The sequence below is a fragment of the Homo sapiens genome, chromosome 22 (genome assembly GCF_000001405.40).
Source record: "Homo sapiens chromosome 22, GRCh38.p14 Primary Assembly".
NCBI lineage: Eukaryota > Metazoa > Chordata > Mammalia > Primates > Hominidae > Homo > Homo sapiens.
The window spans coordinates 43,509,311-44,072,793 of record NC_000022.11 but is presented as its reverse complement, the minus strand read 5'-3'; the positions used below and the strand labels follow the sequence as shown (position 1 = coordinate 44,072,793).

At 46.9% G+C, this 563,483-nt stretch overlaps 6 protein-coding genes, 5 long non-coding RNA genes and 4 pseudogenes across 48 annotated transcripts in view, besides 62 other annotated features; 5 read left to right on the top strand and 10 right to left on the bottom strand.

The window, feature by feature from the left end:
- The window catches only part of PARVB (parvin beta), a 173,729-nt gene extending 100,146 nt beyond the window's left edge, over nt 1-73,583 (bottom strand). For 2 of the 6 annotated variants that reach the window (NM_001003828.3, XM_024452236.2), the window contains exons 1-2: nt 73,383-73,583; nt 73,121-73,260 (exon numbers count right to left, since the gene is read on the bottom strand). In NM_001003828.3, coding sequence (NP_001003828.1) covers nt 73,121-73,260; nt 73,383-73,453 — 211 coding nt within the window. In that variant the 5' untranslated portion in view covers nt 73,454-73,583. Of the gene's footprint in view, nt 1-3,631; nt 3,689-46,417; nt 46,491-48,342; nt 48,493-73,120; nt 73,261-73,382 lie in introns of those variants that run through there. The other 4 variants (NM_013327.5, XM_017028792.3, NM_001243386.2 and 1 more) reach the window with 3 other exon arrangements.
- Nucleotides 3,278-3,841: an enhancer, noted in NCBI's record as "H3K27ac-H3K4me1 hESC enhancer chr22:44464833-44465396 (GRCh37/hg19 assembly coordinates)". NCBI's record gives its function as "activates a minimal SCP1, AML or CMV promoter by ChIP-STARR-seq in primed H9 embryonic stem cells {active_cell/tissue: H9 hESC(primed)}" and the evidence as "EXISTENCE:reporter gene assay evidence [ECO:0000049][PMID:30033119]".
- Nucleotides 3,874-4,013: an enhancer, noted in NCBI's record as "active region_19206". NCBI's record gives its function as "activates an Ori minimal core promoter by ATAC-STARR-seq in GM12878 lymphoblastoid cells {active_cell/tissue: GM12878}" and the evidence as "EXISTENCE:reporter gene assay evidence [ECO:0000049][PMID:35858748]".
- Nucleotides 4,174-4,323: an enhancer, noted in NCBI's record as "active region_19205". NCBI's record gives its function as "activates an Ori minimal core promoter by ATAC-STARR-seq in GM12878 lymphoblastoid cells {active_cell/tissue: GM12878}" and the evidence as "EXISTENCE:reporter gene assay evidence [ECO:0000049][PMID:35858748]".
- Nucleotides 4,406-4,969: an enhancer, noted in NCBI's record as "H3K27ac-H3K4me1 hESC enhancer chr22:44463705-44464268 (GRCh37/hg19 assembly coordinates)". NCBI's record gives its function as "activates a minimal SCP1, AML or CMV promoter by ChIP-STARR-seq in naive H9 embryonic stem cells {active_cell/tissue: H9 hESC(naive)}" and the evidence as "EXISTENCE:reporter gene assay evidence [ECO:0000049][PMID:30033119]".
- Nucleotides 4,970-5,535: an enhancer, noted in NCBI's record as "H3K27ac-H3K4me1 hESC enhancer chr22:44463139-44463704 (GRCh37/hg19 assembly coordinates)". NCBI's record gives its function as "activates a minimal SCP1, AML or CMV promoter by ChIP-STARR-seq in naive and primed H9 embryonic stem cells {active_cell/tissue: H9 hESC(naive and primed)}" and the evidence as "EXISTENCE:reporter gene assay evidence [ECO:0000049][PMID:30033119]".
- Nucleotides 8,370-8,869: an enhancer, noted in NCBI's record as "H3K4me1 hESC enhancer chr22:44459805-44460304 (GRCh37/hg19 assembly coordinates)". NCBI's record gives its function as "activates a minimal SCP1, AML or CMV promoter by ChIP-STARR-seq in naive H9 embryonic stem cells {active_cell/tissue: H9 hESC(naive)}" and the evidence as "EXISTENCE:reporter gene assay evidence [ECO:0000049][PMID:30033119]".
- Nucleotides 16,756-17,256: an enhancer, noted in NCBI's record as "H3K4me1 hESC enhancer chr22:44451418-44451918 (GRCh37/hg19 assembly coordinates)". NCBI's record gives its function as "activates a minimal SCP1, AML or CMV promoter by ChIP-STARR-seq in naive H9 embryonic stem cells {active_cell/tissue: H9 hESC(naive)}" and the evidence as "EXISTENCE:reporter gene assay evidence [ECO:0000049][PMID:30033119]".
- Nucleotides 20,284-21,164: an enhancer, noted in NCBI's record as "NANOG-H3K4me1 hESC enhancer chr22:44447510-44448390 (GRCh37/hg19 assembly coordinates)". NCBI's record gives its function as "activates a minimal SCP1, AML or CMV promoter by ChIP-STARR-seq in naive H9 embryonic stem cells {active_cell/tissue: H9 hESC(naive)}" and the evidence as "EXISTENCE:reporter gene assay evidence [ECO:0000049][PMID:30033119]".
- Nucleotides 23,302-24,250: an enhancer, noted in NCBI's record as "H3K4me1 hESC enhancer chr22:44444424-44445372 (GRCh37/hg19 assembly coordinates)". NCBI's record gives its function as "activates a minimal SCP1, AML or CMV promoter by ChIP-STARR-seq in naive H9 embryonic stem cells {active_cell/tissue: H9 hESC(naive)}" and the evidence as "EXISTENCE:reporter gene assay evidence [ECO:0000049][PMID:30033119]".
- Nucleotides 26,165-26,714: an enhancer, noted in NCBI's record as "H3K4me1 hESC enhancer chr22:44441960-44442509 (GRCh37/hg19 assembly coordinates)". NCBI's record gives its function as "activates a minimal SCP1, AML or CMV promoter by ChIP-STARR-seq in primed H9 embryonic stem cells {active_cell/tissue: H9 hESC(primed)}" and the evidence as "EXISTENCE:reporter gene assay evidence [ECO:0000049][PMID:30033119]".
- Nucleotides 30,505-30,614: an enhancer, noted in NCBI's record as "active region_19204". NCBI's record gives its function as "activates an Ori minimal core promoter by ATAC-STARR-seq in GM12878 lymphoblastoid cells {active_cell/tissue: GM12878}" and the evidence as "EXISTENCE:reporter gene assay evidence [ECO:0000049][PMID:35858748]".
- Nucleotides 34,273-34,805: an enhancer, noted in NCBI's record as "H3K4me1 hESC enhancer chr22:44433869-44434401 (GRCh37/hg19 assembly coordinates)". NCBI's record gives its function as "activates a minimal SCP1, AML or CMV promoter by ChIP-STARR-seq in naive H9 embryonic stem cells {active_cell/tissue: H9 hESC(naive)}" and the evidence as "EXISTENCE:reporter gene assay evidence [ECO:0000049][PMID:30033119]".
- Nucleotides 45,345-45,504: an enhancer, noted in NCBI's record as "active region_19203". NCBI's record gives its function as "activates an Ori minimal core promoter by ATAC-STARR-seq in GM12878 lymphoblastoid cells {active_cell/tissue: GM12878}" and the evidence as "EXISTENCE:reporter gene assay evidence [ECO:0000049][PMID:35858748]".
- Nucleotides 45,515-45,824: an enhancer, noted in NCBI's record as "active region_19202". NCBI's record gives its function as "activates an Ori minimal core promoter by ATAC-STARR-seq in GM12878 lymphoblastoid cells {active_cell/tissue: GM12878}" and the evidence as "EXISTENCE:reporter gene assay evidence [ECO:0000049][PMID:35858748]".
- Nucleotides 46,225-46,334: an enhancer, noted in NCBI's record as "active region_19201". NCBI's record gives its function as "activates an Ori minimal core promoter by ATAC-STARR-seq in GM12878 lymphoblastoid cells {active_cell/tissue: GM12878}" and the evidence as "EXISTENCE:reporter gene assay evidence [ECO:0000049][PMID:35858748]".
- Nucleotides 46,835-46,884: an enhancer, noted in NCBI's record as "active region_19200". NCBI's record gives its function as "activates an Ori minimal core promoter by ATAC-STARR-seq in GM12878 lymphoblastoid cells {active_cell/tissue: GM12878}" and the evidence as "EXISTENCE:reporter gene assay evidence [ECO:0000049][PMID:35858748]".
- Nucleotides 46,955-47,004: an enhancer, noted in NCBI's record as "active region_19199". NCBI's record gives its function as "activates an Ori minimal core promoter by ATAC-STARR-seq in GM12878 lymphoblastoid cells {active_cell/tissue: GM12878}" and the evidence as "EXISTENCE:reporter gene assay evidence [ECO:0000049][PMID:35858748]".
- Nucleotides 47,045-47,124: an enhancer, noted in NCBI's record as "active region_19198". NCBI's record gives its function as "activates an Ori minimal core promoter by ATAC-STARR-seq in GM12878 lymphoblastoid cells {active_cell/tissue: GM12878}" and the evidence as "EXISTENCE:reporter gene assay evidence [ECO:0000049][PMID:35858748]".
- Nucleotides 47,135-47,214: an enhancer, noted in NCBI's record as "active region_19197". NCBI's record gives its function as "activates an Ori minimal core promoter by ATAC-STARR-seq in GM12878 lymphoblastoid cells {active_cell/tissue: GM12878}" and the evidence as "EXISTENCE:reporter gene assay evidence [ECO:0000049][PMID:35858748]".
- Nucleotides 47,985-48,194: a silencer, noted in NCBI's record as "silent region_13863". NCBI's record gives its function as "represses an Ori minimal core promoter by ATAC-STARR-seq in GM12878 lymphoblastoid cells {active_cell/tissue: GM12878}" and the evidence as "EXISTENCE:reporter gene assay evidence [ECO:0000049][PMID:35858748]".
- Nucleotides 48,245-48,294: a silencer, noted in NCBI's record as "silent region_13862". NCBI's record gives its function as "represses an Ori minimal core promoter by ATAC-STARR-seq in GM12878 lymphoblastoid cells {active_cell/tissue: GM12878}" and the evidence as "EXISTENCE:reporter gene assay evidence [ECO:0000049][PMID:35858748]".
- Nucleotides 48,365-48,484: a silencer, noted in NCBI's record as "silent region_13861". NCBI's record gives its function as "represses an Ori minimal core promoter by ATAC-STARR-seq in GM12878 lymphoblastoid cells {active_cell/tissue: GM12878}" and the evidence as "EXISTENCE:reporter gene assay evidence [ECO:0000049][PMID:35858748]".
- Nucleotides 48,515-48,624: a silencer, noted in NCBI's record as "silent region_13860". NCBI's record gives its function as "represses an Ori minimal core promoter by ATAC-STARR-seq in GM12878 lymphoblastoid cells {active_cell/tissue: GM12878}" and the evidence as "EXISTENCE:reporter gene assay evidence [ECO:0000049][PMID:35858748]".
- Nucleotides 50,019-53,896, top strand: LOC124905131 (uncharacterized). The gene is made up of 2 exons (XR_007068125.1): nt 50,019-51,343; nt 52,676-53,896. It is a non-coding gene; the product is annotated as an uncharacterized LOC124905131 (long non-coding RNA).
- SAMM50 (SAMM50 sorting and assembly machinery component) lies at nt 76,265-117,352 on the bottom strand. Its single transcript, NM_015380.5, has 15 exons — nt 117,196-117,352; nt 109,398-109,508; nt 108,241-108,342; nt 103,976-104,063; nt 100,452-100,558; nt 99,793-99,923; nt 99,471-99,558; nt 96,611-96,739; nt 95,973-96,044; nt 94,836-94,922; nt 91,333-91,403; nt 88,794-88,861; nt 83,537-83,683; nt 82,388-82,529; nt 76,265-76,456 (listed from the first exon to the last, which is right to left on the bottom strand). Exons 1-15 carry the CDS (start codon nt 117,214-117,216, stop codon nt 76,411-76,413), a joined length of 1,410 nt encoding a protein of 469 aa, NP_056195.3. The 5' UTR covers nt 117,217-117,352; the 3' UTR covers nt 76,265-76,410.
- Nucleotides 76,445-76,614: an enhancer, noted in NCBI's record as "active region_19196". NCBI's record gives its function as "activates an Ori minimal core promoter by ATAC-STARR-seq in GM12878 lymphoblastoid cells {active_cell/tissue: GM12878}" and the evidence as "EXISTENCE:reporter gene assay evidence [ECO:0000049][PMID:35858748]".
- Nucleotides 115,402-115,828, bottom strand: RPL35AP36 (ribosomal protein L35a pseudogene 36; annotated as a pseudogene).
- Nucleotides 116,608-116,817: an enhancer, noted in NCBI's record as "active region_19195". NCBI's record gives its function as "activates an Ori minimal core promoter by ATAC-STARR-seq in GM12878 lymphoblastoid cells {active_cell/tissue: GM12878}" and the evidence as "EXISTENCE:reporter gene assay evidence [ECO:0000049][PMID:35858748]".
- Nucleotides 116,608-118,127: a biological region, named in NCBI's record as "H3K27ac hESC enhancers GRCh37_chr22:44350547-44351299 and GRCh37_chr22:44351300-44352051".
- Nucleotides 116,623-117,374: an enhancer, noted in NCBI's record as "H3K27ac hESC enhancer chr22:44351300-44352051 (GRCh37/hg19 assembly coordinates)". NCBI's record gives its function as "activates a minimal SCP1, AML or CMV promoter by ChIP-STARR-seq in naive H9 embryonic stem cells {active_cell/tissue: H9 hESC(naive)}" and the evidence as "EXISTENCE:reporter gene assay evidence [ECO:0000049][PMID:30033119]".
- Nucleotides 117,260-117,534: a silencer, noted in NCBI's record as "fragment chr22:44351140-44351414 (GRCh37/hg19 assembly coordinates)". NCBI's record gives its function as "represses an EF-1alpha promoter that drives an FKBP-Casp9 reporter gene in an ReSE screen in HepG2 liver carcinoma cells {active_cell/tissue: HepG2}" and the evidence as "EXISTENCE:reporter gene assay evidence [ECO:0000049][PMID:32094911]".
- Nucleotides 117,375-118,127: an enhancer, noted in NCBI's record as "H3K27ac hESC enhancer chr22:44350547-44351299 (GRCh37/hg19 assembly coordinates)". NCBI's record gives its function as "activates a minimal SCP1, AML or CMV promoter by ChIP-STARR-seq in naive H9 embryonic stem cells {active_cell/tissue: H9 hESC(naive)}" and the evidence as "EXISTENCE:reporter gene assay evidence [ECO:0000049][PMID:30033119]".
- Nucleotides 117,498-117,577: an enhancer, noted in NCBI's record as "active region_19194". NCBI's record gives its function as "activates an Ori minimal core promoter by ATAC-STARR-seq in GM12878 lymphoblastoid cells {active_cell/tissue: GM12878}" and the evidence as "EXISTENCE:reporter gene assay evidence [ECO:0000049][PMID:35858748]".
- Nucleotides 117,658-117,707: an enhancer, noted in NCBI's record as "active region_19193". NCBI's record gives its function as "activates an Ori minimal core promoter by ATAC-STARR-seq in GM12878 lymphoblastoid cells {active_cell/tissue: GM12878}" and the evidence as "EXISTENCE:reporter gene assay evidence [ECO:0000049][PMID:35858748]".
- Nucleotides 120,953-121,122: a silencer, noted in NCBI's record as "fragment chr22:44347552-44347721 (GRCh37/hg19 assembly coordinates)". NCBI's record gives its function as "represses an EF-1alpha promoter that drives an FKBP-Casp9 reporter gene in an ReSE screen in HepG2 liver carcinoma cells {active_cell/tissue: HepG2}" and the evidence as "EXISTENCE:reporter gene assay evidence [ECO:0000049][PMID:32094911]".
- On the bottom strand, nt 125,212-148,989 carry PNPLA3 (patatin like domain 3, 1-acylglycerol-3-phosphate O-acyltransferase). The gene is made up of 9 exons (NM_025225.3): nt 148,696-148,989; nt 145,627-145,859; nt 143,905-143,970; nt 139,707-139,916; nt 138,128-138,188; nt 135,522-135,743; nt 132,669-132,801; nt 127,999-128,103; nt 125,212-126,640 (listed from the first exon to the last, which is right to left on the bottom strand). The coding sequence occupies exons 1-9, from the start codon at nt 148,880-148,882 to the stop codon at nt 126,412-126,414; spliced, it is 1,446 nt and encodes a 481-aa protein (NP_079501.2). The 5' UTR covers nt 148,883-148,989; the 3' UTR covers nt 125,212-126,411.
- Nucleotides 126,591-126,885: an enhancer, noted in NCBI's record as "tiled region #5125; HepG2 Activating DNase unmatched - State 12:CtcfO, and K562 Activating DNase matched - State 8:EnhW". NCBI's record gives its function as "activates a minimal TATA promoter and a strong SV40 promoter by Sharpr-MPRA in HepG2 and K562 cells {active_cell/tissue: HepG2 | K562}" and the evidence as "EXISTENCE:reporter gene assay evidence [ECO:0000049][PMID:27701403]".
- Nucleotides 126,591-126,984: a biological region, named in NCBI's record as "Sharpr-MPRA regulatory region 5125".
- Nucleotides 126,825-126,984: an enhancer, noted in NCBI's record as "active region_19192". NCBI's record gives its function as "activates an Ori minimal core promoter by ATAC-STARR-seq in GM12878 lymphoblastoid cells {active_cell/tissue: GM12878}" and the evidence as "EXISTENCE:reporter gene assay evidence [ECO:0000049][PMID:35858748]".
- Nucleotides 147,687-148,429: an enhancer, noted in NCBI's record as "H3K27ac-H3K4me1 hESC enhancer chr22:44320245-44320987 (GRCh37/hg19 assembly coordinates)". NCBI's record gives its function as "activates a minimal SCP1, AML or CMV promoter by ChIP-STARR-seq in primed H9 embryonic stem cells {active_cell/tissue: H9 hESC(primed)}" and the evidence as "EXISTENCE:reporter gene assay evidence [ECO:0000049][PMID:30033119]".
- Nucleotides 148,430-149,174: an enhancer, noted in NCBI's record as "H3K27ac hESC enhancer chr22:44319500-44320244 (GRCh37/hg19 assembly coordinates)". NCBI's record gives its function as "activates a minimal SCP1, AML or CMV promoter by ChIP-STARR-seq in naive H9 embryonic stem cells {active_cell/tissue: H9 hESC(naive)}" and the evidence as "EXISTENCE:reporter gene assay evidence [ECO:0000049][PMID:30033119]".
- Nucleotides 150,591-151,091: an enhancer, noted in NCBI's record as "H3K4me1 hESC enhancer chr22:44317583-44318083 (GRCh37/hg19 assembly coordinates)". NCBI's record gives its function as "activates a minimal SCP1, AML or CMV promoter by ChIP-STARR-seq in naive H9 embryonic stem cells {active_cell/tissue: H9 hESC(naive)}" and the evidence as "EXISTENCE:reporter gene assay evidence [ECO:0000049][PMID:30033119]".
- Nucleotides 167,131-167,631: an enhancer, noted in NCBI's record as "H3K4me1 hESC enhancer chr22:44301043-44301543 (GRCh37/hg19 assembly coordinates)". NCBI's record gives its function as "activates a minimal SCP1, AML or CMV promoter by ChIP-STARR-seq in primed H9 embryonic stem cells {active_cell/tissue: H9 hESC(primed)}" and the evidence as "EXISTENCE:reporter gene assay evidence [ECO:0000049][PMID:30033119]".
- Nucleotides 174,155-175,354: an enhancer, noted in NCBI's record as "MED14-independent group 3 enhancer chr22:44293320-44294519 (GRCh37/hg19 assembly coordinates)". NCBI's record gives its function as "activates an origin of replication core promoter dependent on BRD2, BRD4, P300/CBP and CDK7 cofactors, and independent of MED14, by STARR-seq in HCT116 cells {active_cell/tissue: HCT116}" and the evidence as "EXISTENCE:reporter gene assay evidence [ECO:0000049][PMID:35650434]".
- On the top strand, nt 180,781-193,116 carry PNPLA5 (patatin like domain 5, triacylglycerol lipase). 4 transcript variants are annotated; one of them, NM_138814.4, is made up of 9 exons: nt 180,781-181,106; nt 181,500-181,732; nt 182,930-182,995; nt 183,256-183,465; nt 185,143-185,203; nt 186,306-186,491; nt 188,449-188,581; nt 191,120-191,236; nt 191,909-193,116. In NM_138814.4, the coding sequence occupies exons 1-9, from the start codon at nt 180,914-180,916 to the stop codon at nt 191,997-191,999; spliced, it is 1,290 nt and encodes a 429-aa protein (NP_620169.1). In that variant the 5' UTR covers nt 180,781-180,913; the 3' UTR covers nt 192,000-193,116. The 4 variants fall into 4 exon arrangements, with proteins under 4 accessions (NP_620169.1, NP_001358339.1, NP_001171146.1 ...); NM_001371410.1 differs by having other exon boundaries at nt 182,843-182,995; nt 183,299-183,465; NM_001177675.2 differs by lacking the exons at nt 181,500-181,732; nt 182,930-182,995 and having other exon boundaries at nt 183,299-183,465.
- Nucleotides 188,841-189,571: an enhancer, noted in NCBI's record as "H3K4me1 hESC enhancer chr22:44279103-44279833 (GRCh37/hg19 assembly coordinates)". NCBI's record gives its function as "activates a minimal SCP1, AML or CMV promoter by ChIP-STARR-seq in naive H9 embryonic stem cells {active_cell/tissue: H9 hESC(naive)}" and the evidence as "EXISTENCE:reporter gene assay evidence [ECO:0000049][PMID:30033119]".
- Nucleotides 204,651-204,945: a silencer, noted in NCBI's record as "tiled region #15126; HepG2 Repressive non-DNase unmatched - State 10:DNaseD, and K562 Repressive non-DNase unmatched - State 10:DNaseD". NCBI's record gives its function as "represses a minimal TATA promoter and a strong SV40 promoter by Sharpr-MPRA in HepG2 and K562 cells {active_cell/tissue: HepG2 | K562}" and the evidence as "EXISTENCE:reporter gene assay evidence [ECO:0000049][PMID:27701403]".
- Nucleotides 210,281-248,285, top strand: SULT4A1 (sulfotransferase family 4A member 1). 6 transcript variants are annotated; one of them, NM_014351.4, is made up of 7 exons: nt 210,281-210,580; nt 230,862-230,992; nt 232,769-232,849; nt 233,801-233,927; nt 239,060-239,154; nt 243,596-243,734; nt 246,681-248,285. In NM_014351.4, the coding sequence occupies exons 1-7, from the start codon at nt 210,412-210,414 to the stop codon at nt 246,791-246,793; spliced, it is 855 nt and encodes a 284-aa protein (NP_055166.1). In that variant the 5' UTR covers nt 210,281-210,411; the 3' UTR covers nt 246,794-248,285. The 6 variants fall into 6 exon arrangements, 5 of the variants coding, with proteins under 5 accessions (NP_055166.1, XP_047297277.1, XP_011528422.1 ...); XM_047441321.1 differs by lacking the exon at nt 246,681-248,285 and adding an exon at nt 245,154-245,280; XR_937839.4 differs by lacking the exons at nt 239,060-239,154; nt 243,596-243,734; nt 246,681-248,285 and adding exons at nt 236,759-236,850; nt 237,098-237,698.
- Nucleotides 211,966-212,465: an enhancer, noted in NCBI's record as "H3K4me1 hESC enhancer chr22:44256209-44256708 (GRCh37/hg19 assembly coordinates)". NCBI's record gives its function as "activates a minimal SCP1, AML or CMV promoter by ChIP-STARR-seq in naive H9 embryonic stem cells {active_cell/tissue: H9 hESC(naive)}" and the evidence as "EXISTENCE:reporter gene assay evidence [ECO:0000049][PMID:30033119]".
- Nucleotides 220,540-221,039: an enhancer, noted in NCBI's record as "H3K4me1 hESC enhancer chr22:44247635-44248134 (GRCh37/hg19 assembly coordinates)". NCBI's record gives its function as "activates a minimal SCP1, AML or CMV promoter by ChIP-STARR-seq in naive H9 embryonic stem cells {active_cell/tissue: H9 hESC(naive)}" and the evidence as "EXISTENCE:reporter gene assay evidence [ECO:0000049][PMID:30033119]".
- Nucleotides 226,858-227,683: an enhancer, noted in NCBI's record as "H3K4me1 hESC enhancer chr22:44240991-44241816 (GRCh37/hg19 assembly coordinates)". NCBI's record gives its function as "activates a minimal SCP1, AML or CMV promoter by ChIP-STARR-seq in naive H9 embryonic stem cells {active_cell/tissue: H9 hESC(naive)}" and the evidence as "EXISTENCE:reporter gene assay evidence [ECO:0000049][PMID:30033119]".
- Nucleotides 244,046-244,808: an enhancer, noted in NCBI's record as "H3K4me1 hESC enhancer chr22:44223866-44224628 (GRCh37/hg19 assembly coordinates)". NCBI's record gives its function as "activates a minimal SCP1, AML or CMV promoter by ChIP-STARR-seq in naive H9 embryonic stem cells {active_cell/tissue: H9 hESC(naive)}" and the evidence as "EXISTENCE:reporter gene assay evidence [ECO:0000049][PMID:30033119]".
- Nucleotides 252,137-252,778: an enhancer, noted in NCBI's record as "H3K4me1 hESC enhancer chr22:44215896-44216537 (GRCh37/hg19 assembly coordinates)". NCBI's record gives its function as "activates a minimal SCP1, AML or CMV promoter by ChIP-STARR-seq in naive H9 embryonic stem cells {active_cell/tissue: H9 hESC(naive)}" and the evidence as "EXISTENCE:reporter gene assay evidence [ECO:0000049][PMID:30033119]".
- EFCAB6-DT (EFCAB6 divergent transcript) lies at nt 254,892-260,372 on the bottom strand. 3 transcript variants are annotated; one of them, NR_186822.1, is made up of 2 exons: nt 259,810-260,372; nt 254,892-255,880 (listed from the first exon to the last, which is right to left on the bottom strand). It is a non-coding gene; the product is annotated as an EFCAB6 divergent transcript (long non-coding RNA). The 3 variants fall into 3 exon arrangements; NR_186820.1 differs by having other exon boundaries at nt 259,961-260,372; NR_186821.1 differs by lacking the exon at nt 254,892-255,880 and adding an exon at nt 257,013-257,243 and having other exon boundaries at nt 259,961-260,372.
- Nucleotides 259,082-259,883: an enhancer, noted in NCBI's record as "NANOG-H3K27ac-H3K4me1 hESC enhancer chr22:44208791-44209592 (GRCh37/hg19 assembly coordinates)". NCBI's record gives its function as "activates a minimal SCP1, AML or CMV promoter by ChIP-STARR-seq in naive H9 embryonic stem cells {active_cell/tissue: H9 hESC(naive)}" and the evidence as "EXISTENCE:reporter gene assay evidence [ECO:0000049][PMID:30033119]".
- Nucleotides 260,125-260,394: an enhancer, noted in NCBI's record as "active region_19191". NCBI's record gives its function as "activates an Ori minimal core promoter by ATAC-STARR-seq in GM12878 lymphoblastoid cells {active_cell/tissue: GM12878}" and the evidence as "EXISTENCE:reporter gene assay evidence [ECO:0000049][PMID:35858748]".
- EFCAB6 (EF-hand calcium binding domain 6) lies at nt 260,489-544,016 on the top strand. Of its 23 annotated transcripts, none has more exons than XR_007067980.1 (33): nt 260,489-260,626; nt 263,663-263,799; nt 275,443-275,549; nt 290,469-290,614; nt 299,691-299,902; nt 307,401-307,489; nt 316,962-317,028; nt 336,801-336,937; nt 340,983-341,095; nt 355,822-355,946; nt 361,171-361,319; nt 385,213-385,323; nt 388,939-389,047; nt 394,631-394,798; nt 400,489-400,548; nt 400,661-400,821; nt 403,749-403,922; nt 405,522-405,690; nt 437,578-437,692; nt 440,556-440,689; nt 446,115-446,347; nt 456,872-456,968; nt 464,194-464,312; nt 472,531-472,725; nt 482,565-482,720; nt 492,135-492,330; nt 496,306-496,497; nt 517,698-517,925; nt 532,437-532,667; nt 535,249-535,417; nt 537,922-538,106; nt 539,266-539,423; nt 541,830-541,917. XR_007067980.1 is itself a non-coding variant. In XM_017028911.3 (33 exons), exons 3-33 carry the CDS (start codon nt 275,479-275,481, stop codon nt 543,939-543,941), a joined length of 4,584 nt encoding a protein of 1,527 aa, XP_016884400.1. In that variant the 5' UTR covers nt 260,489-260,626; nt 263,663-263,799; nt 275,443-275,478; the 3' UTR covers nt 543,942-544,016. The 23 variants fall into 23 exon arrangements, 22 of the variants coding, with proteins under 22 accessions (XP_016884400.1, XP_016884399.1, NP_073622.2 ...); XM_017028911.3 differs by lacking the exon at nt 539,266-539,423 and adding an exon at nt 543,819-544,016 and having other exon boundaries at nt 541,830-541,979; XM_017028910.3 differs by lacking the exon at nt 539,266-539,423 and adding an exon at nt 543,819-544,016 and having other exon boundaries at nt 541,830-542,237.
- Nucleotides 260,726-260,967: a silencer, noted in NCBI's record as "fragment chr22:44207707-44207948 (GRCh37/hg19 assembly coordinates)". NCBI's record gives its function as "represses an EF-1alpha promoter that drives an FKBP-Casp9 reporter gene in an ReSE screen in phorbol 12-myristate 13-acetate-treated (for megakaryocytic differentiation) K562 erythroleukemia cells {active_cell/tissue: K562(+PMA)}" and the evidence as "EXISTENCE:reporter gene assay evidence [ECO:0000049][PMID:32094911]".
- Nucleotides 269,253-270,251, bottom strand: HMGN2P9 (high mobility group nucleosomal binding domain 2 pseudogene 9; annotated as a pseudogene).
- Nucleotides 312,872-313,579, top strand: LOC100419506 (ribosomal protein L4 pseudogene; annotated as a pseudogene).
- Nucleotides 366,016-366,681: an enhancer, noted in NCBI's record as "OCT4-NANOG-H3K27ac-H3K4me1 hESC enhancer chr22:44101993-44102658 (GRCh37/hg19 assembly coordinates)". NCBI's record gives its function as "activates a minimal SCP1, AML or CMV promoter by ChIP-STARR-seq in primed H9 embryonic stem cells {active_cell/tissue: H9 hESC(primed)}" and the evidence as "EXISTENCE:reporter gene assay evidence [ECO:0000049][PMID:30033119]".
- Nucleotides 372,821-373,709, bottom strand: LOC124905130 (uncharacterized). Its single transcript, XR_007068124.1, has 3 exons — nt 373,627-373,709; nt 373,301-373,387; nt 372,821-372,945 (listed from the first exon to the last, which is right to left on the bottom strand). It is a non-coding gene; the product is annotated as an uncharacterized LOC124905130 (long non-coding RNA).
- Nucleotides 413,325-414,021: an enhancer, noted in NCBI's record as "H3K4me1 hESC enhancer chr22:44054653-44055349 (GRCh37/hg19 assembly coordinates)". NCBI's record gives its function as "activates a minimal SCP1, AML or CMV promoter by ChIP-STARR-seq in naive H9 embryonic stem cells {active_cell/tissue: H9 hESC(naive)}" and the evidence as "EXISTENCE:reporter gene assay evidence [ECO:0000049][PMID:30033119]".
- Nucleotides 420,803-421,303: an enhancer, noted in NCBI's record as "NANOG-H3K4me1 hESC enhancer chr22:44047371-44047871 (GRCh37/hg19 assembly coordinates)". NCBI's record gives its function as "activates a minimal SCP1, AML or CMV promoter by ChIP-STARR-seq in naive H9 embryonic stem cells {active_cell/tissue: H9 hESC(naive)}" and the evidence as "EXISTENCE:reporter gene assay evidence [ECO:0000049][PMID:30033119]".
- On the bottom strand, nt 426,936-427,953 carry YWHAQP2 (YWHAQ pseudogene 2; annotated as a pseudogene).
- Nucleotides 428,810-429,310: an enhancer, noted in NCBI's record as "H3K4me1 hESC enhancer chr22:44039364-44039864 (GRCh37/hg19 assembly coordinates)". NCBI's record gives its function as "activates a minimal SCP1, AML or CMV promoter by ChIP-STARR-seq in naive H9 embryonic stem cells {active_cell/tissue: H9 hESC(naive)}" and the evidence as "EXISTENCE:reporter gene assay evidence [ECO:0000049][PMID:30033119]".
- Nucleotides 437,438-437,939: an enhancer, noted in NCBI's record as "H3K4me1 hESC enhancer chr22:44030735-44031236 (GRCh37/hg19 assembly coordinates)". NCBI's record gives its function as "activates a minimal SCP1, AML or CMV promoter by ChIP-STARR-seq in primed H9 embryonic stem cells {active_cell/tissue: H9 hESC(primed)}" and the evidence as "EXISTENCE:reporter gene assay evidence [ECO:0000049][PMID:30033119]".
- On the bottom strand, nt 501,195-502,397 carry LOC101927474 (uncharacterized). Its single transcript, XR_007068123.1, has 3 exons — nt 502,337-502,397; nt 501,416-501,552; nt 501,195-501,283 (listed from the first exon to the last, which is right to left on the bottom strand). It is a non-coding gene; the product is annotated as an uncharacterized LOC101927474 (long non-coding RNA).
- Nucleotides 501,405-501,905: an enhancer, noted in NCBI's record as "H3K4me1 hESC enhancer chr22:43966769-43967269 (GRCh37/hg19 assembly coordinates)". NCBI's record gives its function as "activates a minimal SCP1, AML or CMV promoter by ChIP-STARR-seq in naive H9 embryonic stem cells {active_cell/tissue: H9 hESC(naive)}" and the evidence as "EXISTENCE:reporter gene assay evidence [ECO:0000049][PMID:30033119]".
- Nucleotides 528,576-529,353: an enhancer, noted in NCBI's record as "H3K4me1 hESC enhancer chr22:43939321-43940098 (GRCh37/hg19 assembly coordinates)". NCBI's record gives its function as "activates a minimal SCP1, AML or CMV promoter by ChIP-STARR-seq in primed H9 embryonic stem cells {active_cell/tissue: H9 hESC(primed)}" and the evidence as "EXISTENCE:reporter gene assay evidence [ECO:0000049][PMID:30033119]".
- Nucleotides 529,354-530,133: an enhancer, noted in NCBI's record as "H3K4me1 hESC enhancer chr22:43938541-43939320 (GRCh37/hg19 assembly coordinates)". NCBI's record gives its function as "activates a minimal SCP1, AML or CMV promoter by ChIP-STARR-seq in naive H9 embryonic stem cells {active_cell/tissue: H9 hESC(naive)}" and the evidence as "EXISTENCE:reporter gene assay evidence [ECO:0000049][PMID:30033119]".
- Nucleotides 535,418-535,919: an enhancer, noted in NCBI's record as "NANOG hESC enhancer chr22:43932755-43933256 (GRCh37/hg19 assembly coordinates)". NCBI's record gives its function as "activates a minimal SCP1, AML or CMV promoter by ChIP-STARR-seq in naive H9 embryonic stem cells {active_cell/tissue: H9 hESC(naive)}" and the evidence as "EXISTENCE:reporter gene assay evidence [ECO:0000049][PMID:30033119]".
- EFCAB6-AS1 (EFCAB6 antisense RNA 1) lies at nt 536,189-556,540 on the bottom strand. The gene is made up of 3 exons (NR_046563.1): nt 556,418-556,540; nt 554,197-554,317; nt 536,189-537,941 (listed from the first exon to the last, which is right to left on the bottom strand). It is a non-coding gene; the product is annotated as an EFCAB6 antisense RNA 1 (long non-coding RNA).
- Nucleotides 544,602-545,101: an enhancer, noted in NCBI's record as "H3K27ac hESC enhancer chr22:43923573-43924072 (GRCh37/hg19 assembly coordinates)". NCBI's record gives its function as "activates a minimal SCP1, AML or CMV promoter by ChIP-STARR-seq in primed H9 embryonic stem cells {active_cell/tissue: H9 hESC(primed)}" and the evidence as "EXISTENCE:reporter gene assay evidence [ECO:0000049][PMID:30033119]".
- Nucleotides 557,434-558,192: an enhancer, noted in NCBI's record as "H3K4me1 hESC enhancer chr22:43910482-43911240 (GRCh37/hg19 assembly coordinates)". NCBI's record gives its function as "activates a minimal SCP1, AML or CMV promoter by ChIP-STARR-seq in naive H9 embryonic stem cells {active_cell/tissue: H9 hESC(naive)}" and the evidence as "EXISTENCE:reporter gene assay evidence [ECO:0000049][PMID:30033119]".
- Nucleotides 557,812-558,159: a silencer, noted in NCBI's record as "fragment chr22:43910515-43910862 (GRCh37/hg19 assembly coordinates)". NCBI's record gives its function as "represses an EF-1alpha promoter that drives an FKBP-Casp9 reporter gene in an ReSE screen in HepG2 liver carcinoma cells {active_cell/tissue: HepG2}" and the evidence as "EXISTENCE:reporter gene assay evidence [ECO:0000049][PMID:32094911]".

Here is a 563,483-nt window from a genome sequence, read left to right as displayed (position 1 = left end):
TCCTGTAGCAGGAAGATGTCTAATAAGGCACAAAAAGAAAGGGTGACTCTGGGCCAGGCGCGATGGTTCACACCTGTAATCCCAGCAACTTTGGGAGGCCAAGGTGGGTGGATGACTTGAGGTCAGGAGTTCGAGACAAGTCTGGCCAACATGGTGAAGCCCCCGTCTCCATTAAAAATACAAAAATTAGCTAGGCATGATGGCATGCACTTGTAATCCCAGCTACTCGGGAGGCTAAGGCAGGAGAATCGCTTGAACCCGGGAGATGGAGGTTGCGGTGAGATGAGATCACGCCACTGCACTCCAGCCTGGGCAACAGGGCAAGACTCCATCTCAAAAAACCAACCAAACAAAAAAGAGTGACTCTGAAGTCCTGAGGGCAAACTGTCGGCTCTTCCTTCTCCAGTCCCCTTCCCTTGTCCTATCTGATGCCCAACTTGAAATTTACCAACCCAAAAGGGTGGTGAGAGGGGGCCTGTGAGGTGGGGACAGAGACTCGGGGACTCAGCTCCACAGGGCACAGAAACTATCTTTCAGGGGCCTCATGATGAGCTCGCTCAGCCTCCCAATAGCCCGGAAAGGGGGACAGGGTAGGGAGGGTTCTACAGATCTGGAAACAATGGCTCACACAGCAAGGACTTGCCAAGGAAAAGCAGCTCCACATGACATTCACATTACAACTGACTCCGTTCAATTACAAAGTCCTTTCCACCCAACGACAGACGTGGGGCAGTCACAGACGCTTGAGAAACCTTCAAACGTTTTCATGGTCTCAGATCCCACTGGTAGAGAGCGAGGGAGGGAGGGAAGGAGGGTGTTAGAATCCAAGCCAGCAACTGGCAGAGACGCAGAAGAGGCCGCCCAGCTGCGCCTCCCTTCCTGGGTCCTGGCTTTGGGCCAGGCATGGACGCCTACAGGGGTTCTCAGCAATCAGGGTATGGGTTACCCCGATTATTGCCATTTTACTGACAAGGAAAGTAGATCTTGGGAAAGTCAAGGTCCCATAACTAGTAAAATACGGAGCTAGGATGTGATTCCTCCTTGTTTAGTTAAGAATTCAAAATAAACACCCATCACTAATCAGCCCAATCATGACTTCCAGGTCCTCAACTGCAACAGAGGACACGAAGTTTGGAAGGAGGTGACAAACTCAGGGTGAGGACAGGGATTCCAGTCAGGGCCTCTAGGAGCATAGGTGGTGGCTGGGAGGTTATCAATAGGCCACAGCGGGTGGAGGATGGGTAGCCCACAATGGAGGGGGTGATCCCAATGAGGTCCTCAAGCATTCAGAGCCTGGGGACCCCTTTTCTAAAAGAAAACTTAGCAGACCTCCTCCTTTCGTGGGTGGCTGTACTTTCAGACAGAGAAAAACACATTCAGCACAGCTTTTCAATTCGTTTGCATTTTAGGAAGCCCAGTGGATCCTGAGCAAAACTGAAGAAGTGGAGGATATATGAGCAGGACACCTATTTGGTCTCCATCAGTATCTCCCAAAGTGAGTCCTGCAGTTTAGACGTTCACAGGTCACACATGAATCAAGCAAAGGTCAAGGAGGTGGAGGAGTCGTGAAGTTAAGGGAAGCTAAGCAGGTGTCTTTTCCTACCGGACTTCTCAGAGTCTTGACTCTGCTAATGTACTGTGAGATTCTCCAAGGGGAGGGGACAGAGCGCTCAGTATCTGTTCCCCCACACCCCACACTGGCCCCAGGATGCTCTCTGGGAAATGTCGCTGGAGTGATACTGGGCTCCAGGACCCCTTTCACAGTGACTCCTACCCCACCAGGCCAAGGCGGGCGGGCAGGGGCCGGGGGGTCCTGGTCTGGGGTCTAGGGCAGGGGCCCTGTGACTACTAGGAACCACTGACTTCGAATAAGCCTGGCAAGGTTCTAGCCTCAAGGGTTAAAATCTGACACACCTGAGTGAAGAGAATCTGGTACCTTGGTTAGAAACAGCAAGGTGAGCAAAGTCCCGCACAGGTCCCAGGAGGTGCGGGCAGGGTCTACCCTCCTCCAGCCGCCAAGCCCCATCCACCCCATCCCGCCCAGCACTGTGCAGGAAAAGCACTCTGTGCGCAATCACCTTTTTGCCTTTTATTGCAAGGTCTATTGTCCCTGAAGAGCCTCATATAATGTGAGCTAAGAGATGCCCAGCATTCAATTTCATTATGCCCCTCCTTCCACCTCTGGTTTCTCCTCTAGAAATATCCCCACACATCTACAAAAAGCCTGTGAAAAAGATGCAGAACATCAAAGGCAAAAATCAGCCTGGGAGCTCCTCCAGGAAACAGCTCCTATCTTGTTCATCTGCGTCCCAGGCACAGCGTCCCTCTCCTTAAGGATACCCAGGCAGAGCTCAGAAAAAAATGTGCATTCTTTATTCCACAAAAGTGGGGAAGGAGCATTTACCAGGAGTTTGCTTGGTATCAGAAACAAAGGAGAATGTGAATAACTGTCATCTTACTGGGTCCCCTAGCAGGGCCCAGGGAGGCGGCCTTCAAGCTGAGGTTGAGAGCACTGACTAGGGAGCCAGGCTGTTGGGTACACTCCTGACTCCCATTCCGATCTGCGGTGTGACCTTGGGCAGGTTACTTAACCTCTCTGGGCTTCAGCTTACTCAACTGTAAAAGAAAACTTTTTAGGAGGATAGCACTGAGCAAAGCACGTTAAGGAGCTGGGATAGTCCCTGGGATGCAGAAAGCCCAGGACACATCAGCTCTACTGTTGTTCCCATTTCACAGGAGGAAAAATCGAACATAGGGCAGCCTGGCCGACCGTCACGATGGGCGCTAATAACAGCAAGGCTGGGCTCACTCCCAGGCATGCCCAGTGCAAAGCACCTTCTACTGACTCTGCCTCCCAAAGACAAGACAGAATATCTAGTGGTGACCAGGGGAAAGCCAGGCACCGGCCACGATCAGCTACTTAGAGGGGAAACACAGAACCGAAGACCACTAACGAGAAACCCATGGCCGGGCGCGGTGGCTCATGCCTGTAATCCCAGCATTTTGGGAGGCCGAGGTGGGTGGATCACCTGAGGTCAGGAGTTCAAGACCAGCCTGGCCAACATGATGAAACCCCGTCTCTACTAAAAATACAAAAATTAGCCAGGCGCGGTGGCGGGAGCCTGTAATCCCAGCTACTTGGGAGGCTGAGGCAGGAGGATCACTTGAACCTGGGAGGCAGAGGTTGCAGTGAGCCAAGATCGCGCCATTGCACTCCAGCCTGGGTGACAAGAGCAAGACTCCATCTCAGAGAGAAAAAAAAAAGACAGAGAGAGAGAAACCCACAGTATCAGGTACCCCTATGAAAAAGAAAATCTTAATTGCAGCATGTGCCTGAGAATGTTCCAAATCCCATTCTTCTGGGCCCAATGATCTACTCGCCCCCAGCAGAGTGCTGGAAATTTCACTCCACAAGTCAGACCCTCATCCCTCTGGGGCCGCAGTGAGACAACCTGGACCCCCTTGCCCATCGTCCTAACACCAACGTCCCCATCACCTTCCTGGGAAAAGTCAAGCAGCCACCCAGGGTCCATTCTTGCAAAACAAAATTCTGCCATAAAGCAGAAAAGAAAAGAAGGGCTGGCCTGGGTTTAGCTCCTGCTGAAAATGATACGAAAGCAACAGAACTCACTGGCGAGGAGGGTGCAGCTGGCGGCAGCTCTGCAGACCAGCACAGCCGGCGGACGTCGGAGGGCAGGCGGGCACACACCCCGTTCATATAGGGACGTGGCAGGGGCGCCACTATGACTTGCACTTCAAGGGAAAGCCTCTTTGGGGAGCCTTTGAGGAAGGTCACAGAGGGTCAGGCTGTGGAAGGACCGGGGTGTTTCCAGCGATAGCTCCTTGCTGACCACAGACCACTATTTCTGTCTTGACTCCCATCAGCCTCATGGGCCAGGGCAACTGCTCCCCAGGAAAACCCCCATGCACAAAGAAGGAAGGAAGGGCGCGCCCAGGCCCCTGGGCTGACTGAAGATGCACGTGGCTCAGAGCTAAACTGAACAACAGACATTGGCCTCCCACTGCCTTTGCTCTCTGGGCCCTGAGACAGGAGAAGTGATTGGGGGTCTGCAAGCTGGCACGGAGCTGGGTCTCCTCTGCCTGACCCCCGGCAAGAGGTGGCACCACTGTGGGCACGTGCCACCCCAGCTGCATCTCCCGTGTGCCGACTACGTCAGGAGGACCAAATGCTAACACATGGAACACTTGCCACCCCGTTTCCACGACAACAGAAATCAAATATCGGACACAGAAAGAAGAAGCTGAGGCTGCCCCGACACGGAGGCGGCAGGCTGCTCTCGGGAGCACTCACTTCCCCAAAGGAAGGTCCTTGAATGAGGGGAGAAGTAGGACTCGCATGATACCTACCTTGGCCGGCAACTTGCTCCCCCTTTCCTCGGCCTGAACCCTCTCCTGGTTTATAACACCAGGCCCAGCCCCTCCCTACCAGGTGACACAGGCGGGCTCTCTGTCTGGTCTGGGTTCCTCGTCGGTAAAAAGGGGTTATTAACAATGACCAGCCTCATGTGCTGCTGTGGGAATCCACAAATTTCAGTGGTTCCTGGCATCCAGGAAGCACGATTAGCTTTTATTTATTCCAATTACCAGTCCCCCAACTCCCTGTGGAAGCTCTTTCCTGAGGCTGGCTTCCTGGAGGTGTTGCTCGATTAACTGACAATCCCAGTTCTGCTGAAGCAGGAAGCGGTGAGGCCCACGGGAGGCCCATGTCCCGACCCAGCAGGTGCTCCAGGCGGGGCTCTGGGGCAGGCAGTGGACTGGGACATGCCTGGCCCACTCCCAGGGGCACTAGTGCCCCTCTCCCATTCGAGGCCAGGATCAACAGTGAGGGCTCACCCGCCGGTCACCCCTGTCCCCCAACACTCCACTCCCACGGCACAAACCAAGCTTCATCCAGAGTCAAAACTAGGACTTGAGGAAGCAACAAAAAGACACCCAATGCCGATGCGAGTCCCCAGCACTAATGCAGGTCCCCAGGGCTAATCCAGGTCCCCAATGCTGATCCAGGTCCCCAGCACTGATGTGGTCCCCAGCTCTGATGCAGTTCCCAACACTGGTTTTGGTTTAACAGTTTTCCTGCTGGGAGACTTGATGCAGGAATCCAAGGCCAGGACAGCAAACAGCACTTCATGGCCCAGGAGATGCCTCGACAGCCAAGTGAGGACATCATGAGGGCACAGACAGGAAGGCCCTCGCCAGCCCAGTGCTCCATGGAGAGGGCCTTTCCATCTGCCCAGTGTCCAGTGCCACCCACGAAGGAAGGCTGGGGCAAGGGAGGGTCTTCCTGACGTGTGTGTATCCACTGAGCTGGCCAAGGAGATGCCTGGGGCTGGTGGTCAGCCCCTTGGGGGAGGAGGCAGAAATAACAGAGGATCAGTCAGGAAAGGAAATGTGATTAGCTTTTAAAAGGAAAATAACTACGCACTTGAAAAATCATAAAAGGATCAGCAGCCTAGTAGTCACATCTTAGAGTCAGGTTTAGACCACTTCAATGTAATGCAACTAACTAACATTTCATTCACTCACCCTGTATGCATCGACTGCCTCCTACCTGCCAGGCAAGGGGATTTCACAATGCAAGCAAGGCAGCCAAGACCCAGCTCCTGACACGCCATTTTCAGAATAAATTAAAGGGGCCTGGCACAGTGGTTCACACCTGTACTCCCAGCACATTGGGAGGCCAAGGCAGGAGGACCGCTCGAGCCCAGGAGTTGGAGACCAGCCTAAGCAACATAGTGAGACCCTGTCTCTACAAAAACTTAGCCAGATACAATGGCACATACCTGTAGTTCCAGTTATTCAGGAGGCTGAGGCAGGAGGATCACTTGAGCCTATGACCATCCCACTGCACTCTAGCCTGGGCAACAGAGTGAGACCCTGCCTAAGAAGAAGAAAAAGAAAGAAGAAAGAAGAAAAAAAAGGAAGAAGAAGAGAGGAGGAGATGGAGGAGGAAGAGGAGGAGGAGGAGGAGGAGGAGGAGGAGGAGGAGGAGGAGAAATAATTAAGGGACTGATGTCATCATTTCATTTGATTCTCATCAAGGCCCCATAAGGCAAGCAAGAAAGAACCCTTATGATCATCCCTATCTAACAGATGAGGAAACGGAGGCAGTGAGTGGTCGACAGGCTGTTGAAGGTCTTATACAGGGTGCGTATCAGGATCTCAACTCAGATGTGTGCCGTGCACCTACTGTGTGCCAGGCATCACTCAAGCCTGGGGTGCCAAGGTGAGAAACACTGCAGCCCTGCCTTCAAGCTATCAAAGTGGGAGAAAAGTCAATACATGCATAAATACAAGGTATGGGGATGATGGGTGGGGAGGCACCCCTTGTTAAGATAATTAAGACTGAGCCAAACGTAAGTTACAACCTTAGAGGCAGGTCATATCCTTTTCAATATAACCCATTAAAAGCCAGAGAAGTACAGATTCGACTTTTTGCTAAAATATTTCTGCCTGAGTTCTAAGGGGCTCACAGGGAGAAAGGCCCTTCAGTATCCCCCGGCTCTGCTTCTGTTTGAATTGGGCCCTTCACTGGCCATCACTAAAAACAAAGCACTCAGTTGAAAGACAAAGTATTTCAGAAAAACGGTAACTTGGATGGTGACTTTTAAGAAGTGGTAGATTCCACCATAGCCACCCACCTGGTACACAGTAGGCGCTCAATAGATGTTTGCTGTAGCGCCACTCTCATTCCTTTTTAGCAGCTTTTAAGAAAGAGCAAGGCTTCCTTTAAAAAGAAGTAGGAGACTACTGGGTATCTACCCAAGGGAAAAGAAGTCATCAGACAAAAAACATACTTCACACACGTTTATAGCACCACAATTCACAATTGCAAATATATGGAACCAATCAAATGCCCATCAATCAATGAGTGGATAAAGAAATTTCAGTGTATACACACACACACACACACACATGCACACACACACACACCATGGAATACTAATCAGCCATAAAAAGGAACAAAATAATGATATTCGCAGTAACCTGGATGGAAATGGAACTGGAGACCATTATTCTAAGTGAAGTAACTCAGGAATAGAAAACCAAACATCGTATGTTCTCACTCAGAAGCAGGAGCTAAGCTATGAGGATGTAAAGGCATAAGAATGATACAATGGACTTTGGGGACTTGGGGAAAGGGTGGGAGGTAGGTGAGGGATAAAAAGACTACATATTGGGTGCAGTGTACACTGCTCGGGTGATGGGTGCACCAAAATCTCACAAATCACCACTAAAGAGCTTATTCATGTCACCAAACACACCTGTTCCCCAAAAACCTGTTGAAATAAACAATAAAGAAATAAGAAAGAGGTGGGAGGCTGGGCGTAGTGGCTCACACCTGCATCCCAGCACTTTGGGAGGCCGAGGCAGGAGGATCGCTTGAGCCCAGGAGTTCGAGACCAGCTTGGGCAACATAGAGACCCAGCCTCTAAAAAAACAGAAAATAAATAAGATGAGGGAGAAGGTAATAAAATATAATCTTCCTGGACAGACTTCTCCTTCTGAGAACCCCCACCCAGAAGCTGCCCTCAGCACCACTATGGTACCACCACGTCCCCTGATTCATCTGGGGAAGACGAAGCAGATAGACAAAGGGTCCCCACAAAACCCCAAAACTAGTCAGTGAGCACTGGGGGAGCAGTGGGAGAAAGCCAAGTTTCCAGGGTCTCAGTGGGGCACATGGGGCAGGCTGGGCTGGCCCCACATAAGCTCTGAGGACCTCATCCAATGCCATTCAAAGTAAAACCCAAAGAAATGACACTTTCCTTTCTTCACAAAAACCCTGTACATTTCCTCTTGGTTTCATACAATCAACCAAACCTGGGGATCAGTGGAAAGAACTTGCAAAGGCCCATCTAGCTCTGAGAACCCTCATCCTAGAACTATCCGGATTAATGTTCTGCTGCTGTTGTTGCTGTTAGACAGGGTCTCACTCTGTCACCCAGGCTGAAGTGCATTAGTGCCATCACAGCTTGCTGTGGCCTCCACCTCCCGGGCTCAAGTGATCCTCCCACCTCAGCCTCCTGAGTAGCTGAGACTACAGGTGCATGCCATCATATCCAGCCAACTGTTTGTTTTTGTTTTTGTTTTTGTTTGTAGAGACAGGAGTCTCACTTTGTTGCCCAGGGTGGTCTCCAAATCCTGGGCTCAAGCGATCCTCCAGCCTCTGCCTCCCAAAGTGCTGGGATTATAGGTAGGAACCACATATAATTACCTGGAGTAATGTCTTAAGGCCAACGACCTCTCCTAGGCCCACAGGTGAGAACTGCCCCTTCTTCAAGGTCACGTCCTTTGGCCTCCAAGGACGTGAAGCATCAGAACTTGAACACTGACCCCAGCCTCTGGGGAACTCGGCCAGGCCCTTCAACAAACGCGAGTCCACACACATTTCCTGCTCTGAGCTCCTTCCTGCTTTCCTAACATTGCCTCCACCTGGGCACGGCGCATGCCTGTGTTATTCGTCTCCACAAAACACGTGGAAAGGAAAAGGGATCCAAGGCCCCACGGCCACGCTTCCAAACAGCTGGGTTTCGGCGTGACTATAACCAGGTGATACGGCTGGCTGCACCGAGGGCTGGTGGTCTCGGCAGGAAGGAAGACTGGCTGACGTGGCCAGCATCACACATGCGATCCCCAGCATCTTAACAGAGCAGGATATTCCACTCCCCAGGCCCCAGCACCACCCCAACACCAGCCCTCTGCCCTTGCATGGCAGCATGGCAGGGCATGAGACAGGTGAAGGCGCCACTGACCACACAGAAACCGAGGAGGAAAGCGATCCCAGGCCTCTGGTATCAAAGGCCGCACCGCACCCCATCCACGGAACACCTGGCCCCGAGAATGGGAAGCCGGGGAGGCCTGGGAAGTGACACGGAATGTGGCAACAGAGAGCACATCGGCTCGGCCAGAACTGGGAATCCGAGCTGGCCTGGTCATTGAGAGCTTCTCACATGCCCTGGAGGAAGTCATCTCCCAACTCATCTGTACCAGGAGCAGCTGCCTGATCCCAAGGGGCACAGACCATGCCCTCTGTGAGTGTGGACCCCCAGCACCGAGCAGGCCACGAGGAGTGAGTGAACTGGACAACCACACATACTCTGGGGATCACTGTGCCCCGGAAATCACTCCCCAACCCCACTAACCCCACACCCTGCCTGTCAGGCACCCTCTAAACCACGACGCTGAGGACGGAGACCACAGGACACACCGCAAGTGCTTGTAAAATAATAAGAAATATTCATATTGGGCCAGGCGCGGTGGCTCACGCCTGTAATCCCAGTACTTTGGGAGGCCAAGACAGGTGGATCACCTGAGGTCAGGAGTTTGAGACCAGCCTGGCCAACATAGTGAAACCCCGTCTCTAATAAAAATACAAAAATTAGCCCAGCATGATGGTGCACACCTGTAGTCCCAGCTACTCAGGAGGCTGAGGCAGGAGAATCACTTGAACCCGGGAGGCGGAGGTTGCAGTAAGCTGAGATCACACCACTGCACTCCAGCCTGGGTGACAGACCGAGACTCCATCTCAAAAAAAAAAAAAGAAAAGAAAAGAAATATTCATATTGGTCTCTGCCACCAGTCCCTGGCACACAGATCCTAAGAACCTTGTAATTTCCAGGTGCCAGGACAATCTTTTGTTCTAATATTTAGTCTTTGACCCTGGTTCCTGACACAAAGTTCCTAATCCCTTGGAATTTCCAGGGAGATAAAAGGATGTTTTATTCTAATGAGGTGACTCTTGGTGGCTCCTGGGTGGGGGCTGAGCACCAGAAAGACCCAGACACAATTAGAAGCCTGGAGCTTTCAGCTCCACACCCCCCAACCCCACCCTCCAGAAAGGGGAGAGGGGCTGGAGATTGAACTAATAACCAGACATGCCTACATGATGAAGCCTCCGTAAAAATCCCTGAACTACAGGGTGCAGAGAGCTTCCGGGTGGGTAAACACATCCAGGTGCCAGGAGGGTGGCACACCCCAACTCCAGGGCAACAGAAGCTCCTGTGCTGGGGGCCCTCCCAGGCCTCACCCTGTGTGCCTCCTCCTGTTCTGCTCACCTGCACCCTTTATCATCTCCTTTATAATAGACCAGGGAGCACAAATGCAGTGTTTCCCTGAGTTCTTTTTTTTTTTTTTCCAGACAGGGTTTTGCTCTTGTTGCTCAGGCTGGAGTGCAGTGGTGCGATCTCAGCTCACTGCAATCACCACCTCCCAGGTTCAAGCAATTCTCCTGCCTCAGTCTCCCGAGTAGCTGGGATTACAGTGCCCACCACCATGCCCAACCAATTTTTGTATTTTTAGTAGAGATGGGGTTTCACTATGTTGGCCCGGTTGGTCTCGAACTCCTGACCTCAAGCAATCCACCTGCCTTGGCCTCCCAAAGTGCTGGGGTTACAGGCTTGAGCCACCGTGCCTGGCCCATTTCCAAGTTCTGAGTCCCAGCAAATTAATCAAAACCGAGGAAGCAGTCGTGGGGACCCTGATTTGGGGTGCAGTCTCGTGGGGCTGAGCCCTCACCTGTGGGGTCTGAGGCTCTCTCCAGGTCGATGGTGTCAGAATTGAACTGAACTGCAGGACACCCAGCTGGTGTCTGCTGGAGAACTGCCAGGTGCGGCAGGAAGCATCCCTGCACCTCTGGTGTCAGAAGTCTTACCCTGGGCAGTATGTGAGCAGAGGGAAGGAACAGTTTGCAGGTTCCTCCTACAGTGCTAAACAAATAATTGTCAAAGTACAGTCAATCGCCTTGATTCATGGATTCTGTATGTGTAAATGTGTCTACTGGCTAAAATTTGTAAGCTCAGAATCAATACTCTTGGCCTACATTCATTCACAGACCTGCACACAGAAGCAAAGAATCTGACTGGGTGTGGTGGCTCACACCTGTAATCCCAGCACTTCGGGAGGCCAAAGCGGGTGGATCGCCTGAGGTCAGGAGTTCGAGACCAGCCTGACCAATATGGTGAAACCCCGTCTCTACTAAAGATACAAAAATTAGCTGGGTGTGGTAGTGCGCACCTATAGTCTCAGCTACTCGGGAGGCTGAGGCTGGAGAATTGCTTGAACCCAGGAGGCAGAGGTTGCAGTGAGCCGAGATTGCACCACTGCACTCCAGCCTGGGTGACGCAGTGAGACTCCACTCAAAAAAAAAAGAATCTGAGTTGCCGGATGTGTCCCCACCTGAGGTCAAACACGGGGCGCTCTGCCTTCTTGTCTGAGGTCTCACATCATAAACAAGTGTCCATTTCATGGTCTATTTAATGCCATGTTTTTCACATTTTTCTGCTATTTGTTGGTGACTTCACTGTTTTGGTTTGTTTTGTTTTGTTTTGTTTTGTTTTGTTTTTGAGATGAAGTCTTGCTCTGATGCCCAGGCTGGAGTACAGTGACGTGACTTCGGCTCACTGCAACCTCTGCCTCCTGGGTTCAAGCAATTCTCCAGCCTCAGCCTCCTGAATAGGTGGGATTACAGAAGCACACCACCATGCCCAGCTAATTTTTTTGTACTTTTAGTAGAGACTGGGCTTCCCCATGTTAGCTAGGCTGGTCTCGAACTCCTGACCTCAGGTGATCTGCCTGCCTCGGCCTCCCAAAGTGCTGGGATTACAGGCATGAGTCACCGTGCCCAGCCAACTTTGCTGTTTAAAATGGGTCCCCACGCGTGGCGAGGGGTACTCCTAGTGTTCCCAAGTGCAAGAAGGCTGAGGTATGCCTTGCAGAGAACGCACAGGTCAGAGAAGCTTCATTCAGGCAGCACTTATACTGCTGTTGGCCGTGAGCTCAATGTTAATCAATCAACAATACATTTTAAATAACGTATCTTTAAAAAGAAACATATATAAGAAAAAGTTATGTATGGATCTGTTGCTGAAAATGTTGTGACCAGAGGCTCGCAGGAACCGAGCGCTGTACTGCCCTAGGAGTGATGGCTCAGTATTGGCTAACTTGGGGTTTGTGGCAACTTTATAGATCAAAACCACCATGAATAATGAGAACTGGCTGAGTTTAAGAAGGAATGAACTAAACCCAGCACCCCACTCCAGCCGGCTGATTAGACCTCTTCCCATCCTGCTTGTTTTCCCTTCTTGAGCAACATCAAACTATGAGACCTCTCCTTCGCCTGTGCCCAAAGAACCCGGGTGTATTCCACCTTTTGTCCAGATATTAATGCCGAATGTAGTTGGGTTACTAGATGACATTTACCCAGTTAAGTCCCATCAGGTATAACTCACCCTAAGCTCCGGTTGCCCCACTACCTGACCTGACACACCAGGATTTTTAGAACCTCAAAGCTCCCAGCTTCCACCATCTTTCCACCAGCAAGTTCTTCTGGCTCAATCTCCCTTTCTGCTGCTCAAACATTTAAAAGTTTCCTATTGAAAACGATTCCCTTGCCTCAGATCTTGGGACTAAAGATGGTCCTGTGACAATCAACCATGAAATTCTTTTCTTTTCTTTTTTTTAGAAAGAGTCTCTCTCTGTTGCCCAGGCTGGAGTGCAGTGGCAGAATCTCAGCTCACTGCAACCTCCACCTCCTGGGTTCAAGTGATTCTCCTGCCTCAGCCTCCCAAGTAGCTGGGATTACAGGTGGCTGCCACCACACCCAGCTAATTTTTTGTATTTTTAGTAGAGATGGCATTTTACCATGTTGGCCAGGCTGGTCTCAAACTCCTGACCTCAGGTGATCCACCTGCCTTGGCCTTCCAAAGTGCTAGGATGACAGACATGAGCCCCCACGCCTGGTCTCAGCCATGAAATTCTAATACAAAAGGCCACCTTACATTTCAGAGTGCCCTTTCCGCCTTCCCACAACATAGGAAAGAACATTTCTCCCGATAGCAAGCAGAGAAAGCATCGTGGTAGAGAAACTGCCACCTGGGTACCTCACATCCCCCTTCCATGATGCTGAGCAAACACGCCCCGCCAAAGACGACGAGTGCTGTTTAAAACCAAATGACAGCAGGCTTTGCAAGTGTTTAATAACACATCTTCTGTGCCTGTCAAACAAGCCAAGTGAGACTTTTTAAAGGAAAATGTGTACGGCATCTTTCTTTATTAAGCTGAGACAATCAACACCACGTACGTGACACCTGAATGTACACCCAACATTCACATTTTGTGGCAACAGGCATCTCTTCTCCCCTGTGAATGAGCTTGGGATACCATACCGGTGCCTTCTACTTCTCGAGGCTGATGGAGAGTAGCATTTATGCAAAAGGAGTACATCAGAAAAACTGCTCCTTACCTTATGGCTGACAAATGGAACAGGATGAAATGACTCAGCAGAAGTCAACCTAAAAGGGCTTGTCAGTGTGCAAGCTGTGGGCACTGTGCAAACACAAGCCTCACGGTGTTTTATTAATCCAAAGAGAAGAACAAGTCCTCCTCCCCTTTCCCATCAAGACCTAGAACAGTCTAATAACTAGCCACGGGGCTGGGCACAGAGGCTCATGTCTGTAATCCCAGCACTTTGGGAGGCTGAGGTGGGTGGATCACTTGATGCCAGGAGTTCGTGACCAGCCTGGCCAACATTGTGAAACCCCGTCTCTACTAAACATACAAAAATTAGCTGGGTGTGGTGGCGGATGTCTGTAATGCCCGCTATTCAGGAGGCTGAGGCAGAAGAATCGCTTAAATGTGAGAAGCAGAGGTTGTAGTGACCTGAGATCGTGCCACTGCACTCCAGCCTGGGCAACACAGCAAGACTCCCTCTCAGAAAAAAAAAAAAAAAAAAAAAAGCCACAGGGTGTGCAGAACTAAGAAGATACAATCAACTCTGCTTCTGTTTCCCCCCCCCATCACACCCTCATCTATGAAAGTAATAACAAGAAGGGTGACTGAGTGACCATAACTAGTGGGTTTTAGTCACTAACTGAGCACCAGGTACTGTGGGTTGAATGGTGTCTCATCCAAAATCCACGTCCGATGGGCGCAGAGGCTCATGCCTGTAATCCCAGCACTTTGGGAGGCTGAGGCAGGTGGATTGCCTGAGCTCAGGGGTTCAAGACCACCCTGCGCAACAGAGTGAAACCCCATTTTTACTAAAAATACAAAAATTAGCCAGGTGTGGTGGCAGGTGCCTGTAATCCCAGCTACTCAGGAGGCTGAGGCAGGAGAGTCGCTTGAACTCGGGAGGAGGAGGTTGCAGGGAGCCAAGATCGTGCCATTGCACTCCAGCCTGGGCTACAGAGTGAGACTCCATCTCAAAAAAAAAAAAAAAAAAAAAAATCCACGTCCACCTGGAATTGGACAACTGGAGAATGTGCCTTATTTGGAAACAGGGTCTTTGCAGATGTAATCAAGTTCGGATGAGGTCATACTGGACTGCGGTGGGCCCAGCTGGTGTCCACATGGGAGAGAGAAATTTGGATGCTGACATGCAGAGAGAAGACCATAGGAAGACACAGAGGGGCATGAAGGGGGACACCTGTGACAATGGAGGCTGACTGGAGTGACATGGCCACAAATCAAGATATGCCAGGACTGCCCACCGTCCCCAGAAGCCAAGAGAGTCAGGAAGGATCCCTCCCTGGAGACTTTAGATGGAGCAAGGCCCTGCTGACACCTTGATCTTGGACTTCTGGTCTTCAGAGCTGGGAGAGAATAAACTTCTGCTCTGTAAGCCAGCCAGTGTGGGGTACTCTTTTATGTCAGGCCTAGGAAATTAATGCAGATTTTGTATTATCTCAATTTATTATTTTCAAGAGCCCAGTTAGGCAGGTGCCTTCCTTTCCTCCACTGGACAGGGGAGGCAACCGAGGTTCAGGGAAGTTATGTCCCTTCCCAGGGTACACCCCAGACAGGAAAGCAGGCAGGAGGATGAAGCCAGGTCTAGCGGCTCTCAGCCCCACCCCTCTCAAAGAGCCCAGGCTTCCAGCAAAGCTCATGCCACACTGGGAGGCTCCTGGTCCCTGCTTGAGCCGTCCAACCTCCCCTCAAGGCAAGCATGAACCCACAGGGCTTCCCAGGACCTAAGCTGTGGGACTGGGGCTCCAGCCCCCTCTCTCTCCTCTCCCTCCTCTTCCACTCCCCTCCCCCACCAAGCGGGTGTCTGGTGCTAGACTGACTCCTCTCTCAGTCCCACAGGTGCCAAGTGCTGAGACACCGGGCCCCCTGCACATCTGGCAAGACAAACCGTGAACTGCAAGTGGGCCTCCTGCTATATCCACTGGTCTCCTGAGCTGACCTAAGGCAGGCCTCCCCCGAGACCCAGTCCACCCAGAGTGCGGATAAACTCAGGCTCCAAAACCACCCCTGCCAAGTCACAAGGGCCCCCCTTGGACAGCTCTCAGGACACAGCGTCCCAGCTCTCCTCGGGCCTCGCTCTTGGGTGAAATCCAGCATGAGCCTCTTCCCCCACTTTTGGATTTTTTGCGAGCACGGAGATTCTTTTTAGAAGCTTTATTGCTCTACAGTCACTTCATTAGTTCTAGAACCAAATAATCCCATTATATATGACTCGACTGGCTCATAAAATTATCATTCATTCTAACAAATATTTATTGAGCGTGCCACATGTGCTATGCTTGGTACATCACATTTTTAAAAAATAATTTACTTAGCTAATGATCACAAGTCCCCTAATTTAATTTACTCTTAAATGTGTTTAATTTTCCCACAAATGGAACGACACGCTTCTAAACTGAGCATTTTTGTCAGGTTGAGACACGCAGGACAAAAAAAAAAGAGAGAGAGAGAAAGAGAAACTTATCAGCAAGAAAGCCTTGGAACAAAAACGCCCCCAGCTCAGCCCCCAGCTCCACCCCCAGCTCAGCCCCCAGCTCCACCCCCAGCTCAGCCCCCAGCTCCACCCCCAGCTCAGCCCCCAGCTCCACCCCCAGCTCAGCCCCCAGCTCGGTCCCAAGCCTCTAACCCCTGGGCACAGAGCAGGTGCCATTTCCAGACATTTTATACAGTCACCCTCACCACCTGAGAGCTATCATCATTACCTGATTGAGAAAACTGGGGCACAAAGGCCAGATGAGGTGGCTCACACTTAATCCCAGCACTTTGGGAAGCTGAGGCAGGAGGATCACTTGAGCCCAGGGGTTCGAGGCCACCCTGGGCAACATAGTGAAACCCCATCTCAACAAATAATTAAAAAATTAGCCAGGTGTGGCTGTGCACGCCTGTCGTCCCAGCTACTCAGGAGGCTGAGGTGGGAGGATTGCTTAAGCCCACAGGGTCGAGGCTATAGTGAGCCGTGATTGCACCACTGTACACCAGCCTGGGTGACAGAGGGAGAACCTGTCTCAAAAACAAAAACAAAACGAGACAAAATGAAAACAAAACAACAACAACAACAAAAAATCTGTGGCACAGAGAGGTAGAGTAATTTGTCCGATCTGGTTCAGCAGGCAGGAAATGGCGCAGGCAGAATTCGAACCCGGGCAACGCTGCATCCGTGTGTGTGCCCTTCACCCACCTGCTCCCTGCCTCTTAATTAAAACTCAGCAGGAGGAAATCCACATGCAACTCAGGCACAGAATCACCCCTCCCAGGTGACAAAGGGACGGTGCTCCTGGTGTGGGATCCCACACGGCCACACAGCAGAGGCAGCGGTGCCCCAAGTAAATGGGGCTGTGCCCCAAAGCTAGGCTACTGCGTAAACTCGAGTCATAGGACAGCACGCACGGTGGGGCTCCCGTCATATTGGGGTCAAAGTCGGGCAAAACTAAAGAAAGTGAGGGACAGAGATGCATGCGTGTGCAAAACGCAAGGAAAGACAAGCAAGTGGGGCAGGGCCTGCTGACTAGCTGCCTGGACTGGGTGGGGAGCGGCCTGGTGCTTGGCTAACCATTATTCTGGGCGTGCCTGTGAAGGTGTTTCTAGATGAGGTTAGCATTCGAATCGGTAGACTGGGTACAACAGATGGCCCTCCCCAGTGCGGATAGGCCTCGGCCAATCCATTTGACACCTGAATAGACCGAAAGGCAGGGTAAGGGGATTCACTCAGCTGGGACGTGGGTCTCCTCCCGCACTTGGGCTGACGCCATTGGCCCTCCTGGGTCTCCAGCTTGAAGATCCTGGGATTTCTCAGTCTCGTAACCACATGAGCCAATAACTTATAATCAATCTCTTCAAATATATATATATATAGAGAGAGAGAGAGAGAGAGAGATGGATAGAGACAGACAGAGAGACAGGCTGGGCGCGGTGGCTCACGCCTGTAATCCCAGCACTTTGGGAGGCCGAGGCGGGCGGATCACGAGGTCAGGAGATCGAGATCATCCTGGCCAACATGGTGAAACCCCGTGTCTACTAAAAATACAAAAATTAGCCGGGTGTGGTGGCCAGTGCCTGTAATCTCAGCTACTGGGGAGGCTGAGGCAGGAGAACTGCTTGAACCAGGGAGTCAGAGGTTGCACTGAGCCGAGATCACACCATTCCAGCCTGGCGACAGAGTGAGACTCTGTCTCAAAAAAAAAAAGAGACAGAGAGAGCTACATATCTCCCATTGGTTCTGTTTCTCCAGAGAACTCTAACTAATACAACATGCTAAATGCAACGTTCAAGGCGGCACTGGTCACCTCTGGTGGGGAGGGAGGCGCACAGGAGGTACGGGGCATATGGCTCGGGGAACAGGTAATGTTATTTCTTAAGCTGGATAGCAGGAACGTGGGTACTTCCTTAATATTAGTCAGTAAACTATACATATGTACACTCTTTTGTATGTGTAATGTATTTCCCAGTATTTTTTTTTCATTCTTTCAATTGTAGTAAGGTACATTTAACATAAAATACATAAAATTTCTCACTTTAACCTTTTTTTTTTTTTTTTTTTTTTGAGATGGAGTTTCACTCTTGTCGCCCAGGCTGGAGTGCAATGGCGCAATCTCGGCTCACGGCAACCTCTGCCTCCTGGGTTCAAGTGATTCTCCTGCCTCAGCCTCCCGAGCAGCTGGGATTACAGGCGCCCACCACCACACCCGGCTAATTTTTGTAGTTTTAGTAGAGAGGGAGTTTCACCATGTTGGCCAGGCTGGTCTCAAGACTCCTGACCTCAGGTGACCTGCCCACCTCGACTTCCCAAAGTGCTGGGATTACAGGTGTGAGCCACCGCACCCGGCTACTTTAACCATTTTTAAGTGTACGGTTCAGTGGCACTAAGGACATTCACTGCTGTGCCACCATCGCTGTTATCCGCCAAACTCTTTTCTTCTTGCAAGGCAGAAACACTAACTCCCTGTCCCCTCCCTGCCCAGCCCCCAACCCCTGCCCCTGGCAACTGCCATTCCACTTCCTCTCTCTATGAGTTTAACTCTTCTAGCTGAGGAGCTCATGCTGTAATCTGAGCACTTTGGGAGGCCAAGGCGGGAGGATTGCTTGAGCCCAGGAGTTCGAGACCAGCCTGGGCAACATAGCAAGACCTTGTGTTTACAAAAGAATTTAAAAGTTAGCCAAGCGTTGTAGTGCGCGGCTGTAGTGCCTGCTACTAGGGAGGCTGAGGTGGGAGGATCACTTGAGCCCGAGAGGTGAGGTTGCAGTGAGCCAAGATTGCATCACTGTACTCCAGCCCTGTCTCAAAAATAATAATAATAATAAAAGATGTTGGGGCACTTTAGCCTCAGAAAACAGAATCTCTCTAACCTTCTGCCCTCCTTTCACCTGCCCAAGGCAGGACTCTCATCAGATTGTAAGTAATGAGACCCTCACTCCAGAGAGGGGCCCCCACACCTTGGAGGAAGGAAGGCTGCACAGATAGGTCTTGCAGGGCCTCCCCAGTCCATCTGTTAGTGTTAGATCACACCCTTGCTGTCCAATCCTATTTCTACATGGCTGTCAATCGTGCATATCCAATGAGGCTCCATAAAAGGCCCAGGAAGGCAGGATTCAGGGAGCTTCCAGAGACTGGATGCTTGGTTTTGGCAAAGTGGCACGCCCAGAGAGGGCATGGAAGCTCTGCACCCCTTTCCCTACACCTCACCCTATGTATCTCCTCATCTGTATCCTTTGTAATATCCTTTATAATAAACCAGGAAATATAAGTAAATGTTTCCCCGAGTTCTGTGAGTCACCCTAGCAAATTAATTGAACCCAAAGATGGGGCTGTGGGAACCCTGACTTACAGCCACTGTTCAGAGTCTTGGGAGACTGAGCCCTCACCCTGTGGGATCTGATGCCATCTCCAGGTAGGTGGAGTCAGAACTGAATTGAATTGAACTAGGGGACATCCAGCTGGTATCCGCCAGTTGGTGCAGGAAAAACCCACACATTTGGTCACTGGAGTCTGTTAACTGTTGTTGTGTTGCTGTGAGTCTGGGCTTTCCCAGGCATCCCCGCTACCTGTACGGTGCCCTAACACCCATTCAGGGCAGCGCTGTGAAAGCCACAGGGAGCAGCAGCCGAATCCTTTAAATGCCCATCACTGAGAACTTCTAGAAAATGTAACATCAGGCTGGGCGCGGTGGCTCATGCCTGTAATCCCAGCACTTTGGGAAGCCAAGGAGGGCGGATCATGAGGGCAGGAGTTCGAGACCATCCTGGCCAACATGGTGAAACCCTGTCTCTACTAAAAATACAAAAATTAGCTGGGCGAGGTGGTGTATGCCTCTAATCCCAGCTACTCGGGAGGCTGAGGAAGGGGAATTGCTTGAACCCAGGAGGCAGAGGTTGCAGTGAGCCGAGATCACACTAATGCACTCCAGCCTGGGAGACAGAGCAAGACTCCATCTCAAAAAAAAAAAAAAAAAAGATGTGTAACATCATACAAAGATGTGTGTGTGTTATTTAAATTGTTGGTTTAAACCATAGATTGGCAAACTGCAGCCAGTGAGCAAATCTGGCCCACCACCTGTCTTTTTGGGTGTTTTGTTTTGTTTTGTTTTGTTTTTTGAGATAGGGCTTTGCTCTGTCTCCCAGGCTGGGGTGCAGTGGCACAATCACAGTTCACTGTGGCCTCAACCTCCTGAGCTCAAGGGATCTTCCCACCTCAGCCTCCCAAGTAGCTGAGACTACAGGTGAGCACCAACACACCCAACTAATTTTTGTATTTGTTGTAGAGACAGGGTCTTGCTATGTTGCTCAGGCTGGTCTTGAACTCCTGGGCTCAAGCAATCCGCCTGCCTCAGCCTCCCAAAGTGCTGGGATTACAGGCATGAGCCACCACACCCAGCCCCCCACCTACTTTTGTAGCTTCAGGGGGACGCAGCCACGGCTATGCTTATGAACTGTCTATAGGGGCTTTCATGCTTCCAAGGCAGAGTTGATTCATTCCTACAGAGGCAGGATGGCTCACAGAGGCTGAAATATTCTCTGGATCTTTACAGAAAGAGATCGCAGTTGCTCAATGAAGAACATTCATAACACAATGTTTTGACATTTTCAAGGGGTGGGAAGTTAGCACTGGGGTGATATCAGGAACACAGGTAGGTTCGGCATTCCCAGAATCAGGTGAGGAGAGCAGGCCCGGGCCTTCTTTCTCCCGGTGCTGTCGAACCACAATTTATGCAGGTCCAGCCCTGCCTGCCTGTGTTTGGCATTCACACCGCCTCTCAGGGTGACGGACTCTCATGTTGCACTTCCAGCTTAATTCTTTTAACTTGATTTCCAACTGTGACCTTCAAGTTTCACTCACAACCCTTACTGGCAGGAGAACCGCCGAGGCAATTAGAAGATCAAAGGCCAGATGGTGACTGTATTCGCATCCTGTGGCCACCTTAACAAAGTACCTCAAACTGGCAGCTTAAAACAACAGACGTCGATTCTCTCCCAGTTCTGGAGGCCAGAAGTCTGAGATCAAGGTGTCGGCAGAGCCGTGCTCTCACTGAGGGCTCCAGGCGAGGATCCGTCCTGGCCTCTTCCCAGTTTCTGGTGGTGGCCATCAGTCCTCGGTGCATCTTGGCTTGTGGCAGCATCTCTCCAATCTCTGTCCAGCCTCTGTGTCCCGTGTCTGTCTGTGTCCTGCCTCCTCTCCCCATAAAGGCCCCAGTCACATTGAATTAGGGGCCCACCCTACTTCAGACAGGCCTCGTCTTAAGCACATCTGCAAAGACCCTATTTCCAAATAAGGTGACAGTCCCAAGGGCTGGAGACTAGGACCTGGACATACCTTTTAGGGGAACACAAACCCCTAACAGAGACCTTCACTCAATTTCCTCCCATGGTCCCTTCCTGCACTTCTGCACAATCCTCTCCCCTCATTGACACAAACCAAGCGCTTCCCGGCATTCGCCTCATTGGTTACACACAGCGCCGACAACAGGAAGGGCTCCTTCCAGCAAGAAAGGTTGGGGTGGTTATCTCCTTCCTTTTCCTGCTGTTGCTAAGCAGGCCACCAGCACAGCCTTGCCCACCCAACACTATCACCTGCTTGTCTCTCCACAGAGACATGGTCAGAGCTGGGACTGAAGGGCTTCACTGAGGCCAGCCAGGCGCCAGCCACAGAGTCACAGGCTATCTACAATGGCAGTGTGGCCAGCCGAACAGTCCCCACCTCATCATCAATCCCCCCAGCGCCTACAAACAGACGGGGTGACACAACAGCTTTGCAGGGCTCCCCTTCTCTCTTCGTAAGAATTGTTGATATTTTTCAGTTGGGAATTTGCAGCTGCAGAGCACAAGTCTTTGACGGCATGGCACCTGTCAAATGAGACCTTTTCCACGAGCTGGTGGTAGGATTTTTACGGCTGCCTAACTACTCTGTCACGGGAGATCTCTGCTTCTGCCCCCATGGCTGTTACTCAGCACAGATGCTGCTCTTGAAGCCCGCAGCAGTGAGGGAGTCTCAGGCCTCCCGAGACTCTCTTAGGAGATGAGACAACAGGAGCTAGGCGCCCAGTGCCTGAAAGGGGTGTCCCTGTGGCACAGGCAGAAATACACACCCGGCTCAGCCCCCGCCTCAGCTTCTGTGCTCACATCCCCACCCACTCTTCTCCTCCTTCAAGCTCCTGGTGACGGGCTGTGTGCCCTGACTTCATACCTGCACTTTCTCCCAGGTTATTGCATTTAATTCCTCAAATAAGACTGCAAGACAGGTGAGAGAGGTGTTGCCATCAGCACAGTGTTCAGAGACAATGTGTCTAAGCTGAGCTCAAGGTCACTGAGCTAACAGGGGACAAGTGACCCCAGTCCTGTCTCTCTAACTGATATTGCTACCCCACCAGTCTGCAACACATAGAAACTTGAAGAGTGCAGGACTGGCCAGGCGCAGTGGCTCACACCTGTAGTCCCAGCACTTTAGGAGGCTGAGGTGGGAGGATCACCTGGGGTCAGGAGTTCGAGACCAGCCTGACCAACATGGAGAAACCCCATCTCTACTAAAAATACAAAATTAGCATGGTGGCAGGCACCTGTAATCCCAGCTACTTGGGAAGCTGAGGCAGGAGAATCACTTGAACCCGGGAGGCGGAGGTTGCAGTGAGCTGAGATGGCGCCATTGCACTCCAGCCTGGGCAACAAGAGCGAAACTCAGTCTTAAAAAAAAAAAAAGGCCGAAAGGGGTCACCTGTAGGAATGTCTTGTTTACTAACAGTTTAAGAAGGAAAGAGGACAACAAACATACCTCAAATCTATGGTGTGGATTCTGTTTGCCAATCCTTGCTTTAGATAACCACTGGGAAACAGAGGAAGGCATTTACACCTTAAGACGGCCGCATATCTGAAGAAGTGTAAAGGCAGTGGCAGCAGGACAGGAGAGCCGCCAACGAGACTCTGCCCTCCTGATTAGGAGCTGGGAGAGGAGGCCCGTTCATCTGAGGCAGGAAGAACTAAATACGGCTGGGGCAACCCTCCCTAGGCTGTACCACGAGAAGCCAGTGAGTGACAGCGAGTCCAGGTGCAGGCACATTTCCGCAGCCACATGCCCACAATATGGAAGTGTAGGTAAAACAGAAACCCCAAACTCAAGTAGGCATGGGGCTTATTCACAGTACAACATCGAGACACACTCCCCACCAGAGCCACACAGAGGCTGAGGCCAAGGCCGGGACGGCTTTGGCAATAAAACCTACTCACTCCATGTGCCAGATGGCTGAGCCCCCAAATGGCCCGTTCCCGGGCAGAGGTCTCCTGCTTTAATAGGAAGAAAGCACCAATTTGAATTTGATTTCCAGCCAGTATCTCCAGGGCTATGGCAGCCCCTAGGGTTCCTTGCAACATGCTCAGAAACAGGGCTTCAAATTGGATCACTCCAGCAACAGAGGAAAATAAAAGCCAATCAATGGGGCTGTGCTGGGAGTGGGGCCGCTTCCTCAGCAGGCCTTTTATCGCTGGAGGAATCTGATTGACCTCGAGCCGCAGCCTGCACGCAGTGCATCCTCTGCACACATTTTCACTCCGCAGATATTTTTATGCCCGTGAAAAAGAGTGGAGCAAATCCAAATTTAATCAGACAAGAGCTAAACTTGAGAAACGAACCTCAAATTTAATCAGACAGGAGCTAAACTTGAGAAACGGACCTCCGATTCTTGTCTAGGGCCTGAAGTGAGAAAGGGGGCTGGGAGGAGAAAACGGGTCCCTAGCTTTGCTGATTGTCTACGCCAAGCACTATGGGTATTGTTCATTCTGACACCAGCACACACAGCAGCTCTCAGAACATTTCCACCCGGAGATGTCTTCAGTGAGAGGTGCATTCAGCCAGAGACCTGGTTTCTCACCCTCTCTCAGGGCCTCAGTTTCCTCATCGTAAAATGAGACTCATTTTCATCTCATTTTGCAGGGGAAGTGGCACAGGACAGAGGGCACCAGCCCTGGAGCCGGAAAGCCTGGACCTGCAGCCCGGATCCGAGGCCATGTGGCTGGGAGGACTCCACACTTCTGTTCCCTCCTCGGCAAAATGGAGTGAAATAGGCCAGGCGCAGTGGTTCACACCTGTAATCCCAGCATTTTAGGAGGCCAAAGTGGACAGATCACCTGAGATCAGTAGCTCGAGACTAGCCTGGCCAACATGATGAAATCCCACCTAAAGTACAAAAATTAGGCCAGGCACAGTGGCTCATGCCTGTAATCCCAGCACTTTGAGAGGCCGAGGCAGGCGGATCATGAGGTCAGGAGTTTGAGACCAGCCTGACCAACATGGTGAAACCCTGTCTCTACTAAAAATACAAAGATTAGCCAGGCATGGTGGCGGACTCCTGTCATCCCAGCTACTTGGGAGGCTGAGGCAGGAGAATCGCTTGAAGCCTGGAGGCGGAGGTTACAGTGAGCTGAGATTGTGCCACTGCACTCCAGCCTGAGTGACAGAGCAAGACTCCGTCTCAAAAAATAAATAAATAAAAATAAAATTAAAAAATATAAAAATTATCCGGGCATGGTGGTGGGCACCTGTAATCCCAGCTACTGGGGAAGCTAGAGCAGGAAAATTGCTGGAACCCAGGAGGTGGAGGTTGCAGTGAGCCGAGATCACGCCACTGCACTCCAGCCTGGGCGACACAGCAGGACTCCATCTCAAAAAAAAAATTCGAGCGAAATTATTACCCTCAGTTCATGTGCCCCCAAAAGATATGTCCACATGGTCATGAGTGCTCTCCACATAATTAATGCCAGGAATTATTTCAATTACAGAAATAACAAAGTTGAATGATTTGCTCAACGAGACAAGTGCTTTCAGTTTCATTCTGCACCAGGCTTTCAGGCCCCAGTGAAAAAGTATCAAGAAGATTTCAGTCTCGCCTCTCCTATGGGCCTTCCAGGAAGCTCAACTCCACATTCTGCACAGCTCTTCTGTGTCCGCGCATCTGTTCTGCCTGCCTGAACCCCCATCCTCTCCAACTGCAAAGCTGCCCCATCCCGCCCACTGGTCCTGTGGGGAATGGCCAAGCACACCTCACTGATGGCTGGAGACAGGACGGAGCTGGGGGTTCCCACACCATCCAGCCCCACAATTGGTCTTCCCCGGGGCTGACTCAGGGGAGCCGGAGGGGAGGCACCGCCCACCCCCAAGATGCTGAAGGGATGTGAGGCCATCCCCTTTGTCCACCAATACACATACACAAGTAGATTACACCAACGTCAAATACCTGGGTCAAGGCTCCCTGAGATTACAGGCTCTTCTATGGGGAATTATGCCCCTCTTTCCCCAAAAAAAGATATGTTGGAATTCTAACCCCTAGAAGCTTGTGGCTTCCATAACTGTGAGAGAATCCACTTCTGCTGGGTTTTTTATTTTTTATTTTTTTTAGATGGAGTCTGGCTCAGTTGCCCAAGCTGGAGTGCAATAGTACAATTTCAGCTCACTGCAAACTCCGCCTCCTGGGTTCAAGTGATTCTCCTGCCTCAGCCTCCCAAATAGCTGGGATTACAGGTTCATGCCACCATGCCCGGCTAATTTTGGTATTTTCAGTAGAGATGGGGTTTCGCCATGTTGACCAGCCTGGCCTCCAACTCCTGACCTCAAGTGATCTGCCTGCCTTGGCCTCCCAAAGAGCCACCCAGTGTCTGGTGCCTTGGTGCCACAGCCCTGGGAGATGAATACAGCGACCTAAGCCAATATGTGTTTTGCTTAAAATAATGCAGCTGTGTTTCTGTTTTCTTAGAAAAGAGCATGGCACCTCCTTCCTCTCCCTTTCTTGCTCCCTCTTCACCTTCCACTATGAGGAGAAGCCCCTGAGGCCTCCCCAGAACCAGATGCCAGTGCCACGTACAGCCTGCAGAAACAGGAGCCAAGTAAACCTCTTTTCTTTATGCATTAGCCAGCCTTAGTGTTCCTTTATAGCAACACGAAATAGACTAAGACGGGGCACAGGCTCCATGTGAAGCTCTGCTCCTCCATGGATAGGCCTGGTGGCTCCAGGACAAAACACCTCTCTTCACCTCTGCCGGTGGGGGAAGGAAGACAAACTGTAGCTACGGCCCCCGGGCCATCCCCACCCCCCGCACACCGACCCAGGAGCCAGTTCTCAACTCTGCATGCACGCCCCCGCTAAATCCTCTAAACCATCTTGAGATTAGGCTGCTGCTCTCCCGGCACTGATAAGGACCTCAGCAGAGGCTCAAGTCAGCAGACTCTGGCCTCAGTCTCCAAGTTCCCATCTCCTGCCACCCCACACTGTGCTGAACTTTGAACACAGAGACACTGGTGGGAACACCCCAAGGTCTGGGATTCTGCCAGAACCTTTTGTGGAGTTATCACATCACTCCAGCCAACACTATGAAAGTAATAAGCACCTTTAATCAAGTGTGTCCAGGGACTGTGTGGGGAGATAACATGTCATCGGGGCCAGCCTGCCGAGGCTCAATGATTGTCAGCGGGCAGTGTTCTCTGTGCCAGACCCAGGCGTCTATCAAACATGCCAAGTAACCACAGGAGAGCCAACTGTAGGCCCCCTCAGGGGCCATGGGCTCTTTCCCACTCCTGCAGTCAGCTCCTACCTTGCAGGCCAAGCCCAGCAGAGATGCATCCCCCACTGGTGGTCAGTGATATCCCATGATGAGGGTGAGGCGCCAGGTCCTCTGACATGGATGGCCAGCCTCAGGACGCATCTCCTAGCACCAAGGAGCAGCTCTGTTGTGCTAAGGGTCCTACTCCAGATCAGTACACTTCTGACTTCCTGCAAGAAAAGTGGCCAGAACTAGGCAAGTAGGTGACACAGACACCCTGCAGTGCAAGACAAGGCTGCAGCTGGGCTCAGCGACCACTGGCAAGGACAACAATCCCACTGACAACAGCATCCGAAAGCATAAGCCACCCAGGGATAAATCTGCCTGGAGAGGCAAGAGACTCGTACCCTGAAAACCACAAAACATTGCGAAGGGAAATTAAAGAAGACTTAAGGAAGTGGAAAGACATCCTATGTTCATGGACTGGCAGACTTCGTGTTGTTAAAGATACTACCCAAAGCAATTCTCAAATTCAGTACAATTCCTCCCAAAATTCCAATGGTGGCTCGTTGCAGAAATAGAAAATCACGCCCTAAAACTCATACGGAATCTCGAGGGATCCCAAATAGCCAACACAAGGTTGAAGAACAAAGTGGGAAGTGTCATATTTGCCAATTTCAAAACGTACTGCAAAGCTACAGTGATAGAGACAGTGTAGTACTAACATAAAGACAGACCTGTTGATCAACATAATAGAATTGAAAGCTCAGAAATAAATCCATACATTGATGATCAACTGATTTTCAGCAAAGATGCCAAGATCATTCAATGGAGCATCAACAGTGCACAACAAGATGGAGACAAGAGTGATGGGAGAGTCCCAGCCCACTAGTGCCATGTGGGCAGGGCCAGTCTCTCAAGCAGGACCACTCACTGGATCTCCAACCCCCAGCCCCATACCTGCTCTCAAGGGGAGCTCAATAATCACCTTGAATGAATGACTGCATGCCTGGAAGACAGGGTGATCAATGAATAACTGAATGAGCAAACAGGAGTTGAAACCCCAGGGTAACACATGAGACACCAGATCCAACAATGATTTCTCAAAAGAAGTTGGGCTCCTCAACACTCACCAACACATTTTCCTCCTTACATCTCTCTTAGCAACATTTTAAAACTATCATTTTGACTCAATGAGTCATAAAATCCATTTAGGAAACTGTGACTAGCATATTTTATGTATGTATGTATTTATTTATTTATTTAGACAGAGACTCTCTCTTTGTCACCCAGGCTGGAGTGCAGTGGTGCAATCATAACTCACTGCAGCCTCAAACTCCTGGGCTCAAGCGATCCTCCCACCTGAAAGCCCCCTGCCCCTGCAGGGGCACCTGTGGCTGGGACCACAGGCACACAACACAACGCCAGACTAATTTTATTTTTTGTAGAGATGGGGTCTTGCTATGTTGACCAGGCTGGTCTCAAACCACCGGGCTCAAGCAATCCTCCTGCCTCGGCCTCCCAAAGTACTGAGATTGCCTGGACAGCACGTTTCTTTAATGAAATGAAAGAACAGTAGAGTAGCAAACGTCAGTGTGCTTATAGGAAGATATCATTTCATGAAACTTTTATTCATGGATATAGGTAAATGTATGCTTGAACTGGGGTTTTTATGGAAATATATTTCTTACCATGGATCCAAAATAAAAAGAGAGTTTAAAAGTTGCTCTCCCAAGCCAAGCACAGTGGCTCATGCCTGTAATCCCAGCACATTGGGAGGCCAAGGCAGGTGGATCACTTGAGGTCAGGAGTTTGAGACCCACCTGGCCAACATGGTAAAACCCCGTCTCTACTAAAAATACAAAAATCAGCTGGGTGTGGTGGTGCATGCCTGTAGTCCAAGCTACTCTAGAGGCTGAGGCATGAAAATCACTTGAACCCGGGAGGCAGAGGTTGCAGTGAGCCAAGATCATGCCACTGCACTCCAGCCTGGGCGACAGAGCGAGATTCCATCTCAAAAATACAAAACAGGCCGGGCGTGGTGGCTCACGCCTGTAATCCCAGCACTTTGGGAGGCCTAGGCGGGCGGATCACGAGGTCAGGAGATCGAGACCATCCTGGCTAACACGGTGAAACCCTGTCTCTACTAAAAACACAAAAAATTAGCCAGGCACTGTGGCGGGTGCCTGTAGTCCCAGCTACTCGGGAGGCTGAGGCAGAAGAATGGCGTGAACCCAGGAGGCAGAGCTTACAGTGAGCCGAGATCGGGCCATTGCACTCCAGCCTTGACAACAGAGCGAGACTCCATCTCAAAAAAAAAAAAAAAAACCACAAAAAATGCTGCTGTCTCAGTTCAGAGGTTTTTGACCATTTGTGGGCCCCTAAGAATGTGATCAAAGTCTCTGTCCAAAGTGTGTGAGATCAGGCAAAACAGTGCACACAATTTCTGGGGGTTTCCTATTGTCACTTGCTCAATGAGGACATATTATCATACCTATCTCAAAAGCCTCATAGTCCTAATAAGACAATCTGCGTACAGCACCAAGCCCAGCCCCTGGCCAGTGTGAGACCTTGATATGGGACAGCTGCCACCACTGCAGGGGCAATGAACAGGAAGATGAGGAGGAGGAGGAAGACTGAAAATTCCATGTCTGTCCCGGATCCACCCGCCCTCACCCCAAGGTGAAAGATCTCACCTTGGAAACATGCAACGAATACCAACTGGAGAAAAACATCTCACAAGCTCTGAGCGCTGCCTCTCAGTACCACGCTATTTTTTTTACCAGCTTTATTGAGACAGAATTCACATTCCATACAATTTGCCGTTTTAAAGTGTACAATTCGGCTGGGCGCAGTGGCTTACGCCTGTAATCCCAGCACTTTGGGAGGCTGAGGCAGACGGATCACGGGGTCAGGAGATTGAGACCATCCTGGCCAACATGGTGAAACCCTGTCTCTACGAAAAATACAAAAAATTAGCCAGGCGTGGTGGCGGGCACCTGTAGTCCCAGCTACTCGGGTGGCCAAGGAGGAGAATGGCGTGATCCCGGGAGGCGGAGCTTGCAGTGAGCTGAGATCGCACCACTGCACTCCAGCATGGGCGACAGAGCAAGACTCCGTCTCAAAATAAATAAATAAATAAATAAATAAGTGTACAATTCAATGATTTTTAGTAAATTCACAGAGCTGTGTAACCATCACCATTGTCAATGTAAGAACATTTTCGTCACCCCCAAAATAATCCCTGTACCCATGAGGGGTCACTGTACCTTCCCCAGGCTTTGGGAACCACTAATCTTACTTTCTGTCTCTATCAATTTGCCTATTCTAGATATTCAAATAAATGGAATCACACAGTATTTATCCTTTTGCAAATGGCTTCCCTCACTGAGCCTGTTTTCCAGATTCACCCATGTTGTAGCATGGATCCATATGTCATTCCTTTTCGTTGCTGAATAGTATTCTATCGTATGGATGGAGCATAGTTTGCTTATCCACTCATCAGTTAACGGACATCTGGGTTGGGTCCACTCCACGGCAACCACAGAGTGCGCCAGTAAACCTTAAACAAACACAAGTCTCCTTCGGTAACAACGCTCATTCTCTGGTTCTGATCAAGCCAGCTAAGTATTTACAAAAAGGATATTCTTTTTTCTCCAGCAGATCTTCTACACAAGAAAATTAAGAGCTGTAACAAAGCAGGGCTCTAGGAAAGAAAAACTAAATAATAATTGTAGAAACATGTCCTTGCAATGAGGCCCAAGCAAAGAAACAAAATAAAATAGAAACAATGCCCAGCTGCACACACAGTTAAGATTGAAATTCTCCCTGCGCTGCTCCAACAAAATTTCAAATCATTAAAATCTCATTATACTAATAATATGTTTTCCAGATAAATTTAACTAAAACACTCTCTTCCCCTAACAAAGTGCAGACGTTCTCAGCAGCAGCAGTGCAGGACGTGTGAAGACACGGGCCAGTTCCCAGGGTGGCGTGTCTTCTCGTCCCATCTCTGCAAATGCCTACAGCTGTAACCACATCACAAGTGACAGCTTACTGGGGAGATGAGCCTCTACAGTTCCAAAGCCCCAGCCCCTTCACTTCGGAGTCTCGCTCTGTCACCCAGGCTGGAGTGAAGTGGCACAATCTCGGCTCACCGCAACCTCCGCCACCCGGGTTCAAGCGATTCTCCCACCTCAGCCTCCTGAGCAGCTGGGATTACAGGCACCCACCACCAGGCCTGGCTAATTTTTGTATTTTTAGTAGAGACAGGGTTTCACTTGTTGGCCAGGCTGGTCTCAAACTCCTGACCTCAGGCAATCCACCTGCCTCGGCCTCCAAAAGTGCTGGGATTACAGGCATGAGCCACCGCGCCCAGCCTAGATTTTCTTAAGTGAAAGCAATTCTCCCAATATGTCATATGGCCTCATTGTATGTTTATTATTTCGTCTGCTCACCACCAACCCAGCCCCTGGTCTCTTCTCTTCCCAGGCCTCTTCTCCACCTGATGGATAAAGTGGGGGAGTGGCCGTGGTGGCAATAAGAATGGAGATGAGATGCCAATGAGAACAAAGGCTGACACCTATGTAGGGTATGTATGAATGTATGTATGTATTTATTTATTTATTTATTTTTGAGGCAGGGTCTCGCTCTGTCACCCAGGCTGGAATGTAGTGGTGCAATCTCGACTCACTGCAGCCTCAGCCTTCCATGCTCAAGCCATTCTCCCCCTCAGCCTCCGGGGTAGCTGGGACCACAGGCATGGGCCACCACGCCTGGCTATTTTTTTCTATTTTTTGGTAGAGAGGGGGTCTCACTATGTAGCCTAGGCTGGTCTCAAACTCCTGGGCTCAAGCAATCCTCCTGCCTTAGCCTCCTAAAGTGCTGAGATTACAGGCGTGAACCACTGTGCCTGGCCTGTAGGGCTTTTATTATGTATCAGGCCCAGTCATTTCCCCCCAGTATTTCATTATTAAAAGTTTCAAACACATAGAAACATCTAAAGAACTTTATTTTATTTTATTTTTTGAGAGGGAGTCTTGCTCTGTCACCCTGGCCGGAGTGCAGTGGCACAATTTCAGTTCACTGCAACCTCCACCTCCCGGGTTCAAGCGATTCTCCTGCCTCAGCCTCCCAAGTGGCTGAGACCACAGGCATATGTCACTGTGCTCAGCTAATTTTTTGTATTTTTGTAGAGATGGAGTTTCACCATGTTGGCAAGACTGGTCTCGAACTCCTGACCTCAAGTGATCCACCCGCCTCGGCCTCCCAAAGTGCTGAGATTACAGGCATGGGCCCCCACTCCCAGCCAAGTAAAGTTTGAAGTGAACACTTGTATACCCACAGCCTACAGTCCACCACCCACCTTTGTCTATACTTGTTTTATTCCACATCCGTCCATCCCTCTATCTATCCAGCAATCCATCAGCATTCATTTCCAATTGCAGCTGGAAATAATTCCCACAAACTGTGGGACTTCATACGACACAAATTTCTTTCTTTTTTTTTTTATTTTTTGAGACAGAGTCTTGCTCTGTCGCCCAGGCTGGAGTGCAGTGGCGTGATCTCGGCTCACTGCAAGCTCTGCCTTCCGGGTTCACACCATTCTCCTGCCTCAGCCTCTCGAGTAGCTGGGACTACAGGCGCCTGCCACCACGCCCGGCTAATTTTTTGTATTTTTAGTAGAGACGGGGTTTCACCGTGGTCTCGATCTCCTGACCTCATGATCCGTCCACCTCGGCCTCCCAAAGTGCTGGGATTACAGGCGTGAGCCACCGCGCCCGGCCTCCATACGACACAAATTTCTATCTTGTGGTTCCGGATGCCAGGACTCCAAAATGGGTCTCACTGGCTAAAATCAAGGTGTCAGCAGGGCTGCATTCCCTCTAGAAGCTCCAGGAGGAAATCAATTTCCTGGCTTTTGCAGCTTTCAGAGGCTGCTCACATTCCTTGGCTCCTGGCCCCACATCATTGCAACTTCCACCTCCATGGTCACTTCTCTCTGACTCTGACCCTCCTGCCTCCTTCTCATAAGGACCCTGGTAATCACGCTGGGCCCACCCAAATAACCCAGGCTAATTCCATCTCAAGGTTCTTAACTTAATCACACCTGCAAATTCCCTTTGACCACATAAGAGAACATATTCTCAGTTTCCAGGTATTGGAATATAGACATTTTTGGTACTACTATTCAGTCTACCATATCATCTTTTTTTAACACATTTCAAAGTAAGTTGCAGACATCAGTACTTTTCCCTCTAATCACACACATCACTAATTAGAGTTCAGTATTTATTTATAGTTCTTTTATTTCCTTGGAGTTAAAAGGTACATGCCATGAAATGCACAAATTTAAAGTACACATGCAGAGTTTTGACAAATGCTGCACCTGCGTATCTCAAACCACTCTCACTGTAAAGAATATTTTCATAACAACAGAAAATCCCTCCTGCTCCTCCCCAAGCAACTCCTGCCCACAGCCCCAGAGGCAACCACCACAGATTAGCTCTGTCTGCTGTAGAACATTGTAAAAGTGAAATTAGCGGGGTGTAGTGGTACACACCTGTGGTCCTCGCTCCTTGGGAGGCTGAGGCAGAAGGATCACTGGAGGCCAGGAGTTCGAGGCTGCAGTGAGCTATGACTGCACCACTGCACTTCAGCCTGGGCATCAGAGTGAGATCTCATCTTTGAAAAAAATGAAATGAAATGAAATCACACAGTGTGTACTCTTTTGGTCTGTCTTGGTTTGCTCAGCATAGTGGTTTTGAGAGTCTCGGGTGATTTCCTGTACCGGCACCTTGTTCCTTGACACTGCCCAGGATCATTCCGTCCTGTCAATTACTGCTGTCCGTGTATCCATTCACCTACTGATGGTCCCCAAGCTGTTTCCAAGTACCAGCTCTTATGAATGAAGCTGCTATGAACATTCCTGTACAAGAGTCTTCTTACAGATTCCTACTTTTTTTTTTTCTTTCTTTTTGACAGAGTATCACTCTGTTGCTTAGGCTGGAGTGCAGTGGCACGATATTGACTGCCACTGCAACCTCCACCTCCCGGGTTCAAGTGATTCTCCTGCCTCAGCCTCCCAAGTAGCTGGGATTACAGGCATGCACCACCACGCCCAGCTAATTTTTATATTTTTAGGTTTCGTCATGTTGGCCAGACTGGTCTTGAACTCCTGAGCTCAGGTGATCTGTCCGCCTCAGCCTCCCAGAGTGCTGGGATTACAGGAATGAGCCACCGTGCTCAGCCACAGATTCCTACTTCTGTTGAGCAAATCTATCTAAGATTTACTGGAATTGCTGGGTCATAGGAAGGATGGTTACTTGATTTTAAAAGAAACTACCAAGCTGATTTCCTGAGGGGCCACACCACTGCACATCCCTCCAGCCTGAGTGAGTAGCAGCTGTCCTATTCTCACCACATCTTCCAGCCTTTCCCATGGGTCTGCGGGGCATTCCCTGTTCTTCTCATGTGCATTTCCCAGGTGGCTGGTGACGGGGAGCACTTTTCCAGATGCATATTGGCTATCTGTCAATCTTCTTTGGTGACGTGTCTGTTCAAACCCTTTATCTATCTATTCTTTTACTGCGTTGACTGTGTTTTTATTCTTGAGTTGCGGAAGTTCTCTCCATCTCCTGGACCCCAGTCTTTTATCAAACATGTGTTTTGCAAACATTTTCTCCCACTCGATGGCTTGACCAGGTCCAGCTTTTTTGTTTTTTGGTTTTTGGTTTTTGAGATGGAGTCTCACTCTGTCGCCCAGGCTGGAGTGCAGTGGCGTGATCTCAGCTCACTGCAACGTCCACCTCCTGGGTTCAAGCTATTCTCCTGCCTCAGCCTCCCGAGTAGCTGGGATTACAGGCGTACACCATCACGCCCAGCTAATTTTTGTATTTTTTAGTAGAGATGGGGTTTTGCCATGTTGGCCAAGCTGGTCTTGAACTCCTGACTTCAAGTGATCCGCCCACCTCAGCCTTCCAAAGTGCTGGGATTACAGGTGTGAGCCACCACGCCCGGCCCCAGGTCCAGTTTTAAGTACATCATTTCATTTAATAACTCACTCAATTCTCTAATGACCCTATGAGTTAAGTAGGCTTTACAGAAGAAGAAACTGAGGCACAGCGTGGGGAAGTACCTTCCCCAGGGTCACAGCTCCAGGGCCCAGAAAGATCAGTTCAAGCCCATGCAGTCTGGCCTCAAGAGCAGTCACCCTAACCACTACACTAGACTGCCTCTTGCTTGCTGGGCAAATACACAAAGATCACTGTAAATGGTCATCATTATCTCCCAGTGAAATGGGAATGCACCACACCCCAGGAAGACAGGAACTGTGCCAACAACCTGAAACAGGAATGCAGGGACATGATGGTGCCAATGGGCAAAGAGGGGCCCCCACCCTGCTGGAGGTGCAACATTTAAGTCAACAGGGCAGAGAGTTGTCAGATCAGAGAGAACAGGGGACGTGAGGGCTTTCAGCCAAGGAAGATCATGGGACCCACAGAAAGCAAACGAAGACCCCATGGCCAGGCCAAGGGAGAAGACCTGGGAGCTGGAGCTGGAGCTGGGCTGGGCTGGGCTGGACAGGCGCTGGGTGGCTGGCGAGAATCTGGACTTGGTCCTGGAGTAGCATGAAGCCACTAGGGTTCTGTCTTCTTCTTATAAACACCAACAAGTTCATTCAGCACAAAAAGGATCTAATGTGTCTCCTCTAGCGCGTCTTCCTAACACTGGGGCTGGGTGCAGCTTAAATGCCAGGAATGACATCAGCTTACTAGGAGCCAGCTGGGAAGATGACTCCCATCTGAATCATTCTTCCAGTTTAAGCAGGGTCAGCGGCAATGAAGAGCCACACTGCCTGGAGTTAAATCTCACCTGCTGGCAGGATGACCTCGATCCTCTCTAAGCCTGTGTTTGCCCATCTGCAAAATGGGAATAACCACATAACACCGACTTCCCAGCTTGGTGTGAGGAGTAAACAAGGTAATAATGCAGGAAGCATCTAGCACAGCACCTGGGACATCAGCAGTGCCCAAGTCTTAGCTACGGTGTGATTATTATAAGCTCCATTCTGATTTGTTTTTGTTTTTGTTTTTTTGAGACAGGGTCTCAGTCTGTCATCCAGGCTGGAGCAAAGTGGCACGATCTCAGCTCACCGCAACCTCCACCTCCCAGGCTCAAGCGATCCTCCCACCTCAGCCTCCCGAGTAGCTGGGACTACAAGCAAAAGCCACCATGCCTGGCTAATTTTTGTATTTTTGGTAGAGACAAGGTTTCACCATGTTGGCCAGGCTGGGACTACAGGCATGTGCCACCATGCTCAGCTGTTTTTTCTTTTTTTGTTGTTGTTTTGTTTTCTTTTGCAGAGACGAGGTCTCACTATATTGCCCAGGCTAGTCTCAAACTCCTGGGCTCAAGCGATCCTCCTGCCTTGGCCTCCCAAAGTACTGGGATTATAAGCATTTTTTTTTTGTTTTTAATCTTCCTTTAACTTTTACCCTCACTTCTCAGATTATCTTTATTATGATTATTATTTTGATGCAGGGCCTCACTCTGTCACACAGCTGCAGTGCAGTGGCGCAATCATGGTTCACTGCAGCCCTGATCTCCTGGGCTCAAGCCAGCCTCCCACCTGAGCCTCCCACCTGAGCCTCCCAAGTAGCTGGGACCACAGACGTGCACCACCACGCCTGATTGATTTTTTTTTTAATTTTTAATAAAAAGGGGTTCTCTCTATGTTGCCCAGGCTGGTCTTGAACTCCTGAGCTCAAGTGATCCGCCCATCTCAGCCTCGCAGAGAAATGGGATTACAGGCATGAGCCAACGCACTCCTTCTATTAAACTTATATATATCAAGTATAAACTCATTTAGATTTTACTTTGAAAGACATTACAGTTGACTCTTGAAAAACACAGGTTTGAATTATATGAGTCCACTTACATGCAGATTTTTTCCAATAAACATATTGGAAAATTTTTTGGAGATTTGTGACAATTTGAAAAAACTGCAAACCACGTAGCCCAGAAATATTTTTAAAAATTAAGAAAAAGTTAGATATGCGACAAATGCATAAAATATATGTAGATACTCATCTGTTTTATCATTTACCACCATAAAATACATACAAATCTACTATAAAAAGTTAAAATGTATCAAAACTTACACACACACACAGACTGTGTTCACAGTTGAGAGAAATGTAAACAAATGTAAAGATGCAGTACTTATGTATTTATTTATTTTATTGTATTTATTTTATTTTTTTGAGACAGTCTCATTCTGTCACCCAGGCTGGAGTGCAGTGGCATGATTTTGGCTCACTGCAATGTCTGCCTCCTGGGTTCAAGTGATTCTCCTGCCTCAGCTTCCTGAGTAGCTGGGATTACAGGTGCCCACCACCACGCCTGGTTAATTTTTATCTTTTTAGTAGAGACAAGGTTTCACCATTTGGCCAGGCTGGTGTCGAACTCCTGACCTTAAGTGATCCGCCCGCCTCGGCCTCCCAAAGTGCTGGGATTACAGGCGTGAGCCACTGCACCCAGCCAAGATGCAGTATTCAATAATAACTGCATAAAATTAACTGCAGTCCATACTGCACCACTGTAATAGTAGCCGCCTCCTGTTGCTATTGCATTGCTTAGAACATTATTTGATGTTAATTATCTCCACTTGAGCAGTTCACCGCTCCAGTAAATTCCATATCATAGTAAAAAAAAAAAAAAGTGATCTGTTTGGGTTCCCACGTATTTTTCATCATGTTTAGTGCAATACCGTAAACCCTGAATAACACTATGGGACTCATACAAAGCACCACTTGTGTTGCTGTAAGTGCTCCCAAGAAGCCTTGACGGACGGGCGCGGTGGCTCACACCCGTAATCCCAGCACTTTGGGAGGCTGAGGCAGGCGGATCACAAGGTCAGGAGATCGAGACCATCCTGGCCACCACGGTGAAACCCCATTTCTACTAAAAATACAAAAAAATCAGCCGGGCACGGTGGCACATGCCTGTAATCCCAGCTACTTGGGAGGCTGAGGCAGGAGAATCGCTTGAACCCAGGAGGCGGAGGCTGCAGTGAGCCGAGATCGCACCATTGCACTCCAGCCTGGGCAACAGAGCGAGACTCCGTCTCAAAAAAAAAAAAAAAAAAAAGGAAAAAGAAAAGAAGAAAAGCGTGACATTCCAAGAAGCTGAATAGCTTGAGATGTTGTATGGTAGGGTGAGGTCTGCAGCTGCAGTTGCCGGCCACTTCAGAGCATTCATCTTGTAAACGCATGTTGTAAACGTGCAGCATCAATAAACACAGCACAGTACTATAAATGCATATTCTCTTCCTTATGATTTTCCTAATAACATTTTCTTTCCTCAGGCTCACTTTGTAGTAAGAATACAGCACATAATGCATAGAACATACAAAATATTGTTAATTGTTTATGTTATCAGTGAGGCTTCCAGTCAACAGCAGGCTATCACTAGTTAAGTTTTGTGGGAGTCAAAAGTTACACATGGTGGCCGGGTGCAGTTGTTCATGCCTGTAATACCAGTACTTTGGAAGGCTGAGGTGAGCGGATCAACTGAGGCCAGGAGTTTGAGACCAGCCTGGCCAACATGGTGAAACTCTGTCTCTACTAATAATACAAAAATTAGCTGGGTGTGGTGGTGCACGCCTGTAATCCCAGCTACTCGGGAAGCTGAGGCAGGAGAATCACTTGAACCTGGGAGGCAGGGGTTGCAGTGAGCCAAGATTGCACCACTGCACTCCAGCCTAGTGACAAGAGCGAAACTCCGTCTCAAAAAAAAAAAAAAAAAAAAAAGTTACACGTGGATTTCTGACTGCATGGGGGTCAGTGCCTCTTTCCCCCTGTGCTGTTCAAGGGTCAATTCTATTAATTTTAAAACAAAAAGAAAAAAGACAGGGATGAAGACACTTCAAATTAAGCTATGGGCCAGATGCTTCTCAAGAGCTGGGCATGGTGGTGTGCACCTATTGTTTCAGCTACTCAGGAGGCTAAGGCAGGAGGATCCCTTGAGGCCAGGAGTTCAAGGCTACAGTGTCTGATGATCTGGCCTGTGAACAGCCACTGCACTCCAGCCTGGGCAACACAGCAAGACCCCCATCTCAAACATATATATATGTATAAAGACCCCCATCTCAAATATATATGTATAAAGACCCCCATCTCAAACATATATATGTATAAAGACACCCATCTCAAACATATATATGTATAAAGACACCCATCTCAAACATATATATGTATAAAGACACCCATCTCAAATATATATGTATAAAGAATATATATTCTTTATAATATAATTATAATTATAATTGCTGTTGCAGTAAAAGAATGCAGACACAATGCAATGAATTCCAAAATTATTCTTTATATTCTTTATACATATATTCTTTATATATTTTTATTTGTATGTTCATATATATATATATATTCTTCAAATTCCATTTATAGCAAAAATAAACTCTGAATACCATATGCGCATGAGGCCCCGCCCCGGACCTCCCCCTTTCTCCAGCCTTGTCAGGGGCACTCCATCCACATGTTTAAAGTGGGGCCTGGTCAGTTCTAGTTCCCTGGAGTCTGGAGTAACTTGAGAAGCAGAAAACAACAAGGGCAGACAGGGCTCCGCTGAGACAGCTGCTTCCAGGAGCGTCTGGATTTGAGCAAGCAACGTACGCAGGCCCTAGGAGTGCTAACATTTTCACTCCCTCTTTAACTTTTTAATAGCTTAACATTCAAGTCTAGATCCTGTGGAACTGTAATTTTTCAAATGAAAACACGTATAATAATGCATGACTTTGTAAGAGAACAAGCAAAGAAATTCCTAAGATGGCGTTGCTTGGGGAAACCAACATTACCGACTGATTGTGGGTGGCTGGCAGGTAAAGGTTCAAAGGCCAAAACCAAGCTCATCACTTCAAGTGGCAAAGCTTAAAGGAGCAGGCCTCCAACTACTATCAGGCAAGCGTAAAGAACTCCCACTCAGAGACTGCCAAATGTTCTCTGATGCCGTAGGCTGGTGAGGAAGGCAAAAATGCCTCCTGGTGCCCATGTGAGTTGCCCTCACATTTCTGGGTACAAGGAATTCCAGCTCAGAAACACCTGCTTCTCTGCACACGCTAAACAGTTACTCAGCCAAGTATACCTCAAAAAAGTATTGGGGGCCGGGAGTGGTGGCTCACTCCTGTAATCCCAGCACTTTGGGAGGCCGAGGTGGGCGGATCAGTTGAGGTCAGGAGTTTGAGATCAGCCTGGCCAACATGATGAAATCCTGTCTTTACTAAAAATATAAAAAATTAGCTGGATGTGCTCGCTTGAACCCAGGAGGCAGAGGCTGCAGTGAGCCGAGATCATGCCACTGCAGTCCAGCCTAGGCAACAGAGCAGGACTCTGTCTCAAGAAAAAAACAATAGCACTGGAGATGCTTCCTAGCCACAGACAGCTAGGGGAAGAGTTAAGATACCAACATTCTCACTGCAATATCTTAAACGATTCACACAACTTTTGTTACCAACAGCCAACTAGCTGTTGCACGGCACTCAATGGGAATAAAGCAGCCAGTGCTGCTGAAATGACACAGCACTAGAGCTGGAAAAGGCTCCTGTTCTGGGGGTGACAGCCACTCAGCAACTAACCCTCCATACACACTGGTAGTGTGGCTGACTGGTCCCAGCATTCTTTTTCCCTAAGCCCAGACTCAGCCACAGAATCCTTCTCAACACAGGGTTAGGTACTTGTCCTAAACTGAGCTGACTTGCCACTTCTGCTGTACCACGTACCAGCTCTGGACTCTGGTGTCTGCGTCAATGCCTCCAGTCATCCACATTCATCCATAACGAATTCTGATTGAGCGCTCACTCAATTGCTGATGAGGCTTTCCTTCCTTACACCACAAGTGCTGCTTTGCTCCACAAGGGACCATCAGGAACAGAGGCTTAGAGAGAAGAAGCAACAGATCCAGTGCAAGGAGGCGGACTGCACCACCGCGACGGGCATTCTCAGAACCAGGGCAAACTCAGCAGCTCAGAAACGCAGAGCTGGGATCTGCCCACACTGCCCCATATTAGAAATGAAGAAATGGGCCCCCAAACTTTAACACACATAGCCTCAAAGGGTGCGTTCAGTCCCCACGGCCCAGACACTCTTAGTCAGAACATCAGAGGAGGTAAAAGACTCCGCTGGTTTCCCAGGGCTGATCATGTTACTACCCAGATGCTGGGAGCCCTAGAGACTGGACGAGGCCAAAACTGCTGCTCATTCCATTTTTTTCTTGTAACCAGAGAGAAGGCTCTCATTTGAATATGTCAGCCTGAGGTATCTCAAAGTTGCAAAGCCACAGAACACTTCTAGGATTGATTGCATTGTGTCCGCCTTCTTTTACCAAGACAGCAATTAGTATGGATAAGCAAATTAATACCATTGGGCCAACGTATGCTTATAATATCCTCCAAAGCTTATTAATCTGTTTTGCAGCCTCTATGTGATGTAACAAATAGCAGACATATTAGGAGATAAACCAATTTTTCACCTGAAACCTAAAGTGTAACATGTACAGCTAAGGCAGAGACATTTTCATAGGGTATGTCTTTTATGTGATGGAACCGCATGTTCGAAAAGAAGAAAACAGCTCGGTAAAGGTACCTGCCCTGTGCCAACCACAGCAGGGAGGAATCAATCCAACGGAGCACTTAAAATCCATACTCGCAGCAGGGATGAACCCACTTACATCCAATAAACACCCCTTAATTATTCTGACGACTGGACAGGGAGCGCGAGGGTAAGCAATTTCAGGATGTGCAATCGATATTAATTCCACAGCGGTGGGGAGGGAATCAAGGCAGAGTCCCTTTGATGAGTGTGGGGTTGCCAAGGTGATCTGACTCTGCTGGGAGGTTTGTAACCAAGGTGCTAGGAGAACCACCGAGAACCTGCCCTTCCTCCCCAAGCCCCGAAAGGCAGGGAAGAGTCATCACTTGTGGCCAAGCAGTGCCTTTACCTTTTCTACAGAAGCAGAGTTTCCGACAGCTCTTAGTAGGCCTTCAAGAAAACAAAACAAAACAAAAGAAAACAAAAACACCCACGTGGTGCAGGTCGACTTTGCTGCCCCGGACAACAGAACGCATGGGCGGAACACACAATGAGAAATGTAGGGTTTGAAGATTATAGTCAGAATAATAATCAAAGGAAATGTAGCTGAGCCACCCACTTCCTCTCAGCCCAAGAGGAAAGAGATAGGCCCTCACTGGAAAATGGTCTCCAGGGAGTTCCACTCACCACCCTGAGGAGCGTTTCCCATGAAGGTGCTGGGCAGCGTCGCAGTGACCTCACTGTGCCTTTCCTTCTTGGACCAACAGCTGTCCATCCCCAAACGGAGACGGCCTCTGCTCGAAGGAGGTTTGGGTTTAGAGATAACAGTGTGGAATTGTCTTTCTCTTTGTTGGCAGGGTCTGTAAAGAGCCTCACAACACAACAGCTCCAAATAGGACCTCCACCATCCCCTCTTCCCCATAGAAACCACAGTGACTATGGCCCTGGTCCCTCACCTGTCTATATCCCCCAACTTCGGACCAGCCACTCCCCCTTTTCGTTGGCTAGGAGGCCCGCTGGCCTTCCCAACATGCCACAGCCACTTTTCTACGGGCCCTGACGCTATCAGAGGGGTCACGTGAGCACAGAGGGCCTGGAAACGAGAAGAAGTCTGAAAAATCGTCCAAAAGAGACCACACTCCTTGCAAATCCTTTCCCACCCCTCCCACAAACAAGGATCTGGGTCCTTTTTCATTTCAGCATCAGAGGGGCTGCAGCCCGCTAGAAAACAGCGTGGAAATCACAGCCACGCCTGCGCCCACCCACGCCACCTCCTCGGGGCACTGCCTGTGCCCCGTGCCACATTCCTGCCAGCCTGCCTCCCCGCCGTTCCCCCATTCCGTCCATTCCCCACTCCCCAAAGCACCACTGAAATCGGCCACCCCTGCCAAGCCCCAGCAAGGGTTCCAAGCTCCTGTGTTTGTGGGACGCCAGGGCTGCTCACCTCTCCAGCCCCCGACCAGGGCTGGCCACAGCCCACAGGCTGCACCGTTGCTCAGCCACTGGGAGCCTGCCTGGGGGTCTCCTCAGGAGCCCCCTCCCCCTCCCTGGGCTAATTTACATCCATCCTAGACATTCAGCCAGGACCACTTCCTCCAGGGAGGCCCAAAACCCCAAGTCTGGGTGGTGAGACCCCCATGGCTCAGTCCCCCCATCTGCCTGTCCCTCAAACTGTCCTGAGTGGGGCCTGAGCCAGGGTCTCACCCACCCCCAGCTCCCAGCCCAGGCGTTGCTGGGGGGAAAGGCGGGGGCAGTGCAGGCCCCCCTGCCACAGCTCCCCTCCCTTCACTGGTGCGTCTTAGTGTTTTGGGGCAACCCATCATCTACACAACTGATGGCTCCGTGTAAAAGATGGATGCCCTGAAGGAAATTCTCGGTTGCTGGTTTAGAGCTTTGAGATTTCTCTCCTGAAGGTTATTTAAAGTCCACAAAGAAACTTAATACTTTCAACCTTCAGTTCAATGTCGCAGCTACCTAGTGATTTCTTTTCTTTTCTTTTTTTTTTTTGAGGCAGAGTCTCGCTTTGTCTCCCAGGCTGGAGTGCAGTGGCGCGATCTCAGCTCACTGCAACCTCTGCTTCCCGGGTTCGAGTGATTCTCCTGCCTCAGCCTCCTGAGTAGCTGGGATTACAGGTGTGTGCCACCACGCCCGGCTAATTTTTGTATTTTTAGTAGAGATGGGGTTTCACCACGTTGGCCAGGCTGGTCTCAAACTCCTGACCTCAGGTGATCTGCCGCTTCAGCCTCCCAAAGTGCTGGGATTACAGGCGTGAGCCACCACGCCTGGCTAATTTTTCTATTTTTAGTAGAGACCGGGTTTCCCCACGTTGGCCAGGCTGGTCTCAAACTCCTGGCCTTAGGTGATCCACCTGCCTCAGCCTCCCAAAGTGCTGGGATTATGTGTCTGGCCTAGTGATTTCTTTAGATCTAGTTGATGAGGTCTCAATATCTTGCTCATTAATCATTAACTCTACATCAAATGCTTAGGAGATATCAGGATCAAGAGACAGGGAAGACAAGCCGCTGGCTGGGAGAAAATATTTGCAAAACACATGACTTGTATCCAAAATATATGAAGAACACTTCCAACTCAACAGTAAGGAAACAAACAAGCAGATTTAAAAATAGGCCAAGGCCGGGCACTGTGGCTCACGCATGTAATCCTAGCACTTTGGGAGGCCAAGGCAGGTGGATCTCCTGAGTCCAGGAGTTTGAGAGCAGCCTGGGTAACATAGCGAGACCCCATCTCTACAAAAAATAGAAAAATTAGCTGGGCATGGTGGTATGTGCCTGTAGTCCCAACTACTCCAGAAGCTGAGGCATGAGGATCACTTGAGCCCCAGGAGATTGAGGCTGCAGTGAGCCAGGATCGTGCCACTGCACTCCAGCCTGGGCTACAGTGAGACCCTATCTCAAAAATAAAATAAAAATAAAAATAAATAAAATACAAATGAGCCAATGACCTTAATAGACACTTCACTGAAGAAGATACACAGATGGCAAATAAGCATCTGAAGAGATGCTCCACTTCATACCTCATCAGGGAAATGCGAATTGAAACAGCAACAAGACACCACAATACACCTAACAGAATTCCAAAATCCAGAACACTGACACCACCAAATACTGGTGAGGATGCAGAGCAGCCAGGACTCTCGTTCGCCACCGGTGAATAAATGTGGCACAGCCACTTTGGAAGAGAGTTTGGCAGTTTCTTCCAAAACGAGACACACTCTTACCATACGATCCAGCAATTGAGCTCAAATGAATTAAAACCTTATCTCCACACAAAAACCTACACGTAGATGTACACAGCAGCTTTATTCATAACTGCCAAAACTTGGAAGCAACCAAGATGTCCTTCAGCAGGTGAATGGATCAACAAACTGGCACATCCAGACAACGGAATATTATTCAGTCAAAAAAGGAATGAGCTACCAAGCCCTGAGAAGACATGGAAGGGCCTTCAATGTATATCATTGAGTGGAAGAAGCCAATCTGAAAACGCTACTGTACACTTTATGATCACAACTAGATGATAGTCTGGAAAAGGCAAAAACACAGATACAGTAAAAAAAACAAAAACAAAAACCAAAAAAACAAAACAAAAAAATGATCCGTGGTTGCCAGGGATTTGGGGAAACGGAGGGATGCATAGGCAGCAGAAAGAGGATTCTGGGGTCAGTGACGCTGCTCCAGAGGTGACTGTAATGGTGGGTCCATGTCACTCTACATCCATCCAGAGCCACAGAATGTCCAACGGCAAGAGCAACCCCTAATGTAAACTATGAGCTTGCGGAGATAATGATGTCTCAGCGTTGGCTCACGACTCTACCACACAGCCGGGGGGCACTGATGGAGGTGAGAAGGGATAGGTGGGGACACTTTGTATTCTTTGCTAGATTTCGCTGTAAACCTAAAACTGCTTTAAAAATATACGTCAATATATATATGTGAATATATATACACACACATGAATATATATATATATATATATATATATGGTTTTTTTTTCTATTTGATATGGAGTCTCACTCTGTTGACCAGCCTGCAGCGCAGTGAGGCAATCTCAGCTCACTGCAACCTCCACCTCCCAGGTTCAAGCGATTCTCCTGCCTCAGCTTCCCAAGTAGCTGGGATTACAGGCACACGCCACCATGCCCGGCTAATTTTTGCGTTTTTACTGGAGATGGGGTTTCACCATGTTGACCAGGCTGGTCTCGAATTCCCGACCTCAGGTGATCCACCCACCTCGGCCTCCCAGAGTGCTGGGATTACAGGCGTGAGCCACCTCACCTGGCCCACACATACATATTTTTTAAGGTAATCAGGGGATAGAAACTTCCTGAATGTGTTGCTCAGAAAAGAGGGACAGAACCTCCAGACTGGCTGCTCTCGCCCCGCTGCCTTCAGCTGTCTCTGAGAAACCTGACCCTGGCCACTGGGCAGTGGCGCCTGAGGTCCAGTGCCTGGTGCAGCACAGAACAGGCCTCTTGTGGCAAATGTGTGGAGCACTCCACCCGACCTCTTCCACACTGGCCAGGGCCGGCCATCCGCCTCTGAGGACTTCCAGCAGCAGCTGGGCTGTCCCCGACCTCCATCCTGGCCCACTGGACCTACAGGGCCTCTCATCACATGGTCACAGTGGGGAACCCTGTGTGTTGTTGGTCTTCTCTGCACACGGGCTCCTCCAAGCCCCAGTAAAGCTGAACCCAAGTTTGAAACACGCTGTCCTTTCACGTCCCCAGAGCTTCTGTGGGGAGCCCTGGGGGTTTCCGGCGTTCCTTTCCATTTTCTGAATGCCCACAGTTCGTCACAGTTCCCTTTTCTGACCCAGGCCACCACGTGACACGCCTCCCGTAGCACATCAGCCTTAATCACGCCCACCGTGAAGCTCATTCTCAGACACTTCCTGCACTGCTTCCTCCAAACCCCAGGGCCCCACATTTCCTAACCCCTCTCCTCTGGAACAGGCCACGTCACTCATCCCAACCATCCCTCCCAAAAGTCCCTCCGTGCCTTGTCACACCCCTGCCTGAATCTGGAACCTCACCGATGAGCCCGCCCCTTCCCCCAGCTTCCCCCTCCTCCCTTAGAGTCCTCAACTCAGGAACATGTCGGAGCCACATCCGTTCTCCCAAATCCACCCTCAACTTTCTAACAAAGGAGGAAATGAAGCCGACGGTGCAGCAGGCAGGGTCGTGGAAACCTCCCAAGCGCCCTGTCACTCCCTGGTAGGCAACCGAGCATAGCTCTGACGGCCCAAAGTCAGGGCCAGGGGCTGCTCCACCCTGGAGTGGCAGAAGCGCATGTTGCCAAGGCAAATGGGCTTGCGGAAATACCAGCGACTCTCAATTATTCAAGCCCTCATTATCCAGTCTTCCTGACTCTTCCACTTCCCAGGAGACCACACAGAAGCCGCTAAACCCTTCCCAATCCAGCCTGTCCCTCAATTCCTGTGCCTAGATCCAAGGAGGGTTTGTGGCCCTCTGTTTGCCAGGCACCCCAACCCTGAGAACCGAGGCAGGGCGCCCAGCTCACCCCCAGCGAAAGCAGCATCAGCAGTGCCCGGCGTCCTGCTCCTCCTCCTGCCTCCACGCCCGTTCTATTCAGCACAGGATGCTTCCTGCTACCGGAATTCTTGGTGCATTTGAATTAAACCAGGCTGGGCCTGAATTTTCTAGACACACATCAATTCATACAGGCAAGGAGGAGAAGCACTGCGTACTTTGGAATTTGGGCCCAGTCCATTACTTTGGGTGTGTGTTCTTCCTATTCCGAGAGCGTAAACGGCACCTAGAAAAAGCTGCAATAGCCCAGAACATTCCGGTTCCTTGCCATTCTATGAAAGACTTTTTCCTCTGGTTCCTTCTGGCCTCCACTCAAGTGTCCCCTCCTCAGAGGCCTCCCCTGGCTCTGATCGCCCTGTTCTATGTGCTCCGGGGCACGTCATCACAGCGCCAGTTGTCTATGTATTCATTCCCCGTTCCACGAAAGCAAGCACCCCGCCCCCGCTCTTTTCTTCCTGGGGTCTAAGCAGCACCTGGCCCATGGCGGGCGCTCCACAGGCTGTGGGCTGAATTGGGAGGGGAGCGTCACTTGCGTCTATAATCGTTGCAAGCCATAAAGAGGAACCGAAATGATTTCTGGTGAGGGTGCTGATGACTGCATGGAAGAACAGTGGGGATGATAGAAGGGTGACAGCCACTAATCATGTCATTTAGGAGACGTGACCAACACCGACCAATACAAGCTACAGTGGGTCCTCCAGTGTAAGGCTTGAGAGAAGAGTGACCTATCCGCCAGGAGACCTACTGAAGGGGACAAGACCCTGCCCTCTTGGAACAGGATCACGGGTGGGAAGACACGCATCCCTGGGGGCACAGGCATCCCTGGGAGAAAATGTCTGGGGAACCAAGCGTTCCCTGCACTGTACAAAAATCCTGGGGAGCAGGTGCATGGGGGCACACACATGCCTAGAGGCAAATCTGTCATATGTCTTCCCGGGGCACACACATCCCTAGGAATACAAGAGTCCCAGGGAAGAAATGAATGGGGGACCTGCATCCCGGGGTACACTAATCCCTGGAGGCACAGGAAGAGTTCCCAGGGGATATGTCAGGCCCAGGTGGTTTAAGGAAACCGTACTGCATACCCGCTATGGGAGGGCTCCTTCCCGGGGACCCACCTGAGGCCGGCCTTTCTCCATCTGCCTTTCCACAGCAGCTCCCCTCACCTCTCACCAATCCGAAATCTCACTATAGGGCATGGTCCCGGGGCAGAACCTCCCCACCCAAGCAGAAAATTCCAGAATGTATCTCCCAGGAGGCCCTGGGCAAGCGGTACACTTAAAGACACCAGACTATCCCTTGCAACTCTAACAATCTTTAAAACGTACGAGGTTGGTAGTGTTTCGTGAGCACACGCAGTAAAAAATTTAAAAAAAAAAATTTTTAATGGGATCTCTGCAATTCTTGCTCGCAGGCCTCCCAGGCCTCAGCCCTGCACGCCCTGAGCCCCGCACCCTGCAGGGCGCCCGCGCAACACCCAGTAGTGGGTCCCCCAGGCCGTGTCTGCCCAGAGTGCCCTGCACACGTGAGCGTCACTGCTCATGGAATGAACGGTCACCCCGCGCGGCTGGCTATGCCGCTGGCCCAGGGAAGAGCTGAACACCCGGCAGGCAGAGCAGGCGCGGGCCCCGCACGGTGGCCCGAGGTCCCCGCCGCGCAGGCGCCCGCACGCGCGTTTGGCAGACTCCGGAGGCCACCGCGGCCCCACGCGCCAGGTCCCGGCCGTTGTTTACGGGTCCTGGGTCAAAGGCCTGGCCTGTCCCGAAGGTCGCGCAGCCGCGTGGGCCGGGCGGGGTGCGTGGGGGAGGGCGGGGGCGGCCTCGTGGGGCTCTAGGGCCGAGGGCGGGCACCGCCGGGCAGGTCCCCGGGGGTCGGCGGGCGCGGGCGCGCACTCACCCTCGCGCGCCCTCCGCTTCCTGGCCAGGGTGCCGCCCAGCTTGCCCAGGAACGACTCGTCCTTCTTCATCCTGCGGGGCCGCGGGGTGGGCGAGCGCGGCGCGGAGGACATGGGCCGCGCGTGGGGCCGGCGGCGGGCGCAGCGCGTGTGGAGCCGCCCGGTCGCCCCGGGGAGAGGCCGAGGGCGCGGCCCCGCCGCCGGCCCCCGCCCCGGTCCCGCCCCCGCCCCTGGCCTGGAGCGCGGCCCCGGCGTCCCGGATGCCCGAGGCCTGCTGGTCCCGGCCAGAGCCGTCCCCGTCCCGCGCCGCCGCTCAAGCTCAGAGAAGGGGCGTGGGGCCACCCCGGGAGCGGCGCAGCCTTTTCCCTACGCGTTGGAGCCCTGGGCTCTGCTCGGCTCCGCTAGTGGTGCCGGATCCAGGCGACAGCGCGACAGACACCATTGCCACGTGGGTGCAGCCTCAGGACGTCCTGAAAGCCGGAGAGAATCAGGTCACACGAACGTGGCCGGTCTGTTGTTAAGCTTCTGCCAAGAGCCAGGCCCGGGGCAGGGGGAGCCCTTCAGAACTGGGAATTGTCCCTACCCACGGGAAGCTTAGAGGATGGAGGGCAATGCGGGGCACAGGTCATTGGCCTGACCTCCAAGGGGAGTTCCAGGAGTTGTTTCTGGAAGAGGCGACGGGGAGGCCCCAGGAAATGGCTTGCAGGCCGGTACCATGAGGTGAGCAGAAGAGCAGGCCCTGGGGACAGTGTGGGGTGCCAGGGAGGGGAGAGGAGGGGAGACAGGCCTCGCATGTGTTGGAAGCAGAGGAAACGGCTTCATCCCGAGGACTGCCAGACAGGGCTATTTTTATTTTATTTTATTTTATTTTATTTTATTTTATTTTATTTTATTTTATTTTATTTTATTTTATTTTGTTTTGTTTTATTTTATTTTATTTTTTTAGACGTAGTCTTGCTTTGTTGCCCAGGCTGGAGTGCAGTGGCACAATCTCGGCTCACTGCAACCTCCACCTCCTGAGTTAAAGCGATTCTCCTGTCTCAGCCTCCTGAGTAGCTGGGATTACAGGTGCACGCCACCACGACCGGGTAATTTTTGTATTTTTAGTAGAGATGCGGTTTTGCCATGTTGGCCAGGCTGGTCTCGAACCCCTGACCTCAGGTGATCCGCCTGCCTCGGCCTCCCAAAGTGCTGGGATTATAGGTGTGAGCCACCATGCCCAGCCTAGATACCCAGGCAGGGCTTTGAGCTGTGATGTCACAGATGTTGCCTCTGGCTGATGGCTGCTCAGCAGGTGCTGGAGACAGAGAAGGCACAGGCAGGCGGACGGTGACTTAGGAGAAAAGCAAACAGATTTCTGAGATGCTCACAGCCAGAAGCCCCAGCCTTGAAGAAGTAGGAGGAGTAGGCCAGGTGCAGTGGCTCGCACCTGTAATCCCAACACTTTGGGAGGCCAAAGCAGGCAGATCACCTGAGGTCAAGAGTTCAAGACCAGCCTGGCCAACATGGTGAAACCCCATCTCTACTAAAAATACAAAAATTATCGGGGCATGGTGGTGGATGCCTGTAATCCCTGCTACTTGGGAGGCTGAGGCACAAGGATCGCTTGAACTCGGGAGGTGGAAGTTGCAGTGGGCAGAGATCATGCTACTGCACTCCAGCCTGGGTGACAGAGCGAGACTCTGTCTCCAAAAATAAAAAAAAAATAAAAAATAAAAAAAAAGAAGTAGGAGGAGTGAAGGCTGGGTGTCCTGCCAGGCCATGGTGGATCACTCAGCAGAGGACGGCACCTGGGGAGAAGTGGGTTCAGCTCTGGGTGTGTGGGTTGAGATGGTTTTTCTGTCTCCCTTTGTGCTGGCTGCCCCCCAGTCCCCCCAGTGCAGTACATGTTTCTGTTGGTCAAGTTGGTGCCAGGCCCAGTCCTCAGCCAGGGGCGTGAAGACCAAGGGCACAGAGCTTTGTCCTCCAGGAGTTTGTGGTCAAGGAGAACGTGGGCACAGGACACAGTGGCCGTGTAGCGTGGCCAGCATGGAGGAGGGACAGGGACCATGTGGATGGGGTGGGGGAGAAGTGCTGTGGGCAGAGGAGGCTTGCAGGGAAGGGACATTTGACCTGGAACAAGGATCAAATGCCCTTTTCCTTTCAGTAAAGGAGGAGAAGACCCACCAGGCAGAAGAGACAGGGAGAGGACACTGGGGTGTCTTGGGGCTGCCAGCACAAAGTTCCATGAGCTGGAGGGCTCAGAACAACAGAAACGTCTTCTCTCACAGTTTGGAGAGAAATAACAAGGTCTACGGGAATTATGAGGCAGGCACGGTGGAGGAAAACCAATTGATAAATATCATCATCTCACAAGGGTCTTTGCAGATGATCAAGTGAAGATGAAGTCACCAGAGTGGGCTGTAATCCAAGATGACCGTGTCCTTGTAATACCCCTGTGTACTGGGGATTAGGATTTCAGCAGGAGGCCAGAAATCCAAATCAAGGTGTAGGCTAGGTTCATTTCCATTTGGAGGCTGCACGGGCAAATCTGTTCCCTGCATCTCTCCAGGCTCCTGGGGTTTGCCAGCAAATCTTCCATGTTCCTCGGCCTGTAGAAGCATTGCCCCGTCTCTGCCTCCGTCTCTACTAGGCCCTGTGTGTGTGTGTGTGTGTGTGTGTGTGTGTGTGTGTGTGTGTGTGTGTGTGTGTGTGAGTCTAGACTTTACAGGGACACAGTCATGTTGGATTAGAGCCCATCCTGGTGATTCATCTTCACCTCATCATCTGCAAAGACCCTGTGAGATGATGATATTTATGCATTGGTTTTCCTCCACCATGCCTGGCTCATAATTCCCATCACCCTTGTTATTTCCTCAGTGACTATAGCAATAAGCAGATCTTTTGTTACAATATTTGTTCTTTTTTCCTTGGTTCCTGAAGCAGTGTGGAAACAGCTTCAGAGCAATAAAGGGGAACGATAGTCCTGTGTTATCATGTTGGATCTTTGGAAGCAGGCTTCAGGTGTAGTTTCTCTCTCTTTCTGACCTTCTTTCTCCTTCCCTCCTTTCACCTGCTCCTTTTTCTCCCCAAGTCAGGCCATAGAAAATGAAAATATACTTGAATCTTCCCCCACCTTTCCATCTTGGAGCTGGCCGTGGAGAAATTCTCTGACCTGCCTTGTCTGACTGAGGGTCACGGGACCCCCATTTCAGGAGGAGTCCAGCCTCCCGCCCAGGAGGAAGAAATGCTATACAGACAGGCCTTGCGGGGCTTCACCACTCTGACTGATGGTGTTGAGTCATACTGTTTTTGTCCAATCACACTTCGACATGGTTGTCCAGCTTCAATTGTGCTTAGCCAATGAAGGCTCCATAAAAACCCAAAAGGGGGGCCAGGCGTGGTGGCTCACGTCTATAATCCCAGCAGTTTGGGAGGCCAAGGTGGGTGGATCGCTTGAGGTCAGGAGTTGGAGGAGTCAGCCTGGCCAACATGGTGAAACCCCGTCACTACTAAAAATACAAAAATTAGCCAGGTATGGTGGTGCATGTCTGTAATCCCAGCTACTTGGGAGGCTGAGGCAGGAGAATCGCTTGAACCCAGGAGGTGGAGGTTGCAGTGAGCCGAGATCACGCCACTGCACTCCAGCCTGGTCGACAGAGTGAGACTCAGTCTCAAAAAAAAAAAAGAAAGGACAGAGTTGGAGAAGCTTCCAAATAGCTAAACACATGGAGGTTCCTGAGGGTGGTGCACCTGGGGAGGGCAAGGAAGCTTAATGCCCCTCCTCCATCCTTGCCCTACCAGTCTCTTCCTCTGGTGTTCATCAGAAGCCTTTGTAACACCCTTTGTAATCATCCAGAAAATGTCAGTGTTGCCCTGAGTTTTGTGAGCCACTCCAGCTAATCAAACCTGAGGGGGGTAAGAATCTCAATTTATAGCCAGTCAGAAGCACAGGCAGAACTAGCTGGGGCTTGTGACTGGCATCAGAAGTGGTGGCAGGTGGCTGGATGCAATGGCTCATGCCTGAGAGCCCAACACTATGGGAGACTGAGGCCAGAGAATCACTTGAGGCTAAGAATTCGAGACCAGCCTGGGCAATATGGCAAGACCCCCTCTGTACAAAATAAAAAATTAGCTGGGTGTAATGGCATATGCCTGGGGTCCCAGCTACTCAGGAGGCTGAGCTAGGAGGATCACTTGAGCCCAGGAGGTCGAGGTTGCAGTGAGCCATGATCATGCCACTGTACTCCAGCCTGGGCAACAGAGCCAGACCCTGCCTCAAAAAAAAAAAAAAAAAAGTGGTGACTGTCTTGTGGGACTGAGCCCTCACCCTGTGGGATCTTGTGCTGTCTGCAGATGGACCATGCTGGAATTGAACTGGACTGGGGGACACCCAGCTGGCGCCGCTGCAGAACTGAGTGCCGACTTGCTGGCGGGGAGAAATCCTCAGCCCGTTCATCACAGGAGTCACAGGAGTGTTGACACTTGTGGTGTGAGAGAAGAGGAAAGGCAGTTTGATTTTTCCATACAACCCTACCTCCAAATAATGTCCCAGTCACAGTACTGGGGATTAGGATTTCAGCATCTTTTGGGAGTGCTATGTATTGGATATTTGACTCCAAATATCTAAACCCCATATTGAAATTCAATCCCGTGTTGGGAGTCGGGCCTGATGGGGGGTGTGTGGGTCCTGGGGAGGATCCCTCATGGTTTTGTGCCATCCTCATAGTAATGAGTGAGTTTGCACTCTGTTAGCTCCCTTGAGAGCTGGCCGTCCCCCGCACTTTCTTGCTTCCTCTCTTGCCCTGTAATCTCTGTGCATGTGGCTCCATTGCTCCTTTTGCCAGGAGAAGCAGCCTGCGGCCCTCACCCGTGCAGATGCTGTGCCATGCTGCTTGTGCAGCCTGCAGAGCCGTGAGCGACAAAACCTCTTTTCTTTATTAATTACCAGCTTCAGCCGGGCACGGTGGCTCATGCCTGCAATCCCAGCACTTTGAGAGGCCGAGGCCAGCAGTCCACCTGATGTCAGCAGTTTGAGGCTAGACTGGCCAACATGGTGAAACCCTGTCTCTACTAAAAATACAAAAATTATCTGGGTGTCATGATGCATGCCTGTAATCCCAGCTACTCGGGAGGCTGAGGCAGGAGAATCACCTGAACCCGGCAGGCGGAGGTTGCAGTTAGCCAAGATCATGCCATTGCACTCCAGCCTGGGCAACAGAGAAAGACTCCATCTCAAAAATAAAAAAATAAAAATAGGCCAGGCGTGGTGGCTCACGCCTGTAATCCCAGCACTTTGGGAGGCCGAGGCGGGCAGATCACCTGAGGTCACAAGTTCGAGACCAGCCTGGCCAACATGGTGGAACCCTGTCTCTACTAAAAATACAAAAATTAGCCAGGTATGGTGGCAGGCGCCTATAATCCCAGCTACTGGGGAGGCTGAGGCAGGAGAATCGCTTGAACCTGGAGGTGGAGGTTGCAGTGAGCCAAGATCATGCCATTGCACTCCAGCCTGGGGGACAAGAGCGAGACTTTGTCTCTAAATAAATAAATAATAAAAATAAAAAATTAACCAGCTCCAGGCGTTCCTTTATAGCAATGCAAATGGACCAAGATGGGGGCAGCGCACGAGTCAACCATAACCATGGCAAGCCCGCCCATGTGGCCTGAGAATCTGGGTGAGGAGAACGGGGGCGATGGAAAGGACTGCCCTCCAGCACCCAGGTCAGGAGTCTGCACTTGATCTTGTGCAAGGAAGGAGGTGGCCATTGAGAGAACTGACCCAGTGTGGAGGACCAAGCGAGGAAACCCCAGAGCCAGAGACCAATTCGACAAAAGGGGTGCTGAGGCTACACACCCAGGCAGTGTCACATGGAAGTGGGGGACAAAGAGGAATGAACATTTGGAGTTGGGAGCCCCAAAACCTGGAGAATGACTGGATTCCAGGTTAGGGAAGTGAAGGGTGGAAGATCTCAGAGGGTTCTTACTCATGTGGCCTGCCTTGGATGTCACTAACCAGCAGGGAAGACACAGAAACATCGAGCATGTGGTTAGTTTTTTGTTTGTTTGTTTGAGATGGAGTTTCATTCTTGTCGCCCAGGCTGGAGTGCAATGGCAAGACCTCAGCTCACTGCAACCTCCGCCTCCTGGGTTCAGGTGATTCTCCTGCCTCAGCCTCCCAAGTAGCTGGGATTACAGATGCCCACCACCAAACCCAGCTAATTTTTGTAATTTTAGTAGAGACAGGGTTTCACCATGTTGGCCAGGCTGGTCTCAAACTCCTGACCTCAGGTGATCCACCCGCCTCAGCCTCCCAAAATGCTGGGAGTATAGGTGTGAGCCACTGTGCCTGGCCGAGATGTGGTTATTGACATCTCAGTGGGATTGTGACATAGCAGGGCTGAACAGAGATCCGGGTACTCTCTGTATCCTGGGGTGAGACTGTCATCTAGGGCAGGGGTCTCTGGCCTCTTTGAGAATCTGGTGCATGGGACAGACCCTCTAGTCTGGAGAAGCACACACAATGTCACATGTGTGACACGTGACATGCAACATCATTCTCAAACAATAGCCTGCTTTGGAAGGCCCCCCTGACACCCCTACTGCCCTTGGCACCCCACGGACCCCCAGTGAAGAGCCTCTAACCAGGAGAGAGCAAGGGGAGAAGAAACACCAACTGGGAGAGAAAATGGACAAGAGCCATCCTCATGGGGGATGTGAATGGGCAAAAGCCGAGGTCCAGAGGCTGAAGACACAGAGATGCATCTGTGGGGGGTCTGGTGAGTGCCCAGGAAATAATGGATTTTTGAAGCTTTCGTCAGTGGTTCCGGCTTGCCAGTGAACACACAGAATTTACAATTTTCATTTGGTTATTGCTAATTTGAACATGGCAGAGACAGTTTGAATATGCCATTACAGTGTGAAAGAACAGTGGCCCCACATTTCAAGCAGAACTAGTGACAACCAAGTGGTGCTTAATTGTAAGAGGAACTGTCTTGGGCTTTGCGTTACTGGAGGGTTCCTGGCATTTTATAGACCTAATTTGTATACAGATGGAATCCTATGTTAAATGCAAGCGTGGTACTCGCTACTAAGAAATCCCATGTAAATAGGGCCTTCTTGGTAAAGTTTATCATCGTTCACCTTTTGTATTCTCAGACCCAAAGCACTGCATTCATTCACTCAATTTTCCTTGCACCTCTTTGTCTAGAGACTAAGATGATTTATTTCTTATTTAACACTATGAAAAACTAATTTATGGTTAGGGTGGATTACCTCTCACATCTCAAATGGGGAAGGTGGCCAGGCACGGTGGCTCACACTTGTAATCCCAGCACTTTGGGAGGCTGAGGCAGGCAGATCACCAGAGGTCAGGAGTTCGAGACCAGCCTGGCCAACAGGGCGAAACCCCATCTCTACTAAAAATACAAAATTAGCTGGACATGGCAGTGCACACCTGTAATCCCAGCTACTCGGGAGGCTGAGGCAGAAGAATCACTTGAACCCAGGAGGCAGAGGTTGCAGTGAGCTAAGATCATGCCATTGTACTCCAGCCTGGGCAACAAGAGTGAAACTCCATCTCAAAAAAAATAAAATAAAATAAAATGGGGAAGTAAAAACAGCCACAGGTCGAACATCCCTAATGAAATGGTTCAAAATCTGAACATTTCTGAGCACTGACGTGATGCCAAAAGTGGAAAATTCCACACCTGACCTCACATGACAGGTTACAGTTGAAGCACCAGGCACATAACACACAGTTTATTCAGCAGCCCCAGGGGAAAAAAGACCCTTCCAGCCCCCTTCAGCTGTAATATCTCTTGTACATAAACTTTGTTTCACGCACAAAATTATTTAAAATATTGTATAAAATTACCTTCAGACTCTGTGTACAAGGTGTATATGAAACATAAGCGAATTTCATGTTTACACTTGGATAGGATGATGTGTTATTGAAGTGGCCTCATTTGTCTGGGGTGATACCCGAGATTCATTGTCTCACAGCCACAGAAAACTAAGACATGGACACACAGAGAGTGAGGTTTAGAGTGGAAGTTAATAGGTGAAAGAGAAGAGCTAGGCCAGGCACAGTGGCTCATGCCTGTAATCCCAGCACTTTGGGAGGCTGAGGCGGGCGGATCACGAAGTCAGGAGATCGAGACCATCCTGGCTAACACGGTGAAACCCCGTCTCTACTAAAAATACAAAAAATTAGCTGGGCCTGGTGGCAGGTGCCTGTAGTCCCAGCTACTCGGGAGGCTGAGGCAGGAGAATTGCGTAAACCTGGGAGGTGGAGCTTGCAGTGAGCCGAGATCACGCCACTGCACTCCAGCCTGGGCGACAGAGCGAGACTCCATCTCAAAAAAAAAAAAAAAGAAAGAAAGAAAGAAAAAGAAAAAGACAGAGAAGAGCTCTCTGCCCAGAGAGAAATCCCAAAAAAATGCGTTGTTGGTTCCATGGTGAAATGTCAGGGGATTTTACAGATTAGTTTGAGAAGGTGGTGTCTGATTTGCATAGGGCACAAACGATTGGTTGGGCCAGGTGTGCCATTTGTATAAGGCGTGAAAAACTGGTTAGAGCTAGGTGTATCATTTGTATAAGGTGTTAAAAGTTGGCTGTCTGCACCCTAATCTTTTTTTGTTTGTTTGTTTTTGTGAGACAGAGTTTTGCTCTTGTTGCCCAGACTAGAGTGCAGTGGCACAATCTTGGCTCACTGAAACCTCCGTCTCCTGGGTTCAAATGATTATCCTGCTTCAACCTCCCAAGTAGCTGGGACTACAGGTGTGCATCATCACCCACAGCTAATTTCTGTATTTTTAGTAGAGATGGGGTTTCACCATGTTGGCCAGGCTGGTCTCAAACTCCTGACCTCAGGTGATCTGCCCGCCCCAGCCTCCCAAAGTGCTGGGATTACAGGCATGAGTCACCGCGCCCAGCCCCAATCCTATGTATTATGTAGATGGATTCTCTGTCTGGCCAGTGTCATGTTGTTCGTTTCTTTATTGTATACGTGGTAACAACAGAAAAGGAAAGATGGAGTCTTCATGTTGGGTACGCCTGGCCCCAGGTAGCCCTTTTCTATTGGCACAGCTGTCTGCATTCACCCATGTAAGTTTTTAGCATGTTTATCTATGTTTGCAGCTTGATTTTTCAGGCTGCTCTTTGTTAGAAAAAAAATAATTTTGGGGGCTGCTTTTTATTAGAAGAGAGATCTTGTCAAGGACTCTTTCACCCTCACTATCTGTCTAAATAATTTCTTTCTATCTCCTGTATCATTATTAAATGCAGGTTAGAACTTTTTTTTTTTTTTAATTGCTGTGTCTGGGCCAGGCGCAGTGGCTCGCGCCTGTAATCCCAGCAGTTTGGGAGGCCAAGGCAGGCCAATCATTTGAGGCCAGGAGTTTCAGACCAGCCTGGCCAACATGGTGAAACCCCATCTCTACTAAAAATACAAAAATTAGCCAGGCATGGTGGCGGGCACCTACAATCCCAGCTACTCAGAATGCTGAGGGAGGAGAGTTGCTTGAACCCAGGGTGCGGAGGTTGCAGTGAGCTGAGATTGCACCACTTCACTCCAGCCTGTGCAACAGAGTGAGATTCCGTCTCAAAAAAAAAAAAAATTGTTGTGTCTGTTGTAATGATTTTTTTGTCTTGTATGTGCTACAGATGACAATCAAGAACTGGCTTGATGGCTGTGGACTAAGTTGTATTTCTTTTCAAGGTGAGAGGAAGGAAGGACAATGATCAAACCGGAAAAACTTTCCTCCTTCCTGGCCTGGCTCCTGTGGAGTTTACATAACTAGCTTTCTCTCTGGGGTAATCTCACTAAAACTACTTTCCAAATTGCTTTGCAGAGCAGCAAACATAAATATTAACTTCAAGATTGGAAAGTGCCACTTTCTAATAAAAAGAGAGAATTTAATGAGATGCAGAAATATGAACTTAGCTCCTTCTCCATCAATGCCGTCTTTGCTTCTTAATATGCTCCCCACATATGCCTCGTGCCAGGGCTATGCATACATTGTACACTTGGAGAATGATTATGAAAATCAGATTACATGCAGCTGCCCCTATTAAAGAAAACCATTTGGTTTGCTTTTGAACTGTGGCTTCTGAAGAGGCCAGTTCCATATAATCTTAATTAAGGACAAGGAGGAAACATTTCCTGAGCTGGTGCTGCATGCACTCTGTGCCCCATGCTGGGGGCTGCACTGTGTGATCTCAGTCAACCTCCCTTACCCACACTCTTGCCTTGGAGAATCTGGGCCTGCAGAAAGAGGGACCTGAGTCCAGTGTGTTTGAACAAACGGAAACATTGTTCCTCTGTGTATAGTACCCAAACACAGGACCCTTGAACAATACATGCTGGAACTGTGCAGGTCCACTTACATGTGGATCTTTTTCTCTTCTTTTCTTTTTCAAACAGAGATGGAGGTCTTGCTATGTTGCCCAGGTTGGTCTTAAACTGCTGGCCTCAAGCTATCCACCCACATTAGCCTCCCAGAGTGCTGAGAAAAATCTTTTTCAATAGAAGTTACACCGAGCCAGGCATGGTGGCTTACACCTGTAATCCCAGCACGTTGGGAGGCCGAGGTGGGCAGATCACTTGAGGTCAGGAGTTCGAGAGCAGCCTGGCCAACATGGCGAAACCCTGTCTCTACCAAAAATACAAAAATTAGCTGAGCATGGTGGCGGGCACCTGTAATCCCAGCTACTCAGGAGGCTGAGGCAGGAGAATCGCTTGAACCCAGGAGGTGGAGGTTGCAGTGAGCCGAGATCGCACCACTGCACTCCAGCCTGGGAGACAGAGTGAGACTCCATCCAGAAAAAAAAAGAACAATGTAGTGTATCTCCAAAACATTATGTTGAATGAAAGAGGCCAGACAGATGCAAAAGAGCACAGACTGCGTGAATCCACTTATTTGAAGTTCAAGAGCAGGCGACCTCTGTTCTGTGTTGATAGTGGCTTCGCCGGCGTGGTGAGGGGCACTGAGGATCTCCCCTGCATATGGGCACCAGCAGGCTGGCTGGGTGATGTGCAGCCTGATCTGGTGGTAGTCACACAGTGTACACAAACGTGAAAAGTCAACAGACGTTCCACTGAAACGTGTGCATTTCCCTCTATATAAATTAGACCACAATAAATTCTTGGGGAAAAGAAAGTCAATACGTGATACCCCTGGATGGGATAATTTGGATTCTTTACATGTGTGAGTTTCCTTCTGGATAACATGGCAGCACTCTAAGTGCTTAAAGAGGGTCTTAAAAGCTGCAAGCGGTCAGGCACGGTGACTCACGCCTGTAATCCCAGCACTTTGGGAGGCCGAGGCAGACGGATCACCTGAAGTCAAGAGTTTGAGATCAGCCTGGCCAACGTGGTGAAACCTTTATCTACTAAAACTACAAAAAAATTAACCGGGCGTGGTGGTGCGTGCCTGTAGTCTTAGCTACTTGGGAGGCTGAGGCACGAGAATCGCCTGAACCCGGGAGGTGGAGGTTGCAGTAAGCTGACATCGCGCAACTGCACTCCAGCCTGGGTGACAGAGCGAGACTGTCTCAAAAAAGTTAAAAAAAAAAAAAGTTAAATAAATAAAGCTTGTCAGCTTTCTTTCACTTCTCTTTAATAGAACTAAAAAGAAGCTGATATTTCTCAAAATAAATAAATAAATAAAAACCGCCTGTAGCTCTTTGGGAGAGAAAAGGGAACTCATTCCAGGGAATACTTAAGACTGTGAAATGTCTTCTTGTGTTGTTCATTTTCAGACCTCCAAGCAATTTTAGGCGAGTTAGAAGTGTGTAGAGAAGTGATGGAAATATTTAATTGATGTGCGATGGAGAAAATGCCTTATTTCCCCCAGGTTATACTTTTGAGGCAATCTTACTGCACTTTGGGGTAGGGTTTTCAAGCACGCTGTAACCATAATATCTAAACTAGCATTTTGAAATGGTGTTATTTAATCAGTCTGCTAATTTAGTGATCTGGCAAGAGAGTAACCTGCGATGTTCACAGTAAATACTAAGAGCAGGAGGAGATGACCAGACTTGCCTAGAATTTTAAAACTGTGATGGAAACACTTCTGCCCATGCCACGTGTGAGCAGAACATGAATCACCAACTACACTGATCAACCGTCTTTCACTCAAATGATTTTGGAAGCATCAGCAAACTCTGAGACAAGGGAAGTTGGATTTTCATTTATTAGCAATTCCTCCGAGTTCTCTTTTTGCATACCAGGCAGAGTAAACCACATATGCGTTTTGTTCCCTTAAATATTTTATAGATGAAGAAGGAATAAATAACATGGTACCAAGTTATTGGTTCCTAGTCTTCCATGGGGGAAAACTGGGAAAGTCCCCCAAAGATTATGCCCCCTTTAAAAAAAGACTCCCCTCTGACCAGCTATGAGAAAATGGGGGATGAGCAAGCTCCTTGAAACATGCCAGGACCTCTTAGGTGGGTGGGAGAACAAAGGCCAAGTCTATTAGACATTCACACCTTAGTCTGAATTTCTTTTGCCATTCATTTGCCATCCAGGTATCACCTGCTTGCAAAATGAAAGGTTTTTATTTTCTCCTCCCACCCAATTTGAGAGCAGTGAGGGGATGAGAGTGGTGTTTTGGATGAAGGAGAGAATGATGACGGGGGTAGGGGAGAACTGAAGTGTAGGGCTTTGTGGGAGGGAACTTGCTCTACGATGCTGGAGCTAAGGATGTGGCGGCCATAGCACATCATGAGAACATTGCTGTGGCCAGGGAAGACACAGTGGTCTACGGCAGGGGTGTGTAAGGGGCCAGACAGACTCTGATGCAAGGACTCAATTTTTTAAATTTTATTTATTTATTTATTTACTGAGACAGCATCTCACTCTGTCACCCAGGCTGGAGGGCAGTGGTGTGATCTTGGCTCACTGCAACCTCTGCCTCCCAGGTTCAAGCACCAGCAGGCTTACAATGTTCTTGCCTCAGCCTCCCGAGCAGCTGGGATTACAGGCATGCACCACCACGCCTGGCTAACTTTTGTATAAAGTAGAGACAGGGTTTCATCATGTTGGCCAGGCTGGTCTCAAACGCCTGACCTCAAGTGATCCACCTGCCTCAGCCTCCCAAAGTGCTGGGATTATAGGCGTGAGCCGCCGTGCCTGGCTACAAGGACCCAATTTTGCTATTGTAGCTTGAAAGCAGCCACAGATGATGTGTAAGCAGGCCAGGTGCGTGCAGCTCCCACCTTCATCCCAGGGCTTTGGGAGGCTGAGGCAGGAGGATCACTTGAGCCCTGGAGTTCGAGAACAACCTGGGCAACACAGCAAGAGTCCATCTCTATGAAAAATATTTTTAAAAAATTAGTCAGGCATGGCCGGGCGCAGTGGCTCACGCCTGTAATCGCAGCACTTTGGGAGGCCGAGGCGGGAGGATCACGAGGTCAGGAGATCGAGACCATCCTGGCTAACACAGTGAAACCCTGTCTCTGAGGCAGGAGAATGACGTGAACCCAGGAGGCAGAGATGACAGTGAGCTGAGATTGCGCCACTGCACTCTAGCCTGGGCGACAGAGCGAGACTCCATCTCAAAAAAAAAAAAAAAAAAAATAGGCATGGTGCCTAATTCCAATAAAACTTTTTTTTAAGAACACAGAAATGTGAATTTCACATAATTTTCATATGTCGTAAAATTTTTGATTTTTTTGGTCCCAAACATTTAAAACGTAAACTCATCCTTCACTCGCAGGCCATACAAAATCAGATACTATGCAGATTCGGGAGCAGAGAGCAACCAAAATTCAATTCATTTACTGCACATTTTACCTGAAAGTCCTAATAGTGGTGATGCTGATGGTACCACCAAAAACCGATGTTTGAAAACAACAGTGATTCAGATTCTGTTGTTCTGAACTCTAAGGGAGCTTCATTAGGAATGCATCAGCACAGTACTTCCAAAAGTGCGTCAGTAACAACTCCACTTCTCATCATTTATTCCATGAAAGTTTCTGCACAATTATACAAAGGTATGAGCACACTGCAGGACTGCTTGTCATATAGGGGAATGGGGATCACCTAAATGTGCCTGTTTGATTACACAAATTATAGGACAGTGCAGCCGCCCCAGGGAACATTATGAGACACCCTGGCAGGGGAAAGGGCAGAGTGATCTTAGTGGGACGTGGTGCCATTCATCACATGGGGTTAAGCAGAAAAGCAACTTGTGCTTTCTCCTTTGCACACTCATGGATTCATTCATTCCACAAATACTGAGTGCCAGTTTATGTGTGATTCCAGGCCGTGGGGTGCACTCGTGAACAAAATGAACAAGACCTCCTCTGCGGAGCTTACATTCTAATGGGAATTACATTTGCAATTTTAAAGATTCATATGGGGACGGGCGCAGTGGCTCATGCCTGTAATTCCAGCACATTGGGAGGCCGAGGAGGGTGGATCACGAGGTCAGAAGTTCAAGATCAGCCTGGCCAAGATGGTGAAACCCTGTCTCTACTAAAAATACAAAAAATTAGCTGGGCGTGGAGGTGGGCACCTGTAATCCCAGCTACTCGAGAGGCTGAGGCAGAGAATTGCTTGAACCCAGGAGGCAGAGGTTGCAGTGAGCTGAGATCACGCCGCCGCACTCCAGCCTCAGTGACAGAGAAAAACTCCGTCTCAAAAAAAAAAAAAAAAAGATTCATATGCACACATGTGTATGCATATATGAGCATATATATGTGTATATATAGGTTTTTACATATATAATGTTTATTATATAAAAGAGGGTTTTTAAAGGGTTAAATAATGGTTTATATATTAACAAGAGAGTTTATATAATAGGTTTTAAAACCTATTTTATATATATGTAATAAACATATTACATATATCACATATATTATATATTACATACATATGTGTGTATATATATAGGTTTTTACATATATATATAAACCTTTATGGCAGAATGCCACTTTACCTTAATACTTTGTCAATGGGGAATTGCTGATTTGAACTCTGCCTTTGTATCTGTCCGTACAAAAAAATAACAAGTTGATGTTATTTAGAGCAAATAGAACTGATTTCAAAACTGATTTCAAAACTGATTAGAATACATTTTGATTGAGAAAATGAATACTCAGACAGGCATTATCATCAGTTAAAAACTCAGTCTGACATAAAAGTGATAGAAACTTTCATGGGTTTGGGTTTGCAACTTGTATGTTAAAATCTGTCCCATGCTCATCCACATAGCATACCTACTGTAGCTCATTACCAATTGAGATCAGAGGTCTGAACAGCTGTAAGCAAATTATCCTCTTAAATCAGGAAAATATTAAAATGTAAAGCTCAATTCTGTGTGCTAAATTATCTTAAGACAGTCAAAATTTCAAATTCGCAAGGAAATCAGTAAAAGGGAAGGCATGAAAAGACTATTCAAACATCACTGCTACTTAAATACTATAATGAGCTTTTAAAATATGGAGCTTTATTTATTTATTTACTTATTTATTTTTAAGATGGAGTCTCGTTCTGTCGCCCAGGCTGGAGCACAGTGGTGCGATCTCGGCTCACTGCAAGCTCTGCCTCCCGGGTTCACGCCATTCTCCTGCCTCAGCCTCCCGAGTAGCTGGGACTACAGGCACCCACCCCCACACCCAGCTAATTTTTTTTTTGTACTTTTAGTAGAGATGGGGTTTCCTCGTGTTAGCCATGATGATCTCGATTTCCTGACCTCGTGATCCGCCTGCCTCGGCCTCTCAAAGCGCTGGGATTACAGGCATAAGCCACCATGCCCAGCCTGTCATCTCTATTTTTATAAGCAAGCAAGAAAGACAGGCAGGTTGTGGCAGCACTCTTGGATCCGTGTCCTCAGAGTGGCAGACCCAAGCATCTATCTCTAATACAGTCTGAGTGTTATCAAAGTCAGCCAAAGTATGCTGCAAAAGATAAATACTTTTCTATAACTAAATGGTATGGTTTTCTCAAAATCTAAAAGAAAAATGCAAAATGAATCTTTTTTTCTCAGAAGCATGCTTTCCTTGCACATAGTAGGCATCCAGGTATATTCACTCAATCATAAAATCCTGTCTCTAGACCGCGCGTGGTGGCTCACGCCTGAAATCCCAGCATGCTGGGAGGTTGAGGTGGGTGGATCACTTGAGGTCAAGAGTTTGAGACCAACCTGGCCAACATGTGAAACCCCATCTCTACTAAAATACAAAAATCAGTTGGGCGTGGTGATGCGCGCCTGTAATCCCAGCTACTCGGAGGCGGGCGGGGGTGCTAAGGCAGGAGAATTGCTTGAACCTGGGAGGCGGAGGTTGCAGTGAGCCGAGATCATGCAACTGTGCTCCAGCCTGGGTGACAGAGCAAGACTCTGTCTCAAAAACAAAACAACAACAACAACAAAAAAAACCTGTCTCTAAAGGTAGAAACAACCCAAACGTCCACTGACACATGAAGGGATAAAGAAAATGTGGTGTATGCATGCGTATATACATGAAATTCTGACTCAGCCTACAACGCAGATGAACTTTGAGGACATGATGCTAGTGTGATATGCCAGTCACAAAAGGACACATACTGTATGATCCTGCTTAGATGAGGCACCTAGAGGAGTCAAATTAATAGCGACAGGAAGTAGAACAGTGGCTGCAGGGGCTGGGAAGGACCGAATTGGGAGTGAGTGCCTAATGGGTGCAGGTTCAGCTTCGGAATGAAAGAGTTCTGGAGATGGGTGGTGGTGATGGTTGCTCAACAGTGTAAATGGATTTAAGCCACGGAACTGTAGACCTCAAATGGTACATTTTATGTGCATTTTACCAAAAAAAAACTTTTTTAAAGCCTGTTGTCAAACCCACATAAATCAGGGCCTAAAACTAAAGGTAATTCAAAGTCTTGCCTTGGGGGATTGGAAAAGCCTCTAAAACTTTCTCGTGGAGAAGAGGAATCTACAGGAAGGAAGGAGATGGAGACTTCCCGCTGAGGAGCGCAGGAGGGAAGAAATGAGTCCAGAGGCTCCCAGAGGCAGAAGAGGGTGAACAGAGAGCCCGACCTTGGGAAAGAGAATAAAGGATGCTCTGGCCATGACCCACGACTGGAAATTCACATGAATCTCTGGCCTCCAGCGTGGGAGTGCAGAGCCTGATGCAGGCCCCATGCTAAACTGCAAAGCAGCACGGGAAAGGATGGGCTTCTCGGAGGAGACTCCACTCCCCCCAGCCCACCTTCCTCCCATAGGCGGAGCTGGGCACCCCCTCCCCATCTTTCCTGGGTACCCCCTGCTGACCTGTTCTTCCCCACTAGACCTGAAGTGTCATCTCCGCCCGCTGTACCCGCAAACGCAGCCTCGCACACACTAAGAGCTTGATCGCTGTCCCCCAAACGGTTGAATGAACGGAAGGTAGTGGCCACTGACAGTAGGTGGATGGTAACCATTGTGAAGCTTCCTATGGGTCCCTGGGATCTTTGTGCCTTTTGCATCCGCGCAGCAGAACTCACATGGATGGGAGCAGCTGATCTGGGGCTCCCCTCCTGCACTTGCCCAGGTGAAAGATTCAGCGATGAAGGTGATTTGCCCTCACACGGGGCATGACAGGGGGAGGTACTGCACACAAATAGAAGGAAATGTTAGGTAACAAAGCTTTGCTGTTACTAGCTTTCTGGCTGCCTGTCCAGGAGATCCTGCCACGTGGCAGGTGGGAGCTGAGTTACCTATGAGAGGAGAGGGCTGAAGGTATGGAAGTGTGCTGAGTTCAAACCTAGAGGGTGCTCCTCAATCCTGACTGCACACACAGGCCACCTGGGAATCTTGCAAAACCACAGGGTGGGCTGGGCAGGGCCTGGAACTCTGCATTTCTTTTTCTTTTTTTCTTTTCCGAGATGTAGTCTCGCTCTGTCACCAGGCTGTAGTGCAGTGGCACGATCTCGGCTCACTGCAACCTCTGCCTTCTGGGCTCAAGTGATTCCCCTGCCTCAGCCTCCCAAGTAGCTGGGACTACAGGCGCATGCCACCACGCCCGACTGATTTTCTGTATTTTAGTTAGAGACAGCGTTTCACTATTTTGGTTAGGATGGTCTCAATCTCCTGACCCCGTGATCTGCCCACCTTGGCCTCCCAAAGTGCTGGGATTACAGGCATGAGACACGGCATCTGGCCAGGACTCTGCATTTCTAATGTATCGTCAGATTCCTGCACTACACTTGGAGTGGCGTAAGATGCTAGGATATACACTATTGAAAGCATTCCATGGGCCTGGTGTGGTGCCTTGTGCCTGTAATCCCAGAGGGTTGGGAGGCTGAGGCTGAGGCAGGAGCATCACTTGAGCCCAGAAGTTCAAGACCATCCTGGGAAACATAGCAAGACCCTGCCTCTATAAAAAATACTTTTAAAATAGCTGGGCATGGTGGCATGCGCCTGTGGTCCCAGCTATTCCAGAGACTGAGGTGGGAGGATCCCTTGAGCCAGGGAGTTGAGACTGCAGTGAGCTATGATAGCGCTGTTACCAGTGGAGGGTCTTGATTATGAGTCTTGGCGTTTTGAACAAAGAATTGGGCAAAACGCACAAACAAAGAAACAATAGAATGAAGCAACGGAAGCACAGATATATTGAAACAGAAGTACACTCCTCAAAGTGGGAGCAGGCTCTAGCAGTGGCTGAGAGCCCTGGTTACAGAATTGTCTGGGGTTTAAATACCCTCTAGGTTGTTACTTGATTACAACCGATGTAAATGAAGAAGTGGCCTGCGACCAGTCTGATTGGTTGTGGGAGGGGACCAATCAGAGGAACTTCCCATTTTTCATCTGCCATGCAGTGGAAAGGTGGGAGGGTTGAGTAGCCTCTGATCCTTTCGTTACTTGGGTGTGGAGAGGTGGGGTTTTCCTTTTGATTCAGCTCTAGGAAATCAGTGCAAATCAGCCTTAGGTACCCTGCCTCCAGAACCCATTCTCCTGCCTCAGCACCACTGCACTCCAGCCTAGGTGACAGAGCAAGACCTTGTCTCTGAAAAAATTAAAGAAAAGAAAGAGAAAAGCATGTAACAGGAACTACAGTATGCTATTATTTGTGTAAAAAGAAAAAAAAAAAAACGGCCAGGCGTGGTACCTCATACATGTAATCTCAGCACTTTGGGAGTTCAAGGCAGGAGGACTGCTTGAGCCCAGGAGTTTGACACCAGCCTAGGCAATATAGCAACACCCTGTCTCTACAGAAAAAAAAAAAAAAAATAGAAAAAATTAGCTGGGCACGGTGGCACACGCCTATAGTCTCAGTTACTTGGGAGGCTGAAGCAGGATGATTGCTTAAGTCCAAGAGGTTGAAGCTGCAGTGAGCCGTGATTGTGCCACTGCACTCCAGCCTGGGTGACAGAGTGAAACCCTCTCTCAAAAATAAATAAATAAAACTATAAAATTTTTTTAATCATTGATTTTTAAAGAGCTGTTGTATTTTTCCCACCTTTATTGCAAAATAAAGATTTTCTGTTTTCAAGGCTCATAAGCAGGTCGGTCAGGAGTCTGTTGAGTACACAGCACTGTCCCTGAGAACCTTTTAAATCAATCATCCATTTTTAGAATCTTTTTGGAACAATGGCTCCTAATTCTCCTTAAAATGTACTTCAGGTGCTTAACCCTATTGCCTGTTCTGGCTTAGCCCAGAAGACAAAAGCAGTGCATGCTCACAAACCGGACGTTGTGTTGCAGGACAATCAAAGACTGGAGAGACGGAAAAGGTTCAGGAGAGTTTATTAAATTAAGGTGATCACCAGCTCAGCCGGACATAGGTCCAGAAAGTTTGAGCCCCGAACAAAGGGCTTTTTCTACTTGTAAACATCTTAAGGCAGGAACTACGTGAGGCGGGAAGCAAGTTACAGAAGCAAGAAACAAAGACAGCATTACATTTCTTATATCTTGAGAGAAACATGTCTTGCCACCTAAACTTATTGGTCTTGTGACCCTGCAGCCATGCTAGGGAGGTAAGCAGGAACTCGCTGGGCCTGTAACAAACTTTGAGGAATGTGGAGTTGGGGAGTATAGATAAGGTCCACTGTCCACAGAGAGAAGACAGACTGTTAATATTCTCTTTTAACTTGAGAGTAAGGGGGGGGTCACACTTTGCAGCAACTTTGAGAGGATTTTAAAATTTCTATTACTACTACTGTTAGGTTATAGTTGATTTTATTAATTCCTTCTTCAGTTGCGGGGAGCTCAAAAGGGTCCTCACTGACTTCGCGCGCGACCTGGAGCGCCTGCTCCTGCCCCAGCACCTCTGCCAGCAGGGGGTACCCAGGCTCCCTTTTCTGTGCCCATGGCTCTGCTACTTCGTGTCTGCTGTGATGTCTTTGGCAAACATCTAGTTTGATTGTTTTTTTCTCACTCAAGCTCAGAAAAGGTGGAACTTATTTTCTCTGACCAGAGAATGACATGCAGATGGATACACCCCTCTCCATCCTGTTCTAGAGGCTTCCATCCCAAGAGTGGGGAAGGGCCAGCACCTGGCAAAGTTCTCCAAACAGAACTAGGGGCTCCCTGGAGAAGGGGAGTGGCCAGCCCTGCAGAAGCCAGGCCCAGCAGCGGCAACTACAGGTCATTTGGAACAACTTCAGGGAAGGGGACATCGGAGGTAAGGGATGGGCAGACACAGGAGGCTGTGGGACCTCTGGGGCTAAAGAGGAGGGTAAACCTGACGGCAGTTGCCAGAAGAGCCACCTGTACAACACCCTGCACCTGGCCCAATGTCCATGTTGGAGGAACGAATAAGCGAACAAAGGAAGTGAGAATCCAAAGCCAGCTCCAACTCCTAAACACAGGCTCTTTCCACCCCAACACAAGGTTTCCTGCTCCCCACCCCTGGAAGAGCAGTTTTCAGACAGACAGGAAAGGCTAGGACCCTGGCCTGGGAGTGTGGGAATGGAAAGAAAGGGTCAGATTCCAGGGAGTCCAGTCCTGGCGTGGCTGCCGCAGCACATTATAACAGGGCTTAATCTCTCTGGGTTAAGGTTTGGTGATGAATCCTACTTAGCCTTTACTAGATACAGAACATCCCAGGAAATTCCATTCCACTTGATTTCTGCAGTCAGGTGGAATGGATGTCAAGTCAAGATGTCACCTTTCATCCCCAAGGCCACATCACAGTCTCTTTATGATGTTCTGGTATTTCCAGCAGTAGCTCTGCCCGCTCAGTATTTCAGGGAAATTACGTTTAGATGAACGGTAATTTCTGGCTATGATAATAAGATCAAAGCAATTGTATTTGGGTCTCTGACTCAATACAGGAAGGTCACCTTCTATTTCACAGTAACGGATGGATCCAGGCTGGCTATTATCTCAACCCTGCGAAGTCAGAATATTTTAATTGACCGGCACATCCATCTAGTGACAAATGTAGGGAATGCTTCATCCATTAGAAACTGATTGATTGAAAAGCACGGGGGAAGTACGGGGAAGAAAGGCTGTAATTTTCACAGTTGGTCAAACTTCACAGAATGTCCTTGCTTTTCAAAAATCATGACTATTTTTCTAACAAGATAATGCTGAATCTCCTTTTGCATGAATGTTTGTTGCTCTTAAAAGTTATCTAATGATTTGGCAAAGGAATCCAGTAATTTACTTGTCAGGAAGGCACTATGTATAAAGCTACAACTCTGGCACCGAGACGTGTGTGTCTGTGATTACCATTCGCCCCACTTTCGGGCAAAGCATTTTTCATTCTTGAAAACAGGCCAACTGGTTTGACCCCAGGAAGGCACGACTGAGACAGCCTCCCACGGTTCACTACGCAAACTGAAATCTGTATGTGTAAATGTAAAAACAGGCCTCACGTTTAATGCAGAATTTAATGCCAGTCCTTGCTCTTTACAGTGTTCTCCTGTGTACAGCCACGCAGGAAAGACATCCCTCCTACTAGAACCCACTGGGATTGGCAGGTTCTTACCCACCCCACGGAGCGCAGAGACCACGCACCCGCCTCTGCCCCTCCACCAACACCCACTGCCCCCTCCTGCCACTTCTGAGTTCCTACCACGTGCCAGGCACTTCGCTTTTGTTTCTCTCGATACTGATAGGCTCGACTACCCCATTTCACAAAGGATCTGCGGCAGGGAGGTGAATATGATTTACATCTGAAAATAAAAGGAGGGTGCTTAAGTCCCAGCTTAGCCCTTATGGGCATTCTCACAATTACTCTATTGCAAGTCACCTGGGGAGGACCCCGAAAGCTGAAAAAATTAGCTTTGGACAACGATAGATCAGTGGTTCCCGAAGCGTGGTCCACGGCCCCCTGGAGATCCTGAGACTCCTCCAGGGAGTCCATTGGGTTAAAACTATATTTATAATAATGCAAAGACATTACTTAGTTACTTGGTTCACTGGGTTGACATTTGCACTCACGATGCAAAAGCAGCTGTGGGTGAAAGTGCCTGCACCCTGGCAGAGAATGGCAGAGGCAACACACCCCTATGGCCATTGTATTCTTCGCCACTGTGCTTGGGGAGGGAAACACAAATGCCAGTTTCGCTCATGAATGAAGCAGCAAAATGCTCCCTGTCATTACATCTCAGCGCTTTTACCCTGTGTTCAAACATCCTAAGCAGAGAACACTTCTGCTGCTCACAGGGGCTCATATGTCTCAAGGAAAGCCCTGGGTGATTGGGTCCAGGCCTGAATTGCCGCTGTGTTCATGGAACATTGTTTTTCCCTGGAAGAGCGACTAACAAACTATGGTGATTCAGACGTGGGTATCTGGCAGACATTTCCTTGGAAATGGACAAAGTGAGCTTCAAGTGTTTGCTGCCAATGGTAAAATGCGGGCTTCAAGTGAAAACTGGAATTTTTGGAAACTTGGATCCAGCACCATGAGCTTGGCAGCTTCCCAATACCTCCCTAACTTCTAATGGTCCCACTTCCGATGTACTGACTTTTACAACAGCGTGAAATGGTTGCAATTTCTATGTCATGTACGGTATTCAACAAACTGCACAAGATCTTCAATACTTTCTTATAAAATAAGCTTTGTTTTAGATTTTTCCCAACTGTAGGCTAATATAAGTGTTCTGAGCATGTTCCAGGGAGGCTGGGCTAAGCCACGATGTCCAGTAGGTTAGGTGTACTTAATGCATTTTCAATTTACAATATTTTTGAATTACAACGGGTTTATCAAATGTAAGTCAACGAGCATCTGTACTTAGATTTTCCTGATCCAACGGGTGCTGATATTAATGAATGTGATCTTTTATTGATTGATTGATTGATTTTTCTGAGATGGAGTCTCGCTCTGTCACCCAGGCTGGAGTGCAGTGGCGTGATCTCGGCTCACTGCAAGCTCCGCCTCCCGGGTTCACGCCATTCTCCTGCCTCAGCCTCCTGAGTAGCTGGGACTACAGGCGCCCACCACCACGCCCAGCTAATTTTTTGTATTTTCAGTAGAGACAGGGTTTCACTGTGTTAGCCAGGCTTGTCTCGAACTCCTGACCTCAGGTGATCCGCCCACCTGGGCCTCCCAAAGTGCTGGGATTACAGGCATGGGCCACCGCACCTGGCCAAATGTGATCTTCTGTTTTGCATAATGAAGACATGTTGACATTTGGAAGATGTGCCTAATTCAGGGAACCAGTATTTTGCAAATGACTAGCATATGATGTTACAAAAGCATGCCTGGGTAAACAATCCAATCACAGTGCCAGGTAGACCAGGGGATCTTAATGGAACAGAGTGTGAAAAAGACATAGACGGGGTTTCAGATTCCACACTGCAACTAACCTTTCAAAACCGTTCATTAGTTGAGTTTTGGTGAAGTATCAAAGAATGTTCACAGTTATCTGAAAAGGCTACTAAAATACTCTCTTTTCCAAATACGTATCTATGTGAAAACACATTTTCTTCATATGCGTCAATCGAACAACTTCAAATGCAACAAACTGAATGCAGAACCAGATGCAAGAATCCCTCTGGTTTTGAAGACAGATATTAAAAGATCTGCAAAATTTTACAGGCGTGAGCCACCACGCCCGGCCTATTTCATCTGTATTTCTAAAAGTTATTTACTCAGGTTGGCCACTCTCCTCCACCTGGCTTTTCTTCACTGGGAAACAGGGGACTGTGCCTCATATTCACAGTGGCCCAGTATTTGAACCCACATGAGAACATGCTCAAGGTCATACGGCTGGTCAACCACAGAGCTGGGATTCACCTCCAGTCTGAATCACAATCAAAGAGCCACTGTTCAACTCCTTGTACATAATGTCCTCAGACAGGCAAAACAATCAATCTCTGGTGTTAAAAATCATCTAGCCTTTACCTTGGGGGTAGAAAGCCCTAGAAAGCTCATGAGTGGCATCCACTAAGAGTGGAATCTATTGCTGAATACACCAAGATCTTCTCCTTTGGTAGAAGAAAAACCTGAGGAAAGCAGTGAGTGGATTTGGTAAACAGCCCCAACAGGGCAAGAGCCAGGGCCCCTGACCCTGGGCTCACTGCTAGTCCACTTTCTTTCTTTTTTTTTGTGACAGGGTCTCGCTCTGTCACCCCAGCTGGAGTGCAGTGGTGCAATCACGGCTCACTGCAGCCTTAACCTCCTGGGCTCAAGTGATCCTCCCACCTAAGTCTCCCAAGTAGATGAGACCACAGATGCATGCCACCACACCCAGCTGTTTTTTTTTTTTTTTTTTTTTTTTCATATAGATGGGTTTTCACTATGTTGTGCAGAGTAGTCTCAAATTCCTGGGCTCAAGCAACAATCCTCCCTCCTCAGCCTCCCAAAGTGCTAGGGTTACAGGCATGAGCCACTGCACCCAGCCCTCATCCACTTTCTGACAGTTTTTCCCCCAAAACTTACCTCCTCCTTGAGCATATTCAGATGTTTCCACTCCTGATCTGTCTGAGCCAGGGAGAAGTGAACCAGCCAGAGAAGCCATGAGTGCCTGGGAGCACAGGCCCCAGCTGCAGGAACACCCACGTCTCAGCTCCAGCCTCCTGCTGCAGGTAGGAATGAACATTTTTTGTTTGTCGGATCCAGTTTCTCAAGAGAAGCTAGAAATTTGGACTTCTGAGTACAACCTGATTTTAACAACATTCGTTTTGTTTAAATCACAGCTCACCAGTTTTTGTTCTCTGGACTAAGGAATCCCCTTTTCTCTCCTCTTTGGTGATCTTTAAACACATGGTGCATTTGTGCACATCTAACTGTCCCAAAGGTAAATTTATCTGGTCTTTAAAAAGGGAGAATTCAGAAATTAAAATGAGTTCTTAGTTTAAGGAGCTGCCGGAGATGGGGAGGACGTCAAAGTGTAGGGCCTTTGCAGGAGTCACCCAATGGGAAAATGTGGCCTGATGGCAGATCCTCACCAGGTGACTGTCCTTTGTCCTAGTAGCGATGGCATTTGGCAGAACAGTCTGCTCCCTCACTGGGTCATAAGACTTGTAGACAGCAGCCAGGTACAAAAGAGCCTTGTGGCACAGTGTGGCAGGCACACCACTGATGAAACCGTTTGTTAAAGGTCACAGTGTGTGTACCGAGAGCACCGCAGATTCACGATAACAGAGGAGTGATCCATCACAGCTGTTCTTCCAGAAGCATTGTGAAGATTAGGTTCACTAAAATCAATCTTCTTGTTACAAATGGAAGATGACCGAGCCAGCAGGCTTCCGGCACGGAGCCGGCAGCATTCTTCAGCGGAAGCAGCCCACTGGTTTCATGGCCCATCCCTCGCCGAGTAAAGCAAGAGGTTAATTAAACAAATACCCAGCTCTCTTCCAGTCCAGAAAATTGAGGTATTTAGAGAAGAAACGGAGTAACATTAAGATGCAAAGAATCACTGAGCCAAGGGAGGATTTCATGGGGGATTTTGTGAGGCTTTCCATCTTTCTTTGCTCTCTGAGCTCTCTAAAATAGCAGCTATGAAATTCCTTCCCACAATGAACGTGCCTTATTTTTGGTCTTTTGTGGAAAGCACTTGATGAAGTGCCTCTGGCTTCACGCTCTAGTCTGCCCACTTACCACCTTCTGAGGATGAACAGAACCCGCATTTTCACCCAGGACCTCCACTGTTTTCACTTCACCTGTGGAGGAGCAGCCCGCGGAGTCCACCTGCAAATTAAACACGCTGCAGCCGCACGAGAGACAGCTGGCCCTGGTGAGCTTTCATTAAGGAGCTGGCTGTAGCGACCTGGGGTACCCCAGACTTGCTTGATTAAACAGGTAACTTTTCTCAGGTGACCCTTTCGCTGGGTTCTCCACTGATGTAGTAGATGATTTCTCAAAGATCATAGTGCTGAGTCTGTATTATTCAGATTTCACTGGTCTAAGTTGATGGTCTGATCATGACAGTGTTGAAACATGGGTTTCTGGTTTTCTCAAAGGCATAAGCGTGAAACTGTAAAGAATAAATCATTTAGGGGGAAAAAGCACATTTTTCCATGTTCCTAACTATTATAAGGAAGGCAAAACTCTTTTTTTTGAGACAGAGTCTCACTCTGTCGCCCAGGTTGGAGCGCAGTGGCGGGATCTCAGCTCACTGCAACCTCTGCCTCATGGGTTCAAGCGATTCTCCTGCCTCAGCCTCCCGAGTAGCTGGGACTACAGGCATCTGTCACCACGCCCAGCTAATTTTTCTATTTTTAGTAGAAGTGGGGTTTCACCATGTTGGCCAGGCTGGTCTTGAACTACTGGCCTCAAATGATCCACCCACCTCGGCCTCCCAAACTGCTGTGATTACAGGTGCAAGCCACCACGCCCAACCAAAACTGTCTCTTTTTATATATTCTCTGTAAAATCCCTGCAGCTTCTGCAGGTAATGAGGGCGAGACAGTCCCGGGGCACCTGAGAGTGTGGCCCAGGGATAACATGGGTCCCCAGACTGAGGCCCAAATCTTCAGGTCATTTGGCAAAGACATAAACAACAAGTTACGGGGAGGACTGAAAGTGACGGGGACTCAGCCCCAGCTGAGAGAGAGAAAAAATCGGAGAGTAATGCATGTGCGAAGCCCTGCGGGGCATCACCTGCAACACTAGACGTTTCCATATGGCACCACTTTTTCAATTCAAAGGAGGTTTCACGTTCTTCAAAAACTTTTTTTATGTGTGACCAATTTAAGATTATCCCCCAAATATTAGAGAGATACTAGTTGTGTGAGACAGAATAATGTCCCGCACTCCCACCCAGCCGAAGACGCACACCTCCTAATCCCTGGATCGTGTAAACGTGACGATAACATGACAAGGGGGCGCTAAGTCTGCAGACGGAATTAAGGACGCTCATCTGCTGACCTAGAAATAAGACCCCTGGATTCCCCGGGCAGATCCGAGGTCACCACAGGGGTCCTTCAAAGACAGCAGAGACGCAGAGGAGGCAAGAGGGAGAGATGGGGGACACCACATGGCTGGCTTTAAAGATGCAGGTGACGTCGGCCAAGGAATGTGGTGCCTCTCACTGCTGGCAAAGGAGGGGGATTTCCCCTTAGCGCCTCCAGGAGGACGCAGCCCAGCAAGACCCATTCTGGACTCTGATCTCCAGACTACAAGAGGATTAATGTGTGTTGTTTTAAGCCCCCACGTTTGTGGTGACTTAGAGCAGCCCCAGAAAACGCACACTCATTCATGCTGCCATTCGTCTGTAGACACCAGGCTCCGTCTTTGCTTCAGTGTCCCTAATGTTACACGGTTTGGGTATTTCTCCCTTGCCACTCACACACTCAAATGGCTCGAGCACTGTGGCTCCAAGCGCCCGCTGCCGTGGGCCTCCTCTGACAACGGCTGGTGCATCGAGGGGAGCGCGCCCTCTCCGTAACAGCATGGCTGAGCTTCCTCTGGGGCAAAGCTCCCTCCTGCTGCCTGGCTCTGAATACATCATGTCTGGTACACGGGAACCAAACACGGAGACTCGCAGACACTGGGCGGGTGTGTGAGAACACGGGTGGTCCCGGGGAAAGGCCACGCGGGCCATACTGTTGAGTGAAAGCAAACCACATCCACGCTGCCTCGGAGTGTGTCTTTAACATTTATTGACGGGGTTTCCCACAGGGTCCGCAGTCAAAGAATCGCTGAACCGCGTTTCCTCGAGAGACGGTGTGTGGCATGGGCGCCTTGCTGCTGCCCCAGTCCCAGAGCTTCTCCTGTAGGGGTGTCGGCTACAGGAACCTTATCCCAGCTCCAAACTGGACGCCATCACATATCCTAAAAAAAGGGGAGAGATCAGATGCGGCGGCCGCTCCGCCAGCCCTGCCATCTTCACGACTCACTGAGCATGCGCCTCTCAGAAGGTGCCGCCTCCGCTTCCTCCTCCTCCTGCTGCCTTCCTGCCTGGCTGCCGGCCTCACCCTCACCGGCCCCGGCTGCTTCCTCCTTTGCTGGTTAAGAACCTTCACCAGCTGGTTAAGCCCTCGGAGAATGGAAAAGGGAAAGAAGGAGAGACCCAAATCCTCCTGCACTACTCCCTCCTCACCTCCTTCACGTTCCCCTCTCCGGACGGAGAGGACAGAGGGCCGATGAGAGGCGGAGCAGGGAGGGAAGGAGCCGGAAGGACAAGGTGGGTAGTGAGGATGGAGGAGAGGCAGGTGGACAGAACTTAAGGTCCGCCCGGCCCCCAGAAGGTCCCGGGGCTTAGGAAACCAGCAGTACCCACAGCCCTACAGGGGTTTAGCCTGACCACCTCTTAGACCTGCTCCTGACCCCAGGAAGGAAGGATGCAAAGGTCACATTGGTTGCCATATCTGTTATGAGCTGACCTTCTGCAGGTGTGACTCCACACAGTGGTTAAGAACCTGGGAACAAACCACCAGACCCATTTTCAGAGAGGAGCAAAGAGGCTCCAGTCACACGGCTGAGAAGTGGCAGGACAGGACTCCAGACCCGGCTCAGGGGCACCCACAGGCCTTGTTCTTTCCGACACACTGCCATGCACAGCTGGGGGGCAGCCTGTCCCCCTGACAGCATGCCTGCAGCAGCTCTGTCCGCCTGGAGCCTGTGCATGGGGCAAGGCCAATGCTGCCCATTTGGGACAAGGTGGGCCTAACCTAGGGACCTCAACTTCTGGGGAAAATGATATTCAGACTCCTACACAGCCGCAGCCGGGGCCAGGGAACACAGCCTTTTTGCAAGCTGTGGGCAATTTCTAGAAAAGGCCAGCAAGAATGGCTCCTTTATTCACGACGCCCGTGCCCTTGCCCAAGCTGAGGATTTGGAGCACATGCACACCGGCGGCAAGTTTTCCTTTTCCAACCTGACTCTGAGCAAGAAGACACAATATCTGATCCACGAAGAGATTCAACACAGATACTCACAAATGCTGCGCCGGCCTCCTGCAGGATGAAGGGTGCTTATTAACCAGCCCCGGCACTGCAGTCCTCTCACCAGAAGCCAGGACTGCAGCCCCTTCAAGATTACAGTAAGCCACATCCATGGCCTTAAAACACCAGAATCCACATCAAAACCCGGGCTGCATTTGTACCATTTAGTTGTGTTCAGATCTGTTTTTAGATTGTACACTCTCAGCTCCTTCAAACTAGTCTATACCTACATTCGCTACTTAGAAAAATGCCTGAACATAAGCTAGGAGCTAAAAAGGAAGTCAAGCTCTTGGCATATGTAATTCAGAAAACAAGCAAGCATTCTAATAAAGGCCTGTCACTCTAAGTACAAACAAACAGATTAAACAACTTCACAAGCATAGGTTTATGCTCAGAGACCACATAAACATGTCACAGAACAAAATACCCACTGCAAACATTCAAAGCAGCGCTGCGAAGTTCCACCAGACCAGGGGCAAGCCAGCCTTGGCATCCTCCAGACAGCCCCAAACATCCACCTTCTGCTGTGCACCCCACGCTCTCTCCCTCCCTCACGGCCGCTGTCTTGGTGCAGGGCTCCTGGTCATCTCCCACCTTCTTCTCACCCAGCACTGCCACTGCCGGCACAGGGTCTTGGAGTCTGATGTTCAAAGGCTTCTGACGAACTTGGACTCTGAGGCTGGAGGCCAGGAAGCACCCAGCATGGGGTGCTTTAGGAAGGTCATGCCAACAGCACCCTTGGCGCCTTGCACCCCACCTCCCACCACACGCCAGGAGCCTCTCCACCTGGCTCTCACTTCCAACACCAGGTGCAGTTGTAGTCATGGGGACCTCAGCGGTGAACAAGGCAGATGAAGTCCTGAGCTCAAAGACCCTGGCATATACCCAAGGGGAAAAAGGTCAGCGGGGCTGGAAGGCAAAGGCGTGGGAGCTCAGGGCCTGGACCTCCCCACTCCCCCTTCTGTTCCTGTAGGACGCGGTTCTGCCCGGTGCCCGCCGACAGCGCACACCTGCACAGCTTTGCTCCTGCCTTTGTTAGCCAGGACCACTGTCCCTGCGTGTCTTCTGCAAGCACCTGGCTGTCTGTCCTCTAGGAAGATTCAGCTCAGGGACCTGCTCCAGGGGGCCCTCTCAGCACCCTCCCCAACAACCAAGATGATCCACTTTCTTGTCTTCCTGCTGCTAACTGTGAGCTGCTCTCCCAAGCGAGCCTGCCTGATTCAGCCCTGTGTCTCCAGAGACCGGACTCCTAAGACACAAACTGACAGAATGCTGTTAGATCCCAGAGACAGTGGTGCCACAAATCACTTGCGACATAACAGTAAGCAAACATCTCAAAACTGTTTCCTTCTTTGTGAATGTCTGAAGTCCTATTTACAGTGTGCCTGCCTCAGTTATGGGGGAAACCTGTGGATAATTTCTACACACACGATACCCCATCCTGCCAGCTACCAAATTTTAGAAATGAAGATTAAATCTGGCAACCTCACTCCAACTTCACGAAATTCCAATATTGATGACCAACCTCAAACAAGGCCTCACACTGAGCGAAAATGTCTTCCACACTCGGGGTGCCAGGCTGACCCCGTTCAGAGCTCACTGTCCATAATAAACATCTGAACAGCTGCCACCTGGCCTGGGGGCAGAGGCACTTCCTTATAGCCTGGTCTTTAAATGTCACGTGCTTAGGATGCTGCTTCCTCCCGGAATAAACCATATTTTGAAATTAATCTCTGAAACGTGTTTTTTAGATTTAACCTGAAGAGACGGAAGTAAAGCTGAAAGGTAAATGTAACCACTTCATATGAAAATTATTTCAGAAAGGGTCAATTCAACAGAGCTCCTAAAAGCCGCGTTGACTTCTCAGGGCACACTGACACCCAGTGGCTACAAAGAGCACTGCAATGGTGGTGATGGCAGCGTGGGCTGCCCAGACCCTCCCTGCCCGAGACGTGCACAGTGGCGGGTCCCAGAGCAGCAGGGACTGTGTCAGAGAGCGGTATCTAAAGCTTCCCTCGCTCCAACGCCCCTCCAGCCCCGGGCCTGCAGTCAACCACTCAAAACCACCCACTTAAGCTAGGTGTTGGTGCAGCAGCGTCACAGCGCCTCTGGGGCTACCTGCAAGGATTCAAATGAGAACCTGGCTGTTAGGCCAGGGAGCCCAACACTCCCAACTGCAGAGGGAATAAGGGCTTCATAGAAAGAAACTTGCAAAACCAGCCTGGTCTGCTGAAGACAGTAACGGCGTGGAGTTATCTGATGCAGTCTCGCTCTGGAAAAAGGTGCCCACTTTTTCACTTTATTATCTCCAAAATCAGGATGCATCATCCCATCTATGGCTTGTCACAAACTGTTAGCTGAGATGATGTGGAGGGGGAGGGGCAACACCTCCCACAGGAACCTGTTCCCTTGTGTGAGGGGCTGGCCACGCCGGGTGTATCAGCAGCAGAGCAGCCCAGGAAAAATAACCACTTCCCAACCCCAGGCCAGGCGGTGCGCCAAGGGCTCTGCATGCAGTAACTCACTGAGTTCTCCAAACTGCAACAGTCACCATCATGATCGTCCATCCTCTGGGCATGAAAATGGACACCCAGAGAGGTTTTGTGACTCACCCCGGGCCACACAGTCACACAGAGTGGCCAAGCTGGGCCCCAAGCCCGGGTAGCTGGGCCCCCAGGCACACATGCATGCAGCCTGCGTGACTACACCCTTTCCAGCTTGGGCTTTGTGTGGAGAACAGGAGAGGCGTGGAGGGGAATGGGAGCTGGCGGTTGTGGGAGCAGCCGCCGCCATCTCTGAAGGCCCTGTCATCAGTAGGGAGCCGCAGCAGCCTGGCAGCCCCTGCCGTGTCCCCAGACGCGGAGCAGATGCTGAAGGGCCTTCTGGCAAGAGTGTAAGGAGCAGATTCCGCTGAAGCAATAACCGTAAAGGACCTGAATGACAGACGCAGACTGCACCTGAGAGGCGATGCTCAGAAACACTTGCGAATGCGGCTCCCCTTTACAAAGCACCATCCCCTACATGCTGATGCGGAAGACGGAGAGAGTAAAAATGATACAGCATTTCCTTCAACTGGCACAAACTACAACCTATTTGAAACCGGGTTAAGCCTCCAACAGCACCACCATTTGGTGGCAACATAAAGGTAGACACAAAAATGAAGAGAAAAAACAGGCTGGGGTGCTGTGAATGCATATACAAAAATAAGAGACAGTATGAACACTGTTGTGGACTGAACATTCATGTCCCCACAAGATTCACATGCTGAAGCCCTAACCCTGACAGGATGGTGTTGATACCTGGAGGCAGGCCTTTGGGAGGTGCTGAGGTGCAGACGAGGTAACGAAGATGGGGCCCTCGTGATGGAATTAGGGGCCGCATAAGAAGAGGCATCGGGGCACTGGCCTGCACTCTTCCTCCTCCAAGTGAGGACACAGTGGCAAGGCTGCCATCTGCGAGCCAAGAAGAGAACCCAACAGCAACCAAATCTGCCAGCACCCTGATCTTGGACTTTCCAACCTCCAGAACTGGCAGAGTATGAACATCTGTTGTTTAAGTCACTCTTAAATACTCCATGGTATTTTGTGATGGCAGCCTGAGCTGACCGAGATACACTATAATGAAAACACGTCTGAATCTCTTAAAATTTACACAACGCAGCTGGGTGCGGTGGCTCATACCTGTAATCCCAGTACTTTGGGAGGCCAATGCGGGCAGATGGCTTGAGCCCAGGAATTCAAGACCAGCCTGGGTGGGCAATGTGGTAAAACCCTGTCTCTACAAAAAATACAAAAATTAGCCTGGTGTGTAGTCCCAGCTACTTGGGAGGCTGAGGCAGGGGGATCACTTGAGCCCAGGAGGTCAAGGCTGCAGTGAGCCATGGTCAGGCCATTGTACTCCAGCTGGGTGACAGAGAAAGACCGAGTCTCAAAAAAAAAAAAAAAAAAAAATGCCGGGCGTGGTGGCTCATGCCTATAATCCCAGCACTTTGGGAGGCTGAGGCAGGCAGATCACGAGGTCAGGAGTTTGACACCACCCTGACCAACATGGTGAAACCCTGTCTCTACTAAATATACAAAAAATTAGCCGGGTGTGGTGACGCATGCCTGTAATCCCAACTACTCAGGAGGCTGAGGCAGGAGAATCTCTTGAACCTGGGAGGCAGAGGTTGCAGTGAGCCAAGATCGTGCTATTGCACACCAGCCTGGGCGACAGAATGAGAGTCTGTCTCAAAAAAAAAAAAAATTTTACACAATGCATGTAAGAAATAGAATTTGTTTATATAACTGTGTAACTAGCCCTATACCATATTCACCCATGTAACATTTAGGGAATCTTTCCTCAATAAAATAAGGGGTGAAGAAAAGCCAAGAAGGTGGGTTCCTCTGCTGTAGAGAGAGGGGTTCTCAAGATCGTGTCCTCTGTGGTCAGGAACAAAGCTTCACTCACCCCAACTTTCCTAGAGACCCTGGCCTGCAAAGTCAACTGCTCAAAACACTGCCTTCTGTTTTCAGCACACAGGAACCAAATCACCTGTCAATTCCTCCAGCCAGACCCTGGCAGGGGCTCCCACTACCCTGGGAACAATAAGCACAAAGCACCTGAGGGAGGGGGTGGGAACGCTTCACACCTGCTCCTCCCAGCTAGATGGAGAAAAACGCAAAGGAGGAAAATACATGTGTTTTCATTATTTTGCAACTATTTAATTCTCTTAAAATCTTCAAGCTTAAAAGCCACTAATGAAATTAACCACGTCCAAAACAAAATAAAATTACTGGAGAGTGGGATGTGATTGTGGAAAATAATTCCCAACACGTACCTGTCGCCTGTCTGTACTCCCATGGGGACGCAGTAATTAAGTTCCAACCGAGCGATGTTGCCAAGCCTGAGGACAATCCCGGCCCCGTACGACCAGCGGATGCACTCAGCCAGCTTACGAATATGAGCTTTGGGGCCCTCCCCTGAAAAGAGAAAGACCTGTGAGCAACAGTGCGTGCCCGTCCTTCCAAGCTCTCCCAGCTCTCCCAGACAAGCCCTGGCTCCCCCTGGCTGGGCCCTGCAGTTGTTTTTAAAGCCAGGCCTAGAGATTAGGGAGGATGCATGAAGTGAGATTAGGACCCAGGTCAAGAGAGGACTTGGAGCCACACTTACTCACATCCAGAATGAGCCACGCCTTCTCAATTCTTTGGGCCTGGCATATTCTGTTCCCTCTGCTTAGAATGACTTTTCCCCATCCCCTGACCACCTGGGAAGCCCCACTCTGAGTCTCAGCTTGGAGACTTCCATGCCTTCTAGGAAGCTTTCCAGGCACCCCTAGCACCCAGGCATCTGCTGGGAGTCTCTTCTGGACCTGAACTCCCTGAGGAAGGCACCCAATCCTACTCAGCTCTGTGGCCATCATGACTTGTTTATTAAATAGACAAACAGATTTTTCTTCGTAAGGGCATTAGATGATTATTTTTCTTGTATGCTTCATTCGCTCAACCAACCACTTAATGCTGGGCATTATGTTAGCTGTTGTAAGAATTTTTTTCAAGTAAGGCACAGTCTCTAACTTTAATGACTATGTAATCTAAAAAGACAGACATGGCCTGGCACGGTGGCTCACACCTGTAATCCCAGCACTTTGGGAATCCAAGGGGGGTGTGGATCACGAGGTCAAGAGATCGAGACCATCCTGGCCAACATGGTGAAATCTCGTCTCTACTAAAAATACAAAAAATTAGCCGGGCGTGATGGCACGCGCCTGTAGTCCCAGCTACTCGGGAGGCTGAGGCAAGAGAGTCACTTGAACCCAGAAGGTGGAGGTTGCAGTGAGCCGAGATTGCGCCACTGCACTCCAGCCTGGCAATAGAGCGAGACTCCATCTCAAAAAAAAAAAAAAAAGACAGACACCTCTTTGTGTACTGTGCTTTTAAACATGAAAACAACTGTACTACAATGGTTTCTTGAATAGCGCAAGTTTTACCATAGTTGAGGTTGCAGAGGTTTCCTGCGTTGAGAAAGAAGTGTGTTCGGAAAAGTTCTCCAAAGCCACCCTGGCCTGGCCGGAAAGGTAATGGGGTGTAGAGGTGCAGGCCGCCGGCCCAGTACGCTTCTCCACCTAGGTAGTCTCCTAAGCAAAGGAGGGGTGCAGAACAAAAACAAGGTCCGACAAGGTTAACATCACGTTAACTTTCCACAACTTACAGAAGCAAGATTTCTGTCCTGTAAACAACGCCACACAGTGCTGGAGTTTGCAAGCAGCTGTTCTTCTCATTCCTGATACTGATGGCCTCATTTTAAATAATCTTTCTTTTTCTCCTGGTTTGTTTCACACCTTGATTTAACTGAGGAGGCAAACAAAGCCAATGTCGTTGAGGAAGGAATGCACTCTGTCATTCATCGTATCTGTGAAATGCTTTGAAGAAATGAGTCTCATGACAATAACTTTATCCACAAATGTAGATGACCAACTCACTTCCACCTGCAAATGAAATGCATTATTTTGCCAAATTTTCGAGAGCGCAATAGAGACAAAATGCAGAAAGCGTCTCTGCAGTGTGTGGAGACAGCTGCACATGATTAATCAAAAGGCAGAGGCTGCCTGCCACCCACTGCACAGCGAGACCAGGTTCCAGCTCAGTGTCTCCAGAGAAGAGACAATTCTCAACGGTTCATGACCGCTTGGATTTAGGTTACTTTTGCCAAAGTGTAAGCCTATCCACTGAGAGCATGTATTTGCATATTTCTAAAAACGTTCCTGTCCATTCCATTTTAAACTATAAAGCAACAGAAAACATACAACCCAAAGGTTTATACTTTGTTGCAAAATACCATTTATACAGTGTCTTACTCTCCTCTAATACAAAATGACAGACCATGAAATGGGAAAATACTGATGTCTTCAAGACTAACTTCAAGGAATGAACTGCTGATTCATTTAAAGACTTCAGTTCCTCACAATCCAGAGGAAGGAAAAAAAAGACACCAACATCTCCTTAATCCCTTTCAACACGAGAGCTCTGATGGGAACAGAGAATGAACAAATTGCAGGAGAACAACCTTGTTTTTTGTTTCCCAGAAACCACTCCTCCTCTCTCTTCTTAAATAACTGATTTTATTCTGAACATAAAAGTTAAATATACTCATTGTAGAACATCTGATCAACATAAAGAGAAAAAAATGAAAATATTTTAATTTCTACCATTCAGAAATAAACAGCTAACATCCTGATGTCCTTTCTTCCAGTGGATTATAATGTAAATGTAAAACCAAATAAGCAAGCCAATAAAATGTGGTGCTTGCTTGCTCTCTCTCTCTCTGTGTGTGTATATATATATATATACACAGTTTCCAGTCCTACTTTTTTTCAGTTTTAATATATTGTAAACACTTTCTCCTAACGCTTTATCTTCCTTGAAAATGGGGTTTTTATGCCTGAAAAACAACATAGGTGGACCAATATTTAATGATCTATTTCTCTTCTATTGTCATACTGGTTTCTAAGTCCTTTATCATGGACATTAACCTATGATGAGTTTCCTGGCACAAACATGTATTTTTTTAAGCTTTTATTGTGCATACCCATAGGAAAGTATACACATCCTAAGTGTACAGCTCAATGAATTTCTATATCTGAAACACATCTGCCCAGAGAGCACCAGGACCAAGAAACCAAGCACACCCCACATCAGACCTTGCCTTCCCTTCTAACCACCACCTGGTGCCCATACCACATGCAGCCACTGCCCCACCCTCTCACAGCACAGGCCACTTCACCTGCTTCCAAGCTTTATAAATGGGATCTTCCAGGAGGCATTCCTCTGGGTCTAGCTTTTCCTCCCGACATGTTTCTGAGATTTACTCATGCCATCATTCAGCCAGTGGCTGTAACTTGTTCTTCCTCATTACAGTAGAAGATACCATAATTATCTGACCATTTCCTACTGTTGATGGGCATTTCGGTTTCCAGTTTCCAGCTTGGGGCTATCATTAATAGTATTATTAACAATTCTTGAACATACACATTTTAAGGCTCTTGATACATCAAACCACTTTCACAAAAAAATTATAGCAATTTACATTCTTGCCCACAGAGTCTGGCCAACCGCACGGAGGTGGTGAGTGGAACACCAGCATGCCTTACTTCTCAGGTAGGTAAAGGCTCAGCTCTCATAGACTCGGCATATCACACTTGCTTATAATAAACAGATGAAATAAAACCATCAAAAACTTAAGTTACTTTTCTTAAAAATTACACTGTAATGAAGCACTCTAAATACGAGTGAAAAGAAATAATCTATACTTTCGACAAAAATTTATGCAGAGTGTAGTTGTTGCTTATAATGACATAAAAATGGAAGCAACAAAGGTGCTGAAGATTTTAAGAAATCCTGGGTGCAGTGACTCACGCCTGTAATATGAGCACTTTGGGGGGCCAAGGCGGGCAGATCACCTGAAGTCAGGAGTTCAAGACCAGCCTGGCCAACACGGCGAAACCCCATCTCTATTAAAAAATACAAAAATTAGCTGGGCGTGATGGCGGGCACCTGTAATCCCAGCTATTCAGGAGGTTGAGGCAGGGGGAATCGCTTGAACCTGGGAGGCAGAGGTTGCAGTCAGCTGAGATCACGCCACTGCACTCCAGCCTGGGCAACAGAGCGAGACTCCGTCTCAAAAAAAAAAAAAGTAAGAAAATCAGGGGAGAATGTTTAATAATGGAATAATATGCATCCACTTAAATGATGTTTTAAAGTTCCATAGCATGTGGAGATACCTCTGACGGATGTTGCATGTCAGAGACGGTTCTAGGAGTATAAATGAGACAACCTTCCCAGAAAGTACGATAAAGCCCTAAAAGATCTGGCGATTTCACATCTAGAATTTCATATTAAAGTAAAACTTGGCCAGGCGTGCTGGCTCACACCTGTAATCCCAGCACTTTGGGAGGCCAAGGCGGGCAAATCACGAGGTCAGGAGTTTGAGATCAGCCTGGCCAACATGGAGAAACCCCGTCTCTAATAAAAATAGAAAAATTAGCCGGGCATGGTGGCGGGCACCTGTAATCATGCTACTCAGGAGGATGAGGCAGGAGAATCACTTGAACCTGGGAGGTGGAGGTTGCAGTGAGCTGAGATTGCGCCAATGCACTCCAGTCTGGGCAACAGAGCAAGACTCCATCTCAAAAAAAAAAAAAAAAAGAAAGAAAGAAAAAATAAATAAATAAATAAAACTTACAGATGAGTACCAACATTCAGTTCGAAGGTGAATACATTGTTTTATAATCATAAAAGAAAAAAAAAAACACAAACTCAATGTCCAAAGCTTGGGATTTGGTCTTTAAAAAGATAATAGTGTGTCATAAGACAAAACACGCAGCCATTAAGATGATAAACTTTCTCTCTCTCATTCCTCACTGGGGAAATGCAAAAGGACGCGGCCACCCCGGAAGCTCGCCTGGCAGCTCCTTACAAAGGGGAGGCGTGCTCTTAACACGTGACCAAACAACTGCGCTCCCCGGCACTGACTCAGCAGATGTGACAACTTATGTCCCAGAAGCTGTCCACAACAACCTGCGCGTGAATGTTGATAGAAGCTTTACTCATCACTGCCAAACACTAGAAGCAACCAAGCTGTCCTTCGGCAGCTGAATGGACAAACAAACTGTGGTACTTCCAGACAAAGGAATATTATTCAGCAATAAGAAGAAACAAGTTATTGGGTCCCAGAAAGACATGGAGGGACCTTAAGTGCATATTACTACGGAAAAGAAGACAACTTGAAAAGGCTACAAACTGTATGATCCCAACTCCCAAACTGTCTGGAAAAGGCAAAACTCCATGGATAGTTCAAAGACCTGTCGTTTCCAGTGGTCTGGTGGGAGGGATGAAGGGAGCCCAGCATTTTTAGCGCAGTGAAGCCACTTTGTGTGATCCTGGAATGGTGAATGCAGGACATCATGCATTTGTCAAAGCCCACAGAAGGTACAACACTAAGAGTGAACCCTCATGTAAACTATGGCCTTGAGTTAATAAGGTTATCATATTGCTTCACCAATCCTAACCAATGAAGCATCCTAACACAAGGTGCTAATAATAAGGAAGCTATGGGGGTTATACGGGAACACTGTACTTTTTGCCCAACTTTTCTGTAAACCTAAAACTGCTCTAACAAATTAAGCCTATTAACTAAAATATAGGATGTCAATAATATGAAATATGTACCTGTTAAAAATGGCATTTACTCGCATAAAAATATACTGTTACATTTTTATGGGAGGTGATGAGAGAAATGGGTTTAAAAATAATACGTAGGGGCCAGGCGCAGTGGCTCACATCTGTAATCCCAGCACTTTAGAAGGCCAAGGCCGGTGGATCACGAGGTCAGGAGTTCAAGACCAGTCTGGCCAACATAATGAAACCCCGTCTCTACTAAAAATACACAAAAAGTTAGCCAGGCGTGGTGGTGTGTGCCTGTAATCCCAGCTACTCAGGGGGCTGAGGCAGGAGAATCGTGTGAACCCGGGAGGCGGAGGTTGCAGTGAGCCGAGATCGTGCCACTGCACTCCAGCCTGGGCGACAGAGCGAGACTCTGTCTCAAAATAATAATGATAATATTAATAATAATACATAGGGGTCGGGCCCAGTGGCTCACACCTGTAATCCCAGCACTTTGGGAGGCTGAGGCAGGCGGATCACGAGGTCAGGAGTTTGAGACCAGCCTGGCCAACATGGTAAAACCCCATCTCTACTAAAAATACAAAAATTAGCTAGGCATGGTGGCGGGTGCCTGTAATCCCAGCTACTTGGGAGGCTGAGGCAGGAGAATCATTTGAACCCAGGAGGCGGAGGTTGCGGTGAGCCGAGATCGCGCCATTGCACTCCAGCCTAGGCAACAGGGCGAGACTCCATCTCAAAAAAAATAATAATATGTAAACAAAGGAAGAGTAGGAAGCACATGTCAAACCTGCAGGGAACAGACAACAACACGTTTACACATGTTCTCTCTGGGTAGGACTGCGGGTCATTTTCACAGAGTTTTTGCTCAGATATATTTTCTCATTTTCCTACAATTCTCTCAATAAATGTTCTACACCTGCTACATGGTAAGTTCTGTGTTAGGTGCTAATTCCACCACCGTGAAAGAGGAATGTCTATTATCGCTGTAAGCTAATAACAGGTACATGGTTTCCAAAGTGAGACGCGAGCCTTCTAGACTTGGCGCCGTGAGGGGAAAGGACAGACCTTCGCTCTGTGGCCCGATGCTGTGCATGCTGAATCCGCGGATGCTTGTGGGTCCCCCAAGGTAAAACCTAGGACAAAACAGCACACAGGTCAGAGGAAAGTCAGGAGGTGAGAAACGACATGACACACGGAACGCGTAGGAAACACATGTCAGACTCACATTCGATACTAGATTATCGACAGCATTTTTACAAGGCAAAACCTTTGAGAAAGACCAAGAGGGTGCACACTACAGGGGAATTTCATAAAAATCTCAACATCTAAGGAGACACTGCAAACTTTGGAGATGCAGGTGAGACACAAGATGCCAAGAAACACACTAGGAGAGAGGGGCAGGGCAAACTGTCTGTCACAAAGGAACTATCAGCTGTCTGTGAGAATTCATGACGCAGTTCCTTTTCATGGCGGGCCTCCTACTGGCTCACAGTGCGATATTAGGGGAAGAAGAGCAGGATACAAATTATTTAATAGTATAATCCCAATATTACAAAAAGGGGGGCTATAATACTAGAAACAGACCAAAAAAGAATTCTTGTTAGGTTTATAATTTTTAAATATGAGCTCCTCTTGTTCCCTAATGAACTGGATTGTCACACTCTCACCAACCATATCTGAATAATATGAAAAGCGTGAATTAAAAATTAATTACATAAAAACCCATCCACTTTCTGAAAAATTGAACAGCATATTAGAACCCGATTTTAGATTATGATAATTACTAAAAAATGAATTTAAATGACAAGAGAAATTCTGTGTAATCTTTCCAGCCAAGAGGCAGCCAAGGACACAACCCCGGCAGGTGCCCTCAGAGCCCTCTGACCTTTGAGGCCGCGGGAGGCTAAGAACACCCTGCAGGTCTGCAACAGCACAAAGGGAACAGGGCGCGGCTTTTTCTGGTTTTCCTACCAAATAAAAGCCTTTATGAATTTTTTCATTTTAATTTGAGTTTTAAAACCTATAAATATGTTTTTACTACTTGGGATTTCTAAGCAAGGCTTTTCTGAATACCCCATTAACATGAATTGCAAAAACAGCAAGCTTCGTTTTTAAAGAAATGATCAATCAGGCCACGTGCGGTAGCTCGCGCCTGTAATCCCAGCATTTTGGGAGGCTGAGGTGGGCGCATCACCTGAGGTCAGGAGTTAGAGACCAGCCTAGCCAACATGGTAAAACCTCGCCTCTACTAAAAATACAAAAATTAGCTGGGCGTGGTGCCGGGTGCCTGTAGTCCCAGCTACTTGGGAGGCTGGGGCAGGAGAATAGCTTGAACCCGGGAGGTAGAGGTTGTAGTAAGTCGAGATCGTGCCACTGCACTCCAGCCTGGGTGACAGAGTAAGACTCTGTCTCAAAAAACATACATAAATAAAATAAAAAAGAAACGATAAATCACACATTTGAATTCAAATGATCCAGGATGCATATAACATAACGAGTGAAATGGTTCTGCCTGCTGCATCCCAGGCTCTGGGGTGCCCACCGTCACTGTTTTGGTGGCTGGCTTCCCAGGCCCTCGGTGCTACACCTGCATGCACGCTGGAAAGGGATCCACTAAACATATTCATGTGCAAAATGTTAACTTATGAACACATATCTCCTTATTTTTAATAATTACATAGATCTGGAATGGTTGTGCTAGAATTTCACCATTTCCCTACTGCGGAACTTACATAAGGCAGTTTCAAATTCTTTGCTATTCATCAGCAATGCTACAATGGACATCCTTCTACACATAAATCTTTACACACTTAGAAAAGTACTTTTGTAAATTAGATTCATGGAGTTTTGTGAAACTGTTAGGATCCAGAGTTTATAAACCTAAAATTGTTCTACTTCCAAACCACCATCCAAAAAAGCTGTACCAGTATATTTTAACTAATGCAGGGTTGAAAAAAAAGTTTTTTTGCCCTAGAGGACAATGATTAGTATTTCGAAGCAACAAGTACAAGTTCATACCCTGCTGGTAGGGGTATAAATTGCTGTAAGCTTCCTAAAAGCAGCACCCAGCAATACTATGAGTTTTACTTTGAGAGAGTAATACCACAGAAAATAAAATAAACAACAAGTTATCTTAAAAGTTATTATTTACAATGTTATTTACAAAAATCACAAATTAGAAACCAATGAAATATCAAAAAATACACGGTAGGCTAAAAAGTTATGGTATATGCAAATAATGAAACATATGCCACTACAATGCTGCTTATAAAGAATTTCTCATGACTTAGTGAGTGCTTTCTCTAATTTCTTTAAGTGTTTCTCCATTTTTGCATTTCTGCAATGAGTATGAACTATATTCCTTCATAATCAAAAGGGAACAATACATTTTAAATATAATAAAGTAACTTCCCCAACAAAAGCAAAAAATATTAAGTGTGAGGTATACCCGATATTTAGAAATTAGCTTAAACATAAATACTAAAGGAATATTTGAAATACTATGCTCTCCTAAATAAACTTCTCTAAAATATCTTATAAAAAACAACTGAAAAGATCCAAAGGAAAATATGTGCAAATTATCCATTCATTGATTAGTACTTACCTATCAGCAATGCTTGACGGCTTATCACCAATGGGTACCAACATTCCGCCCCAGAAAGACGCTGAAAAAACCTGTTCAAATAGAAACAAATGGTTGTTTTCTCCCAGCATTCCTTTCACTCCAGGAACATCAGCAACTAGCAACTGGCCACACACTGAATGCCCGTGGCGTGCAGAGCTCCGCGATGGGGTGCAAGGGCCGCAGGAGAATGCCTGGCTTGTCCCGTTGCAGAGCTACCCTTCGAAGGGCCACGTGGATTCTATTAAAACACGCAATTCCAAAGTCCAAATCAAGACACACCGAAGGCGAGCAGGGCCCGGCTTCCATTCGGACACAGGGCAGGCCCCTGCTCTGCAACGGGAAGTGACGCCCAGCAGCAGGAGCCAAGGCCTCACAGAGGAGGGAGCCAGGCCCCCTGCACCTGCTCAGGCCTCTTTGCCGCGGCCTCAAAATGTGGAAGGATTCAGGGCACACGCATTTTAGGCTGAAAGAAGGTACCGGCTGCAAGGCTCCCCCAATGCAGAGACGCACTCCCAACCCCACTCTCAAGGACAGAGCCTTGTCTCTTACAGGGCAGGAGGCAGTAGCCAGTCTTGGCTCAGTGAGCCCATCTTCATGCCACAAAACCTTCTCAACAATGTCCTCAACCAGGTAGAGGCTCTCCTGCTCCCCTGCACCCCATGTTTTCGGGCGGCTGGCCGAGCCTCACACGTTCTCTGCCTTGCAAATGCCTATGTCCCTCCAAGCTGCTCAGAAATGGCTTTCTCAGAAGCTTCTGTAGGAAGGACAAGCTTCTGTCCCCACAGCAGCTGGCATTTTCTTCTCAGCCAGGTGTCCGGACTCTGCTCAGAAGGCTCCAGGGCTTCCCTCTCATGTAGAGTGGAAGCAAGAGCCCACATCCGGCCTCCAAGGCCCTCCTGCCACTACTGCTCTTGGAATTCATGCTCCCGCCCGAGGTGTCCCGCTGTCCTACCCTTGCTCCCTCACCGTGCTCTGGGCTGTGCTCGGGGGTTGCCTTACTAGCCACCCTCCCTGACCATCCTAACTAGATGGCATCCCCTTCTGGTCACTTTCTACCCCTTAATTCTGCTTTATTTTTCTTCACAACACTTGTCACCGCCTCCTCAATGATATATAAAGATACTAGCTTATAGGTTTCCCTCCTCAAGAATGGAAGTTCCTTGAGAGCAGGAATTGGGCTTTGTTCACTGATATATTCTTAGTGCCTGGACAGTGCCTGGCAGCCAGCATACATGTGTTAGACTGGTGGATGGATGGGTGGGTGGGTGGGTGGGTGAATGGATGGATGGATGGATGGATGGATGTGTGGGTGGGTAGGTGGGTGGGTGGATGGGTGGATGGGTGGATGGATGGACGGACGGATGGATGGATGGATGGGTAAATGGGTGGGTAGATGGATGGGCACTACCACAGGATAAGCACAGGAGCTACGGGCACAGTGGAGGAGCCCCCACTTCCATCTAGGAGGTTGAAGAAGGCTTGCAGGAGACACACCTATACCAAAGTCTTAAAGGCAGGGAGTGGGAGGCCAAGGAAACAACTGAAAAAAAGGGAGTTACAGCCAGCGGCAGACAGAGTGAATACGAGTGCCTGAAAGTCAGGGTGAGCCAATGCCTTCTGGGAAACAAAAAGTATTTCCACAGAGCCGAAGCATGAGACAGGCACAGTGATGAAGGATCAAGGGCTACAGGCACCCTAACAGCACAAGCAGTTTGTGTAGGAAAGTGATATGGTAAGGCTTGTGTTTCAGAAACACTAACACATCTGCAGTGTGGAGAAGGGGAAGGGGAAGGCAGGGAGTGGAAGGGGAGTAAAGACGACTCAAAAAGACTAATATGTCCATAGTGTAGAGGGGGGAAGGGGAAGGCAGGGAGTAGGAGAGGAGCAGAGACGACTCAGAACGCGACATTGGTTCAGTGCGGATGAGCAGTGCTGAGAGGAGGAAGGGCAGCGCCCAGTGGGTGGCAGGTGGCTGAGGGGAGGACTGAGAGCAGCCAGGGAGTTAAGTTCAAGGGCAGCCGGGTGCACTGTGCAGGTCAGTGGATGGGGAGCCCAGGCGTGGGTACAGATTTGTGGGGAAGGCAATGAGCTCTGTTGATATGAGGTGTCTGTAAGGTAGGGGCTGAGACAGCCAGGAGCACTTGAATCTGGGCCCAGGAAGGAGGCAGGAGAACCAGAGTTGCTACACACAGGCAGCAGCTGCAGCCACAGGGCTGTAGGAGACTGTCCCAGAGAGAAGCAGGGTGGGGAGATGGCAACAGAGATCTAGGGGCAAGCCATGCCTATGAGGCAGAAAGGGCCCTGAGAAGAGAAAACTGAGGAGTGGAAGAGCGCAGCAATGATGAGTCAAGAAAACAAGAGAGATAAAGTGAGAACAGGCGAGCAGGCGACAACATCCAGTGCTGCAGAAGGGATCAGGATGGGCTCACGTGCCGGACAACAAGGAGGCCTGTGGTGGCAGGGGCAGAGGAAGGCAGGAACCAAGTTCAAAGTGCAGAGTCAAGGGCTGAATAGGGGCAGTAACAAATTATTTTAAAATGAGCTCTCTAGAAACAGTCGCATGCACCATTTCATTACACTCAATCCTTGCCCCCAGGTTTTAAGGTAGATAAGGACCTAGGCAGCAAAGGCAGGGCAGAGCTGCCCCCAGCCACTGGGTGCTGGGAAGACGTGAGAAATATGCCAGGTGCCCTCCCAGCCTGGGGCTCCTCTGGCGAGACCAGAATCCAGTCACTTTCTCCTCACTCCTGAGTGAATCAGGAGAAACTGACCCAACAGGACTAAAGATTAAAAAAAAAAAAAAATTTCTGAAAGCACCCAGAGCCCTGTAGACCCAGCAAAGTGAAGACTCAGAAGGTCCACGGAACAGCATTTCAAGGGCAGGAGACACCCCTCTGTCCTCCAGCCACCCCTCCTCCAAGGCCCTGAGATGATAAACGGGGAGGGGCTCTCTCATGGTCCTATGTGTAACGATTAGCAGAGGTTACTTTTTTTTTTTTTTTTTTTTTGAGAAGGAGTCTCTCTGTCACCCAGGCTGGAGTGCAGTGGTGTGATCTTGGCTCACTGCAAGCTCTGCCTCCGGAGTTCATGCCATTCTCCTGTCTCAGCCTCCCGAGTAGCTGGGACTTCAGGCGCCCACCACCACGCCCGGCTAATTTTTTTTAGTAGACAGGGTTTCACCGTGTTAGCCAGGATGGTCTCGATCTCCTGACCTTGTGATCCACCCACCTCAGCCTCCCAAAGTGCTGGGATTACAGGCGTGAACCACTGCGCCCGGCCATCAGAGGTTACTTTTAAAAGAAAATATTTATGGCTTCTCCCCAGACTACCTGCAAATCTGGCTAAACTGGAAACATCAAAGGTTAAGCATTACCGCCCAGGCTTCCACTCTGTGCTTTAGATATTCAGGAGCTAAGATTCTGTGGTAAGATCCCCAAAGTAAGGGCTGACAGTGCAGGTGCCAGCATCCGTTAGATACTCACTGAATCAAATATGAGTTGCTTGTTCAACTGAAGTTCAAAATCTTCTTTGATGAAGCTCACATCCCCGCCAGTGTAGCCTGCCAGTTCCTGCAGGGAAGGAGCACTCAGGTCAAAGGGAGCAAACAGACTTATTACAGGGGCTACAGAATCATGTTTTTGCATCAGGATTTAATTTTGCCGTTTTGTATTTTTTTAAAGGCTACAGAAAATTCTGTCTCCTAGAAGCCACATCCTAATTGTTGCGGACAGCAACAGTGGACGGACTGGGATGGAGGATCAGCAGATCCAAGAGGTGCAGAGGCTGCCCTCTGGCTGTGTGCAGGGAGCACTGGCAGCCTGAGTGTCTGAACACAGAGCTCAGCACAGACGGCTTGGCTCGTTGGCTTCATCGGCATTTGGGGAAAAACTCAGCTGACCTTTCACAATGTGGGCTATTTTGTATAAAAACCTGATTTCTAATTGCTCCTCTGACACTGAAGGTCAGGCACCCCCGGGCTTTTGCCCTGCTTGACAACACCTAAGTACCACCGGCCAGAGCGAGGGTAGCTGCTCGGGGAAGCCTCAAGGTTCAGTGCAGCCCCTGCTGCCCTCACTCTCAAGCCACCAAGGTGGGCTCCTCACTGTGCCTGCACCTTGTAGGTACCTTACAGTAAAGAACTATCCCCCTGCCTCCAACAAGAGGGCAACCCAAAGACAGACTAACAGCCCGCCTCCAACACCAGCAGAGAAGCACGCTCCTCTAAGGTGGTGAAGACCTTCCTCCAGCACCTCCTGCTGCCACGATGCACCTGCCCTGCAGCCATTGAGGGGTGACCCCTGCCTTCGGACACTCTCTCCCAGGTAACACCAAGTCACAGCCCTCCTCCTGGCCTATTACAGGCCCTCATCAAGGATGCCACAGCCTTACCCCCACCTTGGGTTCTGTGAAGGCACAAGACTGAACTGCAGGGGGTAGGGAGCAATTTCCGGGCTGGAAGCCCTGAGAGTGGAGCTGGCGACCTTCAAAAGCGATACTGCATGTGCGATTACTCTGTGGGACTGCCCACCCCCAGGCCCACCCAGCCCACCGGGACTTTATCTACTGTCCAAAGTTTGGCTCCCCTCACCCTGCAGGGGTCACAGGTGAAACAACACTACCTGGTTAACTTTCAGCAAAGCACCTCTCCTTGGTAAGATGGAAGAATTCCGAGAATCGATGACCATGGCGTGCTGAAAGAAATTTGAATGGGGATATTTTCACTTTAAGAAGTTCTATTAGATAACCATGAGCACTCACAGCACGTGGGCCACACCACGCTAGCACTCTACAACTATCATGTCATTTCGTGTTCACAGAGCCCTTGGAGGAAGTGAGGGTGACTGTCCCTATCTTACATAGGAGGACACTGAGACGTCCACACTGAGACTTGAGCTTCAACTGAATAAACGATTCCTGCTCACTACGTGGGAGTTGAACACCCACCACCGGGTTCGTTCTCTCAAGGAGCTCGACGCCCTGGCCTCAGTCGGCTCAGCCTGGTTCCTCCTTCTTTTTGAAAGCTGAAATTCCACAGTCAGCTCTGAAGCACACCTCTTCCTGTTACCACTGACATTATTCGGAAAGGACCACGCGAGGCAGGACACCACAAGCCCTCGGGGAGTGGGGGCCGCCACTGTGGACACCCCATCTGGGTGACGCTTCTCAGTCAGCCCTGATATTGGCAAAGACTGTTTTCCCAATGCATAGCATGGTTCCATCAACAAAATTATTTACTCCAACTAAGAGAAACCGTTACCGAAAGAGATGATTTCAGTGAATGTCCGCTTTCTTTTCGAACAGCAAATGACGCCGTCCTTGAGAGGCAGCCCAGTTCTCGCCATACGCCTTCCCACTTGACAGTGTGGCTGGTCTTCCATATGGGAAACTGCAACATGGAGATCAGACATCTTTCCGGACCACACATACTTAGGAACTTGTTGCAAATCATTTTTTGGAATGAAGCATCATGAAACAATGAACTAAATATCTAATTTTTTTTAATGATGAGAGAGAGGGAGAAGGGGAAGAAGAGAAGAAGGGGAAGAGAAAACCAGAGGGAAGAAGGACAAAGGAAGAAAGGGGGAAAGCTGTGAAGGGAATCAAAGGCAGTACTGCTCTAAGTAGCAGGACTGCACCCCAGGTGAGGGACAGGGCTGGTCTGAGGGCTGCAGGCAGCTCTATCATCGACAGGTGCTATCTCTTTCCCACTTCTTTGTAATGGGTAAGACACCTAAGATGATCTGATGGCGCAAACCCCACCTGGTCCACCCGACCCTGTCTGAAGCCAGGCCTGGCAACCCAGCGACTTGCACCGGCCCAGAGAGAAGGTGGCAGAGACGAGAGTTATGTGGGAGGCGAGGGATCCTTCCTGCAGCAGAGGCCTGAGCCGGGTGAATTCTGGGGTCCAAGCAGGTGGCACCTGCTTCCCAGCCTGACGCTCTCTTTCCTGCTGCCAGGACAGCTCATCTTAGATTTCTATCTCAGAGAAATGTTTTCTGAACAGTGAACGATGTTTGGTGGCTTTGAGAAGTGGTAGGACAGTGATTTAACTCTCACAAGGAAGCCACGTCACCCCATACTCCCCAGGGGGTGTCCCATGCTGGGCCCTCTCTAGCCCTCAGGCTTGCAATTGAACTCCAGGCCATGGGGTAAGTGGGTCACCAGCAGGCCCAGAACACTCCATCCCGCCTTCATGGTGAGAGGCACCCACCTCAGCACCCACAGGGCACCATGCCAGGCACTGGGGAGATGGTACAGGAGGGGCAGCCTGCACAGCCACCATCTCTACACTTAGGGCCACCTGGGATTCAGGCACTTTCCCAAATTCCTACGGGAGGTGTAGAGCTTCCTAAATCATTTCTTCATTCCTTAGAAGGCCTGACATGGGCCCCAAGGATACCACTGAGTATGATCTGGTCCGTTCCTCTAGGAGCTCAGCTTCAGGGCTGCCGGCGACAAGGTGTCTGCCCTCCCCTTTCCTCCTCCCCTCTACCTGCACCCACCCGAGGGCCGAGTCTACACTTTGGTGTCTTTCATCTCTGCTATTCCTTGTGAAAAAATAAGGTATTTCTACTCTCCTAAAAATCTGCTCTTTAAAAAGGCTTAGAAAGAAATGAAGCATGACACTGGGGAGAAGGGTGGCTAAGCTCCCGGGAGCCCGACCACTGTGGGTGCACACAGGCACCTGGAGACCTGCTGGAGGACAGCAGGCTGGAGAGAGCAGCATGTGGCCCAGGTTTCCCCTCCACGGCCCCACCAGAGGGCATCCGAGGACGGTTTCAAAGCAGAAAGGTGTCTCAGGGCTGCTCCCTTCCAGACAAGAAAATTTGGAGAAAAGGAAATGAAAGTGCAAATGTGCCTGGATTCTCCTATCTCCATCTTGAACCTGGAGTCTACCTGGCCCAGCTCTGTGTGCTCTGAGTTCTCATGGCCTTGGTCTGCAAGGACCAGAGGCCTGGGGCACTAACGCACCTCAAGCACCTAAACTGCGCCACGCGCCGCATCAGGAGCTTTACCACGCCTCTCATCCAACCCTCACAACGGCCCTGGGAGACCCCGCGCTCCTGTCCTTCATTTCACAGATGAGTCATTTGCCTGAGGTCGCACAGCCCTAAGGGAGACGGGGGAGTCAAGCCCAGGTGGTCGCCTCCAGGGCTTCTGCTGGGTTCTTGGAGGGAGAGCACACTTAAAGCTTCCTGGGCCCCACTCTCTGTGAGTCGGACTTGGCAGCTCAAGGTGGAGCCCGCGAATGTGCATTTCTAACAAGCCCACAGCTGAGGTCGATGCTGCTGGTCTGAAGACCACATGTGGGGAACGACTCTTACATAGTATTCTATCTCAGGGCTCTCCGCAAGAACTAAAGCCCAGAACAAGAGGAGTCAGGAACAGTGGCGAAAGGAAGGAGAAAAAAAAAAAGCAGGTTATCATAAAGCCCCAAAAAGGCCAAATGATACGAATTCCAATGGTGGCATTTAATCACACCCTTCTAGGTGTAAACTTAGGTGTGAACCAAAAATGAAACCTTCCGGACCAGGTGCAGTGGCTCACACCTGTAATCCCAGCACTTTGGGAGGCTGAGACGGGCAGATCACTTGAGGTCGGGAGTTCGAGACCAGCCTGGCCAACATAAGGAAACCGCCATCTCTACTAAAAATAACAAAAATTAGCTGGGCACGGTGACGGAGGCTGAGGCAGGAGAATCACTTGAACCGGGGAGGCGGAGGTTGCAGTGAGCCGAGATCGTGCCATTGTACTCCAGCCTGGGCGACAAGAGCAAACCTCTGTCTCAACAACAACAAAAAAGAAACCTTCCAGTGATCTGACCAACTCTGCTGACTATGAGAAACTGTCAGTCTCCACACATATGGGGAGGGACAACCAATGGTGCCTCGGGTAGTCAGGACCAGGTTAAGGAGCTGCTAACATGGGCATCAGCCACTCTCGGGTCCCTGTAGCCTGTACTCGGCTAGAGAAGAGGCACCTGGCCAGGAGGTACCTGGTGCGGAGGGCAGAGGGCCTGTGCTTTCCACGCTGCCCTCTTGCTGCCTTTGGGAATCAGTGAAAAAGCCACCCTGTTTTCCCCCAAGCCCAGAGGGAAGGACTGAAATGCTACTCACACTGTACTCAGCTGACATTCCTCTGTCCGTCTCCCGCAGTGAGCTCCAAGGGAACTGTCCAGTAACTTTATATAAGTTTACAGAGAAACTAGGAGACAATGGGATAGAGCTTTAAAAGCTGAAACAGTGATTAGAACTTGCACACATTTAAATCAACAGACTTAACACTACGCCCGTAGGGCTCATCTTCAAGAGGAAATCTACAGCATGTGGTCACTGCAGAAGTGGCAGCTGATTCTGTCATGGTTCTTTTCACAAATAAGCCACCTATTTTAACTTTTCTATCAGGCCAGTGTACTCAATGATCTGTTGGGCTTCCTACTTTCTTTCGAAGTTTCCGGGCCGTGGTTTGAAGAAGGACAGGCCATACGAAGTTTCTTTTGTTCCATAGGAAAACTGAAAGGTCACCTTTTCTGCACGACCAAGAAGATTAGGAAGCTTGAGGCCAAGTACCTAGGAGGGGAAAAAAAAAAAATAGCAGTGGTCTACATTGAAGGAATGAGAACTTTGGATTGGATAAAGACTATGCTAGCTAAGGGACTTTCATAAAAACAGAAGGAAGATGCTAACTACAGATCTAGTCTTTCATTTGTAATCACTTTCATTCTTTAAAACATGCCGCTGCTGAGTGCTCACATCCTGCATTCAAACCTGATTAATGCAAGGGACAAGCTAACCTTGCCACCCGTGAGGCTCAAGAATGTTACAGATTTAGAGTTTAAAGGAATTTGAACAAGAGACTATTAATATGAACATTCTCCAAATCATTCCTAATTACTAACGTTAACATTGTTATCAAACAACCCAAAACATATTATCACCAATTCTACGGTGATTAAAGAGAAACCACAAATAACAACAGATTAAGGTAAATGAAATGACCGAATTTTGAAACTATCATCAGCTTTTAGAATGCAGTCATAGTGTAAAAGTTCCCAACTCTAAGTTCCAATATAAGAAAGTAAAAAGCCTGTAGCATACCATACTGCCTTCATTGTTTCCAACCATGGTGTTATAACTGCCCGTTAATCTCCTCAATTCAGTTACTTCAAAGGTAACGTCTAACCCATTTGGAAGTGCGTCATCACCTAAATAAAAAAATATTAAACAATAAGACAGCCAGGATGTTATTTTACTTTGGGTTCCCATTGCTAAAAAAGACAAAAAGCAATCTGAAGGTTCATTCTATTTTACAATCTCCTTTAGAAAATAATATAATCATGAGAAACGTTTAAGAACACTCCCACACAAAATCAAAATATTGCACACCTCTACACCAAAAAATAATGTTTCTAGTTTCTCTGGTAGAATATATCAATAAACAGGGCTGAGCACAGTGACTCAGGCCTGTAATCACAGTGCTTTGGGAGGACAAGGTGGGAGGATCACTTTCAGGCCAAGAGTTCAAGACCAGCCCCAGCAACATAGCTACAAAAATTTTAAAAATTAGCCAGATGTGGTGGCGAGCACCTATAGTCTCAACTATTCGGGAGGCTGAGGTGAGAAGATCACTTGAGCCCAGCAGTTGGAGGCTGCAGTGAGCTATGACTGTGCCACTGCATTCCAGCCCGGACGACAGAGCAAGACCCTGTCTCTAAAAAAAAAACCAAAAACCAAAAAACAAAAACAATCTACCTTTGCTACAAGGAGATAACTATAAGCAGCATTATTCACTTAAGCAAACTTAAGCAAACAATATTTGCTAAAGGAATCTGTTCTCCTATTAGAGAGGTCCTTGAAAATATTTGGGTTCTCAATTCAACCGACATGAAAATGGGGAACTCACATGACAATAGGGGTGTCAGTAACCCTCGAAGATAAGTGTGAGATTGTTTACTGTGTTACTGTGTGTAAGAGGCATGTCTGTCCTCCCCCGCACCAGGTATGATTTGGGTCTGAGCTGGAAGCAGCCACCTCGTGACCCACCATGGCCCTGGGGTGCCTTGTGCAGAGCGGGCTGGGCTCTGTAGGAATGAGTGGCCTCTCACAGGAAGGAAAGGCGACTCCTGCCTTGTACACAGGGGTGCTCAGCCCTGGCTGGACATCTAGACGCATCTGGGCAACTGTCAAAATATGCTGATGCTCAGGCACCGCTCTAGGAACTCAGGTCCAACAGTTCTAGGGTGGAGCCTCAGTACTGTCTTTTCTTTTTTTCTGAGATGGAGCCTCATTCTGTCACCCAGGCTGGAGTGCAGTCGGATGATCTCAGCTCACCACAACCTCCACCTCCCGGGTTCAAGCAATTCTCCTGCCTCAGCCTTCCGAGTAGCTGGGATGACAGGCACCCGCCGCCACACTCTGCCAATATTTTTTGTATTTTTAGTAGAGACGGGGTTTCACCATGTTGACCAGGCTGGTCTCGAACTCCTGACCTCATGATCCAGCCGCCCTGGCTTCCCAAAGTGCTGGGATTACAGGCGTGAGCCACCCCGCCTGGCACCATCTTTTCTTTCTTTTTCTTTTTTTATTTTTTATTTTACTTTATTTTTTATTTAGTGGACTTTATTTCTTAGAGCAGCTTTAGGCGCACAGAAAGATAAAGAATTGAAGCCAGCAACAGTGGGTTGCGGGTAAAAAAAAAAGATAAAGCAGAAAGTACAAAGTTTTTGTACAAACTACAAAAGTACAAAGAGTTTCCATGAACCTCTCCTTACCCCGACACACACTTACTAACACCTCGCATGTGTGGTACATTTGTCACAACTGATAAACCCATACACCAATTATTAACTCAAGTCCAGTGACTTCCCAGCCTCCCCTGCACCTAGGTGTGGCCAAGTGATTAAGTCCTGGCCAATGGGATGAGAGCAGTGCCGTGTACAACACCTAGGACAGGTGCTTAAAGGGAGGGGTAAGCCCTCTCAATCTCCTGTGCTCCTCCAATACTGGAATGAGGACACGGTGCTCAGCCATCAGAGGGACTCAGGGACCCTAGGGATGACAAAGCAACAAGACACCACGGGGGGAAACTACACCAGCCCAGGGTGACTTCAGGGAACGAAGCACCACACCAGCCCAAGGTGACCTCAGGAAACCACACTAGCCCAAGGTGACTTCAGAGAACAAGGCACCACACTAGCCCAAGGTGACCCCAGGGAACCACAGGAAACCACGCCAGCCCAAGGTGACCTCAGGGAACGCAGCACCACACCAGCCCTTGGCAGTCTCCCAGCTGTGTGGAGAGATGGAGACTTCTCTCTTGTCTAAGCCACTGTTCTTTTAGGTCTGTTAGTGTTGGCTGAAACTATACTCCAAATAATGAAAATGTCCTTAGTTTATCTAGCACCTTATTTTTTGCAAGCATTTTCCTATATTGTCTTATCTAGGCCTTCTCAAAATTACCCCCCATTCAATTCTGAAGAGTTACTCATTCACAGATTCATTCCAAATTTTATTTTTCAATGGTGTCTGCTGAATTCTGACTAAAGTGGGAACTCTACCGCGCCATGTTAGGCCCACCACGGTCTGGGCTCCTGACGGCTTTTCTTCCTTGTCTTCCAGCACTCCATTCCCCCAACCTGCACTCCAGCTCTTCCTACACTTGCGGTCCACCCAGCGAGCCACTCTCCCCTGGCGTGGGCCTGATAAGTGCTATCTCTGTCCCCAGAACATTCTTCACCCCACCTCACTACCAGCCCTTCTCCCCATACTCGCTCAGATGCATCTTCTAGGTCTCAGCTCAGACATCGCCCCTTCAGGGACACCCTCTCTGATCCCCTTCTCATGCCCTGGCCAGGTGAACTGTCTCCTCCCTCAGCCTCTTACAGCACAACATAGCGACTGTGCTGCCATCACTTACTGGTCTGCCCCCAACCCAGCCCCACTGACCGAAGCCCCTTCAGGAGGAGACCACGCCCTGTGTGCTGCTATGACCGAAGCCCATCAGGAGGAGACCACGCCCTGTGTCTCCCTCTGGGGCCTGCACAGGGCTGGCCTCGAAGCAGGTGCTCACTAGCCAAAGAATAAATGTTCAGAGACGTGCCCAGTATCACACAGCAACAAGAAAATGGGCAAAAACTAAAATGGAAATTGGATTCCCTCCTCTTTTTAAAGCATACACTGAGATGGGGGTCTGCACAGTGCTGGGCTGGGCTATGTGAACGAAGCCTGGCCCCCTCCTTCAGAGTCACTCTCAGGCCCCCGTGGAGTCCAGGGCTTCACACAACAGTATCTTCAAAGTTCACCACTCCTCCCCGGCCTCATACAAAAATCCAGGCCCGCAACTGTAAGCCCAGCTACTCAGGAGGCTGAGGCAGGTAGATCGCTTGAGCACAGGAGTTCCAGACCAGCCTGGGCAATACAGCAAGACCCCTCTCCAAAAACAAACAAAAAATCCAATCCCTTCCCTGAGACTGCTAACTCAAGGACTACCTGTTTGATCAACTTTCAGGTTCTACACAGCAGGGAGCAGTGCTCTGCTGCCCAGATCTGCATCTGGCCATAAAAACAGCTTTTCTCTGATGGACAGAAAGGGAATTATAAAGATACTACACCACAATATGTACCTTGACATGTGTCAATCAAAACATCCACTTGTCTAAAAATTCCAAGACGGAGCAATTTTTCACGGGCTTCATGAGATTTCCGCATTACCTATAAAATGGGGGAAGAAAAACAAGGAATATATTCTTCTACGATACAGAAACAGCAAATGGCAGCCACACGGCGAGGCTGGTAGTTTACCATTCGGTGCTAAGTCAGATCACTGAGCAGAGAGCACTACCAAGACCAGCCACATGACAGAAGGGAAAAGCACCACAGGGGCAACAAAAATGCCCATTCACAAGTGCAAAACCAAGCCTTGGCATCAAGAGTGTGCAACATATAATCCCCTTCGTATAAACAACAAGACTAACGCAGATACACAAACCTAACACACAGTCTAGAACGTTGTGCTGGAAGAGATCACAATCGTGAACAGTGGTTATGTCTGGCAAAAGAAAGACACGTGTGTCTGCACACCTTTTCATTTTTTTTTTCAGCTCTCCCTTTGAGGAAGAAATGCACATCTTCTTGTGGTGTTTCAATTTTCTATTCATTTCTTTACTTTCTTTTTTTTTCTTTTTTTCTTTTTTCTTTTTTTTTTTTTTTTTTTTTGAGACAGAGTTTCGCTCTGCTGCCCAGGCTGGAGTGCAACGGTGCAATCTCAGCTCACTGCAACCTCTGCCTCCCAGGTTCAAGCCATTCTCCTGCCTCGGCCTTCTGAGTAGCTGGGATTGCAGGCACAGACCACCACGCCAAGCGAATTTTTTTTTTGTATGTTTAGCAGACATAGGATTTCACCATGTTGGCCAGGCTGGTCTCGAACTCCTGACCTCAGGTGATCCACCTGCCTCAGCCTCCCAAAGTGCTGGGACTACAGGCATGAGCCACCACGCCCGGCCTTTCTAACCATCTCTAACCACTGTTAGAAATGTTCAACTTTGTGTCCTTTCTTTGTTGTCAACAGCAGTTCCTTCTGATGCACGGAGTCCATTCTTATTGGAAGGACAGGTAGAAGGAAGGTAAGGCAGCAAGTGCTGAGGACACAGAGAAGGAAAGGCCCTCGTGTGATAAGGAAAGTTGAGATTCCACCCTGCAGGTGAAAGGGAGTCACTGTAGAACTGTCAGCAGGAGACAGAAAGGATCACATTTCCTTGTGAGAAAGAACGGATCACACAGACGAATGCGGTATTCTGCCCAGATGGGAGAAGCCTGCAGGTGAAGGATGCAGGGGGTGCTCTGGCAACAGCCTCAGGGGCTAGGGTGAAGGCAGGCCCAGTGCAGGCCATGGTATTGGAGGGGAGGACAGACCCTGGAGACATTTCACAGGCAGGGGTCAGAGGACACTGCCACTGCCTAGGTAGAGTGCATGAGAAGAAGAAAGAGGCTAAGAAAGAAGCTACTGAAACTGCAGCTCGGCGCTTAGCACTGGGCTAGCGCTGAACACCATTAGAGAAGTCAGGAATAGAGATGGGAAGACAGGCAGAGCAGACAGATGGAAAAGGGATGACTTCAGGTCTCAGCCCCATGGAGCTGGAGACGGCTGTGGCAATGCCATGAGGAAACGATGAGTCGGCAGTTGCATAGTCAGGGCTACAGCTCAACACAGAGGAGCTGGCTAGAAAGACAGCATGGGGAGCCCTCCGCATTCAGGCTGTAACTGAAACCTGGGATGTGGATGAGATGACCCAGGAGACTGATCCTTGTGGAAAAGCAACACTTAAGGATGCTCACAGGGAAAAGGAGCTGACAACAGAGCCTGAGAATGACTGTGATGAGACAGAAAAAGCAACCCAGGAAAATGGTCACCAAAGCCCAGGGAAGAGGCAAGCGCAAGAAGAGGGACAGACACATTCAAAGGCAAATAACAAAGCAGGACAGGTGCATTCAGCTGAGGCTACAAAGCGATCATTTCTTCAATATGCAAAGAGCTATTGCAAATCAACAAAAGCCAAATGACCCAATGGAAGACAGAAGACACCAAGTTAATTCACAAGAGAGATATGAATGAACACTAAACAGAAAAAAAAAAATGCTGGATCTCATTCATAATTAAATAAATACAATTTAAAACAATGAGATGGCATTTTTCTTCTAACAAGATGGCAAGAATTTAAAAATTGTGATAAAACCCAATTTTGGGAAAGAGACCGTCTCATGGACTGCTGTAAGAGAGTGGACTTGTGGGCCGGGTGCAGTGGCTCACACCTGTAATCCCAGCACTCTGGCAGGCCGAGGCAGGTGGATTACCTGAGGTCAGGAGTTCAAATCGAGCCTGGCCATGGTGAAACCCCATCTCTACTAACAATACAAAAAATTAGCTGGGTGTGGTGGTGTGCACCTGTAATCCCAGCTACTCAGGAGGCTGAAGCAGGAGAATCACTTGAACCCAGGAGGCGGAGGTTGCAGTGAGCCAAGATCGCGCCATTGCACTCCAGCCTGGGCAACAAGAGCGAAACTCCGTCTCAAAAAAAAAAAAGACAGTGGACTTGTGCAATCTCTTTGCAGAGCAATACGGCTGCATCAGTGAACACTGCAGAGTGCGCACACTTTGACCCAGGAATCCCACTTCCAGGAATTTATCCTAAAACACAGTCAATGTACACAAAGACACACTAAGATGTTTAGTACAGCATTGTTTGTAAGAGTGAAAATTAATTTAAATGCCCATCAATGGAGAACTGTTTATAATAAAATGTAGAGGGCCAGGTGAGGTGGCTCATGCTGTAATCCCAGCACTTTGGAAGGCCAAGTTGGGAGGACCCCTTGTGCCAGGAGTTCCAGATCAGCCTGGACAACATGGCAAAACCCCGTCTCTACAGAAAAACTTTAAAAATTAGCTAGGCATGGTGATGTGTGCCTGCAGTCCTGGCTACTCAGGAGGCTGAGGTGGGAGGATTGCTTGAACCCAAGAGGTTTAGGCTGCAGTGAGCTGTGTTCACGCCACTGGACTCCAGCCTGAGCAGGACTTGCACCAGAGCAAGACCCTATCTCAGAAAAAAAAATTTAAAAAAGTTAGAAAGTGTGTACAACGAGGTACCACACAGCCAACAGACTGGTATGTACTGATGTGAAAAGATCTCCATAATTTATGTCAGAAAAGAAAAAAAAATGTAGAGAATGGCATTACTGTTTAAGGAACATACATGTTTATACACTCGTACAACATATCTAGGAAACTGTCAGCCACGTTACCTCTGGAGAGCAGACTGGGATTGGCCGGGGTAGGGAAAATTGTCCTTTTCATTTCAATACCCTTCTGTACCATTTGATTTTCTATGCTTCCTTCTTACTGTGCTTACATGTTACTTTAATTTTTTAAAAATACAAATTTGGGCAGGCACGGTGGCTCATGGCTGTAATCTCAGCATTTTGGCAGGCCGAGGCAGGTGGATCACTTGAGGCCAAGAGTTGAAGACCAGCCTGGCCAACATGACAAAGCCCCATCTCTACTAAAAATACAACAAAATTAGCCAGGTGTGGTGGTGCACATCTGTAATCCCAGCTACTTGGGAGGCTGAGGTGTGAGAATCCTTTGAACTTGGGAGGCAGAGGTTGCAGTGAGCTGAGATTGTGTCACTGCACTCCAGCCTGGGCAACAGAGCAAGACCCTATCTAAAAAAAATTGAAAAAAGATTCTTTTTTTTTTTTTTTTTTAAGTGGGAATGGTCCACAGTGCCAAACACTGCTGCTGCTGCAAGGTCAAGTGAAATGAAGACAAAGGAGCCAGCTGGACCCGGCCACAAAGAAGTTGCTGGTGACCTCTGTCTGGGCATGTTCAATATGGTCCCACGGGCAGAAAGGCAGAGGAAACCACCCACAGTGGAGATGAGAAACGGGGTGCAGTGCAGGAAGGAGACTGCTCCACAGACAGAGCCAGGGCCCTGAGGAGACAGGGAGTGTGTCCCAGATAAGCGCCCACCCCACGGGGTTGGCAAGGGAGAGTACACTCTCAGGAACTCAGCGCGGTGCCTGGGAACGGCTGTGCACTAACCCCACTGGCTCGCATTACGGCGCTGGGAGAGTTATGAGGAACGCAAGAGGACAGACACTTCTTTCTCCAGGATAAGAGACAGGAGGAAAAGGCAAATGCGAATACATGGAGTTTGTAGGAGGCACCACAGGAATTCGGGGGGTTCAGCTTGGGGGTGCCAAGGCTCCCTGTGGGGTAGGAGGCAGATCTCCGGCACAGAGGCCGGGCGCAGGGTGCTCTGTGGTTTCACATGGGGACATTTACGAGTTCTTCAGAAGAGACTGGGAAAGCACACCATGTAGAGACCACACCTACCTCAATTAGGTTTTTGGCCTTGAAAACATCTCCAATTTCACAAATGATGATATCATCTTTAGTCCTTCCAAGTCCATCAAAATGAACATGTTGAACAACCACCTAAAAGTCACACAGGGACAGTATTAGGGATGACATGAGGCAAACAGATTAGGTGTCAAGACTAAAGACAATGTCAAGGTTTAATTAATGTCAAGGTTTTCTTCAAGTTTAATAATCCACACTTCTTACCTCTGGACTTTACTATCTTTCACATTTTTTCAAAAAACCAGTCACTGTGACTTCCCCTTTGCTCGTTATGTACTTTCTGTGAACAAGAGCTACAAATCCTCTCCAGCCAGATGACCCAGGACCAGGTGAGCCCTAAACCCGAGCAGGCCACAGACAACCCCTCTGTCCTTCCTAACATGCATGCTGAGCACTGGCCTGTGAATGAATGCTGGCCATGACCCCTGACTTAATAACTATGTGCAGAAAAATTAGCCAGGTGTGGTGGTGCACGCCTATAGTCCCAGTTACTTTGGAGGCTGAGGCAGGAGAAACACTTGAACCCAAGAGACAGAGGTTGCAATGAGCCAAGATTGTGCCGCTGCACTCCAGCCTGGGTGACAGAGTGAGACTTCATCTCAAAAAAAATTTTAAAAATAAAAAAAACAAAACAAAACTGTATGCATCCTCTAAAGACCCCGCAGGGATTTCAGGTGGCACAATAAATGCTGACTCAAACTGGCCCTCACCTCTCAGTCTCGCTAGAGAGTAAACTCTTCAAGAACTGGAAAAGCATATTCAAATTTCAAAGGTAATAAATTTAGGAAAAGTTTCATTTGAGACCCACAGTCTTTTTTCTGGGAGTAGGGAATGGAAATATAAATTTAAGTATAGTTTGAGTTTGTCCTTGATATATTTTTGGTTTTTGTCATAAATACAAAAGTGTGTTTGTCTAAACCTCCCACATAAAAATCACCAAGGAAGAGCGACTTCTTTAAAAATAGAAACTGTTTTTCTAAGAGTCATCAGTTTTTCTAGTTGTAGGTGGTTACAAACTCTTCTTTGATAAAGGCACGGAAACAGGTTAATTCCTTTACATCTCCCTAGTGGTGTATGGAAGTGAATGTTTCCACTAACAATTCTATCAAGACCTTCAACAGAAAACTCACATCTTTGTTTTCAAGAATTTCCTGTTTAGCTTCAGGCTCAACTTCAACAAATTCAGCTTCTTCTCCTAATCCTCCAAAATCAGGTCCACTTGATGGAAGAGGCTCCAAACTCTGAAAGGGAGGGAGCGACCACAGATAAATGACTTTGTCACATATATACACACACTTACCTTTGAGTTTTGTCTTTAGATGGTGCTGCAGAAAATTCAGTAGTTGTTCCCTTCAAGTAGAGGTAGGGGCAGGAATAGGGACCAGGGAGTAAAAAGGTGCCGTCAGCTATTGCTAATGAGCAAGTTCTTGGCTTGGTGGTTAACTCACTGGTGGTCACTAAATAAAATATAAAAACTAATTAACAGGGAAGGGCAGGGGGAGTGTGGTGGCTCATGCCTGTAATCCCAGCACTCTGGGAGGCCAAGGAGAAAGGATCACTTGAGGCTAGCAGCTTGAGACTAGCCTGCACAACACGGCAAGACCCCATCTCTAAAAAAAAAAAAAAAAAAAAAAAAAAAAAAAAATTAACCAAAAGGGTCACGCACAAATCCATGATGACATGTCATGGATGAAGGATTATGACCAACCTAATTCTGGACATCTGAGGCCCGATGGAAATTAAAAAATCATTTAAAAATAAAATGCCACAAAGGCATTTATCAGGGGAAAAAAGGAAAATAATTTGCTCTCCTGTTGTTACAGAAAGCATCCTAATTTTTAGAATTAAAATTGTACACATGTTAGGATAGCTACCTTGACAAACCAGATTACTAAGAAAACATTTTATGTAGACCCTGACAGGTTTTTTCATTTCAGAAAGTCTCATTCACATTAAAGGGAACTGCATATGCTCACAAAATGGACTCGAAAGCATCTCTTTCTATAATCTGAATTGATATTACCTCAAAATATTAAAGCAACTTCTGAATGAGCATTCTGTAGGCTGTGTCTCATCTAATATTTCCAGGAAGACATTGTATCTATCTATTTATCTATCTCTCTATATATATCTACATATAGTTAAGACAGACAGTCTCTGACTTACAATGCTTCAACTTACAGTTTTTTGACTTTACAATGATGCCAAAGTGATATGCGTTCAGGAGGAACTGCACTCCGAGCACCCACACAGCCATTCTGATTTTCACTTACAGTACTCAAGAAACTACATGAGATCTTCAACACTTTATTCTAAAATAGGCTTTGTGTTAGATGATTTTGCCCAACTGTAGGCTAATGTAAGTGTCGTGAGCACGTTTAAAGTAGGCTAGGCTAAGCTATGATGTTCTGTCGGATATGTGTATTAGATGCATTTTCAACTTACATTTCAACTTACGATGAGTTTATTGGGTTATAGTTGAGAAACATCTACATAAACATAATATCACATACACACACACACACAGACACACACACACACACATAATCACTTGAGCCTAGGAGTTTGAGACCAGCCTGGGCAATATAGGAGACTTCATCTCTACTAAAAATAGTAATAATAGTAAAAATAAAACATAAAGAAAGGTCAAGTATGGTGGGTCACACCTGTAATCCCAGCACTCTGAGAGGCCCAGATGGGAGGATTGCTTGAGCCCAAGAGTTCAAGATCATGCTAGGCAACATAATGAAGTCTCGTCTCTATTTTAAAATAATAGGCCAGGCACAATGACTCACACCTGTAATCCCAGAACTTTGGGAGGCCAAGGAGGTCAGATCACTTTAGGTCAGTAGTTTGAGACCAGCCTGGCCAACATGGTGAAACTCCATCTCTACTAAACAAATACAAAACTTAGCCAGGTGTGGTGGTGTGTGCCTGTAGTCCCAACTACTTGGAAGGGTAAGGCAGGAGAATCGCTTGAACCCAGGAGACAGAGGTTGCAGTGAGCTAAGATCACTCCACTGCACTCTAGCCTAGGTGACAGAGCAAGACTCCATCTCAAAAATAAAAATAAATATACTTATGTATACATTGTATTATATATACTTACATATTTAACATATACTATTTATTCAATTCTTATTTGTTCCTATGTTTGCTTGACCATAAGTCTCTGGGACACATGCTTAACCACACGAGGATTCCCAGTCACCTCTTAGAGATGGACACAGAAGGTCTAGTGTGGCACCAAGCGATTCTTACAAATCAGCAAGTTTGGAGAAAACTATGTGAACCAATATCTGACTATTTCCTTGCTCCAAGAATTCTCTACAATTAGGCACTTTTAAAGTGTGTGTTTAACATCTGCAAATATGGAGCAGTGGGGCCTCTGGGCTACTATCCACTTTTCCCCGGAAAGGTAACTGACCTGCCAGTATCATATTCCCTTTCCAGGCCCTTCCCTAAAAGCCTCTGATGATCCTCAGAAGTACCTAAAGGAAGAGCATCCATCTAGGTTCCTTAGCAGGGTACAAGGAACTCTGCCGTAAGGCCTGCATCTGCTACTCCAGTTTCCATCTCCACCACCCGCTCCACCCGCACATTCAGGCTTTTGCATACCTTGCCCCCTCTTCCAGAATAACTTGCCCCTATGAAGCTTCAAGATCCACCTTAATGTCATCTCCTGCAAGCCATTCCTGGCTTCTTTAGGGAGAATCGGTTCCTCTCTCACAGGGACACCTCTTGATACTTGAAGTCTGTGACCTTCACAGGTACCCCTTCTGTTTCTTTTTTTCTTTTGAGACAGAGTCTTGCTCTGTGGCCCAGGCTTGAGTGTAATGGCGCAATCTCGGCTCACTGCAACCTCCACCTCCCGGGTTCGAGCCATTCTCATGTCTCAGCCTCCCAGCTAGCTGGGATTACAGGTGCGTGCCACTATACCTGGCTAATTATTGTATTTTTAGTAGAGACGGGGTTTCGCCATGTTGGTCAGGCTGGTCTTGAACTCCTGACCTCAGATGATCCACCCACCTCAGCCTCCCAGAGTGCTGGGATTACAGGCGTGAACCACTGCGCCTGACCTGTTTCTTATTTTTATCTGCCCTGGCACCTCGGAAGTACTCAATAAATATTTGTGGAATGGGGAATGAACGACTTTTCCGTTCTTTCATTTAACAAATAAGTACTGAAAGTCCACTGTGTGCTGGGTGCTGGGTTCACAGCAGTGACCAAGACCGGGTCCTTGTGGGTAAGGAAGATCATGTTAGGCAAAGAATGGATAATTTCCCATCTCTATCCTTTCAATTTTGTTGTGCAGTATTTTCAAAATGGAATTATTATATTTCTCAAAAATATGAACAAAGTAAGATTATGTGCACATACTCATCTTAATCTGAATGCCTAGCAAAAATGCTTTATCTAGGCAAAGGTTTATATCCCATTACGCTGAAAAAATTCCACTGCACTTTCTAAAATCTCCAAGCATGAAACAAGGTTCACCAAAGATCTTCCAGGTCCATCCGTATTCTTTAATCTAAAATCCAGACTTCAAGAGATGACACCATTGAAGTTTCACAGTTACAACCTCTTATACCTATTCATACATCTTACATCTATTTTTCTATTATCTCTAAACCCTAAAGTCATTATAGGATTAATACCCTGTAAATATACTTTAATCAAAATATTAGTAACTGTGTTACTAATATTCATTCATTCACCAAATATTAAGATCCTACTGTGTGACAAGCACTTATAAGAACCTCACCCTCATAGAATGTACATCCCATAAATTCTATGCCTAGAATAATAGGCATGGGGTGAGTGTTTGGTAAAATGCGCTAAAATATATATTTGGGCTAGGCACAGTAGCTCATGTCTGTACCTAGCACTGGCACTTTGAGAGGCCAAGGCAGGAGGATCACTTGAGCCCAGGAGTTTGAGACCAGCCTGGGCAACATAGTGAGACCCTGTTTCTATTAAAAAGTGTGTGTGTGTGTGTGTGTGTGTGTGTGTGTGTGTAATATAAAAAAATAAAATAAATATTTGGATGTAGCCTTTAACCTTTAAGCAGATCGGTCTACCAGTCAGTCAATAAGTGTGTATTGAGCACCATGTGCAAGGCAGCGGGTATGGGACATGAAATGAATGAGTTATGAACAGCATCTTTAAAGTGAGATAGACTAGAATCCAAGAGAAAATATAACAACAGGCTGGGCACAGTGGCTCACACCTGTAATCCCAACACTTCAGGAGGCTGAGGCAGGCAGATCACCTGAGATCAGGAGTTCAGGACCAGCCTGGACAACATGGTGAAACCCCATCTCAGGTAAAAATACAAAAGTTAGCTGGGTGTGGTGGCACCTGTCTGTAATCCCAGCCACTCAGGGGGCTGAGGTAGGAGAATCGCTTGAACCCAGGAGGCAGAAGTTGCAGTGAGCCAAGATCACGCCACTGCACTCCAGCCTGGGAGACAGAGCAAGACTCCATCTCAAAAAAAAAAAAAAAAAAGAAAACTGAAAATATAACAATACATAACACATATTAAGTATTATTGCACAAAATTTTGTTTGACATAAGCATGAGTACTAGGTGGTAAATGGCAAATGTTTTCTTACTGTTTGAGTCTTGATCAAAAAGTCTGAAAGACACTGGCTAGTGGGATGAAAAAGTCAAATAAAAGAACTGAAAACGTTTTTTTCTCAAAACACTCATCAAAGCAGCAGCAATTTTAATGTAAAAAGAGCTCCACAGGCTAGGCGCAATGGCTCATGCCTGTAATCCCCGCACTTTGGGAGGCTGAGGCGGGTGGATCACAAGGTCAGGAGATTGAGACCATCCTGGCCAACATGGCAAAACCCTGTCTCTACTAAAAATACAAAAATTAGCCAGGTGTGATGGCACACGCCTGTAGTCCCAGCTACTCGGGAGGCTGAGGCAGGAGAATCACTTGAACCCGGGAGGCAGAGGTTGCAGTGAGCCGAGATGGCGCCACTGCACTCCAGCCTGGGTGACAGAGAAAGACTCCGCCTCAAAAAAAAAAAAAAAAAAAAGAGCTCCATAAAGGCAGATACTTTTTTCCCTGTATCCCTGGCACCTATCACAGTGCTAGGCACATAGCAGACCATCAATAAATATGAGCTGAATAAATAATGAGTGATTACTTTGTTCAAGATGCCACAGGGGATGCAAGCCAAGAAGATGCAGTTCCTACCATTACATCTAGAAATTTAGGATCAAAGGATAAGACGAAAATGCAAACAGACCCAAAACAAGCCAAAATGTAAATGGCACCAAAGGAAATGGCACGGAAAGGCGAAGCCCATCCAAATGCAGGGGATAAAGAACTTTCAGAACGGAGTTCTAAAAGATGGGAATATTTTGATGCTAAAGATGGATGATGGGAGGGGGAATGAAGTGCAATAGTGCGGTCCAAATAAAGCCATCCTCACAGGGCTAACAAGAATTCTGGACAAAGGCCAGGCGTGGTGACTCATGCCTGTAATCTCAGCACTTTGGAAGGCCGAGGCAGGCGGATCACAAGGTCAGGAGATCGAGACCATCCTAGCTAACAGTGAAACCCCGTCTCTACTAATACAAAAAATTAGCCGAACATGGTGGCAGGCGCCTGTGGTCCCAGCTATTCAGGAGGCTGAAGCAGGAGAATGGTGTGAATCTGGGAGGTGGAGCTTGCAGTGAGCCAAGACCGTGCCACTGCACTCCAGCCTGGGCACAGAGCAAGACTCTGTCTCAACAACAACAAAAAAAATTATTCTGGACATCTGGACAGAAATGTAGTTATAATTGGCTGGGCGCAGTGGCTCACACCTGTAATCTCAGCACTTTGGGAGGCCGAGGCGGGATGATCACTTGAGGTCAGGAGTTCAAGACCAGCCTGGCCAACATGATGAAACCCCCGTCTCTACTAAAAATACAAAAATTGGCTGGGTGTGGTGGCGTGCGCCTATAATCCCAGCTACATGGGAGGCTGAGGCAGGAGAATCGCTTGAACCTGGGAGGCGGAGGTTGCAGTGAGTGGAGATTGCACCATTGCACTCCAGCCTGGGCAACACAGTGAGACTCCATCTCAAAAGAAATGTAGTTACAATTAACCATTAATCAAGTTGCCTTTTTTTTTTCAAGAGCACAAATCCACATTGATTTATTGACTTTTCATTAGTTTAAATCCTTGAGGGGTACAGCATTACTCGGATTCTGTGTCCAACAGCCTTAGCAGGAAGATTGCTTCAGAATTTGGCACGAATCATGCCATTGTTTCTGTGGGCCCGAGTTACCTTTCCCCAGATTACTCTGGCTTTGTTTGATTTGCCGCCAGGAGTCACTATGTTGTTCTTTGCTTTGTATACATGAGCCCAAATAGAATTCTGTTTCATCTCGGGCATAAACACCTTCAATTTTAAGAAGAGCTGTGTGCTCCCTTTGGTTCCGGAGACTCCACTTATAGCCAGCAAAAATGGCCTTGGACCACAGCCTTCCAGACATATTTCCTTTCAGAAGTCCTGCTCCCGGCAGGCCGCCACAGGAGCCAAGATGGCAGGAAGAGCTCAGGTTGCACTCTGACCTACTTGCTAGTAACCAAAAGTCACAGATACTATTTGCATCCCCATTGATTTTACAGATAGGATTTCTAAAATTAGAATCATAAGGCTTTTGCTTAAGAGTTGCTTTAGATGTTTTTCAGATCTCGAATTCCAGCAAAACTGATGCTGCCAACCAGTTTGAAGACTCCTCCCCGCAACAGAGGAACGGAATCAGCATGAGAAGTTTCCTCATCTCCCTGTCCCATAACTTCACCCTTCACTCTTCCACCAATCAAGGATCTCCACACTTCAGCAAAAACATGAGGTCCAAACTCCTGAAGGAGATGGATTTGAGGTTTCCTCTCTTTTCCCATCTCCTCGTTCAGCGGCCCTGCAACTGAAACTCTTTCTCTGCTGCAACCCACTGTCTGAGTGTATTGACTTATCGAGCACACTGAGCAACAGACCTATTACAGTTACACAAAGAGATGTCAGAAGAGAAACGGTGTTTGATCTGAATGAAAGACATATAAAGGGAAGTTAAGTCCAATTATCGATGTCAGGCTGCGACTTCTGTGCTAAATTTTTTTGGAAGTTAATGGGGAACTACTGAAAACGTCTATGCAGGTCAAGTGAAGCAATCAAAGTTGCAGTAGAAAAGTAGTGTTGGGGCTGAGACTCAGGAAATCTGAGGTTTTAGGCCATTTGGAACCAGTAACTATGTGACCTTGGAGAAGTAACTCATTATCTGGCCCTTATTTAAGATTAGGATAAACGAGAGGAGTTTGGCAACCAGTACAGTTAGTCAGGCGCCAGGCACCCAAGTATTCACATGCATTGTCTTTTAATTCTCTTTTAAGCCAGGCGAGGTAGGTACTATTACTACCTCCACTTTAAAACAGGAAGTAAGGCAGAGAGCGGTTCCGTCTTTTGCACGGTAGACAGGAGAAAAGAGGACCCCTAGATAGGTTTGAGTTAGAAGACTTCAAAGGATTCTTGTTGCTCTAGGAGCCTACAATGGCTCCAGCAGCGGCTGAGCGGGGAAAGGCTGGAAGTGACCAGTAAAGAGAGAAAACTTAAAATCATGCAAAGAAAGAGCACATTCACTGCGGTCTAAGACATCACAGAAAGTTGGCAAGTCCTTTGGGCCACGGACTCGCCGAGTGACCTTTAGCCAAGTCTCGTCCCTCCTATCAGGTTCCTGCTCGAAGGTCTGCAAGACTCGCTGGCCCGAGGCGACCTCTTTTCGGCCTCCTCCACCCAGCCCGGCACCCTTGGCACCCTCTCTCCCGGTGAACCCTGGGCGCAGCCACGAGAGCGTCTCCCCGCGGCGCCCGTCTGCCCTGCTGGCCCAGAGGCCTCGCAGCCCGCGGGTCGCTGGGCCTCTTACCCGGGCGTGCACAGTCCCCATGGTTCCCTCTCCAGCCGCTGCCTCGCAGAGCTGCCCGGGCGGGACAGAGCGTCTGCTGCTGAGGGCAGAAGGCGGGTCCGCGGTGGCGGAGCTGCAGGTCAAGGCAACTCCCACAAACCCCCGGACGCGGAACACTGGGGGCGGCCATGATTCCCCGCCTTCTCCGCGCCCCCTGGCTCGCGATGCCTTCGCTCATTGGTCCTTATGCGCCTGTGACCCGGATGTTCACACGGCCGCGGAGGACGTTCTGACTGCGCAAGCGAAGAGCGTTCACTGACATCCGCGAAGCTGCTGGCGCGTGGACTGTGTGGGGAGGGCGCGTGGGGTGAAGGTGGGTCTGCGAGAGGGTCCGCTGGGAGGCTGGCGTCTGGCGTTGGCGCCTGAAAGAGATCAGACCAGCTGTTGGGTGTCACTCAAGTCCTGCTGCTCTTAGCCCTCCTAGCACCCCCGACCCGAGGGTGCTGTGCTTGTGCCCACGCGCCGGTGAAGCCCCGAGACTCAGCGGGGAGACCCCGGGTCCGGCCACCCCCGAGCTGCAGTAGTCGGGTCTCACCGGCATCTGCTACACAAACCCGGATTGGTGCCCTGGCTCCTTTCGTTCAAGTCATTGGAACCCCCACTCAAAATCGTCAAAATGAAGACGATGGTCGTGTCTCCTTCTTGGGGGTTGGATTAAAAGGGCCTAATGTGAGAGACGGAAAGCAAAGCTCCCGGCACCGGGCCGGGCACACGGTGGGCGCTAGATAATGACCGCTATTCACTCAACTGCAGCCAGTAATTATGGGCGAGGGCCATCTAGGTGCTTGCATGAGAACCAGTCATATCGGTGAAGAAGACGGCCATGGGCTTAGGTTTTGGTGGCAAAACAGCTCCCCTGCCCCAAAAAAGAAAAGAGAATAGAAAAGAAAAAGGCATAATAAATATCAGCCACACATTGTGATAAGTATATTGAAAGAAACGAGACAGAATAAGAAAAGAGGAAGCTTCAGTATCCTGTCACGTTGCCACTCCCTTCTGATAACAGAAGCATCTTTTCTTCTGTCCCCTTACTCCCTCCCAGAAACCCTGACACCCTTTCCATTTAAATAGCAGCACCCTAGGCCTCCAACATCCCTGAGCTAAATATTCAAGTCCACATGTCCCTTCTTGCCTGGAAAGAGACAGAACCCAGCACCAGCCAGGCCCCTGCCCTTCCCTCACTCTCAGTTCCCTGAGCCTCAATTCCTTATCTGTAAAATGGAAATGATAGCCTAAGGCATAAGGTCTGAGGACCTCATGAGATCAAGCATGGGGCCTGGCACTCTGTAAACATCGAATCAACCAGATTTTCTTTGCCCAAACAGCCCTCTTTTCTTACACTTTCTTCCTCGTTATTCTTCTGAGTATGCCACTTGTAAAGGATAAGCCATGAGGTTGCCCTGCAGAGTGCAAGATGGTTGCAATATTTGAGAGCCTATTGTGTGTGAGGCCCTGGAGGATGGCAGAGGGAACAGGAGGAAAACAAAGTCACATGCTTTACCCTCAAACAAAGGGCTGTCTGCGATAGTTACAATGTATATATTAAAGGCTATCTGTGATAGTTACAATGTATATAATATATTAAAGGCTGTCTGTGGTAGTTAACAATGTGTATATTAAAGGCTGTGATAGTTACAATGGGTATACTATATTAAAGGCGGTGGTAGTTACAATGTATATAATATATTAAAGGCTGTGATAGTTACAATGTACATAATATATTAAAGGCTGTGATAGTTATAATGTATATATTAAAGGCTGTCTGTGATGGTTATAATGTATATAATATATTGAAGGCTGTCTGTGATGGTTATAATGTATATAATATACTGAAGGCTGTCTGTGATAGTTAAGATGTATATATTAAAGGCTGTCTGTGATGGTTACAATGTATATAATAAAGACTGAGAAGTCTCACAGTGCATATACTGGTTTCCTTCTCTTTAACCCAGTATTTCTTGAATTTATTGGGTCATAGAGATTTTTGGTTTTGGAGATTTTTCTGTGGCCTCTGGCAATGCTATTCAACAGTATTTCTTGTGCTCCTCTTTTGGGCACAAGAGAGGATTGCATCTCCCTGCTCCCATCCATGTGACTTGCTTTGGTCAACACATTGTGAGCAGAAGAGAGATGTGCCACTCTGGATGAGAACCTTTAAGAACCATATTTCTCTAACCATGCCATGGCAATCAGCGATCCCCCAATGGTGGGGCACCTACAGGCTAGGTCTGGGAGTGAGGACGACTTAAAATGAAGCCCAGCCACATTTGCTGGACATACAGCACGAATGAGAAATAAACCTTTTGGGTTTTGCTTGTTAATGCAGCATAACTCAGCCTATCCTATATGATAATACCAGCTAGAAACATCTTCAAGGAAACCAGCATCCCAGAAAACCTGGTTTACAAAGTGCCAATCTTGTCCAATCAGAAGTAGAAGTGCAGTTTAGTGACTAAGCTAGTTTCCTTAATACAATCCAGGCTGAGTGCAATGGCTCATACCTATAATCTCAGCACTTTGGGAGGCCGAGGCAGGAGGATTGCTTGAGCCCAGGAGTTCAAGATCAGCCTAGGAAACACACCCCATCACTACAAAATAAAAATAAAAAATAAAAAAAATAGCTGGGCATAGTAGCAAGCACCTGTAGTCCCAGCTACTCCAGAGGCTGAAGCAAGAGGATTGCTTGAGTCCAGGAGTTCAAGATCAGCCTGGAAAACAGTGAGACCCCATCTCTACCAAAAAAAAAAAAAAATGTTTTTAATTAGCTTTTAATTTATTTAATTAAAACCTCCTCAGGAAGCTGAAGGAGGAGGATTGCTTGAGCCCAGGAGGTCAAGGCTGCAGTGAGCTGTGATTGTGCCACTGCACTCCAGCCTGAGCAACAAAGCAAGACCTTGCCTCAAAAAAGTAAAGAAAAACACCCCAAATTTAATTGGCCATGGGGAGGGGAGACTGGATCTTCCCACGGGAGTCATCCACCTATTAGTTTGGGACACCCCTTGGGGTGCCCTTTTTCATCACCTTCCCAGGGGCTGAGCGCCCTGAGGTGAGGGGCTCACCTCATTGCCTCTATCAGCCAGCACCTGACCTCTGAGGAGTGAAGGTGAATCAGTGAGAGGAGCCTGGAAGGGCATTCCCTGGGTGGAGGTCCCCTCGGGAAGCAGGGTGACTCAGGGAAGAGGCTCTGAGCTGCTGGTGGGACTGCAGGAGCTGGAGAGGGTGTGCTAGGAGGGAGTCTGGAGGCAGAGGAAGGCGCTGGGGTTGTGGCGGGGCCTCAGCTTGCCCAGCAGCAACGTGGGTCCCCTCGGGAAGCAGGGTGACTCCGGGGAAAGGCTCTGAGCTGCTGACAGGGCTTCAGGGGCTGGAGGGGGTGTACTGGCAGGGAAGGCCTGGAGGCACAGGAAGGTGCTGGGGGTGTGGTGGGGCCTCAGCTTGCCCAGCAGCAACGTGGAGGGCAGATGGGCCCAAGGCTGAAAACAGGCGGCCCCCAGAGGGAAGCTGTTGCAGCAACCCAGGTAGAAAGTACCAGGGCTGACCCTGGCAGCAGTGGGCTGGGGACAAGAGACCAGATTCCAGAGATGACAGCAGAGGCAGTGCTGGGACCAGCTGGAGTTGGAGCGAGGGAGTCTCCCTGAGTCCCCAGTTCCAGGCTGGGGTGGCTTTGGAGCTGCAGAGCTGAGGTGCTGTGAGCTGGAGGGCTTGATGTTGAGGGGCTGCTGGTGTTGAGTAGAGCCAGAAGGTGGGTAGGTGGCCCCGAATCCCCCCAGAGTCAGAGACTGAGGACCCAGGTCCTCAGGGGGAGCACAGCCTTCCCAGAGGTGGCTGTGCACACTCAGCACAGCAGCTGCAGCTGGGCCTTGGTGACAAGCTCGGTGTCCAGGATAGAGATGGGGTGCCTGAGAGTCTGGGGTTGAGGAAGGAGAGGGATTCTAGGAGGGTCTGGTCCACAGTGCCCAGGAAAGAGCCCCTGGGCTGTGGCAGGGCCATCAAAGGAGCAAGGCCGTAACCCCCTAGGGAGGACTGTCCTAGAGGAGCTTGGCTGTGAGGGAAGCAGGGTACATCGGGGCTCCTTGGAAAGGATGTACACAGGGAGAGTCCTTTAAGAATCACGTTTATTAGGAGTTATTTTCTCATGCTGAAAGTGATGCATACCGTTCACCATAGAAACTTGGGCAACACATATAAGCACGACAAATAAAATACAATTACAAATAACAGTCTGCCATAAGGGTTTTGATATATATCCTTAGTCTTTTTTTTTTTTTTTTTTTTTTTTTTTGAGGTGGAGTCTCACTGCATCTCGGGTCACTGCAACCTCCACCTCCTGGGTTCAAGTGATTCTCCTGCCTCAGCCTCCCTGGTTGCTGGGATTACAGGTGCCCGCCACCATGCCCAGCTAATTTTTGCATTTTTTAGTAGAGATGGGGTTTCACCCAGTCTGGTCTCAAACTCCTGACTTAAGTGATCCGCCTCCCTCAGCCTCCCAAAGTGCTGGGATTACAGGCATGAGCCACCGTGCCCAGCCCTCTTTCAGTCTTTTTATATACACTCAAAGATACATATACACACCCACACACATTTTTTTTTTAAACAAAATCAGGCTCATACTCTGCACTAAGTTTAGCCATTTACCAAATGAAGAATGTTGGACCAGGCATGGTAGCTCACACCTGTAATCCTAGCACTTTGGAAGGCCAAGGCAGGAGCATCACTTGAGCCCAGGACTTGGAGACCAGCCTGGGCAACAAGGCAAGGCCCTGTCTCTACAAAAAAAAACTAGCTGGGTGTGGTAGTGCACACATGTGGTTCCAGCTACTTGGGAGACTGAGGTGGGAAGATGGCTTGACCCCAGGAAGTTGAGGCTGCAGTGAACTATGATTGCACCACCGTACTCTAGCCTGGATGACAGAGCGGGACCCTGCCTCAAAAAAAAAAAAAAAAAAAAAGAATGTTGCCGCCTGACGTGTAATATGCTACATACTGATTATTCCTGAGAGTGGATTCCAAAGCATAAATGTGCCATAAATTAAAGGGAAGGCTTTATTTGATAAGAAGAAATAAGAATGCATTCATAGGCCAATAAGAAACTTCCAGAGGTGGTTCAGGAAGAGAGGGAGGCCTAAGCAAAGGGTGCCTTCTGGAGGGACAGAGAAGGCGGGATTGGGTAGCATCTGAGGCACAGGTGAAGGGGGAGGCCTTGGCCATTTCTATAAGAATATTACACTTCCTGATTTCCTTATCTTGATACACACTTGGAAAAAATTATAAAACAAATGCTTATTTTAAGAAGGTGGAGGAGCCAGGCATGCCTGTAATCCCAGCACTTTGGGAGGCTAAGGCAGGAAGACTGCTTAAGCCAATGAGTTCAAGACTAGCGTGGGTAACATAGCAAGACCCTGTTTCTACTAAAAATAACTTTAGTCATTAAAACAATAAAAATAAAGAAGATTGAATAATTTATTTTTTATTTTTTATTTTTTATTTTTTTGAGATGGAGTCTCACTCTGTCACCCGGGCTGGGGTGCAGTGGCACGATCTCAGCTCACTGCAACCACCACCTCCTGGGTTCAAGTGATTCTCCTGCCTCAGCCAACCCACTAATTGGGATTACAGGCGCCTGCCACCACACCTGGCTAATTTTTGTGTTTTTAGTAGAGACAGGGTTTCACCATGTTGGCCAGGCTTGTCCCGAACTCCTGACCTCAGGTGATCTGTCCACGTTGGCCTCCCAAAGGGCTGGGATTACAGGCATGAGCCACCGCACCCGGCCTGAATAATTTTTAAAAGCAGAAAGAAAATACGTCCCATGGTCTCCTATCAGCCATTTAATATATTTTTTCCTGATAACAATCACAATACCCATGTACACATGTATATGGAAATATACTGGTTATTAGAAAATACTGTTGGCCGGGCGTGGTGGCTCACACCTGGAATCCCAACACTTTGGGAGACCGAGGCGGGTGGATCATCTGAGGTCGGGAATTCGAGATCAGCCTGACCAACCTGGAGAAACCCCATCTCTACTAAAAATACAAAAAATTAGCTGGGCGTGGTGGCACATGCCTGTATCTACTTGGGAGGCTTGGCATCTACTTGGGAGGCTGAGGCAGGAGAAACGTTTGAACCCGGGAGGCGGAGGTTGTGGTGAGCCGAGATTGTGCCATTGTACTCCAGCCTGGGCAACAAGAGTGAAACTCCATCTCAAAAAAAAAAAAAAAAGATAAAAAACAATGGTTAAAGTTTATTTATGTCTGCTAATGACCGAAGGCGTGAAGCTAACAGAACAAAGCCTACTGGGAAACTTGGGAAAAGAAACTTGTAACTTTCCTTTCCAACATTGCAAGGGTGGGTCCGTCACAAGGAGGCCACGTGGGTGCCAGATGTGGGCTCCTCCACCCCATTCCAGCTCCATGGGGGACAGTGTCTTGCTCTGACACCCGGTGGGGTTGGGGGTGGAAGACCCTGCCACTCACCAGACCTGAGCTCACTGACGGAGCAACCACTGAACAGAGGCCTTGGGAACTCACTTAGCCCTCAAGATGTAAGAAGGCAGGTTCAAACCCCGGAACTCCTGCCCCGAAGGGGGCTCATTATTTTCACAAGTAGCCTCTTTTCTCAAAGAGTTCACGGTCTTATCAAGAGAACAGGCCCACGTAGAGTTTGTCCCTAGAACCCGTTTCCTTTAAAGGGTCTGTCTTCTCAGTCAAGTGCTTTGTCTGAGCTTGCTGGTTCTTCTACTCCAGGGCACTTACACAATATGGGTAAGGGTTGTATCTTTCTTTTCCAACATTTAACAGTTTGAGCACACCATTATTTTTCTTGTACGTACTGTACTCAAATGCATAAATAGAAAAAAATACACGTTTCACCGTCAGTCATATTACACTGACCTTGCTAATAGATTATCACACCTGGGGAAAAGGTGAGTTCTGGTCTCAAGGGCTTGTCTCCATCAAGGCTGGCAGAGTAGGGAAGACAGAGAGAGGTTGGGGTGATCAGAGAATGAGAAGATGCAAGGAGAAAAAAAGAACGCAGACCAGAAGCATGTGGAAAATTGTGGGTGGCAAACCACCCAGGTGCTGAGGCAAGAGACTGAGGACACGAGCTGTTCCAGTATAATAAAATATAAAACAAGAATAGTTATACCAGATATAGATCTTAGATATGATTATATATGAATATCATTAATCATTATTTGTAGCAATTACTCTTTATTCCAATATTATAATAATCCTCACTCTACAATCATAACCTAGGAAAAACCAGGCCATACAGAGATAGGAGCTGAGGGGACGTAGCGAGAAGTGACCAGAAGACAGGAGTGCGAGCCTTCTGTTATGCCTGGACAGGGCCATCAGAGGGCTCCTTGGTCTAGCGGTGACACCAACATCTGGGAAGACGCCCATTGCCAGGCGGACCGTGGTCTAGCGGTAGCAAAAAGTGTCAAGGAACAACACCCGCTACTTAGCAGACGAGGAAAGAGAGTCTCCCTTTCCCTGGGGGAGTTTAGAGAAGACTCTGCTCTTCCACCTCTTGTGGAGGGCCTGGCATCAGTCAGGCTCGCCCACAGTTATCTGGAGGCCTAACTGTCTCCCTGTGATGCTGTGCTTCAGTGGTCACGCTCCTAGTCCACCTTCATGTTCCATCCTGTACACCTGGCTCTGCCTTCTAGATAGCAGTAGTAAATTATTGAAAGTACTAAAAGTCTCTGATATGCAGAAATAATGGCGTAAGCTGTCTTTCTCTTTGTCTCCTCTCTCTCTCTGCCTCAGCTGCCAGGCAGGGAAGGGACCCCTGTCCAGTGGACACGTGACCCACGTGACCTTACCTATCATTGGAGATGAGTCACACTCTTTACCCTGCCCCTTTTGCTTTGTATCCAATAAATAACAGCGCAGCCAGACATTCAGGGCCACTACCGGTCTCCGCGCATTGGTGGTAGTGGTCCCCCGGGCCCAGCTGTCTTTTCTTTTATCTCTTTGTCTTGTGTCTTTATTTCTACACTCTCTCATCGCCACACATGGGGAGAAACTCACTGACCATGTGGGGCTGGTCCCTGCAGAAAATAAGCCAGGTTCAAGTTGTGTGCTCCAGTGGAGAGGAGGCGGAAGCTCCTGCTGTGCTTGGCTCCTGCCTGGGGGGCTGAGGTGAATGCCCTGCACACTAGATTATTTTGTTTTTTAAATTTTTTTTTTTTGAGTCAGACTTTCACTCATGTTGCCCAGGCTGGAATGAAATGGTGCAATCTCAGCTCACCGCAACCTCCGCCTCCTGGGTTCAAGTGATTCTCCTGCCTCAGCCTTCCGAATAGCTGGGATTACAGGCATGCACCACCATGCCCAGATAATTTTTGTATTTTTAGTAGAGACAGGGTTTTGCTATGTTGGCCAGACTGGTCTTGAACTCCTGACCTCAGGTGATCTGCCAACCTTGGCCTCCCAAAGTGCTGGGATTACAGCCGTGTGCCACTGCACCCAACCGATTTTTTTTTTTTTAAGGCTTATTCTACTAACATCTCACTGATTCACATAATACAAAATTCAACAGGTAACAACGCTTCCTTACATTTTTATACAAAACTCTTTAAACATTATTTTAGTTAGGTGAAAAAGGTGTTCTAAAATTAAGTAGATTATCATCTTGTTACCCCCGCCATGGAGACGTTTTTAGTAGTCAAGGTTATCATCTTTGCAGACCACCTGACAGGCAGTGTCGTTCTTGGGGACGAACTGCACCCCTTCCCACAGCATGGGGAAGTGGGATCATGCTATTCTCTTCCCTCCACCCCACAAGATCACACATGGGCCAGCCTACCCCCCATCACAAGGCCCCCACCCATCCAAACACCTGTCATTCTAAGAACCTCATGCTGGAACAGTCTGACCATTAATAGGGCCACGAAACAGTCAGTAAGGGACCCTCTGCACTGGGCTTCCTGGTGTCATTTCCCAACCAGCTGAATTAACGCATGCTGATGTATTAGAGTTAAGTGCTGGACCGCTGCACAGGCGAAAGGTTGCTTCCTAGCTTTTCATAAAACCAACTCAGCTCAGAGGCTGGGATCCTCCACGTCACAGGCAGGGGTCACTACACAGCAATGCGGAGGTAGCTGCACAAAGATGGGAAACTTTAGCACCTCTGAAAGAATCTGCTAGACTCGCCTCCTCAAGTGACTCACAGACTCTTCTCTAGTGAAAAACTGGGAAAGGTGGAGAGCCCCTCAGCACCAGCAGGTACTTTATTGCCCAAGAAGAAGTTCAGGCTGGACCTGAGGATGGACCGCGGGGTGGCCTCTGCTTTGGTCTCTGCTGGACAGCCCTTGGGGGAGCAGGGAGTCCAGCAGGGCCAGTCCTGCTCAGGTGTGCATGGGGAGGCCTGTTGGCTGCTCACTGGCATTTGGGACCTGAAACACATGGAGGAAGTTGGCTTAGAGGCCGTTCCCGCTGCTGCAGTGTGCAGTCTGAGCTACGGTGGACCCACATTGCCGGCCAGTAGAGGGCACCACACACACTCTAGGGTGCCGTCACAGCCAGAGACACAGCTTCTTCTAGCCCTCAGTGCTGGGCTGATGTCACCACCTAGGTCTTCCAAGCCTGTGGCCCTCCCAGCTACCTGGACACCTCCCACTGGACATCACAGGTGTTGTCCACCAACGAATCCCTGGAGGGGCCTATCAGTTTCCCCCACACAAACCTACTTGCCTGCCAGGGTGTCCTACCACCCACCGCCTGGCACCACTGACCACCAGTCACCAGGGCTGCCCCACTCCTTAGGCTTGGAACCGACACCTCCTCCTGTCCAAGAGCCTTAGGAAGCCTCTCGGTCTACAGATCGTCCCTGCCTGGGCCCTGGCAGCCCCCCTTGCTGCCTGCTGCCAGCCAGGGCCCAGGATCCACCCTCTACTTGGCCACTACTGCCCTCTTCCCTAGCAAATCGGATCTTTGCATTCCCCTACTTTTAAATCCTTCTGTGTCTACCAATAACAACAATAGCAAGAGAGGCCATACCTCCTGATGCCCAGCATGTGCCAAGTACCATGCTACGGGCTCTCAGGAGCTCACGGAAACCCATTGAGGGGATGGGGATCACCCCTGTTAGCCAAGTGAGGAAACCAAGGCCTATGATTTTCAGGATAACGCCCAACCCTGGTAATGGGAGCCAGGCCCTGAACTCCGGCTCAGTTTCCAGAATTCAGAATTCAGGAAGTAGCGGCATCCCCTGGGGCCTGTCAACGCAGACTGCTAGGCTTCACCCCGGAGACTGTGACTCAGTACAACAGAGGGTGGAGGACAGGGGGCTTGCATTACCAGGCACCTAGCCACACGCTCCGAGGAGCTCTGCTAGCCCTGCCCCTCCAGGGTCCCACCTCCTTCCTGTGCCATGGGTGCCAGAGCTCCTTCGCTCAGACACGCCAGCGCTATCTGACACTCCCCAGTCCTCATCCCAGCCACTCTGTCTGAAGCACCTTTCCCTGCTTATCTGGGGCCTCTCTGCTCTTCCACCATCAATGCTGCACTCAAAGAGACTCATCCGACGGGAAGTCTTCCCAGGCTCCGGTTCAGGTTGGCCTGGGTGGCAGCTCTCAGCAGGTGTGCCAGGACCTCTGACTGACTCAGCTGCCTCCCATGAGACAGGGTCCCCACACCCAAGGGCAAGCTCCTTGCTTGGTGTTCAGCCAGCTGTTTCTAGAATGTCGTGTGAGGCCTCATCAGATGAGAGAGGTGCCCGTCCGGCCCACACACCCACAGCCAAAGTATTTACCTGGAGGCGGGGAGCAGACACATCAGCACTCGAGTGAACACCTGTGAGGTCACCCACTGCAACCACAGGACATCGTCGGGCATATCTGGAAGCCATGTCACCAGTCTGCAGAGATGAGACCAAGTACACAAACACACACATAGGCAGACACAACAGCTTACAACACTACCCTTTGTTTACAAAAGCTGCCAACATCACCTCCAATCTGATGACTTCCCAGAAGGTGGATCTGGGATGCTAGGACAAGGACAAGCCCACCTGAAATCTCTAAAGCAAAATGAGCCCACTTCTGGTTCAAGAAAGCTCAAGGGACTTACACTGAAATAAAGAGGGAAAAAAAAACACCTTGGCTTTTCAGGGCTCTTCCCAGCTTGGAGAGGAGCTGAGGCCCATGGCAGCTGCTGCAAGGGCTCTCATGGTCAAGACCATCCCCTGCCTCATGGTTTGCTGTGCTTGGTCACATGTGAGCCCAGCAGAGGCACCATGGAGAGGTCTGAACGCTACCTCCTCTAGACTCTCCATCCCCCAGACACATAAAGGACCCCCACCTCAGGGTCTCTGATAAATGCCTGACCACAGACATCCCCCCGGCAGTGGTGGGGTGGGGAGGAGGAGGCTGATCCTGGGGAGTGGAGAAGGAATCTAGGAAGGCGAGGGAGAGAAAGGAGCCGGCTTTTGAAGGAGAGACTGGGCATTAAAAGATTAATCAGGGCCAGGTGTGGTGGCTCACACCTGTAATCCCAGCACTTTGGGAGGCCAAGGCAGGCAGGTCAGGAGGTCAGGAGTTTGAGACCAGGCTGGCCAACATGCCAAACCCCACCTCTACTAAAAATACAAAAATTAGCCAGGTGTGGTGGCACATGCCTGTAATCCCAGCTACTCAGGAGACTGAAGCAGGAGAATCTCTTGAGCCCAGGAGGTGGAGGTTGCAGTGAGCTGAGATCGCGACATTGCACTCCAGCCTGGAGGACACAGAGAGACTCCATCTCAAAAAACAAAAAAAAAGGATCAAAGGACATGACAGACTAACTTACTAAAAACAAAGTAAACACCCACCAAATCTTCGTGTAAAGATGTGAGTGAAATAAGTGCTCAGGACTGCAGCATGCAACCACCCTATGTTTCCCAGTGTGGCACAGAGAAAATCCCGAAGTACAAGCGCAGCCTTACGAGAAGTGATAAATCTGCAAGAGCAACGAGGAAGGAGCAGGAGCTCACCAATGAGCAAGATATATATTTCAACAGATTACTGGACCCCAGGCAGAAGGGGAGGGGGCTGGTGATGAAACAGGCAGAGCACGGGGAGCCAGCGTTCACCACCAGGGCAAAACCCAACAGTTCAACCAGCTCCAGGGAAAGGGTTTCTAGGAAAGCGGTAGCACCGCCAAGTAGACATCCTTCCCGCAGCCTGCCTGTCACTGTCTGGGAGCTCTGCCAGGTGATGCACCTACCCTTTTCTCCCTGAGCTCCAAGTCCTCTGTTGCTATATGGGAAAAAACCCACCAAGAACACGCCCAGAATAAGTAGCATAAAAGAGAAAGATGAAGAAACAGAAAAACTAGCCCAAGAAGAAATGGAGAAGGGATGATCTAGAGGACAGCAAATATTCCAAGAGAATGTTACATCCATAAAACAAGAACAGAATGCTAAGAAAAAAGAACAAGAGAGTACTCTTGGAGATTAAATTATATTTGCTGAAAGTAAAAACTGTAGGATAGGACTAGAAGACAAAATTTGAGGAAATCTGTCAGAGCAGACGCAAAAAGACAACGAGTGATGAAAAATATGACAAAGAGAGAAAGTCAGACACGGAGACAGGAATCCAACCCAGGAAGTCAAACATCTTCCTAATAAGAGCCCCAGGAAGAGGAAGAAAAAGTCTGGGCAACATAGTAAGATCCCATCTTACAAAATTTTTAAAAAATATTTGTTGGGTGTGGTGATGTGTGCTTGCAGTCCCAGCTACTTAGGAGGTTGAGGTGGGAGGATCACTTGAGTCTGGGAGGTTCAGGCTGCAGTGTACCATGATCAGGTCACTGCATTCCAGCCTGGGCACCAGAGTAAGACCCTGTCTCAAAAAAAAAAAAAAAAAAAGAAAAAAGAAAATGGAAGGGAAGGAATAACAGAAATAACAATAGAAGATAATTTCCTAGAGCTGGAGAATGACAGAAGGCTTTGACTGAAGGGGTCTCCAGTACTTGTCCAGCTCAATAACTGAAATAAGGACTTACACCAAGACATATGACATTTCAGAGTATAAGGGATAAAAAGACAGTCCTAAGAGCACTCACCTGCAAAGAAGTGAGAATGTGACTGTCTCAGTCCCAGGCTTCTCACTAACCAATATACTGAGAGGAAATGATTTTCAACCTGCAATTCTAGACATGGCCAACCTATCACTGAGATGTAATAGAAAAAAAGCACGTTTCCCAACACACATAAAGTCAAACGTTTTCTTCCTTGGGAGTTTACTAGAGACTCTGCTCCAGAAAAACCAGGGAAAAGCCAAGAAAAATGAAGCTACAGATCCATGCATGGCACAGTGGCTCCAGGAGGGAAGATGGCAGGATGTAGCTGTGTGGTGGACAGCCCAGGGCACACACCCAGATGGAAGTGGGGCAGGAGGACCTAAGAGTGGTCCAGGGACAAATGGCAAGACCAGAACTTCCCAATGATCTTAAAAAGCAACTGGGGATGGGCTGGCTCATTCCCTCCCTTTCAGAAGCATTTCAGCAGGAATCTGAATCCTACCCCTTAAAGAACACAGCATCTGAGGTTATTTTAACAGCTCAGGTATTAAACTGCCAAGTCCAGGGCCACATCCACAGGAGGCTCAGCAGCCTCTTTGTAGCAGACAGATCAGCACTCGCACCTCCTCACACCTTCAGGCTCTTCGTTCTCCCTTCCCTGGACTCCCTGCAGCCCCATTCCTGATGCCTGTATTAGCTCAATATTTTTCTTTCAGTCCAGGGTAATATTCAGACCAGGGTAATTTTTTTTTTTTTAATCAAGTGCCCTCCACTGTCAGACAACCCACTGAGGTCGGTTTTCCTATCCATATATTGCGGATGAAACCGCTGAGGCTCAGAGAAGTCGAGTAACTTGCCTGAGGTCACACAGCTTAGAAATTGCAGTGCCCTGGCCTAATGCCCATACCTTTTATCTGTCTCTAATTTTACGATCATCATTATTACCTGAAAATAGAAATCAACATCTCTAGCTGGATGCTTACTATGGGATGAGTACTCCTGCACTGTGAGTCAGTAACCAGATTGAGTCTCCTGACCACCCTCTGCTCCAGGTGATCTCTCTAGACGGGAAGCTGCAGCACAGAGAGGTGGATTCAGTCATCTGGAGTCACACAGCTGTAGTAAGCAATGCAGCCAGGATTTGAAGAAGAGCAGTCTGACTGCTGAGCCAAGCTCTGACCATTCTGCTCCCCACCCCCCATCCCCCCCACTTTCAGAGGAAGCCCAATCAGAGGAAACCCAATCAGAGGAAGCCCAATCAAGAAGTTCTAGGAGAGTCACACTGTGTTCTCCTAACTGCTGGCTCTGAATCATATTAACAAACTATGCCTAGAACGAAAGATGGAATTCCCTATGTTCTACTTTCATGTGATTTGATTTTTTTTTTTTTTTTTTTTTGAGTCGGAGTTTCGCTCTGTAGCCCAGGCTAGAGTGCAGTGGCATGATCTCGGCTCACTGCAACCAACCTCCGCCTCCTAGGTCCTGCTTCAAGCAATTCTCCTGCCTTAGCCTCCGGAGTAGCTGGGATTACAGGCATGCACCACCATGCCCAGCTAATTTTTGTATTTTTAGTAGAGACATGGTTTCACCATGTTGGCCAGGCTGGTCTTGAACTCCTGACCTCATTATCCACCCACCTCGGCCTCCCAAAGCGCTGGGATTACAGGTGTGAGCCACCGTGCCCGGCCGTGACTTGATTTATTATTTTATTCATTTCATTACCTTTCATTTTATTTTGAGATAGGGTTTCTCTCCTGTCACCCAGGCTGGAGTGCAGTGGTACAATCTTGGCTCACTACAACCTCTGCCTCCCAGGCTCAAGCGATTCTTCTGCCCCAGCCTTCCAAGTAGCTGGGAGTACAGGCACGTGCCACCATGCTCCACTAATTTTTGTATTTTTAGTACAGATGGCATTTCACCATGTTGGCCAAGCTGGTCTCAAACTCCTGACCTCACATGATCCACCCACCTTGGCCTCCCAAAATGCTGGGATTACAGCCGTGAGCCACGGCGCCGGCCTTCATGTGATTTTAAATGGAAACAGCTCAGAGGGGCAGCAAGGATCCTGCTTCTAGGCCTGGCCCTTCTACTAGGCATCTCTATGGCCTCAGAGCAGTGACCCCAAGCTCTCCAGGCCTCAGTTTCCTTGGGCAATCACAAGAGACTGGACCAGCTGCTATGTGAGGCCACTGACAGCTCTAGGAGTCCCCACGGGGAGTTTCTGGGCTTGCACTGAGTTACAGGTGCATGTGTGGCTTGAGGACAGGTGGGCAACATTCAGGGGCATTGCACATAGACTGTGAGCTGTGATCTGTGGCACGACAATCCAGGTCCCAGACTACATGCCACCATGATCTATCATCTTGTTTCATCCTCATATCAACCCTGTGAGGAAGACACGGAGCCACCTAAAATGCTCACCTCTGGACAATCGCAATGGCAGATTCCACAGGCAGGGTACAGGGCAGCATTACATAAGACATTATCCTAATGGGTAGCAAGTTGCAAATCTTGCTCATGTATCCACCTTTGTCTTTCATTTCTTCACTCAGTGCTGAAAAAGACAATTTGGAGCTATTATCTCCCACCACTGTGAAAAACCAAACCACTTTACTCTGTTGGTGCTTAGCATTTCCATAAAATACGCCCGTCCTGGCAGCCAAAGGGTCAGAGGCACTCACAAAAGCGACAAGGTGGGGTTTGCCAAGCTGCTCCTTTCTTTTTTTTCCAGACAGAGTTTTGCTCTTGTTGCCCCCAGGCTGGAGTGCAATGGCGCAATCTCGGCTCACTGCAACCTCCGCCTCCTGGGTTCAAGCGATTCTTCTGCCTCAGCCTCCCAAGTAGCTGGGATTACAGGCACCTGCCACCATGCCCAGCTAATTTTTTGTATTTTTAGTAGAGATGGAGTTTCACCATGTTGGCCAGGCTGGTCTTGAACTCCTGACCTCAGGTGATCCACCCACCTCGGCCTCCCAAAGTGCTAGGATTACAGGTGTAAGCCACCGCGCCCGGCCCAGGCTGCTCCCTTCACAGCAAGGGCAGTGTGAAGCTGAAGCGGGGAGCACAGCCAAGAACAGCTAAGAGAGTGCTTACGGAGCATAGGGTCCCCACTCCCAGCTCCTTTAAATTGACAAATATGTTTGGAAGTCGCCATTCCAGAAAGCCTGCTTTTATTTTCCTTGAAAAGACATGTCCATTTCCAATATCATAGCTGAAATTAAATAGAAAATGGTGTGTAAGTCATGAGGCAAAGAATCATCTTGTATTAAGAAATCTGAATATACCCCACAGCAAATAATGTGCACAGAAACAGCTACATCAGGCTGGGCATGGTGGCTCATGCCTGTCATCCCAGCACTTTGGGAGGCTGAAGTTGTTGGATCACTTGAGGTCAGGAGTTCAAGACCAGCCTGGCCAACATGGTGAAACCCTGTCTCTACTGAAAACACAAAAATTAGCCAGGCGTGGTGGTGTGCACCTGTAATCCCAGCAACTCAGGAGGCTGAGGCATGAGGATCATTTGAACCTGGGAGATGGAGGCTCCAGTGAGCCAAGATCACGCCACTGCACACTCCAGCCTGGGCAACAGAGTGAGACTCTGTCTCAAAAACCAAAACACAAAACAAAAAACAGCTACATCAAACGTCACAGCATCTATGTTCTCCTAGGTACTTCTCAGGCACCACCAGCTTTACAAGCTGGTCCTTGACCCTCTGCTGGATTCCAGAGCCTTCTTCCTGGAGCCCCAGTCTTTTATTCCCTCTCTTTAATGACCTCGTGATGCCTCAAATCGTATTAATCTGGTCATATGGTTTGGATCTGTGTCCCTGCCCACATCTCATGTCAAATTGTAATTCCCAGTGTTGGAGGCGGAGCCTGATGGGAGGTGATTGGATCATGGGGGCGGATTTCCCCACTGGTGCTGTTCTCTTGATAGTGAATGTGTTCTCATGAGATCTGGTTGTTTAAAAGTGTATGGCACCTTCCCTCTATTTCCCTCTCTCTCTCACTCCTGCTCCAGTCATGGGATGTGCATGCTTCCCGTTCACCTTCTGCCATGATTGTAAGTTTCCTGAGGCCTCCCCAGAAGCTGAGCAGATGCCAGCACCATGCTTCCTGTCCAGCCTGTGCAACTGTGAGCCAATTCAACCTCTTTCTTTATGAGTTACCCAGTCTCAGGTATTTCTTTATAGCAATGTGAGAACAAACTAATGCACCTGGGCAGCTGCTGTGTCCCATCTCTTAGGGCACCTCAAGAATAAGGAGTTATGTCTGACTCATTTTTGAATTTCTCCAAATGCCCAACTCTGTAGCTGGTTTGTGGGTTCTTCTGTTTGACTTAGTCCGTGTTCAGGCTACTCTAACAAAATGCCACCAACTGAGTGGCTTATAAAACAACAAACATCGATTTTTCAGAGTTCTAGAGGCTGCAAGGTCCCAGATCAAGGGGCAGCAGACATGTTGGTGTCTGGTGAGGGCCTGCTTCTTCATAGACACCACCTTCTGAGTCCTCACACAGTAGAAGGGACAAGGGACCTCTCTTGGGTCTGTTTAATAAGGGCACCAATCCCATTCATGACAGCCCTTTCCTCATGACCTAATCTCCTCCCAAAGGCCCCACCTCCTAAGACCATCATGTTGGGGGTTAGGATTTCAAAAGACAAATTCTGGGGGGTACACAATCATTTGGACCATAGCACTGTCTCCATTTGATATTTGATGACATTATAAAATACAGCACCATTCGATGGAGGTTCAAAATTGTGGGTTTAGGGGAAGGGAGAAATTAGGAGAGGTCTCAAGAAAGGAGCCTTGAGGTGGGTGGACAGGTGGAGGGAGGCGGCTGAAAAGGAGCTCCGAGTAATAGGCCAAGTCCCAGATGCAGGACCCCCATCCTTGGGGTCCATGAAATCCAGGATGGCAGGAGCTCAGGTGCCATGTTAGGGAGACAGAGTTGGAAAGGGGTACAGAGGGCCCAGCTGCCACAGGCAGGAGCCTATATGGGGAACCCCAAGGGGCTCAGCTGGAGTTTGTTTTCCTCCTGGTCATGACCCCATGGGAAGGGAGACTTGGCAAGGTTCCAGGATTGGGGGGGTTGGGGGCTGTGCTGGGAGTGATGGCAGCAGCCCAGGCTGTACACATGGAAGGAGATGTTCCCAACCACCTGTCATGGTTGCCTCACCCTATCGCTCCCATGTGGCAGTACCATCTTCCTCCATAATGCACAAGAAAGAAAACAAGGTGCTGCCCGTGCTCACCCCGAGGAGTGGGTACCTGTAGCGAGCCTGGGCGAGAGGGTGTCCAGGATGCTCTCATCCCAGGGCAGGATGCTGAGACGCAGGTGGTCTAGCAGCTCATCTCCCTCCAGCCTCACAGCCAAGGCAGCCGACTCCGGGGAAGAATCCAGACTCATGTTTGCCCAGCTGGGCATGGCGACCTCAGGATCCATCCCTTCTGAGGATGACTTCAGGCCTGGCTGGGGCCTGTTGCAGATGCCTGTGAAGGGCACGGAAAACAAGCCCATCAGGCGAACGTGGGAGTGGTGGTCGTTACCCACCCATCTACCAAACTGCAGGGAGGCAGGCAGCTGGCCTGTTATTAGCCAAATGCAAGGGGAAGAGGGGAAGGGAAGAGAACGAGCACAGGTGTTTGTCACCCGGAGAAAGGGGTATGGGGCTTTAAAGCAGGACACACGTGAGCTTGGCTCCTGCTAGCTTTGTGGGCTCCATCTACATATCTGGTTTCATGAGGTGCAAAGGCGAGGGTTAGTGTTGGTTTATAACAACTGAACCACTGGTTACACCTGCCTTCCAGGCCCTGAGCTAGGTGCTTCACCATAAGGCCTTACAGAAACCACTATCATCATCTCCATTTTTCAGCTGAGAAATCAGAAGCACAGCAAGGTTAAAAGACTTGTCTAAAGCCACGCAGCCAATACATAGCAGAGCCAGGATTTGAAGCTGGGTCTGATGTCGAAGAGGGTACTCACTTCCATCACAAGGCCTTGGAAGAAGCACCCAGAAGGGAGGATTGGGCACCAGTATGTGCCAGGCCCTGTCCTGGGTGCTGGGACTCAGCCACCAGCACCAGTGAGCGGCCCTTGCTCTTACAGCATTGGCACACTGGGCTGGGGGAGGGGGACTTCAGACAACCACAGCTGCACCTGGCCCAACTCTGGCTTCCAACTTCAGGCTGAAGAGACCAGGGGCTGCTCCTCAACGCCTGAGCCTTGCCCCCCAAGATAACCTCACATTCATGCTTGCCCCGGCTCTTTCCAGGCCCTATCAGATGCCCTCCTCACCCTCCGAGATGTCACTTTCCCTTAGGAATATTGCCAGGTATCTGTTCTCAGGCAGATGCTGCTTCCAGCATCTCTGGCACACCAGCTCTTCCTGCCATACCGGCTCCCTCCTAATGTCCTCAACCCTCAACCCATGGGCACATCTCCCCATCTCCCCTTGCCCAACTGCTAAAGCCAGAAGCCGGGACTGCGCTCTTCTGTCTTCCTCTTCCCAAATGTCCCATCGGTCATTTCCAAGTCCTATTCCCCTGGACTCCTTCAAATTGGTTTCCTCCTCATGACCCTCGCAGCCCTGATCCTGGTGGAGCCTGTGGCTGCCTCACTGGCCTCCTAGACACTGGTATCTCGCTTCCTGTCCCGCATCCAGGGGGCTTCCAAAGCTCTCCTCTGATCCCCTCACTCCTACTGCAGCAGCCCTCAGTGGCTCCCTACCACTGCAGGATGCAATCCCCCTGTATCCAAAAGGCCCAGCCTGCCCTCCTCTCCCATTTTTCACCACTCCTGACCCCCTCTTCTCCAGTCATCTCTTAGTGTCCCCACCCCCACACTTCCAGCCATCTCTTAGTGTCCCCATCCCCACCCCTCCAGTTGCACAGGCCTTCATGCCATCCTGTCTGTGTCCTACAGGCCTCGCATCCATGGGTCCCCATGCCTAAGGCGCTCCTACTTATCCCCAAAGTCTTAATGTGGATTCACGTCCTCCGAGAGGCCCTTCTTCCCCTGGGCCTTGGAGATCCATCCTGCATGAGCCTCCAGCATCCTGTGTCTTCTCCTTGACACCTGTGCCTTCTCATTGGCACCTGTACTTTCCCATCGACACAGCATCACCCTTCTGCTTACTTATCTGCTCACTTCTCTCACAAGGCTGGCAAGGGTCACACCTCTGTGTTCACTGCAGTATCCCTAGCACACAGCAATGAACATTTTCTGAGCAGATAAATACACATATGTCCTTAAAAATGCAGTCTCCTTGGTCTTGGCCAACGACAAATTCATCAACCAACTTTTAGTATTAAAGAAAAATAGCTCCCAACACATCTTTTTCCTTCCACTCTAATATTTCTACAGCAGAACTCCCCCAGCCCTGACAAGCCAGGATGACTTGAAGGCAGAAATGTGCTCTGGGAAGAGCAAACTTGTCTAGTGGGCTTGGACCCACACCTGACTGGAGATGAGAAATCTGATTGCTTCATTTGGGGTCCAGGCGCAGAAACTCTTTAACTTCGGCCCTTGTTAAACTAAGGGTCACAAGAGGTCGAGCTGGAAAGAAAAACCGCCTTCAGATAAGGGGACCCTGGGGAGGGAGAGGGCCCTGGAGTCATGACATCCCAGTTCAAATCTCGGCTCTGCCCCTCAGGGAGGGGTGTGTGCTGCTTGGCTCTCCTTTCCAAAATTCTGTTTCCCCATCTGTACAATGGGACGGAGATTTCCTATCTCCTGGGCTCATGAGTAGGTTGAGCAACACAAGGAAGGCGTTGGGCACTAAGTGTTAGAACTAAGGCAAATCTCAAGTCTTTACCAAGACCGCTAGTAAATGCTTGTCAAAAGGGCATGGCTGATCCTCCCAGCCCATACATACCCTTCTCTTCCAAGAACCTGAATGCATCCAAATATCCTCGAAGGCATATCTCTCCCAGCACCTGTGAGCAAAGCAAGCAAGGGGACTACAGCAGGGAGACACCAAGCACCATTTATTTCAGCATCATTGGAAGACCGCAGAGAGCACCAAAGAATCATGCAAGCTCTGAGTCTGCTGGCTGGGGGCACTGAGCCACCTGGGGGCTGAGCAAAGGGCTCTGTGCTCCCAGGAGACAGTTCCCTGGAGGTCTCGGCTTGAATGTCACCCTTCCACGGAGACTTTGCAGGCACCCCAGCAGGCCAGAGCCTCTTTTTTTTCCTTTTACTTTTCTTTTTTTTTTTTTTTTTTTTAAGGCAGAGTCTTGCTCTGTTGCCCAGGCTGGAGTGCAGTGGCGTGATCTCGGCTAACGGCCACCTCCACTTCCGAGGTTCAAGCCATTTTCCTGCCTCAGCCTCCCTAGTAGCTGGGATTACAGGTGCCCGCCACCATGCCCGGGTAATTTTTGTATTTTTCATGGAGACGGGGTTTCACCATGTTGGCCAGGCTGGTCTCAAACTCCTGACCTCAGGTGATCCACCTGCCTCAGCCTCCCAAAGTGCTGGGATTACAGGCGTGAGCCACCGCGCCTGGCAGGAGCTTGTTTCTTTGGGCTCCCTTGGTCCCGGAATAAGCCTCCACCCTAACAAACTTTGCAGCCTATCCCAATTGCCACTAGGACAATAAGAGCTGTCTCCTCTACTCATCTGCTTATAAAGCACACGGGAAAACCAATCCTGTTAGACAGCTTTCCCTCTCCCTTGGACTGTGAGCATGCATTGCATTGCATAGCCTTCTTTCTTTCTCCCCAGGAGCACCAAAGGTTGGTGTACATGGTCTGCAAATTTCTTACTATGGTAGAGTGGTAAGGCATACTAAAACCACCACAATCAAAAAAGGTTAAACTACCGAACGCAGTTGTTCTTGACCGTGTTTCCAAATAAGAATCATCTTAGTGGCTGGGTACAATGGCTCATGCCTGTAATCCCAACACATTGGGAGGCTGGGGTGGGAGGATCGCTTGAGGCCAGGAGTGTGAGACCAGCCTGGGCAACACTCCACAAAATTTTTAAAAATTAGCCAGGTGTGGTGCTGCATGCCTGTGGGTCCCAGCTCCTTAGGAGGCTGAGGTGGGAGGACTGCTTGAACCCAGGAGTCTGAGGCTTCAGTGAGCTATGATTGCACCACTGCACTCCAGCCTAAGCGGCAGAGCAAGACCCTGTCTCAAAAACAAACCAAAAAAAAATCTTTATAACTAAAAAATAAAAAATCCTAATACCCATACTGCACCCCCCTGACTATATAACCACAGCCTGGGAAGTGGATCTGAGTTTTAGGTCTGGGTATATGTTCCCAGGTGATTCCCATAATCAGGGTGGTGCCTCACCTGAGCTTCTGGGACAAGCGCCTTTTATTTCCGTTAACCATCAAGGACAGGTCTATTTCTGTTTGATTGTGCAGACAGTAACTGGTAGCTCCTGGCAATCAGGGAGGCAAAGAAGAGCTGCACCCCAGAACACCTGCCCCCTCACCACCAACTCACCTTGAGATCCGGGGGGACAAAAGCTCTCGAGAGAAGGTAGAGGTTCCCTGTGCAGAGGCGTAGACTGAGCTTGGTGATGTCCACATGAAGAAAGTTCGTGGACTTGACTTTAGGGCAGATGTCGTACTCCCCATAGAAGGGGGACACGGTGATGGTTGTTTTGGCATCAATGAAGGGTACGTTGTCACTCACTCCTCCATCCACATATCGCTTTTAAAGAAGGGGAAAAAGGACTGGCACTGTCTGAAGCTCTGGGTTAGTGCTTAAGTGCTTAACAAGCTTTCACATGTGGGCAGAGCTTCTCAGAGCCACAAACAGGCTGATATGGAGGGAGGACATTGGCTTTGGAATCACTCCTGCGACAAATCCTTACCGAGCATTCCGGTGCTAGGACAGGCTCTACTCTGGCTCTCAGGGTTGCCGTCTACTGTTGTACAGTGTGTGCACTGCACAAAAGTGCCTGGCAAAGAGGCAGATGGAAACTGGAGTCCATGTTGTGTTGGCCAAGTCCTAGGGCCAGATGGGCACCTATAGGAGTGCCCATGTAACATGCCTAAGGGGGTCATATGAACTAAAGGGTGCTCAGTGCACGGGGACAGAGTGTGATGGAAACCCAAAGGAGAAACATGGTCATGGATTCAAATCCAGACCCCTTTGCTGCTTGCAAGGAGGATACAGAAATCTGGGATAAGACCTTTAACCCATGAGCCCATCTCCCCCCATGCTTTGACAATTAGAACCAACACCTGGAGGGACTTTTGAGACTTAAATGAAACAATGAACCTGGGACCTCAGAAAATGTCCTCTAACCCACAACACAGCAGCATTTTGGATAAATTATTCTAAGGGTGAGTTTTCCTTCATCTATATCCTTAAACCACCTTATTGCCCATAGCTCGGCTGGGGCAGGCAGCTTTTGCTACAATTTGGACAGAGCCTGCATCTGTGAAACTCATGTCAACAATGATTTCCAGCCACAGCCATCACAGCCAGCCATCAGAGCCAGCCATCAGATACCCACAGAGAAAGGCATCCAAAAGATTCCAGCTGGGAGGCTCTCCCCAGCCCGCCCTTCCACACGGAGGAATTTCAGAGCAGAGTTTGGCCTAAAACAGGTCCAGGAGAGAATCAGACATGTTCAGCCACACCTTAGCCATCAAGATTCTTGCCTGGAGTCCAGAAATGATCACAAGTTTACACAGCAACATTTCCAAAATCGTAGTCACACAATTTCTAGGGCAGATGTAGCAAGGCATCAAAAACCTCACTAGGAGCTGGGCATGGTGGCTCACGCCTGTAATCCCAGCACTTTGGAAGGCTGAGGCACATGGATCACTTGAGGCCAGGAGTTCGAGACCAGCCTGGGCAACATGGTGAAACCCTGTCTCTGCTAAAAATACAAAAATTAGCTGGGCATGGGGATGTGTGCTTGTAATCTCAGCTGCTCGGGAGGCTGAGGCAGGAGAATCGCTTAAACCCAGGAGCCGAGGGTTGCAGTGAGCTGAGATCGCGCCACTGCACTCCAGGCCTAGGTGATACAGTGAGACTCTGTCTCAAAAAACAAACAAAAACCTCACTGCATAAAGAGACACAGAATGAAATGCTAGGAATCTGGAGTGAAGACCAAGGAGGAAGGCGGCTGGTGGATCATCTTCATTCAAGGGGTAGTCAGAAGCCCAAATATTCTCCTGCCATGTACAACTTTTCCATGCATTTTGAACTTTTTTATAGTAATGTTTTGAATTTAGGAGCTCCAGTGGTGCAATTGATTAGCATGCGGTATGTACACAGTAATGCTTTGAATTTGCTTGCATTGAATTTGAAGAATAATGGGTTCTAATTGTCAGGAAGATGCCTATGAGCGCACTCAACGGGTGATGACACAGCATCTCGGGCCTCTATACATCAGATGCCAGTGGCACTCCCCCAGATTTTGTTTTGTTTTGTTTTGTTTTGTTTGTGAGACGGAGTCTCGCTTTGTTGCCCAGGCTGGAGTGCAGTGGCAGGATCTCAGCTCACTGCAAGCTCCGCCCCCCGGGTTCACACCATTCTCCTGCCTCAGCCTCCCGAGTAGCTGGGACTACAGGCGCCCGCCACCACGCCCAGCTAATTTTTTTCGTATGTTTAGTAGAGATGAGGTTTCACTGTGTTAGCCAGGATGGTCTCGATCTCCTGACCTCATGATCCACCCACCTCGGCCTGGTACTCCCCCAGTTCTGACAACCCAAACTGTCTTCTGATGTGGCCAGACATCCCCAGAGGGGGTTGGGGAAGGATGCAAGACTAGCAAGTGAGCCGGCACAGACCCAATGCCTACTCCAGAGCCTGCAGAACAAACACTCCTGCTTCGGCTTCTCCATCCCCCTGGCATGGCTCAGAAATCAGCCAATGCACATATTCACTGAACTCAGCCAAATCTGAACACTGCCAGCAGCTTTTGAACAAAGCTATGGGCTGAAAAGGACAGAGTAGGACCCAGAGGGCTTGAAACTCTCGACCAGGAAGGAAAGCCAGAACCGTGCACTGGGGAGCCAGAGAGCATCACTACGGTGCTGCTGGGTGCACTCCTGCTGAGTTCTGGGGAAGATCAAATAACCACATAAAGCCACCAGCATAACAAGGGGTTGGGGTCCTGCTGATGCCCAACCATGCTGTGGCAATGTCGGAAATCCAAAATATGCTTTGGTCACTCAGTAGCTGGGCACTCCAGTGGCTCCGTGGACCACTATCCTGGACCCCAAACTACAGAGAATGAGAAGAGCCGCCCTGCAGTGAACCAAGACATGCCCTGTTCTGACAGAGGAGCAGAGAGTGACCTGGGTGCAAGCTCGCTGGCCGTGCTCTTTGGGCAAGTATGACTCTCAAGTTCCCCACAGCCACACAGGATGAATAATCACATCTCCCCTTGGTTGTGGGGACCCTATAAGATAACGCACAGGAGCACGTAGTCTGTAATGGGAGGCTCCTAATGCGAGTCCCTCTGCCACGTGGCTCTGCTGGTGCTACATACAGGATTGCATCAAAGGTTCCGCTGCTGCTCTTGTGAGTTCAAAAATTACCCTAAAAGGCTAGTATTTTACAGCCTAAACTTCCTCCTGTGCATCACAAAGTGGCAAAACAAAACAAAGCACAAATCTAGGTTAGACCAGGCTGACAGATTTTTGTTGTTGTTTACAACACATGTGATTGTTGGCCGGGCACCATGGCTCACGCCTGTAATCTCAGCACTTTGGGAGGCCAAGGCGGGCGGATCACCTGAGGTCAGGAGTTGGAGACCAGCCTGGCCAATATGATGAAACCCTGTCTCTACTAAAAATACAAAAATTAGCTTGGCGTGACGGCAGGCACCTGTAATCCCAGCTACTCGGGAGGTTGAGGCAGGAGAATTGCCTGAACCTGTGAGGTGGAGGTTGCAGTGAGCCGAGATTGCACCACTGCACTCCAGCCTGGGCGACAGAGCCAGACTCCATCTCAAAAAAAAAAAAAAAGAAAAGAAAAAAATATATATATATGACTGTTATAGTTCCCCCTAAGAGTAAAGCTCCACCTTCCAGGGGTAACAGATTCTTCAGTGTCATATACTTTATTTACCTTTTTTTTTTTTTTCTTTTTGAGATAGAGTCTCGCTCTGTCACCCAGGATGGAGTGCAGTGGTGCGATCTTGGCTCACTGCAACTTCCGCCTCCCAAGTTCAAGCAATTCTCCTGCCTCAGCCTCCCGAGCAGCTGGGATTACAGGTGCACACCACCATGCCCAGCTAATTTTTGTATTTTTAGGAGAGACAGAGTTTCACACTGTTGGCCAGGCTGGTCTCGAACTCCTGACCTCAAGTGATCTGCCTGCTTCAGGCTCCCAAAGTGCTGGGATTACAGACATGAGCCACCGCGCCTGGCCAACATCATATAGTTTAACTAGATCACTGAGAAGCTATCTGATGCTTAAGGTGCAGATTAAGTGAACCAGCCAGTTTACCTTACAGATAGCCAAATAATTAATTACACATGCAGTAAGTTTTGCTGCCCGGGTAGCCTGGAAATAGGGCCAGCTGTGGCTACTCTGTCTGAAAGGCAGTGAGGCATGGGGCTCCACCATGGGACAGACCCTGAGGTGCCCGACACCAGTGCCCTGCAGGCAGGAGATGTGTGAGCACACTTCAGAGGCCCCCAGGACTCAGCGCTAGCAGAGAAAGCCGACTTACCACGCCTCTGAAGGAAGGAGGGATAAGGCCACTGTAGAAGGGGATGAAGCAGGAACATACCAAGGCCTGTGAAAGCAAAGGAGAGAGAAGTTATAGGCGAGAGCACCCTTTTAATTTTCCTGATCCTTCATAAGCTTTCTCCAAGTGAGCAGGGCAACAAACTTGAAAATGCCCTTTGCACAGAGTAGGTTAATCCATGGGTCAAAAGAACGGGGAACTAACATACACCCTCGGACTTCAGGCCCATGGGTCTCATCTATTGCATAATCCCCTTAACAACCCTGTCAGTGAACTTCAACTTCCTCTCCTTGCTCCCCATGAGAGTCACACTGGGTCACCACAGACAGGACCAAGGGTTGTTGGCTCATGGACTGAAAGGGGCTAGATCGGTGCTGTTCAAATGCCGGTATTCATTAGCATCACCGGAGAGCCTGTGGAACCAGAGATTCTGCGTCCCTCCCCAGAATTCCCATGCAGCAGGTCAGAGGTGGGACCTGAGGGTCTGCCATTCCAATAAGCTCAAAGGAGCTGCTGCTCTGCTGGTCCCAGGATCACACTTTGCGAAGCACTGTGCTACAGAGCAGTCAGCAGGCACCACGGTGATTCACTGGGAGAACGGACCCATGTGGGAACAGACAAGTGCTGGCTGTTTAGAGAAAGCTTCCGCAAACAAGGTTAAACAGAGGATGCAACTGGCTGCAGGTTAGACGCGCCAGGCTGCTGTCTTGCACAGATCTGTCAAGTAAATGGAGTCCTTCCTCCAAGGAGCGCTTATGAAAGCATCAGCTGAATTTAATGGTGTTTTGGTATTACAAATTATCTTCTCTCTGCTAGACCCTGAGGATACAGGCAAATAAGGCACGTTCCCACCCTTGTAGGGTTTCCAGTGAGAAGGCATCTTCATTATGGAAGATGCATAGAGGAAGCTCGGGAGAGGCACACCTGCAGGACAGGTTCCTTGGACTGGACGGTCATGAGCCAAGTGTTGAAGGAAAGGGAGGAATTATTTGAAATTGTAACTGCCAGGCAGAGGTGGGCAGATTACTTGGGTGCAGGAGTTTGGGACCAGCCTGGGCAACAGGGCAAAACCCCGTCTCTACAAAAAGTACAAACATTAGCAAGGTGTGATGGCCTGTGCCTGTAGTCCCAGCTCCTCGGGAGGTTGAGATTGCGCCACTGCACTCCAGCCTGGGAGACAGAGCAAGACTCTGTACCCCGCCCCCCCACCCAAAAAAAAGAGATAAAAAGTGAAGAAAAGAAACTGCCCTGGAACATTCAGGGTTTACAAACATGGACCAAATCACTGGAGGTGTACAGAGTTTATGTCACTCTGGCACAGGGGGCCTACAACTGCCTGTGTTGCTTCCAAAACAAAACAGTCTTTCTTTTTTTTTTTTTTCCAGACAGCATCTCACTGTCACCCGGGCTGGAGTACAGTGGCATGATCATGACTTACTGCAACCTCCACCTCCCAGGCTCAAGCAATTCTCCTGCCTCAGCCTCCCTAGTAGCTGGGACTATGGGCCCACAACACCATGCCTAGCTAATTTTTCTGTAATTTTTGTAGAGACTGGGTTTCATCATGTTGGTCTCGAGCTCCTGGGCTCAAGCAACCCACCCGCTTCGGCCTCCCAAAGTGCCGGGATGACAGGCATGAGCCACCACACCCATCCCAAAACAGCTTTTCTAACTTGACAACGTCCAGATAAGCAAACTGCTTACATCCACGACTTCGTCTTTGGACCGAAAGTCAGACACCAGAACGTTTTCCCCATCAGACACTCTGGTAAGAGAGATGCCTATTTTGCCGGAGATGAGCTGGTGGACATTGGCCGGGAGGCATTTGCAGAGACCCTGTCGGAGGAACTTGCTTAAGTTGAAGGATGGATGGAAGATGCCAATGTTCCGACTCCTGGCCTTCCGCACAAGATCTGAGAGGACCTGCAGAGTCTGCTCTGGGGACAGGAGACAAATACATGAAAGAATGTACCACACTGGGATGGTAATACTTTTGGCAAGGCCAGAAACCAGACAGCAAGGATGCCACCAACATTTCTCTAGACCAGTACTGTCTACTATGGGAGCCACATGTGGCTATCACGCCCTTGAAATGTGGCTCGTCAAAACTGAGATGTGTAAGATACAAACTGGATTTCAGTGGCTTAGTATGAAATATCTCATTAGTAAATTTTTATATTGAATAGATGTGAAAATGATATTATTTTGGATATATTGGGCTCAATGAAATTAATTCTACCTGTGTCTTTTACTTTATTCAATGTGGCTTCTAGAAAATGCACAATGACATCATGGCTTCCAGTGTATTCCTACCACACAGCACTGCTGTAGGCCTCAGCCACAGGAATGAGTCTCCCACTTCCAGAAGCCCAGGCGAGCAGGCCTCACCTCCATGCCCCACCTCCATGCCCCACATAGAGGCCAGGAACATATCAGCATTAGAGCTTTGGTGTAGATGGCCTTAATGCTATCAGGTGCAGGAGATCTGACCTCACTTACTGGCCTGGCCTCTCAGGCTGATCTGCACTCTCCTGGCATGCAAGACCACCCCTCCCAGCCCAACCCCTGGCCAGCCATAAATCTTGGGATGCACAGGGACAGGCAGGCCCCAGCCTGTCCTGACCCAAATCTGATCTTGACTCACAGCTCTCCTTCCCTGAGTGGCCAGAGGGGTGGAATTGCACGTGGCTGGCAGGTTCTGCCTGTCCCTCCTGCCAAGTTAGCCTCAGCTCAGATGCACTGAGGTGCTGTGTCCAGGATGCAGCCTCTGGGACATGCTCAGCAGCCCCCAAGTGCACAGCCCTCTGTGAGACAGGGGGTTAAAGCAGGAACCTGGAGCCCTGGAACCCAGGGAGTGGCTCCTGCCAACGCCTCCAGATCCACCTTCCAGGGACTTGGTGGTTCCTGAGCCTCCCTGTGTCCTGCCTGGGAAAGCCCCAGGCTGCACCTGTCCTCTGCCCAGTAAGGAATCCTTTCTATACCAGAGTGAGTGTACTTTAGGCTCCTGGGACCTCTGCATTTGAATTCTGTCCCAGTGTAAACATTTGTCCATGTGGGTGTCCACAGGCCACCTTGGGATACAAAAAAGCTGACTTTTATTGTTGCTAAACCCCAGGGTGTGCAAATGATCATGTGGCGGTCTAATCCTCCTGGAGGCCACATTTCGTGCCCTTTGCTCCTCTCCCCCTGGCTTAGGGGAAGGCAGACAGCCAGGACTGTCTAATCCCTAATCCCCACCTCCCAGTCAGCCCAGGGGCTGCCCACTGCTCCTACCCAATGGCAGGGCTTCCTCTGCCCGCTTCCTCACCACTGAACAGTCACTCCCTGCTGGCTCTGGCAGGCAGGGCAAAGAGTCCATTGTTAAGGAAGCCCAGATAAAAGGGGGCTAATGGGGGCATAATCTCCTGCCTGGGGACGTCTGGGTGTCAATAGCTTCACAATGCTACTTGCCCCAGCCCCTGCCTACTGGCTCACAACCCCCTCCTCGCCTCCAGGACTGTGGCACACAAATTCCCAGGAAGCATACCACACCCCAGTAGTTCCAGCTAGTGAGAAACAAACCCTCCGTCTGCACCCCCACCACACACACACAGGTACCCACATGGACAAATATTTCATTAGGACAAGATTCAAATGTACGGAATCTCATTTCCAGGAGTACTGAGCCGGAGAGGGGAGGGTGGGCCTAGGTCAGTGGAAACTAGAGAAGAGGATGGGATTGGGGGGTGTCCAGGGATGCACTCCAGCCCCCAGGAAGGGTCCCAAACACTGGAGGAGGAGGAGGAGGAGGAAACAACTTTCCTCTTTCAAGGTACCCCTCCCCACTAGACTCCAGTTAGCCTGCCCTGGAGGATGCCCAGGGTTGCCCTTCTGGGAGGCTACCCAGCCCCCAGAAGGCTGGGCTGCGACCCAGAGAGCGTAGGCAGCAGGGAGCAGTGGCTCACGCCTGTAACCCCAGCATTCTGGGAGGCCGAGGTGGGCAGATCACGAGGTCAGGAGATCGAGACCATCCTGGCTAACACGGTGAAACCCCGTCTCTACTAAAAAATACAAAAAATTAGCCGGGCTTGGTGGCTGGCGCCTGTAGTCCCAGCTACTCGGGAGGCTGAGGCAGGAGAATGGCGTGAACCTGGGAGGTGGAGCTTGCAGTGAGTTGAGATCACGCCACTGCACTCCAGCCTGGGCGACTGAGCGAAACTCCGTCTCAAAAAAAAAAAAAGAAAAAAAGAAAAGAAAAGCGCAGGCGCGGGGTGTCTTGAGTCCCTCAATCCCCAGAGGGAAGGAGCCCACCGTGGGGGACCGGCCAAAGCCCCACTCTTTGTCCGGCCCAGGGCAAATCGGCCCCTCGGCAGCTCAGCCCGTCCAGCCCCTCCCGAGAGGACACAGGGGACCCGGAGTCCGCAGGGGCCAGCACTACCCTCCGCCCCGGGTCCCGCTCCCTACTCCCCGTCGCTCCGAGACGCTCCGACTCTCAGTCCGGAGGTGAGGGTCTCCCTTCATGCACGGGCGCCTGATGGGGGTAGGGGTGGGGACGCACGAGAGTCCCAGGCTTCGGCCCGGACCGCTCGGGGTTCCAACGCCCCCTTCCCGGGCCCAGGAACAGCGCCCCCGCAGGAAGCATCTGCCTCGGAGGGGGCCCTCGGGATGCACCCCGCCGTGTCCGCGTCCGATGCCCGCTCCTCCAGGGCCCCGCGACCCCTGGGGATCCCCCGCTCCCCGGCCTAGGGGGCACCCACTCCGCACGTGGAGCCCGGGCAGCGTCCCCAGACGCACCCAGCGGGATACCGGAGAGGACGCCGACGCAGTGCAACGCCCCGGCCGAAGCGCCGAACAACATGCGCGCGTCGCGGAGGAGGTGCGGGGCGTGCTCGCTCAGGCAGCGGGTCGCCCCGACGTGGTAGAAGCCCAGGAAGCCGCAGCCCGCGAAGGACAAGCTCCAGCCGCGCTCTGCGTCGTACATGGCGGCGGCGGCGGGGCGGGGGCGCGGGTTAGGATCTGGGTCGGGATCGGGAATCGGCTCGGGTCCTGATCCGCAGCAGCTCCGCCCGGCGCCCGCAAGCGCTCTCTACCCTGCCTCAGTGTCTCGGCCAGGGCATTCCCAGCGCGACGTCAGCCCCGCCCCCCTCGGACCATGCAAATGAGCCGGCGGGAGGCCCAATGAGCGGGCAGGACGCCCTCCCGGGCGGGGCTTGGAGGGGGATGGGGGTGGGGACGACGTCTGGCGGGGGATGGGGGCGGGGACCGGGTCTGGGAGGGGGATTGGGGGCGGGGGCTGGGAGGGCGATGGCGGAGGACCTGTGCGGGGGGGTCCAGCCTGGGAGCTCCCCGCAGCGACTCGAGAGAAAGCATTTTTCCAAAACTCCAGCAGACACTGCATGTCCTGGAGAGAAACGGCTTCCTTCTGTTTTCCTTGACATCTGTTAAGTCGGGGGGTGGGAGGGGAGTCGCAGTTGGTGCCCACTTGATCCTTAACATCACTTTAACACTTTATCACGTCCCTTTTGACCCGGGGAGAGCCAGCCTAAAGCAGGCACCACCACCTGAAGAGTCTACTCTCTGCGTTGTTGCAGGCTTTCTGTATGATTGCCTTCAAGTGCTGGGGATTTTTTTCATTGAATGAAAGTAACAGGAAGTGTCCATTTCAAAGTTTCCTTTGTAAGTAAAAAATGTGAATGACGGGTGCTGGGGCTGGGGTCGGGGCCCTGTAGGAACTGGGGAGTGGGGAGTGCTTTGGGAAGCTGAGGCCTGGATGATTCCTGGTCCCTTAGTCCCTTAGTCCGTTCAGGTGCGAAAACAAAACACCTTAAAGCGGAGGGGCTTACAAACAAGAGATTTATTTCTATCTTTTTCCCCCCAGGCTGGAGTGCAATGGCACGATCTTGGCCCACTGCAGCCTCTTCCTCCCGGGTTCAAGGGATTCTCCTGCCTCAGCCTCACGAGTAGCTGGGATTACAAGCATGCGCCACCATGCCTGACTAATTTTTTGTATTTTTAGTAGAGATGGGGTTTCACCATGTTGGCCAGGCTAGTCTAGAACTCCTGACCTCAAGTCATCACCCACCTCAGCCTCCCAAAATGCTGGGATTACAGGGGTGAGCCACTTCGCCTGGCTTATTTCTCTGTCTCACAGTTCTGGAGGCTGGAAAGCCCAAGTTCAAGATACCAGCAGATTTGGTCCCTGGTGAGAGGTATGGCTCGTAGAAGGTGCCATCTTGCCACATCCTCACCTCTGGGCCTCTTTGATAAGGGCACCAATCCCATTCATAAGGGTGCCACCCTCTCATCAAATCACCTTCCAAAGGCCCCCGCCTCCAAAGATCATCACCTTAAGGTGTAGGATTTCAACAGATGACCTTTAGTGGGGACACAAACATTTGGATAGTAGCATGCCCTTAGGAGATGCCTAAGAGGCCCCTTGACCTTGACCTACCCCTGGCACTGGGTGGAGCAAGCCCACAGCAGTACATGGAGCCAAGTTAGACCTTGGTCCAGAGCTCCTCACTGGAGGACCCTGGTCTGCCGGGCCATAGCGCCCCCAGCTGGAGTGGACCAGGAAGCCCTCCCCCTTCTCCGTGAGACCTGGAGGAATGCAGAGTATGTGAGCTTTGGGGTCAGGCCTCTGCCCTCTTTGTGGCTCAGTGTCCTCAACTGCAGAATGACTGGTGGTGTTGTAAAACAGGTGACATTGCTGTCAGGATTCCAAATGTCACCTGAGAAGCACCTGGATTGGTTGGGTGGTTCATGTTCAACTGAGCTTCCCCATTCTGCTGCAGTCCTTGCTTTTGCCTTGCCTGGAGGGGTAGGGGAGCTGGGAGCAGGGCTGCCTCCTTTCTCTGGGCAGGAATCCCAGGGCATGGGAGCTTCAGGCCTTAGTGAATACCTGGGCTGACTGCCTCATCACATAGACACTTTGTAGATGGAGGCCCAGAGCAAGGCAGGGTCAGGTCCTAAGTCCCGGGGAAGGTCAGGAGAGCTGAGAAGCAGACAGGGGGTCCCATCTATTCCTGACGTGTTGGCTTTGCTGGAGAGGGGCATTACCTACAGTCCTGCCCTAACTGCCCTCCACCCCCACCTCACGCTCAGGGCTGCGGCGGAACTGAGGCTTCTGGAGGGGACAGCTGGGGTCAGAACCTCTAGCCTCCTGTACCCATCCATCCCTCCTGCATTGCATGACCAGTCTTAGGACTAATGACAGGAGGGCCAGGCTCTGGCACAGGAATTTGAGGCTGTGACCGAAGGCCCGAGATGAGTCACCCTGCCACCAGCCACAGGCATTCATATTCTCTTCCTGTCCACCGGCATTCATTCTTGGCCAGCCACACTGGACATCTGTCATCCCCAGTGTGACCCAGATGTGGGCAGGACAGGAGCAGGGCTGAGGACTCACCCCCTCTTCGTCACTGCATGTAGACAGCAGCTGGGGGCCCTCCCCACTTTCCAGAGACAAAGAGAGGACCCAGCTGGGCAAGGGTTTCATGGTCCAGCTCTCTCAGCCCCCCATCCAGCCTCCAGTGGGACAGGCACATGATATCATGGTTGAGACTGCAAGCTTTGGCATCAGACAGCCAGTGCACAAGACTCGCAAGCATCATTTCATCTCTCAGAGCTTCACTTTTTATATCTGTACCATGGGGGAGAAAACAGTTGTGTGAGGGGCATTGTGAAGTTAAATGTGATGAACAGAAAGCACCCAGCCCAGTGCCTGGCAGTACTGCCCTTATCCCTGATCCCATCTCTCTCTCTCTCTCTCTCAGTCCCTGTCTCTGTGTCTCCCACTCTCACTGCTACGCATAGCCCCATCTGCAACTGGGATCCAGCTCTTGGCTGCCAGCACAGAGTTATAAACATTTCTTATCTTGAACTCAGTGTTCAGGCCCCAGGGAGACTTCTTTGTATCTCTTGAACAATTCTCTCAAAAGAGAAGTTACTGCCTTGCCCATGGTACAAAGAGTTGTGGCTGTGCCCTGCTCACATCAGACACAGACACTACTTGGAAGAATGGAGAGGACTGGTGGCTGAGGCACTTGGGAAGGAGGAAAAGTGAATTCATGTGTCAAAACATCATCAGATGGCATGGATGCTTGCATAAGGAAGTGCTATTTTCCAGGAGTCGTAAATGTTCATTTCCTTGCGGTCTTCAAATTTCAGTTCCCAGTACTTGTGATATGATGTGGGACTGATTGGCAACGTCTATAAGTGAACGCTAAGGACCACTTTCCTTTTTTTTTTTTTTTTAGATGGAGTCTCACTGTCACCCAGGCTGGAGTACAGTGGTGCGATCTCAGCTCACTGCAACCCCCATCTCTTGGGTTCAAGTGATTCTCCTGCCTCAGCCTCCCCAGTAGCTGGGATTACAGGCATGTGCCACCATGTCTGGCTAATTTTGTATTTTTAGTAGAGATGGGGTTTCACCACGTTGGCCAGGCTGGTCTCGAACCCCTGACCTCAGGTGATCTGCCCGCCTCAGCCTCCCAAAGTGATAGGATTACAGGCGTGAGCCACCTCGCCTGTCCAGGACCACTTTTCAATATCAGACTTTGGGAGACCCTGTCTCAGATAAAAACAAAAAGTCCATGCATTAGAGAAGCTCCTTAGGCATGAGTTCTAGTGCTGTTTGCTGTGGGTTCAAGGTTAATGAATCAACAATATACAGGTTATCCGCTGGGCGGAGTGGCTCACGCCTGGAATTCCAGCGTTTTGGGAGGCCAAGGTGGGTGGATCACCTGAGGCCAGGAGTTCGAGACCAGCCTGGCCAACATGGTGAAACCCCATCTCTACAAAATAACAAAAAATGGCTGGGCATGATGCCCGTAATCCCAGCTACTTGGGAGGCTGGGGTGAGAGAACCACTTGAACCCGGGAAGTGGAGTTTGCAGTGAGCAGAGATCCCACCATTGTACTCCAGCCTGGGCGACAGAGTTACACTCTGTCTCAAAACAAAAAAAAAAAACAAGTTATCGATTACGGTGTCTTTAACCAGGAACACACATAAAACAAGGTTATGTATCGATCATTTGTCAAAAATGTGCCCAGAGCCTGGATGGAACCTAACCCCATCCGTCCCCTAGGAGCAATGACTCAGTCTTGGCTGATCCAGTGTATGTGGAGACTTTATAAATGTAACCACCATGAATCACAAGAATTGATGGTACGTCACCCCAACATTCACGAAGGGGAGCAAGGAGGTGCTCGAACTCCAGTGTCTATTTCCTCTCTAAAGCTGGAAATACAGATCGTTGCCACCCCTGACCATGCCAGCTCTGTGTGGGCACACTGCGTCCAGACAGTGTCAGCCTGACCTCTTCTCCCTACACCACTGGGAAAATGAAAGCTGGCATCCCTCACCCAGTTACCAAACCCAGCACCATGAGGACTGACTCTGTGGGAGGTCTCAGCTTCTCTGCCAACCTGCCAGACACCTTGATCTGTTCACAGAGACATTTCTGTCAATGAGAGAACTGGCTAATTCCAGCCATGGGCAAAAACGGGATAGGAACCAGATTCAGGGTGGGGGACAGAACATACGTGAGAGCAGCCCTTTGCCTGCTGCTGTCCTCCTCCCAGTGCCCCAGGCTGCATCTGGACCTTCCACGTCCACACACCTGGCCCGACATTTCCCAACCCACGCTGGCAGCAACAGGTAGGGAACACTGATGGGCCCAGTGCCAGCCTTGCCTCACCTCTGCGCCTCCATCCTTGGCCCAGTGTCCTGGCTCTGGTTGCAGTGCTCTCTTTTTTCCTTTTAAAGTTCTGGTAAAATATACATGACATAAAATTTGCCATTTTAACCATTTTAAACGTATAGTTCAGTTGCATTAAGTACATTCACGTCATGTGCAAACATCACCAGCATCCATCCCTGCAACTTTCTTATCTTTCCAAACTGCAACAACCCCCGTTAAACACTAACTCCCCATGCCCCTTCCCCCAGCCCCTGGAAACCACCATCCTGTCTCTATGAATCTGACTACTCTAGGGGCTCCCTGTGAGTGGAATCATACAGTATTTGTCCTTTTGTGTCTGGCTTATTTCACGGAGCATCATGTCCTCGAGGTTCACCCATGTTGTAGCAGGGGTCAGAATTTCCTTCCTTTTTAGGGCTGAATAATATTCCGCTGTATGTATGGACCCTGTTGGGTCTATCCATTCATGTGGTTCCTTCTCGCATTTGTGAACAAACTCCCCTCCAGCTCCATCCAGGCCTCAGGTCCCCACCCATCAGCACTAGTCCTTCTGGCTGGGATGCTTCTCAGGTTGGCTCTGTCCCCAGAATAAAACCCAGGGAGTTCCCTGTCTTACACACCTTCCCTCCAACTGTCCTGGTTCTGGGGGAAGAGAATTGCTCACATTAGCAGTGCTGGGAAAGTGTAGAGTCTTGGGTGACCCGAAGGGCTTATTTACCGGTCATGGTGAAGTCAGATGGACACTCCCTGACACACGCCAGAGGCCACATTGCTGGGGCCCAGCATCCTCCTGTCTGTCAATGATGATGGGTTCTCCTCTGCCCAGGCAGCATGGTCCCCAGTAGGCACTGCCTTTTTCATCCCCCCTCAGGATACTCCACACAGACGTTGTCCTTTAGCTAGCCCGGGTGATGGAGTCAGTGCTGGCCAAGGCCTGGGCTCCATGCCTTCTGCCCATCATGTGACGAGGGCCATCTCTAGGTCCAGAGCATCTATGGCCACAGAGCCGGGTTTAGCAGCCACAGTGGCTGTGCCTGCCAAGCACTTCTGCTGAGCCCTTCCCACTGTTTAATAGAGCCTGCTGCCCCTGGCTGTCTTCCTGGATGTGCTGTGGCCACGACCAGGTTAACACATCCGAACCAAACTCAGTATTTTACAACCCCCCTGACAACTTACCCCTCCTTTTTCTGGAATATGTGGAGCCTCCCTATCCCCACTTTAGCAGCTTTGCTCAGAAGTCTTGGGTCTGTGAGTTCACCAGAGTGGAGAGATGGGTTTGGGGGAAGAGGGACAAGGCAGGAGGCTGTGGAGATAGCCTCCATGGGACCAGCAAGTCTTCACAGGGGGAAAGGCCCTACAGGGGCCATGTTGGGGCTGTAAGTTCCTCTGGATATCTCCTGAGCAGAGTGGATCATGGAGCCAAGGAAACAGGGTCAGCAGGGCAGCTGACCACAGGGCCAAACACGGCAGGAAGCTGGAAGTCTCTCTGACACCCGCTGAAGCCCAGTAGTGCTGGGCATGTGGATGACTGAGAGGGGAGAGGGAGACCATCAATTTCCTTTTTTTTTTTTTTTTTTTTGAGAAGGAATCTTGTTCTGTCGCCCAGGCTGGAGTGCAGTGGTACGATCTCGGCTCAATGCAACCTCTGCCCCACCGGGTTCAAGCAATTCTCCTGTCTCAGCCTCGCAAGTAGCTGGGATTACAGGCGTGCACCACCACACCTGGCTAGTTTTTGTATTTTTTGTAGAGATGGGGTTTCACTGTGTTGACCAGGCTGGTCTCAAACTCCTGATCTGCCTGCCTCCTTGGCCTCCCAGAGAGCTGAGATTACAGACCACCACACCCAGCTAGAAGAGCATCACTTTCTTTCTCCAACCTTCAACTCTCCCATTTTCCCCATCTCAGTGACCCCTCCCCATGTCCTTAAGCCAGTAACCTAAGCACCCTGTTTGGTCCACCTCATTCTCTCCCACCCAACATCCAGCCTGCCTTCAGGCCCTGGTGACCACCCTCCTAAAGACCCTCCAAACATTTGCTTCTCTCCACCTCCTCTGCTGCTATCCTCATCTGGATCGGGCCTCCAGGAATTTTGCTCCTGGACCCCCAAAAACTCTGGAAAAAAACACTGTATTCCCTTATGCATTTTAAAATCAATATTATAGGGGAGCAGGCCAGGCGCAGTGGCTCATGCCTATCATCCCAGCACTTTGAGAAGTCAAGGTGGGTGGATTGCTTGAGGTCAGGAGTTTGAAACCAGCCTGGCCAACATGGTGAAACCCATTCTCTACTAAAAATACAAGAATTAGCTGGGCATCGTGGCGTGCGCCTGCAGTCCCAGCTACTGGGGAGGCTGAGACAGGAGAATGGCTTGAACTCAGGAGGCAGAGGTTGCAGTGAGCTGAGATTATGCCACTGCACTCCAGCCTGGGTGACAGAGTGAGACTCCATCTCAAAAAAATTAAATAAATAAATATAAAAAACTTTCATTGGCAGGGTGTGGTGGCTCATGCCTGTAATCCCAGCACTTTGGGAGGCCCAAGTGGGTGAATCACTTGAGGTCAGGAGTTTGAGACCAGTCTGGCCAAGAAGGTGAAACCCCATCTCTACTACAAACACAAAAATTAGACAGATATGGTGGCACACACCTGTAATCCTAGCTACTTGGGAGGTTGAGGCAGGAGGATCACTTGAACCTGGGAGGCAGAGGTTGCAGTGAGCCGAGATCGCGCCACTGCATTCCAGCCTGGGCTACAGAGTGAGACTCCATCTCAAAAAAAAAAAAAAAATGGTGGGGGGAGGAAAAAGATAATTTTCTTCTAGCCATCTGTCTTTTTCCATTTTGTGCTGCTATAATTTATAAAGAATTGCATAATTTGTAAAGAACAAAAATATATTTCTCACAGTCTGGATGCTGGAAAGTCCAGGATCAAGGCACTAGCATCTGGTGTCTGGTGAGGGCCTTCTTGCTGCGCCCTCACACGGATCAAGGCGCCAGCATCTGGTGTCTGGTGAGGGCCCTCTTGCTGCGCCCTCACATGGATCAAGGCACCAGAATCTGGTGTCTGGTGAGGGCCCTCTTGCTGTGCCCTCACACGGATCAAGGCGCCAGCATCTGGTGTCTGGTGAGGGCCCTCTTGCTGTGTCCTCACACGGATCAAGGCACCAGCATCTGGTGTCTGGTGAGGGCCCACTTGCTGTGTCCTCACACTGCAGAAGATGGAAGGGGGAAGGGGGAGTGGGAGGAACGCTGTGTCCTCACACAGTGGAAGATTGAAAGTGAGCAAACCACTCCCTCGACCTCTTTTTATAGCAACACTAATCCATCCTTGAGGCTCCACCCTCAAGACCTAAACACCCCCATTAGGCCCCACCTCCCAATACCATTGCATTGGGGATTGAGTTTCCACATGAGTTTTGGAGGGACTAAAACCATTCAAACAATAGCACCATCTTAGGTTCCTTGGCTGGGGCCCTGTAGTTTGGACTGATGAAATTTAGATTCACAAGATAAAAACATACCAGTTTATTTACTATAAGTTTTCCATGACTCAGAGACTCTGGAGTCTAGCTCTGTTGCCCAGGCTGGAATGCAGTGGCGCAATCTCGGCTCACTGCAAGCTCCGCCTCCCGGGTTCATGCTTATAACTTAATTTTTATAAGGCAAATGCTAAGAAGCCACCCACATAAATAAAAGAGTGGGAATGAGAGTTTGTCATAGCAGGGTCACTCATTTATCCAAAAATGACATAGAAATCTGTCTAGAAAAATTATTATGATTATGATTTATTTATTTATTTAGACAAGATCTCACTCTGTTGCCCAGACTGGACTGCAGCACTGCTATCTCAGTTCATGTCAACCTCAACCTCCTGGGCTCAAGTGATCCTCCTACCCCAGCATCCCAAGTAGCTGGGACCACAGGTGTGTGCCACCATCCCTGACTACTTTTTAAATATTTTGTAGAGACAGGATCTTGCCATGTTGCCCAGGCTGGTCTTGAACTCCTGGGCTCAAGTGATACTCAAATGGCCAGATTTTTAATGATTTATCAGCTGCAAACTTATTTAGGGTCTCATTCAGCTTTGTGGAAGGTGAAGCATTAGAAGTCCCTTAAGTTGCAAAAGGATTTGTTATTCAGGCAACAGAGTCCAACACAACCCTGGTGCCTCCATCGTCCTTTTGTTTTGCACCTAAATGGCCACTTCCCTAGCCCATCCCAGCCCCACATTCCCCTGGCAAGGCTTTTCTTGTGAGTAGTGGAGAAAAGGGACAATGCTGAGGGAGGGGGAGAAAGAAAACAGACCTTGGGTCTTCTACAGAGGCAGGGTCTCAGGAGGATGGTTTTAGGAAAGAACTCAGGAAACGACTCCCTTAACATTAGCTGTGCCTGTGCACCCCTTGGAAAATCCTACGTAAGCCCAGAGACATGTGTTCCCCTGCTGCAAGGCCACTGTCCCTGGCAGGTGTCATTTCTTGCAGGTTACTACAGTAACCTCTTAATGAGTTTCCTTGCCTCAAGCTTGCCCACCTCCAACCTGGCCCCTGCTTAATTGATTACGATGCAAGGCGAATATTGTCCCTCCCTAGCTCCTCTTTCCTCTCAAGGTAAAGTTCAAAGGCCTTCGAAGCCTCTAAGCCTGGTCTGCCCCTGAGACCCAGGTTCCCCAATTTCTGGGTTCTGTAACTTCCCGGGGCCTCAGGTTGTCATCAAATTGCCATTTCCTCAGGGAAGACACCCTGCTGGCCCAGTTACAATTAAAGCTCTTTTGGCCCCTGAACTTTTCTTTCAAGGCACGCATTCATTGGACTCAGATAAAATACATGAGAAATTGCTTTCTCCGGCTGACTGTCTGCCTGACTGTAAGCTACAAGAGAGTGAAGACCATGTCTGTCTTGCTCGGTACAGAGTCATCAACTTCTAGCCCTGAACCTAGTCCACAGTAGCTCTCAACAGGTGATGAATGAACGAGTGAATACTAAAATGATACCCTTTCCAGGCCAGGCGCGGTGGCTCACGCCTGTCATCCCAGCACTTTGGGAGGCTGAGGCGCATGGATCACGAGGTCAGGAGATTGAGACCATCCTGGTCAACATGGTGAAACCCCGTCTCTACTAAAAATACAAAAATTAGCTGGGCGTGGTGGCAGGCGCCTATAGTCCCAGCTACTCGGGAAGCTGAGGCAGGAGAATTGCTTGAATCAGGGAGTCGGAGGTTGCAGTGAGCCGAGATTGCACCACTGCACTCCAGCCTGGCGACAGAGAGAGACTCCATCTTAAAAAAAAAATAGGGATTGTGGAAAAAAAATAAAAGACAACAAATGAACAAAATAGTTCTCCAGAGAATTTTGCAAGGTTCCACTGCATTGCTCATGGGAATAAGTGAAGAAGCTGGGCTTGTGGCTTGTGAAGAAGGGGCTCTGGGGAGGTGGAACTGGTAGCAGGAGGACCACATAATGGGTACTGCAGGAGCCCAGAGAGGTGGCAGCTTGGACTAGTGGGGCAGAGCTGGAGATGGAGAGAAGTGGATGGAGTTGAGCCTCTGTTAGGCCATTTGCAAGCCCATAAAGAAATATCTGAGACTTGGCCGGGCATGGTGGCTCACACCTATAATCCTAGCACTTTGGGAGACTGAGGCAGGTGGATCACCTGAGGTCAGGAGTTGGAGACCAGCCTGGCCAACATGGAGAAACCCCATCTCTACTGAAAATACAAAAATTGGCTTGGCCTGGTGGCACGAGCCTGTAATCCCAGCTACTTGGGAGGCTGAGGCAGGAGAATGGCGTGAACCCAGGAGGCAGAGCTGGCAGTGAGCCGAGATCACGCCACTGCACTCCAGCCTGGGCAACAGAGCAAGACTCCATCAGAAGAAGAAGAAAGAAGAAAGAAGGAGAAAGAAGAAGAAAGAAGAAGAAGAAAGAAGAAGAAAGAAGAAGAAGAAGGAAGAAGAAGGAAGAAGAAGGAAGAAGAAGAAGAAGAAGAAGAAGAAGAAGAAGAAGAAGAAGAAGAAGAAGAAGAAGAAGAAGGAAGAAGAAGGAAGAAGAAGAAGAGGAAGAGGAAGAAGAAGAAGAAGAAGAAGAAGAAGAAGAAGAAGAAGAAGAAGAAGAAGAAGAAGAAGTAGTGGAGGAAGAAGAAAGAAATTCAGGGTGAGTTCATAAAGTGAAAGCAAGTTTATTAGGAAAGTAAAGGAATGAAAGAATGGCTACTCCATAGACAGAGCAGCCCCGAGGGCTGCTGGTTGCCCATTTTTATGGTTATTTCTTGATGATATGCTAAACAAGGGGTGGATTATTCATGCCCCCCTTTTTTAGACCATATAGGATAACTTCCTGATGTTGCAATGGCATTTGTAAACTGTCATGGTGCTGGTGGGAGTGTAGCAGTGAGGACAACCAGAGGTGACTGTCATGGCCATCCTGGTTTTGGTGGGTTTTAGCCAGCATCTTTACTGCAACATACTTTATTAGCAAGGTGCTTATGACCTGTATCTTGTGCTGACCTCCTGTCTCATGCTGTGACTTAGAATGCCTTAACCATCTGGGAATGCAGCCCAGGAGGTTTCAGCCTTATTTTACCTAGCCCCTGTCCAGGGAGGAGATGCTCTGGTTCAAAGGCCTCTGACAATCCCACACACTTTAAACAACCAGATCCCAAGAGAAATCACTATCTCGAGGGCAGCACCAACCCATGAGGGAACTGCCCCCATGATCAAACCACTTCCCACCAGTCCCCACCTCCAACACTGGTAGTTACAATTCAACATCAGATTTAGAGGGCACAATGTCCAAACTGTATCAGAGACTTACTTTGGAGGTAGAGAAAACGGAGCTTCTTGGTGGACCGGGGATGATGTGAGGGAAGAGAAGATGCAAGGACAATGGTGATAGAGAAGGCTCAAGAACAGTAGATTTGGAGAGTCACTTAATGTTCTGCTTGGCTACACCGAGCTGGAGACGCCTCTTAGACAGCCAGGTGCAGCGGTCAGGCAGATAGTCGATGTCCAGGTCTGGAGCTCAGAGAAACCAGAGGAGCAATTTGAGGATCTTGGGTAGAGATGATATTTAAAGCCAGGAGACTGGAAAGCGTGGGAGAAAGAAGCAGAGAAGACAGAGTCTTGGGGCAACATCCACGGGGAGGTCTGCAAGGGGAGGAGGTGCCAGGAAGCAGGGAGAGAACACAGCCAGTGGATGCATGGAAGCCTTGAGAGAGCAGCAAGGACAGGTAAATGCCCACTGGCTTTGGCAATACAGACTACACAACCTCAGGTTGGGACAAATACCAGTTAGGGATGGTTCAAGCAGAGAATAGGGACTGTCAGTGGCCTTGGCTCTGTTTCCTGTGAAGGGGAAGAGGGAAAGGAGCAGAAGCTGGAGGGAGAGATGGGGTCATTAGAGGGCTTTTTAAAAGGCAGAGGCATTAAAGTGGGTTTGTATGCAGATGGGGAGACCAAAGAGGGATGGGGAGACCAGGGAGGGACTGGGAGACCAGGGAGAGATGAAGAGCTGGATTATCCAAAACAGAAAGGCTCTTGCTGGCGCCAATCTTTAGGGAAGAGGAGAATGGTGGGAGGAGGAATGTGCCCACGGGCTAGCACCGAGGCCAGGAAGCAATCATCCATTGTGACTGAGAGGGCAGAGGCCTGGGTGTGAACACAGAGGCCTGTTGTAAACGAGAGATGAGATTGTATCTGTTTTCTCTGTAAAGCATGACATAAGGTCACCAGGTCACCAGATGAACAGGAGGGTGCTGGCAACATAGGGAGGGTGGAGAAGGTGAAAGGAGAAAGAGCAGATTTACCCAAGAAGTTTAGTGGGGTTGTCCACCAGCACTGAGGGGCCCCATGAGATCAGTGGTCATGCACTGAAGGATAGCCAACAGGGTTGTGTTATTTTCTCCAGCAACTTCCACCTGTTCTCAAGACAGCATGGAATACTTGGAGAGGGCTAGGATTTTTTGCAGGTAGCATGACTGAGGGAGAGAGGGATGGAAGAGTTGAAGGTGTTTGCAGGGGCAAGGGTGTCATGGGGGCTATGAATGTAAGCTGAGAAAGGAGGGAGGGGAGGGCTTTCGGGGAGCTGTGGGTTGTAGGAGCCCTGTAAAGCCAGTGGCTTGGAGCGTCAGAGGGGCTGGAGCATCTCTGGTGAAGGGCTCACAGTTTGGGTATAAAGACGATTTTAAAGTGAAAACATTTGAAATCTTACCAGAACATGGAACCTTCCATACTTCCTCACTGAAGTTCCAAACTTCTCCCAGCCCTGCCATGCTTTGTTAAGCTGGTATATAAACCTTAACCTGTGGGTGTTCACTATTGAGTAACTCCTTTGTGCATATGTAGATAAGCCTTGTCTTTTCTCCTGCTCATCTGTCTATTGTCAGTTAATTTGCAGGCCCTTGATTATAGAACCTAAATGGAGAGGAGAAAGATTTTCCTGCAGAGGAAGAGCTGGGGGTCCTGGGAGGGAGGATTGTAATGAGATCCTGGGGGCAGAGGAGTTACCGGTGGTGACCAAGTGAAGGTATGACACGAAGGTGGGTGGGAGTGGGTGGGTTGGAGGGCAAGGTCATCTGAGAACTCAAGGCCTGAGAGGCTAGGATGTGGATGCTGAGGTCTCCATGAATGGGGACACGAAAGGGGCAGAAAGAAAGGCAAGGAGCCAGGGGATGAGGTCATCAAAGGGTGTTGTCAACCACAGGGACAGGTGTGGATGGTGCAGTAGGCATGTGAGTCAAAGCAGGTGGTGGGTTGCAGGAGGAGGGAAGGAGGCAGTCTGGAAGCAGAGGAGAGGGGCAAGGAGGATGCGTACAGGAGAGATCCCAGCCTCCTGGTGGTGAAGCAGCTTCCTGGCAGAAGGGCTGCAGAAGCAGAGGGCAGGGGGTTGCTAATGATACTGGTGGGAGAGTCAGGGCTGGAGGGGGCTCAGCAGGGGTAGAGGATTGGCAGCGGGCACGGGGGCAGGGGCATGGTGCCCCTCAGTCTTGCCAGGAAGGGGGTGGGACAATGGCTCATTTGCAGGTTTTCTAGAAGTCAAAGGGAGGGAGTCCCTGGTCTAGGACTGGTCTTCCCTTGAAGGAGCAGGAGCACCTGCTGAGGGTAGGGGCCTGGGGCACTACTGACCACCCACTGAAGGCAACCACTCAACCCTCTCCCTTCCCTTCCTTTCCCTTCCCTTCTCTTTCCCTTCCTTCCTTCCTTCCTCCCTCCCTCTCTCTTTCTCCCTTTCCCTTCCTCCCTCCCTCCTTTCCTTCCCTCCCTCTCCCTCCCTTCTTCCTTCCCTCTGTCCCTCCCTTCTCCCTCCCTTCTTCCTTCCTTCTTTCCTTCCTTCCTTCTTTCCTTCCTTCCTTCCTTCCTTTCTTCCTGCCTTCCTTCCTTCCTTCCCTCTTCCTCTATTTCTTTATTTCCAATAGAGACGAAGCCTCACCATCTTGCCCAGGCTGGTCTTGAACTCCTGGGCTCAAGCAATCCTACCACCTTGGCCTCCCAAAGTGCTGGGATTACATGTGTGAGCCACTGCGCCCAGCCCACACATCCCTCTGTCAAGGGGCCCCTTGGAAGCACCAGCCAAGCTCAAGCTGGCAGTGTTTTGAGACAAGGCTTCCCACGGGAAGCCTGTGAGCACTGCAATGGTCAGCTGGCAGCAACGGTGTGGGATTTGTCCTTCTGAGAGGTGCAAACACATCAAGGGACCGAAGTGACAAGAGGAGTCAACTGGTGCATCTCCATCTTTTCCCCAAGGAGGGGACACCTTACTATGTTTCTGATGTCCGGGGCTTAGTGGAGAGGCAGGTGTGTGACTGAGGGTCCCTGTCACCTTAGGCGGAGGATGCAGGTTTGGAGCAATGTGGGGATGGTGATGTATAAGATCACTGCTCAGCCTCCCGGGCTGCACCCAACACCTGCTGTCCTCCGTGGTATTTACAAAGTAATGCCTAGGCCACAAGACCCTCTCCGCCTCCCCTGGCAGTCCAGTGCAGACCTGGGGTTGCTAGCAGCTGAAATTTTATTCCTCGGCACAGAACCTGCCCACACATCCAAGCATGGGCCTGTTGAGGGCTGGTTCCAGCTGGAAGCTGTGGTACCCACCCCTGGTGGGATGCAGCCCATGTCTCCTCATAAGGCACCCTCCGAAGGTCTTGTCCTGGCAGAGCTGCTGGGTCCTGAGATGCGTATGGAGTGGTGCTTCTCCCCACCACCCCCCTGCCATTAAGGAGAGGATGGAGCCCCAAAGACCTGGCCCAGGTAGGCTGGGCATCGGGATGCAGAAAAGTCTGCTCATTTCTATCCTGAGCATGGTGGAGGGAGTCGGGGAGTGTTTTTAACCCTGCCCAGAGCTGTGGCCAAGTGGCAGCCAGGTCCTCATCCTCTCTCCCTGCTTTCCAGGTTGAGCCATGGCCCCCACCCCGGCCCCTTCTCTGGGCCCCTCCCCCAGCCCTCGTCATTCTCCCTCACCAAGTAGGTCTCCAGAAAGGCTCCAGGTGGAATGCCAAGTCCACACCACACTGACTGGCTAATCACAGTTAATCTGGCTGGTTCAGTTTCTGCAACTGTAAAAGGAGACTATGCTGAAGACACAGTCCTAGCTCTTTGGTGTTCACCCCTGGGCAGAGGGCAGAGCTGAGCCCATCTAAGATAGGAAAATGATGTCGATATCTGAACATTCTGTGGCTTCTTAGGTATCTGAAATTTGTGGGGTTTTTGTTTGTTTGTTTGTTTTTAAGATGGAGTCTTGCTCTGTTGCCCAGGCTGGAGTGCAATGGCGAGATCTCAGCTCATTGCAACCTCTGCCTTCCAGGTTCAAGGGATTCTCCTGCTTCGGCCTCCTGAGTAGCTGGGATTACAGGCACCCACCACTACACCCGGCTAATTTTTTTGTATCTTTAGTAGAGGCGGGGTTTCACCATGTTGGCCAGGCTGATCTCGGACTCCTGACCTCAGGGGATCCAACCGTCTTGGCCTCCCAAAGTTCAGGGATTACAGGCGTGGGCCACCCCACCTGGCCTGAAATTTTTTTAAAGGCAAACGACACCCCATTGCTGACACCCCAACCCCCTGACAAGTGAACCCTTGTGACATCCAGTTGACACATGTTCAACTCAAGAACTCACGCAGGGACAGTCGCTGCGGAAATGGGGACACCCTCCATTCAACCATTCTGGACACTTCCCTCTTCAGAAGGGCATCCACTGCCATAATCTTCTGTTGGAGAGAGGATTGTCTGAAAAAACAGGAGTCAATTTCACCCAGCGTTCTTTAAACACACCCAGAAGTGTGTCTACCGGGGCGAGGTCCCAGCCACTCACTGCAGACTGGGGTTCTGGGCTGACTTTGGAGACTGGCCCCGCAGGTTCCCCTGGCGCTGTGGTCCCAACATTGTGAGTCGGGACAAATATGCTCCTTCCCGCGGAGGCTTTCTTCAAACTCTTACAGGGGTTTGTGACTGCAGGAGGTAGAAATCATACTTTACCAGTCTCAGCCTTGAGGCTGACATGGAGCGGAGACTCTGCGTCGTGTGGAGCCGAGAGAAGTCAGTTCACGGGGACCTGGGGACTCCCCATCCCTGCATCTTCTCCACATTCTGCAGAAGCGTCTCTGATGCCCACCTTCTGGCAGGGCTCAGAGGCAGCCTGGGTTTTGCTGTGGAGCCCTGGGCCAGCCCCCACAGGAGGTTGGACATGGGGCAGGGTTCTCAGGTGCCCCAGGGCCTGACCACATCCCATGGAGGAGCCACAGCTGCTTGGTATGAGTATAGAGAGAGCCCACAGCCCACCGCAGGACTCAGATGCCATTTGGGAAGAGGGGGGCCTGAAGCACAACCTGTAGGAAGAAAGAGGGGAGGGGTCAGCAGGACATGAAACAACTCCATCCCCAACCCTCTGAACCAACAGGCACCCTGGCACCCGAACAGGTTGGCACCCATTGGGGCAGGGCCCAATCACTACTCTAGGCAAAGGGAGGGGACACCAATTAGGGCCCAGACCTCCTAATTAGAGGCCTCCGATCTGGCCCAGACCCACTGTGTGGCCTTGGCCGAGCCACGCCCTTGCTGCTTCAGTTTCCCCACCTATAAAGTGGGAATAAGAAGGCCAGAGCTCCAACGTCACAGCTGAGCCACACACAGAGGACCAAATGAAACAGGTGCCTGGGGTAGCTCTGCAGAACCTCCAAGCCTCGTGCTGTCCCAGGCACACTTTCCATTTGCTCTGTGCTAAAAAGTAAAGGCTTCTGGCTGCTACAGAGGTGAATTTCTTTTTTTCTTTTTTTTGAGATGGAGTCTCGCTTTGTCACTCAGGCTGGAGTGCAGTGGTGCCATCTCGGCTCACTGCAAGCTCCACCTCCTGGGTTCATGCCATTCTCCTGCCTCGGCCTCCCGAGTAGCTGGCAGTACAGGTGCCCGCCACCATGCCCAGCTAATTTTTTTGTATTTTTAGTAGAGATGGGGTTTCACTGTGTTAGCCAGGATGGTCTCCATCTCCTGACCTCATGATCCGCCCGCCTTGGCCTCCCAAAGTGCTGGGATTATAGGCATGAGCCACTGTGCCCGGCCGAATTTTTTTTTTTTTTAATGAAACAAAACAAAACAAAACAAAACTGAGGACCAGGTGTGGTGGCTCTTGCTTGTAATCCCAGCACTTTGGGAGGCCAAGGCCAGAGAGAATCACTTGAGCCCAGGAGCTTGAGACCAGCCTGGGCAACACAGTGAGACCCCCATCTCTTAAAAAAATTTATTTTTTAATTAACAGGACATGGAGGCACGCACTTGTAGTCCAAGCTAGTTAGGAAGCTAAGGTGGGAGGATCGCTAGAAACCTGGAAGTTTGAGGCTGCTGTGAGCCATGACTGCACCTCTCCACTCCAGCCTGCACAACAGAGGAAGACCCTTTCTCAAACATAAAATAAATAAATAAATGATAATTAAGGGCTTAGATTGAGGGGGCCTTGCACATCTGGGCTCTGCTGTTAGTTCTTACAGCTTAAAGGACACATATTATAGCACATCGCTGTAGACCTGTTGGGAGCATGTTTATCAGGAATTTATCTGTTTTCTCATTATCTAAAACACTGGGCTCCCACCCCCAGCCCCCACCAAAAAATAAACAATTATTCCATCCAACACTTACTGAGTCTCTGCAGCCTCGTGGAAGACAGATGGTGTGGCGGATGTGGGGATTGGCCACAGGGTCAGATGAAGCAAGCTTAACACCACAGACAGCTCTGTGACCTCGGGCAGGGCTGAGAAGTGGGGATGAGACCTCCTCCCTGGAAGGGTCGCTGTGACGATTCCATTAATGTCTCCACAGAACATGCTGGACAGCGCCTGGCATGGGGTAGATGTTCAAGAAACAGTAACTGCTAGCGTTACAATCACTGTGACTGCTAAGATTATAATTAACACTGTTTTCCAGAGGGATTCATGGTCCCTGCTTTCTGGAAGTTTCTGGGTTGGTGGCCAAAACACATAAATTTATAATCAAAAATAGGAAGAGCTCTAGCAGAGTAGCACAGGACAATTGTGGCTTTAATAACGAATTATAACGGCGTGTACTGTGACAGCACGCTACGTCGTAGGCACTGAGGGCAGGAGGTGCACCTGGATTTTGTGTCATGCTCATCATAGTAACTCCGTGAGATCCGTGGTACTATTACCCCTCTTCTATGGATGAGGAAACTCAGGCCCAGAGCATCGTACCCAGGACCCACAGCTAGCTAAGAGGTGGAACCAGCGTTTGAACCCAGGTTGTCAGATTATCTCCTCACTAAGGGAATGGCCACCTCAGGTGGGAGGGAGGAAAGGGAGTCAGGGCGGGCTTCTCGGAGGAGGTGACGTTGCATGCACCTGCACACACCCCCTGGGGCAGGCCAAGGAGGCTGATGGATGAGTGCGGGAGGGAAGCATCCCTCCTGGCCCTGGCCTCAGACCCCCTGGTGTCTGGCCCTGCCAGGCTTGTGCCCTCTGCCAGCCTTGTGCCCCTGCCAGCCTTGTGCCCTCTGCCAGCCTCTCTGGCTTAGCAGCACAACCCATTGTCCTCAATGCCACAGTCCCCTCCCCTGGTGACTGACAAGCCCCTGGGCAGAGCCGCTCACCTCTGACCAGGTGGCCAGTGCCGAGACAGGACGCACTGGTAGGAGGCGGCCGGCATGAGCCAGAAGCAACTCTCTGCCCCACGGCTTCCCTCAGGGCTGGATGGGAAGAGACCAGAAATACTTTTTTTTTTTTTTTGAGATGGAGTCTCACTCTGTAGTGCAATGGTGTGATCTCGGCTCACTACTGTGGGTGGCAAGCCACCCAGGCGCCAAGGCAAGAGACAGAGGACACGAACTGTTCCAGTATAATAAAATATAAAACAAGAATAGTTATACCAGATATAGATCTTAGATATGATTATATATGAATATCATTAATCATTAGTTTGTAGCAATTACTTTTTATTCCAATGTTATAATAATCCTCTCTCTATAATCATAGCCTAGGAAAAACCAGGCCATACAGAGATAGGAGCTGAGGGGACATAGTGAGGTGTGACCAGAAGACAAGAGTGCGAGCCTTCTGTTATGCCCGGACAGGGCCACCAGAGGGCTCCTTGGTCTAGCGGTGATGCCAGCGTCTGGGAAGATGCCTGTTACCAGGCGGACCGTGGTCCAGCGGTAGCAAAAGGTGTCAAGGAACAACACCCGCTACTTAGCAGACCGGGAAAGCGGGTCTCCCTTTACCCGGGGGAGTTTAGAGAAGACTCTGCTCCTCCACCTCTTGTGGAGGGCCTGGCATTAGTCAGGCTCGCCTGCAGTTATCCAGAGGCCTAACCGTCTCCCTGTGATGCTGTGCTTCAGTGGTCACGCTCCTAGTCTGCCTTCATGTTCCATCCCGTACACCTGGCTCTGCCTTCTAGATAGCAGTAGTAAATTAGTGAAAATACTAATAGTCCCTGGTATGCAGAAATAATGGTGTAAGCTGTCTTTCTCTCTGTCTCCTCTCCTTCTCTGCCTCGGCTGCCAGGCAGGGAAGGGACTCCTGTCCAGTCGACACGTGACCCACGTGACCTTACCTATCATTGGAGGTGACTCACATTCTTTACCCTGCCCCTTCTGCCTTGTATCCAATAAATAACAGCGCAGCCCGACATTCGGGGCCACTACCGGTCTCCACGCATTGGTGGTAGTGGTACCCCTGGCCCAGCTGTCTTTTCTCTTATCTTTTTGTCTTGTCTTTATTTCTACACTCTCTCGTCACCGCACACAGGGAGAGACCCACCGACCCTGTGGGGCTGGTCCCTACACACTACAGCCTCTGTCTCCTGGGTTCAAGCAATTCCCCTGCTTCAGCCTCTCCAGTAGCTGGGATTACAGGGGTGCACCACCACACTCGGCTAATTTTTTGTATTTTTAGTAGAGACGGGTTTTCACCATGTTGACCAGGCTGGTCTCAAACTGCTGGCCTCAGGTGATCGGCCTGCCTTGGCTTCCCAAAGTGCTGAGATTAGAGACATGAGCCACTGTGTCTGGCCTAGAAATACTTTTAATGAACAGAAGGAGTCCGGCCTGCGAAAACAACTCCTCCTGACCTGGTATCCACACCCAGCTCCCACCCCAGCCCTTCCAGTCCCCACCACGTCCCTCGCAAATCAGCCCTGTCTCTCCCCACTGCCTCTGCCCCCGGCTGGCCACCATGATCTCTCAGCCAATCTTTCCTTTCACTGTGCCTCTCCATAAAAGCTGCTTCAGGGCCAGGCGTCCCAGCACTTTGGGAGGCGAGGTGTGTGGATCATTCGAGGTCAGGAGATTGAGACCATCCTGGCTAACATGGTGAAACCCCATTTCTACTAAAAATACCAAAAATTAGCTGGGTGCTACTCAGGAGGATGAGGCAGGAGAATGGTGTGAACCCAGGAGGCGGAGCTGGCAGTGAGCCGAGACCACACCCCTGCACTCCAGTCTGGGTGACAGAGCAAGATTCCGTCTCAAAAAAAAAAAAAAAGCTGCTTCAGGGCCTGCTCTCAACCCTCTTCCACCCCGGTGTGTCTGCAGGGCAGGCTGGCCCCCGGGGGCTGCAACCGCAGTCCTCAGTAAGGATCGTCAGCTCTGACAGGCGACTGGGCCACGGCTGTGGGGAGGAGGAGGTATTTGAGAATCTGTGTGTGTTGGGTCGGGGGCAGCATAGGGAACACGTGGTTTGGGGAAGGTGATTCTAATGCAACCCCACCCCCTTGAAATCCAATCTTTATAACTGGAACAATTTTAGGCCGGGCACAGTGGCTGTCATGCCTGTAATCCCAGCATTTGGGAGGCTGAGGTGGCAGGACTGCTTGAGCCTAGGGGTTTGAGGCCAGCCTGGACAAAATAGGGAGACCCTTTTCTCCACAAAAAAATTTAAAAAACGATCTGGGTGTGGTGATGCGCACCTGTAGTCCCAGCTATTCGGGAGGCTGAAGTGGGAGGATCACTTGAACCCACAAGGTCGAGGCTGCAGTGAGCCATAACCACACCACTGCGCTCCAGCCTGGGCAACAGAGCCAGACCCTGTCTCAAAAACAAAACAAAACAAAACAAAACAAAATTGGAACAATTTTAGGCATACCAAAACGACTGGAATTTGTTTTCAAAATGTGGATCAGTATGTAGAAACACATAAGTAATCTTTTTATAAAAGTCTTACATTTATTTACTTATTTAACCTCAAACTTTTGGCCTCAAGAGATTCTCCTGCCACAGCATCCCAAAGTGCTGGGATCATAGGCATGAGCCACTGGGCTCAGCCTGAAAAGCCTCACATGCATTTAAAGTGACCTGGAGTCATTTGTGATGAGCAAAACAGATGCCTCTTAGAGAAACCATGAAGAGGGACACAGGGCAGCTAGAGACCAGACCAGCCTTAAGGATGCATCTTCCCCTTGAGACCAGGACCCCTGCCGCACCGGCAGCAAGCTGGGTGCAATCCACTGGGGAGCCCTGGACTGCTGCCCAGGCTTTCTGAGGCGCAGGCAGAGTGGAAATGGCTGGCCCTCTTTCTGGCAGAAAAGGCAGCACCCGGAAATGAGCATTTAGGCTGAGCCAATGGGCAGGGGCAGATGTCAGATTTCAGGTTATCCCACAGAGCAAGAAACAAGCAGCTGCTCCCAAATAAAGAGCAGCAGGAACTTGAGCCTGCTAGGGGAATTTCTAGCCTCTAGAAATAGTCCTGAGGTGGGGTAGGGTGCCTGTCACCCAGAGAGGAAAGTGGGGCAAGAGACCCCGGTGGCTTGGCTCGGAGCTGGGGCTCCACAGATGCCCAGGACCAGGGAGCAAGGGTCGGCTCCTGAAGGTCATGGGGAATCAGAAGCCAGGCTGGGATCCACGCTGCATTTGTGTGACCTGAGCGCAGTGGTCCTTGTGTGAGAACAAGTGGATACTCTCAGATGAGTTTTTTCTTAAGAGCACAAGTGAGAACCGGGGTTGCAGGAAACACAAAGGGGCTCCAACCTCTGCCAAGCACTTGGAAGAACACAGAAGCTGAAGGCTGTCCTTGGTGGGCTGGTCCACAAATAATCCAGTGGGGAAATGGGGGAGAGAGAGGGTGGTCCAGTTGGAAGGCTACAGCACCAGCAGGCACTCATGTTGAGAGGGAGGGTGGCTGGACCATGGAGCAAAGACCGGGTCAGGATTGAGGAAGGAGCATTGGCGGGAGGTGGCCACCAGCCAAGGGTGAGTGAGAAGGCATCAAGAGCCTCTCTCAGCCAGGCGCAGTGGCTCACACCTGTAATCTCAGCACTTTGGGAGGCTGAGGCAGGCGGATCACAGGAGATCAGGAGGTCGAGACCAGCCTGGCAAACATGGTGAAATCCCATCTGTACCAAAAATACAAAAATCAGCCAGGCATGGTGGCAGGTGTCTGTAATCACTGCTACTTGGAAGGCTGAGGCAGGAGAATCACTTGACCCTGGGAGGTGGAGTTTGCAACGAGCTGAAACCGTGCTACTGCACTCCAGCCTGGGCAACAGAGCAAGACTCTGTCTCAAAAAAAAAAAAAAAAAAAAAAAAAAAAGCCCCTCTCAGGTGTCTGCCCTGGCAGGGTGACAGGTACTCGTGGGTTTGGTGACAAGGTGATGGCAGGGTGACAAGGCCCTGGTTCCTGCTCCCACTCCTTAGCTGCCTTTGTCTCTCCTGTGGCCTCCTCTGCCTGCTCACTGGGCCACCAAGCCACGCTATGGCTTGTCCAGCACCCTGGCCAATGCCAGGCTTGGCACCTCCCCCACTGGGTGCCGTGTCTCTTGGCAGCCCGGGTTCCAGGGGTGGTCTGTCCATACAGCCCTTGGCTGGTTACCTGGAGCCCCCCAGGCCCACCCCTACCCATGATGGGTACCCAGAGAGTGCTGGAGACAAAGCTCCTGGGCAACTTTCTCCCTGACTGTGTTGCTGGCTGGCTCTCGGCCCTGAGAGGGCTCTGCTGGGGGCTCAGTCCCCATCCCCTCCTCCTTGTCTTCCAAGCCAGGAAGCTTTATTTTCCCCCTCCAGGAGGATGGAGCCCAGGCTTCATGGGGTGCTCCTATCTGAGCTCAGGTTCTGTGAGGGGCCTAGTGGCTTCCAGTTCCCTGTGCAGGGGAGTGTGGGGTGCGCACAGAAAGGAAAGCACGATTCTGGAACCACAGGGCAAGTGTGACTGGAGGGTTTCTGACCCCCCCGTTCTGATCCTGGCACTGACATTTCCTGGCTGCTGGGCCCTGGGTTATTTACGCAAATTTTCTGAGTCTCAGCTCCCTGTTAAGCGGGGGTGATATGCCTGCCACTCAGCAGGGGTGTCGAGGGTTAAGTGCTCTCTGGAGCTGAGTCCTCAGAAGGCACCAGGAGCTGGTGGCTTGGTTATTGTCATGATTGGCAGCTGGAGGTAGAGCAACCTGCTGTGGGAGACAGTCACCATCCCCATGTCCTGGGACGTGACGGCCACTGCTGTGCCCAGCACCTTTGGCACATCCCTCATCTCATCCTCACAATTGCTCAGGGAGAGGTGGCCCTGAACACCTCCATTTCACAGATGGGAAGACTGAAGTGCTGTCTTAGTCGGTCTTCTGCTGCTATCACAGAAAACCTGAGACTGAATCATTTATAAAGAAAAGGGACTTATTTAGCTCACGGTTCTGGAGGCTGGGAAGTTCAAGACTGAGGAGCCACATCAAGTGAGGGATGTCTGGCTGCATCATAACATGGCACAGGGAGAGGAAGGGAGAGCAAGACAGGCCGGACCCACAGGATAATGGCTGGAGTGCAATGGCGTGATCTCAGCTCACTGCAACCTCCACCTTCCAGGTTCAAGCAATTCTCCTGCCTCAGCCTCCTAAGCAGCTGGGATTACAGGCACCTGCTGCCACGCGCAGCTAATTCTGTTGTATTTTTAGTAGGGATGGGGTTTTGCCATGTCAGCCAGACTGGCCTCAGACTCCTGACCTCAGGCGATTCACCCAGCTTGGCCTCCCAAAGTGCTAGGATTACAGGTGTGAGCCACCACACCCGGCCCTGATTACCTCTTAAAGGTCCCATGTCTTAATACTGTCACAATGGCAATTAAATTTCAACCTGAGCTTTGGAGGGGATACAGTAGGCACAGGCACAGCAGGGTCAAGTGACTTGTTCAAGGTCTCTGACCTGGTCAGTGGCAGAGCTGAGATTAGAAACACGTCTGTCAGTTTGCAAAGCCCATGCTGACTGCCTGGCAACACAGCCACCCAAGACAGGCAAGGAGAGGGCTTCCGGGGCCAGGGGAAGGAGACAGCCCACCCAGAGCCCTTGTGCAATGCTTTCTGGCACAACAGGGCCTCCTGAAAAGACAGGTGGCAGCCTGGGGCACAGACTGGAGCCACTCTGCCTGCCAGTTCCCAGCTGGGTTAACCTGGGCAAGTTGCTTCATCTCCCTGGGCCTCAGTGCGAAATGCAGATAATCCAAGCACCTCACCTCCTGAGTTGTCATGAGGTAATCAGCTAATGATTAGAAAGTTACTTCACCTCCACTGGGCGCAGTGGCTCATGCCTGTAATCCCAGCACTTTGGGAGGCCAAGGCGGGCAGATCATGAGGTCAGGAAATCGAGACCATCCTGGCCAACATAGTGAAACCCCGTCCCTAATAAAAATACAAAAAAAAAAAAAATTAGCCAGGCATGGTGGCAGGTGCCTGTAGTCCCAGCTATGTGGGAGGCTGAGGCAGGAGAATCGTTTGAACCCAGGAGGTGGAGGTTGCAGTGAGCCGAGATCACACCACTGCACTCTAGCCTGGTGACAGAGCAAGACTCCATCCCCTGCCCTACAAAAAAAGAAAGTTACTTCATCTCACATTTCACTGTGCCTCTATTTCCCAATCTGTAAATCAGGGCTGACGGCAGTGGTTTGCTGAAAGGATTGAAGAAATTAACCCGGGTAAAATGCTTCCAGGGGTGCCTGGGACATTACACACTCAATCTGCATCAGCCATCATCTCTCCAGCCTGGCCCCCTCCTCCTTATCACTCCCCACACAGGGTCCTGCTTCCTTGAACAGCCAATCTGCTCTAACATCTTTGCTTATGCTGCTTCTGCTGCCTGGCAGAGGCCCTAGCCCCAGATATCCTATTTGTCATTTAGGTGTCAGCTTCAAACCCATCATCTCCAAGAAGCCTTCCTGACCACGAAATATGGAGTAGCTCCCTCTCCATGACGCCTCTGCTACAGCCTTTCTCACTAGCTGACCCATCTCTTGCTGACTTTTATTTCATTCTCTTCCTTTCATTTCATTTTGGTCGGTTTCACAGGATGGACACCCCGTGAGACTCGTGGTCAGTCTGGGTCTCAGCTGTATTCCCAGAAACCAGAACAGCCCTGAGCAGCTCTCCCAGGCCAGGTAAGTCCTCAGTTCCCCAAAAGGCCAGCTCCCAGCTCCACACCCATCACTGGGCTGTCAACAGCTGCCCAGGGCCGTGGGAAGCTGCCCTCCATCCCGATCACAAGGAGGGCCTCTGACCTAAGGCCGTGGCTGCTCCTGGCTTTGTGGCCTGGCTAGCTAGTGCCCTGGTATCTAGGGCACCATGGGCTGGAAGAACGGTTGTCAGACTTGGCAGCATCCTGGAACCGGCTGCCTGCAGTCCTGGACTGGTCAGAGGAGGAGACTGGCAGAAATTCAAAGGGGTCAGGAGACATTTGGACTTGAATGTGGGGAAAGGGGTTTGGGCGCCCAGGTCCTGGAGTGAGTGGGGTGGGAGCCGTGACTCAGACCAGGTCCTGGAGTGAGTGGGGTGGGAGCCGTGACTCAGACCAGGTCCTGGAGTGAGTGGAGTGGGAGCCATGACTCAGAGCAAGTGCTGTGCAAGCTTCTGTGGCGTCAGCTCCTGCGAGGGTGCAGGGCGGGATCAATACCAACCCGTCAAGGTGAGCTGTGTCAGGCCCTGGGACTTTGCTGCCTCTCTACAATGTCTGATCCCTCGTCTAGTCCGTAGCTTGCTCCAGGGCTGGCCCAGCTGCCTGGCCCTATGCCCTAGGGCATCAGGGAAAAAGGCGGACAGGGCACAGGGGAGATGAGGTCTTCCCAATCCTGGGGATGGAGGCAGTGAGAGGAGGAGGAGGAACTGGGAGTCTCCACGTTACCTTGACTAAGCAGTTTCCCTCTGCACTTCAGTTTCCCCTCCTGTTAGCTGGTGGCTGATCTGGGGACACCTGACCCCACATTTCACTCCTTGTTCTTATCTTACGAAGTTGACAGCAGTGCCCAGCTCCAGCATCCAGGGCCTTTGGTGCTCACCCACGCCTGTGGCTGTTCTGTGCCCACCCCCAGCACTGCTCTTACCACCCGGCCCCTGCAGTACCAACCACTCCACAGCTCCTGCCTTGCCCATCTCTGCTGGAACCCACTTAAAAAAAATTTTTTTTTGGTATTAAACAAACCTATTTAAAAATGTTAATATCAGGGCCAGGCGCAGTGGCTCACACCTTTAATCCCAGCACTTTGGGAGGCCGAGGCAGGCTGATCATCTGAGGTCAGGAGTTCGAGACCAGCCTGGCCAACATGGTGAAACCCCGTTTCTACTAAAAATACAAAAACCGTGCATGGTGGCACATGCCTGTAGTCCCACTTACTCAGGAGGCTGAGGCAGGAGAATCATTTGAACCCGGAAGACGGAGGTTGCAATGAGCTGAGATGGAGCCACTGCACTCCAGCCTAGGTAACAGAACAAGATTCTGTCCCCCGCAAAAACAAACAAACAAACAAACAAAATGAGCTGGGCATGGTGGCGTGAGCCTGTAATCCCAGCTATGCTGGAGGCTGAGACAGGAGAATCTCTTGAACCCGGGAGGCAGAGGTTGCAGTGAGCCAAGAATGTGCCATTGCACTCCAGCCTGGGTGACAGAGTGAGACTCGGTCTCAAAAAAAAAATTTTTTTTAAATAAATAAATAAATACAAATGCTAATATCAGGAAATCTTGGCAAAGGGTAGCCATGAACACTGTACTTTTCTCACAACTTTTCTGAAAATGGGAGATGATATCAAAATAAAAAGCTCCCAGGCAGGTGCTGTACCTGGGAAGAAAACGGGGGCGGTCGGGGGGGGGGGGCGGCGTAGAAGGACTCTCAAAAAAGAAAAGGTGGAGTCCAGGAGTCCAGGAGGCAGAGGAAAGGCTTGGAGAGGACGAACTAGAGCCATGTGGCTGGTGAGAGGCAGGGTCTCACTCCATTGCCCAGGCTGGTCTCAGGAGCGGCCCTTCCCCACCTGACTGTCGCCCCTCATGCTTGTGCCTCTGCTGTCCGGGAAACAAGCCACGGTGCACGTGGCCCCTAGTGCCTCCTGGAGGTCACCATGCACACATCAGCCCTCAGTCCCTATCACCAAATAATGGATGCCTGGTCACCCTTCCCCACTTGGTAACACCAAGCACCCACCTTCCCAGACCTGCCCTCAGAAAACCCCGGGTTAGTGGAAGTTGGGTAGCGCCCTGGGCCCCAGCCAGAAGCCAGTGCTGCCCCATGTCCCTCCCCCAACAGGAGCCATTTCAATCCTCCACACCCTCCCCTCACTCTCAGGGTTGCAGTGCAAACGCGTGGGTGCCCATTGTCCGCTGGGGCAGAGCAGCAAGTGCTGAGGCCCCTGGCTGATTTTGCACACTAGTCAAACCAGTTATTAGCACCTGTTTCCCAGATTGGAGGAGGGAGCTTTTCTGGGGCTGGGATTGAATCCACTTACCTAAAATTCCCCAGACTTTAGGCAGGCTCCACATTGTGACAGGAATTTAAAAAGAGTAAGTGATAACTAGCACGTACCAGGGACCCTGCTCAGTGTTTTACAGACATCAGTCATCCTTTGCAACCCCAAAGGTAACCCTATGAGGGCCGTCCTGCCACATCTCCACTTGCAGAGGGGAAACTGAGGTGTGTGACACCCAGAGGCCTGTAAGCAATCGGTGAATGTGGCCAGGCCCCAAACATGACGTGCTCGGACCACTGTTCTACTGAGTGGAGTAACGGGGGGACTGAGGCAGGTGCTCTACCTGGGGAGAAAATGCCGGGGCAGAGGGACTCATGGAAAAGAAAAGGTGGAGTCCAGGAGGCAGGGGAGGGGGCTTGGAGGGGACAAGCTAGAATCATGTGGCTGGTGGGGAGGGGCTTTTTATTTTTCCAAGATGGGGTCTCGCTTTGTTGCCCAGGTGGGAGTGCAGTACTGCAACCACGGCTCACTGCAGCCTCCAACTCCTGGGACCAGGCAACCCTCCCGCCTCAGCCTTTCAAGTAGCTGGGACCACAGCTGTGAGCCTGGCTAATTTTTATTTTTGTAGAGATGGGGTCTCGCTTTATCGTCCAGGCTCGTCTGGAACTCCTATTCTTGAGAATTTTCCCTATAGTCATAAGAAATATTGGTTTTTAACCTTATTTTTTTCTAATGTCTTTGTCTGGTTTGGTATCTGGGTAATACTGGCCTCATAGGATATGTTGGGAAATGTTCCTTCTTCCTCTATTTTTCATAAGAGTTTGTGAGGGATTCGTTGAATTTTTCTTTTTCTTTTTTTTTTTGTTGGGGGGACAGAGTCTCACTCTGTCACCCAGGCTAGAGTGCAGTGGTGAGATCTCAGCTCACTGCAAACTCTGCTTCCTGGCTCAAGTGATTTGCCTGCCTCAGCCTCCCGAGTAGCTGGGATTACAGGCGCACACCACCACACCTGGCCAATTTTTGTATTTTTAGTAGAGACGGGGTTTCGCCATGTTGGCTGGCTGGTCTTGAACTCCCGACCTCAGGTGATCCGCCCGCCTCGGCCTCCCAAAGGGCGGGGAGAATAGATGTGAGCCACCCTGCCCAGCCCAAGGCTTATTTTTTAAGCTTTATGACATTCACATGGTCAAGTACGTGGATTGTGAATGCAATCACATTCACATGGGGAAGTTTTTTGCGGGTAAACAACCATGTAATCAGAGCGACCTACGAAGCATTTCCAGCATCCAAGAAGCCCCCAAGCCCCTCCCAGTCACCTCTTCCTGTAGCAGGGAGTTTGGGAGACTAAGAATGTAAGTGCAGGGCCCTAGGACGGACCCACCTGTTGCCCCCTATTGCCTTGAAGAACCTGCAAGGGGCCTCCAGTGCTCTGTGGAAGCAAACCTCACTTCCTTTTGGAGACACTACCGTGCAAGACTGGCCTCAGGGTGGCCCAGTACGTTTGGTTATGCTTGCTTTGGATTTAGGGAGGTATAATAGAATTAGCATTATTTCCAAGAATGGGAAGCCCAGAGGCCTGGACAATATGGCAAAGGACCGGGTGGACCAGGTGCATCTTCCTTGACACCAGCTCGCCCACAACTGTCCTGTGGATGGCCAGGTCAGGCAGACACCGAGAGGGTAGGAGACTTGCTGAGGGTCACACAGCCAGCAAGCCTGAACTCCCGACATCTTCCCTTGCAGGCTCCTGGCCTTCCTGCAACCTCCCAAGCCACCCCAGAAGTGAGCCTGCCTTGGTTCAGCTGCTGGTTCCAGGGCAGCTCCCTGAGAAGATGGTGCTGCTGGGGAAGGCCGTGCTTCTGGACACTTTCTGCTAGACTTGCCACCAGCCCCATCATTCTGGTGATGCCACCAGCCAGACTGTTTTCCCACTTGATGTTGACCAGTCACCCACCCTGAGCTCTGTGCTGCCTGCTGTCTCTGGGGGGCCTCAGACAGCCCACACCAAAATGCAAGACCCAATTCCTGAAGCATCAAGCACGCAGAAACTCAGCCTGGCTCCAGGCCTTACGCTTCCTCCCACAGCCCCGCACCACCTGCCCTCACCGCCATGACTGCTCTCTCCCGCTGGCTGGCTTCTCACTCCTCCCTACTCCTCCCTGCCTGGTGCCTTTGCTCAAACTCTTCCCTCTGTGCCCATCTCCCTTTCTCCCCGTGGTGAACCCTTGATCGACCTCCAAGGTCCTGCTCAAACCTTGCTTTTTCTCCGAAACCTCCGGAACATGTCCCTGCTGAACTCCCAGCCCCTGAACTCCTCCCTTCCTGAACTCACACTGGTGGTCCACTGTTCCAGGGAGGCTCAGTCTGCCTCCGGCACAGTCACAACTGTGGGTGAAATGTTCCTGGCTGTGCCTGCTGTGACCTGGTTCCCTCCTGGAGCAGAGTCAGCACATGGCTTCTAATTACCCCCTGCAGCTGGGGCTGGGTCCTTCCCGCAATGGAGATAGCCTGGGGTACCTGCCACCAGGTGGGTGAGTCTGTGCAGGCCCATGGTCTTTGAGGCAAGGATGCCGCCCCTGGTGTGGGATCAGCAAAGCCCGGTACCGCCCACCTCTGTGGGAGGGGAGGCTGGGCTGGCCTGTCCCAGGGTGCCTTCTGCACCCAGTGCCCATGGGCAAGCTGCCCTTCACTCCCAGGTCAAGGAAGAGGTAGGTGTGAGGCTAAGAGAAGCAGATCCTCCCACCTCTTCCTCCGAAAATGACCCACCCAGGCCATGGGCTGAGCATTCAGTCCACAAACACTGTGCCACACTTCTTCCAGGCACAGATGGAGGACCTGGCCCTCAAGGAGCTCACATGAGAAGGCACTGATATGTGCCATGTGATTAAAGCAGTAACACAGGGATGGGCGCAGTGGCTCCTGCCTGTAATCCCAGCACTTTGGGAGGCTGAGGTGGGCAGATCATCTGAGGCCAGGAGTTCGAGACCAGCCTGAGCAGCATGGTGAAACCCTGTCTCTACCGAAAATAACAAAAATTAGCTGGGCGTGGTGGTGCGTGCCTGTAGTCCCAGCTACTTGGGAGGCTGAGGCAGGATAATTGCTTGAACCTGGGAGGTGGTGGTTGCAGTAAGCCGAGATTGTGCCACTGCACCCCAGCCTGGGTGACAGAGTGAGACTCTGCCTCAAAATTAAATAAATAAATAAATAACATAGCGGTTGCCATTGATTGTGCGCCACTTGATTAAAACAATCACCGTAGTAACCATTGTTTGTGTGCTTATCCAGTGCCGGGCGCTATTCCAAACACGTTACTTGCATTAACTCTAATCCTTACCGGTCCTATGGAGTAAGTAATGTTATTATCCCCACTTGATGGATGAGAAAACTGAGGCACAGATCAGTTAAATTATCCAGGGTCACCAGCCAAGACATTCTGGAGCCAGAATTGGAGCCCAGACAGCCCTAATCACTACAAACCCAAGTTCTTGGAGCTTTGCAGTTTATAAAGCACTTTCCAATGGATTGATTAGGGGAGGAGGGAGGAGGTGGGATGTTTGAGCAGGCTGTAGTGGTAGGTGAGGCTTGGAGAGCGGGTGAGCCAGGGGAAGGTGCAGTGGTGCTGGCTGGAGCGGAGGCTGGCCCCGAGACCTCTCTTTCCCTCAAGTCCCTCCCTGGAACCAGCACAGCTGCGGACTTAAGCCTGGTTTGACCCCAAAGACCAGGTGTCCTGGGTCCGACTCTGCCACTTCCTGGCTGTCACCATCCTGGGCTGCGCCTCAGTTGCCTCATTTGCGTAATGAGGACTGGAATAACATCTGCCCAGACTACCAGAGATCAGGCAAGATTTGGTCCCACTCCCCTGCCGTGTCACCCAGAAATCTATGACCCGATGCGGATCCGGGGCGGGCGCGTGGGGGCGGCGCCAGCGTATACACAGCGCGCGGGCACTTCTGGGGCACACCTGGCGCACAACTGGAGTGGGGGCTGATCGCGACCCGGGGACTTCATTGGCTGGGGCGCAGGTGACGCAGCCCGGGGGCGGCGCAGGGAGCACCAGCACCAGCCCCAGCCCGGCTCCCTCCAGAGCCCACATTTGGGCCCAGCCCCGTCCAAGGCTGCATCCCGGCCCTATCCCGGGTCACGGAGTGACCCTTCCTCGTCCCGATCACCCCGCCCGGTCCACCCGCCATGGGCTTCTTAGAGGAGGAGGGCAGATGGAACCTGTCCTTCTCCGGCGCCGGCTACCTGGGCGCCCACCACGTGGGCGCCACCGAATGCCTGCGCCAGCGAGCCCCGCGCCTCCTCCAGGGCGCCCGCCGCATCTACGGTTCCTCGTCTGGGGCGCTCAACGCAGTCAGCATCGTCTGCGGCAAGTCGGTCGGTGAGTCCCGGACCGCGGGGGCGAAAAGGGGCGGGGACAGCTTAATGAAAGCGGATCGAGCCCAGAGACGCTGGTGCCTGGCGCTGTGCTCTGCGCCCTCTACCCCCGGCACAGCCTCATTTAATCCCATGAGAACACCGAGTGCTGGGGACTAGGTGACCCCCATTTGCAGAGGAGGGATCGTGGCTCAGAGCCAGAAACTCTGTTTCCCAGGTCGGCGGGGCAAAAAGTGAAAAGGTGAACGGATCATTTGAATCCGGGGCCGAGCCCAGAAATTCTGAGCTGGAGTGGGGAGGACCCCGCTCCCACTGCACCTAGGAGGGCAGTGGGGGTGTGGAGGGACTGGCAGGATCCCTGGGCGCTGAGGTCTCCCTTTCCCTGCCCCCACTGCAGACTTCTGCTGCTCCCACCTCCTGGGCATGGTTGGGCAGTTGGAGCGGCTGAGCCTAAGCATCCTGCACCCGGCCTACGCGCCCATCGAGCACGTCAAGCAGCAGCTGCAGGATGCTCTGCCCCCCGACGCCCACGTCCTGGCCTCCCAGCGGCTGGGCATTTCGCTGACCCGCTGGCCTGACGGACGCAACTTCTTGGTCACTGACTTCGCCACCTGCGATGAGCTCATCCAGGTGTGGGGCGGGGGGTGCCCAGGGCTTGGCTGGTGGGCGGGCTCCATCTAGTCCAGAGTGACATCCAGGTACTTCCCCGTCAGACGTTTCTGCAGGGGCGGAAGGAGGGAGGGCGGGTGGACCTGTTTGTAGGTGAGGAAACTGAGGCCCAGAGAGGGTCGGCAGGGTGGGTCTGGAGACTTTCCAGGTTGCTGCACACAGAAGGGTCTGGCTGGGGCCCGGCAGAGTCAGGCTGCTGAGTCAGGGCCCCCACAGGGACTGCTCTTTCCAGAGGGCAGCTGGCTAGCCCCAGCCTCCACCCCACTCCATCCTCCCGCCGCTTTTTGGCGGTGGGTTGACATTTATTGAACACCTATTATGTGCCAGTCACTATTCTAGGCACTGTGACTGTAACAGGGAGCAAAACAGACAGAAACCCTTGCCTTCCTGGGGCTTCTATGCTCAGTGGTTCTGGGGGGCAGGCGGTATCGATAATGAACTCATCTCCAAGTAAGGAGGTAAGGAACCATCCAGTATTGAAATGAAATAGGATGTCTAAAAAAGATGCTTCACATACACCCTGACACTATTATTTGCCAATAGTGTGTACGCGCACGCTCAAGTGCAGGCACACAGTGTGACAACCAAAAATGTCTCTGACATTGTTAGGTGTCCTGTAGGGGAGAAAATCACTCCTAGTTGAGAACCACCAACCCAGAGCTTGCAAACTTTTGAATATAGGACTTTGTCTCATGGAACCCTTGGAAACGTCCCAACTCTCTCTGGGAGGTGCAGAACCCATCCTGGCCCTGACCAGATGGAGATGCAGGTGACAGTTTTGTTCCCACAGACTGATAACAGTCACGGCAGCTAATGTGTACTGAGCACCTACTATGTGCCAGGCCCCATCCCAACTGCTACACAGGCAAGGAGTCTGGGCCACTCTTTGGGGTCCCCGGCTGGCTTCCTCAGGAGCCTGCACCTGGCCTCCTTCCCTGCACACCCACAGAAAGAGGAGGTGGGTGTCAAGACAGAGGTGCTCCAATCCCTGCTTCCCTTGGAGAGCTTGGCTGGGAGGTGATGCCTCAGCTCCCTCATCTGGACGTGGGACTGATGACACCTCCTTTGCAGGCTGTTGGGATTAGAAACCGTGCCTAGGAAGGTTCTGAATGCAAGAAGCATGCACAGTTGTGTTCCTGCTGACTCTTCTCTTCCTAGGCCTTGGTCTGCACCTTATACTTTCCTTTCTACTGCGGGCTGATCCCCCCCGAGTTCAGAGGGGAGGTGAGTGCACTCTGGAACCCCGTTCTGTGCTCTGGGCAGCCTGGGGTGCACACCGTGGAGAGGTGCTTGGGTGGAGGAAACCAGCGCTCCTTGAGCACCTACTGTGTGCCAGGCCCTCCCCCTGCTCCTGGGGGGCGTTCAGCCTCCTGGGCTGGAGTGGCCCTGGTGACTCAGGGACAGCTGGAGGGTCACCGGCTGCAGCCAGTGTGGGAGGCCCTCTGAGAGGGCAGCACCACCCACCTGCTCCCCACAAATTGCAGCGCTACATCGATGGGGCTCTGAGCAACAACTTGCCCTTTGCAGACTGCCCCTCCACCATCACGGTGTCGCCCTTCCATGGGACAGTGGACATCTGCCCCCAGAGCACCTCCCCCAACCTGCATGAGCTGAACGTCTTCAACTTCAGCTTCCAAATCTCCACTGAGAACTTCTTCCTGGGGCTCATATGTCTCATACCCCCCAGCCTCGAGGTAGGTCTGGCCCTGTGATGGTGTTAGAGGCTTGGCCAAGGTCAAGGGCCCCGTGAGTCAGACTCTGTGTGCTCCTAACCCCCACTGCCCCCCGAGCCTGAAGGCAGTTACAACACATGTCCCGAGTCTCACAGCCAAACACCTGAATCCTAAGCTTGGGGTTCAGTTGTGTCCTTACTGTTCTTGCTGCCCTGAGCCAGTGATGAATGAGGACTGGCCCCATGTCAATGGGACACACTCACGCCAACTCTGCTTAGCTGGCCTTTGAGCAGGGCCTTTGCCTGTGCTCCTCTGGGCCAGGGTCTGTAGGCAGGTACCGTTATCATTTCCATTTCTCAGGGGAGGATGCTATGGTTCAGAGAGGTTAAGCAACTTGTTCAAAGTCACACAGACTGGAAGCAGCAAAACCAGGATTCAGACCTAGAGCTGGCTCAGGCCCATGCTCTTGACCACCGTCCTTGACTGTGGCCAAATTGACCATCCATTGTAGAGGCAAGGCACAAATGCAAAGAAAAAAATGAAGGAAGCGTTTTTTTACCCCTTGGTATTTCTGGAAAACAGATAATTTGACAACTATTGAAATATACTCCTCCTGGCCGGGTGTGGTGGCTCATGCCTATAATCCCAGCACTTTGGGAGGCCAAGGCTGGCAGATCACTTAAGGTCAGGAGTTTAAGACCAACCTGGCCAATATGGTGAAACCCTGTGTCTACTAAAAATACAAAAATTAGCTGGGCATGGTGGCGCATGCCTGTAATTCCAGCTACTCAGGAAGCTGAAGCAAGAGAATTGCTTGAACCTGGGAGGTGGAGATTGCAGTGAGCCGAGATAGTGCCATTACACTCTAGCCTGGGTGACAGAGTGAGACTCCATCTCAAAAAAAAAAAAAAAAAAAAAAAAAAGAAGGAAAGAAAGAAACACACACACACACACACACACACACACACACACACACACTCCTCTGCCCCATCCACATCCTGGCTCTTCCTTGTCCCTTCTACCTCTCAGGTTTGTGTAGTGCTTTCTAAGTCACGAGACAAAGTCATGTTCATTTACTCCGGTACTCCCCACACCCCTGGGCGGGCAGGAAACCCCAGCCCCATTTTCTAGATAAGGAAGCTGAGGCACTCAGAGAGTTGGCACTGCCATGCTGAAGTCTCACAGCAAGGATGTGAGGGGGACAGCACCCTTTGCCACCAGTGGGACTTTAATCAGACAGGCAAGTGGGGCTCCTGGTTCCTCAGCCCACCTCAGTCTGGTACTGGAAGTAAACATCGAAGGGGCAAAGGGAACCCCCATCCACTGCCCTACAAGGGGCCAGACAAAGTCCCAGCCATCCCAGGCCTTGTTATCCCATTTTCCAGAGACAGAAACTGAGGCAAGAGAGGGGAGGGGCTGGGGCAAGAGCAGCCAGGGTGTCTCAGGGGGGAGATGCAATGGTCCTGCAGGGACAGAACTAGCCAAGCAGATCTGTTCTGCCTGCAGGCCTCTGGCCCCTCCTGCCCAGTGCTAAGGTCCTGCCCAGGCTCCTGCCCTGAGCCCTGTTGAATGGTCACTTGGGGAGAATAGGCTGGGCTGGGACTATTTCCAGTTGAAGATAAGTCTCTGGCCTGTGACATCCACTCGAGGGGTAGGTCCAGGCCTTGCCCATCTCACCCTTGCCCTGTGTGTTGGCAGGTAGTGGCCGACAACTGCAGACAAGGCTACCTGGATGCCCTGAGGTTCCTGGAGAGACGTGGTAGGTGGCAGTCCCACAGTGGCTGGGGATCATGTCCCACATGGTGCCAGGTAGACCCTGCCTCTTGGGCCTTTGAGCTGCTAGGGACATGGGCTAACTCAGTCTCTTCCTCATCATCTGCTCTGTGCTGGACCTGAGCTGAGTACTGGGGACTCAGAGAAGAATCACATACAAGTTCCACTGTTGAGCAGCCCGCAGCCTGGTACAGGGGGACAGACTCAGAGAGAGACAACCCAGGGAGATGGGTGTAGTGACAGAGGGATGCTCAAGGCTGTGGGAGTCCAGAGGAGGCATTGGACTCAGCCTGGGGGTTGGGGGTAGGCAAGGAGGGCTTCCTGGAGGCAGTGACAGATAAGCTGGGTTTTGACTAGTTATGAAGACACCAGCAAAATTGAAGATTCCAGCAAAAGAAGAGGGCATTCTAGGCAGAGGGAAAAACAAGAGAGAAGGGACAGAGGCAGGCACCTTGAGGGCACATAACTCAATATGGCAGGAGGGGTGTGTGTGTGTGTGTGTGTGTTCATGGGGCAGTGGGTGTGCCAGAGAGGTCTGGGCTGGAGAGCCTGAACATCATCCACAGGACAGAGCTCTTCAAATTGGTGCAATAGACATTCAGACACAGGCCACCTGGCTCCAGAACTCATGTGCTCAAGTCCTACGTTACAACCAAAAACACACAATCAGGAGGCATTTGGCGAGCGCTTAATATGTGCCCAGACGTGAGCTTAAGCTTTATGTATTTATCTTGTTTAATTCTCAGAGTAACTGTATAAAGCAGGTCTTACTTTTCCTTTTTTACAGAGAGGGAAACTGAGGCAAAGGGCATTGGGTCACATAGCTTGCAGGTGGTGGAGCCAGAATTCGAACTCTGGATTGTGTCTTTGGGGTCTGGGCTCTGATGAGCCACTCGAAAGTGGGCAGGGAGCAGGGCAGAGCAGGGCCAGGGGAAGGCAGAAGGGAGTCATCCGGAATAAGCTGTGGGTCCGTCCCACAGCACAGTGGATCCCCAGAACTGGGTTTGGGCTCTGAGGGATGTGGGCAGCATGGGGCGCCTTGGGGAGGCTCAGATGCTTGACTTATCCTCTCCCTTCCCCTGACCCAGGACTCACCAAGGAACCAGTGCTATGGACGCTGGTGTCTAAGGAACCCCCAGCCCCGGCTGACGGAAACTGGGATGCTGGCTGTGACCAACGCTGGAAGGGGGGCCTGTCTCTCAACTGGAAAGTGCCCCATGTGCAAGTCAAGGATGTACCCAACTTTGAGCAGCTCTCACCAGAGCTGGAGGCTGGTAGGGACTCTACCTGCATTTGCTCACCTACCAGGGCCCTGCACTCAGGGGCCCGGGCTCAGGGACCCTGCCTTGAAGGCACTCGTGGTCTGGAAGAGGACAGGACTCATTTACTGAGCACCTACTAAATGCCAAGTGTGGTACTATGGGCTTTTCACATGTGGCATCGTTCATTCTTCCCCACAACCCTGGGCCTAGGCATTATTCGTACCCACTTCACTGATGAGGAAACCAAACCTCAGAGAAAGGAAGGGACTCACCAAGGGCTCAGAGCCTGCAACTAGGGGATTTGAACCCAAGCCTGTGCCTGCGAAAGCCAGGTCTTTGCCCACTGCCCCGGAAAGGGCGGGAGTGTTGACAGACATAGGAGAGGCACACACAGAGGGTTCTGGATTCCCCAGATGAAAATGAACTCATTTCATCCTTCCAACAACCATCTGAGGATAGTACAGAATTGTTCTCATTGTACAGATGAGGAAACCATAGCACAGAGAAGTTAAGCGACTTGCCCAAGGTCACACAGTAGCAAATGGCAGAACTAGGGGTTCTACTCGGAACCATTTAGTCTGCCCGCCCGCTGTGTGACTAAATGTCACAACTGCAACAACAGGAAAGTACAGAGTCCCACAGGCACATGTAACGATGGTGGGGGGTGACTTTGAGCAGCATCTAAGTGAAGCTGGAAAAGAGATGTTGGCCAGGCCAAGAGGCAGAAGAGCATCGGGGAGAGGGCATGGCACGTGCAAAGGTCCTGGGGTTGGTGAGGGACAGCCAGGAGGTCCCTGTGGCTGCGGCATGAGGGACAGGCAGCAGAGGTGAGCTTGGGAGGCTGGCAGGGTGGGCAGGTGGTCTCAAAAGCTGTGGGAGGAGCAAGTGAGGTGGGCGGGAGGGGGTGGTGGACCCAGCTGGGTGGGAAGAGGCTGAAGGGGTGGGAGGCTGGGAGGAGAGGGATGGCGGTCGAGGCCAGATCAGGGAGAGTGGGGTGGGCAAGGGGATGAGGAAGGGGGCCCCTTTCCATGCCGGAGACCACACGAGGACGTGCAGAAATGGGCGGGGACCTGTGCGGAACCCCTGAGGTCCAAGCTTGGGATTCTGGAACCCGGCAGTGTACCTGTAGCCACACGGGGGCACCAGAGAGCTGCCTCGGGTGGAGCACCAACTCCTGGGCGCTGCGCCCTCGCCATTTGGGAAGGGAATTGTGAATCTCATCTCTAATCCTCACCTGCCTGCCCAGGGAGGAATGTCCTGCTGGGATCCCCAGTTTATGGAGAAGGAAGCTAGGACTCGTCCTAGGACACTCGGCAGGTGGATGTGGAGCAGGGTCTCTGGCCTGTGCTATCTGTGAATCCTTGTAATCCTCCGTCTCCAGAGGGCAGTGGCCAGAGTGGACGTGGTGGCCTGAGCTGTGGCCTGGGCTGTGTCTGGAGGCTGGGATTTGGGCTCCGGCTCTGTCCCAGCCCAGATGCTGGTCCCTTCCACTCTGGTCAGGTCAGTGAATAGAGCACCCAGGAAATGGTTGCTGCGGTCATAGTTGTGGCTGTGGTTATTAATAACACTGTCGTGTTACTGTTATGAGAGAGTGTGGTGAGAGCATCTGTCCCAGCCTAGCAGGCCACAGACTTTCTAGAGGGGCAGAAGAGGTAGAAACAACTCAGGAGCCTGAGAGTCCTCAAGTCCATCCTGGCCCTGCCACTTCCTGTTGATGGTCCTTAGGCAAGTCACTTCTCCACTCTGAACCTCAGTCTCCTCATCTACGAGAGGGCATACACCCCTTGTCTCACGGACAACGATGAGCGCAGAGCTACCTGCTGGCCTGTGGTGGGGGCTTGCTCAGTGTTGCTTCTTCATCTGCAGAAGGTGGAGGGGGTGCAGTCTCTTACTGTGTGAAATGGGGGGGCTCAGGTTGCTGGCCCACAGACTTCAGGTGGGCAGGGCCATGCCAGGGCTTCTCTTGCAGCACTGAAGAAAGCATGTACGAGGGATCCCAGCCGGTGGGCCCGCTTCTGGCACTCGGGGCCTGGACAGGTGCTGACGTACCTGCTGCTACCCTGCACACTGCCCTTCGAGTACATCTACTTCCGCAGCAGAAGGTAAGGCTCGGCCAGGGGGCCTGGGAAGGGCCTGGCTTGTGGCGGAGACTGGTGCCCATGGCAGGAGGGGCGGCTGGCACACTGGGTGGGTAGGGCTCGGCGGGGTGGGGGGAGCCCGGCTGGTGTCCCCACACTGTGTGGTGTTGACTGCATGACTCAGAGCCTCTGTGATCTCCTCTGCAAAATGAGACTGGTGGAGAAGTGGCATGGTGGGTAGGATTGGAAGTCGGGGGCTTCCTGGTCGGCCTCCTGGGCCCTACACTGTCTCCGTGACCTTTGACCATTGCTCCACCCATCAGAATCTCAGGTTGGCTGTGTGGCTGGGTCTGAGTCTCTTGACCTCTCTGGGCTACAGGTTTCTTTTCTCTTCTCTTTTCTTTCTTTTCTTTTCTTTTTTTTTTTCTGACAGAGTCTCACTCTATTGCCCAGGCTGGAGTGCAATGGCATGATCTTGGCTCACTGCAACCTCTGCCTCCCAGGTTCAAGCGATTCTCCTGCCTCAGCCTCCTAAGTAGCTGGGACCACAGGTGCCCACCGCCACGCCCGGCTAATTGTTTTGTATTTTAGTAGAGGCAGGATTTCACCTTGTTGCCCAGGCTGGTGGCAAACTCCTGAGCTCAGGCAATCCGCCCGCCTCGCCCTCCCAAAGTGCTGGGATGACAGGCATGAGCCACCGCTACAGGTTCCTTTTCTGTAAAACAAGCCCCTTCCAAGCCAGGCCGGCTGTGGTTAGGCTCTCAGTAACATTCTGACTTGCTGGTTAATGTGCCCGTCTGCATCAGTTGTTCATTCATCCCACCAGCAGTTGCTGAGGACCTCTCAGGGGCCAAGGCCTGGCTGGGGGCCATGGAAGCAGCCCCGACGCAGACCCAGCTCCTGGCCTGGTGGAGCTCACGACCTACAAATTATCACACACTCACCTGTAACTACAGCGCCACCTAGAGGTTCCCTGGGAGAGGTCTACACTGGCTTCCAGCTGCACAGCTCAATCTAGGGACTCTCTGGCCAGGGAAGGCTGCCCGGAGGAGATGACTCTTAGGCTATAATCTGAAGGATGAGTCAGCGTCCACCAGGCAAAGAGGACAAGGAGAATGTTCTCGGCAGATGGAACAGCATGTGCAAAGATCCAGAGGCAGGAGGGAGAAAGGCCCATTCGAGGAGCAGGAAGGGAGGCCAGTAAAGCTGGAGCCTCAGGGAGTGTGCCGTACACGACGCAGGGGAGGCTGGTGGGGCAGACGCACTGAGCTCTGGAGCCAGCTGAGCGTGGTCTTTGTCTGGAGAGTGGTGGAAAGGCTGGGAAGGGTTTAAGCAGGGAGGTGTCATGGGGGGACCTGTATTTTCAAAAATTCTCTGGAAGAAGGTCTATGATGGTGAACCACAGGTCTCTGTCCTGCTCAATGTTGAGTTAATGACTGGGTCAGCCCTGCTGTTTAAATTGCCAGTGGCCCAAACCCAGGAGAGAGCTTTCTACCGACAGATTCTCCTCACGCTGAGCTGTTTACGGAAACCACAAGTTGAAATCCAAAAGTATAAATGTAAAGTCCAGTTTTCAGTTAAAAAAAGAAACTCATTGTGTGAGCCCCAAAGGGGAGCCTGCCCAGACCACAGGGAAGTTCACTCTTGGCATATTTCACAATACATATGTTCAACACATAGGTTGCATTAATAGAGGCAGGAGGTCCAGAGCAAGGGAGGTGACAGTCCAGCTTATGTCTTGCCGTCACACCACACTCTCTGGACTGCATGCCTAGTTTGAGGTCTGGTGTAGGGGCCCCTCCAAGGGTGCTGTGGTGCAGGTTGAGGCCCTGCAGTGGCCAGTGTCTGAGGTGTCCGGCCAGGGCTTTCTCAGGCCTGGCCCCACAGGGCTGTGGCTCTGCAGACAGACTCATGCTGTCTCTCCTCTGTGCTGGGATAACACGCAGTTCCAAGGACCCTGAATCTGGGGCTGGCTCCATCATGGAGGCAGTGGGGAACCACGGGGACATCTTGAGCAAGAGGGGGCTCTGTCAGCTGTTTTCGGAGGGCCAGCAGCTTCTGAGAGGAGAGTGGACGAAGGGGCATGGGGTAGGGAGGGCAGGGGCTAGCTGGGAGAGAAGAGAGAGAAATGGACGGCGATAAGGAGGACATTAGGAACTATGGGTGAGGTGACTGTCCTCATTTGACAGGTTCCCTGACCTGTGCAGGTCACCCAGCTGATGGGCAGGGAGGCTGGGCTGTAGCCTCAAGCCAGCCTGACCCCAAAGGTCCACCCTCTCCCTCCCTGCGCTTCCTACTTGTTTCCTCTGGAGTCAAGGAACCTAAGGCCTGGCCACCTCTGCCAAGTTCAAAGTCCATTTTGGATCTTTCCAACCCTGCAGGTGTCCCTGTGGCTCTGACCTGCTCTGCAACAGTGGCCAACGCTGCTGGCCCTTCTTCCCTAACCTGGGCAGCCCTCAGGAGCAGGGCTCCCGGCTGTGCTCTGGGCCTATGGGGAGGGTGGGCTTGGTGGGGCCACACCCCAGGCTCACCTGGGCAAAGCTGACCTGCCCCTTCCTCCAGGTTGGTGGTGTGGCTGCCCGATGTGCCGGCGGACTTGTGGTGGATGCAGGGCCTGCTGAGGAACATGGCCCTCGAGGTTTTCTCCAGGACCAAGGCCCAGCTCCTTGGGCCCATCAGGTGAGGTGGGCAGAGGGCAGGGATGGAGAGGGGGTGGCTGTGCTGGGGGGAACGCACCAGCTGCTTCCCTGGACCCTGGGTAGGCCGGCCATGCCATCTGCCTGCCCACCTGCTTACCTGCGTCCCTCTGGCCTACTCATGCAGCCATTGGCACGTGTGTTGGTCACTGCTGTGCGCCCGACCTGTGCTAGACGCTCTATGACAGTCACCTTGGTCAGTCTGCATGACCTGCCAGGTGCAGTCACTGGGCCACCCATGGGACAGGTGCCTCTTGCGGCTTCACCAGCTCCCTGCCAGTCCTCCTGCCATTGTTCCAGACGTCCCCACGTGACCTTGGACGAGGCTGGCCCTGTGTGTGGTCTGGCCTGCAGTGGCCTGGTCCCTCTTCTCTGACCAGCCCTCCAGACTTGGGGGGTCCTGTGTGGCCCTCCCCCACCCACTCGACAGTTATCTGTTTAGCAGGGACATCAGTGCAGTTCTCTGGGGAGTGGCCATCCCAGGACCTCCCTGACACTTCCAGCTCAGCCACACTGAGGTCCACATGTCCTCCCTCAGAGCAGGATTTGGGGGAAGAGTGACCTGGGTTCACTGTGGCTGCGCCTGCACCCACGTGGTTTCACCTACCCTTCCCGAGCCCCAGGCATTTACCCGTGGCTTCTCCTCCCTCCACAGCCCTCCGGCCACTCGCGTCCTGGAAACAAGCCCCCTCCAACCCCAGATAGCTCCTCATAGAGAGGAGCTCGGGCCCACCCACCAGGCCTGAGGGGGCCGAGCAGGGCCAGCCCAGTGACTGGTGTCCCTTGATTCCTGCTCTGGCCTTTGTCCTGTGTGCCCACATCTGCCCCAGCGGGAAGAGGCCCTGCCAATCTCCGTGGAGACCCTGCAGCTTGGAGCCCGTTCCTTGGGGCGCAGCCTGTCAGCATGTCCCCGGTCACTGTGTACCCAGGTCACCTGCCCTCCCTCTTGCCCCGTCTCATCAGGGAGAGAAAGGAGGACAGCCACAGAGACACATGTCTTACTTTCAGAATTTCCACGGGGGGACTAGGAGGGCAGCATTGCTGGGGAGAGGGGCTCCTGTTCTGCCGTGGAGCTGCCCACGGAGCACCTCACAGAAGATTGAGAAAGTGCCTGATGCCCGCGTCAGAGACCAGAGGAGCCAACTGAGATGATGGGGTGGGGGTGCTCCCCCCAGACTTTCTCAGTCCTGCAGCGGCCCTTGGGGGTGACCCCCGGCATCTACCCCACTCAGGAAACCTTGACTTCTGAATTCCTATCAGGTCCAGAGGGTGGAAGGCCCTGGCAGGAAGCAGGAGGAGGAGGAGAGGGGGGTCCAGGTCTTTTCAGGATCCCAGCTGTGGGTGCTTCTGTTGGGCCCAGTGGCCCCTGCTATCCCCACAGCCTCATTCCTGCAGAAGGTTTGTGACGTAGCTGTGCCTGTACCTGGGGCAGAGAGGATGCCAGGGACACCAGGCCTCTGGCCTCTCCACGAGTCACTGCTCTCCCCATTGGCAGCACGGGACCCATGCTGTGCCCCCGGCCAGGCCCTGAGGAAATGCTCAGCCTCAGTGGAGATGGGGAGGTTAGAGAGATGGAGGCGTGAGTGAGAACGGGAAGCAAAGGAATACACGTGGGAACTAAAGAGAAAAATGACCAGCCTGGGCAGCATAGCAAGACCCTGTCTCTAAAAAAAATAATAAAAACTTAGCTGGGCATGGTGGTGCATGCCTGTGGTCCTGGCTACTTGGGAGGCTGAGGATGGAGGATCATTTGAGCCCAGGAGGTCGAGGCTGCAGTGAACCGTGATCACGCCACTGCACCCCAGCCCAGGCAACAAAGTGAGCCCCTGTCTCTAAATAAATAAAGAGACAATAAGCCACTCATTCATTCTTTCATTCATTTATCAGCTTATGCTTAGTGAGTTATAGGCCCTGGAGACACTGCCTTGAAGAAACCTTACATTCTGGTGGGCGTGCGGGAGCAGATGCTGAACAACAAACGGGAAAATGTAAATATGAGATTTTTCCAGGAGTGGTGGGGCCGTGAAGAAAACAAGATCGTGTGAGAGTGAGGCAGGGTGGGGGTGAGAGCAACATTGGCCCGGGTGGCCCAGGAAGGCCTTCCTGAGGTGACAACTGAGCTGAGACTGAGGATGAGAGGCTGGGTTTTGCAGGTGAAGGCAATGGCAGGTGCAAAGGCCCTGGGGTGAGACTGAAGGAGGGAAGGGCCGGCAGTGGGTGGGGGTCGGGGGGAGCAGGGCAGGCAGGGGCTGGGTCAGGAGGGCACTGTTGGGGCATGGCGAGGAGTTTGGTTTTGGGGAGCAAATGTGAGAAAAGGGAGCAAGCAGAGGAAAGGAGGGCCCAGTGCTGCAGTGGGATTGGAAAAGGAGGAGGAAGGGGCAGACAGTGAGCATGCAGGAGGCTGTCCCCTTCCCTCCAGGACCCCCTGGGTCTGAGCAGGACTCTGCCCCTCTGGCCATCTCCTGGGTGGGGGCAGGTACGGACGCTGTCCCTGCAGCAGGAAAAGGCTGTCCCACTTGGAGCCAGGTGGTCCGCGGCGGCTCCCACAACACTGTCTGCAGAGCTGGAATGCTCTATGCACTGCCCCCACCCTCAGCAGCTGGGTTCGGGATTTCCTCCCCCAGTGCAGAGGGGAGACCTGGCCACCTGGGTCACCAGGTGAAGGATTTAGAGGCCTTTAGGAACATTCTTGCTCCCTGTCCTTTGTCCCTTGTCACGGACACAGGCCTCCATGCCCACAGGCACTCAGCCTCCCTTGATCACCCCTCCCTCGTCAGTTCTTTACATAGCAGGGGCTTTGACCTGTGCTTTATCCCCATTGCTTTGCTTTGTGACTTAGACCGGGGAAAGATAGTTGGCCCCTCCCACCTCCCTCTCCATCACCCTCCTTTGCCAAGCAGCGTGTGGGGAAATGTTTCTGGCTCAGATGGTTGAATATCTCAATTGCTTACAACATTCTGCTCTGAAAACGTCTCTTTGGTCTCTATTATTTGTGGCTTATGCGTCAAAGTTATCTGCTGGCAACTTGACAATGGCAGAGTCCGTTAACAAGCATCCCTGGCAGGACTTCATTGTTTTTAAGCACTTCCCTGGTTTTTATCTTATTTAACTCTTAGATTTTTGCTCACGTGGTGCTAAAATCCAACTGCCTGCGTCTTCCCCATGGATCCCAGCTCTGCACCCTGGACCCACAGACTCTGCTTGCTCTGCCTGCCTGGAGAGAGGGGACGAAGGGTGTTGATCTTCTGAGGTCACTCTTCTCCATGGTGAGCAGCTCACGCCTTACAACCACTCCTCAGGGACGTCGCCAACCCAGTGATGCTGTTCAGGGAGCTCCAGCCCCATACCCTGAGTTTGTTCACAACCTTCTGGGAGCATGGAGTCCAGCAGTGCCCCAGAGGTGATATGACCAGTACTGTTTCTAAATTGTCTTTCACCTCCCACCTCCTGACCACTGCCTCTATTAATGTAGCCTCAGAATGAATGAGCTTGACCTGGCTTATAGAGCCATCATCTACCATTGGTGTCATGCCCTTCCTGGAGCCTAGAGGTGGCCCAGCTGACAGCCTAGGAACCGAGCCAGGTCAGAATCCCCAACTTGTTACCAGGATCCTCCTGACACAGCCCCACATTATGGAGCAGAAAAGGGATCCTGGGCTCTGAATTCAGGCTGACCTGGGTTTGAGTCCCATCTCTACAAGTCAGCATTGATGTGACCCAGGGAAATTCCTCACCTCTCCAGGCCTCAGGCCACTCTTGGATAGAATGGAGATGATAACACACGCCTCATGGAATATTTACTTGATAAAATTAAGTGCTCATGGCCGGGCACGGTAGCTCACACCTGTAATCCCAGCACTTCAGGAGGCCAAGGCAGACAGACCACTTGAGGTCACGGGTTCAAGACCAGCCTGGCCAACATGGTGAAACCCCGTCTCTATTAAAAATACCAAAATTATCCAGGCATGGTGACGGGCACCTGTAGTCCCAGCTACTCAGGGGGCTGAGGTACGAGAATTTCTTGAACATGGGAGGCGGAGGTTGCAGCAGGCCGAGATGGTGCCACTGCACTCTAGCCTGGGTGACAGAGTGAGACTCTGTCTAAAAAAAAAAAAAAAAATTAAGTGCTTACTGCAGACTATATCAAATGATGGAGATGACTGCTCAGAAAGGGGCAGTGGGGAGTGAAGCTGTGTTAATTACATTTCACAGCGTGCTGGGCACCAGACTGGGTGTGTCACCCACTGGGGGCCTCCTGTGAGCCTCACATCAGCCCCCGGGTGGAGAGTAGTCCAGGCAAAACACAGAAGAGTTGCCACTGGAGTCCAGCCCTGTGTGATGTCAGAGTTCTCTCTGGCCCCTGTATCATGGTCTCCCACCAAGTCTGCTAAAGTTCTGGGTCTTCCACCCTCTTCTTTCCCCTGGTATCCCAGCCAGAAACCTCTCTGAGCCCTGGAGCCCTGGAGCCCTGGAGCAGCTATGGTGCCCGTTTGTGGGCCACATTCCTGGGCCTGCTACAAGCCTCCCTGCCTGGCTTTCTGAGCACCAGTTGTGTGCTGGGTGTTTCCTGCTGCCTGAGGCAGATCCCTTCCCCAAGGAGCTCCTGTGCCTTTAATGCTGTCTCCATGGAGGTAACAGGTAATGCAGCCCTCACAAGTACACATCACCTTGCAGTTTACAAAGCCCATCATCTAAATCTCACTGCAACCCTGAGAGGTGGGCATTATCCTCCCCATTTTATGGGTGAGGAAACTGAAGCTCAGAGAGGCAAGTGGCTGATCTAGAAATGCCCGAGTCTATGCTCCGGGCAACAGAAAGATCCCCGACTATCACAGCTTCATTGTGCACCTGCTCTAGGACACTGAGCAAGTCTTTTCCTCGATCAGCTCCTCAATTTCTTGTCATGAAAGTCAAGGGTTGGAATAGCTGGTTTCTAAAGAGCCCCCAGCTCCTCTCCGAGCCCATAACACGTGTAATAAATGCCACCATGTCAGGGGAAGGAGAAATGATTTCAGGACGGGATTAGCCACAGAGGAACTAGTTTCTGAACTGGGTCTTTGTGGATACTAGAATATGAGTTGGCAGGGAAGTCATTCTGGAAGGGAAAGTGCAAGTGCAAATGTAGGATGGGGGTGACCCATAGTAAATTAAACTGACAGGGAATCTGAGGCTAAGAGAGCTGAGCTTCCTTGTCTCGGGTTATACATTCAATGGTGAAGTTTGTATTCAAGCCTAGGGTAGGCTGTGCTTCCGCTGTCTGGATACTAGAATTTTGGGTCAAAATACTGATGCTGAGGGCTCTTCTGCAGAGATTCTAATGCAATTAATCTTGACCTAGACCTGTCTTGGCAGGAGTGTGCTTGGGGCCTGTGGTTCCTGAGCACTGGTGTCCTTGGGGACCACCCCATTGATATGACCACCTGCCTGAGCCAGTGCCATGTGCTTCAGACTTGCTCCATGTCATCTGTGGGAAGGGGGCTGCTATATGCCCATGTGTAGCTGGAATCACGTGATGCTAGTAAAGCGCTGTCTGCTCCAGCCCTATGTCCTGGTGTATTAGTCTGTTCTCATGCTGTTATGAACTATCTGAGACTGGGTAATTTATAAAGGAAAGAGGTTGGCCGGTCGTGGTGGCTCACACCTGTAATCCCAGCACTTTGGGATGCTGAGGTGGGTGGATCACCTGAGGTGAGGAGTTAGAGACCAGCCTGGCCAACATGATGAAATCCTGTCTCTACTTAAAATATAAAAATTAGCTCAGCATGGTGGTGGGCACCTGTAATCCTAGCTACTCAGGAGGCTGAGGCAGGAGACTTGCTTGAACCTGGGAGGCAGAGGTTGCAGTGAGCCGAGATCGCTTCACTGCACCACTCCAGTCTGGGTGACAGAGCAATTCTCAGTCTCAAAAAAACAAAAAACAAAATAAAAAAAAGGGAAAGAGGTTTAGTTGACTCACAGTTCTGCAGGGCTGGGGAGGCCTCAGGAAAGTTATTACGATTATGGGGGAAGGGGAAGCAAACATGTCCTTCTTCACACAGCTTCAGGAAGGAGAAGTGCTGAGCAAAAGGGGGAAAAGCCCCTCTCAAAACCATTAGATCTCATGAGAACTCACTCACTATCATGAGACAGCATGGAGGTAACCACTCCCGTGATTCAATTACCTCCCACCAGGTACCTCCCATGACATGCGTGGATTATGGGAACTACAATTCAAGCTGAGATTTGGGTGCGGACACAGCCAAACCATATCATTCCACCCCTGGCCCCTCCCAAATCTCATGTGCTCACATTTCAAAACACAATCATGCCTTCCCAACAGTCCTCCAAAGTCTTAATTCATTCCAGTATTAACCCAAAAGTCCAAGTGCAAAGTCTCATCTGAGACAAGGCAAGTCCCTTCCGCCTATGAGCCTGCAAAATCAAAATCAACTTAGTTATTTCCTAGATACAACGGGGGTACAGGCATCGGGTAAATACATGCATTCCAAATGGGAGAAATTGGCCAAAACAAAGGGGCTCCAGGCCCCATGCAGGTCCAAAATCCAACGGGGCAGTTATTAAACCTTAAAGTTCCAAAATGATCTTCTTTGACTCTATGCCTCACATCCAGGGCACACTGATGCAAGAGGTGGCAGCTTTGCATCCCATGGCCTTGGGCAGCTCCACCCCTGTGGCTTTGCAGGGTACAGCCCTGCTCCTTGCTGCTTTCATAGGCTGGTGTTGTGTGTGGCTTTTCCAGGCGTACAGTGCAAGCTATCGGTGGATCTACCATTCTGCAGTCTGGAGGATGGGGGCCCTCTTCCTACAGCTGCACTAGGCAGTGCCCCAGTGGAGACTCTGTGTGGGGGCTCTGACCCCACATTTCCCTACTGCACTGTCCTAGCAGAGGTTCTCCATGAGGACTCCACCCCTGCAGCAGACTTCTGCCTCAACATCCAGGCCTTTCCATATATCCTCTGAAATCTAGGTGGAGGTTCTCAAACCTCAATTCTTAACTTCTGTGCACCAGCAGGCCCAACACCATGTGGAAGCTGCCAAGGCTTGGGGCTTGCACTCTCTGAAGCAATGGCATGAGCTGTACATTGGCCCCTTTTAGCCACAGCTGGAGTGGCTAGGACTCAGGGCACCAAGTCCTAAGGCTGCACACAGCAGGGGGGCCCTGAACCTGGCCCAGGAAACCATTTTTCCCTCCTAGGCCTCCGGACCTGTGATGGGAGGGACTGCCAGGAAGGTCTCTGACATGTCCTGGAGACATTTTCCCCATTGTCTTGATGACTAACATTTGGCTCCTTGTTACTTTTGCAAATTTCTGTAGCCAGCTTGAATTTCTCCCCAGAAAATGGGGTTTTTCTATCACATCATTAGGCTGCAAATTTTCCAAACTTTTATGCCCTGCTTCCTCTTGAACACTTTGCTGTTTAGAAATTTCTTTCACCAGATACCTTAAATCATCTCTCTCTAGTTCAAAATTCCATAGATCTTTAGGGGAGGGGCAAAATGCCACCAGTCTCTTTGCTAAAGCATGGCAAGAGTCACCTTTGCTCCAGTTCCCATGAAGTTTTTCATCTCCATCTGAGACCACCTCAGCGTGGATTTCATTGTCCATATCACTATCAGCATTTTGGCCAAAACCATCCAACAAGTCTCTAGGAAGTTTGAAACTTTCCTACATATTCCCGTCTTCTTCTTGGCCCTCCAAACTTCCAACCTCTGCCTATCACCCAGTTCCAATGTCTCTTCCACATTTTTGGGTATCTTTATGGCAGCACCCCACTCTCTGTGGTACCAATTTACTGTATTAGTCTGTTCTCACACTGCTATAAAGAACTACTCAAGACTGGGTTATTTATAAAGCAAAGACTCAGTTCAGCAAGGCTAGGGAGGCTTCAGGAAACTTACAATCATGGCAGAAGGGGAAGCAAACACATCCCTCTTTACATGGAAGCAGAAAGGACAAGTGTGGAGCAAAAGGGGGAAAGCCCCTTATAAAACCATCAGATCTTGTGAAAACTCACTCACTATCATGAGAACAGCAGTATGGGAGTAACTGCTCCCATGATTCAATTACCTCCCACTGGGTCCCTCCCATGACACTTGGAGATTATGGAAACTACAATTCAAGATTTGGGTAAGGACACAGCCAAACCTTATCATCTGGCTATACTAGTCATTCCTAGGCAGAGGCCTTAACTCCTCTGAGCATAGCATCCCACTCATAAATCTAATCATGTACACTAACTGGATATTTAGTGATGTAAGGGAAAAATCATTACTTCTTAGATGTGTTAATGTATTGGGAATATGTTTTCAAAGAGCCCTTATCCTCCAAAGAGGAGATCCATACTGAAGTATTTATGAATGAAATTACAGAATACATGGGGTTCGCTTCAAAACAATCTGGATATTTGGGAGATGATAAAACATGAAGTGATAATAGTTGATACTGGGTGATGAGTATATAGAAGTTCATTGTCATTTGAATGATGTGTAAAAAAATAGAAGTTCATTATACCATTCCCTCTAATTTTGGATGTGTTTGACATTTCTATAATCAACAAGTTCTTAATCCTAAAAATTTGATAGTACATACAGATACTTATCGATGAAGAGTCAAACGCTGTAAAATATTTGAAGTGATTTATTCTGTGCCAAATATGAGTGATCAATGGGCTGTGATGCAGCCCTTAGGAGATCCTAAGAACATGTGCCCAATGTGGTTGGGCCACAAGTTGGTTTTATACATTTTAGGGAGACATAAGGCATTAATCAAGACATGTAAGATATATATTGGTCAGGAAAGGCAAGACTAGAAGCGGCTGGGTGGGGGCTTCCAAGTCAGAGGGCAGTTTCAAAGATTTTCTGACTGGCAATTGCTTGAAAGAGTTATTATCAATAACAAGGAATCAATAGAAAGGAATATCTGGGTTATGGTAAAGGATTGTGGAGACCAATGTTTTATCATGCAGATGAAGCCTCCAGATAGCAGGCTTCAGAGAGAATAGATTGTAAATATTTCCTATCAGATTTAAAGAAGCTTTTCTTCCTTCTGAGAACTGGAACAAGACAAGAATGCCCACTCTTACCACTTCTCTTCAACATAGTACTGGAAGTCCTAGCCAGAGCAATCAGACAAGAGAAAGAAATAAAGGGCATCCAAATTGGTAAAGAGGAAGTCAAACGGTTGCTGTTTGCTGATGTTATGATTGTATACCTAGAAAACCCTAAAGACTCCTTCAAAAAGCTCCTAGAACTGATAAAAGAATTCAGCAAAGTTTCCAGATACAAAATTAACGTACACAAATCAGTAGCTCTTCTATACACCAACAGCGACCAAGCTGAGAATCAAATCAAGAATTCAACCCCTTTTACAATAGCTGCAAAACAAAACAAAACAAAGCAAAAAAAACCAAAAACAACTTAGGAATATACCTAACCAAGGAGGTGGAAGACCTCTACAAGGAAAACTACAAAACAATGCTGAAAGAAATCATAGACCACACATGCAAATGGAAATGCCTCCCATGTTTGCGGAAGGATAGACTCAATATTGTGAAAATGACCATACTGCCAAAACAGTCTACAAATGCAATGCAATTCCCATCAAAATACTGCATAATTCTTCACAGAACTAGAAAAAACAATTCTAAAATTCATATGGAAACAAAAAAGAGCCCACATAGTCAAATCAAGACTAAGCAAAAAGAACAAATCTGGAGGCATCAGATTACATGATTTCAAACTATACTATAAGGCCATAGTCACCAAAACAGCATGGTACTGGTATAAAAATAGACACATAGACCAGAAATAAACCCAAATACTTACAGCCAACCGATCTTTGACAAAGCAAACAAAAACATAAGGTGGGGAAAGGACACCCTATTCAACAGTGGTGCTGGGATAATTGGCAAGACACATGTAGGAGAATGAAACTGGATCTCTCACCTTATACAAAAATCAACTCAAGATCGATCAAAGACTTAAATCTAAGACCTGAAACTATAAAAATTCTAGAAGATAACATCAGACAGACCCTTCTAGACATTGGCTTAGGCAAGGGTTTCATGACCAAGAACCTAAAAGCGAAAAAACGATAAAAACAAAGATAAATAGCTCGGACTTAAATTAAAGAGCTTTTTGCATGGCAAAAGCAACAGTGAGCAGAGTAAACAGACAACCCACAGAGTGGGAGAAAATCTTCCCAATCTACTCATCTGACAAAGAATAGTATCCAGAATCTACAATGAATGCAAACAAATTAGCAAGAAAAAAAAAATCTCATCAAAAAGTGGGCTAAGGACGTGAATAGACAAATCTCAAAAGAAGATATACAAATGGCCAACAAACATATGAAAAAATGTTCATCATCACTAATGATCAGGGAAATGCAAATCGAAACGACAATGCAATAGCACCTTACTCCTGCAAGAATGGCCATAATCAAAAAATCAAAAAATAATAGATGTTGGCATGGATGTGGTGAACAGGGAACCCTTCTACACAGCTGGTGGGAATGTTAACTAGTACAACCACTGTGGAAAACAGTGTGGAGAGTCCTTAAAGAACTAAAAGTAGAACTACCATTTCATCTAGCAATCCCGCTACTGGGTGTCTACCCAGAGGAAAAAAAGTCATTATATGAAAAAGATACTTCACATGCATGTTTGTAGCAGCACAGTTCTCAATTGCAAAAATGTGGAACCAACCCAAATGTCCATCAATCAATGAGTGGATAAAGAAACTGTGGTGTATATATATGATGGAATGCTACTCAGCCATCAGCCATAAAAAAGAAATGAATTGACGGTATTTGCAGTACTTGCAGCAATCTGGGTAAGATTGGAGGCTATATTCTTTTGTTTTTTTTTTTTGAGACAGAGTCTCGCTCTGTCACCCAGGCTGGAGGGCAGTGGCGCAATCTCGGCTCACTGAAAGCTCCGCCGATTGGAGGCTATATTCTAAGTGAAGTAACTCAGAAATGGAAAACCAAATATTATATGTTCTCACTCATAAATGAGAGCTAAGCTATGAGGATGCAAAGGCATAAGAATGACACAATGGACTTTGGGGACTCAGGGGGAAAGGGTTCTAAGGGGGTGAGGGATAAAAGACTACAAATTGGGTGCAGTGTACACTGCTCAGGTGATGGGTGCACCAAAATCTCACAAATCACCACTAAAGAACTTACTCGTGTAACCAAACACCACCTGTTCCCCAGTTACCTATGGAAATAAAACATTTAAAAAAACTATAGTCCAGTATCACAACCAAGATACTGGCATTGATAGATCAATTCACATGGAAGGGTCCCTTATGTTTTCCTTTCATAGGCACACTCATTTCCCTTCTGCTCCCACCCTCTCCTTAACCCATAACAAACACTTGTCTATTCTCCATTTTTGTAATTTTGTTATTTCAAGAATACTATATAAATGGAATAATATAGTATGTAATCTTTGGGGCTTATCTTTTTACATTCAGCATGATTCTCTGGAGATTCATCCAGGTTGTTGCATTTATCAATCGTTCATTCCTTTTTTACCGCTGAATAGTATTCCATAGTATGGATGTACCATAGTTTGTTTAACCATTCGCTCAGTGAATGAATATATCAATACTTTGTTTCCAGTTTTTGCTGTTATGAATAAAGCTACTAGAAACGTTAAAAAAAGAATATTTTCTATCTGTGATTCCAAAAGGGGGTAGGATATAATGAGGCATGCCCGACCACTGCTTCCCATCATATATATATATATATATATATATATATATATATATATATATATATATATATAATCATGGGATTACAGGCACACACTACATCTGGCTAAGTTTTGTATTTTTAGTAGAGACGGGGTTTCGCCATGTTGGTCAGACTGGTCTCAAACTCCTGACCTCAGACAATCTATCCTCCTTGGCCACCCAAAGTCCTGGGATTACAGGCAAGAGCCACTGCGCCCGGCCTTTTTTATTTTTTATTTTTTTAAATTGAGATGAATCTCACTCTGTTGCCCAGGCTGGAGTGCAGTGGCATGCTCTTGGCTCACTACAACCTCTGCCTCCCAGGTTCAAGCTATTCTGGTGCCTCAGCCTCCCATGTAGCTGGGATTACAGGCGTGTGCCACAACACCCGGCTAAGTTTTTGTATTTTTAGTAGAGTTGGGGTTTCATTATGTTGGCCAGGCTGGTCTCAAATTCCTGACCTCAAGTGATCCACCCGCCTTGGTCTCCCAAAGTGCTAGGATTACAGGCATGAGCCACCACGCCCAGCCTCAAGGGCCAGATTCTTTACTGCATCCTGTTTCATCAGCAAGGTCTTTGTGACCCGTACCTTGTTCTGACCTACTATCTCATTCTGTGACTAAGAATGCCTAGCCCCCTGGGAATGCAGCCCAGTAGGTCTCAGCATTATTTTACCCAGCCTCTGTTCAAAAAGGAGTCACGCTGGTTTGAATGCCTCTGACAATATGGGATGATACATTTCAATTTGCACCTATTTATCCAATTTGTCTTTTCTCCCCTTTTCTCTATCTCAATCTAACAACCTCTAACCCAAATTTCTCCAAAGCCATCAGCTTGGGTTTTTTGTTTGTTTGTTTGTTTGTTTGTTTTCTGTCACCCAGGCTGGAGTGCAGGGGGCATGATCTTGGCTCACTGCAGCTTTGACCTCCCAGGCTCAAGCAATCCTCCTGTCTCAGCCTCCTGAGTAGCTGGGCATGTGTGTGCCACCACATCTGGTCAATTTTTTCTATTTTGAAAAAGATGGGGTTTTGCTGTGTTGCCCAAGCTGGTCTCGAACTCCTGGGCTCAAGTGAGCCTCCCACCTCAGCCTCCCAAAGTGCTGTGATTACAGGTGTGAGCCACTGCAGCCATCCTGGCTTGGCTTTTGATATGTGAAACTTGTTTGAAGTTTCAAAGCGGGGAATTGAAGGAAATTAAAATATTTCACATCAAAATATATTTCTTTGACATATTTTGAAATGGCTGCCACTTGGTCATCTTGACAGAAGTGGCCTTGCAAAGCTGCCTTAAGTGGGGAAATTTGCATCTGTAGAGAATCTCATGCATGCTGCCAGGCCCTTCCCCTCCCCCACCTTTCTATTCTTTCCCCAGACCCAAGAGCGATTGGGACTCTCACACCCTTTACCATCTATTCTCTCCAAGGGAGGCTTCATCCACATAACAAGGACATCTTTGCTAGTCCAGCTTCTTTTCCCCTCTTATAATCTGTTTTACTAGAATCTAAGCTCCTGTTCTTTCTGTAACCTCAAAATGGTATGTAAGATTCTGTAACTCATGGGGAAGCTGGGCCTTCATTCTGAAGGCTCCCGTGTATGCACATTAAATTTGTATGCCTTTTCTCCTATTAAGAAGAAGATAGCACATAGAAATAGGAAAAGATGCCCCAAGACAGAACATAACAAAGGAAAATCAGGGGCGTCGGGAGTTGTGGTCACCCAGCGTGCCAGGATGGAAGGGCAGGGGGATAAAGGGGAAGCTGTGCGTTCAGCACCGCGGACAGCGACCTGCCTTCCCTGCTGTCTCAGCAGCCTTGGGAATGGGTATCAGAGGGCTGAGATTTGGAGATCTGCTAGATTAAGCTTACTGAAGAAGAGCCTCTTCAGGACAAAGTGCTATCCAGCCCCTTCTTATGCCCCTTCTTATGCAGCGGTGAGGTTTTCTCTATTCAAAGGCTCAGGCCTTGATGGACATTTTCGGCTCATGAGAAGTTACTGCTTTCTGCTCTTTAAGGATATCTTGTCAAAAAACAATTGGTCATAGATGTTTGGGTATATTTTTGAGCTTTCTATTCTGTTCCATTTATTTACATGTTTATGCTTATGTCAGTTACATATTGTTTTGATTTACAGTGTTAAGGTAAGTAGCTTTATAATAAGTCTTTAAATCAGGTAGTGTGAGCCCTCAAACTTTGCTATTCTTTTTAAAAATTATTTTGCCCATTCTAGGTTCTTTTTCTTCTTATTTATTTATTTATTTATTTATTTATTTTGAGATGGAGTCTCGCTCTGTCGCCCAGGCTGGAGTGCAGTGGCACAATCTCGGCTCACTGCAATCTCCACCTCCCGGGTTCACGCCATTCTCTTGTCTCAGCCTCCCCAGTAGCTGGGACTACAGGCACCCGCCACCGTGCCCGGCTAATTTTTTGTATTTTTAGTAGAGACGGGGTTTCACCGTCTTAGCCAGGATGGTCTCGATCTCCTGATCTCATGATCCGCCCGCCTTGGCCTCCCAAAGTGCTGGGATTACAGGCGTGAGCCACCGCGCCTGGCCTATTTTTCTATATAAATTTTAGAGTCAGCTTGTCAATTTCAACAGCAGAGTCCAGTGGGATTTTACCTGGAATTGCACTGACTCTATAGATAAATGTGAGGAGGCCAGGCACGGTGGCTCACGCTTGTAATCCCAGCACTTTGGGAGGCTGAGGCAGGCAGATCACGAGGTCAGGAGTTTGAGACTAGCCTGGCCAGCATGGTGAAACCCTGTCTCTACTAAAAACAATACAAAAAAATGAGCCGGGCATGGTGATGCATGCCTGTAATCCCAGCTAGTCAGCAGGCTGAGGCAGGAGAATTGCTTGAACCCAGGAGGCAGAGGTTGCAGTGAGCCAAGATCGCGCCACTGCACTCCAGCCTGGGCGACAGAGTGAGACTCTGTCTCAAACAAACAAACAAAAAAAAGTGAGAATGGGCAGAATGGGCACCTTAACAATGCTGAATCCATTAACAGGGTATAATTCTCCATTTCTTTAAGTTTTAAAACATTTCTCTCACTCATGTTTTGTAGGTTTTGCTACACAAATCTTGTGCATATTTTCCTACATATATTATAAGTATTTAATAGTTTTCAATGCTATTAAAAATGGTATTTTTGAAACTGCAATTCCCAATTGTTGGTTGCTAGTATGTATAAATAGGATTGTTTTTATTTGTTGGCCTTGTATCCTATGACCTTGCTAAACTCACTTATTAGTTCTAGCAGCCTTTTTGCAAATTCCTAGGGATTTTCTGTTAATAAAGGTTTTTCTTTAGGTTTCTATTCTGAAAAAAAGTTAAATGTATAGAAAAGTTTACTGCAATTGCGGTAGGCAGAATAACAGTCCTCCAAAGATGTCCACATTCCAGTCCTGGGAGCCTGTGAATATGTTATATTATATGTCAAAGTCAAACTAAGGTTGTAGATGAAATTAAGGTTGCTGATCAGCTGATCTTAAAATAGGGAGATTATCTTGGATTATTGGGTGGGTACAATGTAATCACAAGGGTCCTTAAAAGTGGAGGACGGAGACAGAAGAAGAGTCAATGTAAGAGCGATATGGCCAAGCGCAGTGGGTCATGCCTGTAATCCCAGCACTTCGGGAGTTCGAGGCAGGTGGATCAACTGAGGTCGGGAGTTCAAGACCAGCTGCACCAACATGGAGAAACCCTGTCTCTAATAAAAATACAAAATTAGTCGGGCGTGGTAGTGCATGCCTATAATCCCAGCTACTCAGGAGGCTGAGGCAGGAGAATTGCTTGAACCTGGGAGGCGGAGGTTGCAGTGATCCGAGATCGTGCCACTGTACTCCAGCCTGGGCAACAAGAGTGAAACTTTGTCTCAAATAAACAAGTAAACAAAAAGAGTGATACGATGTGAGAAAGACTGTGTCTGCCATTTTGAAGATGGAAAGAGACCATGAGCTAGAGAATGTGGGTGGCTTCTAGAAGCTAAAGAAAGCAAGGAAATAGGTTCTCCCCTGGATCCTCCAGAAAGGAATGCTAGCCCTGCTGACACCTTCCTTTTGGTCTAGTGGTACCAGCATCAGACTTCTGACTTACAGAGCTGAGTTTGTGGTAATTCATTATAGCAAAATAGAAAATGACTACATAATGAACATATATCATCACCTACATTCACCAATTGTGGCTTTTCCCACATTTTCTTTCTCGCTCTCAATGTGTATACATACATGTGCTTGCATTAGGGTTATAATTGTGGTTTTATTTTTGTAAAACCATTTGAAAGTAAGTGGCAGACATCATGATTCTTCACCCCCAAATACTTCCACATGTACCTCTGAGGCAAATGGACATTTTTACATAACCACAGTGCAGTTTTCAAATTTAGGAAATTTAAAATAGAATATCATCTAATCTAGAGTCTATATTCAAATATTGCAAATTATCTCATTAATGTCCATTATGGCTTTTTTTTTTCAGACGGAGTCTTTTTCTGTCACCCAGGCTGGAGTGCAGTGGTGCAATCTCAGCCCACTGAAACTTCCATCTCCCAGGTTCAAGCAATCCTCCTGCCTCAGCCTCCTGAGTAGCTGGGATTATGGTGCGTGTCACCACTCCCAGCTAATTTTGACCAGACCTCACTTACAAAACAAACCCAAAGATAAATGCAACAATTTCAAGATAGTGACCACAGACCATTAAATTCCAAAGTGTGGGGCCCTTCTGAGCACAGAACCCTGTGTGACTCCCCTGGTTGCGTATCCGTGAAGCAAGGCCTGCATCTATGTCCATGTCTGTACTTTTATCTATGTCTATATCTTCATGTAACCGCCACTAAGAGCAAGCTATGATGTTTCCAACACTATGGAGGGTAGGTAACCTTGAGTCTGCTCCCAGTCAACCCTCTTTCCAATGCCCCAGGTTAAGACTATTCTCACCTCTATCACTATAGATCAGTTTTGCTTGGTTTTGACTGTATATAAATAGAATCATATGACATACCATTTTTTGTGCTTGACTTAGTTTGTTCATCATTTTGACTGTGACATTCTTCTCAGTTACATTCCTTTTTTAAAAAAATTACTGTATTCCATTGTATGAATATATCGCAATTTATCTATTCTACTGTTGGGTACGTGGGTTTTTTCCCATTTTTGTCTAACATGCTCAAATTGTTTCCGATTTGACCTATGATAATACTTTCATGTTATACCCTGTGTCCTTCTGACCTATTCCCAACATTTTTGAACTTGCAGGAGTTCAAGACTCAACAAGACATTTTAGGCTCATCTTGTACTTTCCTTGCCCTGGAGTTGGCTTTTTCTCCAAGAAACCCCAGGTTCATTTGGTGAGGGAAGTATTTAGCAAAGATCTGGGCAGTGGGTATGCCTAGTATTATTGAGATATCACTGCCTAAAGGCTTTTCCAGCAAATATAAGAAATAGGAATTTTAAAATATCATAAACTCATGTCAATACCTCCAATTCCAATCCAATACCATAGAGTTCTTCCCTGCCTTCTCGCATTCCCCACTTACATTTTCCTTCTCCCACAGTGAGAACCCTCACCTGAAACATCAGGATATTCATTCATTCACTCAATCCCTCTAGCTTTTGGCTAGATGCCCTTTTGCCATTGGCCTAATTATTCTGAATAAAGGCTGGGTGCTCGGAATGTCCTCTTTCTTTTTTGGAAAGACATCTACAAGCTTCCCAAGTCAGGATTAATTGCTGTTTCCTCTCTCTGTCTGCTATGTACACATGGCCTGCGCTTCTCAGCCCATGTGTATGTCTTTGGTGTCAGAATGCACGTGTCTCACTCTACAGTAAGAAGGAGAGAGTAGGAATAGGTCCCGTCCAGCCACTCTGCTCCAGATTCTTGTTGGTGTAAACTCCTTCCATCTTCCTGGCTACACTACTTAGAGGTAGGAATCATTCTTTTCCTTTACACAGCTGATGATGCTCGGCTGCAGAGAATGAGAGCAGGCTGTGTTGTTTTCATCTTTGTGCTTCCCCAGGCATGTTAGTAGGTGCTTCATATATGTCTGTTGAGTGCATGACTGGCAAGGGGTTGCACTGAGATCTCTAGAACTCGGTTGCTCTCAAATTATAGTTTGCACAAGAAGTGCCTTACTAAATGTATATTTTTGTAATTTTTCTCCATAGATCTGGGGTCCTGGAATTTGCAATCCAACACTCCCCTCCCCTACTCATGGGATATTAAGAAGCACTTTTTGGCTGGGCGAGGTGGTTCACACCTGTAATCCCAGCACTTTGGGAGGCCAAGGTGGGCAGATCACGAGGTCAGGAGATTGAGACCATCCTGGCTAACACGATGAAACCCCGTCTCTACTAAAACAAACAAACAAAAAATACAAAAAATTAGCCAGGCATGGTGGCATGTGCCTGTAGTCCCAGCTACTCGGGAGGCTGAGCCAGGAGAATGGCGTAAACCCGGGAGGTGGAGCTTGCAGTGAGCTGAGATCGCGCCCCTGCACTCCAGCCTGGGCGACACAGCGAGACTCCATCTCAAAAAAAAAAAAAAAAAAAAAAAAGCAAAAAAAAAGCACTTTGTTTTTTTGGCTGGACTAGGTGGCCCATACTTTTTTTTTGTTGTTGTTAGAAGATCTCGTCCTGTTGCCCAGACTGGAGTGCAGTGGTGCAAGCTCACAGCTCACTGCTAATTTTTTTTTTTGTATGTTTGTAGAGATGCGGTTTCACCATTTACCCAGGTTGGTCTCGAACTCTTGACCTCAGGAGATCCGCCCGTGCTCGACCTCTCAAAGTGCTGAGATTACAGGCGTGATCCACCGCGCCTGGCGAAGACGCATATTTTTAATAGGACCTAATATTTACCTGAAATTATCTTGGTTATTTACCAATGTAAGCTCCAACAGGGCCAGGCTTCTGCTTGCTTCTACCCTGACGCGTGTCGGGGCCCTGGCCCAGTGCCTGGCACAGATCAGCAGCGCGCTAAGCACGTGTTGAATGGACGACTACCTTTCAGGGCCTTCCAGCCAGGGTATCTCATGCGTCTGTGTTGAGCGCTTGCTGAGTGACAGAAGCTATGAGCGGAATGAACGCACGCACGACTGAGGAGGCTGCAGACCGCGGGCCAGGGTCTCTGTCAGCCCCGGCAGCGGGTGGGTGACCCCGGCCGGGGGCGGGGCGGGGAGGACGCGGCTCCGCGGCGCCATGACGTCACGCCCGTGCAGCGCCGCGGCCGCGTGCCGGGCGGCGCCATGACGTCATACCCGCGGAGCCTCCGCCGCGCGTCGGCGGCGCCATGACGTCACGCCTGCGGAGCTGCCGCCGCGCGCCGGTGGGGCGCGAGCGTGTGCGGGGCGCGGGCGCGGGCGCGGGCGCGGGCGCGTGCGGGCTGCGAGCCGGGAGGCGGCGGCGGCGACGGCGACGGCGGCGGCATGGCGGAGAGCGAGGCCGAGACCCCCAGCACCCCGGGGGAGTTCGAGAGCAAGTACTTCGAGTTCCATGGCGTGCGGCTGCCGCCCTTCTGCCGCGGGAAGATGGAGGAGATCGCCAACTTCCCGGTGCGGCCCAGCGACGTGTGGATCGTCACCTACCCCAAGTCCGGTGAGCCCCGCGCCGACCGCGCCCGCCACGCCATGCCCCAGCCCTGCAGCGCGGCCGCGTAGACGCCGCGCCCGCGCCCGGGGCTTCTGCTGGGCCGGGTGGTCGCCCTTGGCCTCCGCCCCTGCCGTGCCCACCGCTCTCCCGATGCTCGGATCCCTGCGGGGCGGGGTGGGGTGGGGTGGGGGTGGGAAGGGGCTTGGTTCTCATCTGGGGAAACCAAGGTCAGAGACCTTCGGGAGCGGCCCCTTCCGTGGAGATGGAGCCTATTTGGCCGGCGCTGCAGGAGGATGGGCCCAGGGCCGCCACCCATCCCTGCTTCTCCCTTTACCTGGCTGGCTGTGTGACCTTGGACAGGTCACTCAACCTCTCTGTTCCTGAATCCTGCCCAACCTTTGATGAGTGCAAAGTCCTGGTGTTCACCTGGGAAGGGAGATAACATGGGCGTCAGGGCTTTCAGCGTGGAAACGTAACGTCCCTCCTTTCCAGCCTGGGCTCCGGGTGGGGGATGGGACCAGTCCCCGCCTGGAGTGCCTTGCTTGTACATTCTCTTGTTTCAGGGCTGCCTCCATCACCGAGGCAGGACCTGGGGCATTCACATTTCCCAGCATTAGCTGACGTCACTTTCACAATAACAGCTGTGTGAGCTAGTGGTGGTCATTCCCACTTTACAGTCTAGGCACAGAGGCTCAGAGAGGGGAAGAGGCTGGTCCAAGGTCACTCAGCTGGTGAGTGGCTGACCTGGGAATTAAAGCTAGGCTGGTCTGTTTCCAGACCTGAGGTAGGAGATTGTATAGTACCCCATCTGAGGTTTTTAGGGAAAGGAGGTAGCAGCTTTCCTGTTCTGTAAACATGCCCTGGGATTTCCTTGTTGCCACTGTATTTGAGGCAATCACAGCGTGGTTTAGAAGGTGTCTGGCTCTAAGGTCACGCCGGACCAGCAGTCGGGCAGTTTCAGGAAAAGCTGTAGGCTTGGCTGTTGTAGCTGTATGGAGTTCCAGACACCTGAGGGCAGGTCTCTGACATTCTTCTGAGGAAGATTGGAGTAGGGACTCTCAGTGGAGGGTGTTGGTTGGAGAACAGAGCGTTCGATGGGCTGCTATCTTGAGCACATGCCAGTCGCCGCATGGGGTGGGACCTAAAATGCTTTAGGAATGGCTAAGCGTGTCGTTGGCTTCTGTGGCCACTCATTAAGTCCTGCGGGCCAAGTGCTCTATCGCTGTTAATCTGTGAGGGACTCTTACACCTTTTTTTCAGAGGCTCAGAGAAGGCACAAATTGTTCGGAGTCACACAGTTGCTGAGGGACAGAGGTCAGGTCTAGCTAGGTCTCCCGGTCCACGGCCAGCCTCTCCCCTGCCTTATGGGTGCTCCGTTGCCCTTGGAAAACCGTGAGGGCCCAAGAAGGAGGGGGACCTAGCCTTCTTTCTTGGAGGCTTTAAAATGCTGGAAGTCTCAGCCACTTAGGGATTTTGAGGTTTGTGTCACTTCTCTGAGGCCCCTCCAAGTGGACTTCTGGTAGCCCAGTTCATATTTTCTTTTCCTTTCCTTCCATCTGCTACTGGGGATGGATTTGTAGCAGGCATCAGTGCTTACACATTAAGAACCTGGCTTCGGAGTTGGAAGTCCTGGGTTTGAATGCAGTTTTGCGGCTTACCAGCAGAGTGACCCTGGGCAGATCATAGAATCCCATTGAGCTGTGGTCTCTGCGGAGGGAGAAGAGACCACCTCGGCCCGCTGATGTGTGGCTGTGAGGATGAGCAAAATGGCGGGTGAGAACGCTTAGCCCACGTCCAGACACACGCTGGAAAGGCTCGTGGTTAATGCTGACTTTTAAGCCCTGAACACCTGTTGTGCCCAGATGCTTTGCTAGGGGCTGGGGAAGCCGAGAGGGCCCCATCTGGTGCCTGTCCTTAGTGAGCTCTCAGTCTGATGGGGGAGACATGGTTGGTGCTGGGGTTGGGGCAAGTAGCCAGGACTAACAGGTGCCCCATTCACCTGCCATGGCAGGGAACCCACGGGCCTCCTTGGATTTCCAGTGCCCAGGTGTAGGAGATCCTAATGAACTTGCAGGTGGTCAGAGCCGGAAGGGCCTGGTCCCTTGTCAGCCCCTTCCCACCCTCTGCTGATGGAGAAACTGGGGTTCAAAGGGGTGGTGGGGGCTTTCTGGTGGCTAAGGCAATGATAATTAGATCCTGCCTTCGCTTCCTGTCCGGTATTTTTTCCCACAACCCCGTGCTGCTTGCTCGGATTCTTTTTGTGCTTGCGACATTCTAGCTTAGATGGCGGGTTAGGACTGTGCTCTCCAGCGTAGGACCCTCTGCCCACAGGCGGCTGCTTACATCTAATGAATTAAAATGAAATAAAAGTGGAAATTCTGTTCCTCAGTAGCATCACCATGTTTCAGGTGCTCAGTAGCCACATGGGGCTAGCGGCTGCCGTATTGGGTGGCGCAGATATGGAGTGTTCCCATCACAGCTGAAAGTTCTGCTGCACAGCGCCAGGTAAAACCGTGATCCAGACAGTAGGAGCCCATTGTGTCTTCTGAGAAGGACCTTTCTGTTGATGACCGACTTTGTTCCTATTCATTCTTACAGCGTAGTTGGTCCTGGGACGGTGGTTGTATTAAATCCGATTGTGTCTGTGAAAATATTTTGTCCCTGTGTGTTGGTTTGATGCAATCACTGCCACTGGTTTTGTCAACAGGTTGATTTGAATTGGGTGCTCGTCCCCGAGGGGGCACAGCCCCAAAGTCATGGAGCTTGGGCTTTGAAATACGGTCCCTGGCTCAGCCAGAGCACCCACTGCCCTGAGTTTATTTTGCCCCTGGTTCCGGCCAGTCCTGAAGTGTGTGCGCATTCTCACTGATGCAGACGGAAGCTTCTGGGCCTGGGCGTGGGTGAGCCACCTGGTTTCTTTGAACCTCAGTTTGCTCATTAAAAATGAGAGGATTTGACCAGATTGATTCATTTAAGTCTTACATTTTCAGACAACTCAGGGGTTGAAGCTGAGGGGAGCTGAAGCTGAGGGGAGACTCATGGTGTGCAGGTCCCAGGCTAGATGGATGTCCTAGTTTTCTTGGTGTGTATGTCACTGTGCCTGGGAGAGACAGGTTTCAGAAGGGCTGGGCATGAGGTGATGGTGACCTTGTGGCACTTGCAGTGACATGGGGGAAGCCAGAATCCTAACACTGAAAAGTTAACTGACAAGCCAGGGTGGCTGTTCTCAGGGTCAGGTAAATGGCCTGGTAATGAGGGTTCTGAAGAGGAGGATCTCGGGAGACTGCATGGAGGAGGAGACAGGTTGGGTGGATTACCCATTACAGATGCTGTTTTGCCCTCCACCCACTTTGATTCTCAGGACGGCCCTGTGCTCTTGTGATTATTTCCTTTTTATAGATGTGAAAATGAGGGCCTAGGGAGGACAAAGGGCTGGGGTAGTGGCAGCACCGAGTGTAGATCCTGGAGAGAAACCACCCACAGGAGGGGGTAAGAGAGGCGTGGGGGTGGGAGCTAGCACCTGCCAGCGCTTCCTGGGTTACCAGTTTGTTCTGAGATGAGGGAGCATGCGGAGCCCTTTGAGCTTTACCACACAGGGTAACAAAGTGTTCCACAGCAGTGTGGTGAGTTACCTGCGTCCTATGAGGGAATGCAGAGGCCTGAAGAATGGAACGTGTGGTTTTGTACCAGAAGAACTGAGAAGTTCCTCTTTCCCCATCTTTCTCCTCTTGCTCCCTCATCCCTTCCCCTTTGTCTTCCGGCTGTTACACATACTCAGGAGGCTTGACCTGGGGAAGGGGCTGCCAAAGCAAGTGTCCTGGGTCTGCGGGGGTCACGTTTCTCCCCATCACTCAACCGGGCTGGGAGGCAAAAGCCTGCAGAATGACTTCTGGAGGAAGAAGGAGATGGGGCTGCTGGGAGCACAGCCTCCTGAGTAGTTGGCCCTGGTTGAACTTGTAGTTGGTTTGAACTCCTGGGCTTAAATAATCCTCCTGCCTTGGCCTCCCAAAGTCCTGGGATTATGGGTGTGAGCCACCATGGCTGGCCATAGTTTCTTTTGCCTTGGCCTCCCAAAGTACTGGGATTACAGGTGTGAGTCACAGTGCTTGGCCATAGTTTCTTTTCTTTCTTTCTTTTTTTTTCTTTCTTTCCTTTTTTTTTTTTTTTTTTGAGACAGGATCTTACTCTATTGCCCAGGCTGGAGTGCAGTGATGCAATCATGGCTCACTGCAGCCTCCACCTCCTGGGCTCAAGCAATCCTCCTGCCTCAGCCTCCCAAGTAGCTAGGACTGCAGGTGTGCGCCACCACACCTGGCTAATTTTTTGTATTTTTGTAGAGATAGGGTCTCACCATGTTGCCTAGGCTGGTCTTGGACTCATGGGCTCAAATGATCCTCTTACCTCGGCCTCCCAAAGTGCTGAGATTACAGGCGTGAGCTGCTATGCCAGGCCTTGGCTTGTTTAGCTTCTGCTGAAATGTTGGCTTGTTCTTTTTTCCACTGGGTAATGTGCCTGTTTTCCTCTGGCTGCCTTCAATGTTTTCTCTTTGTCTTTGATTTTCAGCACTTTGAATATGGTATGTCTAGGGTTTTTGTATGTGTGTGTTAATTATTCTACTTGGGATTCCTCTAAGCCTCTTGGATCTGTGGTTTGATGCTTTTCATTATTTTGGAAAAATTCTCAGCCATTATCTTAGAAAATGTTTCTTTTACCTCATTCTTTCTTCCTTTGAGATTCCAATTACATATATGTTAGATTGTTTGATGTTGTCCTCCAGCTCTTGGATGTTGTATTCTGTTTTCTGTTTTCTTCCCTCTTTTTTCTTTCCTTTTTTTTTTTTTTTTTTTTTGAGACAGGATCTCACTGTGCTGCTCAGACTGGCCTAGAATTCCTGGGCTTAAGCAGTCCTCTTTCCTCAGCCTCCTGAGTAGCTGGGTCTGCAGGCATACTGCTGCACCTGGCTTCTTTCTTTTTCTCTTTTTGTTCCAGTTTGGGTAATCTCTGTGGACCGATCTGTGGCTAACTGCTCCTTTCTTCTGCTGTGTCAAGTCTGCTGATGAGCTGTCAGAAGCATTCAATGTTTCTGTTATGTTTTTTTCCCTCTAGCATTTCCACTTAGAGTTTCCATTTCTCTGCTGAAATAATCCCATCTATTCATGTGTGTTGTCCATCTTTTCCTTGGGAACCTTTAACATGTTAATCAGACTTCTTAAAAATTCCATGAGTCTAATTCTGTTGATTGCTTTGTCTCTTGACAGTTTTGTTTGTGTGTGTGCGCGTGTGCCTTTTTTGTGAATAGTACCTTTTGACTGCTCAACACAGCATATTAGATAGTAGAGACTAAGGTCAGCCATATTTATGCTTGCAAATGAGGCCGGCTTTTCAACTGCTAGGCCATTAGTATAAGGAATTGAGTTAACCCCGCCTCGTTGGTCTGGTTTGGGTTCGGGTGTTGATCTGATTACCTTGAGTGACCACTGGTTTCATATTATTGTAGTGTTAGCTTGCGTTCAGTGGAGGGGCTGAGTTTCCAGAGGTTTTTTCTCAGTGTTCCTGCTCCACCTCCACCTTTTGGTCTTCCTCGTAGGTCTGAACCTTGGAGGAGTTTTGTCTGCACACTCTTGCCCCTGTGCCAGTGATCGACTCTGCTGTTATCTGTTACTTTGGTTTAGTAGCTTGGTAGGGAGGGTTTGGGGTTCTCTGTTGTGTTGTCTAGCTGCAGTCTTCTGCAGGCTCCATGTTGCTGGGTCTGGGTAGGGCTTTTTCATTGATCCTGCCCTCCTCTGAGTGGCAGCCAAACTGCCTGGATGGTAACTCTTGTGCAGGAGTTTCATGTCCCTTCTGTAGCACTGAGAATCTCTAGTAGTCAGGGCCCAGGGACAGTTTCCTGCCCCTCCCCCAAGGGCAGAGTCTTGGTTTTTCCTTTTGCCCATCTCCAGCCACATTGGGTCTTCACCAGTGCCCTGGGAGGTGACACGGTTTGCTGCCCCTCTCTCAGTGACTTAAAGCCTTTTTTCTGTAAGGGAGAAGGGTACAAGTAGGATGTTTTTCTTTTCCTACAGCCATGATACTGAGGAAGGCTCTCTCCAAAGCATGCTGCCCCCAACTCTTTCTCCTGAGCACCTGGCCTAGGTCTGGAGAAGAGCCTGTGTTTGGGTGTGAACTCTGCTCAGTGTGAGATTCTCTGGCTTCTCTGGCTTCAGAGGTTCTGTGCTGTCACATGGGCTCACCCTTGGCTTTTACCAGCATGGAAACATTTTACCTGAATTCCTCTCGCCACCTGCATGGGCTGGCTTCTCTTCCTCCAGGGCCCTGTCTCAAGTGAGCTGGTGCTTGCCTCCTGCCACTCTGTGGAAGGGCCCATCTTGGTTGAGTGAAACTAGGATCTTGTATTTTATCTGACCTCTCCCTGTTAGTGTGGGGGCAGCTCTTTCCAGTGTCCTGCATCTAGGGGGAAGTGGCCCTAGTGGTCCCTCCTGATCTCCGACCACTAGATCAGGTGGTGGGCATGTCTGTAGCTCCTGGGATGTGGGACAGGATGTTGCACAGTGTGACTGTGTTATGGTTAGCAGGGAGCGGGCTCCTAGCGTGGGCTTCTGGAGGGAGCGAGAGGAGAGTGGAGGGCCCATTGAGAGGTGGAAGCCTCCCTAAAGCATGCTTTGGAGACTTGCTGGCATTTTCTGGAAGCTAAACCAGTCATTTTGTGGGGGCTGGTGAGCCAGAGGCCCTGGCTTGGGCTTCAGGACTTGGCTCAGCTTGAAATGAGCCAGACTCTCCTGGGACCTGTTGACCCCACCAGCGGCAGGGGCATTGGACTAGGTGGTTGGCATTTGTCCTGCTCAAGCCTCAGAACAACCAGGGAGGAAAGCGGGTTTCCTGTCTTTGTGCCAAGTACTTTGTTTTATCCTCCCCATCCTCACAACTTTGCCATGAAATAGGCCATTTTTTGGGTAAGGAACCAAGACCCTGAGAAGAAACTGGCCTAGGCCAGCCCAACTCTGCAGGTGGCATCTCCCTGCGCTGCCACCTCCTTCCAATGGGCCTGGCTTTGGGTGGTGCCAGCCCCGGGGTCATGAGTGGGGTCAGTGCCTCGTCCACTGTGACTGTCCGCACCATCGTCGCTGCTGCTGATGCCTGGAGGGTGCTCTGTGGGGAATTACATTGAGTTCATCACTGTCCTCACCTTCCAGATGAGGAACCCACATAGAGGGGCAGATCTTGTCCAGTGTCCCGTCGTCTGGAGGCAGCCGAGCTGGTTTCCAAATCAGGCCTCTCAGATCCAGAGTCCTCATGACTGTCGCCTCTCTCAGGGCCTGCCCAGGCATGTGAGCGGGTGTGCTTTCGTACTAGAGAGTGGGCCTCCGCTAGTCAGGTGGGAGGTGGTCTCAGAAGGCAAGGGGGGAAGAAGCCAGGAAAGGGGTTCCTCTGTGGAACCCTGGGGCTCAGCCTGCCAGGATCCCTTGAGAGACGACATGAACACAGCCAGGAGCCTTCTTTGGCGTGTGGGGGGCAGGTGCCAACTCTTGTCCTTTAGTGGTTGGGTGTGGCTCAGGGCGTCGGCTCCCTGCACTTCTGGGCCTGTTCCTCTGTGGCCAGGTGGGAAGCAGGTGCAGGTGCTTGAGGTCAGAAGCCCTCACCAGCGCTGCAGGTGACCTCTAGGGCAGCTGAGGGGTGTAGGTGGGCACTGGTAGGCTCTGCTGGAGGAGGGGACCAGTTATAAAGACTTAGGTCTGAATTTTGATTTTGGGCAAGGCCCTGATTCTTTCCCAGCTGGTCTTGGCCAGACTGTCCCCCGTGTGTGCAGATTGACTAGATCCCTGCTTCGGGCTGGGCTTGGCGGGGGCAGCTGTGCTCCAGGCACCTCTTTTTCTCTTCCTGGGACTAGCAGCCTAGCCTGGGCCAATGGCCTTCTCTTGGCGACAGTGGAAGTGCAGAAGAATAAGCAGAGACATGCAAAGGTCTCTGTTGGCCATGTCACATGGTCGTGCCCAGAGTCAGAGCAGGACCTTTATGAGGGGCCGTGAAGTCCCGCGGCAAAGATGTGCATGGGGCATGTGTTGGGGTCATTGCCCTGTCTGCCATTGTTGTCCGCACCATCATCACCACTACTGATGTCATGAGAGTGCTACATGAGGGCAAACCACCACTGATGTCTTGAGAGTGCTACATGAGGGCAAACTGGGGCCCTTAATGCCGCACACCAGAGCCTCCTTTCCCCAAAGCTTCTTACAACTAGTTTCTCCCTCATCCTTAAGGTCCCATTGCAAAGGCTGTTTTTTTACAAAAGCCTTCCCTGACTTTCTCTCACACAAGGGCGGAGCCTCTTCCCCTTGAGGCAGAGCTTCTGCCCCCTGGGGCGGAGCCTCTTCTCCCTGGGGTGGAGCCACGCTCTGCTTGCTGTGCCAGCTCTGTCTGAAGGTGCAGCAGCCTCTTGGTAGCCTCTTGGCAGCCTCAGGGTTGTATACCCGGAACAGAAGAGCTAAAGGCCTAGGAGAAGTTCACTTTGAGGAAACTGAGGCCCAGAGGAGCGGTGACTTTCAGGCCTCCCAGAGTCACTGGCAGAGCTAGGCTGGGAATCTGGTCTCCAGGTCAGAGTCTCATCAGACAGAGGCTGGGGCCAAGCCAGGGTTGCCGGAGCTTCCTGGACTGGTCAGGCCTGACTGTGGAACCCAGCATGCCACAGCTGCCTGGCATCACCCCAGCAGGAGGAGGGAGGCACGGCCAGTGACTGTGCCTGTTTCCGCTCTGCATCCAGCAGGGGTCTGGCTGTGGACGTGGCCCAGAGTGGGCAGGGGTGGGGTGGGGATGGCTGCAATTCGTTTCCCAGGGTCCCAGGCCCAGAAGTGAGCTGCCACTGTCATGGGTGGAGGTCAGTCCCAGCAACTGCCCCATCTGTTTCACCCTTGCTTGATCGTAGCTAGAAAATGGTCAGAGATTTAGCCCGCAAGTGAGTACACATGGGACGTGGCCCTGTTTCGCTGCTCACTTGCTTTGTGAGCCTTGGTGCTGTGTGTGTGTAGTGTGTGTGGGTGTATGTGTGTGGTGTGTGTGCATGTGTTGTGTGTTTGTGTGTGGAGTGAGTGTGAGTGCACGTGGTCTGTGTCTGGTGTGTGTGTGCGTGCTGTGTTTGGAGGAGTGTGTGTGGTCTGTGTGTTATGTATGTGGTGTGCGTGAGTATACATGTGTGTCTGTGTGTCTGATGGGTGTGTAAAGCACTCTGGTTCTGGAGCGAAAGTTTGAGGTGCTGGGTTCACTGCCCACTGGCCTCTGTGGCCCTGGACATTCCATCCCTGAACTTGTGTGGTCCTGTGTGAAGCTGGATGGTAATAGCAGCTCCAGTGAGGTGGGTGAGACCCAAGGGGGAAGTCGTAGCGAGCTCCTGGGTCTCTGTCAGCATGTCCTCAGCTGGTGCTGTGAGCTGGGCTCCGGAAGTCTTGGTTCCCCATCTAGTTGCCAGCCGGGTGACCAGGAACTCTACTTTTCCTCTTAGAGCTTCCCGTCGTGCTCTGTGTCGAGGGCATTGTGTTGAGAGCTGAGAGACAGTGTGCGGAAGCACAGGGACAAGGACTGGCCGCAGCAGGCGTTTAACAGACGTCCTTCACCTTTTCCTTTTCCTTTTGGAGGTGGGGAGCATTCTCAGTGTCTGCTGGGGGGCAGTTCCCACCTGGATGGGGGCAGGAGCTCCCAGGTCCTGGGCTGTTGCCTGGCCCTGATGGGTTGCCCCTTTAAAAGTTCAGCTGTGGGCCAGGCGTGGTGGCTTACATTTGTAATCCCAGCACTTTGGGAGGCTGAGGCAGGAGAATTGCTTGAGCCTAGGAGTTCAAGACCGTCTGGGCAACATAGGGAGACCCCCATCTCTACAAAAAAAAAACAACAAAAAAAAACCTAGCCAGGTGTGGTGGTGTGTGCCTGTGGTCCCAGCTACTTAGGAGGCTGAGGTGGGAGGATCCCTTGGACCCAGGAGGGTGAGGCTGCAGTGAGCCATGTTCAGCCTGAGCCACAGAGAGAGACCCTGCCTCCAAAAACAAAAAAAAGTCTAGCTGTTGCTGTTTCTCAGGGAGCTGGGGGATTCTGGCATCCCTGTGGATATCCCGGGACTCCAGAACCCTGTAGGGGGCTGTGTTTCAGTGGGGCAGACTGAACACACACGCTGGTGTCTGTTTCCTCTTGAAACCTCACTAAAGTGACAATAAAGGGATAGAAAGCTCTGAACTCCCAGAGCAGGAGAGGAGGGCGTGGTGGATTAGAAACCCAGAAGATCACAGGCAGGGCTGAGTGCTGTCTCACTGGGCAGGCGGGGAGCCTGAATGCCGCAGTCGTGAGGGTGGCCAGGTGGGAACGAATTCCAGCAGCCCAGCCCAGGAAGCAGCTGAGGTGGTGTCCATGACACTGGGGATGGAAACTAGAGGCTGTCACCAAGACAGTTTTCTTCTTCGGGGACCAGAGAGGCTGTGATGTGAGGGTCCTGTGACAGCTGAAGGCTGGGACACAGGGCATGTGGGAAGTAGGATCTCCCACAGGCTGCACACTTGGAGGGTGGGATTACCAGCCCCTCCTCTCCTCAGCTCTCAGGATGCCTGTGACCTGGTTCCAGTCTCCAGGCTGGGGTTGGAGGCACCCTCTTTTGAGAAATTGACCCCAAAGCAGAGCCCTGTACCTCCCACCGAAGTGACAGGTCCTCAGCTGTGAAAGCACCAAGGCTGCTCCCCCAGGCACGTGTGACCCCCAGGGCTGCTCCCACGGTCTCTCCTTCACCTGTGAGTGGACTCAAGATCACCAGGTAGCGAGTCTCCAACAGGAAGGATAGAGATCTGCAGAGACAAAACACAAAGCAGAAAAAAGAACTCCGAGAAAGCAAAGACCATGTGAGGAGCAGAAGAAAACCTAAAAACCCAGAATAACACCACCTCCACTCATAAGTCTTTGCAGTATCCTCTGAGCGTCAAGACACGTGTTGCTTTCACTAAAGGAACCAGCAGTGAAGACTGGAATAACGAGTGATCATCAAAGACTCCTGGAGATGAAAAGTGTGATGGTGGAGGTTTTAATTGCACAGTTGTGAGGTTTGGGTTGTCAGGCTGAGAAAATAGCCCAGGAAGTAGAATAAAAATTTTTACAAAATGGTGACAAACAAGAGCAAAAATATAAGAAAAATGGAAGATTAATCCTGGAGTTCCAGAAAGGGAACAGAGTACGGAAGAGAGAAAATTATTGAAGCTAGATTTTCAGAATGTTCAGAGCTCAATAAAAGACACCCCCAACCCTTGCCAACTGTCTGGCCTAGTGAATGAGTAAACTGGGGCAAAGGGAAGATCTCAAAGCTCCCACAGAGAGAAAAATGGGCCCCCAGGATCTCAGCGGCACCATCGGCAGTGAGAAGACAGGATGACGGAAAGCGATCTCCAGCCTGGGCTTCTGTACCCGACCAGACTGTCCCTCACATGGGAGGTGGATGTGGACGTTTGCAGTCACCTCAGTCTCACATGCCCAGGAAGCAGCCCGGGCACCTGCAGTCAGGGGACGTGGAGAAAGGACCAGTGCACCCAAGGTAGGGGGAGGTCCAGGAAGATCCTGTGCAGCCATGCCAGGCCGTTCACTCAGATGAGGGAGGGAGAGCAGAGGGAACAGGGGCATGTCCCCAAGCAGCAAACAGGATCGAGCGAACACCCACCCATGTCTCTGGCCACGTTGAGGCTTGTTAGAGTTGTGGAAGGAATGATTAATAGCAATATAGAAAATGAAATAAGCAAACTAAGGCAGTTACCTACTCTGGGAAAAGTGAAATAGAATACAGAAGAGGAAATGTAATCACTACATGGTGTACTTTGCATTAAACACCAAATTAAGCCTTGAATTAAATCCAAAATCGTGCTGCGACTGTATCGGCAGGAGGGAAGCTTGTGAGTAAGGGAACTTGGCTAAGTCCTCATCTTTCGTAGTCGAAAATCATTAGCCCATCTAAAATGTGCAGATCATAAAATAATGATATCAGTACACTTTTTGGAAATTTGAGGGTAAAAATAATCTACCAAAGGTCTCCTTCCGGGGAGTGGGATTAGAGGAGGAGAGAACCGTGGGTCTTTGTGCCTTACAGGACTGACTTTTTCAACTAGGTGCAGGTGAAGCCAGACATTTCCCGACTGCTTCGCAGGCGGGAGCTGGAGTACACGAGTGCTGGAGTCAGCTGGCTGCTCTGGCACTGGCAGGGGTGGACTCCACTCACTCAAACCTCCTTCGTTCCACCCTCCAGGGAGGGAGCACGCAGGTGAGCGAGGCAGGAACAAACTTTGTACCAGCCCCGCAGCAGCACCTGGGGTTCAGAGGAAGTTTTCCAGTGCTCTTTTAACCCAGCTGTCGGGGCTTAAGTGTTACCAGCTCAGTGGGCCCCTCTGCCTTTTCATGTGAGGCGGCTGCCTTCTGCCAGCGAGGGTTAAGGGTCAGTGTGACAGCCTTTTGCACCTGCACTCGTGGCACCCGAGTTCTTGTCTGGCATCCAGGAGGAATGAGGCTGCATGAACGAATTGAAGATGGTAAATGTGGGGGATTTTATTGCTGATGAAAGTGGCTCTCAGCGGGAAGGGGAGCTGAAAATGGGACTGAGTGGGAAGGTTATCTTCCCCTGGAGTCTGGCCATCCCTGGCCAGACTCTCCGAAGCTACACCATGAGCCTGTTCCTCTGAAGTCACACTGCTTCTGTCCGATGTCCAACCGTAGTCTCTGACGTCCAGTTACTTTTTCTCTCTCTGCTGGCTGAATTCTGGGGTTTTTATAAGCACAGGATTGGGGGCAGGGAGTGGTTTTGGAAGAGATAACATCTGAGCGGGAAAACGGGGATGTAAGCTGTCACTTTGGGTCTTGGTATCAGGCCTTTTGGCTTGAGGGTGGGACCCCTGCTGGGGACCTGCCGTCTTCTGCCCCATCTTTCCCTGCCCCCTGTCCCTATCACAGGTGCAACTGGTGAATCCTGTGAGTGAAAATCAGAGGGTTTCAGCCACAGGGTCCTAGTGGTTTCCAGGCCATTCTGATCAGTTCTGATGCTTTCTGTGAGTTCTGGTGGGAATTTTGATGGGCTCTGTGCCCGGTGTTGAGACAGGCCATGCCCTAGAGTCCTGGGGAGTTCCACCCCAGAACAGCAGTGGCCTCCCACAGGCCTCGACCCAAGTCCAGGTGTCACTGTGCACTGCTCGCTGCTGCAGGGGGTATTGATCGGTTTGCCACTCAGAAGTGATTGCAGTGGTGTCAGCAGAAGCACTTCTGTGAATTACTGCTTCCAGCCGACTTGCGAAGAGCTGCTGGAGAGCGTTTGGCTCGAGTCACTGGCCAGCAGGTGGCTCTGCCCTGTTGGCTCCCCTGGTTTCTGTTTGAAAGCTTGACTCTTCCCCACTCAGGGTGGATCTACTGGGGCCTGGGCTGGCTTCCAGCTGCCCAGCTGTGATGAGGAAGATTGGTGCCCTCCCAGGCCCCCACCTCGGCAGCGGTGTATTTGCCCTCACTGCTCTGCAAGGGGCCCAGTGTGGCCACAGCCCCATGCCCCCTGTTTGTCCCACAGCAACATGACAGGCCTCACTAGGACTCCTCCACCTCTCACTCCTGCCTTGGCCCCACCTGGCCCTGCTGGGAAGCGACTCCAGCTCCAGGCGTGGCCCCCACTTCCCAGTGCCTTGTTTCCCTGTCAGTAAGGGCAGTGCTTGTGGACCCTCCTGCTCGAGGCTAGTGGAGGGAACCACAGGGTTGGCTGTGGGCATTGCTTTGCCTGCTCCAGGTGTGTGGCTTCATCGGTAGGTCCCAGGAGGGTCCGGTCCTGTGCTGTGGATGAGGGTTGCCAGGTTTGCTGTGAGACTGTGGCGTGTCCTTGCACGGGAGCAGGCCCTGTTGCTGGTGCCCCATCTTGATTTCAGTTGCTGAGTTGACATTTGTTTATATTGATTCTCTTTGGGCCTCAGCAGGTCACTTTGTGGCCCTTCTGCGTGTCATCTCCTTTGACCCCAGCAGCTCTGTGAAGAAGGGAGGGGCATCACCACCTCCATTTTCTGGAAGGTGGCAGGGATGGTGTCATTCCTGGGACTCCTGGGCCAGCCTGGAGCCTGGCACATAGTGAGCCCTCTGCTGAGTGAATAAAAGGCTCGCTGGGTGGGTGGGGGTACCTGTGCTGGGGTCAGAGCGCCAGGCAGGAATTAGGAGGGTGGTGGCAAGGCGGGTGGAGGGGAGAGCAGCAGAAGAGGATTCTCCCTCAGTCTCCAGAAAGGGGCGCAGCCCTGCCCACACCTCGACTTTGGGACTTCTGGCCTCCAGAACTGTGAGAGAATACGTTTCTTTTGTTTTAAGGCACCACGTTTTGGGTGATCTCCAGCAGCACCCCAGGAAACTAAAACAGTGACTAAGACCAGTTCCCTGCCCTCACAGGGCTTGCCCCAGCCAGGCACAGCGTGACAGTGTGCTAGGACAGTGTCCAGGGCTCTGTGGGACCAGGCAGGGGCACCTGATCGAGAGGCGTGTTGTTAGGGAGGGCTTCCTGCGAGCAGTGACCCACAGAGCAAGCCCAAGCTGGCCAGGCAGAGGGCAGCCTGTTGAAGGCTTTGGGCCACTGGGGCGCTGGGCTTGGAAGGGGGTGGGAGGCTGGCCAGAGAAGAGGGGGTGGGTGGAGGGCTGGCAGGGCCACATCACTGGGACCTCAGGAGCCCCTGGGTGCAGATGGCCACAGCAAGGGTGGGTGGAGGGGCTGTGCAGGGCTCATGCCCATGCCCAAGGGCACCACCAGGAGCATGGAGAGAGACCAGTGGGAGGAGTGCTGGGTGCCACAGCTTGGCGTCTGGCAGAGGGCCTTGCAGAGCTAGGGCTGTCTTCAAAGCTGGGTTTGATCTTTGGTTCCAAGTGCTTAGAAGTGTGCCTGGAATGGGGTAAGTGACCAGATAGTATAATGACCATTTTTCTTTGATCATGTTATCACATCTTGCCAGCTGGCTTTATGCCCTAGGAAGGCCGGGGCCTGTTCCCTGCGTGTTTCGTGGTGTGTGTTCTCGGTGCCCCTCCCTCCCTGATGCCCACGTTGACCTGCTGTTGAATTCTCCTGGAAGCTGGAAAACGTAAGGTCAGGAGGTGTTCAACCAGGAAATTGATGTGGCAGGCTGGAGAGAAGGGCCACGGGGACAGGGCCGGGTGGACCTGACGAGTCAAGAGCTTCCTTTGGCTGATATTCTGGCATAAATATTTAATGGGGGTGAGGACGGGACTTGTGGAACTGAAGTGGCCGATATTGATGTAAGAAGACTTTAACGTGCAGAGAAGGTCTGTCTGGGTCGTTGGCCTGCGGGGCTGCACGGGTGGGGAACGTGAAAAATAGGTGATGAAAATGTCACTGGGAGAGGCCCATTTCAGGGACGCTGCCCACAGTCTGATTTCTAAGGACAAAGACCCCCTCACTGCAGCTGTCCTGAGCTGCTGGGTGGATGGTCCTCACCAGGAGGAACAGGCAAGGCAGCCACACCCTGGTTCTATAACCCTTGGCACATTTTGGCCTTAGCCTCGTCTGCCATGAGGATGGTGGTACTTCCTACTCAGGTTGGTGGGAGAGTCCATGGGCTGAGAAGTTCTTTGTGTGTATTGAAAAGAGCTTGTTTTCCATCACCAAGCCAGACCACTTCCTTCCTTCAGTGCCTTTGCTCCAAAGCTCCCTCCTCCAGGAAGTCTTCCTTGATCAACACATCCCCTTCTGATTACTCAGTGTCTATGCAGCAACCAGCGTTTGTCGGTCCACTCAGGAAATATGAATTGAGCATGGCCACATGCTGGCTCTCCTGGTGCAGCAAAGAACAAGACAAAACAGCCTCTGTCCTTAAGGTGGAAAGAGGAGAGAGCATGTAAAAGAATTTGCAGGCTTTTTCTGGGCAGGTAGATAGCACATTGGAATCGCATGACAGGGCGAGGGACGGGAGTTAGTCCCACAGCTAGTGAAGGAGACTGTGCTGACTGAGCGGCATCTGAGCAGGCGCAGGGAGGAGTCAGGGAGTGAGGAGGCTCCAGGCAGGGACACCAGTGTCGGCAGCCTGGGGAAGGGCCGGTTGGGCTCAGAGGCTGGAGGGAGCTCAGGGGAGAGCCAGGTGGTGAGGGAGTGGAACATGGTGAAGGCCTTGCGTTGACTCTGTGGGAGGCAGAGCTGCCTGACGGCGGCAGTGGACAGTGGTGGAGTCTGACTTCCATGTTAAAGCCACAGTTTTGGCCGCTGGGTTGAAAACAGGTAGAATAGTGGTCCCCAACCTTTTTGGCACCAGGGAGTGGTTTTGCGGAAGACAGTTTTTCCATGGACCCAGGTGGTGGGTGATGGGGATGGTTTCAGGATGAAACTGCTCCACCTCAGATCATCGGGGTTTAGTTAGATTCTCATGAGGACCACATAGCCCAGATCCCTCGCAGGTGCAGTTCACAATAGAGTTTGTGCTCCTATGAGAATCTCGTGTTCCCGCTGATCTGACAGGAGGCAGAGCTCAGGCTGGAATGCTTTCCCGCCCAGTGCTCGCCTCCTCCTGTGCGTCTCGGTTCGGAACAGGCCACAGACCCGTGGCCTGGGGGTTGGGGACCCCTGGACTAGAAGGCAGAGTGAGCTGGGTGGCAGCAGAGAGCCAGGGAGGAGCCCTCGTAGGAAGCAGTTCAGGTGTGAGGACGCAGTGTCACAGGGGGAGGGTCAGCTCTGGACACACCCGACGGCAGGGTCGGCGGGGCTCACTGAGGCAAGGACAGAGGAGAGGAGCCGGGTGAGCCACAGTGAGGCCACCATCCGGCCTGAGCCTCTGTCAGCTGGAGGGGCTGCTTGCTGAGACGGGCTGCGGATGCTGCGGAGGAGACAGCCTTGGATGCTGCCCCCAGAGCTGGCTGGGTCCCACTGAGGCGCTGGGCAGCGGGTGAGGTACTGGAGTTGGTGGGCATGTGCCCCGGAGGCTGATGTGTGGAGGGGTGGACCTGGGTTTGGCCTGGGGGCAGGGGACCAGGGCTGCACTCCGGGCTGTCACCACGTTCAGGGCGGGGAGATGAGGAGCCAGTGGCAGAAACTGGAGCCGCCGATATGAAGGGACCACAGTGGGTTAAGCTGTGCCCGTTTCTTCTGGGAGGTCAGACAAGGTGATGACTGAGAATCACTGGGGACCTGGAGCTGTTTTTGGGCCTGGGAATAGAGGCTGGAGAAGGCGCAGAGGGCCGCCTTTCTCCCTGGGAGTTACCTTTGGTCCCGGCACACTTCTGGTTGGGTGTCCTGCCTGGCCCTAGGGTCCTCGAATGGGACTCTGCACTCAAGGCACCAGTGCATGTGGTCAGCCCCATGTGTGGTCCAGGCGGGGCCCCGCTTCCTCCTGCCTGCACCAGGTGTGGAGCCGGTCACAGTGCCTGCTCCCCTGGGCCGTAGCAGGGAGGAGAGGGCCTGTCCCGTGCATCCCAGGGTGTGCACTGCAGGTGATCCCGGCCATCAGAAAAGGCCGACTTGAAGGGGCAGGGGCTCTGAGACAGCTGTGCCTAGGCTGAGGCTGGGAGGAGCATACAGGCAGAGCGGAGAGTGCTGTGGTTGGCCCTGCCCAGGAGGGTGCAGCCTGGACCCCGCACCAGGTGTGCAGAGCTCAGAGGGCCTCAGTAAATGATTGAATGCCTGGGCCTGAGTGTGTGAACATTGGGAAGCTACGGAAGGGTTTTGGGCTGGAGGCCGTCGGACCTGAGTGCGAAATGTGCTGTTTGTCCTAGAGGGACGGTTCCCAGACCCAGGCAGGAGGCCTGGCTCAGCCGCGTGGCTGATTTGTGAGGAGGGAGAATTGGTCCATAGGTCTCTAGCCCTGTGGGCAGCTGTGGTCCTGTGAGTGAGTGCCAGGGTGTCCTCAGCACACACGAGCTCCCCCGCAGGCCTCTCCCTGCCTTTAATGGCACGGCACGCTGGGCTTGCCCAGGCTCTTCCCGTTGGCCACATCTCCCCACAGTCTTAGGAGAGGAGGTTATGCTGACCAGGCCACTGGCGGGCGGAGGTGATTTGTCTCTTTTTAATTGAATTATATCTTACATGTGCGTATCAGTTGGAGAAAAGCCCTCAAACCGCTTTTCCTCTGCTCTCACACAAGAGTCAACACAGAGGCCTCCTGTGGCGGACAGGCTGGGGATTTCTCCCCGCCAGCAAGCAGGCACTCAGTCCTGCAGCAGCACCAGCTGGATGTCCCCCAGTCCAGTTCAATTCCAGCACTGCCCACCTGGAGACAGCACGAGATCCCACGGGGCGAGGTCTCAGTCCCACAAGACTGCCCCCAGTTCTGATGCCAACCACAAGCCCCAGGTTGTTTTGCCTGTGTGTCTCACCCACTGGCTATAAATTGGGGTTCGCACACCCTCCCTGCCCACGTTTGACTAATTTGCCAGAGCGGCTCACAGAACTCAGGGCAACACTGACATTTCCTGGTTTATTATAAAGGATGTTACAAAGGCTTCTGATGAATACCAGAGGAAGAGACGTCTGTGGAGGATGGAGGAGGGTACGGAGCTTCCATGCCCTCTCTGGGCAAGCCACCCTCCAGGAACCCCCATGTGTTCAGCTCTTTGGAAGCTCCTCAAAGCCTGTCCTCTTGGGCCTTTTATGGAACCCTCATTGGCTAGGCATGGTGGAAGCATGTAGAAATGGGACTGGACAAAAGGGCTGTGAGCCCAACACTGTCAGTCGGAGTGGGGAGCCCAGGAAGGCCTGCCTGTGCGACATTCCTTCCTCCCCTTCTGAACTGGGGGTCTCATGACCCACACAGTCAGAAAAGGCAGGTCAGAGAATTTTTCTTTTTGTTTTTTGAGATAGATTCTCACTCTGTTGCCCAGGCTGGAGTGCAGTGGTGCAGTCACAGCTCACTGCAGCCTCTACCTCCTGGGTTCAAGCGATCCTCTCACCTAAGCCTCTTGAGTAGCTGGCACTACAGATGTATGCCACTATGCCCAGCTAATGTTTTTATTTTTTATTTTTTGTAGGGACAATGTCTTGCTATATTGCGCAGGCTGGTCTCGAACTTCTGGCCTCAAGCAGTCCTCCCGGTTTGGCCTCCCATAGTGCTGGGATTATAGGCATGAGTAACTGTGCCCAGCCCAGAGAGTTTCTTCATAGCCAGCTCCAAGACAGAAAGGCGGGGGAAGATTCAAGTATATTTTCAGTTTGTATGGCCTGCCTTGGGGAGAAAAAGGAACAGGTGAAAGGGGTGGGGGCAGGAGAAGGTCAGAGAGAGAGAGAGAGAGAGAGAGAGAGATGCTGTTTACTGAGACCTGCTTCTAAGGCCTGGAGTGGTCCAATATTATGACAAAAGACTGTAATAAGGGCTGGGGGGATAATGAGCCAGGAGCCATAGATGGAAACCAGCACATATCATAATGTAGCATGCTTCCATGTAATTCCCACCAGACCCAGTTAATAGCTCTAGACCCCGGAATCGCCTTTGTGTCTTCTCTGAATCAGTAACCAACCCAAAATATAAACACTGTTCTCACTTCTGTCACTATAGTTGAGTTTTGCCCATCCTTGAACCTCATGCCAATGGGACATACAGGATTGTACCCTGGAGCGCCTTGGGGTGGGAGGACTCCGTCACATCCTGTCTGTGGGGCTTGGCCATGCTGTGTCTGCAGTTCCGTCACATCCTATCTGTGGGGCTTGGCCGTGCTATGTCTGCAGTTCATTCTTTTTTGTTGCTGTGTAGTACACCATGGTGACTGTCACAACTTACTCATTCTATTGCTGATGGGTATTTGTGTTTCCAAGTGACTTTATGAATGATGTGGCCAAGACTGTTCTAGAACCTGCGTACTGGTGGACAAGCACTGGCTTCCCTTGGGTGTCTCCCCAGGATAGTTCCTGGATCATGGGCTATGTGTATATAGCTTCAGTAGATACTGGGCAGACGTCATTTCCTCATCTTGGCTAGCGGGTCATTCCCCCGACCCATCATTCCTGCGTAAACTGCCAAGTTCAGCCTCAGGTTGGGCCGAGTCACCCACCTGTTACAGCCCCTGAGCCACTTCCATAACAGGGGCTGGGTTCTGTTCTGTTCTGTTCTCCTAACAGCCCTGTGAAGCATCCTGGCCCCTCTGAGAATCAGAGCCGACTGGCCCATGACCCAGCACGGGGGATTCAGGCTGAGACCGTGCGGGGCGCGCTCCTCTTCCCAGACTCAGTCGCCCTGGGCCCCACCTGGGGCTCTTGAGCCCCTTCTTGGGCAGCAGGTGTTGACCCGAGCACAGGGCCGGGCGCGTGGGCCTCCTCTGAGCACCCCGCGCTGGGGCTTCTCCCCTCCAGGCACCAGCTTGCTGCAGGAGGTGGTCTACTTGGTGAGCCAGGGCGCTGACCCCGATGAGATCGGCTTGATGAACATCGACGAGCAGCTCCCGGTCCTGGAGTACCCACAGCCGGGCCTGGACATCATCAAGGTACCCAGGGCCAGCAGCACCTGTCCCAGCACCTCTTTAGGGTATTTCTACCGTTACACCCTGATGATTGACAGTTGCTCCTGGGGGCTCTGTGGATTAGGGGAGAGCAGATAGCCCCAGATAGCCAGGGGAGAAGCTGGCAGGCCTGAGCTGGCAGTGACCTGGAACCCGATGAGGGCGTGGGTGACACATCAGCGTCAGGGAGTCTGTGAAGTGGAAAGGAAGTCAATGCCTGGGGGGCACAGGGCTGAGGGGCCATTTGTGGGGAGCAGGCCCTGGGCCTCCCCCTCGCTTTCCCCTGGGGGCCCTCCTCTGAGGGAGCTGGGTAGGATGTGTTTGCATCAAATATTTGGTATCAAGAATGAATAAATGTTACCCCAGAGCCCTGCTCCCCGCACCCCTCAGACACACCCACAGGCACCCCCACCCCGTCCGCTGCACCTCTTTAGTTCCAGCCTCACACCTGAATGGGCCAGAACTGCAGCCTCCACCACACCTGTCCTCCTCCCTCTGGAGCAGCATTCCAAAACCCAGCTCTGAGAGTGCCATCCCACCCTGTGTCATGCTCTGAGAGTGCCATCCCTCCCCATGGCACAAGACCCCTGTGGCCCTCCAGGGCCCCTGTCTGCACCCCAGCCTCTCGGGCCTGAACGGCCATTTTGCTCTCCTTGTCCGTGCGGAACCATCTGGGAGTCGTTCCGTACTGCCGTGCCGAGGGCCACCGCGTTCAAGGCACTGCTCTTGGCATTGGGGGCAGCAGTGACTGACAGCATCAGGCCCGGCCTTTCAGCCCAGGAAGCCATAGTAGCTAGCCAGCGATCAGCGCTGGGAGGGGAGCAGATCAGGGGGGGACCAGCAGTCTCCTCTGGGGATGTCTGAGGCAGGTCCTGAAAGAGGAGAGGAGCAGAGGGACCCGTGAGCAAAGACCCCACGGCACGAGGGGCCTGGCCTTCCAGAGCAGTAGGCAAGCCTGGGGGTTGCAGGCAACGGTTCCGGGCTCTTTGGCTTCATGAGGGCTGGGCCCATTCCTAGGGCAGCTGGGAAGACGGGCTCTGAGCAGAGAGCACGGTGCTGGCTGCTTTACAGGACAACCCTGGCTGCTGATGGGAAGGCCCGAGGGGCAGGTGGAAGCAGTGAGCGCATCAGGCCAGGTTGCTGTGCGGTCCAGCGCCAGCCTGGCAGCACCCACTGGGGCTGGTGCCTCCTGCTGCCTCTGCTGCCCTCCGACGCCACTCCAAGCCGGGGCAGTAGCTCCCAGGCCCCCTGAGCAGATCCTGTGGCTGTGGCTATGATGGGTGGACTCCCCAGGCCAAAGTCAAGGACCCTTGTCTCTACCGCCAGGGTCCAGCCGGGGTGTGCTCATGTCTCCAATCTTTGTCTCAGGTGACAAGGGAGGCTGTCCTGGCTGGGTCCGAGACTCTCTCCAGGACAGGAGACCAGGGCATGACAGCCTTGCCTCCTCTTGCTCTGACCCCTCCCTACTCCTGGCCTCACCTTTCCCTCTGACCCCTACCGTTCTCCCCTGGCCCCCACCCCTTCCCTCGTCCTCTGGTCCCCCTGCTCCTGGCCTTACCCCTCCCTCTGGCCTCACCCCTCCCTCTTACCTGACGCTCTCCTGACCCCTCCGCTACCCTAGACCCGCCGTTCCCTCTGATAACTCCACTTCCCCTGAACCCCACCCCTTCCTTCCTCCTCTGGCCCCCTTCCCCTTGGCCCCACTCCTCCCCTTGGTCTCACCCTTTCCTCTGACCTGCCTCTCCCTCTGACTCCACGCAGGAACTGACCTCTCCCCGCCTCATCAAGAGCCACCTGCCCTACCGCTTTCTGCCCTCTGACCTCCACAATGGAGACTCCAAGGTAAGCTGGCACCTCCTCTGCCTCCCGAGATGAGTCCCCACCAAGAGGAGCCCAAGGTCCCTGTGCAATACACATGCAGGTCCCTGGCACTTACCTGGCCTTGGGGGCTGTCTTCCCAAGGAGCCCACACGTGAAGATCCCTTCTGAGGTGGTCTTGGGTCATGCGTCTCTAGCATTTTACCCAAGTTTTTAACGACGGGTTGGTTTTTACCTCACAGTCAAACATGGCTGTGGCCAGCCTAATCCAAAGCAGGCCAGCAGGCGTGTACCTGCTTTGGGCCGAATTCTCTTTGTTTTTCAATTGCATCAAATGCCAAGGCCTGTGGGGTTTTTTTGTTTGTTTGTTTTTTTGTTTTTGAGACGGAGTCTTAGTCTGTCGCCCAGGCTGGAGTGCAGTGGCATGGCTCACTGCAACCTCTGCCTCCCTGGTTCAAGCGATTCTCCTGCCTCAGCCTCCTGAGTAGCTGGGACTACAGGCATGTGCCACCACACCCGGCTAATTTTTCTATTTTTGGTAGAGACAGGGTTTCACCATGTTGGTCAGGCTGGTCTTGAACTACTGACCTCAGGTGATCTACCCACCTCGGCCTCCCAAAGTGCTGGGATTACAGATGCGAGCCACCGCACCCGGCCAGAGGCCTGTGTTCTTACCACCAGGATCAGGGTTGTAAGTTTTTTGTCTTCTGCAGATTTTAAAGTAGTTCTAGAGGACAGAAATAAAATGCTCAAGTAATTTTCCTGGCCAGCTCTACTGCATGGACAGGGCACCTTTCTGCTGAAACAGCGAAGCAGCAGCACCCAGCAGCCGTGCACATGGGCCCCAGCTGGACGCTGGAAGCAGGTGTTGGTTTGTGAGGTGCACCAGCAGGTTCAGGGAGGCTGGCCTGTGTCGGGGCAGCCCTGCCTGGGAGGGAAGGAGACACGGACTCATCCTGCTCCTGTCACCCACAGGTCATCTATATGGCTCGCAACCCCAAGGATCTGGTGGTGTCTTATTATCAGTTCCACCGCTCTCTGCGGACCATGAGCTACCGAGGCACCTTTCAAGAATTCTGCCGGAGGTTTATGAATGATAAGCGTGAGTGTTGCAGCCTGGCGGCATGTTAGAACCGGAGCCGTCTGTTGTCGTGGACGGCCTGGCAGGTGCTGGGTGCTTCCCCGACACGGTCTCCAGTTCTGACAGTGACCATGTAGGTCAGGCCCGCGGTCACTTTACAGATGAAGACACTGAGGCCGAGGGTCGTGAACGTGGCCGAGATCCTAGAGCTGGTGTGTGTCAGAGCAGGTCCATCTGAACCCAGAGCCCTTCTCTTCTACCACACTGTCGGGGTGTCTGAGAAGTTCCCCAGTTAAAACATCCATCCTTCCTACCTGGGTTTCAAACAGGGAGAGAATGAAAACAGTAAAAATGGAGGCCCAGGTATCACTACTGTTAGTGATAGGGCCTGGAGTGGAGACTGGAGCTAAGTGTGACAGGCATGGGCCTTTGGCTGAACCTCAGGCACAGGCAAGCTACTGGGGCAGGGCACACTTGTGCCCGCTGGGAGGAGGACAGCCGGGCTGAACCTCAGGCACAGGCAAGCCTCCGGGGCAGGGCACACTTGTGCCCGCAGGGAGGAGGACAGCCGGGCCGAGAGTGCCATGTGCTGTTCTCTGGCTTCCATTCCAGCCCCTGAGGAGGAGCGAGGCTGGGTTCCACCCTGCCCTGCTCTCAAGGAAGGCGGGACCAGGCCTCTTGTCTTGGTCCCACTCGCTCCCAGTCCTTACTCTCTTGCCCCGCTGGGCCACCTTTCCCTTGGGAGTGGTGGCAGAGCTCCTCAGTGCAGTTCTGTTCCTGCCTTCCTGAGGGGGCTCCCCATGGCCAGCCATGGCTTTGGGAGGTCCTGGGACAGAAAGTGGGCAGTGTAGGGTGTGCAGGCAGAGGAGCTTTGAAATGTGTCATAATAGCTGCACTTTAATTAAATCTACACTGAGACTCTTCCCTACCCAAGGCTGAAAATACACTTTCTGTTTTATTTCCCAACGGAAGTGATGCTGAGCCGCATTGTTCAGTGTGGCTTATCGGGGGCTCTGCAGGGGGCTTATGTGACAGGATGAGGATGAATCATGTAGCAGAGATCCTGGAACGTAATGCCCTCGAGTTTAAGTGGAACTTAGGGCAGTGGACCTAGAGCTGCTGCCAGGCCTGGTTGAAGGGGACCTCTTGGCGGGGCGGTGCAGGGCGCCACAGGCTGACTCTGTTGCTTGCAGTTTGAAAACCCACGAGGGCCTCAAAGCCCTGGGATGATTCTGTTTCCTGCCCTTGAGCCTCTGCTTCCACTGTGCCTGCTGAGAAGTGGCCCTGCCTGCAAGGGGTAGGAGGCCCCAGACCGCACCCTGAAGCCCCCTGAGCCTGCTCTGGGCCTTCTGTCCAGCCCCTCTTCCCATGGCCTCTTGGCCCTGGCACCTGCTCTTGTGGTCCACCAGGCATTTGGAGCAACCCACTCATGGACTTCTGAAGCTGTTTCCTAGGGTCCAGCATGGACTCTGCTCTCTGCAGAGCATGGGGACAACACCCACATTCAGACCAGCACGTGGAAGAGGCTACAAACATCTTGCTCAGGCCAGAGCAGTTAACAGTTCTCTTAATATAGGCCTCTCCATGTCACCACAGTCACAGACCCATCCTCCACTGAGTGCAAGGTCCCACACACGTGCCTTGGTCCCAGCAAACCCTGTAGACAGGCCCACTCAGCACCCCTGTGCTCCGTCCTTCATTGTCACTCAGTGAGCACGCACATACTGAGGACCGCTGGACCCCCTCCCTGATGTCCTGAAGACGGTGGAAACTAATATGCACGGGAACCCTGAAAGCACACCATGTCCAGACAGGCCAGGATCAGAGGCCACAGCACAGGGCAACAGCAGGAGGGTCCTGCATAAACAACCACGCGTGAGCCTGGTGACCAGCTCTGCGAGGCTGGAGGGCAAAGGGCCCTGGAGGCAGGTGACACCTGCAGTGTGAGGATGCCCCGTGACAGGCTTCCTGTGACACCTGCAGTGTGCGGACGCTGTGTAGACAGGCTCCCTGTGGCACCTGCAGTGTCAGGACGCTGTGTAGGCTGGGTCCCTGTGGCACCTGCAGTGTGAGGACGCTGTGTAGACTGGGTCCCTGTGGCACCTGCAGTGTGAGGACGCTGTGTAGACAGGGTCCCTGTGGCACCTGCAGTGTGAGGATGCTGTGTAGACTGGGTCCCTGTGGAGCCTTCAGTTTGATGTGTAGACAGGCTCCCTGTGGCACCTGCAGTTGGAGGACGCTGTGTAGACAGGATCCCTGTGGCACCTGCAGTGTGAGGACGCTGTGTAGACAGGGTCCCTGTGGCACCTGCAGTTGGAGGACGCTGTGTAGACAGGATCCCTGTGGCACCTGCAGTGTGAGGACGCTGTGTAGGCAGGCTCCCTGTGGCACCTGCAGTTGGAGGACGCTGTGTAGACAGGATCCCTGTGGCACCTGCAGTGTGAGGACGCTGTGTAGACAGGGTCCCTGTGGCACCTGCAGTGTGAGGACGCTGTGTAGACAGGGTCCCTGTGGCACCTGCAGTTGGAGGACGCTGTGTAGACAGGGTCCCTGTGGCACCTGCAGTGTGAGGACGCTGTGTAGACAGGGTCCCTGTGGCACCTGCAGTTGGAGGACGCTGTGTAGACAGGCTCCCTGTGGCACCTGCAGTTGGAGGACGCTGTGTGGACAGGGTCCCTGTGGCACCTGCAGTCGGAGGACGCTGTGTAGACAGGGTCCCTGTGGCACCTGCAGTGTGAGGACGCTGTGTAGACAGGCTCCCTGTGGCACCCGCAGTGTGGCATGCAGCCTCTGTGACCGTGTCTTCTCTGGGGTGGACAGTGAGGTTTTGTTATTCTTCCTTCATATTCCAGATGGATGATTCCCTTCCCTTTCACAGAGCAGCGTGGAGCCCAGGGAAAAGCGTGGAGGGGCCCGGCGTCCTCGCCTCCTCTCAGGCATTCCGGTGGGAAGGCTCTCCACCCAGCAACCTACAGCTCATTCCCGTCCCCCCTCCTGCTGTGGGGACTCCGTGCACTTGCTCCTCACATCAGCGCAGGACCACACGTGCAGTCCTTCATGCCTTGCTCCTTCCAGAGTCCTCACACTATTTCCCCCTGCAACTCCATGTCACCGGGATGTCTGTTTTTGACATCTTGCTACATGCTTCCTTGGAATGAAGTGGGGTTTTTCTTTACCTTCCGTGTTCACAGGGCCATTTGACTCTTCCTTCTGCCCCAGGGACTCATCTGCTTGGACTTAGCTACCGATGATGGGCTGCAGTCGGGCCACTTGGGCTTCCCTGTCTGGGCCCCCATGATTATTGACCTGTTGGTGACTTGGGCAAGTCTCTTCCCTTCTCTGGGACTCAGCTTTATTCTGCAGAAATTGGAGGTTTTGGTGGGATGTGGGTGCAGCTCCTCCGTGGGAATCCTGCCGGGTGGCAGGGCCCAGCAGAGGAGTCTCTACAGCCAGCGCTCCTCATCCAGCTGGGCTGCTTCCTGCTGCTTAGCACCGCCAGCCCCCGACTGCCCAGTGATCCTTAACTGACGCCTTGCTCTCTGTCGTATGGAGGTCCCCGTGGAAGAAACCGTCACAGTGGTGGGCACGGCATGTGGCAGGCAGGGGAGGATCCATAGCTTTTATAAAGAACACTGCAAAGCAGGCTGGAGACTCCATGAGTTGGTCCCTGCCTGTGTGCCCCACCCCACACCAAGGGCTCTGAGGCAGCGCAGGCCACGCAGGAAGCTCAGGGCTGCGGTGGGGGCGCGGGAAGCTCAGGGCTGCGGTGTGGCTGCGGGAAGCTCAGGGCAGCGGTGGGGGCGCGGGAAGCTCAGGGCCGCGGTGGGGGCGCGGGAAGCACAGGGACGCGGTGGGGGCGCGGGAAGCACAGGGCCGCGGTGTGGGTGCGGGAAGCTCAGGGCAGCGGTGGGGGCGCGGGAAGCTCAGGGCCGCGGTGGGGGCGCGGGAAGCTCAGGGCCGCGGTGGGGGCGCGGGAAGCACAGGGACGCGGTGGGGGCGCGGGAAGCACAGGGACGCGGTGGGGGCGCGGGAAGCTCAGGGCCGCGGTGTGGCTGCGGGAAGCTCAGGGCAGCGGTGGGGGCGCGGGAAGCTCAGGGCCGCGGTGGGGGCGCGGGAAGCACAGGGACGCGGTGGGGGCGCGGGAAGCACAGGGACGCGGTGTGGGTGCGGGAAGCTCAGGGCAGCGGTGGGGGCGCGGGAAGCTCAGGGCCGCGGTGGGGGCGCGGGAAGCTCAGGGCCGCGGTGGGGGCGCGGGAAGCACAGGGACGCGGTGGGGGCGCGGGAAGCACAGGGACGCGGTGGGGGCGCGGGAAGCTCAGGGCCGCGGTGTGGCTGCGGGAAGCTCAGGGCAGCGGTGGGGGCGCGGGAAGCTCAGGGCCGCGGTGGGGGCGTGGGAAGCTCAGGGCCGCGGTGGGGGCGCGGGAAGCACAGGGACGCGGTGGGGGCGCGGGAAGCACAGGGCCGCGGTGTGGCTGCGGGAAGCTCAGGGCAGCGGTGGGGGCGCGGGAAGCTCAGGGCCGCGGTGGGGGCGCGGGAAGCTCAGGGCCGCGGTGGGGGCGCGGGAAGCACAGGGACGCGGTGGGGGCGCGGGAAGCACAGGGCCGCGGTGTGGGTGCGGGAGTGCCGGCCTCTTGGAGGTCAGGACAGGACTCCCTGCCCGTCTTCAGCTTTCAGGTCCCATGGAGAGTTCCTCGATTTACTGAGGCTACTGCCTGTCGCCCTCTTGCCCAGCAGGGCCCCGTGTTCTGGATCTGTCCTACAGCTTCCTATACCCCACCCTGTCCCCACTAGCAACCCTAGCGGCCCCTGTCCCAGTTCTTCTGGGCTTTGTTCCAGGGCTTCCTGGTGACCACTTGTTAAGCGGATAAAGTAACGGGCACTGTTGCGGTCCACTGCCAGGTACCACAGGGACCACCTTCTCAGAGGCTGTCACCCCCATGGTCAGGCCTTCAAGGCGTGCCGAAGGCGGGAGGGCTGGGATGGCTCAAGACGTGAGTGCCTCGGGGGCCTTTGCCAGACTTGTCCGCAGGGATCACGATGTCCTCATCACGGCTGCTGGGTGGCAGGAGGGCAGCCCTGTGGGGTGGGGATGGCCCCATGTGTGCGCTTCTCCTGCCCAGCCGTGTGGCTCACCCTGTCCCCTGTCTCCGCAGTGGGCTACGGCTCCTGGTTTGAGCACGTGCAGGAGTTCTGGGAGCACCGCATGGACTCGAACGTGCTTTTTCTCAAGTATGAAGACATGCATCGGGTGAGTGCTGCCGGAGCAGCTGTCCTCCGGGTGCCCTGGCCCTCGGCCTGGCAGCTCCTGACGCAGGAGCCCTTTACAGTGGGCGTGTGGGAGGAGGAGGAGGGGTCTGAGGAGGGACAGAGGAGGGGGCGGGACAGTCTGTGGGCTGGAAGGGGGCTTGGGGGTGTGGGGAGCAGCCTGTCAAAGCCTGAGGTGTGGCAGGGCAGCCATGCCGTGCGAGGCTGAGGGACCCAGGAAGGCGGGTGTGGGGAGGGGACTGGGGCTTGGCTTATCAGGGGGCCTTTGGAGTGCTTTACAGTGGTGGTTGATGGGACGTTGAGGAGAGGCCACTGTCTGCAGTGAGACACGAGGCAGCTGGTAGCTTGGGGAGCCTGGGTCACCACAGAAGAGACTGAGCATTTTCTAGGTGTTGGGAGAAAGCAGGAGCTGGGGGAGGGGTTGAAAAGAACTAATGGGACAAGGTCTTAGTCCAGGCAGAGGCAGGGCTTGGGGCTGGAGCCTAGGCAGAGGGGCTTCTGGTGGCAGGGGCAGGACAGGCAGGAGACACCTGTGGCCTGGCCCATGGGAAAGAGGAGAGACGATGGGGTGCAGATGTGGACTGTGAGGTTGCTCCTGTGGGGCAGAGGCCTGAGTGCCAGCTGGAAACCATGTCGATGTAGGGGACAGACAAGGCCAGCCTGTGGGGCTGCTAGTGTCAGTGGCTGACAGACAAGCAGGTTTAGGTTGAGTAGCAGTGGGTGGGAGCTGGGATGGGGAGGAGGTCTGCTGGGAGACAGACAGGAGAGCTGGGTGCTGGGGAGGGTGAGCCAGTGCTGGAGTTGGAGGTCAGAAAGCCCAGGGGTAGGAAGGCCAGCCTTGTACTTTCCCCACACCTGCAGGAAGACGCCAGACCTGGCTGTGAACAGAGCCACACGAGGTCCCCTATGGCGCTGGGGTGGGGGCTGTGCCTTGTGGCCCTGGGGTGGTGGGGTGTTTGTTGTGGCCCTGGGGCGGGTGGTGTGTGCACTGTGATCCTGGGGTGGGGGTGTGTGCGTTGTAGCCCCGGGGTGGGGGTGTGTGCACTGTGATCCTGGGGTGTGGGGGTGTGCCTTGCGTTTCCTGCAGTTGTTCTTGGGTTGCTTTGTGCTCACACACTGGGGCCTGTGGTCAGCACGGGCCAGGTCGGCCTTCGCAGGAGCGTGGCCTTTCGGGGCTTGCTCGATGTGCAGGAAGGACCCCGTCTGCAGGTCTGCTGCCGGCTGGCGCATGCTGTCGGTTCCCCACATGGGTCCTCACCATGGCTCTGTGTTATGGTGAGGAAAGAGCAAGGTCATGTGGCGGTCTAAGGTCACACGCGCCATGGAGCCGACTGCTGGGTGAGCCTGTCTGACTCTACATGGGCCTCCACCTGTCTGCCTCTTGTCCACACAACTTGACACAGAGCCACATTTAGGGTCCCTGCTCACGCCCAGAGGACGGTGTGGTAGAGATGAAGGTGTAGCCCAAGCAGGTTGGAACCCTGGTCCTGCCGCTGACCTCTGTGAAGCCGTCGGCCGTGGTTTCCTGTGGTGCTGGGGAACAACGTGGGCTCTGGATGCTGGCTGCTCAGGCCAAAGTCCTGACCACCCCAAGCCTCTGTAAAGTGGGGAGGTGACAGCACCCCCGTCACTGTGTGGCTGGGAGGACTGTGTGAGCATCACCTACGTGCAGGCCTGGCACGGGCCCGCCTGGTGTGTACCTTTTTGTGGTGGTGTCATGCACAGTGAGGTGTACTTGGCACACACGTGGGGCTTGACAGCCTTTTACCTGTCACATCTGGGCAGCCACCTTCCAGATCCAGAACATTCCAGCTTCTTGCAGTTGATACCCCTGCTTCCCAGAGGCCACCGCGGTTTCATCTCCCTCACCGGAGCTTGGCGTTGCCTCTTTGGAACCTGTCAGGTGTGGAACTCGCATGGGTTTTGCTGTCTGGCTTCTGCGCAGATGGCGAGGCTCCTCCACCTGCGTGGCGCGGAGCTCTGTTCTTTCCTGTGCTGTGGTCGGTGCTCCGTTGCAGCACGAATGTGCCACCGCTTCATCCATCCAGTGTTGCCGGGCGTGGAGGCCATTTTCACTTTGGGGTGGTCATGAATAAAGCCTCCGTGGACGTTCTGGAGTCTTGGTGGACGTCAGCACTTGTGCTTATCGGGCCCATACCCAGGAGTGGAATTTCTGGGGTCCTGGGTGTGCATTTGTCAGCTGGTCACTATTTTGCCACCAATGACATAGCATTGAACATGCACTGCCCAGGGCCACTGAGGCCCCAACATGAGAAGGTGAATAGGGAAAGCGCCCAGCTGGCCAGCTGCCCACACATCTCGGGGGCAGCTGCCGGGTCAGCAGTTTCTTCCTGGAGCTTCAGTTTCCTCAGCAATGATGGACTGAAGTTTTAAGGTCCAAACACACACTTTACTCCAAGCCCTTAAAGGGAAGTTCATCCTTCTCTGCCTTCCAGGCTCCCCAGTGAAAGTGGTCAGACCTGTTGCTTTCAGTCCGTCAGGGTCAAGGCCACCAGCCCTGCCTGGAACTTTAAGAGCTGCCGGGGTCAGTGCTGGGACTTCATTTTCTATCAAAGCCGGTCTGTGACTCAATGGCATCCCTGGGACAGTCAGCGTTTCGCCTTCTAATTGGCATGGGTTTATTCTTTTTTTAGGAACCTCAGTAATGGCTTGTTTTAATGGAGGTCAAGTCACATTTTTAGGAATTAATATTGTTTACATCTTACTCCAGAAAACTAGCCCCGAGTGAGCATGGTTGTCTCCAGGACTGTGGTGTGGGTCCATGTGTTCTCACCCTGGGGTTGAGAGGGAATGCTTCCTGCCAGAGCGCTCACTGCCTGCGCTCCACTGCACCGCAATTACAGTGGCCCTTTCCCACGAGCCGGGCACTGTGCCAGGCACCCCGGGTATATTCCCACTTCATCCTCAGTCATCTTGCAGGGTGTTCTCACCAGTCACGGGGTGCCCTGACTGCAACCGTGTGGCCAGCTAGTACCTGCCCATGTGGAGGCACGACCCCAACACGCTGGCTCCGTGCCGTGGTGTGCGGCCTCTTGCTGCGGCCCTGTCGCTAGTTCCAGATGGGGAATGTGTGGCTCAGAGAGGTGAAGTGGGCCGTTCCTGCCAGCTGACCTGGGCGTTCTGCCTGATCCCTGCTGGGTTTCATAACCAGCAAGTGTCCTGTGACATGTTGCTGGATGTAGCCTGGCAGAAACGCCCCTTCCTCTGAGATGGACGTCACGCCGCAGTGAGCTGCCCCACGAGGATTCTGCTGAACGCTCCAGCAGGCTGACTTTAAGCCAGCTGTGTCCTTCTTGCGGCATCTCTTCTGAGAGCCAGGTTTCTTCACTCTTTCTCCATTGCTACCCTTTTTCTTTGAAATGGAGTTCTTGGTGGCAGGGCAAGGGAAAGGGAGCTCTGTATTCCTTGGCTCATTCTCTAATAACTGTTCCTCTGACTCTTGAGTCAAGCCCTGCGCCCGGGATGCACCACACCCCTGCCTGTGGAAGGCAGTGCGAGGCCAGAATCAGACCTGCAACCGCTGCTGCAGGAGTCAGCGCACTGTGGGGACCCAGGGAGGAGCTGGCGCCCACACCAGCTGACTCCCACACCAGCGGTCAGAGAACATTGTCTTTTAAGGTTTCCGAAGTGCTGCAATAAAGAAATTAAATCATCTTTTCACTGTAGGACTTTTTAGAGGCTTTAATGCGGGAATTTGCTTTACAAACCTTCCAGAGAGGAAACAGCCTCCAGCATCTTCCTAATGGGACCAAGGCACCTCTAGGTGACAGCTCAGGGCTGTGATTGAGAAGACGAGGAGCCTCATCTCTTGGGGAGAAAGTGGCAGGGGTGGGGGGCTGGGGAATGGCCCCCTCAAGACGGTTAGCCACATCAGTGACATTCCGCTGTCAGGCGTGGTAAAATAATGGGGCAGGGTATGGCAGGCATGACGGAATCTTGCCTGTGATGAAGCGGGCTCCCTGCCCAGTGCAGGGCCATCTGGAGACCAGAGGGGCCTCCCTGCGCTCCCAAGGGCCAGCCCAGACGCCAGCTGACAGGCAGCAGGAAGGGAAAGAGGAGCCCATTAGGTCTTGCTCCTCACAAGAACCATGTTCTGAAATATGTTTTTTACTTCTTGCTCCTGTTAAAACTTAACCACACCTCTATTAAGACCTCATGTCTGCAACCCAATTCCCTGGAGGACCAGGGTTTGAATTCAAGATCTCCACGTGAGAGCTGAGCACACTTGGGCGATTTCTTAACCTCTTAGTGTTATTTCTGGACAAGGCTGATGTCAGCCTTGTGAGCATTAAGTAAGGAAGGCCGTGTGTAAAAAGTCCTCAGCGTGTGCCCAGCCTGGGGTCGTGTCCAGTAAAAGGCCCCGCCTCTGATGGGCTGCTCTGCTCTCTGCACTTGTCTTCCAGGACCTGGTGACGATGGTGGAGCAGCTGGCCAGATTCCTGGGGGTGTCCTGTGACAAGGCCCAGCTGGAAGCCCTGACGGAGCACTGCCACCAGCTGGTGGACCAGTGCTGCAACGCTGAGGCCCTGCCCGTGGGCCGGGGTACGTGCCCCACCCTGCCTCCCGCCCAGGCACTCCCCACCCCAGCCAGGCTGCTTTCTCTGCCTGCTTAGGGAGCCGAGTCCGGTCCCTGTTGCCCTCCCTGCTCTCCTTTTACAGCAGTCTGTAGCTGGCCCATGGCCTGTGCTCTGTTAGCTGGTGCCCATGGATGGCACAGTGCTCATGGAGTGACGGAGTACCCTGCCCGCTGGTGTTTGCATTGCCTCCAAGCAAACAGTGTTTTGACTTGAAAAAGTGCATTTCAGGCTTTGTGGGCGGGATGTTTCTCAGCAGGGAGTCTACTCAGATGGCCTGAAATCAAACGCCCCACAGAGCAGATCCAGGGACTGGGTTTGGTGCTATGACATGTCAAAGCGCAAAGCATGCTGATGGGTTTCTCAGTCTCTAACTGACTTGTGGGAGAGTTAAATGAAGTGGGCGGGAAGTTAGGAGACACCGTTTTTCTTCCTTCACTGAGTGGACGCTGACTGAGCATCTTCTGGGTGCAGGCAGCACAGGTGAGGCCTAGCCCCACTTCGGGGTGGTGAACTTAAGCAGACAGTACCAAGCTAAGCCGCTGCACAGAGGGAGGCCAGTTCCTGCTCTTGGCGGCAAGTGACAGTGGGCATGAGGCAGCTGGAGATGGGGACAGTGTTCCTGACAGGAATCCTCCCCAGATCCACCTGGGTTGCTCCCCCTGTCCTTAAGGGTGTGTGGCATTTGGCTTTGATGATGGAGAGCCCAGGCTCTAAAACCCCTGAATCCCAGGGTGCTGGCCTTGGCCATAGGAGGCCCCCTGTTGGTAAGTATGAACCTGATGGACACTTGGTGTGTTGGGCACTTCCTGGGTTGAGAATGTTTGCAGGGAGGGCCCAGAAACGTGGATGGCTCTGTTCAGCAGCAGCCCCACAAGATGGAGTGGGAGATGCCTGGGGCGGATGAGAGACGCGCTGGGCTCCAGCTCAGCTCTGCTGCCCTCTGGGAACGCAACATAGGTCAGGCCTTCAGCTTCTGCGGCTTTTTGTTCTTCTCTGAAAAGGGGCTGATCACGGCTAAGGGCGGTTTGAAGGTCAAGTGCAAAGTGCCGTCTCTTATAAAGGCAGAGCAGTGGACTCCTCAGGAGGAAGTGAACTGAACCACAGTCCCTCTCGACTTCTTTCCTGGCTGCATTTTCATAAATATTTGTTATTTAACATTTATTTGCTCTTTTTTAGTTTTGCTTTTGCTGTGTTTTGTTATCCTTGGATGTGACCTTCTCCAAAATACCCCTTTTGGTTCACGTGTGTGTGTGTGTGTGTGTGTGTGTGGTGAAGCAGCGTCGAGAACATACTGTGTGCCCATATGCTCCTTCCCTTGGGTTTGCTTTATCATGGTTTACCTTGGTTTTGCTTTATTTCAGTTCTTTGATTTGTTTTCTTTTAGCACATTGCGTCTTTGCTCGGAAGATCTTCTTGAGTTGGTGAGAATGCAGGGCCGAGTAGCCAGCTGCATTGCTTAGATTTGATTCATGTCACAGCATAAATTGTCTTGATTCCAAATCCTAAACCAGGTGGGTGACTCCTCTGACGAGCTCTCAGCTGTCTCAGCTGAGAAAAATAATCATGGAAAAATAGTTTGGTTGCTCTAGCAGCTTCTAATTTTGCCCCTTAGGTATCATTAAAGGGTTACAAGAATAATTTTTCTTGTTTTTCTCTCCAACACTGATAATTTTTTGTTACCAAAGAGAAAGTCCGTGTTACGTTGGGTATTTTAGCTCAGCATTTGCAGGGTTGCAGTTTGAAAAACCTGAGGTCCTGCCTGGACAAGGACCGCTGTTAATAACGGAGCTAGTGAAGGACATTTGCTGGAGACAGAGCTCTGATCTCAGAGAGCTGACAATGGAAAGAATTCTAAACGAGCAGTTCTTCAAAAGCAGGGAGGCAGTACTCGGGTGATGTGCTCACAGCTCCCATAACTGGGAAGTTTGGAATCCCCGCCCCAGACATCTTCACGGTCACCGTTGCTATTGGACTAGACCAACCTAAGATTTTATATTAACAAAGACAATGGGAGCAACAACTTCTCTTGTCATGTTGAGCTGTCTTTCGTTTTTCCAAAGCCTTCATAAACCAGCGTAGACCGGTGCCTGCAGTTTATCCCACAGCTCAGCCCTCCCTTGTGGCTGCCAGGAAGAGGTCTGGGTTTCTGACTAAGCCTGGGCTAGAGCAGCTGGGGGCTGTGCCCAGACTCATTTTATTGTTGACTCAGGGAATTCTCACTGCAGTGCATGTTTTGCATCTAGTCTGTAAAGCTAGCTAATGCTGCGACTATTTGATTCACTTTAAATTCCTCCCCAGGGTTTGCCAGGGCAGGCTTCTTGAAATCTGCATCTTTGGCCCAGTCAGGAGGGCTTCCTACTTAGTGTAAAATTTTCTGCACTTTGAATGATTTTTTTTTCCTTTTCAAATTCTCCCGAAGCCAATGACGCCTTGGTGGCACTGTTGAGCTGTGAGTGGATAATGGCGTGGGAAGGGCCAGGGCTGCCTGTGATGCCCAGAGCAGTGCACTCCCGCGGCAGATCATACTCGCTCCTGGGATGTTTATTAAACACCTGCCACGTGCCAGGTGCCGTTCTAGGTGCTGGGGACCCAGCACTGAACAGGAGTAGAGTCTCCCTGGTGGGCCCCAGCGGGGGGTGTGGAATGGCACCAGGAGGTGGTTGTGGCTCACTGTGCCACAGCCTCAGAGGGAAGCTGGTTCAGGTCATGTTCTGCCGCATCCAGTAGTTTCACAAATGTTAGGGGACCACCTGGTCTGTAGCTCAGACGGCCCTTCCTGCCCCCATAGGCCAAGTTCAAAGGGATCCAGGAATAGATCTGGAATGTTCCAGATCCATTTCCAAGGCTTCCTTTAGTTCAGTAGCTGGCCGGACAGCAAGTGGCCCCAGCAGTTCTCTTGTTTGCGTTTCAGGAAGAGTTGGGCTGTGGAAGGACATCTTCACCGTCTCCATGAATGAGAAGTTTGACTTGGTGTATAAACAGAAGATGGGAAAGTGTGACCTCACGTTTGACTTTTATTTATAATAACAGAAACAACAACCTGCATGCTCACAATACCCAGACAGTCTACTAGCCAAAAGTCCTGTATGCATTCATTTATTCCTTGCTGGACAAACTCTGGAAGCAGCGTGTGAAACAGCGGGGGAAGGGAAGAGCGGCGTGAGCGGAGGGAGTGTGATGATTCCCAACCGAAAGCAGCTGTCTCGCCTTTAGAACGTGCAGCCTCTCCATGTCTGATTACAAACAGTCTCCACATTGCAGTTCCAATGGCCTGGACCGTAAGGATAAAGCCTGTAATATATGCAACTAGAATGTCTGCCTTTTCAACCCCGTATTATTGTATTTTATAGAGCTTTTCACTGGAAATCTACATAAATGTCAGTAAACCAAATAAAAGTTCATTTCCAAGGGGAATCAGGAGCGAGCCACACCCGAATGGTAGAAAGATCTCAGGGTTAACTCTTTATTTTTGTAGTTTTATTATCTAAGGCACAGCCATTCTGTTCTCACTTGGTTCTGAGATAGTGGTGAGAACAGAGGATGAGTTGGGTCTGTTGGGGGGAATCTGGACACTTGTTTATTCTGACGGAGTTCACTTCTTCAGAACCTTCCTGAAATGAGCAGAAATTGTTCACTAGGTCTTCAGAATGGACGTCCTTCTGCCAGAGACTTCCAGCGGGCGGCTCCAAAGGCCCAATGCAGAGGAGCCCGCGGAGCATGTGCTGAGGGAAGTCTGCCTGGTGAGGCTGGCAGGTGGGAGTCTAATGCAGTCAGGAGCATTTGCATGCAGTGGGTGGAGAGTCGGCCACCAAAGGACCGAGTTGCGCTCGGAATTTGAGCTGAATTCCACAGCCTTACTTTGTTTCCTGAAGTGATAGCCTACTAATGCTGGCAAGCAGATGCTTAATAGTAAATTTCTAAAATCCCCGGGTCTTTATCATTCAGTTTGTTCTGTGCACCTGAGGCGCTCAGCCGTGGGAGGACCATTTTGCGAGTGTAGCCCTGTTTCACTCGGATCAGGTTGGCACGGCCGCCTGCGTGTCTGTCCACCTCATCCCTCCGTGTATCTGAGGGAGTAAAGGTGAGGTCTTTATTGCTTCACTGCCTAATTTTCTCACCCACATTCGCTGAAGCGATGGAGAGTCGGGGGCCAGTAGCCAGCCAACCCCGTGGGGACCGGGGTTGTCTGTCATTTATGTGGCTGGAAAGCACCCAAAGTGGTGGTCAGGAGGGTCGCTGCTGTGGAAGGGGTCTCCGTTCTTGGTGCTGTATTTGAAACGGGTGTAGAGAGAAGCTTGTGTTTTTGTTTGTAATGGGGAGAAGCGTGGCCAGGCAGGTGGCACGTGGCATCGCATGGTGGGCTCGGCAGCACCTTGCCTGTGTTTCTGTGAGGGAGGCTGCTTTCTGTGAAATTTCATTTATATTTTTCTATTTTTAGTACTGTATGGATGTTACTGAGCACTACACATGATCCTTCTGTGCTTGCTTGCATCTTTAATAAAGACATGTTCCCGGCGTTGCGTCGAGCGTTTCTGCTTGTGGGGGTAGAGGGGTCCCTGCAGCGGTGCTGTCGGTGCTTGGGACAATATGACTGTGGGCCCCGTTGACACCCCATTCCCTGGGGTTGACAGCAGAGGGAAACAGGCCCGTGTTGGGCTTTGATGAAGCAGAATTCAGACTTTCCAGGGGTTCACTTCTCCCCATTATTTCACTCAAATTCAGACTTTCCAGGGGGTCAGTTCCCCCACTATTTCCTCATTCACCTCTGATCACTTCTATAAATGGGGTGGAGGAGAAAGGGTAAAAGCATGGGAGATGCGGGTGCACCTGTGGGTCCAGGTGTCGGGACCTCCCAGTCTCTGCCTGGGAGCCCTGTGTTCAGCGTTGCGCACTGTGGTGCCCGAGGCCGGCCCCTCCAACTGTGCTTCCCCACTGGGAATTCCAAAGCCTGTCTTCCTGATTTCCTGTGGAAGGAGAGTCCAGGGCATTGCTTTCCTTGAGAAAGCTCGAGCCTTCTGGAAAATCATGTTTATTTTCAAATGAACTACCTCTAGGTCTCAGGTGAAATTCTAGAAATTATTTTGGCACCTGGAATTAACACAGACCCTGGGTTAATCAAGTATCCAGTCTGCTGTGCCCTAGAGGGCTTGCCTTCTAGTAATTTATTAACCACATCAGTCAAGCAGCCAGGATGCAGTCAGTGTGCCTGGAGCCCAGGCAGCGCCTGTTTACCCATGTCCACTCTTCCCTGCGTGGTGGGTGACTCACCTCACTTCATGGAGTCGGTCATTCGACTGCACCTGCTCCATGCCAGGCACTGTTCCCGGCACTGTGGATGCGGCAGGGGACAGAGAAAGCCCTGCCTCTGTGGAGTTTGCATTCCAGTGGGGTAGACAGGCGACAGAACCCAAGATCAGTTCAGGCCCAAGCGTGCTCTAAGGGGATAGGGAACATGCCCGTGGAAGAATGGGGGGGCCTCTGAGGAGATGGTGCTGAGCAGTGGGGGGCCTGGCTGCAGCTGGGTGGGCAATGCGCTGGCAGGCACTCGGTTTTGGAGGGGTGGCTGCGAGCCAGCTGGAGGGCCTCACAGGTCATGAGATTTCAGCTTTTGTACTAAGATAGGGAGCCATGGGAGGGCTTATTCAGAAGAACGCCACCTGCTTTGCATTTTTAGAAGCTCTCCTGGCTGCTTTGTGGGTAGACTGCAGGGGCAAGAGCGAGTGGACCTTTGTCCCAGCTGTGAGTCACTCCATCTGCAAAGTGAGGTGGGCACTGTCTGAGAGCATCTCCAAGGTTTCTTAGGGGTCTGCAGTTGCAGGCCTTCGTGTGCTGGCTTCTGAGCATGGTTCTGGCTGTGCTCACCTGGAGCTAAGGCAGGGAAAACAAGCCAAGGCAAAAGGTGCTGTGAGGACTGTGAGGGAGCCAGGGTCAGGAGGAGGGAGCCATCAGGTTGGCAGTTGCATGGGAGTGCGGGTGGGATTTGAGCTGTGTCCTGAGGTTGAGGGTCACCTGGACAGGCAGGGAATGGGAGAGAGTCCTGGGCAGCCCTCAGCCTAGTCCTTTGTTATTTTACACAACAATCCACAGAACATTCCTGAATGTCAGAGCCCTCTAAGCGTAAGCCAGTGGTTGCCTGGTATTTTGATTTCACAGACCAATTGAGATTCCAAAAAGTATTTTGGGGACCAACCAACATAGCACTGACACACACACACACACACACACACACACACACACACTTCTTGCCATAGCACTGACACACACACACACACACACACACACTTCTTGCCATAGCACTGACACACACACACACACACACACACCAACCAACATAGCATTGCCACACACACACACACACACACACACTTCTTGCCAAGCAAGACCCTGAACTGATCTCAAATGATAGCCTTCAGCTGCTGCCCCTGCCCGGGCTGGGCGCGCCTTGCTGTCCTCCTGGCTCTGACACCAAGTCATTTGGAGTTCACTTGTTTTCCCTCGACCCCCCGCTCTTCATCTGAAAAGGGATCAGCACAGATTCCATGGTTCTCTGACCTGAAGCAGGTAAGTCAATTCCTCTGGTCCAGTGTCAGGATTTACACAGTGGTGATCGTCATTGTCCTGCTCACGTCAGAGGATGGTTCTAAGAACAGTGACGCTCCTTTGAGCATAAATAAAACGAGGCTGTGCTGGCCCCATCCTCCTGCCGGCCAGCCAGGCTCCCAGAGTGGCCAAGCTGCAGTTGCCAGCGGGTGGTGCACCGGGGGAGGTGCGTGAGCACTGCTAGGTGGGCATCCACAATGTCCCCAGTACTGCGGAGAGACCCCCTCAGGTACAGGCGCCACCACGTGCAGGCCCTGTCCTGGGAGATCTCAGTGGAGATCGGTTTTTACCCACCTCTCTAGGCCATGGGGCAGTGGTGTTTGTGGTGGAAGGAGGGAGCCTCAGGTGTCCAGCAGCTCTGCCTGGCCAGCTCCGTTCTCCCGTAGAGTTTGGCTCCATTCCTGCCCATTGACATCCTCTTCCACTCTTTATTGTACAACGTGCATTTTAAGACAGGGAGGGCCCCTGGGTCAGGTGACCCAGCATGACCCAGCTGAGGAACAGCCTCTGTGACATCCCTGACAAGGGACATCTTGTCCCCGGTAAGCTCACCAGCTCCTGGGACAGCCCCTCCACTCTGAGCCACCCTCTGCAGCCGCCACCCCAGCCAGGGCCCTCAGAATCATCACTTCCCTCAACTGAGCCGCCCAGCCCTGCCTCCTCTGCTGGACAAGTGCATCCCCCACACTCCCCAGCGATCCCTGCTTTCCTCACCGCCCCACCTCAGTGTTGTGTGGCTGTTTCCTTTGGAGACAGGGACGTCCTGAGAGTGGGGACTGCACCGTCAGGGTTTTCCTACTGTTCCTGCTTGGCCCATGGAGGCTGCATCTTCCCAAACAAGACCCAGCCTGGCCTCCTGTCTCCTTACCCTGGACCCCCACTTCCTGCCATTGCCCCCACTTCCTTAGTGACATTTCTTTACTGCCAGTGGCTCAGGTCCTGGTCCTTCCTACAAGTGCAGCCTGGCTCGTGGTCTTCCCCATGTCCGGACCATCCTTTCCGAGGTCACTGGCTTTCCAAATCTAGGTGTAGCTGTGTTTCCGGTGCCCTTCCTTCTGCCCTTCTTTCTCTGTCCCAAGCCCAGAAACGTGGTGCCCATAGAGCTACTGAGACCCTTCCTTGACACTCCCATCTCTCCCTCTCTTCCTGCATCTCTTGGGCATTTAGGAGCACCTGCTCTGCAAGGCCCTGTGCTTGGTATTCTCCCCCTTCTAATCAAGTTCCCTCCATTCCATTCCCTCGGGGCTCTGCTCTCAGCAATCGCCCACGTCCTTGTGGAAGGAGGCCTGGCAGGGAGCAGAGGACCTGGGCTCTAAAGTCCCGGCTTTGTCCCTGGCTGGCTGCATGACCCAGGCATGTATGACCCTTGCCTTCTCTCAGCCTGTCTCCATATCTGTCACGTGGCCTTCCAGGTTTCTTCTAGTTGTCAGAGTCTCCAGTTGATGGCTAAGTGGGCTTTCCTGGTGTCCCTGGCAGCACGCTGCTTTGCCCGTTTAAACACACACCTCCATAACAAACGGGCAAACAAAAGGGGCGGGGCAGACAGTAAACACCGCAGATTCCAAGCGGTGGCTTCAGTGAGACTGCTTAGTGTGAGAAGTACGCGTGAGCCGGGTCTGGAAATGGGGCAGGAGTCAGGGAGGGCACACACCAGGTGGGCAGAAACAGAATACGCCCAAATGAGGACAGAACCCTTCCCTGCCGGGAGTCGGGCGCCAGCTCCAGTGCTGCTCTGTTCCTATTTGTGGGACTGCAGGGAAGGTCCCTTTTATGTCATAATGAAGAGGTCACAGACCAGGTGTCCTAAAATTCCACCCAGCAGGAGCATGCTGTGCCTCTTAAGTGTGGTCACAGTGTCCAGCGACTCAGCTCCAGAGAGGAGCTGATGGGTGTGGGAGATGCCGGCTTTTCAGCCGATGACAGGCCCGGCCGGCAGGAGCAGAGAGCCCAAGGCAGAAGCACCTGCCACCCAGTGTGGGCCACGGGCACCGTCTCCAAGGCGTGCTGAGCCTTTGCCAAATCCACACATCAAACGACAATTTGATTCTCACACTTGGATCCCTGAATGCTAGCTGGCACTGACTGTCTGAGCTACAGCCCTTAAATCTGTCTCCTCACCACTGAGGAAAGGAGTCTGTGCTCTATTAAAAGCATTTTTTAAAAACCAGAGAATGCTAAATGTGTTTGAAAAATAAAAACCGACCAAAAAATACATTTTATCCCTCTTTAGAGTTGTTATCTTCCCATATATTCGTGGTGCTGGGCACCAGCTGGGAATGCAAGTCTGAAGACTGTGTGAGCAAGGCCCCCTCTGCAGAAGCAGAGACCGCATTGGAGCCAGCCAGAGACTCTTCCCCAGTCCACGCATCCCCAGACACTGAAGTGAATGGTTGAGGGCCTTTTCCCTGTTTCTGTCTCTCAGGTTGACCCTTTACAATCCATAGTACATGCAGTTCCCAGATGGGGAAATAATCTCTCAGATCCAGTTTGTGGCCTGGCACCCATCTCACTGCCAGAGAACCACGGCTTGTCTGTGCCCTCCGTGTCCCAAGTATGCACTTCCCTCCGCCTGGGTTGCCATTCCCCGACTTGACCCAGCTTACACTGATTCAGTGCGATCCAGGCACGATCTACTCCAAGACGCCCTTGGGCACAGTCCAGGCATGATCTACTCCAAGAAGCCCTCTGCCAAGGGTAGGAGCTCAGAGCTCCACTTTTGGTTAATATTACACCTCCCTTAACATATCCCGGATACACGGCCATCTGCCGGGAAAGCTTCTTGAGGCCAGGGCCATGTCTCTCTCACTTTCCTTGGCATCAGGAACTTAGCACAGAAGCAGTGCTCCGTGAAGCCTGATGGCTGGGAGCATTCCCAGAGTCTGACGGATCCAGCCTTGCCTTGTCATGTCAGCTGTGTCCAGCTGCCTCCACTGGCTATGCACTTGGAAGGCCCTCTCTGGCCCAGCCACACTGCTCACTCTGAGACCTTGACCTGCACTTCTAACGTTCGCTTCCCTAACTGCTATGGACCGTTTGGCCCCTTGGAAAGCCTTCCCCGTTATCTGTAGGTGCTGCCAATCCATGTCCACCACATGCCTTGGGCTGGTTTAAAAACGCAATCTCCTGGGGGCTGCCATGAATGAATCCCAGCTCACTGCCATCCTGGACACAACTAGGCCTCAGTTTTTACCAAGGACCTTAGGGGGGGGTCACCAGATCTGGCAGACAGGCTGTTTTTCAATGGGTGATGGCTGCCTCCATCCTGCGTCTCCATCACGCCCGGACTCTGCAGAGGAAGAGAAGGCCGGACCGTTCCTTAGCCCACAGAAGGCGTGACTGGCATATCTTCACTCCCATCATGAGACGGGATGCAGAAACGCATATCTTTTTTCCTTAGAAGTGTGCCAGCAGTTAGAGCCTTGAATTCGGAAAGAGTGATGATTCCCTGTAGTGGTATATCGGTTTGCATTTGCTAACTGCTTTCAAGTTTTCTTTCCTGAGTAGATATTTCTAGTCCAAGTAGGCTGTGAGCAGAGTCTGTGCCTCATTCATCCCTCTGTTCCCATACTGTGCATTCGTTCCTAACAGGTAATCCATAAATGCTTGTTACCTAACTAAAGGCAAATTAAATGCTAAACAGCACTAATGACAAGCTGTTGCAAGATCCCGGCTCTCAGGAAAGAATTACTTGTGGTTGTCAGGGGCCTGCCTGTTGCCCAGGTGTAGGAAACATGAAACACTTCTTTCCCAACTGCTTCTCTATTCCAGAGGTGGTGCATTCTTCTAAGATTGCTGCAATATAATGTTTGGGAGGCAGGTTTCATTAAAATTATTTTTTGAGACAGAGTCCCACTCTGTCACCCAGGCTGGAGTGCAGTAGTGCGATCTCAGCTCTCCTTAACCTCCACCTCCCAGGGTTCAAGCGATTCTCCTGCCTCCGCCTCCTGAGTAGCCGGGATTACAGGCACCTGCCACCACGCCTGGCTAATTTTTGTATCTTTAGTAGAGACAGGGTTTCACCATGTGGACCAGGCTGATCTCGAACTCCTGACCTCAGGTGATCCCTCCGCCTCGGTCTCCAAAGCACTGGGATTACAGGCGTGAGCCACTGCGCCCAGCCAGGGTTCATTAAAATTCTAAATATCAGTGTTCGACACCACGGAATCTTGTTCAGGAGCAACATAAGTGGATTTTATTCTTCTTTCCGTGAAAGGAAACAACCAGTAGCTATTAAAGGAAATTAAGAGCTTAATAGTATATCAGTCTCTTAAAGGGGAAAGAGAACATGCCTAGGTGCTTTGCTGAGCCTGTGGAGAGCCGCTCTCCATGGAGGATCCTCAGATAGATCCTCAAATGGCCCCCTGTTTACAAGTAATCATCAATTATTTGTAGTGACAACGTTTAACATGTGCAATTTAGTTTCTGGCTGATTGAACTAAAACGAGCAGCTGCGTCATCTGTCAAGGTAAATATTCGAGAGATAAAGCAGCTATTTTAATAAAGAAAAAATAACCACAGTAGCTTTTCCAAAAGAGCTACTTATACCTCATTTATTTTTATGTCATATTTTTTTTTCCTCCTCAGGACAGCTGAAGAGAATCTTGTCTCCATTTTATGAGACTACCAAAAGGACAGCAGTCAGGGAAGCAGATTTCTGAGAGGGAGAGGCTCTCCGCTTCCATGTGGACACGCTACGCATCCCTGCCACGTACTTGCTCTTCTTCCCTTCTTTATTAATAGACATGGTGGAAACCAGTACTTAACTTCTTCGTGGCTAATCAGCCCCTACTGTTTCTTTCTCCACATGAAGGCATAATCTGCATTCGTAACATCATCACTGATGCCTGTGAGATAATTACAGGCTCGATCTTACGGCCCAGTCTCTTAGGTGTACAGAATTGTGGTGAAAACCAGCTCCAAGCCCCCAAAACCCGCAGGGTGGGCAGAGGGTGATTGTCACCCAGGTCTCCATGATCCCAGAGTTTCTTCTTGAATACTGAGGGAATGGACCATCTGTTGCATATAAGTGTAAAGATATTTTCTCCAGCAATTCATGGTTTCCTTTTCAAGATTCTCATCAAAGGTCTTGAGCAGCAGACTCATGCCATGGGTGTAAATAGTACAGATGGTAACGGTTCCTCAGGAGGTGAGTTTACTGGCTTCAGTGATGCTGAATGGTATCTAGGAAAAGGTAGGACCCTCACCCACCAAATCCAGGCTTCAGCCTGTTGGAAGTGGACCCACTGCAGGGCACCTAAGGGAACCATCAATGTCTTCTGGGAAGTTTTTTTCAGAGAAGACAACAATCTCCTCCTACAAACTGTTCCTTGGGGCCACTGTCACATTATACAACTCTGGTCTGTTCCATCAAAGATCAAACCTTATTGAATAGATTTTAGGGGCTCATCTAGATAATAAATGAGGGAAATTTCAGTTTCTGTAAAAATTAAATCTGCACATGGAGGTGAGACGTTTCCTGGAACAAGGAAAACCCTCTGGATTGAAGATGATCTTTAAGGAGAAAAAAGAGAGAATCACGTGACAAAACTTCATGATGGACTCATCTAATTAGTCATTTCAACATATAGAAAAATTATCCTTGGGTTCAAGGAAATCAGCAAGGGTTTTGAGTTTCTGGGTTCTTGGCTACATTGATCCAGTTGTACACCACTTATGTGTGCGTCACTGTTACTGTTGTTTTTTTTTTTTTTTTTTTTTTGAGACGGAGTCTCGCTCTGTTGTCCAGGCTGGAGTGCAGTGGCGCAATCTTGGCTCACTGCAACCTCCGCCTCCCTGGTTCAAGCAATTCTCCTGCCTCAGCCTCCCAAGTAGCTGAGATTACAGGTGCCCACTACCACGCCTGACTAATCATTGTAGTTTTAGTAGAGATGGGATTTCACTATGTTGGCCAGGCTGGTCTCGAACTCCTGACCTCAGGTGATCCTCCTGCCACAGCCTCCCAAAGTGCTGGGATTACAGGCATGAGCCACCGTGCCCGGCCTGCTTCACTGTTGAGAGCAGGCCAGTGCAAAAGACATTAAGGTATTCCCTACTAGAATTCCATGTTTGCCCACACAGCCAGACATTGGCCAGGGTTTATCACCTAAAATTATCCCTCAGGTTCTTTTGGATTGAAGATGCTTCCAGGACTGTGAGACAATACATTTCTGTTGTCCAAGCTGCCCAGTCTGTGGAAATTTGTTACCGCAGCCCTATCTAATACAACTCCCTTTCTCAGATCCACTTAAACTGTGCACGTTTTGCCCCAATTGCTTTATTATTTGCTATCTATCAATACATAATTTTTTCAGAAGCATTTGAAAGTAAGTTACAGGCTGGGCACAGTGGCTCATGCCTGTAATCCCAGCACTTTGGAAGGCTGAGGCAGGCAGATCACTTGAGATCAGGAGTTCAAGACCAGCCTGGCCAACATGGTGAAACCCTATCTCTACTAAAAATACAAAAATTAGCTGGGCTTGGTGGTGTGTGCCCGTAATCCCAGCTACTTGGGAGGCTGAGGCAGCAGCATCGCTTGAACCCAGGAGGTGGAGGGTGCAGTGAGCTGAGATCGCATCACTACACTCCAGCCTGGGCAACACAGCGAGACTCTGTCACAAACAAACAAACAAAACACCAAAAACCATTAAAAAAATGGAATTATCTTTATTTTTTTTTTCCTAATGTCTTCTTATGATAGGATTAGGTGATGCATTCCAGATTAGAATACTACAGCAGTTGCCCTTTTCAACGGAGGTTGTCCTTCACATTACATCTGAAGCCACACAATGTCCATGCTCCTTGTTGGTAGTGTTAATTTTTATTATGGTATCCAAGCATTGTCCATTTTTCTTTTGTATTATGACTACTTTTTCTCCTGTAAGTAATAAGTGATCTGTGGGACTATCCTTTAAAACAATGCAAATATCCTGCTCCCCATCCAAAGAACCCCGAGATGAAGCACCCGTGAATGATCCTTGCCTGAATCAATCTTCACTCAGTGGTTGCAACATGATGGCTTTTCAGCTCTAGTCCTCCTGCATGACCATTTGTCCCTAGGCCTGCTACTGCAAGCACGTGCCCTCCCTTGTCCTGCATTTATTCTATCTGTCCATCGCTCCTGGGCCTGGACTCATGACTCCTATTTCTTTTACTGTCCTTCATTATTCTGGCCAGCAGGAGCCCCATTCAAGCTGGCTTCTGGGCTTTGTGACCATAGCGATCCTGGGGGGAGAATGAGGTTGAGGTTGTAGGATGGTCCCAGTGGCCCTGCATGCTGTTTTAAAGATTTTTATTTTTAGCATAAGAAGGCTTTTAAGGCAAGGTAGTGCAGGGGAACTTGGAGAGAATGGATGAGATTGCTACCATGTACGTATTCTGGTGTTAGAATCGACAAGACTTGCTGAAGCACTAGATATGGGGTATGAGGTAGTGATCATTGAGGGTAACAACAAGGCTTCCTAGTTTGAGCATTGCTTTGGAATAGGTGAGTGCGGGCAGGCACAGTAGCTCACACCTGTAATCCCAGCACTTTGGGAGGCCGAGGCAGGCGGATCACGAGGTCAGGAGTTCAAGACGAGCCTGGCCAACATGGTGAAACCCTGTCTCTACTAAAAATACAAAAATCAGCTGGGCATGGTGGCTCACGCCTGTAATCCCAGCTACTCGGGAGGCTGAGGCAGAGAATTGCTGAAACCTGGGAGGTGGAGGTTGCACTGAGTCGAGATCGCACCATTGCACTCCAGTCTAGGCGACAGAGCAAGACTCCGTCTCGAAAAAAAAAAAAAAGTAATAGGTGAGTGAGGGAGGTGAGTGGATCAAGGGCAATATGGATGGCTTAAGTCTGAGTGATCTCCAGTACATTCCAGTAGAGGGGTCAAGGCTGGTGAGAAGCATAACAGCAGGACCTACGACAGGGTCAGAGGGGCCCTAACATCCAAAGGCCACACAGAGGAGGGAAGTCACCAGTGGGGCCCAAGAATTGAGTAGTTGGTGTGGTATTAGAGAAGCCTGAAGTATTTCAGGCAGAAAGGAGTGATCAACTGGGCTGAATGCTACTGAGAGGTCAAGTAATGTACGGCCAAGTAGAGAAGAAGTATTTGTGAGAATGCCAGTTACCAGGCAATGAGAGTCACGCTTCTGTGAAATTTGGTAACTGAAAGACAGCATGTATAGACAGCTCTACTGAGAAGCAGGTTAAAGAGGAGCAGAGAAATGGGGTGGAAACCAGAAGATCATCTATTTTTTTTTTAAAGATGTGAGATACTAGAGCATGTTCCAAGAAGGAGGGAAAGAGAGAAAGAGAAAGAATGAGACTCTTGGCTATCATGAGAGAGGGAATAACTGAAGCCCTTTTGATCTCAGGACCAAACTTTTTGGCCTCAGGATCCATTCACACTCTTAAAAAGTATTGAGGATCCCAAAAAACTTTTATTTATGTTTATATCTATCAATATTTACCATGTTAGAAAATACAATTGATAAAAAATTTATTAACTCATTAAAAATAATAAACCCATTAGATGTTAACGTTCTCTAATGAAAAATTACACTTTCCAAAAAAGTGAAAAGAGGGGCAGTTTTCTATTTTTGCAGATCTCTTTAACATCTGGCTTAGTACAAGACCGCTGGATCTCTTACCTTCTTTTGCATTCAATTTGTTGCAATATCACACATCATGTAGCTTCTGGAAAATCCCCCCATATACTTATGAGAGAAAAACAATGAAAAAGCAAGTAAAGTCTTAAGTGTTATGAAAGTATTTTTTGGCCCCATGGACAGTCTGAAAGGGTCTCAGGATCCCCAGGGATTCCCAGACCACACTTAGAGCACTGCCTATAATAAAGAAGGCAAATGGGGAGGGATCCAGGACACAGTTAGAGGGACTGGCCTCTGTAAGAGACCCTCTTTTGGGGCAAGAGGAAAAGAGGCGATGAATGCCAAAGTGATTGTGAAGGAGTGCATTCCATTCTTATGCATTACATTTTCTCAATGGGATAAGACCCATGGTCATTGAGTCCGGTGAGGAAGTAGTGAGTGCGGGAGGTCTGAGACAAGCCATGGGAAAGAATTCTCTTGGTGAACAGGAAAACTAGCTGCCCAGTGAAGTAGTCAGAGTGCCCAGCAGGGACCGCATAGTATCCATCTTTGCAGCACACACCAGGGCACCTAATTGACCTGCCGCAGCCATGTGTGCAAGGAATTCCAAGCTGCACACGTCTGCCTGGCTGCTTCTCTCCCACAGTGAGCAGTGTGGCAGGGTGCCTAAGAGCAAGCTCCATAGGTTCTCATTCTGCTCCTACCCCTGACTGGCAGTGTGTCCTTGAACAAAATGCTCTGTGTGCCTCAGTTACCTATCTGTAAAATGGGAGTAACCACAGCACCCACCTCACAGGGTTGTTGTGAAGACAAATGAAGATGACAATTACATGTAAAGTACATACCTAGGATGGGTGAGTGCCTGGCAAGGGAAGTGCTCCATAGGGTCAGCGACAACAATTACATTCACTCACGTGATTTATGGCGCTTCCACTCGGCCCTCTGTCTTAGTAATAATTCACTCATTTAGCGAATATCAATGGAATGGATGCTTACTGTGGGTATGGGCGGAGGCTGAGGTTACAGCCTGGGCAAAGCAGGCCAGCTCCCGTCCTCACCGGCTGTCTCCTCGAGCAGACAAGCGGACCCAGTGAGACCCGCTACGTGGTGGCACAATGCGAGTCCCCATGACTGCTCACCCTAACGAAGGCGCAGGATGCGGTAGGGGCTTTGCGGACCTCACTGCAGCCAATCCTGACCACAGGCCCCAGTGGGCACGCTTAGCCTTTTACAGATGCAGAGTCTGCTTCTCAGAGCAGGGGGCTGACTTCCCCCGGCTACACGGCCCTATGCAGTTCGGTGGGACCGGGCCGACCGCCCAGCTCGCGCTAAAGCCCACGTAACAGAAACCCGCTCCCATGACACGGGTCGCCAGGGTTCCCGCTCCCCAGAGAACGGGACTTCCGGCGGAAATTTCTTCCGGGAGCGGAGGCGCGGGACTGACCTGGCCCCGCCCCCTCCTCGTTTATCTCCAATTGACCAATCACAGCTCAGCTTCTTGCCAGGCGCGTAGGCTCATTCTCCAGTCAGCGACTGCCGTCGTCTCTCGGGCAACAGCGTCCTAGAGACGCCGAATGGGCAGCCCCTCTGAGACCCCGCGGCTTGGGGTCCGCGCACGCGGGTGCCGGCCCAGCTAGGCGGAGAATCGAGGAGGGGTTCCCGGTAAGGCTGTATTCGGGGTGGCCACGCGCGTGCGACAGGCCGAGGAGGGGCCGGGCGGGCGGGCAGCTCCGTGGGTCTCACTGCCCTGAGAAGGCCGGCGCTGCTGCCCACCCCCAGGGACGAAGGGGTGGTGATTCGTTTATTCAGGTGTTCATGGCGCGTCTGCTTGTGCCAGGCATGTTGTAGGCCCTGGGGCCCTGTGGGGAACAGTAGGGCCCCTGTTCCCGTAGCTTACCTGATATGTGGAGAAGAACGATAAACAACGCTGACGGTGGTGACGTCTTCTTCCCTGCCTCTCTGTGAGAATCAGCTGGGAAATGTGTGTGGAAACGCCCTAAATCTCTCCAGTTTACAACATGTCTCATGCCCCTGATTTCATTTGTGCCCACAGCAGTCTTGTGAATGTCATGATTGACTCCCTCCTGTAGACAGACGAGGACTTGAAACCTGTGGGGTGAAGGGGCTTTTCCAAAGTCACACAACTATCTTAGGAAGTTTCTGAGCCAGAATTCAAACTCATTTCTGTATCACGGCAAAATCTCTGCTCTTTTACACTCTTCTCCCACAGCCTGCACATAATTACCCCTGCCTCCCTCAGAAATTTTGTTTGGAAGCACTTTGTGAGGTATACATCTGTATAGGGCTTACTTGAAGGTTGTCCAAATCACCCCTCTCTCTACTCCCTTCCTTTCTCTCCAAATCTTTGCCTTTCAGGATGTCTTGCCCCTGTTAAGAGGACTCTTCTTTTCTTTTCTTTTTTCTTTTCTTTTCTTTTCTCCCTCCCCTCCCCTCCCTTCCCTTCCCCTTTCTTCCCTTCCTCCCCTCCTCTCTCCTCCCCTCCCCTTCCCCTCCGCTCCCCTCCCCTTCCCTCCCCTCGCCTCTCCTTTTCTTTCCTGATGGAGTCTTCCTCTGTCACCCAGGCTGGAGTGCAGCGATCCCAGCTCACTGCAACCTCCACCTCCCGGGTTCAAGCGATTCTCGTGCCTCGGTGTCCCAAGTAGCTGGGATTACAGGCGCCTGCCACCACGCCCAGCTAATTTTTGTATTTTTAGTACAGACGGGATTTCACCATGTTGGCCAGGTTGGTTTCAAACTCCTGACCTCAAGTGATCCATCCGCCCGCCTTGGCCTAATTTAATATGTGTTCCTAAATGGGTGGCCTTAACAGAAATGCTGTAAATCAATTCTACTTTCATACACTACAGTTCATGTCTTTTATCCATTGCCTTCAATTCAGCAAACGTTTACTTGGCTAAGTTCTGGGGATATGAAAGTGAGTCAGAAATGGCCCCTTTGATTATATGTGAAGATATTTGCCTCCTATCCAGTCTTATTGCAAGATCCTTTGAGGATGAGGATTTTATTTTAGTTATCTGTGCTTTCCCTTTTTCCTCTATGCTTATTTTAATGCTTGGTTCATGATAGGTGATCATAGATATTTATCAAGAAGTGCTTACCTGAGACTGTAAATTTCGCTCTCCAGGGAAAAACTGCCCTGTTCCAGCTATCTACCTCTTCCCCTTGTACAGAGATCTCTATAGCACCCATGCTCTGATCTCTGCAGCTGACTGGCACCTGGAGACAGAACCAGCTCCATGAGGATGTTTAGTAGCCTGGTGCCTGCCCAGATCAGGAATCTGGTGAGAGGCCACTGGTTGTTAACAAGGCAGTTGTTAACAACTGAGACAGGTTTGAGAAAACTGTGAATAGAGATAACATGAATATGATACCCTTTCAGTATTAAAAGCTTCATTTTCTACTTTTGGTTTTGATCTTTCACTGCTATTTTGTTTACTTTGTTTCAGGTACCATTTGTTACTTTTTCTTTCCATCTATTTGTCCACAGTTTTACTACTTCTATTTCTACTACAGCAACTACTAATACTACTACTGGCTAATACTAATTGAACACTTACTGTGTGCCAAGCACAGTTTGGTCCCTCATACTTTTTAAATTTAGTCCTCACAAGTTGGCTATGGAAAAGTACAAGTTGGGTGTGGTGGCTTATGCCTGTAATCCTACCACTTTGGGAGGCTGAGGCAGGAGGATCGCTTGAGGCCAGGAGTTCGAGACCAGCCCAGGCAACAAAGTCAGACCCCCCCCATATCTATGGTGGCATGTGCCTGTACTTCCAGCTACTCAGGAGGCCGAGATGGGAGGATCACTTGAACCCAAGAGTTTTAGGTTGCAGTGAGCCATGATAATGCCACTGTACTCCAGCCTGGGCGACAGAATGAGACCCTGTCTCAAAAAACAAAACAGGCTGTGCGCGGTGGCTCATGCCTGTAATCCCAGCACTTTGGGAGGCCGAGGCGGTTGGATCACCTGAGGTCAGGAGTTCGAGACCAGTCTGGCCAACGTGGTGAGACCCTATCTCTACTAATACAAAAAATTAGCCAGGCATGGTGGCAGGCACCTGTAATCCCAGCTACTCCAGAAGCTGAGGCAGGAGAATCTCTTGAACCTGGGAGGTGGAGGTTGCAGTGAGCCGAGGTCACACCATTGCACTCCAGCCTAGGCAACAAGAGTAAAACTCCATCTCAAAACAGACAAAACCAAAACCAAACAAAAAAACAAAACAAAAGGCAACAGGGACACAGAGAGGTTAAGGGACTTAACAAAGCTGATAAATGGTAGTGAGTATGGCTCCAACTCCAGGACTGCCTGATAATAACCTGTGTTCTTGATGAGTATGCTATCACTCTCAAACACTTATATACTCTACAAGTCCTGCCAAGGCTTTGAGATGACTTGTAAGAATAACTACAATGTGATAAAATAGAAACATGTAAATCAGAATCATTAAAAATATAGACAGAATAGGAAGGTATCAGAAAGAAGGAATACTCAGATCATCTATAACGGTTAATAAAGTTGGGCTGGAAATTTAGCTGGGAGCTTCTTGTCAACTCATGGAAAAATAAAAGTAAAAAAATAGAAGGTAATAAAATTTATTTTTTTTTCCAGGGAAATAAGGCCTTTTGATTCATCTGGAAAAATAGGTCTAACCTGTTTCTAAAATAAATTTCTCACAGGGCTCATCGCAGAGGATTGGAAGGGCCTAGATTACTGCCCAATGACAAAAGTGTGGGCTTAATGTCCTCACTCTTCAGGGAGAGAATGTGGACTTTAGCATTTGAACTGAATATTTGAGATTGAAGATTTCTGAATAGTAAGTTTTCGATAACACCTTCTGAATGTAGTTTTTCCCCTGGGACGTTGTAAATGGTGTTATCCTGCATCCTGGGTTGGTTTCAGTCATTTGTTTGCTCATTTACTTAGCAACTATTCATTGAGCATCTGCCATATGCCAACCCCTGCCTAAGCATTGGGGATCCCCAGGCAGTGGTCATCTCACTGCCTTGGCACTCCTGGTGTTTCCATCCTGCCAGTTCTTCCTGCTGGGTTTTTTTCTGGACTCACTTTTTGTTTTTTCTCTGTTATTTTATTCTGATATTCTGAGGTGACACCTATAACCATATAGCTGTTTTTTGTTTTTGTTTTTGTTTTTGTTTTTGCCCAATGCTCTGTCTGATTTATCTTTCTGTATATCCTCGGGACCTAAAAATAACAGCTACCAAATAGCTAAAGTTCACTGTGTGCCAGGCACTTCACGAATATCACCTGTGATCCATCTACACCTTTGGAGCAGTGGCATTTACCATTTTGGGGTCACCTGCCTTTTGAGAAGTGCTCTAGAAAAATCATCTCACACACAGTTTTGCATGTCAGTAAGTCTGTAGGGCTATAAAAGCACACACATGGACCGCGATTCCATGTTAAGAATACTTGCTTAAAGGAGAGATATTCCAGTGGTCCCTCAGTATCTGTGGGAGATTCGTTTCAGCACCCACTCGAAGATACCTAGATTCATGGATGTTCAATTCCCTTATATAAAATGGTGTAGTATTTGCATATAACCTACATAATCCTCCCATATGCTTTAAATTATCTCTAGATTACTTACAATACCTAATACAATGTAAATGCTATGGAAATCGTTATACCATATCATTGAGACAAGGAAAAAAGTCCATACATATTCAGTACAGACATCAACATCCATATTTTTCCTGAATATTTTCAATCCACTGTTGAATCTGTGGATGTGGAACCCATGGATATGGACGACAACTGTATCTCCCTTTTTCAAATGAGGAAACTGAGTCAGGAGGAGGTTAATTAACTTGCAAGTTGTTGTGGTGGATGGTGGAGCCAGTTTGACCCTATGCCTGCTTGACGTCAAAGGTTTTGATTTTTCCACCGTCCAAGAATGTAGATGCTCAGTAAATGGCCAATGTGTATATGGAAGTGTGTGGAAGGCTATAAAGGGAACTTGATAGTTGATATGTCCCAAAATATAACAGTCCATTTGATATCAGTATAGACAAGAAGATTTTTCTCAAGTGTTTGGATTTAACTGCCAAAACCTTTTGTGTTGCTTACAATTTTTTCCAATTTAGTCGAGTGATAATTTCCACACCCCTCTCCATGATACAGTTCCAGCAATTTTTGCTTCTGGTGCCATTTCTATTTGGCTGTGCACACTTTTTACTCTTGTGTTGAATTATGTTTTCTCTGGATGCCAAGGCAGATGGATGGCACTTTTGTTATGATTCTGATATAAATAGCACGTGTTTAAAACTGGACATCAATACTTCTCTGGCAAATAAACAAATATATCAGTGAGATAGCCTTCTAATTGTGTTTTTCCCATTGGTTAAGAAGTGTATTTGATGGTCTGTGACTTGATGCTTATTTTGGGGGTATTAGTTTTTATGATCCTTGCCAATTTCTACCTCACCAAGTTCTGAAGTAATCACATTCATTAATGTCTCAAAATTCTCTTTATTTTGAAAACCTCAGCTGAGGATGGTGTAAAGTCAGGGGTGAGCTACAGAACTCCTCACAGTGCCTTGGTCATACTCAGAACCTTGTTTAGCTTTCAAAATCAAGGGTAAAATTAGCCTAAGCTTCTATCCCTTGCAGTCATAGTGTTGATAACTGTGGTCCATCAAGAGCAAAGTTTAATGGGGTGCTTACTGCATGCTATGCCATGTTGAGTGTAAAAAGGTAAGTGGAGTCCACTGGAGGGACTTATTGTCTAGCAGGGGCCAACATAAAGGTCTGGAAGCAGAGAATCAAAGTGAAAATTGAGGTAGGACTAGAGGAACAGATGGGAGAATATTAGAACTTTTACTTCATATTTTACCCACCACATCTGCAGCCCCACAGCAAAGTGATGGAATTACGAGTGGCTTTTATCTTTTGGTTCTTTTCTTTATTAAATGAAACAATTAGCAAAGCACACCTATAAGACTTAAGTTCTTTGTAAAGGCATGATTAATTTTGTTTAAGGACAATAGGAAGGTCTCCTGAAGGAAGGGGATATACCCTCAGTTTTGAAAGATTAATTGAAGTGTGCCAGGTGCAAAAGAATGAAGGAAATTCTAGCACAGGCATGAACCAAAGCTCAGAAGTGAGGAACTACGTGGTGTGTTGGGAGCACTGGGTAAGAACGTAGCATGCCTGGAGGTAATGGCGTCTGGAAGGATCACCTGAAGCCAGGTGGTTAATTATATGAATGACCTTCTACCCCACAATTAAGAGTTTGAATTTCAGGCCTGGTGCAGTGGCTCATACCTGTAATCCCAACACTTCGGGAGGCTGAGGTGGGAGAATCACTTGAGCCCAGAAATTCGAGACCAGCCTGGGTAACATGGTGAAACCCTGCCTCTACAAAAATTAGGCAGGTGTGGTGGCATGCACCTGCAGTCCCAGTTATTCAGGAGGCTGAGGCTAAGGTGCAAGGATCACTTGAGCCCTGAAGGTGAGGCTGCAGTGAGCCAAGATTGCACCACTGCATTCCAGCGTGAGACCTCCTCTCAAAAAAAAAAAAAAATTGAATTTCAGTCTTTATGCCCTGGAGAAGCATTGCTTCTTCTCTTTTTTCCCTTCCCCTCCCCTCCCCTCCCCTCCCCCTCCTCTCCTCTCTTTTCTTTTGAGATAGTCTCACTTGATCACCCAGGCTGGAGTGCAGTGGTATGATCTCGGCTCACTGCAACTTTCACCTCCTGGGTTCAAGCGATTCTTGTACCTTAGCCTCCCGAGTAGCTGGGATTACAGGCACTCACCACCACACCCAGCTAAGTTTTTGTATTTTTAGTAGAGTCAGGATTTTGTCATGTTGGCCAGGCTAGTCTCGAACTCCTGGCCTCAAGTGATCTGCCCACCTCGGCCTCCCAAAATGTTGGGATTACAGGCATGAGCCACTGCTCCCAGCCCTATTTTTCTTTCTTAAAAGAAATTTTATTTATTTTTATTGATGCATAATCCATGTACATAGCTCCAGGGTACATGGGATAATTTAATACATTCATATAATTTGTAAAGATCAAATCAGTATACTTGGGATATCCATCACCTGAGATATTTGTCTTTTCTTTATGTTAGAACCATTCAAATTCTTCTTTTCTAGCTATTTTGAAATGTACAATAGGTTATTGTAATCTATAGTCACCTTACTGATCTGTCTAACACTAGGTGTTATTTCTTCTATCAGACCATATATTTGTACCCATTAATCAACCTCTCTTCATCCTCTCCTCCCCTCTACCTTTCCTGGCCTGTGCTAACCACCAGTTTACTCTATCTTTATGAAATCCACTTTTTGAGCTCCTCCATATGAGTGAGAACATGCAACATTCTTCTTTTTGGTGCTTGGCTTATCTCATTTTTTAATCAGAATGTCACATAAGGACCTCCAGTTCTATCCATGTTGCTACAAATGGCAGAATTTTATTCTTTTTTATGGCTGGATAATATTCTATTGGGTATATGTATCACATCGCACTGAATCTGTAAATTGCTTTAGGTAGTATTGCCATTTTAACAATATTAATTCTTTCAATCCATGAGCATGAAATACCTTTCTGTTTTTTGGTGTCCTCTTCAATTTCTTTCATTGGTGTTTTATAGTTTTCCTTGTATCAATCTTTGATTTCGTTGGTTAAATTGATTCTTAGGTATTTTATATTCTCTATAGCTATTGTAAATGGGTTTGCTTCCTTGCTTTCTTTTTCAGTTTGTTTGCTGTTGGTATGTATAAATGCCACCAATTTTTGAATGTTGACTTTGCATTCTGCAACTTTACTGAACTTATCAGTTCTAACAGGTTTTTGGTGGAGTGTTTGGTTTTTTTCTAAATATAAGATCATGTCATCTGTGAACAAGGCTAATTTGACTTCTTCTCTTCCAACTTGGGTCTTCTCTCTTTTTTTCTTAGTCTAACCAAAGGTTTGTTGACTTTATCTTTTCAAAAAACCAAATCATGTTTCATTGATTCTCTGTATTTTTTCTTGTCTCAATTGTGTTTATTTATCCTCTGATTTTTTTTTTTTTTTTTTTTGAGGCAGGGCTCTGTTGCCCAGGCTGAAGTGCAGTAGCAGGATCATAGCTCACTGCAGCCTCAAACTGCTGAGCTCAAGCAATACTGCCTCAGCTTCCTAAGTAGCTAGGACTGCAGGTGCGTGCCACCACCATTCCCAGCTAATTTTTTAAAAAAAGTTTTTGTAGAAATGGGATCTTGCCATATTGCCCAGGCTGGTTTTGAACTCCTGGCCTCAAGCAATCCTCCACCTCAGCCTCCCAAAGTGCTGGGATTACAGGTGTGAGCCACCGTGTCCAGTCACTGATCTTTATAATATCTTTCCTTCTACTACTTTTGGGTTTGCTTTGTTCTGGCTTTTCTAGCTCCTTGAAGTGCATCATTAGGTTGTTTTTTTGAAGTCTTTCTATTTTTTTTGACATAGGCATTTATTATTATAAACTTCCTTCTTAGTACTGCTTTTGCTGTAGCCCATAGACTTTGGTGTGTTGGATTTTCATTTCATTTATTTCAAGAAATTTAAAAATGTCCTTCTTAATTTCTTCATTGATTCATCGGTCATTCAGGAGTGTGTTGTTTAATTTCCATGTGTTTGTGAGTTTCTGAGGTTCCTTTTGTTATTGATTTATAGTTTTATTCCATTGTGATCATAAAAGATACTTGATATGATTTCTACTTTTTTGAATTTGTTGAGACTTGTTTTGTGGCCTAAGATGTGGTCTATTCTGGAGAATATTCCATGTGCTGATGAAAAGAATATGTCATTCTAGCTGGATACAGTGGTGCGTGTCTATAATCCTAGATACTTGGGAGGCTGAGGGGAAGATCACTTGAGCCCAGGAGTTTTGAGTCCAATCTGGGCAATACAGCAAGACCCCATCTCTAAAGAAAGAAAAAGGAAATGAAATGCGTATTCTGAAGCAGTGGGTGAAATGTTCTGTAAATATCAGTTAGCCCTATTAGGTCTAGTCTGTAGTTTAATGGCAGTGTTTCTTTGTTGACTTTCTATGTGGATGATCTATTCATTACCGAGAGTGAAGCATTTTGAAGTATCCTAATATTATTGTATTGCAATCTGTCTCTCCTTTTAGATCTAGTAATGTTTAACTTCAGGTCTTTGTGAGCTCTGGCATGGTGTGCATATATATTTATAATTGTTATATCCTCTTGCTGAATTGATCCCTTTATCATTATATAGTGACCTTCTTTTTCTTTTTTGATAGGTTTTGATTTTTTTCCCAAGCCAAACTATACCCAGCTTTATTAAAGATACTTTCCATAACCAATCACGGTATTTCAGCAGGACATGGGCAGACAATCATTAACAGTATTTAACAACTTTCAAACTCCCTTCTTCAACCGACTATCAAAAATCAGAAAGCCCCTATCAAACCCTATGAAGTTTTCATTTGATGCTCTGAACAGGGAAAGTTTAGAGTGAGGGTTGAACAACTTTTCATGACCCAAGCATGACTTTCAGGAAGTGAAATGAAAATGGGAGAATTTGTCTAAAGATCCACAACCCAGAAAGAGAACCGCTGCTCTTTTGAGGGGCACCATCTCAGTGGTTTCACTGGAAAGTCCAGATTGCCTGACACGCTGATAATCAATTATTGAGGGTCAGGTCCCAACAGGTATCTCGGTTTAAGGGAGTTAAGTGTATGCTGAAGGTGGAAAGAGAAAAGAGGACATAAAAATAAATTTGTTTTCCCCTCCTTAAGGCTTTCATGCTAAAGTGGCTATGTGTGTCAAAGCCAGGAAATCCCTCCTTGTGGGAGCCAAGAGGAAGTCTCTCAAAACTAGAAGAGAAAGGTGTTTTTTCCACATCAGTCTAGTTTTGAAGACATTCTATTAGTGACATAGGCTCCTTCCCCAAAAGACAACAATGAAGTGTTCTGTGTGCTAACAATATAGCTTCTGCATTTTTATAAAACTTGATTAAAAATAGTATTTCAAACTGTACAGTCATCAGAGGTACACAGTTATTAAAAATGCACACACTTCACTTGGCATCTCCAACACATTCAGCTTTCTGTGCCCGGTCTGTTTTGGCATCTCCATGTTGTGCAGGGTTATTCTCCTCCTTGCCAATATCAGCTTTTCCCTTTTTCCCTTTGTGTACCTTCTCTCTCTTCTTTGTAGGGGCCCTTTTAGGCTTGGGCTCTGGCTTTGGAGGAGCAGGTTTAGCAGACAAGCTTGCAGATCTCTGTGATTTGTCCTTCATCTTGGTTTTATCTTTTTTTTTTTTTGAGATAGAGTCTTGCTCTGTCACCCAGGTTGAAGTGCAGTGGCATGATCTAGGCTCACTGCAACCTCTGCCTCCTGGGTTCAAGCAATTCTCCTGCTTCAGCCTCCCTGAGTAGCTGGGATTACAGGCACTCCCCACCATGCCTGGCTAATTTTTCATAGTTTTAGTAGAGATAGGGTTTCGCCATGTTGGTCAGGCTGGTCTTGAACTCCTGACCTCAGGTGATCCACCCGCCTTGGCCTCCAAAGTGCTGGGATTACAGGCGTGAGCCACCCAGCTGGTTTTATCTTCTTTCATGTCCTATTCAACCTTTCTCTTGGGCATGGTGATGATGGCAGTGGGATGTCGGTGCTGGTTGCAGGATGTAGCAGCACACAGCCTCTTGTCAGTTCAGGGGACATCTCACCTCTTTTTCACACTGCTTGATAATCTTTGATTTGTAGTCTATTTTATCTGATACAAGTAAAGCTATTCCTGCTCTTATTTTGGTTTTCATTTGCATGGAATATCCTTTCCATCCCTTCACTTTCAGTCTATACGAGTCTTTATAGGTGAAGTGGGTTTCTTATAGGCAGCATATTGTTGGGTGTTGTTTCTTAATCCATTCAGCCACTCTATGCTTTTTAATTGGAGAACCGAGTCAATGAACATTCAGTGTTATTGTTGATGAGTAAGAACTTACTGTTGCCATTTTGTTGCTTTTTTCTGTTTGTTTTAAGTCGTCCCTTCCTTCCTTTCTTACTGTCTTCCCTTGTGGTTGATTTTCTCTGGTAATATGTTTTAGTCCATTGCTTTTTAGGTTTTTGCATTATAGTTACCATGAGGCTTACAGAAACATCTTATAGATATAACAAATTATTTTAAAAAGATGACAGCTCATCTTAGGTCAGAAAAAAGAATATAAACAAACAAGAAATGAAAAAACTCTACACTAATTCTATCTGTTCCACATTTTGACTTTTAATTGTCTCAATTTACATACTTTTATATTACCTATCTCAACAGGTTGTAGTAGCTATTATTGTTTTTAAGAGATTTCTCTTTTGGGCTTCATGCTAGAGTTACGAGTAGATTGCACATCACAATTCCAGTATTAGAGTATCCCAGGTTTGTCTGTGTACTTAATTTTACCAGCATGTTTTATATCTTTTGTTTTTTTTCTGAATGTTAGTGTTTTCTTTCTTTCAGATTGAATTCCTTTGGCATTTCTTGTAAGACAGGTCTGGTGGTGGTGAATTCTCTCAACTTTTGTTTGTCTGGGAAAGACTTTATCTGTTCTTCATATTTGAAGGATAACTTTGCTGGATATAATATTCTTGGATGACAGTGTCTTTTCTTTTCTTTTAGAACTTTGAAAATTTGTTCCCTTCCCTCCTGGCTATATGATTTCTGTTAAGAAGTCTGTTGCCAGATGAATGGGAGCACCTTTATATGTTATTTGTTTTTTTTCCTCTTGCCGTTTTTAGGATTCTCTCTAGTTTTTGACTTGGAGTTTATTATATGCCTTGGAATAGTCTTATTTGGGTCAAATCTGTTTGTTCTCTGACCTTTGTGTACCTGGATATTTATATCTTTCTCAAGTCTTGGAAGGTTTTCTGTTATTATTTATTTGAATAAGCTTTGTACCCCTTGCTCTTGCTCAATTCCCTTGAATACTAATCATTTTTTAAAATCTCATCTTTTGAGGAAATTTTCTATATCTTATAGGTGATCTTCATTGCTTTTCATTCTTTTTTTTCATTTTTCTCCTCTGAGTGTGTTTTCAAATAGTCTGTCTTCAAGTTAACTGCTTCTTTCCTTTTCTTGATCCATTTTGCTGTTGGTAGCCGTTAATGAATTTTTCAGTTCAGCAAATGTATTTCTCAGTTCCAAGATTTCCACTTGATTTTTAAAAAATTTATCTCAATCTCTGCTAAATTTCTCTGATAAAGTTCTGAATTGATTTTCTGTGTTATCTTGGAAATCACAGAGTTTCCTTAAAATTGCTATTTTGAATTCTTGGATAGACAGCTCAAATATCACTGTTTCATTAGGATCAGTTACTGATTCCTTGCTTTGTTTGCTTGGGGAAATCATGATTCTCTGTTTGCTGCTGTCTTTTTTGTGGATGTACATCTATGTTTTTGCATCGAAGTTATCTATTCCAGTCTTCTCTGGACTTCTTGCTTGTTTTCTTTGGGTATATTTTCTTAGAGGTTCTTTACTGCTAGGTTGCTGCCTCCTTTTCCGCTGTAGTTGTTGGTACCTTGAGCTCAGGTTCACCTTGACTCTAGTAACTGCTTGGAATGCTGACCTTCCTGAATGGGGGAGGTCCCAAAGGGGATGTCCCAGCAGCGTGGGAAGGTTGGGTAGGGTTTGTGTCCAGGCGACCAGTAGGACAAACCTCCTACAGCATGTGACTGCTGAAAATACACTCTGATTTGGTGTCTCCTTTTGTTGAGTTAGAGAGCAGTTTTTCAAGAGCTGGAGATGGTAGTCCCACCTCCCCCTCTTTACCTCTGTCTGTCCTCAGGGATGTTTCTCCCTTCAGGCACTTGTGATGGATTAAGGCAGGGATAGGTCTCCTGCCAGCGAACCCAAGATGGTGGAGAAGCTGGTTGTCCACCTCAATCTCACTTTTCCCAGTGTAGAAACAGTGAATTGGGGGAAAATTTCTTGCATGCTTGGTGCCAGGCAGAATGGGGGGAGGGGCGTTGTGGATGTGGAAGTTGAATTCTTTTACTGTCCCCTCATAGCTGTGGCCCCAAGATCTGTTTCGTCTTCATATGAGAGTTCTGGGATATTCCTGATGATAATGTCGGCACTGTATATTTACTTTGGTTTTCAGGTGAGAGTGAAGCCAGCTTGCTTCTATGCTGCCATTTTGGAACTGGACTATTGCATGTTTTTAAAAAACTTTATTTTGAAATAATTTTAGATTCACATAAAGGTTATAAAATTAGTACTGTGTTCCTGTGTACTTCCAACATCTCCCAGTGATAATATCTTATAGAATAACTGTAATTATTGAAACTGGGAAATTGACACTGGTACAACATCAATTTAACTAAAGTCAATATTAACTAAAGACTTCATTCACATTTCACTAGTTTTTAACAGTGTGCATATCTTTTTCCTTGGTGAATAATCCTATGAAATTTTAACACATGTATAATTTGATATTGTACATGTTTGTGTGTGTGTGTGTGTGTGTGTGTGTGTGGAGACAGATTCTCATTCTGTTACCCAGGCTGGAGTGCAGCAGTGTGATCATAGCTCACTGCAACCTTGAACTCCTGGGCTCAAGTGATCCTCCCATCTCAGCCTCCTGAGCACCTGGGACTGCAGGCACACCACCCTACCTGGCTGATTAAAATTTTTTTTTTTTTGTAAAGACGAGGTCTCACTATGTTGCCCATGCTAGTCTTGAACTTTTGGCCTCAAGCAATCGATCCTCCAGCCTTGGCCTCCCAAAGTGCTGGGGTTAAAGGTGTGAGCCACTGCTCCCAGCTGCATTGTGTATTTTTATCAAGGGAGTACCATAATTATGCCTGTGCTGTAGAAAGGTAAATCCTGCAACAGAGGAGGATGAATCAGAGGTGAAGTTGGAGACCCAGAAGTGATCAGAGGCTGTTTCTGTAATCTCAAGAGTGCACATGAACTGGACAGTGACCTCAGGGATGCAGAGAGGCAGAAGATAGATTTAAGAGGTGTTCTCCAAGTAAAATTGACATCACTTGCTGACTGATTAGAGAGAGGACTCCAGGCAGGAGGCCACAGGCAGGCATTGTCTACCTTGTGTTGTCAGGCTTCAGCAGCTGAAGCAAATCCACTCATGCGTTCATTCTGAATACCTCTGAACACCAGTCACTGGCCTCGGGTCTGGAGACGTAGTGATGATGTCAGTTGCCTTGGCTCTAGTCTTTAGGGAACTGAAAGTCTAGTGGGAGACAAGCCTTAATCAAAGACTTATCCCAATAGCTACATCATTACAAACTGGACTAAGGCTATGAAGGACAACAGAGGTCGTTGTGAAAGCGTGGAAGGGAAGCCAGCCTAGCATGAGGTGTCAAGGAAGGCTCCCTGAAGAAGTGGCATTTGAACTGAAATTTAGGGCCTCAGTTCTCAGAGTGATGTCCTGCCCAGCAGCACCAGCATCTCCTGGGAACGGGTCAGCAATGCAAATTCTTTTTTTTTTTTTGAGATGGAGTCTCGCTCTATTGCCCAGGCTGGAGTGCAGTGGCACAATCTTGGCTCACTGCAACCTCCGCCTCCCAAGTAACTGGGATTATGGGCACCCGCCACCACACCTGGCTAAATTTTGTATTTTTAGTAGAGATGGGGTTTCACCATCTTGGCCAGGCTGGTCTTGAACTCCTGACCTTGTGATTCACCTGTCTTGGCCTCCCGAAGTGCTGGGATTACAGGTGTGAGCCACTGTGCCTGGCCAGCAATGCAAATTCTTAGGCCCCACCCCAACCCAGGACTGGAATGGGAATCTGGAGTGGGCCCAGCAATCTGTTTCTAACAGGCTGTCCAGGTGATCCTGATGTCCACTCAAGTGTGAGAACCATTGATTGTTAGGAGAAAGAGGCATTCATTAGTCAGAGAGGGGCGAGGAATAGGTGGTCTAAGTAGAGGTTACAGCAGGTGAAGAGAAAAAATCTCTTGCTTGGGAATGAGCACATTTGAGGGACTGCCAGTGTGGTTGAGGCAGAGGGAGCCGGGGGAGGATGGCAGCAGAGAAGCAGGGGAGGGCCTGTGCTGCAGCCACAAAGACACCAAGGACTTTGGTCTTGGTTCTAATAGCACTAGGAGGCAATTGGAGTGTTCTAAGCAAGGAAGTAACACGAGGAGATCAGCATTTGAAATGATTATGCTGGTTGTTGTGAGGAAGACAGAAGGGACCACAGTAGGGGTGTGTGTGTGTGTGTGCATGTGTGTGTGTGTATTGGATTGAGACATGAAAAGAGAAGTGATGCTTGTACAGTGGTCACATAAAATCTCTCCCCCTGAGAATCCTACAATTTAGTGTGAAATTCACGTGATTTGCCTAAGGTTTCCTACACAGTTCTCCGGTAGCTTGCAAATTGCTGGATTGTTTGACAAACCCAAAGGCTCCATTCTTGTAGCTTGCATAGGCCGAATAAGAAAATCTGTCCGCCAATCTGTGCTAACCCCATTGCTCTCTTATTTTTCAGCATTCCCAAAGTCAGAAATATTTTATCTTGAAGGGCATGAAACGAAATAGCACCAAAACAAATGCTCCCAAAGGCAGCAGCACCCTCTCAGGCAGTACCAAAGCCAGGTGAGATGCTCCTCCTCCCTGAGCATCTGTGCTCACTGATACAGCTTTTGCACAGTAGGCGGCCAGGTCATTGTGTGGGGCTTCAGGTCTCAAGAGAAAGGTGCTTTAAAAGTTGATCATGTTACCATTGCCACTTCTATCTGGTTTGTGTCCGTCATCCAGGCAACAAGCATTTACTGAGTGCTGACTCCTGGGCCAAAATTTTTAGGCATTCTCATATATATCACATCAGCAAGCATTGGCTTATACATTTTAACAGTGGATGACCTTAATTTGGTGCTCAGCATGAATGGAAATACTAGACAACTGCAGTGAGTTCAGAGAATGATTCCATCCACGTCACTGCGAGACAGCAGGGCCCACTCGACAATCCAGCTTTTCTTGAACCTAGATTCACATTTCCTGCAATAGGTGGCAGCAGCAGCAAGACTTCTAGTTCCTGAACCCTGAAGCTGGGAAAACATGCAACTTTGCAGGAGCTGAGGACTTGCTTGGATTTGGCTTGACTATAAATAGGATGTGCTCAGCCCTCCTTGTCTGCTTATAGGAGCTGGGAGAGAGCGTAATTGTCTGCAGCTCTTACATTTTAAAAGGCTTCGAGTGCAACTGTTTTGAGATGTTTGACAGCACACTTGTGGTCAGTGTTTCTGACACGACTTGTTTTTTCTCGGTTGCCGTATCTGTGTCTGTCATCACATCAGGTGTGGTGGGTCTGATGATATTCATGAGGTAATAGTGAATTTCTGAGATAGCTCCTGAAATTAGACTTTTATATCCATGATAAAGGAGTATTACAAACAAAACAGTATAAGCTTTTTTCTTTAGGCTCTGTATTTGGGGCAGCAAGACATTCATGCTAGTGTAAACTAATACAAAACACAATTACTTAATTTAGTTCAACTTAACATTCATCATTTTTTGGAGGTTGACGTGCTGAGCACATGATCAAACCCGACCCTGGCTCCCACGGCATTAATAGTCTGACAGGGAAGACAGACATTGAACAGTCATGGGGTCGAGGGTGTTCATTAAGGAAACCTGGCTGACACTGGCCACCAGTTCTCAGTAGAGGGATGAGTGAGGAATTGTGGATGGCGTGGAAACTTCTACCCTGAATGGTGGGAAAAAGAGAGACTCATCAATAAAATACAGGAGTAGAAGGACATGTGGTGTGCATGTGTGCTACTCTGTGTGTGTGGTGTGTGTGTCTGTGGGGGGTAAGTGGTCTGTGGTGTGTGTGTTTCTGTGGGGGGTGAGTTGTGTGTGGTGTGTGTGTTTCTGTGGGGGGTGAGTTGTGTGTGGTACGTGTGTGATGAAGGGGTGTGTGTGTGTGTGGTGTATGTGTGGTGAGTGTGTATTGTGTGTGGTGACTGTGTATGGTGAGAGTATGTGGTGAGTGTGTAGTGTGTGTGTGTGTGTGTGTGTTGGGAGGCGAGTGCTGTCTGAATGGCAGGGCTGTGAAAACCATTTATTTGTCAGTAATTTGGAGCAGCAGTTACGTGCTGAGTACTTCGGGGCTGGGGGTAGAGTGGTGTAAACACACCCTTTTATTTCATGGAGCTTATAATGGAGTTCATAATTTCCCAACTAAAAGTGTAATGCGAAGTTGGGGTATGTACAGTGCCGGAGAAGTGCAGGCTGTGTGAGAGACTCTGCAAGGAAGATGCAGGGTGGTCAGAGAAGCCTCTCCAGAAAGTGATGTTCCAGGAGGTCTCAAGGCAGAGGAATCGGCTGGGGTGGAGCAGGGCCGAGGGACCCATGGGGCCGTGAGAGGGGAGATGTGGGCAGGAGGCAGCTCCTCTCCTGCCTAGTGGGCACTGGTAGGCATGATGTCTAGAACATGCCATGACACGGTTATTAAAGAACATTTAACATAAAAAGATCAATGTCTCCATCGTCCCCAGGTAGCAATTTTTGTCATATCTTCTAGTCCCTGTCTATTTGTGACAATATATTTTTATATCGTTGTATTCATAGTGTATGCCCCACTGTACTTGTTCTCTTGACATTGTCCTAAACGTGTTCTGATATTTCTACATATTTTCTAGTTACCAGTTATAGCAGTGATATCCTACTCCATTAAAATATATTCACTTTCCGCAGTTTGTTGTTTTTCATTTGATTTCTAGGTTTGTGGGGGTGGGTCTTACAGTGTGTGAGGGTAGACTGTCTGTGACGATGAGGTTCGGGCAGGGCAAGGGGCTGTACAGGGCCTGGGGAGCTCCTTGGTGGAGGGAGACTGTGTCCCAAATGCGTGGCCATAGTGTTGCCTAGCTGTGGAGGCAGGTCAGTTTATAAGCTCAGATTTTTCTGCTAAATTGAATTCAGATGACTGGCTAAATTGTTTTTTGTGATACCCTATCATTTGGAATATATTTGTAAATCAACTTGCATTCTTATAATTCCTATGTTTAGAACAATAGACTAGGGGTTGCCAGTAGAGTCTGTCTAAGATATTAAGGCAGTATGAGACTGGAATGGGGGAGGAGGGACTGGTCTTCAAATGTTGGTGGCACGAATGCTGGAATCCTCATATTTGATTAGAACTGTATGTAGATGGCTTGCTTTTAATTTTCTACATGTTCTCTTGAGTAGGTTGCAGAATTGTTAAACCGTTTTGCAAACTCAAGTTATCTATTCTTGTGGATTGATACACAGATTTTCTTACTGCCATATCAAATATATGAAAACTTCATTACTCTTATCTGTTTACATACGAATACACACAAATCACTCACATGCATGTAGGCAAATGCATACACACATACACATGCTGGCACAATTGGACAAAAAGCCAAGGATTAAATTCACCGGAGTTTGGGTCTTGGCTTCACTGTTACTGAGTAAATTTGACCTTTTCTCTCTGGCATTTAATTTTTCCACCTCTAAAAATATGGATAATAGTGTCTAACTCACAAGGTTGTCACATGGTTGATGATTAAATGAGATAACACCCAGTGCCCAGCAAAATAGATGCTCGGTTATTGCTAGTTGAAGGACCTAAACGTAATGTTTGCGGCTGGCTTTTAACTTCATTTTGATATAAAGTGGGAAACTTTACACATGAACCTCTTTAAAGGCAAAACCTATAAACTCATACTTATCAATCAACTTCAGGTTCTTCTAAAGCACTGGTCTCAAGCTTATTAAATACAGATGGCTGGGCCCCATCCCCCAGAGAGTCAGTTTGTCTGGGTGGAGCCTGGAAATGTACATTTCTGAAAAAAGGTCTCAAAGTGCTGGTTCAGGCACCACACTTTTGAGAACCACCGTTTTAAAGCTATATGCTTGCTTTCACGGCCCTTTGAAAATCCATTTTTAAAAATGGAAAATAAATGCATTTAAAAACAATGGTATTAATAACAATAACAAATCATGTTATTTCTGCTTGAGGAATCTACAAATGGAATAGCTCTTTCTCCCCTTCAGATGAACCGATGGATGGTGTCTGTTGGGAGAAGTCTTTAATCTGACCGTGGAGATAGAGTGATAGAGTTCACACTCTCACCCACTCTAGCCAGATGGGTACCCCACAGAGTAGTGTTAGTCTCTAGTCAGACAGGTACCCCACAGAGCAATGCTGAATTTCTCCAGGCTACAGTAGTGTTAGTTGGAGATGCTGCGGGGATGCCTTGTTCTTTCCTTTTGCAACATATTGCCATTTTCTTTAACATTCTGAGTTAAATGGTGAGTGACTAGAGGGTCAGGGTGGGTTATATTTCTTTCTCTTCCTAGACCCTAGCCAATGCCTGCAGTGGCCTACAGTGTTTGCTGAATAATGGATGGTTGAGAGAATGGTTGCTTAGAAAATGCTTATACCAAGAATGTTTAGGTAGAACACCCAATAGGCTCCATTTTCAGAACGATCCAGATCTGGCCCTTTGGAATCTTCATATTGTAATTGAAGTCTCACTAGCTTTTATGATCCCGCAGTTGGTAGAAATTAGAACTAGAGGAGACCCAACAGGTCATCCAGACCATTCTCCCTCTGGAAGAGTACTCCCTGCAGTGTACTCTGTGGCATTAGGAGGAATTACTTTTCATATGATTATTTTTTTTTCATGCTGTCTTCAACTAAGTGTTTCTTGAATTGAATCACTTTGTATTCAAGTAATAAAATGCACAACAGGCAGTGCATTTCCGGGTGATTATCTTACTCCTCAGGTGGTGTAATAAGGCATGAGGCCAAAGCCCTGGCATGCCTTATTGTTATTAGGAAGTGAATTTATGGATAAAATAAAGAGAACGGTTCTGTGCATCAGCAATCACTGCAACAAGGAATGCAGTAACAGTGGATGTTCCCCACGTGCTTAGAGAGCCGGGTAATGCGTGAGACTGAGTGTCCCCGTCACACAACCCTGGGCAGCCAGTGACTTTCGGCTGCTCTTAAGGAACGTGTTATTGATTTTGTAAAAAGAGACAGGAAAGCTTTGGTCATTGACAACCATGTGAACTTGATATCGGGGAAGAGCATGTCTTCTGGTTCTGGAAGAGAGAGGCTTAGTCTCCAGCCTTGGGGCACCGCAGTCATGTAGCCCAGGGCAAGTCACTGGCCTGCTCTGAACATTAATTTCCTCACCTATGATGTGGGAAGAAGAATAACTGGGGGTGGGAAGAGTTAAATGATAACTATAAGTTTCATAAATATTAGCACATTTCTTGACTCCGCGAGTCCCCAATAAATAATTGAGTTAGATAATGTATTTGCCTTCTTAAAATTCCTCATCAGGCTGAGTTTCTTGTCTCTTAATTTCTTCAATCTTGTTTTATTATTTCAGCTACACAGATAATTCCCATCACTCTTTGTGCTCCTTCCTGGCCAAGATGTGCACATCTCCACTTCCCTTGCACACACCCTTGACTTGTGGTATCACACTTGCCTGTCAAGACCCTGGCCCAAATTAAACCCAACTTTTTGCCTACCTGTGCTGCTGAACATGGCTGGAGAAAAACACACAACCACAGGTTCGTGTCCATGAACCTCAGATGGCTCTTACAGTTCCCTGGCTGTCACTTCACCTCTCCCACTCCCCGACTTGCCTTCTCTTCTAGACAGTGTTTCATTCTGTGTCCTGTGATCTCAATCCTGAGCCTCACTTCTTCCAGCCTCACTCGCTGCTGATGACCTGACTTCCTAGTTCAAGGAGAAAGCAGAATCAGAAGGGAGCTGCCACAGGCTCCCATCACCACACCTGAATCCACATTCTCCAGCTTCTCTTTTGTCACCATGAAGGCTCATCCTGCTACTTGTCCATGGGATCCCATCTCCATTGGCCAACCGTGGGAACCAGCGAGGCTCTTCTTTCTCTCCTGCTGCGTTTCTCTTTGCCCTGCTACTAGGTTGCCGTCATGAGTGTTCAGACATGCTGCTGATTCTCCCATCTTGAAGAAATGTCTCCTGAGACCAGTCATCACACTGTCTCTCAGCTCTACTGTTTCTCCCCATTACAGCAGAGTTCTTTGAAACTGCTGTCTCTATTTACTGTCACTCGTTCTCCTCTGAATTGTTCAGGAACTCACTTAGACAGGTTTTCCCCCACCATTCCCCCAACATTGTTACTATCAGGGTCCTCGGTGGTGCCTTAGGGCTCACTCAAACCGAAGCCCTTATTACGGTGGCATTTGACACTCACCATCAACCCTCCTCCTTAGAACTTATTCTTCTCATGGTTTCTAGGACTGTGGCCTCTGGTCTTTCTCAGTCTCCTTTGCTGGTTCTTCTTCATCTCCTTCAACGGTGAACGTTGGAGGACCCCAAGGCTCAGCCCTTTGACCTTTTCTTTTTTTGCACCTACTTTCTTGATGGGACTATCTCATATCATGCCTTTATATACATGATATGTTGGCAATTCCGAAACTTTTTTTTTTTTTTTGAGGCAGTCTCACTTCTATCACCCAGGCTGAAGTGCAGTGGTGTGGTCTCCGCTCACTGCAACCTCCACCTGCCGGGTTTAAGCGATCCTCCCACCTCAGCCTCCTGCGTAGCTGGGACTATAGGTGTGCACCACCACACCTGGCTCATTTTTGTATTTTTGTAGTGACAGGGTTTTGCCATATCGCCCAGGCTGGTCTTGAACTCTTGAGCTCGAGCAATCTGCCCACCCTGGCCTCCCAAAGTGCTGGGATTCTCAAACTTTTATCTTCAGCCCCAATCTGTCCCTTGAACTCAAACTCATGTATTCAGTGACCTATTCAGTATATCTACTTGGATACCCAACAGGCATCTTAAACTTGAATGTCCAAAATGGAAGTGTTGATCTTCTGTAAACCTGTTCTACCTGCAGTCTTTCCCATCTCAGGTAATGGTCATTCCACCCAACCTTTCTTTTGCATGCTGAATCAAATCTACCAGAGTATGATGGACTCCTCCTTCAGAATGTGGCTGGAATCTGATCACTTCTCAATACTTTTACAAAAACCACATGGTCTGAGCCGCTGTCTTCTCTTGCACGGATTATTGCAGAAGACTTCTGTCTTCATTTCCTCCCTTGCACCTGTAAGCCTATTCGTGACATACAGCCAGAGATATTCCTTTAACCCAGAGGCCAGATCATCTCCTCTGCACTAACCCCCTAGAGGTTTCACATGTCAGGTATCACAATAAGAGCCAAGCCTCACACTGGCCTGCAAGGCTGTCCTTCATCTGGCCGCCTGTTTCTTCCTTGTCTTCCTAACTGCATGGTTCCCCTCTTGGTCTCCTTTAGATCTTTGCTTAATGTCTTCTATTCTTCTCTGCTCCACTGGTCTCCGTAGATCTGATTCACTTGTATGATTAATTTGTTTATTGCCTGCCTTCCATTTCTACAGTATAAGATCCACAAGGTCCAGGAGTTTACATATTTTGTTCATTGATCTCCAGACTCCTAGAAAGGAACTGAGTAAATATGTGTTGACTGTGTGAACACAAACCAAGCTTTGTTTTTCGGTATAATTCTGGAAGTTTACCTCTGTAAAGATTCAATTCAGTTAAATTAATCCAGCCCAAGAAGGATGTGTGTGGGATTGCTGAGGCTCTAGGGCTCTTATGGTATAAGCCATGAGGTGGTTCTTACGTACAGGACCTGCCACCTGACTGTGGCAAATAAGACAGGTCTCTAGACTGTACAGTGCAAGGCAGAGTCGGTGCCTGCCCAGAGAGGGAAAGCAAAGTACTAGCCAATGTGGATTTCTTGCACATTAAAAAAAATTCTTATTCATTTCTTCAACCCTGTAAACTTTGTGATTCTTCAAATTGAGGACTTCAGAAGCATCATCTAGTCTGATTCTGTATACTCGTATAGTGCCATCCACATCCATCTATTTTTGAATATTTAATAATTTTACACTTGCATTTAATACATGGAACCTGGTAGGAAGACTTTTGTGTGTGTGTGTGTGTGTGTGTGTGTGTGTGTGTGAAGGTTAGCCAACTTAGGAGCCTCAGACAATTATGCTGTAAACTTCCTTGTAGAACTGGAGCTTGGCCTCCTTAATTCACTCTTACGTTGAGAGTAGCCAAAAAGGAATGAGTCAGACTAAAATTCCCCTTATTTTCTGAAACACTAATAAGCCAAACTCCTCATTGCCACAGACTGGCAGTATCTACGAATTAAAAATCACGAAGGCATGTAACAGTGTCGTGACCGCTGAGCATTAGGTCTGCTGCAGTAGGAGCACAGCCAAGTTAGCTCTGACAGTGGGGGCGTGAGCCTGGCTGATGGTAAGCAGGACACCGCTGTGACTCACTGGGATACATCTGGATGTCTTGCTTTTGCCCTGCTTCCCCTAAGGTCTTTAAATCATAATCTAAATAACTGTCAAGTAAACATATTGCCTTAGAAATTATTGAAAGGGAACTACCTTTGCCAAAGGTGCCCACGGAAGCAACGTCTCCCTTGGCTCACCCAGTGCTGCTGCTGCATCTCTGTCTTCCCCTTCCTCCTCCACCTTCTCCTTCTCTTCCTCCTTTTTTCTAATTGTGATATAATTCATATACCATAAAATTCACATCCTTTCAAAGTGTATAATTCAGTGTTCTTTTAGTATATTTACAAAGTTGTGCAACTATCACCATTATCTAATCCCAGAACATTTTTGTCACCTCTAAAAGAAACTCTGTATCCATCAGCAGTCCCATTCCTCCCTTCTTCCAGTTCCTGGCAACTGCCAATCTATTTTCTTTTTTTTAGCCCCTGCTTCCCCTTCCCTGCCACCCACTAACCTACTTTCTGTCTCTAGATTTGCCTGTTATGGACATTTTATATAAATGGAATGATACAGTATGTGGTTTTGGGGGTTTGCCTTAGCATAATGTTTTCAAGGTTGATCCATGTTACTGCATGAATCTGGACTTCATTCCTTTTTAGGGCTGAATAATAGTCCACTGAACAGATCTACCACTTTTTGTTTATCCACTCACCCACTGATGGAAGTTTGGGTTGTTTCCACTTCTTGTCTATTGTGAATAATGCTGCTATGAATATTTAAGTACAACTTTTTTTTGATGGATGTATGTTTTCAGTTCCCTTGGGTATATACCTGGGAGTGAAATTGCTTGGCCGTATGGCAACTCTATGTTTAACTTTTTGAGAAATTCTCAAATTCTATTCCAAAGCATCTGTACCATTTTACATTCTCACCAGTAATATGAGAATTCCAATATCTCTATAATCTTGCCAATACTTGTTATTCTTTGTTTGTTTTATTATAGCCTTGCTAATGAATGTAAAGTGGTATCTCACTGTGGTTTTGATCTGCATTTTTCTATAACTAGTGATGTTGAGTAGCTTTCCATGTACTTACTGGTCATTTGTATATTTTCTTTGAAGAAATGTCTATTCAAATCCCTAGCCCATTTTTCTATTGGGTTATTTGTCCCTTATTATTGAGCTGTAAGAGTTCCTAATATATTCTGCATACTAAATCCTTATCAGATATATGATTGGCAAATAATTTATTCCATTCTGTGGGGTATCTTAGTGCTTTCTTGACAGTATCCTTTGAAGCACAAAAGTTTTAAAGTTTGATGAAGTCCAATTAATCTACTTCTTCTTTAGTTGCCTGTGTTTTTGGTATCATATCTAAGATATCATTGTCTAATCCAAAGTCACAAAGATTTATACCTATGCTTTCTTCTAGGAATTCTGTAGTTTTAGTTCTTATATTTAGGGCTTTGATCTATTTTGAGTTAATTTTTGTATATGGTGTGAGCTAGGGGGCCAACTTCACTCTTTGGCGCTGTTCGTTGAAAAGACTACTTTTTGTTCCCATTGAATGGTCTTGGTACCCTTGACAAGTATCAATTAATGATAAATGTAAAAGTTTATTTCTGGTCTCTCAATTCTATTCCATTGATCTATATGTGCATACTTATGCCAGAACCACACTGTCTTGATCACTGTTGCTTTCTATTAAGTTTTGAAATCGGGAAGTATAAATCCTCCAACTTTATTTTTATTTTTCATGATCTTATTTTTATTTTTCATGATCATTTTGGCTATTCTGGGTCCCTTGCATTTGTATATGAATTTCAATACCAACTTGTCAATTTCTTCAAGAAAGGCAGTTGGGATTTTGATAAACATTGGGTTGAAGCTATAGATCAGTTTGGAGAGTATTGCCATCTTATCCATGAACATGGGATATTTTTCCATTTATTCAGGTCTACTTTCAACAATATTGTGTAGTTTTTAGTGCACAAATATTGTACTTTTTGTTTAATTTATTTCTAAGTATTTTATCTTTTTGATGATATTGTAAATAGAATTGTTTCCTTAATTTTATTTTCAGATTGTTCATTGTAGGTATATAGAGATATAACTGAGTTTTGTATATTGATCTTGTATCCTACAACCTTATTGAACTTGTTTATTAGTTCTAATTGTGTGTGTGTGTGTGTGTGTGTGTGTGTGTGCATATGTGTGTATCTGTCTGTCTGCCTGTATTCCTTAGGATTTTCTATATATACAACAATGTCATTTGCAAATAGAGGTAGTTTTTCATCTTAGTCTCCAATATGGATACCTTTAATTTATTTTTCTTGCCTAACTGCTCTGGCTAGAACCTTCAGTATAATGTTTAATAGAAGTAGTGAGAACAGGCATTCTTGTCTTCTTTTTGATCTTACGGAGAAAACTTTTGGTCATTCACCATTAAATATGACATTACCTGTGAGTGTTTTTTGGATGTCCTTTATTAAGTCAAGGAAGTTCCCTTCCATTCCTAATTTGTTGAATGTTTATTTTTTGAATCATTAAAGGATGTAGGATTTTATGAAATGCTTTTTCTGCACTTAGTGAGATTATTATGTGTTTTTTTTCCTTGATTAATAATATGGTTTATCACATTAATTGATTTTTGTTTGGTCAACCTCTCTTGCATTCCTAGCATAAATTTTGCTTGACTGTGCTGTCTGATTTTTAAAAATATGTTGCTGCATTCAGTTTGCTGGATTCTATTTTTGAGAATTTTCCCTATACTCATAAGGAATATTGGTTTTTAGCTTTTTTTCTTTTCTTTCTTTTTTTAAATTTTATTTTATTTATTTATTTTTTTTATGGAGTCTCGCTCTATCGCCCAGGCTGGAGTGCAGTGGCGCGATCTTGGCTCAGTGCAAACTCTGCCTCCTGGGTTCATGCTGCCTCAGCCACCCGAGTAGCTGGGACTACAGGTGCCCGCCACCATGCCCTGCTAATTTTTTTGTATTTTTAGTAGAGACGGGGTTTCACCATGTTAGCCAGGATGGTCTTGATCTCCTGACCTCGTGATCTGCCTGCCTTGGCCTCCCAAAGTGCTGGGATTACAGGCGTGAGCCACTGTGCCCGGCCACTTTCTTTTTTTCTAATGTCTTTTCTGATTTGGTATCAGGGTAATACTGGCGTCATAGGATGTGTTGAGAAATGTTTTTTCTTCTATTTTTCATAAGAATTTGTGAAGCGTTAGGTGAATTGATCTCAGCACACTTTAACATCCACCTCCCAAGTTCAAGCGATTCTTCTGCCTCAGCCTCCCGGGTAGCTGGGATAACAAGCATGCGCCACCATGCCTGGCTAATTTTTGTATTTTTAGTAGAAACGGGGTTTCGCCACGTTGGCTAGGCTGGTCTCAAACTCTTGACGTCAGGTGATCCACACACCTTGGCCTCCCAAAGTGCTGGGATTACAGGTGTGAGCCACCATGCCCAGCCTTGAATTTTTCTTTAAATGTTTGGTAGAATTTACTAGTGAACTCATCTGGTCCTGGTTCTGGACTTCTTTTGCAGGAAGTTTTTTGGTTATTAATTCAATCTTTTTGTCATAATTCTATCTAGATTTCTGTTTTTTCTTTAGTCAGTTTTAGTATCTTACATCTTCCTAAGAATATTTCCATTATATCTAGGTTACCTAATTTGTTAGCATACAGTTGTGTATAGTATTCCCTTATAATCATTTTTATTTCTGTAAGGTTAGTGGTAATGTCTCCTTTCATCACTGATTTTAATAATTTGAGTGTTTTCTCATTGTTTTTGGCTGGTCTAGCTAAAAATTTGTCAATTTTGATAATCTTTTGAAGTAACTTTGATTAGTTTTGTCTATTTTTCTATTCTTGATTTCATTTATTTCTGCTCCAATCTTTATTGTTTTCTTCATTCTACTAACTTTGGCTTTAGTTTACTCTTATTTTTCTAGTTTCTTAAGGAATAAACAGGTTAGTAATTTGAGATTTTCTTCTTTTTAAAATATAGGCATTAACATCTACAAATTTTCATCTAAGCACTGTTTTAGCTGCATCCTGTAAGTTTTTATATGTTGTGCCTTCATTTTCATCCATCTAAAACTATTTGGTAATTTCTCTTTTGATTTTTTTTTTGACTCATTGGTTATTTAGGAGTGTGTTGTTTAATTTCCACGTATTTGTGAATTATTCAATTTCTGTTTTCATTCTGTATGGTTGGAGATTATACTCTGATAATTTCAATCCTTTTAAATGTATTGAGGCTTGTTTTATGGTCCAAGATATGGTTTATACTGGAGAATGATCCATGTGTGCTGAGAAGAATGATATTCTACTATTGTTGGTTGGATGTGTTCTTTAGTTGTCTGTGAGGTCTAGTTGGTTTGTGGTGGTGTTCAGATCTTCTATGTCTCTGTTGATCTTCTGTCTAGTTATTCTACCCATTATTAAATGTGGATATTGAGGTTTCTAACTATAATTGTTGAAGTATCTATTTTCCAATTTAGTTAGTTTTTGCTTCACGTATATTGGGGCTCTTGTTAGGTGCATATATGTTTATTTTTCCTTCACTTGCCCTTTCTCAAATGCTCTTCCTTTTTTTAATATAGATCTGAGTTTCTGACATATATCTTTCTTTCATTTTCTTTTGTTTCTTTCTTTTTAAAAAAAATTTATTTAGAGACAGGGTCTCAGTCTGTCACCCAGTCTAGAGTACAGTGACATGATCATAGCTCACTGTAACCTCAAATGCCAGGGCTCAGTGATTCTACCATGTGAGCCTCCCAAGTAGCTAGGACTACAGGTGCATGCCACCATGCCTGGCATATATATATATGTGTGTGTGTGTGTGTGTGTGTGTGTGTGTGTGTGTGTGTGTATATATGTATATGTATATATACACATATATATGTGTACATATACATATATATGTGTATATATACACATATATATGTGTATATATACATATATATGTGTATATGTACACATATATATGTGTATATATACATATACACACACACACACACACACACACACACACACATATATATATTTTTTTTTTTTTTTGGTAGAGACAGGGCCTTGCTCTGTTGCCCAGGGTGGTCTTGATCTCCTGGCCTCAAGCAGTTCTCCTGCCTCAGCCTCTCAAAGCACTGAGATTGCAGGCATGAGCCACTGCACCTTGCCTTGCCTTTCTGAAGAATTCCTTTTAACATTTCTTGGAAGTAAGTCTGCTGGCAACACATTCTCTCAATTTTTGTTTGCTCAGGGAAGTATTTCTCATCCACATCCACTTTTGAAGAGTAATTTCATTGAGTTTGGAATTCTAGGTTGGTGGGGTTTTTATTTCAACACGTTAAATATTTCACTCTACTCTTTTCTTTCTTGCATAGTTTCTGAAAATAAGTATGGACCACACTTCCTTGTTTCTTTGCACATCTCATAAATTTTTGTTGAAAACTGGACATTTTATTTATTTATTTATTTTGAGACAGAGTTTTCTCTGTTGCCCAGGCTGGAGTGCAGTGGCGTAATCACGGCTCACTGTAGCCTCAACCTCTCAGGTTCAACTGCTCTTCCCATCTCAGCCTCCTGGTGGCTGAGACCATGGGTGCATGCCACCATGCCTGGTCAATCTTCTTTATTTTTATTTTTTTTGTAGAGACAGAGTCTCAGTATGTTGCCCAGTCTGGTCTTGAACTTCTGGGCTCAAGTCTTGAACTTCCTGCCTCAGCCTCCCAAAATGCTGGGATTACAGAGATGAGACATCATGCTAGGCCCATGACATTTTAAATAATATAATGTAGTAGTTGTGGAAATCATATTCTCATCCCTTTCCATGTTTTGTTGTTGTTAACTGCTTGTTGTTCATTTGTTTATAGAGTTTTCTAAAATTTATAAAGTCTGTATTCTTTGTTATATATGGCCACTAGAGTCTGATTGGTTAGCTTAGTGGTCAGCTCATGGTTGGATAGAAATTTCCGTAAATGCCTGGGAACAGTATCTCCCAATTTTTGCTGAGGGGCTTTTTGTATTGGAGCATTCCTTCAACACTTAGCTAGGCAGTTTATAACTCTGTCTTAGCCTTCATTTCCTGCTTGTGCAGAGCTTGAAGGTCAGTTGGAGGTGAGAGGTTAGGGCCTTCTCAGGTCTTTCCTGAGCACACACCTCTCCCTGGGAATGGTTCTAGCTCTGTGTACTGAGTGACTTCCTAGATTCCCAAGAATATGTGGGCGCTTTTTCAAGTCCCTATCGACATCTCATTCCCCAGCTTTTCCCTTGAAGCTTTTTGGTTGCCTATTATTTGCCCCGTTATCCACCTATTCAGGTAGCCATGATTTTAAACAACAATTGCCTCTGATTTCTTCTAACAAATGCCTCTTCATGATAGGCTGTGTTCACTGAGTGAACTCTGAGTTCAAATAAAGACAGCCTTGGGAGTAGGATCTTTCAGGGAAACATCAGGTCAAATAATGATAAGTTCCGGGTAAGGAGGCTTTGACAGAGCTCCAGCCCTGTTCTGTCCACTCCAGTGACTGTCAGCCTGCTGGGTTTTCCCTGTGATTGCAGGCTGATGGTTTTCAAGGCTACATCCAAGCTGTTGGGGCAGGGGGAGGCAGGTGAGGGAGAATGGGAATGAGGCAAGTTAAAATGCCACAAGGCATGTTCTTCATATTGAGATTCAGCCATTTTGGGGGAATAAATGCTCCCCAGATTGCTGTAAGCCTTTGGTTAATTTCCAGAGTTCTGAAAAAAAATTGATTTCAACAATTTTTCCCAGTGTCCTCATTGATTTAATGAAGGAGAGGATTTTCGGAGGTCCTTACTCCACCAGTTTCGCTCCTGTCATCCCAGCTTTGCCTCTGACTGCATGTTGAATTTATACTGAGGCACTTCAAAAAAGCTCAGAGAATCCAAACTTTCTTCCCCTTACTGCCTACCAAAGAAATGAGTCACTGATAGTCAAGATGTAGGTGGATTTTTCTGTCCAAAAGTCTCTTTATTTTGCCGTTTTTGAAGTTTATTGGATATGCTGAAAACAAGGAGTCCAAAATGATGATTTTTGTGTTCACTTTAAGAATAGTCTGAAACATCAGCAAAGCAGATTATGACTAGCATCATTTTTACACTCTGCAGCTGTCCCTTCAGAAAAGGAATAGATAGGAAATTGGCCACATTTGGAATGTATGCTCTTTAAGGTAACGTAATCTGTTTTCTTTTATATCACAGGGATTTAATGTGCAAAATGGCGATTATACCAGACTGGCTTAGGTCGCATCCTCACACACGAAAATTTACACATTCAAGACCCCATTCTTCACCGTGTAGAGTATATTCAAGGAATGGTTCCCCAAATAAGTTCAGATCTTCTTCAAGTAAGTATTCATGAGCAAATAAGAACACTAACTGTAGATATCACTTATATGTATTTAATATGTACCAAGCTTAGTTCAAAGGACTCATATGACATTTAATCCTCACAATAACTCTATGAATTAGGCTCTGTTTTTATCCCTGTTTTCTATATGGGGAAATTGGGACACAGATTGATTAAGCTATTTGCCTAAAAGTTACAAGGTTTTAAGTGGTATGTCAGGATTTGAACCCAGGGAGTATGATTCCAGAATTCAGGGGCTTATATATATAAAAACTCACTCAGTAAATTAGTAGACTTAATTTTTTTTAGCAGTTTTAGGTGTACAGAAAAATTGACTAGAAAACACAGGAAGTTCCCATACACCCCCTCACTCCCACCCCCAGTTTCCCCATAATTAACATCTCATATTACTGTGGTACATTTGTTACAATCGATGAACCCATACTGATAACATTATTTTTACTTAAAGTTCTTAGTTTACATTAGGGTTCACTCTTGATGGTGGAGATTGTATTAGTTTTAGACAAATGTATAAAATGCCGTGTATTGACCAGGCACAGTGGCTCATGCCTGTTAATCCAAGCACTTCCGGAGGTCGAGGCAGGAGGATTGCTTGAGCCCAGGGGTTCCAGACCAAGCTGGGCAACATAGTAAGACCTTGTCTCTACAAGAAATAAATACAAAAAATTAGCCAGGCATAGTGGTACATGCCTAGAGTCGCAGCTACTTGGGAGGCTGAGGTGGGAAGATGGCTTAGGCCCTGGAGGTCAAGACTTCAGTGAGCCATGATCGTGCCACAGCACTCCAGCCTGGGTGTCAGAGTGAGACCCTGTCTCAAAAAAATAATAATAATAAATAGACATCTTGGTTGCCTCCGTGTTTTGCAATTGTAAGTGAAGCTGCCGTAAGCATTCGTGTACTGGTTTTTATGTGGACATAGGTTTTCAACTCATCTGGAGTTCTTACCAGTTTTAAAAGCAACAGAATTTGACGTTATTATTTTCCAAAAATACGTATCCTTTAATTTCATGTATTAGTTCCTCCATTTACTCATTCATTTATCCACATTTTCTGAGCCATAATATGTGACAGGCACTGTAATAGGTGCTAAGAATAAAGAGATGCACCTGAGAGAAGGCCCGCCCTAGACAAGCTCACAGTCTAGAGAGGGAGATAAAGAATTCAAGTAGCGTGAGCCAAATGCCGTAAGACGCACTTACAAAGCACTGCATGAACACAGCCTGAGGAATCAGCGGGCCACTGTGAAAGAAGAAGCTGGGTTTATGAAAGAAGTTAGGTTTTGCCTTGTAATTGGGTGAAGCCATCCCAGTCATGCTGGACACTCAGGCTTACTTGCAACTGGCAGGACTTGAACCACCAGGTCCCATGCATCTACCAGGGAGCCTGCAAAATAGAGACTGTTTCCAACAACCGTGTGTCTACCCAAACTCAGGGGTCTATTTCTAAGGAGAAAGAGGAGAGTGGATATTAGGGATTAGCTTAGTAGTTTCTGACATCAAAATACATCATCAGCAATAAATGCATCCCAGTTCAATAGCTCCATGTCTACAATCTAATTTAGATATATCTTTATTTAACTAACTTTCTGATCGTACAAAGAAGACTAGAGTGAGGTGAGATGACTGGGTTAAAAGGTGTTCCTACTCTTTTTTTTTTTTTTTTTTTTTTTTGAGACAGAGTCTTACTCTGTCATCCAGGCTGGAGTGCAAGGGCATGATCTTGGCTAACTGCAACCTCTGCCTCCCAGGTTCAAGTGATTCTCATGCCTCAGCCTCCTGAGTAGCTGGAATCACAGGCATGCACCACCACACCTGGCTAATTTTTGTATTTTTAGTAGAGACAGGATTTCACCATGTTGGCCAGGCTGGTCTCAAACTCCTGGCCTCAAGTGATCTATCCCCCTCGGCCTCCCAAAATGCCAGGATTATAGGCATGAGCCAGCGCACCCAGCCTGTTCCTGCTCTTAAGGTTCCTAATGAGTACCACCAGATTACCCTTCAGGAAGCTCACACCTTAGCACATTCTCACTCATGATACTTACAAGTGCTCATTTCTAAGTATCCTAACACAGATTGTCTTTTAAGATCTTGCCCATTGGATATGGAAAAATAACATTCCATTGTGAATTTAATATGCATTTCCTCAATAGTAAGGTTAACTTTTTTTCTCAAGTTTACCAGGCTTATGCCTTTTGCTTTTGTGAGTTGCCTATTCATATCCTTTGCCTGTTTACCTACTTTGGGTTGGTCTTTTTTAGTGACTAGTATGAGCTCTCTTTGTATTGAAAATGTGAACCTTCTATCTGCCTTAGTGCCACAGGTATTTTTCTTTTTTGTCATTTGCTTTTTATTTCTATTGGTGGTACTTTTTAGTGCACTGGAGTGTTTTTTTTAACTTTTTTTTCTTGTTGTTTTATTGAGGCGGAGTCTCGCCCTGTTGCCCAGGCTGGAGTGCAGTGGTGCGATCTTGGCTCACTGCAAGCTCCGTCTCCTGGGTTCAAGCGATTCTCCTGCCTCAGCCTCCTGAGTAGCTGGGACTACAGGCGCATGCCACCATGCCCAGCTAATTTTTGTATTTGTAGTAGAAATGGTGTTTCACCATGTTGGCCAGAATGGTCTCGATCTCTTGACCTTGTGATCCGCCCACCTCGGCCTCCCAAAGTGCTGGGATTACAGGCATGAGCCACCGTGCCCGGCATTTTTTTACTTTTTAAAAATTAAAGATATATTTGCCTCCCAGCACCACTTTCCTCTACAAGAGGGTATCATCAGCAGTTGGGCTGATCTCTTTTTCACGCATGCACAACATATAACTGTAGATATATATTTGTATAACTCATACATCAAATAAGCAAATAAATATTAGACACACTGTTTCCTTTTAAAGTGTTCTTATCTTTGTGTTTCAGGTTGAATCATTTCTATAGACCTGAGTTCATAGTCACGAGTTCTTTTTTCTAGCATGTACACTCTGCTACTAAGCAAAACAAGTGAATTCTTAACTTCTGATATTGTATTTTTAATTTTTAGATTTTTTTCATGTGCTCTTTAAAAATACTTTCCATTTCTCTAGTGAAATTCCCTATATGTTCACCATGTTCTCAGCTTTTCCCTTTCATCTTGCCAACATATTTCCCATTCTCAGTTTGAATACCTGATCATTTCTACCTGGTCATTATTCTTTCTGTGGGTGTTCTTCTGATGACTGTTTTTACCTGGATTAAGTTACCTTTTCTTCTTCACTTGTCTTGCAATTAAAAAAAAAAAGTAATGCCAGATATTTGTGTTAAAAACAGCAGAGACAGAAGTCAATAATATTTACCACCAGAAAAGGAAAGCCTCTTCTTCTCTCAGGTTTCTAGCGAGGTGAGCTCAGTTTAATCTCTCAGGTAAGCTGTGCCTTGACTTTGTTGCAGTTTTAGTTAAATTTGGGTTACCCCTGGTTTCATATGCTTGCCTTCAACAGGTCTTTGAGGTGTGAGCACTGGTGAGACTCCACAGATCTCTCTGCTTTATAGCCCAGCCACCAGCTTTGCATATGGCGGGGAGATCTCTCTCTGCTTTACTGCCTACCTGCCATTTTGGGGGGTTTCATGGGAGGCCTCTTTGTTGTCCAGCTCTGCTGTGGCTTTCTGCACCTGGGAACATCTGTGTCCACCCTGTGGCCCTGATTTAACCTTCAGTGGGCCACTGACACTTAGTGAAGGGCCCATATGCTTCGGAGGGTTCACCTGAGCTCTTGTTCCCTGTATTCAGCCTTTGGTAAACAGCTGCCCCGAACTTGTGCAAAACCTCGTGTGCCATGCTGGGGTGGATCACTCAGCTCTCCTCTAGCCCCAGCCTTTGGTGCAGTGCTACTTACCTGCACTGGGGGAAGGCCCAAGAGGGTGAGCGCAGACCTGCTCTGTGACCAAGGTCCCTGGGAATCTCATCCATCTGTCAGCCTCATGTGGCTGCTAAATACTGGGTCGTTTTCTTCCTACCCTGTCTGTAACGAATTTGCTTTTTACCCACTGTGCCACAGGGCTGGAAGGAGTTATCATTCTTTTTTCTCTGACGAGTGGCTTGTCCTTTCCTGAATTGTAGTTTCTTTGCATCCTCAGATCTCTGGTGGGTTTTAAAACTATATATATATTTTAGCTTATCCTACTTGTTCTCATTGTTAGGGTGACAGTGACAGTCTGTTGTGACTTTCTATATCCTAAGCGGATATAGAAAATTTTGTCAAATTGCCCTCCAGAAAGATTCCATCAATTTGTACTCCCACCAGCAGGTTCTGCAAGGTTGGTTACTGCTTTCATTTTCATCCTCAGACGTTGCATTAGGCACGTGGAATAAAAAGTCTTCCTTTACGTATTTTAAAATAGTCTCAAATCAATATTTTCTGATTCTTTTAAATTACAATTATTGATTGCAATGGTGGGGCTTCTAAGAAAGCAACTAAAAATATATATGAGAAGTCCAAGAGAGGATTTCAAGACAGAGGTGTACATTAACAAGAGGGATCTCCCTCTGACACTGGGGGCAGGAGGAGGATGTTCAGGCTGGTGGGCAGAGGGAGAAAGAGTGCTCACTGGCTGATACTGAAGCACGCAGCTGCTGTGTGTGAATCAGCTGCTTCTGAGATTCTGAGTGACAGCCAGAAATGGAAGGGAAGCCCGAGTGCTTCCTGCATTACTGAGTGTTCTTGGAACTCTTGTGGGAGGGTTAAGTTCCTTCTTCCCCCTCAGGGCTGTGCTCATTCCTCTGTTCCCTGTCTGCCCTCTCTTAAGTGAGTCATCTGGCTCCATGTCCTGAAATGCCACCTGTAACCAAAATGATAGCTCCATCCTCACTTCCCCACTAAGCTCCCGATCGTATATCCAGTTGCCTCGCGGACCTTTCTGCGTGCACCGCATCTAACCGGCATCTCAGACCGGAACTGGCTAAACGGGTCTCTCGACTCCCCCGTGTTCTCCATCTTAGCAGTGACACTGTCATTTATCTCATTGCTCATGTCCAGCACCAAGGGATTATCCTTGATTTCTCTATTTTCTTTAACACCCCTCACACGCCTCCTCAGCCAATCCATCAGCAAAACCTTGTCAGCTACAGATCCGATAGATCATGTCTCCTATCTGTCTACTTTTTGTCTACCTTCAGGGCTACCACCTGGTTTAAGCCACAGTTACCTCCTAGACCTTGAAGCAGCCTCCTCTCTTGTCTCTCTTCCTCATTTTTTGCCCCCTATAATCCATTCTTTACATAGCAGCCAGAACACATTTTTAAAACCCCACACAGAGGCTGTATTAGATAACATTGCTTCCCTCCCTAAACTCTCCTGAGCCTTTCCATTGCACTTTGAAGAAAATGCCATCCTTTCTGCAGGTGCCTGAAGCCTGTGTGGACTGGCCTTTTCCTCCCCTGGCCTGACCTCTCACTGTTCTCCATCCTACCTGCTATGTGCCACACCGTCCACTCCAGCCTTTTTCTTTCATGGACGTATCAAGCTCCTTCTTGCTCAGGGGTTCTTCACTGGTTGCTATGGTTTCCCTGTTGAAGACATTCTTACTTCAGCTTCTTGACTGGCTGGCTCATTTTTATCCTTCCGGGTTTCAGCTCACAAACCCACTTTGGAGCAGACTTCCTTGACCATCCCCTCTAAAGCAGCCCCCAGCTGCACTCTGCCTCATTGTTTTGTCTTTCCATTTTCATTGCACGTGTCACTGTGCGCCATGACCCTATCATTTGTTTATTTATTTATTGGCTTCTTGTCTGTCGTCTCACCTCCAGATTGTAAGCTGTACCTGTCTTATTCACTGCAGTACCGTCAGGGCTGAAAACAGTGGTTGAAATATGATAGTTGTTGACATACGACATTTTTCGAATGAATCAATTCCACTTCCTTACAAGTCAGTGTTTCCCACGGCCCCTTCTCCTCTTCCCATTGGGCCTGTTTCCCTGTGGCCTCCATGCAGGTGGTTCCCACACTTGCATCTCCACTCCAGCCTCTCTTATCTCCAGAGCATGTATTCAACTTTCAGATGGACATCCCGCTTAGATATCCCAGGCTGAACTCATTCTCTTTCCATAAGCCTTTTCCTCTTCTGTTCCAGGTATCTATTGCTGTGTGCAAATGCCCTAAACATTGTGGCTCGAAATAGCAACAGTCATTTATTTTGCTCACAGATCCACAGTTTGGGCAGGTCAGCTTGTCTCTGCTCTATGCAGTCCAGCTGGGGAGGTGCAGAGGCTGGGCTGATGTCACATCGGGGGCCAGAGTCCTCGAATGGCTAGCAGTTGATGCAGCTGTTGCCTGGAACCTCAGCTAAGGCTGTTGCCCAGAACTCCTATATGTGGCCTGCCAGGGTGGCTCCTTGGCCTCCTCACAGCCAAGTGGTGTCTGTGTGTGAGCATCTAAAGAGGACCAGGCATGGCCGGGTGCGGTGGCTCACGCCTGTAATCCCAGCACTTTGGGAGGCCGAGGCGGGTGGATCACCTGAGGTCAGGAGTTCGAGACCAGCCTGGCCAGCATAGTGAAACCCCGTCTGTATTAAAAAATACAAAAATTATTCAGGCATGGTGGCAGGTGCCTATAGTCACAGCTACTCGGGAGGCTGAGGCAGGAGAATTGCCTGGACCCAGGAGGTGGAGGTTGCAGTGAGCCAAGATTGTGCCACTGAACTCCAGGCTGGGAGACAGCAAGACTCCATCTCAATAAATAAATAAATAGGACCAGGCAGAGGCCGTAGCAGCTTGCGTGACCTCATCTTGGAGATCACACATGTCATGTATCATACTGATAGATGTCCATTCTGCCATAGTCATGGGCCCACCGGATTCAAGTGGGGAGCGTATGCCCACTTTTGCAGGGAGGAGTGTTAACATGATATTGTGTTGGGAGATCTTGCCATTCCCATCTTGGAAAATACCATCTGTTGCATCTTCCCTCTTCCCTTTCTAAGTGAAGGGTGCTGCCCCTGCCCAGCCACCCAGGCCAGACGCAGGTGTTCCATCCTCTCTCCATCCCTCACCTGGCCCCTCCAATCAGAGGAGTCTGTAGACCTCCCCGCTTGACCTTTCTTTTATTCATGTGAAGTCTTTTTGCTCTGTGACCATCACGCTAGTACGGTACTGTGTCACTCCTCTCCTAAGAAGCTGTAGTCACCCAGCCTGTCTCCACCCCATCACTCTCCTTCCCTTTTGGTTCCTCCTCCACGTGGTACCAGGGGGAAGGTGAAGAATGAAAATAGGGTTATGTTGTTCTTTTGATGACAGTCCCACTGTGCCATCTCATAACCCCAGAGCGTGAAGCCCAAGGACAGGCCCTGCTGACTTTTCCCGTCATCTCTTGGCCGATGCAGCTCTGCTTGTCCCCACCCCCATCCCCCTTTTGCCCAGGCTGGCCACGCCCCACAGCAGCCCCACTTCCAGCTGCGTTCCCTCAGGATCACCAAGTTGCTTTCCACTGAGTGGGCTTTCCTGTCACCTTCCATCCTGTCACCGGAAACCAGCCATCCTCTGTTTAGGTCTCCCGTGCTCCCTGCAGACACCTAATGCCTGTCTCCACACTGGACCGCCGCATCCCAGTTACCGAATCACCTCCCTCCCTGAGGCTGTGGGCATCAGGAGCGAGAGTCATCCCCAGCCCCCGGCACAGGCCCTGCGTGCGCTGGGCCCTCAGTGGGTGTCGGGGGAGAATCGCCGATGGCAGCGCAGTCCCTGTGTGGCGTGGAAGTGCCCCCCAGAGCCTGCTGTGCTGTGGCTCATGGGGTTAGGGTCTGCAGCCAATCTCCATGGCAGCGTCACTGTGGGGTGCCTGCACGTTGTCTCTTGTATCCCCTCAAGCAGAAGACAGCCCAGCCCACCCTACAGCTCTGAGGAAATCCTAGCCTGCCCTCTGGGTGGGTTCAAGTTGGTGCACCGAGATCTTTGGCATCTTTTACCTGCCCAGGTCACCCCAAGACTAAAGCTATCACTGTCCTTATGCCAGAAATGTGCAATAGCTTGATAAGAAATTTTCATTCAAAGGGAAAGAACTAGCATCCTCCCTCCCTAGCTGCTGCTTGTGAATATTATTATAAAGGATGAGGCAATGTTAAAGCCCTTTAACATACATCTAGGATTTACTATGTAATTTCCTACCTATTGTTCCTCTAGTTGTCTTTGTCTTGGAGAGGGGAAGGAGGCCTATGGTGTATCACCTCTCCTTTGCTGACACAGGGAGCTCTGGGACCTAAAACGTTAGTCAAGACATTATTCCTTTCCTTCCAAAAAGTTCAAAACCCAAAAGCTTATTTAGACCACTCAAAACATTTTTCTTTTTTTTCTGAGACGGAGTTTCACTCTTGTTGCCCAGGCTGGAGTGCAATGGCACGATGCCAGCTCACCGCAACCTCAGCCTCCCAGGTTCAAGCTATTCTCCTGCCTCAGCCTCCTGAGTAGCTGGGATTACAGGCATGTGCCACCACACCCAGCTAATTTTGTATTTTTAGTAGAGATGGGGTTTCGCCATGTTGGCCAGGCTGGTCTCGAACTCCTGACCTCAGGTGATCCGCCTGCCTCGGCCTCCCAAAGTGCTGGGATTACAGGCGTGAGCCACCGTGCCCAGCCCTCGGAACATTTTTATATCTGCATTTTAGCGTCCATCTCTTCCCTGTCTTTGAAAGGGAAATGGTCTGGGTTTAAGAATTACATGTTTTTCCCTCAAAAATTGGCAAGGGGATGAAAGGTGAATATGATATTTTAAAGATTTATTTGAATGATATTGACTAAATTTTCTTTCAATATCCATGTTTTTCACTTGTACTGACCTATGTCCTTTACAGGGAAGATTCTCTTTTTTTTTCTTACTATTGTGATTACTATTATTCTATATTGACCAAATTTCAGAGTTGAAAGATGACCGAGTAGATTTTTCATTACAAGTCATCTAACGGTGATACACGTAAACCTAGATATGGTGGGAGAAATACCATCTAATAAGTTTTCTTGGTTCCGTTCAACAGTGCAAGAGTTTCTGTTTAGTATCTTGGCTTTAAACATGTTTAATAAATAGCTGTATCTCTTTTATAGCCACAGCTGTTGCAAATCCAACACTGTCCTCCTTAGATGTTAAACGGATTTTATTTCAAAAAATTACCGACAGAGGGGATGAGTTGCAAAAAGCCTTTCAGCTGCTGGATACTGGTCAGAACTTGACTGTGTCAAAAAGTGAACTGAGAAGAATCATCACAGACTTCCTGATGCCGCTCACACGAGAACAGTTTCAGGACGTGTTGGCTCAGGTGCTGTATGTTGTACATACTTAGAATCCCTCAATTCCAGACAAGCTGAGGTAGATCAGGGGAGCAGGTAACCTCTCCTGTCTTTGTCCCCACTGTTGCCACTGAGCAGTTGAAGTTTTGTTTTTCATAATTCAGTTAATTAAGGCTGATGTAGATGATCACGATCAACAGCTACTCGGTCATATTTTGCATGTAGCGCTGCTCCAGCCAGTTTCTTTTCATTTCTTTCTTTCTTTTTTTTTTTTTTTTTGAGACAGAATTTCACTCTTGTTGCCCAGGCTGGAGTGCAATGGTGTGATCTTGGCTCACCGCAACCTCCGCCTCCCAGGTTCAAGCAATTCTCTGGCCTCAGCCTCCTGAGTAGCTGGGATTACAGGCGTGGGCCACCATGATGCCTGGCTAATTTTGTATTTTTAGTAGAGATGGGGTTTCACCATGTTTCCAGGCTGGTCTCGAACTCCTGACCTCAGGTGATCTGCCTGCCTTGGCCTCCCAAAGTGCTGGGATTACAGGCATGAGCCACTGCACCCGGCCTTCTTTTCATTTCTTTTAAGGGTCCATATAAATGTATTTGGGTCAACTTCTATTTTGGAACTTAGTATTTTGGCATTTTTTCCCTTCATCAAATAGTTACGGAGCATTGGCTTTATGCTAGAGCCAATGCTAGACACTGCGGTGCAGATAAGTCAGACTCAGGCCCTGCCCTTGAGGAGCTCCCAGCCCAGTGAGACACTTACGGAGTGTTGGCAAGTGCTGGGAGAGGGGCCACGACAGGGTGGCTGGGAGTTACTGGAGGGAGAGCTATCTGAAAATGAGGAGAGGTAGTCCAGGAAGGCTTTCTGGACGAGGGGCATTTAACTTAGTTTTGACGAAGGAGTGAGTATTCTCGAGATGAGAGGGGAAGGAAAGGTCATTATAGCAGAGGGGACAGCCTGTGTGAAAGCTTGGATGCCTGCATCCGCCTGCCATGCTTACTCAGGGACCTGGGTAGTTCTGTGACTTCTATCGGAAGTGAAGGGATATGGGTCATGTTGTGGCCAGAAGGGCCAATTCAGAAAAGTACTTCGTAAAACAGTTCGACATTTATCCTAGAGGCTGTAGGGAGCCGGTGAAGGGTTTGCAGCAGGGGTGATGCAGTTACATGGGGAGGGATGTGGAGGATGAAGGCCCTTGGCCACCTGGTGGTGTGCCACACCAGGGGGATGAAAGGAGTAAAAATCTGTGGACTGTATCCTTGGGGGCCTTAAAAAAGGAATATGAAATGCAGTAGGAGTCAAACCCTTTCAAAATCAGTCTGTAATGATCAAAAGTAGAAAATTTGGGCTAGAATATCATTAGTATTCCATTTAACCCAATAACTAAATTTGTACACACACATGCATGCACACACACAGACAAGTATATATGTATTTACTCATTCATTAGTTTTTTTAAATTAATTAATTAATTTATTTTTTATTTTTTGATGGAGTCTCACTCTGTCATCCAGGCTAGAGTGCAGTGGCGCTATCTTGGCTTACTGCAACCTCCGTCTCCAGAGTTCAAGTGATTCTTGTGCCTCAGCCTCCCGAATAGTGGGATTACAGGCATGTGCCACCATGCCCAGCTAATTTTTAAATTTTTAGTAGAGACGGGGTTTCTGCATGTTGGCCAGGCTGGTCTCGAGTTCCTGACCTCAAGTGATCAGTCTGCCTTGGCCTCCCAAAGTGCCGGGATTACAGGGGTGAGCCACCGTGCCTGGCCTCATTCATTAGTTCTTAATCAGAGTCTGACTTGATGCTACCTCCTAGCAATTTAAAAACTTACTTCTTTTAGAATTTGCTGTGTACTACAACCCACTGTGTATACTTCCAACACAGGGGAATGATCTGTTATCAAAACAAATAGCTCAATGAATTTCAGGCATTCCCAAATTCTAGTCTTAACTTCAAGGACTGACTCTCTCTCTCTCTCTTTTTTTTTTCTGACTTAAAATTAAAAAAAAGTACAGTTCTATTTGTTGTTTCTTCTTATGCATACCATATTCTGTTTCAAAGTTTTCTCTTCCTTTTAATTCTGTCTTTTTTTTTGAATTTGTGAAGTTTTGAGCCATAATTTTCTCAAATTTTTTTCTGTCCCATTCTTTCCTCTCTTAAACATTTTGATATTGTCCCACTGGCCCCTGAGGCTCAGTTCATTAAAAAAAGTTTTATTCTATCATTCAGATTGGATAATGTCTATTGATCTGTCTTTAAGTTCACCGACTCTTATCATCTTCATTCTGCTGTTAGCCCCATCCCTTGAATTTTTACTTTTAGACATTGTATATTACAGTTGTAGAATTTCCATTTAATTCCTCTTTATGATCTCTTTACCTGCTTAGATTTTCTGTTTTTCTGCAGTTATGAGCATATGTCTTTCAACTCATTGAACATAGTTAAAATAGCTGCTTTAAAGTTCTTGTCTAGTAATTTTCACATGTTAGTCACCTCAAGGTTGACCTGCATTGATGGTCTTTTCCATTGAGAGGGGTCTTATTTCCCTGGCTGTTCATATTTGAGTATGTTTGGATAATATTTCAGAACAGAGCTAATAGAAGCATACTGTGAGTAGGTCAGGTGTGGTGGTTCACGCCTGTAATCCCAATGCTTTGGAGGCTGAGGTGGGAGCATCATTTGAGCCAAGGAGTTCAAGACCAGCCTGGGCAATATAGGAAGACCCCATCTCTACAGAAAATTTAAGAATTAGCTGACCTTGGCTGGGTACGGTGGCTCATGCCTGTAGTCCCAGCACTTTGGGAAGCCAAAGCAGGCAGATCACCTGAGGTCTGGAGTTCGAGACCAGCCTGACCAACATGGAGAAACCCCGTCTCTACTAAAAATACAAAAAAATTAGATGGACATGGTGGCACATGCCTGTAATCCCAGCTACTCAGGAGGCTGAGGCGGGAGAATTGCTTGAACCCGGGAGGCAGAGTTTGTGGTGAGCCGAGATGGTGCCACTGCACTCCAGCCTGGGCAACAAGAGCAAAACTCCATCTAAAAAAAAAAAAAAAATTAGCTCACCTTGAGCCCAGGTGTTGGAGGTTGCAGTGAGCCACGATCACGCTAATGCACTCTAGCACCCTCATGGGCACTGACACCCCACTATGATGATGCCCTCCTCACCCCATATCCTCCTCTGGGCTTTGATGGCTCCTCCAACACTGTGATGTCATTTTCCTCTGTCCCATCTGATGACTTTAGGACTGAATTGTTAGAAAAGATAGAAAAGGAGGAGGAAGACAGAACTTTTCTCTTCCCTTAAAAAAAAATTTCCCCTTTATTTACTTCTATAATAATGGATAAAATAGTGCATTTGATTTTTTCCACATCACCCTTTATTGCTGTCTACATTTTTAATAGCAGCTTTATTAAGGTATAATTTACGTATCATAAAATTCACCCTTTAAACATGTATAAATTGGTGTTTTTCATATATTCATAGAGTTTCGCAGTCATCACCACTATCTAATTGAAAACCGTTTTCATCATTCCAAAAAGAAACTGTCCTCCTTAGCAGTTACTCTCCATTTCCTTTCCACTGTATCTGCAAATACTAATGTACTTTCTGTCACCATAGATTTGTCATTATAGATTCTGGATATTTCATATCAATGGAGTCATACAAGATATGATCTTTTGTGTCTAGCACATGTTTTTAAGGCTCACCCATGTTACAGCATGAATTTGTACCTCATTCCTTTTTATGGCTGAGTAATAGTCCATTGTATGGATAGACCACATTTTGTTTACCCTTTGATCGGCTGATGGACCTTTGAGTTGTTTCCACGTTTTGACTTTTGTGAATAGCACTGCTGTGAACATTCATGTGAAAGGTTTTCGTGTGAACATATGTTTTCAGTTCTCTTGGGTACATACCTAGGGGAGAACTGCCATGTCATATGGTAGTGTTCTTTTGCTTTTAAAGAACATTCATCCTTGTAAACATTGTATCAGTTTCCTCATAAACTTGATTTAAGTGATACTTTATGCCAAATGGAGAGTTAAAATATTATTTCCTGCTATGTGTCCTTATAGTCATGATCTAATGTTAATTTAAAATTTTGACAATCTTCCCAAGCTAATCAGTTATGCAGGAAGAGCAAAAGTACAGAAAATATGAAATGTGTATCTGTTTTTAAAAGCTACATCTGTTTTTAAAAGAAGCCACTGAGAACTGTAGAACTTCAAAGACTTTTTAAAAAACAGGTCTTGATAGTCTGTCCTAAATGACAAGTAAGATTCCCAGAACCTTAAGCTCCTGTGACATGTGTGTCAATCAAGGAGGCTGGAGTGTGGCACATTGCAGGAGGCCAAGGTCATTGGGAATGAAGGGCATGGCTTCCCTTCTCTATCCACAGACTTCCCAGCATCTGTGGCTTTTCTAGATGGTTCTATGATGAATCCATTTGGTGATACATGCTCTTTCTTTTTTAGTAGTTAATGTAAGCCTAACTGGACACTTACAAAATGAGTAAAAGATTTCATGGTAATTTCCCCTTAAAGTTGGGAAAGAATTTTCCAGTTATAGTCTGAATTTACTTTAGCTTCAATTTTATTTGAAGACCTGTGTCAGGAATGTTTGAGTGTCAGGGTGTTTTAATGACTGACCAGGGCAGGAAGTATGAGGAGGTTTTTCTTGCAATCTGCTCCGTACCTTTGTTTCCATTAAGAGTGATGCAGACTCGGTGTTTTATAAAAATGTGGCCTCAGTCCCTGAATATTAATGGAGGCCATTTAAAAGAAGTTGAATTGGTAAATTGATTCCAGAGAAGGAAAACAAAGTTGTGTTTTCATCCCAGTGGTTGTGCCAGGTTGGAGAAAATGTCTTCTTGCAAGATACTTATCACAATGACGGATACTGATCTAAAAACTAGCCTCCTCCAGCCCCACCCTTAAGAATTCGCTTTCAGCAATTCGTCTATAGATGGTTTTGATTCTTAAACATTTTGCCAGAATTGTAAACACCAAAAGGCAAGTACTGAGCAGAGCCTCTCCCTTTGGACTAGATTCTTTACTTGTCTAAGGGGCTTAGCTTTGGAGACTATCATCGCAAGAATTTCTTTACCACATTAGAATTTGTGTTAGACTATAAGTAGCAATATGAAATGCAATGAAAGCTTGAATAATTTGACGGGCTGTCTTTTTCTTCATGGGTAGGGTGGTTAGTGCAGTGGGATGGACTTGCACTCTGGATTCACAGAGATCGCTGGCACTCATGGCGGTGCCGGGCAGGGAGGCCATACCTCTGCTTTGTGAGTTGTAGAAAGTGACACCACCTCTGAGGGTGGTTTTAGGGCTACTCATGTAAAACACTGAGAATAGTGCCTGCATCCAGTCAGTGTGAGCTCTGCAAATGTAAGTTTCTTCTCTTCCTCATTTCCTCTTATCACTTCCAAAACCAGGAGGGCACCCAACCTTGAACTACATGTTTAATCTGCTCTTGCCCTTCTTCTGCAAGGCTAGGGAAACTGAAATGCTTGCTCAAAATTATATCTACTTAAAAATGCATTATCAGAAAAGAAGTCACAGGCATTCTTTCCAGGAAAAGGCTTTACAGAGGCCCACCCTGTGAGCCCCTCTCCACTGGTCTCATTTCCTAGTTACACATGTTTTAAATAGTAAACAGCAATCCATCCTTTGGAGAAGACTGCAATAACCATGCCAGGCTTTGAGGCCGGCATTTTAAGGGCTTAGTAAATAACAGATTTGATTGTGTAGAGTTGGGAGCCATTCAGCTGTATGGGAAATTGTACTTTGTGTATTTGTGTGAAGCTTGATGAAATAGATTTATATTGATTGTATATTTATTTAATGTTTATCTAAATTTTAGATTCATAATGCTTCTTTGGAAATATTTTATTAAATAAAATTTAACTTTTTGCTTAGAAATAATCTCAAACTGAATTGCTTGAACCCAGGAGGTGGAGGTTGCAGTGAGCCAAGATTGTGCCACTGCACTCTAGCCTGGGCAACAGAATGAGACTCCATCTCAAAAAAAAATTAAATAAATAAATAAAAGGAATAATCTTAAACCTGTAGAAAAGTTGCAAGAATAGGCCAGGCACATTGGCTCACGCCTATAATTCCAGAACTTTGGGAGGCCAGGTGGGTGGATCGCTTGAGGTCAGGAGTTGGAAACCAGCCTGGTCAACTTGATGAAACCCTGTCTCTACTAAAAATACAAAAATCAGCCGGGTGTGGTGGTGAACACCTGTAGTCCCAAGCTCTCGGGAGGCTGAGGCAGGAGAATTGCTTGAACCCGGGAGGCAGAGTTTGCAGTGAGCTGAGATCCTGCCACTTTACTCCAGCCTGGGTGACAGAGTCTCAAAAAAAGAAAAGTTGCAAGAATAAGAAAAGTACAAATAGCACTCATATGGTACAAATAATGCCCATATACCCTCATTGAGATTGACCTATTGTGAACATTTTACCTCATTTGTTTCTTCTGTGATCTCTCATTATCTGTGTGTATGTGTATGCACACAACATACACAAACAATGTACACATATATATATATTTAAAAACACTTGAGGGGGGCCAGGTGTGGTGGCTCATGCCTGTAATCCCAGTACTTTGGGAGGCTGAGGCAGGCATATCATTTGAGGTCAGGAGTTCAAGACCATCCTGGCCAGCCTGGGGAAACCCCATCTCTATTAAAAATTCAAAAATTAGCTGGGTGTGATGTGTGCCTATAGTCCCAGCTGCTCCAGAACCTGAGGCAGGAGAATTGCATGAACCGGGGAGGCGAAGGTTGCAGTGGGCCGAGATTCTGTGACTGCCCTCCAGCCTGCGTGACAGAGCGAGACTCCATCTCAAAAAACAAAAACAAAAACAAACAAAAAACACTTGAGGGGAAGTTGCTTGTATCATAGTTCTTTACCCCAAAAACATCAGTGTACATTTCCTAAGAGCTATTCTTTTACATAATCACAGTGCACCTATCAATGTCAGCAAATTAAACATTGAGATAATACTTTTATTTAATCTACAGTCTGTATTGACCCACTTGACCCAATGATATCCTTTGTGGAATTTTTAATTTAAAAATGGATTTTTTTCTACCTTAAAACTGTATGTACAAACTCGTGTACAAAGTTCACGTGACACTCAGTATAAAATTGTGCTATGGCCTCAGCTTCTAATATGTATTATATGTGTAACACATATTAGAGTATATATAGAGTATATTTATGCTTATTTTTTAGGCGATTTTAAATAATTTTGTAGATAACTCGACTTTCAGTTGGGCACAGACTGGCATTCTAGGGTGCTATTTACACTCTATTTGCTGAGAATGCATGTTCACCGTGACACCTGGGTTAAGCAGTTGTATTTAAATGTTTAATGGAATGCTCGTCCTGTTAATAGTATTCTCTGTTACATCCTGAGAGCTGTGATTTAGAAATCTGCTTTACCGTCTATTGCTTGGATCTTAATTCTCTAACATGTTGTCATTCTTCTCCCTTGACTGTAGATCCCCCTTAGCACCTCTGGTACTGTACCGTACCTTGCCTTTCTGTCCAGGTTTGGTGGAATTGACCTATATATAAATGGTATAAAGAGGTAAGTGTTTGGTTTGCTCATGTGAAAATGTGAAATTTGAAATGATGAGTAAGAGCTATGACGTGAAGCCATTGGAACTAATCATATCAACAGCTATATATGGAAGATGAGTTTGTAGAACTTGTCCATATGGAATTTAATGGAATTAATCCAGTCAAGTTTTATTTAGGGAAGATTTTAGCATCTATATAGGATGTATTTCAAAACAAGAGGAATGATACTGTAATAAAATGTAAACACAGCAAATTAAAACCAGACAAAAATAGTTTACATGCAATATATTTAAAATTGGAATTAATGGAATTTAATTTTGAAGTAAAATATTAAGATGCCAAATTTAAAATTTGTAGGTTTTTATACATTTTTAATGTTGTTATTGGAAAGTGATGATGTTTTCGTGGCTAGAAATAATAAAAAAAGATCTTTGTATGAACTACTTGAATATTTCATAGTTTTTGCATAAAGCATGGGACTCTTTTTTTTTTGCAACATGAGCAGGTTGGAGTTTGACCTTTAATGTCTCAATCAGCAGTAAAATTATTTATTTTAGTGTATGATTTAGGAAATATTGTTTTAGTAATAAAAATATTTACTTATATCTGACTCTAAATGAATAAGCTTCATTTCCTCAGGAGTTGTGTAACCAATTATATATAAGAATTAAATTTGTAGTTCAGCCACTATGAGAAGCAGTTGGAGATTTCTCAAAGAACTTGGAACTATCATTGGACCCAGCAATCCCATTACTAGGTATATACCCAAAGGAAGACAAATCATTCTACCAAAAGACACATGCACTCATATGTTCATCGCAGCACTAGTCACAGTAGCAAAGACATGGAATTAACCAACCTAGGTGCCTACCAATGGTGGATTGAATTTTAAAATGTGGTACATATACACCATGGAATACTATGCAGCCATTAAAAAGAATGAAATCATGTCTTTTGCAGCTGGAGGCCATTATACTAAGCAAATTAATGCAGGAACAGAAAACCAATACCACATGTTCTCACTTACAAGTGGGAGCTACACATTGGGTACATGTGGACATAAAGATGGGAACAGCAGACACAGCAGACAACTAGAGGGGGAAGGGATGGGGGCAAGGGCTGAAAAACTATTAGGTACTATGCCCACTACCTGGGTGACAGGATTATTTGTACCCCAAACCTCAGCATTAGGCAGTATACCTATGTAACAAACCTGCTCATGTAACTCCTTAATCTAAAATAAAACTTGAGGCTGGGCGTGGTGGTTCACACTATAACCCCAGCACTTTGGGAGGCTGAGGTGAGAGGATCACTTGAGCCCAGGAGTTTGAGACCAGCCTGGACGATATAGTGAGATCTCATCTCTACAAAAAACTTAAAAATTAGCTGAGCATGGTGGCATGCCCCAGGTACTCGGGAAGTTAAGGTGGGAGGATCACTTGAGCCCAGGAGGTGGAGGCTGCAGTGAGCCAAGATTGTGCCACTGCACTCCAGCCTGGGTGACAAAGTGAGACTCTGTCTCAAAAGAATAAAAATAATAAAAAATAAAAGTTGAAATTATAAATACACTATCTAGTTCATTGAAAAAAAACCCACAAAAGCCAATTAATATCAATTGATCAGAGAAAACTGTATTTAATATAAACAAAATATGGACAAAATCACAGAATGAATAACTGACCTTCCTAAGGGGATTAAAAAAATTAAATTTGATCCTGAATTATTAGAAAATTCTGGTATCATGGCTTTTATGACGGATGCATCACTGATGCAGTTTAGGTGTAAGAATTTGTGTCGTGGGGAGGGGGAGATAGGGAATTTATGTACATGGGTGTAGAGTTTTGATTTTGCAAGATAAAAATGTTCTAGAGATCTTTTGCACAACAATGTGAATATACTCAACACCTACTCAACTACACACTTAAAAATGGTTATGTTATTTGTACATGTTTATCACAATTAAAAAAAAAGATGGCCGGGCATGGTGGCTCGTGCCTGTAATCCCAGCACTTTGGGAGGCCGAAGTGGGCAGATCACCTGAGGTCAGGAGTTCGAGACTAGCATAGCCAACGTAGCAAAACCCCATCTCTACTAAAAATACAAAAATTAGTTGGGTGTGGTGGTGCGTGCCTGTAATCCCAGCGACTCGGGAGGCTGAGGCAGGAGTATCACTTGAACTCAGGAGGCAGAGGTTGTAGTGAGCCCAGATCGCACCACTGCACTCCAGCCTGGGTGACAGAGTGAGACTTGGTCTTAAAAAAAAATGAATGAGTGCAGCAGCTCCAGCAAGAGTGACACAGTATCATCCCCTCCATGATGTGGAACTTCTCTGTGCTCTCTTTAGTTAGTGCTAAGTGGGGACTAAGATGATTTCCAGGCTCTTTCAAAAGAATGACAGTTTGTCTTGTAAGCTGCATATTCTTGTTCTTGACATAAAACCATCCCAATTTTATGGATAAAGTTCTTGGGTGGACAGTAAACTAATATGAATAGTCTTTGTTGGGAAAGCTAAAGAACTGGAAAAACTGAAAGCAGGAGAGCCTTTTTTTCCTTATTGTGAAACTTGTCTAATAAATTTGAGATGAAAGAGATCATGAGTTACTCTCTTAAACATAAAAGGCTAAACATTTAAACTAACTTTGAAAGATTTCTGATTTACTCGTGAAGCAGAATTATCTTTGTTGTTGGAGACAATACATTATAGCGAACAGAGACTTCTTTTTCTAGCAATACGGTAGGCTATATACCATGAACAACACTTCTACTGAAAATAATTAAAATGCTGGATAAAAGGCAAAATATGTACGTACATTTTAATACATTACTGAGCTGGAATCTTCAGAGGCCAAACATAGAGTAAAAATTGGGATCTAGAGAAGGGAGCATTCTACAAAGTCAGCTTCTCCCTGAGGGTATTGGCCAAATCCTGGTGAATTTGTGTATTCAGTTTTGCCATTTGGAGTATGGAGACAAGAGACAAAGCCTAGAAGGCCTTCCCAAGGTGGAAGGACTTAACAAAGGACCATCGCCTACAAAGTTGGGACCCTACATCCTCAGTGATTACAAATATAAACCTTCATCACAAAAGGGTACACTGAGGAAAACCACCTATTTCAACACTGGTGCTGAGTGAATAAGGGGAAAATTGTAATTACAAGTTGATTTGCATGAGGGTCTGTCCTTGAATTCATGCTATGTGGTCTGAAAAGTTTCGGGCAAGGAACTTTTTTGAGTAATCCTGGACGGGGTGTGCCCTTCTGTGGAAGAATGCATCTTCAACCTATCCCTTAAAGAATTTCCAGAGATAAAGTGCCAAGTAACATCAGATCACACACAAAAAATCTTAAAAAACATATGAAGAGACAAAGAATGAGAACTGCAAACCAATAGATGTAATACCCAATAGAATCGGGTCTCCAAACACTCGAAATATTGGAACTATCAAAGAATGAGGACTACAAACCAATAGATGTAATATCAAATAGAATCAGGTCTCCAAACACTTGAAATATGAAACTATCAAAGAAGGAGGACTACAAACCAATAGATGTCATATCCAATAGAATCAGGTCTCCAACACTCGAAATATTGGAACTATCAAAGAATGAGGACTACAAACCAATAGATGTCATATCCAATAGAATCAGGTCTCCAAACACTTGAAATATTGGAACTATCAGATATGTAATCTAAAACCAGTGTTTTAATATGTTTAAAGAAATGAAAGAATAGATTCAAAATATGAATGCAAAACAGGCAATAAAATGAATATTTGAAGAAGTATAAAATAGAACTTCTGAAAAATCTGATTGTAGATCTAAAATACAGTGGATGGGTAAAAATAGTGGATTAAACACAGCTGAAAGGAACATTTGTGGACTGAGAGATAGCTCTGAAGAAATTATCTAGAATGCAGTACGGAAAATTAGGAGGACAGGCATAGGAGACTTGGAAAACAGGAAGAGGAGTCCTAATATACTTTTAATTGGATTTCCAAAAAGATACCTGTCTTAGTCTGTTTTGTGCTGCTATAACAGAATACCTGAGACTGGGTACTATAGTGTGTAAGAAAAGAAATTTATTTCTCATAGTTCTTGAAGCTGGGCAGTCCAAGATCAAGGCAGCACAATGTGGTGAGGGCCTCTTTACTGCATCCTTGCAGAGTGGAAGGAGGAAGGGCAAGAGAGTATTGGCACCCTCCTATAAGCCCTTTTATAAGGGCATCTGAGGCTGGGTGCAGTGGCTTACGCCTGTAATCCCAGGCTCCTGTGACCTGTGTGTCAATCAAGAAGGCTGATATTTTGTGTCTAGCACATGTTTTTAAGGCTTACCCATGTTACAGCATGAATTAGTACCTCATTCCTTTTTATGAATGAGCTCAAAATGTTTGGGAGGCCAAGGCGGGTGGATCACTTGAGGTTAGGAGTTCAAGACCAGCTTGGCCAACATGGCGAAACCCCGTCTCTACTAAAAATACAAAAATTAGCCGCATGTGGTGGCGCGTGCCTGTGGTCCTAGCTACTTGCTTGGGAGGCTGAGGCAGGAGAATCACTTGAACCCAGGAGCCGAAGGTTGCAGTGAGTCAAGATTGTGCCACCACACTCCTGCCTAGGCAACAGAGTGAGACTCCCATCTCAGGAAAAAAAAAAAAAAAAATGCACCTACTCCTATTCAAGAGGGCGGAACCTTCAGGCCTAACCACCTCTTAATCCTCTCACAGTGGCAACACCTAAATTTTGGAGGAACACCTTCAACCCATAGCAGTATAAGAGAAAAAACAGGGCAGAAGTCATATTTGGAAAGATAATGGCTGAGAATCTCAAGCCAGATAAATAAAAAGAAATGCCTATCTAGACATTATCGCAGTGAAACTGCAGACATCAAAACCAAAGAGAAAATATTATAGGCAGTGAGAAGAAAAACAGAATTGACTTCAGAGGAGTGACAGTTAGACTGACACCAACCTCTCAACAGTGACAGTGAAGGCTATAAGATAATGAAATAATCTTTTCAGTGTGCTGACATAAAATATTTGCCATCCCAGAACTCTATATTATATACTTATATTTGTTTTCTTTTTTTTTCTTTTTTCTTTTTTTTTTTTTTTTGAGACAGAGTCTTGCTGTGTCACCCAGGCTGGAGTGCAGTGGTGCGATCTCAGCTCACTGCAACCTCTGCCTCCTGGGTTCAAGCGGTTCTTCTGTCTCAACCTCCCAAGTAGCTGGGATTACAGGTGTGTGCCACCACACTAGCTAATTTTTGTACTTTTAGTGGAGATGGGGTTTTGCCATGTTGGCCAGGCTGGTCTCAAACTCCTGACCTCAGGTGATGCGCCCACCTCAGCCTCCCAAAGTGCTGGGATTACAGGCGTGAGCCACCACACCCGGCTGGGATATCACATTTTATACCAGCCAAAACTTAATGCCATTGATAACATACAGTGAACATAACACAGAAAGAGTATGCCATCTCTTCTGTCCTGGCCTTGCCAGACCTTGTCATGTATCAAAATCACCATATTGAGGAAGTTTCTGAATATCCGATAGTAGTTGGTTAAGTTGGAAGCAGCATGAAGATTAAAAAGGTATGACCTGGAATCATATTTTAAAAGTCTCTGTCTCTGAGTATATGAGAGCTGGTAAGGGCAAAATGTGGAATTATTGTATCGAGCATAGAGGACCTTGTATCATCTATAATAATGGTAGAAACATCATCATCTCTTCAGAAACACCCAATGAATGATTTTGCTTAAAATGATCAGGCTGAACCTTTTGAGATTTGCTTCAGATGGACGTGTAGGACATTTCTACATATGGACGGAGAGGGCCCCTTGCATATTAGATAATCCGTGTGGCACTTGGTACGATGCTACTTCCATGAAGAATAACTACAATCGTTCGTGTACAAAACGGTCATTATAAATCTCAGCAGAAGTGTTTAAAAGCTTTCTGAGCACCACACAAGAAGACTTACTGAGAGTTCTGAAGAAAAATCTCCTAAAGAACCTGAGAATTCTGTTGAAGCTAAATCTATTCACCAGTACTGTGTATTGCAAGATTCTTTGGCAGTCTAGGTATCAGAGATTCAGATGGATAAAGGAAACAGCATCAACAGAGCATTAGTTCACAGAGTAGATGTGAAGCTGACTTTAGGCAGGTCTAGCTGACTCTAGCCTGTGGAAGAGAAGAAAGAAATAAGAAAGGCTTTTGGCCAGGCGTACGCCACCATGCCAGGCTAATTTTTGTATTTTTAGTAGAGACAGGGTTTCACCATGCTGGTCAGGCTGGTGTCGAACTCCTGACCTCAGGTGATCCGCCAGTCTTGGCCTCCTAAAGTGCTGGGATTACAGGCGTGAGCCACTGCACCCAGCCAGAACCTATATTTTTTTAAAAGCCTGTTGCAAAACATCTTGAATTTGTATGCCTCTAAAGGTTAATTTGATTTGGACAGCTTATTTTGAATTTTTGAATATTATAGACATAAAAAGTAAGAAAACATTTTAAAAATAAAAACTGAGGGTTAAAGACATTTTTCAGACAAAAACTGAGACAGTTAATCTCCTGCAGATCTTGACTGAAAGATCTTGATTCTGCTAGAAGCAGAAGGAAAGTAATCCTAGATGAAAGGTCTGAGATTTTAGGAGTGAAAAGCAAAGAAAGTGGCAAAATATGGGTAAATAGAAATGATTTTTGGCTATATAAGGTGGTTACAAAAATGTCTATGTGTGTTAAATAAAAAGTTTAGAGTTAAAACATTAGACAATAGTCAGCTGAGTGTGGATAAATTGAGTTAAAGTTTTCTAAGATCTATTTGATAGCCAGCAGGAGGATAAATATATTAATTTTATATGTTGAAATGTTATATATGCACATTGTGATTTTTAGGGTAACTGCTAAAGAATAGAAACAAAGTATTTAATTCCCAACATTTGGAAGAAAAATTGAAATGATTTTAAAATACTCAATCCAAAAGAAGGTAAGAAAGGGGAAAAAAATCTACAACAGATACTACAAATAGAGAACACAAATTTATAGACCTACCCCCCTCTGTATATAACATGACTACATTAAATGCAAAGGATCAAATATTTCAGTTAAAAGACAGAGATTATCAGACTGGATAAAAATTCCAGTTATTGACTTTTTGAAAATAGAAAGGATTAAAAAGACTAAAAGAAAAAGGATAGAAAAATTATGTAATAGAAAAAATAAACAAAAGAAAGTGTAACTACATTAATTTCTGGCAAAATAAATTTTAAGACTTAAGGATTCAATTATCATGTAGTCCACTTAAAAGACAAAGATTGTCTGTCTAGATAACAAATAGTGAAATCCAGTAAGAGAAAAACCTAAACTCAAACATAAAGAAAGATTAAAAGTGAAAAGATTTAAAAAGACATACCATTCAATATTAATCTAAGGAAAGCTAGTGTCACTAAGTTAGTATCTGACAATAAATGGTCATAGGCTGGGTTCTCCTGAAGCAGACACTGAGATGGAGTTTGGGAAGCAAGATGTAGATAAGGAAAAACACCTGTAAAGGGAAGCAGGCTGAAGCAGGATTAAGCAGAGGGAGAGGCTGAACTGCAATGCAGACCTGACAAAGCCTTGACCAGCTTGGCTAGAACTAGGCAGGAGGATGTGATTGGGAAGGGAAGGCTTCCTGGAGTTCCAAGGCTGTGTTCCATTGCTGCAGCTGGATGGGGGCGGGGGTTAAGTAACAAGCATTTGTTTAATTTTTATTATTTAATTCCTTTTTTTGTTTGAGATGGAGTTTCGCTGTTGTTGTCCGGGTTGGAGTGCAACGGTGTGATCTCGGCTCACCGCAACCTCTGCCTCCCGGGTTCAAGTGATGCTCTTGCCTCAGCCTCCTAAGTAGTTGGGATTACAAGCATGCCCTACCACGCCCGGCTAATTCTGTATTTTTAGTAGAGATGGGGTTTCTCCATGTTGGTAAGGCTGGCCTCCAACTCCCAACCTCAGGTGATCCTCCCGCCTCAGTCTCCCAAAGTGCTGGGATTACAGGCGTGAGCCACCATGCTTGGCTTATTCTTTAATTCCTAAACATTTTACAAATAGCGTTTTGTATCTATTGAATATATTATTGAAACAGTATTTAAGAGATTACATTTAACGTAGCATTATAGATTTGAATTCCTGATCAGTCCTATCTTTAACTTGGGAACAGAACCCCTCTGAGACTCAGTTTCCTCCTATGTAAGGAATTCAATCTCTGCTAAGCACTCCAGTGTCTTCCCCTTACCCTTTGAAGTCGACTCCTTATCATGGCCCACAGACTCACGAGCCTGGCATCTGCCTCCATCTGAACATAGCCTGCACACCTTCTCATTGCCCATCCAGCTCTGGTCTCCCTGGCCTCCTTCCTGCTGACCCTGGGGTCTGCTGAGCTCCTGCCAGCCAAGGGCTTCATACCAGCTGCCTGTTCCCTTTGCTTTGCCTGGAAGGCTTCATGGCCCTTCACCTTGTGGGCCTCTATCCAAAAGACACTTGGCCAGAGAGACCTTCTGCTACCCACTCCATCCAAAGAGTCATCCCATCTTCCCCCATCTCCAATTTATCTCCCTGCCCATCTTTATGTTCTTCATGGCACCTTTTATTATTTCAGCTCACATTACTTGTTTGCTTATTTCCCATTCGTCACTGTCACCAGTACAGGCAGTGTCTTCCTTAGCACCACGGCCCTAGACCTGGCAGGTAGGAGGCATGGACAGACATTGTAAAGTGGAGGGGCGCCAGCTCTGCCTCCTCGTGTTCTCCTCCCACCCTCACCCTACCAGTTTGTCCCAAGGAGGGGCTCTGCAGTGGTTTGTAGATACACAGATAATGCAAAATAAAAACCAGTGAATAGGGACAAGCAGATGGAACCCAGGGACGGTATAGATGCATTGACCACGAAGCCCTTCACTGAGCAGCTGAAAGTGAGCCGTTAAGGGGACGTAGAGCCCGACAGTGGTCAGGTCAAAGTGCTGCAGCTGCAGCAGAGAGGTTAGGAGCTGGATCTGAACCCAGAGCACCTGGGTCTGATGCTGGCGCCTCCACTTCCTCACATGTGACCTTCATTTTCCTCATCTATTAAGATCCCCGTCAGTCTCCTCGGTAAAGCAGGGATGATAATGGTCCCAAATCCATAGAGCTGTTGAGAGGCTTAAATGGGACGAGGCTTGTGAAGGCTTGGGACACAGAAAGTCCTCATTAAGTGTCAGCTGTAAGTATTTAATTTGCACATTACCTTAGGAGGAGTAAATGCTACTATATTTCATTTTATGGATGAGAAAACAGGCCAGGGGAAACAAAGTAATTTGCCCAGTTTCATGCTCCTGCAGACAGTAGCTTGTAAGAAATACCTTGCATTTTAAAATAGATTATTTGGAAATCCTTGTAATTTTGATCTCTGCATATCCTATGTAAACATTTATTTGGTTAAAATGTTTTAATAAAGATTTTTTTTTTATTTCTAAGGGGAGGTGGGAATGAAATGAATTGCTGCCGCACATTAAGAGAACTTGAAATCCAAGTGGGAGAAAAGGTAATAGAGATTTTAAAGAAATGATTTCCCCCCACCCCACCCATTGTCAGCAGTAATTGTTAGTGGAGGTAGATGATAGAAAATGAGCCACACCTTGTCATCCGAGTTCTCATGTCATAGTTGTCTGACTAAATAGATCTTCTGATAACAAGCCAGTGCGAAAGCTTGTATTCCGACTACTTTGACTGTCTTGGATGGCATCTCTTTTGATGAGTGACACCAGCAGAAGTCCTGGAATATTAATTACTTTTGTATTAACTTTAGATCATTATTAGTAGGGCTGCCTTTTCTGTCTTTGTCTAAGACTGAGTAGGTTTTTCTTTAGAAAGGGAAAACGACTGCTTTGCAGCAGTCAATGCCAATCAAGAGCTGCATAGTAAAAATAACCAGTCAAACTCAAAGTGATATATACTTAAGTATTGAGTAATTTAGCCATGAAAGCTACTATGTGTTTAGAAAAAGAGCATATAGCATCGTTCCTATTTGCTGATTGTGGTTAGATCTCACAGCACACAGCTAAGGCGGGGAGGAGATGATAATGTCATTCAAGGGTTGGAATCAGACTCCTTTTTAAAATGCATTTGGGCCTGTCAGTTACATGAGCAGTTTGAGAATCATGGTTTAATTTATTTGATTCAATATGTTGGTTTGAAATGTGACAAATTTTCTTTTTTGAACTCTTCTGAGACTCATATATTTCATACTCAAAAATAGCCAGAGATCCACAAAATGTTTGTCTCAATTTCCCTAGCTGATACCATTAACACCAGAAAATTCATCTCAATATGATAATTTCTTAGCATTATGTGTTTCTAAAAACCTGTTTCACTATAGTTGATATTATTCAGAACCCAGGTATAATTGTCTGCTGCTTTTGCTGTGACCCATTTGTTATTCTGCAAGAGTTTTGTCGTGCAATTGATATTACTTAGGGGTATATGTCTTCTTACTCTTTAAACTGTGTTCATCATGATATGCTTCTGGAAAAGTCCATTGTTTATGACAATTATCACAGCAGCAGAAACATTGTTAAGGACCAGTAATGCAACATGACCTTGAGTGTGGAGATGCAGACAAAGGCCAGGATTGTAAATGGCCCAAAATAAGGCTGTGGTGAGCAAATCTGAAATGGAACTCCATTGCTGTCCATCCTTTCAGTTAATTTTTTATCCCATCCTCCTCCCCATGGAACCCCCTGCTAAGAGTTGAAACCCAGGCAGTTTTCATTCAATTGCCTATGAGAACAAACAGGTGAAGGGAAAAGGTAATGCTTAGTACCAGAGCACTGGAGGGTTTTTTCTGCCGTGTGTTCCAGCCAGCACAGACTGTAGCCCAAATTCTACCTATGACCCCAACCCTGGGCAGGCAGGGGAGGTTGGAGGAGACTGACCCCGGGACCCGGGCAGACCTGGGTTTCCATCCTGGGGCTCTGCTATTTACCAACCACGTGGTCTCAGGCAAGCCCTCATCATTAGGTTTTTTCACCTGTCAGTGGGGATAACAGCCACCACCTTGACGTGCTGCTGTGTGGCTTAAAAATATCCAGAATAAAGCACCTGGAACACTTAATAAATGCCAGCTGTTACTATTATGCTTATCCCTACAGCTTCCTTTGAAGTACAGGTAGGAACACAAATGAATCTCATTCCTTTCCAGCCCCTCCACCTCCAAATAAAGAGAACAAATCAGTACACCCCTCAACTGTGTGCTTTGTGCAGTAGCATGCTTCTAATGAAGACTCTGACCCTTCTAACGGTCACACACTAATGTTGGAGACTGAGAAAAAGACTTAGGAATGATCTAAGTAAGCCTCTCTTCATACACATGTCATTGCTGGGTGATGGTTACAGTTTGGGAATGAAAGAATGCTAATTATTTTATTTTAAATATGAGCCCACGTGGCTTACTGGAGCCAAGAATGCATGCAGATGTCTCTGAATTTTTGGAGCCAGACTCTGCTCATGCATGTTTGGACCAGCCTTCCTACACCAGCAAATAATTAGCAGTGGGAACCCCAAACCAGCTGAACCCCAGCACTCCTATTTCCTAATTGTTTTCTTCTGCAATGAGCTTGGTCTGATGGCTGATTTGTCAGCCTCTCTCTTCTTCACAGGCCCTCAGACCCTCCAACCGACGCTCATGTTCATGCTCTTATCCAGTCGAACCCTTGGGCTCTCTGAGCCTCATTGTCTCTATAAGTCAAGGGAGAAGGCCAGATTGGATGACCTCTGGGTCTCATCTCTCCATCCTTGGTGACTGTGTCCCATGGCTTCATGGGAAGAGGCGCTCTCTGTTTTGAGGAGGAGTCTCTGTAAGCCCAGGGTGGTTCTCAGCGTGTCCTCTTCGGGATCCACCTGGTCCTGGCTCTGGTTTAATCTGCACTCAGGTTCCACTCAACAGCCACGCTAAGTCCTGGCGCATTCCTCACTTGCTATCACTCTCCTGGCCCTTGCTTTTCGTTTTGGCCACAACCTTGACCCTCTGCTTTCATGTGGCTCCTCTGTGCCTTTGCCTGAGCATCTCCTGGACTGGCTGTTGAGTTTGCTGGTCTTCAGCTTCTTTGTCTCCATAATGTCCTAGGAGCCAGAGGGATTTATGGAGAATCAGGTACACCTGGGCTGAAACCCTGCCTCTGCTGCTGGGGGCGGTGGGGTGCCGTGGATGGTTTCTCATTTGTTCTGAGTTTCCTCATCTCTAAAGTGGAGACAACTCTAAAGTACCTTTCAGGGTACTGACAAGAATGAATGTAAGCAAAGCCCCTGCATTCAGTAGATTGTCAGTAAATGTGAGTCCCTTCCCCTACTGATGAGTGAAGCTGGTTCTCCTTGCTGAACACCACTAAAACCCTTGCTGTGGCCGTCTTTATCTGCCACCAGCTGGCAACCCCTTGGACACAGAGATGTTTGGTTTTTTTCCCTTATGAGAAACCGAAGACTCCAAGTTAACTATCTTAGAAAATAAGGAGCTTCTTATCTCACCCAAGAAGTCAGGAGGGCGTGGAGACTAGGACTGACTAACACACCTACCTCTCTTCCTGGTTACCAGGAGGTTGCCAGCACTCCAGGCAGATGCTTTGATGTCAAATTTTTTTCAGTGGGCCCTTTTTTCCCAATATGACTCTAAAAACAAGAGAAAGTCCCTCCCTGTGTCCCACAGCCTGGAATTATGCCCCACACCTAAAGCAATCACGGGCAAGGAAATTGGTTCCCGCCAGCAGCCAGGACCAACCTCAATCACCACCTGGTGTGGCCACTGGGCTCCCTCCTATGAAGCACATGGCCACCCAAGAAGGGCGGATGTCTGAACAAAATGGAAAATAGAGGGTTTTGTTAGAAAGGAGAAGTGGGCAGCCGGGCATGGTGGCTCACGCCTGTAATCCCAGCACTTTGGGAGGCCGAGGCAGGCGAATCACCTGAGGTCAGGAGTTTAAGACCAGCCTGGTCAACATGGTGAAACCTTGTCTCTACTAAAAATACAAAAATTAACTGGGCATGGTGGCGCACACCAGTAGTTCCAGCTGCTCAGGAGGCTGAGACAGGAGAATCACTTGGATCCAGGAGGCAGAGGTTGCAGTAAGCCGAGATAGTGCCACTGTACTCCAGCCTGGGCAACAGAGGGAGACTCTATCTCAAAAAAAAAAAAAAAAAAATGGAAAGGAGAAGTGGTTAGAGGTGAATGGATTTGGGAAGGCAACCAATCCATCTGCTTCAGCTACCTATATAAGGGACCCCTCTTGGCTGGTGGGGCCTTAATCTTTTGGACATTAATGTAATTTTTCAGATTTTGCCAACTCTAGTAATAATAGCTAGCACTGAGCACGTACTAGGAGCTGTTCTAAGTGCTTTATCGCATTAAGGCATTTAATTCCCAGGTGAACCCCATGAGGCAGGTGCCGTTGTTATCCCATATTGATATGGAAGGAAGCTGAGAGAAAAGAGGTTAAGCAGGCATATGTTGATGCTTACTTTGCATTCAGCAAATGTGACAACTTGTTACACCTGTAGTTAGACCCAGTCCATCACAGAGAGAAGTCTTTCTGTTCATCATCACCGCACAAGTCGGTGGAGCTTTGTGTTCCAACCACAGAGTTGCCTTTCTGTCCATGGAGCATCTACTTCAAGTGGGCATTTGGGAGTTTTCTTCCCTTTTCTCTCTGGTGTCCTGCCTTTCACACTTCCTCCACCGCGTCAGTCTTTCATGCACCCTGTCTGCCTGTGGGGTCCCAGCTCCATCCTGGAGTGGTGGCAGCGCCCGAGACCTCAGACAGCTTCCTCACATTCTTCAGGCGAGGACTGCCAGGAGAGAAAGAACTTGAACAAAGATGCAGTGTGTTGCCAGGCTAACGAAGTGTAAGTTTTTTTATTCCATCTATCATTTGTCAACTCCCGACAAGAGGTGAAGATAGGAGTGGCTAAGACAGGAAGAAAATCCCATCTTACCACCTAAGGTGAGGTGAGGGCTCATTGTAAGCCCTGTTGAGGGAAGTACTGAGAAACAGAAAGCTATTCTGACCTGTATAGGAATACAGTGTATGTTCAGAAGGTCGTGACTCTCCCCCTCACAAAAAAAATACGTTCTTCACTGAAGACTAGAATTAAAGAATGTATATTCAGTTAAAGAAGTACATAAAGAAAAACAAAGCATTCTAAGCCCCAGGCTGTTTGCTCTTGTACCGTGTCACTACCCAAGTCAGGGAGCTCTCAGAAGAAAAAAATGCTTGAAGGTTCAGGCACCATGATGCCAGAACATCTGGTCTACCCAGTCGGCTGTGACAAGCGTGTCTGTTGGACACTGAGTGATCTGACACAGGTTTTTATGGGATTACCCTGGTGCCTTGGAGGTGTGTGGAGATAGTCATTTCAGAAGTAATTAGTAAATAATTATAATTGCTGAGCTGCTGGCTTGCTCTGTAATATCCTCATGAAGAAGAGACAAAAGTGGTGGGTAGATTCATTCTCTTAAAGAGGTGAATTTTCTTTAAAAAGACATTTAAAAATTTAATATTCAAGGGATAAAGAATCAGTTGTTAGAATCACCACCATTTCATAAACACACCTTAATTTTATAACACTACATTAGCATGAATGAATAGACAGGAATGCAGTCTGTTTGCCTAACAAAAAGGCTGTGTCAAGCTCAAAATGAGGCCATTTACTAAAACAAGCAAGCTCTTGGTTAATTCCTAATATTCCCCTAATCCTACTTTCATCAGCTCTACTTTGCTGCACTTGGTATTAATTGCCTATTGTAGCAGGTATTTGAACACATCTCCTCTTTCATCTGAAGAAAATATTAGCATATCGTAGAGCTGTTGGGACAGATTGTATCTGAGACACTGTTTCCTCCCCGCAGAAAAGCCTATCAATCATAACTGAATATAGTGATTAATAATGTCACAGCTTTTATTCTTGTGTCTCCGTGCATCTAAATGAAGAGTAGCACTTATATTTTGATCTAGAGAATCTCACACCACAAAATAATCCGTTGGCATTTTATTAAAAAATTATATTGAGAATACTTCTACCCCAGGACCTATTTTTGGTTGCTGTATCATTAATTTACTAAAGCTTTCATGAAGGAACTACAGCAAAGATTCTGCAATATCAGAATTTGCAATTATTTCGGACTAAGGTTTTTTTTTTAATCTTCCTGTGTGTGACAAATTAATAGTGCAAACGCAAGATTGTAGGGGTAAATGTTTAAAGCAGCATGGTGTGGGGGTACAGTCTGGAGCTCTGGCCTTAGCAAGTCCAAGCATGCATTTGAACACCAACACGGACTCTCTGAGTGATCCTGAGCAAGCTAGTCTTGCCTCTTTCGAGACTTTCCCCATCTGTGAACTGGGTGAACAATATTGCAAGGTTTTCTCAGTGTTATTGGGATTCTGTGTGAGAATAAATATAAAATGAACTCACCGTAGTGCTGGGCACATAGAAGTTACTCAACAAAATTAGGAGTTTGTATTTAGAGGACACAAAGCATGCGAGTTCTTACGTGGGAAGTTAAAGGATGGCATGCGATCATCTAGGGCAGCAGTCCCCATCCCCCAGGCTGCAGACCTGTACTGGTTGGTGGCCTGTCGGGAACCAGAATGCACAGCAGGAGGTGAGCGGTGGGCAAATGAGCATCACCGCCTGAGCTCCGCCTCCTGTCAGATCAGCAGCGGCATTAGCTTCTCATAGGAGCACGAACCCTATTGTGAACTGCGCATGCGAGGATCTACGTTGCACGCTCCTTATGAGAACCATCTAACTAGTGTCTGATGGTCTGAGGTGGAACAGTTTCATCCCGAAACCATACCCCCTCCCCACTGGCCCATGGAAAAATTGTCTTCCACAAAACTGGTCCCCGGTACCCAGAAGGTTAGGGACTGCTGCTCTAGGATTGAAAGCTACTAGGGGAAGAATAAGAGGGCTATATGCTGAGGGTGCCCACGTTTATATCTCCTTCTGAGGCCCCAGACTCACCAGTGTCCACAGACAAAAACGTAACTCGTGACTGTCCTCCTGCCCCACCCCAAGAATCCTTCCTCCCAGGTCAGTAAATGGTTCTACCACTCATCATTCATTCAAGCAGAAACCAAGGACCAGTCTTGATTACCTCTCCCTTACCAGTGCCCCTCCCATATGCAGGCCGTCAGCAAGTTATGTCTACTGTATCCTGAACTAGATCCCAAACCCGGACACTTCTGATCCATCCCTACTGCCATCATTATACCTAAGCCACCATTGTTGCTGGCCTGTGCTTTGTCAGTGACTCCTTAGCTGGGTTTCCCGTTGCCTCTCTTGCCCCTTATAATCTGCATTCCACACAACAGCCAGAGTTATCCGTTCAAAACATAAGCCAGAGCCCGTCAGACTTCTCTGGTGAACATACCCATGTCTTTTGCTTGTGCATCGAGTACACTTCAGTTAAATGTCCCAGCTTTCAGAGCTCTGCCCGAGAGAGCTCTCTAGTGAGATGTCTTTTGACTACCCTAAAACTGTACATTTTCCGTAACACGTAGAACATTCTGAAATGTTGTTTGTTTGCTTGTTTGTGACTGGGATCTGTGTTCTGTGGGAGCAGGCACCTTTTCTGTCCTGTCCACTGTGGTAACTTCAGTGCCTTGAACAGTTCCTAGAGCCGGATATACACTCAGTAAATAATTATTGTATGAATAAAGAAAGTTTTGTAGAAAAGTTCATATTCCTTGGAATAGCCAGGAACAATTGGATGAGGAAGGTGATATTGGAGCTTGAGTTTGGACCATAGATAGACTTGCAATGCACGTTGAGGATGGGATAGGGGAAGAGATGTGGGGTAGTTTTCAGAATTGCAACCTGGCCTAAGAAAAGGACATGAGGAGAGGGAAGCCGGGCTGTGGCCAGAGCACCGCAAGGAGACAAGCCCTGCGGCTATTCTGTAGAGTTATGTTTCTCAAGGCAAGTTGGGACAGATCAGTTTTGAAAGGTAGACTGGCGGAAAAGATGCATTTGAAGGCCAGGTTTTAACCCTTCGGCATGGGTCAGGAGGAGGATGACTGAAGGTTTCTGATAAGGGGGTTATGATGTATTTAGGAGAGTGCTGTCAGCAGCATCATGGGTGCATTTGCTGGGAAAGCAACTGGAGTCAGGCGTACCTGTTACCAGGCTTGGAAGTCATCGGTCACCCTCTTACCATCATCGTCTGCATTTGTTGAGCACCTACTGGTGTTGTGGGGACACCATGTGGTTATTGGGGATACAAAGAAGACTAAGGCCTGATTCTTGTCCTCCAGAAACTTAAAATCACCTTGGGGACACAAGCGTAAGCAACACATTATGATGGTTTAAAAATGTGTTTATTGGGCGGTATATCACCTAGATCAGGAGGAGTTAGGGAATAAAGTGATACAAGTTGCTCATACTGACAGCTGAGAGATGTGGACAGTAAACTCTCTAAGACTTTGTAAGAGAAAGTCACCCCTATTGGCTACTGGGGAGGTACCCAGGGAGGGTGATTGGTTTGAACCAGGCCTTAGAGGAAGGGTAAGACTTCAGATGGTGTGTACATAGCAGGGGCTCATTAAGTCTAGGAATTCATGAATGAACAGAAGGCAGGCAGGAGGGCACAGGGTGGGTGTTCTCCCACCAACTGGATCAATTTGCCAGGAAGAAAGATGTCTACGGGGGTGAACGGGGAGGACGTAGGCACTCCCAGCTGAGTGTGCACTGAGTGAGCTAACAGTCTTCCTCCCCAAACCTGCAACATATTCTACATTGTTGATCTTATCCAGTCAGGTCACCAAGGCAGAAACTGGGCGCCACTTCGACTTTCCTTTCCCTCACCCTCTACATACAGTTAACCACTAGGTCCTGCAGATTTGGTCCCCCAGAGCCGGCCCCAGCTTCTCCAGTGCTGTTCCCCTAGTCCTTGAGGATTCACAATGTACGTTAGCATAGTGAAGGCTCAGAGGAGGCTGCTGTATAGAAATCTATTGAATGTTGCTGCAGCCAGCCTTTCCGTGCATGTGTTTGTTTAGCTCTAGATCCAGAAGAACTTGTGTTTGGAGGAACGCCATTTTGGGAAATGCTGGGGGAGACGACAGACAAAGTCTTTTTCTACTCTAAAATGTGATTCTGGTCTATTTCTTAGGTGAGGTGGTCTGTGGCTGGCTAGGCTCTTGGCAAAGTGCTACAGCCACTTGGCAGTACCCAGCATTGGCCCAGCCTGGGAAACTTTTCACGTAACCTGAACAGTCTTCTGCGGTTTGTCTTTCTCAAAGCAGCATCCTCTTGCATGAGGTCCAGATAAGCAGCAGGATGCTGGGTCAGCATAGTGGCTTCTGATCTTCCAGGCTTGCCCCTGCTGGTGTGCAGCTCTGTCCTGTGAGTGAGCTGAGGCCAGGGCTCTTAGGGGCCCCAAGATTCTTGGCCCGTGGCAGCTGAGGTGGAGTACCCATCCTATGAGTGTGGGCTGGGTAAGAAAGAAAGGAAAGAAAGGAAAGATTTCTTATAGATCAGCAGCCCTTTTTAAAATTTTAATTTCTAATTTTTTGTAGAGATGGGGTCTTACTATATTGCCCAGGCTAGTCTTGAACTCCTAGCCTCAAGCAGTCCTCTTGCCTCAGCCTCCCACAGTGCTGGGGTTACAGGCATGAGCCACCGCACCCAGCCTGGCACCCTTGTAAGTCCCTCAGCTTATAGACGGGGCACCTTTTCATAGCTGTATCGTAAGCTCAATGGGTAGCTAGAGTTTCTTAAAAGAAGTCTATAAGCTATACGTTACAGGTAAGCATTTTAAAAATGAAAAATTGAATGTGGGGGAAGGTTTACATGGCCTGTGGACTTTATATAAGCACGAGTTTCCCTCTTCATCTTGGCTGCAAGGAGACCCCGAACCAGAGTTTTGCTTCATTGTGTCAACTATGACTTTTAGGTTTCTTTAGCTCATTTTTTCGGGGTCAGCTTTCTTTTCTCCATTTTTGTGGATCTTATTTGGATATCTTTTTCAGTAAGCTTTTTCGATTTTTGGTAAAGGCAGGGTATGCCTATGGTCAGTAAAGAAATTTGTAGTCCTTGGCCTGCGAGGGCAACTGCCAGAGCAATGAGAGCATCAGCCCAGAGGCAGGGAGGCGAGGCTTTTGTGAAAGGTGAGCGATGCCCGGCCCCCGCTTCCCGCTTGTCCCCGGATTGGAAGTTTGTGTTTATGAGGTTCTGAATGTAGTCTAATTTTTTCCTATCTGGTTTGGCGCATCTCTACCAGCTGGTAAATAGGAAATGTTCACGGTAGGAAGCCAATACTCTGCAGAGTGTAAACAGATGGAATCGATATAAAGTGACAAGTTAGACTGTGCTATTGAGAATACAGAGCCAAAACTAAGAACATAACAGTCAAGCTACTTATTTCGTTCCAGTTCATTTAGTCCTGAATAGTGCTTCATATCTGCACAGCTGTGTTGTTCTTTTTTCCCCCTTCCTTTCTTCTGGGTTGATAATGACAATTTCAAAGAAAAACTTTAATTAAAGATTTTATACAAAATAGCCAAAAGTAGAATAATAAGGAAAATGAGCATTGATGTGTTTATTGTAAGAGAAATCCTTTTTCATGGTTTCATTTCAAATCTGTACTTCTTAAATTTAAAATGAATTTAGTGGTGGAGACAGAAAGGTGCCAGACTGACAGCCGTGGGTGTTGAACTCTTCCGCTTGCTGCTGAGCCAAGACATGGGGGTGCCCGAAGCCCCCTCCCCTTGGGACTCAGTCTCAGTCTACAGGCAGGCGGGTGGGATGCGGTTCCTGACCCCCTTCTCTTAGAAGCCAGGTGAGAAAAAGTGGCTCCGGGTGAGGAGCTGCACAGAAAACAGCTACACGGAAGCCAATAAGAATGAAATTGTAGAAGGTTTAAGTTCGTCTGCGGGTTATGCTGTGGCATGAAGAAGCTTGGCCTGCCTCCGGGAAGGGCCACGTTAGTGCCAGGCCTCCAGAGGGATTGTTTTCCAGGCGGAGTGGGAATTCTGGGCTTCAGAGGGGAAACATTCAGCCTTTTCTCATCTTCTTTAAAGCCTGGGTGGTCAGATTTATTTGAGTTCACAGTTTTCCTTCCTGGAGCTCAAAGTGCTATAAAAAGAATTTTAAACAAAGAACTCTGGAGTAATAATAGCATCCATGGTTAGCAGTTTATGGAACCATCTGAACTCAGTGGGGTACAAATATGAAGCAGTTTGATTTCTTAGCTCTCAGTTTTCTCCAACAGGAGCTGCTGAATCTCCCTCTCTTGTCCCATAGGAATATCTTCAGCAGATCTGGTGGCTCTCTGGTCACATTTAGGTCTAAACAGGTCCAGTGCAGGCGAGTTCAGTTTAAACCTCAAGTGTGGGGCTGGTTCAGCACGCCCTTCTCAGCTCCTCCAAGCCCGAGGGCCCTGGAGTGGGTAGGGCCTGCTCACTGGCTGTACCTCCCTCCTTCTTTCTGCTTCCTCTCTCCCCCAGATCATGGGGTCTGTGATGAGGGCTGGGGAAGGAGAGCATGTCTCTCTCTCCCTTATCTGGGTCCTCTCTGGGAAGCTCTCCTATAGGGTCCGTGGGGAGTAATTAGGACAGTGCTTTGGGGGCCTCTGAACTTCATGGTTTCCTGTTGAGGAAGATCAGCCCTGACTTAGCCCCCTCTGGACCCCCTCAGCTCCCACTCCTGGTGGTCCAGCTCACTTCCTTTGGCTGCTTGGGTCCCCTTCCCTGATGAGCAGTCCCTTGGGAACAGGACAGCTCAAGATTTCTACCTGTCATGGTGTCCTCTTAACCCATGGAAAATTCACAAGTCCCGTCCATACCAAAATAGGTGTTCAGGCTGCTTTCATCTGCTGCTTCTGCCTTGCTCTGCTGTGTCTGTCTGAGTCTCAGTTCCTCTTCCCAGGTAGGTGCAGAGCAGATCACTGAATCCACTGGGAAATGAGATGCTTGTCTACCCTTTTTGCAGGTTCCTGTCCTGTCTCTACAAGGATTGTCTTGGCTTGCAATCTCCCCACCTACCCACCCACTCATCCATCCACCCATCCATCCTTCATCATCCATCCCCACATCCATCTGTCCATAGCCCTTCCATCCATTCATTCATCATCCATCCATTCATCCATCTACCCATCTATCCATCATCCATCCATCCATCTACCCATCCATCCATCCATAACCCATCCATTCATTCATTCATTCATTCATTCATCATTCATCCATTCATCCGTTCATCCATCCATGCATCCATAACCCATTCATTCATTCATTCATTCATCATTCATCCCTTCATCCATTCATTCATCCATTTACCTATCTATCCATCATCCACCCACCCATCCGTTCACCCATCTGTCCCATTCATTCATCATCCATCCATTCATCCACCCACCCACCCATCCATCCATCCACTCACCCACCCATCCATCCATCCACTTAACAGTTATTCATTGATCCAGGCCCTAGTCTTGGCTCTGGACTCATGCCTATTCAAGACCTTCCTCCATCTCTAGGCTTCTGTTTTCTTAGTCTGGGCAATGGTGCTGTGGAGGGTGAGGGGTGAAGGAGGGACTGGGGTTGGGGAGAGTAATGCCGTTTCAGCCGCTTAATATTCCCTGACATGGGTGTGTGGTTATTTGGATCTCTATTCTTAGCCTTTGATCCCAGTCAGCAATTCTCATTTCACCACCATTTATTGAACGTGTTCCGTGTGTGAAGCACCTGCACACATGAGCTCCTTTCATCTTAAGCACACACCACACACCTATATCCTTATTCATTCTCATTTCACAGGCAAGGAAGCTGAAGTTAGAGGAATCAGGCTGCTTTCCCCAGGTTACCTGAATAACAGGTGCGGAGCTGGGATTTGAAGCCTCATTTCAGCACCTGTGACTAGTCACTACATCATTCTGCCCTTCAGGTCCCTTGTGGAGAGGAAGGAGGCAAAGAGGCGATTTGATACACTGGGATTGTCCAGTGGGGGTCGCTCCAGCCCAGAGCAGTTATGTGCCTTTCAGTGGGCAAACCACCCTGCCTGGGAGAGGGTTCATTTTCCCCACTCTCCGGCTTTCATCTTAAAGGTCAGACAGTCTCTGCTTCTTCTAGTAACATTTATAATTCTGCCCTTCATCAGTTCACCTAAATCTTTTTAATTGAATATTTTGTCTTGCTATTACTTTTTACAAAAATTTGTTATTTTTATTTTTAGTGATCACTTCCTTCTTTTACTTCACTCCTATGTGACATGGAGCTTCATTTCCTTGCTTTAAATGTTAGGTAACGGGCTTGGCTTATGCAGCCGCACTTTGGAACTTCAGAGTTTTCTGTCTTGCCTTCCCCAGCCTTGCTCTCCAGGCAGAAGAGCCCAGTGGGTTTGGTCTCATGGTCCTCCCCTAGATAACTTGCTTCAGCCATCATGCCGAGGTCCAAGCAGCTACCTGGCTCTAAGGACACCTAGAGGGTCTGAGACTATCCTGCTCCCAGGCTCTGCAGTGCTGCGGTGGTGGCCGGGGTGCAGTGGGGGTGCCGGGAGGGCAGCACCTGCTCACGCACAGGGCTAGCATATGGCCCTGAGCAGGGCTCAGGGAGTCAGGCTGGAATCAGCGCCAGGCTCAGCGGGGGCTGCGCAGAGTGGGGCTGGGACCAGGTCTCTGGCCAGGAGACGGGCAAGAGGGTTGGGACCAGACTCTCTGGGACCATGCAGGCCCATTTCCTGGCTCTGAGCCTTTAACTTAAGGCATAGTTAGCTGTTGCTTTGGTTTCCTTTTAAAATCTTCAGTGCTTTTCCTCGTGTTTGTGCACAAAGAACTCTCCTGAAACTTCCTCACCCACTCAGATGTAAGTAAGCGAGGATGGTGTATAGGGTGGAGGAGTGGAGTATGGGTCAGTGAACTTTTTCCATAAAGGGCTCAGGAGTAAATATCTTCCCAACTATTCCACTCAGCCCTTGGAAGGGAAAGCAGTCCCTAGACGATATGTAAATGAGTGGGCGTGGCTGTGTGCCAATACAATTTATTTATGGATACTGAAATTTGAAATTCACATAACTTTCGCATGTCATGAAATATTAGCCTTCTTTTGATTTCTTTTTCAACCATTTAAAAATGTTAAAAACCATTCTTAGCTTGCAGGTGTACGAAATCAGGTGGTGGGCAGTAGTTTGCCACACCTGGAATGAAGGGAGTTAGGTCTCCATGGGTAATGACTCAGGTGATACTAGGGGCAAGATGTTCTTTTCTGAGAAGCATGCTGGTTTGGAGGAGGCTGCAAGAAGCAGGGACCTTTCCCCTTTTGTTACCGGTTCAGCGGTTTTTCCCTCTCTTGGTGGATTTGGCTCTCTGAGTACTCCTCCCGCCAGGCGCTGGGGATTTGAAGGGTGGAATGGAATGACAGGTGAGCAGGGACCAGGTCTCCCCTGCCCCCAGGGGAAGGAGCTAGTTACCAAGTGCAGGCAGAAATAAACCAAGATGGCAGGGTGGAAGTCAGGGTTCTGCCCGTGGCTGGATGGAGGGATAATTAGGAAAGCCAGAAGAGAAGATACCGAATCCTGCCCCAGAGTGGACAGTGGCAGGACAGGGAAGGGCCGCAGACACGGCTGCGAATCCACTCTGCATGTATACTTATGGGCATCCGCTGCGTCTGGGCACTATTCTGAGCCCTGAAGATAGGGCAGCAAACAAAACCAACTTCCTGCTTTGTGGAATTTACATTTCAAAGGAGGAAGAAAGACAATAAACAGCTACAGAAATAAATAGGAAATGGTCCAGGTGTTGATGAATGCTAAGAAGAAAAATGAAGCAAGTGGTCAGCAGAGTATGAAGGCGCGCTTTCAAGTAAGCGAGTGAGGAAGGCCTCAGCGGCAGCGTGGGATGGAGACCTGAACGAAGGCAGGGAGGGAGGCATGAGCAAGCTTGGTGCATGTAAGGAAGAAGGAAGAGGCCCCATAACTGAGGCAGAGTGAAAAGGGGCAGATAAAGCAGGGGTCAGACCATCTATAAATAGGAGCTCATAGCGGATGAGAAGAGCCCCAGTACACTTGTGAATTCAAAGTCGGTCAGCATGGCTGAAGCCCAGAGCCCGGAGACCGTGGCTGGGAGAGGAGGGGGTGGGGTGTGCACAGTCACTATTGTCGGGAGCCTTAGCTTAGCCATTTTATTGCTTCTTCTTACTTTTTCATCTCTCCTCCCCTGTGTGGGACAAGTCTTGGACACCACGGCCCTAACTTTGTTGCCTTTGATAAGCCTCGCCATCTGCAGCTCAATTCTTCAGCCCTTGCCAAACTTCAGTCTGACAAATGATAAGAGCCTTGGAGACGTCGCTCTGGTGGGTGTGAGCTCGCTGCCAGGTTGCTGCTTCCCGGTGCTCACGCTAGAGATCCATATGGGTTGCTCTGGGGTTTTAAAAAAGCGCATCGTGCTCATGTCCTCCATTTTACCAAAGGAGGTAAATCTGGCTTTGGCAGCAGACAAAGTGCAGAGATTTTTATCCGGCCATGAGAGCAGGCGCTGTCAGTGGCTGGGGCTCCCTCTTTCAGGCAGAGCGGTGGAGTGGAGGACAGAGGCACTGGAGCCGGCTTTGCTTCTGCCGGTGCCTTTCCCTCTCGGCTGCACTCAGTATTCCCAGTTTTGGATACTGAGGCCATGTTAGCCAATGTTCTTTGGTTGTCAGCTGTTCTCTAGTCAGGAGGCTGGTATGGAGTTAAGCATGGGGCTCTGCACATAACAGACATCCGTTCAGTTCGTGTTTGTGCGAAGATCATGTTATTGTAATCATCATGACATTGACACTGAATGTCATCATGACTGCACTCAGGATTGGTCCTGAATGCAGGGGCCAGTCGACTGAGGAGGTATTTGCAGACATAACACGAGGCTTCTGCAGATCGTGGCTCTTTTCCAGGCAGGTGAGGAGGAGACAGATTCATTCATTCCAACAGATACTCACTGAGTGTCCACACTGTGCCAGATGCTGTCCTAGAGCTGGGGCCATGAACAAACCTTGCTCTCAGAGGGGGAGACGGACCATAAAGACAAAAGGAGGTGATGCCATTTGAAGAGGAGTTTGGAGAGAAGATAAGAGGATTGGGGGTGAGGAGTCCTAATTTGCATGGTGACTAGGGAGGGCGTTTCTGGGCCAAGACCTGAATGAAGCCAGGGAGTGAGCCAGTGAGTGTCGGGGGAAGAATGTTCCAGGCAGAAGGAGCAGCAAGCGCCAGCGCCTTGAGGCGGGAGGGGCTGAGCAGTCATGGGGAGCAGTGGGGTCTGGTGTGGCCAGAAAGCAGCAGGTGGGGGGCAGGTGGAGGGAGACACGGCCAGGGGGTGGCCAGGAGCCAGTCGGGTGTGGCCTGGTGGGTCACAGCGAGTGGAATGGGAGCCCTGGGGGGTTTTGGCCACGGAGGGCATGCTCAGACTCACATTTAAACATAAACTCCTTGGCTGCTTCGTGGAGTCAAGTGTGGAGGCTGGAGGACCAAGCGGGAGGCTTGCACTAACCCGGAGTGCGGGGAGAAGCGGGGTGGGGGTGGTAAGACATGATTGCATTGTGGAAATGGTCTGGAGGGAGGGGCTGATGGGCTCTCCTGATATACTGCATATGGGATGTGAACAAAAAGGAATCCAGTAGAATGGATTTACCATTTATTGGGATGGGAGACTGTGGGTAGAGCAGCTTGGGTTTGGTAAACCTGAGATGTCTGTTAGAGTCTCAAGGGGGACATCAAATGGGCAGCTGGATATTCTAAGCTGGGCTCTGAGAAGAGTCCAGGGCTCAAGACAGACATGTGGGAGTCATCAGTGGGACATTGAAGCCACAGGAGTGAACCACCAAGAAGTTAGTGTGGTCAGAGAAGCAGAGAGGGCTGAGGACTGAGTCCTAAAATGCTCCAGGCTTAGAGATGGGAGGAGGAGGAGGAACTAGCAAGGGAGACTGAGAAGGAGACTCCAAGGAGGCTGGAGAAGAAGGAGAGAGAGCATTGGCTCTGGAAGCTAAGTAGCAAAAGTGCCTCAAGGAAGAAGGGCCAAGCAGCTGTGTCAAAGGCGGCTGCTGGGACAGCAAGATGAGGACTGAGAAGTGGCCCTTGGGTTTGACAAGGTGGAAGTCTTTGGTCATGCTGACAAGAACAGTGTTTGTGCAGTAGTGTGGACAAAAGTGATTGGAGACGTTTTAAGAGAGGGGGACACATTGGAGATAATCTTGAGGGGATTTCAGTGCAAGGGAATGGGTGACTGGAGGAAGAGGTGAGGCAAGGAGGGAGGTTCTATTTCTGAGACAGCTCATCTTCATGGGGTGACCTGAGAGGGAGTAGGACGGGCAGGAGCACTTCCTTGCCTGGGGACAGGGTCAGGGTCATGTGCATCACGTGGCCCCACCTGGCCATAGGTAGGATCACGGAGGTTCATCCCTTGATCCCTTACAACAGGACAGGAGGCACCTGTCTCATGTGGGGATGGAGCCAGGCCAGCTGCAAGTGGGTGTGGGGAATGGGAATGCTGTCTTTTAGTTGTTTCTGTTTTCTCTGTTAAATAAGAGGTAAGGTTGTCAGTAAAGCAGGAGGTGGAAGGAGAAATTGGAGGTTAGGAAAGTGGAGAAGGTGGGAATGGCTGTGTGGATGGGGTATGTGCAAGTGTGTGTGATGGTGTGTATGACAGTATATGCAAGTGTGTGTGAATATATATGCAAGAGAATGGGTGTATATGTGTGTGAGTGATGGTGTGTGTGTGATTATATGTACAAGTGTGTGTGCATGTGAGTATATGCACAGGTGTGTGTGAATATATGTGTGAGATATGGTGTGTGTGAGTATATGTGCATGTGTGTGTGTGAATATATGTGTGTGTGAGTGATGGTGTATGTGAGTATATGTGCATATGTATGTGAATGTATGTGTGTGAGAGATGTGTGAGTACATGCATGTGTGTGTGAATATATGTGTATGTGATTGATGGTGTGAATGAGTATATGCAGGTGTGTGTGAATATATATGTGTGAGTGACGGTGTGAGTGTGAGTATATGCAGGTGTGTGTGTATATGTGCATGTGTGTGAGTGAATATATGTGTGTGTGATGGTGTGAATGTGTGAGTATATGCACGTGTGTGAGTTTGAGTATATGCAGGTGTGTGTGCATATATGTGTGTGAGTGATGGTGTGAGTGTGAGTATATGCACAGGTGTGTGTATGAATATATGTGTGTGATGGTGTGTGTGCATGTATCTGCATGTATGTGTGTGTGAATATATTTGAGTGATGGTGTGAATGTGTGAGTATATGCAGGTGTGTGTGTGTGAGTGTATGTGCATGTGTGTGTGAATATATGTGCGAATATATGTGTGTGAGTGATGGTGTGGGTATGCAAGTATATGCAGGTGTGTGTGAGTATATGCATGTGTGTGATATGTATATGTGAGTGATGGTGTGAGTGTATGCGAGTATATGTGCATGTATGTATGTGTGAGAATATATGTGTGTGAGTAATGGTGTGAGTGTGTGTGAGTATATGCACAGGTGTGTGTGTGTATGAATATGTGTGTGAGTGATGGTGTGTATGCCTGTATCTGTGCATGTGTGTGTGTGAATATATGTGTGAGTGATGGTGTGAGTGTGTATGAGTACATGCACAGGTGTGTATGAATATATGTGTGTGTGAATGATGGTGTGTGTGCATGTGAATATCTGCATGTGTGTGTGTGAATATATGTGTGTGAGTGATGGTGTATGTGTGAGTATATGCACAGGTGAGTGTGTGTGTATGAATACATGTGTGTGTGAGTGATGGTGTGTGTGCATGTATCTGTGAATATATGGGTGTGAGTGGTGTGTGTGTGAATATATGCACAGGGGTGTGTGTGTATGAATATATGTGTGTGTGAGTGATGGTGTGTATGCCTGTATCTGTGCATGTGTGTGTGTGAATATATGTGTGAGTGATGGTGTGAGTGCGTATGAGTACATGCACAGGTGTGTGTATGAATATGTGTGTGTGTGAGTGATGGTGTGTGTGCATGTATCTGTGCATGTGTGTGTGACAGTGATGATGTATGGGGTGGACCATGTCAGTAAAGAGGGATTACCACGCAGCACCCGTCCTGCTGGAGTTAATGGTCTCAAGTTAGGAGAGCCAGGGAGGTGTGCCCATTCTCTTCAGCCACGTCAGGCCATTTGGACAGGTTTGGAAGAGGCGGTGAGTTGGGTTTACCCCAGGTTAGGGTCTCACCAAGAGAGTAGGAGAGGGCAGAGGGGAGGAGGGAGTCAAGCATATATGCCAAGCAGCGAAGGTGTTGATGGGAGGGTTAGGAAGGAAGTGAGGCTGAGAGGCATGGAGGAGTGTGGAGGGAGGCCGGAGCTCAGGGGAGGGCCCAGTGGGTCAAGGCTGTGAGCTTTGGGCGCCCAAGGGAGTGAACTGGAAAGATGGGGGGTGGGCGGCTGCAGCGTGGGGCTGGATTGTGCAGAGTCAGCAGTCCTTCGTAATAACAAGGTGTGGAGTGTGAGCAGGGAGCAGTCAGTTTCCGTATCTAACACTGGGGAAATGGTACCTCCTTCAGAGGGGTTGAAAGGCTTCCATCACACAGCTCTGTGTTTCTTTTCTTTGAGTAGTTTAAGGCCAAGAGCACAACTGGGTGCTCCCTGTGGATCCACAGGGTCTATCCTAACATTGTGTGCGTCTGTGAGCCCAATAAATATCCTGGGTGCTCCCTGCAGATCCACAGGGCCTATCCTAATGTCGTGTGCGTCTGTGAGCCCAATAAATATCCTGGGTGCTCCCTGCAGATCCACAGGGCCTATCCTAATGTCATGTGTGTCTGTGCACCCAATAAATATCATTTGCTGAATTTGGAGAAGTCGCTACAAAACTTTCCTGTGATATCTTTAAAAAATTTAGAGGGGTTGAAATATACAGTCATATTTTCCAGCTCCTATTAAAAATAGTTTGCATATGGCTGTGAAAAATAAAAATTGTACAAGTCCAGCCATGCCAGAACTGTAGTTTTTAAGTATCAATTAACAAAAAAGATTTTTTCATATGGCCCTAGAAGGGAATGAATTGTGTATGAGACTTACTGCTTTACATGAGAAAGAGATTTTTTTTAAATTACTAAGACCATTTACAGAGAAAATTGCCTTGAAAACATTCAATAAATGCAAAGTGTTCTTTTTCCGTAGACATGTCATTTTTGCCATGCCTACCACTGTGAGTCTTTGAAAACATTTTATTTTATAAAAAGTATTAAAAAAAACTTTCACATTTTTATTACCATTTGGTTCCTAACACTAGATCTTTTGACTTTTCCTAAATCACTTTTTGTACATAGGTTTTCAAAAACATTAAGACTGTTATGAAAGCCTTTGAGCTCATTGATGTTAACAAGACTGGACTGGTTCGACCGCAGGAGCTAAGAAGGGTTCTGGAGACCTTCTGTATGAAGTTAAGAGACGAGGAATACGAAAAGTAAGCAAATGAAGGCACGGTGAGAGATTGCTCAGTAGAACTTTTAACCAATTTCAGAATGAGACCTGTTGGGTTCATTGGCTCCATCCATCTCTCACCTCCCCCTGCCACACACACACACCTTATTTCTCAAAGAGGCACTCACTGGACATTCTCTCATGTTCCTAAAGCTCCCCATGCATTCTCAAAAATGAGAGCTAATGGTTCTCATTCCTTAAGCACCCTTGGGGTCCGTCCTCTGGCCCGCAGCTCTGAACACATCCAGGTTATTGGAGTAATCCATCACCAATTGTCTCTTTCCCCACTTGGCACTGTGCCCGCCCCCCCATCCCACATATTTCTAGTTCACTGTTGATTTTTACTCAAAGCCTGGGGTTAGGAGAAGAATGACAAATTTCAGGATTCACGTGTTGTTGCTGTGCTCCCCGTTGGCTCTGCATCCTGATACAATAATGGAGACTTAATTTTCCTTTGAGGACCGTTGTTGCTGAGGTGGAGGGGTGTGCGGCAGGAGGGTGGGGTGTGCGGCAGGAGGGTGGGGTGTGCGGCAGGAGGGTGACGAACAGCAGAACATTTAGCTGCCTCATGGTGTTTGAACGCCACCACCACCTGCTCCTGACTCCAAGGGCAGCACACAGAAGCCTGCACGGGCATTTTTTTGAGCCTCCTATAAACTCCACATCATTTAGAAGAAGCCAAATGTTTGGCTTCTGTGACTACATGAGTTTTGAGTGAAAGCCACTGGAAGATGGGCCCGTGTCTAGCTTAATTTCTACAGTACCCAGCCGAGAGGTCCATTCCCTCTTCGTGCCTTTTCCCAAACACTTTTCTAAATACGCTCCAGACCATTAACAAAAGCACCAAGCCTCATTTCACCCGGAGCCCAAGCTTTTCGCATTGCACTGGTGTTCTAAGTTGCTATGAAAATGGGTCCCGGTAGCTCCTTGTATCTCATAAAGACAATGTGGCTGCTGCTAGAAGCAGAGTGGAAGAATTTGCCCCTGAGGCAAGGAAGTCTAGAGGGCATGTGACATGTCACTGATGCTGCAGGGCCTGAAAAGCAGGCAGACTTGAAAAAATAGCATCTGTTTCTCTTTTGAGTATGTTTTTCTTTTTTTTTTCTCTTTATAACCCACCTCAGAATATAAAACACATAATAGATGTTTTAATTTTTACATCTTTTCCGGCTGGGAAAGTGTCCAGAATAAGATCCAAACAAAACAAATTAAATAATTTTGTGCACGCAATTATAGAACAGAGGCAGCACTCTTCTAAAACAGGCAATCAAAAAACAAAACAGTGTTTTATTTGACAATAAACCTTGTGTTTGGCACTGCAGTCTCCAACCTAGTAAATCTATAAAAAATGTTACTGTCTGTTTCCCCATCTCATAAGTATTGAATAATAACTCCACAAATTTTTATTTGAGATTTTTTAAGCCTCAAAAACAATGCTATTTTCATGATAAGGCTTGAGAAAATGAACATAATAGAATTGCTTTCTTTTAGACTCAGAAACACAGAAGATCAAAAGTAGACCATTTCTTCAATTGCTTTAATGCTTTTCTTATTGAAGCTCAAGAATATACTCTTTCCTGGAGAAGCTGCTTCAGTATTAACTTTGTCTTTTTTATTTTTGAGCAAGAAACAATGCATTTTTGAATCCTCTCTTTTATCTAACAGCTTTCTATTTAATATCAACATTCGGCTCTTGGTGTGGTAGAAATGGCCCAGGCTTTGAAGTCAGGCTGCTGGAGGTGAAGTCTGTGCTCTCTCCTCCCTGGTTCTAGGGCCTCAGAGTAGCTCCTGGGCCTTGTCAAGACTCAGTTTTCTCTTAAAGAAATGGGGACTGGCCGGGCGCGGTGGATCACGCTTGTAATCCCAGCACTTTGGGATGCTGAGGCAGGCGGATCATGAGGTCAAGAGATTGAGACCGTCCTGGCCAACATGGTGAAACCCCATCTCTACTAAAAGTACAAAAATTAGCCAGGCATGGTGGTGCACACCTGTAGTCCCAGCTACTTGGGAGGCTGAGGCAGGAGAATCGCTTGAACCCGGGAGGCGGAGGTTGCAGTGAGCTGAGATCGCACCACTGCACTCCAGCCTGGCAACAGAGCGAGACTCCATCTTAAAGAAAAAAAGGGGGGACTGAGCAGCCCACCTCTCAGGGCTGGGATGAAGACTCAACAAAATGTAAACAACATGCCTGTGATGCGCTTGCACATAGTAGGGCTGATTTCACAGTGACCATCTCATCATCATAAAGACTCCGTGAATGCCCTTTACCCTCTGATGACCTGTTCCATTTAGGCAGCAGACTACTCTCCAACCTACATAAAACAAGAGGCCAGAGATACAATTACCACCAAGCCCCATACTTAATCAGGACATCTCAAAACCCATTGAGTGTTGTGTTTCCCATCTCCCTCCAGCCTACTCTCCACTGCCCTGGAGGCCAGTGTGTTTGATATAGGTGAAATCATTTATGAGCAGCCTTGTAAAACCAGCAAACAAATCACTACAGTTCAGCCTGTTGCCTGAGCAGATGAATGAAACCCAGTTCCAGGTGGTGACGCTGGAGAGGTTTATGAGCTGATTGGAGTCATACCCTTCTCCCCTCAATTGGGTCTTCTGGTTTCTCAAACTTACCACCTCATTTTCACAAGACAGAGACCGTAGATGAAAGATGAAGCTCTTTAGGGAGTTTCACTGTTAACATCTGGCAGCGATCACACCTAGAGATCATTTATCTTATTAAAACAATAGGCAAGAGTCATCAAAGTGGAAAAAAAGGTATGCATTGAAATAACTACATGGCATTACTCTTTGTTAAATTTGGAAAACAGAAAAATAAATACTTTAAGTGATAATTACCAAATTTTTAGAAAGCAGTATGAGATTAGATAATTATAGAAATCAACACATATGGAGATAATATAACCAAACATTTAAAAACCATCAATTTTTAGAAATGTGATAACACAGAAATGATCTAGAAAACCATTTATCAGGTGGAAGGCTTGAATAATAGAAAATTTATTTTAAAAATTCAAACATCTTATTTATCTTAACTTTAAAAAAAGGTTATCTCGGCTGGGCACAGTGGCTCATGCCTGTAATTCCAGCACTTTAGGAAGCTGAGGTGAGCAGATCACTTGAGGCCAGGAGTTCGAGACCAGCCTGGCCAACATGGAAAAACCCCGTGTCTACTAAAAATACAAAAATTAGCCAGGCGTGGTGGTGTATGGCTGTAATCCCAGCTACTCGGTAGGCTGAGGCACGAGAATCGCTTGAACTGGGAGGTGGAGGTTGCAGTGAGCTGAGATTGCAGCACCACACTCTAGCCTGGGCAACAGAGCGAGATTCTGCCTAAAAAAAAAAAAAAAAAAAAAGTATTTCAGTATGTTTCAGGAATAGACAGTGGTTCGCTGTTTTAAAAAGCCTTGTATGTTACATATAAAAATCACGAAATGCTTCAAGAGAAACTTTGCCTCCTCCACCCATCCCCTGTTTTGAAACCATATGCCATCTGTGGGCCTCAGTTTCTCTCTAGAGAAAGGATATGCTCAGTCGAGATCATCTCTGCTGGCTCCTCCACCCAGCTCTCCATTTCCCTGCTTATGGAAATTTTGTGCTGGCTGACTCATTTCCCTACAATTATTAAAGGCAAATGGGACCTGCTTCTGCTGTCGGAGTGGAGAGGCAGCTGCCGTGCAGACAGAGCCCCAGCTCCCCTTCTGCCAGAGCCGGGAGAAACTCCTTAGGTGCTGTCTAGGTTGGGGTATTCTTCAACAGGTCCAGCAACATTTCTGTCTCACTCTAATTTCTATGCATCCATCTGTAGGTTGGAGAAGTGATCTCGAAGTAGCTGCATTAAAAAAAAAATCTGACAGTAACATTTTCTGGGGTTTACTTTTTAATTCCCTCTGTAGCTAGAAACAGACATTAAAATTAATGCCAGCCCGAGTGTAAAGGATACCTTAGTAACAAACTTGCTTCATTTTAGATTCATAATTTCTCATTACTAAAGAACATTTGTATTTTAGGTTTTCGAAACACTACAACATCCACAAGGATACTGCAGTAGATTACAACGTGTTTTTGAAGAATCTCAGCATAAATAACGACTTGAACCTTAGATATTGTATGGGAAATCAAGGTAAGTATTTTTAAAGTATATAGCTAAAGATTTCAATATCTTTTGGCATGGTAATTCCTGTTCTTTGGATCATTCCTGAGGAAATACTTTCAAATATAGGAAATACATTATCTACAAAGCTAGCCATGGTATCATTATTTATAAGAATAACGTCAATGCCTAAGAATAGGAAAAGGCTAAATGAGTCACAATATAGCCATGTGGTAAAATCTACAGCCAGGAACAAGGATATCCATGAAGAGTTAATAATAACACAGAAGATGTGTGTGGAATATCTGTAGCGGATTGGAAAATATTCCAAAATACTCAGGTTGTCCTTAAGTGAGATGCCCCTGGCTGTGATTTTGTTCTTTCTGTTGCTTCTGTATTTTCAACTTTTTTTCTTTAATGATGGGAAAAATCTTAACAGAAAAGGGCAAATAGCTGAGTAATTTGCAGTTATGTTAGACAAGCAAAGCCAGGTCATTAGACATAACCTTGAGACAGAACGTGTTTCCTCGTGCGAACAGTCTTTACTCCAGCCTCCTCCATACGACGCCCAGGGTTGTCGGCCTGCTGGGTAGCTTTGGAGAGAGTCAGGGTCCAGTTCTTTAAGGATGAATGTCTGGCTCATGCAATTGGATCCTCTCCCTTCCCAGCCTTTGGTCATTTTCCTCACCTTAAATAAGATTTCCCCTCAGTGGTCTAGTGCTTTAGGAGTGACTGCCCCTGAATGACTCGCTCAAAATGGGTTGTCTCTGTGTGGTTTCAGCAGCAAATATTCAGGGACCATGTTCTATGATTCTCAGATCCCTCTCACTAGCAAGCTGAAAAATGGCAGATTCTCAGGTTTTAGCCTGGTTCCACTAACCAAGCTTGCTTAGAGCAGACTCCAGTGCTCTAGTTTTCGAAGCCTCCTGTGCCAGGAGCTGTGCAAAGCGTGTTCCTGCGTCGCCTCTTCATATTCCCCACGACCACGTGAGGCAGGTGCCAGTGCGACAAGGAAGAGATGGAAGTAAACAATCGAACCAAGCCCACTACCCAGAAATAACCACTGTCCACAGGGTTCTTGGCATCTCTCCGTGGCACATATATGGAAAGAAGAGTTAGGCAGAAAGAAATACATTTGTAAAAATGGGTTTATATAGATGCTGTTCTCTGTAAGAATGTACTTTTACCTGAGTGTATCAGAAGAATAGAAATTTAAACGAAACTCAAGAAAATGAGGAATACACCCTGCCTCTATATCTTGGATATAATGTCCACAGGTCACATCTCCCCCTTCAATATGTCGTAGACTTTGCTCCATTGCCCTCTGGTACTTAGTCTGATTGTGGAAAAGTCTGAGGCCTGCTTCATTTTTTCTCTTATGGATGATTTGTTTTCTCTGGCTGATTGCCTAAGAGGCATTTATCCTAGAACTCCATCCCTCCCTCCATCCCTCCCTCCCTCGCTCCCTTTCCTCCTTCCCTCCTTCCATCCTTCCCTCCTGCCCTCCTTTTCCTCTCCTCTCCTCTCTTTTTTCTTTCTTATTTCTACAAGGTCTCGCTTGCTCTGTTGCCCAGGCTTGAGTGCAGTGACACGATCATAGCTCACTGCAGCCTCAACCTCCTGAGCAATTCCAGCACTTTGGGCACAAGCAATCCTCCAACCTCAGCCTCCCAAGTAACTGGGACCACAGGCATGCACCACCATGCCTGGCTAACTTTAAAAAAAAAAATTCTAGAGACAGGGTCTCACTATGTTGCCAGGCTAATCTCGAACTCCTGTGCTTAAGTGATCCTCCTGCCTATACACAGTCCCAAAGAGCTGGGATTACAGGCGTATGCCGCCATGACCAGCACATATTCACAGTGATTGTCTTAGATCTTTTATCTATACCTGTAATTTGATTTTCACCAAGGTCTATCCTATTCTTTGCTGTTTCTAATTTACTTACTAGATCTCTAATGTTGTTTCTTTAGGTCTACAATATTATTTTCCATCTTATTTTGTTGGTTTATCATCTTGCCATTCAACTCTCCTTTTACTGAGTTCACGTTCTTATAGAGAGATTCTGTAAAGTAATTTTGTATCTGAAGTTACGTTTTCTTCCAAGGTGGGATCTCTGCCTTGTGTTCATTATGTTCCTCTCCTTCCTTCACTATCCACTCCTGGAGAGTTTGCGTACTTTCATGAAATTTGGATAAACTGAGTATTTTCTATTCCATTTTACTTCTTCTATTGACTTTTTATTTATTATTAAATTTTTTGGTGCTTGTTCTAGGGTGATATGGTTTGGATATTTGTCTCTTCCAAATCTCATGTTGAAATGTAATCCCCAGGCCAGGCATGGTGGCTCACGCCTGTAATCCCAGCACTTTGGGAGGCTGAGGCAGGAGGATCACTTGAGGCCAGGAGTCCAAGGACCAGCCTAGGCAACATTAGCAAGACCCTGTCTCTATTTAAAAAAAGAAAGAAATGTGATCCCCAGTGTTGGAGGTTGGACCTAGTGGGAGGTATTTGTGTCATTGGGGTAGATTCCTCATAAATAGCTTGGTGCCCTCCCCATGGTAATGAGTGGGTTCTTGCTCTGTTAGTTCACACAAGAGCTGGTATTTAAAGGAGACAGGCACCTCCTCCTCTGCCTTGCTCCCTCTCTTGCCACTTGATGCACTTGCTCCCTGTTCACCTTCCACCACCAGTAAAAAGCTTCTTGAAAGAAAACCTAGGCAATACCATTCAGGACATAGGCGTGGGCAAAGACTTCATGACTAAAACACCAAATGCAATTGCAGTGAAAGCCAAAATTGACAAATGCGATCTAATTAAACTAAAGAGCTTCTGTGCAGCAAAACAAACTATGATCAGAGTAAACAGGCAACCTACAGAATGGGAGGACAATTTTGCAATCTATCCATCTGACAGAGGTCTAATATCCAGAATCTATAAGGAACTTAAACAAATTTACAAGAAGAAAACAACCCCATCAAAAAGTGGGTGAAGGATATGAACAGACACTTCTCAAAAGAAGACATTTATGCAGCCAACAAACATATGAAAAAAAGCTCAACATCTCTGGTCATTAGAGAAATGCAAATCAAAACCACACTGAGATACCATCTCATGCCAGTTAGAATGGTGATCATTAAAAAGTCAGGAAACAACAGATGCTGGAGAGGATGAGGAGAAATAGGAACACTTCTACCCTGTTGGTGGGAGTGTAAGTTAGTTCAACTATTGTGGAAGACAGTGTGGCAATTTCTCAAGGATCTAAAACCAGAAATACCATTTGACCCAGCAATCCCATTAATGGGTATATACCCAAAAGATTATAAATCATTCTACTATAAAGACACATGCACATGTATGTTTATTGCAGCACTATTTGTAAGAGCAAAGACTTGGAACTAACCCAAATGCCCATAAATGATAGACTGGATAAAGAAAATGTGGCAGATATACACCAGGAGTACTATGCAGCCATAAAAAAGAATGAATTCATGTCATTTGCTGGTACATGGATGAAGTTGGAAACCGTTATTCTCAGCAAACTAACACAGGAACAGAAAACCAAACACCGCATGTTCTCACTCATTGTGAGAGTTGAACAATGAGAACACATGGACATAGGGAGGGGAACATCACACACTGGGGCCTGTCATGGGGTGGGGGCAAAGGGGAGGGATAACATTAGAAGAAATACCTAATGCATGTGGGGCTTAAAACCTAGATGATGGGTTGATGGGTGCAGCAAACCACCATGGCACATGTATACCTATATAACAGACCTGCATGTTCTGCACATGTATCCTAGAACTTAAAGTATAATTTAAAAAGAAAAAAAAAAAACTTCTTGAAGCCGAGCAGATGCTCGAGCTTCAAGGATGTACGAGCCATGCTTGTACAGCCTGCAGAACCATAAGCCAAATGAGCCTCTTTTCTTTATAAATTATCTAGTCTCAGGTATTCCTTGATAGCAATGCAAAGCAGACTAATAAATAAGGTTTCTAATATACATCTTTGATTAATCAGAACCTACCTCTAAGTAATATTATAGTAATTCATGTGCAGTGTATGGACCTTACTACAGTGTTTTTCCAGTTCTTCTCTCCTATCCTTTGTTATATTGCTGCCCTGCATTGTACTTTTACATACACCATAAACACATAATACATTGCTACGCTCCTGTTGTTCCACTGAGATTTCCTGTCTGTTCACTCAACAGAAATATATTTTCTTTTACATTCTCAAACACTGTTATTTTACAATTTTAAGAATTTTTAAATGCTTAAAAATTTTTTTTTCTTTTTGAGACAGGGTCTTGCTGTGTTGCCCAGGCAGGAATGCAGTGGTGCAATCATAGCTCACTGCAGCCTCAAACCCCTGGGCTCAAGTAACCTTCCCACAGCAGCCTCATGACCAGCTAGGACCACAGGCATGCCACTATGCCTGGCTAATTTTTAAAATTATTTTTTGTGGAGATGGCATCTCACTGTCATGCCCAGCCTAGTCTCAAACTCCTAGCATCAAGTGATCCTCTTGCCTCACTCAGCCTCCCCAATTCTGGGATTACAGGCGTGAGCCACTGCACTTGGCTGCTTTAAACTTTTTTATCTGTTAATTCCAACAACTAGGTCATCTCAGGGTTTGGGTTTTAAAACTTTTTTTTCAACATTATACCATAAGAAGTAAGGGTTTGGTCTTTATTGATTACCTTTCTTCTTGAATGTGAATCACAGTTTCCTGAGGTTTTTTCTGTCTCATAATTTTGCAATTTATTCTGGATATAGTAAATGTCTATAATTTTGCATTATAGAAACTATGCATTCTGTTATGTTCTGAAGAATTGTTATTTTGTTTGTTTTAGCAGCCAGTTTACTTGGCTGTATTCAGACTCTAAACTTTGTCCTCCCAGCGGTGGGACATCTTTGTTTCATTATTTTCTCCCTAGAGGGGCAGCTTGGTGTCTTCTCTGCACATCTATAGTTCAGGAGTTGGCCAGAGATTTGGGCAAAGTTTATTCACAGATGTTGGAGATCCCCCTTTATGCCTCTCTTCCTTTTGGGTTTTCCTTCCTTGCCTTCTGGCCACTGTGGGAGGCCTGAACTCTGTTTTCCAATTCCTAAAGCTGGTAAGAGCCTGAATTTATATCCAAATTCTAGCCACTTAGCATGATTCCAGCTGGGGCCTGCCCTCAGGCAAAAAGCCAAATCACAAGAAATTCACTGAGTAAGATTTCATTTTTCCAAGTGCCAGCTTCAGTTTGTATCTGCTTTCAGTTGCTCCCCAGGGCCTCCAGATAGTTTTCTGTTTATATTTTGCCCAGAGTTTTAAATGTTATCTGCTGGGAGGGTTGTATGAGCTAATCCACCAAAATTGGAAGCAAAACTTTCTGTCTACTCATAGTCAGTTTCTTTTTGCTTCAATTTATGCTGTCTTTTTTTTTTTTTTTTTTTTTTTTGGTGAATTTTTACATTTTTTCTTCTGCTTATTTCTTTAGGTATTATAAGAAGGTAAGTTCTAGGATACAATTTCAGTTTTGCTATGGACATCCCTTTTTTTGTTTTTGCATTTTATCAATAATTGGCAGCAGATTTTTAATAATGCATTATTTTATGTATCCCCAATGCCTAAATGAAAGGCGTCTTTGATTTGATCCAATGTAAGCTATATATCCAGTCATTCTGTATATTCCTGTTTCTGCAGCATTAGCTTACATTCTCATTGCTGCCTCCTAACTGGTACCACAGTCTAAAGCCTATTGGCCTATCCCAGTCTGTCTTCTATCCTGCATTCATCGTAAAATACAATCTTAGTTCCATCATTTTTCCTATTGAATACTTATCCTATAACTTTTATCATTGAAATTCAAATCCTCCAGTTAGGAGGCAAAACCATTTTGTGGATGTTCTAAAATAAAGATATAGTAGTTTGGGGTTATGGGGCATATAATATTAAATCTCTACACTAAGGCTGTCAGGACAGAGGCCTATTTATTGGTATGTAGTAGGAAAGGCTGAATTGCTGACACCAGCCCATCATCTTCCCCGCTGCCATCCTACCAGTTCAAAACTTTAGCCCTAAAGTGTAAAACTCATGGTGTCAGCATATTCTTTCTGGGTTGGTGTTATGGTTTCAATGTTAGCCCCCTCCAAAACTCATGTTGAAACTTAATCCCCAATGTAACAGTTTTAAGAGATGTGGCCTTTAAGAGGTGACTGAGTCATGAGGGCTCTGCCCCTGTGAAGGGGATTAATGGATTATCATAACAGTGAGTCTGTTATAAAAGCTAGTTTGGGCCGGGTGCAGTGGGTCACGCCTGTAATCCCAGCACTTTGGGAGGCCGAGGCGGGTGGATCACCTGAAGTCGGGAGTTCAAGACCAGCCTGACTAACATGGAGAAACCCCATCTCTACTAAAAATACAAAATTAGCTGGGCGTGGTGGCGCATGCCTGTAATCCCAGCTATTCGGGAGGCTGAGGCAGGAGAATTGCTTGAACCCGGTAGGCGGGGGGTTACAATGAGCCAAGATTGTGCCATTGCACTCCAGCCTGGGCAACAAGAATGAAACTCCGTCTAAAAAAAAAAAAAAAAAAAAAAAAGCCAGTTTGGCTCTCAACATGCCTCTCTCTTGCCCTGTGATGCTTTCTTCCATGTTACAACAGAGCATGAGGGCCTCAGAAGCCAGCCAGCTGCAGTCCCTTGACCTTGGACTTTCTAGCTTCCAGAACTATAAGAAATATATTTGTTTTCTTTGTAAATTACTTAGTCTCACGTATGTAGTTACAGCAACATAAAAAGGACTAAGATAGAAACTTGATACAGAGAAGTGGGGTTGTTGCCATACAGATAACTGGAAATGTGGAAGCAACTTTGGAACTAGGTAATTGGCAAAGGCTGGAAGTATTTGGAGGAGCAGGCTAGAAAAAGCCTAGATTACCATGAGCAAAGCATTATGGGTGATTCTGGTGAGGGCTTAGAAGAAGTGAAGACAAGAGAAAGTCTAGAACTTTTTGGAGATTACTTGAGTGGTTGTGACCAGAATGTTGATAGAAATATGGATGGTAGGCAGGGCACGGTGGCTCATGCCTGTAATCCTAGCACTTTGGGAGGCCAAGGCAGGCAGATCATTTGAGGTCAGGAGTTAAAGACCAGCCTGGCCAACACAGTGAAACCCTGTCTCTACTAAAAATATAAAAAAATTAGCTGGGCGTGGTGGCGTGTGCCTGTAATCCCAGCTACTTGGGAGGCTGAGGCAGGAGAATCACTTGAACCCAGGAGGCAGAGGTTGCAGTAAGCCAAGATCGTGTCACTGCATTCCAGCCTGGGAGACAGAGCGAGACTCCTTCTCAAAAAAAAAAAAAAAAAAGAAAAAAGAAATATTGACAGTAAACAGTAAAGACCATTCTGACAAGGTCTGAGATGGAAATGAGGGACAAAGTACTGGAAGCTAAAGTAAAGGCCATCCTTTTTATACAGTTGCAAACTTGGCTGCATTGTATCCATGCCATAGGGTGGTGTGACAGGCTGAGCTTGAGAGTGCTGAACTAGGATAGCTGGTGAAAGAAATTTCTAAGCAGCAAAGTGTTCAAGGTGCTGCATGGTTACTTTTGGCCACTTGCAGTGAGATTTGGAAGCAAAAGGATGACAAAGATAAAACTTACAATCCTGAAGGAAGTGCAGCCTGGCCACATGCAGAATGAAAAAAGCATGTTCATGAGAACAAAATAAGGATGTGGCTAAGTGACTCATGGTTAAATAGATTAGCATAAATAGAAAGGACCCTCCCATCACAGACCCAAAGCCATAGGAAGGCAGAATGGTTTTTGGCAATTACCCTAAAAAGCCTGCTCGATGGGCTTGCTGCCCAGGGCCATCTCCGGACTCTGCCCCCACATTCCGGTGCAGGGCTCCTTGGTCCCAGCTGTGGCTTAGGTGCCCCTCTGAAAAGTACAAGCTGTAAAGCTTGGTGGCAGCACACTGGGGCTCACGTGGGCCCAGATGTGGCTTATGCCATAACTCTGGAAGGTGCAAGCAGTAAGCTTTTGACACTATGAGGTGCTAACCCTGCAGGTGTGCAGAATGTAAGAATTGTAGAGGCAGAGTGGGCTCCACCTTTGTTTTCCTTATTCATAATTTGATCTTTTTGTCTGGATGCCCTGATAATTTAAAAAAATTTAAAACCCAATACATTTTGCTAGACTATGTCATGATATTAGGTACTCAAGGTTGAATGATTCCCTGAGTACATTGTGTACTATTTAGGTTTTCATCTGAGTCTCTTTTTTAAAAAAATTCAACTTTTAGATACAGGGGTACATGTGCAGGTTTGTTACACAGGTATACTGCACCCAGGTAGTGAGCATAGCACCCAATAGGTAGTTTTTCAATCCACACCCCCTCCATTTCTCCTCCTCTAGTAGGCCCTGTTATCTGTTGTTCCCATGCTTATATCCATGTGTGTTCAACTTTTTGTTGTCATTTTAACAATGTTCATAGCATCTTTACCAGGAGTAGATTTCATCTCAAGAGACCACTTATTTTGCTCATCCATAAGAAACAACTCCTCATCCCTTAAAGTTTGAACAGAAGATTACAGCAATATAGTCACATCTTCAGGCTCCACTTTTAATTCTAGTTCTCTTGCTATTTCCACTACGTATACAGTTACTTCCTCCACTGAAGTCTTGAACCCCTTAAAGTCATCCATTAGGGTTGGAATAAACTTCGTTCAATGTTTACCTCCCACTTATAAGAGAGAACATGCAGTGTTTGGTTTTCTGTTCCTGTGTTAGTTTGCTTAGAATTATGGCCTCCAGCTCCATGCATGTTGCTGCAAATGACTTGATTTTATTCTTTTTTATGGCTGTGTGGTATTCTGTGGTATATCCGTACCACATTTTCTTTATCCAGTCCACCACTGATGGGCACCTATGTTTATTCCATGTCTTTGCTATGGTGAATAGTGCTACAATGAACATATGAGTGCATGTGTTGTTGGCATAATAATCTATTTTCCACTAGATATATGCCCAGTAATTGGATTGCTGCGTTGAATAGTAGCTCTGTTTTAAATTCTTTGAGAAATCTCCAAACTGCTTTCCACAGTAGCTGAACTGATTTACATTCCCACCAACAATGCCTGAGTGTTCCCTTTTCTCTGCAGCCTTGCCAGCATCTGTTGTTTTTTGACTTTTTTTTTTTTTTGAGATGCAGTCTCACTCTTTCATCAGGCTGGAGTGCAGCAGCGCGATCCCGGCTCACTGCAACCTCTGCCTCTTGGGTTCAAGCGATTCTTCTGCCTCAGCCTCCTGAGTAGCTGGGATTACAGGCGCATGCCACCACACTTAGCTAATTTTAATTTTTTTTTTTTAAGTAGAGATGGGGTTTCACCATGTTAGCCAGGATGGTCTCGATCTCTTGACCTCGTGATCTGCCCACCTTGGCCTCCCAAAGTGCTGGGATTACAGGTGTGAGCCACCACGCCCTGCCTTTTTTGACTTTTTAATAATAGCCAATCTGATTGGTGTAAGATGGTATCTCCTTGTGGCTTCAATTTGCATTTCTCTGATGATTAGTGATTATGAGCATTTTTTCATATGTTTGTTGGCCGTGTGTATGTCTTCTTCTTTTGAGAAGTGTCTGTTCGTGTCCTTTGTCCATTTTTTAATGGGGTTATTTGTTTTCTGCTTGTTGATATTGTGTTTAAATTCCTTACAGATTTTAGATATTAGGACTTTGTCAGATGCATACTTTTCAAATATTTTCTCCCATTCTGTAGGTTGTCTGTTTATTGATAGTTTCTTTTGCTGTGCAGAAAAGTTCTTTAGTTTAAGAAGGCCCCACTTATCCATTTTTATTTTTGTTGCAATTGCTTTTGGGGACTTAGCCAAACATTCTTTGCCAAGGCTGATGTTGAGAAGGATATTTCCCAGTTTTTCTTCTAGATTTTTATAGTTTGAGGTCTTCCATTTACTTCTTTCATCCATCTTGAGTTAATTTTTATATATAGTGAAAGGTAAGGGTCCAGATTCATTCTTCTGCATATGGCTAGCCTGTTATCCCAATACTATTTATTTAATAGGGAGAACTTCCTCCATTGCTTATTTTTGTCTGCCTTGTCAAAGATCGGATGTTTTAAGTGGGTAGCTTTATTTCTGAGTTTCCTATTCTGTTCCATTTGCCTATGTGTCTGTTTTTGTACTAGTGTCATGCTGTTTTGCTTTCTATAGTCTTATAGTATAGTTTGTAGTTGGGTAGACTGATGCCTTCAGCTTTGTTCTTTTTGCTTAGGATTGCTTTGGCTATTTGGGCTTTGGGTTTTGTTTTGTTTTGTTTGTTGTTCCATATGAATTTTAGGATAGCTTTTTCTAATTCTTGAAGAGTGACATTGATAGCTAGATTGGAACTGCGTGGAATCTGTTCATTGCTTTGGGCAGTATGGCCATTTTAATGATACTGATTCTTTCAATCCGTAAGCATAGAATATTTTTTCCACTTATTTGTGTCATCTCTAGTTTCTTTCAGCACTGTTTTGTGCTTCTTCTTGTAGAGATCTTTCACCTCCTTGGTTAGCTGTATTCTCAGGTATTTTATTTTCTTTGTGGCTATTGCACGTGGGATTGTATTCTTGATTTGACTCTCAGCCTGGACATTATTGATGTATAGAAATGCCACTGATTTTTGTACATTGATTTTGTGTACTGAAACCTTGTTTAAATGATTTATCAGTTCTAGTAGCCTTTTGGCAGAGTCTGTAGGGTTTTCTAGGTATAGAATCATATTGTCAGCAAAGAGAGATAGTTTGACTTCTTCATTTCGTATGTGGATGCCTTTTCTTTCTTTCTCTTGCCTGATTCCTCTGGCTAGGACTTCCTCTTTAATTTCTTGAATTGTGATTTTTAGTATTTTTTCCATTCCATTGTTTGGTTTTCTTCTCAGTGATTCATATCATATGTATTGTATCTTTTGGATTCCCTATCCAAAAGATAGGATCTTTTTTCCCCCTCTCTTCTCTTCTACACCACAACTTCCTCACAAGTCCTTCTTCCTCCCTTTTTTCTTACTTTCTTCCTCCCTCCCTTCCTCTCTCTTTTCCTCCCTCTCTCCCTTCTTTGTTTCCTTCCATGATATAACTTTGATTTCACCTCCTATTACTATTGTGTTTATTTGCTCTTGTGTTTCTTTTAGTTTAGTCTTCATTTCTTATTTTATTTTATTTTTTAGAGACAGGGTCTTGCTCTGTCACCCAGGCTGGAGCGCAATGGCATGATCATAGCTCACTGCAGCCTTGAACTCCTGGGCTCAAGCAGTTCTCCTGCCTCAGCCTCCCGAGTAGCTTGGACCACAGGTACATGCTACTGTGCCCGGCTATTTTTTTTTTTTTAATCTTTTGTAGAGACAGGTTCTGCTTTGTTGCCCATGCTGGTCTTGAACTCCTGGCTTCCTGCCTCGGTCTCTCAAAGTGCTGGGATTACATGTGTAAGCCACTGTGCCCAGCTTAGTCTCCTCTCCTTTCCTTTCCTTGAACCCGGCCTAGTCTTCATTTCTGAAATGATTTTTTTTTTCATCTTTATTGAGGTATAACTGACAAGTTAAAATTGTGTGTATTTAAGATGTACAATGTGGTGATTTGATGTACATATACATTGTGAAATGTTTATTACAGTAAATTAGTTAACACCTCCATCACCTCACATGGATACCTTTTTTTGTGTGTGGTGAGAACACTTAACATCTATTCTCTTAGCAAATTTCATGGTGGCTATTCGTTAATAATACAACGTTTTATACCTGACATAATGTTTTTTTGTAATTTGCTCCTGATTTCTGTCATCTGAGTTCTGAGTTTTCAGACTCTGATTGATACTGCTCTTCCATGACTCCTATCATTGAAACAGTATTATGAATCAATACGTAGCTAATACCTATTGAGTATCTACCAAGTGCCAGGCAAGTACCTCTATCAGCTCATCTAATCCAGGTAGCAGTTCCATGACAAAGGTACTGTTTTCTATCTCTTCTTGTAAATAAGGAAACAAAAGCACACCATTGCATAGCTAGTAAGTGGGAGAGCCAGTCAGCAAATTTTTTGGGGGAAAATATGTTATATAAGAACAAATTACCAAGAGCCGGTTAGAGGTTTGGTGCTGTTCTCACCTCTATAAGAGAGTCGCTAGTTCATATATTTGCAGCAACCTTTTATCTCTGACTTCTCTAAATGTGGAACAATGTGTTCTATTAATTTTGCTAACTTCTGTTTTGGTTCCATTTGTGTTCTTAATAAGCCACCACCATCTTGCTTATGAAAAGCACCATCTATTTGGGCACATGAAGAAAGATGCTGGGGAGCAGATTTCCTTTCGCCTGCAGTGAACATAAACCGCACTGTAAGCTTTGGATTGCTTCTCCACCCAGTTTCACATTGGGTAGCATCATCCTTCAGAGGAAATTTTGAGAAAATCAGAAGGTTGCAGGCATTATCAAGCTGCCCTGGAGAATGAAAGCTGGTATAATTGTGGTGAGAGAGGCGTCACTGAATACACCGTACCGAGTGCTGTCAGCCAGCCTGTGAGAGCAGCCACAGGGCGTGTGCACAGACCTGTGGGCCGTGAGCTCCCCAGGGCAGGCCTCACACCCTAATCCCTTCTCCACCCTTCCAAGCCAGACATGTTGTTTAAACAGAGCCCCAGTGGGCTTCCCGAAATGTGCCATGAGAGTACCAGTGTCACAGGTGGACTGAGAACAGGATGAGGTGTCCAAGAGGGGCTGGAGGCCTCTGTGTGCTAGACCACTTCAGGTCCCGCTTCTGTGACACAGCTTCCTCATCTTTCAGCGAGGGCCCTTGCAGCTCAAATGTCCTGAGACACCAGGTTTCAAATGCTCAGCCCACTGTGGCTGTAGAATTCCAGACCAAGACCAAATTTGTTGATATTATTATTATTATTACGGTTATTTGAGGTGGAGCCTCTCTCTGTCACCAGGCTAGAGTGCAGTGGCATGATCTCAGCTCACTACAACCTCCGCCTCCCAGGTTCAAGCAGTTCTCCTGACTCAGCCTCCCGAGGAGCTGGGACTATAGGCGTGCCGCAATGACCGGCTCATTTTTGTATTTTCAGTAGAGACAGGGTTTCACCACGTTGGCCAGTTTGGTCTCAAACTCCTGACCTCAGGTGATCTGCCCGTCTTGGCCTCCCAAAGTGCTGGGATTACAGGCATGAGCCACTGTGCCTGGCCATGACCAAGTTCTAAAGACCAACTTTGTCTTTTATTATATAGCCCAGAGGGATCTTTTTTTTTCTCCCCTTTCTCTTTTTTGGAGCTAGGAAATAGAATTCCAGATGACTGGCAGTTTGTTAACTGCAGCTGAATTAAGTGTGCTTAATTTGGCTGAAGCGTATTTGCAGACATTTTAGGAAATAAATCTGGGAAACCATTTGTGATTCTTTGCAGTCAACTTTGAGAAAGAAAATGGCTATATTTTAGATTTATTTCATTCTCTTTTATTATAAAAATAATACATGCTTGTTTCAAAAAAGCCAGAAAACACAAAAACACTAAATAATAATCCCGTATAATTCTACTACCTGAATCCTACCACTTTTTCTTTTTCGTGTAGTATCCTCTCAGATTTTGTTTCTGGTACTTACATGGATGGATGGATGGATGGATGGGTGGATGGATGGATGGATGCATAGAAAGATATACAAAATAAGTGTTAAAATGAAATTATGCTAATTACCCCTTTAAAATCATGAAACAATATATAGCAAAGAACATTTCCCACATCCGTTAATTTAGACACGTATCTTTGTTTTTAAAGTCTGTGTAGTATTTCATAGGCTTGATGGACCATTCATTTATAAAATTCATCTTCTATGAATGGGCATTTAGATTGTTTCATTTTTTTCCTCTCATAAAGAAAAGTGCAGAAAATATCCTTATCCATGTGAATTCGGTGAGTAGCCCTATTATGCCATGAGTACAAAACTCTAGAAAAGGATTTAAGCATATTCAAGTACCAAGTTTTTATACACAAGCCAGAACTGGTTCTTATTATTCCCTTTACTCCTTGCCTATTTGACCAGTAGAAAAAAATGTTAATTTGTTTTAATAAGACTTTAAAAATGATCAATGAGCTTGAGTAGTCCATACATTTATTGGATGCTTTAAAATTCTTTTTATGTGAATTATCTGTCTATAACCTTAGTCTACTGTTCTATTGGATGTTTATATTTATTTTATTGATTCATAAGAGCTACTCATATATTATGAAAATTAACCTGTATTTCTCATGTATATTAACAATAGTTCTTCTCCACTCATTATTTTTTCACTGTTAACTTGTGGCTTTTTTTTTTTTTACCAAACAAAAATCAAGTATTTATGTTGTCAAACTTATCCTTTATTTAAATAAATTCTGGCTTTAGTGTTTTCCTTGGCAAGGCTTTCTCACACAAAGATTATGTAGTATGTAACAGTCATCTTAATTTTCTTCTATTTTTATGGTTGTATTATTCTATTTAGTGTACATTTCACTCTATCTAGTGTTTATCCTAGAGTAAGATAGTGAGTAGATGATTACTTTTATTTTTTCCAAAATGTTTAGCCAGTTATTTCAACACCATTAATCAGATGGTTCATCATTTTCTTGGTTTATTCAAGCCTTCCTTTTTTACCAAACAAGTAATGATTAAAATGAAACAATATTTAAATGTTTAACCTTTGACAATGTTGATAAGCCGAAGCTATTTTGTTTCAACAGAGGTCTCGTTGGAGAATCAACAAGCCAAAAATTCCAAAAAGGAACGTTTGCTAGGTTCTGCATCATCTGAAGATATCTGGAGAAACTACTCCTTGGATGAAATTGAGAGGAACTTTTGTCTACAAGTAAGATGTTTTCCTAAGCCACAATTACCTACAGAGTAAACACAGCAAAGTAGACAATATGGAAAACTATTAGGTTTACACATTATTTCTAAAATTTGTTTCGATCCTACCTATGTCTTCTCCAATACTGAGACCCCCTCTACCTCCCAATAACAGCAATACATTGATCATGGATAATCGTGATGGTGATGTGAAATTAATTTTTAAGTACATCCTTTGTGCTACTCACATACTAACTCTAATAAGACATATAAAGAAATAATGCAACGTTATTGAGTAACGTAAAGGAAAACATGAATAAGTGAAGAGGTCTTTTCTGATTCTTGGATTGGAAGATTTAGTATTACTACCTATTCTTCCTATATCAGGATATATATTTTTTCTTCTGAAAAATTATAATAGAGGACTTACTCTACACATATAAAATATTTTATAAAGACATAATAATTAAGACAATATGGCATTGGTGCAGCAATGGACATTCAAATGGATTTAAAGGGGTAGTTGGCTAATGAACCACTCTTTATATGTGAACTTAGCCTGTGATGTGAAGCATTTCAATAAAGTGTAGTGAGAGAGGCTTATTTGGTAATTATTATTGAGATAATTTGCTATCCAGCCATTTTGGGGAACGAAGATTATAACCTTCCACTCTTCACCAAAAATAAATTCTATCTTCATCAACAATTTAAATGTAAGTAATGTGGGTAAACATGTATTAATGTTGAAATTTAGAATCTCTTGTAAGCATGAAGTAAAGCCCAAAAGCCTTAAAGAAAAAGACTGATAAAATTTAACTTCAGAAAAATGAACAATCCTTTATACAGCAAAACTTTGTATAAACATATGATAAACTTGGCACAATATGTGCAACATAAATGACAGATGAATAATTCCCAACATTCATAGAACTTTTACATATTATTAATATAAAATGTTCAATAGACGGATGTCAATGCAGGAGGAACTCACAAAGCCAGTGTCGATAAGGGTGTTGGAGAAGTGAGCACTGTCATATTTGTGGGTAATTTGGTTAAATTTGTTTTCTCTAGTTGTTGTTAATGACTTTCTTGTTTTCATAAAAACATGACCATTGCAAAAAACGTAAGCAATTCTAAAAAGTACAAAGAAGAAAGTAATAAACTATTCACAATCCACCACCCAGAAAGAATCAAAGGCAACATTTGGTGAACATAATTCTGGACCTCTCTTTATTCATGTATAGAAGGACGGCTGGATCAGTGGGTAGGTGGAGACATAGATAGAAATAATTTTATAAGAAGAGGATCATACTCCTTTTTAAAAATAAAACGTATTTAATTTAAATTTCCTTGAATTTCCCAGAAGAAAAGGAAATGTCAGCATCGCCATCATATTTAACTCTTTTATGGGATGTTCTCTGTGCCAGGCAGTGTTGCCAGTGCTTTGCTGGTGGTCTGTTCAGTCTTCACAGCAACCCCATGAGCAGCGCACTGTGATCGTCCAGCTGAGGACACTGAGGCATGAATAGGTTAAATGAGTCCAGCTAAGTCCTGGGGCTGAGTGTAAACAGCCTATGCAGTGCAGGCTTATCCAGTCCCTGCCCTTAACCCTGCAACACTGTCCTCAAGGGAAAGTGGAGACACTAAGAACTCTGGATGAACATTTCCTTCCCGCAAGACTTATTAGGTCCCCAAAGGGACTCTAAGGCGAGAAAAGAGATTTTAAAAGCTATTAAGAGCTGGAGAAACTATGTTTTTGAAGGATGTTTCCATTTCAGACAGTATGGGCTGGCTTTCTGCTATGAAACTCGAAGTGACGGGTACTTGTTTCTTCCTACGCCTACCTCCCACCTCACCATTTTTGCTCTTTATAGTTTGTCCTTAGCTGAGTTTATAATATTTATACTCTGTTCAGTTGCCATAATTCCCCCTGTTGTTTTGACTTTGTTTTATATTTGCATGAATTTAATGTGCATCACGATAGTGCAGCACTGATCACAGTTTATCCCTCTCAGAGTTCTTTATTTTGATTTATTTTTTGGTTGGCTGGATTTCATTGTCAAGTAATTTCCTTAGGAAAGGCTCATGGGTGCCTTATTCCCTTTGTTTTTTTCATATTTGAAACTATGTGCCTTTTGCTTTTATATTTGAACAGCAACTTGGCTGGCTATAATCCGTCCATCATGCTTTCTTTTCCTTTAATGTTGTAAATATTTTTTCCATTGTCTTCTAGCATTGGATGTTGCTGTGAAAATAACCTGGAGTCAGCCGGAATTCTTTCCCCCTTGTAGGTGATTTCTTTTTTTACCTGGATTCCTGAAGCTTTTTTTTTTTCTTGATCCTTGAAATTAACAAAGCAAAACAAAGCTATATCTCGGCATGGACCATTTTGACAAAGTTTCCTGGAATACAGTGTGATGGACAGATTCAGTTCTTCCTTTACTTCAGGAAAATCAATGTGGTGGCAAGCAATGGATACTGTGTCATAGTACTAAAATCATCTCCTCTCTCTCCCTTCCTCCTTCTATCCTTCCTTCCTTCCACAGTAGTCCCTGTTATCCTTATATTGGATCATCTTTGCCTCTCCTTCATAGCTGTCATCTTCTCTCAAGTTGATTTAATTCTTTTGTCCCTTTCCTCTGCTTCATTGAGATTCTTCCACGGCACTCCTTTAATACTAATTTAAATCTCATCCTTGCCTCTTATTCTTGCTGTGTCTAATTTATTAGTTCCTGTAATGATGCTATTTTTATTTTCTATTTTCTTAGCTTTGAAATATTCCTTCTTAATGACAATTTCTAAAAAGTTATTTTATCATTTTCAAGATTTTCTTTCAATTAATTGATTTTCTAATTTAGTTCCTTTTTGTGGCATGAAATTTTTGCAGGGGATGTGTTCATATTCTTTTATATTCTGTCTTCTTCCATTCCGGGTTCTTTGTCTTTGCCTGATCCTTCTTTCTCTTTTTCCCCATCATATATTGGCATAGTTGCAAAACCATTTATTTTTCATCCTGTTTGTGCTCAAGATGAGATTCACTCATATTATGAGTATAGCTGTGTTATCATTTTCACTGCTCTACAGTTTCCCTTATCTAAATATTTTGCAAGTTATACATTCTCCTATGGATGGACATTTGGATTGCTTCCTGTTTTATGCCAACCCAAACAGCGCCACCATAAGTGGTTGTAAGCTTAGCTTCTGGTCCACAGATGCCAAGGTTTCTCCGGAAATTACACCTAGGAGTGGAGTTGTGAGCTGGGTTGTAGAGAACATGCCCCTCAGGCTCAATGGGCAGTATCCTATTGCTTGCCACCATATTGATTTACACTCCCACCAGAAGCACGTGAGCACTCCTGCTGTTCCACGTGCCCCCAACACTTGATACTGCTAAGCTTGTACATTTCTGCCTGTCTGATACAGATGAAATGCTATCTCAGCTATAATTTTTATTTCACTTTTTACTAATGTGTTGAACAGCCTTTTATATTTTATAACTTTTGTTTAGAACGTTTTTGATAAAAATATACCCACTTTTAATAAATATTTATTGAGTGCTGACTGCATGCCAATAATGTGCTTCATTCTAGGTAATTATTTGTGAACAAAACAGATACGATCTCTGCTCGTATAGAGATCACGTTACCTTATATCAGGGAGAGAGTTATTAAACAGGTAAAAAGTCATGAATACAATTTTTTTTTAGTGGTATGATGAAAAAGACCAGGGTGTTATGAGAGAGAATAACAGCAGGGACCTCATTTAGATTTAAGACTAAGGAAACATTTATAAAAACTAAACATATGAAGATGGAAAATGGATGTACTGTTGGCTTTTCCATCAAGAATATGATGGTATGTGAAGGTGAGACTACCAGGTATTTTTATTTCCTTTTTTATACTTTGCTGAATTGCTTGCATTTTTTTTAAACAAAGGCTTGTACTTTCTATATAAACAGTAACAATGAAAATTTCTAAAAAGTTATATTTGTCACAAGGACACTATTTCGGTTTCATACCTTACCCATTTTCTAAAAGCTCTTGATCATCGCAGAAACACTCTCCTGAAGAAAAAAAAGTATGGAAAACCATATGTCATTAAGACATTAAAAATGGGTTTCACCAATCCAGTAACTGCACCGAGCCCCCGCTACACACCAGGCTCTTGCCTCTTGCTTCTCTCTCCAAGTCTTCCCCCAGGCAGTGTATCAGATGCAGCCCACCTCCCTGAAAGAGAAATGGACAAATTTAGCTGCTCTTTGGGTTAATTTTATGCAATTTTCTAAGAAGCTTAGGTCCTTTCTAATGAACTTATATCTCTAAATATTTTTATTAAAGATATTTCCCTTTAGATACCAATATTTCTATGCACACTAAGGAAAATTTAGTGATTCTGCTTTTTATTCCTTTAGTGGATCGAGTTTCTTATACATATATTTCCATGTTCCAGGAGCTCTTTAAGAAAATGACCTTTTACACCAAGTTGTGGTGATTTTGTTTATCTTCTTATCCCAGTTAGCAGGAAAAAATTGAATTCAGACAAAGTGGGATGGTTGAAGATATTGGAGAATATTGTTATTACTCAATAATAAACAGCAGGAAAACCTTTGGAAATAAAACCCGTCTTCACAGTATTTTTATGAGTCATATAAAAATCAGTGGTTAACCTATGTTACTGCATTTTAGAAGCCCCATAAGCAAAGCTCGTTCACCCAGGTTCTTTATAATTCCTCATTAAAAAAAAGAAAAGGATGATTAAAGAAATGTCCAATGTATATTGTGTTTATGCAGTCCTTATATTAATAATTTTCCTTACTGTAAAAGCTACTTCTATTTTTAATAAAATATTACCAGCTTTTTTGTTTGATTGGCCTGATTTAATCAGGAGAAGCGTAGCGTGGGCTCACAGTAGGGAAAAACTTGAAAGTATATTAAGGAAGATGTATCAAACCGGCAGATCTACCAAGTATTTTTAGCTCTGAAATTTGAGGTGGAGCTATTCTATGTGCTGTTTTTCCCTGGGAAACGTGTCTGCCTTGTCACTTGAGTAGCTGTGACTGGGAATACTGTTTTGTAGTGAGCTCATCAATTAAACATTTGAAGTTCAGTACATGCCATAGTAACCTTTTTGATCAGTTTTTGGAGAGAAAAATTTGAAGAGGTTTTTGGTAAAAATAAAATGGTTGAATAGCTCCATGAAGTTGATATTTATGAACGCCACACTCTAATTTCAATTTATTGCAGCTTTCGAAGTCTTATGAAAAGGTTGAAAAGGCCCTCAGTGCAGGGGACCCCTGTAAAGGTGGCTACGTGTCTTTTAATTATCTAAAGATTGTCCTCGACACTTTTGTATACCAAATACCAAGAAGAATTTTTATCCAGTTAATGAAAAGGTAAGAGTCTCATTGTTTCCTTGACATTTTTTTCCCCAAACGTCAACCGTAAGAATAAGGCACAGCTTCGTTTATTTTTTATTAATGTTTTAGACTTTTTATTACTGAAAATTTAAAACGTATACAGAAGTAAAGGGAATAATATAGTAAATCCATGAATGTACCCACTACCCAGCTTCAACAATGGTCAAATCTTGGCCAATTATTTCATTTGTATTCCTGCTCATGTTCTTCAACCCCAGATATTTCTGAAACAAATACCAGATAGCATATTTCCCTCTCTCTCTAAAAAATAAGAACTCTTTTTAGAAACAAGGTGAAAATACAGTTTTCACATCTAATAGAGTTATCAATCATATTAATAAATATCCAGTCAAGGTTCAAATCTAACTGCTTGCCTCATGTTTTCTAATTTAAATTTATTTAAATCAGGATCCAAATTAAGTCTGTAGTTTCAACTGGTTGATTTTTCACAATTCTTTTTAGAACTGTAGCCCTCCTCTCCATTTCTTAATTTTAGAAGTAATCTGGATTGTTTGTTATGGGGGCTTTCTTACAATCTGCATTTGACTGCTTGTAACCCACAGTGTCATTTTACATGTTTCCCTATCTCCCTCCCCTGACTCCCTACCCTAAATTGATAGTTAGATGTAGATGTACAGACCCATGTTCATTTTGTGGGGAGTGGGGGGGACAAAAATACTTCATAGGTGGTGGCAAACATATATAGACTGTCTCTCTTTTCGTGATCTTATCAACCATTGTTGATCATACTCAGATCCATCCATTCATTAGAGATTATAAAATGATGACATTCTGTGTCTATCATTTCTTCTTCTCTTACTGGTTGGAGGACTTCTGTAATAACAACTTCCCCTCTCCAACTATTTGGTGACAACAAGACACAGTTAATATAAGAAAGGCAGGATAGCCTTGATTCTTTCCCTGCATTTCCTACTTTGCAAAATAATGAGCTGGTTCCCTGGCATCCTCCAAAAGTGAGCAATCAGTGTTATTTTCTTAATGATTTTTTCTTAATAATGATTAAGAACTCATTACTTTAAGCATATTTGTGTCTCAATTCATTACAGCTGTTATATTGATACTCAATTTGTTCCATCTTGGCCAGTGGGAGCATTTTCACGTTGGCTCCAACATCCTGTTGATGTGACCAGATAGTCTTTGACAGCTTCCTTGCTTTGTGGTATGACAAACGTTCCAGGTTGTTCTTGTACATCCCTTGCCTGGGACCTGGCATGAGCCATTTCTCCAAGGATCCCTGTTCTTTCCAATTTGAAATGGTATATGTAGACCACAATCTAGGTTAGGAATACTCTCTTTACCTGGTTTTCTGTCCAGGTAAGACAGAGAACCTTTTTTGGGGGGAAATAGAGTAGAAGCTAATGGAAAGATTGTCCTGTCAAACTGTGGGTAATTGATAGGTGCCTTGGGGTTTCTCTAGAAAGGAGAGGCATGAGAGAAGGGGATGGAAAATGTGGCATGAAGCTACAGCAGCTGGCTCCATTCCCCACAGCACCCCACTTTCCTTGCCAGCTCCCTATATGTCCAGAGAGAATCACCATGTACGAATGCTGTGGCTTTTATAGTGAAAGCAAAGTTTGGCCCTAGGAGTAAATGTTTCCATGGCTCAGAAAACAGCTCTTTTGTTCTGTCTACACATGGTGACATTTTTCAGGAATTACTTTCTTGCCTCGCTAAAACTTATGCAGCCATTTCTTCTTATCTCATTTTCAAAATTATGCAAATAATAATTTAATAGCAATAATAAAAATTAAAAGCAGATAGTCACCATCCACCTTACCTAACAAATTTACTATTTTCATTGTTCCACATTCTCTTCCATTTTTGTATTCACGTACAAATATAATCTTTACATATTTGTAATCAGAGTGCATCACAGTTTTATGTTGTGTTTTTTAAAATAGAAATGCATATTATAGACATTTTTCATGTTGGCTTCATAGTCTTCAAAATTATAATTGTAATGAATGCATACAATGTCATTCAGCTAACATTTGTTGAGTGCCTTTCTATATCAGACATTGTGGTAGATGCTAAAAATGAAGAAATAAGGCCGGGCGCAGTGGTTCATGCATGTAATTCCAGCATTTTGGGAGGCCAAAGCAGGTGGATCACCTGAGGTCAGGAGTTCGAGACCAGCCTGGCCAACAAGGTGAAACCCTGTCTCTACTAAAAGTGCAAAAATTAGCCGGGCATGGTGGTGGGCGCCTGTAATCCCAGCTATTTGGGAGGCTGAGGCAGGAGAATCGCTTGAACCCAGGAGGCAGAGGTTGCAGTGAGCTAAGATTGCACCACTGCACCCCAGCCTGGGCAACAGAGCACGACTCTGTCCCAAAAAATGAAGAAATAAATAACAAATTGTCCCAAGCTAGAAAGACTTGCCAGAGTGATGATATCTATGAAGAATATGATGGGTGCATAGAATGCGTGTTTTGGGGGTTGAGGGTGGCCAGGGCTGAGGTGTTCTTATAACTTGTTCTAGCGAGGGACCTAGGGATTTCTGAGTCTCTTTTTTGCATTCACCCCAAATTCCCAGTGGAATAGGTTACTGGAAACCATAGCAGAGTGAACACTCAAGTGCTAATATCATAAATGCTGTATTATATACAATTCTCCTGGTACACATATCTGGAAGTACAGATTTGTCATATGTTCCTGGTCAGCTGTTCCCTTTACTATTATATCATAGCCCTTTTATCCCTATGAATGCCTTTTGTGGTCTATCTTATCTACTATTGAAATATAACAGTTTTCATTAGTATTTGTCAGGTATATCTTTTTCCAACTTTTTACTCTTTTATTGTGATATTTTAGGTATTTCTTATTAAATAGCATATATCTATATGTTTTAAAATTCCAAGAGTAACATCTTTGCTTTTTTCACTGTCAAGTTTAGTCTGTTTTCATTTATTGTGATTAATATGTTTGGATTCTTCCCCCTACCTCTTATTTTGTATTATTATTTCTTCTGCTCTTCTTTTTTTCTTTATTCCTCGTCTTTCTTGTTTGGTATTGGCTAAGTTTTCCTTTTTTTTTGAGACAGAGTCTCACTCTGTCACCCAGGTGGAGCGTGATCTCAGCTCACCGCAGCCTCTCCCTCCCGTGTTCAAGCGATTCTCCTGCCTCAGCTTCTCCAGTAGCTGGGTTTACAGGCATGCGCCACCATGCCCAGCTAATTTTTGATTTTCAGTAGAGATAGGGTTTCGCCATGTTGGCCAGGCTGGTCTCAAACTCCTGACCTCAGGTGATCTGCCCACCTCAGCCTCCCAAAGCACTGGGATTACAGGCGTGAGCCACTGTGCCTGGCCAACTTTCTTTCTTTCTTTTTTTTTTTTTTTTTTTTAGTTTTCTTTATCACTCTTTTTTTTCCCTTCCACTGTTTTAAGACTTAAATATCTTATTTCTATTCTTATAGTGGTTTTCCTTAAAATTTTCACGTGTTCTAAACTTATAAAGTCTAAAAATCAGTATTTCTACTGTCTTGAATGAAAAAGCGCCTTCACCTTCCATTTTGTCATTGACTTGGGCTTTGCTTCTGCCTTGTTTTGATGGGACCTGCATTCATCACTGTTGTTTTTATGACTCATGCCTGTTTAGGTTTTCCCATGATTACCAGTTTGTTTGCTCATTACTGCCTCAGAAACCTCTCTCCTTTCTTCTGGAGTCAATTTCCTGAGGTATATCTTTTGGTAGTCCGTTTAGCAAGGTCCTGTGAGTGTTTAGTTCAGTTTTTGTTTTCAAAAATATCTTCATTTTGCCCTACTCTTTAATGAAAATGTAGCAGGGAACAGAATTCTTGTCTGAGAATTATCTCCTTTTAGTACCACGAAGGTACTCTTCACGGTCTTCTGGCCTCTGCTGTTGCTGTGAGGTTCTGCTCTTTGTCTGTCATTCCTTTATAGGTGATTTCTTTTTTAAGATTTTTTTTCTTTTTGTTACTTTACAGTTTCCCTACCATGTATCTTGGTACAGATGTCTATTTAACCTTCCCACACTCCTGCTATTGCAATCTGAGAATTCGTATTTTTCAGTTTTTGAACGTTCCCAGCTATGATTCTTTGAATATTGTCTCCACCCCATTCTCACTGGTCTTTTCTTCTGGAACTCCTATTACATTACATAAATATTGGGTCTTCCCATTTCATTCTTCATGTCTCTTAAACTGTCTTTTATATTTTTCATGTCTTTATCTCTTGGCTGCATTTTGGCTATTTTTCTAGGATCGATTTTGGTTCACTGCTGTGCCAAATCTACTCCCAGTCTTGCACAATCCCAAGTCTTCTAACCCCAAATGTGCATTAAAACCCCATTCCCTTTGAGCCTACACTAGATTTCAGGGTTGCTATTAGCACATACAGCTCTGTCTGGGCTTGATAAAGCCCTGGGCTCTTGTTGCAGCAGCTCATGTTCTTACTGTCCTTGACATGGGTCTTTCCTTGCTCCTAATACCTATGGATTTCCCTTTCTTGGTTTCCACTTCAGCTCTGAATTTAAAATCATTTTGTTGATAGATTTATTCCAGTCTTTTTACTTATTTACTTATTCCACAGGCTGGAAGGAGGTCCAGTGTTGCCAAAGGCCTCCTTTAATGTGTTCGTGCTGGCTGGGAAGTTAGCAATGCCTTTTATAGTAAACAACTGAGATGAACCTTTGGGGGCTAAATAGGAGTTTCTGACGTGGACACATTGGAAAAAGCCATTCCATCCAGAGAAAGCAAACAGCACTTTTAAAAGAGCTGCGTTTGATTGGATCATGATCAATTGTTTGTGCACTTTATACATCAGACTATTTAACTGTTTGTCTGCCATCTGGGCCTTTAGGTTCTTTATAATTTTGCATATGTTTGCCCAGTCAGTCAATAAATAATTCTTGAGCACTTATTATATACCAGGCACTGTGCTGGATACCAAAGACTCATTGGAGAATAAGAAGGACATGATTGCTGCCCTCAAAGAACTGTGCCTGCTGGTGGGGGAGACCAACACAAAGCAAACCTATGAATAATGAGCTAGAATATGCAATGTGATTCGTGCTCTGGAAAGAATCAGCAGGGGACTACAATGGAGAATAACAAAGAGGAACTACTTCTGATTCAGTTTTCTGGAAAGGCTTCTATGAAAAGGTGAGAGGCAGGAGAAGCAGCCACAGGAAGAACTGTGGGAGGAGCCTCCCAGGAGCAGGCCCCTGGCTCCAAGGACTGCCCCACGTGGTATGTTCTGGGGCCTGGCAGAAGCCAGTGTTCCTGGAGCCGAGTTGGCAGTTAAAAAATATTTTCTGTTTCTTCGTGATTCAGTCTTGGAAGGTTGTATATGTCTAGATTATATTCATTTATTCTAGGTTATTCAATTTTTTGGCATATAATTGTTCATAATAGTCTCACGATCCTTTGTATTTCTGTGGTATCAATTATAATATCTCCTCTTTCATTTCCTTTTATCTTAGTCTAGGTAAATATTTGTTTATTTTGTTTATCTTTTCAAAAAGCCAACCCTTATCTTCATTGATCTTTTGTTTTCCTAGTCTCTATGTATCTTATTTCTGCTTTGATCTTTATTATTTCTTTCCTTCTGCTGACACTGGATTAGTTTGCTCTTTTTTTCTATTTCCTTGAGGCATAAGTTTCAGTTGTTCATTTGGGATCTTCTTGTTTGGTGTAGGCATTTATTGGTATAAACTTTCCTCTTAGAATTGCTTTTGTTGCATCCCACATATTTTAGTATATTGTGCTTCCACTTTCGTTTGTCTTAAGATATTTTAAATTTTCCACTTTAATTTCTTTATTGTTTGTTGTTATTTATTATCTATTGGTTGTTCAAGAGCATATTGTTTAATTTCCATGTATTTGTGATTTTTCTTTCAAAATTCCCCATTATTGGTTTCTAGTTTTAGATCATTGTGGTCAGAAAAGGTACGTGGTATGATTTCAGTCTTCTTAAATGTGCTAAGACTTGTCTTGTGGCCTATTATCTGATCTATTTGGAGAATGTTCCATTTGCGCTTGAGATGAATGTATATTCTGTTGCTGTGAGATAGAATGTTCTATATATTTATTAGATCCCCTTGGTCTAAAGTGTTGTTCAAGTCCAGTGTTTCCTTATTAATTTTTTATCTGGATGATCTGTCCATTATTGAAAGTGGGGTATTGAAATCCCCTACTATTATTATATTGCAATCTGACCTTCCCTTCAGATCCTTTAATATTTGCTTTATATATTTAGGTGCTCTTATGTTAGGTGCATATAAATTTATAATTGTTAAATCATCTTGATGAAGTGACCCCTTTATCATTATATAATGTCCTTTGTTTCTTTTTACAATTTTTGACTTAAAATCTATTTTGTCCGATATAAGCATAGCTATCCTTTCTCATTTGGTTTCCATTTGCATGGAATATCTTTTTTCATCCCTTTACTTTCAGTCTATGTATGTCCTTAAAAGTGAGGCAAGTCTCCTGTGGGCAGCATAGAGTTGGTCACTCTATGTCTTTTTTATTGGAGAATTTAATCCATTTACATCCATAGTAATTATTGATAGGGAAGAACTTATTACTACCATTTTGTTAATTGTTTTCTGGTTGTTTTGTAGGCATTTTCTTTCTTTCTTCCTCTCTTGGTATCTTCCTTTGTGGTTTCATGGTTTTCTGTAATGGTATGCTTTCTATTTTTGTTTTGTGCATCTACTATAGATTTTTGTTTTGTTGTTACCATGAGGCTTGCGTAGAAATTTTATACTTACATAGTCCACTTTATGCTGATAACAACTTAACTTTGATTGCATACAGCACATCTACACTTTTATCCCCCTCATTTAATGTTTTTGATGTCAAAATTTACATAATCTTATATATTTCTTGACAATTTATTCTAATTATAGTTGTTATTAATAGTTCTGTCTTTTAAATTCCTTTTAACATTTGTACTGAAGATACAATCACTTTACACATCACCATTTCAGTCCTAGAGTATTCTAAACATGACTGCGTAATATTTATACCATTGAGTTTTGTGTTTTTGTAACTTTTATGTTAATAATTAGCAGCCTTTTGTTTCAACTTAAAGAACTCTCTTTAGCAATTCCTGTGAGGCAGGCCTAGTAGTGATGAATTCTCTTAGCTTTTGTATGTCTGGGAGAGTTTTTATTTCTCAATCATCTCTGAAAAACAGTTTTTCTGGGTGAAGTATTCTCGGTTGTCAGGGTTTTTTTCCCCATTAGCCCTTTGAATATATCATCCCACTCTCTCCTGTTTCTGTGGAGAAATCTGCTGATAGTCATGTTGGGACCTCTTTGTATGTGATATGTTTTTTTAATCTCTTGCTACTCTCAGGATTTTTTCTTTGTATTTGATTTTTGATAGTTTGATTATTATGTTGTCTTGGCGACCTCCTCTTTGGGTTGAATTTGATTAGAGACCTCTGTGCTTCCTGTAACTTGGGGATACTGGTATCTTTTCCCAAATTAGGGAAGTTTTCAGTCATTATTTCTTTAAATATGCTTTCTAGGCTTTTTTTCTTCTGCTTCTTGAATTTCTATTATGTGTATATTAGGTCCCTTGATGGTGTCCCATAATTCCCATAGGTTTTCTTCATCTGCTTTTATTCTTTTTTTCCTTTTGTTCCTCTGATTGGATCATCTCAAATGTTTTATCTTCAAGCTCATTGATTCCTTCTTCAGCTTGAATGAGCATGCTGTTGAAGCTTTTGGTTGCATTTTTTTTTTCAGTTCAGTTATTGTATTCTTCATCTCTAGGATTTCTATTTGGGTTTTAAAAAAATTGTTTCTATTTCTTTGTCAAACCTTTATTTTTTTTCATGTATTGCTTTCCAAATTTTATTTTATTTTTTAGTCTATCTATTCTTGTAGCTCACTGAATTTTAAGAGGATTGTTCTGAATTCCTTGTCTATCATTTAATACATCTTCCTTTCTTTAGGGTCCATTGTTGGAGCTTTGTTAGTTTATTTTGGAAGTGTCATGATTTTTTGAGTCTGTTACCCTTCTGTCATCGTGTTGGTATCCATGCATTTGAAAAGACAACCACCTTTTCTGGCTTTTACAGGTGTTCTTTGGCAGAAATAGATATTCATTATTCAGTCTAGCTTGTGATTCTGTATGGGACAGCTGGTAATGACCATGGGCAGACAGAGCTTGCTTTTGGGTGTTCTAGATGGCTGGGCTACTGTGTTGGCTCTGAGTTCAGGTGGGGCAGCCAAGCTGGGCTCAGTAATCAGGCTGAGCTGCTGGATGGACATTACAGTTGCCTTATATTGGGCTGGGCCACAGAGTAGATTTCCTGGCCATGTGGTACTGCTATTTCAGTTCAACAGTTGGACAGGGTTGCAGGAGGGGTCCCAAGGTTAGATGGAATTGCTGGTAGGGATGGATGGGAGCTGACACTTTACTCTAGTAGAAATGCACAGTTCACGTTTGCCTTCCTGCCTATGTGGGTCCTTGGGGTGGGCTTTGAGGCTGGGCTGAACATTGTTTAAACTACTGGGTATGGCATATCTAGCCTCTGCTCTTTGCTGAAATTCAATGTGGTGGTAATTTTCCTGCTTGGATAATGTCTAAAAGCCCCAGGGTAGGGTCTAAGGCTGGTTTTGAAGGCTAGCCATCTATAAATTCAAGCCAAGTGGAACTTCTTTTTATTTCTGGGAGTTATTAGCTCAGCTTTGCAGGTGTGATATGCAGTTAGATGGTACCTCTGATTGGGCACCACTGTTGGCAGGTACACAGAGCTCCCGCTTTGTCTCCTTGCTTTGTTTCTACCTGACTCCAGATGGTCTAGCCATGCCATTTCCCTGTGTTGCCTTTGAGGTGAGATGGGAATGGGCTTCCTGGGAAGCATCTTGGAATGCCAGGAAGCTGGGCGTCCACCTCCAGCTCTCTTTTCCCTCTGTAGAAACTGTTGTTCCTGGGGAAACACTTTCTGTGTGGTACTTTATCGACTTAGGGGAATGCGGTTAAAATGAGACCATTTCTTCTACCCTTTTTATGTGGTTTTTATTTTGTTCTGTGAATCACACAGGTGATTCAGGCCTATTTCCAATTTGGGGCATTTCCACCAAGGTGTTCCTGTCTGTGAATGGTTGCTAGTTGAACTTTCTGTGAGGGAGTAGTGGAGCCTGCGACCGACAATTCTGTCATCTTGCTGACTTCACCTCTCCCTTTTATTATTTTTTATAAGGACTGCCAAATTGTTCTCTCAAAAGAGTAGTGATTCACATTGCCATCAACATTGTGTGAGTGTTCTACTTTCATATTCTTCCCAGCATTGAATATTAACATTGTTTTAAAATATTGATAACTCATGAGGTGTAAAGTAGTGCCTTGTGATTGTTTTAATTTCTGTTTCTCGTAGTGTGTGAGGCTGGACCTTCCCATGTACCTGGGCACTGACTGGGTCTCTTCTTCTCTTCACATCCCCCCCATTGGTTAATTTAATTTTGTCACCTCTTTGTTTAATATTTTAAAATAATTAGATAATTATTAAAAGGTAACCCTTTTCTGTCATAAGTACTGCAGCTATTTTTCTTAGCCTGTTATTTCCCTTTTATTATATGATACCTCACTGTTTTGAAGTTTACATTTTAACATAATCAAATACATGCATCTTCTTCTGAATGTCTTTTATTGCTTAAGATCCGTAAATTCATCATTCTTACCCAGGCTTGATAAGAAATCTGTGACTCTGCTTTTTTTTTTTTTTTATTGTTTAAAACAAAACTCTTTATCCTAATATAAGGCAGGTATCCAAATTAAAAAAAATTTTTCCAAATAGATAATCTATTTTCCCACCATCATTTATTAAATAATATGTTATTTCCTCCATTGTTTTTAGTGTCTGTTTTGCCATATATTAAATTCTTATCAATAATTTGGTCCAATTTGTATTTTTTATTCTGTTTCATCAATCTAAATTTCTGTTGTACATGGGCATTTCTATACAATGCCCTGTCTACAATGGTCCAACCAACTGCCTTTTTATTTTCTTTTATATTTTTACAGAGAACATTGAGTTCCTCATACTTTCAGAGTTATTTGTTTTTAACCTATTTCTTGAGTCTAGATGGTGATTGTTGAGGACTTATGACTAATAATGTCATCTCCTAAGAAGGAAGAATCTGCTGAATTCTACCATGAAATATTGGACTAAGAACAATGAATTAGAGGAGGGGAATAGTGCTGTGCAGTGAGTGGTACTGGGGGTTGCCCTGGCCCACTGGGTAGCACTGTGTTTCTCTTTCTTTTGCTACCCTCTCAAGCCCCAGGGAGAAAGTGGTGGAGTCAGAAAACCTGGTATTACCAGAAGACAGCAAATCTACCTTTGCACTCAGAGGATCACAAAAAACATTCATTCATCTTCCAGATTTAGGTTTCATATTTTGTTGATTTACCAGGACGAGGCTATCTTTTATTGAGATAGACTCTTTTATTTATCTTTTATTAAATTTCATATGTTTTGTATTTTAAAAAATATTTAAGAGTTCATTTAAAAACCCATGCACAAATATTTATAGTAGCTCTCTTCATGATCACTTGAAACTGGAAAAAACTCAAATGTAACTCAGCGGATGAATTAATAAACAAACTGGTAAATATATGCAATGAAATATTTCTCATCAATAAAAAGGAATAAGCCATGTTGATATGCACAACATGGATGAATCTCATCAAAGACATTGTGCTAAGTGAAAGAAACCAGTCTCAAGGTTGCTACAGTAGGATTCTATTTGCAAGACATTCCGGAAAAGGCAAAACAATAAGAATGGATAAAAGGCCAGTGATTTGCCAGGGTTGGAAGTGAGGGAAGGTGAGTCTCCACAGGTGCAGCACGAGGGGACCGTTCTGTCATTCTGTCTCCCGAGTGTGGGAATCTGCATGAATCTACGCATGTGTTAAACTCATACAACTGTACACCAAGAGAAAAAGTCAGGCTTACTGCATTTTAACTTAAGAAGTACAATTTAAATATACGCTATGGGTTTTTTTTCCTAAAAGCAAATAATGCAAGAAAGAGTAAAGAAGGAAGTAAAATAAAATCTAAAATCTTATGCCTAACAAAATGATTTGAGAGTGCCTATTCTTACCATCCAATTTAATAATGGATAGTACAAAAAACAGATATCTTTTTGAGCTTGATATTTCTAAAATATACAATATCTAGGGCTTAAATTTTAAACCCTAACAGCTTGGTAATAAGACATAAAAATCTAGATCGAAATAATATTTTAGACTTTAAAAAGCTGTTTTCTGTGTGTGTGTATGTGCATGTGTGTAGTATTTTCTTAATAAAAGGGTAGACTTTAATTGAACTGCTAACTCGACCCTTTGACTAACATGGTGTGCGTTTCAATGTTGCCTAGCTTTTCCTATAAAATAAATCTGTTAAAAATAAAACCTGTGTTTAAATATGATGAGGTTTAAGGAAGAGTTGAGATGATGAAATAAATGAATGCTATAACTTGTAACTTGCGTATTCGCCGGAGATCATACATCGTCCTTCCATCATGTGAGCAGGTCTTCACTCACATTCTCCTGTTAAGAATGTTCCCATTCACGCTGGTAACAATAGTAGCGTGGCAGAAGCTATACAAACAGAAAAAATAAGCCATTTAGTCTAAATTATATGAAGTGTAGAAGCAAAACTCTGGGTTATATTTTCAGTTATTATTGAAACCGTGGTAACCCACGTGTTTAGGATCTCTTCTACTTATATGACATTTTGGAAAAGGAGAAAATATCAGTGGTTAACAGGGCTATGGGTTAGGCGAGGGTGTGACTCCCGAGGAGAAACATGGGGAGGTCTTGGGGGTGATGGAATCATTCTGTATGCTTATCATGGTCTTCTTAACTTGAACATTACATTGGTCAGAGTCCAGGCAGAAAACAGATGGCACACTAAAAAGAGTGACTGATGTGAGTTTATTAAAGGATCTTTTACCCAAGCGAAGGCAGGTTCAAGTAAGGCCAGTAGTTGAGGAAGCATCTCAGGGATACGAACAGGGGGAAGCCAGGATCCCTCCTAGGCCTGAGGGGGCAAGAAAGGGAGCAGTTACTGAAATGAACGAGGACAGGGTTGCCCTCAGGGGATGAGGTCTTAGGGAGAAGAACATGACTATTGCCAAGCTGCTGCCCAGCAGGGCAGGAACTGAGGGAATAAATAGTTCACTTCTTTCTCCTCTCACCTTCCAACCTTCTGCTGGTGCCTCACACTGCCCAAAACCAGCCAAAAGCCAGGAGCATGAGAGTCCAGTTAAAGCAACCCACCTGCGTGTCATGCAGAGTTGATAAGAGCAGAAAGTGGATCTAGATGAACAGACAAAGAATATCCAGTGCAGTCAATCCCTCCGAGCCTCAGCATCCTTTTAGGGGTGAAAACCTTGTGTTCTCAAAAGAGGAGTTACTCAAAGTCCTGCCAGCTGCCATATTATTCCAGGGAGATGTCAATCCTGTTATGCCTCTACCCAGAATCTAAAATGTTCTTTTAACCAGTGCTTTTTGTATAAGGCAATGGAGGGAATAGAAAAAGAGAAACCACATACAATTGAGCTGCTAAAACTCACATAATTGTAGCTAGTCATGAGATCTAGAGTGATAATTGTAAATGCCCTTCCTCCACTTCCCATTCTATGTCTCCCTTTCTCTGTCAGCATCTTTGCTGGGCAGCATTGTTCACCTGGTGAGTTACCCACCTTTCCTCAGGGAACTCAGTCCTTGGGGTTCTCTTTATTGGGCCACCACAGCTGGGTTAAGGCATATAATGCATCCTGAAGCACAGCACCCTAACTTCACAGGACATTTCCTCTTAGCCAACTCTGTAATGGAGTCATCAGCAAAGTATTCAACCATTCTATGATGTCACCTATGCTGGGTGATATGGGGTATGTGGTAAGACAATTGAATTTTGTGGGTCTGAGACCATTGCCACACCTTCTTCACTCAACAAATGAGCTCCTTGGATAAAGGCTATATTGCATGGGATATCTTGGTGATGGATACAGCATCCCGGGGCTCCACAAATGACAGTAATGGGCAGAAGCATTTCAGACAAGGAAGCCCGATTTGAATCTGGGATGTGTATGTACACAAATCCCCACAAATCTTGAATTTTACTCTTGCCCCCTCCATGATGGCAGGGATCCAGTGTAATCTTTACCAGCTGTCTGCAAAGTCCACCCAGAGAAAGGGACTGGGCTGAGGGCTCAGTGTTGGCCTCTGCTGTTGACCGGTTGGATACTTGGCAGAGCAGTGCCAGCTCAGCTTTAGTGACAGGAAGTTCATGTTTTCAAACCAACACACTGTCTCCATTTCTGCCACCCTGAAAGCCCATGAACAAGCAGCAGTTTTCTGGGGAAGCTGACTCAGCATGTACCTATGGCTATATTGCAGGGTGTTCTTCAAAGGTATCCAGAGTCCCCCTCAGTTAAGGGGCTCTGCGTCTATGACCTGGGCAAAAGACCATGAATTCCCATGGGTCCCTATGACCGATATGATCAGTCCCTTTGCCTCTGTCACCCTTTGCTGCCTCTTCTGACACTATCCATCTGTCGAATGGATTAGAGGCTCTTTGGGAACAGTGTGACAAGTCTGTATGTTTCTTCTGCCCTCTCTGTACGTGAAGTCACATGCTACGATGTCTCTACTTGGATTCATAGGATGGGAAAGAGGGACTGGGAATGATACTTGGTTCCCCATGTCGGAATCCAGAGGGATAGCTGCTTGCTGCCTGAGACAATAAAAGGAGCCCCTGGGACACTTTTAGGAGCAAAATAATCAGCTGTTATCTTTGTGACTTTGGTTAAGGATGGTTATTCATGTGTTTTTTAGCAAAATTACCTGCTGATTTTTTATTTTTGAAAATTATGTTTATTTATGCTGATTATAAAAGCCATGGAAACTGGACAATAAAGGAAACTATAAAGGAAAAAAAAGAACTACCATAAATGTAATAGCCAGAGATAGCTACTATTAATATTTTGATATATTTCCTTCCAGAATTTCTTTTGTGCGTGTATGTACACACAGTCACATACATACTTAACATAGTTGAGACCATATGAGGTATAGATTACATTCTGTTTTCTCATAGAATATTATATCAGGAGCATTTTTCATGTCATTAAAGAAACCTTTGAAATTAATTTTTAATGGCTCCATGATGTTTTGTTAACTCTCAAGTCAAAGGGTTTGAAGATTTTTAAGGTTTACGTTAGGTAATGCTAAAATGCACTTCAGAAAGGTGTTAATTTATTCTTAAGCTGGAAGTTCACAGGAATACTTCTTGCCAGCATTGAACACTGCCATTTAAACACCCTGGCTGATTTGGTAGGCGAAAGCACAGCTTCTCATTGTGTTTTGATTTACATGTCCTTGATTTATATTGAGGTTGCATATTTTTTGCATTTGAAAGTTTCCTGTACTTCCTCTGTAAACAATTGTTTATGTCCTTTGTCCATTTTCTATGTCTAAAAATTTTGGTCCTAGCTTTATAGAGGTATAAATTATAAATTCATTTTTAAGTGTATATTTTAATTGAGTTTCGCAATTGTTTATGTAACCACTACTGCAGTCAAGATTTAAAACACTTCATAGCCCTATAATTTTACATTTGCCCTGTGTAATTAATCCCCTCCCGTGACCCCCACCTCCGGCAACCATTGACTTGCTCTCTGTCACTGTCACTATAGATTTACCTTTTCTAAGTGTTCTCATAAATGGAGTCATACAGTGGTAGTCTTTTGTGTTTGACCACTTTGACTTACCATGTTTTAAAGATTGATCCATGTTGTTGCATATCTCAACATCCCATTAATTTTCATTGCTGAGTCATATTGCTTAGTATTGATATATCACAATTTGTTTATACGCTCACCAGTTGATAGACACATGCATGGGTTGTTTTCAGTTTGGGGTAATTACAGAAGATACTGCTATGACCATTCATATACAAGTCTTTGTGTGGACATGTTTTCATTTCTTGTGAGTACATGTCTAATAGTAAAATTGGTGGATTGCATGGTGAGTGTATGTTTAAATTTGTGATACTATGTAACTGTTTTTCAAAGTGACTACCATCTTGCAATTCCACCAGCAGTATGTAACAATTCCAGATGTGGCACATTCTCACCAACACTTGCTATTGCCATCTTATTTTAGCCATTCTAGAGGTGTGTAGAGGTATCTCAGTCTGTTTTAAATTTGCATTTTCCTGATGATGAAATGATATTGATCCTCTTTTTATGTGATTATTGGCCATTCATATATATTCTTTTGTTAAGTAATGGTACAAATCATTTTTCCATTTTTATCAGGTTATTTTCCTATTGCTGATTTGTAAGAGTTCTTTATATACTCTGAGTATAAGCATTTTATCAGATATATGTTTTCAGATATTTTCCCTCAGTGTGGCTTGCTCTTTCATTTTCTTAGCTCTTTCTTCTGAAATATAAACATTTTTAATTTTGAGACAGTCCATTTACAAAATTTTATGGGTAATATTTTGGGGGTGTCTATTCTCAGAAATCTTTGCCTAACCTAGTATCACAAAGATTTAATCCTGTGTTTTCCACTAGAAGTTTAGTCATTTTAGCTTTTACATTTGGATTCATTTCTAGTTTTTGTATATGGTGTGAGATAAGGGTCAAGGTTAATTCTGTTTCCATACAGATATCCAATTGTTCCAGCACCATTTGTTGAAAAGGCAGCCCCTTCTCCAATGAATTACTTTGCACGTTTGTTGAAAATTAACTAACCATATAAGTGTGAGTATATTTCTGGATTCCTTAGTCTCTGTCGGTCTATTCTCGCATCAGTACTGTGGTTTCTTGATTACTGTAGCTAAAGAGTTAAGTCTTGAAATTAGATTGTATGAGTCCTCCAAACTTGTTTTTCTATTTCAAAATCATTTGACTATTCTAGGTTCTTTGTCTTTCTATATAGTCATGTTAAAATCAGTTTGTCAGTATATGTTTTTGAAAGCCTGCTAGGATTTATATTATAAATACATTAAAAAGTATTGCCATTTGCCACTTTAACAATATTGTTTTCCACTCCATAAACATGCTACTTTCCACTTATTTAATTGTCTTTAATTTTCCTAGTCAAAGTTTTATTGTTTACAATGTTCGGATCTTGCATATAATATCTAAAATTTATTCCTAAGTGTTTTTGTTTTTTGATGAAACTGTACATGGAATTTTTTAAAATTTCATTTTCCAACGATTTATGGCTATTAATCAGAAATACAATTGATGTTTGTATATTGACTTTGAATATCATGACTTTATTAAATTCACTGGTTAATTAGTTCTAGACCTTTTGTTGTAGATTTCTTGTAAGTACAGTCATGTCACCTAAAAATAAAAGCAAGCTTGCATCTTTCTTCCCAATCTGTATGCCTCTTATTTTGTTTTCTAGCCTTATTTTACTGGCTATGACAATTTTACTATCTAGGCAGTTTTACTGGCCAGGACTGGCTAGAGTGTTAAGTATAATGTTGAACAGAAATGGTGATATTAGACATTCCTGCTTTATTCCTGATCTTAGGTAGAAAGCGTTCCATTTTACACCATTGAGTGTGATATTAGCAATGGATTGTTTTTGTTGTTGCTGTTGTTGATGTCCTTTATTAGTTTAAGGAATTTTCTATTACTTGTTTGCTGAAAGTGTTTATCAAGTATGTTGAATTCTGTCAAGTGGTTTTTCTGTGTCTATCCTAATGAGCATGTAGTTTTTCTCCATTATTCTATTACTATGGTAAGTTACATTGCTTGATTTTCAAATGTTAAGCCAACCTTGCATCCTAGGAGTAAACCTCACTTAGTGATAATACATTATTATACTTTTCATATGTTACCTGAGTCTATTTGTTAAATTTTGTTAAGAATTTTGTTTCATCTTTTTAAATGAGTGATGTTTGTCTAACATTGCCTTTTCTTGTAAAATCTTTGTCTCAGTTTGGGATCAGAGTAACAGTGACCTTGGGACATGTGTTGGGAAATGTTTCCTTCCTGAACTCTGCTTTCTGCCTGGTGTTATTTATATTCTTTAAATGTTTGATAGAATTCACCTGAGAAGCCATTTAGGCCTGGAGTTAGTTTGAGGGAATATTTTAAATCGTAAATTAGTTTGAGAAAGTTAATATAGAATTATTTGAGTTTTCTCTTTCTTCTTGGGTCATTTTGGTAATTTGTGTTTTTCAACAAATGTTTTTCCCATTCTTTCTCTCCTCTCTTTCTGTGACTCCAAGTACATATGTATCAGACCATCTAGTATTATATAACATGTTTTTAAGTCTATTCATTTTATAAATATATGTATATTCTGTATTCTTCATATTGGTTGGGTTCAGTTGATCAATATTTAAGTCACTCACTCTTTTCTCTGTCCTCTCCATTCTTTTGTTAAGCCTATTCAGTAAATTTTTTATTTCAGATAGTATTTTTCTCTTCTAGAATTTCCATTTAGTTCTTTTTATTGTATCCATTTTCTCTACTGAGATTTCCTGTCTTTCGATTTATTTTGGGCATATTTTTATTTATTTCATTGAGGATAGTTATAAACATTGCTTTTAAAATCCTGTGTGTTGATCCAGTATTTGAGTTATCCATTTTATCTTAATTGTCAAATGTATTGGCATAATGCTATTTATAATATTTCTTCATTATTCTTTTTTAAAATAACTATTTTAGGACAGTTTTAAATTTAAAGAACTATTGTAAAGACAGTACAGAGAATTTCAGTATACTCTGCCCCAGTTTTCCTATTATTATCTTTCATTAGTATGGTACCTTTTTCACAATTAATGAACTAATATTGATACGTTATTATTAAAGTCTGTAATTGATTTATATTTCCTCAGTTTTCCCATGATTTTTATTTTCTGTTCCAGGATATCATCTAGGATGCCCCATAGCACTTAGTAATCATCACGTGTCCTTAGTGTCCTCTTGAGTATGACAGTTACTTAAGATTTCCTTGTTTTTTGATGACCTTGCAAGTTTTGATGATTGCTGGTTAAATATTTTAAAGAATGTTCCTCAGTTGCAATTTGGCTGATTAGACTGGAGTAATGTGTTCTGGGGAGAAAGACCATACAGGTAAAGTGCCATTCTCATCACAGCATATTGAAGGTACATAGAGTCAACATGACTTGTCACTGTTGATGTTGACCTTGATCACATGGCTCCAGGTAGTGTCCTTTTACTTTCAGCCTATCCGGGTCTTTACATTAATGTGTCTCTCTTGTGACTGCATAAATTTGGATCTTGTTTTATAAAGAAATCTATTCTGATAATCTCTACCTTTTAAAAATCTTCGAGTAACTTTTTGCTTTCTTTTGGCACTTTATGACATTGTTCCACATCTTTCCACTTCTGTTGTTTTGAATGAAATGTCATCTCTTAAATTGGCATCTTCCTGTACCTAATGAGTCACTTTTCTCTTATTGCATTTGAGACCTACCCTTTGAATTTGACTTTCAGCTTTGTAGCTATGATGTACCTTGGCAAGGCCTTTTTCATGTATATCATGCTTGATGTTTGTTGTGTATCTTAAATCTGTAAATGTATATCTTTAATCAAACTTGGGAAAATTTTGGCCTTTATTTCTTCAAATATTTTTTTCTGTCCCATTCTCTCTCCTCTCCTTCTGTGACTCCAAGTACATATATGTCAGACCATCTAGTATTATATAACATGTTTTTAAGTCTACTCATTTGATAAATATATGTGTATTCTGTAGTCTTCATATTGGTTGGGTTCAGTTGGTCTATATTTAAGTTCACTCACTCTTTTCTCTATCTTCTCTATTCTTTTGTTAAGTCTATTCAGTAAATTTTTTATTTCAAATAGTATATTTTTCTTTTCTAGAATTTCCATTAGTTCTTTTTATTGTATCTGTTTCTCTGCTGAGATGTCCTATCCTTTGATTTATTGTGGGAATATTTTTATTTATTTTACTGAAGATAGTTGTAATCATTGCTTTTAAAATCCTGCATGTTAATGCCAATATTTGGGTTATCTCAGTTGATTTTCACTTCTCTTTAGTATGAGTTCAATTTTTTCTGGTTGTTCTTATGTGCTATATTTTTGTAATATATTCTGGACATTTGGAATGTTAAATTGTGGAGACTCTAAATTCAGTTATTTTTTTCTAATGAATGTTCTTTCTGTTATTTTAGTAGTCAGTTATCTTGTTGGATTCAAACTGCATACTCTGTTTCTTGGGTGGCAGCTCTGATCTCAGTTCAGATCTTTTGTGTTTAGCTAAGCTATTTTGAGTATATATTCTGAGCAGGAGAGGTTCAGGAGCCAGTAAGAATTTTGGTGAGTTAGATAGAATTTGGGGATCCCTCTCTGGCTGTTTCTCTTCCAGGATTTCTTCTTTCTCTCTTTTGGCTGGGATTAGTCTTCTAGTTTTCCAGGCCATAAAGGCTACTTATTATTATTTTTTTTAACTGATGTTCCTGCCACCCCTCATGCTGCAGTGCCTCATCCGAGGCTGAAAGCATTGAAAATACCACACCCCCACAGTTCTCCTGTTAGCATGGATTACCCACAAGACTTTGCCTGCTCTGGTCACAGTACTTTCAAATAGCTGCTCTTGATAATTATGTCCAGATTTTATCGTGATTATCTGGAGGAGGGTTGGGCCAGTAGGATCTTATTTTACCATTATTGGAAGAAGTCAAATTTTAGTATTTTCTTATTAATTTGTATAAGCACTTTATGCTTTAAGAATTTTAACAATTTATTGCATATATTTATAATTTTATTAATCTGTTGTTTGGCTTTTAAATTTTGTTTTTGTTTATGGTATACAAAAATCTTATATTTTGATGTAATTAAATAGGTAAGTTTGAGATTTCTTAAGTTTTGCTTAAAAATTCATTCTTATTCAAGTACCAGATAAGCGCATGCCTAGATTTTTTTCTACTTTTTTTGTAGTCATAGTTTTTACATTTAACTTCTTAATCTCTTTTAAATTTATTTTAGTATGTAATACTAAGTGAAGATCTCCTTTGATATTTTCCCCAAAGAGCGAGGCGATTTCCTAAACATAATATATAGAAGCTGATTTTATTTTTCATAGCAGCTATAGTTTCCATTATAAAAAGTTAATTTTCAATTTGCTGAAATTTAAGATGAACATATATAATATTGACAAACTATATCAAAGTAATTGGCAAATTTTGGTGAAGAAAGACTCAAATTTGAGTCAGAAAAATGAAAAGAGAATTTATGTGAATAGTAGTACATGAAGCCAAAGTCATGTTCTACTTGTTTAGACGTGGCCATGTGTGCCTAACAAAATCAATTAATCAGTCTCCGTCTCTCTTTCTCATGATCATGTCCACAGTGCTAGCAGCAGAAATAGAAAGAGGCATTTATCAAGTATTAGCTGCCATAATCATAATCATAGCAAAAATGCTATAGAAGTATTAGATGCTGTAATAATAATAATAATATTTAAATAATAAGTGCTATAATGGAAGGATACATAGTGTAATGAAAGTCTAATAGGGAAAACAGCACTGGCTATGGAAATTAGGGAAGGCTTCCTTGAAGAAACAGTTATTGCATTGAGACCTGAAAGAGGAGTAGAATTAGCTAGGAAACTATGGGAAGTAGGTAATGATGGGCGACATGGCAGTTGGCAAAGGAAGCAACAAGCAGAAGGGACCGAGGGCAGGGAAGAGTACAGCTCTTTGGAAGAACGGAGAGACCAATGTGGCTGGAGCTAAGAGAGCCCGGGGAGCATGCCATGGGGTGAGGCTAGGGAGGTGAGCAGGGCCACACCATTGCAGGCTTGTACGTTTCAGAAGGAGTGTCGTTTCTATCCTAAGAGCAGTGGGGAGTCATGGAAAGATTTTAAGCAAGAGAGTAATCTGGTCGGATTTGCATTTTTTTTTTTTTTTCTGAGACGGAGTCTTGCTCTGTCGCCCAGGCTGGAGTGCAGTGGCATGATCTCGGCTCACTGCAGGCTCCGCCTCCTGGGTTCACGCCATTCTCCTGCCTCAGCCTCCTGAGTAGCTGGGATTACAGGCACCCGCCACCATGCCCGGCTAATTTTTTTTTTTTTTTTTTTTTTTGTATTTTTAGTAGAGACGGGGTTTCACCCTATTAGCCAGGATGGTCTCGATCTCCTGACCTCGTGATCCGCCTGCCTCCGCCTCCCAAAGTGCTGGGATTACAGGCGTGAGCCACCGCGCCCAGCCCGGATTTACATTTTTAAAAGATCAGGCTGGTAGAGGTATGGAAATACATTGGAGGAAGGCAAGAGTAGGTACAAGAAGACCCATCAGGAGATTATTGCAATAATTTAAGTGAAGCTTGGTATATATGTGGATGTGTGAATGGGTGGATATCTGGCTGGGTGGATATGTAACCTAAGTTGAACTGGGCAGACTCATGGGCTGTCATCTTACAGCTACTTAATTTTGTTTCCCACTGCCCCTTTAAATTTACTCAATTGGATTAGTTCTTTTGCCCCTGGATAAAAACGTGAGCAGATCTTGCTTTTCCAGGTTTGTCTTGGATCATAGAAAGAGACTTAATTTAGTCATGCAACTTCCAGTCTCACACAGCCATCAAACATGTAAGCTTGATTGAAACATGAATTGCATTTCCTCCCTGTTAGGGCCTGTTACAGGCACGAGTAGAGGTGGCATGATGGCAGCTTCTCCCTTTCCCACTTTGCACTTCTCTTCTTTCCTCATTTTGTAAACTAAGTTTCGGCCTCCTCTAGGAATTGAAATGCACAGAGGAAGGAGAGGAACAAAAGGGGAGGCTGAAAGTTCTCATTTGACTGGCACTGCCATGAGCTTGAAGCTGTGTTCTTGGGGCCGATCAAGCGTTCAAAGGTGTTTGCTTTCATGAGCGCTGTTGATGGGTTTTGGATTTCACATTTGATGAAGGCAGATGCATCTCTAGCCCCGCTGATTGCCTATTTCCTTCTCAGCCCCTGGGAATCTGGGAAGAGAGAAAGCAAGCCTTCTCTATTAAGGCCTGTTCATTTCTCCAGGTGGCTTTCTTGGGCAAAGACGAAGATGCTGCTGTGTGTGTGTGTGTGTGTGTGTGTGTGTGCACGTGCTCTCCCTCACGTGGCCCACTCTCCCTCGCGTGGCTCACGTCTGATCCCCATGAAACTCTCAGCAGTTATTTTCCTGATGACTCTGATAGAGCAAGCCATCCAACCAACCCCCTGCCTCCGGCCCTGCGCCCCCCCGCAAAATTTTTTGTTCTCAATGGCTAGCCAGCTCATCTCTCACCTGCAAGGTTTCTAGCTGGGAGTCAGGCACTGATACATCCCACCCCCAATTGCAGGTGACAGGAATCAAGCTCCCTGAGTGGAACAAGGCTTCAGGTGAGGAGTAGGCATCCTTCACTCTCTCTTTTGTGGTGGGGTTGGGACTCAAGCATACCAAAAGATTTTCTCCCAGAATTCACTCTTTTATCCTCTATTATCTGAATTTTTTAATACCCTAGATGTAGATAAAGAATTTGTTTGTCTAACCAGTTCGCTGTCAGCCATTAATTTTTAGCAATCAAAACAGGGCAGTCTGTTTCATGCCCACTTTGAGATCTCACATCAATTATCTAAGGAACTCAGCCCAAACTACTTTTTGCCATCCTGTTAGGGAAGGATAGGCATGGTTTAGTGTGTAAGTCACAGAAGGTGTTTGTGACACAGGTCAGTGTATGTGATAGAATGCTTGCTGGTTTTCCAGCCTGCAACCGAGGCTTTTTGACCTATTAGCTCTAATCCTTATCACAACCCTCCTAGGAGGTGGTATTATTCTCATGTTACAGATGAGAGGAATACAGAATCAGCATAGTGAGCAGCGAGTCTGAGGTCACATCAGTAGGAAGTGCAGGAGCAGGTACTCTGGTCTTTCTGAAACCCATGCTCACATCAGGTTGCTCCCACAGGAATCTTATAACTCTGAAATTATTGGACTCTGAGTCATGGGACCATATTCACTTTGGAAATGTGTTTTTTGAACAATTTTCCAATTATTCTTGCTAAGACTTTAAATCTATACTAACTTTCTATTGCTGCCATAACAAAGTACACGAGCCTAGTGGCTTATAACAACACATGTATTATCTTCATGTTTGGTAGGTTAGAAGCCCAACATGGGTCCACTGGGCTAGAATCAAGGAATCAGCAGGGCTTTTTTCCTTCTGGGGAATCTGGGGGCAAATTCATTTGCTTTTTCTAGAGGCTTCTAGAGGCCACCTGCATTTGTTGGTTCACAGCCCCTTCCTCTGTCTTTCAAAGCCACCAGCGTCACACTTCTGCCCTTCTGTCCTCATGTCTTTTGATGGCTGCAGCTAGGAAAAGCTCTCCAATTTTAAGAATGTATGGGATTAGAGTGGGCCCACTTGGATAAACCAGGAGAGTTGCTCCATCTCCAGATCCGCCCTCCACCACATCTACCATGTTTCTTTGCTGGGGCAAGAACGTAGTCACAGAGGCTCAGGATTAGAGGGTGGACCCCATGGGGGCCATTGTCCTCCCTGCCACAACATAGAGGCTCTTCACATGATGAATTTGAAAGAATTATTTTATGGACATTATTATTTTAATCAAATCCCTTAGATTCTTCTTTCAGTGTATGCCACCATTAACAATATAGAGGCATGCAGATCTAATATCAGTTTGATTTTTCCTTGCTTTAAAAAATCAATTTGTAGTACTATTTTACTAAGTGATTTTGTTTATATTAGATTTGAAACTTCATATAAATGCATTGCTGCCATTTTCAATTCAACATTAAGTACCTAATCCATGCAGTGTTATAGAAAAAATGTTTAAAGTAATGTTTTTTGTTGTTACTTTTAAATCCAGATTTGGACTTAAAGCCACCACTAAAATCAATTGGAAGCAATTTCTAACATCATTTCATGAGCCTCAGGGGTTGCAAGTTAGCAGTAAAGGTCCCCTGACAAAAAGAAATAGGTATGTAAAAAAAAAAAAAAAAACAAATTTTAGTTACACATATCATAATATGTAAAATATCAGAGAATATCTGTGCTACTTTTTCTGCATTTATTGAATGATCGATTAGTCTCCATTGAATAATTGCCAACTTTTATATAGTGATTTACTGCTTACAAATTTTTCTTATTGAAAACTGCCTTAAACTATAAGGTTGGTATAATTGTTATGTCAATTTCTAGATGAGAAACATAAGATGATACAATCTGAACTCCATCACCTGCTCAGAGTGTGGTGGAGACAGCTATGGACCACAAAGGCTCCAGGCACACAGGCCGCCACGGCAAGCACTGCTCCCTAGCTCTAAGCATATCCTTGTAACATTGTAGGTAAACGTGTATTTGTTAGGTGTTACATGGAAAGGAACAATATATGTTGATTTGTTTTCCAGCCACTGAGTGGCCCAGATATCATGGGTCATGGAGATTATTTGTCTATCATTATTTCTGTTTTCGTTTTAATATCTATTATAACCTCAGATTTGCAATACCAAATATCTTGTGATGGGGCCCCAAAATGTTTTTTAAAAAATTTAATAATATGAAATTTTAGAATTTAGCTTTCTGCTCTGAGAAGTATTTTATGTTGATGCGTATCCTGTATTCATTGCCCTCTATGAATCTTAAAGAAAAAAACAGGCTTTATAATCTTGGCACGTTCATTGAAAGTGCTGTGCTCTACTGTAAAGTAAAATATACCATGGAGTTAATTCCCATTTTGTGGGTCCTGTCCCTGTCTCGGGGATTTGTGAATATTTAATGAACTGCGCCTGTTAACAGCCTTGCAGGTAATCAGAGCGCTCCCTCTCTGCTCCAGAGCTGCAACCTCTGAGTTCATTCGTTATGTGAAGTTACTTCTGTTTCTTTTTAATTTTCTTGTCCAATAGCACGTTGTCTAGAGAGGCTGTCAGAATTAAACTTAAAGTTTTATTTACTTTAAAACAGTGGTTCTTAAATGGGGACAATTTTTCCTCCCAGGAGATATCTGGCAATGTCACAGACATTTTTGGTTGTCACACTGAGGGTGGGGAAGCTACTGATGGGAGCTGATCATAACCCCAAAAGACACAAATGCCATCATCCTTAAGGTTGAAACCTCAGAAGATCAAAATCATGAAAATATAATTCTGAAAAAAAAAATTAAAAATTATTTAGGCTGGCACGGTGACTCACGCCTATAATCCCAGCACGTTGGGAGGCTGAGGTGGGTGGATCACCTGAGGTCAGGAGTTCGAGACCAGCCTGACCAACATGGAGAAACCCCATCTCTACTAAAATACAAAATTAGCCAGGCGTGGTGGCGCAAGCCTGTAATCCCAGCTACTCGGGAGGCTGAGGCAGGAGAATTGCTTGAACCCAGGATGCAGAGGTTTGCAGTGAGCCGAGATCTCACCATTGCATTCCAGCCTGGGCAACAAGAGGAAAACTTCATCTCAAAAAAAAAAAATTGTTTTAAAAATATTTATTTACATTGTAAAAGGGGATTTATTTGAGAAACATAAAAACACAATAGAACACTTCAGAGGCCACTTTACACAAAAAATAGGCAAAAATGACACATATTTTTCAAGCATAAACACTTAGATATACTAGTGACCATCACATAGGTGTGACAGATATGAGCAGATGAACCATATTCCTAAAGAAATAGGTCAAAAAGTGAAACATGTAAATGCATATCCCTATGGTGGGTAATCGCATGCACCCAGTTTCATAACTGCAGTCATTCAGAATACCGTGACAGATAACCTAAGTCTTTTGCAAGATCAATCAAAATCCGCGATGGGTCACCACTGCCTGTACAGTTGCCCAAAGAGCCAAGATCTTGAGAAATTTTATCTTTTACAAATGCAGTGAACAAAAATGACGTCTCTTCATATACTGAGCGAGTTTCAGTGTTTGTACACAACACACACAATGCTCACACACTAAGGCAACGTTGTGATAATGCATTTTTGTGGAGTCAAATTTCCGATGTCCAAGGCAGCGGCAGAAAATGTCCCAGCTCCGAGGGAGAGCTGTGTTCTCTCTGGGCTCCCAGCTGATTGGATGGTGCTCGCCAACACTGAGGGCAAATCTTCCCCCCGCACCCTTCCTGCCCCCACAGACCCACACACTAATCTCCAGAAACGCCCTCGCAGGCACGCCCAACACAGTGCTTTACCAGGTTTCTAGGTGTGCCTTCATCCAGTCAAGTTGACACCTGAAATTAAGTCCACAAATCTGCTCTCGGCAACTTGGTACCCAGAGGCATCTCCTTAAACCAAACTTAATTTCCAAATAACGACAATAGCAAGGTTGTAGTTCCACCTAACATGATGCAACTATGCTGTGTACAACTGAAAACACACAAATCCCTTGCCTAGAATTTGGCTTTGGGGTTTTAATCTTTCGAGATTGTGCTTTTTGCGATTTTAGGCATTAGGGGCTTTAGAATTTAGAGATTTTGATCTTTTGGGAGTTCAACATTTGGGATTATGGCATTTGGGATTGCATCTTTCAGGATTAAGATCCAAACCTGCACTGATCTAGTGGGCGGAGGCCAGGGATGCTGCTCAACACTCTGCAGTGAGTCCCCACAGCAAAGAGCTCTCCAGCCCCTAGGTCAGGGGTACCCGGTGGATAAAATCTGCTGTAAAAAGCATCTCTTCATGCCAGTGCTGGCCGTCTATAGAAAAAGAAGGTTCTAACAAGTCATGTGAGGAGCTTAGACTCAGGAAGCCAGCATATGTTTCTGAAAAGTGGTGGTAGGCGTAGGCTTATTGTTTCTGCACAAACGGAAGAAGCTAAGATGGCTGTATAGACGCAGCAACAAAAACTCCCAAACAAATCTTAGAATGGTTCCGCAGGTAAACTGACTGTCATTCATTGTTTCATGGGAAAGGTAGGATGGTCTAGTAGAACATCAGAAAAGAGAAGCACCCAATGGTATATTGTGATGAGATTCTGACAGTCTCCCTTTCTGAGCCAAGTCCACATTGAACTTGGTTTTGGTCTCCAGAGGGGGTAGTCCTGGCCTTCAGGAGCACACATGTACACTGACGGGCCCCGAGCTCAGGGATGAAAGAGGCCATAGAGGGAAAGGGGGTCTGACAACGTAGGGCATCATGGTCATTGTCAACAGAAAGGGAGAGGCTGAGAAGTCTGCTGTCCTTGCAGTTCTAAATAGGGAATTTGTGCCCTCAGTTATCATGTGGATGAGACAGCTACAATGTGCTGCACACACAGGAGGGGGGGCTCCCAGCTTCCCAGCCACTGAGGTCTCAGCACTGGTCCATGGTCCCTTTATTGGTCTTGTTTGAGACCAAAACCACAGGTGTGCAAGATGGCCGATGAGTTGGTCTCGTGGGGAGAGGAGATGGTCCAGCAAGGCTCACCCTGCATTCGTGGCATCTCTCTGATCACAGTAACTGAGGTTCAGATGAGCCCCACAAGTGCAGCACACTGTCAGGAAAAAGAGCCACGCACAGAGAAAGCTCTACTGTATTGTGGTGAGGGTGCTTGTTTCTTGCATTAAGAAAAGAACAAAGTTCAAGAACATAATCTTATTCCTGCTTTTCTCCTAATCCTCTTGTAGCATCAACTCTAGAAATGAATCTCACAAGGAAAACATCATCACAAAGTTATTTAGACACACTGAAGATCACTCTGCGTCACTGAAGAAAGCATTACTGATAATCAACACTGTAAGATTTTGAAAGCCTTCTCTTGTGAAACACTCATTGTTTCTAAGAATGCAAACACTCAGAACAAGACCAATAACAACTCCATATTCGTTCATTTATCCATCCAACAAACACTTCTTGAGCCCCCGTTACATGCTGGGAATTATTCTGAGCACTTAGGGATAGAAGCCCCGAGCTCAAGGGTTGAGTCTAGTTGGGAAGACGGACGATGGAAAATTAATTGCAATACAGTAACATAGGTGCCAGTTGTGATGGGAACAATGTGTGGCAAGGTCGTAATAGTTGCAGTGACTGATCATCATTCACTGTTTAATTAACAAACAACCCAGACCTGGTGACCCTTCCCCACCCTAACCTAGAGTTGATCAGTTCATAACCAACTTATTGCCCAAAACAGGGGCATTTTCTTAGTGCCAAAATAGCCTACTTAATTTTTTAATTGTACTACAAAGAGAGGCTAATTCATGAATTTGCAACCTGCTTTTTCTCACATTCACCATTAGCTCCTGTCTGACTTTAATATTGTTTTAGAAAGCAGCATTTGGATCCTTTTGATACGCAGCAACATTTACTAAGCACATTCGGTAATTGAAGCTCTAGTAAACAGTGAGGAGCAGGGTGAATTACTGTTTCTGAGACTCACACAGGACTGTGTACAGATGATTTCAGAGGCCAAAGGTGTCCCTTAGCTCAGCATCAGCCTCCTAGAACCTGCCGTGGAGGGAGTGTCTGGGAGTGGAGGGTGGTGCCCCAGGGAGAAGCCAGCACTGCCTGGGGGTGGCTTCCAGGTTTGTGGTTTGCTGTCTGTGGAGACCCCAGCGCCTGCCTCTGCCGCACTAGAATGCTATTGCATGGGATTTCCGAGCACAGTGTGGATTCAGGAACATGGGGTTCTTTGAATGAATCTTTACACCTATGTGACTTGGTCTCTCTGAATGAACAATAATGTTGAGTGCTTACTATGTGCCAGGCACCGTCTTAAATGATTCGGCGATATATACACTCACTAAATCCTCTTGACACCTTGGTGAGGCAAACATGATTATGATCTCCATCTGACAGATGAGGAAAGGAGGCCTCTGTGCTAAGTAACCCGCCTGAGGCTACCCAGATAGTGGTTTTGGAGGCCACCAGACTCTAGAGCAGCCACACTCCAGCACTGGTCAGGGCTGCCCAGGACCCTGCTGGCTGAGCCGCGTGGGAAAAGATAAACGAGGCCTTTGTGTGTTACCCACCCCCACTCAGGTTCTAATAGTATGCTGAAGAAGTAATTTAATTAAAAATAGGGAAACCTTCATTTCCTTTAATGGAGGACTATACAATAATGCTAATCACTCCAACTATTAGACTGTTTAAAAGTCATTGTTGTGCTATTCAACTTGAGATCAATAAACAGACAGTGTAGGTTAAGAATTGAGTACGTAGTCCATGCTGGGCCCCCGTGCTGGGCACTTAGGCTAAGCACACAAATGATTAATGCTAAGTCCTTGCCGATAAGCTCACACTCTAGGGTATCACATCATGGCATTAACAATCAGATGCCTTACAGTTACATAGTGCATGGTTTCAGAGTGAGATTCCCCTCCCCTCCCATCCCCCCACCATGCACCCCACTACGGAGGGGACTAGGTAAGAAGGAGAATAAGGGTGGGAGCCAGGAGTGGGCAGGGCTGGGCGTTTTGCCTGGCTGCTCAGGGCAGTCATGGGAAACAAATCTCTCTCCTGCTATAGAGAGGGATGCAGAATGTTTAAAAGACTGCTTTAGATCCACGCCAAGGCATGCATCCCATTTGCTATATGTGCTGCCTCCAGATGCTGCCACCAACTCTGCAAGTGGACCCAACTGCTGTGATCACTTACATTTAAATCAGGTGTGGCTTACTTCCTCTCAGTCATCCAGAAGGAATTTGCATCCTGCCTTTTTACCTAGTCTTGATATTGTTATTTGTAGCTGACATGATTTAGTTAATAGAAAGTCCAACAGAATCTTCCCAGAAAACATTAGAATTAATAATAGGATTTAGAAGGTCATGGGATACAAAGTCAATACACAAAGACCAACAGTATTTCTATAAACTGCAATAAACTATTAGAAAAAGATGAATTTTTAAAATATTATTTCTAATAACATTTTAAAAAATCAAATACATAGAAATATGTCTTACAAAAACATGCAAATTCTCCACATTGAAGACTACAATGATTGCTTAGAAATAATGCCATTCCTTCACAAACTTTCAGAAAATACAGGAGGAAGGAACACTTCCAGACTCATTCTCTGAGGCCAGTATTACCCTGATACCAAAACCAAGCAAAGGCATCACAAGAAAAGAACCACAGGCCAATATCCTTTGTGACTATAGTTGCAAAAATTCTCAACAAAATATTAGCAAACCGAATCCAGCAACACATGGCAAGGCTTAAGTGCTGTGACCACATGGGATTTATCCCAGGATTGCAAAGTTGGTTTAACTTCCCCCAAAATCAATGTCATATGCAACATTAGTAGAGTGAGGAACAGAACTACATGATTATCTCAATAGATGCAAAAACAGTATTTGAAAAATCCAACACCTGTTTATGATAATAACTTTCCACAAATTAGAACAGAAGAGAAATACCTTCACCTGATAAAGGGAATTTACAACAAACCCATAGCCAGCAGCACAGTTAATGGTAAAAGACTGAACTCCTTCCTCCTAAGATCAGGGACAGCACGAGAATGTCAGCTCTCACTGCTTCTAGTCAACACTGTGCTAGAGTTCTGGACAGTCCAATCGAGAAAGAAAAAGAAATAAAAGGCATCAAGATTGAAAAGGAAGAAGTAAAACTGTCTTTGTACACAGACGATACAATCTTGTGTGTAGAAAATTCTAAGGAATTTGTGCATGTGTGCATTCACACATACTGCTAGAACTAATAAATGAATTTATAAGGTTGCAGAAATATAAGATTAACATACAAAAATCAGTTATATTTCTATAAACTAGCTATGAGCAATCTGAAAAGGAACTTCTGAAAGCAATTCCATTTACAATAGCATCAAAAAGAATAAAATACCTAGGAATAAATTTATCAAAAGAAGTGCCAGATTTTTATACTGAAAATTACAAAACATTGTTAAAGGAAAGTAAAGAATATGTAAATAAAATACATTCCATATTTATAGATCGGAGACAATATTATTAAGATGACAGTTCTCTCCAAATTGCTTTATAGATTCAGTGCAAACCCTATCAACATCCCAGCTGGCTTTTTTTTTTCTTTTTTTTTGCTTTTGAAAAGCTGTCTGAAAATTCATATGGAAATACAAAGGTGGAAGAACAGCCAAAATAATCTTGGAAAAGAAGAACAAAGTTAGAATACTTACACTTCCAGAATTTGAATCTTAGTGCAAAGCTATAGTAGTAAAGACTGTGTGATACTGGTTTGAAGACCTACATACAGATCAATGGAACAGAGTTGAGAGTTCAAAAATAAACCCTTACATTTATGGTCCATTTATTTTTGACAAATTCAGTGGGGGAAAGGAAAATATCTGTTAAAATGTTAAGAGGACAATTGGATATCCATATGCAAAAAGATGAATTCAGTCCCTTACCTCTTACACCATACACAAATAGATCTAAATATAAAAGCTAAACTCATAAAACTCTTAGAAGAAAAACATATATAAATCTTTGTGACCTTGTGTTAGGCAAACATTTCTTAATGACACCAAAGTATAACCCATAAAAGAAACAAATTGATACATTGGACTTTATCAAAATTAAATTTCATGCTTCAAAAGATACCTTTAAGAAAGTGAAAAGACAAGCCACAGACTGGGAGAAGATATATGCAAATCATATATCTGGTAAAGGACTTGTATCTAGAACATACAAGTACTTTTACAACTCAATAAGAAGACAACCTAATTTTTTAAATGGGTAAAATATATTAATAGACATTTTACCCAAGAAGATCTGTGAACAGCCAATACAATCTTTTATGAACCCGTGAAAAGATACTTGACAGTATTGATCACTAGAGAAACTCAAAGCCACGAGATACCACTTCTCACCCTCTAGGATGGCTATAATCAAAAAGACAAACAATAATAAGTGTTGACAAGGATATGTGGAGATACTGGAACTCTCATATACTGCTAGTGAAAATGCAAAATGGCACAGCCACTGTGGAAAACAGCATGGCCGTTTCTATAAAAATTAAATGTGACTTATAGAACCCAGCAATTCCACTCCTAAGTATCTGCCCAAGAGAAATAAAAACATGTCCACACAAAGACTTGTGAACAAATGTTCATAACAACATTATTCACAATTTCCAAACTGGAAACAATCCAAATGTCCACCAACTTGTAACAAAATAAACAAAATCTGGCAATGTAATGCCCGATTGGGAATAAAAAGGAGCAAAATACTGATATATGCTACAACATGGATGAGCCTCAAAAACACTATGTTAGGAGAAAGAAGCCAGATGCAGGAAACCATGTATTTATGATTCTATTTACATGAAATATCCAGAAAAAGGCAAATATCTAGAGACAGAAAATGGAGTCATTGCCTTAGGCTGGGGCAAGAAATGGGGAGAGACTGCAAATGTGCACGAGATTTCTTCTGGGGGTGCTGAAACTATTCTAGAATTAGATCCTTGTGATGGTTACACAATGCTTTAAATGTATTAAAGTAACTTAAAGTTTAGCTGTCAGTGATTTCTCTTTAGGCATTAAAGAATTGATTATGACTCTCAAAAGGTAAGCATGCATATATCCCCTAAAGTACTTAATTTACCCCTCAAGAGAACCTTATATTCTTTTCAGATTTTGGACCCCCAAATAATAGTTGACATTTGCACACTGCTTTATTGCTTACTTAATAAATCCTTTTGTCACGTTAATATTCACTGTCTCCGTATGAGGTAAAGGTTCTTTATTTACCCTGTCTTTCCAATAAACAGTATCTCTCAATTTTGGTGTTCAGTCTACTTATTGATAAATTTTTATTCTGGGGGAAGAAATTTTTTCTCACGGTATTTTGCTCATAATATGTTTTCTTTATGCAGCATGGCTGAAATTTTTCTAGCAAAGTAGTTGTCCATTTATGTAATGGATGAGACTGTTGGTGGAGAAAACACTCATAATTTATTCTTACTAAATTGGCAAACTAATTGAACTGCTGGGAAGTTTTGTGCCCCATGTGGTTGAACCCCCAGCTCTCAGGTGGGGTAGGGAAGTGAGGAGCTGTTCAAGCCATTCAAGCCCCTGGGGAAGGGAGTCAACCTGAGCTTGAGAAATGGGCCTCATTGCTCACCCAAAGCCATGTCCTGATAGAGAACATTGTAGGAACTGCACCTGGAAAGTTCTAGCATTCAGCCTACACACACACACACACACACACACACACACACACACAGTGCTCATGTTATGTAAGGATCATCAGTCGATGTATTTGCATTTCCAATCATAATTCTATTTGGCCAAAGCTCGCTCTTTATTAAATGATGCTAAACATACATAACACTTTTTCTTCCTTTTTTTTTTTTTTTCAAAAATTCCCTTATATACACTCTGATGCTCAGAAACCCGATGGACCGATAACAAGAGAAGAATTTCGATATATTCTAAATTGCATGGCTGTAAAACTAAGCGATTCAGAATTCAAAGAACTAATGCAAATGCTTGACCCTGGGGACACTGGAGTGGTCAACACCAGCATGTTTATTGATCTGATTGAAGAGAACTGTAGGGTGAGTTTTGTAACAACTTCCTGTTTGGTTTTCTCTTTATGTTGGGAAATTTCAGTATTCCTAATAAGAGATGCAAGTGAAATATGGTTTAAATAAATTAACGACTTTACAGTTTTCAACTCAATCATTTTAAGTGAGGGTCAAGTGTTTAAGCACTTTGATTTTAACTTTTAGTTTCTGAATCTTAAAAAAGGATGGTAATTGACGTTTCTGAAAACCCATCCCTGAACGAGAGCCCTTTATATACAGGATGTAACTGGCGCCACCTCAACAGCACTCCTCTTGCAGCCATGTCTTATTTATTTATTTATTTTTGTTGTTCTTGTTTTTTTCTTGAGATGGAGTCTCTCTCCGTCGAGTCTCTCTCTGTTGCCCAGGCTGGAGTGCAGTGGCATGATCTCGGCTCACTGCAGCCTCCACCTTCCAGGTTCAAGCAATTCTCCTGCCTCAGCCTCCCAAGTAGCTGGGACTACAGGCACGTGCTGCTACGCCCGGGTAATTTTTGTGTTTTTAGTAGAGACAGGGTTTCACCATGTTGGCCAGGCTGGTCTTGATCTCCTGACCTCGTGATCCACTTGCCTCGGCCTCCCAAAGTGCTGGGATTACAGGCGTGAGCCACCGCGCCTGGCCACAGCCATGTCTTTGAAAGGAGTATTTGTGAGTGACTACTCTGGTTCTCATTCATGTTTTTAGAGTTTCGTACCCTATGTTGGTTCAACTTTAAAAAAATAACTGCTTATTGCCTCTAGTGACTAGCATTTGCCTTTAGCATTTGCTTCTTTTGACTGAAAAGTTGACACTTTTATTATTAGAAATGTTTCTATAACTTTAATAGCTATTAGCATTTAAAAAATTTTAAGAACTTTATCAATTTCAGATAGTGCATGCAATAGGTTTTAACAGATTCTTGTTGAAATGTTTTTTAAAAAGCTGCTTTTAACAGGTACAAATTAGCTTTTAATTTTAGATTTATGACGTTGGCATCCCTATGAATCAAAATCAAACCAGTAATATCACGAGATGCACTATTTCCCTAAAGGTGATGTTTCTACTGAATGGATCTGAATGGGGTGCCTTGCTTTAGGGAAAGCTTTAAGATGGTTTAGCTGAAGCCAGCTGCATTCTATTCTGATGGTTTCTGTGCAAAATGCAATTTATTCATCATCAATAAATCCTTTCCATCTGTCGTGGTTTTTGATCATGGTCTTGGGAAGAGTTTATGGCATACTTCTTGGTTTAAAATGGGACAGTTTATTGGAGCGAAAGTGTCATATTTAAATTACCTCCTCTTGGTACATGTAGACATTTTCTACCAACATTCTGGAGGTAATTTTAATAGGCCATAGTACATAACTTATTCAAATGTTTTGTGATTACACAAGTAACAGAAATTCATTGTAGATTAGAAAATATGCCAAACTACAAAGGTGAAAATAATGATAAAAATCCCAAATCCCAACACTCAGCGATAGTTACACAGTTAAAATTTTGATAAATTTTCTTCCACTCTTTGTATGTGGGTGGGCACATTTTTTTGTTTACATGGTTGAACTCATTCTTTTTTTTTTTTTTTTTTTGAGACGGAGTCTTGCTCTGTCGCCCAGGCTGGAGTGCAGTGGCATGATCTCGGCTCACTGCAACCTCCCTGCCTCCTGGGTTCAAGCAATTCTCCTGCCTCAGCCTCCCAAGTAGCTGGGACTATAGGCGCCTACCACCACACCCGGCTAATTTTTTGTATGTTTAGTAGAGACGGGGTTTCACCATGTTAGCCAGGATGGTCTCGATCTCCTGACCTTGTGATCTGCCCACCTCGGCCTCCCAAGGTGCTGGGATTACAGGCTTGAGCCACCGCGCCTGGCCTGAACTCATTTTTGTATGACTTTGTATATTCCATTTTTTCAGCTTCACGTTATATGATGAGCCTTTCCCCCTCACCCCACATCATTAAAAACTCATCATAAATAAGATTTTCAGTGGTATCTAAGAGTGTTCTGCGCATGTCCTTGTCACTGGGGCAGTTAGGCTGTTTCTCTACTTACTTATATTATGCTGGACATCTTTGTGCACAGATCTCCATTCATATCTAAATATTTCCTTAGAATAGATTTTAGAAGTAGAAATACTGGCCCAAAACATGTGGGCATTTTTATGTTGCTGGATATATATATATCCAGACATATTGTATATAGAGTTATATTATATTATAATATATAATTACATCATACATTACATATTATTATATTTTTACAATTACATTAATTAATTACATCTTGGTACCTGCTTTTTTGCATCACTTTATGATTATTTAGTATCTATTTCTAGAAATGGAATTATTATATATTATACTTTATATAACAATAATTGAATTATTATGTATAATATATTATATATCAGATATATAGTATAATTATCATATAAATATACTATATCTGGATATATATAGACATTTGTACACTGATTTATTGCTTACTTAATAAATCCTATATTATATTAAATCCTATATTATATAATATTACATATTATATTATATATTATATCATATATTATACTATATTATAATCCTATATTATATTATATATTATAAATCCTATATTATATTATATATTATAGTATAATATAGTATATTATATTATATATTATAGTATAATATAGTATATTATATTATATATTATAGTATAATATACTATAATATATAATTATGCTATATAATAATTATATTATAGCATAATATATTATATACACATAATATATAATAACATAGTTATATATACATAGTTATATGATATATATTATATATTACAAATTAGCTATATTATATATTAACTATATTACTATATTATAATTTAGTTATAATATATATAAAATTCCTTTATGCATTCTTAAGGCCTTGTGATCTATTTTGCTAGACAGTGCGTTGGAATAGGCTGACAGTTGGTGTTGGCTGTACCCCGTACCCGTCCTGCATAGGTAGTAGATGCGTGTGTGAACCTGTGTACCCAGGCCATGTATGTGTCTTGTGGAAGCCTGAGTGTATGCCTTGACTCAGTTTACTGCCAGTGCTTCAGAGTCAGATCAAGCCTAGTGGCCACGGAATCAAGTGAGCAGCCAGCCAGGGTAGGAGCTTGTGCACCTGCGGTCGACTCTTGCCTCCACCCCTTATTAGCTGTGACCTGGTGCAAATAATTTACCTCTCTAAGACTCATTTCTTTACCTGTAAAACCAGGTTGATTATGGTACCACCTTGTAAGGTTGTTAAGGGAATTTAACAGGATAATGCGCATAAAATGTTAAGAATCCGTTTTCTTTAAAAACAAAACGTAGACACGTAAGCAATCCCTTCTCTACGTGGCAAGTGGTGTGATCTTTGTCTAGTATAAAACAGATCATGCCTGTCTTCATGCCTTCACCTTTCCAGTGGCTTTCTGGGAAGGCCTCCTTATCCAGTTCCTCAGGCTCCCTGGCTGCCCCTCCCAGGCCTTGGCCTGTGCTGCATCTGCTACCTGGGATTCCTTCCAGTTCCTCGTGACCCAGGTTACCATCTCCAGAGCTCAGCACCCCCGGAGCCTGCGCAGGGACCCTCCCAGTCTCAGAGTCACATTTGTGGCCTGATGTGGTCCTGTCTCCACAAAGGCAGAGACCTTTCTGTTATCACTGCCCATTGTACTATAGGGGATAGGCAGTGTCAGCCACACTCACACAATCTATTGAATGAATGAATAAACATGAATGAAGGAATTGGAAAAATTAGAAAACATAGATGTGCAATAGGCGAAAATAAAAGTCACCACTAATTCTAACACCAAAGCATTGTTATTTGCTGTTATACTTTGCTGTATATTCTTCCAAATCCACATACATGCATACCCATACTTCTGTTTTTTAAAAACAGCTTTATTGAGGTGTAATTGATATTCAAAAACTGTACATATTTAATATATGCAGTTTGATGAGTTTGGACACACACTTCTGTAGATTGTAGCTATTTTATTTAAAAGCAAGACCATACAATGACTTTTTTTTTTTTTTTTTGAGACGGAGTCTTGCTGTGTCACCCAGGCTGGAGTGCAGTGGCGCGATCTCGGCTCACTGCAAGCTCTGCCTCCCAGGTTCACGCCACATATAATGACGTTTTAGTCTATATTGTCACTTATTAACATACTGTTAACACTTAACGTCAATAAAAGTTCTGCTATCTAATTTTATTTTATTTATTTTAGAGACAGAGTCTCACTCTATTGCTCAGGCTGGAGTGCAGTGACATGACCTCGGCTCACTGCAACCTCAGCCTCCTGGGTTCAAATGATTCTCCTGCGACAGCCTCCCGAGTAGCTGGGATTATAGGCGCACACCACCACACCCAGCTAATTTTTGTATTTTTAGTAGAGACGGGGTTGGTTTCACCATGTTGGCCAGGCTAGTCTCGAACTCCTGACCTCAGGTGTTCCGCCCACTTTGGCCTCCCAAAGTGTTGGGATTACAGGCTTGAGCCACTGTGCCTGGCCTGCTATCTAATTTTAAAATATACTAAATAACTGTTATAATTTGGATGTTCATTTATTTTTTATTTTTAAAATTTTGCTGCAGTGAACATCTTGGCACTTGCTTTTTTGTATTACTCTATGTAATTATTTCTTTAGTTATAAATTTTAAGAAATGGAATTATTGGGTCAAAGAATATGTTTTATTCTATTACTATTTTAATAATTTTTAAAGAGAATGATATGTATAAAGTACAGAATGCAAAGGACACAAGAGGGGATGGAGTGAAAGGAAGTTTTTTTTTCTCCACCAGTCCCTAGCTACCGGTTCTCTTCCCCAGCGGCAGCCTTCCTTGCTGTAGAGTCTGTAAATTATCAAATTGTCAAATAGTATCCAAATGTACCTTGAGACAAAAATACCTTCCAGAAAGTTAGATCAGTTTACACTCCCACCATTTCTGAAACCCCCACCTGTGCAGGTAATTTGCTTACTTTTGCGTTTTCGCCATTCTGATAGGCAAAAATACCATCTCGTTATTCTTCTACTTTGCATTTATTTAATTTCTAGGTGATGGGTTTTTTTGTGTGTTTATTGTACTTTTCCTTAAGTGAAAGTTAAATGCTATTTTTTTTTAACTTTTATTTTAAGTTCAGGGGTACAAATGCGGGTTTGTTACACAGGTAAACTTGTGTCATGGGGGTTTATTGTACAGATTATTTCATCACCCAAGTATTAAGCCTAGTACCCATTAGTTATTATATTTTTCCTGATCCTCTCTCTCCTCCCAACCTCCATCCTCATTCTCCTGAGGGTGAAAATTCTCTTGTTCTCCGATAGGCCCCAGTGTGCATTGTTCTCCTCTATGTGTCCATGAGTTCTCATCATTTAGCTCCCACTTATGAGTGAGAACCTGTGGTATTTGGTTTTCTGTTCCTGTGTTAGCTTGCTAAGGATAATGGCCTCCAGCTCCGTCTATGTCCCTGCAAAAGACATGATCTCATTCTTTTTATGTCTGCATAGTATTTCAAGTTAAGTGTTATAATCCTTACTTTCAGATGGGTATTAGAGGGCAAGCTCCGTTGTTCAAGGTCTCAAAGCTAATGGCTAATTAGGGACAGAGCTAGGATTCCAGTCCAGGTCCACCTGCCTCCAAAGCTCCTAATGACTTTCATGAGTGGTATTTATTTATATACTTTCTCTTTCCCAATTAGATGAGAAAGACATCTCCCTGTACAGATGCTAAGACACCTTTCCTCCTGGCCTGGGATTCAGTAAGTAACACTTGCCTTCTTTGTGTGGATGCCTTCCTATATGGTTTGAGGTTACTGTTACAAGAGGTTACAGATGTATGGCTTAGGAAATATGTTTGTTTTTTAATGTTAGGTGGAAGAAATTGTTCATGATACAATTACTAGGAACCTACAAGCTTTTTATAACATGCTACGCTCATATGACCTTGGAGACACAGGGCGCATTGGCCGAAATAATTTCAAGAAAATCATGCACGTCTTCTGTCCATTTTTAACGAATGCACATTTCATAAAGTAAGTTTTTTGTAACAAAATTAATTCATGTCGTGTTTTTCATCAGGCCTGTTCCATAATTCTAAACCTTTTCTGTGTGTTTTTGAAATATTAATAGGTAGTATTGATAATAACTGCTATTTGCTGAATCCTTGCTTAGCACTGGACATTGCTTAAGAGTTTGACATGCATTATATGATATAGTCCTTATCACAGCCATGTAAGGTAGCTAACATTATTCCTTTCTATGGACAAAGAAACAGAGGTCTGGAGAAGTTAAATACTCACTCCAACTCACACAGCTGGTGAGTTGTGAGGCCTGAGTTCCCTCCTGGGTCTCTATGATTCCTGAGCTCTCTTTTTCCTTCATTTCTTGCAAGCAAATATCTCTCCTTTGCTTTTTAGTAATATCTTGTATTGTTCAAGAAGCAAAGATTTCATCTCAACTCTTGTGGAACTGAGACATTTTGTGCGTGTGAGTTGCAACAGTTAAATATGTTGCATTCTGATAGAGCAAGAGTTTCATGTCGTTTTAAAACCACAATTATCAAATATTGATAACTGAGCAAATAATGATACACAATCAACTCATGGAGAAACCCCATCTCTACTAAAAATACAAAATTAAGCCAGGCATGGTGGCACCTGCTTGTAATCCCAGCTACTTGGGAGGCTGAGGCAGGAGAATCACTTGAACCCGGGAGGCGGAGGTTGCAGTGAGCCGAGATTGCCCCATCGCACTCCAGCCTGGGCAACTAGAGCAAAACTCCATCTCAAAACAAAAAACAAAAAACAAAAACAGAAGCCATCCAACCAAACAAACAAAAAAACCACTTTGCAGTCCCACTGCCATTAGGAACCATGCAGATGGTTCACAGGCCCTCCACCAGCCTCTCACCTCTCAGGAGCTGAGACTGTGCAGCTGGGCTGCCTGGGTTGAATCAGCTCCAAACCTGGGCAAGTGACTTAACCTCTCTGAGCCTCTATTTCTTCATCCAGATATTTCTTACTAGAGTTGTGATAAGGATCAAATGAGATCTTATACACAAAGCCTTACTACCTCAGGGCCAAGCATATGGTGAGGTCTCAGCCAGTGTTTGTTGCTGCCGCTGCTGCTGCTGCTGCTGCTGGTCTCAGCTCCAGCTATGTTGACCTGCTTTCCACTCCTTGAAAACGCTGGGCCCTCTCTTGCCCCTGGACTTTCAGACCATCTTTCCTTCTGTTCCAAGTGAACAGTCTCTCCCAGCTGACCAAAGTTCAGTGAGGTAGGCGTTGTTCTGGTTTGTTCACAGTTGTGGCAACAGTAGTTAGCACAGTGCTTCATACGTAGCCACATGAATATTTATGGGAGCGATTATAATACTAGTGAGCACTTATTGAGCAAAGTATGGCTTCAGAGCTCATGCTCAGCCCCCAGCTATATGCAGATCCTCATAACGACACCATAGTACTGTTATTACAGCTGCGATTTATTAAGCACATATACACAGAGCATGTCAGCCCCAGTGCTAACAGCTTTATGTGGATTCTCCCACTTGATCATTACAGCAGTCCTTGGTACTTTTATTATCTGCATTTCATAGATAAGGAAACTGAGGCAGAGCAAAGGTAGGGAATGTGCCCTGGGTCAGTGGTTCTCAGCACTTTTGGTCTCGGGACACTTTTATACTCTGAAGAATTGACAACCCCAAAGGTGTTTCTCATATGGAGTATGTCATTATGTACTGTATCAGAAATTAAAACTGAGACATTTTTAAAGTGTCATTGCAGAAACAAGTGTACTTGCTGTGCTTTCATATAGGCTCAGGGAAAACTTTGGAGTTTCAAAATAGTGGTTTGTTGGACGATAATGAGGTTACAGCAGTTATAGCAAGTGTAACTGAAGGTCTCTAGCAGAGAGCCTGGTAGAAAGGCTATAAAGAAACTGAGTTAATCACTGAAAACCTACCCCTAGTCCCTCATTTACACCCTAAGCCTACAACCTTAAAAATGTTAGAAAGCACAATCTACACAAGAATACATTTTATTTGTGGTCAGAGTGAGGACATGATCACACATGTTGCCTCTGATGGACTCGACTCTACATGCATAAAAGAATCGAGTGAAGAAGGTAAATCACACCTCAGTGTTAACAGAAAACTAGTTCTGGCCTCGCCGATGCTCTGGAAGTGTCCTCAGACCACACTTTGTGAGCCCCTGCCTTCAGTCATATAATTTTTTATAATTCTTTTTTTACATTTACTGTATCTGCATTGTGGTATACTTTATATACAATACTCTGCACACATTTAAATGATACAATATGATGAAATTCATCATATGTCAATATCCATAAAACCATCACAAGATATCAATCAAGATATCAAATATTTTCGCCACCCCAAAAATCTTCCATATGCCCTTTAGCAATTCATCATCACTCCCTCCTCCCACCTCCACGAAACCACTGATAGCTCTCTTTCATGATAGATTACTTTGTGTTTTCTAGGACTTTATGTAAATGGAAGCACACAAGATATTCTCTTTTTTGTCTGGCTTTATTCACCAAGCATAACAATTTTGTGATTCATTCATTTTGTTTTATATATACCAACAGTTCTTTCCTTTTCACTGCTGAGTAGTATTCCATTGAATGGGTTTACCATAGTTTGTGTATACATTCATCTCTTGATAGGCATATGGTTTGTTTCTAGTTTCTGGCTATTACCAATAAAGCTGTATATGTAATGTTTGGCTGTTACAAATAAAGCTGTATATATTTGTGTAGACACACATTTTCATTTCTCTTTGGTAAATGCCTAAGAATGGAGTGGTTGTACCATTTTACATTCCCACCAGCAGTGGATGAAAGTTGTAGTTACTTTCATCTTCACCAACCCTTGGCAGGGTCAGTCTTTTCCGTTTTAATTACTCTACTGAGTGTGTTTTAATTATTTTTTAAAATTCAGACTCTGCAGTAAGATTCAGGACATTGGTTCAGGAAGAATCCTTTACAAGAAACTTTTGGCATGCATAGGAATTGATGGCCCACCCACTGTCTCTCCAGTTCTTGTTCCAAAGGATCAGCTGTTAAGTGAACATTTACAAAAAGATGAACAGCAGCAGCCAGATCTTTCTGAGAGGTAAAATTAAGCAAAATGAATGCACATATCAAAACCACAGTGTCTGTCATGGAATAGGTATTTAGTAACTATTTGTCAACTGAGTATTTTAATATTTCATTTTATAAATAAGAAAGATGGCACACTAGAAAGACAGTAATTAGAGTCAGGGAATTTTAGAGCAAGCAGAGATCTTAGGAATTATTGAATTTACCTTTTAAATTTAGAAATGAAAACACTGATGTCTGAGAGGTTTGGGGACTTGGCTCACAAACTTAGTGGCTGGCCTGGGTCAAGAATCTGGGACTCCTGACTCCCAGGGACAATCTGTAACTTCTCTATTACATACCTGCATTCACATTTACTCTCTTCCAGAAACTTAGATTCCTTGCCACTATTTAATATTTATTGCAACACACATCCATTAAATCAGTTAACATTTTTTAATATGAATGATAGAATGATTAAACTGATTTCCAAATTGAATTGTAACAATAAAACATACTTAGTAAATCTATAAAAAATTAGCCTGATGAATATTCTAGCTCTTCTTCATTTTAAAAATACAGGTTTAGTTTAATGAAAAGATATTATTCTAACTTGCTCATTCATTGCTTATAATAAATTCATAATGAAAGGTAAAATGTAGAACTATTCAGCAGACTTCACTTTGTCATAGCCCTTTTAAAAAGTTCTTAAGTAAAGAGCAATGGGAATATTTTAATGATATGCTAATTAAATTTGAATACCTGGGCTTTTCAGTAGTAGCAGCTTTATAAATGGGCATAAAGATGGTATTTTAAGAGACGGGTTAAATATTCCATGATAAGATATGTTTGCTTCCTAAAACTGGTGAAAGAAGCAATGGCAATTAAACATTTCATAAAATGTAGCTTTCCCAGAGAGCTCTTAAAAATCAGGAGACGCAGCGGGGAAGGAATAGAAGTCCATTCTCCATGACTGTCTCAGGGCTGTTTTTTCCCCAAAAATATGGGGCGCAAGAGACTTCCAGAGAGCTGAGGAAATAGCTGTCCTCCGAACACCCACGCCCACATGCTCAGACACATCCACGCTGAGACTCACAGAACAGCACATTCAATTTGTATTTTATAAATCAAGCCGATTTGTGGAGTAACTGTGGACTTCCCTTCATTTCCGTGGATGTTTGATGACTTCCTTGATCTAGTTACCACAAAACAGCCTATTTCTTTCATTTAAAGCTTTCTAATGGGCTCTGACTTTTAATTTTTCCACTTCACAAAAAATATCCTTTTTCAACCCTGTGTGCCCGGTCACATGCCACCTTCGGCCAGCTCAAAGCATAACTGAAAATCTCGAGGACCATAATATTCTCTCCCTGCAAGTTCCCCTGTCCCCAGCCTGCCACTGTACATGGGCTTTCACTTGGACACTGTGCTGGGGACCTCCAGTTCTGGCCCTGGAACCTACCAGCCAGGGGAGGGTAAGAAGCCCCTGAGTCACTCCACCCTTCCCAGCTAGTGAACCGAGGATGGGAAACCTTCTTACTGTCATGGGTTACATGGAAATGGGTGCAGTCTGGAGGAAGCACCCTGCGTGTGTCAGTTGACACTGGGTCTAAATGCCTGCTTGTGATTTTAGAACCAAGCTCACGGAGGATAAAACCACCCTGACCAAGAAGATGACCACAGAAGAAGTGATTGAAAAATTCAAAAAGTGTATACAGCAGCAGGACCCGGCATTCAAAAAACGATTTCTTGACTTCAGCAAGGAGCCTAATGGAAAAATTAACGTGCATGACTTTAAGAAGGTAGGAGAATGGGTTTCTCTTTGTTTCTATCCTGCAGAAGTTCAGCTGTTTTCTTATACTAACATACTTTAAAGGACAATGGCTTATCCCAGGACGCAGCAGATCCATTTCTAGGCATCTTTCAACAATTTAAAAGGATTTTTTTTTTTGGCCAAAAAATTGTCATTGGCACATTTCTTAGAGAATACTTTCAATATGGATGTGGCCAGCTTTTGATATTTAAGCTTTTACATATCAGAAGCATTTATTGATGCGGTTTGGCTATCTGCTGCATACCTGGCACTGTGCATCATTGGGCAGCCTGCGGGTGAGAGTACAAAGCCACTCGGCCCCTGCCTGCCAGTGGAGAGTTTCCAATCACAGAGCTATGGTTTGTTCCTCTAGAATGAAAAAAAAAAAAAAAAAAAAAAAACAATCTGGCAGTGAAATATGGGAAACTCAGAGTGCTGATTTGCATGTGCTTATGGGAACTGGTGAGTTTCTGCCAGAAAGGGCTCAGCTTGAAGGGTTCTGCATAGACTTCTCAGGAATTAATTTAAATGATTGCTTAAAATTCGTATTACGATCCCTCTAGCTAATCATCCTCAGCTATTTTTAAGGAAAGCATTTCAGTTAATATGTAGCAGTGTCCATGTGGACAAATTTAGAAGAAGGCAATAAAATATATTTCCAAGAAGAGTATAATTACATTAGTGGCCCCTTCATCCGGTGCCTGCCCCACTGCCGGACATTGGAATGGGCTTTTTATGGGTCTTATTTCTAAGCCTCCAGAATGCAGCATCATGGAGGAGCATGGACTGGAGGACGGAGCAGGGCTAGAGGCACAGAAATGGGATTAGGTAGCTACTGAAATAGTCCAGACCCTCTCCCCTCCCCAGCCAGAACAAGACAAGACGTGGAGGGTCCTTTGTTGTATGAGCATATGGGGAGAGCCAGGAGAATAGATTCAAGAAGGACTCAGAAATAAGGAGTTGAGGATAGGAAATGAGGGATAGGACATAAGACATAAGGGAATAGGCTAGGTGTGGTAGCTCACGCCTGTAATCCCAGAACTTTGGGAGGCCAAGGCAGGTGGATCACGTGAGGTCAGGAGTTCAAGACCAGCCTAGCCAACGTGGCGAAACCCCATCTCTACTAAAAATACGAAAATTAGCCAGGTGTGGTCACGCACGCCTGTAATCCCAGCTATTCAGGAGGCTGAGGCAGGAGAATTGCTGGAACCCAGGAGGTGGAACTTGCAGTGAGCTGAGATCGTGCCACTGCACTCCAGCCTGGGTGACAGAGCAAGACTCAGTCTCAAAAAGAAAGAAAGAAGGGAATAAGGCAGAGGAAATGTTTTAAGTCATTCCCAGATTTCTGATTTGGGGACCAGGTGGCCGATAACCAGTCATTGATGATTTTGATTAGAGCAGTTTCAATGGAGTGAGTGGTAGCCATGGGAGCTGAATTTCAGGGGCTGAAAACTAAACGAGTGCCAATCTGACTCCATCCATCCCTGCCCGTGCAGGGCCCTTTGTCCTAGATTTTATTTCACCCTGAGCTACGTGGCACGGGTCCTTGTCCGTAATGCATAATGAGCTTGAACTCTCACAATTCTCTGCATTCTTGATTCTTAAAGTCAGTTCACAAATTCACGGGAAACTAATAATCCCTAGTCTGCCCCTGGTTTTTCAGAGTGGAAAGTGACTATCTTAGAGAAGTGGCAGTAGATGTTGGTAAGGCAGAGACTCACACCTGTGATCTGAGTCCAAGAGCAGCTCCTTACCTGGCCCATCCTTCTGTCACCTGAGAACAACTTTGGGTCATCAGCTCAGTTGCAGGTTCTTCTGGCTTCCGGTTGTACCTGCCATTGATAAACCAGCGTCTCCTGAGTTCATGTCCCAGAGCAACTCCTGAATGTCAGTCTCATGCACCTACCTGTCTACCTGCCTTCTCCATGTGGGCACAGCCAAAGAGGGGCCGCTCCGCCTACATCCTTCCTGTTCTCAGTCAAAGACAACAACCTTTTTTTCCCAGTTGCTCAGGCCTAAAATCTAGTCATCTTTACTGAGTCTCCTCTTCCTCTTGTACCCACATCCAATTCACCAACAAAGCCTGTTGGCTCCCTTCCAGATAGTTCCAGAAGAGATGACCCCACTCCACTGCTCCCCCCAGCATCTCCCATGTGATTATCACAGCATCCCCTTCACTGCCTCCCTGCTTCCACCCTGGCCATGCCACAGTTCATCGTCAACCCAGCAGCCAGAGCGACCCCTCAGTGGAACCCACCGAGGGCTCCTCAAACACAAACCAGGGCCTGAGCCTGGCCTAGGAGACCCTGCATGGTCCAACCACCTCCCTGATCTCAGCTCTGGTCATCCTCCCCTTGCTCAAGAAACTCCAGCCACATCAGCTTCCTCTCCCCTCAGACAGAGGCTGGCTCTTCCTTGGCACTGGCCATGCCCTCTGCCAAGATCGCGGCTCCTTGGGTAACTGCATGGCTCTCCCCTTGCCTCCTTCAAGTCTCTGTTCAACTGCTCTTCCTCCACCAAGGTGACCTTGACATTCCCATTGCAAATGCAGTCCACCCTCCTCACCTTCACCTCCTTCATCTTGTTTCCTGTTCACAGCACCTGTGTTGTGTATTGCATGGCACTCACCACATCTTTCATTTGTTTCTGCATTCTGTCTGTTTGCTTGCCCTCCCCTATTATAAAATATGCTCCAAAGGTTGACATTTGATCTCTTTTGTGTAGTGCTGCTCCCCAAGTGCTTTGCACATAGTAGGGCCCAGTGAGCATGTATTGAATGAATGAATGTGAAGAGTATTTGGCATCCCCAGTGCAGCCCTAAATGAATGCCACCCTGAGGACTGATGGACATGGGCATTCGCACATTTGAAGCTGGTTCCTACACCTGTCTGGGCCAGAGCCCTCCAACCCCTGTGCTCTTCTCTGCCCCATGAATTACTCTGGGTGCTGGCCGACCCCAAAGGTCAGCTCACTGAACAGCTGCTCTGCTGCTGTCTCCATGGTGGCAACCAGCATGCTCCTAGCCCTTCCTTTTGCCTATCTGCGGGCTTCTTGGAGACCTCCCTGCTGCCTGAAGGCATGCCCACAGGGAGGAGAAAGGAAAAGCAGAAACCCAGCAAGGACTTTGCCTTAGTCAGTTTGGGCAGCTTTAACAAAGTACCCTGGACTCGGTGGCTTGCAGATAATGGAAATTACTCTCTCACAATTCCGGAGGCTGGAAGTCCAGGCTCAGGTGCCAGCATGCTGGGGCTCCGGCAAGGGCCCTCTTCTGGGTGGTACACTGTAGACTTCTCACGGCAGCAAGAGGGCAAGAGAGCTCTCTGGGATCTCTTTTATACGGGCTCTAATCCCATTCACATTGGAAGTTAGGGTCTAAACATATGAATTTGGGGGAGACACAAACATTCAGTCCATAACAAACTGATATGTTGTGTTTTATCATGAAAAGTAACAATCAATTTGCTGTGAACACAGTTAGTCCAGTTTGCACTGGTTTTCCTCCTAGTGATTTGTTCGGTTTAAGCTTTGGGAAAGTCTTCTTGTGACCATCTTTGAAGATCAAGAACTGTGGGGTGATTTTCAACAGTCAGGCTACTATGGACCTGGGTTTGCACTTCATAAGCTATAAAGCATTATGTAAATATAAATTATCATCACTGGCAGAGATTGTTTATAGATCAGGGTAAATGGCTTTTTTCTACTACTGGTGAAATCAGAGCTAGAAATATCATGGGCTTATGCAGTAGAAAGAAAGGATTTAGGTTAGACCGGATGTAAGGCTCCCAGATGATAAAGGCTTGGGAATGTTAAATTTCAGTGTTGTGGAAGCCTTTGAAATTGACTTCTCAAGAGAGCTCTAAGTATAATGGACAATAGTAATTTTGTAATGGCAATAACAGCGATAGTAATTACAATGATGATGAGTGTCATTGCTGGAATAATAACGATGACGGTGATGTGATAGCTGCACCTACCATGGACTGAGCCCCTCCAATATTCAGGCATGTGGAATTTGCTTTACATATGTTATTTCTGCTCCTCACAGGAAGCCTGTAGGTATAGAGTATACACATTTCACAAACAAGGAGACCAAAGCTTAGGACCTGTGATACTGGCTCAGTGTTGTTCAGCTGTTAAGCTGTTCAAGAACTTGGACTTGAATTCATGTCTGTCTGTGTCAGACTCAGACCCTTGCTGGGTGTCATGTGGGCCTGGCAGGTGTGAGATAGGCTTGCTGGATGTGAACAGGCTTCCAGGATGTACCGCAGGCTTGCTGCATGTAGTAGAGGCTTACCAGGTGTAATTCTGGAGTAATTCTGGCTTGGTGGGTAGACTAGGTTTGCTGAGTAATTGATGGCCGTGTGTTTCAAGGTAGTAGCTGGCCTCAGAGTTTAGTGAGAAGGACATTAATTTTAATTACAATGCTTTTTAATTCTTCCTGTCCTTTTGGTCATGGATATACAATGTTCTTGCCCTCCTCTTCCCCTACATCTTGTGTGTAACCCCAATTAGTATAGCAAAATGGTTGTGAAGGTTTGTCCCTGAGGAGGTGGGAGTGAAGGTCTGTGTCACAAACTTCAGGTTGCCTGCCTGAGCATGCATGCTGTTGTTCATCATTTAAACAGAGGCTGCACTTAGATGTTGGCTGGTAACCTCATACTGGAAATTGGAAGTGCCAATTATTTATTCCCACCAGCCATCTCCTTCCCTGTGCCATGGCAGAGGGTGGCTGCCTACCCCGGATCAATGAGGGAGAATGGCAGAAATAGAGTCTGCAGGTGGATGGGGCCCTGTGGGTCCCCAGATCCAAGTCCCTGCATTGTTGCTGCTGAGATCACTGTCATAAGTCCTCACCATTGTGGCCAGAAAGATTCTGTCTACTCTATAAATTATTATTATTATTATTATTATTATTATTATTATTATTATTATTTTGAAATGGAGTCTCACTCTGTCACCCAGGCTGGAGTGCAGTGGCGCGATCTCGGCTCACTGCAACCTCTGCCTCCTGGGTTCAAGCAATTCTATCTCAGCTTCCTGAGTAGCTGGGACTACAGGCACCTGGCTAATTTTTATATTTTCAGTAGACAAGTTTTCACCATATTGGTTAACCACGCCTGGCTAATTTTTGTATTTTTAGTAGAGACTGGTTTTCACCATATTGGTCAGGCTGGTCGCGAACTCCTGACCTCAGGTGATCCACCCGCCTCGGCCTCCCAGAGTGCTGGGATTACAGGCATGCCGCCACGCCCAGCCAACTCTATGAACTATATTTATTAACTATCAATAAGACTTTGTCTTCTCCCCTCTTTCCTGTTTAATATAAGACATAGCAGAGCTTCTGATTCATGTGAATTACCAGGAAGGACAGCATGCTGAGTGGACGCATGCCTCCTGGTGGAGGCAGAGCTCACTAGGGGTGAATGAAGGCCATGTGCTTTCCATGGTTGGATGTGTGATATCTACTGTGAGGAGGGGAAGGAGAAGGGCGCTATTCTTTCTGGAATTGTCTAGACCTGTTCTGGGTAGTTGCAATCATTTCTCACAGCAACCCTGTGATGCGGATTCCCTCTCCCAGGAAACCCTGTCTCCGTTCGTTGCTCTGACCATTCACCTCATGGTCTGTCCTTTGACACTTAACATAACAATGTTCTGAAATTCTCCACCAAAGAAATGGCCCTCTTTGACTTTTGCATTTTATTTATTTATTTATTTAGAGGCAAGATCTCACTTTGTCTCCCAGGCTGGAGTGCAATGGTGCGATCATGCTCACTGCAGCCTCAATCTCCTGGGCTGAAGTGATCCTCCCACTGCAGCCTCCCAAGTAGCTGGAACTAGAGGTCCATGCCACCAGGCCTGAATAATTTTTAAAAATTTTTTTGTAGAGATGAGGTCTCACTATGTTGCCCCGGCCACTCTTGAACTCCTGGGCTCAAGAAATCCTCCTGTGTTGGCTTCCCAAAGTGCTGGGATTACAGATGTGAGCCACCGCGCCTAGCCGACTCTTGTATATTTTTAAATGTGTTATTTAACGTAAATATCAAGTAAGAACTGGTAAAGTTGGCAGAAAACTTTAGGGTGATCTGGAACCTTTATATTCTTTGTCTGAATTGTTTCTCTTCCCCTCTCCCTTTTCTTCATATGCTGAATTAGCAGAAAACCCACAAAACGGTGGTTTAAATAAGAGAGGTGGTTATTTTTGTCTCTGAGAACAGGAGTCCAGATATTGCTGCTACAGGGCCAGTGCAGCATGTCATCAGACACCCTGGTTGCTTTTAGCTTTCCACAGCTCCAGGTACATCTTCATGCATGCAGGCTAGCTGCCAGAGCACCAGCCATTCCAGATGTTTCGGGCACAAAGATGGGGAGGCATGAAGGGCAAGGTGCTTGAGCCAGCCAGGTCTTTCTTTTTTAAAAGTTCTTTCTTAGATACTGCCCCAACAAGTTTCCACTCACATTTTATTGACCAGGACTGTGTTATGTGGCCATACCTATCTATAAGGGGGGTTGGAAAAAATATATATATAATTATAAATGTATAATTTTATAAATATATAAATATGTATACTTATTTTATATCTATATACAAAAATTGGGGGCTGAGTGCATTACTAGTATGGAAAAAACAAGGTTGTGTTCCTATGGGAGGAGGAGGAAATATGTATCAGGTAGGCAAATGTAGCTGTCTGCCACCTTTTCTCTCAGTAGGCATTTTGAGGGTGCCTGTTGTACACTTAGCATGGCACCAGGCACATGGGGAATGGGGATGTAGTGGAAGGTGCAGTTTCTGACACCAGGGGAAATGATTTTGTTGCTTTGGGCCAGTGACCCACGGGGAACATAACATGACAAAATACCCAACGACACATGGGCTAAGATTAGTTAAATTGAGTCATTAGATTAATTGAGCTGTACAATCTATCAGGAATTTGAGGACAGCTTGATCATCCCAGCTTCTTGTAATTGTCTGTGTCTGATTTCTTCATTCTCTGTGAACACATTGGACATTGTTCAGCTCACTGTTGTTCTTAGTACCACCTCTGGAGACCCCACCTCGGCCTCTGGAGACAGACGCAGAGCTGCAGAGCTCATCAGCAAGCTTGCTCAGGGCCCCTGAGACATGCAGTAGGGAGCTGGAGTCTGGAACAGCCCAACCCTGTGTCCCAGATTTCAGCTCCTTTCTCCTGTGCCTGCTCTACGGCAGGGACATCTCACCTGGCTTAGCCCGAGATGTGCTTTCCTTCTTCCTCTGTGCAGAGCACTTCCTCCCTTTGGCTGCTGATGAAACTCACATATCCAGAGAATTTGCCTGCTCTTTACTCACTACCATGAATTCCCCACACATATTCTTTCCCACCTTGGGGACACGACCCTAATCTAAGCAAACTAAATGTTTATGGTAACAGAGTGAATTAGGTTTTTGTTTTTTTTTTGAGATAGGGTATCACCCTGGCACCCTGGCTGGAATGCAGTGGCGTGATCAGGGCTCACTGCAGCCTCGACCTCCCAGGCTCAAGCAGTCCTGCCACCTCACCCTCCTGAGTAGCTGGGACCACGGGCATGCACCACCACACCCGGATAATTTTTACATTATTTTGTAGAGATGAGGTCTCACTATATTGCCCAGGCTGGTCACAAACACCTGGGTTCAAGTGATCCACCCACCTCAGCCTCCGAAAGTGCTGGGATTACAGGTGTGAGCCACCACGCCCATGCCCAGCTGAATTAGATTTTTTTTAAAGTCAAATATTAAGTATTTGTATTCCTCTAGTTGTAAATCTTCTGTTAGGAACATATAGCTCTGGTAAAGGAAACAGATATTCTAAAAGCTCTTTGTTATGTATCACATCAGTTATGTGAGGGGGAAAAACACAAAAGTAAGAGAATAATAAGAGGGACAAACAGTAAGAGTCACAGATACACCCACACAACGCCAGAGACCCAGAGAGAGCGCATAAGAAATCCTCACGGAGTTTTCTCCCGCATGTGCTGGATTAGGGGTACCACAGGCAAGGGCCGCTGACATCATTGTGTTTTGACTGCTGTCGGCACAGCGGGAGTTCCTGAGGCTTGCTGTGAGGCCTAGTCAGATTCAGCACACGGAGCAAAGGTTCTCCATCCTTGTTCAGGGGCTGAGGAAACACCTAGAGAAACCGGTGGCAGCCTCACATTACTGAGGGCAGCTGGTGTGTGTTGGGGGAGGAGTGAATAGGTTTAGTTCTTGAGCTTCCTGTTCCAAACAGCTTCCTAATTCTGTGGATATTTTAAGGGGATGACCAGCTTTGTATTGGAGGTCCCTCACATCTTCAGTTTTGTCAGTCCAAGCCCTACACAACCTTCAGAAGTTGTTACTTATTCCTCCATCCTCCAGCAATGTCCTTCCACCGAGGACACGGCCAGATTCTCTTGGCATCCAGCTGTGCCCCGAAGGGCACGTTCCCTGAGGGCAAAAGCAGCCACAGCCTCAGCTGACCCCTCCTCTAGGGCTCTCCATATGCTCACTTTTGTATTCTCAGGGCCTTTCTCCCTGGGCTTCGATCCCCTGCGTACCACGAAAGTGTGGGGGCTTCCATCCTTGCAGAGTTCGGCTCCTGTCTGCAAAGGGAAACCAGTCATAACTTGGGCCCACCCGGGTCTCCAATTTTGTCACTCCAGGGCCACATAACTCACAGTGCGGGAGTGGCCTCTGCCTGGACCAACCCAATTTCTCTGTTTAATGTCCACCCCCACAATCACCAGCTGTTCACACATCCCTAGGTCGCCTCTGAAAGGTTCCCCCGCCTTGCAGTTTTACTCCCTTTAGTCCTCATTGCTCTCTGATGCCTTTTGTTTTATTTTATTTTATTTTATTTTATATTTTTGAGACAGAGTTTTGCTCCGTCGCCCAGGCTGGAGTGAAGTGGCACGATCTCTACTCACTGCAAACTCCGCCCCCACCCAGGTTCAAGTGATTCTTCTGCCTCAGCCTCCCAAATAGCTGGGATTACAGGTCCCCGCCACCATACCCGGATAATTTTTGTATTTTTAGTAGAGACGGGGTTTCACCATGTTGGCCAGGGTGGTTTCAAACTGCTGACCTCAGGTGATCCACCGGCCTCAGCCTCCCAAAGTGCTGGGATTACAGATGTGAGCCACCTCACCTGGCCTTAGATGCCTTTGAAAAGATTACTTTTGTAATCAAGTGGGCTTTTCTGGTTGTTTTAATTGGGAATGTTTGCTTGCTCCATCCTATCCAGAGGCAGACGTTGAGGTCTGTCAGTTTTGTTAGTCTTTTCAAAATCACAACTTTGTGTTGTCATTTTTTTCTGTTGTATATGCATTTTACATTTCATTAATTTTGCTGTTATATTGATTATTTTCTTCCTTCTACTTAATTTGAATTTAGTTTGCTGTTCTTTTTCTAATTTCTTGAAAATTAGAAATTTAAACCATTGATTTTCAGCCTTTATTTCTCTGGTGTATGAAGTTGTGGCTCTCCATTGCCCTGTAAGTGCTTGAACAGGTTTAGCCACATTAATATAGGTTTTAGTATACTATCTTTTCAATATCATTTCATTCAAAATGTTTTATAATTCTCCTTGTGATTGTTTTCTTTTTCTAATGGTTTATTTTTAAAATGTATTTAATTTCCAAAACAGTTGGGATTTTCTAGTGTTTTTTTTTTAATGATTGATTTTAAAGTTGATTCCATTGTGATCAGAGAATAGATTCTAAAGTCTAAATGACTTCAGTCTATCCTTTGAAATATGCTGAGGTGTGGATTATGACCTAACACGTATAGTCATTTTGGGGGATGGGAGGACAGGGTCTCTCTCTGTAACCCAGACTGGAGGGCAGGGGTGCCATCGCAACTCACTACAGCCTCCACCTCCGGGGCTGAAGCAATCCTCCCACCTCAGCTTCCTGAGTAGCTGGGACTACAGGTGCATACCACCACACCTGGCTAACTTTTGTGGGGTTTTTTTTGTAGAAACAGGGTTTCCCCAAGTTGCACAGGCTGGTCTTGAACTCCTGGGCTCAAAGGATCTGCCTGCCTCAGCCTCCCGAAGTACTGGGATTATAGGTGTGAGCCACCATGCCTGGCCATCAATTTTGAGAAATGTCTCATAAACACTGGAAAAGAACGTGTGTTCTCTGCCACTGGAGGTTCAGTTTCCTACATTCAGTCATATGCGGCTTAATGACAGGGACACATTCTGAGAAACGCATCGTTAGGCGATTTGGTTGTTGTGCAGATATCCTAGAGTGTGGTTACAACAAACCTAGGTGCTATAGCCTCCTACACAGCTAAGCTATGTGGTATAACCTTACAACAAACCTAGGTGCTATAGCCTCCTACACAGCTAAGCTATGTGGTATAACCTTACAACAAACCTAGGTGCTATAGCCTCCTACACACCTAAGCTATGTGGTATAACCTATTGCTTTCAGGCTACAGATCTGTACAGCATGGTATTATACCGCACAGTGTAGGCCATTGTAATGCAATGATAAGTATTTGTGTATCTAAACATAGAAAAGGTACAGAACAAATATGATATAATCTTATGGCATCACTGTGGTATATGGTCCACTGCTGACCAAAATGCCATTATGCGGTCCATAACAGCATGTCAATTGGGTTCATTTTATTAATTGTGTCCTTCAGAACTTCTATATCCTTACCACATTGTTTTTAATTTTCTTTTCTTTTTTTTTTTTAGATGGCGTTTTGCTCTTGTTGCCCAGGCTGGAGTGCAATGGCAGCAATCTTGGCTCACTGCAAATCTCCGCCTCCTGGGTTTAAGCGATTCTCCTGTCTCAGCCTCCCGAGTAGCTGGGATTACAGGCATACACCACCACACCTGGCTAATTTTGTAGTTTTAGTAGAGACGGGGTTTCACCATGTTGGTCAGGGTGGTATCAAACTCCTGACCTCAGGTGATCCACCCGCCTTGGCCTCCCAAAGTGCTGAGATTACATGCGTGAGCCACTGCACCCGGCCCCTTACCACATTTTTGTGGGCTCACTCTATTAAGTGATGAGTGAAGTGTGTTAAGGTCTTCCATCCGATTGTAGGTTTGTCTAGTGAGATCCTTTCTTCATTCTGTTGACTGTTGAATTATTCACTTTGAAGCTAATTACTGGGTACAAATAAATTTAGAATTTATTAAAACTTCCCATGAATTGTTTCCTTTATCATTAGGTCATAACTCTTTTGACAAAGAGGAATGCCATTTGCCTTCAGGCCTATGTCATCTGATAATAATGTAGTCACTTCGGCTTTCTTTTGATGAGTGTTCACATGGCGTATCCTTTTCTATCCTTTTGCTTTCAAACTATCTGGTTACTTATTGAGAGCAAGTCTCTTGTGGGCAGCATATAGCCAATTAAAAAAATACAGTCTGATAGTCTGAGTCTTCCACTTGAAGTATTCGGTCCGTTCTATACATATTTAATTATCTATATAGTTGGCTTTATATCTGTCATTGTAATGTTTTTGTTTTTTTCTATTTGACCCGGCTGTCTCATGTTTCTTCTTCTGTCCTTTGTTGCCTTCTTTTAGGATTATCCAACTTTTTTTTTTTTTTTTGAGACAGGGTCTCGCTCTGTTGTGTTATTTCATTTTCCTGTCTATTAGCTTATGAGTTGCTTTGTTCTTATATTAGTCTCATAGAAGCTGCATGAGAGACTGTGACACGCAGCCTGTGTTACTGTTGTCAAATAGAAATCATTGTTCACCACTTCCCTAACAATGCTAGATTTTTAAAATACTCCCTTTAGCCCCTCTTCTCTTTTGTGTGATAGTTGTTTTGCATTTTAATTTTACATGTATTTTATTTATTTATTTACTTTTGAGACAGAGTCTTGCTCTGTTGCCCAGGCTGGAGTGCAGTGGCATGATCTCAGCTCACTGCAACCTCCGCCTCCCAGGTTTAAGCAATTCTCCTGCCTCAGCCTCCCGAGTAGCTGGGATTACAGGTGCCTGCCACCACGCCCAGCTAATTTTGTATTTTTAGTAGAGATGGGGTTTCACTATGTTGGCCAGGCTGGTCTCGAACTCCTGACCTCAGGTGATCCGCTCGGCTCAGCCTCCCAAAGTGCTAAGATTATAGGTGTGAGCCACAGCGCCTGGCCTCACATGTATTTTAAATCTCACAGGCATTATTATTTCATATGGTAAATAATTTGTCAAATGAATCTACATATTTACTCTTGCTGCTCTTCTTTCCATCTCACATTTTGTGTTTGCACCTGGACTCATTTTTAAATTCTGCCTAAAGACCTCCCTTTTGTACTTTAAATGCAAATGTACTGGCAACACTCTCCAAGTGTCCCTGGTTTCTTCACGTTTCCTTACCTCTTCACTTCATGTCCTTTTCCTGTCTAGGATCGTATCTAGGGTATCACATTCTATTGAGTCTTCATGTCTCCTGAGGCTCCCCTTGGCTGTGAGAGTTTCCTAGACTTGCCTTGTTTTTGATGGCCTTGACAGTTCTGAGGATTACTGATCAGATATTTTGTGGAGCATCCCTCAATTGGGATTTGTGTGATATTTTTCTCATGATTAGACTGGGTAATGTGTTTTTGGAAGGAAGACCGCAGAGGCGGGTGCCCTTCTCATCACATCTTGTCAAGGGCACCTGCTATTAATATGACTCATCACTGTTGGTGCTGAACCTGTCACTGGCTGAAGTGTGTTACCTGACTTTGTCACCTGGCAGAGGTTTCACTACTGTCAAGTTATTCTTTTTCTCCCCTCTTCGTTATTGGAAAGATTTTCGTCTTTGGAAGAAATCCATGGTGCACAGCCCTCAGGGAAGAAGTGGGGAGTTACAATGCTCCAGCTCTTTCAAGCCACAACAACAGGTGTTATTTGGAATCCTTTTTCATGGGATATTTGTCTCTTTTCTTCCACTTACTAACTTACTCAACCATTTATTCATATTAGAATGGACTCATGCCTCATTATCCTTTAAATAGGTATAAGATCCTTAATGATTTTTCCCTTTTCCGCTTCTGATTGGTAATTTTAAAATATTTTCTGTTTGTTTTGTGACTTGTCTAGCTAGAGGTTTATCACTTTTATTGATCTTTTTCTAAAACAAGCTGTGGTTTCATTGATTTCCTCTATTGTTTGCCTATATTCTACTTCACTGATTTTTACTTTTATCTTTATTATTTCTTTATTCCTACTTACTTTACCTACTTTGGCTTTAATTTGCCTGAGTTTGAAACCCAAGGGGATTTTTAGGGGATATTCACCTTGAGAACCTGATGGGACTTCTGGCATGAAAGCCCATGAAAGTGCGCCCTCCCCCTGCCCCTTCCTCCAAAGACAGGGCCACTAGAAATCGCTCCCTCTCAAGCTAATTCACACTCAGCCTCCAGCAATTTGTCAAAATTACCACTTAGGTATCCCTACCAGTTTCTGGTCTCAGTGGCTTCTGCTCCAGGTAAGCTGATCATGGCTGTGATTCTCTGTCTTCATTTCTCTCTCCAGATTTTATGTTTCTCTGATGGTTCTGTGAAACGTCATTAATTTGCAGTTTGTCTTTTTTCTTGTTGTAAGGATGGGAATGATGACTTCCAAGCTGTTTACATGTCAGAGGTGAAAGCAAAAAGTCCACCCTTATTTTAAAAAATATTTTAGCTGGGAAAAACATTCTAGGTTGGCAATCATTTTCTTCTGGCATTTTAAAGATACCGTTCCATGGTCTATGTCTTCTATCAGTTTTGTTGATAAATCAACCATGTATCTTATTGGGTATAATGTGTCTTTTTTTTCTCTAGCAGCTCTTAAGATTTTCCTCTGTCTTTGGATTTCAGCAGTTGTACTAGGATGAGTCTCAATGCAGCTTTCTTTATATGAATCCTGCTGGAGTCTGCAGTTCTTCTTGTATCTGTAGGTTAATGTGTTTTATCAGTTGTGACAAATTCTCAGCCACTGCCTCCTCTCCTGTTGTTATGCGCATTCTCTCCTCCCTCCCTGGACTCCTTTCCAGGATCCCACATGCCTCTCTTCACTCTTTTGTGTAGTTTCTATCTTTTTGCTTTCAGCGCTTCAGCCCCAGTATTTCCTATTGATCTGCCTTCCAGTTTGCTAATCCCATGTTCTGCATTTTTCAATCTGTGGTTAGTTGTACTCACCGAGTTCTTAATTTTAGTATTATATTTTTCAGTAGTGGGATGCTCATTAGGTTATTTTTAACATATTTTGTATCTGTGTTTTTTTCTTCTTTTGTCTCAATATACTCCGGTATTCTCTTAAACATATTCATAGCTTTTTTTTTTCTGGTATTTCCAATATCTGGATCACCTGTAGATCTGTTTCTATTGTCTGTTTTTTTTTCTTTCTGGATATTGGGTTATATGGTTCTGTCTCTTAGAATGCCAGGTAGATTTTTATTGAATATCAAATACTATTTATTAAGAAAATTAAGAGGCTCTGGATAATAGGTCATCCTCTGCTTTGCTAGGCAGATAGAGTGGGGACTCATAACCTTAGTCCAGTAAGGGACTGGTGGATTTGAGGCTGGATTGAATTTTGGCAAGGCTGTTAGCATTTGTTTTTTTTAACTACTCCTGCTCCTAGGGCATAAAACTTCAAAAGCTCTAACTCAGAGCCTGGGTGTATCAGTCCGTTTTCACGCTGCTGATGAAGACATACCTGAGACTGAAAAATTTACAAAAGAAAGAGGCTTAATTGGACTTACAGTTCCACATGGCTGGGGAAGCCTCACAATCATGGTGGAAGGCGAGGAGGAACAAGTCACATCTTATGTAGATGGTGGCAGGCAAAAAATGAGAGAGCTTGTGCAGGAGAATGCCTCCTTTTAAAACCATCAGATCTCATGTGACTTATTCACCATCAAGAGAACAGCACAGGAAAGACTTGCCCCCATGATTCAATTACCTCCCACCAGGTCCCTCCCAAACACATGGGAATTCAAGATGAGATTTGGGTGGGGACACAGCTAAACCATATCATTCTGCCCCTGGCCCCTTCCAAATCTCATGTTCTCACATTTCAAAACCAATCATGCCTTCCCAATAGTCCCCCAAAGTCTTAACTCATTTCAGCATTAACTCAAAAGTCCATAGTCCAAAGTCTCATCCAAGACAAGGCAAGTCCCTTCTGCCTATGAGCCTGTAAAATCAAAAGCAAGTTAGTTGCTTCCTAGATACAATGAGGGTACAGGTGTTGGGTAAATACAGCCATTCAAAATGGGAGAAATTGGCCAAAACAAATGGGCTACAGGCCCCATGCAAGTCTGAAATCCAGTGGGGCAGTCAAATCTTAAAGCTCTAAAATGATCTCCTTTGACTCCATGTCTCACATCCAGGTCACACTGATGTAAGAGGTGGGTTCCCATGGTCTTGGGCAGCTCCGCCCCTGTGGCTTTTCAGGGTACAGCCTCCCTCCCGGCTGCTTTCATGGGCTGACATTGAGTGTCTGCAGCTTTTCCAGGAGCATGGTCCAAGCTTTCAGTGGATCTACCGTTCTGGGGTTTGGAGGATGGTGGCCCTCTTCTCACAGCTCCACTAGGCAGTGCCCCAGTAGGGACTCTGTGTGGGGGCCCTGCCCCCACATTTCCCTTCTGCACTGCCCTAGCAGAGGTTGTCTATGAGAGCCCTGCCCCTGCGGGCAAACTTCTGCTTAGACATCCAGGCGTTTCCGTAGATCTTCTGAAATCTAGGCAGAGGTTCCCAAACCTCAATTCTTGACTTCTGTGCACTCACAGGCTCAACACCATGTGGAAGCTGCCAAGGCTTGAGGCTTGGTCCCTCTGAAGCTATGGCCCAAGCTCTAAATTGGCCCCTTTCAGCCATGGCTGGAGCTGCTGGGATGCAGGGCACCAAGTCCCTAGTCTGCACACAGCTCAGGGACCCTGGGCCCAGCCTATGAAACTGCTTTTTCCTCCTAGACCTCCAGGCCTGTGATGGGAGGGGCTGCTGTGAAGACCTCTGACATGCCCTGGAGACATTTTCACCATTGTCTTGGGGATTAATATTCTCCTCCTCGTTACTTATGCACATTTCTGCCACCAGCTTGAATTTCTGCTCAGAAAATGGGATTTTCTTTTCTATCGCATTGTCAGGCTGCAAATTTTCTGAAGTTTTATACTCTGCTTCCCTCATAAAACTGAATGCTTTTAACATCACCCAAGTCACCTCTTGAATGCTTTGCTGCCTAGAAATTTCTTCTGCCAGATACCCTAAATCATCTCTCTCAAGTTCAAAGTTCCACAAATCTCTAGGGCAGAGGCAAAATGCTGCCAGTCTTTTTGCTAAAATGTAACAAGTCACCTTTGCTCCAGTTCCCAACAAGTGCCTCATCTCCATCTGAGACCCCCTCAGCCTGGACCTTATTGTTCATATTACTATTAGCATTTTTGTCAAAGCCATTCAACAAGTCTCTAGGAATTTCCAAACTTTCCCACATTTTCCTATCTTCTTATGAGCCCTCCAAAGTGTTTCAACCTCTGCCTGTTACCCAGTTCCAAAGTCACTTCCACATTTTCAGGTATCTTTTCAGCAATGCCCCACTCTACTGGTACCAATTTACTGTATTAGATCATTTTCATGCTGCTGATAAAGACATACCCAAGACTGAGCAATTTACAAAAGAAAGAAGTTTAACTGGACTTAGAGTTCCATGTGGCTAGGGAAGCCTCACAATCATGGCAGAAGGCAAGGAGGAGGAAGTCTCATCTTACATGGATGGCGGCAGGCAATAAATGAGAGAGAGCTTGTGCAGGGGAACGCCTCTTTTTAAAACCGTCAGATCTCTTGAGACCTATTCACTATCATGAGAACAGCACGGGAAAGACTTCCTCCCATGATTCAATTACCTCCCACCAGGTGCCTCCCAAAACACATGGGAATTCAAGATGAGATTTGGGTGGGGACACAGCCAAACCATATCACTGGGTTATTCTCTGAGCCCTGCCCCTTCCCCTCCAGGAGGTCCTGAACTCCAGTCCTTATTTCCTCAGGACCACAAGGTGACCAAAAAATCCCTTTTGCTTCTCAGAGGCTTCCTGCCTACTTAGTCTTCTGCCCCACACAGCTTAAGAATTCACCAAATACTTTGGGAGGAAAAGGGGCAGAGTGTTGGGCATGTTTCTTATTTTTCTTTCTCACTAGCAATCCAGTCATTTGGGTCTCTCCTTTTGTTGTCTCCAGTTTCATGAGCTCCTCACATACTTTACTTGCTTCTCTGTCTGCCTGGGCCGTCTGCCCCAGTCCTGAGCCCCTTGCCCTGCTCCCAGATTAGCAAATGGCTCATTCTCTTCCAGCTTCACCCTTCTCTCAGATTTTTGTCCCTCTGGGTCCTGGTTGCCTCCGCAGCTCTCTTATGCTTCAAACAGGTGTTTTGATGCATTTTTTCTGTCTTTTTCATTTGTTCTCAGTGGAAGCTTAAATCTGCAAGATATTCCAACAAGCAGAACATTAGCCATTCTCTTTTTGTTGGGCATTCATTTCTTTTATTTTTAATATTTTTTCCTCTTTAAACAATCTTTCTTTATGTGTCCTTACATACTGATGCTTTCATTTGTATGGAATGGATGCCAGGAGTAAGACTCTTGGTTGAAGATTTTTAAAAACATTTTTAAACATGTTATCTATTTGCTTTTTTAAAAATACTGTAATGTTTCACATTTCTAGTGGCTGTGTATGACAGTATCTTTTTCTCTGGACCTTTATAAGCAATAGGCATTATAGCTTTTTAAATTTTTGCTGGTCTTATGGTTTTAAAATGGTAACTCATTTAAACTTTAATTTGCATTTATTTTCCTGACTAGTGAATTTATTATTATTATTTGCCACTGCGATTTGTTCTTCTTTGAGTTGCCTATTTACATCCTTTGCCCTCTTGTCAATTTATAAAACCTATGTGCTTATGATGGACATCATTATTTATCTCTGCTCTCACAAGAATCCCAGGACTCCCAGTTCCTCCCTCACCTTCTGGGTTCTCAGCCCGGGGACTTTTTTCCCCCTCGGGCTCTGTATCCCTCTTAATCTGACCCTGTCTTCTATTCTCCCAGCTCCCAAAGCTCTTCTCTGGGCATTGGCTCGTTTGCACCAACTCAAGCCTGGTTCTTTCCTGAGGACACTCTTTCCCCTGTAGTCACAAGTCACTCCTCACTAATGTGTAAGCTTGGCGGGGATGGGGAGCTTTGTCTTTCTCATCCTCTGCCCTATCTCTAGCATCTAAATCAGTGCCTAGCACATCGTAAGTGCTCAATAAGTATTTTTCAAATGCATGAATCAATTTTATAAAGTATCATGGCATTATGGCTAAAAATGTTGACTCTGGAGCTAGGCTGCCAGGGCTCAAATCTCAGCTCTGATTCTTCTTCTTCGTTATTATTATTATTTACAATAATTTCAACATTTTAGATTCAAGGAATACATGTGCTGGTTTGTTACGTGGGTATTTTGCAGAATGCTGAGGTTTGGGGCATGAATAATCCCGCCACCCAGGTAGTGAGCATAGTACCCAACAGGTGGTTTTTCAGCCCACACCCCACTTTCTCCCTCCCCACTCTAGTAGTCCCCAGTATCTGTTATTCTCATCATTGTGTCTGTGTACTCAATGCTTAGCTCCCACTTATCAGTGAGAACATGCAGTATTTGGTTTTCTGTTCCTGTATAAATTCTCTTAGGATAATGGCCTCCAGCTGCATCCATGTTGTGCAAAGGACATGATTTCAGTCTTTTTTTATGGCAGTGTAGTATTCCACGGTGTGCATGTACCACATTTTCTTAATCCAGTCCACCATTGATGGGCACCTAGGTTGATTCCACACCTTTGCTATTGTGAATAGCTCAGCTCTGCTTCTTAATAACTGTGTGCCTGTGTGTGGGCACACCCCTCAGCCTCAGCTTCCTTTTTCCTAAAATGGAGATAATAGTAGTAGCTACATCATTGGATTGTTAGAAGGATTAAATGAGGATATATATCATATACATATGATATATATTTATGTTTGTTAATATATATTTATTACAACATATATTTATTACAACAGCCTTAGGAAACTAATAGTTTCCTAATAGGGTTAGGGTTAGGAAACTAATAGTTTCCTAGGGCAGTTATAACAAATTACCATACCCTGGGTAGCTTAAAACAATAAAAATGTATTTTTTCACAGTTCTCGAAGCCAGGAGTTTGGAATCAAGGTGTCAGCAGAGCCATGCTCTCATCTGCTGGCTCTGGGAGCACGCTGCATTGTTTCTCCCAGCTCCCAATGGCTGCCTGCCATCCGGCATCCCTCGGCCTGTAGCTGCGTTGCTCCAACCTCTGCCTCTGGCTCCACATGGCCTCTTTGGTCTCTTTCTTCTTTGTCTGCATGTCTTCACATCATGTTCTCCTCTCTGTGTGCCTCTGTCCAAATTTCTCTCTTGTTCTAAGGACACCAGTCATTGGGTGAGGTACTACTCTCATCCAGCACGACTTCATCTTAACTTGATTCCAACTGAAAAGACCCCAGCTCCATTAAAGGTTACATTCACTGGAACCAGGATTGAGACCTCATTATACCTTTTGGGGTACACAATTCAACCGACAACAATGTATAACCCTTAAAATAGGGCCTGGCACCTGAGGGCTGGGACTTGGCTGTTTTGTTCACTATTGTATTCCCAGTTCCTGGATAGAACCTGTCAGAGATGCTCAAAACATCTGTAGAATTAATTAATAATTTATCCGCTCTTTGTCTTCTTCAATACAAATATATTTTCCAAATATATCATGTCTTTTTGTTTTGTTATAGTTCCATATTTTGCCATTACAATGTTTTCAGTTTTTATACAACCAAATATTTCTATTGTCCTTTTTTTTCCCTAAATAAATTCTAGGTTTGTAGCCATGGTTAATAGGTGTTATTCCTTCATCCCCCACCCCCACCCCCACCTCAGTCTCCTAGACTTTCTTACAAGAATTTTATTTGTTTTTGTATAGAATGTTTTTAGAGCAGCTTTAGGTTTATAGCAAGATTTAGTGGAAACTACAAAGTTCCCGTATACCCCTGTCCCCACGTGCACAGCCTCCCCCACTAACAACACCTCTCAGCAGAATGCTACATTTGTTACAGTCTATGAACATGCATTGAAATTATTACAATTTCTTGCTTATAGAACAAGTGAAATGTCTAGGTCAAAAGAATATGCACAGTTAAATGTTTAATGCATATTGCCATATTACATTTCCAACGATTCTATCAAATTCATTCCTACCACAAGTGTTTGGTAGTTACTAATTTCCAAATGTTTGCCAACTTTGGGTAGAATAAAAAAGTTTAATATATGCTAACATATCAGTCAGAATTATAGTCATTACTTTAATTTGCATTTCTTTGATTTTAGTTAGCCTGAACTTCTCTTTCCCATTGTTTTATCAGAGAATTTATTTTTATTTTTAAATGTAGATGCTTAATCCATGTGGAATTAATTTTTATACTCGATGTAAGATGGGGCTCTTCTTCTATATTTCCTTACTGAATTAGACTATTACCTTTGTCATTTATGACATTCTCATTATGCTAGGGTCTACATCCGAAAACTTTCATCCCACTGATTTATACATCTATTTCTATATAAATGCAATATGGCTCTTTAATTTAGTAAAACAGGTCTTTTCTCAGTGTTCTTCCTTTTTGTATTTTCTTGGCTATTCTCAGGCCAGGTTTATATGTTACCATATAGACTTTAAAATCATTTTATTCAATTACCCCTCAGATGCATTACTGGGATCATAACTGGACTTACATTACATTTATATGTTGGAAATGTATCTGCTCTTGAAATCAGCAAGAGAGAACATAAAGGCGTGCAGAGGCTGAGTGACAGAGAGCCCTGGGATTCTGCAGGGGAAGTGGCTGCTTAGCATCGGCTTTTCCTGTTGCGCCCATTTGTCCTGAGCTTTGAGTTTCTTCCCACTTACCCTTTGAACGACAGATTTGATCTCCAGGACTTGAGCACAGTCTCCTCTGAAGTTGAAGTAGGCACGACTTGTCTGCTTTTATCTGCCATGTTCAAAATCTGTCATTGAAGTACTAAATTCACTGCCCGCAGAACACGCTGAGATTTTACATGTGTATGTAGACCCAAGCTGGGTTCTGGATCTTTGCTTCTAAAATGGACATGTCTGGTCAATGCATTAGTTATGCCTGGAATTCCCCTTGACATTGAAAGGTGGTCATGTCACCTCATCTTTCAGTCTCAGTTTTTGTTTTTGTTTTTTTTTTTAGTTTTAAAATGTCCACTTTATTCCATATAACACTTAACCAGATATCATTTACATCTGAGGAAGAGATGGCCCATGAGACTGATCTATAGTAAAACACTCTAAGAAATGCAGTCCAATTTTATACATTTCCAGGCATCCCTAGACAAGTGTGTCACAATGCACAATGCGGAAATATACGTATCACTACTACATTTTACATAAAAGGGAAGTATCAATAAACTTTAGAAAGTAGTAAATTCACCTGTCCCTTAAAATATGGGTATGCAATTGTTACAAAGCCATAGTAAATGGTTTATAAAATGTACTTTTATTTTATGTTACTCTGCTGTTACATAGGGCATAACATTTTCACAAGGCTTTTTTGGGACTACAGTCAATGATTAGCAACACACAGTAGTGGTCCAACTCTCTAAATAACAATCACTAGACAAACTGGACACCCTCTCACATGTGCACAAATCTGCATGGAAAAGTACTAAAGTTTTAGACTTGGACTTGCGTACTTTTTTTCCTCTTTCTAGTGTATTAAGAAATGACATGCACTTTAATTTGCCAAAAGCAATGCTTGTATTCTGGCAGCAACATGCTACTTCTATCACATAGTAAAGTGAATACCAGAACTACAAAGGCAGGAGGTGTAAGTGAATTTTTATTGGGAAGGGAGGTTGGCAACTTAAACAGCAGCAAATAAAGAGTGAATAAGGAAACTCCCTGTTGCCACAGATACACAAGACCTCCGTATGTGATACAGGAGCCATTTCAATTTGTGACCCCTAGACAGAGATGGCAAGTGCTTTTCCATTCAATCTAATACTTCCGGATTCCTACTAAAAAGGAATACATTAAGAGCATGGAAAAGTTGCTTATTGAAAGGAAACCCCCGAAGAGTAAGGGAGGGAATGTAGAAATTAAGAAGTTATGTGGAACACTCTTTAAATTGCAATTAACTACATTTTCTTATTTTCACAGTAATACAAAACACAGTCACTTGCAGAACTGGTTCAGATTACTCAGTCTCAGTTTTTGAAGCTTGCACTTAGGTTCAGCATTTTGTCATTCTGTGCCATCTAAACACAATTCTAGTCTTTTAGTTTTTATGGGAATAATATATTTAAGAAACAAAAACCAAACCAGCTTATCATTGTCATCATTTTCATTGTCATGATCATGCCAGCAGCAAAGAAGAAAAGAAAACATGAACATTTTTCGACTTTGTGATTGCTATTAGCAAACCATCAGTCTGTGCTGAAGGCCTAGAGTCAGGCACTAAGTAAGGTTGGAGGAAGGATTGTTTTTGGAAGTGTGGTGCAGTCCCATCCGCTATGGATCAAATAGAATTAATGTGGGGATCAGAGAGAAGATTTAGCCTAGGAACTAGAAATGTCTGGATTTGTGGGAGTGATTTAAATTGTGATCTAATGGTCATAGCATTTTACCAAAGTAAACAGAATCCCAGAGGTTCAGAGCTCGAAAGGGCTGCAGAGCTCATCTTAACCACTGTTACCTCCTCCCTGCTTGTTCCCCATCGTGAACCCCTCAGTGGATGGCGTGTGCTCCCCTGACCACTAATATGTGGCTTTCCTTGACCTGGAACGTGCTAAGCCTGTGCACCCGTCATCTCCTGCTCAAAGAGCTTGCCTAGGGCAGCTCTGTCCCTTCCGTTTGGTCACGAGAGTGAATCTACATAAAGCAGGTCCAAATCCAACCTGCATTTGGGAGCCAAGCCCAGTCAACCCGCACGCAGCCACGCCTGGAATCCCAGCAATTTGGGAGGCCGAGGCAGGTGGATCACCTGAGGTCAGGAGTTGGAGACCAGCCGGGCCAACATGGTGAAACCCCGTCTCTACTAAAAATACAAAAATTTGCCAGGCGTCATGGTGGGCGCCTGTAGTCCCAGCTACTCAGGAGGCTGAGGCAGGAGAATGGTGTGAACCCGGGAGGCAGAGCTTGCAGTGAGCCGAGATCACGCTACTGCGCTCCAGCCTGGGTGACAGAGCGAGACTCTGTCTCAAAAAAAAAAAAAGAACAAATGCTTATTTTGTTGTAAGCCACTGAATTTCAGCTTGTTTGTTGTGTAGTTGCTGACTCATAGACACCCTATCCCTGCTGTAGACCTGTTCCAAACATACGGCACACAACAGTTGGTGAAGAAACAAACCTAGTGTGTCCTCTGTGGACGGTGCCAGGCTGATCAACTGATAGGGAGCAACGCGTCTCCCAGGGTGAGGAGCCTGTGCAAAAGGAAGCAGCATCATGTGCTGTTTGTACAGCCAGAGCCTCAGCTGCACTTCAGCCTTGGCTGCCAGAGCTGGGTTGCAGTCATTGGCTCCCAGGCTTCCCTGGGCAGCAGCACACCCAGCAGTCACCTGAGTGGCTCCTTATTGCTCACACGTGACCGTGAGGCAGGCTCTTGCATCTCTGGGCTTTGGGTTTCTCATCAGTAAAGGACAAAGTTGAACCTGATACTCTGTTATTTCTTCCAGTGCTGAGTCTATGAGACAATGTTGTCCCGTGGAGTCCGACCAACTCGTGTTCAAATCTTTGCTCTACTTCTTACCACTTGTGTCTTCCTAGAAAACAGTTGGCTTATTTTGCCTTTTTAAACTTTGATCTCCTCATTTAGAACATGGAGTTGGTCATACTTCTGTTGAGGCATTGTTGCAAGGTTTAAATGAGGGATGGAAGTCATTCAGTCCTGGGGCGGCCCCTGGTAGCTCCTCAATCAAATGCTCTTTCGTGGCGATCCTTGGGAAGCTTCCGTTCCTGTCTGGAGCCAGAAGGAGGGTTTGTGGCTCAGAAGCCAGTTCTGGCTCTTGACACTATGCTGTTCCTGGTGGGCTCTGTGCTTGAGAAGTGTACCTGTAATCAGGCACACCGTGGCTGTCACTGTTTTCCTGCAAGGGGCTTCTTATCTGAGATGCCCTGCGCCCTGTGACCATTCATGGTGTTCTTCACAGTATTCCTGTTGGTTAAGACTTGAAAAGGAAATCCCATTATTTATCTGCACTCACAGCTGGCAACAGCATCCTGAGCCCAATATCCTGCGGCCTGTGCACATGACCATGGCGTCTTGATTGTCACCCCAGTTTGCATCAGCTTTGAAGATTCTGTTTTGCTGGGGCCACATGGACAGTCAGACGTGTGTCTGATGTTGCTAGGAAGCATTTGCCAAAAGAGTTTGAATTTTCCGTTCAAGTACAAATTAGACCTATTCTGAAAATTTCATATTATTTTCTAGCCATAGTACTCTTCTCCCTAGTACCTGCTTTGCATGTGATCAGATAACCTTGATGACTGGAACTCTCAGATCATGCCTGCATTCTGGATGACGCAGCTCTGTGGTGGCAGGTGGTGTATAGGTGGGGGAGGAGCTGGAAGATGAGGGATCCCTGGTATGGGGGAGGTGGGGAGACAGAGCATGTCTGAAATTCTAGACAAGGCAGACTTTTTTTTTTTGGTACCTGTTTCATGTTGTCTGTGAATGGGTATGTAAAGAAATAAAAATAATATTACTTATTAAAAATAAAACCCATAACTCTCTTTAGTTTTATCACAAAAGAATTTAGGCTACAGGTTTCCAGGCACGGAGGGATGGCTAAAAAGCCAATCTCAGCCGGGAATGGTGGCTCATGCCTGTAATCCCAGCACTTTGGGAGGGCGAGGCGGGTGGATAACCTGCGGTCGGGAGTTTGAGACCAGCCTGACCAACATGGAGAAACTCCATCTCTACTAAAAATATAAAATTAGCCGGGTGTGGTGTCGCATGCCTGTAATCCCAGCTACTCAGGAGGCTTGAGGCAGGAGAATCACTTGAACCCAAGAGGCGGAGGTTGTGGTGAGCCAAGATTGTGCCATTGCACTTCAGACTGGGCAATAAGAGTGAAACTCCATCTCAAAAAAAAAGCCAGTCTCCAAATTGTATGCTCCTGAATCTCCTCAGGGTGCATCCTTTAAATCTCTGGCTTAAATATAAACAGGAATCTCTCCCTTGGCTCCCCTTAACTGATATTTTCAGAAGAGAACTTTGCTAAGTGTAGTATTAAGAGAAGACTGATGAGGATCCCACGGCTGGTCCAGCACACACACTGAGATACCCACACTGAAGTCTGCACCACCCGTTGAGGAGCTGGCACCTCACAGTCCCTGTCCTGTCTCCCTTTCCTCCTGGATCCTTTTGTGTGTCTCACAAGGAAAGTATCCTTTTATTGGCCTCATAGTATTTTTTTTTTTTTTTTGAGATGGAGTTTTGCTTTTGTCTCCCAGGCTGGAGTGTAAAGGCGCAATGTCAGCTCACTGCAACCTCTGCCTCCCAGGTTCAAGCGATCCTCCTGCCTCAGCCTCCCAAGTAGCTGGGATTGCAGGTGCCTGCCACCATGCCCAGCTAATTTATGTATTTTCAGTAGAGACAGGGTTTCACCATGTTGGCCAGACTGGTCTTGAACTCCTGACCTCAGGCAATCCACCCGCCTCAGCCTCCCAAAGTGCTGGGATTACAGGTGTGAGCCGCTGTGCCTGGTCCACAGTATTCTTAATATTCCAACTCCTTCCTCGCCATAGCTGAATGACCACTTGGTGCTCATATCTGCATAGGCATGGGCTTTCTTAGTCAGACTCAGGATTCAACCAGACACAATAGCAAGAGCCTGATGAGTGTTGCCAGCTGTTCCGTATGTTGACATCCCATGCTCTTCTTCTTATTCAACTTTTAGTGAACACCTACTATGTGCTCTTGGCATATAGAAGTGAAAAAGAAGTGTTGGTAATTCTCTACACAATAGCAATTTGTTGAGTGCCTGCCATGTGTTAGGTTCTGTGCGAGGGACTATCTATGGAAGTAAACAGAAGGGGTATGGAAGCTTAAGACTTTTTTTCTGGTCACCCAGGCTGGGGAGGACCGAGAAGGCTCTCCCTGAGCTGTTGATACCTGTATCTTAAGGATGTGCTTGCTGTAGCACCCAGAAAGTATTCCTGGGAGTTTTGCTTCCAGTTTGGCTATGTAAGCTTCTACTGGACCAGCCTTCCCAGAGATACCAAGTATAAACACTGGACAATGTTAAGTAAGTCAATAAATCAGTAATTTATTAAATAACCAAATGCCTGAAGGTCCTGGAAAATGAAACTAGACTAGGCAAGAAGATTCAGGAGGGTGTCAACTCCTGAAGATGGGAATAGCAAGAGTGAGTTCCCATTTTCTACAGCTTTTTACTTGAGGAAACTAATAGCCTTTCTGGCTTGAAGAACCAGAGGGAAGAGGTCTGGGTAACTAATGCTACCTGAAAGTAAAGATGGGGATGGAGAAAGGGGGCATTTTGAAAAGGAGAGATCCAGAGAGTAGATGCTCCAGCTTTTGTGTATAGATTCTTCCTCAATCTCTGGCTGACTCTAAACCACATATGAGCAGAACAGATTGCAAGTAACCTAGCTAAGGATACAAGAACTGAACTGAAATTTAAACTGCAGCCCAACACACTCAAACTTTTTCAGTTTGAGTCCAACCAAGCCTACTGCCTGCTCGAACACATGAACCAAATATATAGATTTATATAAAATACATAGATATAAAGATTTATAACATATGTAGACATAAAACATGTCACTCTTTGGAGAACTACAACAGAATCCAGAGGCCCCACACCATAACCTCCACAATGTCCAGGATATAACCCCAAATTATTCAACATTTGGAGAAACAGAAAAAATGTGATCTTTCTTAAGAGACTCTAAGATGAACAGATGTTAGAATTAACACTCAAAGACTTTAAAGTAACCATTATAAAAATGCTCAGTGATACAAAGGAAAATATACTCATAATGAATGAAAATATATGAAATCTCAGCAGAGAAATAGAAATTATAAGAAGAACCATATGGAAATTCTAGAACTGAAAAATAAGATATCTGAAACAAAAAATTCACCACATAGCTCAACCACAGAATGAAGATGACAGAAGTCAATGAGCCCGAGGATAGATTAATAGTTATACAAACTGAAGAGGAGAGAGAAAAATTTTTTAAAAGAGAGAGAAAGAGAGAATAGTGTCTCACAATCATATGAACAATATCAAAAGGTCTAACATAGGTGTAATTGGAATCACAAAAGGAAAAAAGACAGGGACTAGGGAAGAGGATATATGTGAAGAAATAATGGCTAAAATTTCCCAATTTTGGTGAAAAGCCCTAATATAGATTCCAGAAGCTCAGAAAACCCCAAGTAGGATATTACAAAGAAAATAACAGACAAACTGCTGAAAAGCAACATCAAAGAGAGAAATCTTAAAAGCAGCATGAGAAAAATGACACATTACAAACAGGGAAACAACATTTTAAATTACCATTGGCCTCACACCAGAAACAATGGAGGAGGTGAGAAGATAGTGGAACAGTAACATATGGAAAGGAAAAAGGAAAAAAGCAAAAGCAAAACCAAACGTAAACCTCCCAACCCAGAATTTTATACCCAGCCAAAGTCTCCTTCAAGAATGAAGGTGATGATTTCAAACTGAACAAAACAAGAGCTAAGATAATTCATTGCAAGTGGATCTTCGCTACAAGCAAGGCTAAAAGAAGTTCTCAGGATGAAGGAATTTGATACTAGGAAGACTTGGCTGTCCATGACAGAACAAAGAACATTAGAAATGGTAAATTGCTGATTAAATATAGAAGGCTGTTATTTTTCTTCATTTAAAAACCGCATAGGAATATTCAAAACAAAAACCATGGCATTGTCTTGTGGGATTTATAACATATTTAGATGTGAAACAAATGTCAACTATACCAGAACAGGGTGCAGGACAACCCCAGCACTTTGGGAGGCCGAGGTGGGCGGATCACCTGAGGTCAGGAGTTCGAGACCAGCCTGATCAACATGGAGAAACCCCATCTCTACTAAAAATATAAAATTAGCCGGGCATGGTGGCACATGTCTGTAATCCCAGCTACTCGGGAGGCTGAGGCAGGAGAATAGCTTGAACCCGGGAGGCAGAGGTTGCGGTGAGCCGAGATCGCACCATTGCACTCCAGCCTGGGCAACAAGAGCGAAACTCCGTCTCAAAAAAAAAAAAAGAACAGGGTGCAGGAGACCTCTATAAGGTTGCAAGGTTTCTACATTCTATGTAAAGTGGCATAATATTAAGTCTAAATAGACTGTGAAAAGTTCAGAATGTATAGTGTAATCACATAGAAACCACCAAAAAAGTGCTGCAAAGAGACATAGCAAACAAGTGTCACACACACAAACTGGTGGCTGCTTCTCTCACAGGATGTTGTGCAGGGGTTGCGTTTAGAAAGGCTGAGTCCTCACTTTCATCATTGGGCTCGCTCTCAGGGCGTCTTCCTTCACAGAGAGGGCCCAGCAACGGTTCCCTGAAATGTTGTGACCTCCTGGGGAAGAGTCGGTCTACAATCTAAGGGATGCCCCAGGGATGGCCGGAGTGACGACTATCTGGTAAATCAACACATGCCCGACCATAGTTTGTCAGTCTTTGAGCAACTTTCTTAGGGGAATGCCTCCTAGAAAAGACCAAAGGAAATGACTTGAATGGTTAAACATTTAAATCTGTTTTATAAACTTTGCTGGTGAGCCTTCCTTCTTATTGTATGTCGCCTCCAAGGGTCATGATAAATCTGGTTGATTTGCTGCTGTGTTCATCTTAGAAATGAAAGTGGTGCAAGGGGAGCCTCGGAAGAGGCATCAGAGGCCTTTGCATCTGTGGCCTGCCCTGAGCCTCTTCTGGGAATGGCACTTGCAGCGTTTGTGTTCTCTGCGGTGCTCCGGTGCTCCGTGCCCCTGGGGATTACGCTCCTGCGACCGCTGGACAGGCTGCTGAGGGCCTGGGGGATAGTACGAATCTCCCTGGCACCTCACAGCCCTCTAGGCTGGGGAACATTTGCCTGCAGACATTTCCTTACGATCCAGTACATATGGTTTTGTGAAAGAACTGAGCAAGAAGAGTTTGCCATGAATAATTCATGTGCAATTGTTTTCAAAATATAAAGTTTTTTTCAAAGCAAGCAACCAGAGGCTCACCGCGGCTGTGTGTGCTTCTGCGGGGGCCACGGCTTTCTACCTGAACACCAGTGCCATCCTGTGCTGGGACAGGCTCCTCTGCAGAGCTGGGCCGGGGACCATGTGCAGATGGCACAGAACTCTCAGCATTCCCAATCACGTGCTTCCTGCCGAATTCCACAGGCAGGCCCTGGGGATAGCCTTGTACTCCTGCGTTGCCACCCGCCTCGGTCTCCTTGGGCAGCACTGCAACACTTCCATCCCTTCCCTTTTTTCTCACCTGCTGGCCCGGCACTAGCCACACACAGCCTGTTTACTGTTAACCTCCACACGCAGGAAGCCAAGGCCAGGCCTGACTGATTGGACCAGCGTAGATACAGCGCACACTTTCACAATCAGACTGTCTGTTATTTACATAGACAGTGAAAGGGAGAATAAGCCACAGGGGCCAGCTCCCTGGTCCTCTTCCCGAATACCAAAAAGGATGACACCAAAACAAAGGAAGCTGATGACTGCGCCACAAGGTGTGGAGTGCCCTATTGCCAAGAACCACGTCCAGACTGCAGCCAAGAGGCTTCCCTTCTACAGCTCTAGTGTGAGGGGCCGGGCAGAAAGCCCCTCACCCTATCAAAACCTGGAGGCAGGAGAAACCGTCTCCTGACAGCCTTTCTGGGGAGATAGGGAGGCAGGTGGGAGGTGGGCTCAGGGCAGCTCCTTAGAGGCCTCCCATCCTTTCAGGCTCCACAAAGGCTCAGACTGGATTTTGCCTATGTGGCCTCTTTGGATACAGGGAAGACACCAGGGCTCCATGGCAGAGCTGCTTGCCGCTCCCCCTGGGCCATTTCCTGTCCATTTTCATCTCCTCTCTTCTTTGTCCAGGCCCCTGTGACCTTACTCCAAAAGTAGATCTCATCACAGTGGTTAATAAGAAGAATGAGGTTTGAGGACGGGCGTGGTGGCTCATGTCTCAGCATTTTGGGAGGCTGAGGCAGGCGGATCACGAGGTCAGGAGATCGAGACCATCCTGGCTAACATGGTGAAACCCCGTCTCTACTAAAAATACAAAAAATTAGCTGGGCGTGGTGGCAGGTGCCTGTAGTCCCAGCTACTCGGGAGGCTGAGGCAGGAGAATCACTTGAGCCCGGGAGGCAGAGGTTACAGTGCACCTAGGTAGCACCGTTGCACTCCAGCCTGGGTGACAGAGTGAGACTCTGTCTCAAAAAAAAAAAAAAAAAAAGAAAAGAACTGGGTTTGAACCCCAGGTCTGCCACTTTCTATTCATATGTCTAAGAAAAGTGACCCAAACTCCCTAAGACTCAGTTTGCACAGCATTAAAATGAGGTTAGAAAGAGTGCCTTTCTTGAGGCTTCTGCTGAGGATTAAATGAGATCCGTGTGGAGCCTGTACAGAGCCCCACACAGTGCCTGGCACACACGGGCACTAAGGGGTGCTGCGCAGTGACCATGATGAGGGCGACACTGCAGCACGGCCTTACCTGGTCCCTCCGTTCCCTCCCCAGCCGCCTCTTCCGCTGAATGCAGTGAGCACCGCTGCACTGCTCCACCACCTGGAACTTACTCTGGCTTCTGGTGACATCTGTTGACTTTGTTGATGATAACCTGTGTATTCCTCACCCCTCAACACACTTTCTTCACAACCCATCGGCAAACCCAGTTCTCCTAGAAAGCCTTCCGTCCCCTGTTCCGGGTGGGATTGGTCATCCTGGACGTCTTTGGCCCCTTGGCCCATAGATGCATTTAGAACTGTGATTCTGTGTTCTTTTCTGAAGGAAAACCCATGTTTTCCCATTTGGATTGTGAATACTCTGAGATCAGCAGAGGTGGTGCCTTCCATCTGCCTCTATCCACCCAGCATCCCTTCTGTGGGTGGCTCACATCCACGCAGGCAGCTCTGTCTGGGTTTTTGGCCAAAGGGCATCATCTTTTCTGTAATTCCTAGGGAGATGTCATCGAGACGATTCCACTTCAGTATTTGCAAGGCAGGGAAGAGTGTTTTCTTGGGTGCTCCCTCTGCCCCCAACATACCCAAAACTGAAACAGTAGGTCATGTGTTTGGAGGGAAGGAATCAGGGATAACTTTCAGCAAGTGGACTAGCATATGGAGAAGAAAAAAGAGCATTCATGGATGGCCACCCCCATTTAAAAAAACACAGCCGCTTTTCATGTAAACTGGGAGCATAATGAAACTTGAATGAAAACTTCAGTTTTCCCTCCTCAAACTACCTTGCTTGCTTTATTTTGTTTTCTTGAATCTATGTGAACATAAACCTAATGTATGAGACTCTAAAGCCATGGCAGTGACAAGTGTGGCTTTGGGTATCTTGGATGGCACGGCTTGGAAAAGTCTGCAGTGGCACCTGTGGGCCTGAGCACCATGCCAACTGTGCCACTTGTCCCTTCGTTCACTCACTCACCCAACAAACACAAGCCTTGTGCAAGGCCCAGGGACACAGGAGACTCGGTCCCACCCCCTGGCAGCCTGTGGGTGGGGTCAGACAAATAACAATCATGAGCCCTGCTGTGAGCCAGCACAGGGGCAGGAGGTGCTCTGGGAGTAGTGACCCGCGGACCACCTAACGCCTCTCCACCCTCCCCTGTCTCCCTCGTCAGGTACTGGAAGACACTGGGATGCCCATGGACGATGATCAGTATGCCCTGCTGACCACTAAAATAGGCTTCGAGAAGGAAGGGATGAGCTATCTTGATTTTGCAGCAGGATTTGAAGGTAGCTAATGGCCAAGTCCACACCCTGTGGGATGCGTCCTGGGTGACACTGCATGTCTTTGCTAGCAGTGCCACCAGGCCACTCGGGTTGAAGTAGCACAAGCTGAGATGTTGAAACGAGGTGTCTTCTGGGGCTGCAAACAACCATTTTTATTTCATTTTATCTGACCATATTCAGAACTGTGAGTGCAGAACTTTGCCTGAAAGAGTCTTCTACAAACTCAGAACACAAATGGTTTAGAAAGTTTGTGCCCCAAAGCCTGTTTCTTCAATCACACCTCACGGCCTTTAAGATTTTCCCCTAAGGTAGTTGCTGGTTATCTGTAGTTAACAATACCACACACAGGCAACACGAATATTATTCCTCCCTGTGGACAGAGAAGGTTGCAGAGATTATAAAAGGCCACCCAGCCCCACCCCCAGGCCCGCCCCCCACCGGATGTTAGGAAACCCATCTTTGTGCAGTGTCCTGGGGCCGCCTCTCCACTCAGTGATGCTGCTTTCTCACACACCAAAGACATTTTGGTGGACAAACAAGCCCTCTAGAGAAGCTGCAGAAATCACACAGATATCTCAATGGAATACTCTTCTCTTTTGCTGCACATACCCTGCAGGCTGGCAGGGTGGAATGCAGGAGCCCTGTGCATTTTTCATTTTCCCAGCCTTGGGTCTGGAGATGACCGTGTGAGGTGGTGAGTTTCCCAGAGACTCAGGCTGGATCCTTGCCAAGGTCCCCCTAGCCTTGTCAGACTGTCATTTGCCACCCCTTAGAGAGGTCCCACACTCCTGAAAAATGGCATCATGAGAAGCCAGAGCGTTTTAGAATTTCAGCACCGTCCCTGGGTAGATGTTTTGATATTTTTTAAGGAAAATAAGAAGGAGAAGGAACTCACCTGCATTTTAGTGAGTGTGTCCCACCTGCCAGGTGTATTCATTTTTCAGGTAAGGAAATTGGGGCCCAGGGTGCATAGGTCACTTGCCCCACGTCCCAGTGCTGGCGAGGCCGTCACAGCTGGAACTGGACTCCGTCTCTGTCACCTGCTCCCGGCTTCCTGGCTGCCTGTGTTCTCCTCCCCTCACTTCCTGCTTCTCCTCTCCCTGCCCGTCTCCTCCTTGCCCCTCTAAGCTGCATTCTCACACATGAAGATTCTAGCAAGGTGGAGAGTGAGGCCCTGTGTGGCCCCTGCTAGGGGTCAGGGGGATGTGGCAGAGGGGTCAGGCGGTGGGGTGGGGGTGTTTATCTGCCAGGCAGTAAGGAACCAGAGGGAGGCCACTTGCAGCCTCTGCAGTGAGGCAGGTGAGGCAGAAGCCAGGCTCAAGAGGGGCAGAGGATGCCCACGAGCTTGGGGCGCCCTGTCCCCCATCCATCTGCCCACCACACCGTGGGGAGGGCGCAGGAGCAACAGGTGCAGAGAACCACGTCTGGAACCAAGTCCCTGGTGTGTAGCCTGGCTTTGACACAAGGTCACACTCAGATGACCCCAGCCTAATGGAAACGGGGTAGACCTGGAAGTTTTTTGTTTGTTTGTTTGTTTTTGTTCCTGTTTTTGATTTTTGAGATGGAGTCTCACTCTGTCACCAGGCTGAAGTGCAGTGGCATGATCTCAGCTCACTGCAACCTCAGCCTCCTGGGTTCAAGTGATTCTCCTGCCTCAGCCTCCCAAGTAGCTGGGGCTACAGGCGTGCACCACCACACCCAGCTAATTTTTGTATTTTTAGTAGAGATGGGGTTTCACCATGTTGGCCAGGATGGTCTCGATCTCTTGACCTTGTGATCCGCCCACCTTGGCCTCCCAAAGTGCTGGGATTACAGGCGTGAGCCAACGTGCCTGGCCGACATGGAGTTTTTAAGGAGAGGTTACACTTCCTTCCTTAATTTTAGGGGAGCGAGAGGGCATAGGCAGTAGGGAACCAACGGGTCTTAGTATCAGACAGCCTGGATTCAGCTGTGCTGTCCATGAGCTCCACCTCCCAGGCGAGCCGGGGACCCCTGAGCCTCACCACCCCCTAGGTAAAGTGCATGGGATGATAGGTTTTCTTGTGTGTAAACAAACACGAGGACCTTCTCCTGAGCGTTGCTGGAAGGACCAAAAAATAGATGAAGCCCTCAGCATCTTACTTAACAGATACACAGTCAGGAAATAGCCACTGAACTAATGGATGTTGAATGAATTCTATATTCTTGTCTTTAGGACATGATTCCAGGAAACAAAAAAGAGGCAGGAATTCTCATTCTCCTCCTCTGGGAATTGGGAGATGAACAAGAGACACAGGACAAGTAAACAGGGTGCCAAGTGCGGTCTGTGAGGGTGAAAGGAGGCCCCACAGTCTGCAGCATGGTTCCTCCTGGAAGAGGAGGAAAGTGTCTGAGAAACTGAAGGAAAAGAAACTAGATAGTAAGAAAATCAATGCTGTGTTCAACTCACAGGAGGGTACTGTATGGGATTTTAACAGGATTCGGGACAGGCAGAGATAAAGTGTTGATGTAGAAATGAAGCCAGTGGGCCGGGTGTGGTGGCTCACGCCTATAATCCCAGCACTTTGGGAGGCTGAGGCGGGCGGATCACCTGAGATCAGGAGTTTGAGACCAGCCTGGCCAACATGATGAAACCCTGTCTGTACCAAAAGTACAAAAATTAGCCAGGCGTGATGGCAGACACCTATAATCCCAGCTACTCAGGAGGCTGAGGCAGGAGACTCGCTTGAACCCAGGAGGTGGAGGTTGCAGTGAGCTGAGATTGCACCACTGCGCTCCAGCCTGGGCAACAAGAGCGAGACTCCGTCTCAAAAAAAAAAAAAAAAAAAAAAGAAGGAATGAAGCTGATGGGCACTAATGGAAACCCCGATCTTTGTAATTGTTCCAGATCCTCCAATGAGAGGGCCGGAAACCACTCCGCCGCAGCCTCCAACTCCTTCAAAAAGTTACGTGAACAGCCACTTTATCACCGCAGAAGAATGCCTGAAGCTTTTCCCTAGGAGGCTGAAGGAGTCATTCCGGGTAAACCGTGACTGTCTGGCGCTGGGCTTCTCTAGGCCTCCCCTGCTCCCAACCACGCAGCCCAAGTGGGTGTGAGTCCTGGTGTAGGTCATGTCCCAGTCAGCCCAAGGGACACAGAGCATTTCCCTCTGCAGACCCAGCATTGGTCAGGGAGAGGCATGTGGGGAGGATGGGGCTTCCTCCCTCCCTGAGGGACCCCCGTGGACACTTTGCTGGCAGAAGGCTAAGGAGACCCTTTTGACAAGAGGTGGATGTTGGTGGAGAAGAAGCATGACAACCCATGGTACAGTGACTTTGAAACGCGTTCATCCATTCCCTCATTGATTCCCTCATCCATTCACCCACCAAACAAGTGTTATACACTTACTATGTGCTAGAATCTGTGCTAAATGCTGGGGATGAAAGCTACCAGCCCCACCCCAGGGAGCTCGGTCTAATCCCAGACACAGATGGTAAACAGACAAGTCATATTCATAGTAATTGGCTGTTGTCGAAGGAACTGGAGCATCCTCTGGAGGCACAAGGAAAAGATCCCTTTAAGGAGGACTCCCTGGAGGAGGTGGCCCCCACACTGAATCGTAAGGCCTAAGCCTGGGCTGGCCAGGAAAGGAGGGAGCCATAGATGAGGCAGCCTGAGCCAGGCCGGGACAGATGAGGCATGGGCTCTGGGGAAAAGCATGTGGCTTGTCGTGGTGGAGGTGTGCGTGGCGCGTGCAAGTTGTAACAGACAAAACAGAAGTAGACAGCAGCCATTCAAACATAGAGGCCAGTACAAGATGATCTGAGCTCTTTTTGTGATGAGAAGTAAAAGAGGGTGAATAAAGTTAGGGCGATCAAGTCAATAAGGCGAACCCCGAGACAGGGCCGAGGGTATCAGGGAGTTAGACTGCATCCTCACCCCGTGGGTGGAGGGAACACATCCAGAGGCAGAATGGAGATGGGTGAAGTCCAGAAGGGAAGGGACGGGCGAGAGACTGGGTATCAGAGCAGCCTGGGGGGCTGTGGGGAGGGCAACACCCCATTTCCTGTGCTCTGAGGCACCTCCCCAGACTGATCACCCCTGGAGATTCATTTTGGTTACCAGGCTCCCGTTTCCACATGCCCGTGTATTTATGACATCAGTCCAGCTTAGACTTTCTAGCAGGGCTCAGATTTTGAACATTCTGTCCAGTTTTCAGAATGTGCATCCTAATTTTTGGTTTGAAAAAATATGATCGCCATATGCATACATGGAGACGGATTGGTCCTAATGATCTCATCCAGGCTAAGTGGCCAGCCAAGAGGAGCACTCTGGGAACCACTGGCCTGTGGGCTCCAGCGTGGAGGAGGCAGGGGTCATTTAAGTGGGGAGTGCCTGGTCCTCCAAAGGAGAGCCGAGCTGGGTGGGAGGCAGCGGCCGCTGCAGGGAGAGAGAGCAGAACGGAGGCAAAGGCTCCAGGAGCAGACTCCCTTCTGTGCTGGTCGGCAGGGCCTCCACGGGCACCCTAACTGTAGAGGCCTGGCAGCTGCCTCACTGCACCTTGCCCATTGCAATGCAGGCCCCTCCCTGTTCCCTCTCTCAGACTCTCTCCTCTCTTCCTCACACACTCCTCGCGTCTCCCAGTGGAGGCCGTGGGAAGCCCAGCTCCACGCTACATCGTTGCTTTCCTATCTTTACGATCAGTGAAGCTTGGCTACAGCCAACGTATATCCTGTGTTTTCCAAAGAGATCTCTATTTTAAATAATGAATTCATTCAACAGACCATCACCGACACCCACTCTATCCCGCCAGAGAATTTATCAACTAGTGGGTGAAACAGAGGAGTGAACCCCTAATTGCCAGTTTTTATGTGAGACAGACTGGATGCGGGTTATGTCCGGGGCTCGTGAGGACTTGGCTTGTGTCCTTGCAGGTATACGCAAAGTGGACAAAGCACGGGTCTCAATTTTTTAATGGGATGGTACAGTCACTTTTTTTGAATTTTTTTGGTAGAGACGAAGTCTTGCTACGTTGCCCAGGCTGGTCTCAGACTCCTGGGCTCAAGCGATCCTCCGACCTCAGCCTCCCAAAGTGCTGGGATTACAGGCATGAGCCACTGTCCCTGGCCTCATATATCTTTTAGAAACAAATAGGATTAACCTGTCAACCCACAAATAGGGTCACAGTACACTCAGTTCTCTGCAACTTCACTTTGCACTTCACAATTCGTCTTGGACTCCTGGCCCTCGCAGGATTGTCTCATCCATGTGCATCTCTGACCGGAGTGCCCACTGTGCTCTCAGGATACATCCTGCTCCCGCCTGGCCGGCCCACAAGACCCCTCACCCCCTCACCCTTTCCTGCCTCTAAGCGTTTGCACATTCTGTTCCTTTGCTTGGATGGCGCCTCCCCTTTGACCAGTGGACTCCTCCCCAAGCTTCTGTCCTTCTCAAGCCCTTCACATCAGCTGAGAGGTTGCCACTGCACATTCCCCTCTCTCCTCACGTCCCTCATAGCACACAGCCCGCAGGGTGCTGCAGTTAGATTCAACAGTGAGCCCCGAGCCATTTCTACATCATTCACCACAGTAACCCAAGGGGCTGCCACAGTGCCTGCCACAATGCACATGACCGATTTGTATTTGCTGATTGAACACACCACACCTGATGCTGGGCAGCGAACTGGAGGGCCACACACAGGGCCTTGTGTGTTCTGACACCCGCAACCACCCTGTCAAGTAGGTTTAATGTTCCCGTGTTATGCTGGATACCCTGAGGGTCAGAGACGGGGAAAAAGTGACACAAAGCCACACCTCTAGTACATGGCACCGTCAGGAACTGAAATAACACCGGCTCGATTCCAAAGCCTCTGTACTACGCACTAACATTGGGGAAGCTGAAGACTGAGATTTGAGGAATGATTAGTTTATAAACTTGTGAAGATTAGCCATGTATGATCTCATAGCATCTAGCTTGTCCCTGGAGTCCAGAATCCAGGCTGGCCCCACCTGGCCCTCACACCTCTGTCCCTGCAGTAATCACGCTGGATTGCCATGATTTGCTTCCTGTCTTGCTTCCCTAGTAGATAGACAGTGAGGACCTGGGTGTCAGGGCCCACGTTGCAGTTATGGTGTCTGTGTACCCAGCAGAGTGCTTTGTGCCTAGGAAATGCTGCTCCTTCATGTCCAGCAGCCCCATCTCACAGACGTTATGGTGAGCATGGCTCGGAGAGCTGGAGCTGCAACAGGGAACAGATCAGAGCCCAGACTCATGCTTATGTTCTAGGGGGAAGTGCAGTGGACACAGAAACCTCTACTAGATCAGGTGGTGACATGTGCCAAAGAGAAAAGTAGAGGATCGTGGGAGGCCAGTCAGGGCTGGTGCCATTGTACAGAGGAGTCAGGAAGTGCCTCTCTGGAGAGGGGACACTCAGACACAGTCATGAAGGAGCCAGAGTGAGCCCTGCGGACACTGGAGAGGGCTCCCTGCGATACCCTGAAGCAGGCTCGGCCTGTTCAGAGAACAGTGAGGGGACGGGTGGGATGGGGGTGTAGACAGGCTTGTGGGCCACGGCCAGGCCTTGGCCTTGGACTCTGAGTGAGAAGGAGAGTCAAGGGGGTTGAGCAGAGGCGCCTCATGCATGACGTCAGCTGTAAGGGATCGCTCGGGAGCGATTGCACAGAGCAGAGGCCACGGAGCCGACGATGGCAGCTGGGAGCCATCACGAGGTTCCTGCAGGACTCCAGCGACCTTGGGTGGGGGCCGAGGTGGTGTGCCTGGGAGAGGGGGTCCAGTGCTAATGCACTCTGAAGGGAGAGCCAGCGGGATGTGTGGGCAGACTGGATGTGGGTGTGAGAGGAAGCGAGGGCTCAGAAGGGCTCCCAGGTTTGTGTCTGAGCAACCAGGAGGAAAGAGCTCCACTTACTGAGATGGGAAGACTTAGGAGGAGTAGGGTGGGGACAGGGGGTGGAGGTCAGGAGTTTGATTTGGGCCATGTTCAGTTTGACATCCCAGAGAAAATGCCCCCAGACCACTGGAGATGTGAGGCTGTGGGTCAGGGGGGTGGCGGCTTGGGGCTGAGAGTATAGAGGGAATCATCAAGAAACAGATGGGCCTGCACCCCAGGAGGCCCCCTCGGGCAGAGTTAGACATCAGCCTCCCTGCCACACTGTATTGTCTTCCGGAGGCAGGGGCGGCATCTTTTAAATTCATTTCCACAGTATTTAGCATGGCGATTGCACATATTAGGTACTGAATAATTTTTGGTGAATGAATACATGAGTGAATACAGAGAGAGCTTTCCACAAAATCCCCACACACTTGCATGAGGAACTTGAGTCACAGCAGGTCTTGCTTGATATCCTAAGTAACCTCTGTGGGAGGAGCCTGTAACAAGAGGGGACAAGCGCAATGCCGCCAGAGCAGCCAGGTAACTCCTAGGTGAGGGGCTGCATCAGGTGCCGATGGAACGAGGCGGGTTGGGGCCACATCAACTTTTCAGGCCTGAGACCCGGGAAGCAGGTGCATGTGGGAAACAGGCATTGGCCCCGGGCAGAGCCTTGCACTTGCTGTATGATCCTAGGCAAATGGCAAGTGCAACAAACAGCATTTTAGAATGCCAGGAAAGCCAGGCTCGTTCTAAGCACTTTGCATCATTAGCAAATTCACTCCTCACAAACAACCCAAGGACGCAGGGACTGTCATAGTCCCCATTTTACAGATGAGAAAACAGAAGCATCACAAGGTTATCTCACCCATGGTCACGTTGCTAGTAAGTGGCAGAGCTGGGGTTTGCCACTGAGCCACCTGCCTGCAGAGTGCACGCTCCATCACACATCAGGGTCTCTAGTCACGGATTCCCTGGGAACCCTGAGCCTCTGTTTCCTCATCTGCAAAATAGGAATCCCTGTGCCCTCCAACCAGCACGATGGGCTGAGTGGAAGTCCTTCAGTTGTGGCAGGCTTGTGGATCCCAGACACGGCTGATCTCTATCACGGTCATCGAAACAGAGGCCTGGCCTTCAGGTGGCTCCTTGGTGTGAGATTCAGTGCAGTATTTGTTTGGCTGTAGACAGAAGCAGCCAGACATTATGAAAGTGATATAAAAAATTGCGAGCAGAAACCTCCAGTACTTTCTCCTTCCCTTCCTTCCTGGACTAGAAGTACAAGCTCCACAAACCGAGAGTGTGGAAGGAAAAGAAAAGTGGCCTGTTCCTTTCCCTGAACTCTTTGCATTCAAAGAGGATCATTTATATCCCCTGGGTAGCTGGAGAGCTTTATAATTTCTTGGGAAAAGCAAAGCATGGCAAGGATATTCCTGGAACAGCCAAGTCTCTAAAAGCAATAGTTGGGGCCCAGCCAAGCTGCCCCTCCTCGCGTGGAGATGAGGCTCTACACGTGGGGGTGTGCATGTGTGGCCGTCCGGGGCTCTTGGGGAAGGGCTTTGACGTGTGTGTTTTGTTTTTAGGACCCCTACTCTGCCTTCTTTAAAACAGATGCTGACAGGGATGGCATAATCAACATGCATGACCTTCACAGACTGCTCCTGCATCTACTGCTTAATCTCAAAGACGACGAGTTTGAGCGCTTCCTTGGCCTTCTTGGCTTGAGACTTAGTGTCACTTTAAATTTTCGGGAATTTCAAAATTTGTGTGAGAAGAGACCATGGAGAACAGATGAAGCGCCTCAAAGACTCATTAGGTAAGAAGGCAGCACGGGTCTGTGTCTTTAATATATGCCGGCCCGTGCCACTGTGACGTCCAGCATTTCCATGGCGTCCGCAAAGGGATACAAAGAATGGAGTGATTATTTTTTTCTTTTTCTTGGTTCAGAAAAAGTCATACAAGAAATATGCACTCAGTGTAGAACAACCAGAAAATACAGCCCTGGTCTTACCACCTGTGAGCATCATTTTTATATTTTGCTGGGTATCATTTCAGTCTTTTTTCATATGCATATACTTACATACGTGTGTGTGACACACATATATAAATATATACATATATACGTGTGTGTCTTTTTCATATACATATACTTACATATATATTCATGTGTGTATGAAAATATATATATACACACATACATATATATACACACATACATACATATACTTATTTTTCTATGTATTAATCTGGGTTCAAAAATATATGCTTTTTGCTCAGTCTTTTAAAATTGAAGCTTGGGAGACCTGTGAGCACAGCCTGTCCTCTGTCCAAGGCTGGGCCCGTCCTCTGCAGGGGCAGGCGGAGGGCCGTGCACCAACTCTGTGCAGATAAATCTTTGTCAAGTGAACACAGTAACCTTCTTCTTCGGGAACTGATGCCTCCTACCTCCTCTTCACCTCCAAATGTTAAGCTAGGTGATGGCTGTGAATTTGGGGAATGCAGACCGTCTTGTAGTAATTGATGGGCACTGAGAAGCTATCTGTGCCAACTGCCTTAGGAGATGCAAGAACCTCCTCCAGCCCCTCCCCGGGCAGTGCTGCCCCCTAGGCCCCTGCCCAGCCCATATGGCGTCACTCTTAGCCAGGAGAATCTCAGTGTCCAGCTGAGCTCCGGCTCAGTGCTGTTTCCTTGGCCTTCTCCCAGGGAGCACGTACACTCCTTGAAGGCACAATGGGGCTACCATCCAACCCCATCCAACAGTGGCAGCAGGGGATCACCCGTCCCCATCGGCTCCCTGCTGAGATCTGCCGAGAGCCGACATGAATGAAGTAGCAAGTCATCTCCTCCTTGACCAATTATTATTACATGAGTAATTCTGAAATGCTGTGCGCTATGCTAGTACTGAGGTGTGTCTTCCCATGTGATGATACAGCATCATAGTGACACTCACTATGCTGTTTTGTCCTTGAGGCACTCACGGTCCCCAGGGGTTCTAGACAGGTATCGCATCTACCTAGGCAAGGGCAGCTCCCTGAGAGTGGAGCCCCTGGAAGCCACAGCCACTGTGCCAGACTGTTGTGACACTTGGCTAGGCTGCAGAAGGCCCTCTGATCTTACACGCTGATTTTTCTCCCTGAATTCATAGGTTTTATTTTGTCTATATTAAAAAAATAAAAAAGCAAGCAAGAAAGAAAATGATGATAGCAAAATGATCATCTAACATGTAAGTTGGACACCTGCTTCCAACGGCTCAGGTTCTCAGGAGCTTTAATATGAGACTTGATTGCCTAACATTAAAACAAACAAACAAAATTCTTCCCAAAAAATTCTCTGGAGAAAGTTCATTTTCCATTCTCTGCCGAACGAACATGGAAAATTTCAACCGCAAAGTGCAGTTTTCCCATTCAGATGACTCAACCTTATTATTGTATGTATACACTCATTCATCAAATATTTACTAAGGGCCTACTATATGCTAGACATTGTCCCAGGACTAGACGGTACAACAGTGAATAAGACCCAGATGCTCCTTTTGAGGGGCTCAGGGTCGAGTATGAGACAGGTATGAAATAGATGACCCAAGTGCCACAGGAACAGAGGGAGGCGCCCGTGAGTTGCTCAGGAAAAGGAGGGACGTTTGAGCTGGACCTTGAAGTTTGAGTAAGAGTTTGCCAGGTGCAGGCTAGAGGAAAGGTCATTCCAGGCCAGGGAAGAGCATTTGCGAGATCACAGAGGCAGGCGGGAGTGTTAAGCACGTTTGGGAAATGGGGAGAGGATGCATGTGTGGGATCCACCTGCATGGTGGGCCTGGTTGGGGAGGAGGCCAGGAGGGCAGGAGGGCGGGCTGTGAAGGACGTCACCTTCTATCAGTAGGCAGGGGAGGCCGTATGCTATGGAGTGAGGGAGTTACACTGTGCTTTAGAAAGATCCTTCTGTACCCTGGAGTGGAGGATGGACACAAAGGAGGAGAGGCTGCAGCCCAGTGAGAACTGACTTGGTCCCCGGGGTCTGGTGGACCCAAACCAAAGCACTGCTTCAGAAAGCTAAGCCCACCCTGGCCATGCCCTGTGTTGTGTTTCCTGAAGACATGTCCTTTAATACCCCAGCAGCCTTGAAAGGAGGCATTCCCAGCTGGTTTCACAGATGAAGGAGTGCGGGCTCAGAGAACAGTTAGTGACATGTCCATAAGGACACAGATAATGAGCAGTGGGGCAGGGATTTGAGCTCAGGAGTCTGTTGGGAGGGGCCACCTCCTCTGCCTGGACAGCCTGCCCTGTTCCACCTCCACCACCAAGCAGACCTGGATACCACCCCTTTCTTTTTCTTTTTTCTTTTTTTTCTTTTTTTTTTTTTTGAGAAGGAGTCTCGCTCTGTCACCCAGACTGGAGTACAGTGGCGGAATCTCGGCTCACTGCAAGCTCCATCTCCCAGGTTCACGCCATTCTCCTGCCTCAGCCTCCCAAGTAGCTGGGACTACAGGCGCCCACCACAATGCCCGGCTAATTTTTTTTTTTTTTTTTTTTGTATTTTTAGTAGAGACGGGGTTTCACTATGTTAGCCAGGATGGTCTCGATCTCCTGACCTCGTGATACGCCCACCTTGGCCTCCCAAAGTGCTGGGATTACAGGCGTGAGCCACCGCGCCTGGCCGGATACCACCCCTTTCTAAAAGTCTTCCTGCCCTCTTGGTTGGGCCCCTCTGCTCTCTGGGTCTTCACTTTCCACCTGTATCATAAAAACACAATACTTTGGAAAATGTTGAGAGTTCATAACTTTGCTGAAAAGAGGACACTCTCTTGTTTGCTTCATAACTGCCAAACATTTTCATTTTAAGGTATATAAATACCAAGTAGAATGACTGATCCAATGACTTATTCCTTTTTTTTCTACTTCTTCGATTCCCTTCCAGTCCTTGTTTAAAACACACTTGCCTTGACCATTTATCCACTTACAGCCTGCATGGAGTACATTTTAATGCACAAACATCTTAAAAGATGAAAGAATATTCTCATGTGTCCTTTTAGCAAAATTAGATAGTCCATCACCAAATACTGCATGATCAGATCCTTCCTGTTGGATGACTAACTGAATGAAAATACCAAATTTCCTTTTTTATCCTTAGAAATATATCATTCAGTCATCAAGCGCTTCAGCTGATACGATCAGTGTCACCATCATCTTTGGAATCTAGAGTGCTGTTCTGTCTCTATGCCTTCCTCTTCTGAATCATCTCATCATTGTGAAATCTCTTCCTTTCTCAAATTTTCTTGCCTTAGCCATTTGGGCATAAAGAAGGAATTCTGAATTTCCAGCTGCATTCAGTGAAATCTAACACAACACCCCGAGCATGGTGTCGTTGTCTTCTTTTATACATTCTTGAGAAATACTGTAGAACTTTGGGCACTGCCGCAAGAAAACTGAAGGGTGATGTCCTAGTGGTGTTTCATTTCAACATTATCTCATCCTGCCAGGTGATTCTATCATTTTGGTCTTGTTGTTATCTCTCTCTCTCTCTCTTTTTTAGCACAGTTAGGAAGAGTTGAAGAGTAATAATGAAATATTGTTTAGGATAATATATTATTTAGGTTAGATATAGTAAGATTAAAATCAACATCGCTAAGACCACATAACAAATGGATCCAGATAATAATTGCAAAATAGAATGAGTTTGTTTGTTTTTGTTTGCTTGTTTGTTTTGAGATGGAGTTTCGCTCTTGTCACCCGGGCTGGAGTGCAATGGTGCCATCTCAGCTCACTGCAACCTCCGCCTCCCAGGTTCAAGCGATTCTCCTGCCTCAGACTCCCAAGTAACTGGAACTACAGGTGCACACCACCATGCCCAGCTAATTTTTTGTATTTTTAGTAGAGACAAGGTTTCACCATGTTGGCCAGGCTGGTATCGAACTCCTGACCTCAAGTGGTCCACCCACCTTGGCCTCCTGAAGTGCTGGGATTACAGACGTGAGCCACTGCATGCCAGAATGAGCTTTATTTTATAAAGAAAATAAGTGATTTATTTTGTAAGACATCTAAGAATAATAAAAGTCATGAATACCAGCCCTGATTTTGGTATCATGGCACTGCTAGCTTCATAAAATGAACTGGGAGTATTCCTTTCTATTCTATTTTCTGGATTGTATGGAATGGTTATTCTTCCTTAGATATTTCATTAAATTAACCAGTGAAATCATCAAGTCCTGGAATGTCCTTTGTTGGAAGGCTTGTACCTATAAATCCAGTTAATTTAATAGTTATTGGATTATTCAGAGTTTCTATTTCATCTCAAGTGAGTTTTGCTAATTTGCATCTTTCAAAATATTGGTCATCAAGGTTGTCAAATTCATGGAATTAATATGGTTCATGGTGTTCTTTTAATTTTTTTAAAGTATCTGTGAAGTATTTAGTGAGATTCCTTATTTCATTTATCACTTTCATAGTTGATCTCTTTTCTCCTTTCTTCTTCATCAATTCAGCTAAGGCTTCCCACTTTCACAGATCTTTTAAAAGAACTAGCTTTTGTTTTTATTGATTTTTCTCTATTTTTCTGATTTCAATTTTATTGATTTTTGGTCTTTATTATTTCCTTCTTTCTGCTTGTTTTGGATTCAGTTTATCTTTTATATTTCTTAAATTGGAAACTCATAGTTTTTATTTGAGTCATTTTTTCTCTCATATAAGCCGTTAATGTAATGTATTTCCCCGTAGGCACTGATTTAGCTGCATTTCACAAATTTGGATATGTTGTAGTTTTAATTTTTATTCATTTTCAAATTATTTTCTAATTTCCCTTAAGACTTCCTCTTGGATCCATGGATTATTTAGAAGTGTGTTGTTTAATTTCAAAATATTTGCATCATGTTCAGGCCAGGTACAGTGGCTCATGCCTGTAATCCCAGCACTTTGGGAGGCTGAGGTGGGCGGATCACTTGAGATCAGGAGTTCAAGACCAGCCTAGTCAGCATGGCAAAACCCCGTCTCTACTAAAGATACAATAAATAAATAAATAAATCAGCCAGGTGTGGTGGTGGGTGCCTGTAATTTCAGCTACTCAGGAGGCTGAGACAGGAGAATTGCTTGAACCTGGGAGGTGGATGTTGCAGTGAGCCGAGATCGCACCACTGCACTCCAGCCTGGGTGACAGAGTGAGACTCTGTCTCAAAAAAAAAAAAAAAAATTGCATAGTGTTTAAATATTGTTCTTTTATTGATTCTAGTTTAATTCTGTTGTGGTCAGAGAACATATCTTGTGTGATATTAATTCTTTTCAATTAGTTAAGGTTTGTTTTATGACCCTGGATATGGTCTGTCTTGGTAAATATTCTGTGTATACTTGAAAAGAATGTGTATTCTGGTGCTGTTGGGTGGAGTGTTCTGTAAATGTCAGATCAAGTTGGTTATTAGTGTTGTTCAGGCCTTCTATATTCTTCATTATTTTCTATCTCCTTATTCTATCAGTTACTAAGAGAGGAGTGTTAAAGTCTCCAGCAATAGTTTTGAATTTGTCTATTTCTTTTTCTAATACTATTAATTTATGCTTCATGTATTTGAAACTCTGAGAAAAAAAATTGTGTATTATAATTTCCTAGGTATTTACCATTTCTGTTGCTATTCCTCTCTTTCTGAAGTTCTAAGTTTCTCTCAGCTATCATTCTTCTTCCCCTGAAGAACTTCCTATAGGACATCTTTTAGAGCAGGTCTGTTGGAGACAAATTGTCTTAGTTTTCTTCAATTTATAATATCTTTATTCTTTATTCTTGAAAGATATTTTTGCTGGATATAGAGTTTGGGGTTGACATTCCTTTTGTTTCAGCACTTTAAAAATGTTGTTCCATGGTCTTCTGGCCTCCATAATCTGTGGCAAGAAGTATGCAAGTATTCCGTTTTCTCATATTTAATATGCCTTTTTTCCCAGGCTTCTTTTCTTTTCTTTTCTTTTTTCTTTTCTTTTCTTTTTTTAACTAGCTCTCTCACTCTGTCACCCAGACTGGAGCGTGGTGGTGCGATCACAGCTCACTGCAGCCTTGACCTCCCAGGTCCAAGTGATCCACCTCAGCCTCCCAAGTAGCTGCAATCACAGGTGAGCACCATCATGCCTAAATTTTTATTTTTTCTAGAGACAGGGTCTTGCCATGTTGCCCATGCTGGTCTCGAACTCCTGAGTTCAAGCAATCCTCCCATCTCAGCCTCCCAAAGGGCTTGGATCACAGGCATGAGCCATTGCGCCAGACCATTCAGGCTACTTTAGAGATGATTTTTTTGATCTTTAGTTTTTCAGACAATTGATTATAATTTATGATTTGATTTGTTTGACCATGGGTTTTTTGGTGGTTTTTGTTTGTTTTGTCTTTGTTTATCTATTTTTGGATTTACTGAGCTTCTTAAATGTGTAAATTTATGTTTTATGCCAAATTTATGGCATTTTCAGCTATTATTTTTAAAAATGCTTTTTCTGTACCCATCTTTTTCTTCTCCTTTTGGTACCTCAATGACATGAAGCTTAGACCTTTTGGTTTTGTATCACAGGTTTTGTATCTCTGAGACTATGTTATTTTTATTTTCTCTTTTGTTCAGTTTGAGAGATTTCTGTTCGTGAGTTTTCAACTTTGCTGACTCCTCTGTCATTCCATTTTGCCATTGACCCAATCCAGTAAACGTCATTTCAGTTACTGTATTTTGGTTATTTCCTTTTTCCTTCTTCTTTCTTTCAAGTATGTTTGCTCTTCATGAATATAATAGCTGCTTTACAATCTGATAATTTCAACATCTAGTTAATCTTGGGGTTGGTGTCTGTTGTCTTTTACATTGAGCATTATGGAGATTTTTCTGGTATTTTATATCACTTTGGACTGTATCTTAGATATTTTAAGTGTTTTATTATGACACTCTGATTTTGTTAAAATCCTCTGTAGTGTGTTGATTGTTTTTGGTCATTATTTTAGCAGGCAATCAGCCTAGTTAGTTTTAGACTGCAAGTCCTAACGTGCCTTCTGTGGTTTTAATGTCAATTTTGTTTTCAAAGTCATTGCAGCGCTCTTCAGGGAAACCCACGTGTGCACCACCTAGAAGTCAGTCTTAACTACACAGTAATCATGTTCTCAAAGCTGGTTGCTATGCTGCTTGGGGTCAGTTCCACACCTTTACACATCAGAGATGAACCTGGAACTTCCTGCACAGATGTCCTTTCTTCTAGCTCTCTCTTCTCTATGATCTCCCCCACACTCTGTAGCCCCCAAGGGCTACTTTTCTGGGTCTTCTGGCTAGAAAATCTTAGGTTTTAGCCTATCTGTGCTGCTCCGCATGTCTCATGGTGAGGGCCACCTTCAGGGCCCTAGTGAGAGAAGAAAAAAAAAAAAAGAGAGAGAGAAAATTAACATGGATTTCCCAATATTCCTTGAATCACAGGGCCCCTTTTCCCATTTTTTCTGGTTAGAGAAAATTTTAACGTTTTGGCCACTGCTATCGTTGGCACCATTACAAAAGTGCAGTCTCAGAATTGGGCTGGGAGAGTAAACAGAGACAAAAACAGGAATTCCTGCCACTCTGTCCCGAAGAGGCCCTCCATCCTATCCTAGCTCTTTGGTCAGAAAGTCAGCCTTTCTTTTGGACCTTTTTCTGTTCACATCTGCTGCACAGTTCCAGAATTAGGACTGCTCTTGACTCTTAAGCTGGGAACATGGGAGGAAAGCCCCATGAAACTCATAACTTTGTCATTCTTCGAATTTTGATTTCTCCCTCCATCAGCCTTCTATTATTTACCTCAGATAGTTGTGTTTTGTATTCTGTGTAGGATTTTGGGTTGTCATAAGAAGGAGAGAAAGGGTGAAGTGTGCCTACTCCATCTTAACTGGGACCGGAAGCACCTCTCAAGACCCTCATACTGCCTGGAGTGTGTTCCCTGAGGTCTTCATGCGGCTGTCAAAGAGCCACTCCCTGGTCTTCCTGACGAAGTCTCCCCTGCCCCATCATTCTTGGTCCCATGCAGTATCTGAAGTTATCCGAGTCACTTTTCTTTCTTTCTCTTTCTCTCTCTTTCTTTCTTTCTCTTTCTTTCTTTCTTTCTTTCTTTCTTTCTTTCTTTCTTTCTTTCTTTCTTTCTTTCCTTCCTTCCTTCCTTCCTTCCTCCTCTCTGTCTCTTTCTTTTTTTTTTTTGAGATTTTTTTTTTGAGATGGAGTCTCACTCTGTCACCCAGGCTGGAGTACAGTGGCACAATCTCAGCTCACTGCAACCTCCGCCTCCCAGATTCCAGTGATTCTCCTGTCTCAGTCTCCCAAGTAGCTGGGATTATAGGCGTGCACCACCACACCCAGTTGATTTTTGTATTTTTAGTAGAGACGGGGTTTCACCATGTTGGCCAGGCTGGTCTCAAACTCCTGACCTCGTGATCTGCCCACCTCGGCCTCACAAAGTGCTGGGATTACAGGCGTGAGCCACTGCACCCAGCCGAGTCACTTGTTTTTCTTGTGTGTTTGTTCTAAGTTTCTCCATCACAGTGTAAGCTCCTTGGGAATGTGGACTCTGTCCACATTGCTAGTCATTGTGTCTGCAGGTTCTAGAGCAGCACATAGTGACTATTCCTATGTATCTGTGACTAACGAGCTGACTGATAGGAAGGAAGGCTGGATCTGACTGATTGTCAAGATTTAACAAGCTGGGCAATAGGAGAGGAATTAAGTAACCACCAGAAAACCTCCTGATCTCTCAAGAGGGCCAAGTATGTAAAATGAGGAAGGGGAAAATGGATGGAAAATCAGTAGGATTCATTGGTTTGCTCATGGATAACTAAGGAAATAATCAAGCCTTATATTCTAGAAAAGAAATCAGGGTGTGAAAAGTAGGGGGCATAGGGCTGTTTGGATATGTGTTTAGACCATGAGATCAACTGGGATCTACTGACTTTGCTGAGATAGCACATGCCCCTCAGGGGCTCTCTGACAGCACTTTGGGGAGGTTCAGGTGAGTCCTCTGGTGCAGGTGGAATTTAGGAGGAGTCTAAAAGTGAAGGCAGGGAAATAGACATCATTAGGACTTACAGTCCTTTTAAGCAAAAATTGTAAAAATGCAACGTAATTCCATCAATTTTCCAAAGCTTGCATGGTCAAGTAGTCATAGGGGATTGGCTGGTTGAACTTTGGATCCCTTTCCACCCTCGAAATTCCATGATTCTGCAGAGTCCGGTAGGCAGTTGGAGAAAGATGGCACAGAAAAGCAGGTGAGGTTGTAGTACCAGTGGTGCAGACTTATGGGCAAGCAGCATCAAGGCTGTAGTTGGGGACATCAGAAGAGATGACCTCTCAGAAGAGAGTGGAGAGAGACAGCACAGTCAAGGGCAGCGGGAGTCAGGTGAAGAAGGAAAATCACAGTGACTGCAGTTTACACTGGCCAGGTGCCAATGTGGGTGTGCACATGGACTTTACACATTTTCCTCCATTCCTAATTTGTTCTAGTGCGTGGAAAGATCTAGGGCATCCCAGCCCCTCCAGCCTCAGCCTTTACTGTGCTTTACTGTGGCCTAGCAGGGACCTGTGAGCAAAGGGTCTTTTTTTAAGTGTCCATCCTGTGAGTAAATATGATAGAATTTTGATCATTTTTATTTATTTTTGAGATGGAGTCTCGTGCTCTCCCCCAGGCTGGAGTGCAATGGCACGAATCTCAGCTCACTGCAACCTCCGCCTCCCAGGTTCAAGCAATGCTCCTGCCTCAGCCTCTTGAGTAGCTGGGATTACAGGCACGTTTCTACCATGTCCAGCTAATTTTTGTATTTTTAGTAGAGACGGGGTTTCACCATGGTGGCCAGCCTGATCTCGAAGTCCTGACCTCAAGTCATCCACCCGCCTTGGCCTCCCAAAGTGCTGGGATTACAGGCGTGAGCCACTGCACCCGGCCCTATCTTTAAATCCTACAAGCCTCACCTTGGAAAATGAGCTGAGACTGAGAAGTTCCCCCAATGTTTCTCAACCATTTCCTGTAGTCTCCATTATCTCTCCAACTTGCAAATTCAGAAATAAAAGTTTTTAGCTGTTTTCCTCCCAAGACACTTAATGTTATATTGTGTTTTCCCCCTTCTGAGAATAAATGAGCCCTGTTTGTTTTGTGTGCTGAAAAGAAAAAAGTTGAATAGCATTTATCTGAAAATAAACAAGGACTTACAAAATTTAAGAAGACTTCCCTGACATGCAGCTGGAGAAATAAGACTGTATTTTAAGAATTAAGTTAAACCAGAAGTGAAATAACAGACTTTAATGGTATCCTTGAAACAAACAGGGGGGATAGGGAAACCCCTTGGGAGATTAATGAGCCCATTAAATTTAAACACAGTTATTTATTATTTTTTTTCTTTTAAGACCAAAACAGAAGGTTGCGGATTCAGAACTAGCTTGTGAGCAGGCTCATCAGTATCTTGTTACCAAAGCAAAAAACAGATGGTCAGACTTGTCTAAGGTAAGAAAATGATTATTTCCTTAAAAGGAAAGAAAATCTATTTCAATGTTTCAAGATCACTGGGATGATGAAGCTGTTCAGATCCAGACGCTAAGATGGGAAAACAACTCTGTGTACCCAGTGTGAGGACTCCTGCTATTCTTAAAAGACTTTTTCAAACTAAATTCTCACATTCAAGGTCAAGTGAGGTTTAGAAAGATAAGGAATTGTTGGAGTTACATGGACCAAAATTCCTGGCATTACTTCAGGCTGGATATGAATTAAAAATTTATTTGGTTGGTGCAAAAGTCATCGCAGTTTTAGCCATTACTTTAACGGAAAAACTGCAATACTTTTGCACCAACCTAATACATGAAAAATATAAGATGCTGTTGTACTTAATTTTATACAATATAAACATACATTTTAAAGAGCTGTTTCTTCCTGTCTTGCCAAAATTATAGAAGCACATTTACAGGGTGGATACCCTCCACGTGCAATCCTGTGAACTGTGATTATGGTATTGAGATGGGGCTGTCTAATCCAGCAGGGCCAATGACAGCCAGACCTACAAGATAATAGAACTGCATGTGCAAAACCGAGTTTGTCCTGAAATCTAGGCTGGAGATCACCACTTTATAATGCAACAAGAATGCAATAGCTTCCCTCTAATAAGTATTTTTTAAACTGCATTATGGAAATATTTTCACATTATTTTGAAAAATACCTCCACTTTGTTTCACTTGGTCATTTTCTTTCTGTGTGTGCTCTTTCTTGGCCTGTGCCCAGTGTGAAAAGAATTTTGTCTTTGAAGTCCTGCTAACCTCCAGGGACTGTCTCTACCCAACCTCCTGTCCTGCACAGAGTGGACTGTCTGTGCTGTGGACTCCATAGAGTGGACTGTCTGTGCTGTGGACTCCATAGAGTGGACTGTCTGTGCTGTGGACTCCATAGAGTGGACTGTCTGTGCTGTGGACTCCATAAAGCAGACTGTCTGTGCTGTGGACTCCACAGACAGGACTTGCTGCACTGTGGACTCTATAGAGTGGACTGTCTGTGCTGTGGGCTGCATAAAGTGGACTGTCTGTGCTGTGAACTCCATAGAGTCAACTGTCTGTATTGTGTACTCTATGGAGTGGACTGTCTGCGCTGGCCCACACCAACCAATCCCACAGACTGGAGCTCTGTGTGGCCCACTTTCAGAGCAGCCCTCTAGGTTCAGGGTAAGGAAAGGGTCGGGACTAGAACCTTTCATGGATTGTATCTAACAAGTCACTGCCAAACTCAAGGTCATCTAAATTTTCTCTTATGCCGTCTTACGAGAGTTTCATAGTTTTGTATTTTATAATTAGGTTTGTGATCCATTTGAGTTAATTTTTGTGGAGGGTATAAGGTCTGTGTGTCTAGATTCATTTATTTAAAGGTGGATGTCCAGTTGTTCCAGCACCATTTATTGAAAAGACTGTCTTTGCTTTGTTGAGTTGCCTTTGCCCCTTTGTCAAGGGTATGTTGATTATGTGGGTCTGTTTCTGGACTCTCTATTGTGTTCCATTGGTCTACTTGTCTTTTCTTTAACCAGTACTACTGTCATGATTACTGTAGCCTTATAGTAAATCTTGGCCATCAGGTAGTGTCAGTTCTCCAAGTTTGTTCTTTTTTTTTTTTTTTTGCAGTATTGTGTTGGCTATTCTGAGTCTTTGCATCTAGAATAAGTTTATGGATCTCTACCAAACAATTTGCTGGGATTGTGATTTGGATTGAATTGAACCTATATTTGATGCTATTGAGCCTTCCTATCCATAAACATGGAATGTCTCTATTTAGGTTTTGCAAACATTAAACATTTCTCGTCAGAGTTTTGTAGTTTTCATTATATAGCTCTTGCATATAAGAGCTCTTGCAAATAAGACCAGGCTGGTTTGGAATTCCTGGCTTCAAGTGGTCCTCCTACCTCAGCCTCCCAAGTAGCTGGGATAACAGGTGCATACCACCATTCCTGGCTAATATTTTATTAGATTTATACCTAAATATTTCATTTTGGGGGGTGCTAATGTAAATGGTATTGTAGTTTTCTTTAACTTTTATTTTAGGTTCAGGGATATGTGTGCAGGTTTATTATATAAGTAAATTCATGCCGTGGCGGTTTGTTATACAGATTATTTCGTCACCCAGGTACTAAGCTTAATACCCAATAGTTATCTTTCCAAATCCTCCCCCTCCTTTCCCCCTCCACCCTCAAGTAGGTCTCAGTGCCTGTTGTTCCCTTCTTTGTGTCCATGTGTTCTCATCATTTAGCTCCCACTTGTAAGTGAGAACATGCAGAATTTGGTTTTCTGTTCCTGCATTAATTTTCAAAGGATGTTAGCCTCCAGCTCCATTCATGTTCCTGCAAAGGACATGATCTTATTCTTTTGTATGACTTTGTAGTATTCTATGATGTATATATTCCACAGTTTCTTTATCCAGTCTACCGTTCATGGGCATTTAGGTTGATTCCATGTCTTCACTATCATGAATAGTGCTGCAGTGAACATACCCGTGCATGTATCTTTATATTTGTGTTATATAAATATATGATATGAATATATTTGCTGTATAAATATATGATATGAATATATTTATGTAACAAATATATTTCTATAACAAATATATTAATATATATGTTATATAAATAAATTATATAAAATATTTATATATGATATTTATATATTTATGTTATATAAATATATTTATATTTATATATTTAGAATGATTTATATTTCTTTGGGCATATACCCAGTAATGGGATTGCTGGGTCGAATGGTAGTTCTGTTTTTAGCTCTTTGAGGAATTGCCACACTGCTTTCCACAATGGTTGGACTAATTTACACTCCCACCAACAGTATATAAGCGTTCCCTTTTCTCTGCAACTTTACAGCATCTGTTTTTTTTTACTTTTTTTTTTTTTTTAATTGAGATGGAGTCTCACTCTGTCTGCCAGGCTGGAGTGCAGTGGCATGATCTAGGCTCACTGCAACCTCCGCCGCCCAGGTTAAAGTGATCCTCATGCCTCAGCCTCCTGAGTAGCTCGGACTACAGGTGCATGCCACCATGCCTGGCTAATTTTTTTGTATTTTTAGTAGAGACAGGGTTTCATCATGTTGGCCAGGCTGGTCTCGAACTCCTGACCTCAGGGGATCCACCCGCCTTGGCCTCCCAAAGTGCTGGAATTACAGGTGTGAGCCACCACACCTGGCCGACTTTTTAGTGATAGCCATTCTGACTGGTGTGAGATGGTATCTCATTGTGGTTTTGATTTGCATTTCTCTAGTGATCACTGATGAGCTTTTTTTCATATGATTGTTGGCCACATGTATTTCTTCTTTTGAAAAGTATCTGTTCATGTCCTTTGCCCACTTTTCAATGGGGTTGTTTAAGTTCCGTATAGATGCTGGATGTTAGACCTTTGTTAGATGCATAGTTTGCAAATTTTCCTCACATTCTGTAGGTTGTCTCTTTATTGATAGTTTTGCTGTGCAGAAGCTGTCAAATCTAATTAGATCCCATTTGTCAATTTTTTCTTTCGTCATGAAATATTTCTCAGTTCCTATGTCCAGAATGGTATTGCTTAGGTTGTCTTCCAGGGTTTTTATAGTTTTTAGTTTGACGTTTAAGTCTTTTATTCATCTTGAGTTTATTTTCTGTTATAAGGAAGGGGTATTTGTTATAAGGAAGGGGCCCAGTTTCAATCTTCTGCATATGGTTAGCCAGTTATCCCAGCACCATTTATTGAATAGGGGAATCCTTTCTCCATTGCTGGGTTTTGTCAGCTTTGTTGAAGATCAGATGGTTGTAGGTGTGCAGTCTTATTTCTGGGCTCTCTATTCTATTCCACTGGTCTATGTGTCTGTTTTTGTACCAGTACCATACTGTTTGGTTACTGTAGTCCTGTAGTATACTTTAATTGGGTAACTTGATGCCTCTAGCTTTATTCATTTTGCTTAGGATTGCCTTGGCTATTTAGACTCTTTTTGGTTCCATATGAATTTTATTTTATTTTATTTTATTTTGAGACAGGGTCTCACTCTGTCACCCAGGCTGGAGTGCAGTGGTGTGATCTTGGCTCACTGTAACCTCAGCCTACCAGGCTCAAGCCATTCTCCCACCTCAGCCTCCCAAATAGCTGGGACCACAGACATGTGCCACCACACTCAGCTAATTTTTGGTATTTTTTGTGGAGATAGGGTTTCGCCATGTTTCCCAGACTTGTCTTGAACTCCTGGGCTCAAGCGATCTGCCTACCTCAGCCTCCCAAGGTTCTGGGATTATAGGTGTGAGCCACCACGCCTAGTCCCATATGAATTTAAAAACAGCTTTTTCTAGCTCTACGAAGAATGCCATTGGTAGTTCAACAGGAATAGCATTGAATCTCTAAATTGCTTTGGACAGTATGGTCATTTTAATGATATTGATTATCCCAATCCATGAGCATGGAATGTTTTTCCATTTGTTTGTGTCATCACTGATATCTTTGAGCAGTGTTTTGTAATTCTTATTGTAGAAAACTTTCACTTCCATGATTAGCTATATTCCAAGGTATTTTGTTCTTTTTGTGGCAATTGTGAATGGGATTACATTCCTAATTTTGCTGTCAGTTTGAGACCATGCTGTCCAAAGCAATTTACAGGTTCAATGCTATGACTGGTGAACTATCAATGACATTATCTCTCATGAGAGATGATGGTGTGTAGTTTTCTTTACTTGTAATATCTTTGTCTGGTTTTGGTATTAGGGCAATACTGGTCTCATAGAATAAGTTAGGAATTATTCCCTCCACTTCTATCTTTCTGACATAAGTTCCTGTAAAGTTTTCTGCTTATGGGTGTCTGTCCCAGTAAATTGTGATTCTCTGTATTCACCTGTCTGTCTCTCCAGTTTTGGGGACAGTGATTTGGCCTGTAACTTCACTTGTCTTATGATTTAAAAAGAGTTGTTGATTTTCCAATTTGTTCAGATTTTTACTTGTTGTTGGGACAGTGGTAACTTCCAAGTTTCTTACATGCCAGACCTGCTACGTGTTTTTAAAGGGACTCTGAAATCCTACAGACTCAATTTTTTTTAAAGCATAATTTTTTTTTAAGTTATGACTCTACAATGAAGTATATAAAATACATATGTATAGTTTAAATAAGTTTAAAGTAGTCAGCATGTAACCACCATTCAGGTGAAGGAAAAGAATATTGCCAATATCTTAGACCAGGAGCCAGCACACTTTTTCTGTAAAGGCCCAGATAGTAAATATTTTTGATTTTCTGTCAAAACTGCTCAACCCTGTAGCACTTGGTACCATCAGACTTCCTAGTTTTTTCCACTCTAGTGGATATGTAATAGTATCTCATTGCAGATTTGATTGGCATTTTGTTTGTTATTAGTGAGATTGAGTATATTCACTTGGTCATTTATTGGTCAGGTTTCCTTGATTGTGAAGTGCTTGCTCGAGACTTTAAGTCTTCCTACTGGTTTGTCTTTTTCTCATTGGTCAACAGAAACTGTGACGATGGTCATAGTATACACTGCTCTGTGGATCCTGCTGTTTTGTAAGTGACGTGTGGTGCAACTATCATCTCTCAGTGTGTATTATGTGTTCTTACCTTTTTTATATGATGTCTTTTGATAAATATAAGTTCTTTTTAATGTAGTCAAATTTACTAACATCTCTCTGTAGATCTTGTTTAAGAATTCTACTCTGGAGTCATGAAGATGTTCTCTCACACTCTCTTACAGGAGCTTGACAGTTTCAACTTTCACATTCAGGTCTTGAAATCTGGACTAGATGTTTCCCAAGTGTGGTGAGGCAGGGACCCAGTCTCATTTCCTCCATATGGAAGTCCAGCTGTCCCAGCACTGGTCATTGTGAAGTCCCCCTTCCCCTGGCCGATCTGAGCATCACCACTGCCTACATCACAGCCCGTGGGTATTACTGACCTCCTCATTCTGTTCCCCTGATCAGCTTGCCTGTGCTGGCACCTACATCACATCTTTGTTGTCGTGATAACTTAGTGATACATCTTAATTAATTGGTAGGCAACTCCCTCTACCTTGTTCTTCAAGAGTTTTGAATCGCTTTGTCGAGTTCCACAAAGAAAATGACACCTTTACTATTATATTTGAGTTTTCTAATTCATGAACACAGTGTCTCTCCATTTATTTTGATCTTCTTCAATATCTTTCAGTAAAGTTTTATACTTTTCTGTATAAAGGATGTCTCAGATATCACAGATTTATTCCTAGGCCTTTCTATTTTTGATTCCTTTTGTAAATGTTATCTTTTAAAATTTCACTTTCTGTGTCTGATATGTAAAAACTGTGATTGATTTTGCCTGTTGACATAGAATCCAGACTGCTTGCTAAATTCACCTCTTATAATAATTTATTTGTGGATTCTTTGTATTCCTGTGTATACAGTCATGTCAGTGAATAATAATAATTGTATTTCTTCCTGTCCTATCGTTACACCTTTTATCCTTTTTCTTGCCTGATTAAACGGGCTGAGACCCCGCAGTACAATGTAGAATAGCGGGTGATGAAGATATTCTCACTTTGTTCCTGATCTTAGGGGGAATGTTTTGTTCTTTCACTATTAAGTATCATACTTGCAGAGAACTCTGTAGATGTACCCGTTATATCCACCTCATCATGTTGTTATGAAGAAGATTAAATGAGCTATTACTTGGAAACAACTAAAGACATTGCTGAGAACCACACGTGTTAGCTTATTCAAGTCTGTGGTCCTCTTATATGCCTGACAATACCTTCTGTACCCATCAGGGCCATAAAAATGGTACCATATAATCTTGTCATAATAGCTGGAGTCTAATGTCCCTCATTTCCCCTCTTACAGCCAGAGGGCTAAAACCAAACCATCATTGAGATGAGGATCCTCCATCTCATTTCCTGGGCTCTGGTTGGCCCTTATTTCTAATCATTTTTGAACCCAAGTTGTTGATCAGGAGAAGAATCCAGGTCAAACCCCTGAGGCAACTCAGAAACCACCCCCTTCCGACCCCTAATTCTCATTTCCGTTTTGCTCTATCACTTTCTTTCCAGGAATGATGAGGATACCTGGAACGTAGATTAAAAGGTGATTAAGGAGGTGGATGGGGATACAGATGCCTTAGAGTTTCCCACATATTGACTAATTGAACATCTTTTCTGCTGTCATACGCACATTTCACATGTTCCTAAATACCGTATTCTGATGTTGTAGAATTTTCTAGAAACCGATAATGAGGGCAATGGCATTCTTCGACGCCGGGACATAAAGAACGCACTGTACGGTTTTGATATTCCCCTCACACCAAGAGAGTTTGAAAAGCTTTGGGCAAGGTAAGTGGCACGTGAGACTGGTTGGTTTCCATTCTTATGGACTAGGGGTGCTTGCTGTGGCAAATTCAGCCTAATCTTTCCTACATCAGGGTAACTGGGGGCTGGGAGTATTTTCTCTTGGTTGCATCTGTCTCATCTCCTGTGTCTTTCCTTGTTCCTTGCTGCTTGGTGCTCATAGCAAGCAGCCTTGGTGGATGGGTTGGTCTTCAGTAACACGGAGAACCAGGGTAAATGCTCATCCATACCAGACTTGAGAGGTTTCTATTTCCAAGGACCTGGGAGCTCAAGCCCAGACCTTTACTGTTTTAACAAAACAAGTCACTCTCCAAGGACTTAACTCTAATATAACTCACTCAGCAGATATGCAATGGGTAAAGGGAAAAGGAGTTTCTCCCCATTACCTATAGATGGAAATTAATGCTGCACAACTGTTTTATAGGTAAGTAATTTGTGGGAAGAAAAACCAAACTTTTAGCAACTTGGAGTAGCTTCCCGAGGGTCTCTTAAACCGAAAATTTTATCCGATGTTGGTTCCATTTGTCAAATGTATTTTCGATTTAGCTGTTTTGGAATTGGGCCCCCAGTTATGGTCTTCCCTGGATAGATGTCTAAGTTTCACATTCCACTAACAATGTGGTCTATTTCCAAGTTCCAGACCCAACTTCAAATTACCTCCTTCTTCATTATATGTCCGTAGTCACCTGTATTCCCCCAGGATGGTATACCAACATCGTACGTCCACTCAGGAGGCAAACTTATGAAACCATGAGTTCATACCATTTCCCAGATTTTCATCTGTTCAAAGTGGAAGGCTGAAATGTTGGCCAAGTTTAGAATTAGGTGGGTTGTTTTGTGTCTAATTTAGAAAAGCAACTGGAAGTTCTTACAAAATGCTTACTTTTTAAAGATCAGTTCCAACACAGGGTCCAGTTAGACTCCCTGCCCATTTCTGTTTGAGTAGCTTACACTAGTAGTTCCAGCTGGGTATAGGCAGATCTTTGTGGAGTAGGCAAATGCATAGCCCTGCCTCTCAGTTGACTTTAGGATAATCCAAAGATGACAACATGGTCCCTGTCTTTGGGGAGCTGTCAGGGCACAGAATGCATTCACACAGGTAGCTATGGTACAGCAACAACTGTGCAAAACCCCTGAGCAGAGAGCAAGTCAAGTGGCATGGGCAGTGAGGCAGGAGCATGGGGCTAGCGGGGGCTGGAAGCTGTCATGGGTCCAGATGGAGAAGGAGACATTCTTGTTCAGCAGGCCACCTGTCTGCAGGGAGGCAGGTGTTCTATCAGAAGTGGCATGGGGCTCCCAGGGTCAGAAAGGAAGGGTAGGGCTGCTCCCTTACCAGGTCCTAGCTTTCTGGTGTTATTGACCAGGCAGTCGGGAACAATGGAATTTGAGTGTGGTTGTGGGGTGAACAGAGCTGCGGTTTAGGAAGGTGAGTCAGTTCAGGGGACAGGATGGCTGGGGGTGCTGGCCCTGGGAGACCACCACCATCACCGGGGGGAGAGGACGAACCCCTGAGTGGGGGCTGGCCATGGGAATGAGAGGTATTGGAGTCATGTCCCCCACAAGGGTTGCCATGTGGGAAATGAGAGTGGACGGAGCCTGTTTCTGAGGGTGGGACAGAACTTGTTTCCATTTCAATTGGAGGTGGACACTCACTGTTGGCTTGTGGCTAAAGTTTCTTTACATGTTTATGAACATAATTATGAAATGTGCAGATTTTCACCCTGTGTTGACAACTGCTTGCAGTCAGAGTTTTGTCCACTATTGTTTAGTTGACCTCATGCCACACATGGTGAGTGGTTAAGAGCAACAGCTCTGCAGCCAGATGCGTGGGCATGACTCCTGCCTGCTTCCTGCTGTGTGGCCTCCATCAAGTTACTTAGCTTCTCTGTGCCATATACTCCTCATCATCTGCAAAGCAGTAGATGATGTTCCCTGTCACCCAGGGCCACTTGAGTCCTGGGTAAGGAGTCATATTAAGTGCTAGCCCAGGGCGTGGCATGCAGTAACCACTCAGTACATTTAACACACCCTTTCTTCATTTGTTCACCCAGCAAATGCTTCTTAAACACTGGGTCTGCGCCTTTGCAGAGGTTTGCAGGGCTGAGGATGACCAAGATAAACGAGTAATCCAGAGCTCATCGCCAAAGACACTCAAATGCTCTTAAGGAGAGAAAGTCTTGGTAATTAAGTGCTGTATCCCTGTCAGGACCTCTGAAGGCTCAGAAATCAAGCGCTAATAAACTGGGCTTTTAAGCTGAGTTATTTCACATACAAGATTAATTTATGAGGAAGTGGAAGAGTGATGGTGAATCTGGTTTGCTAGAGAGAGAATACATTTGGAGGCCATAGAAAAGTCCAGTTCTTGGGCTGGTAATTCCTCTACTTCCTCCCTTCAGTGAATCCCTTTTTCCCTCTGGAATTGCCTTTGGGTTGGCACACACATTCACCTGGTGACCCCTCCCGTGTCCGTGTTTTTCATTTTCCCTTAGGTCAATCGTGCAGTTCCTAGGACACTTTGCAAATTATAGCACCTATCATTTTTATTTCACTTCATTAGATGAGCTACTTCCTGGAAAGTATTGCATGCAATATCTACATTTTCAAAATCAAATCAAGTTTTTATTGATTCAAGATTTTCTTCACTGCTATTGTTTTTGTTCTCCACTTTTTTACTGTGTCAAAATATACATAACGCAGTTTACCATCTTCACCAATTTTAAGCACACAGCTCGGTGGTATTCAATACGTTCATCATGCAGTGCAGCTGTCACCACCGTCCAGCTCCAGAACTCTTTCCATCTTGTGAAACTGAGATTTTTTTTTTTTGACAGAGTCTCACTCTGTCACTGGGCTGGAGTGCAGTGGCACGATTCTCAGCTCACTGCAACCTCCGCCTCCCAGGTTCAAGCGATTCTCCTGTCTCAGCCTCCCAAGTAGCTGGGATTACAGGCACGCACCACCACGCTCAGCTAATTTTTGTATTTTTAGTAGAAATGGGGTTTCACCATGTTGGCCAGGATGGTCTTGATCTCTTGACCTCGTGATCTGCCTGCCTCGGCCTCCCAAAGTGCTGGGATTACAGGCATGAGCCACCAGGCCTGGCCCCTTGTGGAGTTTTACAAAGGTGGTTTCAGTCCCTGAGCAAGGAAGGGGTCAGTTTTGCAAAAGGATCGTTATCATCTTTGCTTTAAAGTTAAATTATGAATTAAATTCTTCCCATAGTTAGCTTGGCCTACACCCAGGAATGAGCAAGGGCAGTTTGTGTGGTTAGAAGCAGGATAGAGTCAGCGACATCCGATTTCTCTCAGTGTCATACTTTCTGCAAAGGTGGTTTCAGTTGGAAGGCCAGGCACAGGGTGTCGCTCAGTGTTGACCCTGGACATGGGAGGCACCTCCTTGGGGAGGGCTTGGCATTCCGAGCACCTGCTGTAGCCTCATTTAACCAGGTAGAATTCAACTCTTTGAATCTAAAACAAACTTTGCTAGAAAACTCTGAAGAGGGAGAGGGTGTGCTCTGAAAACTCACCAAAGGGCCGACCCGAGTAGGAAAAGCAGCAGGCTCGGAAATATCCGTGGAGATCCTTGCGTGTGTGAAACTAGCCAGCCAAGCAGACCTGCCAGAAAGTTTGCAAGATAATTAATGCCCAATTTATGCACATTTCTTGATATGGCAGGTGAGTTATATATCAGTATTCAAATATAAACAGAAGAGACTGTGAAAAAGCAGCTGTGCCATGTACAGCATCTCGTGTGGACAAAAAAAAAACCCATGGTTTTCAGTTCACAAGAAGTGAGGCCATTTCTATTAGCTCAACCAAAGCAGTGCCCAGAGAGAACCTACTCGGTGCCTGGCTGGTGGAACCTCTGGACAGGGAGCCTCAAGATGGGAAAGGGTTTTAAAAGGTTGAGTGAACAAGATCATTAGCTTAGAAATGGGAAGATTCAGTGGGATGCGATGTCAGAGGGTGACTTTTAGAAGCACTGAATACAAAGAAGTTGGACTTGGAGATGTGCTAGCCAGGTAGACTCTAAGCTCAACATGAAGGAAGTGTGGTTCTCATGTCTGGCATGGCTTTACCTAAGGCTAGCCCCCTTTTTACTGGGGAGAGTAATGGGTGGAATTTGGCTCTTGATGGGTACTGGAGCAGATGGTGTCTGATCTTCTGTGATTTCATCAGAACATACTGAATATGCCCTTTGAGCATGTTCAGCTCCAGCAATTGGACACTATATTAGTCTATTCTCGTGCTGCTATAAAGAAATACCTGAGACTGGGTAACGTATAAAGAAAAGAGGTTTAATTGGCTCACGGTTCCACAGGCTGTACAGGAAGTGTGATGCTGGCATCTGCTCAGCTTCTGGGAAGGCCTCAGGAAACTTACAATCATGGTGGAAGGAAAAAAAAAGGGAGCCAGCGCTTCTTGTGGCCAGAGCAGGATGAAGGTGGTGGGGGGTGCCACACACTTTCAAACCTTCAGATCTCATGAGAACTCAATATCACGAGAACAGCACAATGAGGATCATGCTAAACCACTCATGAAGGATCCAGTCACCTCCCACTAGGCCCCATCTCCAACACTGGGGATTACAATTTGACATGAGATTTGGGTGGGGACACAAATCCAAACCATATCAGACACTTTCATTTCTAAAGAGCAGCTATTTGAGTCATTAGACCTCCCTCCAAGATGGTACCTGAGAGAATTCCTTGTGTCCCCAGCTGCATGAGGTGCTGTGTCTGCCTCTGCTGCCTGGCCTAGGCCATCAGCAGGGCTTATACCACACCTCCTCATTCTGCCCTGTAACTCTAGGGACAGTGGCATTTGAAGATACTTCTGAAATGTATGTGGGAATTAAGTGCCTAAACTGAGCGGAAAGGACTAAGACATTCTTAGCAAAGCAAACCAATCAATGTGAACATACTCAAATTATGTGTATAGCTGAATTGCTGTGTGCACAATAAATGGGTAGAGTAATCTGATTGTGTCATAAATTAGTGGCCGTCACCATCCACGAATGTGAGTTTTTACGGGTCCTCTGTTTCTGTGCACACTTTTTCCTGGCACATCTATTGCTGAACCATTTGAAAATTCAACCTTTATAGGCAAGTTGGTGTTTTAAAATGTTACACAAAGGGTTATACAATGAAGGGTGAGGTTATGTAAGCTGAATTAGCTCTCTTATTAATCACATTCACAACAATATTTTAGTTGCAGTTGTGCAATCTAGTCTTCTGTTCCTTTGGATGAGAATAGAATGTTTACGATCTTCATTAATGAAGCAATTAAGAATGCCTTTTCATTCAGTTCAAGTGTCATGATGGAAAGTTTGTTGTTAGTGAGCCCTTGAGCACAGCACACCAGGAGGGCAGTCCTTCCTTAGAAATGCACTCCCTTCACTTTTCTTAGCCCAACAGCCATGAATGGATAACGTAGCTCATGCAAAGTGTGTTGCTGAATGCTGTGAATTTGTAAAAATGATTAAACCATAGTTTCTCCTCAAGAAACCTGCCATCTAGTAGGCAGATAAGACATGGACCTAGGAACTGGATGGAGGCAGCATGTGGGAAAAACTTTGGGTGGCATAGAGCAGTAGCAAATGCCAACATGCACTCCTCATGTATCCGCAAATGCACTAACCCGTCGGGTCCTCACCGCGCCTTGAGGAGCTCAAAGGAAGGCACGGTTGTGGTTCTTTTGACTTAGGAGGAGAGAGAGGTTTCCAAAAGAGGTGCACTGCTCCCTGGGGGCTGCTTGTCAGGTGGGTGGGTGGGCTGTGGACCATTCTGTTAGGAACCCTCCTGTCAGAATGAGGAACCCCTGGGAGCTTTATTCAGAGGGCGTCTTGACCAGAGTTGCATTATTACATTGTCCTGGTGCCACAAGGCTAGTTAGAGTCCTGATGTAGTTCAAGGAGAGAGGCATGGCCCTGGGATCACCCTAGAAGCTCAAGAAATGTCAGCCCTTCCGCCTCCTAGGTATGTCCATGTGAAATTCAACTTCCTCCCTGCAGCCATCTTAGCATTACCAGCAACAGGGAAGCCCTTGCTGGAGGCGCTTGCCCCTGATGGTGCTGCTGAGACCACAGCTCTTCAACAGCCAAAGAGAAGCCTCGGGAACTGCAGAGCCCACAGGCCTCTTTCTGAGGCTGTGTTGTCTTGTTGGGTTTTAAGAACAAAATTCACTGAATAAAGGTGGAAGTGTACTTTTCTGGGTTGCAAAATTAAGGCCATCCTCATAATAGACACCTGAAAAGGTCTGCAGGGGATAAGGAGCTGATGGTCTCAGCAGGAGCTGGGCGGGGCACTGTCCTGAGACCTCATGTCTAGGACTGCCCGGGACGGCTCCCAGCTGAGGGACTGATCCGTGGAGCAGGAAAGGGCCTTGCCAGGTGAAGAGCCGGCAAACTGGTATTTACCTAGAGCCCTCTATCTGCACCCTGCCTGCAAAGTAGCGGAGGACGTCGTCCAAGGGGACTTTTCTTACCTTGTCAGGTGGAGTCCATGTGGAGAATGGGGCGAATGCTGTGTTGAGGCAGCAGGTGGGTGGCAGACACATGGCAGAGGAGTGGGGACCTGCAGGGCACAGAAGGCAAGGGAGCATGGAGAGAGCCCTCAGGGGCACCTGTGGGGACAGGCCCACATGGCCTTTGGGAAGGGTGGTGGTCCTCCAACTCCTGAGAGCCTCTGCAAGTTTTAGCACAAGTGCGTGAAGCAACATTTACCCAAACGTCTATCTGCTTTCTCTCCTACCTGCCACCCCTTCCCCTTGAGGACAAGAACGTGGTCAATAAGAACATTTTCTTTATTGTTCACCCAGCTCAAACAGTCGTACAGGGCTTAGTGTGTCACAGGCAACTGTGGGTTCCGTAGATCCTCCAGGATCTCATCAGTTAACGAGCAGAGCAAAAGGGAGCTGTACCTCTCAAAGGAAAACTGATTGTACTTCTACTCCATCAGACAAATGCCCAAGCAACATCCTGATGGGAGAATTATGCTGGCAACATTGTTTAAATATAGTCTCATTCCTTGTAACTCTGAGTTCATCTGGGGAAAATCACATCTGCGAATGCCATTTTTATCGATTAGATGAGGACCAAGATCTTTCTGTAAAAATAAATGCTTTCTTTCTTTAAAGAAAATTGGCAATTTGCCTTAAAATTTTTATTGAAGTAATTCTATTCTATTTGAATAACGTTGGGAGATAAAAACCCTCCATTATGCCTTTTTTAATGAGTTCTAATTCAGAAAAATCTCAATAATAGAAAATGACATAAAAGGTACATAGCATAATTCTTATCTTGTTTTCCTCACTGGCCTCTCTCATTGGCTGTATGTAATTGGCATCTCTTCAAAGAGGAAATGGGAAATTTTACCATCTTTGAATCAAGTGACATTCACTCATTCGAGTTTTAAGATTGAATATGCTTTTTGAAGAATTTTTTTCTAAACCTTAGCATAATTCCTTTCACAGGTAAGTATTCAATTTTAAAAAACTGCCGAACGGGCGAGGTGTGGCAGCTCACGCCTGTAATCCCAGTACTTTGGGAGGCCGAAGCCGGCGGATCACCTGAGGTCAGGAGTTTGAGACCAGCTTGGCCAACATGTTGAAACCCCGTCTCTACTAAAAATAGAAACATTAGCCGGGCATGGTGGCCGGCGCTGTAATCCCAGCTACTCGGGAGGCTGAGGCAGGAGAATCACTTGAGCCTTGGAGACAGAGGTTGTAGTGAGCCCAGCTCGCACCACTGTACTCCAGCCTGGGCCACAGAGTGAGACTCTGCCTCAAAAACAAAACAAAACAAAAAACAAAAAAAAAACCCTGCTAAACGTATGGAGGGGTTGACTTTAATTTTCTGTAGTCACAACTGTGTTTCTAATAGAATGACAGGTGAGTGGCTTGGGTTGCTCTCTCTCCTGGCAGGCCATGTGTGGCGTGACCATCCTGAATGCTGATGTGCCTGTGAGTCACCTGGGGTCCTTGTTAACATGAGGATGCGGATCGGATCAGGAGTGAGGCCTGAACTCACGCATTTCCAGCTCTGCCAGGCGGGGCTGATTCCGCTGGCCCACAGGGCATGCTCCGAGTGGTGAGGGATGGAAGACGAGCTCCTCATGGATGGTGCAGGCATTTTCCAAACCCTGAGCATCAGCACACCTTACTGGCTACTGAGAAGTGCTTTCTGTTTTTGTTTTTGTTTTAAGATACGACACCGAGGGAAAAGGGCACATTACTTACCAGGAATTTTTACAGAAATTGGGTATTAACTATTCGCCTGCTGTCCATCGGCCCTGTGCAGAGGATTATTTCAACTTCATGGGTCATTTTACAAAGCCACAGCAGCTACAGGAAGAGATGAAGGAGCTGCAGCAGAGCACAGAGAAGGCTGTGGCAGCCAGGTGAGTGAGGAAGGATCACGGGGCCATCATCTAGAAGTCCCCTTTTACATCTGGCCTCACAGCACAAGTTATTTTAAAATGGTACCTTCCCATGCTGGCAAAGTTACAGGGAAATGATCGTGCTTGTTCACAGTTGTCGATTCTAGAAATTGGTGCGAAGTCAAAGAGTAATTGAAAAGCTATAGCCCATTCCATCTTACCCAGTCACAATCTTATATCATTCATCATATTTTATGGGTCACCCTTGAAAATGATCCTTTAAATTTAGTTGTGGATGGCATACCGCCTGGCCACGCCCTTGGCCCAAATAGAATGCAGGCTCAATAGGGATGTCTGTCACTTTACCTGGTGTCTAGCACCGAACAGACACCCACACCCAGTAATATCTGTTGAATGAATAAAGGAAAGAACCAGACATATCCTTTAACTCACACTTCTACTTTCAGGACTTGATCCCGAAGAAATAATTCAGAATAAGCCAACAGCTGAGCAACGGGAAGGTGTGACCTGCAGTGTGTCTTTTTTTTTTTTTTTTTTTTTTTTTTTTTTTTTTTTTTTTGAGATGGAATCTCACTCTGTCTCCCAGGCTGGAGTGCAATGGCGCTGTCTGAGCTCACTGCAACCTCCACCTCCCGGGTTCAAGCGATTCTCCTGATTCAGGCTCCTGAGTAGCTGGGATTACAGGCACACGCCACCACGACCAGCTAATTTTTGTATTTTTAGTAGAGGTGAGGTTTCACCATGTTGGCCAGGCTGGTCTTGAACTCCTGACCTCAAGCGATCCACCTGCCTCAGCCTCCCAAAGTGCAGTGTGTCTATAACAGCACAACGACAACAAAGGGAATACCCTCCAGTCCCAAATTAGTGCACTGGCTTAGCAAAGAGTAGCCTGAAAGAGCATGAAATTGCCCATGCCTGCTGCGGCCACTGTGGAAGGACACGGAAATGTTTGTGTAAAGGGCTAACAGGCCATTACGTTTTGGGCAGTATGTGTACCATGAGTGGAACAATATCAAATGTAGGAGCAGGTGCCTGGGACCAGAAGATGCTGTGCAGAAGGTACCCCACTGGATTTGGATGGTGGGAGCGTACATGATTCCTTTCCATTTTTAAAACTGATATTTAATAGTTGTACATATTTGGAGGGTATGTATGATATTTTGATACTTGTATACAATGTGTAATGATCAAATCAGGGTAATCGGTATATCCATCATCTCAAACATTTATCTTTCTACAAATTCTACAAATCTTCTCTTCTAGCTATATTTTTTAAAAAATGTGTGGGTACATAGTAGGAGCATATATTTATGGTTACATGAGATATTTTGATACAGGCATGCAATGTGTAATAATCACTTCAGGGTAAATGGGAAATCCATCACCTCAAGCATTTATCCTTTGTGCTACAAACAATCCAATTATACTCTTTTAGATATTTTTAAATATACAATTAAATCTAGCTACTTTGAAATATACAATAAAATTATTGTGTACTTCAATATAACATTTTATTGTTATAAAATTGTATGTAACAATAAAATTGTTAAGTATAATTTCCCTACTGTACTATCAAATACTAAAATTTATTCCTTCTATTAAATTGCATTTTTGTACCCCTTATCCAACTTCTCTTATCTTCCCCCTCCCGACCCTTCCCTTCCCAGCCTCTGATAACCTCTGGTAAATTAGCCTCTGGTAATTTACTCTTTATCTGTCTGAGATCAACCTTTTTTTTTTTTTTTTTTTTTTTTTTTCCCGGAGACAGTGTCTCACTTTCATCACCCAGGCTGGAGTGCAGTGGCTCCATCACGGCTCACTGCAGCCTCAACTTTCCAGGCTCAGGTGATCCTCCCACCTCAGCCTCCTGAGTAGCTGGGACTACCGGTACACACCACCACACCTAGCTAATTTTTGTATTTTTAGTAGAGATGGGGCTTCACCATGTTGCCCAGGCTGGTCTCAAACTCCTGAGCTCACCCACCTGCCTCAGCCTCCTAAAGGGCTGGTCTTACAGGCGTGAGCCACTGCGCCCAGCTGAGATCAACTTTTTAAACTCCCACATATGAATGAGAACGTGTGATATTTGTCTTTCTGTGCCTGGCTTATTTCTCTTCATATAATGATGTCTAGTTCTGTCCATCTTGCTGTGAATGACGATTTTCTTCTTTTTTATGGCTAAATAATGTTCCATTGTGTATGTGTGCCACATTTTCTTTATTAATCTGTTGATGGACACTTGGGTTGATTTCATATCTTGGCTATTGTGAGCAGTGCTGCAATAAACATGGAAATGCAGATATACTGATTTCCTTTCTTTTGAATATATACCCAGCAGTATCATAGAATTTCTGGATCATACGGTGGTTGTGTGTTTAGTTTTCTGGGAAATTGCCGTACTGTGTTTCACAGTACTGTACATTACCACCAACAGTGGATGAGTGTTCCACCTTCTCTGCACCTTCACCAGCATTTATATTTTGTCTTTTTGATGATGGCTATTCTAACTGGGATGAGATGATATCTCATTGTGGTTTTAACTTGCGTTTCCCTGATGATCAGTGACCTTGAGCATTTTTCACATACCTCTTGGCCACTTTATATGTCCTCTTTTGAGAAATGTCTATTCAGGTCTTTTGGCCATTTTTGAATCAGGTTATTTCTTTTCATGCTGTTGGGTTGTTAGAGTTCCTCATATATTCTGGTTATTAATCCCTTGTCAGATGGGGAGTTTGTAAATATCTTCTCCCACTCAGTAGGCTGTCTCTTCACTTTGTTCCCTTCATGGTGCAGTAGCTTTTCAGCTTGATGTAATCCCATTTGTTTGTTTTTCCTTTTGTTGCCTGTGCTTTTGAGGTCTTATCCAAAAAATATTTGCCCTGACCAATGTCCTGTAGCATTTCCCCAATGTTTTATTCTAGTAGTTTCATAGTTTATGGTCTTACATTTAAGTTTTTAATCCATTTTGAGTTGATTTTTGTCTGTATTGAAAGATGGGGATCTAGTTTAGTTCCTCTGCAGGTGGCTATTCATTTTTCCCAGCACCATTTATTAAAGAGACTTTTCTTTCCCCAGTGTGTGTTCTCAGTGCCTTTGACAAAAATGAATTTGCTGTAAGTGCATGGATTTACTTCTGGGTTCTCTACTCTGTTCCATTGGTCTTTGTGTCTGCTTTTATGCCAGTACAATGCTATTTTAGTAAATATAACTTTGTAGTGTAATTTGAAATCAGGTAGCGTGATGCCTCTAGCTTTGTTCTTTTTGCTTAGGATTGCTTTAGCTATTTGGGGTCTTTTGTGGTTCCATATGAGTTTTAGGATTGTTTTTTCTATTTCTGTGAAGAATGTCATTTGGTATTTTTGTAGGGATTGCTTGAATTAGTAGATCACTTTGGATAGTATAGACATTTTAACAATATTAATTCTTTCAATCCATGAGCAAGGGATATCATTTCATTTTTGTTTGTGTCCTTTTCAATTTCTTTCATCAGCGTTTCATAGTTTTCTTTGTATAGCTCTTTCATTTCTTTGGTTCAGCTGATTTTTAGGTATTTTATATTCTTTGTAGATATTGTAAATGAGATTGCTTTATTTATTTCTTTTTTGGATTGATCACTGTTAACATATAGAAATGCTACTGATTTTTGTGTATTGATTTCGTATCCTAAAACTTTACTGAATTTGTTTATCAGTGCTAGGAATTTTTTTGGTGGAGTCTTTAGGTTTTTTTTAAATATAAAATCATGTCATCTGCAAACATGGCTCATTTGACTTCTTCCTTTCCAATTTGGATGCGCTTTATTTCTTTCTCTTGCTTAATTGCTCAGGTTATGACTTCCAGTACTGTGTTGAATAGAAGTGGTAAAAGTGGGCATCCTGTCTTATTCCAGATCTTAGTGTAAAGACTTTCAACTTTTCCCTGGTTAGTATCATATTAGCTATGGGTTTGTCATATATGGCCTATATTGTGTTGAGGTATTTTGCTTCTATATTCATTGTGAGGAGAGTTTTTATCAAGAAAGGACGTTGAATTTTATAAAATGCTTTTTCAGCATCTGTTGAAATTATCATGTAATTTTGTCCTTTATTCTGTTGATGTGATGTATCACATTTATTAATTTGTGTATGTTGAACCATCCTTGCATCCCTGGGATGAATTCCACTTGATCATGGTGAATGGTCCTTTTAATGTGTTGTTGAATTTGGTTTGCTAGTATTTTGTTGAGGATTTCTACATGTATGTTCATCAGGAATTTTGGCCTGTAGTTTTCTTTTTGGTAGTGTTCTTGTCTGGTTTGGGTATCAGGATATTACTGGCCTTATAGAATAAGTTTGCAAGTATTCCCTACTCTTCAATTTTTTTGAAAAAGTTTGGGTAGAGTTGGTATTAGTTCTTCTCTAAATGTTTGGTAGATTTTAGCAGTGAAGCCATCAGGTCCTAGGCTTTTCTTTGATGGGAAACTTTTTATTACTGCTTTGATGTTGTTACTCATTGTTGGTGTGTTCAGATTTTCTACTTTTTCATGGTTCAATCTTGGTAGGAATTTACCCACTTCTAGGTTTTCCCATTTGTCAGCATATAGTTTTTCATAGCAGTCTCTAATGATATTTTCTATTTCTGTCATCTCCAAAGTTGTAATACTTCCTTTTTTATCTCTGATTTAATTCATTTGGACTTTCTTTTTTTCATAGTCTAGCTAAAAGTTTGTCAATTTTGTTTATCTTTTCAAAAACCAACTTTTAATTTTGTTGATCTTTTGTATTGTTTTAGTCTCAATTTTATTTATTTATGCTCTGATTTTATTTCTTCCTTTCTACTAATTTAGGTTTGGATTTTTCTTGCTCTTCTAGTTTCTTGAGGTGCATTGTTAGATTGTTTATGCAAAGTCATTCTTTTTTTTTTAATGTAGGCATTTATTGCTATACATGTCCCTCTTAGCACTGCTTTTGCTGCATCCCATAGATTTTTGGTATGTTGTATTTCCATTTTCATCTGCTTCAATACATTTTTAATCTTCTTCTTAATTTCTTCATTGATGAGTGGTCATTCAGGAGCATGTTGTTTAATTTCTACGTATTTGTACAGTTTCCAAAGTTCCTCTTTTTATTGATTTCTAGTTTTATTCCATTTTAGAAAAGATACTTGATATGATGTTGACTTTTTCAAATTGGCTGAGATATGTTTTGTGGCCACATATGATGTATCCTGGAGAATGATCCATGTGCTGATGAAAAGAATCTGTATTCTGCAGCAATTGGATGACAGGTCCTGTAAATGTCTGTTAGGTCCATTAGACCTAGACCATAGTTTAACTTGATGTTTCTTTGTTGATTTCCTGTCTGGATGATCTGCCCATTGCTGAAAGTGGAGTGTTGTCTGCTACTATTACTGTATTGCAATCTAGCTCTCCTTTTAGATATATTAACATTTGCTTTACATATTTGGGTGCTCTGGTGTTAGGTGAACATATGTTTACTATTGTTATATCCTGTTGCTGAGTTGATTCTTTTATATTAATAATGACCTTCAGGTCTTTTTAGTTTTTGACTTAAAGTCTATTTTATCTGATATAAGCATAGCTACTCCTGCTCTTCATTGGTTTCCATTTGCATTGAATATCTTTTTCAATTTCTTTACTTTCAATCTATATGTGTCTTTATAGGTGAAGTGAGTTTCTTATAGGCAGCATATAGTTGGGTCTTGTTTTTTAATCCATCTAGCAACTTTTTGTCTACCTTCAAATTTTAAAACTAGTTACTCATGTCTTTTCTTTTTTTTTTTTTTTTTTTTTTTGAAACAGAGTTTCACTCTTGTTGCCCAGGCTGGAGTGCAATGGTGCAATCTCAGCTCTCTGCAACCTCTGCCTCCCAGGTTCAAGCGATTCTCCTGCCTCAGCCTCCTGAGTAGCTGGGATTACAGGCATGCGCCACCACACCTGGCTAATTTTGTATTTTTAGCAGAGACGGGGTTTCTCCCTTTTGGTCAGGCTGGTCTCAAACTCCCGACCTCAGGTGATCCGCCCACCTCGGCCTCCCAAAGTGCTGAGATTACAGGTGTGAGGCACTGCACCTGGCCACTCATGTCATATTTTTAACATTTATAACAGAGAAAAAAATTGGGCTGCATATGATGTGACTACAGCAATGAGACAGATTTTCTTGGCACGATCTCAATCCTTCGTCTCCCATCCACACTCCTTATACGTGTGGCTCTTACCTACTGCTCTATAGCTCTGTCTTAGCTCCATCTTGCTCTTACCTGTTTGTGAGTCTGTCTCCTGTCTGTCATTTCAAAAGGCAAGATTCACTCTCTGTCCCACCACCTCCTATAGCACCTGAATGAATGAGTGAATCTCCAAAGGAACTGAGAATGCCAAGGACACAGGGATGAAGTGTAATAGCTCAACAGGGTTTCAGAGAAGAGCAGTTCGAACACACCCCTGAATTACGTCTAAGTTACTGAGTTATGAAGCCTGAAAGCAGAGAATTGAGTTTGTGAAATTCGAAGTAAAATATGTGCAAGATTGGTATAAATCAAATATGCCATAAAGCTAATGAAAAAGTGGAATTTATCTTTACTAGACAGGGTTGGCCTCATTACCCACTCGTGTCTTCTCTTCTCGTCTTTCCTGCCACTTGTGAGTAATGAGGCTCTAGGAGAGAAACCGTGCATCCTGGGAACTCCCAGTACACTCTTTCTCTGCCTGTGCCTCTGTTCCACACGGAGCATGGGCATGCAGCTAAAAGAACTGCGAGCTGCAAGACACAATGCATTTCAGATCATCAAGCTCAGTTAACTAGTTCACTCTCACCCACTCCCCCTTGCCACACCCATGCTCTCTTAGTAAAGAAGACAAATGCATGACCAATTTCTGTTTCCTCAAAAATATCGGCTTGTAAAAATTCCCAAACAACCTTGTCCTTCAGGATGGCCTGTTTTTAAATTTTGCTGTCAGTGGGTCTTTCCAATGAAGATTCAATGTTTTCAGGATTTTTTTTTTTTACCTCCTCCTCTATACTGACACTCTGATCAGATTGACAGATTTGAGTCATGTTCCATTAAAGTGACCACAATTTTGTATCTGCCTCTTAAATCTAGGGGAATTCATTTTGTTTGGAATGCCCTAAATACATTTTAAAGATTAAGAAAAATCTTTTTTTCTTCTTGCATTTATTTTCCATGCCTTGCTCTTTTTGCTTGAGTCTGAGTTGAAGATTCAGAATCTCAGAATCAGAATAGCAACAGTAAATGAGCCACATAACACGGGCTCGTTCGAAAACGCAAATTGAGAGGTGTGCAGTTTTTCAGCAGCACCAGAGTGGGGAGGCCGTGTGTGTGAGGGGCTCTGTGGCCGTCCATTGGCCATAACAGTGCCCCCTTCTGGCCTCTGTCTTGTTGCCCAGACCAGGAACTGGACATAGACCCAGCGCAGCTTTGTCACGGAGTGTCGGCTGACACCGTTTCTGTTTGGCACTCTGCTGTGATCTGTGCTCTAAACCCTCATTTACTCTGTGCACATATTTACTCTGCAAGGGAAATAATTACTGCCTAGAAACCAGTCCAAGAAACGCTGAATGCTTCAATTTTCTAAAAATATGTATCTCAAAAAAATGTTTGGATTTTTTTCTACCTTCATTTGCTTTCATTTTGAAGGATTAAGTGGAATATAATAGTTGTGATGACGAGTAATCATTCTGCAACATGGGACTGAATTCAATGTACACCTGTAGGGGAATCCAAAATGCTGCTGTTGGGATACATGCACAGAGCGGTTCCTGCAGCTCATTTGTATTAAGTACTCAAATGTCATGGGAGCCAATTCCAAACTGGAGGCCAGCAAGGCAAAGGAGTTGATCACCTTGGTGGCTTCAAAGTTAATACCGCTCTCCTTCACCACCCTGAATATTCCCACTGAATCTCACCTCTCCCAGAGTCCTGACGTTTCTTTTCCTATGGATTATTTTTTCTAGGCATCCTCTCCCACAAATACGTACCTCAAGTGGTAGACAATTACCACCAAAGATTTCATTTCTAGGATTTATAGCACATTATTTCCCCTGAGGAATAACCCCAAAGCCAAGATCAAGTCTGAGCCCATCAGACAGGCATATTACTCAGTTTGTAAGGAAGACATTTTCAGGGACCTGGGTAAGTTGAAATTATTGAATTTACAGCCAGTCCACCATAGATCAAGTGCAAGATTGTTTCTTCTTAAAGATTTCTACACTTTTTGAGTTCCTTAACCGTAATTTTTTTCGAGTTAGGAGACAAAATTTCCCAGACTGAAAATTCAGTGTCTCTGAATCACAGAGACTTGAGATCACACATCTCTGCAAGAAAATCATCCCTGAAGCTGGGAGCGACAGAAAGATGCTGTCTCTGTCTCCCTCACTGTGAGTGTAAGGTCCAGTCTTGTCCTGATTCTGCCCTGGGCTTGCATGCTGTCCTGTTCCTGTTATAGAAAGTAGGGCTGATGACACCGCCTTGCAGGGCTGAGAGGTCACATGTGAGTGTGTGTACTTGAGATGGCAGCACGGCCCTTGATTTTTCCATTGATTCAACACCACGTGGTGGCTGTTTCTTTTTTCTTTTCTTTTTTTTTTTTTTTTTATAAGACAGAGTCTTGCTCTGTTGCTCAGGCTGGAGTACAGTGGCATGATCTCCGCTCATTGCAACCTCTGCCTCCCGGGTTGAAGCGATTCTCCTGCCTCAGCCTCTCGAGTAGCTGGGATTACAGGTGCCCACCGCCATGCCTGGCTAATTTTTGTGTTTTTTAGGAGAGACGGGGTTTCACCATGTTGGCCAGGCTGGTCTCGAACTCCTGACCTCGTGATCTACCCACCGCAGCCTCCCGAAGTGTTGGGATTGTGGGCGTGAGCCACCCCACCCAGTCAGTGGCTGTTTCTTAACAATAAAAAGCCTGGTAAAAAAAACAAAAAAAAAACAAAAAAAAAAAACAAAAAACAAAAAACAACAACAACAACAAACCCAGGGGGTCTTTGGCACTTCATGGCCCTTGATTTGTCCACTGATGCACACCACATGATGGCTGTTTCTTAAAAATAAAAGTGCCTGGTTAAAAAAAAACAAACAAAACAAAATGGGGTCTCTGGCACTCCCTTGCCCCAGCACCGACAAGGCCCTGTCCCTCTCCACACTCTTCGCTCACTGCCCTTCTTCTCCTCCTTAGGGCCTTGGCACTGGCTGTTCTCCAGTCCCCAGCTGACTCTTTTGCATCCATCTTTGCTCAAGAAAAAGAGCCTATAGCCAAAGTGCATGTAAACCTACAAACCTACAAACCTACTGTCTTTTTTTTTTTTTTTTTTGGCCTTCAAACCTACTGTCCCACCGTGCTGTACCTCTGTCTTCTGTTTATTGTCTGTCTCCCCACTACTGGAATGGAAATCCTTCTAGGGATGCCTCTTTGATTCACCAGACATGTCCCAACACCTACAGGAGCATCTGGCATGTCATAGGTACTCAACTAGTGTTTATTGAGAATGAGTGTGTATTTCACATGTCTATATGTAAAACCACTGGCTTTTTCAATTCTTGGTTCCGTTTTTAAAGTACCGATTCTAGTACAAAGACAAAGTTGTAATTTCTCTAATGTTGTAATTTTGCTAATGATGGTAATAAGAAAATGATAATGATACAGACATAATATTTCTGGGATATCTTTTAATGTCAGTATTACACTGAGGCTGTAAAACATCTTCAAAATTAGTTCTTAGATGAGCCATCAGCTCATTGCATTAGAATAATCATGCAGTGTTTGCTTTAAAGGAGTTATTTGTTTTCCTGATTTTAGGGTATGTCTGCAATGTACTCTCTTTCAGGGATAAGCTTATGGACCGCCATCAAGATATCAGCAAAGCATTCACCAAAACTGATCAATCCAAAACCAACTACATATCCATATGCAAGATGCAGGAAGTGCTGGAAGAATGTGGATGTTCTCTTACCGAAGGGGAGCTGACCCATCTGCTAAACAGGTCTTTTTGGACTCAGTTAAATATGTTTCTCATGGCCCTGAAAAACATACTGGAGAATTGCCTTTGTTTCTTCTGTATGTCCGCCCAAACAGCCTTCTGAGATGAAAATACCCTCCATGTCTTCCTGTTTGCTGGGTTACATTAGAATGGGTTTGAGTCTACCCAAAGCAATAAAAGAAAGCCCCCTGACAAATGCATAACTTTTCCTGATGTGTCTTAGCAGCAGTGCCACCATTTCTTAACATCAGTGGGGTTTTTTTTGTTTACTTGGTTGTTTTGTTTTTTTGAGATGGAGTCTCGCTCTATCACCCAGGCTGGAGTGCAGTGGTGCGATCTCAGCTCACTGCAACCTCTGCCTCCTGGGTTCAAGTGATTCTCGTGCCTCAGGCTCCCAAGTAGCTGGGATTACAGGTGTACACCACCACGCCTGGCCAATTTTTGTATTTTTAGTAGAGACGGGGTTTCACCACGTTGGCCAGGCTGGTCTCAAACTCCTGACCTCAGGTGATCCGCCCACCTCAGTCTCCCAAAGTGCTGGGATTATAGGCGTGAGCCACTGCGCCCAGCCAACATTAATTTTTATTTTATCCAAGTTATTCCAGCACTTTGGCAGGAATCACGTAGTTCTACGAGGCTGGTTACTAAAACCAGCAGTCCTTTTGCCCTGCTGCAGCCCTTATTTCACTACCCAAAGTCAACAACTTCCAATCCTGTTGACTGATGTTTTTTGATAGTGAATGTACCTGTACTTCTTTTTTTTTTTTTTTTTTTTTTTTTTTTTTTTTTTTTTTTTGACATGAAGTCTCCCTCTGTTACCCAGATGGTAACACGGGGTTACACCGTGTCAGCCAGGATGGTCTCGATCTCCTGACCTTGTGATCTGCCCACCTCGGCCTCCCAAAGTACTGGGATTACAGGCATGAGCCACCACACCCGGCCAATGTCCCTACTTCTAAGTGACAGGCATATATTGCTACTTCTTGATTTTTCACTTTTAGGCAGTTTCTATTGACTTACTACCAAGAAAATGTGGGTTTAACTCTTTTCACCCATCCCATGCCACCAACCATCTCAGCCCCCTCAGCCTCCGTTACCTCATGGAAACACAAGAAAACTTACCTCCGCATGCCACATGCCTATCGTATTGCTGCGTCAGTTTTGGTTTGCTCCACATTCTAGATCTACATTTGCTGTGACTAGCTCATCACTTTTCTTTTCTACATAGCACTTTTTCCCTGAAGTCAAATTATCCTATTTCTTCTGTTCATTTAGTTTCCTATGTACTTATTCTCCTACTAATTAAATCCCCAATTTAATCTCTTTCCAATCCATCGAGACACGTCAGCTAATCTGTCAGCTTCATCTTCTTGAAGATTGCCCTTTTCATGTTCTAAATTCTTAGAAAGTTTCTTGACTTATTTTATTAATGAATTCCTCCCCTGTTCTATTTTTTCTGAAACTCCTGTTGTTATTGAATATTGAACTGCCTGGACTGTTCTCTCACATATTTTAAATCTTTTTTTCTTCTTTCTCTTTTTCTACCTTCTGGGAGATTTCCTCAGTTTTAGCTCCCAGTCCTTCTTTGAGATTTTTGTTTCTGCTACCATACTTATATTTCTAATTACTAGAGCTCATTTTAGTTCTCTGTGTGTTCCTTTTTTATAACATCCTACTCTTGTTTCATGGATGCGCTATCTCATTTCTCTGAAGGTATTAACAATAGGCTTTTAAAAAAAGTTTTCTTTACCAGATAAGTCTCTCCTCAGTGTTGCTTTTTAAAACTATTACTCATGTTGGATATTTTCTTCAAAAATATGTCCATACTAAGAGTGGAGGACGGGGCACTGAGGTGCAGATTAGAAGTTCTACACAGATAGGTGGAGCTTGTTGACTTTGGATTGAAATGTATGGTACTCTGGCTTGAAGTTTTCTTGGGGGCCCCCAATGTCAGTATCTTTAAAACTTTTTGTTTGGCCTTTTCAGATTTACCAGAGAATAGACTTGCCAAACAAAATACAAGATTCTCAGTTAAATTAGGACTTAAGATAGACAATAATTTTTAAATATGTCTCATGTAATATTTGAGTTATACTAAAAATTTTGTTGTTTATCTGAAATTCTAATTCAACTATGTATCCCTGTAGATTTGGTATGTTGATTTGTTTATTTGTTTGCTAATTGGGCAACCCAACGAGAGAAGACTCTTTGGTCTCCTGTTGTCAACACTCTAGGAACTGACTGGTCACAGAAGGCTGAATATTTCACCAGTCACTGTGGTAAGCTGAATCATCCCTCCCAAAGATATACAGTTCCTGATTCCTGGAATCTGTGGACATTACCTTATTTGGAAAAAGGATCTTTATAGATACACACAACTAAGCTAAGGACCTGGAGAAGGGAAGATGAGCCTGGATTATCTGGATGGGCCTTCAATGCCATCACAGGTGTCCTTATAAGAGGGAGGCAGAGGGAGATTTGACACAGACAAAGAGAAGGCCATGTGACCAGGGAGGCAAAGAGTAGAGTGATGTGGCCACAAGCCAGGGACTGCCAACTGCTCCCAGAAGCTGAAAGAGGCAAATAACAGATTATCTTCTAGAATCTCCAGGGAAAGTACAGTCCTGCCAACAACAGGGAACTCATTTTAGATTCCGGTGTCCAGAACTGTAAGAGAATCAATGTGTGTTGCTTTAAGCCACCAGGTATGTACTATTTTGGTACAAAGCCATAGGAAACTAACAAGTCAGTGTATACACTTTTTATTAATCCTCCCCTTTTCATTAAGAACCCTCCCTACCTTGGACTAGGACAGATGCCCTCCTGCTCAGAAACAACATCTCCGGAGAATATACCTCCAGGTCTTCCATTAGGGTTGGGAGGGACAGGCACCCAGACACGTGAAGTCTGGCAAGAGGTCTGGGGTCTGCTTGCTTCCCAGTCTTTTAATCAACCCTATTTTAACTCCTCCTTTAGCTCCACTTCTAGATATACCTGATATCATCAGTTCCAGAGCCTCTGAGGGTATTTGCAGGACATATCAGATTTTCTCTCTTCCACATTCCCTCTGTTTTAGGAAGTGATTTCTTGGATTCTGATACATCTATTCCCATTATCCATAGATGCTCCAGCAGCTGTTCTCTTCTTCCACATACTCCTAGTCCTTCGGAGTTTATGCCAGCGGTCCCCAAACTCCAAGCATCAGAACCATTGCAAGGGCTCATTAAAACTCAAGATTGTTGGGTCCCTCCCCCAAAGTTTCTGATTCAGTGGGCTCGGGAGTGTGCATTCATAACGAGGGCTCAGGTGATGCTGACGCTGCTGGACTTTTGCACCCCACCTTGAGAACCACTGTTTTAAACCTTTTTAAAACTCCCTTTTCTGTCATTTTAGAAGAGTTTTGAGTGGTAACAGAACTAGATATGTGTGTTCAAGCCACTTTATTTAACTGGAAGTCTTATTCTCATACACTTTTACCCTGAAACAACTTGAGCTAATTGCCTTCTCTGACTCCTATTTCTGTCTGTATAATTGAGCCATGCTGACAGAATGCATGACTCTTACGTCCCTCACTTTGTAAGGGGAGAATATTAGCACCCCTTTCCTCTTTAAAACATTGTTTATCCCTTGAGCCCAGGAATTCAAGGCTGCAATGAGCTATGATTGCACCACTGTACTCCAGCCTCACAAAAAAAGCGAGACCACGTCACAAAAAAAAAAAAAAAAAAAAAAAAAATCAGTTGTTGCTCAAGAGTTTACAGTATACATTTAGAGCTAGCCTAAGCCCACCTTTAAGTAACATAATACAACTTAATGGGAAGTACAGGAAACTTATAAAAGGGTATTTCCAATTTCTCCCTTCTGTACCTGATGACATGGCTGTCATTCATTTACCCGTGTGCTTTTAATCACCCAACACATGGTTGTTATTATTACTCCATTGATCAACTAAGAGTGAGAAAAAAAAGATGTTATTTTACCGTTATTTATTCCTTCTCCGACACCCTTCTTTTCTTGATGTAGATCTGTATGATTTTCCTTCTCTCTAAAGAATGTCTTTTTACATTTCTTGAAGGGTAGGGCTGCTGGTAATAAAGTCTCTCAGTTTTATTTGTCTGAGAAAGTCTTTATTTCTCCCTTATTTCTGACAGAGAATACTGGATTTAGCATTCTAGGTTTAAACTGTTGAAATATTTCAACACTGCAAATATTTCAGTCCACTCTCCTCTTGGTTGCATGATTTCTGGCAAGAAGCCTGATGTTTATAATTCATTATCTTTGTTCCTCTATAGATAAGGGTGTTTTCCTAAGATTTTCTGGCTTATTTCAAGATTTTCTCTTTGTCTTTAGTTTTCTCCAGTTTGAATATAGTATGTTTAGGTATAGATTTGGGGGGATTTATCCTGCTTGGTGTTCTCTGAACTTCCTGGATGTGTAATTTGCTGTCTGTCATTAATTTTGGGAATGTTTCTACCATTATTAATTAAAATGGGTTTTTGTTTTTGTTTGTTCTCTTGTTTTGTTTCTTTGTTTGTTTGCTTATTTCTCTTTCTCTTTCTGGTATTCCAATGATGCAGGTGTTACACATTTTGAAATTTTCCCAGTCTTTGGATATCTTGTCCTATCCACCCTCTCCCCGTTCTTTTTTTCTTTGCATTTCAGTTTCAGAGGTTTCTACTGATATACTTCAAGCTCACTAATTCTCTCCTCAACCATGTCCGGTCTGCTGATGAGCGCATCAAAGTCATTCTTCATTTCTGTTGCAGTGGCTTTTTTTTTTAATTTCTGGCATTTTCTTTTAATTCTTTCTTAGAGTTTCCATCTCTGATTACATTGCCCACTTGTTCTTGCATGTTGTCTACTTTTTCCATAAGAACACTTTACATATTAACCATAGTTATTTTAAATTCCCTATCTGATAATTTCAAAATATGTGTCATATATGAGTCTGCTTCTGCAGCTTGCTTGGTTTCTTCATACTGTGTCTTTTCTTGACTGTTTATATGCATTGTACTTTTTGTTGTTGTCAAAAGCCAGACAGGAACTGAGGTATATAAGCCTTTAGAGATTTTATGTTCATTTGGCTAGGAGTTAGGATATGTTTAATGTTTGCTGTAGCTATTGGTGCAAAGGCTCCAATTTACTCCAGTGTCCTTGTTTTTTCCTCTCCTGTTTTCTGGGTTTCCCTAGGAGCTCCTTCTTAAATAGAGTATGTGTTTTGCAGTTCTTTCAGTTGTAATCCATTATTATTTCACTACAGCTGGGTTGATGTGGTGGTAAAATATTGGGGAGGGGAAACATTCTATAGTTTTATGATTACATTTCTGTCTTTTAGTGGGCTGAGTCCATGGGCTACAACATTTAGAAATGTTTATTGGGTTTTTTTTCCACTTAGGTAAAACAGGAATGCTAGATGGGGCTGGAGTTGGCTGATTGCCCTTCCCCTAAAGCTAAGATAAGGCTCTCAGAAAGTCTTTTCCCTTGGAAAGTTGTTATAGAGAAGGCTGGGGACATATTGCACCAGGATTGCTCTTCCCCTTCCCCTGCCAGAACCCTGAGGGGATCTTTCTCAGATCTTCACTGTGAGAAGCTAGTGAGACTCCTGAAGTTAAAGCCCATGAAAGTGGTGGTGGGGGTGGGGAGGTACGTAAGACTGGGCCCCCAGAATTTCTTACTCTTACACTAGTCCACACTCAGCCTCTACGAATTTGCCAAGATTACCATGTGAGTATTCCTGCCAGCCTGTGCCTCCAAAGGCTTTTGCTCCAGGAAAGCAGGCCCCAGCTGTGATTCTCTGCATGTGCCTGTCTCTCCAGGTTTCAGGTTGACATTTTGCCCTGTGACCTCACTTCTTCTCCTCCTCCCTCTGCCACTTTCCCCACTCCTTCCATGTCCAGCTTTTGGCAGCTACACTTTGATTTTTCCTTTGGATAGGTAGTTAAATTTAACCTTCTGTCCTGCAGCCACAACCAGTTCCTTCCTGCTTGGTTCATAGGTTGATTCTAAAACTTGAAAACTATTAAATACCATTTTATTATTATAACTATGTAAATATTGTTCAGTATCCAGGTAATGAAGGAAAACTAGCTTGTTTTCCAGTGGTACTATCCCTGAGCCTCTAGCCTTAGTGTCAAATAGATTCTCTTGTAGATTACACCAATTGCTGAAAATCATTTCACATATGTCTCAGTCCCTTTGGGCTGCCATAAAAAAATGTAAACTGTGTGGCTTATAAACAACAGAAATTCATTTCTCACAGTTCTGGAGGCTAGGAAGTTCAGAATTGAGGTACCAGCAGATTTAATATCTGCTGAAAATGTCCTGGATCATAGATGTCTGTCTTTTCACTGTAACCTCATGTGGCAGAAGGGACAAAGGTCTCTCTGGGGCCTCCTTTATGAAGGCACTAATCTCATTCATGAGGGCTCGGTTTTCATGACCTAATCACCTCCCAAAGGCCTCGCTGCTAAAAGGTCATTACCTTGGGAGTTAACATTTTAACATATGAATTTTGAGGGGACACAAATAGGCCATAGCAATGTTTTAAATTTGTTTCATATCTATGATTTTATTGGATAGGTTGTTTCCTGGAGTTTAATTTATTCTTTATTTTCTTTATGATATCTGCCTTTGTTTTACCTTGTCAAATAAAGACAAATCCATACTTAAGTAAAAGAGACTTTATCTGAAACGACTATTGCAACAGGGAGAGGAAGATTATTACAATGGAGAGAATGCCCCAACCATGAAATCTGTAAGCATCTCAAAGAGCAAGCAGAAGAGGGCTTTTCTTTAATGGGGAAGAGTAAACAAGGATACAAAGAACCAAGCATGGGGAGTAAGATGAATAGATGGTATGACCAGACAGCTGGGCAAGAAACATCTTTCCTGTGGTCAGAGTCCCTGAGGAGCAATTAGGGAGGGGCTATTCCACATTCTGATGCTGGCTTTGGCTGAGGTGGGTCCAAGTTCAAGGTTCTGGAGAAAAGAGAGTAGCTTAACTAAACTGTGGTCAGTTAGTAGGTATTTTGTCCAGATTAGTCAGTGGGAACAAACAGTTCAGCTAATAATTTATGAGACAGAGACTGGGAATTTGGAGGGTCTATGTCCTTGCTATCAGAGGTAAACCTTGGGGCATCTATGAATCTTTTCTAAGTCATATGGGGAAAAGGTAGTTGTTTGCAGTAGCCTTATCCAGGGACATTAAGGTTGGGGTGATTTCTTTAACCATCACTTTTTTCTAGAACAGGGCTCAGATAACGTTCAATATTTTTGACCTTCAGGTTTCCCCAGCATTCTATTCCACTTTCTCCTCTCTTGAGTTTTTTTCCCCTGGCATCTGTATCTGATAACCTGGTGCCCTCCCACCCCCTGCCACATTTTCCTGCTCTAGGTCTGCGATCTACCATCCTGTGCTGCCTCCACTATTATCTAGGTTGGATCCCCTGTCTCCTATATCCCACATCTCTTTGTTTCTTGATTTACATTCTTCTTTTGCTGGAGTACTTCCTGAAGTAATCTCATAAGAATGGGTGGACAGGAAGTAAATTTTCTGAGTTCTTATTGAACTGAAACTTTTTAAATTCTTCTTCACACACATTGATGGCTTGTCTGAGCATAGACTCTTAGGAAGAAAATAATTCCCTTAAAAGTTTGAAGACATTGATCCATTGTGTTTGAGCTATGAGAAGTCCAACGCCTGTGTGTATGTGTGTGTGTGTGTGTGTGTGTGTGTATGTGTATAGAAAGGAAGGACCATTTCATCCTCAAATGCCTATATGTTTTTTTCTTCCTTAAACAGGATCTCTTTTCACTGAATCTATTTCCAGCTGAACAAGAATTCATATGCATTCAATGAATAAATCATGGAAAAATAGCAGATAAATTAACTAAATGATTATAAGAGATTCTTGTTAAAACATAGTTAGGCTTGATACTTTTATAAACAACAACAAAAGGACTGGGATTTCTGAAGCCCACCTTTCAATGCGGGTGATCAACTTTTTTATGTATTGAAACCTTAATAAGGATCCATTGCACAGTTGCTTGTTTCTTCTCAAAGACCTCTTGATGATAAACATCTCTGTTACTTGTAATTATATGTAGATTATTCTTTTCTAGATCCAAAATAGACTTTTCTAAATACTACTGAGATTAGCATATGCATATGATTTTATTACTACATTTTAATACCACGTTGGCAATTTATCCCGCTGATGAAATAGTGTTGATTGTCCTTTTCCTTGGTGTCTCCATCATGCAAGCCGACCCGACGCAGAGCCTGTGCAAGGCGGCTCTGCAGCTGTGGGTTGGAAAAGCTCAGCTCTTGGCTCATCTTCTTTAGAAGCAGATATCTGAGTCACTGGAAACTTCTGTCTCCACCTTACCGGCATTCCAAGCTCTTCTACGTTGACACTTGAGCCCAATGCTGCTGAGAGAAAGTTTAGGTGTTTAAGTGCCAGCAATTCCCCAGGAATTTAAGTTGTAGAAATGTGAACTTTGAATGCAATTAAACTTTATTTTAATTATTTTGCATCTTTAATAGATATGCTATATGTTCCGTGAGACTTTTGGATTTTACCTCACAATTTAGTCTTCCAGAACTTAGGTAATTTCTTCTGTGTCAGAGTCAAGGAGATGAATGAGCCTCTGCTTCCATAGGGATGTCCTTGCTGAGCCATCGATGCAGGTGGATTTTTATTTGAGAAAATCCTCAGCTAGATAGGTTTTGTAAAATATCTTTTGAGTGCTTTCAGCTTGACAACTTCATTTCAACCACTCCTGAAAGAGAATTTAATGTATTTCTTACTCAGTTCCTCTTCTTCTTTTCACTGTCTTTGACATGTTTCCTCTCTTTTAAATCCCACTGCAATTTCTAAGTCCAGGCCCTTCTTGGTTAAGGCCTCCATGACCCCAGGAGCCCCCCATCCAGACTGCTGCTCTCCCACCACTGCCACCACCCCACAGTCTCACTTCCACACTGTCTTTGAGCCGCTGTCAGATTTATCTTCCCATGATGCTGCTATGCAAATGTCACATCCCTGCCAACATACTTTCACGTGCCCCCGTCATAGGGCCAGATTCTCAGCAGACACCTCCCTTACCATCTTCTGCAAAGCCACGAACCCTGATATCCAGCCTTCAAGCCTCAGGTCTTCAGGTCGGGCAGCTGTGGCCCTCCGGCCGTCAGTGAACTGCACTCTCACCTCTCATCACCCTGTGTCCTCTTATTGCAGGATGTGTGTGTCTACCTGAGAGCAGAGCTAACTGCCATGTCTGCACGTACAGCGAAGGGAATGGTGTCTTAAAATTATTCATTTTCCCCACATTGCCCAATGTGCTCAGCAACTGTTGAATGAATAAGCAGTAGGGTGGCTTTTTAAAATGAATATGTTCTTTTCTTCCTTTTGGGACAAGTTGGGGAGTCAGCCGGCATGATAATGCTATCAATTACCTCGACTTCCTGAGAGCAGTGGAGAACAGCAAGTCAACAGGAGCTCAGCCCAAGGAAAAAGAAGAGAGCATGCCAATCAATTTTGCAACGCTGAATCCACAGGAGGCTGTGAGGAAGATCCAGGAAGTAGTTGAGTCCTCCCAGCTGGCTTTGTCCACGGTATGACAGGCTGAAAGTGCTTTACTGTGAAAACTCATCTTGATTCATGAAAACACCTCTCAGCCCCACCCTGAAACCCCTCCCACCTCTGTTCATTCTCCTTGGGGTGTCTAGTTAACCATGAGCAGAGTTTTTATGTGGGTAGTTGTGTATCCACTCTTCCACCCCAGCATGTGCTCTCTGAGGTGGGAGTGCTCAGCATTTAGAAATGCTGAGTCTGGGGTGAGGACATGGGGCTCTGGGCAAAAAAGGCAGAAAACAGAGGCCCTTGGGCAAGAGTGGGCTCAGCGCATCCTGGGAGCTCTCAACGCAGCCAGGCACTGGGTCCACAGAGATGAAGGACTCAAGGTGGCCTTGAAGAGGTTGAACTGAGCCAGGTTGTGGCACAGAGACTTCATTGTGAAGTCCTCCAGGAGCAAGGGGAGTCACCTGAGTAGGTTGACATTCTACAGCTTCCATCTGCGTGGTGCTTTAGACGGTGTACGGAATGATGCCTATGTGTATGGAATGATGCTTGCATGTAGGCAATGATGCCTGCGTGTAGGGAATGATGCCTGCGTGTACGGAATGATGCCTGCATGTAGGGAATGATGCCTGAGTGTAGGGAATAATGCCTGCATATAGAGAATGATGCCTGCGTGTAGGGAATGATGCCTGCGTGTGTGGAATGATGCTTGCCTGTAGGGAATGATGCCTGCGTGTACGGAATGATGCCTGTGTGTAGGGAATGATGCCTGCATGTATGGAATGATGCCTATGTGTATGGAATGATGCTTGTATGTAAGCAATGATGCCTACGTGTACGGAATGATGCCTATATGTATGGAATGATGCTTGCATGTAGGGAATGATGCCTGCATGCAGGGAATGATGCCTGCGTGTAGGGAATGATGCCTGCGTGTAGGGAATGATGCCTGCGTGTACGGAATGATGCCTATGTGTATGGAATGATGCTTGCAGGTAAGCAATGATGCCTACATGTACAGAATGATGCCTATATGTATGGAATGATGCTTGCATGTAGGGAATGATGCCTGCATGTACAGAATGATGCCTGCATGCAGGGAATGATGCCTGCGTGTAGGGAATGATGCCTATGTGTAGGGAATGATACCTGCGTGTAGGGAATGATACCTGCGTGTAGAGAATGATGCCTATCTGTAGGAAATAATGCCTGCGTATAGGGAATAATGCCTGCATGTAGGGAATGATGCCTGCATGTAGGGTATGATGCCTGCATGTAGGGAATGATGCCTGCATGTACGGAATGATGCCTATGTGTATGGAATGATGCTTGCATGTAAGCAATGATGCCTACGTGTACAGAATGATGCCTATACTTATGGAATGATGCTTGCATGTAGACAATGATGCCTGCGTGTAGGGAATGAGGCCTGCATGTACGGAATGATGCCTGCGTGTAGGGAATGATGCCTGCATGTAGGGTATGATGCCTGCGTGTACGGAATGATGCCTGCGTGTACGGAATGATGCCTATGTGTATGGAATGATGCTTGCATGTAAGCAATGATGCCTACGTGTACGGAATGATGCCTATACGTATGGAATGATGCTTGCATGTAGACAATGATGCCTGCGTGTAGGGAATGATGCCTGCATGTACGGAATGATGCCTGCGTGTAGGGAATGATGCCTGCATGTAGGGAATGATGCCTGCGTGTAGGGTATGATGCCTGCTTGTAGGGAATAATGCCTGTGTGTAGGGAATGATGCCTGTGTGTATGGAATGATGCCTGCATGTACAGAATAATGCCTGCACGTAGGGAATGATGACCGCGTGTAGGGTATGATGCCTACATGTATGGAATGATGCTTGTGTGTGTGGAGTACTGATGCTGTGGACTGTGCTGGTGTCCTTGGATATTGTGCTTGGAACCAGCCTCCTGGTGAGGTGGTGCTCCCAGGTGAGCTTCTGTGTGTCAGCGTCAAGAAGGGAAGATGCTTTCTGCAGAGGGCAGGCATCGAAGAGAACAAGGCAGCGTCGGAATCATCCTGTGGGAAGCCGGCACCCAGAGCCCAAACAGCCACAGCAACCCAGACTGAAAGATCCACTCAACACCTCTCAATCCCCACAGTGAACATCCCTTCTAACGTCACAGAGTCCTGGCTCCACACACTCTAGAGGGCTTCCCAGGGTGCTGGGGGGCCACAAGCCCTAATGAGAGTTCATGAGTCTTTTTCTCTTTGATCATAACCTTGCAAGGTGGGGCTCCTGATTCCACTCTACAGGAGGGGAAACTGAGGCTCAGCGTGAATAAACCTGCCCAGGGTCACACAGGGACTATGGAGCAGAGCCCAGAACCTGAGGAGGAAGGGGAAATGGACTTGTCGCAGCCCTTCTTTTCCAAATCCAGGTGGTTTGAAGAATTGAAGTCCTGAAGATCTTTACTAGAGATGTGATGTCTACTGCCCATGACTTCTTCTGAGGATCGACCTTAGTTAGTGTCATGACTTTTGAAGAAATCAAGGCTAGTGACCCTTTTAGGGTATCAGACTCTTGGAGGTGGGAATCACTCACTCTCCACTCCTGAGATCTATTTTAAACTTTTTTTTTTTTTTTTGTAAATCACATCCCAATTTCCTTGGTGTAGGGAAGCAAGGTGGGCTCCGGAGTCCCGGTGCGGTGTGAGGGATTAAATGTGGGGAGGGAAGGAGTGAGGAGGGGCAGCCCAGCCAGCTGAGCTTTGCAGGAGGCTCCTCTTCACACCTGAGCCTGCCGCTGCCATTGCCCCTGCGGCACAGTTGTCTGTGTTCATTCTTATGATCGTTCTCCTTAACATTTGAGATCCCCACGGGCCAGGTACCTGGATGGGGGCATTTTCCAGCAAACTTAGGAAAACTTACACCTGCCCTCTGAGTTAAGTCCATCTTTACAGTAAAGAAGCTAAAGTTTAGAGAGGTTCAGGACTTATGGTGGGCAGCAGAGCCCAGGTTCCCAGAACAACTCCTGGCTAGGGGATTTCCCACTGTACACAGCTACCTCATGTTACCATGAACTACATGAAAATGTGAAGCTATCTGATGTTTTAAGGTTAATTTGATTACACATATGCCATCACCCTGTTGGGCCAATGGGGCGTGCCTAATTAGCCCCGAATGAGAATTAACTACAAGGGTGTGGGGTTTGCAGGCATGCTAAATTCTTCCTTTAAAAAAGATCTTAATCTACCCCTGGATGCAGATTTCCTGGTGTAATAAAAATGAATGATTTTATTTCGACAGATGGAAAAAAATGTGCTTTCTTTTTATAGCACATTTTTGCACTTTTTCAGTTTAACTACTCTACTGTAGGATTCACAACGTGTGCCCCCGCTGCTCCAGTGCAGACCCAGGGCAGCTTCTCATGATGCAAGGCCACTCGGGCTCTGGCCGAGACTCAGGAAAGGACAGCAACCTCAGCACACAAGCCTGGTTGTGAAGGACAGGGGTGGGGTCAGGGTGGTCCCCTGATCCCTCCTCCCAGCTGCTCCCAAAGTCAGACTCCTGTCTTGAGACACCAGCCCTGATGTGATGCGGTGGGGTCTCTCCTGAGCCTCCTGTTACAACTAATTAATACTTAAAGGAAGTAGAATGTAAGGGTCAAGAGAGCTTGAGCAAGTTACTCTCTGCTCTGCTCTGTAAAACAGGGATCCTGGGAGCAGGGGCGAGGCTTCCATCAGGAAGGTTACGGGTGCTTGGGGCCAGGATTCCTCTTTATTCTCCTTCCTCCTCACATCCAAATAGGAGCAAGTAAGGCAAATTTCCTCTAGAACTCATAAGCTCCCATACTGCGTTCATATCATACTTGTCTCAGTCCTTCAATAATGGTGCATTTATTTAGTAATTTAGAATTTACAAGGTACTTTTATACACTAGGCTTCATTTGCATTCAGCAGAAACAGTACTTAAGGAAAGTGTTTTAGAAGTATTCATTTGACAGGATTTGCCATCTTTTTTTCTTTTCTTTCTTTTTAGGCATTTTCTGCATTGGATAAAGAGGATACAGGATTTGTAAAGGCTACAGAATTCGGACAAGTTCTTAAGGATTTCTGTTACAAACTAACGGACAATCAGTATCATTATTTTTTGAGGAAACTAAGAATTCATCTAACCCCCTATATAAATTGGAAATATTTTCTCCAGAACTTTAGCTGTTTCCTTGAGGAGGTAAGAATGTCTGCAGCACATAAGCATCTCTTTGAAAATGAGCTAAAATTAGTTTTTACAAAATGGATAATTGATTAGAACCATATCAGATAAATTGGCAATCACCTCATGTAATTAGCTCATTCTAAATGAAAAACTGGTATAAATTATATACAGAGTATTAGAAGGTGAATATGCATCCTTTACTTTGTTGGAAATTTTTATTTTATTTTATTTTAATTTTCAAAGAGGTTTGGGAGCTTGTTTTCTCTGGTTGATTTAGCATTCTAAGGAGTCTTAGATCCCAGAAGATGATCTGGGAAATGAGATTACTAAAGCAAACAGCATGAACATTTTTAAGGTTTCAGGTTAATAATAACAGCAGCAAACACTATAGCATGTCTTCTATGTACCTGCCACTATTTCTAGTCCTTTGTATATATATTAACATGTGTAATCATGTTGAGGTCACTATGAGATACAAGCTGTTACTATCCCCAGTTGAGAGATGAGGCCTTGGCACAGAGACATTAAGTATTATCCACAGTCACCCAGCTAGTGAGTAATGGGGCTGGTTTGTAAGCCTGACTCCAGGTTCCTAAACACTGTGGTTTTTGTGATTTTTTTTTTCATCTTTGCCATTTAGATGGATGTTTCTAAACAAAATACACTATTGTGTTGCATGCCTTTAAGCTTTATGTAAGTGATATTATATTGAATGTTGTATCTGCACTTATTTTTTCTTATAGTAATGCATTTTAGATTTATCCATGTTAATATGTTGGCTTTAGTTGATGCACTTAAGCTGCTATAAAAAGTCGGTGGTTCATGCCTGTAATCCCAGCACTTTGGGAGGCCGAGGTGGGCAGATCACCTGAGGTCAGGAGTTTGAAACCAGCCTGGCCCACATGATGAAACCCCATCTCCACTGAAAATACAAAAAAAAAAAAAAAAAAAAACATAGCCGGATGTGGTGGCTGGTGCCTGTAATCCCAGCTACTCAGGAGGCTGAGGCTGGAGAATCACCTGAACCCAGGAGGCGGAGGTTGCAGTGAGCCGAGATTGCACCACTACACTCCAGCCTGGGTGACAGAGCAAGACTCTGTCTCAAAACAAACAAACAAACAACAACAACAACAACAAAAACAGTCTATTAACTGAATATATGATTGTGAATAACATGCTGCCATTCGGTCGTCACCCTCCTGTTAATGAACATGCAGGTTGTTCTCAGTTTCCTTCATTACAAGCAAAGCACCAGTCACCCTTCTGTGCTTGTCTCCTTGTGTGCACACACTGGAGCTACTCTGCATGGAATTGCTGATGGGAGGGCGGGTCCATGTTCAGCTTCCCAGAAACGGCCAGCATTCTCCTAAGTGGTTGTACAATGTACAGCCCCACCAGTGGTACAGGAGAGTTCCTGACACTCCACATCCCTGCTGTCCCTTGGTATTGTTAAACATTTTAACTTCTACCATGTGATCCTTAGTAAGGTCAGACACTTTCATGGGTTGTCAACTATTCAGGTCTCGTTGTCTACAAATGACCTGAAAGGCTTTAAGCCCTTGGTTGTCATGTGCGTCGCAAATACCTTCTGCTGGTCCATGGCTTGTCTTTGCTCTTGTTTTATAGTGACCCTTGCTATTTTTATGATTATGGTTTTTTTTTTTTTGTCATTTTAAAAGGAATACATATTCATGGGAGACATTGGGGACAATGCAAAAAATATACGTAAAAAAGGATAGCAGTAATCTAGACCCCACGATGATGGGGATGATGACAAGAACAACCTTGGCCACCATTTGGTGAGCACCTACTAAGCTCTGGGCCCTTCACCTGCGATTTCTCATCTCACTGTCATGCCTGTTGGGGAAGGCGGAGTAGACAGGCTCCCAGAAGTCATGTAGCCACCTGAGCTCAGCAAGGAGTGGCAAGCCGGAGGGTTCGGCTTCAGAGCTGGTGTTCTTTCTATGCACTACCCTGCCTTAAAGAAGTTTTTTTTTTTCTAACGCATTTTTTTACATGGTGGAGATGACAGTGTGTATATATTCATGTATCTTGCTTTTTTTCACTTAACGTTAAATTGTACCCTGTCACTTAAAGATTTCCCAAACATCAGCCAAAAGGTCTATATAACATTGCACCCACTCCCTTATTTTTAAGCATTTAGGATTTTTTTTTTCCAGCTTTTGCCTCTGTAATTTACAGTGAGCACTTTGCATGTAAATCTCTATCTACATTTTGGGTTCATTTCTTAGGAAAGATCCAAGAAATAAAATAACTGGAGTCAAGGGATAGGAATCGTTTTATTGATCTTAAAAGCAGCCCCTTATATATATTTTAAATAATTCTGTCCTATTGGGTTGGACTGTATGAAATTACCATTTTTAAAGACATAAATGATTGAATATTGACAATTTCATATGATTTAAGCTGACATTCGTAGAAGTTGTTTATGTCCATTATATACTGTTTGGAATATGCTGATACATTTGAAGAAAATAATTACAATCACCCCTTGGGACAACTAGTATTAATACTTTGGCATGTTTGTGCCCAGTCCTTTTTTTTTTTTTTTTTTTTTTGTTGAGACAGACTCACTCTTGTTGCCCAGGCTGGAGTGCAATGGCACAATCTTGGCTTACCACAACCTCCACCTCCTGGGTTCAAGCGATTCTCCTGCCTCAGCCGCCCGAGTAGCTGGGATTACAGGTGTGCACCACCATGCCGGGCTAATTTTTGTATATTTAGTAGAGATGGGGTTTCTCCATGTTGGTCGGGCTAGTCTCAAACTCCTACCTCAGGTGATCCACCAGCCTCGGCCTCCCAAAGTGCTGGGATTACAGCATAAGCCACCGTGCCCAGCCCCTTTTTATTATATGAATGTCCTCTAGGAGTGGGGCTGAGGACAGACCATGTATACTGCTGAGTTTGGGGGTTGTGTTCTGAACTCTTGCAAGTCTTTTTTTTTAACAAACATTTTTCATTTGTATCAAAGTGTAACATATGCCCATATAGAAATGAAATTGAATTGTTGCAAAAGATTTAAAAACAGAGATCACTTGACTCACCCATTTAACCTCCAGTCCTGCTCCCCAAGAACAATCACTTTTATTTTGTTTTTTTGCTGTTTCTTCAGCTGCATATATTCCTGTCTCTCAATAATATTCTTACCCTGCCATTTCCTAAATGATCAGTCTTAGGCGTTATTCCCCGATGTGCTGATTTGATAGATGAGGGATCCCACTCTCCTCTTCCAGCTCCGCTGGCCTCACCTCCGGGGTCCCCTGGCCTGTTCTCTCCTGCCTTTTCGCCTCCTGTGGTAGCACTGGCATTCTCTGGGGTCTTCATTTTCCTCTAAAGCATGGATTCCATCTAGCATGTGCCATTCCATCGTGTGGGTTCATTCACTCTCTCATGACACGTGTTTCCTATGGCCCATGTGTACCAGGCGCTGAGCTGGGTGCCAGGTTTAGCAGCAAAGTAAACAAATGCAGTCCCTGCCTCCAGAAGCCCCCATTCTAGCGAGGGGGACAGAGCAGGAGTGAGTGACTCCGTCACATGTCAGGTTCCAGCAGCAGCTGGGAGAAAAATGGAGCAGAGCAGAAGGGAGGGCCTGTCGAGGGGTGACATCCGAGCGACGAGGAGGGGAGGGAGTGAGCAGTGACATCGGGCAAGGGACTGGCCGGCACTGCTAGTGCGATGGCATCCACAGGAAGGGGCCAACTGGTTTGGGGGCAGATGAAGGAGAGGTCTAAGGAGATGGGGCCAGGGAGCGAAGGAGCCAGGCGGCCGTAGGCTTGGGGTCCTTGTAAAGACTTTGGCTTTGACTCTGAGTGACATGGGGACTGTCTTAGGCTGCTCAGGAGCTATAGCAAGATACCCCTAAAGGACCTGCAAGTGGAGAAGACCGGGCTTGAAGCTCCATGTCTGCTGTCCCCCCTCAGCGAGGCCTGAGTGTCCTCATGCACGAGTCACAAGGAGCCTCTGCTGATCCTGGAATTGCTGGACCAAGGAGAGAACATTCCTAAAGCTTTATGTGCTGTCAGCTTGCCTCCCGCAACATTGGTTAGTTCTGCCCAGTTCGCATCACAAAGAGTTGCCTTCACCTCCAGAAGCACCTGCTCAACATCCTCATGAGAAAATTGCAGCAAGAGTGAAGAGGAGAAATGTGCTTGAGACAGGGACTAACCACGGTGGACTAGGAACCGTGGATGCAGAGGTGGCACTGTCCCTGCAGCACGCATCCCTGCACCGGCCACCTCCTGCCCTGTCCCATCAGTGTGCGATCTGTTTTCTGGGAATTCAATGGGATCAACCCCCTAAATTGGCCTAGGAGGATGCACCTGGCCGAGAAGCTAACACCTGAGCTCAGACAAATCGGAAAAGCATGCATTTACCAGGAGGACGAGTAAATCCTTGAGCAAATGATTTCTGGGCTGGAAGGGCAGCATGAAACTGCAAGGAACATGACATGGCAGGAGGAGGGGGGTGACCGTGGAGCAAGGGGTGACCGCAAGCAGTTCTGGTCGTAGTAAATGACAGAGTAGGTGAGAGTTTCCTTTTGTCCTGTTTATTTGCCATCGGGAGCAGGAGGTGGTGGCAGAGACAGACCACTTGGGTCCTGCAACATTGGCTGCAGAGTTTAGGTCCCTTTGTCTGAATAAAGAAGAATCGCTGAGGACTCCTGAGCGAGCGAGCCAGCCAGCCTCCTCCAGGGCGGCTGCAGGGGAAGGCAGCCGGGGAAGAACCCCAGACTGCATTCATCATTAACTTCTCCAGTTTAACCCCAAGTTGTTGTGTTTTTCTAATAGAAGAGAAAAGAAGTAATGAATAATAGGAATAGTTAATGCATCATCCTTAAGCTCATTAAATATGATACCACCCATCCTTTCCCTCTGGGGGATGCACAGGAGGTAAGTAATTAAAAGGAGATTACCAAAATGTAATTAAGACAGTCGGCAACTCTCCCCGCAAAGCAAGTTCACCGTGAGTAATCCCCAGCCAAAGCAATCCATTCTCAGAGAGAGAAAAACTGGAATTGTAGTTAAGACATTGCCTAAGACCTTGAGTAAACTGAAAGCACACAGAGAGTAAAGATGACAATTTTACACCTACTCATAATCCATTTCTTATATTGGGTATGCCATCAAATCTGTCTTCCAAAACTCCTATTATTCTTAAGCCTCCTCTGCCTGTCACAGCAGCACGTGAAAATGATCTGAGCTCTTCTCACAGCAAGGGCCGCGGGCTTCCTGCCCCTGCTGTGTGGCTTGACCATGAGTCCTCCCCTGTCATTGCTCCTTCCTCATACTGCTTTGTTAAGCACCACTCAAATCAGACAGCGCTTCTTAAAGTGCAGGTCCCAGGCCGCTGCTCTGCAGACCAGCCCGCCCCAGGGCTCCATGGTGGGGGAGTCCAGGGGTCTTGCTGTGCAGAAGGCCTGGGGCTCATCCTCTTGGCACTGTCCTGGGCTTGAGAACCAGCCCAGGAGGCACAGAGGCCTGCGAGCTTCCGGGAAGGGAAGGCGACGTGTGTCTTTTCAGACCGGAGCAAGGAGTTGGTCCCATGTGCCTGGAAGCCATCACATCCCCTTTCAAGATGAGAAGCACTGGCCTAGAAGGCATAAAAGAGGAACAAGGCATCGAAGCAAAAATGCTACCCAGTGGCTTGGTGAAGAAGCCGAACAGGAAAAAAAAAAAAAAGAGAACACCTAAACGGCAGCACACACACCTTCTCATGAGATTCCCACAAACTGGGAAAACATCATCTGGATTTCTCTCCCCAGCAAATACCCGTTCTTCACTTCTAGAAAAACATTTTACATTCAAAGTGCCATGTGCAAAGTGTAGAGTATCACCTTGTTTTTAGAAAATCGTTCCTGTTTAACATTTCCCTTAAATCTTAAAGTGCAATTTCAGTTTCTTCAGTGAGTATAAAAATAACACTCAGTGCAGAAATAGAATTTTTAAAAGACATAGTAGAAACCCATATAAAATCTTTCTACTTTATTACCATGGAAATAATGGAATTTTTTAACAAAACACATCCTTATTCAATACAGAGTAATTATTTTGTCACATTCTAGCAAGCAGAGAGCCAATGAGATCTTTCCTCACTTTGCGTGGAAATATACAATCTCTAAAGTCATTCAGTTATATGTTAAATAACTTGAAGATGTTTTTTGTTCCAAGAGAGAAGTGAAGAATGTAGTTTTCAACCAAAGGGATGGTAAAGTACATCAAAATGTTTGTAATCTTTTATGAACATCATATTTATATTCGCTGCCAACAGTGTTACTTCAATTTATCTTTCTTTTTATTGTAAATATAATGGTGTCTACGTATTTTCAATGAATATGGTAAAGAATGGGGAAGTTTCCTTTTCAGGAAAGGGCTCTAAGATAATTGTAAATAAATTAAGTAAATTATTAAGATATTAGCATTACTGTTATTTACCCTTGCTCTTGATGGCAAGAAAAGCTAAGTCTTCTTGATGTAATTTCAGCGATTTTAACTATTTCCCTTGAATTTCACTCACTCTCTACTTGCCAATGCAAAATTCACTACCTGCCATCCTGTAGGTGGGTGGCACTGTGGCAAGTCTTGAGGGGTAACTCAGGCTGACTTGGACTCTCAGGGGGGCCTTGGAGACAGGCCAGGGTGCAGGGGCTGCTAGGCCCCCTGTGCCACGCTAAGGCAGAAGGAGTATTATCGCAGGCCACCCAGCAGGGCCTACAGGCATCATCACGTGGTGGTTCAGTGGGAACCAGGCAGACTCCATGCATCCACTTCTCCTCCTCAGGCTTTGAGCTTGGTAAGCTTGCTGCCCTCCTGGGGGAAGCCCAGGCACCTTGGCATGGGTGGTGTCTGCTTCCTGTAGAGCATCTGTGACTACACGGGTCCTAGCACTGCCCCAGTATCTGCACTAATATGGATCACCTCCTTAAAGCCAGCTGTAGTGATAAAAGCAACAGAATGAAAGTCACATCATCATGGAAAGTTGGCAAGGAGGTTGCACAGGCTGCTGAGATTCACTCTCACTTAGCGTGCTACAGAGTTATTCTTTTGTTGTTCAAACTTTCTCCCAAGTCCCGATTGGCTGTGGCGACACTGCAGCTCCTTCCATGCATGTGTCCTGGGTCCGGCCTGGCTCTGAAGCCTCCCTTTAGAAAGGAGTATGAGTCCCCCTCCAACCCCGGTTCCCAGTAGCATGGACAGGGTAGGCACTCGGCATGTGCCAGGCAAGCTCTGCCGGAAGTAGCACAGGGCCGGCCGCCAAAGGGAGGGAGGCACAGTTTCTGATGCCTCTTGCAGGAATGTGAGGGGGCCACACCAGGCTTTCCCCACCTGGGCCCTGTGAAGGGTGGTCACATGGGCCCCCTTCCCCACTGGAGAAGCCCCCTTTCAAACACAGCTGTGTCAGGCAGAAGACAAGGCTATCATGAACCTGTTGGTGAAGTTGGAAGAAGCACATCAGACAGAATTTCTCGTAATCGTTTTAATTTGTGTGGTTGAATTTTCTCAAACCTGGGAGTCCCATGTCCCCAAGGGCAGGGATGAGGTCTCATTCTCCCTTGTGCCCCAGCCCTATGCAGCACACCCCATGGCAGGACCTCAGCCAGGCCCCATGGAAATGCATGGTGCGGGGGACACTGCTCACCTCCTCCAGCACCTGCCTTGTGTTAATCACCACTCCGGCATCCTCAGAGCACTCCCGCCTCATTCCCCTGAACCCGGATCAGGATTCTTCTTGATTCCTAGCCTCCACGGGAAGCCCTCTATATATTCAAACTAAATGGACAACGGTGCAACCAGCCCAGGCAGGCTCCCCATTCATTTGGTCCCTCCAGAGCCACGACAACCATTTGTGGATCAATTAAGCATCAGAGTTGAGTCGCACCAGTGATTCTATGAGGTCATGATCCTATCAAGAAGCCAGGTACCAATCCAAGAACGTATTGTCCCAAATAAGTCTTGCAGAGAAAATCCAAAATACAGATGTTACCAGCATCTTAACTGTCATCACACACCCAGGAAGGTAACTTATAGTGTGGCTGCTTATGTTCTGGCTCAGGATGCTGCACTGGACTGGACGAATCTCAACACTCAACACTCAGCAAGTGAGAATGAGAATGTGTGCCTGGCTCTGGGCCAGGCCCTGGGGTTCAGGCTTGTGGTGGGGACAATGAGCCTCATTTGCAGAGGAGGAAACTGGGTGGGCGTCTCAAAACATGAGCTTCTTCAGGAGTGGGGGTTTTGGCTCACTGCTCTGTTGCTCCTGCCTGTGAGTGTGCCTGGCACATCATGGGCCCTGGTCAGTGTTGCTGAGTTGGGATTTTCAGGAGGCTTCTGTGTTCTTGCACATGTGGTAGGTGGTTGGACTTCGGTGAAATCGGAGGAGCATGGCTTCGGAGTCAAACAGTCTCCATTTCCAGCACCGGCTGGCAGGAGCTTGGAACTGAGCCCTACTTACTTTGTCTGTACAGCAGGGAGAGCTGTGGCTGCCTCGCATGGTGATGTGAGGACCAGAGAAGATTCCCTGTTGCCCAGCTCAGTGCCTGGGTAAAGGAGACGCAGGAAGGAAGGCCACTGGTACTCTGGGGTACCAGAGGGGGAAACAGAGAGGTAGAAACATTCTTTCCCAGTCACACCATTAGAAATGCTAGTGCTAGGATTCGAATGCCAGCCAGTTCCAAGGTCCATGCTCCCCGCTCCCTTCCTGAGCAATGAGAACTGTTTGGTGTGTGCCTCCTAGGCTCATTGTTCGGATTAAGCAAGTGAATGTAGAAAGAGCTTTGCCTGGTACCTGACACAGCAAACACCAAACATTTGCATTCCTTATTATTTTTGTATTCTATCCTATTTCGGTGAGTGCATGTTTAATGTTCAGTAATGATGTGATTAAGTGGCATAGAATTTATTTGGGTGGAAGAATTTATTTTAATAGTTTTTATAAATGACTTCACCCATGAATTTATTGAATCATTAAAGGGTGGAAGGGTGGCATAAATGTTTCCCTTTTATTTCTTTGCATTGTATGGCAATTCCATGCTACTGGAGGATTTGTGAATCGGTGTTTGCAAAGGTCTCAGCATAGATCCTTTGTGAACGTCAAGCTGTATGGCTGAGGAGGGCATAGAGAGCTGGGAGGAGGAGGGGGAGGACGAGGAGGATGATGAGGAGGACGAGGAGGATGATGAGGAGGAGGATGACCTAACTCTGAGTGGGGGAAGGATGGGCAGAAATGGCTTTCTGATGAGCTTGCACTGAGTCTGGAAGCTTGAGTTGAGGAGCCAGCCCAGGTGGATACCAGGAGACGGGGCTTCCTGGGAGGAGAGTTAGTGCTTCCAGAGCCCAGGGGTTGGGAGGGCACCACACTTTGGGCATGGCCAGGGCAGGGCAGTGGGGGAGGCCCATGGCAAAGGGTTCTGTCTGGAGAGCCGAGGGGCCGAGCTAGTAAGGTGGTCCACTCCACCCTTGCTTGCCTCCCTGGGTGGGCGTCTCAAAACATGAGCTTTTCCAGGGGTAGGGGTTTTGGCTCACTGCTCTGTCACTCCTGCATGGGAGTGTGCCTGGCACATCATGAGCCCTGGTCAGTGTTGCTGAGTTGGGATTTTCAGGAGGCTTCTGTGTTCTTGCACATGTGGTAGGTGGTTGGACTTGGGTGAAATCGGAGGAGCATGGCTTTGGAGTCAGACAATCTCCATCTCCAGCACCTGCTGGCAGGAGCTTGGAACTGAGCCCCACTTACTTTGTCTATACAGCAGGGAGAGCCACGGCTGCCTCTCAGGGTGATGTGAGGACCAGAGAAGATTCCCTGTTCCCCAGCTCAGTGCCTGGGTAAAGGAGACGCAGGAAGGAAGGCCACTGGTACTCTGGGGTCAGTTTTCAGTAAGCACTGGTTGAATTCACTTGAAGCTTGACTTGACTGATGGCCTTTGCAAAGGAAGTTCTGGAATCTTCGGATTAGCTGTTGTTCATTGCCCAGAAGGAATCCTTGTGTGGTAAGAGATCCCACGCCTGGGCAGCAGTTATGCCACCAGAAAGCCTGGAACTGCGCCTGGAAATCTGGTGAAACTGCCTCACTTGTGCAAACAGCGTGCTGGAGTATCTACTCCCATCAGGCAATAACCTGGGCCTGACCTCCTGATGCACCAGAGGCTCCCCTCAGGCATGTGCTGAGCCCTTCGGAGGCCAGCGTCCGTTTCTTGATCCGGCAGCGAGGTCTGTAGCAGGCAGCTTCCTCAGAGCTTCCACTTTATTTTCATCTGGATTTTTTAATGTTTTATCTTTTTTTTTTTTTTGACAGGCAGTTTTCCTGCTGTTGTTATTTTTAGCATTCATTTATTCACTGTAAATACAAATGAAGATACAGTACAATTAATTTCTTTGCTAATCAAAATATTTGATAAAATGAAGTAATTTTTCAATTCTTAGAAGTAATTACACCATTCTTTAAAAGGAAGTGAGGAATTCTTTACTCAGTGTTTCTAATTAGGAGTTTTTGCTACCTGCTGAGTTCTTATTCTGTGTGAAGTTTCAGGACTTTTTTTTTTTCTCCTGTAAGGAATCATAGAAAAAAACCATATAATTGTCTCTGTAAGTATTCAGAACAAAACTTAGTATATGAATCATACAGTCAGATGAGCTAATTATAAACTTCATAATTACATTAATATGCAGATATATTTCTAGTCTAGCAGCTAGATGGACCTTGCTAACCACTTTGTCACAACCTGTTGTTCTAGGGTGGGTGACCGCCATCTTGGATACTCACCAAGGGCCACAAAGCCCCTTTGCAATATGTCCATTTCGTGGAACACTGATGCCTAAAAAGCCATCTGTGCTCAACAGCTTACTTGTCCTGTCTGTATTCTAAGCTCATCCCTTTTTACTTCTTACTCAATAGAAACCCAGAACTGTAGCAGTCAGCTATCACTATGTAACAAGCAACCATAAACCCTCAGGGCCACGAAACAATAACATCCATTCATTCAGTTTTCACAGCTGTGGGGGCTGATCTAGGCTGGGCTAAGCTCTGCCATCTTCGCTAGGATGACTCTGCTCTTCATCTCTGTCATTCTCCTCCTTGGTCCTGTGTGATGGCCAGAGCCTGTCTTCTAAGGCAATGGTGTAGGTGCAAGAGGGCTTGCCCAATTACGCAAATGCTCCTTCATCCTTCCATCACATTGTAATTACCCACATTCCACTGGCCAAAGCATGACATATGGCGGAATCCAAAGCCAAGGGGCGGGGAAATACTCTCAGCTTCTGTAGTGGGAGCTGCCACAAAGCCCCCCCTGGCAAAGGGCATGCACACAGACAGGGTGAACAGAAGCAGGGGGGCCATAGAGGTGACAGACCCCAAGAAAGCAAACGCACGTGCACTGCTGCCTCTCCAGCTCTGCGGCTTTAGTTGACAAGTCTACCACCCCCTTCTATGAAGTTCTGTCTTCCCGATCATCCATAGAAGTCGTTCAGGATACAATTTGGTGGAAAACTGATTTTAAAGCCAGCCAAGAACAAGGCTGGACATACTGACAGGATATTAGAGGGCTCTTTACTGGGGCCACCTCATAGAGCTGCTGAAACAGGAGGACAATAAAACCGAACGTGAACTAACAACAATTTCAGGTTCTCTTGACCCTTAGGGAGCCTGCCCTCCCCTCTCTAGCCAGTTCTTGCACTGGGCTTAACTCTCACCTCAGGGCTTGCTCCCGCCCCTGGCTTGGGTTGAGTAAGGCAGCTTCTCCCTTAGAGCTTTCCCCGCCACACAGGTGAGTTCCTTGCAGGACAAAAGTTAATTTGCCTTTATCTCAGACGCCAGGGAGGACAGCACCTTCTTTTTTTTTTTTTCTTTTTTTTTCTGAGACATAGTTTTGCTCTGTCACCCAGGCTGGAGTGCAGTGGCACAGTCTTGGCTCACTGCAACCTCCACCTCCCAGGTTGAAGCGATTCTCATGTCTCAGCTTGCCAAGTAGCTGAGATTACAGGTGTGGGCCAGCACACCCTGCTGATTTTTGTATTTTTTGTAGAGATGGGGTTTCGCCATGTTGGCCAGGCTGGTCTCGAACTCCTGACCTCAAGTGATCCACCCGTCTTAGCCTCCCAAAGTGCTGGGATTACAGGTGTGAGCTACCGTGCCTGGCCAACAGCTCCTTCCTAAAGTGCATGGGGGATGTCCTGGAAGATGCCTGTCTTTTCCCGGAATGACTCTGGCAGGGTAGTTCTAACTGGTGTGGTTATCCCCATTTCTCAGATGGAGGACGGAAGCCCAGAGAGGTGAAGTGATTGCCTTAGTGATTTGCAGCTAGAGGATGGTGGCATTGGGCCCTCACCTCAATTGGAGCCTGTGATTGGACCCCCACAGCCCTGCTGCCCAGAGCTCACCGCAGCCGGTCAAGAGACGCAGTTCTGTGGCATGGCCACTGTGTGCCTGGGCTCCTATGACCAAGTCTCAGACCTGGCTTCTGCCTTAGAAGTGCCTCCAGCTCCTTGGCTGGGTGGTTTGAGCTGCAGGCAGTAATGGGCACCAGGATGCACCATCCTCGGATCATTCATGATAGCCTGGTGTTAGCCAGGAACTCAACCCACGTCTGTCTGAGTTCCCAACTCCTGCAGAAATATCTGTAATCACCAGCAGCAGCAGCAGCGCGGCAGGCTCTGGGCCACATGCCTTGAGGGTTGTGTTGGTGAAATCCCAGGCCTGCCGTTGAGGTGGCTGGTTTGTTTTTGGTTTTGTTTTTGTTTTGAGACAGGGTCTTGCTCTGTCGTCAAGGCTGGAGTGCAGTGGCAAGATCAGGCCTCGCCATGGCATCAGCCTCCCAAGCTCAAGTGATCCTCCCACCTCAGCCTCCCAAGTAGCTAAGACCACAGGTGCATGCCTTGCCCAGCTAATTTTTGTATTTTTTGTAGAGATGGGGTTTTGTCATGTTGCCCAGGCTGGTCTCAAGCTCCTGAGCTCAAGCAGTCCTCCCCTCTTGAACTTTCCAAAGAGGTGGCTGTTTTTATTTTCACTTTACCCCAGTGAGGACAGGGAGGCCAATTTAGGGGTGCATCTTACCCAAGGTAACAAGATAGGGGCAGCCTGAGCCCTGGGTTTATGATGGGCTGTCCCCACTCTTCAGGCCCAAGCCCGCCTCTTCCAGCCTAGGCTGGCCCTGGCCGCGTTCCTTCTGCCCTGGCAGGCGGCGCTTGGTTACTGGTGCTGCCTGCTGCTCAGGAGCGCACCCTGTGAGGCGCTGAACAAGGGCAGGTCTGGCCCTGGTGCCGCAGGCCAGGACCTGGGCTGGGAATCCCAGCACTGTGCCTCCCTGAAGGGCTCGTCCCAGATAGCAGCAGGCGGCCGTGCTGTGCCTACCCGGAGAGACCCTGAGCAGAGCCAAGGACAATAATAGAGACAGCAGGCCATGCCCCACTGGGCTACTGCCCTCCCACCTGTGACCTGGGCTGCCTCCCTCCCATCCCCCACCGGGCTGCCTCCCTCCCATCCCCCACCGGGCTGCCTCCCTCCCACCCCGCACCAGGCTGCCTCCCTCCCACCCCTGACCTGGGCTGCCTCCCTCCAACCCCCCACCGGGCTGCCTCCCTCCCACCCCGCACCAGGCTGCCTCCCTCCCACCCCTGACCTGGGCTGCCTCCCTCCCATCCCCCACCGGGCTGCCTCCCTCCCACCCCGCACCAGGCTGCCTCCCTCCCACCCCTGACCTGGGCTGCCTCCCTCCAACCCCCCACCGGGCTGCCTCCCTCCCACCTCTGACTGGGCTGCCTCCCTCCCACCCCTGACCGGGCTGCCTCCCTCCCACCCCCAACCCAGAACTTGTGGCGTTGGGGCAGCCTGTTGGGTGATTCCTATGTCATGGCAGGATTTTAGAACCAGGGGTTTAGATTCTGAAGCTGTGACTTGCTTTTTACTAGCAAGATACATGGATACATTTGAAGCTGAGAAGCACCCCATCAAAGTGGGGTGTGAGTAGCCTCTTTGATGACTGTATACTTCATGTATTGGGACATTATTTCTTTCATGTATTTTGCCAATATTACGGTGTAGTCACAAAGGGGCCAAGAATTTTCCTTCTGGTAGTGGTGGGCTGTCTTTGCCACATCTAGAAGGGCAATTGTTTGCTCAAACAAGGTCCCATGAATATCTTTGAATACTTGAAATAAAACCCCTTGAAAACACGTAAATGGTTCTCTGTTGAGGTCAGACCTAGAGTGCATATGACTGCACTCCATTTTGTTTGTTTGTTTGCTTGTTGAACTTTAAAAGTCACCAGAAGCAGCCAGGAGCTTATCTTTGCCAGATAAGCTGGGGAGTGTGAGGTGTTCGGGCCCAGCACGGACCGGGCCCAGCCGAGCCCCCGCCTTTCCTGCAGCCCTGCTCTTCCTGTTGCAGCTGTGATTTCTGTCCTGAGGGGGCCTTTGATGTAAAGCGCAGTTAATATTGGAACGTGTCATTTGCATCTGAAGATAGTGGTGTCTTTTTTGATTAGGAGAAACATTTCTTCTAGTTATAGAAAAAGCATTATTTTTTCCCCCATTCAGATATAATGATCACGTGAGAAGTGCCAGGGACACAGAAGCGCCAGACCAAGAGCCATCTGTTCCTCTCTGGCGTCTCCAGTCACTCGAGCGAGGCTGGCGGCGGCTGAGCAGCTTTGCTAAAAAGTGAAATGGGAACCAGAATACGGTGCCTAACAGATTCTCAGCCAAAATGCCCTTGATGGAAAACCCAGGCGCTCTCCCACCAGCAACTGGGTGTGTGGGGGCGGGGCGGTGTGGTTCTCTGGGCGGCAGCATCCATGGGGCCTGGGGACCCCAGGTCGGTGGTTCCTCCCTTCTGCTCTGAGGCAATGACAGTGGTGGCTGAGGGGGGCGGGGTTTTCAGTGATCATTTTTCCTTTGTGCCTTTTTGTAGTTTCTAAGTTTTCTTTCTTTCTTTCTTTCTTTTTTTTTTTTTGAGACAGAGTCTCGCTCTGTTGCCCAGGCTGGAGTGCAGTAGCACGATCTCGGCTCACTGCAACCTCTGCCTCCTGGGTTCAAGCAATTCTTCTGCCTCAGCCCCCTGAGTAGCTGGGACTACAGGCTCCCGCCACCACGCCTGGCTAATTTTTGTATTTTTGGTAAAGACGAACTTTCGCTGTATTGGCCAGGCTGGTCTCGAACTCCTGACCTTGTGATCCACCCACCTTGGCCTCCCAAAGTGCTGAGATTACAGGTGTGAGCCACTGCACCCAGCCTGTAGTTTCTAAGTTTTCTATAGTGAACACGCAATACTTCCTTTTGCAAGCAGGAAAAGAGTATTTGCACGGGCGGCCAGCCACCTCCATGCAATGGAGGCTGATAGGTGCCCAGCACCTTCCCCACGCCGCCACGCAGTTGGGCTGCTTCTGCTTCTCCGTGGCAACACCTGTGTCCGTCCCCTGCCTCCCCAAGTGAGGGCGGGGACCTATCACCATGACCTGGACCGTGGCTGCAGCTCTCTGCACGTCTAGGAAAGCATGTGTTTGCAGGCCAGGAGCCTGGGTAGAATCCGGGCGCCACTCTGTTGGTTCTGTGACTTCAGGCATTTCTCGGCCTCCCGGACCTTCACGTCCATGCTTGTTGAGGAGGATAATGTTACCTCCCACGCTGGGTTTTTAATCTCTTTCCACCTGCACTTCCCGTGGCACCCACCTCAGCCATTTCCTCCTCAAGGAGGCCTGCAGTGGCCACCCCAACCAGGGCCATGTCCCAGCCAGTTGCATCTGTGGCATGGTGTTCCCTCCTGAGAGCATGGCTGCCCCTACCCAAGGTTACCTTTACGTTGACCACACTGTTCTCTAACACTTTTATAATGCTATAACAAACAGGTCTTATGATGTAAGGGCTCAGCACAGTAGAGACTTAGTTCCCACTCACTGCCAGAGTAGTTGTACATTGATATATTTGTGTATTTCTGAACCTAGCTATATTACTCTGATTATATCAAATTCATGGCAACTTTAATATCTGGTGAGTCAAAAACTTCATTCCTATCCTTTTCCAAAAATTTCATGGTAATTCTCACATGTTATTTTTTAATATCAATGTTGATATCAATATGTCTAATGATTCTCCCAAATATCCATTGAGATTTTTATTAGAATTTTATTAAGCTTATTTATAACTTGAGAAAGGATTTCTCTTTTGAAAGTGAGTCTTTATATCCAGGAACATAATATGTCTATTTATTCCAGTCTTGCTTCAGTAACTGTAATATAATATGTATATTATTTATACACATTGTTTATACAGGCATTTTTTAAATTTTACTTTCAGTTCTGGGATACATGTACAGAACATGCAGGTTTGTTACATAGGTATACATGTGCCATGGTGGTTTCCTACACTTATCAACCTGCCATCTAGGTTTTAAGCCCCACATGCATTAGGTATTTGTCCTAATGCTTTCCCTCCCCTTGCCCCCCACCCAACAATAGGCCCCAGTGTGTGATGTTCCCCTCCCTGTGTTCATGTGTCCTCATTGTTCAACTCCCACTTATGAGTGAGAACATGTGGTGTCTCCTTTTCTGTTCCTATGTTAGTCTGCTGAGAATTATAGCTTCCAGCTTTATCCATATCCCTGCAAAGGACATGAACTCATTATTTTTTATGGCTGCATAGTATTCCGTGGTGTGTATGTGCCACATTTTCTTTATCCAGTCTATCATTGATGGGCATTTGGGTTGGTTCCAAGTCTTTGCTATTGTAAATAGTGCCACAATAAACATACATGTGTATGTGTCTTTATAGTAGAATCATTTATAATCCTTTGGGTATATACCCAGTAATGGGATTGCTGGGTCAAATGATATTTCTGGTTCTAGATCTTTGAGGAATCACCACACTGTCTTCCACAGTGGTTGAACTAATTTATACTCCCACCATCAGTGTAAAAGCATTCCTATTTCTCCACAGCCTCACCAGCATCTGTTGTTTCCTGACTTCTTAATAATCACCATTCTAACTGGCGTAAGAGGGTATCTTATTGTGGTTTTGGTTTGCATTTCTCTAATGACCAGTGATGATGAGCTTTTTTTCATATGTTTATTGGCCACATAAATGTCTTCTTTTGAGAAGTGTCTGTTCATATCCTTTGCCCACTTTTTGATGGGGTTGTTTTTTTCTTGTAAATTTATTTAAGTTCCTTGTAGATTCTGGATATTAGGCCTTTGTCCGATGGGTAGATTGCAAAAATTTTCTTCCATTCTGTAGGTTGCCTGTTCACTCTGATGATAGTTTATTTTGCTATGCAGAAGCTCTTTACTTTGATTAGATCCCATTCATCAATTTTGGCTTTTGTTGCAATTGCTTTTGGTGTTTTAGTCATGGAGTCTTTGCCCATGTATGTGGCATTTCTTCATACAGGCATGTCTCAGAGACTTTGCAGGTTTGGTTCCAGACCGTAGCAAAGCAAATATCGCAATAAAATGAGTCAATGAATTTTTTGATTTACTGATGCATATAAAAGTTATGTTTACACTATACTGTAGTCTATTAAGTGTGCGATAGCATTATGTCTAAAAAAATTACATAGCTTAATAAAAATACTTTATTACTAAAATATGGTGGTGATCTTCTGAGCCTTCAGCAAGTAATCTTCTTGTAATCTTTTTGCTAGTAGAGGGTCCCACCTCAATGTCGATGGTTGCTGAAGGCTGGGGTGGCACTGCCAATTCCTTAAAATAAGACATTGAAGTTTGCCACATCAATTGACTGTCTCTTTCATGAACGATTTCTCTGTGACATGGAGACATGATATGAGCACATACTTTGGAAAAATGGTGCTGATAGACTTGCTTGACACAGGGTTGCCACAATCCTTCAGTTTATAAAAAACACAATATCTGCAAAGCACAATAAAGCAAAGCGCAAAAAAAAAAATGAGGTATGCCTGTGTCATATGTACCTTTCATATGGCATTTATCCAGAGGTATTCAATTGCTTTGTCATTAATGCGACTGTGAATTTTTGTCACATCTCAATCCTGAACTACTTACAGTGACCATAAAAGAATGGCATTGCTTTTTTGTACTTTTAGCTTGAATCCAGCCACTTTCCTAAATGCCATTGAGATTTTCTACCTATACAGTCATATCCACAAATAATGATACCAGTTTTCAACATTTACATGTTGATTTTATTTTCTTGTCTTATTTCAAAAGCTGGAACTTCTAAAAATGTGAATAGAAGAAGTGAAATCATGCTTATTTTGTTCCTGATTTTAATGCTTTAGTAGTTCATCCATTTAATATAATCTTTACAGATAATTTTTGATTAATACTCATGTTTACAATGTTTTATTTATATATAGTTCATCCATCCCATTCTATTTCTATTTTATACCATTTTATCAGGAATAGCTGCTGAATTTTGTCAAATGCCTCTGCTATCTGTTGACATGTGGCCTTCACTAAAGTAAGGAATTGAAAGATTTGCCAATTCTTGCATTCTTATCCATGAAATAAACCGTAGTTGATCTTGGTGTGTTATTTTTAAATATGGTGCTAAATATTTCTAATATTTTATTTTAGAATTTTTGCACTAATGGCCATAACTAGACTGACTTTTATTTTTTCTTTTGACATGTTTTCTTTATCATATTTTGGTATTTGTGTAATATACAATAATTGGAATATGACTCTTTCTGTGTTCTGGAATATTTTGACTAATGTAAAAATTATCTATCCCTTAAGGGTTCCATACAGCTTGCCTTTAAAATCATCTGGGCTTAACACCTTTTTAATGATAGATGGTAGATCTTTTAACAGCCTTTTTCATTTCTTTTGTGGTTACCTGTCTATTCAGGCCTTTCTAATACTTTAAATACTTTCTTTTCTAATTCAATTTAAATTGAATCTTTATTTGCTAATTCAATTAAATTGAATTTTGCTAGAAAACTGTTCAATTTCGTCTGAAGTTTAGAGCATATTAACCTAAGGTTGCACATAATACTTTGTTAGAATTCTTCCATATCTGTTGTTAGACTCATAGTATTTCCAGTTAGTTTCATGCTTTAATACTTTCAGAGAACATTCATATACATCATCTCAGGGGAGCCCTTATTCCTCCTGGGTAGATGAGGAAACCAAGGCAAAAAGTGGGTAAGCAACTTACTGGAGGGGCACACAGCCGGGTAGGGGCAGAGTCTAGACTCAGACCCAGGACTCCCATCTTCCCATGCTGGGCTCCATCCACCTGTGTTCTTTCCAGTAATGTTTACGTGAGGCCCTGTCCTCCTCAGGCCCTGAAGTTCTGAAACCGTAAGGATGGACTGAGAGGTATGGCTCTATGTCCAGGAGAGGCTCCTCTACTCTGTTGATGCCAACATCCCTTAGGGACATGCTCGTGTATTTGGGTCTGAGAAGTGCATTTGCAACTGTTTGAATCCTAAAGATATTCAAAATGCATCAGCAATATCACTTTTATTTTCTAAAATAAAAAAGACATTCATTTACTTCACAAATGGCTCCAAATGAAGATGTATAGAAGCTCCGTTAGCCTTTGCATGGTGGAGGATGTGGTGGGCTTTGGCTTTAGTGTATGTGTGTAGCTTTAGATTTCTGAGGACATTCCCAGCAGCATCCTGTATTTGGCACAGTTTCAGAAAGTAAGAAAGACTTTATACATTATGTAGACTTCTCTGTCATAAAACACAGTAACATCTAATATATACATTGCTGTCGAGCTGCTTAAAATAAAACATGACCAAGTTTTAATAGGAGTTGAGGGGTTAGAAGTGATACTCCGGTGAAACCCTTTGCATGGCACTGAGGGGCATGGTAGGAGCTGGTATCAAAGCTCACAGCCATGGTGGGCTTTGATGTGGGGAAACCCAGTATATCTCAGAATATACCCACGTACAGGAACAGCTTTCTTGTGTGGTCACCTTGGGAATCTCACTTGTTCCCGACTCCCACGCGTGTCTTCTAGCCCCACCCCTTCCAGGTCAGCATACTCCACGGGCTGCCCTGTTGATGCAGCAGCCACAGGCCTGGCTTTGGGAGCCTTCCTCTGATTTCAGCAAGTAGATGCATGTCAGAGCTGCTTCCCAGGCCCTGCCCATTTCCCCCCACCCCTGACCCCTGCCTCTTTGCAGGAGGCTCAAGACTCTGCTGCCCCATTCGCTTCATCCCCTGGGCCCCAGTTTCCCAAGCCTGACTTCAACGTGGAGCCCAGTCTCCCCAGTGCCTCCTCCTGACAGGCCCCAGGATAAGGCCCCTTGCAATTGTCATCATCTGCTGCTGCTCACTGAGTAACTTCCCTTGCTGGCTCTTCCCTCTGTCATATGTGTCTGCCACAGTGAGCATCCGCAGATGCTGAAGGTGGGATGCCGCCCTCTGCGGGCCCCTCCTAGCTCACCTGGCCACAAGCCCTCTTGCCAGCACATCAGTAAAAGAATCCTTCTGCTGTCTCTCTTTCTCCACAGCCAATTCCTCCTCCTCCCAGGAAATCTCTGAGCCCTGGCTAGGTGCACATCCCTCCTCCAGAGTCCTTAGCACCAAGGACAGTGTCATGAGGACCTGAACCACACTCCAACCCCCTGACTTCCAGTGCCCAAGGAGTGGGGCAGAGCACTAACCCAGGCCTGGGACCCGTGCCCACTGTGGGGAGGTCACCCTTAGCAGATGCCACTGCACTTAATTCCCCAGAGTTAAGTCCCTGTGGGTCTCACAAAGTTTCAGGCTTCAAGGAACATTTAGCTGTAGTCTAATGGCACAGCAGTCATCAAAACCCCCCTTTCAAATGTTGACCACTGTGAGTAATCAACTAAACTGGCATCCTGAAATGAAAGCATGTGGGTGCCAATCCCTGTTCATTCCCTGGCCTCTCAGGGAAGGCTCGCACTGTGTTTGTTAATCGATCCCAAAGACAGCCTGAAGGCATGAATAGATGAGAGTAAACGGTGTGCCCTCCCCAGGGCTGGGCTCTGTGCTGGCCGCCCAGCCTTCCAGGGCCACTGCTCTGCCCCATGGGGAACTCGCTGGATCCTTCATGGCAGGAAACCCAGGCTTCTGCTCAGCAGGGCCTGACCTGGGGCTGGAGGCTGCCTGAACCCACCTCCAGGCTGTAGCTGTCTTCTGGCCTCTCCTCCCCACCACGCTGGGTCTCCCTGCAACTTGCCCTGGGTGAGGAGCCCAGAGCAAGAGGTGGTCGATTATTTCTCACATGGATCAATTTCCATTCTATTTTGTCCAGACAGCTGATGAGTGGGCTGAGAAAATGCCCAAAGGCCCGCCGCCTACCTCTCCCAAGGCCACAGCCGACAGAGACATCCTGGCTCGCCTCCACAAAGCAGTGACTTCCCATTACCATGCCATCACCCAGGAGTTTGAGAATTTTGACACCATGAAAACGAACACCATCTCCAGAGAGGAGTTTAGGGCCATTTGTAATCGCCGCGTCCAAATCCTGACGGACGAACAGGTAAGAAACGCCAGTCAGTCCTCACCCTGCACACCGTTGGCTGAGCGTCAGCCTGGTCCCTGGCCAGAATGTACAGAGTTTAAGACTGTTCTCTATTTTTAAAATGCTTGCAGTTTTGTTATTTTGTTTTTCAATCTTCCTGAAGATTCACAGGAATCTTCTGTTTATGTAACAACTATAAATTACACCATTTTCATCAGGGTACAAATACTGTCACTGTTGCCTTTAAAATCAAATTCAACTCCGCTTCGGCTCCCACACTCCTTCTCCCTTCCCTGGAGCATCCCGGAGGTAATGTGGTCTGGGTCTGTCATGGGCAGCAACTATCTGGGGCCAGTGTTGCGCAGGCAGTAAAAAGAATGTACCAAGACAGTTGTAGGTAAAAAAGGCAGATGTATTAGAAAAAGTATGAAAATATGTTGCAAGAGTGCAAGGGGCAAGTCAGCAAGAGAAAAGCTGACTGCAAAGAGACAAAGGTTTGCTGGAGATTTTATAGGATGGTGCTTGTGCTGGGTGCTGAAGAAGGCTTTGTGCAGTACTGGAAACACCAAGGTTGCAGTGAGCTACCTTGCATTTTTCTATGAGCCGGGGGTCTGGTGATAGCTGGGCGCAGGAAGGTTGTTATTTGTGCAGGAGGACTACGTGTTCTGGACCATGAACAAAGGCAGACTTAGCGGCTTACCTGCTTTTTCATTTTGCTTTCCTCTGTTCCCACCAGCCTGATTCCTTTCCCCTAATTAGGACTCCACATGGTCCAAAGAAGGTGGGCAGTCGGTCCCCACGCCTGGAGGGTCACAGACCCTGGCAGGAGGCTGGCGCTCCTCCCGCCACCCCAACCTGCCTTCTCCTTGCTACTACCTGGTGCTGCTGCTGGCAGTGTGGGATGCTCCGGGCTGCTGCTCTAAGCATGCTGGGTACATGCCACCCCTGGTGGGCCTCTCCACTGTGCACAGGCTGGACACAGGCCCTGCCTCTCTAAGATCCTCCTCCCTATCACAGAATCCCCAGAAGGAGGTTCTTCCCAGCCTCCTCCCCTAAGGACTGGACTGAGCTCTTCTGTGGCTCAAAGGCTCCGACAACCTGCTCCCCTGGGCCGCTATGGCCCTTCATGGCCTTCCAAGGCCAAGAGCACCTCCCAGTGGGGTGGCGTCCTCAGAGTCTGCCTTGCCATGGCAGCTGTGGGAGGGAAGAGAGCACCTGCCCAGCCTGCCTCCCATCCATAGTCACACTGAACACCAGCACCAGGGGAGCAGTGCCCCAGGTTGCTTTGTTCCTCGCTGTGCCCTAAATGCCAAAGCAGTGCAGGGCGCTGAGTGGGTGCTCAGTACATGCTGCTGAATGGACAGCGTCCATACTCCCCAGCCCTTCACCGTCCTCGGCAGCCCCGTGGCTGATCAGCCAAGTAACACAGAGCACCACTGATCCAGTTACAGAAGTAGATTTCCCTTCACTCAGAAAATGCACAGCTACAAGCCCTCTCTAGTTCTCAAATGCATCAATGTCCCATTCCCAGAGAATAATTCAGACTAAAACATAAAATCCCCAAATACTTAACAAAGCAACTCTGCCTCCCTCCTTCCTCCTGGTTCTGCTCAGTCTCAGCCCAGGGAGTTCCCTGCAGACACTGCGTGGAAATGTCACTCTTTCGCCTCCAAAACTGGGCCATTACAACCTCTTGTCTCATTTTGTCAGAGTTGCAGGGTAAGGCCTTGGAAGTATTCATAGGGAAGCGTGATCATCGCAGTCACCCCTGGCTCTACTCACAGCTCTGAACTCACTGCCCCAAGAATGCATGCCGTAAAGACATTAAGAATGTGACTATCAGGTTTAACATTCCTAAAATATCACCTTTCTCAAGCATTTTGGTGTGATCATTTTTGCTAAGCAAAATTAAATGCTGTTTCCAAATGATCCTGCCCCATTGCACGTCAAAGCCGAGCAAACTCTGTATTTGCAAATACTCCTCTTAGCATAAATGAAAATAAGCCTTTGAAATTAATACAGTTGCATTTATTATTCTATGGGGCCAAGTAATCAAGGTTTTACTAATAAAGATTTTTTTAATTTCACCTAAATGAGTAAAATTTTACTCTAATTATAGATAGAAATTAATGACATGCTGACATATCTGGCATTCATCACAGAGAATTCAATTTTAATTGTCCACTAAGAAAACTTCACCATCCTCAGCACATCAAGCCCCTTCCCCAACCAAATTAAACACTTATTTTTAAACGCGGCTTTCTAAAAATAAGCTGACGTGTCTCTTACATGCAGCCAACAAACATATGAAAAAAAGCTCAACATCACTGAGCATTAGAGAAATGCAAATTAAAACCACAGTGAGATACCATCTCACGCCAGTCAGAATGGCTACTATTTAAAAGTCAAAAAACAACAGATGCTGGTGAGGTTACAGAGAAAAAGGAATGCTTCTACACTGTTGGTAGAAGTTGGGAGTGTCAGTTAGTTTAGCCATTGTGGATGACACTGTGGTGATTTCTCAAAGACCTAGAGGCAGTAATACCATATGACCAAGCCATCCCATTACTGGGTATATGCCCCAAGGAATATAAATCATTCTATTATAAAGATACACACACGTATGTACATTGCAGCGCTTTTCACAATAGCAAAGACAAGGAAAAAAACTAAATGCCCATCAGTGATAGGCTGGTTAAAGAAAATGTGGTACATCTACACCGTGGAATACTATGCAGCCATAAAAAGGAATGAGAGGCCAGGCACAGCGGTTCACGCCTGTAATCCCAGCATTTTGGGAGGCTGAGGTGGGTAGATCACGAGGTCAGGGTTTCAAGACCAGCCTGGCCAATATGGTGAAACCCCGTCTCTACTACTAAAAATGCAAAAAAATTAGCTGGGCACGGTGGCACGCATCTGTAGTCCCAGCTGCTCAGGAGGCTGAAGCAGGAGAATCACGTAAACCCAGGAGGCAGAGGTTGCAGTGAGCCGAGATCACACCACTGCATTCCAGCCTGGGCAAAAGAGCAAGACTCTGTCTCAAAAAAAAAAAAAAAAAGGAACAAGGGACATGGATGGAGTTAGAAGCCATTATCCTCAGCAAACTAACATAGGAACAGAAAACCAAACACTGCATGTTCTCACTTGTAAGTGGGAGCTGAATGATGAGAACACATGAACACATGGGGGAACAACACACACTGGGGCCTGTTGAGGTCGGGGAGGAGGGAGACCATCAGGAAGAATAGCTAATGGATGCTGGGCTTCATACCTAAGTGATGGGATGATCTGTGCAGCAAACACCATGCCACACATTTACCTATGGAACAAACCTGCACATGTACCCTTGAAACTAAAATAAAAGTTGTTGAAGGAAAAAAATTTAAAAAACAAAAATAAGCTGACCTGTCTCCAATACAGTCCTCATCAAGAACCTCAAACTCTGGCACGAATATTAGGTTCGTGCTAAAGTAATTGCGGTCTTTGCCATTGAAAGTAAAGACCGTAATTACTTTTGCACCAGTGTAATACATTGGGGGATGATTAGCAGAGATTGTGCTATACTTGGGGCAAATGCCCCTGGATGGGCTGATCAACAGCAAAAGCCCAGAGCTCCATGCATTTCCTCCTTGCATGAGTTACTTTGCTGGGGACCTTCTTGGTCGAAGGCGAGTTTCCTGGCAAAGTGTGACGTGGGGGTCATTTGTACTCCTAACATGTCTAGACCCTCATGCCATTTTTTGAAAGAGCTCGCAGAAGACGCCAGGACAGTTCAACCATATTAAATTACACTTAACTCCATATTTCATGACTTGGTTTATCTACATTATAAAAACTTATCTCCTACTTTAAAAAATCCAACAGTCACGAACGTGAGGGGCCAGCTTTCTTGACTTATCGAGCTCTGTAAGTGAGGGAAGTGACACATCTTTTGAAACCCTTTGGTGCAATTAACCTTTCGGGAAAGGAGAGCAACTTGCAGAGTGCATGAGTTGGAAATGGATGGGTCTTTGTGGCTCTGCAGAAAGCGTGTGATAAAAGGCAGTCGGAACTGGGTCTGCTTGGGTATTGCTTAAGACAATAGACCCACAGCAAGGGCCTCTTTTTGCAAAGCATTTAGATCAGCCCACAGTGATTGCTTGATGACTTTTAATATGCAGATGTATTAGGGAAAGGAACTGCTAAATGTTTCTGAACTTTTTTTTTTTTTTTTTTGAGACAGAGTCTCACTGTGTCATGCAGGTCGGAGTGCAGTGGTGCAAACTCGACTCACTGCAACCTCTGCCTATCGGGTTCAAGCAGTTCTCCTGTCTCAGCCTCTCGAGTAACTGGGACTACAGGTGCCCGCTACCACGCCCAACTAATGTTTGTATTTTTAGTAGAGACAGGGTTTCACCATATTGGTTAGGCTGGTCTTGAACTCCTGATCTCAGGTGATCCACCCGCCTCGGCCTCCCAAAGTGTTGGGATGACAGGCATGAGCCACCGCGCCCGGCCTTCTGAACATTTTAGACATGATATTTCTAAAACAGACACCCCTAGGAAGTGAGAATGATGCTCACAGGAAACAAAACCCTTCAGGCAGGTGGACTTAGGTTTCAGTCGTGCTTCTGCTCTCATCCAGCTGTGTGACCCTGGAGGAGGTGCCCAGCCTCTCTGAGCTTGTGTCTCCCTCGGTGAAGTGGGGATGCACAGTACCCCCCAGGCTCCTCCAGGTGCCCTACGCTCCACCCAGGCTGAACTTCAGCCTTCCCCACCTCAGCTTGCTGCTGCTTCTGCCGGCCCCTGCCCGTGTCTTTCAATGCCTACTCCTCCTTCCTGACTCCATGCAGAGCAAAGCATTTCCTGACCACAATAGATATTCTTTATCTAGCATAAAAGTTCCCTTTTATTCCTATTTGGCTAAGAGCTGTTTACCATGAATAGATGTTGAATTTTATCCAATGCTTTTCCTGTATCTATTGAGATACACAAGTAGTTTTTTGGGTTCAATTTCTCAATATAGCGGATTACATTAACGGACTTTCTGATGTTAAACTAAACTTGAATTCCTGGTATATGCCAAACTTGCTCATGAGGTATTAAAAGTGATTTTGCAGTACAGGATTCAGTTAGCAAGTTTTTATTGTATAATTTGCATTCATGAATTTTCTTTTCTCATCCTGTCTTGTCTGGCTTTGGTATCAATATTACACTAGCTTTGGAGATGGCATTTTTAGTTAATCCCCTTTTTCTGTTTTTCCAGAATAATTTGGGTAAGATTGGAGCTGTCCATTTATTGAACATTGAGTAGAAATGCTTGTAAAGCCACCAAGGCCCAGCATTTGCTTTATAGGAAGATTTTTTTTAACTGCTAATTTTCTTTCAGGATTATAAAGCCATTCAGGCTATCTTCATTTTGTCAGTTTGGGTGACTTATCTTTTCTACAGGAATCTGTCCATTTTTCTCCAAGTTTTCAAATTTATTAGCGTAAAATTATTAATAGTGTACTGTTATCTTTTTAATCTCTGCTGAATCTATACTTATACCTTATTTTTTCTTTCTAATATTATTTTTCTCCTGGCTTAATCTTGCCAGAATTTGCCTATTTTGTTAGTCTCTTCAAATTATCAACTTTTCGTTTAGTTGATATTAATTTTCTATTAATTTCTGCTCTTATCTTTATTATTCCTTCCGCTTTAGTTTAAGTTAGACAAAGCTTTCTGATTTCAGCTGTTCTTCTTTTCTTAATGAGCATTTAAAAGTATATATTTCCTTCTAATTACCACTTTAGCTGCATCCAAGTTTTGATATGTAGTTTTAAAATTATAATTCAGTTCTCCATAGTTTTTATTTCCATTTTGATTCCTTCTGTGATCCATAAAACATTTAAAAGTGCTCTCTTTTGTTTCCAAATACATGGATGTTTAAAGTTATTAATTTACCAATTAACTCCATTTTAATCAGAAAATATAATCTGAATGACATCAGTTCTTAGAAATACTTTGAGTTCTGATGTGTGGTCTTTTTTTAATAAATGTTCCATTTGTGGATGGATAGTATGCATAGCCTCCAGTGGCTGAGCGAAGGGTTCCACATATGCTGAGTAAAAGCTTGTTATTTATGCCCTTCAAAAACTCGTTGTCCTTTTTGTCTCTTTGGCCCATCCATCACTAAGAGGTATGTTGAAATCACTCACTGTAATAGTAGATGTATCCATTTCTTATTATTCTGTCCATTTTTATTATAATATATGTATGTGCGTTCAAGGTTGGTTCTTTTTTAAATTAAACGTATGCATATTCAGAGCTCTTATAGCCTCCTACTGAGTTGACCTTTTTTTTTTTTTTTTTTTTTTTTTTTTTTTGAGATGGATTCTCGCTCTGTCACCCAGACCGGGGTGCAGTGGCTTGATCTCGGCTCACTGCAACCTCTACCTCCTGGGTTCAAGCAATTCTCCTGCCTCAGCCTCCCAAGTAGCTGGGATTACAGGCACATGCCACCACGCCCAGCTAATTTTTGTATTTTAGTAGAGGCAGGGTTTCACCATGTTGGCCAGGCTGGTCTTGAACTTCTGACCTCAAGTGATCCACCTGCTTTGGCCTAATCCCAAAGGGCTGGGATTATAGACATGAGCCACCTTGCCCAGCTGGATTTTTTTAAAAATACAGTCTAATAATCTCATTTATTTATATGGATGTTTGACCCATTTACATACATTACTGATATGTATGAATTTATTTCTGTCATCAAAAGTGCTTTCATTTAATGCTCATCTCTTTTATATCGTTTTATTTATTTATTTATTTTTGAGACGGAGTCTCACTTTATCACCCAGGGTGGAGTGCAGTGGCGCCCTCTTGGCTCACTGAAAGTTCCGCCTCCTGGGTTCACGCCATTCTCCTGCCTCAGCCTCCCAAGTAGCTGGGACTATAGGCGCCCGCCACCACATCCAGCTAATTTTGTTTTTTGTATTTTTACTAGAGACGGGGTTTCACCATGTTAGCCAGGATGGTCTCAGTCTCCTGACCTCGTGATCTACCCGCCTCGGCCTCCCAAAGTGCTGGGATTACAGGCGTGAGCCACCACGCCCAGCCTTTTATATTGTTTTTTAAACTCTTATTATCTTATTTTGGATTATGTTTTTTTTTTTTTCTTTTTTTCCCCAGGCTTGAGTGCAGTGGCATGATCACGGCTCACTACAACCTCAACTTCTCTGGCTCAAACTATCCTCCCACCTCAGCTTCCCAAGTAGCTGGGACTACAGATGCATGCTACCACCCTCAGCTTATTTTTATGGTTTGTTGGTTGGTTGATTGGTTGGTTTTTTGTAGAGACTGAGTTTTGCCATGTTGCCCAGGCTGGTCTCAAACTCTTGAGCTCAAGTGATTCACCTGCCTCGGACTCCCAAAGTGCTGGGATTACAGGCGTGAGCCACTGCACCTGGCCAGATTGAGATTTTTTAAATTCCTTTTTTCCCCACTATTGGTTTGGAAATTATATATCTATTTCTGTTATTTTAACCAATAGGTGATAATTGCCCTTGAAATTTTATCGTATGTAACAAAACAAAGTCAAAAGTTCATCAGTCTTTTCATTGTTCTCTTTTGCCAATTGGCTTTTAAGGTTTTGTTCACCTGCCTGTAGGGTTAGCAGCTTTCCCGGCCCTACTGATTTCCCTTACTTCCTCATGAGCGCTACAGGGCACATGACATTGAGTTGCCCTAACTCCGATTTTCCCTAGATTTCATTTCATTATTATTTGTTGTTTTAGATCTATCTTGTTTTTTCTCCACAAATTAATCATTAGACTGTTTTATACAGTGGTCATTTATTTGGTGTCCCCTTCTTTACTCTTCACACCTTAGACCTTTCTTCTGAGATCATTTTCTTTCTCCGTGAAGTATTTCCTTTAGTTATGATCTTAAGTTCGCCCAGTTTTTATCTGAAAATATCTTTTTTTGACCATATTTTTGAAAGGTAACTTTTCTGAGTAGAGACTTTTATTTTATTTATTATCCTTTTTTTTTTTTTGAGACAGAGTCTCACTCTGTCACCCAGGCTGGAGTTCAATGGCATGATCTCGTCTCACCACAACCTCCGCCTCCTGGGTTCAAGTGATTCTCTTGCCTCAGCCTCCCGAATAGCTGGGATTACAGGTGCGCACCACCACACCTGGCTAATTTTTTGTATTTTTAGTAGAGACGGGTGTTTCACCATGTTGGCCAAGCTGGTCTCGAACTCCTGACCTCAGGTGATCTGCCCATCTTGGCCTCCCAAAGTGCTGGGATTACAGGCGTGAGCCACCACGCCCGGCCTGAAAATCTCTTTATTTGACCATATTTTCACAAGGTAACTTTTCTGGGTAGAGAATTTTAAATTGACAGTGATTTCCTCTCAATTTTTTAAAAATATCATTCCACCATCTTCTGGCTCCCACTGATACTGCTTTTAAGGCCGCGCCTTTATGTTCTGCCAGACGTGTCTACTGCATCTGAAACTGTGTGTGTAGGACCCACGAAACCACATGTTAGCAAGCACTCCAGGCGGCTCTGATGTGCTTAGGTTTGACAAGGACTGTTGTACTCTATCTTCAGGTTCATTATCTCTCTCCTCAACTGTGTCTCATCTGTTGCTTAATCTATACATTGTATGTTTTAAAATTTATCAATGATTATATTTTTAATTTCAAGGAAGTGTATGTGTTTGTTTAAATGAAAAAAAAGTCTGACTTGTCAGTTCTGGTATTATCTTGCTCCTTGCTGATTTTTAATACCAGTGTTTACTCCTTTAGCTATTTTATACATTGCCTTTCATTCATTTTAATACACATGTCTACTTTAACTATTTCACATATAATCTTGTTATATTCTCTAGCTAATATCAAATATCTGAAGTCTAAATCTGTCTTAGCTTGTTTTTGCCAACTCATGTTTATGGTGACTTGCCTCTTCATGTGTTTAGTGATTTTTATTTCATGAAAGAGCTTATATTTGGCTGAATTTAATCTGGGGGAAATCCTGAGGGGCCTGGACTGAGTATGATTGTCTACGAAGATGATTAGGGTTTGCTTCTTCCAAGTGCCAAAGATGCTGCCAGCCCGACGCTGCTTCGGTTCCTCCACCTTGGGGTCCCATGATGGAGAAACCAAAATGGTTTCACAGACTCCAGGCCATGAGCTCCAGGTCTGTGCCCAGCCCGGAGCTCAGAGCCATGCAGGTTTTCCTCACCCAGCCTTGCACTGAAGATACAGCCCATCAGGTAACCTGGCTCATTATGCCAGGATCTCCAGGCCTGTGCCTCAGTCTCCCAACCCCTGAGCACCATCAATCCGCAAAACTTTGGCCTCCCAGGATTAGCTTTTGCAAGCTGGCTTTCAGGTTTTTGTTCACCCGTCTTTGGGGTTAGCAGCTTTCCTTGGCCCTTAATGATTCGCTGTACTTCCTTGTGAACTTTGCAATGAATTTAAATATATGTTTTTAAAAATATGTATCCATCAACTGGGTGTTTTGTGAACGGAGGCTTATTAGAATGTCTAGGCTGCCATAATGCCTAGGATCTCTTTAAACTGTAAACTATTTAGAAGTGATAGTTTCATTTTCCAGACATAGGATCTTTTATGATCAGGTTCTATTTGTATTGTATTGTGGCCAGAAAGCATGAAACCTGGCCACTGAAAAAGACACCATTGAAAAAGACATAATCATGTCTGTTTTCATGTCTGAATTCAGACATGATCTGAATAGCTTTTTTTTCTTTTGAGATGGAGTCTCACTCTGTTGCCCAAGCTAGAGCACAGTGGTGCGATCTCGGCTCACTGCAAGCTCCACCTCCTGGGTTCACGCCATTCTCCTGCCTCAGCCTCCTGAGTATCTGGGACTACAGGCGCCCGCCACCACGCCCGGCTAATTTTTTTTTTCTTTTTTATTTTATTTTTTCTGTATTTTTAGTAGAGACGGGGTTTCACCATGTTGACCAGGATGGTCTCGATCTCCTGACCTCGTGATCTGCCTGCCTCGGCCTCCCAAAGTGCTGGGATTACAGGTGTGACCCACTGCACCCAGCACTGAATATCTTTTTTATCTGATTTATCTGGAGACTATTTTGTTGCTTTGAGTATTGTTCAGGGTTCTTAGTTGCAGATTGCAGGATCCACACAGGCAAGTTTTAGCAGAAAGAGGTTTTTTTTTTGAAGGGTATTAGGATCTTACAGAAGCTCTGGAAGGGCTGGAGAACCAGAAAGGATGTCCCCACGTCCAAGAACGTGGCAGCCAAGAGAAACCCAACCCCACCAGGAGGCTTTTCCAGAAGAAACCCACTGCCACTGCCTCCCAGCAGAGCTCAGCACTGTGGTGCTAAGGGGATGGGACCAAACCCCTCTGCCACCAAACAGACCAGAAGAGCTGATCACCACCTGGGCTAATTCCTTCCTTCCACCTTGCAGGCAGTTGTGTCTGTTGTGTCTGCTACAGAGAAAAATGGGCACAGTACCTTCTAGCTGCCCAGCCTCTGTAGTTCAAGAAGGCAGACCACATCCAGAGACACGAGGAGGGGTGGCCTGGATAGGAGCCGAGACTTCCTCCTGTAGCTGTGGGGTGGGAGCATAGGTGCAGTCAATTTGATATAATGTATATTTTCTCTATGAAGTATGGGGTAAGATTATCAGCTGAGAGTGAGGGGACCATAGTGGATATTTAAGAAGAGGAAATGGTGCAGAGGGGTTGCCACAGAGAGCAGCAAGGGACATTTACTGGGGAAGAGTTGTGGGCGTGTCTGGCAGTTACAGCAGGAGCTTCCCCAGTAAGCTCAGGGGGAGGCTGGGGAGGGAGGAGTGGAGTGAAGAAGTAGTTGTGTGGGTTCCAAGCTTTGTTCAGGAGGGAGGTGAGGGCTGGGCAGGATGAAGGATAGGGTAAAACAGAGTGGTGGGTGGACGTAGAGCTGGTCTCAAGGAGGAGGGGTGAAGACACAGAGGTGAAGGTTGGAGAGAGAAATGTCTAGAACTAGGAGAGGCCAGAAGAGAGGCCTGTGGACTTGGTGCGGGACTGGGGCTGCCGGAGGGTCTTCTCAGCATTCCTGCGCCACCCTCGGCTCACATCAGTGCCTGAGAGGGGTCCCTTTCCCTCTCTTGCTGCCTTTGCTGGTGCTGGGCTCCTGACGGGGTGGAGGCATCCTGGGCCTCGGGTGAAGCTTTCTCACTGCTCCGGCCCCATCCAGCCCCTCCAGGGCAGCCCTCTCTGCCTCCTGTCTCTGGCGGCTATTGGGCTCATCCCCTCAGACCTCTGCTTTGTAGAGGAGCAGACCTTGGGCCCAAGGGGTCGCTGCCCATTCTGCAAGGATGTCGATCCTTCCCCTCCCCCAGAGCCTGGGTGAGGTTCCCAGTGGAGGAAGGAGGGGTTCTTACCCCTGTCCTAGAGGCAGAGAGTTGAGTGGGTTTCCCCAGCAGCTTAAGGCTTCTGCATCCTATCGGGGGGTCTGGAGAAGTGGCCCCGTGCACACACTCTCTCACCTCGGGCTTGCAGGTGGATCTAGAGCACCAGCAGAGGTGCGAGGAGAAGGGCTGGGGGCAGGTGGGAGCCGCCCTGGTGGCTGGGTCCCCCAGCTGTCCTAGACTGACATGGCAGCCTGCACGTGGCCTTCAGAATTTGTTCAAAGATGAACTGACTTCTTCCTCCCCTCCTCGGTGACTGCCACCACTTCCTCCCACACTTTGCCAGGGGTGAGAGCTGGTGGCAAGTCCGGCTCTCCTTGGAGCCTGGGGCTGTGTAATTCCGTCCCTCCCCTTGGCTCCCTGTGACCCCGCGCTCATGGGCTCAGGGGAAGAACTGTGGCTGCAGGTTGCCTGGCTTGTCCCTGTTGATGGCAAGTAGCCCTCTGTTGCCACTTTTCTACATCGTAAGCAGAGTGGGAACCCATGGTGGTGTCTTTCTCAGGGTTCAGCTGGTGGCTCAAGGAGACGGGATGATTGAGCGTGCGCAGACCTCACCACGCTGATGTGGAAACTCACTTGCTTTTGACGCTTTCACAGTCCAGCAGCGTCTTGCCCACGTTTCATGTCAAGCTCACTGGCTGGCAGTTTTTCAGAATCCAGTCTCCCTAGTGTCTGTCCAGCCTCGTTGTGCCCTTCAGCCCCCATCCTGGTGCCGTTAGGCCCATTGGTGTTCTAGGTGCCTCCATGGAGACTGGAGGCCACATGCGGGCTGGGGGCTATTTCCTCCGGTGCTGCCTCCTCCACCCTCCCATTCTGAGGCTCTTCAGTTAAAATAGGATGAAAATAGGAATCCTGTGGTCCCTCATGGCCTCCTCCGCACCACAGAATTTTTTGTTTTTGAGATGGAGTCTTGCTCTTTTGCCCAGGCTGAAGTGCAGTGGTGCGACATTGGCTCACTGCAGCATCCACCTCCCAGGTTCAAGCGATTCTCTCGTCTCAGCCTCCTGAGTAGCTGGACTTACAGGCTCCTGCCACCACGCCCAGCTAATTTTTGTATTTTCAGTAGAGATGGGGTTTCACCATGTTGGCCAGGCTGGTCTCAAACGCCTGACCTCAGGTGATCCTCCTGTCTCGGCCTCCCAAAGTGGCAGGATTACAGGCGTGAGCCACTGCACCCAGCCTGCACCACAGAATTTAATTAGGGAGTTGGCCAGCCCCAGCCACCCTGTTAGAAGAGGAGATCCTTAGGTGGGAGCCCTGGGATTGTCTCCTGCCAAGCTTCATTTTCACGGCATCTGTCAGCATGCACACCGACCTCCCTCAGTGTTTATCCTTCACGGCATGATCTTCTGCCTCCTCAGCTCCGAGTCCAGCTCAAACAGGAGGGTGCAAGCCTACCGGGTCCTCCCCTACGGGGCTCGTCCTCTCCTGCTCCATGAGAGGGCCTCAGGAGGAGGGGTCAGAACAGCGTTCTGCACCTTCCATTGCCCTCACCTTGAAGCATCCTTCCCCTGGGTCTGACCAGTCTGACCATGTGAGTCTCTTAGGAACTTCAGCCAATGAGCAAACATGTATTGAGCACCTGCTGTGTGCCTTCCCCTTTGCCAGATGTTTGACACTTAAAGTTGATTCTCAGAGGACCCTGCAGGGAGCTTCCAGGCCAGGGGAGGGAGGGGGAGAGATTAGCTGCAGAGGTGGTTTTGGCACCACATGGGAAGGTGTCAGGGGGGCCATCTGCCCAGTGGTTTTGGCCAGTGGTCCTGGAGGACACAGAGGTGGGGGAGCTGATTCCTGTCTGACAGGTTACTGTACTTGGTGCCGGTGAGGTCTGAGACACCGCAGTCACATCCTCAAGGTCCCCTCACTTCTCCACAAAATAGTTTTTCCTCGTTGGTCAGAATGCAATCAACACGAATCTACACGTGTAGTAAAATGACATCAGACCGCACCCGCACTGTGCCCATGCCCACCTCCTGGTTTTGGTGTTTTCACTTAAGACAGAGCCTGGGGAGAAACTGCAGGAAGGGTGCAGGGACCTCACTGTACTGTCCTTGTCACCTCCTGCAAGTCTATAGTTATTTCTAAATAAAAAGTAAAAAGATAAATTGAGAACCTTGTCCCAAACTAAACCTTTTTGCCTTTGCACCCCCCAACCCCGACTTCCGTACCTCTCCCTGCTTCTTCTGAGGATTCAAATCAAGCCCAAGACAGTCACTCTAATTTGCTTTGGAAAACCCCAGTGGAGACCCAGAAGCAACTCGGTTTCTGGCAGAGCCCAGGCTTCCAGGGGAAAGCGCAGGATGGGAAGGAAGGAACCAGGGTTTGAGCCTCCCCTCGCCTCTCTGGAGGCTGCCTCTCCATCAGCTGTGTTGGAGGCTGGGGCTCCGTCTGGTTTTTGGGGCTGTGCAAAAATCAAATTGGAAGGAGTTGCCCTTCTTCACTCCCTGAAAGCCCTCCAGTTACCAAAAGTGGCTCATTTAGGATGCATTGAGTCATTCATTTTTTTTTCTATCTTCATGGTGTGTGGTTTTGATACAGTCTGTGGCATCAGACAGCAAAAATACAAAGCCATAAACCGCTCCCTGGTTTTCCAAATGCCTCCCTTTTCATCTTGTGAGAAGACATTTTTTGCCCTTAGGGTGAAATAAATCGTGGATGCAAGTGCAGGGGCTGAGGGCTGCGTCACCTGGTGAGCTGTTTGCAGAACTCAGGTGTACCTGGAAGGGTGAGAAATGAGTCTGACTGGGCTTCCCTGGGATGAAGGTGGGTGGGGGCTCTGATTTGCATTTTCTCCCAAATGTTCGAATACACTGCAGCTCAGGCACTGTGACTAATCACAAGATTTAATGGCCTTAAAGTGCTCACTGAGGGCCCAATTCAATTAAAAAATGTCCTGCAGAAGCCATGAATAATCCTCTTGTCTTTGCTTTTCCAGAGTCTTCCTGAGGCCTCCGCCGAGCGAAGGCCAAATGGGCGTTTTATTTTTTTAATTTTCTTCTTCACCAGTCACGTGAGTGCTCACCTCCTGCGAGGCCGGCCTGTCCCACTTCTCGCTGGCACAGGTGCGACGCTGCCTGTGTTTGCACTGACACCTGGGAAATGACTTCTGCTCCTTCTCCAGTTTGACAGACTCTGGAACGAGATGCCAGTCAATGCCAAGGGGAGGCTGAAATACCCGGACTTCCTGAGCAGGTTCAGTTCCGAGACAGCAGCCACACCAATGGCCACTGGTGACTCGGCCGTGGCCCAGAGAGGGAGCAGTGTCCCTGACGTCTCGGAAGGCACCAGATCTGCCCTCTCATTGCCCACTCAGGAGCTGAGACCAGGGTCAAAGTCGCAGAGCCACCCCTGTGTGAGTTCTCCATCCTGCCAGGTGTCCCAGGCCTCCTCATGCCACATCCACAAATCCCACTGGGGGGACTTTGGGGGCCCTACTATGGCCCAGGGTTGAGTGGCTGAGAAGACGGGTGAGTCTGGGGTGGGGGCACATGCAAGGATCCCACTGGCAGGTCCTTAGCATCCATTCCCTGGGAGGGGGGCAGACGTGGGGATAGGAACGGTGGAGGAGTGGGATGGAAAGGAGGCAAGAGCGGGTGCAAGGTGGGAAAGGGAGCGAGAGGCAGGGCGGGAGGCACCTGTCCGCAGTGCAGTGGTGCTGCCGGCAACTCTGTGCAGAAGGCAAAGCCCTGTGGTCAACTGCGGGCCACCGTCCCTTGAAGCAAGTTATACCCATTTTCCAGTTGAACACAGTGAGGCTCTAAGAGGCATTCTCATGTGATCTTGGTCCCTCAGACGTGGAGCGACCTGATTTTAAGCCCAGGCCTGTCAAATTGCACAGCCTGGAGCCCTGGCTGAGCCACCCCAGGCCTGGGACGGAGGAAGGTGCCCAGGCTTGCCAAGCCTCTTTTTTTGTCTGCAGAAAGGGATGGCAATGTCATCAGGACAGGGTGGTTGAGAGAATGCCACACCATGCACATGAAGCCACCATCACTATGCGTGACCTTGACCTTGGCTAGTCCATTCTCATTAACTCCATGCAAGTTTATTGCACACCTACTGTGTGCTGGGTATTTTCTATAGCTGAGAATGAACTAAGGTTCCTGCTCTTGTGGAGTTTGTGTTCTTTTAGGGGTAATAGGCAAGAAAAGCAGTATGCATAAGTGTTTATTACATTAAAAGGCGGTAAGTAGAGCAGAGGGAAGAGGGGTCAGGAGCACCCCAAAGATGCCTGTGTCCTAATCCTTGGAAGCTGTGACTATGTTGTCTTACATGGCCAGGGAAGTTAAGGTTGCAAACAGAACTGAAGTTGCTAATCAGCTGGCTTTGGGGAGAGTATCCTGGAGTAAGCAGGTGGGCTCAGGGTAATCACATGGGTCTTTAACTGGGAATCCAGAGGCAGAAGGCTCAGGGCTAGAGAGATGCAATCTGAGAAAGATTCCACCTAACACTGCTGGCTTTGGAGAGAGAGGAGGGGGCCACAAACCAAGGATTGTGAGAAGCCTCTGGAAATTGAAAAGGCAAGAAAATGGATTCTCCCCTTGAGCCACTGGGCACCTTGATTTTAGCTCAATGAGACCCAGTTCAGACTTTGGACCTCCAGAACTGTAAGATAATAAGTTGGTGTTGTTTTAAGCCACTAAATTCACGGAAATCTGTTACAGCAGCAGTAGGAGGCTGGAGGCCTGGAGGCCATGATGAGGACTTTGGCATTCACTCAAGGGGTATGGAGCCTTTGCTTATTTTTAAGCAGCAAAGTGACATAATCTGAGGGACTCTTTAAAGACCACTCTGGAGCCGGGTGCAGTGGCTCACACCTGTACTCCCAGCACTTTGGGAAGCCGAGGCAGGTGGATCATGAGGTCAAGAGATCGATACCATCCTGGCCAACATGGGGAAACCCCATCTCTACTGAAAATACAAAAATTAGCCAGGCATGGTGGTGGGCGCCTGTAGTCCCAGCTACTTGGGAGGCTGAGGCAGGAGAATGGCGTGAACCTGGGAAGCGGAGGTTGCAGTGAGCCGAGATTGCACCACTGCACTCCAGCCTGGCGACAGAGCAAGACTCCATTTCAAAACAAAAAAAAAAACAAAAAAACAAAAAACACTCTGGATGCTGGGGGTGTGGGTCGGTGAGGAGGTCTAGCAGAGGCGATGGTGGCTTGGGATGGGGTGCTGGTGAGACTCTGGATGTATCATCAAGGTAGAGCCAACAGGATTTCCTGAGGGATCAGATGTGGGATGGAGAGGGTGAGGGAGAGTCAAGGAAGACTTCTAAGGGTTCAGGCTGAGCAACTGGAAGAAGGACCTAATTATCAACTGAGATGCAGGAGGCTCTGAGGTTTGAGAGAAAAACCAGGAATCCAATGGAATTGCATAAGTTACTAATTTAGATAACCACTTGTCAACGGGGACTTCAGGAAAAAAAACCTGGGCTAGATTAGAGCCACTCCCTTGTTTTTAAATAGGAAATACAATAAAGCAAAGAACAGCCTCGTACTTGATCCACATAATGTCTAAATAACAGATATTCTGTGAATGTTTACGGATTGGATGTCTTGTGCCCAGGACAAGTAAATCCCTTTCTTGGATAAGACTCTTCCGCTAGTGAAAAAATTTGTCGTTGTCACTTCTCACACACACACACACACAGCAGAAATATGTTTACATCTCATCTGTGTAGATTTGAACCTTGGCTACATGGCTATTTCCAAAATTATTTTGGTTATTATGGCTTGGCATAAGTACATATAGCCCACCAATGGAAATAAAAGCTACATTGTAAAATCACCATCTATGTTTTATTCTTCATTTTATTTCTGGGCTAATTCTGCCTCTAAAATTGTGAACCTCAAAACTGGAGGTATTGAGGTATTTTTGATGACTTCCGTTTTAAATCTTAAGTGAAAAGAGCCTTTTCTTTTCTTCCCTGCTAGACTCCAGCGAGCACCACCGTGATCCCGGGCACTCCACCCTTGCAGAACTGTGATCCCATAGAGAGCAGGCTCCGGAAGAGAATCCAGGGCTGCTGGCGCCAGCTCCTGAAAGAATGCAAGGAGAAGGACGTGGCCAGACAGGGGGACATCAACGCCTCCGATTTCCTGGGTTCGTTCAGATTCTATCTGCTTGGTAATATGTGGTCAGCCCCTGTGGCAAGAGGCTGTTCCCACTGGGTACAAAGCCACACCCCGGGTGGAGGCCAGGGAGCAGCAGAACAGGAAACTGGTGGGAACTTCTGGGTGGGCTGTGCAGCTTACTATACAAAGGTCCCCATGGAGGAGGATTCCGACTACCCGGCCCTCCCAGCAGGGGGCCCATCTGCATGGTAAAGTCAGCGCTGCACTAACTCTGAGCTTTAGAAATCACAGTGGTTGCCACCCTGGGCAGAGTGTGAATGTTCACAGACTCTGACTGCAGAAGGAAATGGAAAAGGTGGAGGAGGGCGGGATGAAGGGGACACTCCTGGGGCTCCATTCCCATCAACATTCACTCTTTGATGTTGTTTCGTTTTTCAGCATGTATCACTTTGGTAAACTTTTAAAATTAAACCAGTGGGATTTATACTTCCAGTAAATATTGCATCTTGGTTTTTTTGTTTTTTGTTGTTTTGTTGTTTTTTGGTTTTTTGTTTGTTTGTTTGTTTTTGAAACAGGGTCTTACTGTCACACAGGCTGGAGTACAGTGGTATGATCTCAGCTCACTGCAGCCTCCGTCTTCCAGGTTCAAGTGATTCTCCCACTTCAGCCTCCCAAGTAGCTGGGATTACAGGCATGCATCACCATGCCTGAATGTTTTTGTATTTTTTGGTACAGACGGGTTTCACCATGTTGGCCAGGCTGGTCTCAAACTCCTGATCTCAAGAGATCTGCCCACCTCAGCCTCCCAGAGTGCTAGGATCAGGTGTGACCCAACACACCCGGCCCAGTTACATCTTGTTTATTCAACATTTTACATTACAGGAAAATACATCTGACCATGTCACTCCTTGGCTTTTTAGCTCCCCCAACACATGACTAATATACAGACTCCTTTTAAAGGAAAATGTTTTCTTTGAGAGCCTCCAATATTAATATAAATTACTTTTATCATAATCATGACCTTAAAATGCACAAATGAAACCAGGTGTAAACTCTTTAAGTTAGAGCCTATTAAAAAACACTTGTAAATTAAGTATAAAAAATCTGAAATCAGTAATATTCAAATGTTGTTCATTGATTTAATGTAACGTTTTGCTGAAGCCAAAACACGCATGTTGGTTGTCACACATATTGGCGTTCCCTTTTTTTTTTAGTTAATTCTTTGATTTTGAGAGTGATAAACCTTCACTGTGTTACTGTCCTTATTGCTACTGCTGGCTTTTTCTTTTCAACCATGAACTCATTTAAGTCCCCACTCAGTTATTATGATAGGCTTGTCAGATGTTAGTCATGCATCCAAAATTCAATACTGTAAAAAAAAGCCGATTGCTTTCCAAAAGTCATTCTGTATTTTCTCCTCACTGCTGATGGCCTTCTGTGAGTCAGAGCATCAGAGGCATGTATGGGCCAGTTCCTTGGGGTTCCATGGGCCCCCGCTATGTCCTGACAGGCACCGTGACCTGCTGCTGCTTCCCTGTGTGCAAGGGCAAAGAAATCTCTGCTTCTAGAACGTGCAACAGCCTCTCTTGGCCTGGCTTGGCATGCAGGTGTCGTTTGCCTGCAGTCTGCTTCCACTGGCCTTCCTCATTTGCCTCAACAACTCACACAGCATTCCACTCCCTGACATTCTGTTCTTTCAGGATGTCAAAACAAAGTCTAGTCTATGAAACTTCAACTCAAATCTTATCTTACATAAGCCTCCTTCAATTATGAGTTGTCACTCCCAGAGAAGTGTTGTCTTTACAACTGGCAGGAGAATGCGGCATGAGGATGAGTGCCAAGCGTGGGGCGAGCCTTGCTCTTCAGAGGTTCCGGTGGGCCAGCCTCTCGGCCACCAGCAACACTCCCCGTGGAGCATCCACATGAGCCTGATCAGAAAGCTGGACTCAGCCCCTGAGGCTGCACAGCTGTTATCTCCTAAAGGTGGTCCCTGTATCCAGAATAAGTTGTATATATTTTTAGATCATCAATGGAATGGAAACTTAAAGCGAGAATTTGCCTTGCATAACAGACACTAGAGAACCTGTCTCTGGTGCCGTTAGGAAATACTTGGTCATAGGGCTGAGTCTGAATTCCATCCCCACAGTCCAGCCCCAGCCAGGCTCACTATGAGCTCAGGGAACCTTCCCCTGCTCCTCACACACCTGACTCTGCCCTGACACGGCGGGGAACACCCCCTTACCTCCCTCTCTGTGTTTTGGTCATAGCTCCCATAGTCTCTGTCCATAAGCTGTGACCATGCAAACCCAGGACAGTGTGGGCCAGCGGGACTCAGGGTCCCCCTCCCTGCGGCACTTAGTTTGTCACATGTCTGTCTCCACATATGTCCAGCCACCAACCGTGAGTTCTTTGATGTGAGGACCAAGCCAGGGCCTGAAGCAGAGAAGGTGTCTCAGCAAGTGTTGAATGAATGAGTGAAGAATGAATGAATGAATGAATCGCCACCAATTGAACTGCCATTTTTTTCTGTAGCTCTTGTGGAGAAATTCAACCTGGACATAAGCAAAGAGGAGTGTCAGCAGCTCATTATAAAATACGACTTAAAGAGCAACGGGAAATTTGCATACTGTGACTTCATTCAGAGCTGTGTCCTCCTGCTAAAAGCAAAGGAAAGCTCACTGATGCACAGGATGAAGATCCAGAATGCACACAAGATGGTATGTTGCCCACCTGCAGGAAATGTGGGGCCAGGTGGAAAGGGGCGCTTTCATTTTTATTTTTTTCAAGACAGGGTCTTACTCTATTGCCCAGACTGGAGAACAGTGGTTCACGGTTCACTGCAGCCTCAAACTCCCAGCTTAGGTGGTCCTCCTGCTTCAGCATCCCAACTAACTAGGACCACAGGCACAAGCTGCCATATCCAGCTAATTTTTGTATTTTTGTGGAGATGGGATGTATTAGTCCATTTTCACACTGCTATAAAGATACTACCTGAGACTGGGTAATTTATAAAAGAAAGAGGTTCAATTGACTCACAGTTCCACATGGCTGGGGAGGCCTCAGGAAACTTACAATCATGGCAGAAGGTGAAGGGGGAGGCAAGCACGTCTTACATGGTGCCAGGTGAGAGAGAGAGTGAAGTGGGAACTGCCAAATACTTTTAAAATCATCAGCTCTCATGAGAACTCACTCACTCTCACAAGAACAGCAAGGGGGAACCTCCCCCATGATCCAATCACCTCCCACCAGGTCCCTCCCTTGACAACTGGTGATTACAATTTGAGAAGAGATTTGGGTGGAGACACAGAGTCAAACCATAGCACAGAGTTTTGCCATGTTGCCCAGGCTGGTCTTGAACTCCTGGGCTCAAGCAATCCACCCACCTCAGCTTCCCAAAGTTCTGTGATTACAGGCATGAGCCACCGCACCCAGCCTTGTTTTTGTTAATTTGTCGCACTTGCGGATCACCTAGCTTCACAGAAAAGGTGGACTCAGAGGCTCCAGGAGGCCAGAGCCCAGCCCAGCCCAGTCCTGCTTCCAGCCAGGACTCATCTGTGAAATGTCCCCGGCCTTGCTGCCACCTGCCCCATAGACCCTACTCAGATGATCTCTATACGCATGTGATAACGTGAGCAATACTTAGCCACCCCATTTGCTCCGTTACTTCAAGAGGGCCAGGCAGTTGTCAGGTCAGCATGAGACGCCAGGGTCTGTCGAAGGGGGCAAAAAGCCCACAGCCTGTGTGCTGGGGGCTCGCACCTGGGAGGCAAGGGCTGCGGTAAAGACAAGGCCTCTACTAGGCTTTGGGGATATTGAAAACAGCTCAGAAATGTATTTTCTTGAAAGTAATTTAAGATTTTCTTCCTCTCCTTTTAGAACCCTATAAGGGTCTGGAGACCCCAGAATGGGAACCAGTAGCCTTGATCCCAGGTTTTCCAACTGTTCAGGTGGCAGACACCTGGTTATGGTGGCTCTTCCCAGGCGTCTGTGTGACCAAGGTGTCATACAGTGCCCTGGAGGCAGTGCCTGCTCAGGTGACCCAAAAGGCAAAGTGAGGGGTGGGGTGGGTCACAGCACTGGTCAACATTGGAACTAAAAGGGTCTTCATCCACCAGCCATTTGAGATGGGGCCAGGCCCTTTCCTCTGAGTGTGTGTGGTGGATGGAGTCTCTCGTCATCATTTTTGGCGGAAACTACACCCACCATGCATTGTCTACAGTTTTCTCTGTTTCTTTGAAGAGGAATGAAAACCTAAAGCCACTTAAAGGGCAGCTGGAGGGTACACAGTTCTTCCAGATTTTTACCTTTGGTTCTCAGCCACTTACAGTTCCACAATTGAAACCCACACCCAGTGCCATCATGGCGTCAGCTCCAGCCCTTCCAAAACATGAAGCCAAAAAATGTTTTTAGTACTGAATTAACGTTGAATTGAGTTACGCTGAATTAAATAACAAGTACAAGTACATCTGGTGCTGTCGATTTGGGGAACAAACACAGCTGATTCCGACCACCTTATGACTCAGATGGAGGGACCAGAAGTGTCGGGCTGAAAGCCCTGGCCCTGGCCCCACCCCCCACCTGGCCCCGCTCCCACTCACCCCACCCAAGGGCCACACCTGCCTGGGCCACAGTGGTGAGACTCTAGGGAATGGAGAGTGGGTTAAGCCAGCCACAGTTAAGTAGATGCCATGCAGAAAGTTTCTTCACAGCTAGTTTTGCAATTTTGTGCAAAATCAGGTTCCATCTTAGCCTAGCTTCTAGTTTAGACAAACAGGAGCTAGTATCAAAAGCTTAGACCAAGTTTACAATAAAAAAAAAAAAAAAGACTTTAGACAGTTCTGCCAGCTCAGTTCTTCTGTGCACAGAGAAAAGACTGTCCCCATTCCATCTTCACGGGAGCCACGAACGTGGAGAACATGGAGACACGTGGCAGCAAGGCCGCCATCAATTCCATCCTTCCTCCGCCTCCCTGGGCCTCAGTTTCTCCTTCTGGAGATCTGTGGAGGCTCTAAGACCTTGCTAGGACGTGCACGGGCTTCTGCGGAAGAGCACACCAGTGCCGCCTTCTGAGCCCTCCCCAGTGAAAGGGGCCACCCCAGTTCCCAGCTTCCAGCTGCACTGTCCGTCCTCAGCAACCCCGCAAAGCTGGGGTCAGAGTGGGGTCATGCTAGGTGCTGCGGGTCAGCCCACAGAGACTGTGGCACTCTCCCCCCGCCCCTCCCAAGGCACCACTCTGTGGTTCCGAAGAGTTCTCCCGCCCCCACTCCTCAAATCCCTGCACCAGACCGGAGTGGATTGAGATTGAAGGCTTTTCAGGAGAGAGTAGGCTCCTGACATGGTCCTGGTCACAGCCCTTGTCCCATCTGGCAGCTGCCAAGGCCACCACCATGTAAGTGTGGAGGTCAGGTCAAATGTCTCCCTGCAGAGGAGCTAAAAAGGGGACTTCATTTTCTGGTGATTTGGGAGCTTTCTCCACCCCATTAGGCAGCAGAAAGATGTCCTCGGGGGAAGGCAGCTTGGGTGCCGCCCCTCCCTGCAAGGTGGGTCAGAGGTGGGGGCTCTGGCCGGGCTGGTGGTCCTGCCCTGTGATGTGTGGTGTGGGAGGTCATGTGAGCCCCACACCCTCTCTTCCCCACCTGTGGATCAGCTGATTGGGCAAATTGGCAGCTCATGAAGTCTTGGGTACCTGGGGAGCACACATCATACGTGCCAAATGATGTAAAAAAAAAATGAAAGCAGCTTAACCCTGTGCTCATCTGTCTTACATAGTGTTATGTTAAAATTCAACTTTCCCAAGATGTGTTACGCATTGTTGCCTACCGTTCACCTTTGTGATATTCAAACACATTGGGGCTAAATCATGTTCAAATGTCTTGTTTTCAATCTAATAGCACCTAAATGAAGTAATCACAGTGTAGTGTTCTAATTACTAGATATAATTACAACCTTGTGAATTTTTTTTAACACTGTTCATTATAATAACTTACTAGAAAACACAGACTGAAATCTCTTTTTTTCCTCAAACTATTTTCAAATTGGCCCATATCTGCCCGGCCATCTCGTTGCATTCCCTGGGAGGTGGTGTGGCCTGAAGTGTGTTGGGGTCAAAGCCCAAGTCACTTTACCTCCCCGAGTCTCCACTTCCTAATCTGTGAAGTGGGGATAGAGACCTGCCTTCTTTCCGGGTTGCCAGTGGGGAGGTGTAAATGAGATGGCTGATGTAATACACGTTTTTAAACAGCCCACACAATGGTCAGGGGGCGGGTGCGCATCTTTGTGACGAGTTCTGGCAGGCTCCCTCCTCGATTCAGAGCCAGCGGAGCAGGTTGGGAGGTGAAGCCGGAGCAGGGCTGGGCGAGGCGGGGGCGAGGCGAGGAGGAGCCCACCCCAACCCTCGTGTTCAAAAGCTCCCTCCTCACCCCTTCTTGTCTTGTGTCTAGAAAGAAGCCGGCGCGGAGACGCCATCTTTTTACTCTGCTCTGCTGCGTATTCAGCCCAAAATTGTGCACTGCTGGAGGCCAATGCGGCGCACGTTCAAAAGCTATGATGAGGCTGGAACAGGGCTGCTAAGCGTCGCAGATTTCAGGACGGTGAGCACAGCTCTGCGCCCAGTGCCTCTGCAGGGAGCAGCTGCCAAATGCCAGCGGCCAGAAACTTCCCACGGGGAGCCCTCTACCTGCTGCCGAAGGCCCGGTGTGACCTGGCTGCTTCAGATCTCACTTCCCTGGGACCCCCAAGTTATCCAGTCCTGGGTCCACTCGCCTCACCTTCAGACCCCGGGTTCTCCTTCCCAAAGGTTGCTGGAGCCCTGCGTGGATGCCCCATACCTGCATCGCCAGCTCCTCAGGGTCAGTGCCTGAGCCCAGGTTCCTTAAGGCACTGCCATCACTGCTGCTGCTGCTCCGAGCCCTCTCCCCACACCTGGGCTCTCCTGCAGGCTCTGAAGAGCATCTCTGACCTATGTTGGACCTTCCAAGGGGCCTGCAAAGTGAGCCCTGCCCCTGCAGTACACAGCGGGGCTCCACCATTGGGCATCTGCCCTGATGTCCCTGGGTGCCCTCCATGTCCCACCCCCAGAGCCTAACAAACACCCCGCAGTGGTTTTCCAATCCACATTCACGTTCCTCTTTCCTTCGGGGTTAAGTATAAATCTCAGTCAGGGATTCTCCCTATCCCTCATGCAAAGAAAGGAAGGAAGTAGGGCAGGTTCTGTTATTCCCTTCCGGCAACTTCCCAGGAATTCGGGCGTGGTGCTGGGAAGGTGGCAAAAGAAACCTTGCCCTCCACAGAGTCACAGATCAGATGGCGTAATTGAGGGGCCGTCTCAGACACCAGGCTCAGCTTCCTTTTCTGCCTTCATCCCATGGGGCCCAATGGCCAGGCCTGCTGACCTCAGCCCCATAGGACCTCTGGGCCATCTAGCCCTGCTTTCCAGTCTCCTCCTAGAAACAAGTTATAACGCAAATGTGGATAGGAAATGTATGGCCTCATCTTTATATACTATGAGGGTCTGTCAGGATTTGTTTCAGCTTCACATAATGGGGCGGGGAAAATAGCAGCTTAAGGTGAAAGTTTATTTCACTCCCACATAAAAGAAGTCCAGAGGTAGGAAGGTCAGAGCTGGTGTGGTGGCTGGACAATCATCAGGGACCACATTTTTGCTCTGCTGTTCTCAACTCCTGGCTTCCTTCCTCTAGGCCACCTCATGATCCAAGGTGGCTGCTGGAGCCCCAGCATCACAGCCATATTCCAGGCAGCAGGTGGAAAAACAGGAGAGAAAAGGGCATGCCCCTCTCCTTTAAAGGAGGCTTCCTGGATGTTCTACATAACATTCTTACTTAGCTTCTCAGGCCAGAACATACCTAGCTGCAAGAGAGGCTGAGACATGTTCCCGGTTAGCTGGATACAGAGGAGCTGGGAGAGAGTCAGGTTCTATAACTGAAGAGGAAGGGGCAGTCAGTATTGGGTTTACCACCAGCAGGCTCTGCTCCAGGCTCTGTTACGGTCTTATCACAGCAACTCTCTGCACTCAGCACCCACTGGCCCTGCCCTCCCCTGCCTGGGCGCACCCTGAGGCTCTGCCCCAAGTTAGGGCTGCATGGCCAGGTCTCCCCTTGAGCCCCCACCTCTCTGATCATCAGCCTTGTCTGAATACGTTGACCAGCCTTCAGCCCCTCAGGGAGGCAAAGGTGATCAACCTCCTGTCTGCTCCAGTTTCACACCCAGATGCACACAGGGCTGCCCTTGGAGGCTGCTTCCTGTTTGGGCAGAGGTTGAGAGGGCATAGAGAGAGCGCACAGATGGGAGGCTGACATCGGAAGTGGGGTTGGGGATCAGGTGGATGTGTCCCCCAGCCCCTTCCTGGCAGCCTGCCTCCTTAACCTAGGGCACCAAACAAGCCTCAGAGGCCCCTTTTCTCTGTCTTCCAGGTCCTGAGACAGTACAGCATCAACCTCTCTGAGGAAGAGTTCTTCCATATTCTGGAGTATTACGATAAGACGCTGTCTTCAAAAATCTCCTACAACGACTTCCTCCGGGCATTCCTCCAGTAGACACCCCTGCTGTGTGCCCAGCGGGACGACAGCCACAGGGCCTGTTTCAAGGCTAATAAAATCCTATAATTTGGGGGTTTCATGAATTTTCAAAAAAAACAAAACTCAAGCCCAAGCCCAGCCCGCCTGTCTCTGGGTCGGGGGTAGGCACAGCTGCCCTGGGTTCTGGCATAGGATGCTTGCTCTCCAGGTGCCAGGTGCTACCACTATGTCTTGGGCACCCTCACTTGTTAGTCTGAACAAATAATCTTTGCAAGAATGATTCTTGACACTATAAAATAATTACTAATGCTAACTTTTTTTTTTACACGGAGTTTGGCTCTTTTGCCCAGGCTGGAGTGAAGTGGCGCTATCGGCTCACTGCAACCTCCGCCCCCTGGGTTCAAGCAATTCTCCTGCCTCAGCCTCCCGAGTAGCCGGGATTACAGGCACCCACCACACCCGGCTAATTTTTGTATTTTTAATAGAGACAGGGTTTCGCCATGTTGGCCAGGCTGGTCTCGAACTCCTGACCTCAGGTGACCCACCCACCTCAGCCTTCCAAAGTGCTGGGATTGCAGGCATGAGCCTCTGCGCTAACATTCTTAAAAGCTTGGACTTTCCGGAGGTTTTGTTCATGGCCCCTGCCAGGTGTCTCCTCCAGTCCAGAGCAGTTGGGGCCCTGCACCCCATTACCCAAGGACTGCTGCCTCCTTTGACCCCCCAGCTTCCTGGGTCCTGGATCAGAGGACATCTGAGCCCCCTGCTGCAGTCAGGGTGGCCATGTCTCTGCTCCTAGAGGCACAGGCACTGACCGCCCCATCGCTGTCTTGCTCAGGGATGCCAGCCAGCCTGACTCCATGAAGAGCAACTCACGCCTGAGTGAGACCCCCTGGAGCTTTGGGCCTCCCTCCGCCTTCCTGAGCCCAAGCCTAGTGGCCACTGGCCGTAACCCCCACCAGGGACAGTTCTGAGAGGGCCCTTCCTTGGAACTGACAGGTTTGACAAGAGAAGTTTGAAAATCGTCACTCCGCTTTCATGGACTGTGACTCAGCTGAGAGACTCAGGCAGCGTTTGCCACCTTCTGGAAGGTTCTCCAAGGAACTGGGGAGCAGCAGGCAGGATATGGGGTGTGGGGGGAGCACCTCCCCTCCACCTGGGCCCCAGGCCTTGCCCACCAAAACGCCCTTCCCTGCCCCTGCACAGGGTCCAAATGAGGCCACACCCTGAGGTGAGCAGATCTCTCCCTGAGTGGCAGAGCCGCGCATTGGATGGGTGTGATTGGGAGGACAGGCTCCCGCCCAGCCCGCGCAGGCCTTCTATTTCCTGGAAAATGTTTCCTGGGGTCACCTTTGTTTCCATCTGTCCTTAGTTTCCTCCTCATTTCAGGCTGGACCGCTGCAGGGGGAACGGGGTGCTCAGGCAGCCCCAAGTTCAGGGAAGGGGAAGGGGACCCTGAGTAGGCACATCAACAGGGCCATGCAGTGATTACGGGACAGAGACGCCCTGGACCCCAGCTGCTCCTCCATGTGACTTTGTACCAGGTCCCATCCCTTCAGCGTCCTCATCTGTAGAAATGGTGGGACCACACTTGTGTCACCTTTGTTGTGGGACCTGGGCCTGTGGGCAGCAGATGTTCCCATGAGAGAGGCTTCAGCCCAGAATAAGGAAGGCCTGTGAGGGCCAGGGGCACCAGCCTGAGACTCCGGCCAGAGGCAGGGCAGTGTCAGCTCCCAGTGAACACAGGCATGCCAGACTCAGGCTGAGGACAGGCCAGTGCCAGCAGTCAGTGAGCACAGGTGTGCGGGACTCAGGCCGGGACAGGGCAGTATCAGCAGCCAGTGAGCACAGGTGTGCGGGACTCAGGCTGGGACAGGGCAGTATCAGCACCCAGTGAGCACAGGTGTGCAGGACTCAGGATGGTACAGGACAGTATCAGCGCCCAGTGAGCACAGGTGTGTGGGGCTCAGGCTGGGACAGGGCAGTATCAGCGCCCAGTGAGCACAGGTGTGCGGGGCTCAGGCTGGGACAGGGCAGTGCCAGCACCCAGTAAGCACAGGTGTGTGGGACTCAAACCCAGCGCTTCACACACATCATCATTTAGACTCCTGTGAGCATCCCCATTTGACAGATGAGGAAACTGAGGTACCGGAAGTTTTCCAGAGTCTCACAGCTTGCAGGATTTGGCCCAGACAGTGAGTAACAGCCCAAGCCAGTGTCAGAGGCCCTGAAGGTGGGCGGGCAGGCTCCCCTGCAGGCAGCACCAGGACTCACTCAGCCCTGTGCCCACATCCCTGCCTCCAAGCCCTGGCTCCTGCTGGCTCCTCCTTCTGGGACTACTTCTGTTCTCATCTGCACAGCCCGCGTACTCTTCCTCTGAGGCCCAGCTCCAATCCTCCTGTAACCCCTGGGCAGAGGCTGAGCTCCCCGTTCGATGCTGTCACCGCTTGGCAGAGAGAGTCACTCCCTTCTGCACCCACTGCTGGGCCCAGACTCCACCCATAGGGTGAGAACACTGACCTGCGCCCCCAGCCTGGCACACAGCAGGTGCTTTAATGCTGGCAGGGCACAGCCTCTGGGTCCCTTTCCCAGAAGGAAAGCTGACCAGGTTCTGCAGGGAGTGCTGGCAAGTTGGGGAGCAACTCTGGTGTTGGGGGCTTCTCTGTGGATGGAGTCTGTGAGTGCTGGACTCCCCATAGCACTAGGAGGTGGCTGTGGGGTCAGACCCACATTCTCTTGGCCACATCTCCCAGCTTCTGGCAAAACAAGTTCTGGATCTTCCCATGCATGTCCCACCAGCACTGCTGGCACCACACTCTGACATAACAGTTTTAAAATGCAGTCTCCCCTGTAAAAACAAATCAGGTGACACTGAGCTTTCAATGAGCTCTGGAAAGAAGGCTTGGCATCTGCCGGCTGTTATTCCAACCCCAGAAATTGAAAGTGTGTCCCCAAATTTGCAAAGTAACCTATTAAAATCCCCACCATGATGGAGGGTTGCATGCTTAGTGGTGAGGGGCAGATGGATGCCCTGCCCATGTGCCCTGCCTCAGCATTGGAGGCCCGACCTGGGTGCCCAGATCCCATCCTGTGTGCTGGACTTCAGCTTCCCCATGCTTGTTCTTACATATCTTTGCACTTGGCACCAGCAGTTTCTTCCACCTACTCCTCAGGAAATGCCGGGTATTCCTTCGAAACTCTCAAAGCCACCTCTTCCACGAAGCTTTCCTGACTTCCTGAGGCTGAGTCAGTACAATTAGTCTGAACCTGTTCAGCAGCCTTGAGGGTCCATCATTTTTAAGGGTTGAAGAAGGAGGAGGAGAAAGAGGAAGGAAGAAAAGAACAAGAAATGCAACCGACTGCATGTATGTGGACCTCAAAGCCTAAAATATTTACTATCTGATCCTCCACAGAGCAAGTTTGCTGGGCCCTGCTATACAAATGTCTGGCTTTCAACAAAAAATTTTGAGGTATACCAAGGGCAATTATAAAAACAGTTTGAGAAGACAAAGCAATCACAAGAATCAGACTCAGACATGACAGATTTTGGAACCATTAGAAAAATGTTTAAATAACTGGTTTATGTGTTAGAGCGCTAATGGAAAAGAAAGACAACACACGACCAGCCAATTTCAGCAGAGAGATGAAAACTGCAAGAATCAGAAAGGCTAGAAATAAAAAAAACACAGTAATAAAGATGAAGATTGCCTTTGACAGGCTCGCTCATCAGTAGATTCTACATAACCAAGGAAAGAATGAGTGAGCTTGAAGATAGGTCAATAGCATGTATCTAAACCTAAATGCAGAGAGAAAAAGAGTGGGGAAAAATCGCAGAATATATAAGAGCTGTGGGACAGTATAAGATGGTCTAATATGGGGCCGGGCACAGTGGCTCATGCCTGTAATCCCAGCACTTTGGGAGGCCGAGGTGGGCAGATCATGAGGTCAGGAGTTCAAGACCAACATGGTGAAACCTCGTCTCTACTAAAAATACAAAAATCAGTGGGGTATGGTGGTGTGTGCCTGTAATCCCAGCTACTCAGGTGACTGAGGCAGGAGAATTGCTTGAACCCGGGAGGCAGAGGTTACAGTGAGCCGAGATCGCACCACTGCACTCCAGCCTGGGTGACAGAGCGGTGAGACTCTGTGTCAAAAAAAAAAAAAAAAAAAGTCTAACATGCACATAATTCAGGAGGAAAAGAAAGAGAACATGGTGCAGAAGAAATATTTGAATAAATAATGGCTGAGGATTTTCCAAAATTAGTTACAAACACTAAACAACAGAGAACAGAAGCATATAGAACCTGGCAGGATACACACACACACACACACACACACACACACACACACACACACACACACACGCACCTCTAGGAATATCATATTCGAATTGCTGCAAAAAAAAAGAAGGCAGCTAGAGAAAAAAGATGTACATGACCTACAGAGGAACAAGGATAAGAATTATAGCATACTTCTCAGAAACCATGCTAACCAGCAGACAATGGCATAACATTTTCAGAGTGCTGAAAGAAAATCATCAAGCTCAAATTTTGTAACCAGCAAAATACCTTTCAAAAATAAAGAGATACATTGGATTTTCTAGGCACACAAAAACTGAAGGAACTCACTGATGGCATACTTACCATAAAATAAATTTTAGGCTGGGTGCGGTGGCTCACACCTGTAATCCCAGCACTTTGGGAGGCCAAGGCGGGTGGATCACTTGAGGTCAGGAGTTTGAGATGAGCCTGGCCAACATGGTGAAATCCCGTCCCTACTAAAAATACAAAAATTAGCCAGGCATGATGGTGGGCACCTGTACTCCCAGCTACTTGGGAGACTGAGGCAGGAGAATTGCTTGAACCCAGGAGGTGGAGGTTGCAGTGAACCGAGATCACACCACTGCACTCCAGTCTGGGTGACAGAGCATGACTCTGTCTCAAAAAATAAATAAATAAATAAATAAATAAATAAAGGAAGTTCTACAGGCAGAAGGAATATGATTGAGTCAGAAATTTGGATCTATCAAAGAAATGAAGAGTATCAGAAGTGATATAATCAAAGGTAAAATAAAATATGTTTATACCTGAAATTATTTTAAAAGTTAGCCATCTAAAGCAAAATCTGTCACAGTGTATTATGTGTTTACACCACATTTAAAAGTACAACAACAAGCACGAGGGATGGGCAGAAGGAATTCAGAGTGTACTGTTAAAAGTTTCTTATACTGCATGTGAAGCAATATGATATAATTGAAGACAGATTGTTTTATAATGTATTTATAAACCATAGAGCAATCACTAAAAATATACTTTTAAAAATAGACTTGCAAAAGGTAAAATTAACAAGTGAACAGAGGAGATAAAAGGGAATCATGAAGGGTTACATCAGCAGAAATGGCAGAGGAAGGCCCTCCAAAAGACCTTTCCTCCAAAACAGCAGCAAGAAAACTGGCAACAATGGTCAGGATCAACTTTTTTGAGAACTCTAGAAATTATCCAAAGGCTTGCAGGAACCGAAGGGGCACTTATTCAAGAAAAGTAGCTGAGCGTTGGCAAGACTTGTGGCTTTTTTTTTTTTTTTTTTTTCTGAGACGGAGTCTTGCCCTGTCACCCAGGCTGGAGTGCAGTGGTGCCATCTCAGCTCACTGCAACCTCCACCTCCCGGGTCCAAGTGATTCTCCTGCCTCAGCCTCCCAAGTAGCTGGGACTATGGCATGCGCCATCGTGCCCGGCTAGTTTTTGTATTTTTAGTAGAGATGGGGTTTCACCACGTTGGCCAGGCTGGTCTCGAACCCCTGACATAATCCACCTGCCTCAGCCTCCCAAAGTGCTGGGATTACAGGTGTGAGCCACTGCACCCAGCCGACTTGTGGCATTTTAACTGCCCTAGTCCAACCAGCCACTCTCCAGGTCCCCAACAGCCTTAGAAAATAACAGCCTGCATTCCCAGTTCAGTGTGATAGTCACCACACAGAGCAGAACAGAGCTGGAGCAACTTCAAAGCCTATTTCACCAAAATATGGTCGCTATTTGGCCTGCATGGTGGATCCCTGAAAGATGCCCTTTGCAAGGCTGGCTGTTTTGGGCCTAACTCGGAGCTTGCCCAGGTGTAAAAAACCTTTCTCCCAGAGTTAAGGAGGGAGTATTTGTAAAAAAAAAAAAAAAAAAACAAAACAAAAAACAAAAACAAGAAAGTGTTTTAACTTGGTGGCCGCCTAAGGCAATGGATAACAGCTGGGGTAATCAAAAGGCTACTCAGAAAGCTTAAAAGGAAAAGCTGGGAAATAAAATGTCACGTGGAGGCCTTAAAAAACACCAACATATTTCTTGAGAATCTAGAAAGCTACAAATGTAGACAGTGCTGTGTGTATGCCCGGGGTTGTGAGCATGCTCAGAAAAGACATTAAAAAGGCCCTACACTCTCACCTCTGGCTGACTTGCTGCACCAGCAGAAAGTGAAGGCTGATGCAGAGTGGCCAGCCACCTGGCTGAATGTTGAAGGTGCGTCCTGACAGGCACTCAGAGCATTTCAGCAGAGACTGGGAAATTTTTTATTTTTATTTTATTTATTTATTTATTTATGTGAGACGGAGTCTCACTCTGTCACCAGGCTGGAGTGCAGTGACGTGATGTCGGCTCACTGCAACCTCCCCGGGTTCAAGCGATTCTCCTGCCTCAGCCTCCCGAGTAGCTGGGATTACAGGCGTGTGCCACCACGGCCGGCTAATTTTGGTATTTTTAGTGGAGACGGGGTTTCACCATGTTGGCCAGGATGGTCTACAGGATGGTGATCCGCCCACCTCAGCCTCTCAAAGTGCTGGGATTACAGGTGTGAGCGGGACTGAAAAATTTATTGGTTCCAAGTGTTTAAGGAAACCTCTGTCTCATCATCAGCTGACCACTAAGCTAATAACTGAAAGGAAATTTCCGTGGCCACACATGACAGAGAATGCAGACCTTAAAGAATTCACATGGAAGAGTCACTAAACAAACAAAGCCAACTACAACAAGCAGCAGCAACAAATCCTTCAGGGCATTGAAGGGGGAGGGGACAGGGGAGGGGACGGGATCTTACTTCCAAAGTTGCCAAACTACATTATTTAAAATATTCAGTTTTAGGCCGGGTGCGGTGGCTCACACCTGTAATCCCAGCACTTTGGGATGCCGAGGCAGGCGGATCACCTGAGGTCAGGAGTTCGAGACCAGCCTGGCCAACATGACAAAACCCCACCTCCATTAAAAATACAAAAATTACAGCCTGACCAATATGGTGAAACCCCATCTCTACTAAAAATACAAAATTAGCTGGACATAGTGGTGCACACCTGTAGTCCCAGCTACTTGGGAGGCTGAGGCAGAAGAATCACTTAAAACTGGGAGGCGGAGGTTGCAGTGAGCTGAGATCATGCCACTGCACTCCAGCCTGTGACAGAGCAAGACTCCAAAAAAAAAAAAAAAAAAAGAAAGAAAGAAAAAAGGCATTGTAGACCTAAATGTAAAACACAAAACTAAAAAAAAACTCCTAAAAGAAAGCATGAGAGAAAATCTACATGACCTTGGGTTTGGAGATGGGAAATGGATTTTTAGATATGACACCAAAAGCACGAGCTATAAAAGAAGAAATGGATAAATTGAACTATATCAGAATTTTTAAATTTTGCTCTAAGAAAGACACTGTTAAAAGAGTAAAAAGAGAACCCACAGACTGGAAGAAAAAAAAAAAAAAAACTTGTATCCAGAATATAAAGAACTCTTAAAACTCAACAGCAAGAAAACAAACAACCTGATTTTTTTAAAAAGAGATGAAAGATCTAAACAGACTCCCACAAATGAATAGATGAGAATGATAAGCACAAGAAGGATGTGCTTATCATTAGTCATTAGGAAAATAGAAATTAAAACCATGGTGAAACACCCACATGCACACTCAAATGGCTACAATTTTTAAAAATAAGATCAATTCTGGTGATGATATGAATCAGCAGGAATACACATTCATGGCTGGTAGGACTGCAAGCTCATACAGCCATTTTGGAAACAGTTTGACTACACAGGGACTGAAAAAGGGGATTTTTAGGGTGATGGAACAACTGTCCTCCATGATCATATGATAATAGATACTGGGTTCTATGCATTTGTCAAAACCCACAGGACGGTACATGATGGAGAGTGAACGTCACTTTATGCAAATAAGTAATCAGCCAGGAGGTCAGGGGATCCTAGGATGGAAAGCAGACCAGGGACAAAATAATCCAACTGTATTGCAAACGGATGACATTAGCCACACTGAAAGGCGATGGGGGAGGAACTGACCACTGTAACTTCATAAAGCTGCAAATGAAAAGCCTGCACGTGGACACGCACTCTGGCTGGAAACTGTGCTTCTCACAAGGGTAAGATGAGCAATAAGCCGTAGGTATGTTAGGGGTGGACAAATCCATAAGTAAATTGTAATTGTGGGAGCCAGCCTTCTCACCATCCACTGTCAAAGAAAAAAGTTACAAATGAGCAGCAGGGCACAGTGGCTCACGCCTGTAATCCCAGCACTTTAGGAGGCCGAGGAAGATGGATCTCTTGAGCCAGGAGTTTGAGACCAGCCTGGGCAACATGGCAGAACCCCATCTCTACAAAAAATACAAAAATTAGCCAGGCGTGGTGGCATGCACCTGTAGTCCCAGCTACTTGGGAGGCTGGGGCAGGAGGATTGCTTGAGCCCAGGAGGTGGTGGTTGTGGTGAGCTGAGATCACACCACTGCACTCCAGTCTGGGTGACAGAGTGAGAACCTGTCTCAAATAATAATAACAGGTTATAAATGAACAAGGTAGAAAAGCAAGAATCAGCTGCATTGCTGAGATTGCATTGTTGGGTCAGGACGGGAGGTGGGGCTATCAGTATGAATTAATGTTTATTGATAGAGACAGGGATGGAGAGATGGGGTAGATGATTGATAGATGATAGGTAGTAGGTTGATAGATGGGTGGATGGTTGGATACAGGTAGAGATAGATAAATATGTGTGCATAAATGGGTTAGTACACTAAATATATTTCCTAGCTCTGTGTCTAAGAAGGCCTAGAAGCAGTGATGCCACAAGTTGCAACCAGCACACCTACCACCCAGATCTTTTTTCTTTTTTTTTTTTTGAGATGGAGTCTCACTCTGTCACCCAGGCTGGAGTGCAGTGGCACAATCTTGGCTCACTGCAACTTCTGCCTCCCAGGTTCAAGTGATTCTCTCCTGCCTCAGCCTCTTGAGTAGCTGGGATTACGGGTGTGTGCCACCACACCTGGCTAATTTTTGTATTTTTAGTAGAGACGGGGTTTCGACATGTTGGCCAGGCTGGTCTCGAACTCCTGACCTCAAGTGATCTGCCCACGTTGGCCTCCCAAAGCGCTGGGATTACAGGCGTGAGCTACCGCACCTGGCCCTAGATCTCAGTTTCTAAGTAAAAGGAGCTAGGGCTCTCTGGACAAATGACTGATTCTAAGGCCAGGGCAAGGTAAATATGAGAGGAGCCTAGAACATCTTCTGGTGCCTGAAAGTAAGGAACTGAAATTAATAAACAAAAGGAATCAGGAGCTGATTTACCAGAGCTTCCAGCGGACAAACCTGCAACCACTGAAGCAACGAAACAGATAATGATAGAATCAGTTTCTAACCTAAAGAATGAAATAATGAGTTCAGACTGAGATTAGTGCATAAACAGCAGAGAGGGGGCAAATCTTCCTTACAGAAGAATTCCAAAGGATGAATGCAGAAGGAATGAGGAAATGGAAGGTCACCATGTGAGCACCACAGTGGCAATTGCTGAAGCCGAGATCGACTGGCGGCTGCTAAAATGAGTGGGCAAAACTTGAAGGAGAAATGGGATATTGGCGTGGCCTCACAATATCTCCCCCAAATATTGATTAATTACCGTGCTGGTTCTAACAGATGCCCACAAATCCTTTGATGTTCCTCCCTCCAGGGGGAGAGGCTTAACTCCTCTCTCCTTGAGTGGAGCTGGACCTAGTGGCTCGCTTCTAACAAATTGAATGTGGATAAAGAAGAACAGTATCTTTACAGTGGAGAAACCCGCAGACGTCACTTTAACCAAGGGATCAAGATGCACATCGCCAGGAATGCATCCTGCTCCTCTCGCATTACCCTAGATGGATGACTTGAGATGGCACCTTCCCCTCTGTGGGATTTTTCTAAAAAATACATAACCCCGGACTAATCATGAGAAAACAGCAGACAAACACAAACTGAAGGACAGTCCGCAAAATACTCACCCAGCACGCCTCAAAACTTCCAAGGCCAGAGGAAGCAAGGAAATACGGAGAAACCATCTTAGACTGGAAGACAGTTGGGAGCCATGATGACTAAAGGCAGCTTGGGATCATGGATTGGATTCTGGAACAGAAAAAGGACACTAGTCAAAAACTGTTGACATCCAAATAAAGACTATATTTAACAGTGTTGTACTGGTGTTGATTTCTTAGTTTGGATAAATGTATCATGAATATACAGGGGAAACTGGCTGAAGGGTATGGAGGAACTCCCTGTATTAGCCTTACAACTCTTCCTCAAAAGGAAAAGTATTTCAAAATAAAAAACGGTTTTTTTTGTTTGTTTGTTTGTTTGAGACAGGGTCTCCCTCTGTTACCCAGGCTGGAGTGAACTGGCATGATCCCAGCTCACTGCAGCCTCAACCTTCCAGGCTCAAGCAATACTCCCACCTCAGCCTCTCAAGTTCCTAGGGCTACAGGCACATGACACCATGGCCAGCTAATTTTGTTTATTTTTTTGTAGAGGCAGCATTTCGCTCTGTTGCCCAGGCTGGTATCAAACCCCTGAGCTCAAGAGACCCTCCTGACTCAGCCTCCCAAAGTGTTGGGATTACGGGCATGACTCACCATGCCAGGCAAAATACAAAGATTGTTTTTAAAGAAAAAAAAAAAGGGCGCGGTGGTTCACGCCTGTAATCCCAGCACTTTGGGAGGCCACGGTGGGTGGATCACTTGAGGTCAGGAGTTCCAGACCAGCCTGGCCAACATGGCAAAACCCTGTCTCTACTAAAAATACAAAAATTAGCTGGGCATTGTGGTGCTTGCCTGTAATAGTAGCTACTCGGGAGGCTGAGGCAAGAGAATCGCTTGACCCCAGGGGGCGGGGGTTGCAGTGAGCCAAGATCTCACCACCGCACTCCAGCTTGAGAGATAAGTGAGACTCTGTCTCAAAAAAACAAAACAAACAAACAAACAAAAACCAAAAAAAACAAGTGCCTGACTCGACTTACCGTTGGGTTTGCCCCTTTGTCATTCATGAAAGCACACCCAGGCAGGTCCGCGAAGGGCGAGAGAGAAGTGGGACATAGTCCAGTCACCCAGTCACCCTGACTGATTCATCCTGTGTCAGGCAACAGCCAGCCAGGCTCAGCAGAGCACCTCACTGACCCCGCGGACCCCAGATGTGGGAGCCCTAAACACATTGTGTGCCACGGAGACGGGGCTGTCACACAGTTACTGTGGCACTGGATAACAGGCCTCCCTTAAGGGCAGGGAACTTGGGCCATTTGCCTGTCTGTCCCCAGGACCCAGCCTAGGGAGCATCCCTGCCCCTGTGGACCTCACTCACCCTCCCTCACTCTGTCTGACTCTACCATGCTGGGCTCTGTTATATTCCTTGGAGAGGCTCAGCCTGCTCCTGCCCCAGGGCCTTGGCACCTGCCAGCCCCTCTGCCTGGCACGTTCTCTCTATCCTCAGCTCTGAACATGGCTGGCGCCCTCTTATCATCTTGGAGTCCTCCTCGGGAAGCCTGATGTGACCTGGTCCCCTTCCGTGGTCACCCCATACCCTGTGACTGTTTTGTTGGCCTCGGAACCCTCACTTGGCAGCTCTGAGATGGCTTGGCCCTGGCTTTATTGTCTTTCTCCCCAGGAAGTATAAACTCCAGCAGTAGCCCCCTGCCTGGAATAGAGCCTGAAAGCAGGGCACACCATCCATGTGGAGTGATTGTCAAATGACGAAAGCTTGGGCTCCAACTCAGGATTAACCATCCACCTTTGTGACCTTGGCAAAGCCACTGATCCACACTGTCCACCCCCGCAGAGTGGAGTGGTGATTGCCTCTTTCCAGAGGCTGCATGGAGGACCATATGTCCAGGCCATATGTGAAGAGGGGGTTCTCAACGGAGGCACGATAACCACGAACCCCCACCGTGGCTGGAAGCAGCCTGGCCACAGTGAGTGGGCAGGTCCCACCAGCTTCTCTCACCTTCCAGGAGGAGCCGCAGGGCCAGGAAGGAAGGTCCCTGTCCTTGCTTGCAGGCCTCTCCCAGGAGGCCAGAAGCACCCCCTGACACCCCGCTCCCTGAGGGTCCCATCCCCATCTGAACCGTTTCTGACCAGGCAGGAGAAGGGCAGAAGCTGACGGCAAGCACGAATGAAGGGCGTTTGAAAGGCTGGGAAATACGTCTTATCTCCGCCCACCCCGCTTTTCAAATATGCTTACCTTTCCAAGTGACTGTGTGCATAGCGAAAGCTGTCATGGTGCACCCAGACTGTTATTGCGATCGGGGGCACCCCAAGAAGACGTTTCCACGGCGGCTTTTCTATTATAGCTGGTACTTCAGATATGCAAATATATCTTCCCAAAGCAAGACTCTGGGCAGGTGTTCTCGGCTCAGACGGTGAAGACATCTCCGTGGAGGTGTGAAGGACGAGCCCAGGTGTCTATCCCAGCTCCTTCCCAGGCTGGCCGGCACCCCCCGCCCATGCCTCAGGAGGGCGCTGTGGCTGCAACAGGGGCTGAAGGCCTTGCCCAACATCAGACTTGCAGACAGGGCCAGCTTCTCAGGCGTGCAACCAGGGCAGCTGCCAGGGGCCGAGCGCACAGAAGGAGCCTGCACTTGGGGTTAAGGCTTTGCTGTGGTCTCCTTATTCTTAATTATATCTTCAACAGATGTTTTGTAAGTGAAGTCTGATGAAACAATGGAGCATGGCACCTTGACTCCTGAGCTGTCCCACCCTCCACTGCACTCCTGCCCCTTCCTGCCTTCCTGGGTCAGGTTCTTTGCCATGCACTTCCTGCCACTGGTGCCCCAGTGCCACCGGGCTCCCCTCCCCACCTTTGTCCCATGACCCCTGGTGCATGTCACCCAGGCTGGGGACGAACCACATCAGCGGGGGAGGCCTGCCTTCCACTGTTGCTTTCTGCCCCTCAGGAGCCAGAGCCGGGGCCTGCACCAGGAGGACTGGGGTTAGGTATGTGCCCAGGAGTGTCCGGGAGGTAATGAGGAAGGCAGCAGCCATCCCTGCCTGACTGGCAGTGCCAGGCTGTGCTCAGCAGGTGGCTGAGTGGGGGCCTCTTGCCCACTCCCAATTCTAAGGTTGAGTGTGACGCCTCGGGGCCACCTGTGGGTTGGGGTGGCCGGCCCATGGGAAGGGAGATTCACCTCCCCACCCCTAGCTGGGGTCTGCAATTTCAGTTTTGCACCTGGCCCCACATATGACATAGCTGGTCCCATTTGAAGGGGTCTGGGAGGCACCACCCCCACGCAGCCCCTGCCTGAGCCTCATTGCCCCTCAGCTTCCCCACTCCAACTTCCCAGACCACAAATCAGAGCCTGCTTCCCTGCTTAGACCTCCCCCTTGTCCTCCACCCAGTGCCCACAGGGTCAGTGGGAGCCCCTCACTGAGACCTTCCAGAGTGGCCCCATCTACTCCCCTCTGCACACTCCAGCCTCGGCTCTGTGTGCCAGGCACAGACTGCAGTAGGAACTGGGAGGCCAGGCCCTGCCCTCACGGAGTAGCCCCAATGGGGAGTAACAATCCCCTCCCCAGTTTCCCCACTTGAATCCAGCTCTCAGACCCGGACCCATCACCGGGGGAAGAAGCAGAGCCTGCGTGAACACCGATCCTGCAATGCCCTGGTCAGCATGTGAGAAGGGCGCCCCGGGCCTCCCCGCAGGGATCTCTGTCATTCGCTTCGGTAACACATGCTGGGGAAAGGAGGTGGAATCCAGGGCTGGAGTTGATGCCGACACCCTGGAAACTGAAACACCGTCGTGCCCACTGGGAGAAAATGGGCGTAAGGTCAGGGAATCGGGGGGCCAGGGGAATGCAGCCTTCCAGGCCTGCCTTGCCGCGTGTTCACTGAGGCATGGAGTCAGGGAATCGGGGGGCGGGTCCCTTCCAGGCCCGCCCCTTGCCATGTGTTCGCTGGGTCCGCAAACCCCGGCAACGGTCACTTCTTGCTTCGCAAATACTTCGCAAATACTGGAAACTTTGTGCTGTGGGAGCTGGCCACGCTGGTTCCTGCGCCCGCAGGGTAAGAACCATTCCAGCAGGAAAGGCCGAGTGAAAGCCTGAACCAGGTGTCTCTTCCTCTTCTTTTATTTATTTATTTGTTTGTTTGTTTTGGGACAGAGCCTCACTCTGTTGCCCAGGCTGGAGTGCAATGGCACCATCTTGGCTCACCGCAACTTCCGCCTCCCAGGTTCAAGCGATTCTCCTGCCTCAGCCTCCCAAGTAGCTGGGATTACAGGCACGCGCCAACAAGCCCAGCTGATTTCTTTTGTATTTTTAGTAGAGATGGGGTTTCTCCATGTTGGCCAGGCTGGTCTCAAACTCCTGATCTCAGGTGATCCGCCCACCTCGGCCTCCCAAAGTACTGGGATTACAGATGTGAGCCACTGCGCCCAGCCTATTTTTTTTCTTTTTAGAGACAGGGTCTCACTCTATTGTCAAGGCTGGAGTGCAGTGGTGTTCTCGGTTCACTGCAGCCTTGAATCCCTGGGCTCAAACAATCCTCCCACCTCAGCCTCCTGAGTAGCTGGGCCTATAGGTGTGTGCTACCATGCCCAGCTTATTTTTTGAATTTTTGTAGAGACAAGGTCTCATTATATTTCCCAGGCTGGTCTTGAACTCCTGGCTTCAAGGGATCCTCCCACCTTGGCCTCCCAAAGTTCTTCATCTTCTTTTTTCTTTCTTTTTTTTTTTTTTTTTTTGACTCTGTCGCCCAGGCTGGAGTGCGGTGGCGTGATCTCGGCTCACTGCAACCTCCGCCTCCCAGGTTCAAGCCATTCTTCTGCCTCAGCCTCCCGAGTAGCTGGAATTACAGGCATGTGCCACCACGCCTAATTTTTGTATTTTTAGTAGAGATAGGGTTTCACCATATTGGCCAGGCTGGTCTCGAACTCCTGACCTCATGATTCACCTGCCTCAGCCTCCCAAAGAGCTGGGATTAGGGGGTAAGCCACCACACCCAGCCAGTTCGTCATCTTCTTAAAGGAACACCAGTACTATTAAGGTATAGGGTCCCACCTTATGATCTCATTTAACCTTAATTACTTCCTCGAAGGCCCTTTCTCCAAATACACACCCAGTAGGGATTAGATCTTCAACATATGGATCTGGGGATGCACAATTCAGGTCATAACACCCCATGCCTCCAGACCCCTAAAATTTGAACCAATGTGGCCAACTCCTGCATCTTTGTGGATATCTCCTACTCTCTAGGGTGCATGAGTTTTACCCAGGTATCTGGAGAGCATCCCAACCATGTCTTACTGCTCACGTCGGATTAACGTGACGCCGTCAAACCTGTGGGCCAGTGTCAGGACGGCCAGAATACCCGCCTCTTTGGACCACATTGTGACAGAGAGTGAAACACTTCGCATAGTTTCATGCCAAGGCCACACATGTCTATCACTGGTCATCCAGTGGGATGCAAACCCATTTTGTTCCTCCTTCCTGATGGGCTTTGAAAAGAACACATTCATCAGATCAGCAGCCGCACAGCCCCGTATTTAAAACTGTTCATCTGCTGAGTACACACACCATATTTGGCACAGCAGCTACAACTGGACTATTTCTTGGCTAAATTTTTGGTGGTGCACTGTCACCTGCTGTGACCATCATTTTCAGGGGGGCCAGGTGGACAGAGGAATTGGAGATGTGTTGGAGGCCAACCTTGAGAGTGGTCCTGACCTCCGCACGCCCCTTGGGAAGCTGTGCTGACTTTGGTTGACTATCTTTTGGGCAGGGACGGGTGCTCCGCCACGGTGGCCCCTGTGGAAATGGGCACTCTGCCTTATGATGCAGCATATACCTTTAGCAGTGGCCTTACCTGCTGCTGGGTCTGTGAAAGATGGAATTAGGAACGAAGGGCTGGGGGGAGGTGGCCCAGGCCACCATCACACCCTGTGACCAACGTGGGGAATTTATGCCTCTAGTCCCTTGCAGCACAGGCTCTGTAAGTCTATAGGCCCCGGATTCCAGAGGTTCATGCTTCCATCAAGGCTATCTCAACTGAAAGCTCTGGTGTCAGCTGGCCCACCTGGGCTTCCTGAGCCAGGAGACAGGCAGCGAAGAACAAAGCCCCCCCACTGGCAGGGGGATGGCCTTGACCATCACCGGGAAAGAGGACTACTGCCACATGAGGGACAGGGAGATGTGTGCCTGGCACTCGGGGGCCTGCTGGGGCATCTCCTGGTGCTCCCACAGCCAGTTCCAGCGGTAAGTGGGCAGGTGCACACACCACAGCCTATCAGGGGACAGTAACCAGGGCTTTCGGCCCCTAGGGATACGGGAGGGTCACCCTACCAGTTAAGCCCCTGGGCCAGCATGAGTGCTAGGTCAGAGGGAGGGAATCCAGACCAGGTAGAGGGGAAGGTAGGGAGTGTTGGTTACGGACTCAGGACCCATGGCAGCAGCACAGCGTCCACCCAGGTTTTCCCAGGAATTCTGACCAACCAGGGAACTGGAGAAGCCTGGATGCAGTAAGTGTGAGAAGCACACGGATCTGGGGCTGCAGGAGGTGGACAGTGGTGGATGCTCTGGTCTGCCCAGACCCCAGCTGCTAGGAGGCCTCTCCTCTGCCTCCTTCTAGAGAAAGTTGCCCTTGACTGAGCAGAAGCTGCCTTGCCTGGGATGTAAGACACCCCCCATCTCTGCTCAGGGACGGCCTACAGCCAATCCCTGACTTCCTTAGGGATATAAAAGGCTGGGGTGTGGGTAGGAAGCAGTGTGGACCAACTCTGTGGGGCAATTCACATCCTATGACCCCGGAGGATCAGGTTGAAGCATGAATTCCAAACGAATTCCAACCTCACTCTTTCCCTGTCCTCGCCTGCTCCCCATGTCCCTCCCTCTGGAGCACTTGCCCTTAATGAATCACAAACACGCAGCCCTGTGTTGGGACATGCTTCTGGAGGAACTAACCTCATATCCCCACCACCCACCTTCAGAACAGCCCCTCCCTTCCTCTCCACGAATGTGAAAATGAGTCCTGGGTCTTGGCAGTGGACAGGCTGCAGGCCGCAGCCACATATTCCACTGGTAGCTCGGATACTCACTGAGCCGTGGGCGAGCCGCGGCCCCTCCGAGCCTCAGCTCCCTCTTCTGTGAAGGTAGGTTGGCCCTGCAGGTTGCTGTGGATCTTAAACGACACAGATGCGTTGAGTGCCCGGCACACAGAGGTGGGCATCCCAACCCCTTCATGACTTCCTGCTGTTCAGGGCCCAGCCACACTTCTTCCGCCAGGAAGCTTCCTCCAGTATGCTGAGTTTGGTCTTCACCAGGGCCCCCAAGACTGACCCATCTGCCACTTACTGGGCCCCAATATATAAGACCTGAGGGGTTCAGCTTTTCTTCTGGGGTCAGATGAACCTTCCACAGTGCACCGAGAATTTCCAGATGCCAGGCCTAATCCCCACATCGTGGAGACCTTTTCAGTCGTGCCTTCGATGGGAAGTGGGGCAGAGCCTCTCAGGTCTGTGTGACAAGGCCCCCAGCTGGCCAGGCAGGTTTAGGCCCAGGTGGGAGTTGTGGGTGGCATCCGGGGAGAGTTGGGTGGAGCCCCTGTCCACAGGGCTTGTCACCTCCGCCAGTTCATTCAGGAATCTGGGAAGTGAGTCTCCTAGAAGAAAAAGTCCTACGAATTTGGTCCTCATGGAGGTTCAAGGATCAACTCCATGGAAGCAAATTGCAAGACGGAGCTGCTGGGGCTGGGGCTGGGGCTCTGGGAGTGGGTGCACCATCAGAGAGGAGGCAGGGAGGGGAAGCAGCCTGCTGCATTTGCCACTGGACTCCCACTGGCAATGGAGAGCGGTCTCAGGCCCCATGCTGCTCTGTCTCCTGTGCCTCGGGGCTGCCTGGGGAATGATGGCTGCAAGCCTGGGTGAGCCCAGAGTGCTGCACCCCCAAGAGCTGAGGCTCCAACACCAGGCACCTCTGCTGCAGGATGCCCTCACTGTTGGTGCAGTACCCTGGACAAATTCAGAGCTGTCTACACATCCTGCATAAGCATGCAGCTCAGCTGCTGCTGCATCTCAGCTGGGCCAACAGGACCCTGATGCATTCAGGCGGCACCTACCACGTGACAGCACCACTAGTGGCAGCAGCCAGAGTCGCTTCCCTGCCCCTGCTCAGGAGCCCTGCTGGGGTGCATGCTGGCCAAGAGCAGCAGCTGGGGTCCTTAAACTGATTAGTTCCTTGTGGCCTCTGGATGGGAAGCCAGGGCCTGGGATGGCTGTTGTACACCCCTGTGAGACCCTGGTGGAGGGGACTCTTGGAGGGGCAGGTGACAGGTGGGGCCAGTCTGAGAACAGGAGAGGGCAATGAAGAGGTGGCACATTGTGATCTGCCCCAGGCTGCCCCCTGCCCTGCACACCTCCCTAGGAGGTCTCCCCTGCCCCACATCTTTGCTTATGACCCACATCTGGCTCCAGAGACACTGTTTCTCCTGCAGGCCTGTTTATCCTCTGAACACCTCCCCTGTGTAGCCCAAAGTCTCCCCCAGCTCATGAGTCCCAAACAGCACTCCACGTCCCTCCTCAGCCCTGTTCTTCCTGCTCCTGTGCCCCTTCTCCGTGACAGCACCCAACTTCCACTGCCGTCCTTGGCTGTCCCTCCCCCATGCCCCACATCCATTCCTCACTGCCATCCTACCTCCTAAATCTATTGCCGCCGCCACCACTTCCCTAGCCCAAGCAAGACCCATGGGAGGTACTCAGTGGTGTTTGTAGATTGGATGGATGGATGGGAGGGAGGGAAGGATGAAGGATGGATGGATGGATGGAAAGAGGGAGGGAAGGAGGAGGAAGGGATGGATGGTGGATGAATGGAGGGATGGAGGGATGGATGGATGAGGGAATGGGTGGATGGATGGGGCAAATGGAGGGATGGAGGGATGAAGGGGGGGATGGATGGATGGATGATAGATGGGGGATAGATGGATGGATAGATGGGGGATGGATAGATGAATGGGGGGTGAATAGAGGGATGATGGATGGGGGGATGAACGAAAGGATGGAGAGATGGATGAGAGATGGATGGATAGATGGGGGTGAATGGATGGATGGAAGGATGAATGAAGGATGGATAAATGTCTGGATGGGGGATGGATGGATAGCTGGGGTATGGATGGACGGAGGGAGGGATGGATGGATGGAGGGATGGATAGATGGATGGGGGATGGATGGGTAGATGGGGGATGGATGGATAGATGGGTGGATGGGGGGATGGACAGATGGAGGGATGGATGGATGGACAGTTGGGGGATGGATGGATGATAG

Bases quoted from the DNA above. Each gene is read 5' to 3' on its own strand.
- SAMM50 (NM_015380.5), bottom strand. From the start codon at position 117,216: ATGGGGACTGTGCACGCCCGG. The intron at 104,064-108,240 runs GTAGGTGTGGTC...CCCATTTTATAG, and splicing joins AGGCCAAAAACCTAATTGAG to GTAATGCGGAAATCTCATGA. The intron at 83,684-88,793 runs GTCTGTCCTTTC...TCCTTTGCTTAG, and splicing joins CATCGGGCCACAGAGCGAAG to GAGACTACCTAGGTGGAGAA.
- PNPLA3 (NM_025225.3), bottom strand. From the start codon at position 148,882: ATGTACGACGCAGAGCGCGGCTGGAGCTTGTCCTTCGCGGGCTGCGGC. The intron at 138,189-139,706 runs GTGAGTTGGTGG...CTTTGCTCACAG, and splicing joins TTGTCCCCCCGGATCTCAAG to GTGCTGGGAGAGATATGCCT. The intron at 128,104-132,668 runs GTGAGCATTTTA...TCATCTCTGCAG, and splicing joins GCCATTGCGATTGTCCAGAG to ACTGGTGACATGGCTTCCAG.
- PNPLA5 (NM_138814.4), top strand. From the start codon at position 180,914: ATGGGCTTCTTAGAGGAGGAGGGCAGATGGAACCTGTCCTTCTCCGGC. The intron at 183,466-185,142 runs GTAGGTCTGGCC...GTGTGTTGGCAG, and splicing joins TCATACCCCCCAGCCTCGAG to GTAGTGGCCGACAACTGCAG. The intron at 185,204-186,305 runs GTAGGTGGCAGT...CCCCTGACCCAG, and splicing joins GAGGTTCCTGGAGAGACGTG to GACTCACCAAGGAACCAGTG.
- SULT4A1 (NM_014351.4), top strand. From the start codon at position 210,412: ATGGCGGAGAGCGAGGCCGAGACCCCCAGCACCCCGGGGGAGTTCGAG. The intron at 210,581-230,861 runs GTGAGCCCCGCG...TCTCCCCTCCAG, and splicing joins CGTCACCTACCCCAAGTCCG to GCACCAGCTTGCTGCAGGAG. The intron at 243,735-246,680 runs GTACGTGCCCCA...TTTGCGTTTCAG, and splicing joins GGCCCTGCCCGTGGGCCGGG to GAAGAGTTGGGCTGTGGAAG.
- EFCAB6 (XM_017028910.3), top strand. From the start codon at position 275,479: ATGAAACGAAATAGCACCAAAACAAATGCTCCCAAAGGCAGCAGCACC. The intron at 389,048-394,630 runs GTAAGATTTTGA...TCTGATGCTCAG, and splicing joins CATTACTGATAATCAACACT to AAACCCGATGGACCGATAAC. The intron at 538,107-541,829 runs GTATGTTGCCCA...TCTTGTGTCTAG, and splicing joins TCCAGAATGCACACAAGATG to AAAGAAGCCGGCGCGGAGAC.